This window comes from Mesoplodon bidens (genome assembly GCF_964165515.1).
Source record: "Mesoplodon bidens genome assembly, chromosome: 17".
Classification (NCBI taxonomy): Eukaryota; Metazoa; Chordata; class Mammalia; order Artiodactyla; family Ziphiidae; genus Mesoplodon; species Mesoplodon bidens.
The window spans coordinates 970,459-1,504,171 of record NC_138174.1 but is presented as its reverse complement, the minus strand read 5'-3'; the positions used below and the strand labels follow the sequence as shown (position 1 = coordinate 1,504,171).

The window sequence follows — 533,713 nt, the reverse complement described above, 5'->3', positions numbered from 1 at the left end:
CCAGGACCGCCCCCTGTGACTGGACCCTCAGTTGCCCCTCCCTCTTGTCTCAAAACCTGGGCTCCAGCCGGCAGCCGGCCTTTCCCCTCCTTCCCTTCCTTCCTGCCCTGGGCTTCACACGCGCTGCCTCTGCCCAGATGGCTTCTCGCACCCACTCTGCTCAGCTGACTATCCCTCACATCCTTATGCAGTAGATACTTGACGTTTTTGTCTGCCCACCACTCCTACCCCCTTAAAGGAAAACGCTCCGATTTTCCCTGAACTCAGCCCAGTTCCAAGACCAACCAAGCAGGGTCACAGTCCCTGACCAGTTGGTACTGGGCACGTGACCCACGTCATATCCAAGAGAGCCAATTCTGGGACTTTGGGGAGCTACTAGGAAGAGCAGCACGTTTTCCTGGATGTGCAGAGATGTGCGCCCAAAGCCACGGAGGGGGAGGCCGGAGGCGGAGCTGCCACGGAAGTTCCAGCAGGAGACGTGGGAGAGCTTGGAGGCCAGCTCTAACCCCAGTCTTTCAGGTAAATGATTCATGAAACTCCTTGTTTTCTCGCTACGTAAAGCTCTTAACAGTCCTGCTTCATCTGCTTCAGGTCTCAGATTAAATGTCATTTTATCAAAGATTTTACTGATTTTCCCAGTCGGCACCCTATTCTCACCCTTTATAGTACTTGGTAGAATCTCTAACAGAATATTTGAGTGTACGTTTATTTAATGTTCATTGCCCCACTGGACCATGAGGTCAATGTGGACGAGGACCTCATTTGCTTGCCTTGTTCATTATTACACTGGTACCTGCCAACTTAAAATATTTATTGGTCAGTGATAACATCAAACACTTACTGAGGTCTTACTATGCTAGGCATGGTTCTAAGTACATTCATTAACCCATTTAATTCTTAAAAAGTAACTCTTAGCAAATAGGTGCTAGCATTTCGACTTTTCAGATGAGGAAATTGAGGCTTTAATGATGGACTTCTCTTTCCACGTCCAGTTTCCCAGCCCAGATCTTGCTGAGCGCCTCTGGGCTGTGTTCCCTCCCCCCATCCTCCACCACACCCCCACTCGTCACCTGTGGCAGAAGCATCTCATGGTCCTCTTCATCCTGATCTCTGGCCAAACTCCCGGTGAGGGCTCCGGTGTTCCTGCCGTTCCTGCTTCAATGCGCTTGTTCACGCCACACCCTTTATCCACTGGGAGCCTAAATGCAAACCCTGTGGGCCGGCGCTGAACAAGGTCACGTGCCATCCTCAGCAGCAACTTGTCTTTCTCATGACACCTAATCCGCCTTTGATCATCGGCATTTACATGTTTTGTTACCAGACTAAGGCTTTCCGAGGAAGGGTCTGTGTGTCAGGTTTGTCTGCACCCCCAGGCCCACGGCATTCATCCCGTATTTTATTCCCTGGAAGTGTGGGACAGTTTCCAGTAATGTATGAAGATCTTGGAAATGCCTCAGGTGGTTCACCTCATTCATAGTTTAAACTGCCTTAATTTCATCCTCTCCTGGATACTTTCTGAGGAGTCGGCTGCAGCCGGGCTGGCCCGCTAGCGTGAGTAGGAGCAGGAAATTCTGACAGCTGAAGGCATGAAGTGAGGGGGCTACAAATGCCTTTTTTCTCTTTGTTTTTAAAACAGCTGTTTATTGAACATTCCCTCTGTACCAGGCCCTCCTCTAAGCCCCCTTTCATTTGGCTCCTCTCAACAATGTGCCGAGGTAGGCGTGTGATTAGAACACCTTTACACGGTAAACTCCTCACGACATTCCCAGGCTGATGGGTTTTGCTTATTAAAATTATTTTAGCATTTACTATTAAAATTGCTTTTTAGGTTTCAGCTTATTCCTCCTAGGGATTATGGGGGTGGGGGGGAGAGATCAATGACTGTCTTCATAGAAGAGTTGCCTAGTTCATGATTAATCCTAACAGAATAAATATGCTTCCTTCAAGCTTGTTCCATTACAGGTTCCAAGAAACTGTAGCAATTTGTAAGAACAACCTATATCTAAGCAATACAGTACACACCAGAACACTCAGACCTCACCTGGCTGCTCTGACACTCAACCTGGAAACCATGACCATATCATTTCCTTAAAAGACAGGTGTTTTGGTTTGTACCAAAACTGAAGCATGCCCACATACTCTGGATGATGGTCCCCTGGCACAAGTCTGTAATGCAGAGGACAGCTTCACCGCAAGAGCAGTACCAGTGCGGCGAGTGGAAGCCAGCCGGCAGTGAGCTGAGGACAACACTATTTTTGGAAACGTATGTTTCAAGTCATCTATTGTTGTCCCCCTAGAGGTTCCCAGCCCACTTGCGAGCTGTTACTTAAAGCAGGCCTCCACTTCCGCTGAAGTGAAAATGGTAGCCACTGCCTGCACCTCAGTGCTGAAGGCTACATGAGGTCAGGCACCACCCCAGCTCCTCAGCACAGCTCAGCACTCAAATTATAAGCTGCTCAATTTCACAACAGCTAAGTTTGGAGTTTGTGATAGAATAGAAACAGGTAGGCTGAGTTCTGCTCTATGTAAGAGGAACAAGAGTTTGCCTAACAGTGTAACAGCTTTCTCTCCCCTTCACAGCTGCCCCTACATGCACACACAGAGTTGATATCTGAAACATCCCCTGAGCCAGTGCCCACGATGGTAATGAAAATTTAAGTATAAACTTAACATCGACTCCCTACCCAGGATCCGGTAAGTAGCTGAAAATGCCCAGCGCTCCTGTACGCTGTGAGAAAACCGAGGATACCGACCTCCGAAGGGAAAACACTTCAGGAGGCTGTGAGGCAGTCAGGACACTGAAGGCTGGGCACGTGCCGTCACGGTGACCGTGACACAGCTCAGCTGCTCACTCAAAGCCGTACCGTCACAGCCAGAGGTGCATAAGGACCAAGTACAAGTCTTTTCATTCTTAGCATTATATTCAATGATAAATTCACCAGGTATTCTTTAACTGTACTTTTGGTGGAAGATTGCAATCTTTAAAGGCAAAATTCCATGGTGGGACGTAGAGGTGGCCGACAGACACATGGAGAGGGGCTCAACATCACTCATCATCAGGGAAATGCAAATCAAAACCACAAAAATATCACCTGACACCGGTCAAAAAGACGAGATAAGTGTTGGCAAGGGTGTGGAGAAAAGCTCTCTGCACCCCCATGTTTACTAAGGAATTATTTATAATAGCCATGGTATGGAAACAACCTTAAGGGTCCGTGGGTGGATGAATGGTTAAGAAAGTTGTGAGATACATACAGACACGTATATACATGCAATGAAATATTACTCAGCCATAAAAAAGAAGGAAATCTTGCCATTAGCAACAACTTGGATCTAGAGGGCATTATGCTGACCGAAATTAGAGAAAGATATCAAGTACCACATGACCTCACTTAGATGTAGAATCCAAAACACAAAACCAACCAACCAACAAGACAAAACCAAACTCATAGATACAGAGAACAGATTGTTGGTTATCAATGGTGAGGGGGGCAGGGGTGGGCAAAAGGGTAAAGGGGGTCAACTGTATGGTGACAGATGGTAACTATAGACTTGTGGTGGCGATCAGTTTGTAGTGCATACAAAAAATGAATTATGCTGTACACCTGAGGCTAATATATTGTTATGTACCAATTTTACCAAAAAAAAAAAAAAAAAATCCAGGTTGGAACCAAGCACATAAACCGCTTTATTTTCAACTCACCTGGAATTACAGGCGAAGCCCCCATTGTAGGAGTTCACACCATTAAGAGAAGTTGGCTTTCAGAGTCCTTTAATGAGTTCCTGCCTTCTTCACCTGCAGAGTACATACCGTCTCCACAGACAGGAAGGTCATCATGGCTCCTCTTCCCCAAACAATTAGGTGTAAGTTAACTGTGTGACTTAAGGAGCTCAAGCCTACCTAGTGTGAATGAATCAAGAATCCAAGGGTTTGCGCAAACGTCAGTGGAGAGGAGGCCCTAGATCAGGGTTCCAGGCTGGCATCTGCCACGGGCTGACTGCACCAGGGACCCCAATCCTACAATCATTAGATTTAAAAGGCTGCTTTTGTATGTACAAGATCAAATGACTGCCATTTTACTTTGCTAGTACATTTTTTCAAATTTTGGAATACACATTTTCAAACTTTTCTACTGCAGTAGACTAAAGGTAATTGGCCTGATCACATACTGCACACTGTTTATAAACTTCAAAATGAGACTGTAACAGTGCCGTGGAAGAGATGGCACCCGTTCTGACTGAACTCTATAGTTAACTTTGTTTCTTACGTGTCAGGGACTATTCTAAGCCCTTTGCAAACATTTAATTAGTCTTCACAATCCTGTGGACTGTTACCTCCATTTTACAAATTTTAAACAAACAAAAAAAACAGATTCAAGTAACTTGTCCAAGGTTGCTATTAGTGTAACCAGGATTTAAATGTTCAGCCCAGCTGGTTATAACCACTGCATACTGCCTCTCAAATCAGACACGAGTCAGCCCCAGCAGTGAACAGGGCGTGTGAACATCCCCTACTTAACTTGACCTCATCCCTGACCTTCTCCCTTGATCTTAAGATTCTTCTTTCATTCCTCCCTGCATTTTCAGATCTTCAAGGTAAACCTTTCCATCCTTATCCTAAGTTCTAACCCTTGTTCCTCTGTACTACTTCCTGCCCTCAGAATGCCCCATTCTCACCATTTTTAAAACATAAGGCCTCACTGTGGCACCCATTCTCCTTTTCTCTAACTTGTCATCACACCTTGATTCAGGCAGGCTGCTCCCTTCAAACACAGCTTCTTCAACTCGCCTCAGCTCAGACTGTTCCAAAACGCCTCAGCTGCCCCCTCACCTTCCCAAAGGTCTTCTTCCCAACTCCGTGCAACCTTCTGGGCGACAAACTCCTGCTCTATTTAATACAATCTCATGGCTTTCCTGTTCTGCCCCATTTGGGCTTAAACATACCAACTCCATTACTTAGCATAAACCCCCAATACTAAATTAAACCCTGAACCCATGCCCCATTAACTTTCACACTCAAAGTGACTGCAACATATGTTTAACAATACAGTTTTACATATAATGCTAAGAGCACTTTTCATATTTTACAGAAGAACGTGAAACATGGACTTTCTATTAATATTCATACCACAGCAAAGCCAAGTCTAACTCCTAAATAGATGCGTTACAATTTGTTTAGAGTTTAAAGGCTTAATGGCAGTAAGGGGAGGAGGAGAAAGCAAAAGTTTATTTTACATAATTGAATGGAAAATAAATTCAAGAAATAGTAAATAAAATTCAGTATGGCCTCATGCGCCCTGAAGGAGGCGGTGCCCGATTTGGAGGAGTGATTGCTATGTCCAGATAGTCTCCGATTTGGAACTTCTGCGACTGCAGCGTCATGGAGTCGTCAGTCCCCTTTCTCCCCGACATGGTGCTGCCAATCTCCTTTACTCTGCAGGGAAGGAGACCAACTGTTAAAGGGTGGCTGGTCAATGCCAGTGTGTGCTACAAAGTGACCGTGGGGCCGGACTTGCTCCATTATCTTACAGCACAGTTAAAATGTAAGTACTACATTAATCTAAACCAGATATTAAGATGTATAAATCTGTAATTCCCCCCTCCACTAAAGAGATTCGTTGAAGGGATTATCCCTCTCAGTTAAAACATACTGAAATCAAAGAGATTATCGGAATTAAGAATGAAAAGTTACCTACCGATAGCCAGGCCTTTTAAGATCTGTAAAAACAATTGCAAAATTGAAGTGTGTGCCCTTCTTTCTGGCTTCTGGGTAGACTTCTTTTACTAAACTAGTCAGTTCTTTCAGGGTTGCATCCATCCTGAATTTTTTTTTTTAGAAAAAAAGACATTACATTTGATTAATCAGCAATGATGTAACCAAGGATACTGGCACACAGTGAGTTAATTACATGTGTCTCAATTGCAACTTTACCTTAGAAACTGTCAGGGTCTTACAACTGAGTTAATTTTAAAGCACCTACTAATACTGTTTGCCCCCAAATATTCCCCTTACCAGCCTCAGGGTTTGAAATTTTCATGAATTAAGGTCAGACCGGTAATATGCTGAAAGGGACTTCAGAATTACATATGCTACCTTTTGTTGCTATGTAACATCTCACTGGCCTAGGGATTTACCCACTTAAGGATAACTAGTCCAAATTAATCCAAATTCTTAAAATAATTGTTTTTCATTATTTCAAAGACAAACATTTTCTACATTTTAGCATCTCCTTTCTAAAATTAAATGTGATGAGTTTTACAATAGATGGACTCCTAAAGCTAATGAAACCTATGGAATTTTCAAGATTAAGCATAGGCTCCTTTCACAATATATATTCTTGCCCTGCCAACTTCTATTTGAACTCAGAATTTAATATAGTCTCTTGAGCTAATATGGCACAATCTGGAAAAACCTTTTAAAATATAAGCACCTTGTATTTAAGCAACAGTCTAAGTTTCTGAATTGTTTTCTTCCCTGACAACTGGGAACATGAAACGGAGGACATGGAACTTGAAGCAACACGGCCTGCGGAGTGCTATACAACGACCCTGGACACAAGGCACCTGTAAAGATGAGAACTCCAATGGACAGCATCGAGCAGGGAGTCAAACACCCAAGACATCATCTAGTTTTCACTCTGCACCCTATTTATACCATCTCTACCACATCATCCTCAAGTAGAACCATGGCTTCAAGTGCAGTGAGAACAAAAACGTCCAGGATGACCACATCAACGTCTGTTCTCTACTGCTACTGAATCCTCCTCAGTGTGCCCGTAACAGAACTCAACAGTGTCCACCGCAAAACATGCCCTTCCTCTCGTATTACCCTCAAAACTACCATCACCCACTTAGATGCCCAGGTCACAAACCTAAGCATTGTTCAGTTCTTCCCATCTCTATCTTGTTGTTTCTACCTCCTAAAGACAGATCAAACTGGACTTCCCTGGCGGTCCAGTGGTTAAGACTCCACGCTTCCACTGCTGTAGGTGCAGGGTCAGTCCCTGGTCAGGAACCTAAGATCCCACATGCCACGTGGCACAGCCAAAAGACAGATCAAATCTATTTTTTTCTCCATCTCCACCATCACAGCTTTATTCCAACCTCTCATTCAAATCTCTGTATGTTGCTTCCAACTCATCTCAACTTTTTTTTTAACCTGACATTCTAATGATGTTTATTCTGTGTCAATTATTCCCTGGTATGTACAGTGTATACTTATGTACCAGAAAGGACTCTTTCTTCCTTTCCAACAGAATTTCCCACATATTGTCGTCTTGCTCATAATGAACGTGGGGAAATTCGTTTCACACCTTTTGTCCTTAACAGTGTGAGTCCTCCACAAGCTTCCCACCTGCTGAGGACTATCCCCAGACCAACAGTTGGAGTGCCAAGTGTTGCTTTCTGATTAGCAGTCTAAAAGGTGAGTACACAGGCGACAAATGCAAGAACTCTCTCGGGGTTGAAGCCTTTGCTAGGTGACTGTGAGGGTCAGTTTTATGTGTCAATTTCGAGAAGCTACAGCCCCTAGTTAAACACTAAGGCAGGTGTTGTGTAAGGTGTTCTTTAGATGGGATTAAAGTCTATAATCAGTTGACTTTAAGGCAGATTATCCTAGATAATCTGAGTAAACCCTTTCAATCAATGAGTGGGCCTCATGCAACCAGTTGAAAAGGCCTTCAGAGCAGAGCTACGACTTCCCTGAAGAAATTCAGCAGCTTATGCTGCAGAGTTCCAGCCTACCCTTCATCATAACCTGCACCACAGGTTATGCACCACGGACTAGGGACTTAGGTACCTAAGCAGTCCCCACAATTGTGTGAACCAATTCTTTGCTATCAATCTCTTTACATCTCCTATTGGTCTGTTTTTCTGATAGAACCCTGTTACAGTGATCTACATAATTCTCTTCCAATAACCTGTCTAGTGGTCACCCAAGCACAGGATGCATCACTCCTGTGGTGTGTGGGTATTCCCACAGCTCCACACAGCGCCTTGGACTTCAGCAAACTCAACTAGCTTCTGCTGGGCTCCTCTGGACCTCACTCCTTTCTCCTTGACTTGTCTTAAGGCCTCCTACTTTGGCCCCTCAGTCTACTTCTACAAACTGAGAACTCCCGATCTTCCCTCATTACTGCTTCTGGCAGTGGCAGCGGGGCTCTGTGCTACCCCTCACCAACCATCCTGTCTGTCTTTGGCCACCATTGTGAGGTATAACATAAGGTTGTCTTTCCTAGTTTGGTTGCAGTTTATGGACAGGACAGTTTAGGATAGGAAATTTTTGTAATTTCTTTCTTGATTGAGAGTAGAGAGTCTGTGGAACAATCTCACCCTGCCATCTCCACCCTAAAGTCTTAATTAGCATTTATTTCATCTGCTTTCTCTCTGAGATTGTGTTTACTCTAGAGAGGGGCAGTACCCTCTTTATACCCTCTGGGTCTAAGCAAAGCACCTGGCAAATAGGAACTCTTAATTTGTTGGAGGAAATACAGACTTTTAACATCTGAACAGAGGTGTTCATCAGTCTGTTGATAACAGTTCTTCCCTATAAGTTAAATCAACCTTCCTGATCTTTTATCCTGGAACAATACTGAACTAGAATCATACTACATACATTTCGCTGAAAGGTGGAAATGACCCCTGAAGTGTTCATCAACAGACAAGTGGACAGACAAAATGTAGCACATGCTTCCAATGAAATATTATTCAACCCTAAGAAAGAATGGCTTTTTGTTATATACTAAACCATCATGAACCTTGCAAACATAAGTGAAATAAGGCAGACACAACAGGACAAATCCGATATGAGAGCACTTATATGAAGAACTTAGAATAGGCAAATTCATATAGACATAGAGGAGTGTCTACCAGGAACTGGGGTAAGGGAGGAATTCCCATTGTCACTGCTTACTGGGTACAGAATTTCTGCTGGGGGCAATTTAAACGTTTTGTAAATAGTGGTAATGGTTGCAAAATGTGAATATATTTAATGCCATCAAATTGTACCCTTAAACAATTAAAATGGCAAATATCACATATATTTTACCACACTAGATGTATTTTTAAAAGTTATACACCTTTTACTGCTACTAAAAAGCCACGATAATGTCCAACCAAGGAGCTGCATGCAGCTTGCTGTATGTGATGCTCCTAGTCAGACGCGGGGTAGGAAGGTACGCTTGAGGGGAAAACGCTCAGGGGCAGGTCTTCAGGAAACACATCAAAAGCTTCTCCATTAAGCACCACAACAAAAACCACCCAGTTCTGTTTTTTTCCATGCTACGACACCTAAGGCTTAGTATTTTGTGCAGACGCTCTACGAGGACGACAAATATCACCCAACAGCGCCGCTCCCCCTCCCCATGTTATTCTAGCACCACAAACTCGACCAAGTTTAGGGGCGGCTACCGCACTGAACGACCTACGTGTCACTTTCGTACCAAGCAGCCACGGCAGTGACAGCAAACTTGGCTCAATTCTTTACAACCCAAAAGTTTCAACCTCAGACGTAAAAGCGCCACAAGATAAGCAAATACCCATTTCTCCAACAGCTGAGACCCCGACTTCCCGCGAGTTGCGCCCAGAGGCCCCGAGCGCTGGAGGAACTGAAAACGCGGCAGGCGGGCCCCCAGCGACCCCCGCCCCGACGCCAGGCCCTGACTCACCAGGTGTAGATCTGCAGCTCGCTGGACGGCACGTTTCCGCGGGAGAACTCGTCCATGCGGTGGTGGCGGCCGTTGTTGGTGGTGAAGACGCGCAGCAACAGCGGGCAGGTCTGGGGGCGGGAGAGGCGAGAGTCAGGCGGCGGCGAGCGCGGCCCCTTCCTTCCCCTCCACCCGCGCACGGCCGCCCCCTCCCGGCCGCCCCTCCACCCCGGGGCCCCCTCTACCTCTCCAGACCCGCACCTTCTCCCGATCGATGGGCTTCTCGGGCTCCTTCTTAATCTCCTCCTGAGTAACGCGCGACTCCACCGCCATCTTCCTCCTGCGGCCCGCGAGACGCTCGCCCTGACCTCCGACCCCAACAGCGAGCATGAGAACCAAAGCTCTCGCGAGGAGACGCTAGAGAATTTATCGAGGACCGGTGTGGGGGGCGGGGCGTCTCAGCGCAGGCGCACTAGGCGGTGCGGGGGCCCGGCGGGCGCGCCTGCGCGTTGCGTCCCGGGAAAGGGCGGGCGCCGGCGTAGCGGGATAGACGCTGAGGGGCGGGCGCGCGCGGAGGGGCTGCTTGAGCGAGGCGGACGCCGGACTACGGAAGGTAAGGGTGAGCGCGCTCTCGGAATAACCGTGGGCCGCCTTCACGGCCAAGGGGTGGGATGCGTGGTACTACAAGTGCTAACGGGAGAAAGCTGGCAAATCTGACTAAAGTGAAAAAAAAAAAAAGAAAAACACTTCTCAGAGAAACAAGCCGCAGGCCCGGAGGAGACGCCCGAGAGGCGTGTGGTGGCTGGAAGGCTAGTATCCGGGAGGCCCAAGGACTCCTGGAGAAAAGCACAGACATCCCGGTGGGAAGTGGGCCGAAGAGTTGGGCAAGTGCTTTAAAACGGAGGAATCCAGGTGGCCGGTCAACACTGAAGGCGTTCGGGCGCAGTGCTAACCCGGGGACGCGTTAAAACCACAGGGACCGGCTAAGGCTGGTTGGATTTTAGACACCCTGCCCCCGCTGGGTTGGCGGAAATGAGACGCTCTGACCTGCGCCGTGGGTGGACCGCGGGGATCCTCTGACGCTGGCGGCGGCGGCGTAGGCCGTGCGCCCACCCTGGGCCGTGGAGGGTCGTGAAGCAGAGGTGAGGGTGCGTGTGCTTCCGACCTAACAATTCCGCTCTGTGGTATTTACTCTATAGAAAACCTGGGTCAAGGACACCGGAGACGCTACAGGAATATCCCTGGCGGCGTCGTTAGTAAAGACGAAGTCTGGAAACCCCCCCCAAGTGCCCAAGGCGACGATACTTCGGTGCATTGTGGTAGACCGTGCAGCGGCACAACTAGCCAACGGCAGTGGGTGGCATACGGCAGCCAGGATGAACGGCCAAGAAGTTCGTTCGTGTTTTCCGGTAAGTTGCTGTCTTTCGCTTCATTGGAAAGTTTGTTCGATTGTGACAGCTATCATATCAGCGTGCATTCAAAAAAAAGACATAAAAATGGGTGAATTTTTGTGTAGCCATCTTAATGTTGAAGGTGGAAGGAAAAAAGCAATATTTTCGGCATGTTATGCTTTATTATTTCAAGAAAGGTAAAAATGCAGCTGAAACGCACAAAAAGATCTGTGCAGCGTGTGGAGACGGTGCTGTGACGGATCGAACGTGTCAAAAATGGTTTGTAAAATTCCTCGCTCGGGTTAGACCAGTTGAAGTTGATAGCAATCAAATCGAGACCTTAATGAAGGACAATCAGCGTTAGACCACGCGGGAGATAGAGAGCACACTCAAAATATCCAGGTCAAGCGTTGAAAATCCTTTGCACCAGCTGGGTTATGCGAGTCGCTTTGATGTTTGGGTCCCGCATAAGTTAAGCGAAAGACACATTATTGACCATATTTCCGCGTGCGATTCTCTAGTTAAAGATAACAAAAACGTTCCGTTTTTAAAACAAACTGTGACGGGTGATGAAAAGCAGATAATGTACAATAATGTGGAACGGAAGAGATTGTGGGCTAAGCGAAATGAACCACCTCCAACCACACCAACATCGCTGGAGTTCATCCAAAGAAGGTGATGTTGTGTATATGGTGGGATTGGAAGGGAGTCCTCTATTATGAGCTCCTTCCAGAAAAACCAAACAATTTCAACAAGTACTGCTCCCGATTAGACCAACTGAAAGGAGCACTCGAAGAAAAGCATCTGGAGTTGCTCAACAGAAAATGCACACTCTTCCATCAGCATAATACACGGCTGCATGTATCTTAGATGACCAGGCAAAAACGGTTACAGCTTGGCTGGGAAGTTCTGATTCATCCGCTGTTTTCACCAGACATTGATTGCACCTTCGGATTTCCATTTATGTTGGTCTTTACAAAATTCTCTTAATGGAAAAAATTTCAATTCCCTGGAAGACTGTGAAAGGCACCCGGAAAAGTTCTTTGCTCAAAAAGATAAAAAGTTTTGGGAAGATGGAATTATGAAGTTGCCTGAAAAATGGCAGAAGGTAGTGGAACGAAAGGGTGAATAGATTGTTCAATAAAGTTCTTGGTGAAAATGAAAAATGTGTCTTTTATTTTTGCTTAAATACGAAGGAACTTTTTGGCCAGCCAGTAGCTACATGAAACAACATGAAATTCGCAAACGTAGTTCTGGGTGTAAGAAGCCAAAGGCAAAGGAATATTTACTGTGGGAATCCATTTTAACATCCAGAAGTAGGCAGTACTAAACTATGTTGTTCAGGATACATTTCCAGGTGATGTAATTTTAAAGAGAAAAGCAATGAAGTAATTACTACAAAAGTCAGAATGGTAGTTACCTCCGAGCAGAGAAGGGGACTGTGATCATGGAGGGTCAGAGGAGGTGCTTCTGGAGTGTTGAGAACATTCTGTTTTTTGACCTACCTGGTGGTTACTCAGTTGTTTGATTTAAAATTATTCTTTAAATAGTGCTTTCGTGTTGTGCATACTCTTCTCCATGAATGTTATTTCTTGCTATTTTAAAAAATAGCACCTTAAAGAAAAAACGAATGCCTATGAATCAGGCAGGAAAAGACAATCCAATAGAAAAGTGGGAAAAGACATGATAGGCATTTCATAGGAGAGAAAACACAGATTACATGGAAACGTGGAAAAGATGCCCAACCTCATGAATAATCATAATGCACATTTAAACCACAATGAGATAACATTTCACTCTACTAGATTGGCGAGAATGTAAGAGTCTGATGACCAAGTGCTGGCAAGGATTTGGAGGAAAGGGAATTATTATGGACTACTCTCATCCACTTTGGAAAAACTGGCATTACCTAGAAAGACTAGATATGTGCACCCCTTAAGACTCATCTATTGCACTCCTATTAGTATACCCTAGGGGAACTGTTACACTTGAGCACCAGGCAACTTGTTGAATAATGTTCTAACATCTTTATTCATAATAACTAGAAACAATCTGAATGTCTATCAAGACTATTTATAAAGTGGAGTACCATAAAGACTTGAAAGTGAACGAATGAATCAACATGCTTTTTGAAAAGGTAGAATAAAAAAAGCAAGTCACAGAAAACACAATAAGATTCAATTTATGAAAAGTTCAAAAATAGGAACAACTGCCCCCCCAAAAAAATACTATATAGGGAAGCAAACACAAGTGTTAAAACTATAACGAGGCTTCCCTGGTGGCGCAGTGGTTGAGAGTCCGCCTGCCGATGCAGGGGACACGGGTTCGTGCCCCGGTCCGGGAGGATCCCACATGCCGCGGAGCAGCTGGGCTCGTGAGCCATGGCCGCTGAGCCTGTGCGTCCAGAGCCTGTGCTCCGCAACGGGAGAGGCCACAACAGTGAGAGGCCCGCGTACCGCAAAAAAAAATAAAATAAAATAACGAGAAGCAAGGGGATGAAAACACTAGATTCAGGACAGTGTTACCTCTGAGAGTAAGCTTCATGCAACTTATGAAGGGCATCCAGGGAGTTTCTAAGGCACTAGTAATGTACTCTCTCACTAAAAGCAGTGTGGTTTTTCATTCTTTACATTGTAGCTATACATTTTAGATTGTCTTTTGTGCATGTGATTTACATCACTGTAAAAAAAAATTTTTTTAAGGTGGTTAGGGATGGGACCTTGCATGCATTCAACTTTTTAAAGGATGATACTTAAATTCTCTCCCCAGTTCTGATTCCAATATTAAATCTTTCAAAACCACCGTAGTATAAAAATACAGACACATGAGGGCACTCTAGTCAATCAGTTAAAGGGAAAACATTGAAACTGTGAAAATGAAGAACCTCACAACCTTTTATTGGTGATATTGGGGAGGTTTAGTTTCTTAGATATAAGCTCTCATTTTGAACCTTTCCAAATAATAAGCTCTCATCAAAACAGAATTTCCCAATACCTTGAGTCAGTGGAACTATAGTTTTATTATAGAACAGTTAAGGTAGCTTTTCAGGCATCCCTCAATCCACCCAACTTGGCCTTCTAGGTCCAGCTCTGAACACACGTTTTAATATTTAAACATCTGTTCTCTTTTTCTTTAGAATTTACTCAAATGAGTATTACACTTCGAGGTATATACCGAAAAGAATTGAAAGCAGGGACTGAAACAGCTATTTGAACACCAATGTTCATAGCAGCATTGTTCACAATAGTCAAAAAGTGGAAATAACTAAGTGTCAACAGATGAATGGATATAAATACTATGGAATATTATGCAGCCTCAAAAAGGAATGAAGTGGACTTCCCTGGTGGCACAGTGGTTAACAATCCGCCTGCCAATGCAGGGGACACAGGTTCGATCCCTGGTCCAGGAAGATCCCACATGCCTCAGAGTAACTAAGCCCGTGTGTCACAACTACTGAGCCCACACGCCACAACTACTGAAGCTCTCATGCCTAGAGCCTGTGCTTTGCAACAAGAGAAGCCACTGCAAGTGAGAAGCCCGTGCACCAAAATGAAGAGTAGCCCTTTTTCTCCGCAACTAGAGAAAGCCTGCGTGCAGCAACGAAGACCCAACACAGCAAAAAATAAATAAATAAATAATTGTTTTTTTAAAGGAAGTAAGTACTGGTACTTGCCACCATAGTGATGAACCTTGAAAACATTATGCCAAGTGAAATAATCCAGACACAAAGGAGCAAATATTGCATGATTCCACTTATATGAGGCACCTATAATTGACAACTTCATAGGTACAAAAAGTAGAATAGAGGTTACCTGGACCTGGCAGGAGATGGGACTGAGGAGTTATTATTTAGTGGGTACAGAGTTTCTGTTTGGGACAATGAAAATTTCTGGAAAAGGACAGTGGTGAGGGTTGCACAACATTATGAATATACTTACTGTTACTGAATTGTACACCTAAAAATAGTTAAAATCATACATTTTATGTTATATATATTTTACCACAAAACTTTTTTAAAGAGTGAACATTTGAGGTGTGTGAAAATAGGTCATCAAGCTGTCTTCAATTTTCCTTTTCTCCCTCTTCTTTTACATATTCTGGCATTTCAAATTGAGAGAAAGGTAAATTATCCTAATTAAAATCAGAAATATGTAATGTAAAGTTTTACAGAATACTCCTTAGGCAGTGACTATAGCTCCATGGCTATTTCTGATGCTGAGGTTAAGGACAGCTTCTGGTGGCAGGAAAATAGGCATTCATGAATATGTACAAAACATGTTTCTGGAAAAGATTTAATAGAATATATTTCTTATAGAATTTTCTGACTCTTGATAAAAGTTGTGGATTGTAAATTTGAACCTCTCTGGGGGCATTATTAAGCTTTTCAAATTTTTCCTTCATGTGCATCTGTGGGAGACCAGGTGTATGGCATTTATAAGCACAATATTTATTGATGGGTTTCTATTTCAGAAAAAGGTGTATGTAAACACTCTCAGTAAAGCATCTGCTTGTTACCAAGAGTAGAAAAAAATATATGCATTTCCATAACCATTCCTAGAAGAATTAAGCCTAGAGGCAGTATAATTATTACCTAGAAGATAGGTTGTTTTATATTACCCTAAAAAGTGTATTTTTTACAAACAAGAATACGTGCCTGCTTGGCATTAGCACTACAAGCAGTGCTGCCGTGAACCAGTCCTGATGTTCCTAAGTGGTCTTGCTGTGTCATCTCTAGTCATTCTTTGCATTACAGCTCGGGGCAGTTGGTAGCATTTTTTAAAGGCTACTCCCGCTACAACACACTCTGAGGTATGGGATTTGGGAGTCCATTTTTTAAGCCCTTCCCTGGTTCTCAGAACCATCTCATTTACAGTACATTTTAAGCCAATGGAACAGAATGACGGGTCACATCTGCTTTTCAGAGAGTTGAAATATCTCTCACTTTTTTAAGTGACCCCCTGTTTTAAGCATTTAAATGATTAGATTGAAAATTATTATTATTATTTTTTTTTTTTTGCGGTACGCGGGCCTCTCACTGTTGTGGCCTGTCCCGTTGTGGAGCACAGGCTCTGGACGCGCAGGCTCAACGGCCATGGCTCACGGGCCCAGCCGCTTCGCGGCATGTGGGATCTTCCCGGACCGGGGCACGAACCCGCGTCCCCTGCATCGGCAGGCGGACTCTCAACCACTGCGCCACCAGGGAAGCCCTGAAAATTATTTTTTATATAAATCTATTTTATTTCTGGCTGTGTTGGGTCTTCATTGCTGCAGGCGGGTTTTCTCTAGTTGCGGCGAGCAGGGGCTACTCTTCATTGCGGTAGGTGGGCCTCTCACTGCGGTGGCTTCTCTTGTTGAGGAGCACAGGCTCTAGGCGCATGGGCTTCAGTAGTTGTGGCAGGCGGGCTCAGTAGTTGTGGCTCGCAGGCTCTAGAGCACAGGCTCAGTGGTTGTGGCGCACGGGCTTAGTTGCTCCGCGGCATGTAGGATCTTCCAGGACCAGGGCTCGAACCCTTGTTCCTGGCATTGGCAGGCGGATTATTAACAACTGTGCCACCAGGGAAGCCCCCTGAAAGTGATTTTTAAACAGATATGCTATTCCTCAAGAGTCTGCAGAGTGTCAACAGTGTATTTACCAGAAGCAAGTTGTGGAAGGCAACTAAAAAGCTTAATTAATGGTTAAAAAGCTTAGGCTTTGAAGTTAGATAGATTTTAAGTTTAAACTTCAGCTCAGTCAGTTGCTAGCTGATTAATCTTGAATCACTTAACTGCTCCAACTCAGATTCCTGATCCATATTAGGATAACAGAATACCAAATAACCTGTTATGAGGAATAAATGCATCTAAAATAGTTGGCATAGTGTCTGCTGTATATACTAAGCACTCAACAAATGTGAGCCATTGTAATCACCATCATCCTCTTGTAGATTCTGTTTCATTTTGCAATGAGGCAAGAGGGACAAAATAAGAGGCTAATTTCCCGTCAACTCCCTCTATTGCCCAAGGGTAGCTGATTTCATGAAAACTTCATGAAAAAAATAGCATTGCTGCCATAATTACTTAATTATACATTTCTGCTAATTCACTACCCTGCACATTCAAATAAAGATGTACTAATCTTGGTATTAAGATGGTCCGGTGGTTAAGACTTCACGCTTCCACTGCACAGGGCGTGTGATCAATCCCTGGTTGGGATCTTCACGCCTGGGAAGTGGCACAGCCAAGAAAAATAAAATAAAATTTTTAAAATATTTTTATTTTTAATTTTCATGTGGGAAATGGTGTTTTTTTAAAGTATTTATTATTTTATTTATTTGGCTATGCTGGGTCTTAGTTGAGGCATGCAGGATCTTTTAATTGTGGCATGCGGGATCTAGTTCCCTGACCAGGGATCAAACCCGGGCCTCCTGCATTGGGAGCGTGGAGTCTTAACCACTGGGCCACCAGGGAAGTCCCAAAAAAATATTAAAAAAAAAAAGGTTACACATGAAGAAAGATCTCCAGTAATTTATTTGTTAGTTCTTTGGGATTAGGAAATGTATGTGAATAGATTTATTTGTGGTATTGATGTCCACCATGGCCTGAATATTAAGACTCTGCTTTATATATACAAGACAGTAAAATATGTGTTGAATGCTTAAAGACATTTTAAAGTGCTTAGATAAGTATCCCAGTATCATAGTCTCACCTTTTAGATTTATATGGCAGTAATAATAATAATATTTAATCATCACTGTATCAGTTACCTTTTTATTGCTGTGTAACAACCACCTGAAAATCTAGAAGCTAAAGTAACAACCATTTTATCTGGGCTGGTCTCAGCTGGGCAGTTCCGGTCTCGCCTGGTTTCCCTCATGTAATTGTGGTTTTCTGAGAGCTCAGCTTGGAGGAAGGGGGTTAGGTGGTCTAAGGTACTTCACCTCCCTATCTAGCTGATGGCTATGGCTGTTGTCTGGGCCATGTGTCTTTCACATTGTGGTCTCAGGGTTCCAGTAGAGTCAGACCGGAAGCTGCAGGCATAGTAAGCACTTGACTCATTAGCTACACAACTTCATTTTTGCCACATTCTGTTGGCCAAAGCAAGTCACAAAGCCATGCCAAGAATCAAGGAAGTGGAGAAATAGACTTTACTTCCTGGTCAGTTATAGCTAAGACACACTACAAAAGGGCATGCACATAGGATGGAGGAATTTATGGCCATTTTTAACAATCTACATGCTAGGCACTTTACACATGTTTGCGTGCATTATCTCATTTATTTTTCACAACTGTCCTATGAGATATGTATATTATTGAACCTCTTTTACAGATGAGAAAACTGAAACACAGAGATGTTATATAAGTTAACATTTCTATTTGGAAAATGTTTATTAAGAGTTCTTAATGGGGCTTCCCTGGTGGCTCAGTGTTTAAGAATCCGCCTGCCAATGCAGGGGACATGGTTTCGAACCCTGGTCTGGGAAGATCCCACATGCCACGGAGCAACTAAGCCCGTGCGCCACAACTGCTGAAGCCCGTGTGCCACAACTACTGAAGCCTGCACGCCTAGAGCCCGTGCTCCGCAACAAGAGAAGCCCGCACACTGAAACGAAGAGTAGCCCCTGCTCACCGCAACTAGAGAAAGCCTGCGCACAGCAACCAAGACCCAACGCAGCCAATAATAAGTAAATAAAATTATTTATTTATTTATTTTTAAAAAAGAGTTCTTAATGACTAAAACTATGCTGGTAATAGAATGTTACATTTAAAGGAAGCATAAAATATTATAAATAAAGTAATTCAATTATGTTTTTAAAGTATATGCACACATACACAGACATTCTGGGAGGACATATCCAAAAATATTAACAAATTCTTCTGAGTTGGAAAGTAATGGATAATTGTGATTTCCATCTTTTTTTGCTTTCCACATTTTTTATGAGTATATATTTACTTTACTTTTAGAAATTAAAAGTAATGTTTAAAAAGTAAATCTCTATGAAAACTCACAAGAAGAAATAGATGATCTGAATAAACCTTTGTCTATTATAATGAATTGAATCAATAATTAATAACCTTCTAAAACAGAAAGCACCAGGCCCACATGGGTTCACTGGTGAATTCTACCAAACACTTAAGGAAGAAAGTATACAAATTCTCTACAATCTCTTCCAGAAAATAGAAGAGAGAACACTTCTTAACTCATTCTGTAAGGCCAGCATTACCCTAATACCAAAACCAGACAAAGACATTACAAGAAAGAAAAACAACAGACTAATACTTCTCATAAGCATAGATGCAAAAATCCTTAACAAATAATAGCAAATCAAATCCAACAATGTATAAAAAGTTATACATTATGACCAAGTGGGATTTGTCCCAGATAGGCAAATCAGGGAGCATGATACCTCCAGCTTTATTCTTCTTTCTCAAGATTGCTTGTCTCTTCAGGCTCTTTTGTTGTTCCATATAAATTTTAGGATTGTTTGTTCTATTTCTCTGAAAAATGCCATTGGAATTTTTATAGGGATTGCTTTTAATCTGTGGATTGCCTTGGGTAGTATGGATATTTTAACAATATTAATTCTTCTAATGCATGAGCATAGAATATTTTTCCATTTAGCTATGTCTTCTTCAATTTCTTTTCTGAATGTCTTACAGTTTTCAGTATGTAGGTCTTTGACCTCCTTGGTTGAATTTATTCCTAGGTATTTTATTCTTTTTGATGCAATTGTAAATGAGATTGTTTTCTCAATTTCCTCAATGTCTTACAGCTTTCTTTCCAGCTTAAAGAAGCCCCTTTAACATTTCTTTTAAGGCTGGTTTAATGGTGATGAACTCCTTGAGCTTTTGCTTTCTGGAAAACTCTTTATCCTTCAATTCTGAATGATAACTTTGTCAGGTGGAATATTCTTGGTTGCAAGTTTTTTGCCCTTTCAGCTCTTTGAATATATCATGACACTCCCTCCTAGCCTGAAAAGTTTTTTTCTGCTGAAAAATTTGCTGATAGTCTTATGGGGGTTCCCTTGTATGTAACAAGTTATTTTTCTCCTTCTATTTGCTGCTCTGATTGAGTGAGTTTCACTGCCTTGTCTTCATGTTCACTGATTCTTTCTACTGCTTCATCTTGTCTGCTGTGGAACCCTTAAGTGTATTTTTCAGTTATTCTTCAGCTCTGTTACTTCTGTTTGGTACTTTCTTATATTTTCTATCTCTCTGTTGAAATTCTCACTGTGTTCATCTATTCTTCTCTTCATTTCAGTAAGCATCTTTATGGCCATTAGTTTTAACTTTTTATCAGGTAAATTACTTATCTGCGTTTCATTAAGTTTTCTTCTGAGATTTTATCTTATTTTTTCATTTGGAACATATTCCTCTGTTTCTCCATTTTGCTTGACTTTTTGTGTTGGTTTCTATACAGTAGATAAAACAACTACCTCTCCCAGTCTTGAAGGAGCGGCCTCGTGCTGGAGGTGAAATTTGTCATTCAACCCTGCCCCAGCTCTTGGTTGTCTCTCAAATCTTGTGCTTGTCCGAACAGCTTATTATTTTTTTTATTCAAGTATAGTTGACTTACAGTGTTGTGTAAATTAATTTCTGCTATACAGCAAAGTGATTCAGTTATACATATGTATACATTCTTTTTCATATTCTTTTTCTATTATGGTTTATCACAGGATATTGAATATAGTTCCCTGTGCTCTACAGTAGGACCTTGTTGTTTATCCATTTTATATATAATAGTTTGCATCTGCTATCCCAAACTCCCAAACAATCCCTCCCCACACACCCCTCCCCCTTGGCAACCACAAGTCTGTTCTCTATGTCTGTGTGTCTGTTTCTGTTTTGTAGATAAGTTCGTTTGTGTCATTATATGTGTCATACCACATATAAGTGATATCATATGGTATTTGTCTTTCTCTTTCTGACCTACTTCACCTAGTATGATAATCTCTAGGTCTATCCATGTTGCTGCAAATAGCATTATTTCATTCTTTTTTTATGGCTGAGTAGTATTCCATTGTGTGTATGTACCACGTCTTCTTTATCCATTCATCTGTCAATGGACATTTAGGTTGTTTCCGTGTCTTGCCTATTGTAAATAGTGCTGCTATGAACCTTGGGGTGCATGTATCTTTTTGAATTATACTTTTGTCCAGATATTTGTCCAGAAGTGGGATTGCTGAATCATATGACAACTCTATTTTTAGCTTTTTGAGGTACCTCCATACTGTTCTCCATACTGTTTTCCACAGTGCCTACACCAATATACATTCCCACCAACAATGCAGGAGTGTTACCTTTTCTCCACAGCCTCTCCAGCATTTGTTATTTGTAGATTTTTTTTTACTTATTTATTTATTTTTATTTTTGGCTGCATTGGGTCTTCATTGTTATGCGCGGGCTTTCTGTAGTTGCAGCAAGAGGGGACTGCTCTTTGTTGCAGTGCACGGGCTTCTCATGGTGGCTTCTCTTGTTGCAGAGCATGGACTCTAGGCGCACAGGCTTCAGTAGTTGTGGCACATGGGCTTAGTAGTTGTGGCTCACAGGCTCAATAGTTGTGGCGCACAGGCTTAGTTGCTCTGCAGCATGTGGGATCTTCCCAGACCAGGGCTTGAACCCGTGTCCCCTGCATTGGCAGGTGGATTCTTAACCACTGTGCCACCAGGGAAACCCCTGCAGATTTTTTAATGATGGCCATTCTGACCAGTGTGAGGTGGCAACTCGTAGTTTTGATTTACATTTCTCTAATAATTAGCAATGTTGAGTACCTTTTCATGTGCCTGTTGGCCATTTGTATGTCTTCTTTGGAGAAATGTCTATTTAGGTCTTCTGCCCATTGTTTTTTGTTTTTTGTTTTTTAAGGCCTGCTTAGAAACTAAGTAGATGAAATTTTTGTGATTTTTCTTTTTAATAAAGGAGGGTTTTCTATTTATTTGTTTGTTTGTTTGTTTATGGCTGCGTTGGGTCTTTGTTGCTGCACACAAGCTTTCCCTAGTGGCGAGCGCGGCTACTCTTCTTTGCGGTGCACGGGCTTCTCATTGCGGTGGTTTCTCTTGTTGTGGAGCACGGGCTCTAGGCACGCAGGCTTCAGTAGTTGCAGCACGTGGGTTCAGTAGTTGTGGTTCACGGGCTCTATCGCCCAGGCTCAGTAGTTGTGGCACATGGGCTTGGTTGCTCCACAGCATGTGGGATCTTCCCAGACCAGGGCTCGAACCCGTGTCCCCTGCATTGGCAGGAGGATTCTCAACCAGTGCGCCACCAGGGAAGCCCTTCTGCCCATTTTTTGATTGGCTTGTTTGTTGTTGTTGTTGTGTTGTTGTTGAATTGTATGAGCTGTTTGTGTATCTTGGAAATTAATACTTTGTCTGTTGCATCATTTGCAAATATTTTCTTCCAGTTTGTAGGTTGTCTTTTCATTTTGTTTATGATTTCCCTTGCTGTACAAAAGCTTGTAAGTTTGATTAGGTCCCATTTGTTTATTTTTGCATTTATTTCTATTGGGTTGGCAGACTGAACTAAGAAAACGTTGGTACAACTTATGTAAGAGAATGTTTTGCCTATGTTTTCTTCTAGGAGTTTTACGGCGTCATGTCTTATATTTAAGTCTTTAAGCTATGTTGAGTTTATTTTTGTATAGGGCCTGAGTGTGTGTTCTCAGGTCCTTGATTTACATGCAGCTCAAACAGCCTATGATATTTTTACTTGCTCCCAGTAAAAGGTGTGTGCCAAGACCTGTCAGTGTCCCAAAGGGGAGGGTCTCAGCACCTGGATTCAGGCTGATTGGAAGCCAGACCCTCAGGCAGCAGCTTTTAAAAGAAGGCAATGTATACAGCCCTGTGGGACTACAAGTGTAAGCCCCGCTGGCCACCAGAGCCAGGCTATCTGGAGGTGTCCCCTGGGCAGCAGTTGCAAAAACTGGGGCTCCAGACAAGCGTATGAGCTCTTCTCTGGGAGATACCAGTGAGCTAGAAAAAGGTAGAGGGAGCATGTCCAAATGATCCACAGCCCATGTTCATTTCGTTTTGTTTTGTTTTGTTTTAATAGTGGTCACCCACTATTAAAGTGATATCTTATTATGGCTTAGATTTTCATTTACCTAGTGATTAGTGATGTTGAGCATCTTTTCATATGCTTCTTGGCCAGGTATCTGGGCTTTAAACTGTTATAGAGTGCTGAATTGTAGCTGTTTTCAGCCAATCCTCGTGTCTTCTGTAAGACTACATAACAAAAACAGCTCACAAACAATCTAGAGACCAATGAGCATTTTAAGGTGCCTCAGAAGTTGAGTCCCTGTCACTTCAGTTGGGTTCTAACACTGTGGGGTTGGAGACCTTCAGTGTGGCCCAAAGCATGTAGCAGCTCTAGTTCAATCACCGTTTAAGTAAGCGGATGAATACTCACTTAGAAGGATATAAAAGCCTCTTAAAAGAGAAGGAATGTCTTATTACATATAGAAAACTCTAGCCCTACATGATTCCACTGCTGTATTCTTCCATCCATTTAAGGAAGAAACAAGACCAACTCTACACAGATGTTTCCAGAAGGTAGAACACTTCCCAACTCTTATGATGAGGCTGGCGTTGCTCTGATCCCCAAGCCAGACAAATGCTCTCTGCAGAGGGCCCTCAGACCTCCTTCCTAAAGCACACTGACTGGTACCAGTGGGCGTGTGACTGGTGAAGCTGGGCCTGGAGCTCAGTGCTGGAAAGGGGGTGGGGGGGTGGTACAGGCTGGGGTGCTGTGGGAGTTCAGTCACGACGAGCACCCTGAATGGAACTTTACAGAAGCGCAAGTTCTCTGGGTCCTGTGTGTGCCGCAGCGGGAGGGGCCTCCTTCAGAAGCAGCTCGCTCGTGCTGTGCAGGGTCTTTTTCCTTCTTTAAAGTTTATTTCTGTGTCCCGTTGAGTGAAATGCACCTTCCCACTGTACGGAACAGAAGGAATAGTTACTCTGCTTTTTCATCAAATGAGAATTTTTCTGGCAGTTTTGCAGTGATTGACATGGCTTAGCCATTTTCACACAATTCTTCCCCATTCTGTTTACACCTGTTTTGTCCTGAGTCCTTAGGTTTCTGTGGTCCCCAAGGTCCATGCACTTGGCCTGCTCCCCCGGCTGTGGAAGAAGAGGGGGCTCCTGCTGTCTCCCCCCAGCTCCGTCTGCTGTGCTGCCTGCTGGGTGGAGTGAAGGCCACGTGGGACCATCAAAGCCCTTTCCATCATCTTAGATCCTGACCTTCCCATGAAACCTGCCCAGGAGGAGGGGGTGACACCAAGAAGAGGGAGAAAAGCTGGAACTGGAGTAAATGCTAAGACCTGCAGGTGAGCTTCGAGGAGAGATGTGGGCTGGGACACGGTGGGGACAAGCCCGGAGGTGTGGGCGCCAGGTGCTTGGCCCTCCCTGCTCTTAGCAGCTGGCGGTTAGGCAACCACAGGGCTGGGATTTCTGGCAAAGTTTTCTCCATTTCACTCATCTGTGAGGGCTCAGCACTTCTCATGAATTAGTGCATGGAAGGCGCACAAAAACCTTGCGAAGTTATACGACTCTTCCTTTTTCTTTCAGGTGTGGAGACCCTGAGGCCTGGCTGGGGGCCCAAGGATTCAGGCAGGGTCCCAGTGAGGGCGGCTCAAGACGCCTTCCCTTGGCATCCTTGTCATCGCAGCCCAGGAACTGCCCAAGAGCACACAAGGCAGGTCCAAACCCGGACCTAATGCAGGACTCACCCCGCGGGGCACCCACAGGCCCTCAGCGAGGAGCGTGTGCCCCACGGAAGGCTGTGCCATGCTTGTCAGGACTGGAGAGGCTGCCTGGAAACACTTTTGTTCCTGCCTTTAGAAATCTGCTTGCACTTTCTAGAAAATATACATCATATATATATTTTTATATGTAAAAATATAAATACACACACATATTCAGATGTCTCCCTTGAAACTGTGACGCCCACACGTTAACATTCTCATCTTAAACAGAGAACACTTGGCTTGGGGGTAGAGCTACCCGTGTGCTAAATCAGCAGCTGTGGATTGTCTTGCCCCTTAGGTTTCAGATCTACCTGGCTCTGTGATGCACGAGGCTCCCCTGGGCTTTGATGTCAGAAGAACTTGAGGTGCCCTGTCCCTCCCTCAGGTCCCCGCAGCCTGGAGCCTCAGCTCCTCCATCTCTGCATACCTGGCACGAGGTGCAAAGTGCCCGGAACAGCTTGGCACCAATGGACAGAAACTCCTTTAAGCAGCTTCCAGCCTTGGAGGACCCGACAGATCCAACTTTTTCAATTTTACACTCATTGTGCAAGTATATTGAACATGAATCGTATTCATTTATCACCCAAGTGAGAAAACATGGATCTTTTAAAAACCTACCAAATGTAAACTTTTCCTAAGACCTCATCTATACAAAGAAGTAACTACTAGTTGGACTGATCTTTCAAGACCTCTCTTTATGATTACTTATTTCCTGAAATGTTTTATTTTTTATTAAAATAACATGTATTGCATAAAATTCAGAAGAAAATATCAAAGTGAAAGAAGAAATTTTTTTAATTATCCATGACCCTGTCAGGTAGAGTGATAACAACTGTGAATATTTTGGTGTTTTTCATTCATTTTGTGTGGATACACATATATATAAATAAATACGTGCCAATGTGGAATGACATGGTAACATTTATTTGATAATCTTTTTCTAAACATTTCATCAATATATACTACAGAAAAATGCACAACCTACTTTTTTTTTTTTTTTTTTTTTTTTTTTTTATCTTTGCGGTACGCAGGCCTCTCACTGTTGTGGCCTCTCCCGTTGCGGAGCACAGGCTCCGGACGCGCAGGCTCAGCAGCCATGGCTCACGGGCCCAGTCGCTCCGCGGCACGTGGGATCCTCCCGGACCGGGGCACGAACCCGTGTCCCCTGCATCGGCAGGCGGACTCTCAACCACTGCGCCACCAGGGAAGCCCATCCTTTTATGTGCAATACATGACAACCATCTTAACCTAGCATTAAATCCTCTTCTATAGCAGAGTGCAGACTTCCTCTGTGAACCTGCTGCCCCTCCGGGATTCCGGAATTGCCTGAGGTCAAACAACCTTCTGATATGAGTTTCAGTTCTTCAGTAAGATTTTTTTTTCTCTTTGTTTTTTTTTTGGCCTTGCCACGCGGCTTGCAGGATGTTGGTTCCCCGACCAGGGATTGAACCTGCGCCCTCAGCACCTCAGCGGTGAAAGCACAGAGTCCTAACCACTGGACTTCCGGGGAATTCTCCAGTAGGACTCTTATTTCAAGGTCCTGCACACTCTGCCAGGTCATCTATGGAAACTCATGGGCCTTAGGACCACCTGTATCAGGACCCTGGGGCTCTTGATTAAAATGCAGATTCTTGAGTTCCCACCTCAGCCTTGCTGAATAAGAATGTCTGGGTTTGGGGTCCAGGAATCTTCATTTTAAATAAGCCCATCTAGAAATTCTTATGAGCATTGAAGTCTGAGTGACCCTGGCCTTTGGCCACATTAATGTGAGCATTCCTTCTTGGGGTGTTGTTTTCCAGAATGGTTGAGGAGGTATAGCCCTCGCATTCTTCATGAAAGGGGCTTTGTGTTCCTCAGTGACACCTAGATTGTAGGGTCTCTGCTTAACAGGAGGTTGTGTGGAGATGAGATGCCTTGGTGGTGGGGGAGATGAACCGGCTGCATTACCTACTCAACCACTTTCACCCCTCGGAGCCTGGATTTTCTCACTGCAAAACGGCGGTGAAAATAATTATCTCATGGGGTTGCTCCAAGGACTGCATGAGATAATGTTTGGGAAAGTCTCTGCAAACCAAAATCTGCTCTACAATATTATTCTTGTTATCCACAGCTCAACACTTTTCCCTCTCAGCCATGGGGGGTCCTGGGTAACCATTGCTCCTACACGTGTGATGCCCTTATACGGTAGCCACTAGCCACATGTGACTTGAACATTTAAAATGTGGATAGTCTGGGGAATTCCCTGGCACTCCAGTGGTTAGGACTCTGCGCTTCCACTGCAGGGAGCCTGGGTTCGATACCTGGTCGGGGAACTAAGATCCCACATGCCGTGCAGTGTGGCCAAAAGAAAAAAAAAGTGGCTAGTCTGAATATTGTTAGTTTTTTTTTATATTTATTGAAATAGAGTTGATTTACAAAGTTGCATTAGTTTCAGGTATACAGCAAAGTGATTCAGTTATACCTATATATATATATATATATATATATATATATATATATATATATATTCTTTTTTAGATTCTTTTCCATTATAGGTTATTACAAGATATTGAATATCGTTCCCTGTACTATATAGTAGATCCTTGTTGGTTATCTGTTTTATATATAGTAGTTTGTATCTGTTAATCCCAAACTCATAATTTATCCCTCCCCGCCTTTCCCCTTTGGTAACCATAAGTTTGTTTGCTACGTCTATGAGTCTGTTTCATAAATAAGTTTATTTGTATCATTTTTTTAGATTCCGCATATAATCGATATCATATGATACTTGTCTTTCTCTGTCTGACTTCACATAGTATGATAATCTTTAGGTTCATCTGTTGCTGCAAATGGCATTATTTCATTCTTTTTTATGGCTGAGTAGTATTCTATTATATGTATCACATCTTCTTTATCCATTCATCTGTCAATGGACATTTAGGTTGCTTCCATGTCTTGGCTATTGGACATAGTGCTGCTATGAACATTGGGCTACATGTATCTTTTTTTTTTTAATTTATTTTTGCCTATGTTGGGTCTTCGCTGCTGCCCACGGGCTTTCTCTAGTTGCAGCGAGCAGGGGCCACTCCTCGTTGCAGTGCGCAGGCCTCTCACTGCAGTGGCCTCTCTTGTTGCAGAGCACGGGCTCCAGGCGAGCGGGCTTCAGTAGTTGTGGTGCATGGGCTTCAGTAGTTGTGGCTCGTGGGCTCTAGCGCACAGGCTCAGTAGTTGTGGCGTACGGGCTTAGTTGCTCCGTGGCATGTGGGATCTTCCGGGACCAGGGCTCAAACCCATGTCCCCTGCATTGGCAGGCGGATTCTTAACCTCTGCACCACCAGGGAAGCCCTATCTTTTCGAATTATAGTTTTCTCCAGATACATGCCCAGGAGTGGGATTGCTGGGTCGTACGGTAGTTCTATTTTTAGTTTTTTAAGGAACCTTCGTACTGTTCTCCATAGTGGCTGCACCAGCTTACATCTGCACCAACAGTGTAGAAGGGTCCCCTTTTCACCACACCCTCTCCAGCATCTGTTATTTGTAGATTTTTTGATGATGGCCATTCTGCCTGGTGTGAGGTGATACCTCATTGTGGTTTTGATTTGCATTTCTCTAATAGTTAGCAGTGTTGAGCATTTTTTCACGTGCCTGTTGGCCATCTGTATGTCTTCTTTGAAGAAATATCTATTTAGATCTTTTGTCCATTTTTTGATTGGATTGTTTGTTTTTTGGGTTATTGAGATGTATGAGCTCTTTGTATATTTTGGCAATTAATCCCTTGTTGGCTTCATCATTCACAAATATTTGCTCCCATTCCATATGTTGTCTTTTTGTTTTGTTTATGGTTTCCTTTGGTCTGAATATTATAATAGATATACTGTAAGTTAAAGTACACATCAGACTTTGAAGACTCAGTGCAAAAAAACAGAAAGTAACTATCTCAATAAATTTTTAATATTGACTACCTGTTGAAATAGTATTTGGAGTTAAGAAAAATATATAATTAAAATCTATTTCACTTTTTTTCATTTTTTCTAATGTGGCTAACTAGAAAACATTTAATTGCATATGTGATTTGCACTATATTTTTGTGGGTAATGCTTTTCTAGAGACCTTTTCAATAAAATACGTGCAGTAAAATTCACAAGTAAAAAAGAAGGATGTCCATAAGTAAGAAAACAAACAACCGAAGTTTAAAAATGGGCCAAAGACCTTAACAGACATCTCAGCGAAGAAGACATACAGATGGCAATAAGCCTATGAAGAGATGGTCCACATCACGTCATCAGGGAAATGCAAAATAAAACAATGAGACACCACTCCACCCCTACGAGAAGGGCCAAACTCCAGAACACCGGCCACACCCAGTGCCAGCGAGGCTGTGGGGCAGCAGGCGCCCTCGTCGCTGTGGCGGGAACGCAGGGCGGTGCAGCCCCTTTGGAGGACGGTTTGCGCCCCCGTCCTCGAAGCTGCCGGCCCGGCCGGGCTCCCGAGTGGCGGTCAAAGCGCCACATTCAGGAACCTGCACACGACAGGCCTGACTGGCTGGAAGCGGGACTGACCAGGGGCACCTCTGTTCTCTGGTGAATCTGTCTCATCAGATAACGTAATGAAGATGTTTCAGAGGATTTAAAAGTGGGCTGGAGTAACCTTGAACCACTAACACAGCACGCTCTGTACAGTGATTGTAGTCGTCCCTCTGGATTCACCAAGCTGTTGAGTTGTAAACGTGAGGGAAAGAGTTCCACGTGAGTGTGACAAGTCAGCATTTGTATTTTACACAATTAAAGGGACAAAATAAATTTTAAAAAGGTCTTTAAAGGTAAAGAAGAATGTATTGGCCTGAAGGAGTAATTGGCCTAAGAGTAGGGTAACGTTATAATTTCACATTCTCAGCCCTGCCGGCCACCCGTGGCATCACAGAGTACTCTGTCCTCAGCGTTGTTAGGAGGAGGCCGAGGGAGGGCACCGAGACCCAGGCTTCATGAAGTCACTTTAAGGAAGTGAGAGCTACAGCGTAGGAAACGTGACTGAGGCCCAGGGAAGGTGAGGTGCGGGTCGTGGCTAAGAAGGCCAGAGTATAGCGCACAGCATTCTCTCGAGGGCGGCTGTTAGGAGATTTTTTTATTATTTAATTAAATAATTTTTGGCTGCGTTGTGTCTTCATTGCCGTGTGCGGGCTTTCTCTAGTTGCAGCGAGCGGGGGCTACTCTTCGTTGCGGTACACGGGCTTCTCACTGCGGTGGCTTCTCTTGTTACGGAGCACAGGCTCTAGGCACGCGGGCTTCAGTAGTTGTGTCACGTGGGCTCAGTAGTTGTGGCTCACAGGCTCTAGAGCGCAGGCTCAGTAGCTGTGGCACACGGGCTTAGTTGCTCCGCGGCATGTGGGATCTTCCTGGATCAGGGCTCGAACCCGTGTCCCCTGCATTGGCAGGCGGCTTCTCAACCACTGCGCCACCAGGGAAGCCCCGTAATTCACCTTAAAATACTCCAGTGCAGCCGGTGTGATATCACGTGTGTGCCAACCAGCTTCACATCTAATTCTGAGAATGTGCAGCCAACCGCCTGCTACCAGCACTAAAACACAGCTCAGCCATCAATGAAGTGAGCCACCCACAAGGCAGCTCAGTCTCCGTTCTGTGTGCCCGGGGAGACGGCTGCACAGCACCTAGGGCCTTCTGGAAAAGGCGACTCATAGGTAGATCAGTGCACAAATGGACTTATCCACCAAACAGAAACAGAATCACAGACACAGGGAACAGACCTGTGGTCACCAAGAGGGAGGGGGTTGGGGGAGGAACGGACTGGATAGTTGGGGTCAGCAGATGCAAACTAGTATAAACAGGATGGATGAACAACAAGGTCCCACTGTACAGCACAGGGAACTGTATTCAATATCCTGTGATAAACCATCATAGAGAAGAATATAAGAAAGAATGTATATAGAGACTTTCCTGGAGGTCCAGTGGTTATGACACTGCGCTTCCACTGCAGGGGGCACAGGTTTGATTTCCAGTCAGGGAACTAAGATCCTATATGCTGCACGGTGCAGCCAAAAACAGAACCAAAAAAAACAAAACCCAAAAAACAAACAAAAAGAATGTATATATGTATAACTGAGTCACTTTGCTGTACAGCAGAAATTAACATTGTAAATCAAACTATACTTCAATAAAATTAAAAAAAAAAAACAGATCAGTGGCCACCTGGGGCTCGAAGTTACTATGAACGGGCTTAACGAACGTTTTATATCATAGGAAAAGTTGTATATCTTGACTGTGGTGCCCAGCTTAGATATTTGTCTAAACTCATAGAGGGGAGTTCCTTGGTGGCCTAGAGGCTAGGACTTGGTACCTTCACTGCCAAGGGCCCGGGTCCAATTCCTGGTCGGGGAACTGAGATCCCGCAAGCTGCACGGCCAAAAAATTAAAACAAACAAACTCATACAACCCTATACTGAAAAGGGAGGTTTTTGCTATATGTAAATTATATTTCAGTAAACTTAAAAAGACTGCACAGTCTACGTTTCACTGTAAATTTTCAAAAAATCCATTTTGGAATACTGGCATCTAGTTGATGTCCTGTTGGCACGTTTAGGGGTTCTGGGCTGAGGCCTGCCACCTGCCCCGAAATGTAGCAGAAGTGAGAGGGAGGGCGGGTAGGTCAGACACAGATGTGCACAGACGTGCAACAAAGTAAATGTGGCAAAACTTTCAGGTAGCACCAAGGTCTGTGGTTTCCTAAGCGCTGTGCCAGACCGGCAACATAGCCTCACCTGGAAACTTGTTAGAAATGCACATTTTCAGCCCAGAGCCACTGCTGAATCAGAACTGGAGGGAGGCCCTGCCCTGTGGGTTTTCACAAGCCTGGGAGGTGATTCCGACGCAGGCTGCAGTCTGAGAATCGTTGATTAGAGGCTGGTGTGTTGGTGTTCGTCGTACAGTTCTTCCGAGTTTTCTGCATGTTGGAAAATCTTCATGACGAAGTCTTGGGGCAGAGACTGTGTACGCCTGGGAGCTGGTCCCTCTGGCACTGACTCAGGAAGGGACACCCTCAGGGCGGGGCTCTCGCCAGCCCTCCGCTCTCCCAACTCCATCAACAGCCTGGGCTTCTCTCATCAGCATCCTGGCCGTCCAAAACGTGGTTTTGTGGGTAGAAGTGGTGTCTTGTTACTTAGCGCGATAAATGCCAAAAATGGGCTCGTGTTGGTGAAATTAAAGGTATTTAAGTAGGGATCGGTCAAACTGCCAGAGCAGGCATGCGAGTGTGGAGAGGCCCGTGGCCTGTGCCCCTCAGGCTGGGCCTGGGGCGGGGCCTCATGGGAGCTCAGCCTTTGCATCTCAGGAATGTTGCATCTGCGGGTGTGGGGCAGACAGACTTATGGGCAGAGGACTGAGAGCTGGCACTTCTTTGAGCCTCCAGAACAGGTTGTAGGAACTATTCTGTGCCTGCGTTCTAACCAGTGTCTCATAAATGCCTGTTTGTATCTGAATCCAGTCTGAGACTCACTTTCATTTTGACCCAGGGGTGAGATGTGGGTGGGCCTCACTACAACCACTTCAAAATTCTGTGTCTGGGGCTCCCCTGGGGGCGCAGAGTTTGAGAACCCGCCTGCCAGTGCAGGGGACACGGGGTCGAGCCCTGGCCCGGGAAGATCCCACACGCCGCGGAGCAACAAAGCCCGTGCGCCACAACTACTGAGTCTGCGCTCTAGAGCCTGTGAGCCACAACTACTGAAGCCCGCGCGCCGCAATAAGAGAAGCCACTGCAATGAGAAGCCCGCGCGCTGCAACAAAGAGCAGCCCCCGGTCGCCGCAACTAGAGAAAGCCTGCTCGCAGCCAAAAACAAAAAATGTTCTGGCAGCCGTCACCCCCCAAAGGAACAGAGGGGCTGTGTGTGGCCACAGGAGCTCAGACCAGGTGTAGCAGCAGGGGCCAGGTCACTTGATAGCCGGATAGTGTAGGAAACGTCATGTGGTTGCCTGACCACAAGTTCAGCCATTTGCCCTCAGTACTGTAAGAATTCCCTCTTAATTAGTCATTGCAGGCATCTATGGCTTCTAGACTTTCTTTGATTCCTGGTTAGCCTTCATTACAGCCTTCTTTTGTTAGCAGGACTTGTCCTTTTTCCCCAAATTTTGCAAAATAGTTACTGATTCCTCCAGAAAGCTCATTCCACATGGAAGGAAATCTAATGACATGAGATGTACTGTGATCACCCCTAACATTTCATTCTGCATTGAGCCTCTTTCCAGGCTGGCCCTTCCTGCAGGGGATACGAGTCCAGGGCTCGTCACCTGAGGATCACAGATCCCAAAAGTCTGTGGATCGAACTCAAGAGGCTTGTGAACTTGGACGGGGAAAAGTTAGTCTTTATCTTCTCCAACTTCGAACTGAAACTTAGCATTTCCTTCCAGTTACAAATGTGGGCAGCACGATACAGGCAGGCTAGCAGAACCTGTGCCTTTGTCTCCAGTAGAAATCAGAGATATTTTCACATCACATGACAATTTTGTAGTTATTCTTGAAAGACCATTTATGGTCATCACTGCTTCAAAACTAGGGGAGTTGTCAGATCTGCCAACCGATCTTGATGCATGAGTGAAGAAACACATATATTACTGTATCACCAGATTTCTAAAATATTTGATCACTGTATTTCAATAAAACTGGTTTCCTTTGGAATCATATATATTTTATTTTATGCCTTAGAAAATATTCTGAGAAGGAGTCCACTGGCTTCCCCAGACTGTTAAAGAAGTTCCTGGCTCAAAAAAGATGAAAAAAATCCTGCTTAGCCAGATTGAGAGATGTTATTTATTTCTGAAATTTATTTCTGAAACATGTGAGGGTTGGAAACCCACCCCCACCATGGCTCTCAGGGCACTGCCAGCCCGACTTCAACAATTGCTTGGAATTCAAAGGAGCTGACGGGAGGGGAGGTGGCCAAGGGCAGGGCAGTGGAAACAACACTTGCTTAGGGACCAGCCCTCCCATCTGGGCCTGGGTATTTGCTGGTATTTCATCATCACGGTGACAGCCTTTGCTCTTAAAGATAATAATCTTCAAATTCCTCAGTTTTGGTGTGAGCCTCAGTATTTTCAGTGGCTCCAAAACAAAAGTAGATTTACTGCAAATGTACTGCATACTTTTCAGTGAAGCTCAACCTTGGCCCGTCGTACAGAAACGCATGAAACGGCCCCTGCTTTGCTGGCTATAAAACCCAACTGGAAGCTGTTCCAAGCTCAGGAGGAAGATGGTTGTTTAATAAAGAGGAACAGAAGGAGAGAGCCCTGTCAACTCTCTTAGAGACGGTGAGAAGACGGGCACTGGCCACCGGCACGCTCTGGTCATAGTACACAGGGAGCCAGATCTGGATTTGAAACCTGGCTTAGCCACTTACTAACTAGACTTGGGGCAAATTAAAGTCTTTGAGCCTCCTTTTCATCTCTGTGACATGCAGTTTATCAGTGGGTATTTTAACTTTCACTGATTTCCACTCAACTACACCACTTCCACCAAAAAAAGGCTGTGAAGCCAAGCACAAATGGCTGAGCCCCTTTTGAAACCACTATTCCACTTGTTAATGCCTTTTGTCCTATCATGTACCACGTGTTTAAGAATAAATTGTCTTCAAACCAAATGTCAGTCAACTGTGCAACGTCACACAAACCAATTTTTTGTCTTTTACATGGAAATAACAGTTCAATAGTAGCAGATACTTTTTTTAGAATACAATAAGAAAAAATATTTAATTCTTCCTTCTAGATCAGGGGGGTGAAATGATAGGTCTCTGAGCCTAACTCTCGAGAACTATCTTAAAATCGTGTTTCCAAGCCCCCAGGCCTCTCACCAGAGCGGGCCCCCTAGCACCTCTTTGTGTTTTCCACAGCTGCCCGCATTTGAACTTCAGATTCCAGCTGTGATACCCCGTGAGCATTCAGCCCTTGCTCTGTTAGTCTATTACTTTGAACTCCTGTCCTGATGCTGCTCTGTAAATAGCGCCCCGTTATGATTCCTCTTCCACGCGGGTGGCGGGGTGTCCCTTCATCAGTCCTTTGTGTTCATTCTCTTCGAGCCCTTGGCACAGAAGTGCTCAGCGGACACTACCGGCTGCCACGCAGTCCTGTCCCACCATAGTCAACAGCGCACCCACGGAAACGGAGTGTTACACGACTATGGGATCCTGGGCCTTTTAAACAATACAGTAACCTGCGTCACCCAGACCCGTGCTCAGCGTTTAGCATTGGAATCACAAAGGTAACTTCAGATATGAAACGTATTCTCAGCTGAGCAGAAAAGTACTTGTTTTTCACACAGATGACCCCCATGCACCAGTGTTTTGCCAGCTGTGCTCTTTGCAGCGCTTACGTGTGATGACCTCACTGCACAGGAACGCCCAGCACTGCCAGGGATTTCTCAGGGCTGAGCCCCTTGGACTGGTGTCTGGGCTCAGGTGGCCCACGTGGCACTTTAGACCATGCCCGTTAGGAGAGCTGTTTCCTGGAAGCGAAAGGGCAGCTTCCTCCACGCAGTCCTCATGGTGGGGGTATTGCTCCTCTTGGGGAAGAAACTGAAGTCAGTTGACCATCTCTCTTCACCCCTAGTCTCAGGTTCCTGACATTCTGGGAGGTTTTCAGTGACACATTCCGATGGGCATGTGACCTGCCCACACGGGGTGTGGCCTCAGAGTCCCCCTCTGAACCAGCCTGACCTCCGTTTCCAGCTGAGATCAAGGCCATTTTGTGTGTGTGCACGCGTGCGCGTGTGTTTGACAAACGATAGGGCTCGACTTTGATCCATTCAGCTAATTACGCAGTGAGTGTAAAAACCCTCAACAAAAGGTGGAGTGGTGACGAGACACTCTCGGATGTCAGGAAGTCCAAAGTCGTCTGCATGCTCCCTGTCTAACGCGTAAACCCCACGTCTCTTCTCTTTGCACAACAGCATTGAAAGACAACGAGGACTGTCCCTGAACCAGAGCCCTGGATTTCAGGGACCGTCCGCAACATGTCACTCTGCTCTCACCAACCAAAATCCTTGCCAGGCCTTGAAATGGCTGAGAATCAATTCCACAGCTGGCCGTTGTGATGCTCACCCTGCGGTATTCCTTCCTGAGGTTAGGGAAATTCCATTCAAAGTCCCCAGATTCTTCTGTTTTTTTCAGTATGTACAGCATGTAGAATTTAATATAGCTCAATAGTTTTACAAAACAAAATTCACTATCTATAGCATGTTGGTCACAAAATCATCATAAATGCCTTTTTTAGATTTTCTGATCGTGATTCCTAAGAATGCACAGCTATGGGCTGTAACTGGGAGCAGACGGCGCTGTTACCTTCTGTCGAAATTCACTTCCCTCCCCAAATGTGACATTAAGAATTTGATTCATTAGATGGAAAACTGACAGAAAGATTATTGGCTTTACCCTTCCTTCTAAATAAGACGTTCTTTTCCCTCTTGATATTTGGTAAGCTCCAGCTCTTCAGGATTTTTCCTTGGATAAAAGTTTCAACGAACACCTGCCGTACGCTGGGGACTTCACACGTATGTCTCTCTCCTTTGGCTCTCATGACATCATGGGACAGATATGAATCCCTACTCTGTAAAGGAGGAAACCAGGACTGTGAAAAGTTCCCAGAAACTGGGTCAAGATCTCATTACTGGGGAGGGTGGGAGGGAGGGAGATGCATGAGGGAAGGGATGTGGGAACAAATGTATATGTATGACTGATTCACTTTGTTATAAAGCAGAAACTAATTAAAAAAAAAATATCCTTCCATGGGAAAAAAAAAAAAAAAGATCTCATTACTGAGCAGATCCGTTGGCTCCAAAGGCTGGGTCTTTCCGGTCCACTCAGCTGCCTCCTGGACCAGAGGTCATGTGCTTGCAATCCAGGATCAGGGAAGGCTTCCTGGAGGAGGTGGCGGGATGGGGAGCTCATTCAAGATCAGGGTGATGGAGCTTTCAGAGCAATGAGTGGGAAAAAGAATTAAGGATCAGAATCACAAGGAAAATAATTAGAAACACAACGTACACATAGCATTCCTGGGCACCTGCTAATCACCCCGTTGGACAGCCGTTAACTTAAATCGTTCTACCACATTTATTGGTCACTGCCCACATGCCAGCCCCTGTTCTCGGCGCTGAGGATGGAACTAAGGCTGAATGGTTCCAGCGCTGTTGGCCGCAGTGGGGTAAGGCCTCTCCTTCCTTCGCCTTCACCCACTAATCCATCCACCCCTGCCTTTTCCAGGAGCCTCGGAAGCAAGTCCAGGACGCAAAGCTCAGACAGAAGCCTGGCAGCGGAGCAGCGCGAGGAGGTCTGTCTGTCCTGAGCTGTCACGGCGGGGGTGGGGGGAGTGTTGGGCGGGGTTAGGGGGGTGTCGCGGGAAAGGACCCGCGGCGCCTGACCAGATCCCGGTCCACTGGTCCACTGTCTGCGCCTTTGACCGCGCCTGGCCGCCTAGGCCCGGCCCCGGCTCCGCGCCCCCGCACCCGCCTTGCCCGCATCCCAGCGGCATCCCGTCCCTGGGGATGGGGGAGGGCTCTTCCCAGCTACCTTGGCTCCATGTGGCCCGGGAACAGGCGCCCCAGGGTGGGGACAGAGCCCCAGGGGCCACCGGCCGCGGAAGGAGCGGGCGCCCGCGACTCTGGCCCGTCCCTTCCCTCTACGCCTCGCTGGCCTCCGCGCACTGCCCCGTCGGGTAAGACTCGGAACCAGCCAACCCGCCAGAGTTTGGTTTCCAGATGGGTTTTGTTTCCTCAGAAAAGTGTTTTCTCAAAAACGGACTCTGCAAATTTCTAGGCGAGTCGCGCCTGCCACCGCGGGTCGGATATGGTTCCTTCCTCGGGGGGCCTCACCTGGTGGTCCTCGCGGGTACCTGCACCTCCTGAGCCGCTTGGCAACCCTGAGGCCAAGCTGCGCCCATCGCCCGTCAGCAGCCCCCTCGTCCTCCGAGCCCGCAGCTGTGGTTGGCGGAGGCTTCCGACAAAGGACGCGACAGCGAACACCGGGGCTCTGCGGGCGACCCCATGGCCCTCACAACTGCTGCCATAGGGCAAAAGCGGCCGCAGACAGCCCCGAATGGGTGCGCGTCACTGTGTCCCCCAAAAGCTTCATTCGCAGACACTGAAATACGGATTGCATATCATTTGCACGAGTCATGAAATATTCTTTTTCTGATTTTCTCCCCCCAATCATTGAAAAATGTAGACACCATTCTTAGCTCACGGACCACATAAGAACCGGTGGTGGGACAGACCTGGCCCGTGGGCCACGGTTTGCTGACCCCTTGTACAGGGTGAGTTGTGTTCCTGCAGAATTCCTGTTGGACTCCTCAGCCCCAGGACCTCAGACTGTGACCTCATTTGAAGAGAGGGTCCTTGCAGAGGAAGTCAAGCTGGAATGAGGTCTCTAGGGCGGGCCCTAGGCCACATGATTATGTGTCCGTACACACAGGGGAAGTCTGAACACAGACACAGACAGAGGAAAATGCTGTGGAGACCCCTGCGGCCACTGAAGCCGGGAGAGTGGCCTGGCACACACTGTCCCACGGCCATCAGTGGGACCCAGCCCTGCGGACACCTTGACGGCACACCGCCAGCCTCCAGGACTGAGAGCCAGGAATGTCCGTCGTTTGAACCCCCAGCGCGTGGTGCTCTGTTAGACGGCCCCACAAACCGCTCCAGCCCTGGCCTCCACTCTTCCCCACCAGCCCTGCCATCCGCTGTCCACACAGAGGTGTCCAGAGGCCATGGCCCTCCTCAGCGTGGAACTTCTCAGTGACTCCCGTTGCTCTTGGGTAGATGAGCCGCACCGCCTTTCCCCTCCTGGAGGCCCAGCGGCCCTTGCGCTTCCTCCACGGCACCTCTCAGGGCTGTGTGATGACCACTCCTTCCTGGGCCCCTTCCGCCGTAAAAATTACAATGCTCTTTATACCTGAGTATAATCCAGGCTGGACTTACTGTTATACATTCATTGTTAGTACATTCACATTTTCCTTCTGATTTTTTTTTTTTTTTTTTTTTTTTTTTGCTATACGCGGGCCTCTCACTGTTGTGGCCTCTCCCGCTGCGGAACACAGGCTCCGGATGCGCAGGCTCAGCGGCCATGGCTCACGGGCCCAGCCGCTCCGCGGCATGTGGGATCTTCCCAGACCGGGGCACGAACCCGTGTTCCCTGTATCGGCAGGTGGACTCTCAACCACTGCGCCACCAGGGAAAGCCTTCTTCTGATTTTAAAACAGTCAAAATTAAAACATTTCTGTGGGCCCTGGGCCTGAGGGTGAGGCTCACGGGGGACGTGAGGAGGATCCAGGTCACCAGCATCCTCCCTCACGCTGGCCCCTCCAGCTAAACATACCGCTCAGTGAAAACAGTACTGCTCTGCAAAAGCAGCTTGCGGATAAGTCCCCACCCTTACTCAAGCTGACTGGGGGTCCTACCAGTGCCACCAAGAGGGAGGCTGTTTGGTGAAGAAAATGGAGGGGTGCCATCCAGCAAGAGCGGTGAAAGCTTCCCCCCCAGGCATCCTGTCCCCCAACCCCCCGCAGACTCTCGAGCCTCAGGGCCTAGGATGCTGCGTGTGCCCGCCCTCCCTGCCCTGTGCCTGGCTAGCGCCCCTCCCTCTGGCGCTCAGAGGCCACTTCCTGGGGAAGGCCAGACCCCACGTGATTTGGTTGGAAGTTCACCTCCTGGAGGCTGTAAATTCTACGATGACAGGGTCCTGTCTGGTTTGCTCACCATTGTGATCTCAGCATCCAGCACTGTGCCTGGAATTCAGCACACATGTGGTGGATGAATGAACGAAAAAATATTTATGATTCCTGAAATTCCACCTAAAGAGATTCAGTCTTTTGAACCTTAAAGGCTTTCCATCTCCTGGGTTCCCTCTAAAGCACAAGTACCCAGCGGTTATCAGTTACAGAGGGAATGTAGTCCAGAAGGGCCAGACGTGGCCTCCTAAGCGACCACACGTGGGATGTAGAGAACAGCATCTCCTTCCGTGGGAATCAGGCCAGGACTTCAAAGGGCATTTTCAAGGACTCTCCTCTGTTACTTTTGCCCCCCTCTTAGGGCCCGCTAATAGAAAGGACCTGGGGGGCTTCCCTGGTGGCGCAGTGGTTGAGAGTCCGCCTGCCGATGCAGGGGACACGGGTTCGTGCCCTGGTCCGGGAAGATCCCACATGTTGCGGAGCAGCTGGGCCTGTGAGCCACGGCCGCTGAGCCTGCGCGTCCGGAGCCTGTGCTCCACAACGGGAGAGGCCACAACAGTGAGAGGCCCACGTACCGCAAAAGAAAAAAAAAAAAAAAAAAAGAAAGGACCTGGGCTTGGGAACATATGTGATCCTACACTATTTTTATTGTACTTAGTAATTAAAAATTAGTCTGGAGAAGAGACTGGTAAATGTGTCCAGAACGGTTCCCCAGTCGGGGGCGGGGGAGGGGTGCGCAGGGGGAGGCGGGGCGCGTGCAGCAGCCTGTGTTTGCAGGAGCAGTTCCGGGCACTCGGCCCCCTCACAGCCGGTTCCCTCCCAGCGTCCGCCCCCGCCAGCTGCACTTCTTGGCTTCTCCCTCTGTATTCTGCCACTTGTTCCCTTCCCAGCCAGATTTCTTCTACAATTTCGCCAGGTTTCTGTAGCTGTGTTCAATATTTGAGTTGTTACACATTTGTTAGAGGGCTCTTCAAGATGCTTCACGTCTCTGCACTCTTAGTTGTGTGCAGAATAGGTGGAAGTGAACTTGCCCTTTTTAAAAAATAATTAATTAATTTATTTATTTTTGGCTGTGTTGGGTCTTCGTTGCTGTGCGCGGGCTTTTCTCTAGTTGCGGCGAGCGGGGCTGCTCTTTGTTGCGGTGAGCGGGCTTCTCATTGCGGTGGCTTCTCTTGTTGTGGAGCACGGGCTCTAGGCGTGCGGGCTCAGTAGTTGTGGCTTGCGGGCTCTAGAGCGCATGCTCAGTAGTTGTGGCGCACAGTCCCTGAACATGTGCCTTGATCTGGGGGAAAGCTTTTTTTTTTTAATCTATGTTTCTCTTTCTAGATCAAAGTACAACTTATATTCACCATCATCATCTTTCCTCCATCATAATTTCACCCTGGAAGAGAAACATTAAAATGCAGTCTTAGTCCTTCAGGATAAGCCAAGTCCTGTTTTGTGTGAATGTAACTTAGTATTATCTATTATCAGCAGTATTGAGAAAAATAATTCCTTGGTGGTCAGCAGCCACTTACAAGAGAAAGTGTCTCTTCATCCATTCTTGTTTAGTATTAATTCCTTAAAGTTCCAAAGTCCTCCTCTGAGGAAAGCCATGAAATGGAACTGAATTAAAACTAATTACATGGAACTTCCCTGGTGGCGCAGTGGTTAAGAATCCGCCTGCCAATGCAGGGGACACGGGTTCGAGCCCTGTTACGGGAAGATCCCACATGCCGTGGAGCAACGAAGCCCATGTGCCACAACTACTGAGCCCGGATGCCACAACTACTGAAGCCCACGCGCCTAGAGCCCATGCTCTGCAACAAGAGAAGCCACCGCAATGAGAAGCCCGCGCACCGCAACAAAGAGTAGCCCCTGCTCGCCTCAACTAGAGAAAGCCCATGGGCAGCAATGAAGACCCAATGCAGCCAAAAATAAATAAATAAATTTATTTTAAAATAAACAAATAAAACTAATTACCTGACAAAAATAATATTTCTTGTTAACAGAAAATATTCAAATGGTTTTGGGGCCACCGACTAAGGAATGGCTTCTAATTTCAGAGAGATTCTGTTTCACCTGAGGGAAATGAGGTGAGAAAGGCCCACTTACTGTGGTTATTTTGTTTCTGCCATGTCCATGGGGACTTCCGTGTGCTCATTTATTATGTAAAAAAAAATTACTGAGTGACTTCTACGTACTAGGCAATGGGCTAGATAGTTTGGCAGCTACTGTACCCACCCAAACCCTGGGCCCTCACCTCAAGGAGCTGAAAATCTAACAGGAGAACTAGGACGATTCTGGAATAAACACTTCTCAGCAGGTGCCGCTGGGAACTCAAAGGAAAGGAAAGTGGTCCTTTCCAACAGAGACCATCAAGGACAGCTTCTTGGAGATGCTGCGGTAGAACCAGGCCATGACAGAGGGTGTAGTATTGACAGTTTCCTCTTGCTGCCATAACAATTCCACAAACGAGGCTAAAGCATCACAAGTTTATTATCTTCCAGTTGCAGAGGCCAGAAGCCCAACACGGGTCTCACTGGCTAAAACCAAAGCATTGGCAGGGCGGCCTTCAGCCTGGAGACTCTAGGGAGAGTTTTGTTTCCTGTCCATCTGGGTTGTTCTTTGTGGTTGTAGGACCCAGGGCCCTGTTTTCTTGCCGGCTGTAGGTTGAGAGCTTTTCAAAGCTTCCGGAGGCTGCACGTGGCCTCTTCTGATCTACCTTCCCATGGTCAGGGAGTAAGCGTAGGCTTCTTTAAGTCACTACTTTGTGGTAGTTTGTTACAGCAGCGGTAGCAATCTCCCATTAAAAATAAAAATAAGCCCTCCCCGTGAACTCTCATTCTCCTCCAGCTGCTACTTGATCACTTTCTTCCCCTTTCCAACTGTATGTCTCAGAGTTTTTTGTCGTTTGCTACTGTGCTCATCACAATATCTCCCATCCAGCAGCTCCTCTACCGAAAGAGCTCTTTGCTAAGATTCCAGTGGCTGCCACGTCTTTAAATCCAGGGAGCATTTTCCAGCTATCATTTTACTTACTTCTTAGTAGCCTGTATCTTGGTTGATACCTCCCTCCTTGAAACACTCTTCCTTTTGTTTCTGAAAAGCCCTGTTTTCCTCCAGCCCCCGGCAGCTGATCTGTTTCCTGTGCAGACTCCCCCTCCGCTTCACCATGAATGTTGCATTTCCTCAGCGTCAGGGCCCCTCCCATTCCATCTACACTGTCGGCGAGGCTCTTCCTCCACACCTTATCCACGGTACCTGTAGGGCAACTCACATGTTCGCATCTCCCCTGCTACAAATCAGTTGTCCACGATGGCCTTCGTAACATCTCCATCCACTCCACAGCGGCTCAGAAGATACCTCCAAAAAGAAATTTAAGGTGTCGGTCCACAGGACGGCACCAGCATCCCAGTTACGTAAGTGAGAACCCAGGAGCCACGCCCTTCTCGCGTGGTCCAGACGGTCAACCCAGCACTGGGGTCTCAAAGTTTGACCACTGTTATTTCTCCATTTCAGCTACTTTTCCCCTCATCCATTGTTACCATCCTGGCTCAAGCTGCATCACCTCCCTCTGAAACTAGTAACATTCTGGCCCTCTGTCTCCACGCCCCCCCCCACCACTCATTCCCACACAGCCGATCCTGTCATTCCTCTACTTGGGACCCTTTCATGACTCCCACTGTTCTGAGTATTAAGACTGAAATCCTTAAAGTGACCTTAAAGGCCCTGGGTGCCTACCTCTCCTTCCTCACCTCCGATCTCTCCCTGCATCTCTGCACTCCAATCACAGGGTCTTTTTCAGTGTTTGAGATGCTGGGTCTTGTTACTTCCACCACAGGGCCTTTGCACACGCAGTGCTTCCCCCCACTGCACCCCCTCTCAGAATGCTTTCCCTGTTCACCTTGTTAATTTCTTCTCTGCTTTTGCATCTCAGCTAAAGTGCTTCCTCATTTCCTAGACCAACCAGGCCACATCCCCTCTATGATAAGAGCTCAAGGAGCTGTGTGTCTTTCCTTTACAGTATTAATCACAATCCAAAATTTCCGTGAGTTTGTAGTGTTACCTGGTGATTATTTGCCTCTCTGCTAGACTTGGGAGCTCCACAATAATGTCTGTTGTCACTGTTTTGTCCCCAGGGCCTAGCACATCTGGGTGCCCAATAACGTTGAACAAATTAGATGCTGCTGGAGAGGGTGACAAGCCTGGCATATCATAAGTTCTCAATAAATATTTGTTCTTTTGACTTTCAAAGGTTGTCGAGACACAAACGGGAAAATGTCTAGCAAGTAGTTGAAAGTGTGAAAATGAAAACATTGGATTTTTGTGATGCAGATCATAACTTTTGTGACCCATGAACACACCAAAAATTCCCACTTATGCAAAATACCAGAGAGAAAGGGTAGGAAAACTCAAGACCTTGCTTTTCCTTGAGGTCGTCTTTCAGTGTGGACATAAACCATGCTCCACCCTTTTGCCCTATGAACCCTGGGCACTGTGACGCCTCCCACCAGAGGGCAGTCCTCTCACCTCCAACCTCCACTTGAGCTCAGTTGAATGTTCTCGCACCTCCTGTGACAGCTCCCAAACGTTTCTTCAGCTCCTCTTCTCCCCGAGGATTCTGCCACCCCCCTTCCCTCCGCCTTCTCAGAAGCCCGCTCTCTGCGTGTCTTAAATGCCTTGCTTCTGACCTCCCCCACTCCCAGACCTTTGCCTTGAACTCTCGTTCCTCCTCTCACCTCTGACTTTCTGAAGGGCGTTAGCTCTGGGACATTTTTCGAGTTCCAACCCCCAAGCCCAGAAACTCTTCTTCTCCTGGGGTCCCAAGCAGTCCGATGCAGTCTGCATGCCTGCTTCCCGACGTCTGTAGGCTTCCCTTTGCTCTGTCAAGCTGGGCAGCCTGTCTGTCGTGGGCCTCCTTCCACTTCTGCACAGGAAATCACCTTATGATAATCTCATCATGGGTTTCATGATCAAAACCCATTTATCCAGCATCTGAAGAAACCACTCAGTTTTTCTTTTCAGGTCTGGTTGATAAAGCAAAATACATGGTCTTAAAAGCAACTGTTGGGCTTCCCTGGTGGCACAGTGGTTGCGAGTCCGCCTGCCGATGCAGGGGGCGCGGGTTCGTGCCCCGGTCCGGGAAGATCCCACACGCCGCGGAGCGGCTGGGCCCGTGAGCCACGGCCGCTGAGCCTGTGCGTCCGGAGCCTGTGCGTCCGGAGCCTGTGCTCCGCAACGGGAGAGGCCACAACAGTGAGAGGCCCGCGTAATGCAAAAAAAAAAAAAAAAGCAACTGTTCAGTGACAACCATAAGGACAGTTAGTAGTTAATTACAAATTAAAAGTTAAAAATAGACCATGAAAATGTTCTTTTTACAATTACACAATTAAATATTTCCGGTCAATTTAGATTGGCTCAGATGTTTCCCTTCGAAAATGTTAATTTTGTTATAGAGATTGATTTTGTTGAGACAAGAGTTGGAGCCTTACACTTTTTGTTCTTCCTAGAGCAAGTTTTACCAATGTTCACTGCAAAAGATTAGATTAAACATCTGAATGGAATGTTTTAGAACATCTAGGAGCATACAGACCTTCACAGTAGGAGTTTTCTTTCAATTACAGACACAAGAACATTCTGCTCATGTCTGCAAAGGCAACAGAAGTTGCAGCCAACTATAAATGTAATGAGAGGTAAGTAAATAGCTGGTGTCGTTGTCACAGCTCACTCAGCATAAAAAGTAAACTAACGGAGGATGTGGTAAGAAAAGAAAATTCGTTTTAGCAGTTGTCTCTCAATAATGTAAAGTGTCAACATAAGAAGTCTTTAAATGCAGAATGTGATTTTTATCTTGACAGTGTTTCTTTGAAGTCTTCTGGGAACACGTCTTAAATTATTGAGCAATTCTGACTTATGCAATCACATACTTCATTATTCATCTGAGAAGCAGAGTGGCTATTCGGAGAATGAAGCTGGGTTCTGTGTTGGAAAGGGCTGGAAAGGCCGGTCTGCAGAGACTGGCAAGGTGGCCACCCTGTAAGGCCTGCTGTGACCCTGGGCCTTTCCCTAAATATGCCCTAGAGGTTTTTACCAAATTTTCCAGGAAGCTCTTTTTTCCAAAATGGCTCAAAGCAATTAGAAATAAATTAAAATCAGAGAAAGTTTACTCTCTCATGATTTTAAGATTGGAAAACACATGTAAGAATTGAAATTTAGGAAATTCCCTGGCAGTCCAGTGGTTAGGACTCCACACTTCCACTGCAGGGGACATGGGTCCCATCCCTGGTGGGGGAACTAAGATGTTGGAAGCCACGTGGCGTGGCCAAAAAAGAAAAAGAAAAAAAGGAAAAATGGTTAAGATGGTAAATTTTATGTCAGGTATTATTTAGCACAATTGAAAAAATAAAATAATTTAAAAAAGAAACCTAGTGGTAGAACTATTACATAAAGGCTTTTGAAAAAAATATAAGGTATGAAACATTTCTGGTTATTCATCTACTATCTATTAATTGACTACTCTCTTAAAAACAATGATAATCCACTTTTCCATAAGTCTGACTTCCAGTAATATAAACCCTTTGGGAAGTGTCCAGAAACTGAGGACAAGAGATGTTTTAATACTTGAAATAGCATCACAAGGTCCTAGCTCTCCTCTGCATAGGAAGGGCTTTTAGGAATAAGAGGTTCTGTTAGCTCTTAGTTTACATACAGTTTTGAGAAGCAAAGTAATCTTTCATAGCCAACAGCAGATTAAAAGCAGAAAATTAGTGGGAATTCCCTGGCAGTCTAGTGGTTAGGACTCCATGCTTCCACTGCAGGGGGCGCAGGTTCGATCCTTGGTTGAAGAACTAAGATCCCGTAAGCTGTGTGGCAGAAAATTACCTAACGGAGGAAAACAACAAAAAAATCCCTCAAAAGAACAATCAAGGTGGGGAGGGAAATAGGGTATTAAGTGTTTAATGTGGACGGAATGTCAGTTTGGGAAGATGAAAAAGTTTTGGAGATGGATGGTGGTGATGGCTGCACACAATGTGAAGGTACTTAATGCCCCTAAACTGTACAGTTAAAATGTGATAAAATGGTAAATTTTATATTATGTATATTTTATTACAATAAAAAAAGACAGTAAAAAAAAAGAAAAAAGAGTTTGTCATCAAAGCATATCCCCCAACTAATAAACCTGGTACTGCCAAGTCTTTCTAGAAGTTCCTACAAGTTTGCAGAACCAAAATCTCCAAAGAAGAGTGTACCAGGAGATCTCCCTGGCTGACCAAGAGTGCTTGGTTCTGAGAAAAAGGTGATCTTTAAAATGTTGATATTTCAGACATTAAAAGAGACTTTAAAAGTTCATTCAATGCATTCAGATCAGCAGTTAAGTTCTCTATATGTAGTTTTGGGGGGAGAAAATGGTCCTTGTTCTTGAGGAATTTATATTTATAATCTAATTAAGGAGACAGACCACATGGGTATAAAAAAAATTAAATCAGTGTAGCACATCTTCTTTCTAGTTTTCCAGGCCTTTCACAATCTAACCCTACTCTACTTTTTCACTACTCCCCATAGAGAACATTCTTTGTAGTTAGGCAGATTTGCTGTGCATCCTCCACGGATTATTAACAACGAGGCCTTTTCTTTCCAAAAGGACAAAAATTGTGTCTAGAGACCAGAGCCTGCTTTCCAGGCACTAAGGTATAAAGAGGCTGAGTCATAATCAGGTTTCTTGCATTCACGGGTTGGGGAGGGGAAGCAGGTAGGTAGTCTCAGGGCGCATTGCACAGCAGCCTCAGGGAGAACCCCTAAAACATCCTGGCCCCGCATCTGCAGGTGAGGTGATGCTGGTTCCTGCCAGCCCTCAGCCTCTGCTCTGTCTGCTGCGGGAGGCCCTGGGCCCCCCTTCCTCACTCCACAAAGACCATTCCTCTCCCCTCAAAGTAAAAGGGAGCTGACTTGGTTGCAGTTTCCTTATTATTAAGTACATTGCGATCATGACTGTTTGAGATTACCTGAAGACAGCTTTATAATTCAGTGCTTCCAAGCTCTGGCATCAGATCTACCAAGGTTGGAATCCCAGCTCTTTGGTGTCTGGTGAGTTAGTTGGGCTCTGTGTATTTTAGGGTCTTCTTCTATAAAATGGGGTTGATAACATGGTTGACTAGAGGATTAAATGAGATAATACACAAGTTTAGGGCAACACCTGGCATACACACATAGTATACATAGGTTAATCAATTAATTTATACATGGAGAGGTTTGCACTGCCACAGGCTTTGTGCTCAGTGGGACTTGTGCTGTCTCTCTTTTCTCCTCTTGGCAACTGGATGCATTATGTGGATGAACTTATGTAGCTGATTATTTAAACAGTTTTTAACTATCCTATTTAGAAGTATCAGGAATTATAAGACAGAAGTCACCCAGAATCACTATATCCAGAGAATACCACTTTTAATATTTGGCTGCATACTTTATTGGACATATATACATATTTTTGTTTGTTTAATATACGTTATATATTTTATACTATATAATATATATCATTTATATTTTATGTATATAGCTTAAATATAAATGCATGTACTTATATTGTTTCACCAAATTAGATCCTGTACCCTATTTTGTTACTATATTTCTTTTTTTTAATTTTTATTTTATTATTTTTTTTTTGCGGTACGCGGGCCTCTCACTGTTGTGGCCTCTCCCGTAGTGGAGCACAGGTTCCGGACACGCAGGCTCAGCAGCCATGGCTCACGGGCCTGGCCGCTCCACGGCATGTGGGATCTTCCCAGACCGGGCCACGAACCCGTGTCCCCTGCATCGGCAGGCGGACTCTCAACCACTGTGCCACCAGGGAAGCCCTCTTTTTTTTTTTAATTTTTATTTATTTATTTAAGTTTTGGCTGCATTGGGTCTTTGTTGCAGTACGCGGGCTTCTTATTGCGGTGGCTTCTCGTTGAGGAACTACTAGGCGTGCAGGCTTCAGTAGTTGTGGCACACGGGCTCTAGAGAGCAGGCTCAGTAGTTGTGGTGCACGGGCTTAGTTGCTCCGCGGCATGTGGGATCCTCCTGGACCAGGGCTCGAACCTGTGTCCCCTGCACTGGCAGGCAGATTCTTAACCACTGTGCCACCAGGGAAGTCCTATCGCTATGTGTTTTGAACGCATCAACAAGAGTGTAAGCTCCACCAGTGGGTAAATCGTGTAGTTTTGCTCACTGTAGTACCAATGGTGTTTGGTTTAATCCATGGTTCATGGCAGGTCCTCAAAAAAATTTAAAAAACAAAAAACCCGAAGGAATGATTGACTGCATGTCAATAAACGCAATGTTCTTCTATATGGTGTATCAGTTTCCTCAAGTAAGCCTCTGTTTGGAAAATTACCCATTTCCAATTTGTTTTAGATAGATAGATAGATAGATAGATAGAAATGTTTAAGATATTTTTTTAAAAGGCACAAAGAATAACACAGTACACATTATTGAATCAGAATCAACAAATTTTAAGATTTGGACAATTTGTTTCAAATAAAGAAATAAAGCACTGGAGAGAAAGTCAATGTCCTTACGTTCCTCTCCTGAGTCTAATTTCTGCACTCCTTTCTACATCGGCCACATCTGTCATGAGTCTGGTGTGTACATTTTCAGTCCGTGACTCTATTTGTATAAAGAACGTGATTAGCATAGGTTCTGTGGGGTTTTATTTATCAACATGGTATCATAGTGTACATATAGTTTTGCAACTCCCTTTTCTCCACTCTACAATGATTTTTGAAGTCTATCTACATATCCTTTGAAAAGTGCAGCTAGTTCATTCACTTAGCTATTTTACATATTTTATTTTCCCACAGCTCCCTACTGCTGGACTTTTAGGTTCTTCCTGATTTTTCACGATTGCAAACAATTCTATAATGGTCATTGTAATCCCAAAATTTGATTAGGTGTCTCGCACATAAATTGTAAAGTCCATTAAATTCCTTTTATTTACGATATACTTCTTTCATTTACCTATGTTTCTGTCGTTGAAGACAGAGCAAGGGCAGGACCTTTACCTGCACACAAAGGGAGGAGGGGGCCAGCCCCGGGGGGGGCGGGGGGCAGGGAGGCCTGTCCGGGTGCGAGTGCCCGGGGCGCAGGTGAGGACGGAGGCGGCGCCGCGCCGCGCGTCCAGGTGAGCCTCGCGGGGGGCGGGACGCAGGTGAGCCGGATCCCGGCGCTCAGCGATGGCCGGGCCATCGGCGCGCGGGGACCCCGGGCTGTCCCCTGGCAGACAGTCCGGAGGCCGTCCGCGCGGGAGGACGCGGGACGGCAGCGCCGCGGGGGGGACGGCGGCTGAGGCCGCGGGCCCCGCACGGACGGGCGGCCGGACGGCGGCCGGGCCCCGCGCCCCCTGGGCGGCCGGCGGGCCCGGGCGGGGGCGGCGCTGACGCGGCGGTCACGTGACGCCCCAGGAATGCCAACAATGTAGCGAATGTCCCGCTCGGGCTGCGCGCTGGGCCGCGGCGCGAGCGCCGGAAGATGGGGCCGCCCGCCCGCCCGTCCGCCCGGCGCCCCGCGTCCCCGCCCGCCGGCCGCCCCAGGGCTCGGCGTCCCCCGCGAGGCCCCGGAGCCGCGGGCCAGGCGGCCGCGGACGGCGTAGACGGCGCGAGGTGAGCGGGGCGGCGGGGCCCGGATCGGGACTCGGGACGCGGCGGCGGGCGGGGCCGCGCGCTCGGACGGAGGGGGGTCCGCGCCGTCGGGCCACCTCAGCCCTCGGCCCCTCGCGGGCAGGTCGTCCCCGGACGGAGGCCGCGCCGCCCTCCCCCTCGCGGGCCGCCCCTCCCCCCGGGCCGCGCCCCCGGGTCTTCCCCTCCCCCACCCTCCCCCTCCCCCCCACCTTCCCCCACCCCCCTCCCCCCCCCACCCCGACCCCCGTCCGGAGTCCGGCCTCCCGCGGCGCTCCCCTGAGCTCGGCGCCCGCCGGGCTCCGGACGCGGGTTCCGACCCAGTTCGCGGCGCCTGGCGACCCGGCGGAGGCAGGTGGGGCCGGGGAGACACACGTGCCCCGCCCGCAGCCCTCGGTGGGACCCGGACGGTGCGCGCTGTGTGCGGGTTTCGTCGTGTGGACCGATTACACGTACGTGGGGGGCAGGGGAGGGGGTCTCCCTGGACAGGAGTCCAGACTTCAGAACTCACCAGCCCGGGACTGTGTGAGACCCAGCGCTTGGCAGGTAGAAATGCAGTGGCCAGACAGCTCTCTTCCCAAAGTGTTCAGCAAATACGTGCAATTGTAGGGGAAAGTTTGCCCCCATTTTACTAAGAAACTTGAATGGAAAGTCACAAAATGTGTGATGTTCGCACAGGTGTTCAGTTTGAATTTTAACCTAGGGGTTGACAGGCCTTCCCTTAGTAATGGAGAAAGTAACTCCTGGCCCATTATTAGGGAAATTGTGCTCAAGAGAGCTTGATTCATAGTTTTAGTTGAATCTTAACTAAAATCCCAGCGTGATGGATCACTATTTTTGAGCGCTCAATCAGGAGACTAAGCTACTTTGTATCTTTTAAAAGTTTTTTCTTTAGCAAATGTATTAATAAGAGAGTAACAGAAAAATCTTCAAAATAAGAATGCACAGACTGTTTAAGAAAGTCTGTTTTAAATTATAATTAACAAGACACTGTGTTATTCAGCCTGTCATAAAATTTGGTCTCATTATCCAGGTATATATAGCACTGTTTAAAGAATATGCCAGCATTCCTTTGAAATTAAAATTGCTGAACATTTAATGAATCTCAAAATGTCAAGCAATTTAAAATGATAATCTGGGCAGAAGCTGTCATAAAAAATTATTAAGGTGAATTATGAAAATCTCGGAATTTTTGAACCGGAAAAGATTCTTCTAGTCTCTTCATCTAATTTGAAATCGTTTTGACTTAGGTGTAAATGGGAGCTGTACATATTTCTTTCTTTCTTTAGCAAATCGCAGGGTTGGGGGAGGGACTTTCCTTTGGTGGGAGGGGAATGTTTTCACAATAAGATGCCTTGTTATTTTAAATGATGTGCTGTAAGTAGCCAACCCCGGGCTCCTAAATCCCACTGCATGTGTGGGTTGGACGTGAGGAGGGGTGTTGAAGCTGACAAATTCGCCGTAATGACCCAGGAAACATTTGGGGGAACTTTGGGGGGGTGTTCTGAACCAGACTAACACAGGTTTTGAAAAGCTGCTTTTATGTTTTATTTCATGGTTATCATAATGTGAAACTTCTAAATAATGTTCCTTACTGACTTTAAAAAAATAAAAGGTTTGAAGAAATACAGAAGATAAATTCACTGCATTTACTTTGTTTTGACTGTAAATCTGCTCTAAAAAGGAGCAAAATATTCTGATCAACAGAATGAAGAGCTTGGGCTTGAACATTTCTAGAACATTTCCGACTTCCAGCATGAAAAATTCCCTGAATCTCCTTCCTTTTTTTAAAAAAAGCCTATTGCTCAGTAATCCCTATGGACAGAACTGGGCGTCCCGAGTCCAGGGGTCACCATCCCCACTGTGTGCTGGTGGCTGACGCTCTGTGTGGGGCGGGGAGTGGGCTTTATTACAGAGAGCACCTGTGACAGCTCCCAGAGCCTGGAGGTAGCCCTGTTTGGCCACTCATGTCACTAAGTGTTAGTGTTAGTACTTTTGAGCCTAATGCTGTTTGATTTACAGTTTCATTTTGAAAGTATGATTAGAACAAGGTAATGCTGGAAGTAAGGATAGTAGTTACGGTGCTAAAATTAGGCTGGAAACTGGACGTTGTTTAATGTTTGCCGTTCACTCTACAAAAGCTTTATTTCGCTTGCCACTCGACCACGTCAACCTAACAGTGACAAGTGGTTGTTTAAGTTAATTAAATACTTTTTGTTCATATGCCGATATTTGACATTCATAGGAAATTTTCTGGAGGACAAGGGAAAACTCTCATATTGTGTAGCAGTGGTTTGTGTTTACTGTTACCTGTTCCTATACTGTGGCATAGAGCAGATCCTGTAGTCTCTAAATTCGTTAGCGCGGTGAGAATCTTTTCGAGGATGTAAGCTGGCTTTTGAATGGAGTGGGCTTCTCTTTGGAGTACTGACCTCCCTGTCTCCAGGCCGTGGTCTTGAGCAGAAGTGCTAGGGACCAGCTCGTTCCTTACTAATTAATTAACTCCATCCTGTCTCAGGAGTGTCACTCCTGTGTTTTCATTAAAGGTACCCAGATGCACCTGCCTTGCTCCCCGACATTATCTGCCTGTTCATCTTTTCTATGTTTGAGCCTTTTCACAGGAAGTTCCGGACTCCAAGAATAGCTTCACGCTTCCTCCATCAAATCATAGCCCTTGTGCCTTTCCAACTTTGGTGAAGCGACCCTTTCTCTGGGAGGTTTTCTCCAAATAGGCCTGTGCACTGGGATTCCTTGGATGGTCATGTATCACCTCTGTCCACAGCAGTGACTCTCCAGTGGCATGGGTGGTCCAATCCCTGGCCGCGGAGTTTCCGAAACTTGAAGGGGAGAGGGTTTCAGAGGAGGTGAGGCTCCTCAAAGAGTGAAAGCCCCTGCCGGGGTATGGAATGGAATATAAGGGGACCCATCCTGTTGGGTTGCTTGCTGTTATGATTGCTACAGAGAACAGGTGACAGATTTATCTACAGCCTGGTCGTTCCACGTGGTCATCTTGAGTACAGACTTCTCTGGCTCCATTTCTTTATGCTGTTATTCATAATGTGTGCCTTTAAGTGTATGTATGTGTATATCTATATACACACACACATATATATATATATCATACAGATATCATGTACAAAGCAAACAGGGCATGTGGTAGCTTGTTTTCCCTGGATCGTAAACTTATTTGGAGGTGAGGCCCAGTTTTACCTGAGTGAATCCATACAATGTCCGGTACAGCCTTTGGCACGAGTGGAGACCTCTGTACCCACTGAAACCTTGTGACTGCGCTCTTGGTTGGAGAGACGTCCTCAGGGACCCTCCTGGTGAGGGGTATCTCCTGTGAGGGTTTCCTGGCTGGGGCAGCCCTGGAGAGGTCCTGCAGCACAGTGGTGTTTGGTTCTGACATTCAGCATCTGGCTGCAGGCCTGGCCCGGCTGCCTGGTTTATTTCAGCTTTGCTAGTTAGTTATAGTAAGGATATGATTTAAATAATAACTGGAATTTTAGGTCCAAGAAATACTGTGTAAAAAATGCCAGTATGTGTCCTTAGTGCGGGTCCTGCGGTCCGTGGGTTTGGTTGGTTCCTTCGTTGGTCGGGGCTGAGTGTGTGTTTGGCAGCCAGTGTGGGTTGTGAAGTACTGGGAGAAATTAGAATAAAAATTCTTCAACATCTGATAGCATTTTCCAGGATTGGTTTAAGAACTAGAACTGGGTTTGGTAGGGCCAAATTAAGGGATGATTAAAATATTGCTCTCATATTAAGTTTTTACAGGAGCCACCTATACTAGGAATAGGATTTAGTAGTTGTCACAGCTCCAGATTTGAAAATGAGTTGTTTTTGTCTTGTGAGTTGTATTGCAGTTTTTGTTGTTGTTGTTTTTTTTTAAGAGGCATGAGAGAATAACACTTCATTGTTAGGAGATAATACAGGGGCTTTCTTTGCACACCGAGAGTATTGCAGTTTTAAAATTCCAGTGTCTTGTAGTTTATTTTACTATTTTATTTATTTATTTATTGGCTGCTTTGGGTCTTGGTTGCTGTGCACGGGCTTTTCTCTAGTTGTGGTGAGCGGGGGCTACCCTTCGTTGCGGTGCGTGAGCTTCTCACTGCGGTGGCTTCTCTTGTTGCAGAGCACCGGCTCTAGGCGTGCGGGCTTCAATAGTTGTGGCTCGTGGTCTCTAGAGCGTAGGCTCAGTAGTTGTGGCTCCGCGGCATGTGGTATCTTCCTGGACCAGGGCTCGAACCCGTGTCCCCTGCATTGGCAAGTGGATTCTTAACCACTGCTCCACCAGGGAAGCCCTGTAGTTTCTTTTAAAGTATATTTAAATCAATTGATGATACCTAAGAAATTTCTAAAATTAGATTACTTTGCTTGCTACTCCTGTTTTTTTTTTTTCTTTTCTTTTTTTTTTTTTTTTGGCTGCACCGTGGCCTATGGGATCTTAGTTCCCCAACCAGGGATCGAACCTGGGCCCCAGTAGTGAAAGCACAGAGTTCTAACCACTGGAGCACCAGGGAATTCCACTACCCCGATTTTTTAAAGACCCATCCATGAGGCTTTAGGGTTGTATTTGTAAAATTCTTGATGAGAGAGCTTATTAAAATGATACAGTAGGGCTTCCCTGGTGGCGCAGTGGTTGAGAGTCTGCCTGCCAATGCAGGCGACATGGGTTCGAGCCCTGTCCTGGGAAGATCCCACATGCCGCGGAGCTACTAAGCCCGTGCGCTACAACTACTGAGCCTGAGCTCTAGAGCCCGCAAGCCACAAAGACTGAGCCCACGTGCCACAACTACTGAAGCCTGCGCGCCTAGAGCCTGTGCTCCACAACGAGAAGCCACGACAATGAGAAGCCCGTGCACCGCAACGAAGAGTAGCCCCCACTCACCACAACTAAAGAAAGCTTGTGCACAACAACAAAGACCCAACACAGCCAAAAATAAATAAATAAATTTATAAAAAATAAAAAATAAAAAAAAAATGATACAGTAGAGTGTCAGAGTAGCTCATTTCCAGCTGCAGTCTTTTTTTTTTTTTTTTTTTTTTGCGGTACGCGGGCCTCTCACTGTTGTGGCCTCTCCCGTTGCGGAGCACAGGCTCCGGACACGCAGGCCCAGCGGCCATGGCTCATGGGCCCAGCCGCTCCGCGGCATGTGGGATCTTCCCGAATTGGGGCACGAACCCGCGTCCCCTGCATCGGCAGGCGGACTCTCAACCACTGCGCCACCAGGGAAGCCCCCAGCTGCAGTCTTAATTTGACTGATGAGTATTCTCATGAAAAATGCTCTCAGAAGTTCATAATTTCACCATGAAGTCAACTGTCGTCAAACTAACGTCTAAAAATACAAGGTCACAAGCTGAGAAAATACTTTCATTCTCTGTGTAACTGAAGGAGAGTTTCCTCCTTACCACATTATTCAGGCAGGACCAGTTTGCCTGTAGGTGTCCTACGTCCTCACCTAGGGAGCCAGGTATGCCCAGGAGACCGAGGTGGGAAGGCGATGAGAAGGGGGTGGGTCCCGCGTGGGTCCCGCCCGCCCCTGCACACAGGCGCGGCTTTAGGAGGTATCACTGAATAACTCTTCCAGCTTTCCAGTATGTTTGAAAATTTTCATAATGAAATGTTGAGGGGGAAAAAAGAAAAGAAACCAGGACGTCTGATCCAGATTCTGTTTGGGGGTACCTCCACCTGGTATTTCTTAGCTTGGGTAGAAACACAGATGTCGACACAGAAATGTCTAGTCTCTCCCGCGCTGCTTGGCTTTATAATTGGAATGTTTGTGGGACACATGGGCACTTAAACCCCCAGTATTTGCAGGCGCATGGCTCTGGGAAGCCCCTCCCCGTTGTGTGTTTCAGTGTCCGGGTGGAGTGCGGAGGGGCAGGAGGTTCAGACCTCCTGCGAGGAGAGTTTGTCCACTGCCAGCACCCAGTTCTGAGGTCCGGCCTTTCCTTGTGTAGCTGTGTTTAGTGAGGGAGCGCGATCAAACACTAGCTGGATGTGAACAGTTAGATGACTGTGCATAATGCTCATCATTGCAACCATTCCTAAGTGTGCAGTTCAGAGGCACTAAATACATGGACACTGTCACTGCAGTCAGCACCACAGTCCATATTACACGCTTTTTCATCGTCCCAGACACAAACTCTGTACCCCTCCACCAGCCCCTGGTGACTCCAGTCTTCCGTGTCTCTCTGGATTTGCCCCGTAGGAGTGGATCACACACTGTTCATCCTTCGGTGTCTGGCTCATGTCACGCAGGGTAATGTCCTCAGGGTTCATCCACGTCGTAGCAGGTGCGAGAACTTCATTCCTTTTTCTGGCCGAGTAATACACCGCAGTCGTGCGACTTTTTATAGGAGTTTTGTGTAAATGTCAGGAACACTGTATCTGAAACCTCAGAGAAAGGGCACTGTGTTTTTCGAGGGCCGTCCCCATCCACAGTCCGTGCTGCGTGTTCTCCCGAGAGCGCCGTGGGGCAGGTTTTACCCCCAGTCCAGGATCGCGGGGACAGACTCAGACGCTTCCGGGCAGCGGCTGGGGGAGCCCCAGCCCTCGTGGTGCTTACAGTTCAGGTGATTCAGGAGGAAGGCGGGCACACTTGACAGTGCTCTGGGGGGCTGTGGGTGGCCCGCAGGGTCTCCGTGGTTGGGTGGGCGGGAAGACCCTCTGCTGTGGGTCACAGCTTTTAGTGCTTCTCCCTTTTAGAGTAACTCCCAGGGAATTTACTCAGAATCCTCCTCGCGGCCCCACACCCTTCTCTCTGCTTCCGTGGCCAGGCAGGGAGGCCGGCCCTGTGTCCTGGCTTTGACCTTCTTACGGCTCTTTTTCCTTCTCCGTGGACCATCTCCAGGGGCCGAGTGGAGAGCCGCTTTGCCTGTCCTGCCTGTGTCGCCTGGCAGCAGCCTGAGGCCCATCACAGCCTGCTGTTGCTCTGAGGACTGCCGCTCCCCCGCCTATCTGTCCCTGTCCACCGGGGGTGTCGTGCTTCTCACCTAGGCCCCTGTCGTCCACCTGGACTGTCCCAGCTTTGTCCCTCCCAGCCCTCTGTCCAGTTGGCTTCCTGACTCAACTCTCTAAAGGGCGCTTGGCTGTGTCACTTCTTAGCTCGGCTGCAGACGGTGGCTCCCCGTGGAGTCCAGACGTGGCCGTGATCTGGAAGGTCCTCCCCATCAAGCCCCTGGGCGCCTCCCAAGCATCATCCCTCCAGACTCGAGGAAAGGCCTCTCCGCGGCCCTCAAGCTGCTGGAGGAACCTGTGGACGGCGCATTCCTCTTCTCCTTTGCATATGCTGTTCCCTGGGCTGGAATTCCAGGCTTCCCTGCACAGAGCTTTAGTTCTCTCCACTCCGGAGCTGCTTCTGCCTTTCTCCTTTATTCTCCCATTTGTCAGATGATTCTTTCTCTCCTCTTGGGCGTCTCTTTCTTTGGAGCAGTTTATCTGCCTCCCTCACCCGCTCCTCTCTCTGCCCTGTGACCGTTTGCAGGGGGGATGGGTTGGGGAGGGGTTCCGGAAGGACCCTCCCTGCGTGTTGTCAGGCCCCTCCTTCACATCGGGTATTTATTGCGAGGACAGTATGATTTATGACTTCTGTACTTCCATTTTCAACGGAAGGGAAGAGAACTACAGATTGGAAACAGAGTGGTTTGTGTGAAGATCGTAGGAAAAGGTACAGCTCCCGTCTGTTCTCAGACGTGCTCAGCAGCTCCTTGAGAATCTGTTCATGTTTGTTGGAATGTGAACTTGTGGTTTTAGACAGTTAGGTGTTTCAGAACAGATGCTTAGACCACGAGGTCACTGAGAATGAGTGTAGGTGCAGTGTGCCCCATATGACACCAGTGCAGCAGGGCTCTGGGCTCGGGTCCACGGCCCGGGAGCCTCAGCTGTGTCTCAGCCAGTGGGTCACTATCGCGTACTCAGGGCATTTCAGCGACTTTAACGTATTAGATGTTGTGTTTAAAAATACGAATTTCAGGGCTTCCCTGGTGGCGCAGTGATTGACAGTCCGCCTGCCGATGCAGGGGACACGGGTTCGTGCCCCAGTCCAGGAAGATCCCGCATGCCGCGGAGCGGCTGGGCCCGTGAGCCATGGCCGCTGAGCCTGCGCGTCGGGAGCCTGTGCTCCGCAACGGGAGAGGCCACAACAGTGAGAGGCCTGCGTACAGCAAAAAAAAAAAAAAAAAAAAAAAAAAAATACGAATTTCATGTTGAAAATTTTATGTAGCCTGCTTCTTACTTTCTAAATAGAATCTTCTTATAGTTACAGTGAGAAAAGGGGACAGGTAAAACCTTTTGAGACCTTCCATCTTCCCATCTCTAAGAAAGGAATAGTAATTTTATGTCATGTTTTCAGGTTTACTGTTGTGTATGGTAATGTAATAGATCTATGTAAGCTAATTCACATGAAATGCTTAGAACAGAGCCTGGCGCTTAGTAAATACTGGATAAACATTAGCTATCTCCCCACCCCAGCGGGAAAAAAGGGGTGAAAAAGGCTGTGAAGCATAGTTCCTCACTGAAAGAAGTCCAGACCCCTGTGCCCCTCGCCTTTTAAAGGATGCTCCAAGAAGGGATCAGTTTTCCTTTGTTCATTAAAACTCAAAGTGATTGTCCTTCACTGTCTGCTCACTGGGTTCTGTGGTCACGGCCACGTGGGCTGCCTCCAGGGCAGGACAGCTCAGGACAGAGCGGCAGTGACCACGGGACGCTGAGCCTCACTCTGTGCTCACCCGCTGCTGCCCCCTGTTGGGCGGAGGGGAGGGAGGTGACCTCACCTGTCCCAGGCTACGCAGCCCTGAGCCCCTGGGCCAGGTGCTGCCAGGCAGCGTCAGGGCTGGGCTCGCCTTCTGACTGCCAGCATGGCAGCGCTCAGTGAGTTAGCCGGCAGCAGGTATAAGCATTGTGGGAAGTGCCCTCATGACAGCGAGTTCTGTACAGAGAGGCTGCTTCCCTGCTGAGGGGTGAGTGCCGCATGCAGACGACTTGCATCTACACAGCCCTTGTTACTGTGGTCACTGCGTGACCACCCACATGCTGTTACCAGACCCCTCCATGCAAGTGTCAGTTTCCACAAGCGACACATTCTCATTTTATTTTTATTATTTATTTATTTATTTTTGGCTGTGTTGGGTCTTTGTTGCTGCGCGCGGGCTTTCTCTAGCTGCGGTGAGTGGGGGCTGCTCTTCGTTGCGGTGCGCGGGCTTCTCATTGCGGGGGCTTCTCTTGTTGCGGAGCACGGGCTCTAGGCGTGCGGGCTCAGTAGTTGTGGCGCACGGGCTTAGCTGCTCCGCGGCATGTGGGATCTTCCCAGACCAGGGCTCAAACCCGTGTTCCCTGCACTAGCAGGTGGATTCTTAATCACTGTGCCACCAGGGAAGCCCCGAGACACTCTTATTTTAGTATTTAGGTCAAAATGCCGGTAAGAAGTTGACCACTTTATAAAAAAACCAGAGGAGTCGTGACCCTCAAAGTCTCATAACACATTGTGTGAACCTTCAGCGTGACAGGCTGTGGTTTCTTTCAGGAGGTTTGGGAGGGTTTTATAAGAAAGAGTTCCCAAGAGGTGGAAGGACCCCCGGTTGAGGTGAGTGGAGAGGCTGGTTAGTCAAGCTGTGGGGATGCGGGACGTGGTGTGGACCAGCCGCTGACCCCTCGAGCTGTGGATTTCCAAGTGAGGTCATGTTACACAGGAGAACTTTAACTGAGCTGTCGGTTGTTACTACTGTTGTTCTTGCCCCAGATTGAGTACTTATAAGAAAGTGTTGGCTTCCGGAGCGGAATGTCATTGCAGGTTCCATGTTACAGGAGATGCCTGGGGTGGCCCTGCCTGTCACGGGCTCTAAGCAGAGTTGAACCGTGTCTTTATCTTTTCTGAGAGGTGGTGTGTTCTTTCTTTAGCTTTCCAAGTGGAATATTTTCAGGATCATTGTCCATTTCTGAGCACCTCTCGTTTTCCTTTTCAGGTAGAGATGATCTTCAAAATGAAGCCTCTGGAAAATGGTCGGTTCTCTGCAGGAACTACAAAAATGGAAGGAAAGAACATTTTCAAAACAACCTTGTTGTGAAAGTGTGTTTACAACTAACTGATACTGTTGACGGTTTCGTTTTCGTTTTAACTAATAGACACTTTAAGAAGATTGTATTTATGGTCAAAGGAAACTGGACTAACCATGCGGCCGAAGACTTTTCCCGCCACGACCTACTCTGGGAACAGCCGGCAGCGGCTGCAGGAGATCCGCGAGGGGCTGAAGCAGCCACCCAAGACCCCCGCCCCGGGGCCGCCTGCGGGGCCGGGCACTGATGCCGCCCTGGATGCCAAGGCCCTGGGGGGCAAGGACGCGGCCAGGCAGCAGCAGCAGCAGACGAGGACAGCCCCGAAGTTCGGGCCTTACCAGAAAGCCCTGAGAGAAATCAGATACTCCTTGCTGCCCTTTGCTAATGAATCGGGCCCTTCGGCCGCCGCAGAAGTAAACCGACAAATGCTGCAGGAACTGGTGGACGCGGGCTGTGACCAGGTGGGTGGACGCTCCCGGGAGGCTGCCCATCTGGGGTGCAGAGGAGACCAGCAGAGGTCCCTGGAGAGGGGTTTCTAGGCTACAAACCCGAGGCCCTTTCTGCGTCCCATTGCACTGTTTTCCACCTTCTCTCCAAAACCATCTTGTTAGCTGCTTTCCTTTTCAGGCAAGATCCAGAGATTTCTCAACTCTCCTGAAGTTGTGTCACATGCACTTTCTGTCCTGTCCCTGTGAGGATGGGAAGGCTTTCCCACGTAGCCCTCTCCTTGGGGTTTATTTGGCTTATTCTGAGCTGTCATGGGGAAGAGACTGGCTTCTTTGAACTGGTGTTTGGTTTGTGCATTTTCTAACTCAGCTAAGGGGAAGGTTGGTTAACATGAGTCGGCTCTTTGCCTCTGTTTTCTCCTGTTTTAAAAGGTAGCATCTATGCTATTAGAGGAGACGTAACTATATTAAGGGAATGAGAAAGACTAGAAAATAAAAAGCTTGAGAGATCATCCAGGTGGTGACAACACAGTCTGACTTCTCACTGCTTAAGAATAAAGGCCAGTTAATGGAGGAGACATCCGTTACCCAGAAACACACACGGGGCCGTGCGTTTACGATCTTGTGCTGTTCATGTAGCTGAATAAAGTCCGAACCGAGGGGCAGGACCGTGTAAAATGGAGCTCATGTCCACCCAGGTAAAAACGTGTCCGTGACATGTAACTGTCTTATGAAATGGCTTCTGAAAGCAAGCGCTGTATCACCACCTGTCGTGTGAAAGTCAGAGCCGCATGAACGTGGAAATAGACCAGGCACATCTGCCGCCTTGCAAACTGAGTAGGATTTCATGCGCAGAGCACATCAGGATGGCTTGGGCACCTCTAGTTTCTTAGAAACAGCCTAACTACGTACTCCTGGCCTCACAGTCACGGGAACTGGGAGGAGAGAGAAACAACGCCCTCTTTTATTTCCAAAAGCTACCTCAGCCCTCTTACAGTTTCTTACCGGAGAACTTACGTTTCTCAGGTGATCTGTTTGGGGAACTAGTGGTGCTGTTTGTGGGGCTTCCTTGACCCTCCGGGATGTGCTGGGATTGACCTGGGCGACTAGCTGCTTTCTTGAAGCCCAGGCTGTGAATAGTGGGCGCAGAGGGTTAGCAGTGTGAGCTGGCAACACAGCCATGGCCTGTCTCTCTGTGCAACTATGAAGCTGTGCCCTGACCCACAGAACCTGAGGCTTTTGAAGGTAGGAGGGCGCTGTCCCAGGGGAACAGTGGGTGAGACTGCAGATACTCAGCCCAGTAACGAAGCTGAAAACCTGGTGTGAATCCCTGGCAAACAAAAGAGGTAATCAGAGCCGCTGTTCTTGCGGTCATGATAAAACCAAACAAATGAGGCAAATGATCCAGAATACAGGCGGGATCTCATTGTGGTAAAATCCATTCGTGATAATTACAGTGCAAAAAATCATGAAGCTGGTGCCGTTTATAGTAAAACACAAATATGGTAAAATTAAGGATCGGGACACCCATAAGTTCCCATCAACATGTAATTTATGTTAATTGCTAGTAGAAAAGACTCTTTACCCTTTTAATGCTCCTGAAACAGTCCATCGGTTGGGTGTACAGTGTTACTTTATGACTTAAAACAACTCTGCCTGCGCTCTGACCCTCCAACTCAGACTTTTTCTGGCCTGGTTAGAGGGTACATTTGCTTTCAGAGAATTCTGGTTGGAAAGTCATTATGTGAACCCAAATAATGTGAGAGAAAGCTCAGCAGTACCTCTAGAGTTGTGAGTCTTGGATAAAGCAGGAGATTAGAATTCCCGTGTAACAGGTACAGAGAATTCCTGTTGGTGCAGCTTTTCCCCTTGTCTCCTGTTGTATTGCCTTTTAATTTAGGTTCAGTTTTGTTTTCTTATATTTTGAGTTTAAATGCCATTTTAACCCTATATTAAGAATGGCAATAAACTCCCAGTTTTCCCAAGGTCTTATAGGTCCTTGTTGGTGGTAACACACTTTTATATGCAGTGTTTTATCTATTGCATGTGCACACACATTTTTTCCCACATTTTATTGGGACTCTGATTCAGTTCCTGGAAAAAAGTAAAAGACTGTTCACTGCATAATGGTATAATGTCTATGTCAAACGATGTAATGTTCATAAATCTTTTGCACATAAATCACTAAAGACTTATGAAAATTTCTATAGGGAAAACAAAGAGGCCAATAGGTTAATATTTCTTAAGCAAGGAGCTGTTCTTTAAATATAGATTTAAGGAATTGGAAAGATGTTTTTGATTATGAGCATCCGTTTTGTTTCATTGGGTAGTCTCTTATTAGCACAAGTGATGATTTAAATTTAGCTTTGACTTTATCTTTCTTATAAAATTTAGTTTCACTTTAAATCTTTATAGTTCCAGACGGCCATATTACCAGGTGTTCTCTCTTTTTCTTCCTGAGACAGTTTTAAAAACGGCTAATTCAGTTTTGCAGCAAGGTTAGTGTGTGTGACATTGCAGCGTCTCGGAAGCACTGATTTGCACTGTCCTGCCGCATCGTGGCGCGTTAGCGCAGGTAGGGCGCCCTCCGGACGGGCCTGCAGCCCTTGGGGCTGCCGAGAGTCTGTGTGGGGGCCTTGGGAGAGCAAGGATGCCCATGGCTCCTGGGCCCTTAGAGCAGCTGGACGTTCCATCACGGTGTGTCCCCAGAGGGGGACGTAGGTGAGGAATTTCTTTCAGACGGGAGTCCTGGGACTGGTTCGTGCTTTTTCCCTGTGGATGACCTGTGTCCTGACCCTCCCCGGCCTCCCTCCTTGCTCTGCCGTGGGTGGTGCTGAGTCCAGGGCTGTGGCCTGGCGCGGCTATGTTCCCCTGGCCCCGAATTTCTCTGTTGGTATACTTTTCCTAATCCTGACTTAATCCAGTTTTCCTCACTTTATTGTATGTGTTTAAGTGGTTAAAATCTTTAACTAAATGCAGGTAGGAAGAAATGTAAACAAACAAATCGATTTATTGTGCCCAACTCGGCCTGAGGAAGCAAGCCAGTGGTCAGGGACCCGAGCACAGCACCAGGTAGGCTGGGGTGATTTGGTCAGTAGGAAAAGGGAGAGACTTCTTGGCATCCTCAAGCGACAGAGGGCCGAAGGATCGCGTTTCTCCGCCCGTCACACAGGGCGCCCCTTGGCCCAGGTCCTCTTGCAGAGGCCGCGGCGCTGGGCACGCTGCTGTCAGAGTGGAAGGACAGGCCTGGTGGTGGCTGCGCCCGTGTGTCCCCGCCCTGTTCTGAGACCGCGTGGCAGCGGTCAGAGAGGGTTCCACTTGCGACCCCAGTGACTCGGGCTCCCCCCGCCGCGGCAAGCGTGGTCGCACGTCCCTGTCACACGTGCTTGAGCGGAGGGAGGCCAGCGGTGCCCGCGGAGGGGCTTCCTCCTCAGCGGCTTGGCCCCTCCTCTCGCCCCCCTCCTCCCCCCGGCCGCGCTTGCCCAGCCCCCCTTCCCCCGGACAAGCTCACGCCGGGGCTCTGTGGACGTGTCACACTGTGTCGGCGGTGATGCCATCTCCCCTCGTCCCCGTCTGATCAGCTCTCCTCCTGCAGGAACCCTTGTTCTTGCCTCCGGGTTTGAGCCGACCCTGGTCAGACCTCCAGGCTCCGTTGTTTCTTCTTTTTTTCTTTTTGGCTGCACTGCATGGTATGTGGAACTTCCCCGACCAGGGATCGAACCCCTGTTCCCTGCACTGGAAGCGCGCAGTCTTAACCACTGGACCTGCAGGAGGGTCCCGGGGTCCATCGTTTCTAACTCGTAGGCCCATGGTTGGCCACCCCTCTCGGGGCTGGACCGAAGAGTGCACCCCCCCTATGCCCTGGAGGCCCCGCGTGGACATGGGGCTGTGCCCCTCATTCGGCAGGAGCAGTGATGGTGGGAAACGCAAGCTTTGCAGAGAGGATTCCGGCCGCTGGTCCACTAAACTGTCCCTCAAGTCTCAGGCACTGGAACAGACAGACGCACAGCTCTGCCTCGCTGTCCGTTATCAGGAAAGGGCCAGGGGGTGACCCTGAGGGGCGCCGATGCGAGGCTGCCATCCCTTCATCCTGGTGACAGGTGGCCTCGGGTGGTCTCACTCTAAGGCCGGGGTTTTGCTTATGAGAGAGATGCAGGGATTCAGGTGACTCGTATGTTTCCTCCTCTTCCTCTGGAAAGGGGACTAGTGTTCAGGGTTGTCACTGCCCTGAAATATTAATAAGAGCAGGAGGAAAAAAGAAACACTTGAGTTGAGGAATGTCAGTCCTGTAACAGGAAACTGTCTTAACAATGACTGTGGGTGTAGCAGCCTTTGCCTTTTCCCCCTCTTTTTTTTTCTTTTTTTTTGATTTTCAAATTAATTTCAGCCCTGCCAAAAGATAAACTATACCTTTCTAAATAGGATTTAGAGTTACTTTCACAAGACACAAGCAAATCATACCTTTGTGTCGTACCTTCCCCCAGGCTTCCCCAGGTTATTAAAGTAGCGTGCGTTCATTGTGCACTTTTGGAAAACACAGAAAAGTATAAAGAGAAAATAAAAATTGCCTGCAATTATATCAGCCCAGATATGACCACTCTGAACATTTTGGTATGAAAGTGGCCGCATTTTATTTCCAGTTAAAGGAAATTAAGGGAAGTTATCAAGGAGCGATGAGCCCGGGGTGACAGGTAGAAACAGGCTGATCACAAAACAGCACGTACGATATGATCCCAGTTCTTCTGTTGCAGAAATATACGCGTTGACTCTCTCCCTGCTCACCTTCTCACTCAGCTCTCCCGCCAGGCCGGGGACCACAGGCTCCTGTCCCCATCTGTTCCCTGCAGAGAACCCTCCGAGCGGTCACTCTGGAAAGGAAGGATCCTGTCCTTTCCCTCCGGAAACCTTCCCACTGTGCTGGGGACGAGTTCTTAGCCTCAGGTCCCGCCCTTTCCCGCGGTCGGCACCCTGGCCCCGCCGGCTGTGTGGCCTCTTCTCAGGCTTCCCAACTCCAGCCCCCCCTTGCCTGGGTGATGCCCTCTCCTCTTTGGAGGCTTGTCTTAGTGTCATGGATTCAGAAAAGCCTTTTCTGATCCCTGGTCTAAACTGGAACCCCCTGTTTTTGTTCTTTCATTACAGTGGAAGTTCCCTCCGTGGCTTTTATCAGAATTTGTTTCTATGTGTGTAGTTGTGTATTTTGTTCAGTAACCATCTCTCCCTTCAGGTTTCAGACCTGTGAAGCAGTGGCTTTGTTCTGATCACCATCCTCTAGGCCCTAAAACTGTGCAAACCCTCAGAAGTGAAGGGATAAAGGTTTCATCATACACATTTTTGTTTGTAACATCTGTGTTATATTCCATTGTTCAAACAGATGTTCTGTAATTTATTGTAAATAACTGGTGTTAAAAGGTAAACCGAGGCATATTAAACATTTTAAGAGTTTGTTTGAGCGAAAATCTATTTGAGTTGGACAGCACCACGTCGGAAGTGTTAGGAGCTCCAGTGACCAGGCAGGGGAGAGGGAAGCAGGAGGTACCGGTGGGCTGCAGCGAGGCCTGGCCACCGCGAGGGGCGGAGTTTCGGGCTCGTGCCCGGGCTGACATGGCATCAAACCACGCGGGGCTCGCGGCCTCCTCGTCTGAGCAGCTCAGCGCTGGCGATGAACAGCCTTCTGTGGGAATCATAACGGATTTCAGTGATTTCCTGGGAATAAATTTTAGAAATGGAATTACTAGGGCAAGTGATAAGAGCCTTTTTATAGTTTTTATTTGGATCGCCACATTTCTTGAGAAGTGTTTAAGTTGCACTTACGCTGTGAACCCTTCCAGCAATGAGTGAGATCTGTCTCGGATGTCCCTGACCAGAGCCGCTCCTTCAGTCATTGTTTAATGAACACTTTCCCCGATGCCTGCTATGTTTTCCTCCCAAGTAGCTTTCACATCTCTGTCTTTTCCGTGCTAACACCCTGCCCTACCCTAGATAATCCTGAGAAGGCCCCCGACCCGCATTCCTCCCGGTGGCCTTTTCCTGAAACGCGGCCGCAGCCACCCCCTTGGGAGCCGCTGCGCTTCCTCATCCGACCCCGTCCTTTCTCTCGTTGCCAGGCACACCCGCCTGCCCCGGCCGTATCCCCCTCCTTACACGCCGGCGGCCTCCAGGCCGAGTAACTGCCCCGCACGCACTGTCCGTCCTCCTGCTGGGGCCTTCCCGGCAGCCCCGCTGCATCCCACCCCGCCAAAGCCCGCTTCTTCCGTGGTCCATTGTGTGGCCTCCTTGGGCAGTGGGTTCCCGCGTGAGCCGCGTTCTCCCTTCCCTGAATCCCCGTTTCCATCAGGACCCCCCAGGCAACCGTGGTGCCTTACACAGGGTCTTAGGGATTCGCTGGCCCACCTGGCACGTTTCACAGGTGAATTAGCTGAGAACCCACAACAGTAGAAGGAATCGGTGAAATTAAATATGGATCAGTGGACATCACACAAGCAAAAAACAGAGAAAAGATTGAAGAGAAGTAAACAGAATCTCAGCGGCCTGTGGCACAGTAACGAGGGGTCCAGGATGTGTGACGTGTGTGAACTGGAATCCCTGAAGGAGGAAAGGACAGAAAAACATCTGAAGCAGTAATGGCCGAAAACTTCCCGAATTCGGTGAAAACGTTCAGGTACAGGCAGATCTCAGTAAAACGAGGCTCCGCTTTGTCGCGGCTCGCGCACCGGGGGGTGGGGCTTAAGTGGAGATACCACTGACCCTTGAACGACTTGGGTTTGAACTTCACGGGGCCACTTATCCACAGATTCTCTTCAGCAAGTGTGTCCCACGCACTCTGTGGTAGGTTGAATCTACGAACATGGAATCACGAGTGCGGACGGCCGACTGTACAGCTGTACACGGGTTCTCGGCTGTGTGGGCAGTTGAAACCCCTAACCGACCCCCATTGCTCCGGGTCAGCCGTAGCAAGGGTCCTATATTTTTCCTGACACAATTAGAAATCAACATTTAGGTAGGTTGTGGTACGTTAAAAATGCACGTTGCAGCCTTTAGAGCCGTCACTAAAATGCAGCTGGAGGAGATAGAGCTGCAGAGTCAGTGAGGAATTCAAGCGGACGACTAGAGCAGCGTTCGCTTAGCGCGGAAGGAGCCGGGGAGGGCGGAGTGGCGGAGTTTCTGAAAGCCAGATGCGTGGGCAGGAATGCAGACCTAAGTGAAGCCGTAGTGATCATTACACTCGCTGCGTAAAGGGATTAAGCCCCCCAATCAAAAGGCAGAGACTGTCACACTGAATAAAAAAGCAAGATCCACCTCTGTCCCGTCTACAAGGCACACCTGTTACAAGGACAAGGACACAAAGAGACTGAAAGCCAAAGTCTGGGGGAAACGTCTGCCCTGCAAACGTAAACATAGAGTAGGTGCGGTGGCGACGTTGAAATCAGACAGTACCCTCCACGGTGAGGTTTACTTGAGACAGGGGCACCATAATAAAAGGGCCAGTACGTCAGGATGATGTACCAGGGAGAACACACCTGAAGACAAAGCTTCAGGCTCTGTGGGGTGAGGTGTGCCACGCGGGAGCTAAAAGGAGCAATAGACAAATCCATGGTCGCACGTGGAAGCCTTCACCTGGCTCTCCCATGGTCGATGGAGCGGCAGACGAGGATCGGTAGGATGCAGGACACGCAGCTCCGCGTCCCTCCAGCCTGGAGCATCGTGCGGGGGTCCTTCCTCCGTGCTGCGGGGGGGAGGCTCCGCCCTCCGTGAATCAGCCGGCCACTCACATGTAGTGATTCTAGATGCTGACGGGGACAGTCGAGGCCCGAATTAGGTAGGTCAGTAGTTTTGATCCCGAGCCAATAAAAACCAGACAGGGTTTCAGGCTGCTGTGCCTCGCGTCATGGACAGAGCTGAACACCCGAATGACCCTGCGTCTGGGGAGGTGCTGAAAGGCACTTGCTGAACAAGAAGGTGCCACCAGCTTGGGCGCCTTCCCTCTGAAGATGCCTTGCATGGTGTTCCCGCAGGTGCGCCCGTGCTGGCCCCGGGACACCAACAGAAACTTCTCGGTCAGTGTACTTGAATTCTAGTTCATTAACCGTGCAGAACTCACTGGGAGTAGTAAATAGTAGCTTAGACGTCAAGGAATACTGACGTAGTTGATAATAACCTGTTATATAAATAAAAATCCATGAATCAAAAAGCAAAACAGAATGAGATGGCCAGTCAGTGGGCAGCTGCAGCCTGCCGAGTTCTGCAGTGGGCGCTCGGTGGGCCCGGCGGAGGCTCCCAGGCCCTTACTGCCCGTGGGGGGCACCTGCGCTGACCCAGGCGGCTCGTCTGAGTTGAAGTCTGCGCTGAGCCTGATACACGCCTGATTTGGAGGACTTCGTGCAAAAAAGAGAATGTAAGATATCTCTGTACCTTTAATATTGATTGCACTTGAAAGAGATATATTGGGGTAAATAATGTATTAACACTAATTCCACCTTTACCTGTTTCTTCTTTTTTTTTTTTTTTTTTTTTTTTTTTTTTTGCGGTACACGGGCCTCTCACTGTTGTGGCCTCTCCCGTTGCGGGGCACAGGCTCCGGACGCGCAGGCTCAGCGGCCATGGCCCACGGGCCCAGCCGCTCCGCGGCATATGGGATCCTCCCAGACCGGGGCACGAACCCGTATCCCCTGCATCGGCAGGCGGACTCTCAACCACTGCGCCACCAGGGAGGCCCAACCTGTTTCTTCTTAAATGCGGCTACAGGAAAATGAAAGTCCCTCTGTGGCCCGCGTTAGCTCTCTGTCGGGCAGTGGTCAGTTGTGCCAGTGAAGGCGGTCAAACCCTCGCTCACTCCCTGCCCAGACCTCGTGCACTAGAAATGTCAACCAGCTTGGAAAGGGCAACTCATAATTTCATGACTACTATAGGTGTATTGTTTTCAAAATCGTAATTTATGTTCGTTATAGAACATTCTAGACATTGTAGATGAAAGTGAAAGCAGCTGAAAATCTTACCTCTGAAAGACAGCCACTGATAAGATTACGTTTTTAACATCAATATTTTGATAGATAAGCACCTTCAGTCGTATGTGTGTGTGTGTTTATTTATTTATTTGTTTATTTATTTATCCAGTCCGCGTTGGGTCTTCGTTGCTGCTCACGGGTTTTCTCTAGATGCAGTGAGCAGGTGCTACTCTGCATTGCGGTGCGCAGGCTTCTCATTGTGGTGGCTTCTCTTGTTGTAGAGCACGGGCTCTAGGCACGCGGGCTTCAGTAGTTGTGGCACACATGCTCAGTAGTTGTGGCTCGCCAGCTCTAGAGCGCAGGCTCAGTAGTTGTGGCGCATGGGCTTAGTTGCTCCGCGGCATGTGGGATCTTCCCGGACCAGGGCTCGAACCTGCGCCCCTGCATTGGCAAGTGGATTCTTAACCACTGCGCCACCAGGAAAGTCCAATGTGTATGTATTTTACAAGAAAACAACTTTTTGATTTTTACTAAAGGCTTTAGGTTTATCATTCCATGAATTGCTGCTTCTTTCCATATACTGGTTCTTTTTCTTCTTGTGTTTAAGTTCGTTCATGTTTTTTCACAGTTGAATATTGAACTTTTCTCTGTGCAGTTCTGTAACTCGCTGTGGCATCCCCACAGGATGCCAAGATACTTGCTTTGTTTTTTCCAAAGTCCCCCGATTCTTTTTCTCGTAGCCAGTAGCACAGAATGTGTCATTAACTGGACCTCTCTCCCATCCTTTTGGAGCCCTCAGATCTTGTTTCACTGTCGGTCCTCCATTTCACGACTCAGGAGCCCAGTGTTCTTGTTGAGGGTCGCAGGCTCCCCACCTGCAGGCGCTGTCGGGTGAGCAGCTGATCCTGAGTGAACCCGGTCCCCACCGTGGGCACTGTGCGAGCCCAGGCTGTGCGACGCAGGGCTCGCAGACTGGACCCTAACGCTTTATTTCTTGGGCAGTTGTGTTTTATTCTGCCCCACACGGTGTCTTACCCATTTTTTAAAAAGTCTGTTGCCACTTTTTCAAAATCAGGAGGTTTCATATTATAATTTGGGTTTTTCGCTTCCCTTGAAAAGTAGAAGCCAGTTCTTGTCCCTCATGTGGACACCAGTCCCGGGGCTTTGGGATGGCCCCTGAGCCCTGTGCTCCAGCCCTGGTTCAGTGCTGATGCAGGAACAAGTTGTCTAGGGAAGCTGAATCCTGGGGCCAGCGTGGGGTGGGGAGGTGTCCAGCCCCAGGACAGCGCCCCGAGTGAGCACCCACTCGCTCCTCCGAGCTGGTGCAGCACAGACCCCGGTGCTCCTCCACCTCCAAAGAGAAGGTCAGATGGACACACACAGTGGGATGGTCCTCGGCCATGGAAATGAGGAAGCCCTACCATGTGTGACAGCGGCCGTGGACCTGCTCAGTGAGATAAGCCTGATGGAGAAAGACAGGTACTGTGTGATCTCACGCGTGGAACCTCAGACAAAACAGGAAGCAAGCTCATAGATGCAGAGAACAGATCCGTGTCACCAGAGGCAGGTGGGGTGGGAGGAGAAATGGGTGAAGGGGTCAAAGGGTAAAAAGAAAACAAAGTAACTAGCGGTAGTAAACTCAGTTGTTGCCAATGTTACTGTTATTCTCACGACACAACCCTCCCAAAGGAGTATCACTCCTGCATTGGGACAAGTTGGCTCTAGAAGAAAAAGGGGGAAAAACAGTTAAGTGTAAAATTTTCTTTATTCGAATTATAATGAATTTTTTTTTTTTTTTTTTTTTTTTTTGCGGTACGCGGGCCTCTCACTGTTGTGGCCTCTCCCGTTGCGGAGCACAGGCTCCGGACGTGCAGGCTCAGCGGCCATGGCTCACGGGCCCAGCCGCTCCGCGGCATGTGGGATCCTCCCGGACCGGGGCACGAACCCGCATCCCCTGCATCGGCAGGCGGACTCTCGACCACTGCGCCACCAGGGAAGCCCTATAATGAACTTTTAGGGACTGCACCAGAGATGTTAAGAAAAAAAAAGCGCGGGGGCTTCCCTGGCAGTCCAGTGGTTAAGACTCCATGCTTCCAGTGCAGGGGGCGCAGGTTCCATCCCTGGTCAGGGAACTAAGATCCCACATGCTGTGCGACGCGGCCAAAAAAGAAAAAAAAAAGGAAAAACAGAAAGAAAAAAAGAAAGGAATTAAAAAAGATGCCTAAAGTACATGAAAAGTTCTCAACATCACTAATTATTAGAGAGATGCAAATCAGAACTACAATGAGGTATCACCTCACACCAGGCAGAATGGCCATCAGCAAGTCTACAAACAATAAATGCTGGAGAGGGTGTGGAGAAAAGGGAAGCCTCCTCACTGTTGGTGGGAATGTAAATTGATACAGCCACTATGGAGAACAGTATGGAGGTTCCTCAGAAAACTAAAAATAGAGTTACCATATGATCCAGCAATCCCACTCCTGGATATAAATCCAGACAAAACTATAATTCAAAAAGATATATGCACCCCTGTGTTCAGTGCAGCACTGTTTACAATAGGCAAGACATGGAAACAACCTAAATGTCCATCGACAGATGAATGGATAAAGAAGATGTGGTACATATATACAATGGAATATTAACCATAAAAAAGAATGAAATAATGCCATTTGCAGCAACATGGATGGAACTAGATATTACCATATTAAATGAAGTTAAGTCAGAAAGAGAAAGACATATATCGCTTATATGTGGAATCTAATTTTTAAAAAGATACAAATGAACTTATTTACAGAACAGAAACAGTCTTACAGATATCGAAGAACATCTTATGGTTACCAAAGGGGAAACATGGGGGGAGGGATAAAATAGGAGGTTGGGATTGACATACACACAGTGCTATATATAAAATAGACAATCAACAAGGACCCACTGTATAGTACAGGGAATTCTACTCAGTATTCTGTGATAACCTATATGAGAAAAGAATCTGTAAGGAATGGATATATGTATATGTATAGCTGAATCACTTTGCTGTATACCTGACACTAACACAACATGGTAAATCAACTCCAATAAAATTTAAAAAAAAAAAAAAAAAAAGATTGCCTAAATGGGGAATACCAGACGCCAGCCATTGGCAAAGCATCCCGCTGAAGAGTAAAAAGGGGAATTTTTATTACTTTTTTTTTAAACATATGATGAAGATAATAGATGTGTCCCAGAAAAAGTCATTGTTCCTTTGAAAGCAGAGCCTCGACGCTTTTTTCTGCCGCCAGAGTATCTGGAAAATCCCTTTGTGAGCAAAGTGAGGCTCTTCTGTTCTCAATCAGGGCGAGTAACTCTAACAGCTCCAGTTTCTCAAAAACACGTGCGTGAAGGCTGTGGAAACACTCCTATCTGGAGTGACTTGTGTCTGTGTCTGTGACACCCCTGGTCTCTTCCCTGCTTGCCGACCAGCCCGTAGAAGCCGTCCTCTGACTCGGTCGGTCTGCTTAGAGCCGGGCTGGGAGGGGGGCGGGGTTGGGGTCGCGGAGCTCCGGGCCGGGTCCCCGCTCCTCCGTGGTGTCTGTCCTCTTCCTCCTCACGTGGACGGACCCTCTACCTTCACCCCGGTCACCGCAGGGTCACTGGGTGAGGTCAGCTCTTCCGATTCGAGGACGAAAGTACAGGAGGCCCAGTGGAGGTTTTCACTCCCGGTCGTGGGGCTGAGAGGGCGGCCGGTCCGCACCCGGTGCTGCTCTGTGACCGGGGCCCGGGGGCCTGGGAGCTCCCCTCCTGGGCCGGCTTCCCGGGGGCGGGAGGGAAGCGAGGAGCCGTGCCGGGTTGGAGGCCGAGCCGGAGCAGGGCCTGTTCTCTCTGGAACCCTGGGTGTGCGCAGCAGCCGCGCCTTTCCACGCTCTTCGTCCTGGAAACCGCTCACTTTCAGGGGCGGCCGGAATGGAACGCACCGCCCCACGCGCCCGCCTCCCAGGGCCACGTGGCACCGGGGACACGCCTCGGGGCTGGTCTGGGCTCCAGAGGCGCAGTGCGGAGGGGAAGCCCGTGGCCTCCGGGTGGCAGGGGCCGGTCCTTGCTGACCTCGTGCAGCTGGGCCTGGGTGCCTCGTCTGTGCGCAGGTGTTTGTGGCCAGGTGGCCATGTCTGGATGGTCTGCGGTGAGTCCGGGCGGGGGCCTGGGGACGGAAACGCTTATCCGGCCGGGCGCGGGGCCCCTTCCCCTGACACCCCCCTCTCAGGACTCTCCCCACGGCTCCAGGACCGGGAGGCGCCCGCAGTCCCGACCCTGACGCACCGGGGAGCCGGACGCACCTGGACCACAAGGTCCTCGCGGCTGATGGAGACGCCTGCCAGGCTTGCCCGTGTCACAGCGGAGTCGCTGTTGTGCTCCGGGGACGTTCTTTTATTTTTTGTTATTATTTTATTTTAGTAGAATTGCTTTACAATGTTGTGTTAGTTTTTGCTGTACAGTGAAGTGAATCAGCTATATGTATGTGTGTGTGTGTGTATATATATATATATATATATATATATATATATATATATATATATATATATATATATATATATATATATATATATATATATGTATATCCCCTCCCTCTTGGGCCTCCCTTCCCCCCCCAAGTCCCACCCCTCTAGGTCATCACAGAGCACCGAGCTGAGCTCCCTGTGCTATACAGCAGGTTCCCCCTAGCTATCTGTTTTACACGTGGTAGTATATATGTCAATCCCAATCTCCCAGTTCATCCCACACTCCCCTTTCCCTGCTGTGTCCACAAGTCCGTTCTCTACGTCTGTGTCTCTATTCGTGCCCTGCAAATAGGTTCATCTGTACCATTTTTCTAAGATTCCACATACATGCGTTAATATACGGTATTTGTTTTTCTCTTTCTGACTTACTTCGTTCTGTATGACAGACTCTGGGTCCATCCACATCTCTACAAATGACTCAGTTTCGTTCCTTTTTATGGCTGAGTAATATTCCATTGTATATATGTGCCCCATCTTCTTTATCCATTCATCTGTCAATGGACACTTAGGTTGCTTCCATGTCCTGGCTATTGTAACTAGAGCTGCAGTGAACATTGTGGTACATGTCTCTTTTTGAATTATGGTTTTCTCAGGGTATATGCCCAGTAGTGGGATTGCTGGGTCAAACGGTAGCTCTATTTTTAGCTTTTTAAGGAACCTCCGTACTGTTCTCCATAGTGGCTGTATCAATTTACATTCCCACCAACAGTGCAGGAGGGTTCCCTTTTCTCCACACCCTCTGCAGCATCCGCTGTTTGTAGGTTTTCGATGCTGGCCACTCTTGCCCGGTGTGAGGTGACACCTGACGTATGTGGGTTCTATCTGGAAGGGGAGGGATGAACGGCCACCGGCCTCAATCCCTGCAGCACAGCCGGCATCACTCACAAGAAAACCCACGCTTCCTGTTCTCCAGGAAAGTGTGCCAATGAAAAAACAAACAAGCTTAGTTTTCTGAGAGATTTAAAATATTTAATTAAAAACTCAAGCAAAAAGACAACATGGTCTCATTTTTCTACATGTCCGATTCCTCTGTCGGCCATGGTCGCTACTGTGCGGACTGCCGCTCTGCGTACCAGGCACCACACAGGTGCTCACGGCAGGCGAGAAGAGGAGGTGGCAGGTGGGCTGCTGGACCTGCTTCCCGGGGGGGGGGGGAACGAGACGCAGCGCTAACTTAATTGTCACAGAACAGACTCGATCTTAGTGCAGGTCAGGTCGCTCCGCTGGAAAAAGAATGTTATTTGTGAATTTCTGAGGAAGGAGTTTTCATTTGGTTGAATCTGTAAAGTTAAGCTACTCAGCAAACTTTTATTTTTTTTGAGTGTCTCACTCCTCCTTCCTTGGCCCCGGGATGTTTGGCCTGTCGCTCAGATTAGACTTTCAGCCTGAGAGCAGCCGGCAGAGCTCGTGTCGCTGCTGGGCTGGCAGTCACGCCTCTCACCCAGGGATGGAGGGTGCGATGCCGCGGGGGTCTCAGCATCTCCATGCTTCCTGAGAGTTGCCAGAAAGCCGTCCTGGTGGGTGACTTTCAGGAAAGGATCCAGCATACGCTTTTCCTCCAGAAACAGCCATTCATAGGAGTCCTGGCCGAGGGATCGCGGCACTCATACTGCAGCGCTGGAGACCCACGCGGGGTGAGGTGGGCGGGCGACTGTTCACCTGCCGGCCTCCCTCCTCAGGCTCCGGCCTCCCTCCTCTGGCTCCGGCCTCCCTCCTCAGGCTCCGGCCTCCCTCCTCTGGCTCCGGCCTCCCTCCTCTGGCTCCGGCCTCAGTGTCGGGCGTGTTTCAGGCAGACAGTTTGTCTCCACCAGGTTTGGTGATGGCAGCTGCGTTACAGACCTCACCGCCTGTTCTAGTTTTCTAGAATTATTTTAGGTGTTTTTTTCCCCTAAATCTTTAGCATTTTAGTTCCACTTCCTTGTTTAATTTTAAAATGATCTATTGACATTTAATGGAAGGACAAGAACAAGGACATTCCAGAGAGGAAATTAAAAGAACATTCCAACGCAACACGGAAGGGCCCCTGTAAGACAGGGTTCTGTTCCGGCCTTTAACAAGGTCAGGGCCGTGTGTCACTTAGAGCCTTTCATTACCTTTCCTGCTTGTTTTAGAGCTTGTCTACAGAAAATCAGACTCTTTGCATGGATTTTGGAGCTTCTATAAGGTATAATGATAAGTATTCCCTGGAGCCCATTGCTCAGTCTAAGAAATGAGCATATCCTTCGGCATCACGTCAGGGCGCCTGCTCCCGTCCGGTTGGGACTGACACGGTGAGGCCACGGCTCTGGTGAGTCGCTGGAGGCCCCGGAGCAGCTCTGCTTCACCTGCCACCGCAGCTGGGCCTTAACTGGCCCGGGCAGCGTGTGGGAAGTGGGCAGCGTGTGGGAAGTGGGCAGTGAGACCCACGGGTGTGGGCCTCTTCCTGCCCGAGGGGGCACCTCCCTGTCACCCCCGCGTCCCCGCAGCCAAGACCGTGAAGCCGCCGACTCGAGCGCTGCCAGTTGCTCTGTAACAGCTACAAGCGCTTTTTTTGTGTGTTTGTTTATTTTTGACTGTGTTGGGTCTTCGTTGCTGCGCACAGGCTTTCTCTAGTTGCGGCGAGCGGGGGCTACTCTTCATTGTGCGCGGGGTTCTCGTTACGGTGGCTTCTCTTGTTGCGGAGCACAGGCTCTAGGCTCAGGGGCTTCAGTAGTTGTGGCACGTGGGCTTCAGTAGGTGTGGCCGGCAGGCTCTAGAGCGCAGGCTCAGTAGTTGTGGCGCACGGGCTTAGTTGCTCCATGGCATGTGGGATCTTCCCGGACCAGGGCTCGAACCCATGTCCCCTGCATCGGCAGGCAGACTCTCAGCCACTGCGCCACCAGGGAAGCCCCGCTACAAGTGCTTTGAGTGCCTCTCCTTCCTATCTAGTCCTTGCTATCACTGTGGCTTTGGGTAAGTTGCTAATCCGTCTTACTCTCTCGGTTTTTGCATCTCTGACACGTGGCTGGCGGCACTCAGTTCTCGGGGTGATTGTGGCGGACAGGACGGGGCTCAGATGCAGGGCCCTCTGTCCACACATTCACTCCACAGGCCTTCCTGCTGCTCATTTCTTTACAAATCTGCCAACAGCCTGTACGTGCGACTCTCCGACAGGGGTGCTAATGGCATTTTCTAAGAGCATCGTTTTAAAGTGGGACCGCTGCTAGGTAGAAAGTTTGGCTGGAAGATTTCTTAGTGGAGCTCCGGCAGGTATTGATGAAGCTTGTCGTCTTTGGAACTCTTAACTCTGCAGCAGCCCAGATGTTTGAAATTCCTGGCCGAGGGCAGAGCCTCCCATTGTACGGACCTGTCCCAAGGTGGGTTAAAATAGCTGTTTTCTCAGAGAAAACGATCGTGCACCTCCAAGCACATGTGTAGTTATCGTCTGGTGTTTAGTCTGCTGCCTGTGGGCACGTGACCAGCTGGAGAAAGCCAGGCCTCCCTGTAACGAGGAGCATCCCTGCTGTGGTGTCACACGTGTCCGTGGAGGGTGGAGAGGACACGGGTTCTGACCCGCAGCCGGAGCTGACACACACGCACGGTCTCTAGAAGCCCGTCTCCATAGAGCTGAGAGAAGGAAACATATTTTTAAACAGCAGCCAAAGAAGAGGTGAGAGGAAGTAAGGGGGGGGTCGTGGGTCCCAACACCAGAGAACCTGGTGGTTACTTGGCTGCGTTTCTGGAAGATTGTCAGGCCCCCATCGCTCTGAGGTGCCACCGTGAACATGTTGGTCTCTGGTGTGATTTTTTTTTTAATTTACAAAATGAGGTCATATCGTATGTGCTATTGGGTTTGTTTGCTTTGGCTTGTGTTGGAGGCTGTTTGTACGTGGGGGTGATGGCCACAGTGCCGAAGGCAGGGGCTGCGCTGTAGGGTGGCTGGCTGGAGGCCGGGCTCACTGCTGCCCACGTCCGGGCTTGGCTTCTCCGGGGGAGGGGAGACCCTCAGCTCCGTGAGGTGTGGCGGTGCCGAGGGGCCGTGTCCTGGCTCCCTTGACCCGTCTGCCCCTCGCTGTGCTGCAGTCTCTGGTCGGAGCTTCGGGTTCAGTGTCCCCGGGGGGGGGAGGGCCGGGCCGGGTGGGACCCTGGGTCCCCATCCTCTCCTGCCCGGTGGGCTCACAGCTTGCTCCCGGGCGTTTCACCCCCTCCCTCTGGCGTCTCTATTCCAAAACGTCCTGAGGTCCCTCCTCCACTGTGACTGTTGCGTCAGAGCACGGATGGAAAATGATGAGAGTGATTTGGCGGCTGATGCAGCAGGTATGAGCCGAAGCCCCGGGTATGTTTTTGTGGCCCACTTTTTGTGCTTGGCTTGTTTTACTTTACAGTATATCGTAAGCATTGCCCCGTGTCATTTTATTCTCCGGCACACTGTCTAAAAAAACCAAGTGTCGTATTCCAGTGAATTGATGATAGGCCTTGGTCTATTCTGGGGCACCCAGCTTGTTGGAACGTTGTCACCCATAAGTGACAGCCAGTGGGTAGGACCCTCATTCACTCTTTCACTGCTGGACAGGACCCGCTGGGCCACAGGAGGGGCTGTTTGAGGCAGGAGCAGGTGCGGAGGCGGGTGGGACTCGGCGCCTCGAGAGCCTCCAGGGCGGAGACCACGCAGGACGGCGCTCTTCCCGCCCCCTGCGCGCTCACAAGGTGGGGCCGCCAGGGCAGGAAGGGCTGGGCTTTGGCCCGTCTGTTCCTCCGTTCGTTCATCGCTTTCCGAGCGCCCAGGCAGTTCCTGTCTGCCAAGCCGTGGACACAGACGTGAGCAGGACGCAGCTTCTGGCCCCGAGAACTTCAGGATGAGCAGGCAGGATTGTGGACAAGGGGCACAGGCTGTGCGTGGGCAGGCAGCACCGGGGCTGGCCTTCCTGTCACACATGCCTGTGATGACTGATGACGATGTCATATTTCAGACGTCTATAGAAGCAGAGAGAATGACGTAAGCGCCTCCCACCCTGTTCCGGAGACCTTTGGGAGAAGCGCTGTGTCACACGGAGCAGCTTCTCCGTGCCTCCGCGCTGGGTTCCTCATCCCCGTTCGTGTTCGGTGCTGTTGCTTCAGACGCATTCTGTAACCAATCTGCGGTGCGGTGCAGTTTTACGAGTTTTTTAAGACCCCTGTATATTCCGTCTGCATCGTGTTTCTGAGGCTGTCGACGTTGATGGTCGAGGCTCCCGTTCACTGTAATTGATGTCATTTCACCGCCACTGACGTCTCCGTTATCCCACTAATGGGTGTTTCGGTTGTTTCCAGCTTTCCATTCTCGACAGAAGTGCAGCAGGCGTTCTCCTGTGTGTCTCCCTGTGAACACGTGGGGACTTCCTCCGGAAGTGGGGTTTGTGGGTCACAGGGTGTGAGCATCCCTGACCGTACCACATGCTGTCGCAGTGTTCTGTGTGGTTTACGGCTCAGCGTCTCGTCCTCAGCCTCTGCGGGGCGGTCTTCCCTGTCCTAGCCAACACTTGGTGGTGTCAGGTATTTTAATAACTTGTCCATCTAATGAGTGTGAGATGGCCCCTTGTTTTAAAAAGTGCAGGCTCTGATGACTGATGATATTGGACTTCTTTTGACTCTTTGCATTTTGAGTTCTGACTTTACCACTGACTGTATGAACTTGGGAAATGATTACTCATTCTGAGCCTCAGTCTCCTGATTTTTTAAAAAATATTTTATTTATTTATTTGGCTTCACCGGGTCTTACTTGTGGCACAAAGGATCTTCTTTGCTGCGTGCGGGATCTTTAGTTGCGGCATGCGGGATCTAGTTCCCCGACTAGAGATTGAACCCGGACCCCCTGCATTGGGAACTCGGAGTCTTAGCCACTGGACCAGCAGGGAAGCCCCAGTCTCCTGATTTTGATAAAATACAAGCACCTGCATTTCAGGGCGATTCCAAGACTCGGAGACTCGTGCACAGCTCCCGCTCTCTGTCTCAGTCCCGAGTCCTCCCACCAACAGGCCCACGAGTCTGCGCCTCCGTTGAAGAGACCCTCCCAAAGGCTGGTCTGCAGCACGAGAGGAGCTGAGGTCCCCCTGGGCTGCGAGGGCCCTCCCGGGAACCCAGCAGGAGTCTGTGGGGACCTGGACAGTCGGTGCGTCTGCACGGTCACGCCGGCCCCTTAAGCTCCCTCATCCCCCTTAGACTGTGCTCTCCACAGCGCAGCCAGGGGACCCTTTTAAAACAGAAGTCGAAAAAAAAAAAAAAAAACAAAACCAGAAGTCGGATCTTGTGCTCCAAACGCTAGGTGGCTTCCTGCCTCGATCAGGGTAAAAGCCAGCATCCTTGTCCCGGCCCACTCAATGGGCTTTCACACTGGGGGTCAACATCCATGTAAACCCTGAAATCAGTTTAAAGGATTTCAAACATGTTTTTTAAACAATATTTATTTATTTATTTGGTCGCCCCGGGTCTTAGTTGCGGCACGCGCGTGGGATCTAGTTCCCCGACCAGGGATCGAAGCCGGGCCCCCTGCATTGGGAGTGCGGAGTCTTACCCACTGGACCACCAGGGAAGTCCCAGTTTAAAGGATTTCAGAACCACGGGGTTGAGTCGGCCAGAAGGGTGCCTGCAAAGCAGCTATGTGCCTGTGTATGTCCATTTCAAGGTTACACTGTAACTTTTTCTTTGCTTTTTTTTTTCTTTTTAATAGATTGTTTTTTGTTTTGGAGTTTTTTTTGTTTGGTTGGTTTTGTTTTCGGCCGCGTGAGGCTTGCGGGATCTGAGTTCTCCAACCAGGGATTGAACCCGGGCTACGGCAGTGAAAGCCTGGAATCCTACCACTAGGCCACCAGGGAACTCCCTAACTTTTTCTGAAAATTACATAAAAACTAGCTTGGAAATTTGTCTTCAGTACCATATTTCATAATTAAACATTTTTGTAAATTTCACTGTATCTTTCAAGGGTGTAGAAGTAGCAGAAGACTGTCTTCCTTCTTAAATGAGCCCATAGCTTTCTAGATCGCCCCATTTACTTGGTAACATTTTAAAAAACAACCACAGAGAAGAGAGCTCCCTGAAATCTGCGTCTAGACGTCCCTTCCCTTTGATGCCCGTGGGCTGATGGTCCCCAGCAAAGTGGGACGGAGGCCGTGCAGAGGGCTACAGGACACACAGGAAAAGCGCAGCTACTCATTTAAATCGCAGAAAGGAGCTCGAAGGTCTGTGACTAAGGATGCTTGGTGGGGAGGCGCATGTGCTGTCTGTGGCTGAGACGTCTGAATGGCAGAAGTTGACGGTGGCCCTTGTCTGCACGGGAAGAGTCTCCCCACACACTCAGGCCCCTGAATTTCGGGAGCCAAGCCTGGCTTGTAGCTGATAAAGAAATCTGTTCTTCCAGAATCACGCTGAGCCGCTGGCGCTTGAGCTCTGCTGGCTGGTCCATCTCCCGGCGTCCTGACGCCCAGTCGCGGCGCAGGTCTGGCCTTCGTGGCTCCATCTTGTGTCCGCAGGTACCAGGCGGCGGGCAGCCCCCGCCCCCATCTCCTGGGCCCAGGGTCCCGCTGCTCACGCACTGGACCGCCACCTCCTGCTTCGTCGTCCGGCATCGTGGGCTGAGACAACAACCGAATCCTTTCCTTCGTGAAAACCTTGTACCTCTGACGACAGAGTTCCCAACAAGGGTGCGAGCCAAAGCTTCCCATTAAACCCCTCCTCGATTCCCCTCCTGGCCCCGGAGGACAGTGGCCGGAGGCCCTTGGGCCTGCCTTCTCGCCCGTGTCTTCTCTCTACCCTGTAGAGTCCACAGTGCAGTTCAGAACCAAGTGTGCAGAGCTTGGCAAGCCCTTCCTTCTGGACCCTTGTCCTGACCTCTGATCTGCCCTGAAAGGAGCCGGGGCCCTGCCCAGCGGGGGAGCGGGAAGGCTGGCCCTGGGCCCCATCGCACCTTGTGCCCCAGTTCAGACCACCCAGTGAGGCTGTGTTGTCCCCAGGCTTTCTCTGCCTGAGACCTTCTCTTCTGAACTCTGCCCGCCCCAGCTCCACCCTCCGTCTGGCATCCTCGGCTCAGGCTTTGAACGCGCCTGTCTCTCTAACTTAGCGTCACGTTCTTTGTGTTGGGACACCACGGACCTCTACCCACTCGTGTCGCCAAGCCCTCTGGCTGGTGGTGACCAGCTCCCCCCTGGAACCTGTCTTCTGAGGGGCCCGCACCGTCCACCCCTGTGCTCTCTGCCACAGGCTCCTTGCTTCCCCCAGAACTCAGAACGCCAGGGCTCGTCTCTCCCTGGCAGGGACGGTCTGGCTCCTTCCTTGTTTCCTGGGGCAGAAGAGACTGTCCTAGAGATTTTGTGAAAGGGAGGCACGTGGTTTTGTGTGTGTGCCTATTTATTGGGTGACTTGTGCGAGCCAGGTTTTAGAGGACCTGTCGGTCTCCCTAAAAGCAGGCATGTGCTGGTGAGGGTGCGGTCAGGGGTTTCCTGACAGAGCACGGGGGGGCGGGGCATGCTGGGGAGGCCCGGCAGAGCCTGTTCCCTGAGCCCAGCGGCGGGCCCACTGTGTCCACGGGCAGGTTCATGCCGCTGACCGTCCTTAGGAGGCCCTGACCCTGGGCGGCACATGTGCTGTTAAAACTGGTTCCCTACCCTTTCCTGGAACACGGCAAAGTGGTTTTGTATGTTATATTCTATTTCTCTATGGCTTTTCATTATTGACAAAAATGGGAGTGTTTTTTTCAAAAAGAGGTTGGACCTAAGTTATCGTAACAGGCATATCCAGGAGTGTAGTGCTCCTTTAAGATCAAATCCCACGAAGATGTAAGAATGGTTTTGTAGTTAAATATTAACCCAAGTAAAATACTTATTTAAGGGCCTGTGAAGTTGCAAGAGCATTTAGAAAGCAGTACTTCCTGCTGACTGTGTAGCCAAATTATGATAAATAGAAGCAAAGTAGGTATTTTATTATTGGGCTCATAATAGGACAACTGGAATAACCTGCTGGATAGACTGAAATAAAGACGTTATTTAGGTTCTCAGACTTCACTAATCACACCACTAATCAATATTATGATACCATTCTCATTTCCTCTGTGTGTGTGTGTGTGTGTGTGTAAACTCATAGGGGATTGTGGTAGTTTCCCTGGAATGGGTCACACCTCCGCTCACCTATCTCAATAGTGCCAACAGAAAATCCTTAATGTTTTAGCAAACGTCCCTCGAAATCATGGAACTTTCCAGCTGAAGGGAGCTTTGGGATGACCTTGTGAAATCTTGCCCTCTCACTGGACTCAGCTGTGATCTGGAGGATTTTTGTCATCTGCCCACAATTATGTAGCTGGATAACACTGGCAGCTTTATTATAACGGAACTGGACGTACGCATAAGTCTTCTCATCATCTTACGCTCTTTAACAAGAATAAATCATTGCATATTTCAACATAAAACTGTCAGACTTGTTTTCCTCGTGTTCTAATCAAGCCCTTGTTTGTAGACGATGCTCAGACACATTTTGCACGCCACTATTTCTTCATGTTGTTTACTCTATTGAAAGTCGCACATTTTGTTCACTGCTGTGCACTCTGTAGAGGAGAATATTAGATGCTTAGTGCTTGTCCAGTAAGAGAATTTGGCCATAGCAAGTATTCTTGGGCTGCATTAAGTGTATCCCAGGGAATACATTAATTATAATTAACATAATCATTCTCTCATTGGATTATTTAAGCCCTCTCCTGCCCCACACGCTTCTGTTTGAGGGGCTGATTTATTGTATTATATCTAATTCGGACAGACATCTTTATGCAAGTTGACTTTTAAAATAGGATTCTTTTAAATTGGCCTGAGAATTTTAGGAAGTAAAATTATTAAATCAGGGCGCACGTTTAATAACTTTTGGTACTTGTTAACAAATAGTCACCTCAAAGGACCAAATATATATGACTGTGAAGAGTTTCACCAGCCCATTTGCCTTTATAACTGTTTTGTTTTGGTGTTAACAATTCAATATAAAACGCTATTTTATTAAAAGTGTTTCTTTGATCCTTGGTAAGGTTGAGCATTTTCCATGTGTGTTTAATTTTAGCCCAAATTTCTTCTTCATCCCCTACCTATAAGTTACTCTAAAAAACATCTTTTTCCTCGGAAGCGCTCAGTGGGCTCCCTGCCCCGCGGCCTTGCTGTCGGGCCGGGGCCTCCAGGGGCCACGCCGGGGCCGAGGGCCGGAGTGGTGCCTCATCTTCTCGTCACCCACTCACAGTTCAGAGGCCCCTTGCGGGTTTGCTTGGCCTTAGTTTTCTCTTCTCCTTCTCCGGGAACTGCGCGGTGCCGGGTGTGTCGGGCTGGCTCGGGATCCACTCGCTCCGCGGGGCCTGCGTCTCTGGCTCGGGCCCCGGGCAGCCTGGGTCGCCCTTTCCTTCACCGTCACAGACAGCCACCCGCCCTTCAGCCTCTTGGAAGCGCCGGGAAACGGCCGTGAGGAGCTGCCTGCCCCCGGGCTCTGGTGCTGCGGGACTTTCAAGCCAGGCAGCGCGGGGGGTGGAGCACAAGGGACAGAGGAAGGGCAGGCGGGAGGGGACGTGGGTCTAGAAGCCGAAGGGCAAGGGGGTGGCGCGGGGGCAGCCGTGCAGACCCTGGGCCCCTGCGCACCTGGCTCCCGAAGGCCGGGGGCAAGCGTGCCGTCCGGCTGGGGCGCAGCTCAGGGGCAGGCTGTGGGCGGCCCCGGGCACCGCTCTTACAGTGGCACGGCATGCTGCTGGCCTGACATCTGGGCACTGGAGTCACAGAAACGGGGTCCTGCTTTCTGGGGGGTGGAGGCAAGACAGGGTTGTGATTCCTGATGTAAAGATTTAAAAATGATCCCGAGTTTCCTGCAGTCTGTGGGGTTTTTTTAAGTATTTATTTATTTACTTACATTATATTTATTTTGGCTGTGCCAAGTCTTAGTGGCGGCATGCTTGCGGGATCTAGTTCCCTGACCAGGGATCGAACCCGGGCTCCCTGCATTGGGAGTGTGGAGTCTTACCCACTGGACCACCAAGGAAGTCCCTTCCTGCGGTTTTTAAAGCACGCCTATACATACATGTCTAGTGGTGTCTCTGAGAGTTAATGTACGGAAACTGCACACTTGCTCAATTTGGTGGAAGGCACAGACGGCAAGGGCAACACTGCCTGACTGGCTTGTTTACTAAACAGGAGGGCGCGTTAGCGTGGGCGGGTGTGTGATCGGTGTATGGTTCGTTGTGCGATTCAAAACAGCCCTGTGAGCACGGCGGTACCTGTGGTTGCCTCCCGGTGTTTTGCTGCTTAAGTTCCTCGACTGGAAGCGAAGCGTAAGGAAGGCTGGAATCTTGAGGCTGTGAGGCCAGTGCGCAGCAGAGAGTTTGAACACACACACGGTCCGGCGTGGTTGGTCCTCAGGGTCGCCGCTTCCTTGACACATAGCCGGTGTGAAGCGACGCACACGTGTGGCTGGTCACCCCAGAGAAGCCAAGGCTTCAGTCCCGTCCCAGGCACAGCAGATGGGCTCTGTCCGCAGGGGGCTGGCTCTCCCCCAGCTCGTGCCCTTTCCTTCGATCCCAAGGCAGCTCTGGCTACCGCTGCCCAGCCTCGCGAGCCGTCCCTTCCCGCTGCTGCCCCCAGAGGCCGCCTCCCCCCCAGCCCTTGGCTCGCGGGCGGGGCTCTTCCTGCCTCGCCCCGAGGACACAGGCACAGGTCACGGCCGCGTGCGCGCTTTGTCCAGCCACCCCGTGGGGCCCGGCCAGGATGGGGTTTAATATTATGTACACAGTCAGTGGATGTGAAGCACCGGAGTCCTTCCCGTCGTTGTGTTAGGTGGGTGGGCACAGCCCTGAGCCACAGGAGGGTCAGGCCCCCAGGCTGTCGCAGTCCTAACAGAGGGGCAGACACACCAGCGCGGGGACAGGTCCACTCTGTTAGCCGCGAAAAGCCCCTGGCCCGGCAGGCGGGGAGAGCGGCTCATCCGTCCTCGGGGTCCGGGGCATCTCCTGGGCTCCTGCCGTGGCTCTTTGCTGACCGGCCTCTGTCCTCTGGGGACCTGGGGTCGGCCTGGGGTCCTGCTGCCTGCTCACTGCCTTCTCCTCTCCGGTCCGAGCTACAGCAGTCTCTGTCAAGGCTCTCCCACCCCTGCTGCTCTCAGACCCCTCCCCTCCGGTCACCACCCGCTTCCTGCATTTGCAGTCCTCTCCTCCCCGCCCACCCACCCCTCCACCTTCAGAAGACCCCCGTCTGTCCACAGAATCCCCTCTAGCTGCCCCTCCCGGTTCCATCCTTGAAGGCTGGCTCCCCTGTCTGCCCACAGCTCTGCAGAGCCGACCCCGGGCGCCTGGGCCACAGCCCTCGCAGCCCTCCCCCTCTGGCCTGCGCACCCGACCACAGTGTCTGCAGCTCTGCCCCTGGCCCATCCTCTCACGGACCCCTGACCCTGCTTGGAAAGCTCCCGCGACTGCCTTCAGATAGGGGGCCCGGTCTGTGGTGCCTCCCCGCTGTCCCCTCCCGCCTCCCCGTTCTCCCCGCTCCAGGCCCCTGCTCTGACCACCTGCTGCCAAGAATACCCTTCCTCCACTGAGCCCTCCGGCTGCCCAAATCCCGGCTGTCCTTGAAGAGCCGGCTGTGCCTCCGTCTGGCCTGTGATCAGTCCCTGGTCCCTCTCCGTCCTCCAGCCCTCTTCCCCGGGTGCTCATCCCGCCAGCAGTGCTGGGGCCTGTCCTGGGCTGATGTCCTCTCTCGCCCGCTGCCGCCCGCATGGGTACGGGGCACTGTAAACAGTAGAGTGCAGCTCTCCCCTCGGGGCAGGGGTCCCTCCCCCAGGAAGCCTGGGGTGGGGAAGGCCAGTTATCTGACTTCCACAGGCCAGACGGGAATTTCAGTCTAGTCACAGAAGTTTTCTCAGCAGGAGTAGGACGTATGGTCCTCCAGGCCCATCGTCGCGGTCTGGGTGTCAGTGTGTGTGAGGTTGTCATTGGCCCCAGTGGTGCTGGCTTGGAGCCGGGCGCAGGGCGGGAAGGCAGTCCTGGAGGCTTCGTGTCGAGGGGACGCACACCCAGGCCCCCACTGACGTCTCTGTGTCCACCCCACCCCCAGGAGATGGCGGGCAGGGCCCTCAAGCAGACCGGCAGCCGCAGCATCGAGGCCGCCCTGGAGTTCATCAGTAAGATGGGTTACCTGGAGCCGGGCAAGGAGCAGATTGTGCGGGTCGTCAAGCAGACCTCCCCAGGTGAGCACGCTGGGGGCCGCGGGCAGGGGCCATCCTGACGGTCGCCCAAGGGTGGGGACAGCGGGTGGCAGATATGACACTGAGCTGGGTGCTTCCTACTTGCTGGGTTTGTGGACTTGTTTTGCTTATGAAAGATCGGAAAATTCACTGGATATTAAAATGAGGCAACCCCGCAGGTTCTTTCTGCTTTCTCTTGGGCTTGTGGGGGAGTCTTTGAGGGGAGGCTTATTTCATTGATTCTGAAACACACCGTTTCCCACTCTGTGGCCTCTGAGAGCAGGCTGCCCAATGGCAGGTGCCTCCAGAGCTGGACACCTTGGGCAGAGGTGTGGGAAAGCCCCCTGGTGCCCCTGGGGAGGGCCAGAGGCCCCAGCACCAGATGTCCTGCCTTGCTGGCTGTCACTGAATCTTTTTGTTTGCTGGTAGAACAGATGGGGCCACTTTGGTGACCTGAGGTCCCTGGGTGTAGTAAGGGATTCAGGATATTGAACAGGAGTGTTCCCTGTTTTGTGGGAGACCTTGGATAAGCCCAGTTCATCTGCTGAGGGGGAAATTGCACGGGCTTTGTAGCCGTATCTTCTTTGTGAAGAGGACACAGGTTTCTGTTTTCTTCTTGACTGAGGAGTTCCCTTAAACAGTGCCTCGCTGGCCACCGTGTCGAGACTCTGAGGGTCCCGGGGTCTGTGTTGCAGCCCAGCCCCTCAGGAGGCAGCGCCCACTCTCTGATGACCCCGCACCTGCCTTGCTCGTGGTCTTTCTGATGCATCATCTTAGCCTGAGAACAGTGTCATTTGCTGTGGCTTCTGCTGGAAGCACAGCTGCAGAGGGTCTGGGCTCGGCCAGGTGCTCCGTGGGGGCGTCCTCGGACAGGCAGGGCATGGCCTTTGGACTGGGAGCCCGGCGCTGCCCACGCAGCCGTCACTGGCGTCAGGGGCCTTCCCAGGCCCTCGGCCGCGGAGTAGCCGTGCCGCGGCGTCAGCCTCCCGTTCCCTCCTCTGCAGGAAAGGGCCTGGCGCCAGCCTCTGTGCCGCGGAGGCCGAGCTTCGAAGGAGCAGTTGACCCTTTCCCGCCCTACGCCCAGGTGAGCGGGCCGGCCTTCGAGGGCCCCGCCGCCCTGGAGGAGGCTCCCCGCCAGTACCCGGACTTTCTCTTCGCCGCCGTCGGGCCTCACTGCCGTCCGCACCCACCCAAGGGCTACGCCGCCGCTGGGGAGGCCGCCGGGATGAGCCTCCCCGGCCCCGGGGGCCCGTCGCCCCCGCTGCAGGGCCCGCATTACAGGGCCCCCCTGCTGGTGCCCGGGGAGCCCCTGGGCTACGGCGTCCAGCGCAGCCCCTCCTTCCAGAGTAAGACCCCGCCGGAGGTCGGGGGGTACGCGGGGCTGGCCGCCAAGGGCCCGGCCGTGCAGGTGCAGGTGCAGCCTGGCCTCGCGTTCCCGCCCCCGGGCGGCGCCGCCGCGTACGCGCCCCACCCGCACCCCAAGCAGCCCCACCCGGTGCACGCGGGGGGCCCCCGGGGCGCCGTGTTCGCTGGCGACAGCCCCCCGCCGGGCCTAGCCACCCCCTCCCGGACCGGCCTCGGCGCCGAGCGGTTTGAGCAGAGCGCGCCCCCCGCGCCGCAGTGGCCGAGCGCCGGCCTGGCCCGGCGTGACTCGCTGCAGAAGCCGGGCCCCAGCAGGACCGGCTCCTTCAACGGCCACCAGGCGGCGGCCGCGCCCTCTCCCAACGCCATCACGGCCGTGACGGCCGCGCACATCCTGCACGCGGTGAAGAGCGTGCGGGTGATGAGGCCCGAGCCCCAGACGGCCGTGGGGCCTTCGCACCCCGCCTGGGTGCCGCCGCCGGGCCCCGCGCTCGAGGGCCTGGAGCCCCAGGACGAGCATCCCCCCGCCCCGGGGGGCGCCGAGGCGCGGGGCCGGCCCCCGCCCTACCCCCGGCACCTGCTTCGGCCGCAGGGCCGCGCCGAGCAGTACGACGTGGACGGCCTGTGCGCGGGGCTGCAGCAGGGCCTCCGGGGCAGCCGGGCCGCCGAGCCCCCCGACGGGAGCCCCAGGAGCCCCAGGGGCGCCAAAGGGGAGAAGGCGGGCAAGGACCGCAAGCAGATCCAGACGTCCCCGGTGCCCGTGCGCAGGGGCTGCCGCGACGAGGAGAAGCGGGAGTCGCGCATCAAGAGCTACTCGCCGTCCGCCTTCAAGTTCTTTATGGAGCAGCATGTGGAGAACGTGCTGAAGACCTACCAGCAGAAGGTGGCTCGCAGGCTGCAGCTGGAGCAGGAGATGGCCAAGGTGGGTCATGGGGTCGCCGCGGGTCCCTTCTTGCTTCTGCTTCACGCACCTCCCCTCCAGGCCGGTGGTCTCCCGGGGAGCGGGGCTGGTGTCGGGGGTCCCACCTGGAGAAGTCCGGCACATCGCGTTCCCCTTCCCCCTCACTCTCGGGAGGGGACGGGCTCTGCCTGATGTGCCGGCATGTAAATGAACGCGTTGGTTTGTATGGTGTGTCCTTACTCGTGCACAAATCCACCAAGTTTTTCTAACTGCTAAGGAAACATTTTGAAAGAGTAGAAAGTTGGAGGTTTTATACATTGAAATTGTGGAATAAAGACAAATATATCTAGTAGTGATTCATCTATTCCTTAAGTCTATAGTTAGCAAATAAGGTTTGAAATATACCCTAGCTGGCACTAAACTGTTAGAAAAGGTAATTATTAATGAAATTATTTAGATTAAAGTGCCATGGTCAATTTAAATCACAGAGAGCCGCCAACTCCAAATTCTAAAAATAAGCTTTGTGCCCTTTCCACTGTCCCATTTTCGTTGGCTTTGTTTGTTTTCCCATTTTCCCCTGAACTATTATTAAATTATTACATTGCTCTTAGAGCTCCAGGAATTTTGTGGTCCCCTTTCCCCCAGATTTTTATTAATATAAGCTTCCTGTAGTTTTTAGAGCCTAAGGTCACCTGGAGAAAGAAGTCCCTGTTACTATGTCTTCCCTTTCGATTCCAGATCTGTGACTCTGTGTGGATGTAAAGAACAAAGAGTTATTTTCTCGCTTGTACTGTCTGACCCCGTTCTTGTGCACCCTGGCTTCCGCGGATCGATTGGGGTCCCCTGCGTTCTGGGGCCTCTTCCCCACCCTTCCCCCTGGGCTCCCCCAGGGTGACCCTCCCCTGTTTCCTCCTGCACAGGCCGGGCTCTGCGAAGCTGAGCAGGAGCAGATGAGGAAGATCCTCTTCCAGAAGGAATCCAATTACAACAGGCTCAGGAGGGCCAAGATGGACAAGTCCATGTTCGTGAAGGTGAAGACCCTGGGCGTCGGCGCCTTCGGGGAGGTGTGCCTGGCCTGCAAGGTGGACACGCACGCCCTGTATGCCATGAAGACGCTGAGGAAGAAGGACGTCCTGAATCGCAACCAGGTGGCCCACGTGAAGGCCGAGAGGGACATCCTGGCGGAAGCGGACAACGAGTGGGTGGTCAAGCTCTACTACTCCTTCCAGGACAAGGACAGCCTGTACTTCGTCATGGACTACATCCCGGGTGGCGATATGATGAGCCTGCTCATCCGCATGGAGGTGTTCCCCGAGCACCTGGCCCGCTTCTACATCGCGGAGCTGACACTGGCCATCGAGAGCGTCCACAAGATGGGCTTCATCCACCGTGACATCAAGCCGGACAACATTCTTATAGATCTCGATGGCCATATCAAGCTGACAGACTTTGGCCTCTGCACTGGGTTCAGGTGGACGCACAACTCCAAATACTACCAGAAAGGTACCGTCTCAGGCCAGGGTGGATGCAGGTGTGCCGCCTCAGGCCTTTCCTTCCCCTCCTGGGGCGCAGCTCTCACTGGGTGATTGTATAATTTGGTGTGACATCCTTTTTTTCTCCCTGAAGAAGTCGTATGACGTGTGAGGTGGTTTTTTTTTTGTAAGTTAGTGGCTTCAAATTTTACTAATATGTTTTTAGGACAGTAGGCCATAGGGTCCCATGGGGCCTTGCTGAGGAGCCATCACTGTGCCCTATTAAAACAAGCCTTGGGCCTCCCTGGTGGCGCAGTGGTTGAGAGTCCGCCTGCCGATGCAGGGGATACGGGTTCGTGCCCCGGTCTGGGAGGATCCCATATGCCGCGGAGCGGCTGGGCCCGTGAGCCATGGCCGCTGGGCCTGCGCATCCGGAGCCTGTGCTCCGCAACGGGAGAGGCCACAAGAGTGAGAGGCCCGCATACCGCAAAAAGAAAAAAAAAAAAAAAAAACAAGCCTTAAAAAACAAGCCTCCCAGCCTCCCAAGGAGCCCTCTCTCACAGCCACCCTGAATCTACCTGCAGGCACAGACCTGGCTGTGGAGGCAGCTTAACTCCACCTCCTGTGGTCCTGCTACCTGGAAAAGTCAGAAACAGCTGGTCATTATCTTATTCATGGCTTGAATTTTTATAATAGTTATTTTAATACTCTATAGCTCAGGCTTCTATTTTTTAACTCAAAACTAATCCTAAATCATTTTATTCATTCCCATTTTTTGGCACTGAAGTCATTTGTGTTCATATTTTCTAAATCCTCTCACTCTTTTCCATGCCCATCTTAAAACATGGCTATCAAACAGGTGGTGTTAGCCTTTGAGACGGGCCTGAGAGGCTCTGGGGCCACCATCCTACAGTCCCTGAGCCTTTCTCACCGGCCCCGCACTGTCACCCAGCACAGGGCACAGCCCCCGCGGCCGCCTCCCCCATGCCGCCCATGTTGGCACGGGTGTGCACCTCATGGCTTGGGTGTGAGACCCAGGACCTCAGCCACCTGCGAGATGGCGGGAGGAATCTTTCTCTCACTCTGTCAGGAGCTGGGTTGGATTACTTTTCCTTTTGAAGCTATGGGTTTGTTGCATTGTTGAAGAGTGAAAATTAACTTTTTCATTCTCTTCTCTCCTCACTCCGCTTCCTGGGTGAAAGGGAGTCACAGCAGGCAGGACAGCATGGAGCCCAGCGACCTCTGGGACGACGTGTCCACTTGCCGCTGTGGAGAGCGGCTCAAGACGCTGGAGCAGAGGGCGCGGAGGCAGCACCAGCGGTGTCTGGCTCACTCCCTGGTTGGGACCCCAAACTACATCGCCCCGGAAGTGCTCCTCCGAAAAGGTGCGTGCTTCGGCCCTGCACCCAAGCCAGTGGCCTCTGAGGGTCCCGAGCCCCAGCTTTCAGAGACTCGAAGTGTCCCCGCTGTGTCTGTGCTCACGGGAGCCCGAGAGCCGGATTCTTTCCTTAGCAAACACGGCCTCCAGTGTGTGTCCCTCTGTTTGGGAGCTGCCTTTGCTTCTGGCCCGTCTCCACTTGCCCTTCCTTAGGCTGGAATTGACAGGCTGGGTGCGAGGTGGGCTTGCTCCCCGGAGCCCAGAGGAGTCGCTCCAGAACTGGTTTTGACAGAGTCCTGTGATAGACAGGACTGTGGCGGGGGATGTGGGGGGTCCCACCTGGGTCAACCACCTTCACTGGTCAGCGGGTGTGAGGATACAAACACCGTGTCCTCCAGTTCTCCGCCGCAGGTCCAGAAGCACCTTCAAGGTAAGATGTGGGGACAGCAGCGCTCCGTCCCATCCAGCGGGCGCCTGGCCGAGCACGAGAGGCATCTGACAGTCAGCTGCAGGGCCCGCAGCGCTGCGTTTGTTCATCGATTCCGTATGATGAACCCAGAGAGCAGTGGCCTGTCTGTTCTCACGTGTTGTTTCCAGTCACTGGGGCCAGGACGCTCGGTCCTCGCCCGTGTTCTCCGTGAGCTGTGTGACCCAGCGCGGGTTACTAGCCTCTCACCGCCTCACGTGTAACAGCAGTGCCTTGAGAGGTTAGAGTATTAACCTCCCTGCCCAGTAAAGCTCTCCCCCTCCCCCTCCTTTCAAAGAGGGAGGGGTGGGTGCTGGCCTGCGGGGCAGGACAGCCGTCTCGCCCAACCCCCCGTTCGCAGCAGCCCAGCGGAGCCTCCGGGGCCAGACGGGCAGGGGCTGCAGGTGACACTTAGCAAGAATTCGGTGACAGCAGACGGGAGCGGGGCTCGGACTGGGACGTGGGACAAGATCAAAGATCAGCCTGCTCCGCAGCCTCCACGAGGCCTCCCGGCCCGAGCCCCAGGCCGCCGCAGCCCTGCGGGGGGGCCTGGCTCCCTCGGTGCCCCCAAGGGGCGCGACAGGTGGCAGCCGTTCCCTTTGCCAGTTTCCTCCCCCCGGTTCTCCCAAAACCTCCCCAGGAAGCCTCCCCGGGAAGCCTCATCACTGGTCTCACCTGACCTCAGATCACAGAATTTCTGCTTTTTAGTTTCTACGATTTTAACTTGCGTCTGTTCGTGTTCTTTAAGAACCTAAAATTCTGGTTACTGTTGTTACTAACAATAACAGTAATCTTTTAAAATTAAAAAGCCTTTTATTACAAGAGCATCCTGTGTTTATCACAGACTAACGGTGGAAAATAAGAAAATGCTCGTGACCACCCTTCTCCCACGTGGAGACCGAGGACGCCCCGGCAGCGTTTTTCTCGCGGACTGTTCTAAGCCCCGCCTGCGGGAGGCGGTGACGTCATGCGCGCGCCGCCGGGTGGGGCGGTGACGTCACCTGTGCGCCGCCTGGAGCTTCCCCGCCGACGTGAGCCGGTTCTCTCGGGGTGTGTGAGGAGGACGTGTGCGGGGTGGGAGCTGAGTGACGCTGTCTTTCAGGATACACCCAGCTCTGCGACTGGTGGAGTGTTGGCGTGATTCTCTTCGAGATGCTGGTGGGGCAGCCGCCCTTCCTGGCGCCGACTCCCACGGAGACGCAGCTGAAGGTAACGGGGCACGTGGTTTTCTGATGAACCCAGGAGGCTTAGGCCAACATTTGACCTTTTATTCCGAATAGTGTAGGGACGTCAGTTGTATGTCATGGGATGTTTTCAAGTATTCTTGTTATTACCTATTAATTTTTTATCTGGGTAAGTAGAGGCACAGGGTCAGAGCTGAGTTGTGATGTGCGCGTGAACCAGAACCATGGTCGCCTGCCGATGTGGTGCTTCCAGGTGAGAACTAGGAGTGGGCGAAGCACCGAGGCCGCGGGTCTGGGCCCAGCGGCAGGTGTCCCGTGCAGCAACCAACACGGCTTTGTGACTGTGCCCGAGGAAATCGGTTTGATACTTGGATGTTCTGTCATTACCGTTGGCCAATTGTAAGCTATGTGTCAGGCTAGTTGTGCACATTTCTGATATTCATTTCAAGTAGTTAAAAAATTACTCCGTCAAGTAATAACTCAGTACTAAAGAATTCGTTTTAGAATGGTAGCCATTTACTCTCTGAAACGAATGATTTGATTACTTAAAGACTAAATAGAGAACCTGATGAAACCTTTGGAACTTCTCAGAACAGTGCCTTTACACATGTTCACTGACAGTTCTAGGATGTATTCACATACCCCGGAGTCCACGGTAGACCCGAAATTAATAACCTCTTAATTAGAAAAACCCTAAATTAAGGCTTGGTTTCTTTACAGTAACAGTGAAATTGGAATTTGGCATTATCTATATCCTAATTGAATTGCTGAACTAGTTACTAATTTGTCTGCATGATAATAACCCAATTTTTAAAATTGTGATGAAGTTTACCATTTTAACTACTTTTAACTGTACAATTCAGTGGCGTTAAGTACATTCACAGTGTTATGCAACAGTCACCGCTGCCTATTTCAAGACATTTTCACCATCCCAAGCAGGAGCTTAACTACTAAATGATGACTCCATTCCTCCCTCTCCTCTGTCCCTGTAACAGCTCTTGTATCAATACTCTCTGTCTCTATGAAGTTGCCTATTCTAGGGACCTCATATAAGTGGAATCATACAGTATTTATCCTTCTGTGTCTGGCTTATTTCATTCAGCATAATGTCTTCAAGGTTCATCCATGTTGGAGCCTGTGTCAGAATTTCCTTCTTTTTTAAGGCTGAATGATATTACATTGTATGTAATATTGAGTAATACTCCATTGTGTGTAAATAACATTCCATTTTTTTAATCCATCATCTGGCAACGGACGTTTGGGTTGTTTCCACCTTTCGGCTCTTGTGAGTAGTGCTGCTGTGAACATAAGTATGTGTACAAGTATCTGTTTGGTCCCTGCTTTCAATTCCTTTGGGTATGTACCCAGGAGTGGAATTGCTGGGTCCTACGGTCATTCTATGTTGAAACTTTCTGAGGAACCTCCATACTGTTTCCATAGTGGCTGCACCATTTTACATTCCCACCAGCAGTGTACAGAGGCTCCTGCTCCTGTTTCTCCATATCCTTGCCAACACTTAATTTCCTTTTGTTTTTTTTTTAAATAGTAGTTATTATAGGGGGTGTGAGGTGGTATCTCATTGTGATTTTGATTTGCATTTCCCTAAGGTTCAGTGATGTTGAACCTGTTTTCATGTGTTTCGTGGTCATTTGTAGATCTTCTTTGGAGAAATGTCTACTCAAGTCCTTTGCCCTTTTTTAATTTGGTTCTTTGGGTTTTTGTTGTTGAGTTGTAGTTCTTTATATAGTCTGGATATTAATTCCTTGTCAGCTATATGCTTTGCAAATACATTCTCCCATTCCATGGTTTGTCTTTTCACTCTGTCAGTAGTGTCCTTTGATGCACAAAAGTTTTAAATTTTGATTAAGTCTGTTTATGTATTTTTTTTTGTTTTATTGCCCGTGCTTTTGGTATCATATCCAAGAAATCATTGCCAAACCCAACATCGTGAACGTTTTCCTTTATGTTTTCTTCTGTGAGTTGTATAACTTCGGCTCTACTGAAACAACAACTCAGTTTCAAGCCAGCCCTTGCACCGCCTGCCCCCGTTGCCACTCCTGGTTATACTGGCCTTGTTTTATCCTGACTCCAGGTGTAAACAAGAAGTCCCTTAGGCTTCCTCCTCACAGCAGACAGGTCTCTGTGAGCGTCCTGATGGCTGATGTGTGTGGTTGAGCACCACCAGATGGGGGTGGCTTCCTCGCCCTGTGCCTCAGGCTGTGGGCTCCTCCTGAAACCACACTGACCATTTGTAGCTGCTCAGATCCTCCTACGTCTGTTCTGTTCTCCCGTCGTGAAATTGTCAAGATCTTTTTAAATTAAAAAAAGTTATTTTCGTTGAAGTATAGTTGATTTACAATATTGTGTTAGTTTCAGGTGTACAGCAAAGTGATTCAGATATATATTATTTTCAGATTCTTTTCCATTATAGGTTCTTACCAGATACTGACTATAATTCCCGGTGCTATCCAATTGGTCCTTGTTATCTATTTTATATATATTGAATAGTAGTGTGTATCTGTTAATCCCAAACTCCTCTAATTTGTCCCTCCTTCCCTCCCTCTCCCCTTTGGTAACCATAACTTTGTTTTCTATGTGTATGAGTCTGTTTCTGTTTTTTAAATAAGTTCATTTGTATCATATTTTAGATTCCACATATAAGCGATATCATATGGTATTTGTCTTTCTCTGTCTGACTTCACTTATTATGATAATCTCTAGGTTCATTTATGTTGCTGCAAATTACATTATTTCATTTTTTCATGGCTGAGTAGGATTCCATTGTACATATGTACCACATCTTTATCTATTCATCTGTTGACGGACATTTTGCTTCCATGTCTTGGCTATTGTAAATAGTGCTGCTGTGAGCATAGGGGTGCATGTATCTTTTTGAATTATAGTTTTGTCTGGATATATGCCCAAGAGTGGGATTGCTGGATCATATAGTAGCTCTATTTTTAGTTTTTTGAGGAACCTTCATACTGTTTTCCATAGTGGCTGCACCAGTTTACATTCCCACCAACAGTGTAGGAGGGTTCCCTTTTCTCCACACCCTCTTCAGCATTTATCATTTGTAGACTCTGATGATGGCCATTCTGACCATTGTGAGGGGGTGTACTGCATTGTGGTTTTGATTTGCATTTCCCTGATGATTAGCAATGTTAAGAAATGATCACGTTCTTTAACACCCTGTCCCGGGACGGCCCTCATCGGCCTCGAGGTTGAGGAGGAAGGAACACCGGGTGTATTGTCCCTGCAGGTGATTAACTGGGAGAGCACGCTGCACATCCCCGCGCAGGTGGAGCTGAGCCCCGAGGCCCGGGACCTCATCGCCAAGCTCTGCTGCTCGGCTGAGCACCGGCTGGGCCGCAACGGGGCCGACGACCTGAAGGCCCACCCGTTCCTGGGCGCCATCGACTTCTCCAGCGACATCCGGAGGCAGCCTGCCCCCTACGTGCCCACGATCAGCCACCCCATGGACACGTCCAACTTCGACCCAGTGGATGAGGAGGGCCCCTGGCAGGACGGCAGCGAAGACAGCTCCAAGGCCTGGGACGCGCTGGGCCCCCCGGGCAGCCGGCACCCCGAGCACGCCTTCTATGAGTTCACCTTCCGGAGGTTCTTCGACGACAACGGCTACCCGTTCCGGTGCCCCAAGCCTGCGGTGACCGAGGCCGGGCCTGCGGCCGAGCAGCCAGCGGCGGGTGGCCCGGCCCCAGGGGCACAGGCCGGGGGCTGCCAGCCTGTGTACGTGTAGACCCTGGGGGACCGGGGGGTCAGCCCCTCAGGTCAGTCGGCCCATTGCCCCTTGAAAGTCTGGTCTGCACCCAAAACCAAAGCAGAAAAGCTTCTGAAAGAGGACTCGCCTCTGACGTCTTCTCCACATTCTGGTTGATGGCGGGGCGGGTGTCAACGTGGCCTGGAATTGGCTTTTGAGGACCTTCACTGCATTAAAACAATATTTTTTAAAATTAGTACAGTTTAGAAAGAGCACTTATTTTGTTTATAGCCATTTTTCTTACTAAATTATAGGGATTAATTTTGACAAATCATGCTGCTGTTATTTTCTACGTTTGTATTTTATCCACAGCACTTATTCACATTTAGGGAAAGACGTAAAGATTGAAGAACATGTGATAAGAAATCTCTGTGCAATAATGTTAAAAAAAAAAAGATAACACTGTTCTGATGTTACTGATACCATTTTATTCACACAGTGGTTTTTGTTTTATATTTTTCCCACATTTCAAAATTGTGATATATGTTAAAAGCTGCTTTTGTTTTGTTCTGTTTGCTTTTTGCATATTATAGTATAATAGGAAGTGTGAGCAGGTGATCACGCAGGTGTGACTTCAGATGCCAAGTGTGGAGAGATCGCTGCATGAACAGGGTTTTTCTATTAAAGCGTGACCGTGTCTTGCCATTCACAGCGGGTTCTGTGAATACGTTTTGAGTGAGTAATTCTGGACAGTGTGCTGATGCCGTGTCGTCCTGTGGTGACTTCCTCGCTGTGACTGCACCCCTCCTCTCTCGTTGAGGAAATGCACGTGTGCCTGAGAGCTGATGCGACTGTATGTGTCGTGGGTGTGATTGGATTCTTTGGGGGGCAAAGACGTTTGTCCTGCACTACACTTGTGTACATCAAAAGGGATTCTCTTAGCTCTGCCAAAAAAATGTAAGTTAGTCGTGGACCTCTGTCTGCTTTGCGAGTCAGGATGCTGTACTGGTGGTACAGCCGCCACGGGTAGCCGGAGCCCCACCCGGCAGACGCCCCGCGGAAGGTCAGGGATCTTGGGGTTCTCTCACCGGAGGCAGCCTGCCCTCTATGTGCCCACGATCAGCACGTGTGCTTTCTAGTGTGCTTTGAAGGATCCATCTTAACTTGGTTTTAGAAGCACATTTTTCTAATCTTTGTGAAACAGCAAAGTGATGTTGAAAAAGAAAAGATATTTAAGCCATACATATTTTCTTAGGAGTGTAAATGTATATATAAGTACATAGATAAACACAAAATATTCCTATTTCAAATTAGTATGATTCCTATTTAAAGTGATTTATATTTGAATAAAAAGTTAAATTCTTTTTTTGCTTTTTGAAAACCTGATGCATCATATTTTTCATTATATTATTCCACGTATTTTTCCTTGAGGTTTTTAGCATAATGTATCCATTAGTTAGTGTATCTCTAGGCAGCACACTTACGCGTCTATCGATGGCTAAACTGAAGAAGATGATTCCTGTGTACTGGTTTACATGTGTGTGAGTGGCAGGTTCTGGGTCTGCTGTGCTGTGTCGTGACTGTCAGTGTTTCTCTAGTTTTGCAGTAACGCCGTGTTGTTATTTACGCTCTGACAGACGTCATGTGGTAGGTTCTTTCTCAGGAACTCAATTTAACTATTATTTATTGATATATCATTGCCTTTGAAAAGCTTCTACTGGCACAATTTATTATTAAAGTTTTGAATCCAAATCCACTGGTGTCAAGCTTCATTGGAATTTGTAAGTTCTTGCTTATATCATGTGTTGCGACTCCCCCAGGCTTTCCTGTGATTCACGCGCAGCCAGGGCTGCCATCGGGAGGGGGAGGGGGGAGGAGCCCCCCCCCAGAGGAGATCGGGTTTCAGGTCAGCACACGGTCCAAGTAGGGGTGCAGTTGTGTGACCAGCTTCTCTTCGTGAAGGTGGTGACAAGTATATGGCATTAGATTGTCGAGCAGGTTAAGTGGGGTGTCAGGTAAATCGCGAGTGGGAGCTGATTCCCCTGCTCGGGACAGTTACACTGACAGGACAAGGCTCACGCCTCACCTTTGCTTTAAGATGGTTGATGGTAGTAAGAAATACAGAAAATATCGTTTGTTTTACTCTGAGTTGGTCTTTTGAAAGGTGCAGTGACGTGGTCCCCACTGGGCAGTCGCAACTGCACCAGGACAGGGAGGGCCCCCCCTTACTGCCGGCCCCCGCTTTCCTCTTAGGCTGCCACGTTGGGGAGGCATCGTCAGCCAACGGGCGTGGAGGTCCCAGCGTCCTGCCCTAGCAGGACGCTGCGGGCTCTGCTGGCAAGGCCGGGGGCAGGGTTTTCTGGTCTGGCTGGCTGTACTGGAGCAGTTACTGCCCGTCTGTCTGCCCATCTCCTGTGGGACGGGGGTCGGGCTGTCGCTGGGACCCGGCTTGCTGGCACTTGAAGGTTGCTGGCCTCAGCTCCAAGCCTGGAACCGAAAAGAAACCCCGGAGCACTTAGCGCCGCGTCGTTCCTCAGGCCCCGAGGCCCAGCTCCGCTGCCGCCGCCTCCCCACCTCTCAGCGTCTTCCGTTCCGCCTGCCGTGTCCAGGAGTTTTAGTTGTTCTTGGTGGGAGGCGTAGGAAAAATCTGCTGCATCTTCCTGGAGGTGGAAGTGGGTTTCGGTTTCAATTTCAGTTTTGAGTAATGAAGGCTCACAACTCACCTCCTCAGTCACGCCAGCCACGTTTCGCAAGCTTGTCGCCGTGCGTGCTCGGCGGCCCACGCTGGATAGCGCGGGTCTGCGCAGAGTCCTCTGGCTGTGCGTTAGTCCTTGCGCTGGCATCTGGCAGAATCTGGGGACTAGCGGAGCGGTTGGCCTTCATCTCTTTCTCATGTGTCATTCCCTCCTGGGTAGTGGAGAGACCACCCTTCCTCGGCAGCGGGTCAGCTGACCTGACCACCCCCAGTGTCCAGCCTTCTGTTCTGCAGCAGCATCGCGCCCTCTGCCTTTCCTGCTTGTCCGCCGCTCGACCCTCCTAAACTCACCAGCTTCCTGCCTTTTCTAAGCCGATGACTGGTGTCTCCAAAAGGATCAGAGTAGCTTATGGATCCAGGACCCGGGTACAGACGTGAAGCCCGCCTCCCTGCCCCTGCAGTGGGAGCTCGGAGTCTTAACCACTGGACCGCCTGGGAAGGCCCCAAATTATATTATTTTTAGAAAAAGAGTCTCTGTCCATATCTCGCCATTTCCTGCTTCCCAAACACAGCCTCTCCCATGTCTTCTATGTCATTTTTCTGGCATTTTCACCAATAGGTTCTTAATGATATTTCTTGATTTACTTATTTTAAAATTTTCTACCAATGACACATATGGTAATTCTCTCATAGGCCTTCCTCAACCTCTGTTTCCTAGTGTAAGTTCTCTCACAACTTTTAGTTAAATCAGTTATCAACGTAAATATTATTAAGACTATGCTGGGGAATTCCCTGGCAGTCCAGTGGTTAGGACTTTCACTGCCATGGTCCCGGGTTCAATCCCTGGTTGGGAAAATAAGATCCCATAAGCCTCGAAGTGTGGCCAAAAACAAAAACCAAAAAAACAAAAAACAAAAGACTGCTAGGTTGTCTTTGAGCCAAATAGTGTATTCTGATTATGTTTCCTTCTCATACAAAAAAATTTTCCTCTTGGACTTAGTAATTACCTTGGTTTTTCATTTACTTGGTTTTCGTTGAAAGTACAGGCGTTTTGTCCATCCTTCCTTCCTTCCCTCTTTCCTCCCCTCCCTCTCTCCCTCCCTCCCGAGTTGCTGCCATGGATCTGTCAAATCCCAGACTGTTTTCCAGGAGCACAAGTGCTTTGTCCACCTTATCCTGCAGTCTGGACCACCTGCCCTTCAAGCCTGACAAACAGCTGTCATCTTGGGAATGCTCTTTGTCACTTTCCTATGTTGGATCCCATTTTGCCAAATGCCGTATCTTCCTTTTCCTCAGTTTACACCTGGAAAAAAGTTGGGGTTCTTGCTTGTCCAAAAATGTCCCTTTTCTACTTTATTGAAACTATAAATAAATCTAAGATTCTAGGATGAAATTCACACAGCATTTTGGAGGCATTAGTCCTCTGTTTCCCAGGTTCACAGTCTTGTTGAGTACCCCTTCTCTCTAGAAGCTTCTAGAATCATCTCTGTCTACCCTGTGGTCTACACTTCATGGCGATGTTCCTCCATTGGTTTCATTTATTGTCCTGAACACTGAGGCTTCAACCTAGAGATGTGTGCCCTTTGGCTCTGGGGAATTTTCTTGCATTATTTTTTTTAAATATTTATTTATTTATTTATTTTGGCTACACTGGGTCTTAGTTGCGGCATGCATGGAGGGTCTAGTTCACCGACCAGGGATTGAACCTGGGGCCCCTGTATTGGGAGTGCCGAGTCTTACCCACTGGACCACCAGGGAAGCCCCTTCTTGCATTATTTTGAACTTTATTCCCTCCAAAGATTCTCCAACTCCTCAGCTGATTCTCTGATTTCTTATATTTATTTCCTGTCATCCATGTCTTTTTTATTCCACTTTCTGGAAGATTTCATTGACTTCATCTTACAGATTTCCTATTAAATTTTGGGGGCGAAGGTATTCTCTTTTTAATTCCCAAGAGCTCATTCTTGTTCTCCAATCAGTCTGTCCCGGTTTTATGTCTTCAGTATTTGTGTTTGTTACCCCTCTTATCATTTCAAGGGTTTTTAATTCTGCTTCCAAATTGTCTGTATTTCCTCTGGGCTCCTTTGTATTATGTTTTTGTTGCTTGTTCTTTGTTTTACTCTTTCTCCAAATTCATGTTGGAGGCTTTCCTTAAATGACTCTGACCGACTTTTTTTTTTTTAATAACTTGAATGAAAAAAAATAATAAAAATAAATAAATAAATAACTTTAATGAGATATAATTCACATGAGTACAAAAATTCACCCACTTAAGGTATATCATTCAACAGTTTTTAGTATATTCACAGACTTGCAGAAACATCACCACAATCAACTTGAGAACATTTTTATCACTCAAGAGCGGCCCGGTTCCCTTCGGCCTTAACTCCCGTTGTTCATGAGCATCACAAGTGCACTCCTCAGACAACCACTGATCTACCCTCTGTCTCTACGGATTTGCCTCTTCTGGACATTTCATATAGATGAAATCATACAGTAAGTGGCCTTTGGTGACTGGCTTCTTTCACTTAGCATCATACTTTAAAGGTTCACCCATGTGGTAGCACTGTCAGTATGTCATTCCTTTTTATTGTCAAATAGTATTGCATTGTGTAGATTTATCCCATTTTATTTCTGCTATTTATCCAACAGTTAGTGAACGTTAGAGTTATTTCTGCCTTTCGGCTATTGTGCATAGTACTGCTCTGAGCATTCATATGCAAGTGTTTGTGTGGACATACTTTATTTCTCTTGGGTGTAAGCCCAGTAGTGGCTTTACTGGGTCAAATGGCAACGCTAGGAACCTTCTGAGGTGGTGCCAGACTGTTTCCAGAACAAGTGCACCATCTTACATTCTCTCCAGCAATGTATGATGGCTCTAATTTTTCCACATCCTCATCAATTTCATTTTTTCTTTTTGGTGTTCTTTGATGCCCCCCCATTTTCTATTTTGCTGAGGTCCAATTTATCTATTTTTTTCTCTCGTTGTTTTTGCTTTGGGTGTCCTATCAGAGAAGACTTTGCTTAACCCAAGGCCATGAAAATTTACTCCTGTATTTTCTCCCAAGACTTTTATAGTTTAACCCTTCATTTAGGTCTGTGATCCATTTTTAGTTTATTTTTGTGCAGTGAGATGAGGGGTGTGATTTCACTAGTGTGCGCGTGAGTACCAAGGAGTCCCAGAACCATTTCTTGAAAAGACTAACCATTCTTTCCCCGTTGCATTGACTTGGCACTCTTGCCAAAAATCAACTGACCCTAAAGTTTTGAAGGTCTGTCTCTGGACTGCCCATTATGTGTACTTGACCTAGCATCAGTCCTTACCGTCCATTCTCGTGTAAAAGCTCAGCACTGACCACTGACTGGAAGCCCCTCCGGGGGTCAGGGAGTGTGCTTTGGTGGCTGTGAGCCTGAGGTCTTTTTGTGTTTGCAGGGAGGGCATGCCTGCTGGTGCCTGCTGGTGGTCACACACCCAGGTACGGGCCTTCCCTGTGCACCCCCTCCCCCTCCCTCGAGAGCCCTGCCCCGCTGCTTCCACTTGGCCATGTGCTGCGTCTCCGGAAGGATCTTCCATGGTGTGGAAGGAAGCCTCCTTGCAGCTTGACGGCTACCTGAAAATGGTCCCTGGTTACTCGGCATCTGGCCCTGCCGGCGTGTCTGTGATCCTTAGATGGACCACTGCGGGCCCTCTTCACTCAGTGCCTTGTTCCCGTGCCTTCTGTTTGCACTGAGAGCTCTGTCTGTTTCCCCGGGACCAGAGGGGACCAGCTCCTCCTGCTGCTCTTCACCTCACCCTCTGTCTCAGTGTGTTGTACGGGCCCAGCTGGCTACGGATCAGGCCTCTGGAGGTATCTGCATCCTCCCACTTCCCTGACACCATTGACATGACAGGAGAGAGATTTTGTAAATTAACAAAACTTATTTTTCAGAGCAAAATGGAGCAGAAGTACAGAGAGTTCCTGTCCACCCCGTCCCCAGACACACAGCTTCCCCCCACCGTCAGCATCCCCCCCAAGGTGGTAGCTTTGTTACAGACAGAGAACCCACACTGACACGCCGTCATCTCCCAGAGTCCACAGTGTGCATTAGGGGGTCACTCTTGGTGTCATACTTGCTATGGTTTGGACAAATGTACAATGACGTGTATCCACCTTAGAGTCTCACATGGAGGAGGTTTTGCCCTACGAGCCCTCTGTGCTCCACCTGTTCATCCCTCCCTCATGTACCTCCTGGAAACCACTGATGGTTTTTTACTGTCTCCATAGTTCTGGCTTTTCCACAACTATGGAATCACACAGTCTGTTACCTTCTCAAATTGGCTTCTTTCACTTAGTCATATGCACTTAATGTTCCTCCAGGTCTTTTCACGGCTGACAGCTCATTCCTTTTTAGCACTGAATTATATTCCATTTTCTGGATGGACCACAGTTTATTCATTCACCCACTGAAGGACATGTTATTTGCTACCCAGTTTTGGCAATTATGACTAAAACTTTTATAAACATTCAGGTGCAGATTTTTGTGTGGACATACTTTTTGACTCATTGGGGTAAGTACTAAGGAGTGCAGTTGCTAGATTGTATGGTGGGAGTGTGTTTAGTTTTGTAAGAAACTGCCAAACTATCTGCCACAGTGGCTCTTCCATTTTGCACTCCCACCAGCAGTGAATGAGAGTTCTGTTGCTCCACATCCTTGCCAGCTTTTGGTGTTGTCAGGGTTTGGGATTTTGGCCATTCTAATAGGTGTGTAGTGTGGGTCGTTTGAATTTGCTTGCATTCCCCTGATGATATGTGATGCTGAATGTGTTTCGGTGTGCTTTCTTGCTATCTGTACCCCTTCTTTGGTGAGGTTTCTGTTGAGATCTTTTGCCTATTTTTTGACAGGTTGTTTGTTTTCTTACTGCTGAATTTTAAGAGTTCTTTGTATATTCTGAATAACAGTACTTTATCAGATGTGTCTTTTGCAAATATTTTCTCCCAGTTTGTGGTTTATCATCTCATTCTCTTGACAGTGTCTTTCACAGAGAAGTTTTTAATTTTAATGAAGCTCAGATAATCAATTCTTCCTTTCATGGATTGTGCGTTTGGTGTTGTATCTAAAATGTCATCGTTGGTACGTCCCTGTCGGTCCACAGGTTAAGGCTGTGCTTCCAATGCAGGGGACGTGGGTTTGATCCCTGGTCGGGGAACTAAGATCCCACATGCCGTGCAGCTCAGCCAAAAAAAAAAGTCACTGTCATACCCAAGATCATCTAGGTTTTCTCCTATGTTATACTCCAGGAGCTTTATAGTTTTCTGTTTTACATTGAGGACCATGATTTTTGGTGAAAATAATTTTTGTGAAGGGTGTAAGGTATGTGTGTCTAGATTCACTTTTTTGCATGAGGATGTCCAAGTGTTCAGGGACCATTTGTTGAAAAGACAATCTTTGCCTTTTCTCCTTTGTCAAAGATCAGTTGACTATATTTATGTTTGTTTATTTGAATGTTGATCCAGCCTTTCTTACATGGGATAAATCACACTTGGTTGTGGTGTATAATTCTTTTTATACATTATTGGATTTGATTTGCTAATATTTGTTGAGGATCTTGCATCTGTGTTCATGAGCGATATTGGTCTGTACTTTTCTTGTAACATCTTTGTCTGGTTTGGGTATTAGAGTAATGCTGGCCTTACAGAATAAGTTATATTCCCTTGGCTTCTATCTTCTGGAAGAGATTATAGAGAATTGGTATGATTTCTTCTTTAGTGTTTGGTAGAATTCACCAGTGAACCCATGTGGGCCTGGTGCTTTCTGTTTTGGAAGGTTATTCATTATTGGTGTAATTTCCTTAGTAGATACAGGCCTATTCAGATTATCTGTTTCTTCTTTTTCTTCTTCTTGTTTGTTTGTTCTTTTTTAATCTATTTCTTCTTGTGTGAGTTTTGGCAGCTATTGTGTTTCAGAGAACTGGTCCATTTTATCTAGGTTGTCAGATTTACCCTTTTAATGCTCATGTGCTGGTGATAATCCCCTCCTGCATTTCTGATATTAGCAATTTGTGTTTTCTCTCTTTTTTTGTTAATAAGTCTAGCTAGAAGCTTATTGATTTTATTGATCTTTTCAGTGAACTGGCTTTTGGTTTTATTCATTTTTCTCTTCTGATTTCCTATTTTCAATGTCAGTGGTTTCTGCTCTCTTAAGTCTTTATCATTTACTTTCTTCTGCTTACTTTGTATTTAATTGCTCTTTTTCTAGTTTCCTAAGGTGAAAGTTTAGTTTATTGATTTTATATTCTTCTTCTTTTCTCATATACGCATTCAATACTATAAATTTCCCTCTTGTCACTGCTTCTGCCACATTCCACAAATTTTGATAAGCTGTATTTTCATTTTCTTTTAGTTTGAAATATTTTAAAATTTTCTTGAGATTTCTTCTTTGACCCATGTGTTATTTAGAAGCATGCTGCTTAATCTCCCAGTATTCTGGCATTTTCCAGACATCTTTCTGTTATTGATTTCTGGTTTAATTCCACTGAGGTCTGAGAGCTATGATTTCTATTTTTTGAAAGTATAAAAGTGTGTTTTGTGGCTCAGAATGCAGTCTATCTTGAATGTTCTTACTAGAATAAAGAGGACTGGTTGAAAGTCTGCTTTAGAAGTTACCCAGGTCGTCTCCGCAGCTCCAACCGGACACGTGGCTGCCCTTCCCCCATCTGGAAAAAGACGGGAAAGTGTTCTCTGAGGATGGTAAGCTGGAGGGTTGCTATGGTTACAAGGCAGGGTTTGGGACAGAGCTATGAAGTGAATACGTGCATACTGAACCCTTCAGCCCTCTTCTCCCACTCAGCTCTCGGAATACCGGCAACAGGTTTGTCATCCTCTGGGCAGGAGATGGGTGGTCTCCTCTGGGGCCTCTGAACAGCCCAGGAGGAAAAGACTGGAAGATACTGATATCAGGGTTCCCCAAGTAGAGGGCCCGGCTGGATTACCTTGCATGGCAGCTTCTCACCAGCATTTCCACGGCCAGCCCTCAGATGGGAACCTCTGAAGAGTAACGTGAAGCTGACGTGGACGACGCAGACAAAAATGAGCCCAAATGAGATTGTACAAGAAGAGCGTCAACAAACTGTCACTGATATTTTCAAGATAAGAGAAGCTGTTGCAACATCGAAACAAGAAGAGAATATATTTATTTATTTTTTAAAATTATTTTTATTATTATTATTTTTTTTGCGGTACGTGGGCCTCTCACTGCTGTGGCCTCTCCCGTTGTGGAGCACAGGCTCCGGACGCGCAGGCTCAGCGGCCATGGCTCACGGGCCCAGCTGCTCCGCGGCATGTGGGATCTTCCCGGACCGGGGCATGAACCCGTGTCCCCTGCATCGGCAGGCGGACTCTCAACCACTGCGCCACCAGGGAAGCCCAAGAATATATTTAAAAAGAACATTCAGAGAACAAGAGGGAGGTCTTTGAAAAATTAACAATGATAGCAAAAATTAAAGTCCGTGGAAAGTTTGGACAGTAAAGTCAAGGAACTCCCCCAGAAAAAAAGAGCCAAAAAATGAAGAAATGGAAAATAAAAGGGAAATGTAAGGAAATTAGAAGATATGTCCATGTCCATATCTGAACTGTGGCAGTTTCAGAAAAAGAAAAATATGTTAATGGAGTTGAGAAAACCTTCAATTCAGTAATTCAGGAAAATGACCTAGAGCTAAAGGATATGTTTTTAGATTGAATGGAGCTGAAATGCCCAGAACAGTGGGTAGAAATAGACCCATACAAGTGTACATCATCAGATATTCCAGAATGTCTGGAACAAAGAGAGAATGCTACAAGCTTTGGAGAGATAAAACAGTTCATATACAAAGGATCAAGAATCAGAAGGGCTTTGAAGGTAACAGCAGCTCTAGACATTAGAGGGTAATGGAACAAGGCCTTCAAATTTTGTGAAAATAATTGTTTTCAACCTTAAACTCTATCCCCAGACAAGCTATTAATCAAGTATGAGGGTAGAATAAAGACATTTCAGACATTCAAGAATTCAGAATGTTTTCCTCCCATATCCTCTTTCTCAGGAAGCTGGAAGCAGACATGGGGCCCAAGAAACGGGTCTGACAAAGGGGAGGACGAAGGGGCTCAGTGGGAGCTGCTGAAGGGGTCCCAAGTGACAGCTGTGCCCCAGGGGTGGGGGGCAGGCTGTTTGCTCGGGACCAGCAGAGGGTCTAGGGTGGCCTTCGCTGGGAAGAGGCCCTTCGCCTGCCTTAGAGGAGATTCGGTACTTGGGGAACAGTTTGGGATTGGGTTTGGGTTGAGGATATAAAAAACAAAACTAAGCAAATGGAAAACATGAGCCAATTATTAATTCTAGGGAAAACTAAAGGTTGTATGGAAAAGTGAAAGTGATTATAGGAATACTATGGTTCATTTGGGGATAGCGTTTACATAGTCATAGTAATATGTTAATTATTGACTTAACCAAACGTCCAAAGGTCTGACAACATGCATTAGGAAGAAAAGGGAATGGGAAGGGCATGCCTGGGTATCAGGGGAAGAGGGTTTAAAAGGAGCTAAATTCTCATCATCCATAACGGGAAGTAATTACATCATGCCGAGACAAAAACTCAAGACACTGCTTTACAAGGTTGCAATCTGGATACAAGTCCTGCATATTGAGAATATTTTATCCCATTTCCTTAATGGTGTCTTTTAAAGAGCAGGTTTTAATTTTGATGAAGCCAAATGTATTATTTTTCTCTTATTGTTAGTGCTTTTGCTATTCTATTTAAGAAATCGTTTCCTTCCTCCAGATCGTGAAGAAATTCTCCTGTGTTTTCTTCTAGAAGCTTTTTAGCTTTAGCGTTTATATTTGGTCTGTGATCCACGTCAAAGTATTTTTGTGTTTAGTGATTTTTGCTAAAGTGAACATGTCTTACTCTTCCATTGACTTCCTGTGCCTTTTTTTTTTTTTTTTTTTGCAGTACGCGGGCCTCTCACTGTTGTGGCCTCTCCCGTTGCGGAGCACAGGCTCCGGACGCGCAGGCCCAGCGGCCATGGCTCACGGGCCCAGCCGCTCCGCGGCATGTGGGATCTTCCCGGACTGGGGCATGAACCCGTGTCCCCTGCATCGGCAGGCGGACTCTCAACCACTGCGCCACCAGGGAAGCCCTTCCTGTGCCTTTTTGCACATAGCAGGCACTCGTATTTTTGTTGTATTTTATCTATATGCTTACCTATATGTTCCTTCTGAGCAGGACCTATGAGACAGTCATTTGTGTCTCCCTGACCCGTCCCCATCACACACTGCTCCACACGGTAACAACCCTCCGAAAAAGGAGCCCAGAGGAGCCAGGGCACCAGCCACAGCTGTTTGTCCCTGTGCCGCGGAGCCAGGCAATGCTGTGTTCCTCAGATCCAGAAGGTGCATCTCGCAGGCACAGGTAGAGCCCACCTGGGAAGGCCACACACTCTGGGCACTGGGCATGGGCAGTGGCTGGCCCTGGGGTCTGTCTTCTGGCCTTTTCTTCCTGGGATTTCACATGCCCAGATGCTGGCGTTCAGTTTCCGTGCTCTGAATTCTAAGCCAGCCTGTAAGCCAAGGCCACTTCTTTTCTCCCTGGGAACTCTTGAATCTTAAGCTTTATCTCCTAGTAGCATGGAGTCTCATTGCAAAATAAACCCCACCTGGGAGTGCACACAACGTCAATATTAGTAAATCGTTAGTACTTAGACACAAACATTTTTTTACTTTCATCTACCCAAATACAAAGTAAAATATCAACCACAATCATGGAATGCAGCCACCAGCTTCCTGCTGAGAAAACCCAAATCTGCAGGGACTTCCCTGGTGGCGCAGTGGTTAAGAATCCACCTGCCAATGCAGGGGACATGGGTTTGAGCCCTGGTCCAGGAAGATCCCACATGCCACGGAGCAACTAAGCCCGTACACCACAACTACTGAGCCTGCGCTCTAGAGCCCGCCAGCCACAACTACTGAGCCCACGTGCCACAACTACTGAAGCCCATGCACCTAGAGCCCATGCTCTGCAACAAGAGAAGCCACTGCAATGAGAAGCCCGCGCACTACAACAAAGAGTAGCCCCCCCCCCGCTGCAGCTAGAGAAAGCCCGCACGCAGCAGCGAAAACCCAAGGCAGCCAAAAATAAATTAAAAAACCCCCCAAAACAAAAAACAACCAAACAACTGGTTCCGTCACCATCGAACAAGGACAGGAGCAGGAGGGACACTGAGGGCAGAGCTGGGGTGAGGTCCTGCCCCATCTCCCAGGACACTTGCCAGCTCTGGACTCGGGCACGGCTTCCAGCCCAGAGCATGTCCTTGTCCTCATTTTTCTGTGAGAAGGAATGACATGAGGAGGCTGTGGAGGACCAGCCCTCCCCCACCCCCTTGGGGCCCTTGAGACCACTGCCCAGACGTGAGCTGCTGGTGCCCACCTTCCGGAAACAGCCCCAGTCTGAGCGAATCATCTCCCTGATGAAGCACCTTCCATGATTTCCGTTGCCCGAAGACAAGGTGGTCCAGTGCTGGAGAACCTGGCCAGCCCAGCCCAGGCCTCTCGCCTGTGGGGGATGGAATCGTGGGAAGCTTTGGCTTCGGATGGACTTGACTTTCAGTTCCTGGTGGGTCTGAAGCTGTGTGACCTTGGGTGCTTTTCCTAACCTGGAAGAGTTGCTAAACACCTCAGAGGCTCAGGGCCCTTAATTCCTGAACACAAAATGATAACGGTGCCAGTGGGAGAATTAAATGAAAAGCATCTGCAAAGTGATGCAGATACTCTAGATGCTCCTGCCCGGCCGGTTCCCCTCTCGGTTCCCCTCTCGCCTCCCGCCTGGCAGCCACCCGAAGCCACTCCTGCATGAATCCCTGTGCACTCGGCCCTCCTTTGCCTCTTTCCTTTACCTGAAAGGTGCTTGCCTTCAGGCCTTCACCCAAAATCTACCACGTCCCCTGAACACCAGGTCACTTGCCGGCATCACCGTGAAGGCCCGCCCACCCAAGGCACCCGTGGTCTAGCCCAGCCAGGGAGTGGGCCTCTGGCCCAGGAGCCACACCTGTGTTGTTAGGGCTAAGGCTTCTCCAAGGCTCCTTGGAGGCGTCGCTAGGACCCAGCACCGCTGGGCACACAAGGAAGCACTTGAAGTGTCTGCTGAGTAAATGAGTGAAAATTAGTACCTGTTGATCCCCTCCCACCCTGGCGTCTGAGGGAGGGCTGCCGCCCTTGTTAAATATGACCGTAATCTCTCTGAGCCTCAGTCTTCTTGTCTGTAAAATGGAGCTAATACTAGTGTCTATTTCAGAGATTTTATTGGTAAAAATGAAGGGATACACTGCAGGGAAGGGATGCACTGATGATCTTTTAAAGCATTAGATCGCTGTCATCAAACTGTGCTGCCCTGGGTAAGTCACACAACTGCCCCTTCTCAGCCTGTGCATCTGTGAAAGGCCAGCGCAGAGCCAAGTCATTTCTAAAGCTATTCAAGCCTCCAAGGATTTCTGTAAAGTCAGTGTTTAACAAGCTCATATGATTCTGAAAGGGCGTTTATAGAATAAGCTCTCTTTTGTAGTAAGAAATTTGCAATTCAGGGGCGTGGGAGCACGGGATGGAGTCTAAAGCAGCTTTAGTAAATGAGTACAGCTGAGAAGTGATTCACTGAGAAGTGATTTTTATGGAATATTTTTTTAAAGTTTCTTAAATATCTACACAAAATAGAAAAACTAGTCTTCAGCTATTAACCTAACTGCTGATCCCTTTTTGTGTCAGGAAACGTCTCCACATCTGCCTTCACAGTGAACTGTCCATCACAAGAGCGTACTTTTTGTTGGTCACCCACAAAAATAACAGTTTACACTGGATGATGTTTTTCAGCTTACAAATATTTTCATGCCTATGACCTCATTTAAAATTTGTCACAGGGAGGGACTTCCCTGGTGGTCCAGTGGTTAAGACTTTGCCTTCCAATGCATGGGGTGTGGGTTTGATCCCCGGTTGGGGAACTGAGATCCCACAGGCCGCAGCCAAAAAGTAAAAAAAAATAAGTAAATAAAGAGAAGACAAATAAATAAATAAATAAATAAATAAACAAAGAAATAAAATCTGTCACAAACCTGAAAGATGGCAAATACTGGCAGTCCACCGTTCAGCTGAGGAAACCGAGGACGGGGAGAACTGCCTGGGAGAGCGAACATGTGTCACCTCTGTGCTCCCAGCCAAGGCTTCAGACTTTGTGTCCTTCTCAAAGATTCTGTTCAAAGGAGACATGCATTCTTCAAAATAAACAGCCCCATGGTGGTTAGTTTTATGTGTCAGCTCGACTGGCCACGGCCCGCGCAGATGAAATATTATCTGGGTGTGTGCGTGTGAGGGTGTTTCTGGATGAGATGAGCACTGAATCGATGGACTCATATTTTCTGTATATCTAAATTTTCTACAATGAAAGCGTGATCCTTTACATCCTAATTGTAAGAAGGTAGAAATGGGGGCTGGGCTCTAGGATCTAAGTGCACTTTTCGCTCTCATATTCCACAAAGTTCACACTTCACAGCACATGAGGGTTTTTCCCTCCACTGGTATAGCAGGATGTAGTACAGGTTTGCTAACAGCAGTGCTGTCTGGCATTTCACTTCTAAATCTCTGGCAAGACTGCATTGTTATCTGTAGAACTTAAGTGCTGGATCGTGTCCGTCTGCGAAGTTTGTCCACGCTGCCTGAGGACCAGACTGAGCTAAGACAGTAACGCATGGAGAAGATGATAACATTTTACTTGTAAAGGTGACATCACAAGTGGCAGGGCAGTTGGTGCAGCGCTTACTTATCCCAGGGGCGTGTTCCTTCCTCCAAGATGTGGTAACGCTTCTGACAGTTTCTTTAAGGCAAGGCGACGAGCCCAGCCTGCTCAGAAAGGCAGACCCAGGGGTGAACTCGGTGTCTGCGCGTGCGGCCATGTGTCAGTCCCCATTTCCTGTCTTTGTTCCCACCTGGGGCGGTGGTGTGTGCAGAGGGAGAGGCGGTCTGAACAGGCTGCCCCGGGGCGGGGGTAGGAGGCCCCTGGCTGGCCAGGCCTGTCTTCGGGGCAGTCCGTTGCAAGGGAGGGCACTGCCTGCCTCGGGTCGCTGTGGGGGGCTGGCTGAGGCCCCGGCGGTCTCCTCTGGTGGCTCGTGCGAGGTGAAAGCAGGGCCTCCAGCCCGGATGGGTCCCGGCCTGAAGCCCCTCAGCTTCTTGACTCCGCCCTCACGGTCAAGGCGGTGGTGCCCCTTCTGGACAAGTATCCTGGACCGGGTCCCAGGCCTTGGGTGATGAGACACGGATTCCCGTTGGTCCCTCCCCTCCCCCGCCTGTCCCACGTTGAGTCCCCTCCCTGCAAAAGCCCGTTTCTCTTCTTTCACAGCCGACCTTTACACGCCCCCTTAAGGCCAGAACCCAAACCTTCAGCACTCCCCCCCGCCCAAATGTGTTCCTCTCTCCTCCTGAGCCAGGATGGCTCCGTGTGGTGGGTGCACCTCTTCCACCAGCTCCTGGGTGTGTGCTTTGTGCTAGTCCCCCGAAGCCACAGTCTGGTCTGGAGGGGCAGGTGCTTTGTGTGCCTGCCCACGGTGCCCCGCTGGGGACTGCGCGCTGCTTCCCCTGCTCAGGCCACCCCGCCTGAGCGTCTCACGCTGTTCTTCCACAGGAAACAGAAATACGGTTGATAGAAAAGAAACAGTTTCTTTTTAAAAAATGCATGTCTTTGTACACAAGTCTTTTCTGCATCTCTCATTATACCCTTTAGACATTTCCGAGTGGATTTTCTGGAAGGGGTGTGCTAACTTACACCCCGTGGGAGCGTTAGCTCTTAATACCGTTTGTGAAGGTTCTCTTAGTCTTTAAGTTAAAAACATTTATTTATGTTATTTATTTGGCTGTTCCGGGTCTTAGTTGCGGCATGCAGTATCTTTAGTTGCGGCATGCGACATCTAGTTCCCTGACCAGGGATCGAACCCGGGCCCCCTGCATTGGGAGCGCGGAGCCTTACCCACTGGACCACCAGGGAAGTCCCTCATTTCTGTGTTTTGAATAAATGTACGACGTGATGTTTCCTGTGGGCTTTTCCTTCATTCCAGGCTCAAAGGCTTGCCCGGAGGTTGTTAACATCTCCACATTCCATTCCGGGAGCCTGGGGACACCCGGGCTTCCTGAGGCGTGCAGGGCGGCGGCCCACGTGCCACCTGTCAGCCCTCCAGACCCTCTCACTCCTGGCAGCAGAGACTTCTTCACTGGATGGACATCGGCTCAACCAGAGCTGTTGCCCGTCGGGAACCCTGTGTCCCCCCAGTGGGAGAAGGAAAGCTGGGGAGAGGTGAAGGTTCAGGGTGGGCAGGGGAGCAGCGCCCAGCTGGCCTCGGGGCCAACCCCTCCCTTGGGTGGAGTCGGGGCCGTGGGTGACCAGCGGACCGCAGGCAGCCAGCTCGAGAAGGTACGTGGGAGATCGGGTCCCAGGGCGAGCAGCAGCCTGGACATGGGGCCTCACCCCTCCGGCCCCTCCAGCGGCCGGCCTGGGACCCGTGCAGCCCCTGCGCGGGGAGGGCCACCCGCAGGGCTCGGGTCCCTCAGCGTCAGCCCGAGGGAAGGGGGTTACCGGCGGGAGCGGGGGACTTACCGTGAGGAGTCAGGTTCCAGCTCCAGGCCCCTCACCTGTGTGAGCCGTTTCTGTGTTACTACCTGAGGGTCCCCAACCTTTTGTACAGTTTTATGAGCTTCAGATCTCGACCTGCACGTGACGGGGGTCACAGGAGGAGCCCTCGGTCTCCCACACACTTCTTTCTCCGTCAGAGGTGCCAGGAAGGAGGAAAAAGGGGGCTGATGCACACCTCCTCGACTCCCACTTCAGGCACCAAAGCACTTAGGCAGCGTGCATCAAAAGTCAAAGCATCTGCCCAAAATGTCTCTAAGGGACTGGCTACCCAGTGGGAGACGGTAGTTTGATTTTGGACAGAGTTCTTGGAGGTGAGGGTGGAGATAAATATGTGCTGTTCCAATGGATTGAGTCACCCAGGTTGGAAAGTTATAAAAGGATGTGTCGCTGTGTTTCTCAAACTGTGTGCTGAGGTGCCCATGTGCCGCCCACCCACAGGGGCAACGAGGGGGGTTTCAGATTCTCAGGGAGACAGTGATGCCGGTTGGATAGACTCTACCTACAAGCCAAGGTGGCTCACAGTTTCCACAGCACCTACACTACATTCCTCGCCATGACATACATCTTTGCAAAGCTGGGGTTTTACGGGTGCCTTGATAAAAAGCAAGCTCCTGGTGAAAGTCACTGTGGAATGGGAAACAAAGGTGGCGGCAGCGTCGGATCTTGTGCCAGGATTTGAGGAGTTGTGCAGTGCCCAACAGGCACACACGTCCCACTCGCAGTGGTGGTTACTTAAGAATGAAATTAAAATAGCATTTTTCTTTCAGTTTACTGTATTTTTTTCCCCAGATGGCTACTAGGTTTTTAGGGCACAGACACTTCTTAAACTGTTTGGAACGAACTACCTAATAAACGAACTACTAGGCAGTCCTTTTGTCGTAGAAGCCCTGAGAGAGATGCTAAGAACCCACGAAGTGAGAAAGTTTGGGAATCTGCCATGGGCATCCCACCCCACCCACGGAGGCAACCGCAGATGCTGGGTTTTGGTCCGTCCTAGAGATATTTAATGCACGTGATAGCAGCTAACATTTATTTAACTTCTACTTTGTGTCAAGCGCTGTTCTAAGCTTTGTGTTTCTTAACGAACTTAATCCTAGAGATGAGGCCACAAAAGCGCCTGAATCCACATCCCCCCACCCCACCCCCACTAAGGGCTTTAGGGGCTGAGCTGACACAGACCTGCTCTGCCTTACCTCTGTGCAAAGTCGGGGCATTAGCTTTAAATACGTGTCAGTTTGATAGGAAAAAATAGCAGTTGTTAGAATATTAGTTTCGTTAAATGCTTTTTTGTATCTTTTTTGGTCATTTATGTTTATTCTTTCCATGACTGACCTTTGTAAACATCTTTAAGCTTTTGAAATGTCACCGCTTTCTGGGTGTCTCTACAACATTAATGTGTTAATTATTTTGAAACAGCCAGTCGTGCTAACTGGAACCTTCTCCTCCTCTAAACTTCAGTAGGTCAGATCCATTTTTTAAAATTAGATGTTTACCTGCTAGACTCAGAAAACGAATCCTGAGCTTTTCCCTCATAGCTTCTAGGTTAAAATGGTTATTTGAGAAAAAATAAAAAGAGAAGACTCTCCCTACCTCATAAAAGAAACCTTAGGGCTTGCCTGGTGGCGCAGTGGTTGAGAGTCCGCCTGCCAATGCAGGGGACACGGGTTCATGCCCCGGTCCAGGAAGATCCCACATGCTGTGGAGCGGCTGGGCCCGTGAGCCATGGCCGCTGAGCCTGCGCGTCCGGAGCCTGTGCTCCGCAACGGGAGAGGCCACAACAGTGAGAGGCCCGTGTACCGCAAAAAAAAAAAAAAAAAAAAAAGAACCCAACAACAACAACAAAAAACCCTTAAAACGTTTGTCTCTGACAATCCGTGACTGTGAGCACTGCAGAAGTCACTTCTGCTGCTTGATTTTCTGGTAACAGGGGATTGTTTTTTTCCAAGTCTGAGGAAGAAATCGATGCTGTGTGACATTTTCTTATCCAGGTTTTCTGATGTTCACAACTGACCTTTGCTGACTGTCCTTCACTTCTCCATGTGAGACCTTGTTCCGCATCCTGGTTGGTCTGGAAGGGCTTTGGTCTCGCACTGCTGAGGCCTCCATTTACTGGCTGGCAGCCCCCTGAGTTCATGTGAGGAGTGGAGTTCTGAAGAGTCATGTAGGTTTCCTTTTATTATGTTACTAGTTAGTCCAGACAGGTTTAGTCCAGACAGCTAACCTGCAGCACAGGTGTTACGAAAACAAACTTGGGTCTGCTTGCCCCAACGTGGCAAAGCCAATCCACTGCCCCCAGGTTGTGGTGAGGAAAGGGCAGTGTTTATTGTGTTTAATTGCAGGCACCAAGCAAGAAGAACAGGGAGCTCAACGCTCAAAAGACCCAAACTCCCCGATGGCTTTCAGGGAAGGCCTTTTAAAGACAGGGGAGGGAGGGGGCTTGTGGAGGGCATGATCAGCTCATGGACATTCTTCTCATTGGTTGGTGGTGAGGTAATTGGGAGTCAACATCTTCAACCTTCTGGTTCCAATTGGTCTGGGGTCTCCGTGCTTGTGGGCAGCATGCAGTTAACTTCTCCCACCCGGAGGTGGTTTCAGTATCTGCAAAAGAGCTCAAAGAACATGGCTCAGAATATGATCTACAGCCCTGGAGGAGGAACTAAAGGTCCTTGACTTTGTTTAATGGCTAAACTATTATCGTTTTGTCTTGCTTGACTGTTTTCCTTTCTTTCTGCATTTTCTCACTTCTCTGATTAATTTACTCTTTGGAACTCGGGGAAGACCTACGAGGCAAAGGTTTCTCTACAGACAAGAGGCAGGTGGAGGGCATAGCGGGGATGGGGGGGTGGGTGTGGGTGGTGTGTGTGGTGTGTGTGTGTGTGTCTCTCCTGGGAGGGCCCCACAGGGTCCCAAACAGTCACACATCAGCTATGATCTGGACTTCAAGAAAAGGTTGTTCCCATAGAGCGTGCTTTTTCTTGGATCACTTCACTTTTTTTACCCAAAGAGTGATTGTTGTATAAAAATATAAAGGATTACTTTTTCCAAATAAACCTGTCTTTTCCAATTAATCTGGGGTCCTTAGAAACTAGTAAAATAATGTAGGTGAAAGACACTAGGTATATAGGTATAAACAGAGGAACAATATAGAAACTAAGATAATGCACTTTATGAGTGGATCTATGAGTTTTTTTGTTTGTTTGTTTGTTTTTTGCGGTACGCGGGCCTCTCACCGTTGTGGCCTCTCCCGTTGCGGAGCACAGGCTCCGGACGCACAGGCTCAGCGGCCATGGCTCACGGGCCCAGCCGCTCCACGGCATGTGGGATCCTCCCAGACCGGGGCACAAACCCGTGTCCCCTGCATCGGCAGGCGCCACCAGGGAAGCCCTATGAGTATTTTTTAAAATTATTATTTACTTTAATTAAGGAGAAATAACTAGAATCCACCTTGGAGATTTCAAGAAGGCTTTAGTACTTGGAATGAAAAATAGTTTAAAGCTAGGGAAAGTAAATAAAATTGTTGCCCTAAATACAGCTGCAGGTTTTCTTCCTAATTAAATTAGTTGTTTTTCCCCCAAAATTGTGACCTTAAAGAGCTGATGAACTGAAGATGAAGGCTTCGGTTCAAGGCAGAGGTGGCCCCAGGGCATCATCTCAGCAGCTTGGGGATTTTCTGTTGAAGTGGCTAGTTGTTTGGATAAGTGGGGATTCACACCTAGAGGCTTTAGAACTCCATAGGTGGGGTTTGGCTACTCTGCCCTGATCTTCCACAAATAACTTACAGAGATCATCTGAATTTTGTTGAGCAGATTTTTTTTTTCATGTTTCTCTTCTGGCCCATGTAATTTGTACTAAATAGATATAAATAAATGTCGCAAGTCATTTCTTCACAATAAGAGGTTATATGATCACAGCTGAAACAAAAACAGAGATACTATTGAATATAATAGTAAGAATATATAGAGAAATGTTCTTGTGCAAATGTGTTTGGTGGTTTGATTTCCTTTACTCTGGAATATACATACAGAATAGACTCGCCTGTGCCTACTCCAGTAATAATGTATCCTGAATTCTATACAGAGTTTTAGTCCAGAAGGTACCACAGATTCTCTGAGTTCCAAGTTCAACCAACAGGCAGCAGAGGGAGCTGGATGCTTTTGCTACTGAGATTTGTGCTCACTTTGAGGGCTCACAAAATGTCTTGGCGTGCCCTTTCCACGGAGAGGAAAGTAAGGATTCTTATTAAACCACTCGCAAATTGCAGTGTTTTCTTTTCACATTTTAAAAAAATTGAAGTATAGTTGATTACAGTGTTGTGCTAATTTCTGCTGTACAACAAAGTGACTCAGTTATACATATATATACATTTTTTAAAATATTCTTTTCCATTATGGTTTATCTCAGGAGATTGGATATAGTTCCCTGTGCTATATAGTAGGACCTTGTTGTTTATCCATGCAATGTTTTCTTTATTTCTTTTTATATCTATATATGCTAGGAAGGTGCAGTTGAACCTACACAGTCACTTAGAAGTGATAAGTACTGTACAGATTTCTATGTTAAGGCAAGTCTGCGTTACGTGTCCTTCCCCTTCCCTCCTCCCCACAATTTAAAAACTAGACAATTGTCAAGGGACCCTGGAACGGCATGGCTTACTCTGTTCTTGAATCGCTGTGGGCACCTACTATTTGTTCATTACACATTGAGTCAACAGAAATATATCGGGCAGCACTGCGTTCAGTGTGTATATTGAGCGCCACCTGGCACATATTGAACCCTTCAAATGGAAGCTTGAATGTTTTAAAAGCCATGGGAGTCTCTACATAAATTTGTCACAAGTTTTTTGCAGGACGAACAGTATGAAGCAGATGGGATTAGCTGATTCAATGAATAAGTTCTCTAGTCATTAGTTTCCTCAGACTTGGAGAGAAGATTATGTTAAGGCTACGGAAAGAACAGAGTTTTACCTGAAACGTGACTTTTCCTTTTATGTAAACAGTGCGGGGACACAGTCGGGCGAGCCGGCGGGGGCCGTCTTTGAGAAGGGGTGGGCTTGTGCTTTGTTGGAGGCTACACAGGACTGCAGTCATCACAGGAGGCAGGGATGCGGCTCCAGCTGAGGGTGGCAGTCATGGGGACCGTGGGACCAGACTGGCCAAGGTTGTTAGAAAAGCAAGCAAGCCAGCACTTGCCAAATGCTGTGTTCCTTCCTACCAGACAAATCGGAGGACGCTCTTCCAGATGGCTGCATTCACTAGTGCAGCGGTTCTCAGAGTTTTGTTTTGGATCCTTCACAGTCTTTTTTTTTTTATATAAATGTATTTGTTTTATGTATTTATTTTTGGCTGTGTTGGGTCTTCATTGCTGCGTGCGGGCTTTCTCTGGTTACGGTGAGAGGGGGCTACTCTTGGTTGCGGTGCACAGGCTTCTCATTGCGGTGGCTTCTCTTGTTGCGGAGCGCGGGCTCTAGGCACGCGGGCTTCGGTAGTTGTGGCATGTGGGCTCAGTAGTTGTGGCTCGTGGGCTCTAGGGCGAAGGCTCAGTCGTTGTGGCGCACGGGCTCAGTTGCTCCGCGACATGTGGGATCTTCCTGGACCAGGGCTCGAACCCGTGTCGCCTGCATCGGCAGACGGACTCTTAACCCCTGCGCCCCCAGGGGAGCCCTCCTTCACGCCCCTAACAGGTACTGACGGCCCCACTGAGCAGGCTGCTGGCTGCGATGTCAGGTCGGGAGCGGAGTTAACCGCTCTCCTTCTGGGCCTCTGTGAGCCAGGCCCCTCGCCCCACGTGGCCGCCGGATTTACCTGCTTTCCTGGCATCAGGTCCACGCTGATGACACAGGGCTTTGTCCAGCAGGTAGAGGGATGGATCCAGAAGACCCTGCAGGGAGAGCCCATCCTCCCAGGAAGAACTGAGGAAGATAAAAATGAGACCAGAGGCTTTAAAAGGACCAGAATATTTTGGAATGTTTGGCAAAATATTGAAAGTTGCCATCAATAATGACACACAATACTCAGGTCAGAGGGTCCAAGTGCCAGTGTTAATGGCACCTGTGTCTGGTTGGAGGATGCTCTCAGGGCTCAAAGTGAGAAGACAGTTGGGTGGAGATGGCAGGACACCTCTGCCCCCAGGCCCAGAGCTCCTACGGGTCAGAGGACAAGGCCAAACACATCAAGAACATGAACAGAAGCTGCTTCAAGACATGTATAAATTAAATCCCCACTTTCTCAAATTACCCGTTGGCTTAAAATGTGAAGAACAAAGCAGAGCTCTGCTGACAAAGCCCCAGATCCTCTCTTGGGGGCCTAGTGATTATTCCCAGGGGCGTCCAGCAGGAATAGCCTCCCGCAGGCCTTGTCCTGTGGAAACCCAGCCCAGGCGTCACTGTCGGTTCCTGGGTCGCAGGGCTCGAGCCCCTGTGGCAGGGGCAGGGACAGGGTCGCAGTTGCTGTTGAGACAAACCAACCCCGTCCCTGGGGGGCCTCCTCCTGGCCCAGTTCCTGGGGACTCACGGCAGAAGCCGGGCCGTGTTGTCCTTGGATGTCAGCCCTCTGAAGTCATTTAAGAGCCCTGTCAGGCCTGCTTGAGGGGAACTTGGCCCCAGGCCGAGCCTGCCCTCCGATCCCCTTGCTGCCTCCACCCTCAGCTCTGCCGGGGTCCCGGCTCTGACCCTGATGTCCAGCAGCACCCCTGCTGCTGCCTCTGCATGACACCTTCTCAGTCTTGCCCCGAGGCGCCCGCAGTTTCCATCTTCTGGGCCCGGAAGCCCCTGCTCTTCGGTGGCCTTTCCATGCAATGACATCATGCACTCTTGAACGGTACAGCAGCCTTTCAGATGGTCACTCCTTAGACGGAGTCTCCGGCCAGGGCGTCAGGAGGACTCCCAGCAGCAGGAGGCTCGGTTAAAGCCTTTGGGAATCTGTGAACAACTCATGCCTTTAGGTTGTTGGGTTGTAGGGACAATTCCAGAGATTTGTCTGGAAAAACAGAGGTCTTTATCACAATCTCAAAAAATTTTAATGGGATGGATGTCTTATAATGTTGAGCTTTATAAGGAAGGTGGCATATTCTACTTGGTTATTGATTAGAAGCATTTTACTTAATAGGAGAGTTGCTAAGTTTTTACATATATAAATTTTAAAAAGAAAGAAAAAGAAAAATAGACTCTATAATTATGGTGCCACCCTGCTGAATAGGGTTCAACAGCGTGAGAAAGTCTTGATTTCATGTTGTAAAATTAAAGTGGTTCAGAAATAAAGTTCAAGATGATAGGTTGTGAGAGCAGAAGGAATAAAGCCACTGACTACTTTTTGCAATTACTTTGATATACACACATCAAAACTGTGCTATATTAATCAAGTATTTAGTATTTAAGAACTCCAAAGAGTAACATTTCACAGACATATGTGCAGAAATACACTTTCTGTACAAGAGAACTATTTTAAAGACATATTTCCCTTTTGGTCTCATGTTTCTGTTTCTGGGGAAAGATATTAAGTTCCTATAAATTTGACACCATAATACTTTCGGTTCTATACTGCTACCTTGAAAGGTTTCAGAACTTTGGGTTATAAGATCCCTTAACACTTTCTAGATCAGGTGTCTTCTATATCAAAAGGAATTATTAAGTGTTCCCATCTAATTTGGGCTTTAGAGATGCCTTCTAGAAGAGAGATTTTGTTCTTCTATGGAGTCTCTCAAGTAAAATAGAATAATCTCTCACTCTGTTGCATAATTCATCTATATTCGTATAAGGGCCTCACTGTAGTTTTGATTTGCGTGAAATTATTTTCTTAATTTCCTTTTCTGATGGTTCGTTGTTGCTATATAAAAATGCAACTGATTTTTTAAAATTGATTTTGTATCAGGCAACTTTGCTGAATTCATTTATTAGTTCTAACAGATTTTTGTGGAATCTTTAGGATTTTCTACATATATGATCACATCATCTGTGCACAGAGATAATTTTACTTCTTCCTTTCCAATTTGGTTGCCTTTTATTTCTTTGTCATGCCTAATTGCTCTGGCTAGCACATCCATTAGGATGTTGAATAGAAGTGGTAAGAGGGAGCATATAGTTCGATCCTGTTTTTTATCCATTTAGCCAATCTATGTCTATTTTTAAAATTTATTAAAAAAATAAATTTATTTATTTTATCTCTTTATTTTTGGCTGCGTTGGGTCTTCATTGCTGCGTGTGGGCTTTCTCTGGTTGCGGCGAGCAGGGGCTACTCCTCGTTGCGGTGCATGGGCTTCTCATTGCAGTGGCCTCTCCTGTTGTGGAGCATGGGCTCTAGCCGCACAGGCCTCAGCAGTGTGGCACGTGGGCTCAGTAGCTGTGGCTCGTGGGCTCTAGAGCGCAGGCTCAGTAGTTGTAGTGCATGGGCTTAGTTGCTCTGCGGCATGTGGGATCTTCCCGGACCAGGGCTTGAACCCATGTCCCCTGCACTGGCAGGCAGATTCTTAACCACTGTGCCACCAGGGAAGCCCCCAGTCTATGTCTTTTGATTGGGGAGTTTAATCAATTTAAAGTAATTACTGATAGGATGATAGCCATATGAAAATTCTTTTGACCCAAGACCCTCTGATAGGATCTTAGGGACCTACTAGGTATTCTGGGACTCAACAAGTGTCCCCAGGCCACATTTTGAGAACTGCTGCTCTAAGGTATTTCATCAGTATGTTTATGTTGACAAGATGTTTATGACTTGACAAAAACAAACAAACCCAAACCAAGCCTATGTTTCCAGGGAAAAATATATAATATACTCAACTAATCACTTTTGGTTAAGAATAAGTAGGAATAATTTTGCACCCCATGACATCACAGGTGTTAAAGGCATACCCTAAAAGTACAGGGGATGTAATATTTGTGAAATGTTTTTGATTCCAGGAACATTTCGAGCAGATTCTTAGGCCATAAATATTTTTCTTTTGTGTCTAGTGAGAAATTATTGGAATTTGCACAACTTAATTCCCTTCTACTTCAGGATACGAAGAGCCTGTGGCTAGGCTGGATTACTACTCCTTACCCCGTCCCACACCCCCAGGAGGGCGCTACTGTTGCATAGTAAACCAAGAAATAACAAGAGTCAGGCATTGGAGGGGAGGTTAAATTAGTGGGTAAATTCTAGAATCTTCCAACAGTGAAATTCTACAACCCTGCCCTAAAATTCATGGCTCCATTATGGGAGATGTAACTTCAAAATGCTAATTTGAAAGGAAGCATACTCATCCTCACATTTAATACTTTTCCTTCTTCCTCTTTCTTAAAGAGTGTCCAGATGGAAAGTTCTTATGTAATTGCACAAAACAAATGCTTTGGAACACAGGGCCCAATCTGAAGCGTTATAAGCCTCAAACATTTAATGTCACAAAATATTCACTTGTCTACACTTTTGCAGATATATCATGGAACTGCCGTAATTACTATTTGTAGTGGGTAGAGACATTTTGTAATCTTTTTGTAGGTCGCTTTATAAAGATCTTCCTTGACTTAGGATGGGATTATGTCCCAATAAACCCATCGTTAAGTTGAAAACATCCTAAGGTGAAGATGCTTTTAATACATCGAAACTACCAAACATCACAGCTTAGCCTCCCCTGCCTTAAACGTGGTTAGAACACTTAATATTAGCCTACAGTTGGGCAAAATCATCTAACACAGAGACTGTTTTAGAATGAAGTGTTGACTGTCTCATGCAGCTTGTTGAACACTGTACTGAAAGTAAAAACCAGAATGGTCGTAAGGGTACCAGTGGTTCACCCTCGTGATTGTGCGGCTGACTGGGCGCTGTGCCCCACGAGGGTATATCGGACAGCGCATCGGGACCGCACATCGCAGCCCCGGAAGAGATCAAAAATCGAAGCACGGCTTCCAATGAATATGTAACGCTTTCACACCATCGAAGTCGAAAAATCGGTAAGTCCAGACGTCTGTACTTAGTGAAGTATTTATTGAATGCCTACTACATGTTAACCACCTAGTTTCACACAATTCTTAAAGTAAAAAAGGCCATTCACTGCACTCACTTTGCCCTTTTGTAACGAAATAAAAGGTACTTCGTTTCTCAAGCAATAAAAGCCTTGTCAATTCACTTCCTCAACTTCAAGTTGTAGAGATGCCCAATATAAGAAACCCGTTTTTCAATGGAGCTAATAATGCAATTCTGTTGCAGCAACATAAAAAAGGGAAAACCCCAAAGTATGGCTTATGTACCACTGGAAGAGATAAAGGAAGACGTCAACAGAGGAAACTTAACGAACACTTTAATGAACGTGACTTTCTGTGCAGCCCCAAGAAGCAGAACAGCACCAAGAACTAGAAACCTATGCGTAAGTAGGTGTCAGCTCAGAACAGAACAAGGTTTCCAGCAGCTGGAGCTGGTGTGAGCGCTGAAACAGTGAGGGGAGGAAGGGTGGGTTCCGAGGTCCCCTAACGGACCTTCCCTCCAGGCTCCACACCGAACACCGCTGCCGCGACGTCCCCACACGGCACAGCGGGGGCGGCGCGCTCCACCGACTCCGGCTGCCCGCCGAGGGGGCTCCGGCCTCGTCCCCGTCCGGTGCCCGCAGCTCGGGGCTGTGTGAGGGGAGGACGCGAGCTGGGAGGACGCGCGCTCCGCGGGGTCGCAAACACTTCTAGTCCCGCAGGCCGCCCTACCCCGGAAGGAACGCGGCTGCAGAGGACACGTTCGGGCCGGAGGCGCCCCCGGGGCGGGCGACAGGCGGCGGGCGGGAAGGCGAGCAAGCGGGCAGGCGGTGACCGGCCCAGGGCAGGGGAGCGCCCCGCCGCGTGCCCGCAGCTCTAACCCCGCGACCCCGCGTCGACGTCGGCGGCGGCGACGGCTCCGGCGGGAGCGCGCGAGCCCGAGGCGCCGCGCGATTGGCCGGCCGGGCGCCCGCTCCCAGAATGCAGCGCATGGCGCGTCATTGAAGAGAGACCATGATGGCGGCGGCGCTGGGGCCCCCAGAAGTGATCGCTCAGCTGGAGAACGCGGCCAAAGTTCTGATGGTGAGTGGCCGCGCCCCCGCGCCCCGCGTGCGCTGCCTCCGGCGGCCCTGCTGCGCTCGGCCTTGGCGCCCGCCGGGCTGGCGGCCGGCCGCGGCCTCCCGGGAGCCCGGGGCTGGAGGGGGCGGCTGGCGTGGCGCAGGACTCTCCCTCCGGCTGTGCGCCTGCCTCCGTGCCCCTGGCCGGACTGTCCCTTCTCTGGGTGTCCGGCGCCCCCGCCGCGCCGTGGAGTGGGGAGCCGAAGGAAAGGGGCTTCTCGCGCCCCAGCTCTCCCGTGCGGGGTCGGGGAGAGGCGGGCGCGAGGTCGGGGGCTTGTGCGCGCCGCTGGGGAGTGAGTGCTGGCCGAGGGCTGGCCCGGCTCGGGTGCTGTTAGCAGCGCTCGTTCCTCTCGTGCCTTCGGGTCCTCGAGTGCTTTCTCCGGCCTGCAGCCACGGCTGGGCAACCTCAGTCGGCCGCACGTGGAAGGACCGGCGGGCGGGCGGGAGGGGAGTCTTAGAGACCAAGGTCATTGGGGGAAAACTTTGTCTAGTACTGAGCTCCGTGCGGGTCGCGCGTTGAGAAGAGTTGGGTCTATGGCCCTCGTTGACTTCTTTCTTCCCCTTACAGTACAGTGAACAGAGCAATTTAGTGAGTAGGTTATTTACCTACTCAAGGAGGAGGTGAGGCCGAGTCAGAGGGTAAAGCCTTCCACGCAGGGAGTAGAAGTAAGGCTAAACCATATTTAATTACTCAGTAAACTGTATTTGCTGTCTCAGTTTTGTTTTTTGTAAATCATGACTTCCGTGCTTGTAGATCTCTTTGGAAGTTAGAGGCTTATTTGATTCTTTGAATTGACACAGTCTTTCTAAGAATTGAATGTAGCCAGCTTCGTTACCTTTTTGCACCTTTTTTCCCCTTTTGGTTCGGTGTTTGGGTTATGTTTTCAAGCATCACATTTTAAAATATTTGAACTAATTCTAGCATAGTTTGTAGTTCCTTTTCTCAAGTTTTGTTTTCACACACAACACCAGGTAGCTCATGAAATTTAGCTCATGAAACTGAGAAGCCTAATTAAAAGCAGGATTTACTTGCTGCATTATGAGCAAAGTTAGGTGAATCCTAAATCTTACTTGGCTAGTCAAATTCATAGAAACAGTGTAGGATGGTGGTTACCAAGGGCTGGAGGGAGGTGAAAAGGGGGAATTTTGTCACAAAGGCTGACTTAGAGAACGTTTTCAGACTCTTGCAAGTTAAGTCCAGAAAAAAGTAGCTACTATTCCCCCTTAATACAAAGTTCTTAAAATCTCTGACTTACAGCATTTCCTGAAATATCTGAAAAATGTCTAGGAGCTAGAGGCCCCATTTTCATTAGACTTTGGAAGGAGTATGTGACCCCCAAAACACTGCTTTAGTTCTTAGGTCGATAAGGTAAAAACGTGCCTTTCATCATTGGCCTGAGTATTAATTAGCATTTGTGCTTGCTAGGACCTTCTCTCTTCCCCGGCAAAGCTAGTTTTATCACTTATAAAGGAGTGGCTGAGAAGAATCGGAATACTGTTAATTGAGTGCACATTACCTGCCAGATGCTGTGCTTGATGCTTTACATACTTTGTTAATCCTTGCAGCCGCCTTACAAGGTTGAGAGAGAGCTTAAGGTGGCCCAGGTTATGTAATTACTAAGTGGCTGAATTACGTCTAGAACTTGCATCTGTCTGGCTCTAATACTCGCTCTCTTTCTACTCTACCTTACCACCTCTCATATGTGTTGTATAGGTATCATTTACGTACTTTTAAACCTTTCCAGAAGAGAAGAGTATTGAAAAAAATGTTATTAAAAATAGGAAATTCCTGGGAATTCCCTGGCGGTCCAGTGGTTAGGACTCCATGCTTCCACTGCAGGGGGCCCGAGTTCCGTCCCTGGTCAGGGGACTAGGACCTCACAAGCCTCGAAGCACGGCTGGAAAAAAAAAAAAGGAAATTCCTTTTTGGAAGTGTCCACTTACTATTTAAAAATGTGGAAGAGTAGCACTTACTGCATGATTTCTCAGTATGAAAGCTGCATTCCATTTTATTATAATTAATAATAATAGCTCACATTTTATTGGGTGCTTACCGTGTGTGAGGCACTGTGCAAGCACTTTGCATATATTACCGTATTTAATCATCAGTAACTATGGTAGCTATTACTTTCATTTCCATTTTATGGACTAAGGGACTGAAACATGTAGATGCTAAGTAATTTACCCAGAATTTCAAGGCATTTAGTAGAGTGGGGACTCCAGCTCAGGTTTGTCTGTTATCAGCCTGTGGTTCTTGGCCTATGCGGTAGTGGGACTAGAAAGCAGGTAGATTAATTAATTTGGGGATAGTTAAGATTGTCAAATCTCCTTCAGTTACTTAGCATTAGAAGATTAAAAAAAAAAAGAATGGGTGATTGTAGCATTTATCGGTCTGTGGGTCGGATGGATATCCATCTGAAGAAATTTTTTTTTTTTTTGGCCGTGCCACGTGGCTTGTGAGATCCTAGTTCCCCGGCCAGGGATCAAACCTGTGCCCCCTGCAGTGGAAGCGTGAAATCCTAACCACTGGACCGCCAGGGAAGTCCTTGAGGAAATCTTGTTTGTAGAAAACTGCTGTGTATTTTAGCTGTTAATATGTTTTGGAATTCAAAGTAATTAGTGATGTCTTTCACAATTATTTTTGCTTAATTTTTCCATTTGGTAGTCTGTATATTTCTTTCATGAAAATCAGCTTGGAGTTTTAGTGTGTAAAACAATCTCAGGAGATCTTTTCGTGCAGAGTCTTAGGGAGTTCACGATGGGTATTAGAAGGAAATTGTAAGTAAATTTTTGGATGCAGAGATACATTTTTGGTAATAGGGTTATTTTTGGTAATAGGGTTTATAGCTTTTATCAGCCTCCCTCAGGAAATAGAGACCCTGAAAAAAAAATCTAGTTTAAGTATTTTGCCTTCCATTCTACGGATGGGGAAACTGAGGTTCAAAGAGATAGAAGTGACTTGCCAAAGGTAGGTCACAGAACAAATTTGTGATAAGAGTGATCCAGAACCTAGATCACCAGACTCCCATTTTAGAACTCTTTTAAAGTTTACTTACCCAACCATGTTACTTCTCAAAGTCAACATATTATAATACTATAAATGTTAAATTTTATTGCTTGATGGGAAATTTCAAAATGTGTTTTTGGTTATTGCAGTTGCTTCACTGTGAACACCTGTATTCTTTCCTCTTTAGGTTATTGGATAAGCTGCCAATAAAGTAGTATATTAGACCTTTAGAGTAAAAAAGATATTTATGGGATTTATAGATGTAGGTCTCAACATAAAGCCTGATTCCCCCCCCCAAAAGTAGTAATAGGGAGTATTTTCTGTACATGTTTGTGAATACTGCTTAGTCTTCTGATTCAAGACAGTGAGGTTACTTGCTGGAAAATAAATTTGAAGGTGAACAGACTAGAATGAGGAAGGGCTTTTGTAAATTAGTAACAGTATGCACGTGACACCATCTATTCTGAAAACAGTGTGCAAATGGAGCGTTGTTTAAAGAGGTCTTGAAATTTTCTTTTCCAAAAAGATTCCAGTTGTGGGCTTCTGCTTAAGATACCTAACCATGCGTCTTTTGAGAGGATATTAAATACATACAGAGTAAGTAAAGTGGACCACACTTCTGTGCTGACATTCTCAGCAGTGAGAGAGTGTCTCTGACTGTAAGAACTTATAGCAGGTTACAGTTCCAGAGCTGAGAATTTGGTGTTGCTGATACATTTTATGTCATTTACAAATTAGGACAGTAATACCGGAACGTGTTATTTTAAAGTACATCAACAACACACAGTGTACAGAATAAAAAGTGTTCCCTTCTTTCCCCACTCTCCGTCCCCCTTCCTAAGCAATCTGTATTAAGTTTGAATGTACTGTGACCTTATTTCCTATGCTTTTACAATATACATTATGTAGTGCTTTTTGTATAAATGATACACTGTAAATATTATCCTTGATTTAAAAAAATCTTATCAATGCCTTTCTGAATAGTAAGAAATTCAAGCTGTGCAGAAAGGTATATGGGGAAAGTAAAGGCTCCCTAAGCTCCCATCTCCTCTCTTCAGAGGTCACTGTTCCTTGGGTATCCATCTTGAAGATCTCTGAGCATATAAGAGCACACATATGTCCTTTTTTAAAATAATCAATCTATTTATTTATTTATTTATTTTTGGCTGCATTGGGTCCTCACTGCTGCACGCGGGCTTTTCTCTAGTTGCGGCGAACGGGGCCTACTCTTCCTTGCGGTGCGCGATCTTCTCATTGCGGCGGCTTCTCTTGTTGTGGAGCACAGGCTCTAGGCACGCGGGCTTCAGTAGTTGTGGCACAGGGCTCAGTAGTTGTGGCTCGCGGGCTCTAGAGCGCAGGCTCAGTAGTTGTGGCGCACGGGCTTAGTTGCTTTGTGGCATGTGGAATATTCCCGGACCAGTGCTCGAACCCGTGTCCCCTGCAGTGGCAGGCGGATTCTTAACCACTGCGTCACCAGGGAAGTCCCTAATGTATTTTTTACATAAATGAGATGGTGTGATCCATATCCTCCTGCACTTTTCTTTGTTGATTTCATCGTGGATGAATTTTAAAGAAGTTTATTTCCATTTTCTCCTTTATGTGAATAGATATAAAATAAAGGATGTGTTAGGATTTTACAGACACCATAATGGAGAAACCTAGTATTCTTTTGTTATTAATATTGCATTTGTTTGAACCATAAATCCAAAGAGTGATTTATTTATTGTCTTAAATGTCCTTGGTTTTGCTCCCCTGTCTCCCTTGGATAAAGGGTTGTCCATAACGAGTGTGTGCAGTGATAATATAAAATAATGCAGAGCACATATGTTAACTGATACTTTATAGGAAAGTAATTTCATATGTATGTTAATTGATACTTTATAGGAAAGTAATTTCATATATTTGTTTTAAAGCTGGAATGGATTTAAAAAATTTTTTTAATTTTTTAATTTTTTTGCGGTACGCGGGCCTCTCACTGCCGCGGCCTCTCCGGTTGCGGAGCACAGGCTCCGGACGCGCAGGCTCAGCGGCCATGGTTCACGGGTTGCTGCTCCGCAGCATGTGGGATCCTCCCGGACCGGGGCACGAACCCGTGTCCCCTGCATCGGCAGGTGGACTCTCAACCACTGTGCCACCAGGGAAGCCCTGGAATGGATTTTAATAAATCTAAATGCAACTTTAATGAGAGGGATTCATGATTGGTTTTCATGGCTTTTATTTTGGAATTTGGTTAACATTTTAAAAGCATCTGCAAAAATGTAGTGCTGTAGAAAAATTCTTACCATCTTGTTTGATTCACTTATTCTGCAGCATTTCTTCAGTATATGTGTGCTGGGCACGATGCTATGTATGCTGAGGAGACAGGAGAAACAGGCCTTGTTTTCAAGGAGAACAAAAGTCTAATGGGGAAGAAAGGCAAAACTATTAGCAAGTATTAGGTGATGTTATAATAGGAGCGTATGCTGCTGCTCTGTGCGAGTACAGAGGAGGGACGTCTATCTGAGGCTGAGATGGGACCTAGAGAGGGCTTCTCAAAACCTAGGTGATCCTTAAGCTGAGACGTGAAGGACAAATTGGAGTTCTCTAGTTGCATAGGGGTGCTCCAGGTAGAGGGGTGTATTTGTGTGAAGGCCTGAGAGAACCAAGTGCAGTGTGTTTGGGGAATAGTTGAGTATTTATTTAGTGTTTCCTGAGCCCCTTGTATGTATAAGGTATAATGCTTTGTGTGTGTGTGTGTGCGTGCGATCAATAGTGCACGTCAGGGCTTCCCTGGTGGCGCAGTGGTTGAGAGTCCGCCTGCCGATGCAGGGGACACGGGTTCGTGCCCCGGTCTGGGAAGATCCCACATGCCGCGGAGTGGCTGGGCCCGTGAGCCATGGCCGTTGAGCCTGCGCGTCCGGAGCCTGTGCTCCGCTACGGGAGAGGCCACAACAGTGAGAGGCCCGCCTACCGCAAAAAAAAAAAAAAAAAAAATTGTGCACGTCATAAAATTAATAATTTTGCTTATAGCATATACTTTTCGTATTGAAAAGATTCATTGTATCGTGTAAGCATTTTTATTTATTTCAACCTTGTCTTTTCATCTCTGCTGTGGCGCTAGATATTAGACTGGCACTAACAGTTCTTATTCTCAAAAAACTAGGTAATGGGAAATTTTTATTTAAAATTCAGTTTAATTAAATTTGTATTTTTCAGTTGGATTTGTGTCAAACTCAGCTAACTGGAACATAGCCAGTGATCCAAAGAAATGTGAAAGACGTTTGAAATCATCCATAGACACCTAAAAGGCAGTTGATAAAATTTAACAGCATTTTATGATTAAAAATTCAATAAACTAGGAAATGATAAATATATGATAAAAAATAATTATTTGAAACCACCAATAAATGGAGATAGTCTTAAGAGTAAAATAGGGAGTTCTAATAAAACTATTTATTATTCAACACTTTCTGAAGGGGAGGGCCTAGCTGATACAGTAAGATAAGAGAAAGGAATAAGGGACTTCCCTGGTGGTCCAGTGGCTAAGGCTCCGTGCTCCCAGTGCAGAGGCCCGGGGTTCGATCCCTCGTCAGGGAACTAGATCCCACATGCTGCAACTAAGAGTTCACATGCCGTAACTAAAGATCCTACATGCTGCACCTACAAAAAAGAAAAAAAAAAAAGATTCCGCATACCTCAACTAAAGATCTGCATGCTGCAACGAAGACCCAGTGCAGCTAAATAAGTAAATATTGCAAAGAAAAGTAAAAAGATCATAATTTGCAGGTGATATTCAGAAAGAAGAAATCGAAGGAAATTAACTAAACTATTACTAGAACCAATAATTGTTTGGTAAGGTGGCCAGATATAAGGCAAATCAACCAATTGTAAGATTTCCTTTATACCAACAATGGTCAGCCTAAAAATGGAAAAAAAAATCTCATTCTGTTAAGAATAAAAACTGGAGGAATAAACTATAGGGCACTATTTAATAAGAAATATACAACATTTTTGTGACAAAAACTAGACAGCTTATTTGAAGAATGTAAAAGAAGATCTGAATTAAATGAAGGTTATGTTCCTCAATCCAAAGAGTTAATCTGGTTAAGGTGGCAGTTCCTTCCTCATTAGTCTATCTACTGAATGTAATATCAGTAAAAATCCCTCTTCTCTCCTCACCCTTTTTTGAGGTGGGAGAAAAGCTTGACTGATTAATTAGAAAATATATATTATCTGGAAGAGCATTGCATGACAGTAACAAAAAATGTTAAGAAAGAGAAGAAAGGAGGGTTTGGGGGAGTTTGTACCAGTTATTGAAATGTATTCAGAAGCTACAGTAATTGCAGGGTTGTGGTGCTGGCGTGGAAAAAGAATGGGAAGTTGGAATAGAATAGTACAGAAACAGACCTGTGATTGAGATGATATTTCAGGCTGTGACTGTATGGAGATGGACAGCGTTCGTGGACGCGTAGCAGGCTGCAAGTTTGGAGATGGTCTGGAGCTGTGTTACAGGAGCCTTGAAAGTCTGCATGCCCTTTGACCCAGCTGTTCCACTTCTGCCCATTCATTCAGCCTTCCGAAATACTCGCACATATGGGAAAAGCACTTACTGTAGTGTCTATATACCTTGCTCTAGCAAAGAACTGAAACAGTGTGAATGTCTAGTTGGAAGAAATTTTGGTAAATAAACCGTGGTATTCTGTATAGTGGAATATTATGGAACTTTCAAGAAATGTGGGTCTAATATGTGATCGTTTTTTTGTTTGTTTTTTAATTTTTTGGCTGTGCCGCATGGCATGCAGGCTCTTAGTTCCCTGACCAGGGATCAGACCCGTGCCCCCTGCAGTGGAAGTGTGGAGTCTTAACCACTGGACCTCCAGAGAAGTCCCAAATTCAGGTTTTGCTTTTTGGAACTTTCTGGAATTTTTTTCCCCAAATATTTACCCTCTGTAGTTGGTTGAATCCACAGATGTGGAACCTGAGGATTCAGAGGGAAGATGATAATTATTTACAAGTGTAAATTGTAGTACATTTACAGCTCATGATTCTTGCAGAACATTTTTTCTAAAAAGATTGAACTCTTCACATAAATCAGTTTCATGTGAGTTTGAATTTAATTTTAGGTGTAAATTTATGAATATTTTAATGTTCCTGTGACAGTTCTTGTTACTTTCAGAGGTTATACAAGAAACCACAAGTAGCTTAATGATTTGTATGTAATTAAAAACACTCATTTATGTATCCTGTGGTTGTGTCTTCAATTGTAGGAAAAAAGTAAAATTGTCTTCCTCATTAATAAATGGTTCATACAGAGCTTTATGTTAAAATAGCATTCTTCTCCATTGAATGTGACAATCTCTAAATTTAATTTCTATTTCTAAATCTGTAGATGGTTGCTTTGCTGTAGCAGTTTGAAAATCAGAGATTCTTTTTTAAAAATATTTGTTTATTATTTGGTTGCACTGGGTCTTAGTTGCGGCAGGCGGGCTCCTTAGTTGCAGCTCGCCAGCTCCTTAGTTGCAGCTTGCCAGCTCCTTAGTTGCAGCATGTGGGATCTAGTTCCCTGACTAGGGATTGAACCCGGGCCCTCTGCATTGGGAGCACAGAGTCTTAACCAGTGCGCCACCAGGGAAGTCTCCAGAGAGAAGAATCAAACTTTTTGAAAAATTCGAATAACTCCCTGAAATGCTTTATTGTGGTGTCCATTTTTGTTTTGTAGTTTACTGAGAAAGTTTACTGAGTTCCTGTCACAGTGCTCAGGCTGGAGAGTTAATGTTTGTGCAGGTGCCTCAGGGACATGGACAGGCAAGCTGGCCTCGCCATGGGTCCGGGTGCTGCTGCCTGTTTGGGCCCAGCTCCCACCCCAGCCACCTTGACCCGGTGCCCCAGGCTGCCTCGAGGCACGTGCACGTGTGCCTGGCCACCAGCCTGTCCGCACTACTCCCATGCATGCTCCATTGTCCCATTGGCCTTCGCTTACAAAACACAGGTTCAGAGATAAAATGATTAAGAATTTCAGGGTGGTGAGCCGGAGTACCGCGTTAAGCATGGGGCCCTGTGGAGAGTTGGGCCCCATGCTGCTGCCCTGGTCACACATTGAGGAAGCTGCCCTTGGGCTGCGCAGACTGGGCATCAGTCCCCACACTGGATCTGCGCCCTCCTGCCTGAACCTTACCCGCATGGACTCCCTCGGCTTGGAACACCCTTCTCCCTCTTTTGCCTAGTTGACATTTAATTTTTCAGATCTCAGTGTAGGTGTTTATTTTGACAGAAAAGTCTGACCACTCTGAACTAGATTAAATTCTCTTTCCATGGCACCATTTGCTTTAGTAACATTGATGGCATCCACAGTTTTATGCTGCTTATTTGATTATATGATTGACTTCTCTGCTGGATTGTAAGCTCCGTGGGAACACGGATTCTGTTTGTTTTTGTTTATCAATGACTCACTGTTGTGTCTGAAGCATCTAGCACATTGCCTGGCACGTAGTGGACATTCGATCGTAATTTATGGATGGAAATATGCTGTAAGGGAAGGGTTCCAGAGACTGATTACCCAGGTTTGAACTGAAGTTTTATTAGCGCTTTCTCTTTGTGAGGCTTTGGATAAGTTTTTAATCTTTTCAGCTTCTTCCTTTTTTTAAAAAAATTTATTTTATTTATTTATTTTTGGCTGTGTTGGGTCTTTGCTACTGTGCGTGGGCTTTCTCTAGTTGCGGCGAGCGGGGGCTACTCTTCGTTGCAGTGCGCGGGCTTCTCATTGCGGTGGCTTCTCTTGTTGCGGAGCATGGGCTCTAGGTGTGCGGGCTTCAGTAGTTGTGGCTCGCGGGCTCAGTAGTTGTGGCGCACGGGCTTAGTTGCTCCGCGGCATGTGGGATCTTCCCGAAGCAGGGATGGAACCTGTGACCCCTACACTGGCAGGCAGATTCTCAACCACTGCGCCACCAGGGAAGCCCATATTTCCAGCTTCTGAGGACCCTTCTCCCATCTCTTTTTTTTCTGCATCAGCCACACCAGTTCTTTCTCCATCCTTCCCTCTCCTGTCCTTGGTCCTGTCACAGAACCTTTCATACACTGTTCCCTCTGCCTAAAGCGCTCTTCCTCTCTCTCACCTGATCCTTCAGGTCTCCCCATAGTCGCTTTCTCAGGAAAGCCTGCCTTAGCTTCTCAGAAAGGTGAGACTCACCTGTCCTATACTCAGATAACACCTGCCCCATCTGGAATTTTACATTTATTTGTGTGGTTAATTAATGAATGTTGGTCTCCCTAGCTAGATGCTAATATGTGTTAGTTTAGGGACCTTGTTTGCACATAATAGTTGCTTGGTAATATTTGTTGAATGAAAGAAATGAATAAAGGGGGAAGGGAGATGAGCCTAGGGAAATGGGCAGGGGCTGGGCTATCTAAGGTCTTATTTGCACAATAATTAGCTTGGACTCACCCTGTAGTGTGACATGTCAGTTCTGTGGTTTCACTCTGACAGCAGTGTGAAAATCTGATGTGAGGGAAGCAAGATGTGAGGTGGAAGACCAGTTAGGAGGCTGTGAAGTTCTGCAAAGAGATGATGAGACTCTGAACAAAGCCAGGGTGGAAGGGAATATATTAATATTCTTAAAAATTTTTTACTGCTAAGGTGACTCTTATGGTAAAAGAGAGTGAATATATATTTGGGGGGAGCTAGGGAGTACCCCAAAACAGCTTGTATAAGCTAAAATTTCTCAATTTTTATCTTAAAAAGTTAATAGAGGAACTTCCCTGGTGGTCCAGCAGTTAAGACAGCACGCTCCCAATGCAGGGGGCCCGGGTTTGATCCATAGTCAGGGAACTAGATCCCACGTGCTGCAACTAAAGATCCCGCATGCTGCAACTAAGACTTGGCACAGCCAAATAAATAAAATAAATATTTAAGAAAAGGTCAATAGAAGTTTTATTCTAGTCCATAATATATCCATGTTTTAATATAAAATTATTTGACCCCAGTCTTGCTGGTCTATCTATATTTTGTGGATTTGTGGCAGGGATTAGAGAACTAATTAGAAAACAACAGTAGTAAGATAGTGACCTAATCAGATAAGATGTTAGAAAAATCACCCTATTGCTAGACTAGGCAGCACACACGGAGCAGTGTTGACATTTAGGAATTGAGCAGCAGTAGAACATACAGGGTCTGGAGCCAGACTGTTTGCATTGCTCTTGACTCCACCCTGTGACTAGCTGTGTGACATTTGGCAAGTCACTTAACCTCTATGCGTCTGTTTCTTCATCTCTAAACTAGGAAAATAATTATTTCCAGGGAGTTAACATGTAGATTAAATGATTTCGTTTACATTAAAAGGAAAGTGTTTAGAATAGTGCCTCGTACATAAGAAGTGCTGTATAAGTGATAGCAGTTATTTTATTTATTTATTTATTTATTTTTGATAGCAGTTATTTTGCACATTAATCTATCACATAACATCGCATCAAATCATATGAATCTAGGTAACCTTAGAGTAAGCACTCTGTAAATATTTGTTGAATTAATTAAATTTCTTCAAGAGTAGTGTCTGCTGTATCTGCACTCTCCAGTGTGGTGGCCAGTAGCCACATGTGGGTGTTGAGCTCTTGAAACGTGCCTTGTGCAGAGGAGGAACTGAATTTTTTACTTTAATTAATTTACATAGTCAGTGGGGGTAGGGGTTCCATATTGGGCGGCGCGAGTCTGGAGTGTGACTGTATCTCTTTGCGTTCATCTTCTGCTCTGTGAATACTGAGTCCAGGTTTCAAATACTCCTCATGGGTCCTGTCTCTACTCCTGGTTGTTACATGCTCACCCTCAAAATGTGGTACTGATTCTAGACATCAGATGAATCTTTAATACATTTTCGCTTATTATTCTGATTCTTCTTCCTGCTTTAGAATCATCAAAACAATACTTTTGAAAACATTGATGGCATTTAATGTTTTATGTATGTATGTATGTATGTATGTATGTATGTACGTATGTATGTATGTATGTCTGTCTTGGGTCTTTGTTGCTGCGCACGGGCTTTCTTTAGTTGCAGCGAGCGGGGGCTACTCTTTGTTGCGGTGCGCGGGCTTCTCATTGCAGTGCCTTCTCCTTTGGGGAGCACGGGCTCTAGGCGCGCGGGCTCAGTAGTTGTGGCACGTGGGCTCAGTAGTTGTGGCTTGCGGGCTCTAGAGCGCAGGCTGAGTAGTTGTGGTGCACGGGCTCAGTTGCTCCGCGGCATGTGGGATCTTCCCAGACGAGGGCTCGAACCCGTGTCCCCTGCATTGGCAGGCGGATTCTTAACCACTGCGCCACCAGGGAAGTCCCAATGGCATATAATATTGATGAACAGAAGATGACCATACTTTTTGCTTCCTAACTGTGAGTCATTTTTATTTTTAGATTTATAGACACCAGTTAGAATGAGCAAGACAATTTTTAAATTATCTTTGTATACACACCTGCCTTTAGCATTTATCCTTTTTTTTTTTTTTTTTTTGCGGTACGCAGGCCTCTCACTGTTGTGGCCTCTCCTGTTGTGGAGCACAGGCTCAGTGGCCATGGCTCATGGGCCCAGCTGCTCTGTGGCATGTGGGATCTTCCCGGACCGGGGCACGAACCTGTGTCCCCTGCATCGGCAGGCGGACTCTCAACCACTGCGCCACCAGGGAAGCCCTAGCATTTATCCTTTAATGAACTGTATCAAGCAAACTTTTTACACAGATATCGTAAGAGAGTAAAAAATATTGTCATACCCTTTTAGCAAAACAAATTGGTTCCAGTTCTTGTCACAGAATATTGGGTAATAAAGTAATTCTACCGTAATGACTGACTGGATAAGAATACCATGTTTCCTTTTTGTCCTTGGAAGTATATTGTTCATTCACTGATTCTTGAGTTTGAGAAAATTCACCTAGGGCAGGGTTTCTCAACTTTGTCACTGTTGGTGTTTTGGGCTGGGTTGTGCATTGTAGGATGTTTAGCAGCATCCCTGCCCTTTATACACTAGTTGCCAATAGCACTCCCCAGTGTGGCAACCAAAAATGTCTCCAGACACTGCTAGATGTCCCTTGTGGGATAAAGTTGCCTCAGTTGAGAACCACTGATCTAGAATATCATCATCTCAAGACTCAAGTTCTGAGGTTATACTTACATGATTAGTTTTATCATCATTAATGGAGTTTGTCCATTAAAACTTTCTGCAGTGATAGGAGTGTTCTGAATCTGTGTTGCAGTGTGGTAGCCACCAGCCATGAGTGCTGTTAAGCACTTGAAATGTGGCTAGTGCAGCCAAGGAACTGAATTTTTTTTTGTTTAATTTAATTTTAACAAATGAGGCTAGTGGCTGCTGTTTTGGACAGTGCAGGTTTAGTGTGCTGCTGTATGTCTTTTTGCATTCAGCTTCTTACTTATCTCTTAATTGTGAAGTGCCTTTCCTTATCAATTTTTTTCTCTTTGTCATTATGGGTAGAAAATTCTCAATTCTCAACACTCTTCAATGAAACCTTAAAAAAAAAAAGACTACAAAGGTGGTGTTCCCAGATTTCATTTATACCTTGTTGAAAGATCATATTATACTCTGAGCAATGTAGTAAAAAAGTTGAAGATAATGTAATAGTGCTGATTTATTTTTATTTTGTTATTATATTACTTTTCTAGGTGATTTTATCATTTCTTATTTATCTTTTTAATAAATTTATTTTATTTATTTTTGGCTGTGTTGGGTCTTCATTGCTGCGCGCGGGCTTTCTCTAGTTGCGGTGAGCAGGGGCTACTCTTTGTTGCAGTGCGTGGGCTTCTCATTGCGGTGGCTTCTCTTGTTGCAGAGCACGGGCTCTAGGCGCGCGGGCTTCAGTAGTTGTGACGCATGGGCTTAGTTGCTCCGCGGCATGTGGGATCTTTCCGGACCAGGGATCAAACCCGTGTCCCCTGCATTGGCAGGCGGACACTTAACCACTGCACCACCAGGGAAGCCCCCATACTCAGTATTTTTGTAGATTATATTCCATTATAGGTTATTACAAGATAATGGCCGTAATTCCCTGTGTATCCTTGTTATCTATTTAACGTAGTTCTTTAATGGAAATATTTTCATTTTTATCTAGAGAGCTGTAGAGGGTGCTGTATCATTAGGAATAGTAGTCTGAACTGGCTTTAGCTAATTATAAGAATTCCTTTAGGCAAGAGATTCAAAGTTAATTTTTCTTGGATTTACTTCTTTTTTTTTCTTTTTTACTATTTTAACTGAAAGTAGAGTAACTAATGTTGCATAATTGATATAGTTTATAATGAATATTAATTACCTGGTTACGTTTTTCATCTTCCAGAGTCTTTGAATACAGTTGAAATGATGGTTTCCCCACTTTATATTGGTTACAATAACAAAGGTTTATTTTCCTGCCACCTACCCTCACCCTCCCCTCCCCTCCCGAATTGAGAAATCTGATATTTTGATCTGTATGCTGTATAAGCAATCTCTTCTCCTTCCTTCAGATGGGTCTCAGTGAGGTCAAAGATAACCTTTGAATGTATATTTTAGGAATGTATATTTTAGGTACACCTGGTTCAGAAGAGTATTATTATCTTTGGAAGAAAGGCTATTAGAACAAAATGGAATTTAAAAACCTGAGCAGACTTTTAGAAGCTGTTTTTGTTGAGAGAGAAATCTGGCTCTTCTGGCTGATTAATTTATTACTCAGAAAGGAGTTTTGTAAACTCCAAACTTTGCTGTTCCTAATTTTTCTGGTTTAATAGTGATTTTAGAAAACTTGAGGTAGAATTATCTGATAATATTTCTATCTTAAAGGATTGTTTTTAGAAGTCAATTTTTAGTAACTTTGGATTCAATTTCACCAGGGCTGAAGAATAGAAATTATTTGAACTTGGTCAATTTAGATGGAGTGGTATATTTCGGAATAAAAGGCAATGAGTAGGCTATGTTTTTTTAAAAAAAATTACAAAAAAATGTTAAATAAATAAATATATCTTTCTTAAATGTAGGCAACTTGAAAGGATTCTGATCCAAACCTTGCCAGGAATTTCTTTCTTTTCCCTGAAATTGTATTTTAAATATTTATCATGAAGTTTAATACTATAGTTACTTAAGAAAAATTAAGCAAGAATTTGTACTCCCGTAGTCCCCTGAAAGTGAAAATATTTCTCTTGTTGTGGGTAAAAGGATTGCTGTTGTTCAAGCTTCCTTATTAAACAAGTGTGCTCTGTGTTTGTGTTTGTTTTTAAATCTCAAGGCACCACCTTCCATGGTTAACACTGAGCAGCGCCAGCATGCTGAGCACATATTCTTATCGTTTAGGAAATCAAAATCACCATTTGCAGTTTGCAAGCATATTTTGGGTAAGTGTTTACTTTAAAAATACCTAGTTTTTCTATCTTGAACTTTAGATATTTTAAATTGCTTTAAAAATAAGCAGGTTTGTACAGTTATAATTTTCCATTAATAACCATTCCACTGAAGTGGCTTTAAAGATATTCCATAAAGCCAGAGAGAAGACTCTGATTTTGCTTTGGATTTTTCTTCCCTAAATAAAACATTCAATAAGTTGTTTTATTATTGACCGTAATATCAAGGCTGTTAATGGTGGGAGGAAAATCTAATGTTTTTTCTGTTGTTTTCAAGTATGATATCACTTACAGGAAATGTACTATAATGTATCCCAGTGTTTTAAAATTAAGATTATTTTTTTGGGTTTCTACAGTTTCTTTTAGTTGTTTTTTCATCGTTTTTTAAAAACCATATAGTTTGTACTTAGCTCGCTTAGCGAATATTGGTCAGTTCTGTGTAGGATCTGCATTGTGTGTTCTAAAATGAAGCATTGATTTTTACTCTTGTAAAAAATGTTTTGTGAGTACCTTATATCTGACATATGTATGGAAGTGATCTCTTTCCTTTAAAAATTATCACAGAAGTCATAACTTATTCAGAGATGGCATTTTCTCTGCCTCTTAGGTATTTTTCAATAATAGTTAAGAGATTTCATTGGTTATTGTTATTTTATAGTCTGATAATTGTTGGCTGTTTTTCTTAATTAGAGCCACTTTTTTTGTAACCCATATTGAAGGCTCTGAAAGGAAGGCTATTTGAGTTGTCCATGACCACAGAATTGGTTAGTTCAGTTAGGAACTAAGCTATCTGACCTTTTATCCTTGTGCTTTTAGGAAGACTCATCTGTAGCCGCCAGCACTCTGGTTTCTGGATGGAAACAGCCTGCCATTCCAGCTCTGTGTGCGGAGTGCTCCCCAGCTCAGGGCTGGGGCGAGGACTGTGGGGCTCAGTGGGCAGGGCCAGGCACCAGGGTGCCTGCGGCCTGGAAGCAGCTTGAGGAAGTCACTTCACCTCTCAGGCCCTTTTTTCATCTGTGAAATGGGGATAATGATGTCGTTTGCCTTAAATTGACTTGACTGTCTTAAGTCGTAGTGAGGTGCAGATGTAGAAACATATGAAAGCACTTTGTGAACAGTCATGTCAATGTCACTGCCCCGTTACTTCATTTCAGACGGCCTTTGAACATCGCTCAGTCCTCTGCACGTAGCTAGCATCGGCGGTAAAGGCGGCCTTGTCTCCTTCAGGAGTTAGATCTTACATTAGAGAAGCAGTTTAATAACCACCTTTAATTCTAAATGAGGCGGGGATTTTTGTGTTTTGGGTTTTTTTTGAGTAGTCTGTTTTTATACTTGGTTGAATCTGCTTCTGGCACTGAGAAAATTTGTTACCTTGTGGAGAACAACTCGGTGTTAAATTGAAAGAAGCAAAACTAACCATCGTTAAGGAATTAGGGGAGCCTGACTTCATCCTTACTGACTTGAAACTGTTCAGCATTAACAGACGTAGAAAACCTCAGATGATCTGAGTGTGGCTTTTGTGGCTGTGCCTGCACTGCATAAACAGGGTCCCAGCGGTGTTTCATCTGACTTCCGACTGACTGTGACTCAGTTGTCCTTCTAGGCTAGCTGGAAATACCCAATCTAAGTGATAAGTATGTTATTAAGAGTGTATTTGCTTATACCGCTCTTTCCTTTTTAGAGTATGTATATTTTATGAAGAACTATTGCTTTGTTATGATGTGAGCTTGTTTTAGAATACTTTTGTTTTCCTGATAAAAATTTCTAAAGAATAGTATTGCTAGTTCCAGCCACGCTATTGGAAGCAGTTTGGGTTTTGAGACATTAACTGTTTAAAAGGTTGGGTGCATGTGTTACAAGCATAATCATTAATGTACTGCAAAGCCTTGTGTTACATTAATGTTTACATCTAAACTTCACAGAAAATCTTAACTCCTTACTCAGTTGCCACCAGCCCAGAAAGGTTAATTCCTCTAAGAAGACTTCTCATGCACGTGGCAGTCGATCGCAATCCAGAATTTTCACATTCTTATTTCGGGATTATAAGCCATTTTTATAGAATGTCTGGGTGATAGATTCTAATGAAGGGGAGACTTTCTCTTGGATGCTTCCCTTTTCTGGCCTCTTAAAATTCTTCCTTCTCACTTCTAACTTAAGTTTTATTATGTTTCTCATTTTATCTCATTTCCTTCTCGTCATATTCTTTTGTTTTCACTGTAGTTTTAATTTCTTTGCTCTTTTCTGTGTGTTTGTGTGTGTGTGTGCGTGTGCATGTTGCATGCTTGTGCGTTTTGTTAGAAGAGCACTTTCAGACTTCTTGGCCTCAGAAGTCTTTGGCACTTAGGAATTTACTAGTTTTGTAGGGTCAGGCGTTCCTCAGAAAAACCTGTGAGTTCTGCTCTTGTTAAAGAAATACCCCCAGACTTTGAGGGGTTGGTCCAGCACTTCTGGAGCTAACTTAGCAGCTTTCTTTTGCCCTTTTCTCAGGGAGAAAAGGATTTCTTTCATTTCTTATCTCAGGTAGCCGAGACAAAACAGAACGAGCCTGAGACTTATTACATTACTGTTGGTGTGCGTGTGTGTCACTGTGCAGCTTACGTTGCCTCTGCTTTGGACAGGAACCCCAAGGCCAGAGAGGGGGGTGTAGTTGCTGGAAGCCAGAACGCAGTGCTTTTCCTCTCGGCCCTTAACTTCACTCTCGCTTTAGTCTTCCTGGCTCTAATTTCAGATGGCCGACAAGATACATGTGAATTTTATTTATGTAATTATTATTAAAGAGTTACTGTGGTAGGAAGTGAAAGCTTCCTGCTAAAGTGGCTTAAACTAATTTGTCATCTAAACAGTGTCCTAGTCAGTGGGAAATCATCCCTAAGAGTATTAGAAATTCTAGATGAACTGTGAGTTCTGCACAAGGACCTTGCAATTTTGAGCATCTTTCCAGCAGAGAGCAAGAATAAGGCTCCTGTATGTGTCAAGTCCTCATCTTCTGCTGGCAGGCTTCCAGAGTTCCGGCGAGCATCTTCTGCACATTTCTGTTATGTTTAAGTGCAGTTTATGAAGGCCAGTGGCAGTTTTTATGAGAAAGTATAATTTATTAGGTTAGGAAAACTTTTAAATTTGGAATCTGGCTTTCTTTTTTTCAGATTCCTCCATTCTTAGAGACAGTTTCTTATAGGAATAGTAATTTAGAGATCTTCATTTGATACCAAACAGAGAAATCTAAGGAAAAGAGTTATCTTGAAAACTTCTGAATGTGATTTACTTTCTGTAATTGTCCCCCTACTGTCCCCTGCAAAAATGGGAAGGGGGCAGAAGAGAGCTAGGCTGTAAGCACAAGGAGTCAGACGGGAGTGCGTTTCATGGCTCACAAGAAGCAGGAGGGTGTGCTGGGCCTGGGCTAGTTGGCGCCTGCATTTAGGGCAAGGCGCGTGTCACCAGAGGACATCAGCCAGCCACGTGGCCTGCAGCTTCCTCTCACAGTCTCTTGGTGCGTCAGTTTCTTCAACAGTCCAATGCAGGGATCGGATTAGATGATCTTCGGAGTTCTATTTCTAAAATTCTGTGAGTCCCTACAATTTTGCTTCCTTGTTAAAATCCATGGTTAAGAATTTCAGGTCCTTAAAATGTTTACTATTTCAGTATAAAGTGCAGATAGGCAAACAACCATCATTTTCTTTCAAGAAGAGGTTTATAATAAGAGATGATTTGAATTACCTTTATGAGGCGGTACCATATTTCTCCTTAGTGAGCGAAATAGATAGACCTGGTTTCTGTTTGAAGTCCTCTTTGAATAAAACACTTTTTTTTTTCCTCCTGGAACTTTAAACACATCTTTTTTTTTTTTTTTTTTTTTTTGCGGTACGCGGGCCTCTCACTGCTGTGGCCTCTCCCGTTGCGGAGCCCAGGCTCCGGACGCGCAGGCTCAGCGGCCATGGCTCACGGGCCCAGCCGCTCTGCGGCACGTGGGATCTTCCCGGACCAGGGCACGAACCCGTGTCCCCTGCGTCGGCAGGCGGACTCTGAACCACTGCGCCACCAGGGGAGCCCCTAAACACATCTTTTTATAACAGGTTTACATTTTTGGAAGCTGTTGCTTTATTTATTCATTATATTTTAAGGTTTCTCAATTTTTGTGAGTTCTAATTACCATCTCAATTAGAATTCGTGTCAAGATGGCATGGACTAATCAAACTTAAAAAAAAATAAAGGTCCAGATTGATTCCTCTTATTAGTTTTAATATGTTCAAAACTCCTGTGCTGTAGTCTAGTGTGATAGGAATTGATGTAGGCATACCTTTTCTCACACATTTTTATAGAAAATTGTGTCAAGATCACTTGTAATATTTTTAAATGATCTGTGCTTGAAATGGAGAGAAAATGATGTGCCTGCCTGTATCTTCATGCTCTTCTGAGAAGTTCTTGAAGGTGCTATTCTGTGCCTAGAGGTATTTCTCGGGCTTCCAGGCACTCCTGTCTAGTGATCTTGGCAGATACCCAGGAGTTGAATCAGACTCTGCATGGGTTTCGCATGATGGTTATTTTGTAGAGCTTCAAAAAATTTCTGCTTTTTCTTGACTTCATTTTGACTGTTTCTCCCTTTTGATAATGCTATTTGGAAACTGATTGTAGTGGTATTGCTGAATTAAAGAAAAAATAGAAAATTGATGTAAAATATTTCTTCAGTATGTTAATTTTCTATTTTTTCCCCCTCCTGATTCAGTTCTTAGTTCGGATACTGTAACTTGCTAGTTAAAGCTGGATCTTTCTGAGTGTAGCTTTGGGATTTTACTCAGTTTGATCAGTATTGCAATCAGAAAATGCGCAAGAACTTCTCACCTTGTGTAAATGTGATCCCCCCCCCCTTTTTTTTTTAATTTTGAGAGAAAGAACATGAACATGATTGTGTTTATTTCTGAACTTGCTATTGGAGATGGGCCATCCTGCTGAAAGCTTAATTAATTACTGAACAAACAGATATTTTAAAACAGCATGGCACCTCGCAGATAGTAATGTTCAAAGACTAGTTTATTAGATACTTTTCTGATACAAAGTTCTGTTTTGCACAGGGTGAGAATCTCTTAGGAAATTTTCTGATTGCTTTATATTTTTATTTTATTTTTTTTAAAGCTGTGTTATTTTTTAGTTCTTCATGCTTTGGAAGTAACAGTTGAAGAGAGGTGAGGAAAGTTTGTGAAAATTGTGATCGGTGATTAGCTGCCACCTGCCTGAGGTGTCTTCTGAGAGGAACTAACCTCTTTGTGGTGCTAGAGCAAAGGTCACTGGATAAAAAAGGAACAGGTAACCATCTCATTCCTTGTCTGAAAGTTCTCTTTAAAATTAACAAATGCAGAATGTTCAGGGGAAGGTGAGCTGCTGTTTGAAGAAGGTGTCTGTTTCCTCCTTAGAAACGAGTAAGGTAGACTACGTCCTCTTTCAAGCTGCCACAGCCGTCATGGAGGCCGTTGTCCGCGAGTGGATCCTCCTGGAGAGAGGGAGCGTCGAGTCACTGCGCACATTCCTCTTAACCTACGTCTTACAGAGGCCTCAGTAAGTGCGCAGGGGAGGCGCCGCCAGACGCTTCCCTGAGCCACCCTTTGGGATGCTTTTTCCTTTGCTTTTTAATGATTGACATTTATGGTTAAGCTCTGTGTGGGCTTGTATTTTAAAAACCCACACACGATTGTAGGTTGTTTTGGGACTTAATGAAAGAATACTTTTTAATTTAAGCTTGGGTCACTGGGTTTTGTTTCTTTGAAGAGATTGTGCTTCGATGTTAGGGTTTTTTGTTGTTGTTTAGTTCCGGGATTTTGGTTATAAATAAAAGTTGATCTTTGACTCTTGTCGAAAATCCTTTATACTTAACTTGATCTTCTTTTGGTTCTTGGTATGTATTATAAGACGTAAGTGAGTAGCCAGGAGGGTGAGGGGATATCAGGCACCATTATCAAACCATATGTTACACATATATATATATGTGTCAGTACGTAGAAACGTGCATTGAAAAGGTTGTAGAAGAAAAAGTACCAAATTCTTTAACGATTTTTTTCGGATAGGGGATCAGATTTGAGGAATGGGATGAAAGTGAATTTTCTTTTTATATTATACACATATTGTTTAAAAAATTTACAAGATTGTGTGTATTCATTGCTTGTATGATTTAAAAACAAATGAGGAAAACTATTAGCTGTACAACTTTGGGAGAAATTCATTCACTCTGTACCTTTTTTTTTAAAGTCCCCTTAATTCCAAGTTGTCTTCTAAGACGAGGCAGTGTACATCGTATGTATGCAGTTTGTGCCGTTGAATACTTTTTTCATAGATACTTATTTTCACACTCAGTGAAGAAAATGTTACATAATCAGAAATGCTGGTAATTCGGAATGTTGGTTGATGGTGATAAAGATGCATAAAACTTTACAAGTGAGTCGAGCGCGCTGTTGCGCCTTTGTTCCTGCTGACTTCACTGGCAGCCTCTGAGTTCATACTATTTAATAATAATTACTGGCATGACTTTTGCACTCAGTAAAGTGCTGATAAGTGCTTCACATATCGAAAAATGTATGAGAGAAAAAAACCAAGTGTTACTTAGCCTATTAGCATTACAGGTTTAATGGACAGCGTGTTCCAGGGATGAGCAGGTGTACATATCTCTGAGTGAGGGTGTGGCTTATTTTTTCTGATTTTAACAGAATAAGGAAAACTTGCCCCCGTTTCAAACCTTTCTTCTCCTTCATGCTGGTTTTCTTCCTTTATTTAAATTTTAATCCGTTGTTTAATGAGCCCTTTTGGGTGGATACCAACTTGCCCTGGATCTGCTGATTTATCACAGCCCCACCTCCACCCCCCACTGAGTTCGGCCGGTTTCAGCTGTGTGTATGCATGTCATCTCTTGTGTTATCCAGAATCATCTCACCGTAATAATTTTGATTCAGGAGTTATTTTAGAGTTGATTGTAGGGTTCCACATTGAAATAGTTCACTTATATATTGCCTCCCAAACTCTTTCTTTTTTTGCTGCGCAGCTTGTGGGATCTCAGTACCCCCACTAGGGATTGAACCTGGGCCGTGGTACTGAAAGCCCAGATTCCTAACTACTAGGCCACAGGGAACTCCCCCAAACTCTTATTTTGGAAAAAAGAAAAAAAAAAGTTTTCAGCCAAGTTGAAAGAGTAGTACTGGGAACACTCACGTGCCCTCTCCTTAGTAGAGGCTCAGCCAGCATTTAGTGATACTACATCCCTGAAGACTGCAGCCTGTCTCTCCTAAGAGATCATCTCAATACTCTTGATATAATTACTGTATTTATGTTATTTAATATAATTCTGACCTCATATTTTGATATTCCCAATTTTCTGAAAAATGCTATTTATATCCTTTTCCTCCTTTATAGGTTACTTTTTTGATCCAGGATTTAGCCTCAGATTACGTGTTGTATTTAGCTGTTGTGTCTCTCTTTTTTTTTTTTTTTTTTTTTTTAAATTTTTTTGTGGTACACGGGCCTCTCACTGTTGTGACCTTTCCCGTTGTGGAGCACAGGCTCTGGACGTGCAGGCTCAGCGGCCATGGCTCACGGGCCCAGCCGCTCCGCGGCATGTGGGATCTTCCTGGACCGAGGCACGAACCCGTGTCCCCTGCATCAGCAGGCGGACTCTCAACCACTGCGCCACCAGGGAAGCCCCCTGTTGTGTCTCTTTTAATCTAGAATACTTCTGCCTTTTTTTGGTCTTTCATGACACAGACATTTTAATCTTGTAGAATGTCCGGCGAATGGATTAGAGTCAAGTTAAACCTGTTGGTGCTCTGTGTAGGTAGAACGCTGCAGGTTATACACTGTAGGATGCTAAGTACGTAAGGGTGTGTACTTCCCATTGCATGCGTGGAAGTTTTCCTTTTCTATTTTTTTCCTCCTAATTGTGATTAAAATTTGCACAGAGTGAAATGCAGGGTACACTTTTTCATTTTTCTTTATTTTATTTTTTGGCCACACCGCATGACATGTGGGATCTAGTTCCCTGACCAGGGATCGAACCCTCACCCCCTGCATTGGAAGTGCAGAGTCTTAAGCACTGGGCCACCAGGGCACACTTTTGTAAATGCAGTGTGGCATAGTGGTTGAGAAGGGGACTGTGAGTCCCCCTTCTGCCGCTTAACTCCATGACCGTGGGCAAATTATTTAACCTCTCTGTGCATTTATTTTCTGATTATTAAATAGAGTGAATAACAGTACTGATAGTACTTTACTAAAAAGATTGTGAGGATTAAGTGTACTAATTTTTGTGAAGTTAGTTTGTATAAAGACAGGTCATAGGCACTCAATAAATGTTGGGAATTATTATTTATTTTCCTAGTAATTTATAATTTTTGCCAGTAACAATGTTTAAAGCTAGCTTTATGTACATTTCTAGTAGCAGTCAGTGTGTTTGAAACTATTGTGTCCCCTCAAAAGTACGAATATTCCCTTTGGTCAGTTCACATTCTTGCACACAGTAGGATCTTTGCTTTTATTCCCTTAATGAATGCTTCAAGTCTGTTTTGAAGGAACACTTTTCGTTCTTGACAGAGCGAGACACGTTCGTTCGTTTGTATGAATGTCTGGTGAGTGCGTGCTACGCGGCAGGCGGCGTGCTTTTCTGTGGGACTACAGCAGCCTGCCCGGCGCGGCGTGCTTCGTGTCGTGTGAAGTGTGAGGGAGCCCTTCTGTGTATTGACCAGCCACGTGCAGAGAGTGGCGTTTACAGGCCAGGAACTGAAAGAGGTTCGGTGTAGCTGTGGTCGTGAGAGTGTGTGGAGGGGCAGCGGTGAGAGGGGAGCACATCCCTGGCCATGCAGGGCCTTAGAAGTGGGTGGCCATCTCGCTTATGTCCAAATGGGGACACCTTTCAGAGTAAAAGAAAGCACTGTTCATCATTGTTCTGGACAGCAGGTAAATTGGGAGTGCCCCAGGAAGGCTGGGATGGGACCCACTGCTATAAGCCGTGTTAGGGAATTTGGGTTTTATCCCGAGGGCATGTGGTGCTTGTATCTGTATGGCATTCTAGAGGCTGGATTATAAAGTTCAGGGTTATGTTTCCTGAGCCTTCTTTTTAAGAAACCGTTGTGAAAAGGCAGTTAAATCCGTGTGCCCTTGTGGCCCAACGGCCCTTTGTAGGAGGCCTCCATCTGAGATGGGTGCTTCTGCCACCACACTGAGGGACAGACATGAACATTAGACATGAACGTTTACAAAGGTTTAGAAGAACGTGTATGTTTGCATAGTGTTGTCTCTTGACTAGCTAGCATGTTGCCTTTCCGTGTTAAAGGGACTGGATCTAAGGTGACACTGCTGGTTGGAGAAGGAGCTTAGGCCCGAATGTGTCTCGTAACTGGTAGAATGTTCATCTGGCTCTTAGTGAGCTGATAACCCCGCCCGGAGCTGCTGACGCTCACGTAGCGCTTAGTGCGCACGGGGTGCGGTGTTCAGAGCGTGTGATTCTTGTGACAGCCCTGTTACTGGTATCCCCATTTCACACGTGAGAAAACTGAGGCTCTGAGTGTGAACGGTCTTGCCCAGGGCCACATAGCCAGTAGTAACTGGCGTGTGGATTGGCACCCAGGTCTCTGGCTGTGGAGTCAGCGCATAACCAGGGGCACGCTACCTTAGATGTGAGCCGTGCTGTCAGCAGCTGCAGGCACAGTGAGAAATTTGGGAGTATTTTTATATTGGATTTGTGTAAAAGTTTTCACAATGATTTTTATGTTTTACAGCCTCCAAAAGTATGTTCGGGAACAGATTCTATTAGCAGTAGCAGTAATTGTAAAACGAGGATCATTAGATAAATCAATTGACTGCAAAAGCATTTTTCATGAAGTCAGCCAGTTGATAAGTAGTGGCAACCCCACTGTGGTAAGTGTGCTAACTATTCGTAAATACTTAAAAGTTTTATTTTGTATTACGCAAATACCGTTATAGCAACAGTAATGGGTATCTACATAAAAGAAAAAAGGCACAGTCTAAGAAATCAAGCAATTTCCATTTGTTCATGTTTTCCTCTAGTCCGTTTTTTACCTGTGTACATACTGTAGGTACAGTATACTTTGCTTTTTCATTTGATTCTGTTTTTTATGTTGCCAGTGTTCATAATCATCATAAGTTCATAAACCTCGTATAGTTTTCATAATCCTGTTTAATGGTGTCAAATATTACAAGCTAATGTACCATAATATTCTTAACCATTTCCCTTCTGTTGAACATTTCCCCCATTTTTAATAAACCTTTGACAAGTACTAGTGATAATGGAAATGTGAATAAAATATAAAATGATATCTGACATAAAAATTCTTAAATGTTGCAATACTAATAGGCCAAGGTATGCCATGACTACCAGGTGTGACTGTCAGCTTCCTGAGTTTTCTGGGAAGCCTGGTTGGTTTCTCCCCCCTCCACCTCCTGTCTGCCTGTGAGAACCGGTCAGCCGGGAGAGTGACGGGTTGTGGCCGCCCTGTCAGAGGCCGGGGAGCTGGAGCCGGTGTTACTGATCAGCTGTGGTTGTTGGCTGGAACCACTGACTTTTAGCAGCTGGGTGAGATTTAACTCATGTTGAACTGGGGTTGGCAATATCTGGCTCTTCTTTGTTCTCTTGTTTCATTGAATCACAGGTGATTTACAACGTTGTGCCAGTCCTGGTTCTTCTGATTCTCAGGTGTTAAATCTTTAAATATTCTGGGGAGTCTTTTCACTTTCCCAGTTTCTTTTCTTTAATCATTTGAAAGATATCTGTGAGGCTGTACCCCTTACGATTTTGTATGGATGGTGTCTTCCTTGGGCCCTCAGCGCGCGGTGTGATTTTGGGATGTTTGTGGTGTGAGTTGGGGTGCGGTGGTCATTTTAGGGGGACCGTGCGCACTGTCCCTTCCCTTTCCCGGTGTCTGGGTCTCTCCTTGCCACACAGAGACGTGCACTCACCTTCCCGCTCCTGCCGTCTGCCCTCTACTCTGCTGGGAGTGACCCAGCAGGGTCTCCACTGAAGGAATAAATGAGCAAGTTGTCAGGATTTCCTGTATCTACCCTAGGTATTTTTTGTCTTTCCTTTGGAATTTTCCTTATCAACTTTATTGAGGAATAATTTACATGCGTTACTGCGTCCATTGACAATATACACTGCAGTGAGTTGTGACAGTTCTGTGTACCAGTGAACAGTCACACAGTCGAGATACAGAGCGTCTCTGTCTGTGCTTTGGTTATCGGTTGTGTAGGTGTATTGTGTCCTCCAAGAGTGGTGCCGTCCAGTCGAACCTTCGGTGTTCAGTATCTTTCCTCTCCAGGGTGTGGGACCGCACTAGCCACATGCTGCTTTTCAGTGTTTAAAATGTGACTTGTGTGACCAAGGAACTGAATTTTTAATTTTATATAATCTTAATTAAATTTTATTTGAATTCAAATAGCCACATGTTGCTAATGGCAACCATATCGGACCACGTAGTCTAGAGACTTTAATATCTAAAGGTCTAATTTTATGTTCCTAACAATCTTAGTATTCTAAAATTTAATTGTTTATCTAAAACTAACAACTTCGAAGATGTGCATGTTTGAATCATTACATTTTTCTTGTTTGTTTGTTTGTTTGTTTGTGGCGGTACGCGGGCCTCTCACTGCTGTGGCCTCTCCCGTGGCGGAGCACGGGCTCCGGACGCGCAGGCTCAGCGGCCATGGCTCACGGGCCCAGCCGCTCCGCGGCACGTGGGATCTTCCCGGACCGGCGCACGAACCCGCGTCCCCCGCATCGGCAGGCGGACCCTCAACCACTCCGCCACCAGGGAAGCCCAATCATTACGTTTTATGAGTTATTTTGGCTTTGTTTTATGTAGTGAGGAGCTCTGTTGAAAATAGTCCCCAGATAAGATTCCATTTACAATTTTTTGAGGTGAAAATGATTGGGGAGCTACTTTTTACTAATAATAATCTATATGCTCTCAAAATTCTATTGGTAGACATAGTCTCCCATTTCTGATGAAGAGCTTTGCTCTCAAGATACTGATGCTTCAGGGCTGCCCACGTTCATTGTATCAGTATATCCGTAGTCTTACATTTCCGTGGATTTTTGTTAGCATTTCCTGCCTAACTAATGGCCGTGTGCGCAGTCCAAGGAGACGTCACTGTTGGTCAAGGGAAAATCAAGTGGTGGTCTGACTACCCAGAACTCGTAGGGAAAAGGCTTGGAACTGAGGCTGCTACTTGGAAATATTATCCCAGCCCCTACTGCTCTAAATCAAGTTACTCTTCATAATTTTGGTTCTCTTTGTAATGTGTCAGGTGACACATTGTTTCACTTGACAATCTGCAGTGAAGGAGTCCAGCTCATTGCGATTGACCAGGATTTAAACTTTAGGAACTTAAGCAGCAACTCTGGGATCTCTGCTTTTATGCTTGTAGTTGGATGATCATGTTGACTGGGGTTTCAGTATTAAGGTAGGATTTCTACAGTCTGTTCTCACCCCCATGAGTAGCTTCTTGGCAGCCGGATGCCAAAGGATCCGGAGCCCTTGCCCCTCAGGAATGAGCACACACTCGGGAATTGTGTTCTCCGCTTCCTCTCCCCTGGGTAATTTGACCCACCACAAAAAGTAGGCCCACTGCAACCTGGCAATTGGTTTTTTTGAGCCACTGAAATAACTGATGTTCTGAGAATGATTGGAACAGATGTAGCTGTCTAGTTAGAGAGGATTTTGCTCTGTTCACAGTACATACACTTTGAGGGGAGTGGATAAATTTAATATCCTCGTGAAATATTCCAAAGCAGGAGGAGTTTTTTAAAGTTGAATTTCTGCTGACAGGGTTGAGAACTTCTGTAGCGCTAAGAATTCAGTAGCAGGAGGTAGAATTTAATTTCAAGATTGCTGGATGAATTTATTTTGGTGACCACACTGAAAACACAACTCAGAAAGCATTCCTGCATTTATATGGCAAGTTCAGAATTCCTGCCTGGAGCCATTCCTGCTCATTCAGCAGGTCTAAAAAATGAGGTTACAGACCAGTAAAACATTTTAATCTATCTTCCTCTCTGTCTTCTTCTCAGACTGTTAAGAATTTGTGCGAGTGCTTCAAGAATTTACTTAAGATTTTCTTAGTCTCAGAGACATGAATAGCAGTGCGAGGGAGGTTTAAAACTTTGATAAGAAAGTAAAATGGTAAAATCAGAACATTGATATAATGTTGGCTAGAAACTTTCTTAAGGTGACTTTAAGATATATTTGAAAGGAAGAGATAACTGACTCTGGTTTTCTTTGGTTGAAAGAAAGGGTTGACCTCATGAATTACTAAGTTAGGTGACTAACTTTACCCTTGCACATCTTCTAGAATGATGCTTCCAGTCAACCCTAATTGACTGGAAACTGTATGTAGTCTGGCTTTCCTGCTTGCTTTCTAAGAGTGTATTTTTTGGTCCAGCGTCATGCTAGTCGAGTATGCATGTTTAAATGAGTTTAGGGGCAGGATAACATGCTACAACATGATACAGATTTTGATGTTGGATTCACACTTAGGTTCAAATCCTAGCTCTGCCATTTACTACTTACCTAACTTGAAAAATTGTTTAACTTCTCTAGGTGGTGATTTACTAATACGGGGAATCAATGTGGTAATATCCAGGCCCAGAAGAGGAAAGGCCATATTAAGTGCATTTAGTAAGCATCCAGCGAATGTTTGTTTTATGTCCCTAGCGGTTTCACAACCCTTTGTTTATAGAATCTTAGGACATGAAGTATCATCTCTTTCAAAGAATATTTTAAGTGTTAAAATCAGAAGAAAGTATTTATACTATTATCCATGAACGGAGACTAACGGAGTCTTTAAAAAATATATAACCAACGTATTAGCTTTCCTCTAAACGCTCTGAGAAGTGTCTTATGGTCTTTGTTCTCTGTAGATATTTATGAGTTAAATGATTTCCTGGGGAGCTTGTAGTTCGTAGCCCCGTTCAGGTTTCTGTGTATCGTGATGTCCTCTCAGAGGCGGTGCTCGGGCGGCTCTTAGGTCCTGTGCTGTCTGTGCACAGGCTGCCCTCCCTCTGTGGCTGCTTCACCTTGCTTTGCAGTGGTTCGACCTGGGAGGGATACATACAGAGGCCTCACTTCCCAAAGGAAAGTGGTCAAGTTTTTAATTTTAATTAACATTTAAGCTAAATTTTTAACCTGTTTCATGTTGGTTTTATTTCCTTTGAGAGCAGTAGGCCTATTTAAATCACTTTTAAAGCTGTTGAACATATCGCTTAAGCCTCCTTTCTTCCTCCTTGCTGTGCTAGAGAGAAGAGGGTGAGACATTCCCCGTCTGCTGCAGTGCTGCCCTGGACGTGCGAGCAGCTTAATCTCTCTTATCACACGTCTCATTGATGTTTGCTTAGAGGAGCAGCTGGAAGTCTGCTGTATGTAGGGCAACCTTTCAGACAGTTTATTCTTGGTAATAAAGCTCCTGGGGTAAGAGCCAGGCTATTATAAGAGATAGTCCTCTCTCTGAACAAGAGTATTTTATTTTGTCAGCTGGAGATAGTGTTTGAGTATCTTGTTCTTGTGACAGTAAGCTGGAGAGTAAGGCAAACTATCTCTGAAGGCTGTTTTTCCACTGTCATGAAATTAATGTCTTTTACTGGAAATGAGAATTCTGCTGAAAGATTTTTAATGCGAAGGCAGCAGTTACTTCAGTTATTAGCCAGTGAATTAACTTGTGGTTTTTTAGTGCTTCAGTGAAAGAAAACATATTAGACTCTTTGATAACCTGGAGACCTCATTGAATTTCTTCTACTTGTTTTACATATTTAACTTTTCTCTTTGAAATTCATCAGTAGGGAAAAAAAATAGGGAGTACATCATTTATTCATTTTCCACCTTCCCTTGTGTTAATGTGTCAGGCACAGAGGCAAACATTGGTTTATTAATCCAGGTGATGTTTAGTGAGTACGCGCTCTATTGCTCTAGTGATGCTTTAGTTTTTTTTTTTAATCGATAACTTATTTTGTGATTTTAATTTGGTGGATTGCAGGTAACAGTCAAGAAGGACTAAGACGCCAAAATAGGTGTTTTTTTTTTTTTTTTTTTTCCTTCCGGTACGCGGGCCTCTCACTGTTGTGGCCTTTTCGGTTGTGGAGCACAGGCTCCAGACGCGCAGGCTCAGCGGCCATGGCTCATGGGCCCAGCCGCTCCGCGGCATGTGGGAGGATCCCGGGGCGCAAACCCGTGTCCCCTGCATCGGCAGGTGGACTCTCAACCACTGCGCCACAAGGGAAGCTCCCAAAATAGGTTATTTTTTATGATAAGGAGGAGAATACTCTTGCCGTTTCACCTTATCTTATCAGAACCTGCTACATTTACATAGTACTATTTGTTAAGTTATCTGATTTGAAAGTTAGGACAATCTGTGAATTCTGCAGTGTCCAGGGTAGTAGCCCTTTTCATAGATAAGCAAATCAAGGCTCAGGTAGATGAAGTGGTTTGCTCTCAGTTACTTGAAGTGATAAATCTTGGACTCTCAGAGCCCAGATTTTCTGACTTCTTTTTCTGCACTATTGAAAGAGACTGCAGAGTGTTGTTATTCAGAATTTATTTGGGAGATAGCTGTGATAACGATTATTGTTTGGTTTCTGACTTACTGTAAATGAAAGTTGTCACTTTGGGACTGCTTGTTAGTGCTGGTCAAGTGGCTAGCAGCAGCGAGTGACAGGCACAGACAGTGACTGGGCAGAGCTGTGGGCAGACGTGCATCGGGGCTTGGGGCTCAGCCCCCAAGTGTCGTAGGCTGGGAGCCCCGCCCTGTGTGTTTCAGCAGAGTCCAGGTGCTCTCCTTGTCACCACGTCAATCATTGCCTTAGAAATGATTCTCTTGGAAAATTTTACATGAAGTAAGTTTCATTAAAAGTGTTTGCTTGTTGCATTTGGAAAATTAACAGATACTACCTGAATTCTTTATGATCTTGGATAAATGAAGTATTGCCATGTGAGCCTCTTAGAAGTCTAAGATTTGTACTAATGGTACTCTATACTGGCTTCATCCCTGTTAACTTCAGTGTTACAGCCTCATATATACTGCTTACCAGGCAGTCCGTCACCTTCCAGCTGGTTTCATTGAGACTCACCTCTCTGCAGTACCCGCCACAGGTTTTGTCTCCGACCCTCTGAAGTACTGGAGTCACCATCTCTAGTGCAGAAATAAGATCCAGCCCTGCCTGAGGCAGAGGCAGCCCTGGAGGCACTGGTCCATCGGGGGAGGGAGGGGGGTTCAAGAGGTAACACACTCCGGGTGACCCCTGACACCTAGAGTGTGAAGCAGGCAGACGGGAACCTCCACAAGGGTAAGGACGACAAGAACTCGTGGGTGCCTTTCCCCCGCTTCCTTCCTCCGTTTCTTTGTCCTGAGAAGGAGCTTCCTCTTTTCTTCCTCTTGGCCGCTTCCCTAGCTGTCTCAGTGCCCCTGCTCTGCAAGTCACTTTATGTTAGTGAGATTTAGTTGATAAATGGTTGTGGAAACGAATAAGCGTATCGGGTAATGCGTCTTAGACACACGGTGTGTGCTTGATTCCTCTGTGAATAGGGAGAAGTGCTTTGCTGATCTGTGCAGAGTGCTTTGCTCTTTTAATGTACAATCAGTGCTTCCTATTCATCATTCACCAGGAATTTCTTAATTAGCACCTCTGAGCCACAGTAGTATAATCTGGTTTTTTTTTTGGCCACACCATGCAGCAGGTGGGATCCTGGTTCCCCCACCAGGGATCGAACCCGGGCCCTGACAGTGAAAGTGCCAAGTCCTAACCACTGGACCGCCAGGGAGTTCCCTATAATTAATGTTTATGATGCTAATCTCAAATCCTTTCAGGGCTTTCAGGTTAAGGAGTAATTAAACTGTTTGGTTATCTTTTTTTTTTTTTTTTTTTTGCGGTACGCAGGCCTCTCACTGTTGTGGCCTCCCGTTGTGGCCTCCCGTTGTGGAGCACAGGCTCCGGACGCGCAGGGTCAGCGGCCACAGCTCATGGGCCCAGCCGCTCCGTGGCATGTGGGGTCTTCCCGGACCAGGGCACGAACCCGTGTCCCCTGCATCGGCAGGCGGACTCCCAACCACTGCACCACCAGGGAAGCCCTGTTTGGTTATCTTTTAATGATGAAAATATCTTACTGAATTTTAGTTCTTACAAAGCTGGTAATTTTAGGTGGGTCAAGGCCAGGACATTTGACTTCTGGCATTACCACTAACCATGCTGCATAATTTATTTTTATGTATTTCTTAAGTCCTTGAGTGGTAAATTTGGTAAGGAGACACTTGTTTTGGAAAATTTGTCCTTTTATTTCATAAGTGGAAAGTGGAAAAAGTAGAATACAAAATAGTACATTGGGTTAATAGTAATGGTATTGTAATAAATAATGTATAATTGCATTTCAAAATTGGAAAGCTGTAAACAAATGTTACAGTAGTAACCTATTGGTGGTTATTTTTGTAGGAAGAAAAAGTTATTTAAAAACAAAATATTCTTATGTTCAACAAGCTAAGTCCACAATAAGAATATGTTTTGTTCATACTTATGCACTAAGAACACACTTTCTTTTTTCTTTCTTTTTTTTTTTCTTATGCAGTACGTGGGCCTCTCACTGTTGTGGCCTCTCCCGTTGCGGAGCACAGGCTCCGGACGCGCAGGCTCAGCGGCCACGGCTCACGGGCCCAGCCACTCCGTGGCATGTGGGATCTTTCTGGACTGGGGCACGAACCCACGTCCCCTGCATCGGCAGGTGGACTCTCAACCACTGCGCCACCAGGGAAGCCCAGAACACACTTTTTTTTTTTTTTTTGCGGTATGCAGGCCTCTCACTGTTGTGGCCTCTCCCGTTGCGGAGCACAGGCTCTGGACGCGCAGGCTCAGCAGCCATGGCTCATGGGCCCAGCCGCTCCGCGGCATGTGGGGTCTTCCCGGACCGGGGCACGAACCCGTGTCCCCTGCATCGGCAGGCGGACTCTTAACCACTGCGCCACCAGGGAAGCCCCACACTTTCTTTTATGGGTGAATTTGTACTTCATTGTCGTGAAGTTTGTAGTTGTGGTGGGATGTCTTTATTGCTACATCTCAAAAGCAGTCCCATCCCACCGAGGGCTCCTTGTTTGTCTGCTGAGGTTTTTACTTTTAAAAACTCTTCCTTTTCCTAAGTAGTAACCTCAAAAAAAAGTTGTCCCTTTTCACTGCTCCTGCCCTTTCCTGCGCTCACTGACCACAAACACGTGCTTGTAATCCTAGGAAGTGTTTATTTCACAGAAAAATAAAGATTTATTGTGAGTACATGTTGGCTTCAATCATTAATTAGAGTCATGTTACTAAAAATTTAAATATGGTTGTAGTCTAAAAATATGCCGTTTTGTGGTGAATATCATTTGGCACTAAAAAACAATTTGTGGCAAGTTTTAAATTACTTGTGCAAAACTACTATAGATAATTTATTTGTAAGAACGATAAGGTTGTGTTTGATAGTGCTTCTGGATTCTTTTCAGCTTGCATGTTTTTGTATAAGTTGTGCGTGAATTCTGTTTTCAGTACATTGATTATCTTACCTGAGATTCCAAAATGAGTTTCCTTTTTTTAGTAAGACACATTTTCTTAAACATTTAGGTATCTGTTCATAGTGTCCTGTTCACTGAAGTCTTATTTAGAAAGGGTAGGAGAAGAGCAAAAACTGCGGGGAAAGATTGTTTTCAGGATCATACGGTCTTGTAATCCATCATGGTAGATTGTTGTAAATTAACTTTTCCTTTTGAATTTCATTAATTTGAATTTAATACTACCCACTTGCCCCACCAAAGCCTAGCTGTATTTAAAAACTGTGTTCATGGTTGATCCCGACGGTGTTTAAATGTATCTGAACTTTTGATTGCTGGCACTTTGATCATTAATCACCATTTTAAAAGAAAGCCATTTTTTAAAATACAATTTTGTTAACTAAAAAAATGAACGATTGTGCTTGATGTGTTTCTAAGGTCTCTTTCAACTGTAAGATGAAGTGAGTATGTGATAAACTGTGTCTCCATAAGAGGCTCTTTAGTGCTTGGTTTCTTCCTCCTTGTGCCTGGGTCCACGCAAAGGCAGTTGAACTTATGCGCTTTTCTTGAAGATTGGGTAAAAGGGGACATTTTAATGTTAAAACAGATGTATCAATATATTTTGAAGTACAATTAGAGAGAGAGAGAGAGAGAGAGAGAGAGAGTGTGTGTGTGTGTGTGTGTGTGTGTGTTTAAGCTAATGGAGCTATAGTCAGAGGACTTACTGTTGAACACAGCCCTGTCTGTATACCCCCGGATTCCCAAGGGTATTTGCACGTATTCTGTGTTGTTAGGGCTTCTTGGTGTGGAAAAGTCTGAGAAACTGCTTGAGTCTGGCATAGTGTGCCATCATAATTGTTAATTATACATCATACTTACCCTAGTTAAGATTGAGGCAAATAGGAATTTAATTCTTTTTTACATTTTCTTAGAGGAAAATTTTAGACATATACAAAAATATACAAATATACTACAAATAGTCTGTTGGTCACCTATGTAACCATCATTCACCTTCAACAAATATCAACTCATGCTAATCTTTAGGAATTTAATTTTATGTATATTTGCTAAGATTTGCCAAGATAAGCATCTGTAAGGTCAAGGTACTGACATCAGAAGCATTTCTGAGCAAAGATGTTGCAGTTGGTGGGCGGGTAGGACCGTGCTCAGCTGTTGTATAAGCTGCATAAATAGCATCATCTTGACTTTAATCTTTCGGTTGTTCAGAGGTAGTGTGCATATTTCTGTGTAACCCTTGGGAACTTGCCAGAATAATTTGTATCGTCCCCATCATGGCACCTTGAGTCTGAATAGTCCATGAATAAAAGCAGCGTGTTGAGAGTAGACGCTTGTTGGATACAGCCATTGAGAAGGAAAATCGTCATTTTCAATTTTAAAAACTTGGGAGTACTACGTGGTTAATGTTTTGGAGACTATAAAATCCGTTTCACTTTTCATCTATTTGGAAATACATTTTACAGACATCAGAACGTAGAGTCAGACAGACCTGGGTTCAAATCTCAGCTGGCCTGAATTACTTGTCCTTTGAATCTCACTTCTTTCAAATGTAAAATGGGGATAGGGATTGTTGTGTGAATTCAACGAAACGATATGTTAAATACTGATCATCTTAAAATATCATTTACACTCTGTAGTTGAGTACTAGCAGGAGTACTCAGGAGTGTGTCCTGAGTTCAGGTCTCAGATAGGTTTGTTTAACTGGAGTGAGGAGGAATACTAAGCAGTCTCGAGGCCACTGGGAAAGGAGAGCTGATCTTTATCTTGTCGTATCTGACTTTCTGACGGGTAGGTATAAGATCTAAAGATACGATGGAAGATCTAAAGATAAAAATGTTTCATTATGTTTGAACAAATACTGTATTGAAACAAAGCATCGGAAAAATAATGCCTCACAATAATTTGTTATCAAATAATTACAGCAAACTCTGGCCTGTTCTATTCTAACTGCACTATTGAGTGAATTCTCAAGTTCAAGTAAAACTAGCAACATTGGACTGAGTATGGAGTTCCACGGCAACTGCAAAAGAGTTTTTCAGGTACCGGTATTTTTGTTCTTGTGTTTTAATTATTAGATCACTCACTTTTCACTCAATTTGTTGCTAATGGAGTGAGGACATTGCTGTTATCTAGTTGAACAATAGCCTATACTTAAAGGTTTGCGTTGTGATTTCATAGGATATAGTAAAGCGATAGGTTTGGTGAGCATAGTTGACGGTTTAAGATTATTTGTTTAATTCTAGTCTTAAGACAAAGAGGAAATGCTACTATGAAGACGCTTAGCTTATTAATTTTGTTCTTATTGTGTTTAGATAGAACTGATTCAATTGGTGGACTCCGCTGGCCTTAAAAATAGGCCTGGCTCTATGCCAGCGAGGGCTGTGTACTTCAGTGTTATTGCAGAGGGTGTGGGCGCTTTGTTTCGTGTGTATTGTTAGGCTCTGAAGTAAAGTTGTGTGAAGGCACTGGTTTCAATCCGAGGGCTCCCACTGAAGCTGCTGAGCCCTCAGCTCTGTCGTGGTCGTCAAGGCCTGCTTCTCTAGGGAGCGGCATTTATGTGACGGTAAATGTATTCAGACCGGCATCACCGTAAAGTATAAGCAGGCCTAAAAATGGAAGATGTCCTTAAAGAAGTGATGTTTTCCGTTGGAAGTTTTAAGGTTTTTATTTGTTTGTTTGGTTTTATGGTTCTAAAAGGGAACATGTCTTGAATAAGCTTTAGATACAAAAACACATGTGGTTTAATTTACTGCAGGAAGAAGACCTCCGTCAGATCTTCCTGCTGACGGTGGAAGTCCTGCAGGAATTCAGCAGGCGGGAGCCCCTCAGCGCCCAGATGTCGTCCGTGTTCCAGCGCTACCTGGCCCTTGCCAACCAGGTCCTGAGCTGGAACTTCCTGCCTCCAAACCATATCCTTTCAATGGCCAAACGGTCTATGTGTGGGCATTTGCATAGATTGAATTAATTATGGCTAAAAGTACTTTATCTCTGCAGGTTTATGAAACGTGTTTTTGAAAGAAAATAAGAATCTTTTAGAAATGGAATTTTACTTTATTTTATAATACCACAATGCAGTAGAGTACTTAGAAAATTTTCAATTTCATTCATAACTTTGTAGAGGAGGGTTGAATAAATGGAAGCATTTGGTGGATCCTTGGGCTGTTGCTAACCAAGGGATAGGCGTATGCCTTAGGAAGGGAAGGGAAAAAGGTGGGAAGTGCGTTTTACCAAGAAGCCAAATCGTTTTCTCCTGTGACGTGTAAATTCCAATCAGATTTTGACTGACTTTCCTTAAGGCGGATTTGGAGTTCTCTATTTGATCTTTGTGGATTACAGTTGCTCAAGTGTAGATAATAAGGTAGTAACACGTTTACCCTTTGGAGAGTGTTCCCAGTATAAAAATAGGAAAATTCCATTTCTAGCAAGTTATTTATTAGGAATACAAATTAAGTTTAAATAGGTTATATTATAGATACAAAGTGTCTGCTTTTTTATCATTTACTAAAGTGGAGAAATTTGTGTTAGAAAGCAATTCCTTAGTTCAGAGTTTATGATTTGCTTTTCTAGAACATTGCTACCTTGATAGATTAAAAGCAGTAATGTATGGTGGGCTGCCCGTGTGTATCATAGTTGAGTCACACAGATCCAGGCTCAAGGTTCAGCCGATTTCAGGCAGATTACTTAACGTCTCTGAGTCTCAGTTTCTCCAAATGTAAAAGGAGGATATGGATTGTTGAGCGAATTGAAGGAAACAGTACACTTAAAATACACTCAGGAGTTAGCTACTGTTTATTGAGCTCTTGGTAGCCTCCTTGAATGAAGAAGCTCCTCAGCCTGCTGTCTGTGCTGTGCTCTTTCTTCTTGATCTGGAATACTCCTTATGGTAGAGGAAATTACAGGAAGTTTACTTTAACCTGTTCTAGGTGTTGTTAACAGGAGGACGGGGTGGGGTCTATTTAGGAGAAAAGGGCGGATGATAAGCAAATAGGATATAGATATCCGGCCATTTCAGAGATGAGGATGAGCCGGGAGCCCTGCACTCACCTACACATATCTGAGCTAATTACCTGGGCTGTAAACTGTGAGGTTTTTAAAGGGGCAGGGGCAGGGTGTAACTCCTCCTTCTGTTTTCAAGCTAATACATTCATGTAATAGAAAATGAGTTGTAAGATGCCATGTAGGGTGATAGGTCTCTGACGGGAACCCCGAGTTCTCCAGTTCTTTCTCAGAGGCGGTCGTGGTGAGTGGCTGCCTTGCAGGGCAGAGCTCACAGGGAGGTTAGTCATGCCCCCTTCTACCCTAGTCTCTAACCCTCCTTCTCCTAATAGTCAATTTTATATCTTCAGTATATCCCTTTTGGTTGTCAAGAGGCACATATTGTCTTAGGTTTGCTTTTAAAAAATTTTTCCCTTGTGTTTTGCAATCTAATTTTTGCTCTAGTTTTTGTTAGGGAAAAAAAAGATGTTGAAAAACTTTGAGACAGATTTAAAAAGTAACAGGCCATATGGAGCTATCAAAACATTAATTATATATGGGAAAATCAAGGAAAGTTACACTGCATATATTGTAGCCAATTTTAAAGTCTCTGTTTTAGGAGAAAATTCAGTTGGCTGAAAAGTGACTGTTTTGTAAAGGGAAACAGTGCTCTGGGAGTTTGGAAACAAAGTTTGTCTAAAGATACATACACACATAAAATATTTTTATAAAGCATGTAGATGAAGCTTTGGAAAACTTGTCATCTAAAAATGATAGGCAGGATTACAGTGCCGCTGAAGGAAAGAAAGAATTCATTGTTTAAAGAAAAGTAGATCTTGCACTTGATGTACAGTGTTCTGTTTCATGGCTTACAAGTGAGTTTCTTTGTGCCTATATATGTTCCTACAGCAGCCATTTGTTGGCCAACAGCTACAGTTAAGCATTCCTTCCTTTAAGTGGATTAGCTTAAGTGTAGGAGAAAGAATATGGCAATGGAATTAAACGAAGCTGCATTGTCAATGCTAATTAAGAAAACTAGTTTCAAGGAACCCAATTCTGCCATAATTTCTAATTTTGGCGATTACTTGCAGATCTGCTGTTCAATAAGCTGGGAAAGAGTTGAATAATTATTTAGTTTTTTAAATTAATTAATTAATTAATTTTTGGCTGTGTTGGGTCTTCGTTGCTGCGCGCGGCTTTCCCTAGTTGTGGCGAGCGGGGGCTACTCTCCGTTGTAGTGCACGGGCTTCTCGTTGTCGTGGCTTCTCTTATTGCGGAGCACGGACTCTAGGCATGCGGGCTTCAGTAGTTTTGGCACATGGGCTCAGTAGTTGTGGCTTGCGGGCTCTAGAACTCAGGCTCATTAGTTGTGGTGTATGGGCTTAGTTGCTCTGTGGCGTGTGGGTTCTTCCTGGACCAGGGATCGAACCCTTGTTCTCTGCAGTGGCAGGTGGATTCTTAACTACTGCACCACCAGGGAAGTCCCAATTATTTAGTTTTATACCTTGAAAAAGGTCTAATGATCATATTTAACTTAATTAATATATTGAGTTGATGTCTTTTTAAAATAAGATTTGTCTTTTAGGACAGACAGAATAGCAAGTAGACCTTGTAAAAAATATGTTGTGTGTTTTGTATCACATCTATTTGATCATTTAGAATGGTACGTTAAATGAGTCTGTGTTAAATTACCAGTATCAATTCCTATTCATAATTTTTGTAATCTGCAATCTTTTTTGTATCTTTTTATTTTGAAGTAATTTTAAGCATGCAGGAAATACTACAAGGGTAGTTGAAAGAATTGCCATATGCCCTTTACCAAGATTCACCAGCTGTTAACATTTTGTCCCATTTCTTATTCTTCCTGTCTCTGTCTCTCATTACACACACACACACACACATGTGTACGTGTGTTTGTATGACAGTATGTGTATATTTAAACACATTTCTTCTGAATCATTTGAGAGTACTTGCAGACATTATACCCATATACCTCTGAGTACTTCACTGTTTATTTTCTTGTGATCAAGAATTCTCAAATTGCACTGCGGTTCTTATAGGAGAATGTCTTACAAAACTCTAGTATGATTTTCAAAACCAAGAATTTAATGTTGACACATTGTTATTATCTAATCTGCAGTCCATATTCAAATTTTGTCAGTTGTCTCAGTAATACCTTTTATAACTGTTTTCAGTACTTTGTATGTAGTTGTCCTAAGTCATCTTTGATCTGGAAAGCTCCTCAGCTTTTCTTTGTCTTTCATGAATTTGACATATTTGATGTGTATGGATCAATTACTTTAAAAAAATGCCCCTCAGTTTAGGTCTGCTGGATGTTCCCTCCTGATAGTTTCGGGTTATTCATTTTCGTAGGACTACTGAGTAGTGGTTCCCTTATGTCAGGAGGAGTGTGATCCAGTTTGCCCCATTTGCAGGGTGGGGGGGGGTTCTCTTTGCTCTCTTGGTTAAGGTGGTGTGTGCCAGGTTTTTCCAGTGTGAAGTTGCTGTTTCTTTTTGTAATTAATAAATGGCTTGTGGTGGTGTACTTTATATAAATATCCTGTTCCTCCTAAAATTTCAACCATTAGTTCTAGCATCCCTTGGTACTCCTGGCCTGAAACAGTTAGTATGGTCCTTGCACACTGGTGATTTTTCTGATCCCATCATCTCCTTTTGTGCTTATTTGCAGCTTTCTGCCATAAAGAAGAGGTTTCCTTTCTTCATTGGTTTATTCATTTATATCAGTATTGACTCAGGGATTCTTCTTCTTCAGAATGGATTGTAATCTGTTGGTGTCATTGTGTATTTTGCTGCCCAAATTGTGCCAGGTCTGGCCCTTGTCAGCTGACTTCTGTGTCCTTTTGGTTTGTCCCACTGTTCTGAGTTTTAACTGAAACAACCTGGGTTTAAAGTTTTAGGAATGAGTGACTTATTTTAGATGTTCTATGAAGAGTTCACTCTAATTATTTAAAAGTTTTCTTTTAAATGTTAAGAAATTTAAACACTGAGCTCCCTTAAAGAAAATATCTGCAGGGACCCACTTTGTCTGTGCTTGTGCTCAGGTAGTGTCTGTTGCAGTGATAATTGGCTATTTTCTAGAACAGCTTTATTGAGATGTATTTCACATACCAAACCATCTGCCCATTTAAAGGATACAATTCAGTGGTTCTTTGTGTGATCATAGACTTGTACAGCACGACTGTCATTAACATTAGAACATTTTCATCACCCCCAAAAAGAAGCCCTTGTATCTGTTAGTGGTCATTCCCTGTTTCCCCCAAATTCACCAGCCCATGACACTTACTCTTCTCCTTTCTGTCTCTATGCTGGACATTTCATGTAAATCGAGTCATATCATATATGGTCTTTTGTGACTGCCTTTCATTTAGCCTGATGTTTTCAAGATTCATTCATATTGTAGCATGCATCAGCACTTCATTCCTTTTTATTGCCACATAATCTGTTGTAAGGATATACCATATTTTTATTTATTCATTGATTAGTTGATTGACAGTTAGATTGTTTCAACTTTTTGGCTATTATGAATAATGCTGCTATGAACATTCGTGTGTAGTACAAGTTTTTGTGTGGACTTAATATTTTCATTCCTCTTGGGTATACCTAGGAGTGGAATTGCTGGATCATAAGGAAACTCATTGTTTAACCTTTTGAGGAACTGCCAAGCTGTTTTCCAAGGTGGCTGTACCATTTCACAGTCCCAGTAGCATTATATGAGGGTTCCAGTTTCTCCACATCCTGTTCAACACTTGTTATCTGGTTTTTGTTTATAACTGTCTTATTTCGTATGGAGTGGTATCTCATTGTGATTTTGATTTGCATTACCCTCATGGTTAATGTATCAAACATCTTTTTTGTGGTTATGGGCCATTTGTGTATCTTCTTTGAAGAAATGTTTATTCATATCCTTTGTCCATTTTTAAATTGGGTTGTCTCTTTAAAATTGAGTTGTAACAATTTTTTTTCTTTTTTTGCGGTACGCGGGCCTCTCACTGTTGTGGCCTCTCCCGTTGCGGAGCACAGGCTCTGGACACACATGCTCAGCGGCCATGGCTCACGGGCCCAGCTGCTCCGTGGCATGTGGGATCTTCCTGGACTGGGGCACGAACCCGTGTCCCCTGCATCGGCAGGCGGACTCTCAACCACTGCGCCACCAGGGAAGCCCGAGTTGTAACAATTTTTTATATCTTCGGATAAAAGTCCCTTAGCAGATAAATGATTTTCAAATATGTCCTCCCTTTCTGTGAGTTGTATTTTTACCTTTTTTTAAACATTTATTTATTTAGTTAGTTATTCATTTATTCATTCATTTATTCATTTATGGATGGCTGCATTGGGTCTTCGTTGAGATGTGCAGGCTTCTCATTGCAGTGGCTTCTCTTGTTGCGGAGCATGGGCTCCAGGTGCCGGGCTTCAGTAGTTGCGGCACGCCGGCTCAGTAGTTGTGGCTCACGGGCTCTAGAGCGCAGGCTCAGCAGCTGTGGTGCACGGAATTAGTTGCTCTGCGGCATGTGGGATCTTCCCAGAACAGGGCTCGAACCCGTGTCACCTTCATTGGCAGGCAGATTCTTCACCACTGCGCCACCAGGCAAGTCCCTATTTTTACTTTTTTATGGTGAACTTCGAAGCACAGAAGGTTTTAATTTTTATGATATTTAATTTATGTCTTTTTTTCTCTTGTCCTGTCTCAGAAACCATTGCCTGATCCAAGGCCATGAAGGCTTATGCCAGTGTTTTTTTCTAAGACTGACTTCTTACATATAGCCTCTCATATCGAGGTCTTTGATCCATTTGAGTTAGTTCCTGTATATCATGAGAAATAATGATGCAGCTTGACTCTGTTGCATGTGGATATCCAGTTATCCTAGCAGATCAGTGACTGTTGATGCGGAGGAGGAAGAAGAGTCTGGTGGAGTAGGAAGCACTGGAGAGAGTGTGGTGGTGGGTGGTGACTGACTGCAACTTCGTTGCCCTAACATCATTTGTGGGTTATTCGTCTTTTTAAGATTTATGAGTTGTGGGACTTCCCTGGTGGTTTAGTGGTTAAGACTTTGCCTTCCAGTGGAGGGGATGCGGGTTTGATCCCTGGTAGGGGAGCTAAGGTCCCACGTGCCTTGCAGCAAAAAAAACCAAAACATAAAACAGAAGCAATGTTGTAACAAATTCAGTAAAGACTTTAAAAATGGTCCCCATCAGGGGCTTCCCTGGTGGCACAGTGGTTAAGAATTCACCTGCCAGTGCAGGGGACACGGGTTCGAGCCCTGGTCCCGGAAGATCCCACATGCTGCAAAGCTACTAAGCCTGTGGCCCACAACTACTGAAGCCTGCGCTCTAGAGCCCGTGAACCACAACAGCTGAGCCCGCGTGCCTAGAGCCCGTGCTCTGCAGCAAGAGAAGCCACCGCAACGAGAAGCCTGTGCACTGCAACGAAGAGTAGCCCCCGCTTGCCGCAACTAGAGAAAGCCCGTGCGCAGCAACGAGGACCCAATGCAGCCAAAAATAAATAAATAAAATAAAAATTTAAATAAATAAATAAAAATGGTCCACATGAAATAAAATCTTAAAAAAAAAGGTTTATGAGTAGTAAGAGTTCTTTGTGAACTCTGAATATATAACACAAATTCTTTAGCGGATGTATGATTTTCACATATTTTCTCCCATTTGGTGGGTTGCCTTTTTACTTTCTTGATGATGTCCTTTGAAACATAGAAATTTTTAATTTTGTTGATGTCCGATTTATCTATTTTTTCTTTTGTTGCTTTTGATATATTTAAGGTGGCTTTGCATAATCCAAGGTCACGGAGATTTTTTAAAATAGACTTTTATTTTTTTAGAGCAGTTTTCGGTCCATAGCACTCTTGAGCAGGAGGTACAGAAAGTTCCCGTGTGCCCTCTCCCCAACATGTGCATGGTCTTCCCGTCATCAGCACCCTACCAGAGGGGGGCTTTTTTTTTTATAATGGAAGAACCTGTATTGACACATCATTGTCCCCAAAGTCCGTAGTTTATATTAGGGGTCACTCTTGGTGTTCTGTAGGTTTGGACAAATGTACAATGGCATGTATCCACATTACAGTCTCACATAGAGTAGTTTCACTGCCCTGCAAGTCCTTTGTGATCCACCTGTTCACCCCTTCCTCTTCCCGTACGCTAGGGACCTGCTGATCTGTTCACTGTCTCCACAGTTGTGCCTTTTCCAGAACGCCATATGGTTGGGATCATACAGTGTGTAGCCTTTTCAGATGGGCTTTCCCTGAGTCACATGCAGTTAAGGTTCCTCCACGCTCCTCCATGGCTGATAGCTGATTTCTTTATGTCGCTGATTAATATTCCACTGTCTGGATGACAGTGGACTCAGCCATTCCACCAATGAAGGACAGCTTGGTTGCTTCCAAGTTTTGGCAGTTATGAATAAACATGTGTGTGCAGGTTTTTGTGTGGATATAAAATTTCAGCTCCTTTTGGTAAATTCCAAGGAGTGCAATTGCTGAATTGTTTGGTGGGGGGTATGTTTGGTAAGAAACTGTCACGCCGTCCTCGGAAGTGGCTGCACCAGAGTCTGCGTTCCCACCGACAGTGAGTGAGCGCTCCTGCTGCTGCACACCCTCAGCAGCGTTCGGTGCTGTCGGTGTTCTGGATTTGGACCCTTCTCATAGGGGTGGAGTGGTACCTCATTGTTTTCCTTTGCATTTCCCTAAAGACCATGTGATGTTGAACATCTTTTCACGTGCTTATTTGACACCTGTATGTCTTCTTTGGTGAGGTGTCTGTTAAGGACCTGGCTCCATTTTTAACCAGATGGTTTGTTTTCTTATTGTTAAATTTTAAGAGTTCTTTTTATATGTTGGATAATAGTCTTTTATCAGAGATGTCTTTTGTAAATATTTCCTCCCAGTCTGTGGCTTATTGTCTTAGTCTCTTGACAGTGTCTTTCACAGAGCAGAGGTGTTTAATTTTAGTGAGGTCCAGCTTATCAATTCTTTCTTTCATGGATCATGCCTTGTTATTTTGCTAAAAAGTCATTGCCAAACCCAAGGTCATCTAGATTTTCTCCTATGTTATATTGTAGGAATTTTACAAGTTTTTGTTTTTGTTTTTTTTTTTTTGACCACACTGTGTGTCATGTGGGATCTTAGTTCCCTGACCAGGGGTCAAACCCGCACCCCCTGCATTGGAAGCATGGAGTCGTAACCACTGGACTGCCAGGGAATTCCCTTACAGTTACACATTTTACATTTAGGTCTATGATCCAGTTTGAGTTGATTTTTGTGAAAGGTGTAAGGTCTATCCGTATCTTGATTCTTTTTTTTTTTTTGTATGTGGATGTCCAGTAGTTAAGTACCATTTGTTGAAGACTTTTTGTTGCTCCATTGCAGTTTACTCCTTTGTTAAAGATCATTTGACTTCATGTATGTAGGTCTATTTCTGGTTTCTGTATTCTGTGCCATTGATCTATTTATTCTTTCTCCAATACCATACTGTCTTGGTTATTGTAGATTTGTAGTAAGTTGAGTTGTGTCAGTTCTCTGACTTTGTTCTTGTCCTTAAGGTCACAAAGATTTAGTCCTATATTTTCTTCTGAGAATTTTATGTAGGTCTTTCATACGGTAGGTCTATATCTGTTTTATGTTTTGTGGAGATATAAGGTATAACAGGATCCTGTTGTTCCTGCATCATTTGTTGAAAAAGGTTTTTTTTTTTCCAGTCGAATTGTTTTGGCCCCCTTGTATAAAATCACCTGGCTGTAAATGTGACAGTATTTCAAGATTATTTAGTCTTCTCTCTGTCTCTTTCATATCCATTTGAAGTTTAGGATCAGTTTATCAATTTCTGCAAAAAAGGCAGCTGGGATTTTGATAGGGATTATGTTGAATCTGTAGATGAGTTTGAGGAGAACTGACATGTTAACAAATGGCAAAATATTAAGTTTTCCAATGCATGAACATGGGATGTCTTTCCATTTTTTTAGATCTTTAGTTTCTTTCAACACTATTTTATAGTTTTCAGAGTAGAAGTTTGAACTTCTTCTGTTAAATTTATTCTGAGTATTTTATTTTTTGATTCAATTATAAATGGAGTTGATTTTACAATTATTTTTGTGTTCATAGCAGTGTATAGAAGAACAAATTTTTGTATATTGATCTTGTACCATGTAACTTTGCTGAACTTGTTTATTAGTTCAAATAGTATTTTTCTGGATTTTCTGTGTATATGTCTTCTGCAAACCTTTTTTTGGGGGTGGGGGCAGTGCCATGCAGCATGTGGGATCTTAGTTCCCCCACCAGGGATGGAACCCGTGCTCCATGCATTGGGAGCGTGGGGTCTTAACCACTGGACTGCCAGGGAAGTCCCTGCAAACCATTATTTTTCTTAAAGGATTATTACATGTAGGTTTGTTTTTTTTTTGCGGTACACGGGCCTCTCACTGCTGTGGCCTCTCCCGTTGCGGAGCACAGGCTCCGGACGCGCAGGCTCAGCGGCCATGGCTCAGCGGCCATGGCTCACGGGCCCAGCCGCTCCGCGGCATGTGGGATCTTCCTGGACCGGGGCACGAACCTATGTCCCCTGCATCGGCAGGCGAACTCTCAACCACTGCGCCACCAGGGAGGCCCTACATGTAGGTTTTATACATGTAGAAGGTGATTTAGGAAAGCATCCTCCACTCCAGGCCTGGTGCAAAGTCTGTAGCTCCTGGGCTTTGGCAGGTGTTAAAATCATCTCCTGGCCCAGTGAGCTAATTGCTCTGGCCATTCTGCCCTGGTCTTACTGTCTTGAAAGATCTGAGATGAACTCCACCTGCGTTTCATTCTGTTTTAGATTATTATTGTCTAAAGAAAGTACCCTAGTCCTAGGATCCTCTGTTACACCACCACCCCATTTACAAGTGGGCGCTAGGGTTCTGGATGATCTGGTCTCTACCCTTGTCTCCGAGCTCTCTTCGTCCTCTTTCTGTTGGTGCTGCCCCCACAGGCCAAGCTTCCTTCTGCCCTGGCACCTTTGCAGGTGGACTTTTCTCTTGTCTCCTAGTTGTGCCTCCGTCATTCACTCCAGACCAGGTCAGGTTTCTTTTGATGTGGCTTTTTTTTTTTTTAATTTACATTTTTGGCTGCATTGGGTCTTTGTTGCTGCGTGTGGGCTTTCTCTAGTTGCGGCGAACAGGGGCTACTCTTGGTTGTGGTGCACAGGCTTCTCATTGCGGTGGCTTCTCTTGTTGTGGAGCACGGGCTGTAGGCGCGTGGGCTTCAGTAGTTGTGGGTCGTGGGCTCAGTAGTTGTAGCTCGCAGACTCTAGAGCGTAGGCTCAGTAGTTGTGGCTCGCGGGCTCTAGAGCACAGGCTCAGTAGTTGTGGCGCAGGGACCCAGTTGCTCCACGACATGTGGGATCTTCCTGGACCAGGGCTCGAACCCGTGTCCCCTGCATTGGCAGGCAGATTCTTAACCACTGCGCCACCAGGGAAGCCCCTGCTGCGGCTCCCGATATGCATGTTATACACACTTCTCTCCCATTTGGCCCACTTCTCAATTGTAATTTTCCTTTTGTTAGCTTGCTGGAGCAGTACCTGTTTACTGCTTGTCTGGAAGCTCAGGAAAGCACAGGCCGTGTTTTGTCCACTGTGTTGTCCCCACCGTGCAGTATCTAGCGTGTAGTAACAGATGCCTGACAAATATGTATGTTTTAGTTATTGAGGCAAGGTGATTCAGAAGTAGTGTCTCAGTTCTTGGATGTTTGTTTACGCTGCTCATATTGTTTAGCCATTAGCTCACCTAGCGTCCATAAATGCTTAGGGGTTTTGGCAATGCTAATCATAAATGACAATATCATTTTGTAATAAGAATGCTTGGCAGGTATGTTTGGTATGTTGGCTTCAGTAATAATTCTTTTTTTAGTTTGGTTACACTGCCTTTTATTGGTATTCTATTTTTGTGTGTCTGATTTGGTTTTGGTAAAAATTTTTTCAACTCAAGCTCTTGGGGAAAGCCAACTAGATCATAAAATAGTAACGGCACACAGAAGCTTTCACCTAAATTAGGATTTCCAGTAAAGCCAACGTTACTATTTGGAGGCAAGGCTTTGGAAAACATTCAGGTGAGGTCAGTTCTCCTTTATTTCAAAGGACTTTGGTTACTTGGACTAAGTGCTGTGTGAGACCGGGCTCAGTGGTTCCGTGCTGTGCCAGAAGTAGCAGTTTTTGTTGTTAGAAAAATGAGTAGTGACAGAGATTAAATATATAACAAGAAAAGCTGGGCTTCCCCTTGCTTCTGAAATTTTGTTTTACTAATGAGGTGGGATAAAAAGAATATGGGAAGATGGGGAAATTAAAGTATTCCTTTTGTAAAATGTCCATTGTTGCTACAGAATCTTCCTGTATTGTGAAGTTCTTATAAGAATAGGCAGTGGAGATTTTCAGACTGTCCATGTTTGCCTGAGGGTAATTTGTAGCTGTTGTGTGCCTCGTTTGTTGTGTCACTGTCGGGCACCACCACAAGATGATCCCCATACAGAAGGTGTTCATAGATGGACTGGACCTCATTTGCATGTGGAAGGCCCGGTGTGTTTCAGAGGTGACCTCCCCCCTTCTGTTAAGAGCATGCACTTACAGGTCACACTGTGTGGTTGAGACAGAAGACTTTGTGGGTTTATCCAGTGGCAGTCGTGGCCGCTGCGGCTGAGCTCTGTCCTCCTGGCTCCTCGGGTGTGTGTGGCGCTGGCCGGCGTGTCCAGGGCAGGGCAGGTGCTGCGTGTCTGTGCCTCTGGTTTCTCAGGAGCGGGTGAGCTTCCCCAGCAGAGAGCTTTAGAGCTCGGTAGGATGGCCGTGGGAGAAGGGCCAGGAGACAGAGAGTTAAGTCTTCAGTGTGTGCGTGCGAGGTTGAGTTGACTTCCAGCTGTGACTGATATCCAGGGGACTGAGAGCTACAGAGCTCAGAAGACAGGCTGGGTTTTCAGACTTCAGAATTGCAGCCTTTCTTGCAGACGGGCTTGTACGGTGTCCAGCGACAGGAGAGTCTTTGTATGTGGTAGCTCCTGGTTCTCGAAGTTGGTGAAAACATGGGAAGGTGAAGTGACGTTGAGGCGATGACAGATTTTTAAAAAGACATAGGATTAGTAAAGGCTGAAAGCAGCTCTCTGTGACTGTCACGTGGGTTGAATTTTATTTGATCCCCAAATGAATGATTCTGATACAAAATATAAATTACCTGGGTTTAGTATTTATTTTAGAAAAATATGTAAAGCCATAGCCCCAGAAAATTCTTGGTTTAAAATCTGATTTGAATTTTGGTAAATGATTGCTATTTAATGGTATCAATCTGGTGTGCCTCATATGTCTCCTAAAATCTGACAAGCATATAATAAATGATCAATTAGTAAATAATCACTTCATTGTCAGACTTCTCTTTTATTGGTAATATATTTGGATAAAAAACAAAGCAATATAATGTTGATAGTTTGACATGGATGTTAAAGTAGTTCTGTAAACGGAAACTTTTGCAACTTTTAAATAGGAACCTGCTGTTTTATTAAAACTGTTAGAGACTATTGCTTTGTATAACAATTTTTTGGGAAAAGTTATTTTTGGATATCAGGAAAAGAGAAACATGATTAACATTTGTATATGATAGTCTAGGCTTGGAGAGAATTATAGGTTATTAAACGACAACTTGAAAAAAGTAAAGATTTTTGAGGAGAGAAGGAATAAAGGAAGACGCAAAACTAAGGAAGAAGGAGGAAATGCTGCTTTATTTACATTTTAAATCGTTTTAAACAATGTCATCTTAAGAGGAGCAGTGCTAGGATTTCAGTGATGGTCTTCTTGCTGTTTTTAAAGGATTCTACATTAAGAATTATCTGGGGAGAAGTGGTGTTTTGGGGGTCACTTATACATAGATACAGAAATAATTGGTAATACCAAATTAAAAGTTGAATTGAATGTGCAGAAACGGTCCAGATCTGCATGTGAAAGTCTGTTCACACTGTGATAAGCTTCTAACTAGCTTTTTAATTGAAAAGTAGTGCATGCGCCTTCTTAATAACAGTATTTCAGGCAACACAGAAGGGCCCTTATTCCCTCCTCTTTATAGACAGCGCCTTCAGCAGATTCACAGTCCAGTGTGCTGACTACAACGTGTATTTCTTGTTCGAATAGCACTGTTCTTAAAAATTTGTTCCATTCATTACTGTACTGTTCTTTTTGCTGTTTTTTTGTTAAGTTTGTATTAAAATGCTTTTGAAGATAATTACATGTTCTTTTCATAGAGAGAGAGAGAGATTATTTATAACTAAGTCATACGGTTGTGTCTCACTGTACACACTGGAGCATGTGTTCATTCTTATTATGAACAACTGGTACCGGGTGGCAGTGCTAGGCTGGCTGGTAAAAGGGAAGGTGGGTTAGTCTGCAGTGCTGAAGGGTAACTCTTCAAAGAACAGTTAGTGTGGCCTCTTTGCCAGGAGCGCTACCAGTGAGCTTTCTTAATAGGAGGCAAATGTCATGCCAGAGGTAAAGATCGTTTCCAGGTTTGGAGTTAAAAACAAAACTCACATGGAACTTTAAAATAATTATTGGAGAAAAGTATTTTATGATTGTGTCAGATATTAAAGTCTCAGGTCTCCTTGTGCTGTGGGCAACATGTAAGGAATGACAATTCTAAAACCATGCTGGTTGTTGGCTTTTTAAGAACATTTGGCCATACAGACTGGGCACTGGGAACAGTGTGTTTAAAACCGACCAAGATCAAGAGAAGCTAACATCAGGATTAAAAAAAATAAATAAAAGATTTGAGGATTATTATGCACCTGATGTTCAGGTGAGCAATTGCATTTAATTCCATCTCATAGCTGGAAAAAAGGCTTCTCTCAAACTTACATCCTTCTGTTTCCTCTTAATATAGGTAACTGATATCTACAAGTATGTATGGAGTGTCCGCATTTTGTAATTGAATGAAAGATAGGAAAGAGATCTTGGTCTAGGTCTCCTTTCCTTTTGTAGTATTTATTAATCTTTGACGTTAATCAACTCTCACTTGCTAAAGGACCTGGACGACCCCCTCGTTGTTTTGTAACTGGCAGGCTTGGTCAGTTTCAGGACTCTTCACTCACTTGAAATGAGCTTTTCCACATTTCCAAGACTAGCAAAGTCCATAAACACTACTCTTTGCTTCCGCCCCCAGCCCCCCTCCTCTGTGTTGGGCCTCCGAGGGGCCTCCGCTGCTCTTCACCTGAGGGCTGCGTGCATTTGCTCTGCCCAGGTGGCTGTGTGAATGAGACCCAGGACAGGTGGCCTGACCATTTTATTACGGTCCAGTGACTCTGTCGCACACCCCACCTAAGGTAAAAGTAAAATCATGACACCGACAGTGAGCAGATAAAGTATTAAGACATTCTGTTATTTTCCTCATGGAAAGTGTTCAGTGGTTATACACATATTTTGTTTGTGAGATTTGGGTGTCTGACAGATAAACAGTTTCTTACCATTTTAATGTCAGATTGCGACTCCTTAAAAAATGTAACTAGATTGTCATAATTTGTGCATCTTTGTTCAACGTAGAACTCAATGTAAGTATTTTATAAATACTTTTCATTACTGAACAATTTATATACCAAAAAACTGCCTTTTAATTGAAAAAATAGGACATTGAAAGTTAAGGGAATTAACCTGGAAAAGAAGTGGAATATTTTTTATGAAGTACAAAAACTTTATTGCCTTACTCTCAGGTGCTTTATTTCATGTGCTTGAGCCTCCTTGTTTTATGCCCCAACTTTTACTGTGGAAAATTCCAAAGGTGCACAAAAATAGAATACCCAGCTTCACCAGCTGTAAGTTTTATTTCCTCTCTGCTCTTCCACCCCCACATTATTGTGAAGCACATCCCAGACATCAGATAATTTCACCCACCACCATTTCAGTTTGTTTCTCTAAAGGATAATCAAGCCCCCGTTTTTAGACAACACATGGAAAGACCTAGTGTTTAGCTGTTGTGTTCTCTTCTGGGTGAGAGCCCATTACTAACAGTCTCACACCAGCTAGGTGCCTCGCGAGAAGATGAAGTCGTTCTAGAAGCTACGGACACAGCGGTGGCTCCGGGTCAGGAGGCCCCACGCTGCTGCTGTTGCAGAGTCCGGCCGCTCCTTCCTTTTGGCCCCAGTTCTCCCTGCCCTCCACAAGGGGGCAGAGAGAGGAAGAGAAAAGTGAGATTTAAACGAACCTGGTTTGAGTTTCACTTTTCTTCAGCAGTTAAGTGCAGTCACGGAACGTTTCTGGAGGGATTGTTTAGAAGAAACAAGCGATGGCTTCTGTTCTGAAAGAACTCTCGGTGCCCCTTCTTGCTCTTCAGACACAAAATAATATTAGATATTTTAAAAGAGGGTTAGACAAAAATCTTTTTAAAAAATTTCCATAGCATTGCCTTTAAGTTTCTCTGTTAATGATTTGGGCTTTAATGAACATGTAGAATTTGAACTTATATCTAATTTTTGCAAACCATAGTTTGGATAACTTGCTGAAATTTCTCATTGGGTGATGAGAATGGTCTAGCTCAGGGGTCCCCAACCTTTTTGGCACTGGGGACCGGTTTCATGGAAGACGGTTTTTCCACAGGCGGGGCGGGGGGCGTGTTTCAGACGGTGATGCGAGCGATGGCGGGGTGGGGGGTGGGGAGGTGATGGGGGGTGGGGGTGGGGGGGTGGGGGGTGTTGGGGAGCCGCAGATGAAGCTTCACTTGCTCGCCCGCCGTGTGGCCCGTTTCCTAACAGGCCGCGGGGCCGATGCTGGTCCTCGGCCTGGGGGTTGGGGACCCCTGGTCTAGCTGATGTATTTCTGTTGGGCATTTGATGAGCATGGAAGGGGCGTAACACCGTCTGTGCCCAGACGGCTTTCCCCTTTCCTGAAACCTCAGTTACCGTGTCTGTGTCCCTGACCGAGTTGTGTTCACAAACGCCTGCAGGTGTATTGTATGGTTACTCTCTGTGTGGTACAGACGGTGTTCTGTTTGAAGCAGCTCGATGGTGAACACCTGAACATCATAAGCATTGCTTTTTAGCCTGGGATAGAGTTTTATGTAAAGTGATCATTGTCTTTGTGTGGAGTCGGATACTCTGATGTTTGGAAGTTCTTCTTCTTCAGTAGGATGTATATTTGCTCTTCCTGTTCTTTTTTGTTTCCCAGTAAGTGTATTTCTTTTGGGAAAATGCTATTTTTCCAAGCAGACTGTATGAGGCTCACATTTTGTATAAGTGGTTTTAGCTGCTGTAAGATGTTGGGGGACATGATGGGATCAACATGTAGAAATTGGTTCTTTTCTTGCGTGTGTTTTGGCATCTGTTTTGTGTTAGTGTTTCTCCTCCTGTAGCCACCGCTCAGATCACCTGCGCTCAGACGTTATGTACCCCTGCAGCGTGACATATAATTATGATGAAACTGTTAGCTACATTCCTCTAGCATTCTTTTTTCCAGCACTTAATGCCTTTTATTCCTTAGCTTCAGGCATGAATTATGTAGCATATGTGAAGAGGCTTAAACTGTTTCCATTACATTCTTTCTGGATGGCTCCGTTATATTTAGGATATACTTACATTTTAGACAAAGTCGGAATGTTATTGTGGTTGACCTTGACCCCAGCTAACTGGGCAGACATTATATAGCCATGTTTGAGTCCTCGCAAAATGTGCTTCTGAAGCCCACGGAGTCCTGGCGGGAGGCCCTTCTGGACAGCAGGGTCATGGAGCTTTTCTTTACCGTAAGTCCTACCCTCCCTCGCCACAGGGAAGCCACAGAAAAGTGCCACGGGAAGAATGCGTGCTTTTGTATTTTTTTTAGGTAAATCAAGACAGATTGCTTTTCTCCCCCAAAGCCTTCTCTCCTGATCAGTATATTTGCTTAAACAAAGATTATATAGAAATGTTTTTGCTGGTTTATTAAAATGTTATATAATTATGAAGGGTTTAACGTCGTAGAGCTCAAGCTTTTTGGTCTCAGGACCTCTTTACACTCTTAAAAATCATCGAGGACCCCGAAGGGCTTTTGTTATGTGGGTCATAGCTATTAGTGTTCACCATGTTAAAAATTCAAACTGAGAACTTTAAAAAATAATTTGTTAATTCACTTAAAAATAGCAATACCAAACCACTACATATTAACATAAATAACATTTCAGTGAACAAATAGCTATGTTTTTTAAAACAAGCAGACAAAAAGTTTAGTGAGAAGAGTGGCATTGTTGACCTTTTTGCAGACCTCTCCAGTGTCTGGCGTCACAGAAGAGCCAGGCCCTCTCACCTGCTGCTGCGCTTGCTCAGCTGCAGTGTTACAGTCACGTAGAGCATGGGTGTGTGACGGTAGGAGTGGAAAAGGCAAACACTGCCTTAGTGGCGTTATGAGAGTAGTTTTGACCTTACAGACAACCTGACAGGGTGTCAGGAACCTTTCGGAATCCCTGGGCCACACTTTGAGAAGTGCTATTCTAGAGCAGTACACTTTTTGCGTACTGATTAGCAGCCATGGGTTAGTTAGTGTTACTGAATCACAGTTTCTTTCAGCTGTAACTTTCAGTGGTCCTGTTTATTGTTTACTAAATATCAAGAAGTTAGGAATGTGCTCCCATGTTTGCCCAAGAGGGCCCCCAATGTAATAGTCAAAAGCTGGAGAAAATATGGAAAATACGTGTGTGTGTGTGTGTGTGTGTGTGTGTGTGTGTGTGTGTGTGTTTTGGATACAGGTTTGCAGATGTAGGGGAAGCATACAAGTTCGTTAGGTATAATGACTGGGGCAAAAGTCCAAATAAAGACCAATTAAAAAGAAAAAAGAAAGCTATTTTGCTAAATCCTAACCATTAATTATAGTTTACCTTTTCATGTGTTTTAAAGGTACTATTCACTGGCCTTACAAATTTCACCCCGAGGTGTACATAAAAATATTTTTCTATAGAAATGTTCAGACGGAGTATTACCTTGCATTTTCTTCTTTAAATCCGAGAAATGATGGCTAGAAACGTTATCAGTATCAAAGATATTGTAACTACATTTTAACATTCTGTTGCCTGCCTCTGGCAGAAATTGTTTTGATGTGTATCCAAGTTCAGTTCTCTGTGTTATTCATTTGACTGAAATTGGATACCGTTCCAGCAGTTTTTGAAAAGGTGAAAAACTTCCTGGCAGTGCTGGAAACAGCTCCCCTGTCTGAACAGCTGTCTGGACGCAGTAGACAGCTGCTCCTGTCAGCTGGGAGCCTCCACATGCAGATAACTTCTGCAGCTGAAAGTTAACCCCTTTCACCTTGTGATTTTAACAGTTTTGTGTTTGTGGCCTATTACTTTCATGTATGCACTTTATGAACAATTTTAATTTTGTTATTTGTTAGAAAAATGTCAGTGACTAATCTTTTTATTTCATTCAGGTTTTTTTTTTTAAGTTTATCTTCAATTATGTGAATTCATTGCCTATTTGAAGCAGTTTTCCACTGCATGTCACTTTTTCTCTAGATTTGAATCACTGCACTTACGTGTACTATGTCGTGGCCTCGAGACCCAGATGTGACCCGTCTGGGTTCAGGAGACCTTAGATGGCCTTCTGCGCCCTGCAAGTTGACAGACTTCTCCAGTTTTCTTTTTTCCATTAGGTGTTGGAGAAACCACTCTCCTTAGTTTTTCCTTTTTGACATATTCTTCCTGATCTCATTTATGGACTCTCCTTACTCTGCTCGTTGGATAAATACTGGTGTTCCTATCTCAGTTCTCAGCTTTGCTGACTGTGTACGTGTTCCTTGGGCTTCTTTTTCCACTCGTAGCTCACCGAGCGCCACTTGTGCACCAAGGACTCCTCGTCTGTATTCAGCACAGGCTGCTCCTGTGTCCCAGAGCCTCGTAATCATCGCGCTGGGCTCTTTAACTTGGATGCCCAAAGTCGTCTTGGATTCAGCGTGTTCCCATAGAACTCAGCGTCTTACTAACGTACTTTTCTTTATTTCTTGTCCGTATTTCTTGTCTTGCTTCTCCAGTCACCTCCCTGGGCCTTCCGCTAGACTTTGCTTTTCTTTATCCCTCTGCTTTACCCTATTCAGGTGGTGAATTCAGGTTTTAATTTGTGTAACATAGTTCAGATATGGTAGAATTCTTTTGTAATGGAAGAAGAGCAAAAATCTACCATGTTACATAAGAATCAACCATTGATTTATGTTTTATGTGGTTCATATTTTAGGAAGCATAAGTATGCCCAGTAAAGTCAGGCTCTGAGGACAGTTTCTTATTTTCATTTTATTTAATTACATAATCCATGTTGGCTGTTTCTTTTGCTTCTTCATGTCTGGACCAGGATCGAGCAACCATTTGGCTGTGTGGGTGGAGAAGCAGCCCTCTGTGGTCCCAGGTTGTGTTGTCTCTGTCATGTTTAAATGTTGATAAGGTTAAAAAAACACGGTGACAGAAATGTAGTTACAGTTTTCAGATAAGGAACTTCAGAATAAGCTGTGTTCAGAAGTTCTTGAATAGAATGGATATATGGATTTGTGATTGTGCTTTAAATTTACTATATATAAAACTTAGAATGTATTTTGAAAAACACTTGCGTTGTTCTGGACCAGGGATTGGCTGGGTAGAATATTAGGCTTTGCAGGTCATTAGTTCTCTGGGGCAGCCTCAGCTCTGCCCTCCCAGTACAAGAAGTTACAGCAAAACTTCACTGATGGCTGTTAAAACGTGAATTTTGTATAATTTTCACATGTCTTGAAATATTATTCTTTGGTTTTGTTTTTCTCAACCACATAAAAAGGTAAAAACCATTCTTACCTCACAGGCCACACAAAAGCAGGCAGGAGGCCAGGTCTGGCCTGTGGGCTGTGGTTTGACAACCCCTTTTCTAAACCCCTTTCAGCATGTCAGTAGATAAATTATCTTTGTAACTTAACAGTGAGTTTTTAATATTTTAAATTTCTTAGAACCTTAAGAAGTTCAGGAATTAAAGATTAATGGAATCAACCAGTGAATTAAGGGTTTATGAGTATTCACTGTGTCCCCGCACTGTACCAGTGAATAGTTGGGAAGCATCCTAACTTCAAGTAATTTATAAATGATTTGCAGAGTCAGAGTGAAATAACCTGACACAGGTAGAGAATAACTGTTTAAATTGTGTGACACTCAGAAAGCACAGAGATTTGTGTAGGGAAAGGGGCTGGAAAAGTCAAATCCTTGTGGAAAGTAGAAAGTGGCCACAGTAAATGTGGTGGATTAAGATAACAATTACCTGTGATTTCTCTGCTAAAAATATTTTCCTTGTCTGTTTTAATTATGTAAGTCTGAGAATATTAATGACACTGTAAAATTAGGGAGCAATATTTTGGGAGTGTTTCCTTCATCAGAACACTGTATGCCAGGTGTTTCACTTCAGTATCGCAGTATTGAAATAAATTCTACGTGAGGTTTAAAGTGAATTTAAATATAATTTAAGTAAAATTTAAACATTTAGAAAATTTATTAATAGCACTGATATAGGATAAAATGAGATTCAAATAAATTGTAGGCAATATCAGAGTTGATGAAAGACCATGTTAATATATTGTTTGAATGAGTGCATTTCTAGGGATTGAGGGGCATGTTGGTTTTGCGAGTGTGTAACTGCCTGCTTCCAGCGAAGCAGCATCTATATGCTCTTGCCCGAACTTTGCTAACTTTAGTAAGAAGCTGCAGCGAGGCATAGTTAGCATAATACAGATGACTGTCGTTGCTGCTGTTTTTAGAAGAAGCTGTATGTCTGACTGGACGGCATCTGTTTCTCTCTTTGTCATAACACGCCGGAGACAGTTCAGTTTTCAAAATGTAGGTAGCTCTCCACTGACAATTAAGTGGTATGTTTAAAATCATGGCCTATAACATAAAATGGACTGAGGGACAATTTTCAAATTTAGTTTAACTCGGGAATTAGTTTTCTAGAAATGCTCAGCTACAGTGAATTTTTCTCTCACCTCATTTGGCGTGATAGACACGTGACCCTTACAAAAGAAGAATTTATGTTTATGGATTAGCGATTCTTTCTAACAGGTACATCGAAAAATCAGAGAAGATTCCGACATGGCACAAGACTCCCTGCAGTGCCTCGCCCAGTTAGCTTCTCTTCACGGACCCATCTTCCCCGACGAAGGGTCCCAAGTGGATTATCTCGCACACTTCATTGAGGGCTTACTGAATACCATCAATGGGTAGGTATCCTGGGCCTTAGAACCAAAAAGGAGCTTCCGTTCTTCTTCATGATTAACAGTGGAGGAAAAAAGAGACTAGCGATCCCCCTGCTTTTATATTTTAGAGTAGAGTTGTATGTGTCCGTTGAAATGAGTTCACAGAGACGTGCCTTTGAAAATGAATGGGTGCATGTGTGGAAACGAGTTACCTCTGTTCCACTTAACGCTGATGCTCATGCCTTGGGTTGTAGAATTGAGATAGAAGATTCTGAAGCTGTGGGCATCTCCAGCATCATCAGCAACCTGATAACCGTGTTCCCTCGCAACGTCTTAACCGCCATTCCAAGCGAGCTCTTCTCGTCCTTTGTGAGCTGCCTGACACACCTCACGTGCTCTTTCGGGCGCAGTGCTGCACTGGAGGAGGTGGTGAGTGGCCCCGACTGAACCCGCGCGGTCTCGCAGGGGGACCTGCTGTGCCTCTGAAGCGTGTCTCGTGGCCACTGATTGTTTTAAAGGAGTGCGTGTTTGTTTATATGTGCAAATCATTTGGCAATCTGTGCGTGGGAACATGACTTTTTAAAAATTTGTGGAAAATCACTTTAGTAGACTAAATTTTATTTGTCTCAAGATTTTATTTTATTTATTTATTTATTTATTTTTTATTTTTGGCTGCGTTGGGTCTTAGTTGCTGCGCGCAGGCTTTCTCTAGTTGCGGCGAGCGGGGGCTACTCTGTGTCGCGGTGCGCGGGCTTCTCATTGCGGTGGCTTCTCTTGTTGAGCACGGGCTCTAGGCGCACGGACTCAGTAGTTGTGGCTTGAGGGCTCTAGAGCTCAGGCTCAGTAGTTGTGGCACACGGGCTTATTTGCTCTGCAGCATGTGGGATCCTCTTGGACCAGGGCTCGACCCTGAGTCCCCTGCATTGGCAGGTGGATCCTTAACCACTGCACCACCAGGGAAGCCCCTGGTCTCAAGATTTTAAGTTGAGATAACTTAGTACCTGAAAGTAGGAAATGGAATGGAATGTTTTTATTAAAAACTATGTTGAAAGCCATTTTAATAATAAACTCTTTAAGTTCAAGGGGCGCTAGGAACTTTATGGTATGGTTGTGATTGTGTATAATTTTAAGTGTTTTATGAGAATTTAAAAATCTTGGGCTTATCTGGAAATCATGTAAATATAATTTGGTTCAAATAATTGTAACCCTGCTTATTTTGATTAATTTTTTGGGTGTTTTTTATGGTTTTAATAATATATGTTGGTAAATTTTAATTTGCATTAAAATTAAGACCAATTACTGTAGTAAAGATGTTTTTTGGTACAGATTCTTTTTTTTTTTTTTTTTTCTTTTTGCGGTATGCGGGCCTCTCACTGTTGTGCCCTCTCCCGTTGCGGAGCACAGGCTCCGGACGCGCAGGCCCAGAGGCCATGGCTCACGGGCCCAGCCGCTCCGCGGCATATGGGATCCTCCCAGACCGGGGCACGAACCCGTATCCCCTGCATCGGCAGGCGGACTCTCAACCACTGCGCCACCAGGGAGGCCCGGTACAGATTCTTAAATGCTTATCTTCCACATTTTATATTTAATTTGGAAAAACTCGTACTAAGCCCCTTGACAACACAGCTGTGTTTGTAACAGTTACTGGGAATAAATATGTTAATCTTGGGAAGTAATTGATTTTTTCCCTACCAAGTAGTTATTAAATTGTTGAAACTAATTTTTTTTAATGAAATGCAGATTCTTTTCAAAGATTGTAAGGGTAAAAAGAATATTTGTAGACCTCTGATAGAATTTCATGTTCAGTCAGAGCGGTGGTTTTGTTGGGGGTTTGGCAACATGCGTGGGAGTGATTTGCGCCCCTTCAGAGGTGTCAGAGCATGAAGACCTCGGGAGTGACTGTTCACAACGGTGGGCGCCCCAGTGGTTTGACAGGAAAGGAGCCAGGCCAGGAAGTTATTTATGTGTTGGAAAGTGTCGGTCATGGAGGAATAGAAGTTTAGGGGCCTCCATGTGAGGTCTGAATTTCTAGGGAGAAAAATTATGTACTAAGCATGGAAACATAGGGAAATTTCAAGTATTTAAGCTGTACTCAAACTCTTTTCAAATGATCACAAATTCTGAATCGGGTTTCACGTAACATCCCCCTTTCCCCCACCCCCTCCCCCTTGGTTAAATGGCACGTTGATCACATGTTTAGAAACACAGCTGCCTTTTATTATAGTTTGTTTGTGGGTTAAGGATGCTTCTAGAGGAATTGCTGGAAGATTTGTAACATTCTTGGCTTGCAGATTTGAGGTTTAGAATTTATTTATTTTGCCTAGGGGACTAACAACTTGGAAAACAATTTTTCTGCTGAGGTTTGACCTAAAAGTACTGGGACACAGGGAGCCTGGATGCGCTTTCAGAGAGTAGATGTTTAATTGTGCTTCACAGGGAGGCATGCACTGTACCTAATGGGCTTCATTCGGGAAAAGGGCTATTTCTTTTCCTTTCTTTTAATCGGTCGATTTCTTTTAATCTGTTTATGACGTTTAAAAAATGATGTTAGAAACAATTGGTTACCCATTGAAAAAGACAGAGGGAATAGATTTGTCTGATGCTTTTGCATGACTCATAGCAGTCAGATTGGCGAGGGTTGGTGAAGTTGAGGGCTGACGGGGGTCCCTGCACGATGAGTTACCAGAAGACTAAGCGAATCCTAAATGTATCTCAGCCGCGTGGGGTTTTCACTCTGGCTGTGTGAGCTGGGGGCGGGGCCTGGGGAGTGGGCGGCAAGGTGCAGGGACAGACCCAGCCGGCCGCAGTGGAGCTTCTGGGACGCAGGCCAGGGCACCTCGTGCACAATACATAGTTGTTGACCTGAGATGGCAAAAGGTATAAAGAAATGAGCTTATACGTAAAAATCGAAAAGTTGAGGCATATTAAAAAAAACTGCTTTGGGGAGTCAGCGTGGTGAGAAAGATCATGAACTTTTGAGGGAGACACTGCGGTGTGAGCCAGAAGTAGTCCTCAGCTGCAGGGCCTTGGGCAGGTTGCTTCACCTTCTGTGAGCATGTTTCCTTGGGGTGTAGTTAGGATACTGGTCTCTTCTGATGTTTCGTGGGGTGGATTAACAATGTGAAAGTGCCCCTACGGTGTGCACAATAAAATGTAGAATTATAATGATACAAATGAACCTTTATAATGGGCTTTACTAACAGCCTGTATTATGTGTACTGTCTTAGGAGTAAGACCAGTTCTTGAGTTTTGTTGTTTCATGCAAATCAGTAATTTTATTTGTTTATTTATTTACTTTTTTATTAATTTATTTTTTTTTGCGGTACGCTGGCCTCTCACTGCTGTGGCCTCTCCCATTGTGGAGCACAGGCTCCGGACGCGCAGGCTCAGCGGCCGTGGCTCACGGGCCCAGCCGCTCCGCGGCATGTGGGATCTTCCCGGACCGGGGCACGAAGCCGTGTCCCCTGCATCGGCAGGCGGACTCTCAACCACTGTGCCACCAGGGAAGCCCTATTTGCTTATTTTTAAAAATGTTGTCTTTTGTGATTTGCTCTCAAATTATATCTTTTTTTTAAAATACAAATTTATTTGTTTATTTACTTTTGGCTGTGTTGGGTCTTCATTGCTGTGCGTGGGCTTCTCATTGCAGTGGCTTCTCTTGTGGTGGAGCATGGGCTTCAGTAATTGCAGCACGTTGGCTCAGTAGTTGTGGCACATGGGCTTAGTTGCTCCATGGAGTGTGGGATCTTCCCGGACCAGGGCTCGAACCCGTGTCCCCTGCATTGGCAGGCAGATTCTTAACCACTGTGCCACCAGGAAAGCCCCAAATCAATAATTTTAATATTAGGTTTTTAAAAACAATTTTAATCTTGTGAAATGTTTTGTTTTTCTTTAATATTGAAAGAGTTTCTTTTCCCAATAGGAAAACAGGTTCCGCAAAACACTTTTTTTTTTTAGTTGTGCTCAGGCAGGAAGGTTTTATTTTTATTTTTTAATTTTTAAAATGTGTTTATTTATTAACATCTTTATTGGAGCATAATTGCTTTACAGTGGTGTGTTAGCTTCTGCGTTATAACAAAGTGAATCAGCTATACATATACACACATCCCCATATCTCCTCCCACTTGCGTCTCCCTCCCACCCTCCCTATCCCACCCCTCTAGGTGGTCACAGAGCACCAAGCTGATCTCCCTGTGCTATGCGGCTGCTTCCCACTAGCGAGCTATTTTACGTTTGGTAGTGTATATGTGTCCATGTCACTCTCTCACTTCGTCACAGCTTACCCTTCCCCCTCCCCGTCTCCTCAAGTCCATTCTCTACGTCTGTGTCTTTATTCCTGTCTTGCCCCTAGGTTCATTAGAACCTTTTTTTTTTTTTTTAGATTCCATATGTATGTGTTAGCATATGGTATTTGTCTTTCTCTCTCTGACTTACTTCACTCTGTATGACAGACTCTAGGTCCATCCACCTCAGTACAAATAACTCAATTTCGTTTCTTTTTATGGCTGAGTAATATTCCATTGTATATATGTGCTACATCTTCTTTATCCATTCATCTGTCGATGGCCACTTAGGTTGCTTCCATGTCCTGCCTATTGTGAATAGTGCTGCAATGAACATCATGGTACCCAGCAATACACTTTTGTTTTACTGTGGTATTTTTTCAAAACTGTATTTATTTAGGAATACATATAGATTGTCTCTTGTTTTAGGAGCTCATGTCTTAGATGGTGGTTATGTTGCTGTAGCAAGAAGAAAAAAAAGCAACTTCATGGGAAGAAAAATTCTTGATACTAACATGTATTCTTGAACTATGTCCTTGTTTGGTGGCTGTAGTGTGTGTATGAAGAGAGGCTGTTATTTATGACTGCCCTCAACTTGCAGTGAACTGAAAGTCTCTGCTCAAAAAGAGCAACTCCAGTCTTCAGCCACTTTATTCTGTTGGCTGTTAAAATTTCTTGGTGTTACTTGAGGCTTCCTGAAGCCAAGAATTTTTTCATTGCACCCGAGAAATCAAATTTTTGTCTATTGCTAGGCTGGAGAGGTGAGATGGATTATAAGATGAAATTATTGCCTTAAAAATTAAAATCCTAACCAAATAATTGTTCATATTATTATGTCAACTATTTTATAAAATGTTTATAATACTAGTATATGCATTTGAATTGATTCAGTGAAATTTTAAGAGAATATGGCTTGAGCTCTAGACTCTCATTTGTTTCTTGGTTTCTTTTGTCTGTTAAGTTCAGCCCCCAGTAGGTTCATCAGCCAGAAGCCACATAACATGTTAACTGAACAGAGCAACCATCATGGTCCTTAAACTTTGAAGTGTGTGTGTGTGTGTGTGTACGTGTGCATGGGGGCTGTGGGTTGGATATGTACGGGAGGTGGGAGGTGATGCTAGTAAACTTTACGAAGGAAGAACTTCACATTTAATTTTAGTACATTTGTTCCCTAACCTCAAGACCAGCAGGACAAGGCAGAAGAAGAAGAATCTTGATAAAGTTGTTGGGAAGTCCATTATAGAATGTAATGCAGTAAAATAATTTTGCATTTCCTTAGGTGAGTGAGTGCATTTAAAGTTCAGCATTCTTAACTCAAAATCTAGTTTCTCCAGCTCGATGGATAATTACTCTGTGGAGAGGAGGTGTGGTGAAAGAAATGCATTGAAGCCAAGTTACAAATGGAGAGGTGGGAAGCAGGAATTTGGGGGGTATTTCAGGGAGAAGAGGGAATAACTTACCATCTGGAATGGTGATGTCGGTACAACACAGACGTGTGGTCGACCCTGCACCTTAACTCCCGGGGGAAGGGATGGTTTGAGAAGCTGTGCCAACCTCCCTACCCAGCATTCTGCTGGCCGGGGAGGAATGAATGGATGATAGTCCGGAGGGCGACACAGCTGTCCAGCTGCACTGTGTGCACTCATTTCCTCTGCTTGTTGATCAGAGAAGAATGAAATGAGATGCATGAGTAGCCTTGAACATTTAAAGTATGCTTTTTTTTAATCCTAACAGTGGCTTTACCTCTGTTCAGGATATTTGAAAGAAAATTGGTTACTATTACAACTTAAATACAGATTCTTATTAAAAGAAATCCTTAAAATAATTTCCATGTTTCATTTAATTCTGGTTGGATCGTAATTTTGCCATGCAGTGTTTCCTACCTTGTATATGAGTCAGCCCTGATTTTTCAGTCTGCTTCCAGTCCTAGCACAGAACCAATGTTGGTTTTACAGAATTCTTGCACTTGAGATAGAATGTAGTGGATTTAGATTAAAGCTTATTTATTGTCATAACTGTGGTTTCATATAGTAACCTTTGTATTGCTTACAAGACTAGCATTAAAAACATAACCAGATCTAATGGGCCAGGGTTTTGAAAATTGGACGCTAGAATGAGGTGGAAGAAGAGATGGCCCTCCTACCTCGGGTAAGGCAGGTGAGTCCCAGCAGTGCCGGCCCCTTGGGAGTACTGCTGGGTCATTTCAGTTCCGTGAATATTTACCCATCATCTACATGTGGCAGGGACTGTGTTTGATGAATATACGTTCTTTAGCATTAAGAATTTGGAAATACATATATGTTTCCAGAAGGAAAAAGTTATGTTAATCTAGGAGTGTAACATTTAAAAACTCTGAAAATTACACCTCGGACTCTTGGTGTTTTTGTGGGGAGTCGATTTTTTTTTTTAAGTGATCTATTTATAGGATTCTTCTAACAGCTGCAGTGCTTGTCCACTAAATCAATTTCTCTTGGGGGATTTCAGAAGCCAGGAATACTGTCAGCTGCATAGGTAGTCTGGAGTCAAATTAATTCTGTGCTGTAGGGACTGGCTAGGGAAAAAAAATGAGAGAATGAATTAATTTCTTTTGCATTTGACATTCAAAGACTTCTAAATTCTTTTTCAAATGGAGAGCTCGTGATCTGTTTGTGACATTTCTGCGATTTTTCTCCGTATTGCCGTTGTTGCTTTATATGATGCTACACTAGGAAAGGGTATTTATAGCAGATGAGTAGCAGCATAAACTATTATAATTCAGCCTTTAATCTTTCCTATGCCCTTTCTTATTGTTTTACACTGTGCAGTACATGTATTATTTGACCTGTCATTGGACTTGGGGGTTATGGCAATGCCTGTAAATTTTAAACTTACTGTGGAATATTCTGTTCACGTAAAGTAAAAGCTTTATATATATATAAACATTTGTAAAGAATAAGAAAATGAACAACTGTGTGCCAGCCATGCAGATAAAGAAACAGTATATTGATAGGACCTTTTCCCCCTTCGTTTACCTGGAGTTTCCCCCTCTGTTGTTATAAGCACGGTTTATGTTGTGCAGACTTATTTCTGCCAGTTGATTTTGTATCATGTTTGCAAATCAGCGCTGCCAGGGAACCCCTGGCCGGTGCTTTGGCTCCTTTCCTACCCTCTGCGACCTCTGATTGTTCAGTTTGCTTTCGTTACCAAGTCCTTATGAGAGCAGTAGAGCCAGCCCCAGGCTCTAAATAGGGAACAGAGTTAAACAGGGTTATTCCTCAGAAATGAAACATTCCATGTGTGAGAGCTAATGGCCCACACCCACCTTATTGCAATTTTTATGTCTATGAATCATAATGCTTTTCTTTTTTGTTAATAAATAAAATTTTGTTTTTTGGCTGTGTTGAGTCCTCGTTGCTGTGCATGGGCTTTCTCTAGTTGCGGCGAGTGGGGGCTACTGTTCGTTGTGGTGCGCAGGGTTCTCATTGCGGTGGCTTCTCTTGTTGCAGAGCACGGGCTCTAGGCGCACGGGCTTCAGTAGTTGTGGCTTGTGGGCTCAGTAGTTGTGGCTCACGGGCTCTAGAGCACAGGCTCTGTAGTTGTGGCGCACGGGCTTAGTTGCTCCATGGCATGTGGAATCTTCCAGGACCAGGGCTCGAACCCGTGTCCCCTGCATTGGCAGGCGGACTCTTAACCACTGCGCCACCAGGGACGTCCTTGTGAATCATAATGCTTTTCTTAACTGACTCGTAACTTATGTTTACATGTGAAGATAGCACTCAAGTTCAAAGGAAGAGCTTTCCAGTTTCATGGAAATGATTTGGAGTTGTCACGTTGGTTATTTGCTGTTTGTAGAAAAAAAGCTGTAGGAGTTCTTTGCAGCATAACAGATATTAGAACTACTCTAGCACAGGATTTATCATGTATACTTTTACAGTATCTAACGTTAAGGACACATGCACACACTTAATTTTTTTAGAGCAGTTTTAGATTCACAGCAAACTCGAGTGAAAATACAGAGCTCCCACCCCTGCCCCAGTACACCCAGCCCCCCACCATCAGCATCCCTACCAGAGAGTGCATGTGTTACACCTGATGAACCTGCACCGAGGCCATCATCATCCCGAGCCCATGGTCTACATCAGAGTTCACTCTTTGTGTTGTACACTCTACGGGTTTGGATGAATGTGCAGGGATGTGTAGCCACCATTACAGTCTCATGCAGGCTAGTGTCACTGCCCTGAAAATCCTCTGAGCTCTGCTCTTCACGCCCCCACCCAGCCCCTGGCAACCACGGATCCTTTTATTGTCTCCATAGTTTGGCCTTTTCCAAAATGTCGTATAGTTGGAATCGTATGGTGATGTTAGATTTTAATCTGAAGTTCACGTCATTGTTAAAAGGCGGAGCAGACCACATACTGAAGGCTGTCTTTCCCAGGCTTCATTTGCCAGCATGTCCAGAGACAACAGGAACTGCTGTTTCTATATGTCCAAATAGTCACCAGACGCAAAAGCAGATTTCTTTCTGCGGCTGAAGAGCTGCAGGTTCACCCCCAGTACGCTCGCAGGTTAATTTTGGGCGTTGACATGTCAGTGCTGATAGCACGTTTTGGTTGCCTTCTCCACCCTCCGTTCCCAACTGGGGGAAAGTGGAGTCCAGTAGCCTCCTAAGCTCTGCGCCCCTCTCCAAAGCCCTCCTGGCAGCAGGCCCGAGACACCCCAGGCACGAGCAGAGTGTCTGGCTTGGGCCCTCGTCATCCTGGGGCACGTGCTCCGGCTTGGCGGCTGGGTCTTGGCCAGAGGGGCTGTGGAGCAGGGCCAAGGTATTAGGAAAAACCACTCGGCTGGGTTTCAGTTCTCTGTGATGAGACGGAAAGATTTGGCTGCCCATTGTCATCACCCAGATTTCTCACGCTTTGCCTGATGAGTTACTTGTACTGGTTTCCAAGTGGAACAGACGCGCTGTACAAGTGTGCAGTTCTTACTTTAAACCAGCATCCAGTGAGCAGGGGCTCTGATGGTCCGCTGTGATCTTCTCTTTTGTCTAATGTCAGGGCTCTATGGGAGGAATGATGGAATGCTCTTCCAATAGTAAAAGGCTTATAAGGCTTTTCCATTTTATTTGTACTTTTCTGTATCTGAATGATTAAACCGTGATAAGCATGCATTGTATATGTGCTAGGGAACAACAGAGAGAGTTCTTAGAAATGCCCTGCTGCTTCCTTCTGAGCGGTGGGGTCAGAGGATGCTGTTCCTCTTAAGATATGTTACCAGTCTGTTTATTTTGGCAACATAAACTGTTAAGACTTAACAAATGAGTTCTGCAAAGCACATGCTTTAAGTATGCAGAAACGGTCTTATTCATCTCCTGCTCCAGTACTTAGCTGGCATTAGTGTTTTCTGCTGCAGGCACACATCAGCTGCTGCTGCGACCAGATGGGCACTTACCTGGCCTTTTGTTTAAAATTTTTTTAACATCTTTATTGGAGTATAATTGCTTTACAATGGTGTGTTAACTTCTGCTTTATAACAAAGTGAATCAGCTATACATATACATATATCCCCATATCTCCTCCCTCTTGCGTCTCCCTCCCACCCTCCCTATCCCACCCCTCTAGGGGGTCACAGAGCACCGAGCTGATCTCCCTGTGCTATGCGGCTGCTTCCCACTAGCTATCTATTTTACGTTTGGTAGTGTATATATGTCCATGCCACTCTCTCACTTTGTCCCAGCTTACCCTTCCCCCTCCCCGTGTCCTCAAGTCCAACTTCTATGTCTGCGTCTTTATTCCTGTCCTGCCCCTAGGTTCATCAGAACCATTTTTTTAAAGATTCCATATATATGCGTTAGCATACGGTATTTGTTTTTCTCTTTCTGACTTACTTCACTCTGTATGACAGACTCTAGGTCCATCCACCTCACTACAAATAACTCAATTTCGTTTCTTTTTATGGCTGAGTAATATTCCATTGTATATATGTGCCACATCTTCCTTATCCATTCATCTGTCGATGGCCCCTTAGGTTGCTTCCATATCTTGGCTATTGTAAATACTACTGCAGTAAATATTGTGATACATATCTCTTTTTGAATTATGGTTTTCTCAGGGTATATGCCCAGTAGTGAGATTGCTGGGTCATATGGTAGTTCTATTTTTAGTTTTTTTGTTTTTTTTTGTTTTTTTTTTTGGCGGTACGCGGGCCTCTCACTGTTGTGGCCTCTCCCGTTGCAGAGCACAGGCTCTGGATGCGCAGGCCTAGGAGCCATGGCTCATGGGCCTAGCCGCTCTGCGGCATGTGGGATCTTCCCGAACCGGGTCACGAACCTGTGTCCCCTGCATTGGCAGGCGGACTATCAACCACTGCGCCACCAGGGAAGCCCCTATTTTTAGTTTTTTAAGGAACCTCCATACTGTTCTCCATAGGCTGTATCAATTTACATTCCCACCAACAGTGCAAGAGGGTTCCCTTTTCTCCACGCCCTCTCCAGCATTTATTGTTTGTAGATTTTTTGATGGTGGCCATTCTGACTGGTATGAGGTGATACCTCATTGTAGTTTTGATTTGCATTTCTCTAATGATTAGTGATGTTGAGCATCCTTTCATGTGTTTGCTGGGAATATGTATATCTTCTTTGGAGAAACGAGGTCTTCTGCCCATTTTTGGATTGGGTTGTTTGTTTTTTTGATATTGAGCTGCATGAGCTGCTTGTATGTTTTGGAGATTAATCCTTTGTCAGTTGCTTCATTTACGAATATTTTATCCCTTCATGTTGTTTATGGTTTCCTTTGCTGTACAAAAGCTTTTAAGTTTTATTAGGTCCCATTTGTTTATTTTTGTTTTTATTTCCATTTTTGTAGGAGGTGGGTCAAAAATGATCTTGCTGTGATTTATGTCATAGAGCGTTCTGCCTATGTTTTACTCTAAGAGTTTTATAGTGTCTGGCCTTACATTTATTATTTTTTTTAAGTAAATTTATTTATTTATTTATTGTCTGAGTTGGGTCTTTGTGGCTGTGCGCGGGCTTTCTCTAGTTGCGGTGAGCAGGGGCTGCTCTTCATTGCGGTGCATGGGCTTCTCATTGTGGTGGCTTCTCTTGTTGTGGAGCACAGGCTCTAGGCTCGTGGGCTTCAGTAGTAGTGCCATGCGGGCTCTAGAGCGCAGGCTCAGTAGTTGTGGCGCATGGGCTTAGTTGCTCTGTTCCATGTGGGATCTTCCCAGACCAGGGCTCGAACCCGTGTCCCCTGCATTGGCAGGCGGATTCTTAACCACTGCACCACCAGGGAAGCGCTGGCCTTACATTTAGGTCTTCAGTCCATTTTGAGTTTATTTTTGTGTACAGTGTTAGGGAGTGTTCTAATATCATTCTTGTACATGTAGCTGTCCAGTTTTCCCAGCACCACTTATTGAAGAGGCTGTCTTTTCTCCATTGTATGTTCTTACCTTCTTTATCAAAGATAAGGTGACAATATGTGCGTGGGTTTATCTCTGGGCTTTCTATCCTGTTCCATTGATCTATATTTCTGTTTTTGTGCCAGTACCATACTGCCTTGTTTACTGTAGCTTTTGTAGTGTAGTCTGAAGTCTGGGAGCCTGATTCCTCCAGCTCCGTTTTTCTTTCTCAAGACTGCTTTGGCTGTTCGGGGTCTTTTGTGTTTCCATGCAAATTGTGAAGTTTTTTGTTCTAGTTCTGTGAAAAATGCCATTGGTAGTTTGATAGGGATTGCACTGAATCTGTAGATTGCTTTGGGTAGTATAGTCATTTTCACAGTGTTGATTCTTCCAATCCAAGAACATGGTATATATCTCTCCATCTCTTTGTATCGTCTTTAATTTCTTTCATCAGTGTCTTACAGTTTTCTGCATACAGGTGTTTTGTCTCCTTAGGTAGGTTTATTCCTAAGTATTTTACTCTTTTTTGTTGCAGTGGTAAATGGGAGTGTTTCCTTAATTTCTCTTTCAGATTTTTCATCATCAGTGTACAGGAATACAAGAGATTTTTGTGCATTAATTTTGTATCCTGCTACTTTACCAAATTCATTGATTAGCTCTAGTAGTTTTCTGGTAGCTTCTTTAGGATTCTCTGTGTATAGTATCATGTCATCTGCAAACAGTGACAGTTTTACTTCTTTTCCGATTTGGGTTTGTATTATTTCTTTTTCTTCTCTGAATGCTATGGCTAAAGCTTCCAAAACTATGTTGAATAATAGTGGTGAGAGTGGGCAACCTTGTCTTGTTCCTGATCTTAGAGGAAGTGGTTTTAGTTTTTCACCATTGAGGCTGATGTTGGCTGTGGGTTTGTCATATATGGCCTTTATTATGTTGAGGTAGGTTACCTCTATGCCTACTTCCTGGAAAGTTTTATCAAAAATAGGTGTTGAATTTTGTTGAAAGCTTTTTCTGCATCTGTTGAGATTATCTTTTTTTTTTTTGTTTCCTTCGGTACGCGGGCCTCTCACTGTTGTGGCCTCTCCCGTTGTGGAGCACAGGCTCTGGATGCGCAGGCTCAGAGGCCATGGCTCACGGGCCCAGCCGCTCCGCGGCATGTGGGATCCTCCCGGACCAGGGCACGAACCCATGTCCCCTGCATCGGCTGGCGGACTCTCAAACCACTGCGCCGCCAGGGAAGCCCTATCATATTGTTTTTATCCTTCAGTTTGTTAATATGGTGTATCACATTGATTGATTTGTGTATACTGAAGAATGCTTGCATTCCTGGGATAAACCCCACTTGATCATGGTGCATGATCCTTTTAATGTGCTGTTGGATTCTGTTTGCTAGTATTTTGTTGAGGATTTTTGCATCTATATTCATCAGAGATGAATATAGTTTTTTTCTTTGTGACGTCTTTGTCTGGTTTTGGTATCAGGGTGATGATGGCCTCGTAGAATGAGTTTGAGAGTGTTCTTCCCTCTACTATATTTTGGAAGAGTTTGAGAAGGATGGGTGTTAATAGAATTCGCCTGTGAAGCCATCTGGTCCTGGGCTTTTGTTTGAATTTCAGTGCTTGTGATTGGTCTGTTTATATTTTCTACTTCTTCCTGGTTCAGTCTCAGAAGGTTGTGCTTTTCTAAGAATGTGTCCATTACTTCCAGGTTGTCCATTTTATTGGCATAGAGTTGCTTGTAGTAATCTCTAATGATCTTTCGTATTTCTTCAGTGTCAGTTGTTACTTGTCCTTTTTCATTTCTAATTCTAGTGATTTGAGTCTTCTCCCTTTTTTTCTTAATGAGTCTGGCTAATGGTTTATCAATTTTGTTTATCTTCTCAAAGAACCAGCTTTTAGTTTTATTGATCTTTGCTGTTGTTTCCTTCATTTCTTTTTCATTTATTTCTGATCTGATCGTTATGACTTCTTTCCTTCTGCTAACTTTGGGGTTTTTTTGTTCTTCTTTCTGTATTCTTGTTTCTTGAGGTAGGATTGTATTGCTATAAACTTCCGTCTTAGAACTGCTTTTACTGCATCCCATAGGCTTTGGGTCGTCGTATTTTCATTGTCATTTGTTTCTTGGTATTTTTTTATTTCCTCTTTGATTTTTTTCAGTAATCTCTTGGTTATTTAGTAGCGTACTGTTTAGCCTCCACGTTTGTGTGTGTATATATATGTATGTGTATATATATATATATATATATATTTTTTTTTTTTTTTTTTTGCGGTACGCAGGCCTCTCACTGTTGTGGCCTCTCCTGTTGCAGAGCACAGGCTCTGGATGCACAGGCTCAGCAGCCATGGCTCACGGGCCCAGCCGCTCCGCGGCATTGGGATCTTCCTGGACCGGGGCACGACCCCATGTCCCCTGCATCGGCAGGCGGACTCTCAACCACTGCGCCACCAGGGAAGCCAACGTTTGTATTTTCTTAGTTTTTTTTCTGTAATTGATATCTAGTCTCATAGTGTTGTGGTCAGAAAAGATACTCGATATGCTTTCAACTTTCTTAAATTTACCAAGGCTTGATTTGTGACCCAACATATGACCTATCCTAGAGAATGTTCCATGAGCACTTGAGAAGAAAGTGTATTCTGTTGTTTTTGGATGGAATGTCCTGTAAATATCAGTTAAGTCTATCTTGTTTAATGTGTCATTTAAAGCTTGTGTTTCCTTATTTATTTTCATCCTGGATGATCTGTCCATTGGTGAAAGTGGGGTGTTAAAGTCCCCTACTATTATTGTGTTACTGTCAATTTCCCTTTTTATGGCTGTTAGCATTTGCCTTATGTATTGAGGTGCTCCTATGTTGGATGCCGAAATATTTACAATTATTATATCTTCTTCCTGGATTGACCCCTTGATCATTATGTAGTGTCTTTCTTTGTCTCTTGTATTAGTCTTTATTTTAAAGTCTGTTTTGTCCGATATGAGAATTGCTACTCCAGCTTTCTTTTGGTTTTCATTTGCATGGAATATCTTTTTCCGTCCCCTCACTTTCAGTTTGTATGTGTCCCTAGGTCTGAAGTGGGTGTCTTGTAGACAGCATATATACGGGTCTTGTTTTTGTGTCCATTCAGCCAGTCTGTGTCTTTTGGTTGGAGCATTTAATCCATTTACATTTAAGGTAATTATCAATATGTATGTTCCTATTACCATTTTCTTAATTGTTTTGGGTTTGTTATTGTAGGTCTTTTCCTTCTCCTGTGTTTCCTGTCTAGAGAAGTTCCTTTATTTGTTGTAAAGCTGGTTTGGTGGTACTGAATTCTCGTAACTTTTGCTTGTCTGTAAAGGTTTCAATTTCTCTGTCAAATCTGAATGAGATCCTTGCTGGGTAGAGTAATGTTGGTTGTAGGTTTTTCCCTTTCATCACTTTAAATATGTCCTGCCACTCCCTTCTGGCTTGCAGAGTTTCTGCTGAACTATCAACCGTTAACCTTATGGGGATTCCCTCGTATGTTATTTGTTGCTTCTCCCTTGCTGCTTTTAATATTTTTTCTTTGTATTTAATTTTTGATAGTTTGATTAGTATGTGTCTTGGTGTGTTTCTCCTTGGATTTATCCTGTATGGGACTCTCTGTGCTTCCTGGACTTGATTGACTGTTTCTTTTCTCATGTTAGGGAAGTTTTCAACTATAATCTCTTCAGAAATTTTCTCAGACCCTTTCTCTTTCTTCTTCTTCTGGGACCCCTGTAATTCGACTCTTGGTACGTTTAATGTTGTCCCAGAGGTCTCTGAGACTGTCCTCAATTCTTTTCATTCTTTTTTCTTTGTTCTGCTCTGCGGTATTTATTTCCACTATTTTATCTTCCAGGTCACTTATCCGTTCTTCTGCCTCAGTTATTCTGCTATTCATTCCTTCTAGATAATTTTTAATTAATTTACTGTGTTGTTCATCATTGTTTATTTGCTCTTTAGTTCTTCTAGGTCCTTGTTAAACCTTTCTTGTATTTTCTCCATTCTATTTCCAAGATTTTGGATCATCTTTGCTGTCATTACTCTGAATTCTTTTTCAAGTAGGCTGCCTATCTCGTCTTCATTAGTTTGGTCTGGTGGGTTTTACCTTTCTCCTTTATCTGCTGCATATTTCTCTGTCTTCTCATTTTGTTTCACTTACTGTGTTTGGGGTCTCCTTTTTGCAGGCTGCAGGTTTGTAGTTCCAGTTGTTTTTTGTGTCTGTCCCCAGTGGATGAGGTTGGTTCAGTGGGTTGCATAGGCTTCCTGGTGGAGGGGACTAGTGCCTGTGTTCTGGTGGGTGGGGCTGGATCTTGTCTTTCTGGTGGGCAGGGCTGCGTCCAGTGGTGTGTTTTGGGGTGTCTGTGAAGTTATTATGATTTTAGGCAGTCTCTCTCTTAATGGGTGGGGTTGCGTTCCTGTCTTGCTAGTTGATTGGCATGGGGCGTCCAGCACTGGAGCTTGCTGGCCGTTGGGTGGAGCTGCGTCTTAGTGTGGAGACAGAGATCTCTGGGAGAGCTCTCGCCGATTGATATTATGTGGGACCGCGAGGTCCCTGGTGGTCCAGTGTCCTGAACTCAGCTCTCCCACCTCAGACGCTCAGGCCTGACATCAGGCCGGAACACCAAGACCGTGTCAGCTACACAGCAACTCGTGCAGATGTCGCAGTGCCAACCTGGTTCCAACTGACGCTGTGAGGAAGGAAGGAATGCCGAACCGCCCTCACCAGCAGAGCGGGAGAGGCGAGCGCCTCCCCCATCCCCCGTCATGCCCACTGTTCCCGCGCTCTAGCATCCGACGCCTCTATCTGGCCATTTTATATGCCTTTTCTTCTGTCCTCAGAACCAGTATCATATATGATGAAGAGAAAAAATAAAACAGATAATAAAGTGACTGTGGGAGAGCCCACAGCCCAACTCGAGAACTTTCCTGGTCCTGAGGTTGCTGTAACTGGAGTGGTCATCCACTCCTGTTGCTAGCTGGCCCCCCCTGCCAACCCTGCAGGAGAGGTGGCCGCTGTGCTAAATTTTAACATTCGTTTGTCTTAAGTTCTCTGATCATTTACATGGTAAGCTGTGTCATTGTGTGAATATTACACCACACCTTGTTTTCCCATTCTGCTGTAAAGGAAATTTTGGGTTTCCCTTTTCTGCCATTACAGTGTTAAAGTAAACGTTCTTCCACGTGTTTCCTAGCACACTTTCGTGAGACTTTCCTAAGGTCTAAACCTCAGAATGGAAGTTTTGGATCATAGGCTATGTAACATTCAGTTTTCAAAGATAGTTTCCTGGGACTTCCCTGGTGGTCCAGTGATAAGACTCTGTGCTCCCAGTGCGGGGGGCCCGGGTTCAATCCCTGGTCAGGGAACTAGATCCTGCATGCTACAACTAAGAGTCCGCATGCCACAACTAAAGGTCCCACGTGCTGCAACTAAGACCCAGCGCAGTCACATAAATAAAATAAATGAATAATAATAATAATATTAAAAAGATAGTTTCCCATTGTTTGCTCAAGTGACTGGACTCCATGCTCATGGTGGTGTCTGCATTCCCATTGACCCACATCTTCACCAGCACAGCTTCTGCCAGACTCACAATATGGAATATGATCTTAATTTGCTTTCCCAGGTACTAATAACATTGAGCATCTTTTCATAGATATCAATACATAATACCCATGATTATTCTTATGAAATGCTTGTTTACTCTGTTGCTTGTTTTCCTATCAGATTGTCTTTTCCTTACTGATTTAAAGAAATTCTTTATATATTCTGCACACTAATTTCTATTGGTTTATTTGTATTGCAGATCTCCTAGTTTTGTGGCTCCTCTTTTCACTTTATGGTATCTTTTTTTAAATTTGGAATACTTTTAGATTTACAGAAAAGTTGCAAAGCTAATATGGTATTCCCATATACCTAGTTTCCCCTAATATTACCATCTTGTATAGCCATGGTACATTTATTAAAACTAAGAGATTAACATTGGTGCATTTTTTAAAACAAATTTATTTATTTATCTATTTATTTTTGGCTGGGTTGGGTCTTCATTGCTGTGTGCGGGCTTTCTCTAGTTGTGGCGAGCGGGGGCTACTCTGTGTTGCGGTGCACAGGCTTCTCATTGTGGTGGCTTCTCTTGTTGTGGAGCATGGGCTCTAGGCATGCGGGCTTCAGTAGTTGTGGCACACGTGCTCAGTAGTTGTGGCTCGCAGGCTTTAGAGCGCAGGCTCAGTAGTTGTGGCACACGGGGTTAGTTGCTCCATGGAATGTGGGATCTTCTTGGACAAGGGCTCTAACCTGTGTCCCCTGCATTGGCAGGTGGATTCTTAACCACTGTGCCACCAGGGAAGTCCCAACATGGGTGCATTTTTATTAGGTAATATGTAGGCTTTATTTGGGTGTAACCATTTTTCCAACCATGTTCTTTTTCTGTTCAAGGATCCAGTTATATCATACCATATTGCATTTAGACTCAATGGTATTTTTTTTCTTTTTAAATATTTATTTATTTATTTTGGCTGTGCTGTGTCTTAGTTGCGGGATCGTTTAGTTGTGGCATGTGGACTGTTAGTTGTGGCATGCATGTGGGATCTAGTTCTCCAACCAGGTATTGAACCCCGTTCCCCTGCATTAGGAGCGTGGAGTCTTACCCAGTGGACCACCAGGGAAGTCCCTAGACTTGATGGTATCTTTTGATGAACAAATGTTCTTCATCTTAGTGTAGTTGTCATTGTCAAATGAACTTATTGACATTTCTTTTATAATTTGTTTTATTAGTTTCCTGCTTCAGACACCTACCCTTCCAGTGTTTTCTTCTAAATGATTTAAAGGTTTGCCTTTCATGACATTGCCATCTTAGAATTTACTTTCGAATATGGTATCAAGTAGGGATCCCATTTTACTTTTTCCCATATGGATAACAGGTTTTTTCAGCAGCATATATACATACATTCATTCATTCATTTATATTTCTGTTTCCTTTTCTTTTTTTGCCGCCAGTTTTACTAAGAAATGATTCACATAGATCACCATATAAGTTTAAGGTGTACAGCATAATTTTGATTTACACATCTATAGTTTGGTTTATATGTATTGTGAAATGATTATCACAATAGGTTTAATTAACATTCATTATCTCATAGACACAATAAAAAGAAAAGAATAAAATTTTTTCCTTGTGATGAGAACTGTTAAGATCTTCTCTCTGAACACTTTCCTGTACACCACACAGCAGTGTTAGCTGTAGTCACCATGTGTGCGTTACATTCCCAGAACTTAATTATCATATGACTGGAAGTTTGTAACTTTTGACCACATTCCTCCAATTTCCCTCCCCCGATACCCCACCTCTGGTAACCCCAAATCTGATCTGTTAAGATTCCATATAGCATTTGTCTTTCTGTTTGATTCCTTCACTTAGCGTAATGCCCTCAAGATCCATCCATGTTGTCACAAAACATGGTGGGATTTCCTCTTTTTTTATGGCTGAATAATATTTCATTGTTATGTGTACCACAGTATCTTTATTCATTCATCCATCCATTGACACTTAGGTTGTTTCCATGTCTTGGCTATTGTAAATAATGATGCTATGAACATGGGAGTGCATATATCTTTTGGAGTTAGTGTTTTTGTCTCCTTTGGAAAATACTCTGAAGCGGAATTGCTGGATCATATGGCAGTTCTGTTTTTAATTTTTTGAAGAGCCTCCATACTGTTTTCCACAGTGGCTGCACCAGTTTCAGTCCCACCAACAATGCACAATGGTTCTCTTTTCTCCATATTGTCACTGATGCTTGTTATCGCTTATCTTTTTGATGGTGGCCATTCTAAGAGGTGTGAGGTGATAATCTCCTTGTGGTTTTTATTTGCATTTTCCTGATGATTAGTAACGTTAAGCATCTTTCATGTACGTGTTGGCCATTTGTACATCTTTTTTGGAAAAATGTCTATTTGGGGGCTCTGCCCAGGTTTTAATCAGATTCTTTTTTCTTTTTTTAATTGAAGTATAGTTGATTTACAATGTTGTGTTAGTTTCTGGTATCCACCAAAGTGATTCAGATATATATATCTGAATATATATATGTTCTTTTCCTTTATGGTTTATTACAAGATATTGGATATAGTTCTTTGTGCTATACAATAGGACCTTGTTGTTTATCTATTTTATTTATAGTAGTTTGTATCTGCTAATCCCAGACTCCTAATTTAACCCTCCCTCCCTCCCTCTCCCCTTTGGTAACCTTAAGTTTGTTTTCTATGTCTGTGAGTCTGTTTCTGCTTTGTAAATAAGTTCATTTACATCTTTTTTTTTTTTTTGGCTGCGTTGGGGCTAAGTTGCTCTGCGGCATATGGGATCTTCCCACACCAGGGATCTAACCTGTGTCCCCTGCATTGGCAGGCGGATTCTTAACCGCTGCGACACCAGGGAAGTCCCTGCAAAATTTTTAAGGATGGCCGTTCTGACGGGTGTGAGGTGATACCTCACTGTAGTTTTGATTTGCATTTCTCTTATAATTAGCGATGTTGAGCATCTTCTCATGTGCCTGTTGGCCATCTGTGTGTCTTCTTTGGAGAAATGACTATTTAGGTCTTCTGCTCACTTTTTTTGATTGGGTTGTTTGTTTTTTTGTTACTAACTTGTTTGATCTTTGTGTATATTTTGGAAACTAAACCCTTGTCAGCTGCATCATTTGCAAATATTTTCTCCCAGTCAGTAGGTTGTCTTTTTGTTCTGCTTATGGTTTCCTGTGCTGTGCAAAAGCTTACAAGTTTGATTAGGTCCCATTTGTTTATTTTTGCTTTTATTTTTACTGCCTTGGGAGACTGACCTAAGAAAACTTTGCTATGATTTATCTCAGAGAATGTTTTTTTGTCTATGCTCTCTTCTAGGAGTTTTATGGCATCATGTCTTATATTTAAGTCTTTAAGCCATTTTGAGTTCATTTTTGTGCATGGTGTGAGGGTGTGTTCTAACTTCAGTAATTTACATGCAGCTGTCCAACTTTCCCAGCACCACTGCTGACTCTTTCTCCCATTGTATATTTTTGCCTCCTTTGTTGAAGATTAATTGACCGTAGTTAGTTTATTTCTGGGCTCTCTATTCTGTTCCATTAATCCATATGTCTGTTTTTGTGCCAGTACCACACTATTTTGATTACTGTAGCTTTGTAGTATTGTCTGAAGTCTGGGTGGGTTATGCCTCCAGATTTGTTCTTTTTCCTCAAAATTGCTTTGGCAATCCTGGATCTTTTGTGGTTCCATATAAATTTTAGGATTATTTATTCTAGTTCTGTGAAAAATGTCATGGGTAGTTTGGTGGGGATTGCATTAAATCTGTAGATTTTTTTGGGTAGTATGGCCATTTTAACAATATTAATTCTTCCAGTACAAGAGGATGGGATGTCTTTGCATTTCTTTGTACCATCTTCAGTTTCCTTTATCAACTTTTTATAGTTCTCAGCATATAAGTCTTTCACCTCCTTGGCCAGGTTTATTCCTAAGTATTTTATTTTTTTGTGATTTTAAAAGGGATTATTTTTTTACTTTCCCTTTCTGATATTTCATTATTAGTGTAAAGAAATGCAGCCATTTCTGCATGTTAACCTCGTATCCTGCTACCTTGCGGAATTCATTCATCAGTTTATGAAGTTTCTGTGGTGGCCTTGGCCCACCCTTCATGGGCACTAACAATGGGGCTTTTGTGGTGGACTTGGGCTCATTCCTGCACACACCCCTGGTTGTGGCTTGGACTACACTTCAGCCCCTTTAGGCTGTCTCCACGCAGCCAACCCCAGTCCTCCCCCTGCATGTGTCCTCTGAAGCCCGAGTTCAGCCCCCAGTCCCTGCCCGCACCAGCAGATGCATCTAGGACTGGGGAGTGCAAGGGAGATGGCCAGGACCCTCTGCACGTCTCTCTGTCCTGCCTGCCGCAGTCCACCTGCTGTGCTCTCCGAGTCTCTGAAGCTCCCTGTGTGTCCTGCTCATCTCACAGCTGGTGAAGGGGCTTCCCAGGGTGAGGGCACCTTTCCTTTTTCAGAGCTCCCTCCCAGAGGCACAGGTCCCACCCCAATTCCTTTTTTTTTTTTTTTCCTTTTTGTCCTGCCTAGCTACGTGATGATCTTTCTTCCAGTTTTGGTTGTATGAGGTCTTTTGTCAGCATTCAGTGGGTATTCTGTGAGAATTCTTCCACATGTAGATGTAGTTTTACGGGAGGGGGTGAGCTCCACATTCTTCCCTTCTGCCATCTTGATCTCCCAGCCTTAATCATATTCTTAATCTGTTTCTTTAATGTGTTTTTCTTTTTGCTTTTATTTTGTTGGGTTTTTAATTTAATTTATTTTATTTTTGAGTGGCAAGAGTTTCTTATATATTTTGGATATTAACCCCTTATCAAATATATGGTTTGCAAATATTTTTTCCCCATTTGTTAGGTTGTCTTTTTGCTTTGTTGCTGGTTTCCTTTGCTGCCAGCAACATTCACCGAATAGCCCTTCATTTCTCAATTATTTGTAGGACTATTGGTGTCATATATCTAGTGTTCACATATTAGTGGTTCCTTCCTGAGCTCTCTAATCACTTCCATTGGTCAGTTAGTCTAGTTTTGCACCTATGTTTTGCTTTGTTTTTTATTGATTGATTGATTGATTGATGGCTGCATTGGGTCTTCATTGCGGTGCGTGGGCTTCAGTAGTTGTGGCTCACGGGCTCTAGAGTGCAGGCTCAGTCATTGTGGTGCAGGGACTTAGTTGCTCTGTGGCATGTGGGATCTTCCCGGATCAGGGCTCAAACCTGTGCCCCCACTGCTCCATCAGGGAAGCCCTGTTTTGCTTTGTTTTAAGGGGATGTCAATTCCCATCCCCCTCCCATCCCAGATTTTCAGAAGGAATTTGAACGTATTTGGCTTTTTATTCTTCTATATAAATTTTGTCAGTTTTTCAGATTGGATTGTGCCTGGGATTTTAGGGATTCTTTAGTGAAGAATGGACATCTCTATTGTATTAACTCTATCCATAAATGTGGTACTTATACTAATTTAGGTCTAAAATTTTCTTTAGTACCTTTTATATTTGTTGCTGTTATAAATAGTATCTTTTGTAAGCCTAATTTTTGAGATTGCTGCTGGCATAGAGAAGTGAAGTTGGCGTTTGTATGTTGATCTGATATTTACTACTTTTTCAAAATTCTTATTGATTCTAAAAACTTGTCTTTAGAAGCTTTTTAGTCTTTTCAGTCGTCACAATTTGTATTTCTGATGCTTATCATATGATACGTTTCTTTTTCTTACAGTGCAGTGTTGAATACAAGTGGTAATAGAAATCTTTTCTGGTTCATCATTAGGAGTAACGTTTACTAAAGGTTTTTGAGCTCTCCTTTATCAGAACCGCAACATGACTGAGTATTGAATATTATTAACTGTGTTTCTACTTAATCCGTTGGTGTGATAAATTGGTTTCATAACGTTTCTAATCTTAAAATTGCCCCTGCATTTCTGGGGTCAACCCAGCTTGAGCATGTGTCATGGCCGTTGTGAACGGCTGGGTTTGTTTGGTATCAGGGTTATAGCACTTACTGGATCACCGTCCAGCTCATTCTCTTTTCCTCTCTCTGTGGATCAGTTTGTATAAGGTTGGTTGTTTTTGTTTTGTTTTTTGCTAGTTCAGTAGATCTCACGTATAAATTTACTAAGCCTGGTATTTTCTTTGGGGGGAAAATTTAAACTAAAAAGTTTCAACAGTTAGTTATGGGAGTATTCAGGTTTTCTTTTTTCTTTTTTCTTTTTTTCCTTGATCCAAATATAAAGATACATTTTTCTAGTAATACATTTATTAGAGTGGAATATATCTATTTCTTGTAATTTTGTTCCTAATATTTCAGAATACAGTTTAAATGTGAAAATGGTATATGCTCATTGGTGAAAATAACTCAAACAGTGCATGAAGTTAAAATTCTCCAATAATCCATCATTTATTATTTTCTTGGCATCTGTTTATTCACACGTAGACCTATATAATACCTTTATATTATGATAATTTTATGTCATTAATTGGTGTTAGAAGTTATGTTTTTAATGTAAAAAATTAGGGGAATCGTGCAGTGAATGGTTCAATAAAGTTATTTGTACTGTTTTCAGTAATGCTGCAGCAAATACTCTCATACACAAATCACCGAGTGACTCTCCTGTTAAGTAGACATTCTTAAATCAGTTCCATTTTCAGTTAACCCCTCAAATGGTGTCTTGGTCTAGGTAAGGCTACCTTTCACAGCTGCTCTTCCATGAATCGGGCAGCCTTTAAAAGAGTGGATGTGTCCTAGAGAGATAGAACAAAGGGTAATAAGCATAGTCGTGAAAACTATAATAGAGATTATTTAATTTTTTTATAATTTTTTGTTTCATGCAAAATTTCTGATGGCTTATTATAAAAAGAACATTTAGGGCCTCCCTGGTGGCGCAGTGGTTGAGAGTCCGCCTGCCGATGCAGGGGATACGGGTTCGTGCCCCGGTCCGGGAGGATCCCATATGCCGCGGAGCGGCTGGGCCCGTGAGCCATGGCCGCTGAGCCTGCGCGTCCGGAGCCTGTGCTCCGCAAGGGGAGAGGCCACAACAGTGAGAGGCCCGCGTACCAAAAAAAAAAAAAAAAGAAGAACATTTAGAATGAAATAATCTTTTCAGAGCTTGCCAAAGACAGAGTAGAAAGTCAAGCCTAGAGAAAAAGAGCAGTCGTGATATTCAGGCTGTAATATCTGTACATACAAGTTTGACTTTTTAGAAGGGTCTGAAGATACAGTTCCTTAGGAGGATCTCATGCAAAAAGAGGAAGCACACCTGCTTCTCAGAGGAATGTTTCCGAATAATAAGTAAAAAGAAAAAAGAAAAAATCTCTTGCAAAGCTTCATATAGTGAATAATATGGAATCCTCAATCCCATGACAACAGATGATGCTTGAACAGGTTTTATTTGGCTCTTTCTTACAACATTGTTTTGTTTAACCCTCAGTATACCACCAGGGTCTAGTTTTTGAGTTTCGTTTTTGAACAGTTCTATTTTTTTTTTTTTTTTTTTCGGTACGCGGGCCTCTCACTGTTGTGGCCTCTCCCGTTGCGGAGCACAGGCTCCGGACGCGCAGGCTCAGCGGCCATGGCTCATGGGCCCAGCCGCTCTGCGGCATGTGGGATCTTCCCGGACCCAGGCACGAACCCGTGCCCCCTGCATCGGCAGGCCGATGGGAAGCCCCTAACTGCGCCGCCAGGGAAGCCCCTAACTATTTTAAAATGTCTGTTTTTCATGACTTTTATTCTTTCTTAGAGACTTCAGAATGAAAAGAACGTTTATTACCATGTAATTATCTTAGTGTAAACCTAAAACACATTATGGATTTTTAGTGATCTGATTTCTTGCATATCTTGAAGCATTTTGCTATTTCCTGATCTTAGGAAGTATTTCACCATTACTCATCACCTCCCATCCATAATAAAAGAGAGACTAAAAGAATAAGAAAATGGAGGAACGATAGAGTCACCTACAAGGATGGTATAGTAGTGAAATGAACCCCCACAAATAGAATAAATGGCTGCTCTTCATTATTTTTCAGTTTTCTAATTGCATTTTCCAAAATATAGCACAGACTTTTAAGAAGTCTTGAGGTAACCATGTTTTACGTTTTGTTGTTACTTGTTGTTTTTAACATTTCATTGGATGCTATTTGAAATTCAGAATTTTTCATTTTCTGCCCGTAGTAACAAAGAAAAGGAAGTTGTCAGAATAAGATGTTTCCGTGATAAAACAAATCAGAAGGTGAATGTAAAGGGACAGCAGCAGTCTGAGCTGTACTGATGGTGGTAAACTTGATAGTATAAGTAAAATCCGAGCCCGAGTTGTAGGTGATCAGTTTTCTCAAACTCAATAATTTATGAGCAAACAGTATATTTCCAAGGACAAAACGAAAATATGGCATTCCTATCCGGTCAGTGATTCCATGGAAAACCTTCACCCAGTACTTTGTGAGTTTAGAGTTTACTAAAGGATATTGACAGTATTTCTGTATCTTTTTTGATGTTCATGCAACAGCATTTACTTAATATGGTTTGTAATTGTATTGATGGTGAAAGCAGTATTTACAAAAGGGGTTGGAAGGAAATAAATGATGTAATGAAAAATATTGGTTGAATTGATCATTTTTATTGGTATTTATAAAAATGAATATGTTACTGCATTTATGGAACCAGGAATATGGCTGTCCTTCAACAAAATTATGAGCTGTCAAAGTTTTTAAAAGTGTAAAGCATTTTGATGGTACATGAGCGAGCAGAGCCAGCATTGGTAGTGAGTTAGAACCTCCTAGAGTTAGATTTTGCAAGTACAGTTGGTCCTCATCATCTGTGGATTCCATATTTACAAATTCACTTCCTTGCTAAAAATCCTTTGCAACCCCAAAATCAGCACTTGTGGAACTTTTCATGATTATTCGTGGACATGTGTGTGCAAAGAGTGACGAAAAGTGTGATCCGCCGGCTTGCTTGTTCCCAGCAGGGGTCAAGCCGGGTAGTCGCGCTCTGCCTTGTTGTTTTCACCCTCACACCATAAACAGGTGTCCTTCTCACTGTCTCCAGTGCTTCATTTTTCGCATTTTTGTGTGAAACAGCGTTTTCCAAAATTCTGTCACAAAATTTGAAGTTCTTGCAGTGCAATGACTGATGAGATGATTTTGCTGTTTCCCATGACCTCCAGGTGTTGTGCCCAAGTGCAGGGAGGGTGGGGTGACCCTTAGGGAGAAAATGTGGGTGTTAGATGAGCTTTGTTGGACAGGCTGCTAGCCATGAATCAGCAGTGCATGTGAAATAAGGTGTCTGTACACAGAAGCACACATAAACAAGGTGGTTATTGACCTCTCCACCTGCGCCTGATGAAAACTGCAGTGACCAGAGTATTAGCTAATTCAGTGTTTGCGGGGAGTTTGTAGGACACAAACACCACAGGTAATAGTAAGAGTCCAGTATTCACAACGTGAACATATCCTAGTTAGTTACATTCAAAGAATGTTGCCTGTTTTCAGTATAAACACTTTCAAGGCCAGAAAAATAGGAATAAAATTTGGGTTTGCTATTTTAAAATTCTTAATAAAATTATCTGTGAAGTTTTTTTCACTTTCCCTTTAGTCTTATGTAAAGTTTTCACAAAATTACTTTAAAAATTATTTATTTATGCTTGGCTATGTTGGGTCTTCGTTGCAGTGCACGGGCTTCTCATTGTGGTGGCTTCTCTTGTTGCGGAGCACGGCTCTAGGTGCACGGGCTTCAGTAGTTGCAGCACGCGGGCTCAGTAGTTGTGGTGCGCAGGCTCAGTAGTTGTGGTGCACGGGCTTAGCTGCTCCGCAGCATGTGGGATCTTACCAGACCAGGGATCGGACCTGTGTCCCCTGCATTGGCAGGCGAATTCTCAACCACTGCGCCACCAGGGAAGTCCCCACAAAATTACTTCTAAATATTTTTATTTTTATTTTTATTTTTATTTATTTATTTTTTTTGTGGTACGCGGACCTCTCACTGCTGTGGCCTCTCCCATTGCGGAGCACAGGCTCTGGACATGCAGGCTCAGCGGCCATGGCTCACGGGCCTGGCCACTCAGTGACATGTGGGATCTTCCCAGACCGGGGCACAAACCCGTGTCCCCTGCATCGGCAGGCGGACTCTCAACCACTGTGCCACCAGGGAAGCCCCACTTTTAAATAGTTTTTAAAAATTTAAAGGTTCATTTGATGCAGAATATGACAATTTTTCTTTGTATTCCGTGGGCTAATAAAAGCAAAAGACATAAAACACCATTCACTGGAAGCAGTTCCTTAGGTGCTTGTGTATTCTCACCTGGAGGTGGTATTCTGATGGTCCAGCTTATTATTACTCTGGAATACTAGAAATAGATCTCCCATTACTTTCTTTTTTGAGTCATTGACAAATTGCTGCAATAACAGTTTGGGGTGGCGTTCTCTGATGGAGGTTCTGGAGTTGGTGTATTTGTAGGCTGAGGCCTGTCTGCTTTGGAAGCCAGGAGAGCACGTTGTAGACCAGAGCTGTAGACCTTTCGTGTTCGTGGTTCCTGGTTCGCTACCTGTTAACAGAACATCAGAAACTGGATTGTGCGAAACAAAACCTTAAGGTCGGATACATAGCTCGCAGGCTCTGCCCCTTTATTTTTAGCAAATTACTTACGAGAGACGCCATCATTCAAAACTGACCCCGGGGTGTCTGCTTATCTCTTGTGGCCTGTAGTGTATTTTCTGCAAGTGTTTTGCTTGCTTCTCACTTTTTTCCATTGGGTTGAGCTTGAACGTCAATGAATGGTGTGTTATTTATGTTCTTGCACCAAACACAGCGCTGGACACCTAAGTGTTCTGAGGTTCACTGAATAGCGATCTAGTGAATTTGTGGATGAAGAAGTTGATGCACCACGTTACTAACAAATGGCAGAATTCAGACGTGGATTCTTCCAGGCGTGTGAGACGATGAGCAGAGCTGCCTGGCGTCCTCCGTGTGACCTCTTCCTCCTCAAGTGGCGGAATCCTTTGCTCTGAAGCTGTGTTAGGGCCCAGCCTGTACATGGTGGTCGCATCCAGGCCTGGCCCCTTCCGGTCCATCTGCTCGCCGTCCGCAGGGCTTCCCCGGGGGTCCTCACACACGCTGCGCTTTTCCCGAGTGTCCTCCTGCCTCGGCGCCCTCCTCCGGCTTCTGTGAGGCCCATCCTTGCCTTCCTGGTTTCTAATAAAATGTCAAGGAGCATCTGTGAAGCTCTCCCTGTGTGTTCTTAAATATGCTAATTAGGCCAGTCTGTTCTCATCATTCTTCAGTTTTTCTAAAATTATTTAATCTTACTTTCTAACAGTTCTCATCTTGACTACAGAAAAACGTTAACATTTTTGTTTGAAAAACACATGATCTGCAAAGCGCTAAATGGCTAGTCTTTTACAGAAATAAACATTAATTCTTGTTTGCCTAAGAATTTAGATTAAGTTAGAAAGATTTTAGAAAGTTTAATAAAAAGCCTACACATATTTACTGCAATGTTTGAATTAATCAGTTAATTTTAAGACGAGCCCAGTTAGCTTGATCATTGATTAATAATTGGGAACCTTTGTTCAAGGAAAAGCTGTAAACCTGTCTGTCTGTATGGCTGTGGGATGCTTGCTGTGATGTCGGTCTTACTCTCTGGCCATCTGTCTTGTGAATGTCCTTTGCTCTTAGCTGGATAAAGACGACATGGTGTACATGGAAGCATATGACAGACTGCTGGAGTCCTGGCTGACGCTGGTCCAAGACGACAAGCATTTCCATAAAGGCTTTTTCACCCAACACGCAGTTCAAGTGTTCAATTCCTATATTCAGTGCCACCTAGCAGCTCCCGATGGCACAAGGAATTTGGTAAGTTTTAAGCCAGATTGTAATTAACAATCTATTTCATCATATAATAAATACTAGAAACATAGGTGAGCTCCTTCAGAGGACTTGCTGAGAGCATAAGATGGAGAGCAAAAGTCTAAACAGGTTCGTGTTTTGAGGGATGTGGCTTGTAGTTACCTTCATCTCCTTAGTTTTCAGTAACCCACCTGTGTCCTGCTAGTTGTCAGGTGATATCCAGAGGGACTGTGAATCTTAAAGGTGTCCGATCTTTTCAGTGACAGAAGTTGAAGTCTCTGGTGTGGGAGGTGGGTGGTAGGTGTGCACGGGCTGTGTTTACGTGCGATAGTGGGGGGTCCGTACCCCCACTCTTGCTCTTCGAGTTTCCCCCTTTTGGGTACCTGCCTGGGCGGCCGGCATGGCACTGCTCGGCCTTCCCCTTCGCGTGTGGTGTTGCGGTTACGTGACAGCTCGGTCTTTATTTCTTTCATCGATAACAGACTGCCAACGGAGTGGCCTCTCGTGAGGAAGAAGAGATAAGTGAACTTCAGGAGGATGATCGAGACCAGTTTTCCGATCAACTAGCCAGTGTAGGAATGCTAGGACGCATTGCCGCAGAACACTGTATGCCTCTCCTGACAAGGTACACACGGTCCAAAGACCCCCCATGGACAAACACTGTCTATTCACAGTCCCCCGGCGAGCACTTACAGTGTTTAAGGACTGTAAACACCCCCTCCCCGCACCCCAGCACACGGAGCAAATGGACAGAAACACACTCATGATTGCGTTCCTTGGCTTGTCCATTTGGAGCCCAGGCACTACAGCATAGATGGCAGAGAGATTATGGAAAACATGGTATGAGAAGTGATGGGACCCGTATGAGTAACAACTTGGAATAACCGGTTTTCAAATGCCTGTTGTAATAAACCTTGATTGTTTGTAAAGCGATGTTTTAATTCTATGTCATAAACAATAAATCACAATTCTTAGAGCGCCATGAGAACATTGTGTACATAATAAATATTTTTGTATATGTGTTTTGTGCTAACATCTTAATTTCTGCTGTCTAATAAGTGGCAATAGGTCGTTCTGGGTCTTTGCTTACTGAGCTTCATGAAGCCGTTGATATTTTCCTTCTTGTAGTTTATTAGAGGAAAGAGTAACGCGGCTCCACGGGCAGTTGCAGCGGCGGCAACAGCAGCTCCTCGCTTCACCTGCTTCAGGCTCTGCTGACAGCAAGGTGCTGGATGATCTGTATGAAGATATCCACTGGCTTATTTTAGTTACAGGTCGGTTGGTTGTTTCTTTGTAAAATGTAATTGCCAGCTGAGCAGTCTCAGCCTTAAGAGAAGCTTCATGAGTTAATAACAGTAGTTCATACGTAGGGTTGACCTTGAGATCTGGATCCAGCTGTTGTATGTCACAGAGCTCTGGATGCTTTTCCTTACAGTATTGGCTGGCATGTGTTCAGTGCCTTTTCTGTACCACATGTTCTATGTGGAATTCATTGTAGCCCCTGCAGTAGTACTATTTGTAGGTATTATGGTTGTCCTTGTTGCTGTTATTATTACTGTCATTATCAATTATCACCCCATCTTATACGCAGAGAATCTTGAGACTTGGAGACCAGCCCTGGTCACACTGGTGTTAATGTTTGGAGCCAGAGTTCAAATCCCAGCAGTCTGACTTTTCTTTAGGGTCTTCTTCTGTAACCATGTTGTCAGTGTTTCTGTATTTTAAATAATCAGGAAAAAAAAAAAACCAACCTTAATGTTTGGAAAGGCATTCCCAAATATTGACTTTTGATAAAGATAATAGTAGAATTCCTATTAACTTTACAGAATATAGTACTGAAAATTATTAAAAGGTCACAGAGTAAAAAGCCTACATGTCAGTATGAATTATCAAATTGGTGAATAAAACTTTTGTCCTTTGTCCTTTCCTGTGTTTTTGAGGGTTAATTATCTTAGAAACAAAGTTTCTTCTCATCAAACTTGAATTAACATATTAACATTTATAATTTACTTTTACATCAATTTATATGGTGTATATAAATCAAATAAAACTGAAAACATTTATAGTGCAATTTGTTAAATGTAGATTGTTAAGTGTTCATTTTTAATTTTTTTTAAACTGAAGGCTACCTCTTAGCTGATGATACTCAGGGAGAGACTCCGCTAATACCTCCAGAAATAATGGAATATTCCATTAAGCATTCATCTGAAGTTGACATTAATACAACACTTCAAATTTTGGGATCTCCAGGAGAAAAGGCTTCTTCCATCCCAGGGTACAACAGAACAGATTCTGTGATTAGGTAATATGACCTCTATAGCTGTGCTCTTGTAATTTATTCTGTTTTATAAGTTCTGAGTTGACGGGTAGATGACTCGAGTGGCAGGCGGGTTGTTAAGCTGACACACGAAAGAAGACAAAACTCGGAGAAGCCTTGAAACAAACAAGGATGGCAAGTACTCAGCACATTTAAGCAGTGCCACTCTGGTGGGAATTGACAGCTGTGTCCAGTACCGAGGAGGACAAGTATAAGATTATTCTGGATGCAGTGAGGCCTTGAAAGGACATTTGGTCTAATTCCTGCAAACACACCCCTTGACCGTCAGAAAGCAGTGCTCATGCGGGTTCAGGCACCTGAATGAAAGCACCAAGAATGGAAATTCTTAGAAACCAGGTGAACATGAACACGTATTTATTGTTCAGGAAGCTGGAATGACTTTCCAGTGGCTTTCTTGGCCTCTCATAAAGTAGAAATATTTGTCCTGGGTGTGTGCGAACCTTGAGAGCCCTGTTGTAAGATGGCAGTGTGCCTCAAATGAAAGAATTCACTGTGATCTTCCTGAGAGGAGTGCTAAGACTTCCATTAATTCTTGATGGTGAAGTTCAGGAGGGATGAACGTGAACTACATATTCTCCTAAAAGTGGATTTGAAAACAGCAATTTAAGTTTCAGCATCTTAAACTTTAAATTTAGGCTGCAGACAGCATACTGACAGAATAATACTGGTTTTAGTCTGTTGCAAAGTCATGAACGCAAACAAGGTGCTGCCCCCTCGTTCTTTTTATTTTAATGCAAAGTAACATAGATACCATTTAAACCTGTGCAAGAGAAAATATGGTTTTTTTTTAAATTAAACTGTTAAGTGGATATCAAGGAAATGTTTGGGAATTTATTTCCTTTATTGTTGCATTCTCTGATTTGCAATAAAATGTCAATGTCAATGTCAGTGCTCTATTGGAAAAGTTTTACTTCTTCCTTTTGGGGATGCTTTCAGCATTAGATGGAGTAATTGCTTTGGTCTGGTTCATGGTGAATGTTAACTGCAGAGTCAGTTCACTTCAGGGTTGCTGTCCTGTTGTGTTCTGTGCCACTGTTGTTGCCTGGGCAGTACCCTCAGGAATGCTTTCCTTGTATTTTCAGTGCTTTTACAGTTTTTGCCAGTCTTGGGTCTCAGTGAGGGAGCAAAACATTTTGGTGTCTGAGAGCAAAGCCTGTGAAGGGTTGAGGTGGGGACCGGAACAGCAGGAGTCACCGTTGTCCTTCAGTCCAAAGAGCGAGTGTGACATTGAACAGCCGGAGGGAGACAGGCCTTGTTTACTAGGAAAGTGGTTCGCATTTCTTGAAGAAATCATCATTTGACAAGTAACTATCGAGTGCTTGCTACGTACCAGGCACTGTTCTAGAGCAGACAGATCGCTCCCCCTTTCAAGCTCCTCGTGTGGAGAGGGAGGAAGGAAGGGAATGGCGCTGTTGTTAGCCGACTGTCGGTGCCGTGGGAAGGAGGCCGGCTGCCTGAGGGCCAGGTGTGCAGGCCTCAGGGCTGTGTCGGTGTTACAGGGTGCCGTCAGCGTGAGCTTTACTTCACGTACTTGAGGGGCCCCACTGTTCTAAAGACGCCTCCCATTAATTTATGTGAACGTGTTTTCTCAGTGCTCATATCTATTGAAGTGAAAAACAGGAATTAAATAACACATGGACTAATTTGGAAAAATCAAACCCTGCCACATTAATCTTATTAAGATACATCCATTTTATTTATTTATTTTAATTTTTTTAAATTGCAGTATAGCTGGCCTACAATATTGTGTAATTTACTGGTGTAGAATATAGTAATTCACAATTTTTAAAGTTTATACTCCATTTATAGTTATTATAAAATATTGGCTATATTCCTTGTGTTGTACGTAAAGTTTCATTTTTAATAAATGTGTTTAATAATTTATTTAAATTTGTGTGATATTTTGCTCAATTGTGTACTACTAAGTTGTGTAACGATAACTCAATCCAGAAGACATTTTTAACACAGTCTTATCACTGGAAATTTTAAAAAATTATATTTTAATATCTATACATACTTGTTTCAGAGAAGTATATGGTGTGATCGATAAAGCAAGTATAAGAAGCTTATTATATTAGGATAATAGTCTGTGGGGAAATGAAATAGGAATAAAAAGTTAAGGAGAAAAAGAAACAGTGTAAAGCTTCCAACTGTGAAGGAAAAACTTGTTTCTCTTTCACATGGATGGTGATGGGTATCAGAACTCCAGGATGATTAAATCCCAGTGCATACATTTACACGGTTACTGTGATTGCTTAATGCACGTTCTGTGGGGCTGCAGATCACATCCTTTAAGCTGTTTATTCTTAAGGGGAGAATTTGATACTTCAACTTAAAATGCATTGTGAGATCGCTGGGTTAGTTTTGCTCACATACACTCTAAAATCATTTTTAAAACTTTGAGCACTGTTGGCGCAGTGAGCGTATGTAGTGAAACAAGAAGACCGTAAACCCACCTGTGTAAAGAAGAAGGTCAGAGAAGGGGGATGTCGCCAGCTGGGAAGGAGGTAGCAGTGGGTCAGGGGCTGAAACTGCCCGTGAGGTTTCACGGCAGGGAGATGGCTTCACTCACCCTGAGAGCAGCGATGAAAGCAGCGTTCCTGCCTTCGCGTCGATATTCCTAGAATGGTGTCATGATGGGCTCTTTCGCTTAAGTCCTTTGCCTCTTTGCCTTTTAGCTAAAGTCAGGTTAAATATAGATCCCTTGTGCCTCCCCTCCAAACCCAGAACAAAGCCTTTTTTTTTTTTTTACTGGTCTGCATATCGTGCTGTGTTAACGCTGCTCAGCGTATGAATTCTGTAGTGTAGAAAGGACAACACATGCACTTATGTAGGTAATTCTAGCAACGTTTTTATTTTAAAATACCGTTAAAAGTCAAGTTTGTTAGGAAATAAATAGGACTGTCAGATTTAGAGGCAAGACTGAATATTCAGAACATTCTGGATAAGTCACTGACCCGTCCCCACACCATAAAATGACCAGTGTCCATGGGTTTTAAGTAGCTTTTAACTGTGTGCATTTCTCTGTTTTGAACCTGAAAAATCTCTTTAGACAGTAGTGCTGAGACTCGCACGTGTGATCACAGCCCAACAGAGGCCATGACTAGTCTAGCCATGACTCTCTTCCTTTTCTTTTCTCCTGCTTCCTGAAAGGTCAGCAATAAAATGGGACATTTGTCTCCAACCCTCTTGAAGAAAATTTCAGAGAGTTGAGAAACAGAAAAGGGCTTTTTAGGAAAAAAATATGGTTAGACAGCCAAGAAACTGATAAAGGAATAAATGACTTCCTTTTTGTACCTACAGGCTGTTGTCTGCTGTTCTCAGAGTTTCAGAAGTTGAGTCTCGGGCAATAAGGGCAGATCTCACGCACCTGCTAAGCCCTCAGATGGGCAAAGATATTGTTTGGTTTCTAAAACGCTGGGCAAAGACTTATCTCCTGGTGGATGAGAAACTGTACGATCAGGTCAGAATGTAAAACCGTTTGACTTCGTTTGGATTTATGAGGATGGGAATTATAGAAATGAGAACATTTTTCTTGGTGATTTTCTCATCAGAATGTGAGTAAGAGCTGAGCATCTTCCACACTGGAGAAAACTGTGTGGACAGCATGCTGTTTTGTTAACTTCTTCCTAGAGCATATCATGTGATTTCTGCTTATTTTAACCTATATTAAGTTCAGAGCACTGTTTGGGAATCGATTAATTTATGTTCTTTGTATTTGGTGTGAATATGTGACTGTGTTTGTAATATGAGAATAATTAAAGCTAATAGGAAAACCCCACTGGGAAAGGTCAGTGATTGACGATGTCCTTTTTTGGACTTTGGAAATGAATACATTTAGAAAAGTGGTGTGAAGTAAGCAGTACTTCAGATTTAGTGCTAATTTCAGGTTGATTTCTCTACGGGGGTTTTTTGGTTTTGTTTTCTTTCCTTTTTCCGGCAGATCTTTCTTTCTGACCTTAAAAAATGTGTTTTCTCTGAAGATAAGCGTGCCGTTCAGTACAGCGTTTGGAGCAGACACAGAGGGCTCTCAGTGGATCGTTGGCTACCTCTTGCAGAAGGTCCTCAGCAACCTCTCGGTGTGCAGCAGTGAGCAGGACCTCGCAAATGACACGGTGCAGCTGCTCGTCACCTTGGTGGAGAGAAGGGAGAGGTGAGCTGACGTGCATGACTTCAGTGGAGTCTTTGCAAGTGGTGAACGGTTACACGGTCCTAAGGTCTAGGTAGACCCTGCGTTTTTGGAGCAATGTGTTTTTAAAAATATATCATAGTCTTGTTACAAATGCAAACAGGGCTTTTCCATGTTATGACTGAAGATTGCGTAGATGTTCAAGGACTTATCATCAAAGAATCTTTGTGAGTAACATATATATTTAATTTAGTAATTTACAGTTTTAATATAGAATAGTCTTATTTGAATTTTCAGCTATCGCATTAGTATTATCCCACTTTAAAGATGAGAAAAACTGATAATTTGACACTTAATAATTTAACTGTGCAAAGTAAAACTTTTAGTGCTTTCTACAACAAATTCTGGAGATGTTCTCAGTTTTCTTACTTCATAGGAAAGTGATTGTTATGACTACTGTCGCTGGCTACTAGTTGTTGGATTCTTGTAGTTTATTGGGGGTACTGTTGCAAACACTTCATATGTAGTATCTGATTTAATCACTTCATCAGTCTCAGCCATGAAATTTAGGGCTGTTATTACTGTTGTTATCTTTATTTTACAGGTCGGGAAACTGATAATTAAGAGAGATTAAATAAACTTTACATTGACAAACGGCTAATTGGGTCCGAATACAAGACTCCAAAGTCTATACCAAGTTGCCTGTGCTGGACTTTAAACAGAAGTTGAAGCCCGTAGCCCTGCACTTTGTTTACTTAGTGCACATGCAGTGTTAGGAAGTAATGCGTCTTGTCTCTCCCTGCAGGGCAAACCTGGTGATCCAGTGTGAAAGCTGGTGGAACCTAGCCAAGCAGTTTGCGAGCCGAAGCCCACCTCTGAACTTCTTGTCCAGCCCCGTGCAGAGGACACTGATGAAGGCTCTTGTCTTGGGGGGCTTCGCTCACATGGACGCAGAGACCAAGCAGCAGTACTGGACAGAGGTAACCATTCCCCTGCCTTTGGCGGCTTTTCCGCGTCGCCTTGCCGGGGTTTCATCTGTGTGTTGCCGCAGACGGTCTGTGGAAACATAGCTTTTCTGGTATTTTCCCTCCTAACGAGTGGGATGGCGCTTAGGGTTTGTCTGACCTGCTGACCTGCTTGCGTGAGGACGTTGAACGCTGTCGAGTGGCCGGCAGTTTAGACACCTTTTCCCCAACGCGAATGACAGCCTGAGCTGGTGTGTTGCTTCTCCATGAAGAACCCGTGACGTGTTCCTTTGTCTTGGACAAGGACATGCAAATTAACCACCGTGTTGGCTTGCTGGGGCTGCTGTGACAAAATACCGCAAACTTAGTGGATTAAACAATGGAAATATACTGTCTCACGGTTCTGGAGGCCAGAAATCCGAGGGCAAGGTGTGGGCAGGGCTGGTTCCTTCTGAGGCTGTGACAGAGGGCCTGGGGTTCCCGGCCTTTCCCGGAGCTCCTGGTGCTTTGCTGGCAGTCTGCGGTTTTCCTCGGCTTGTGGGTGCACCACCCTGATTCCCCTGCAGCTCTGTGTGCCCATGTCTGTTCCAAATTTCCCCTTCTTGTAGGAACACCAGTCATACTGGGTTAGGGGCCCGCCCAAAGGACCTCATCTTAATAACTAATTACCTCTGAAATAGCCCTATTTCCAAATAAGGTCATGTTCTGAGGTACCAGGGGTTCGGACTTCAACACATCAGTTTTGGCGGGACGTAATTCAACCCATAGCCACCACCCTGGACACGTCGTCTTATATAATAAGGTTTAAATTGGGAACCAAGAGTTACCAGTGCATGTAGGTTGCCAGCCTGTAATCCCTGTGACTGGATGCCCTTAGTGTTGAGAAAGGGCACAGTAACAGAAATAGGCAGTAGTCTGTGACTTCAGAGCCAGAATGAAAATCAGCCTGACCATGTGTTTCCAGTTTAAATAATTTATTTTCATACGTGCAGCTTTAAATAGAATTAAGAGATCCTCTTCATGAATATGCCTGTTTACTCTTATACCCAGGGGAGTTGGAAGGGGAAAAACAGGCTGGAGCTTTGTGTTGGTCTTCACCCAGTAGGACAGAGGTTGGAGACTGCAGCCCACAGACCAAATCTGGCCTGCTGTTTTTATAAATAAAGTTTAAAAAAATATTTATTTATATATTTGGCTGCGACGGGTCTTTGTTGTGGCATACGAACTTCTAGTTGCAGCATGTGGGATCTAGTTTCCTGACCAGGGTGGGGATCGAACCCGGGCCCCCTGCATTGGGAACGTGGAGTCTTAAGCCACTGGACCACCAGGGAAGTCCCTATAAATAAAGTTTTATTGAAACGCAGTTATGCTTAACCGATTACATCTTTTCCATGGCTACTTCTGCACTACAGAAGTACACTACTTCTGCACGTATAAATGAGATCGTAATTGAATAGTTGGGCCAGAAATAGTATGTCCTGTGAAGTGTAAAAGATTTACCCTCTGACCCTTTATGAAATATCTTTTTTTTTGTTGTTAATGGGAAAGAGATGAAGATAGTGGCAGAATCCTGTGAATGGCATCGAGGAAGTCTTTTTTTTTTTTTACGGTACGCGGGCCTCTCACTGTTGTGGCCTCTCCCGTTGTGGAGCACAGGCTCCGGACGCACAGGCTCAGCGGCCATGGCTCACGGGCCCAGCCACTCCGCGGCATGTGGGCTCTTCCCGGACCGGGGCACGAACCCGTGTCCCCTGCATCGGCAGGCGGACTCTCAACCACTGCACCACCAGGGAAGGCCAAGGAAGTCTTTTTTTTTCTTCTTCTTTTGAACTTAAATTACATAAGGAAGTATGATGATAGCATACACTTACATTCTTTTCCATAAGTAATAATTTCTTTTTTCAGTTTTACTGAGATGTAATTGACATACATCATTGTATAACTTTAAGGTGTACAGCATAATGGTTTGACTTACATATATTGTGACACGGACAGCATCCGTCATCTCATGGATACCAAAAGAAGAAAAAGAAAAAAAAATAATTAAGGAGAATTTTTTCCCTTGAGATGAGAACTCTCCAATCTTCTCTCTTCACTTTCCTACATCTCATATAGTCATCATGATGTACGTTACATCCCCAGGACTTATTAATCCTGTAACTGAAAGTTTGTATCTTTGTCTTCCTCCCTCCTGGATTCCACGTATAAATGAGATCGTACAGTATTTGTCTTTCTCTGTCTGACTTATTTTACTTAGCATAATGCCCTCAAGATCCATCCATGTTGTCATGAGTGGCGCGATTTCCTTGCTTTTTATGGCTGAGTAATATTCCATTGTATATATGTACCACATCTCCTTTATCCATTCATCTGTCGATGGACACTTGGGTTGCTTCCATGTCCTGGCTGTTGTAAATAGTGCTGCTATGAACATAGGGGTGCGTGTATCTTTTCGAATTAGTGTTTTCACTTTTTCAGATAAATATGCGAGGTGGAATTGTTGGATCCTATGGTAATTCTATTTTTAATTTTTTGAGGGACATCTGTACTGTTTCCAAAGTGGCCGTACCAATTTGAGTTCCCACCAGCAGTGTACGAGGGTTCCCTTTCCTCCACACCCTCGCCAGCACTTGTTATTTCTTGTCTTTTTGGTGGCCATTCTGATAGATGTGAGGTAATACCTCATGGTGGTTTTGATTTCTGTTTTCCCGTTGACTGGTGATGTGGGCACCTTTGCATGTGCTGTGTTATTTATTTGTTTGCCAGAAGTTAGGATCACCTTCAAAGTGGGGCTTGTAACATGTGGTTCAGGTATTTTTTGTTTTTTGTGCTTTTTTGCCTCCAGCAATTAGAAATGTTTTGGAAGGTGAATATTTACCCAAGTTGAAGAAATAAGCATGTGACTCAGACTTTTAAAAGAATCCACCCACGCTGTATGTTTGTAGGTCCTTCAGCCTCTTCAGCAGCGATTCTTAAGAGTGATAAACCAGGAAAACTTTCCGCAGATGTGCCAGGAGGAGGAGGTGAAGCAGGAGATCACTGCCACGCTGGAGGCCCTGTGTGGCATCGCTGAGGCTACCCAGGTTGACAATGTAGCCATCCTTTTCAACTTCTTAATGGACTTCCTTACCAATTGCATTGGATTGATGGAAGTTTACAAAAATACCCCCGAGACTGTCAATCTCATTATAGAAGTTTTTGTTGAAGTTGCACATAAGCAGATATGCTATCTTGGAGAGGTGAGCACGGTCTACTTTGATCCCTTCCAGATCAAAACTCCTTATAGCTATAACAAAATGATAGATACTTTGCTTCAGATTGAATGAACGTTATTGGAAATAATATTTTTATGCCTCCATAAGATTTTTCAAAAGAACTCAGAGTTCAGAGGAAGGCATGTTGCATGAATATAAATTCTTGTCCTAAAAATGTTAATAATCAGGCGTTTCTTTGGGCTAATATGTTACTCTGTCTAACTCATGCACATGAGGAATATTTGATAAAACAAATGGATTAGGGTAGAAAATTTTAACAAATTTCTCTGTGGTGGAACCCTAGGGCTTAACCATTTTAAGTGGCAGCTTGCACCTTTGTTTTGTAAGTCAGATGAATGTTCAGATACACTAAGTTCTTTTATATTCATTCAGCAAAGATATTCCTGATTTGTGTGTTTGTTGTTGCTGTACATCAAAGGAACCTGCTTAAAAGTGAGGTTACATTTGGTCAGTGTTACACAGGTCGTCCCAGGTGCACTGTTCACAGGTTAGGCCGGTGCCGTGTATTCTGATGCTTGGTGCTAAACCATTTTACATCTTAAAATAATACACGTTGTACAAGAAGTTGAACAGCAGGAGTAAAGCAGTTCTGTTGCCAAAATTACATTGCCTTTCTAGTGGGCACAATCAAATGCACACAAAAAGAGTGTCAAATTTTATTGTTAGAAAACTAATATTTTAAATATAACTGTAATCTTTATGCTTTTTCATTTTTGTTAACGCTTTAATATAGTTTAAGACAAGCATTAGAGCTGCTGTTGGAATTCAGAGTAAATTTATTAGATTACATCTTAAACTTCTGTAGTATTTATGTTTGTTTCCCAGCCAGGCTCCCCCAGTAGCCTGATTTCTGCCTGCTTTTTCCCAGTCCAAAGCCATGAACTTGTACGAGGCGTGCCTCACCCTGCTGCGCGTGTACTCCAAGAACAACGTGGGGCGGCAGAGGGCCGACGTCACCGCGGAGGAGGAGGAGCAGTACCAGGACCTGCTTCTCATCATGGAGCTCCTTACCAACCTCCTGTCCAAGGAGTTCATAGACTTCAGCGACACAGGTAAAGCCTGCACAAGGGCTCCTGCACTTGGCTGTCGTGCTTGTTTCTATTAAAGCAAAGCAGTGTTTTCATTATGTGACATCCCACGAGGTGGTCCCATTTGCAGAACAGGTGGAAGTCGGTCCCCGTGGCCACGGGGCGGGCGGGACCAACAGCCCTGTGTGCTTGGCCTTCCTGTGGTAGAGATGAAAGTGCTGGTGTCTTCCCTGCCCTAGGCTCCTAGCCAGTGCCGGACACTGTCCCTGTCACAGCAGCATGAGGCTGGTGCCACTGTTGCACGCATTTTAGAGGCGAGGAAACAGGCCCAGGAGTTTCCACCACTTGCCTGCAGACGCGCAGCTCGCGCGCCCGTGTCTGACTTCAGAGGCCAGTGTCCAGAGCTCGCTTTACTGACGAGTTCCCCCTCCGTGTCCTCTGAGGAAACCCCAGCCCTGTGCCCACTGCAGTGTGGGAGCCACTGGACTTGGGGGCTGAGAGGCGACGCTTCGAAGCCCTAACCTGGGGCTCTCCAGCAGCATGACCTTGCGGAGTCTGGTGCCTTCCTGGGCCTCCCTTGCTGTTACAGGGGCTGTGACAGTCGGTGCCTGCCGTTGTCATTGTCGTCACCGCTGTTGTCACAGGCGGGCATGTCCGGGTGCCCGGAGCCTTGTGTGTCGCAGCTCTCCTTCACCGCCTCTTGCCCACTGCCTGCCTCGCCTCAGGACACAAGGACCTCCTGCTCCACGAGGAGGATATGCTGTCCACGTCTCCTCCCTGGGCTGAGCTGACCCCCGGGCAGCGGGTGCTGCTGCTCCTTCCTTCTCCGATCCCTTCTCGCCCCCTGGGCTCAGCACACCTGACACTGGACACTGTTCCTCTCTGTTCCCTCTACCGGTTCACTTCCCTTGTTCACCCAGCACCGGTTTCTGGCAGAGCTGCCCTGTGCCAGGCACTGTCAGCTTCAGCCCGGGAGGTGTACTGCCCTGGGCAGGTGACGGGGCGCCAAGGTGAAGGGCTTCCGCTGCCGCTGTTTCCAGGCCCAGCCACTCGTGCGGGTGTCGGTCCCAGGCTTTCTGATTCCTTCAGGCCGGGGTTGCTTCACCTTTTCTAGCTCAGATGTGCCTCTTAAGGCCTCAAGTTGTTCTGAGCCTTTGCCTTGAAGGGTGTATGTTACACGACCCGCTGAGGTTCACATGCCGTGTTAGTTGATTTGTAGACTTTCCAGGGGTGTAAGGACCAGGATACGAGCCCTGTACCCAGAGGAACTGACTCTCAGTTAAGAACTGGTATTGAGAGGGATGGGAGAGCTGTGTACGAAGGGCATTTGGAGGGGCCAGAAGCCCTCTCAGGCTCCCCTAGGGGCGAGCTGTGGGGTAGACAGTATGGGTAAGTGTGGACGGGCAGGTTTTCAAAGTAAAAAAGCAGAAGGATTGAAATCGTAATACAATGTTAGAAAAGAAATTGAGGCCAAAGTGCTCAGGATTGAAAGTACAAAATAAGGGTAAAAAGAATAGAATAAGGTGGATAGGGTTGAGGTCTAGAAAAAAGAAAATGAAGACAATTAAAATAGGAAATGATAAAGCAACAGATAAAATAGATGGTAAAAAGGGAGAGAATATTTTTAAGTAATTATTTAAAAAATAAAATACAGATAATAGGTGAGATAAGAGATTTTTTTTTTTTTTTTTTTTTTGCTGTACGCGGGCCCCTCACTGCTGTGGCCTCTCCCGTGCCGGAGCACAGGCTCCAGACGAGCAGGCTCAGCGGCCATGGCTCACGGGCCCAGCCGCTCCGCGGCATGTGGGATCTTCCTGGACCGGGGCACGAACCCGCGTCCCCTGCATCGGCAGGCGGCCTCTCAACCACTGCGCCACCAGGGAAGCCCGAGAAAATATTTTAAATATTATGAAATAAAATTAACATACCAGGTGAGATATAAAAGCATAACTGAAAATGAGCCTCTGCACGACATTCTTGAGCCCCTGGCAGAGCCCGTGGCTGCAGAGCTGAGTCCCACAGCCCAGGCCAGGAGCCGTCTCTCGAGCAGACCCAGTGGCGGTGGCCAGTCTGCCGTGGCCCCGGCCCAGCAGGCCCAGGCTTCCTACCAGATGGATCCAGGCTGGCCAGTGCCCAGCTTTGGAAAATGGGATTCTTCCAGCTACAACTGAGGCTCTTGGAGAAAAGTACAGAATTAGGCTGAAAAAGTGGTTTTTAAGTAGAAGTGCTTTTTTACCACATTATGTCCTTTTTTTCCCCCTTGTTGTGAAAGTAAATATGCTCATAATAGAAAAAATTTGAAGTACAGGGACAGAAAAATCACCCATACTTTGACATAATCCAGAGTAATTGCATTTTGTTGATTTCCCTTTTGGTTATTTTGTATAATTTTTTTGTGATTATGCTCCAAATATAATTTTATATTCTGCCTTTTTCATTAATGTATTATTAGCCTCTTCCTTGTCGTTAAAATTTTTCATGACTTTTTGATGGCTGCGTGGTAGTCCACATTTTGGAACCTAACCCTGTTTTTGTAATATAGGACATCTGGAGTATTTACAACTTTGCTGTTACAGTGATAAACTAATTACTTCTGTGGATGAATCACTGTCTAAATTTATGTTTATATCCTTACTATATACAGTGCCCAAAAGTCTCTTACTATATTGCTTTTGAGGGTAACTATCACACTGTATCCTCACCAGCATTTAAATGTTATCATTCAGAAGTCACTTGTAATCTAATGAATCAGAAGTAGTATCTTCAAAAACTTTGTATTGCTTGCTTAATGATTGGATTGAACTTGTTTTTCATTGGGCTTATGGTTTTGTTAGGTGTTTGTTTGTGGATTTTGGTCCTTTATCTGTTTAGGTTTTAAGATTCTGAGTAATTTATATGCCTCCTTTATGGATTAAGGGTAACAATCCTTTGTCATATTAGTAGCTTTTTAAAAAAAAACTTTTTTTATGCAGTATTTAATTCCTATATTTCCCCCCATTCCTTTCCAGCTTAGAAAAATCCCACACACCTAGGAGAAGAGTGAATAGTGCTGTGGAAATTATTTAACTCACAGTATGACCGATGTGTCAGCGGGGTCAATTTTACTTTTCAAAAAACATTGATTAAGCGTTAGTTTTACTTTCATCGTCGTAGAATGATAATGTAAACACAGAATATCTGCATCCAGTATTCAGACCCTAAACAGTACAACACGAAAGCCTGTATTATCCCCTTGTAGATTTATTTAGTCTTAGGGGCTTGACTCCACTTTCACTTTCATGCAGGAGAACATACCCACCTTCGTAGGTTTATTGATGTTACAGCTGTAAGACTGCGTTGTTCTCATCTTATAGATGAAGTGTTTAGGGGTCAGGAGCCTGGGCCAGCAGCAAACAGATCTGTGTCGGCAGCCGATGTTGTGTTGTATGGAGTGAACCTGATTTTGCCCTTGATGTCACAGGACCTCTTGAAGGTAAGTGAAGAAAGGAATGTGAACTTTAAAACCGCATATGCTTGAACTCGAAGGTTCAAGATATTTCAGACACGAATACATGTCCGATTTAATTCAGGGGGCCAGTACCTACTCATCTGTTAAGTGTGTGTGGAAATAAAGTGTTTGTGTTGCTGTTCTGTGTCCTTCACACCCATGCCTTCCCTGGAGCCCTGCACTCACTGATGGCTCAGTGTCAGGGAAAGACTGGTTCTTCCAGAACCTGAGTGCCGATGTTCGCGGTTTTGATTCCCTCATCATTTGTCGTTCAGCACATACAGTAAGTTTCATGTGTAGTGTATTTCTCTGGTGCTTTCCCAACATCATTCTCAGGCTGAGGGTTTGGGCAACAGAAGGCATTTCCCAGCCGCTCCGTGGAGAAATGGGATGGTAAGAAACCAGGGCTCATACAGCCGGTCAAGTTCCGTACATTCTGACTGCACTGGGCCTCGGTTTCTCTCACTGGTTGATGTCAAGGGTGTGGTGGTGATGAGGCTGCCCTTTCTCCCCCTCTGAGTACCATCGAGGGAGGGTCTCTTCTCCTGCGTTGTCAGGAGGTGGGAGGTTGGAGAGGAAGAGTGAGGTGGACAAGATAGAGGGGCGGAGGGAGGGGCCTGGGGAGGAAGCAGGGCTGGGAGGGGCCTGTGCAGGTGAGGGTCAGAGTGAGAGCTGTTAGGTTCCCGGCGCGCGGCTGTGACTAGGCTTGTCCCTCCTGGAGAAGTGTCTCTGCGGAGAGCAGCCAGCAGGATGGGAAGTTGAGGAAGCTCTGTGTATTGATTTGCTTTTCGGTTTTTTTTGTTTTTTGTTGTTTATTCATCAAATAAACCGTTAGACATTTAGATGTGTATTTTCTTAAATGAGGTTAGCTGTAGATTACCTACTTTTTACCTCAGTTCTCCAGGACTGTGCAACCAGGAAGTAGATGTTGGAAGTGCAGGACTGAATACTCCGTTCTAATCACAATTTTAACAGTTTGTATTACGTTCTTGTATTTTTCCAACATGCTTGAATGCAAATAAATACATTTGCAAAATGGTTTTATTCACAGGTCATTTAATAATTTCAGATTTGGCTGCTTTGTTCAATTTTTCAGGGTAAACATAGAATATCTGGAATTGGCTATGGCTTTTGTAACTATCCAGAAGATGACTGTTTCTACTACGTATCACTTTCATATTAGTTACTAAAGTGTTCCCGTTCTTGTAACTCATTTTTACATTTAATTAGGTCTTTATGTTTTCTATATCCTGTATACCTTTTAAACAAATCATTATACTTAGAAGCTTGATGGTTATTACTTTATTCCATTAATGAAAACAAGTAGTTTGCTCATCTAAATATTTAATATTTCTTTTTCAGTTTCCAACCCTTTGTAATCAATACTACAAATTAATCACATTTATCTGTGAGATTTTTCCTGAAAAGATACCACAGCTTCCTGAAGATCTTTTTAAAAGTCTTATGTACTCGTTGGAGCTAGGAATGACGTCATATCCTTTGCGTGAACGTTGTGATGATTTGTCACGAGGGAAAAAGGTTGCTAGGAGAAACGTTTTCAAAATTTGCATTTTTTCTGGTGTGGTTCAGTCTTAGTTCTTTAAAAAGCAGTCATGCCTATAGCGGCCCCACTTCTGTGTTTCTTTCATTAACGTGCCCCCTCGTCCTCCTTTCACAGACCCAGAGGCGTTTGGCCCCTGGCCCCAAAGTCACTGTCTCATGGAGCCCAAGTAGTAGCGCCATGTCCTGTTGCCGTGTCTCTGATCTTTGCCACTTGGTTGTGTGCGTCACAGTCAGAACACTCACAAACCTCCAGTCCTGGGCCCCAGACACATACGGATAATCTCGGAAACACTGGGAATCTCCTGTCCTCACCTAGCTCAGTAAAGACACACCGAAGTACTCACCTTCTAGAAATAGCCATCCGTTAGATAATAGCTTTAATTTTTTTATCTTTTGTAAGTCAAGTATCTCTAGTTTGTTCTTTGACCTTCGTGATCAGAATGAGTTCGGAGGTTTGCCAGCTGTGCCTGGAAGCTTTGACCCCGTTAGCTGAACAGTGTGCAAAAGCACAGGAGACAGACTCGCCACTTTTCCTGGCAACACGGCACTTTCTCAAGGTGAGATGTTTGGGTGCAGTCATTGCCCGGGGGTCTTGCCTCCAGGGGGCAGTGCTGACACCTTCATCCACGAGGAGATCATGCCTTTCTTTCTGTTCACTGCAGTTTTTGGAGATCAGCTTTCTTGGATACGTTATCCTCCACGGTTATTTTGAGTTCTTGAAATTTTATGTGGTGAATATAACATGGAATTTGATAATTTGATTATTTCATACACCACAGCAAGCAATAACATCTTCACGTTATCCTTGGATTTTTAAAAAAACGTTTTCTTTACTTCTCAGATTTACTTAATAAAGAAGAATAACCTCTTTTTCCCTCTTTTTCCCTTTTGGAATGGGGAGGGGCTGGAGGGTTATATGGTCATCGTGTGTCTTTATTGAGAGTTGTTACTGTGTACTTTCAGCTGGTGTTTGATATGCTGGTTTTGCAAAAGCACAACACAGAGATGACCACCGCGGCTGGCGAGGCGTTCTACACGCTGGTGTGCTTGCATCAGGTACTGGACACGCCTCCCTGGGCCCCTCGCTCTGTGTAGTGAGGGGATTTTCAGACAGATGGGCCGTTTGTCCCTCAGTCCTCAGAGGGTCTGTGCCTCGGTGCTTCCACACCATTCAGTGAGGCTGTATTTCTTTTCTTTTTTCTTTTTGGCTGTGTTGGGTCTTCGTTGCTGCGCGCGGGCTTCCTCTAGTTGCGGCGAGCGGGGGCTACTCTGTGTCGCGGTGCGTGGGCTTCTCACTGCGGTGGCTTCTCTTGTTGTGGAGCACGGGCTCTAGGCGCGCAGGCTTCAGTAGTTGTGGCTCGCAGGCTCAGTAGTTGTGGCTCACGGGCTTAGTTGCTCTGTGACATGTGGGATCTTCCCGGACCAGGGCTCGAACCCGTGTCCCCTGCATTGGCAGGCGCATTCTTAACCACTGCGCCACCAGGGAGGTCCAAGGCTGTATTTCTTCACACTCTCAGTAGCTCTGACTCTTTGTTTTGTGTTTATCTGACAAGCTGTTAGTAGCAGCTCCTTTCCCTTCTCCACTGTTGTGAACCGTCCTTTATGGCGATCGCTGCCCTAAAGCTTGTCCTTACGCAGCTGTGCTGGGAACCAGGACTCAGGACAAAGTAACGGAGACACAGTCTCTGTCCTTGAGGAACTCACAGCTTTGCAAGGAAACAAGATGGATAAACCTGGGGACCCCGACGAGTCTGCCTTCAGAAAGTATGGAAAGCCACAGTGTGTTATTCCATAGCGCAGTCTGGAAAACTGTGGTTGGTTGGAGCCTGTAAAGCCTCTGCAACGCTCCGTGACGGGGGCTACAGCAGGAGGAGAGTTAGGCTGGCTTGCCTGTCCCGCTCTGTCCCTGTGGAGGGTGCCCATCAGGTGTGCGAGAAGAGCCGTGTCGGGTCCTCAGCTGCCTCGGTTTCCAGTCTGTACCCCCACCCCTACTCCCCACACACAGGCACACAACCCAGTGTGACCAAGTCATAGGCCAGGGCAGCTTTTTTTTTTTTTTTATCCTTCAGTATAGAGGCTGTAGCATTTGCTGTGACTGGTGCGCAGGGTTTGATTTTATTTCCCCTCTTTTAAAACGGGAGGATTTTGAGGAGTCCTGCGTGCCACCTAAGGACCCCTTCCTGCAGCACCTGCGCCCCGGGCGGGGCGCCTCTGCCCTGGGTACTGCCTCCTGCAGGTGGCGCCCTTGTGGGTGGACCTCCGTGCTCCGCATACATAGGCCGTTGCTTTCTGATGTCCTTTTTTTTTTTTTTTTTTGGCGGTACGCGGGCCTCTCACTGCTGTGGCCTCTCCCGTTGCGGAGCACAGGCTCAGTGGCCATGGCTCACGGGCCCAGCCGCTCCGCAGCATGTGGGATCCTCCCGGACCGGGGCACGAACCCGCGTCCCCTGCATCGGCAGGCGGACTCTCAACCACTGCGCCACCAGGGAAGCCCCCCGTGATGTCCTTTTAAAAACCTGGGTGCACGTTGTAGCCAAGGGAGCAGGGACTGGGGCTGGGCTGGCCCTGGAGGCACTGCCGTTGCTCGGGCAGGGGGCGCGGGGGGGACTTGAGTTTATACTTACCCCCGTGCGCAGGCCTGCCTCTGGGAAGGGCAGGTAGCGCGGCCCCCTGGCCCCATGCAGGGTCGGGGGGGCGTGCCTTCCTGCTCTTTTCCAAACGGAATTAACATATGGTTTCCCCATTTGCGTCTATCATGACATCCCAAGAAGCTAATGGGGAAGAGTGGCAGGCCTGCTCTTCTCAGGAGAGCTTCGCTTGGAGAGCTGCCCTGGTTGCGTTCCCCTTGATCCCACATCCTCTCCTCTGTGTAAGGCTGTACATGCAGGGCAGTAAAACCAGGAAAACTCCAGCCACGCCCTCCTGTTCTGTGTCGCTGAGCCCCTTCCTCAGGGACCCCTTCCTCAGGGAGCCCCTCTGCACAGCGCTCCCTTCCGCCCCTCGCCACCTCCCACGCAGCCCCCGTCTGCATGTGTGTGCACCTGCTGTGTCATGGCTGCCGCCGTGTGGGCAAGACATCTGCGTAAACCTCCAGGAAATCTTGAGAGTCAGCTTGCAGACTTAGGGCCTGAGAATCTACCATAAATCTGTCGTACTAAGAATCTATCATAAAATGCAAAAAAAAAAAAAAAAAGTGCTTTGAAAACACAGAATGAAGAGGCAACGTGACAAGGTACGTGATCGTTTGGGTTCTGGAGCCGCACGGCCAGTTCTTGCTCAGAGGCAGTCTCACTGTGTGGAAGAACTTTGGTGTGTAAACAGGGATATAAACTATATCTTCCTCGCACGGTTGTTATAAAACAGTGAGTTACTAATGGAAAAGCTTGGAACAGTACCTAGATGACAGTGAACTTTTAGTACATGTTAAATATTAACAAGAGCTGTCAGACCCTGCCTTTTGGACCCCCGTGGCCCACTAACTTGTATTTCGTGTGGTGTTTGAGGAAGGGGCATGTTCTTACGTGTACTCATCTCTTCAACAGGCGGAATATTCGGAGCTGGTGGAAACATTACTGGCAAGTCAGCAAGACCCAGTTATTTACCAGAGATTAGCAGACGCCTTCAACAAGCTCACTGCAAGCAGCACGCCCCCCGTGCTGGACCGGAAGCAGAAGATGGCCTTCCTGAAGAGTTTAGAAGAGTTTATGGCAAATGTTGGTGGTCTCCTTTGTGTAAAATAAACGACAGAGCTTTATGCTTAATCAGATCCTTCCTGCAAAGTGCACTGCATTGCTAACAGTTGACTTGAGTCTTGTTCTTTTTGTCAGTTCGTTGGCCGTTTGGATTTTGGGAGCCTGGCAGGGCGTTGTGTGGTGCAGGGAAGCATTAGCCTCAGTCCGTCGTAGGTCTTGTAGCTTTTGAATGGTGATTTCAGCCTCTCAAAATGAAATTCCACATATGTGCAAAGAGATATGGGCACCACGAAACACGTATTCAGTGCCTTTTCCCTCTTTATCAGAGCATTAGGTGGCTATCCACAGTTCAGCGTTTTCATTGTCAGCTGGATGTCTGTTCATCTGCATCACTGAGGAGCTGGTTGACAAGGCAGATTCTTGGGCCCGCCTGTAGACAGGCCCTCGGAGTCAGCATTTGTTTGTTGGACCTTGGATTCTTGGTTGTCATAAGCTCCTCTCCTCTGCCACCCCCGCAGTTTTCAGTCAGTGCAGAAGACCCGGCAAGCTTTGAGCGGTGTGTGCTGTCCCAGCCCTCCCTTTGATGAGGAGGAGGTGACTCGGCGGGGGAAGGGCACCACCAGGTGTTTGTGGCTTCTTGTAACCACGCTCTCCCTGTCTGTCTTGTGTCACGGCAGCCTGGTAATTGCAGGTTTTGTGAATCTACTCTGATGCCTGAACTTGAGGAGGAAAATACATGTATATTTTTGTTCCATAAGAAGAACTTTAGGAACTGTAGCCATCTCATTGCCTTAATTTTATGAAGAAATTACAAAAAGCAGATTTGTTTTAGTAAGAAATCAAGTCTTGACGCTTCAGAGTCGGTTTAGGGTGTTAGCTGCTGTGAACGTGGGGCCCTTTTGATTGTGTGTATTTATGTGGTTTTATGGGTGAAATGAAAGGCTCATTCAGATGTAGTCTAACTTTCTGAGTATGTTTCTGTCCAGCCACGTAGCCCATGGCTAATCATCTGCTCTGAATGACTTGCTTAAGCAATAACTATTTTAAAGGATGTGAATTACTGATTCAGACAGACTCTTACACGTTGGGACATTAGGGCAGTAATTATTCTAGAGTGGGTATTATACTCATTTCACAGGAGCCACGTAAATTTAATTTAAGAGATTAAAAAATTCACTTTAGATCCTCTGGTTTGATTTTTCTAATCAGGATTTTTGTACTGGTGCCGTGCTCCCCTTAACTCTGTGTGCCAGCTTAAATTATGGAAACGAAAGCTAACTTATAAACACCAGGCACGTGACACTGTGCCCACTGCAGTGTCAGAATCACACAGCACAGTGACAGAGGACCCTGGTGCAGGCACGTTCTTAAACTGCGCCTCCGAGGGGCGGGCTTTCTCGTCCTGTCCTTAACATCGTGTGCTCGACTGACCTCCGAACGTGGTGTTAGTACCTGGACTGCACAGAGTGGACGCGCCTTCCCGTGCACTGCTGCACGGCGGTGAGGGTAGCTCTGTGCTCTTGGCAGTTGCAGTTAACCAGACGGAGCATCTGAATTCCATCCAGCCTGGGCAGGTGCCGCTGGACGCAGATGAAAGCAAAGCCTAGAGCCACAGCTTTCTGAGGAACATTTCTCTTAATTCGATCACCATTGAGTAACAACTGAGGTGGAGCAAAAAGTCTTAAAAGACATCTAGGGCAAAACTAGTATCACTCTTCCTGAAGTGTACGTATTATGGTGTTCTTAAACATACTTTGGACAGTGCATTTATCTTTAGATTTCTTCTTCTTTCCCTTAAAGAACTTGAAGTCAGAGGCAGCGGTAGTCACTTTGTTTGCATTGTTTCTGGTGTTTCATGTTTCCCAGCTCCCTAGCGCCCAGCAGTTGTGAGCTAAATATGTCCCTGTCCCTTTGCCTAAGGGCACCAAGACACGCAGCCGACTGGATTGGTCCACTGACTGCGACAAAACTCTAATCAAGTTGTTATTGAAAATAAAGATGAGTAGGAAAGGAAATCAAGTTGTTATTGAAAACAAAGATGAGTAGGAAAGGAATGCCATGGTAAACAAAAAGGGCATCCGTATTTAATATCTTTTATCTAGACAGATGTATTTGCTGTTTGCCCAGATTCTATTACAGTCCTGCATTTTCATTAGACCACTTTTAATTGAAACAAGATTTTCTTCAGATTGGACCAAATAATACCTAAGATATCATCAGAATGTTGGTTAGTGGCAAACTGGAAGGAAACACCACCACCGTTTTTAGGTAGTGGGAAAGGCCACTTAATTGCAACAGCCAGGCTCTTTTCAGTTGTTCGCATTTTGTTTTTCTGATTGGATATTTGTTTAGTTTGGGGCTTTTGTTTTATTTTGTCGAGTTTTGTCTTCAGCTATGTTTGCTGGCTTTTCAGTGTTGGGGGGTTTTGTTTTAATGCTCTTGGCCCAGTGGGTGTCAAGAAGACTGGCTTAATTCTAGTAAATTGATTTTTACTGCTAAAACTGTTGTCAAAGGAGTTTAAAAACAAAAGCATTATTTGTGCCCCTTTTTATATATGTTAAAGGGACACTGTTGAGTATTTGATTTTTTATAATGCTGTGTTTTATAAACTTTCTCTTATTCATACACAATATTCTATCACCTCCGTTTTCAGTTCAGTCTTTGCTTGATTTTATTTTCCTTGGCCCTTTTATTTCTGAAGGCACAGTCTCTGCAGACTTTGTACCTTCACAGTTTGTGTTTGTGTGGCAGCACCTGTAACTAATTCTTGTAGCTCTGTTGGAAGGATTGGTTTGCGTTTGTGGTCCTGGATGGGCGGCTGCCTGGGGCGTGGGCCACCTGAGACAGTATCTGACAGTGTCCTTCCTGTCTCTTCGTCTGTTGGGAGACAGTGGCATGTAACCATCACTGCAGTGAGTTGTCAACAGTGTGACCCTTTTATGTAAAAAAAACTTCACAATTTTCTCCAAACTGGTTTTAAGAATTTAGTCTTATTTTGTTGCAAACCGTGTTTCTAATTATATTACATTACTCTGTTCAGAGGAGATGGTTACTACTATTTTTTCACAGTTTGCATTTCAAAACCAAACATCTCTGTGATGCTTACCCCCGTCAGCATTATTTAACTTCCCTTACTGTCTTTGGTTGAACTTTCTCTTTTACCAAAAATGTCAAGTCTTCGTATTTCTCCTATCACCGTATTTCCCATTTCTGTTGATACTTGTATGAACCCCTCAAGTATTGAAGGGAACAAGTTGTCAATTTCAAGGATTTCAAGTTTGAGTATCTTAATTTACAGTGTCAGTTGGAGCCTTAAAATACTATTTTTGTCTGTTACAATTTTACTTCTTTCTGTTTGCCACCTCTGTCATTGGAGGTGTTGTCATTAGACCTAGTAAGTCAGCGTCTCTGACAGATGATTATCGTTATTAGCTCCTGAATAAAATATTAGCTGTTTAGAAACCTCAGTACTTCTTAGGGGTTTTTCAAAACCAGAGAATAAGGCACTGATTTGGATATGAGTTCTTAACATTATAATTTTCTGTAAATTCCTCTATAAAACAACATAGCTGATTTGAGGATGTAATAATGTTTTAAATTATTTTAAAATGTAGGTGGATATTCTCTGACTTGGTAACTATATTCTGAAAACACTGCATCTAAGAATTCTTGAAAAACTGATTTTCTAAAATTTTTAAATGTCCAACTTAGGTATATTGCTGAGCTCAAATTTATTTGCAGTGAATGCCATGGTTCACGTTGAACTTTAAACATTTTAATTTAGATGTAAGAAATGTGAAGTATTCCTGATTGATTATAATGGGAACCCATGACATATTTAGCCAAAGACTGTATTTGGTTCAGGTAAAGATAAAAGCTTAATAATGGGCATCCATTCTGTTCTAAAGAGGATGGATGAGGTGATGTGTTTCTGGCCCCTAGCTCTGTACACGTAAGTCTTTGTAAAGGCAGAAACGTGGTGACGGGGAGGCCTGTGTGTTAGCCCCCCGAGGCTCACACTGCAAACCATCTTTGTCCCCCTCGTCCTCTGTGGTTTGCTCTTCGCCTGGTCCCAGACTTCCCAGCAGTGGAGAGATTTTGTTTGGGGGTTTTCTTTTAAGTCTGTTTTCTTAGGCCTCTCAGCTCTTAGGAGCTGTCAGAATGTACTAATAGCTAATTTTCCTAGCCTGACATTCAACGCTGCATCTGCATTATGTACCTAACGGGGATGTGACCTCAAGTGTGTCCTGAGCCCAGGCTACCTGGTGTGGTGTCTTTTACCACATACAATTATTGACAGATTGCAAAGGTTGGTATTGTGATTTGGTTCTCTGTACAAAGGAAAAGGCTCCATGCAGTGAGTTTCTGGTTTAATGGTCACAAAATGTTAGCACTGCTACCATTCAGCACGTGTAAAATTTTTTAAATTTATAAATATTAAAATTTTAAACTTATACTGACTTTTCAGTTTTTTTAAGAGGCCCAGGGATGAGTATACTGTTTAAATATTTACCTCTATTAACATTATTAATAAAGGTATAAAGTTGCATTTAATTTTTCAAAAGATGCTACAATTCGATTTTAGGAAATAAGGCCATGTACTGAGCCAGTTACAAGCTGAATATAAAATTTTATTTGTATTTTTTAATCCATAAATGGGAGTTAAAATATGTCTTTTCACTAAATATTTTTATGACATTTTTGTTTTGACCATGTGTGATTTGTTCATGGGTGTCTAGCTAGACTATTGTATGAAACTTATTGAATGGTGCTAGTTCATTTACCAGCCTAGGGTGACTGACACTGGGGACATTACATGATCAGAATAATTTTAAATAAAAAACATGAGGACATATCTGCACAGGTAAAATAGAGATTTCCATTACCTTCTGGGAGAACACCCAACCCTAATAGAATCTCCAGAATTCAGAAAGAATTGAAGTTTCATTTATATTCTGTAATATTGAGCATATTTATATTTATCTCAGTTCACAATCTTAGAAACAATTTCAGAGTTATTAGTTAAATCATTGGATTTGGGGTATATTTGTAGTAAATGTAGTTTGGGTCATTCTTTTTGGCCTTTCAGGGAAAGTGGAAAAGTAGCATTCTTCTGTGTGTCAGACAGACTTTCCTTTTTACCTAATTCTACATCTTGTAAACATATGCAGTGAAAAGTTAATTTTTTTAAGGAAGAAAATGCGTTTTGAAAATATATTTATTTTAAACTTTATATTGCTTGGAATGTTCATTGATTTGTAATGGTATTTCTTAGGTTATATTGAGATCTGATTCCACTCCAAGGGTGGATAAAGAACCATTAGGCTGTTTAGGAACCAAGTAGAGCTCGTTCATTTTCAAGGGGGGAGCCTTAGGCCCAGGCTGATCACCTTTCGTTGGAGGGAGCTGTGGATGATCTTAGAGCCCCAGATATAAAAATCTGGTATTGAGGGCTTCCCTGGTGGCGCAGTGGTTGAGAGTCCGCCTGCCGATGCAGGGGACACGGGTTCGTGCCCCTATCCCGGAGGATCCCACATGCTGCGGAGCGGCTGGGCCCGCGAGCCATGGCCGCGGAGCCTGTGTGTCCGGAGCCTGTGCTCCGCAACGGGAGAGGCCACAGCAGTGAGAGGCCCGCGTACAGCAAAAAAAAAAAAAAAAAAAAAAAAAAAAAAAAATCTGGTATTGTTTCTTAAAAGACATCTTTAAAATATTGGTGCTCTCTAAAAATACAGTCTTTATATTGAGTGGTTTATGAATAATGACTTTGGTGCATTAATTAGTTTGTGAAACATTTTTGTTTTGTTTCTTAAACATAGGGTCGTGCACTCTTTGTAATCTCGAATGGCAGTTCTTTTAAAACTAAATGGAAGCAAAGGGCATATTTGGTGATATTAAGGAGAAAACCTTTTGCTTGGAGTCTCCATACAATACTAATGGTAGCATACTCTGTTGGTTCTAGCACATAAATCAACATCCTGCTGAACTCTTGCAGTGTAAATTATTTTATCTAGCGAGAGAGTGAACTGTGGTTAAGTCATTGATGCTTCCCAGAACTGATAAATGAAAAAAAAAAAAAAAAACTGAAGCAAAGAGTTTATTTTTATTTATTTATTTATTTTATTTAAAAAAATTTTTGGCTGTGCCACGCAGCGTGTGGGATCTTAGTTCCCCGACCAGGGATCGAACCCGCACCCTGTGCATTGGAAGCGCAGAATCTTAACCACTGGACCTCCAGGGAAGTCCTGCAGGGAGAGTTTAAACAGGGATGTGCTAAGTATTTTTATTCCCATAGTAGTTAGCAGTTCTGTTTTTAAGTTTCAATAGTGTTCACCGCTGATTACTTTGCCAGGTCAGTTTTCAGGTGTTCTGTTTAGTAAGCTCCAGATCTTAGGCTGCAGTTTTGCAGCTCATAACTGCACTGCCCTGCATGGTCCTTTCTGAGGACTGACTTGGTGAAGCTGTTCGAACTGGCAGAGTACAGGGTAGAGGCAGGGAGACCTAGATTCAATTGACAGCTACGCTACTTAGGGTTTACATGGATTTCCACAGTCTGTCACCTTATCATAGGACCAGAAGTGTTGTTAATTCCCAAAGAACAAATTTAAAGCACAGTGATGGGTAAAATATAATAGATGCTCAGTAAGTTCCATCCTGTTTAAAGATCATTGATAAGAACACATTTTGCTCCATTAGATAAATGTGTCCTAACACAAAGTCTGACACCTGATAGTCATTCACTCTGGTGGTATTATGATAGAGTTAACTGTATTATTTACTGCATCTTCTTTTCTAAGTGAGAGAATTGATCTATTTAAGTCAGTGGTTTCAGTTTCTGTTGAATATGCTCGTATTACTCCCACAACAAAAAGTCCTAATAGTGATTCCCAAAATAAGTTTCATGCACCACTAATTCTTTATAACGTAGCTGTTACCAAGTAATTGGAGAAATAAAACTAGTTTCTTTACTGTGTGAAGTTAAATGCTTTACAAGTGCACGTTGGGAGGCTCTAGAGGAAGATCTTAATCCGACTTTACTTACGTAGTGGCCTCTTCACAAAGCACCTTATGGGACTAGACTTCTAGGGACTATCCTTTGCAACATACTTAGGTTAATTTGAGTAATTTGGTAATAAACCACTAAAAAAAGGAAGAAAAACCTGAATCTGTGTTCTTGTAAGTATAGGTTATACTAGTTATTTTTAAAGAGGAAAACCGAGTCTCGCTCCATCTCTATCTTAAGAGGTCTTTCCAGAGTAATCTCCATTTCTTTTATGCCCCGTTTCTGAAGAGTAGCATGACGAACAAAAATCACTTCTGAATACACAAAAGGAGTAATTCCTGAATTAAGGTTGATTTGAACTTGCCTGTCAAGTCCAGTTTACTGGACAAGTAATTTCCCATTTATTTACTTACTTAACTTACCTCACGGCTTGTGGGATCTCAGTTCCTCAACCAGGGACTGAACCCTGGCCCTCAGCAGTGAAAGCGTGGAGTCCTAACCACTGGACCGCCAGGGAATTCCTGTAATTTCCCCTTTATTTCAATGATGATAAAATTGCCTCTTAATATTTTAAGTTTTTTATGATTTGCAGAAAACGTTAAATTACATTGCGAAGTTTTCATCTGGAGAATTCTGATCTTCATGTGTCACTGTGACATGCTGTCCGAGCAGTCGGCACTATTGGTGGAGGTGGAACTATTGGAACTTCCTGACAATTATGGTCACTGTAATTATAAAAACAACATAGTAATACACATTACATGCAGATAACTATTGTGTCACATGATAGGAAAGCAACTGAAACTTTGAAAGCTTAAAATAGATCTGTTTCAAACCAAAAATAATTTGCTTTAACGTAAGCCTTTCTGTTAAGCCAAGGCAGTTTCCTATGTATGGAACACTACCTCTGTAAAGAATATACTGCCATAAAAGTTGGTTATTGTTTCTCGGTTCATGTTGTTGCTTACTTTTAGCTTGTGTATGTTTTCTTTCCTGCTCCTTTGCTAATAAGTTACAGCTGGTTTTGAAATACCTGGCTTAGTGGAGTTGTCATCAAAGCAATCAAAGAAAAAAGCATGGATTGCTATAAGCCTGGAAACAGTATTTAAAATGGAAATTATGGTACTGCCAAAGTTGTAAACCTGTTTTTTCATTTATATCCTTTCCTTATACCGAAAGGATGTAAAGCTATTCAGCAGAATTTAACTTAACAAGATCATAGAATTGGTAAGGAAAATGAAGGAAAGGAAGGTAGGAACATAATACAGATAGATAGCCTTGGAGAATGGAAAGTAAATACATCACTTATAATTGGTAACTGCCAGGGTGGAAGGGAGCCTTCCTTTCCGTGTGCAGATGCTGTGTTGGGTGCCTTAGAGCCGGCCTGCGAGCGCACTCCTCCCTGGAGGCTCTGAAAGACTGAGCCAGTGGGCTGACCAAACACCATCCTACGTTTGGGTCATTTCCATAGAAATTGTAGTGGCTTCATAATGAGACTATTTGCCGGAGTAGTAGCTGGTCTTATTTCAGCGCGGAGACTGCGCGTGCGTCTTCGGTTCAGGTGCATCTCGCCCTCTTCACAGCAACCCACAGCGTGACAGGTGCAGGTGCTGGTCTCACCTTAACCACGTCAGGTTTGGGAAGGGAGAGCACACCGCGGAGGAAGTCGAGCGCAGGGTTTTAAAGGTTTTTTCTAATGCTATCTTTACTATAAAACTTCAGGTTAATGTCCGAATTTCTCGATTAGACGGAGGAGACGGAGCAGACAGAGCCTTAATGTCTGTGAAACGTACAAGCGTATCGAGTGCAAAAGGGCAGGTCCATTGGTATGCGTTGGACCTGAAGGGAATCTAGTTAAAACCTCAAGTACCTTTTATTGCCTCCATCTGAAGCACCTGCTGAGTCCGGCGCCTCCCAGCACGAGGAGGCGGCCCAGCGACTAACGCGGGACCCAACCGCCTGCCGGAAGCGCCCGACTGGGCAGTGTACGCGTGCGCGGAGCCAGCCACCCCGCCCACGCCCCGGTTCTGCTGGTTACTGCGCATGCGCGGGCGTGGCCCCGCCCACGCTTCCGGCCTGGCGGGACGGTGTGCGCACGTGCAGACGCAGTCAGCTGTCCGGGCCGGCGAGGGGAGGCGGCGGTGGAGGCGAGTGGGGCGCGTTGGTGAGTAACCGGAGCAGCCTCCGTGCTCCTGTGTTCGGGTTTCTGCTCCTTCGGGTTTCCCGGCGCAGCCTGGAGGCAGCGGCTGTAGTCAGCGGGGCCGGGGCGGGAGGGAGCTGAGGAGGGTCAGCCCCGGCTGGCGGGGGTGAGGCGGAGGGGCTGCCGCCTCCGGTCCCCTCAGGGCAGCCGCGGGGGCTGAGGCGTCTCGGCCGGGCAGAGGGGGCGGGGCGGGCCGGGGGCTCGTGCGCGTCGAGCCGCGCTTCAGGAAGGTGGATTTCACCCCCGTGTCTTAGTTGTAAAATAACAGGGTAGAGTTCTCGAAGGCGGGAGGGCAGGCGCCGTCCGGGGCGGGAGACCACGCGGACCGCCCGGGCTGTTCCGCCGGGTCAGTCGGGAGGCCCCCGCGCCACCACCCCCCCGCGCGGCCCCGGGCGGCCTTGGCCAGGAGACACTGTGTGCGTGGTGTGGACAGGGAGGAGCGGCGGGTCGTAAACCTGACACGTGGAAGTAGGCTTGTGTGCGTTTGAAACGTGCTTGGCCTAAGGTTGCCTCTTGCGGGAGGGTCGCGTTGGTTTTGTGGAGTTGTTCACGGCAACGCAGGGTAGCCCGCTCCTCCCTGCTGACGCAGCTCCTTGACGTGCAGCCTTCGCGCGTGCTGTCCCCCTTCGCGCACGCCCCCTTCCGCATCCTTGCCTGCCCCTCAAGGCCCAGGTACGAGCCACCTGCTGCTTCTCTCCGCCCTCCACCCGCACGCGCTGCTCGTTCTGCTCTCAGGGCACTAAGCGGTGCCCCTCGGATAGAGGGCTCGCCACGTTGCCACACTCAGCTGCCTCCTGTGCGTCTTTCTGCCGAGAGCAGGGTCTCAGCCCTAGCGCTGGTGACTTTGGGGCCGGGGAGTTCTTTGCTGTGGAGGGTGATTTTCTAAATCGTACGGTATTTACCAGCATCCCTGGCCCCTACCCATTAGATGCCAGCGCACCCTCCGCAGAGAACCACTGAGCTGCAGTAGCAGCCACATGAGGCTTAGCATCAGTTTAATAGCAGTGTAGCACAGCACTTCCCAGCTCTTCTTGTCTCCTTTTTTTTTCTTTTTTGGCTGCGCCAGGCTGCTTTCAGGATCTTAGTTCCCCAACCAGATCTTGAACCGGCCCCCGGGCAGTGAAAGCATGGAGTCCTCATAACCAGCGGACTGCCAGGGAATGCCCTTCCCAACTCTTTTGGACTTGAAAATCTTACAGCAGTTTCACAGGCCCACTTAGAAAAAATTTTAAAGATGCTAGAGATATGATAAAGTAGTGACTTAAGTTTAAAAAAAATTACTGTATTACAACTAAAGTTCAGTTAGAGTTTAGTAATGTTTATTATATATAAACAGATTTTAATTTTTCCCACTTGTGACGCTCTCGTGAACTCACTCTGATAATGTATGTGAAACAGTGTATGATTGCTAACATTTGCAATTCATGTCCCTCCGTTGAGCGTCTCTTACCGTAATCCAAAATATATTTTATTCCTATTGTTTGTTTTCTCCCTGCCTCACTAGAACGTAAGCGCCAAGAGGACAGTGACTTGGATTCCCATCACCAAGAATAGTGCTAGTGCAAGGCAGTGCCTTGGTAAATGATTATCAGCTTTAAAAATAAACTTTTAGGGCCCAATTCATATTGAAATACAGATTGAAATTTAGTTGCTTTTTACAGCCACAAAAGTAGGCAGGTTTCTTAAATTGCTCTTTGGAATTCTTTCATTTGAACGAAGTCAACTTTTTTTTTTTATGGTTTTCATGTGTTACTTCTAAATAATTAGCTAACAGATTTCAAGTTGCAAATTGAAAACCTTTCTCCATCCACAAATGCAGCTGTGGAAAGTGTTTAGTATTAATAAATAAAAATTCAGATATTCCTGTCTGTATGAAGGATACACACGTATATGGGTATATATGAATGTATAATAGGACACACACATATTTTTCTTTGTCCTTCAACTCTTCTAGACAGGATTGTGGGGCAGCTTGGATCAGGAATCGGTTGTACACTTCAAATTTCTCAGGAGACACTGGATTTTAATATTTGCCTGATTCTGACTCTTGAAATACAGGACTAAAATGAAGCCTCTTAGTAATCTGTGGGTAAGTTTGCTGTGTTCTCAGACTTCCTCAGCTCAGCATTGCACACACTAATAATCTCCCTTCTTTTCTTCTGGGACTCCTGCAGTGCGTATGTCGGGCCACTTGAAGGTGTACCCCATCTCTGCTGATATCTCCATTTTGTTCAAACATTGTTTTCTTTTCTTTCTTTTTTTTTTTTTTAATGTTGAGCCTTCTTTTAATTTATTTACTTTTATTTTTGGCTGTGTTGGGTCTTCGTTTCTGTGCAAGGGCTTTCTCTAGTTGTGGCAAGCGGGGGCCACTCTTCATAGCGCTGCACGGGCCTCTCACTGTTGTGGCCTCTCTTGTTGCGGAGCACAGGCTCCAGATGCGCAGGCTCAGTAGCTGTGGCTCACGGGCCTAGTTGCTCCGCGGCATGTGGGATCTTCCCAGACCAGGGCTCGAACCCGTGTCCCCTGCATTGGCAGGCAGATTCTCAACCACTGTGCCACCAGGGAAGCCCCAAACGTTGTTTTCTTAATGTTCTCCACATCTTTTAGTTCTTTTAGCATCTTTAAGACAGTTGTTTTGCCATCTGATCTTTTTCAGGGATGGTTTCTGTTGGTTTACTTTTTTCCTTTGAATGGGCATACATTCCTGTTTCTTTGTATGCCTTGTGTGTTTTTTTTTTTTTTTGTGGAAAACGCTGGAACTCTCAGATTCTCCCCCTTCCCCAGGATTTGCTTTTTTTGTCATTCTGTTGTTGCTATTATTGTAGGCTGTTTTTGTGCCAGGGATCAGCCTGAGGAAACTTAAGGTCTTTATAAGCCTACACCTTTTCCTGGGCATGCATAGTGACCTTCTAAATTCCTCCGTATATTCAGTTGCCATTTATAATGGTCTAGTCCTTAAATGTGTGGCCCCCAAAAGGGCGAAAAGAGAAACATGGAAGCAGGGGAGGTGCTGGCACTTTAAATGCCCTCGAAGTTGCTCCTGCTGGAGGGGGGAGTGCTAACAACAATGGGAGCCTCGCAGCGAGGGCTGCCTGACTCCGTCTTTGCCTCCATGATTGGACGTAGCTGTCAACGATCAGAATGCAGATCCCCATTATTTGAAGGGCAGGGTCCTTGTTGCCCACCTTGCTCCCACAGGCTGCTCCTGGAGCTGTTGAAATTGTGTGTTCTCAGACTTTATTATGTTTGTCTACTTGGCATCCATTAATTACAGGGCCAAAGTGATGGCCCTGTAATTCCTTACATCTTCTCTGCACGTTGGCTCTCATGGGCTCGTGAAAGTCATATGACAGACCTCCCAAACCACACATTATAGAATGTGTGTTTTCCCTTCCTGCCCACTGTCTTAACAATAACTGTCCCAGTTCTCTCTCTGCTTCCTTGTTCCTGCATGTGACAGGTTTCATGTGGTCCTTCACGATGTGCTGTGCCTCTCATTTCCTGGGGAACTGTGAATAACAAACTCCTCTTTCAGTGGCATTGACCTCTCCATATCCTCATTCAGCTGTATAAATTAATCCCTGAGCACAAAACAGGTATTTGTGCACACCTTCCTGAGGCAGGAAGGAGGAGTGAGGGATGGGTAGCCACTGCCAAGTTAAGTGCCCAAATTGAATGAAATTAACCAAATTTTAAGTCTTCCCCTGGGAGTTGCCAGCCTTTGAATAGACTCTAGGGATCCAAGATAGTTACATCAGATAGATTTTGCCAGTAAAGTTATCTAGGTATGGTGACAGTCTTCCCAGAACCTTCTAATAACCTTTATATACATTCTCTCACCATTCATTCCCATTGATACCACCTTGATGGTGTCAGCCTTCAGAACAGTCTCACCTTTCTGACCACTTTATTTTGAGGCTGTAAAATGATAGATCTGCTATATCTGCATTTTGTCTAAAAGTGATAATAGTGATAACTGTATTTTATCAAATCTCAAGAAAACATGCTGACAATTAAACTTACACTCATTTTAAAACCATTTGTTAAAGTAATTTTTTAAAAATGTGTATCTTAAGTCTGTGAATGTGATACCTGTGACAAGTCAGTCAAAGTCAGTCCTGCTCCATGCAGACAGCATTCATTCACCGTGCTCCATGCAGACAGCATTCATTCACCGTGCTCCATGCAGACAGCATCCACCGTGCTCCATGCAGAGTTTCCTGTCACACTTCATAGTATTCCCTTTAGTTACTAATTTCCTGTGCTCCAGTTTCACTCATTCCCTCTTCTGCCAATTCACTTTTTGTAAAGTAGACAGTCATATGAAGGTACTAAACTGTCTTATTTAGTGGTTACAACAGATACCATATTATTAGTGGTATACTTACAACTTCAGGTAAACTGAAGGTAATATTTGTGTTCCTGTTGTGTTCCAAGGACTGTTAGGCACTTTATAGGTAGTAACTCATCTAACTCAAAATAACCCTATTAAGTAGGTGTTTGTTAATATTTGTCCATTTTATAGATGAGAAAATTGAGGCATAGAGGGGTTAAGTACTTGCTCCAAGCTATGCAGTTAGTAAGTGGCAAAGCCATGATTTAAGCCTAGGTAATTTGGCTCCAGAGGTCATGCACTTAATCCTGTATCATGTTTTTCTGAATGTCTAAATAATAGCAGAAATACTTTTTCACAATCAGTATAAAAAATGTTATCAAGTATCTGCTTCAAGTAAGAGTTGTTTATATGATCTAGTCCAGTAAAGTATTAGAAACTCTACATCTTGAGATGGGTGTGTGCATAAATTACAGATAGTTTACAATGAAAAATTCCAAACATTTAAAATGACAGCCTGTAGTAAAAAGTTTTGTATCATGATATATGACCCTGTACACACATGTGTATTTTTTGCTAAAACATTTCACAAAGCAATACTTAACTTCTACTATAAGCCATATACTTCGATACCATTTTTTCTATTTAAAAAAAAGGTTGGGCTTCCCTGGTGGCGCAGTGGTTGAGAGTCCGCCTGCCGATGCAGGGGACATGGGTTCGTGCCCCAGTCCGGGAAGATCCCACATGCCGCAGAGCAGCTGGGCCTGTGAACCATGGCCACTGAGCCTGCGCGTCCGGAGCCTGTGCTCCGCAATGGGAGAGGCCACAGCAGTGAAAGGCCCACGTACTAAAAAAAAAAAAAAAAAAAAAAAATAAGTGCTGATGTTGTCCTACTATACTGACTTCATAACTTAAGGGAGATCATTGTACAGTGTGAAAAATATGGATAGAAGAATAGATGAGTTGTTCCATGAGATTTATTCTAAGTTCTTTCAAAAAGCTTAGTACCCTGGGGTGGCATCAAACTGTTTGGAAGCCATTTTAGGCACTTTTTACTTACATAATCAAGTCCATGGGTCTCTGCAGATATGTAATAAACATTTAAAAAATTAGGTGTATCCTCACTCCCAGAGGTAACCACTATCTTTTTTTTTTTTTAAATAGGTTACATTTTTTTTTCCCCAAGATGTTGGGGGTAAGAGTTTAGTTATTTATTTATTTATCTTTGCTGCGTTGGGTCTTCATTTTTGTGTGAGGGCTTTCTCTAGTTGTGGCAAGTTGGGGCCAGTCTTCATCACATTGCGCGGGCCTCTCACTATCGTGGCCTCTCTTGTTGCGGAGCACAGGCTCCAGACGTGCAGGCTCAGTAGTCGTGGCTCACGGGCCCAGTTGCTCTACGTCATGTGGGATCCTTCCAGACACGAACCCGTGTCCCCTGCATTAGCAGGCAGATTCTCAACCACTGCGCCACCAGGGAAGCCCAACTATCTTTAAGCTTCAGTTTTTTATTAACTTGCTTTTATCTTCATGTTTCTGAACTTCATTTAAATAGAATTATTTATACTATATGTATTCTTCTATAATTTAGTGACTTACATGTTCTTGAGATTCATTCCTGTTAGCATATATATGGCTGTAGTTAATTATTTTTTTACTGTTGTGAACTTCCACTTGGAGTAACAAGGGCTAAATGTCCCCTCCCATCTGATATAACTAAAAAACAACAACAACAACTAAAACCAGATAAAATATGTGGGAAAAAATGTCTCTGAAAATATTGGCCACAAGACTACAAAGGGCAGTGGTCCCTGAAAGAGGGGAACAAACAAAATGAGCCTGATGATTGCCCCATCTACTGCCTGAGAGAGTTTTCAGACTGCTGTGCAGGGGAGGGAAACCCAGACAGAATCCAGAGACCTCTCTAAATTGAGGAAATAGTTCATAGATCCTGGGGAAGCCAAATGGGGCCAGAGTGCAAGGCAGAGTGCCGTACCAGAGAAAGAAGCCTAGAGAACTGCAGAGGGACCTCCTTGAGAAACTACCTGAGGCTAGAGAAAACAAATACCTGGAAGGATTTGAAGGAACAGAACTCACTCAAGACTGGGAATAGTGACTGTTTCCACCAGCTGTACTGAAAAACCTCATAATTCATGGGGCGTTGGATAAAGTACTTAGAAATACTGCTATTTTGCTACAGTGGTGAGCAGTAATTAGTGCTAGACTAACTGCTGTTCTCCTCTCTACTAACAGTCTTAAAAGCAAGACCTGAAAGGATAAAATTGTTTCCAAGTAACTTTACTGTGTCCCAATACAAATCTCAAGAATACTTATATTTATAAATACTAATTTATGTTTATAAATATACTTACAGGAGTACAAAAAAATCTACCATTGAACAAGTTACATTTCATAATATCTAGCATTCAATAAAAAAAAATTAACCAACCATGCAAAGAAGAAAATATAACCCATAATGAGGAGAAAATCAATTGTTTGAAACTGACCCAGAACAGACACAGATGTTATAACCAGTAGACAAGGAAATGAACAGTTATAACTGTATTCTGCACATTCAGAAAGCTAGAGGAAAGACCGAACATGTTAAATAGAAATATGAAAGATTGGGTTGGCCAAGTGCCTTTGGATTTTAAGTAAAAGATACGTTTTTCATTTTCACCAAGAACTTTATTGAAAAATGTATTCACCGTTTTGTTCCACTACCTTCTGCCATTTTTCAGGCAACTTCATAAGTCCACCTTCCCAAAACGTCTTATCTTTTTAAGCAAAGAACTGTTCCAGGTGGCTTTTACAGTCTTACAGGGAACTGAAATTTTTTCCATTAAGAGAATTTTGTAAAGACCAAAACATGGAAATCCAAAGGTGCAATGTCTGGTGAATACAGAGGATGAATCAGAACTTCTCAGCCGGAATTTCCCTGGTAGTTCAGTGGTTAAGATTCAGTGCTCCCATTGCAGGGGGCCCAGGTTCGATCCCAGGTCAGGGAACTAGATCCCACATGCATGCTGCAACTGAGACCTGGTGCAGCCAAATAAATAAATATATTTTTTAAATTAATTTATTTTTGGCTGCGTTGGGTCTTCGTTGCTGCGTGCAGGCTTTCTCTAGTTGTGAATGGGGGCTTCTCTTCATTGCGGTGCATGGGCTTCTCATTGCAGTGGCTTCTCTCGTTGCAGAGCACAGGCTCTAGGCGCGTGAGCCTCAGTCGTGGTTCGTGGGCTCTAGAGCGCAGGCTCAGTAGTTGTGGCACACAGGCTTAGTTGCTCTGCGGCATGTGGGATCTTCCTGGACCGGGGCTTGAACCCATGTCCCCTGCATTGGCAGGTGGATTCTTAGCCACTGCACGGCCAGGGAAGTCCCATAAATAAATATTAAAAAAAAAAAAAAAAAAGAACTTCCCAGCCAAGCTGTAACAGGTTTTGCCTGATCATCAAAGAAATGTGCTGTCTTGCGTTATCCTGATGGAAGATTATGCGTTTTGTTGGCTAATTCCGGACACTTTGGTGAATGCTGCTTTCAGTTGGTCTAATTGGGAGCAGTACTTGTTGGAATTAATCGTTTGGTTTTTCCGGAAGGAGCTCATAATGGAGGGCTCTCTTCCAATCCCACCACATACACAACATCACCTTCTTTGGATGAAGACTGGCCTTTGGTGTGGTTGGTGGTGGTTCGTGTTGCTTGCCCCACGGTCTCTTCCAAGAGTACAGTATCCACTTTTCATCGCTCATCACAAATTTGTTTTAAAAATGGAACATTTTTATTACATTTAAGTAGAGAATCGCATGTGGAAATACAGTCAAGAAGTTTTTTCCACTTATGTGGAACCCAAACATCAAAGCAATTAACATAACCAAGCTGTTGCAGATGAATTTCAGCACTTGATTTGGATATTTTGAGTATGTCGGCTATCTCCTGCGTGGTATAACGTTGATTGTTCTCAATTAATGTCTCGATTTGATCGCTGCCAACTTCAGCTGGTCTACCCAACCTTGAGCATTGTCCAGTGAGAAATCTCCAGCACAAAACTTTGAAAACCACTTCTGACACGTTCGACCAGTCACAGCACTTTCTCCATACACTGCACAAATCTCTTTTTGCATTTCAGTTGTGTTTTTACCTATAATAAAGCATAATATACCAAAAATGTTGCTTTTTTTCCTTCTGTCTTCAATATTAAAATGGCTACACAAAAATTCACCAATTTTGATGTTTTTTTATTGGAGTATAATTGCTTTACAATGTTGTGTTAGTTTCTGCTGTACAACGAAGTGAATCAGCTGTATGTATACATAGATCCCCTCCCTCTTGGACCTCCCTCCCACCCTCCCCCATCCTGCCCACCTGGGTCATCACGGAGCACCAAGCTGAGCTCCCTGTGCTATATCACAGGTTCCCACTAGCTATTTTACACATGGTATAGTGTTTTTATGTCAAACTTAATCTCCCAATTCATCCCACCCTCCCCTTCCCCATCCCACCCCGACCCCCACATCCACACATTCATTCTCTATGTCTGTGTCTCTGTTCCTGCCCTGGAATTAGGCTCACCTGTACCATTTTTCTAGATTCCACATATATCCATTAATGTGCAATATTTGTTTTTCTCTTTCTGACTTACTTCACTCTGTATGACAGACTCTAGGGCCATCCACATCTCTACAAATGACCCAGTTTCGTTCCTTTTTATGGCTGAGTAATATTCCATTGTATATATATATATACAACATCTTTATCCATTCATCTGTTGATGGACATTTAGGTTGTTTCCATGTCCTGGCTATTGTAAATAGTGCTGCAGTGAACGTTGGGGTGCATGTGTCTTTTTGAATTATGGTTTTCTCAGGGTATATGCCCAGTAGTGGGATTGCTGGGTCATATGGTAGTTCTGTTTTTAGTTTGTAAGGAACCTCCATACTGTTCTCCAGAGTGGCTGTATCAGTTTACATTCCCAGCAACAGTACAAGAGGGTTCCCTTTTCTCCACGCCCTCTCCAGCATTTATTCTTTGTAGATCTTTTTTATGATGCCCATTCTGACCAGTGTGAGGTGATATCACATTATAGTTGTGATTTGCATTTCTCTAGTGATGTTGAGCATCTTTTCATGTGCCTCGTGGCCATCTGTATGTCATCTCTGGAGAAATGTCTATTTAGGTCTTCTGCTCATGTTTTTGATTGGGTTGTTTTTTTTGATATTGAGCTGCATGAGCTGTTTGTATAGTTTGCAGATTAATCCTTTGTTGCTTCATTTGCAAACATTTTCTCCCATTTTGAGGGTTGTCTTTCCATATGCACTTGAGAAGAAAGTGTATTCTGCTTTCTGGTTGAATGTCCTATAAATATCAATTAAATCTACCTGGTGTATTGGGTCATTTAAAGCTTGTGTTTCCTTATTTTCTGTTTGAATGATCTGTCCATTGGTGTTAGTGGGGTGTTGAAGGCCCCCACTATTATTGTGTTACTGTTGATTTCCCCTTTTATGGATGTTAGCATTTGCCTTACGTATTGAGGTGCACCTATGCTGTGTGTATAAATACTTAAAATTGTTACATCTTCTTCTTGGACTGAACCCTTGATGATAATATAGCGTTCTCCCTTATCTCTTGTCACAGTCTTTATTATAAAGTCTATTTTATCTGATATGAGTATTGCTACTCCAGCTTTCTTTTGATTTCCATTTGCATGGAATTATCTTTTTTCTATCCCCTTTCAGTCTGTATGTGTCCCTAGGTCTGAAGTGGGTCTGTTGTAGACAGCATATATATGTGTCTTCTTTTTGTATTCATTCAGCCAATCTGTGTCTTTTGGATGGAGCATTTAATCCATTTACATTCAAGGTAATTATCAATATGTATATTCCTATTACCATTTTCTTAATTGTTTTGGGTGTGTTTTTGTGGGTCTTTGTTTTCTCTTGTGTTTCCTGCCTAGAGAAGTTCCTTTAGCATTTGTTGTAAAGGTGGTTTGGTGGTGCTGAATTCTCTTATTAGCTTTTGCTTGTCTGTAAAACTTTTGATTTCTCCATTGAATCTGAATGAGATCTTTGCTGGGTAAAGTAATTTTGGTTATAGGTTTTTCCCTTTCATTATTTTAAATATATCCTGCCACTCCCTTCTGGCCTGCAGTTTCTGCTGAAAAAATCAGCTGATAACCTTATAGAGATTCCCTTGTACATTATTTGTTGCCTTTCCCTTGCTGCTTTTAGTAGTTTCTCTTTGAAATTAATTTTTGTTAGTTTGATTAATATGTGTCTTGGTGTGTTTCTCCTAGGGTTTATCCTGTATGGGACTCTGTGCTTCCTGGACTTGGGTGGCTATTTCCTTTCCCATGTTAAGGAAGTTTTCGACTATAATCTGTTCAAATATTTTCTCAGATCCTTTCTCTTTTTCTTCTGGGACCCCTGTCATTTGAATGATAGTGCGTTTAATGTTGTCCCAGAGGTCTCTGAGACTGTCCTCAATTCTTTTCATTCTTTTTTCTTTATTCTGATCCTCAGCAGTTATTTCCACCATTCTGTCTTCCAGCTCACTGATTGTTCTTCTGCTTCAGTTACTCTGTTGATTCCTTCTAGGGTATTTTCCATTTCAGTTGTGTTGTTCATCACTGTTCTTTAGTTCTTCTAGGTCTTTGTTAAACATTTCTTGTATTTTCTCAATCTGTGCCTCATTTTATTTCTGACGTTTTGGGTCATCTTTATTATCATTACTCTGAAGTCTTTTTCAGGTAGGTTGCCTATTTCATATTCATTTATTTGGTCTTGTAGGTTTTTACCTTGCTCCTTCACCTGTAACATATTTTTTTGTCATCTCATTTTTTTTTTTTTTTTGATGGGTGGGGCTGTGTTCCTGTCTTACTAGCTCTTTGGCCTGAGGTGTCCAGCAGTGGAGTTTGCAGGCAGTTGGGTAGAGCCAGGTCTTGGTGCCAAGATGAGGATCTCTGGGAGACCTCACTCCCCTTAATATTCCCTGGAGCCTGAGTTTTCTGTTAGTCCAGCGGTTTGGACTCGGTTTTCCCACCACAGGAGCTCAGGCCTGAACCCCGGCCTGGGAACCAAGATCTTGCAAACAAACAAACAAAAGAGCTGAACAATAACAAAATTAGAAAAAATAAAAAATATATTAGAAAAAATAAAAATATAAATAAAACAACAACAACAAGGTAAAACAGGGACTTCCCTGGTGGCCCAGTGGGTAAGACTCTGTGCTCCCGGGTTTGATGTCTGGTTGGGGAGCTAGATCCCACATGCATGCTGCAACTAAGAGTCCACATTGCCACAACTAAAAATCCTGTATGCTGCAACGAACACCCTGTGTGCTGCAACTAAGACCCAGCATAGCCAAAACAAACAAATAAGTACAACAAGGTAAAACAACCGCAACAGCAAAAAAAAAAAAAAAAAAGCCTTGGCTGTGGGGGGTGGGGCTTAGGCTCAGGACCCTCGCAGCCAGAAAAGGCCCTGAGTGGGCGGGGCAGGCGCAGGGCTTAGGCTCAGCATGCCTGGAGGGGGCCTCGGAGTGCGGAGGATCAGGCCCGTGACCTCAGCAGGCTCCCCGGGGCCTGAGTGGGCAGGGGAAATGCTGGCTGTGTTCCCTTCTGATCCTCTGATCCCCCAAGGGTCTCTCCCTGTCCCCATTGACCCCCTGTGAGTGGGCCCCTCCCCCAGCCGCCCCTCAGGGATGCTGGTCCTGTCCCGCCTCCACTTCTCCTCCCGCTCTGTCCCCCCGCCACGTCCTACCCAGTCACTTGGGAGTTCCTCCCGTCCCGTTAGGTGTCCGAGGACCCCCACCAGCACCTGGTAGGTGTCCTAATTGTGAGGAGATGCAAACTCCACATCAGTAAGTTTTTTTTAAATGCGTGCTGATATGACAGGTGTCACAGTACAGTCTAACAAAACTGCTCCGAATGGAGGCAAAACCATCTGAGTGCTCCGGGAGCCATCTTACAGAAAAACCCAAATGAACTTCTTGGCCAACCCAATCAAAGAGACCCAAGTCAAACTTCTAGCCATAAAAACGACAATATCTGAAATAAAAAATACACTGGGGCTTCCCTGGTGGCGCAGTGGTTGAGAGTCCGCCTGCTGATGCAGGGGACGCGGGTCCGTGCCCCGGGCCGGGAAGATCCCACATGCCGCAGAGCAGCTGGGCCCGTGAGCCATGGCCGCTGAGCCTGTGCGTCCGGAGCCTGTGCTCTGCAGCAGGAGGGGCCACAGCAGTGAGAGGCCCACGTACTGCAAAAAAAAAAAAAAAAAAATTGAGAAATAGTGGCCAAAACCTGAGATCTCTATTGTGACCTACACAATCTTGGAAGGCGTAGGAGCTATAGTATAGGCCACGTCCTGTGTGTGCGTAAAGGCAGGTGAAGAACATAGAAGCTCCGTTTGCCTGTAGGTATCGAATGATTCAGCCGTGGTTGACATCTCGACAGATATGTGTGACGGATGAAAAGACGGCAGTTGTGTCTGGTGTGTAGTGTATTGCTAGGAATAGACCTGTGAGGATTTGTATGATTAGGCAGAGGCCAAGTAGAGAGCCAGAGTTTCATCATTCGGAGATGTTTGATGGGGTGGGAAGGTCGATGAATGTATTATTGATGATTTTTAGTAGCGGGTGTGTTTTTCGAATGTTGATCATTAGTGTTCTTTTAGTTGAATAACAACGATGATTTTCCATGTCATTGGTCATGGGTGGAGTCCATGTGAGAATAATGATGACATACATTGTTTTTATTATAAGCATTATTTTTGTAATTAGTTTTGTGGGGGTGTCTTCAAAGCCTTCACCTATTTATGGGGGTTTAGGGTTGATTGTGGGTGGTGGTGTTGGATGTGGTATTGTTTTAAATTTTGGTGGTTCTTTTTTAGGTCTAATGGTGTTTTTGATTTATTTAAGGGGAATGTTAGTTGTGTTTGGTTATACGGCAGCTGTGGCTACTGAGCAGTATCCTGAGGTTTGGGTTTCTAATAAAGTTGTGTTACGGACATTTCTTCTAGGGTTAGTGGTAGAGTTTTTGGTAGTGTTGTATGTTTTAGAGAGTGAGAAAGTAGAGATTGTATTTGAGTTTAATGGATTAGGGGATTGGCTTATTTATGATACAGGGGACTCTGGGTTTTTTAGTGAGGAGGCTATGGGTATTGCTTTATACAGCTATGGTACTTGATTGGTGATTGTGACAGGCTGATCATTATTTATTGGTGTTGTAGTTATCATGGAGATTACTCGAGGTAATTAAATAAGATTAAGCTAAGGGTAATAGTAATAAGGAAAGATAGAAAACAGAACTTGATAAGACCTTGTTGGTTTGAGGTTAATGTGGAGGCTTTCAGTTGGATAAAGGCTGTGGTTTTTGGTAGGATAATTTCTAGTCAAGTTAGTTCTAGTAGGGAGGTTGATAGTTGTTGGCTTATTGATAGGTTTAGGTGAGGGGGTAGGCGATGTACGATTGTAGGGAAATATCCTAACAGGGTGGAGAATTTAGTGGAGTTTGAGGCGTGGGTATGTTTTAAGTTTTGTGTGTTGAGGTTGATTTCGAATGCGAGGATAAAGCCTAAGGTTGTTATTATGAGGGCAGTTAATTTTAGGTGTAGGGGTATGGTTATTAGGGGAGTGGTTATTGGGGGAATATTATTGGATGGGATGAAACCAGCAAAGATGCTTCCAATTAATAGGCGTTTGATGGGGTAATTAATAGGGGATTATTTTCATTAATATTGATGAAGGGTGGGAAACAAGGTTGTCCTAGTAGCTGAAAAAAATGCGAGTACTGTAGATAGCTGTGAGGGAGGTGGCAGTTAGGGTTAATAATAGGGCTCAGGCGTTGGTATAAGACGAAGTGGCGGCTTCAATAATGGGATCTTGAGAGTAGAATCCAGTGAGGAATGGTATTCCTGTTAGTGCAAGGCAGCCAACGATAAGCGCAGTTGTGGTGAAGGGAAGGACTTTGTATAGTCCTCCTATTTTTCGAATATCTTGTTCATTGTTTAGATTATGGATGATGGAGCCAGAGCATAAGAATAGTATAGCTTTCAAGAAAGCGTGTGTACAGATATGTAAGAATGCTAAGTAAGGTTGGTTGAGGCCAATTGTTACTATTATTAAGCCTAGTTGGCTGGAGGTGGAAAAGGCAATAATTTTTTTTCTTTCTTTCTTTTTTTTTTTTTTTTTACCGGTACGCGGGCCTCTTCACTGTTGTGGCCTCTCCCGTTGCGGAGCACAGGGTCCGGACGCGCAGGCTCAGCGGCCATGGCTCACAGGCCCAGCCTCTCTGCGGCATGTGGGATCTTCCCTGACCGGGGCACGAACCTGTGTCCCCTGAATCAGCAGGCGGACTCTCAACCACTGTGCCACCAGGGAAGCCCAGCAATAATTTTTTTGATATTTTGTGTAAGAGCACAGATAGCTGTGAATAAGGTGGTGAGGGCGCCTAGAGAAAGAGTTATTGTTTGGATGAGTTTGTTGTTTTCTATTAGAGGGTAGAAGCGGATAAGTAGGAAAATTCCTGCTACAACTATTGTGCTTGAGTGGAGTAGGGCTGAAACTGGGGTAGGGCCTTCTATTGCTGAAGGGAGTCGGGTGGAGTCCGAATTGGGCTGATTTTCCAGCTGCAGCTAGTACGAGTCCTATGAGGGGGAGATTTAAGGGGTCCTGGTTACGTATGAAGATTTGTTGTAAATCTCATGTGTTTATATTAGATAGAAATCATGCCATTGCTAGGAGGAAACCGATGTCTCCAATGCGATTGTATAAGATTGCTTGGAGAGCGGCTGTGTTTGCGTCTCTCCGTCCAAATCATCAGCTGATAAGTAAGAAGGATATGATGCCTACTCCTTCTCATCCAATGAAAAGTTGAAAGAGATTGTTAGCTGTGACGAGGATAAGTATAGTGATGAGGAAAAGGAGGAGGTATGTGAAGAATTGGTTAATATAGGGGTCAGAGTGCATATATCATATTGAGAATTCTATAATAGATCATGTGATAAATAGTGCTACAGGCATGAATATGAGTGAGAAGTAGTCTATTTTAAAGCTAAGTGTTAGCTTGAGGGTTTGGATGGTGATTCAGTGTCAGTTTGAAATAAGTGCTTCTTGGTTTGTGTGGAGATATATTATTGCTGGGATTAGGCTAGTGATGAAGGCACAGGATGATATTTTTGTTGGTATTGGTTGCTTTTGTAGAATTTTGTGTTGGATACTAGGATGGGAGCGATTAAGATTAGTAATGTGAGTAAGGCGGAGGAGGTGAATAGATTTATTATTTTTATTTGGAGTTGCACCAAGTTTTTGGTTCCTAAGACCAGTGGATAACTACTATTCTTTAAAAGTTTGAAAAAGACACATTGTTAAGTGTGGAGGCATGAGTTAGCAGTTCTTGCAATACTTTTTCGGTAAATAAGAAGTTTTGGTCTTCTGTCACTAGTTCCACAAATTAGTCTTTTTATTAAACTATATTTACAATAAAGGGGACCTAGGATGATTTTAGGATTTAGTGATAGGAGTAGTAGGGGTACAATATGTAGGGCTATTAGGGCGTGTTCTCGTGTGAAGGAAGGGGTGAGGTTGTTGATGTGGTGTGTGTGTTTGCCGCGTTGTGTTGTGATTAGAATATATAGGGAGTATAGGGCGGTAACTACAGTGTTTGTTCCTATTAGGATAATGGTGAGGTCTGATCATGAGAAGGCTGACATGACTACGAGTAGTTCTCCGAGTAGGTTAATAGTCAGGGGTAGAGTGAGACTTGTTAAGCTTGCTCGTAGTCGTCAAGTGGCTCTTAGTGGGAGGAAAATTTGTAGGCCTCGTGCTGAGATTATGGTTCGACTATGAATTCGTTCGTAGTTGGAGTTTGCTAGGCAGAATAGTATAGAGGATGTGAGGCCATGGGCGGTTATTAGAGCGGTGGCTCCTATGTAACTTCAGGGTGTTTGGATAAGGACGGCTGCAATGACGAGTGCTGTATGGCTAACCGAGGAGTATGCAATGAATGATTTTAGGTCTGTTTGGCGTAAACAGATAGAGCTAGTTATGATTATTCCTCACAAGGAAAGCATGAGGAAGGGGTAGGCTATGTTTTCTGTCAGGGGATTGAGCATTGGTGTAATTCATCGCATGCCGTAGCCCCCAAGTTTTAGTAATGCGGCTGCAAGGACTATTGAAGCCCCTGCGATAGGGGCTTCTACGTGTGCTTTGGGTAGTCAGAGGTGTAGTCCGTAGAGGGGTATTTTTACTAGGAAAGCTATTATGCAGCCTAGTCATATGAGGGTGTTGGATCAGGATGTGGATAGTGGTTGGGCTCAGTGTTGTAATAAAAGGAAGTTTAGGGTTCCTATTGTATTCTGCAAGTATGTTAATGCTATTAATAGAGGAAGAGATCCGATTAGTGTGTAGAATAGGAAGTAAAGTCCTGCGTTAAGTCCTTCTGTTTGGTTACCTCAGCGAGTAATGATAATGAGGGTGGGGACTAATGTGGCTTCAAATATAATGTAGAATAAGATTAGTTCTGTGGCAGTAAACGTTATAAATTAGAAGTGCTTGTAGTATAACTAGTATTGTAATATAAAGCTTTTTTCGAATGAGTGGTTCTTTGAGAAGATGGGATTGGCTTGCCATTAGTATTAAGGGGAGAAGCCATGTTGTTAGTATTAGGAGTGAGGTGGAGAGGGGGTCAGAGAAGAATGTTAGGGAATAATTAAGGCTGTTGTCGTTGAGTTGGTTAAGGAGGAGGAAGCTTGTAAAGCTGCTAATTTTAGTAAGCTCTGAGTTGTGGGGTTAATTCAGATAAAGTTGTTTTTTGATAATCAGGTCAGGGGTATTAATATGACAGTGGGAATAACAAACTTTAGCATTGGAGGAGATTGAGGTTTTGTACATAGTCAGTGCCATATGTGTTGGAGATTATGACTAGTAAGGCTAGTCCAATGGCTGCTTCGCAGGCTGCGAATACTAGGAGGATAATTGGTATCATGCTGGCTAAGGTGAAGTGTGAGTTTAGGATTGTGAGGGCTGCTAGGACGAACAGTGATAACATTATACCTCCCATGCAGAGTAGTGCGGATATTAGGTGGGATCGGTATATTAGCAGACCTACGAGAGATAGGGTGAAGGCTATTATGATGTTTATATGGACTAGGGACACTTGGTAGTTGTGAGTTTGAGTCACAGCCTAGTGAGTCGAAATCACTTGTTTTATTTTAAACTAAGTACCATATTCGGCTCATTCTAAGCCTTTTTGAGTCCACTCGTAGGCTAAGCTGGCTGCTAGTAAGGAGATTAGGAATAGGGCTATGGTAAATATTGTGTTTAGATTATTTGTTTGGGTTGCTCAGGGGAGGGGAAGTAGAAGGGCGATTTCTAGGTCGAAAAGGAGAAAGGTGATTGCTAGTAGGAAGAATTTTATGGAGAAGGGTAAGCGGGCAGATCCTATGGGGTCAAATCCACACTCATAGGGGCTTGTTTTTTCTACATATGTGTTTAGTTGAGGTAGTCAGAAAGCGATAAGTATGAGTAATAGGGCCAGTGTTGTATTTGTTAATAGTGTTAATAGGAGATTTATTGTTCTTTTTCGGGGTGTACCGAAACTAACTGATTGGAAGTCAGTTGTACTTGTTGATACTAAAAGGACTATGAACCTCATCAATAGATAGATACATAGAGAAATAGTCATAGGACATCTACGAAATGTCAGTATCAGGCAGTGGCTTCAAAACCGAAATGGTGGTTTAATGTGAAGTGGAATTTTATTTGATGTAAGAAACAGTGAGGAAAGTGGATCCGATGATGACATGTAGTCCGTGGAAACCTGTGGCTACAAAAAATGTAGACCCGTAGATTCCGTCTGAGATTGTGAATGGGGCTTCATAGTATTCTAATGCTTGTAGTAGAGTGAAATAGAGACCAAGTATGATTGTGATGAAGAGGGCTTGGAGCATATGTTTTCGGTTTCCTTCTATGAGACTGTGGTGGGCTCAGGTGATGGATACGCCAGAGGCCAGCAGTACGGAGGTGTTAAGGAGTGGGACTTCTAAGGGGTTTAAGGGGTGGATTCCTGTTGGTGGTCAACACCCACCTAGTTCGGGAGTAGGGGCAAGGCTTGAGTGGTAAAAGGCTCAGAAGAAGCTTGTGAAAAATAGGCCTTCTGATAGGATAAATAGGATCATTCTGTATCGAAGTCCCTTTTGGACTGTTGGTGTGTGATGACCTTGAAAGGTGCTTTCTCAGATGATGTCTCGTCATCATTGGCATATTGTTAGGATGTTTGTTAGTAATCCTAAGATCAGTAGAAATATTGAATTGAAGTGGAATCATATGATTAGGCCCGATGTTATAAGAAGTGCTGAGAGAGCTCCCGTAAGGGGCCAAGGACTAGGATTTACTATGTGATATGAGTGGGTTTGGTGGGTCATTATGTATTGTCGTGCAGGTATAGACTTACTAGGAGAGTGAATACGTAGGCTTGAATTAAGGCAGCAGCGAATTCGAGGATGGTTAGTAGGATGAGAATAGTGAATGTGATGAAAGCTAGGGATAGGTTGATGCTTATTAGTACAAGGGTTGTTTTTCCAATTAGGTGCGTTAATAGGTAGCCTGCTGTAATGTTGGCGGTTAGTATGGCTAGTGCTACTGGTTGAATGAACAGGCTAATGGTTTCGGTGATTACTAGTATGGGAATAAGAAAAGTAGGTGTGCCTTGTGGTAGAAGGTGGGCTAAGGATGCTTTTGCTTTGTTGTGGAAGCCTGTAATAACGGTACCAGCTCATAGGGGAATAGCTATTCTGATGTTTATTGAGAGTTGTGTGGTAGGTGTAAATGAGTGGGGTAGCATTCCAAGAAGGTTTGTAGAAGCAATAAACAGGAGAAGTGAAATAAGTATTAGAGATCAGGTTTGGCCTTTAGAGTTATGTGTATTTATTAATTGTTTTGATGTAAGTTTAGTTAGTCATTGTTGGATAGAAACTGTGTGGTTGTTAATTAGTCGATTTGGTGTGGGAAATAAGATAGTAGGGAATATGATAATTAGAGTGGTGACAGGGATTCCTAGCATTACTGGGACTGTGAAAGAGGCAAATAGATTTTCGTTCATGTAGTATTTCAAGGGGTTTGTTGTTTTTGTGTTTTGGTGACTATTGACTTAGGGTTGGGGGAGTAGAGATACTTTGAGATTTTTAGTTGTAGCGTGAAGAGGGTTAGGAGTATTGATAGAATAACAAGGAGTCATGTTGATGTATCTAGTGTGGCATATCATTAAGGGGAGCTTTGGCTCTCAGTCTTTAACTTAAAAGGTTAACGCTAGTTTAGCTTCTTAATGAGATTATAGCATGGATGTAGATCATTTTTCAAAGTTCTCTAAGGGTACTAATTCAAGAACAATTGGTATGTAACTATGATTTGAGCCACAAATCTCTGAACACTGTCCGTAGAATAAGCCCGGTTGTGTTGATACTAGGGTCGTTTGGTTTAGGCGTCCAGGGATTGCGTCTGTTTTTAGGCCTAGAGAGGGCACAGCTCATGAGTGTAGTATGTCTTCGGAGGAGACTAGCATTCGGATTGTTATTTCTATGGGTAATACTATTCGATTATCCACTTCTAATAGCCATAACTCCCCTAGTTTTAGATCTGATGTTGGAATTATGTAAGAGTCGAAATTTAGATCTTCATAATCGGTGTATTCATAGCTTCAGTATCATTGGTGGCCTATTGTTTTTACGGTAAGAGAGGGGTTGTTGATTTCGTCTATTATGTAGAGGATTCGTAGGGAAGGGTAGGGCCATTAGGATTAGGATGATGGCTGGGAGAATAGCTCAAATAGTCTCTACTTCTTGGGCGTCTGTTGTGCTGGTATGTGTTAGTTTAGTTGTGAGTATTAAGGTAATGATATATAGGACTAGGGAGCTAATTAGGAAGACAGTTATTAATGTATGGTCATGGAAATGCAGAAGTTCTTCTATAATGGGTGATGTTGCATCTTGGGAGCCTAGTTCAAAGGGATATGCCATGGAGATATACAGGATTTTCACTTGTGACTTAACTTTGACAAAGTTATGTAAGACTTTACTAATATCTCATTTATAAAGAAAGACATAATGGTTATGGTGTTGGCTTGAAACCGATTAGAGAGGGTTCGATTCCTTCCTTTCTTGATCACTTTGGGTTGACGTATGCTGGTTCTTCGAATGTGTGATACGGTGGAGGTCATCCGTTCAGTCACTCAAGGTTAGTGGAGGTGAGGTCTACTGTTAGTACTTCTCGTTTGGATGTGAATGCTTCTCAGATAATGAAAATTATGAGTATGACAGCTGTTAGTGAGGTGAAAGAGCCTATTGATGAAATAGTATTTCATGCTGTGTAGGCGTCTGCATAGTCTGAATATTGTCGAGGGGGCCGGATAGGCCTAAGAGGTGTTGTGGGGAGAATGTTAGGTTTACACCCATGAATATGATTACAAAGTGGATGTTTGCTCATGTTGAATTAAGTGTACATCCTGAGAATAGTGGGAATCAGTGAACGAACCCTCCTATGATAGCGAAGACAGCTCCTATTGAAAGTACGTAGTGAAAGTGGGCGACTGACTACGTAGTAGGTGTCGTGAAGTACAATGTCTAACGATGAGTTGGCTAGGACGATACCAGTTAGACCCCCTACTGTAAAGAGAAAAATAAAGCCTAAGGCTCATATTAGGGCGGGAGATCATTTAATATTCCCTCCATGAAGTGTTGCCAATCAACTGAAGACTTTCACTCCTGTGGGGATAGCAATAATTATGGTAGCTGATGTAAAATATGCCCGTGTGTCAACGTCTATACCGACTGTGAATATATGATGAGCCCATACGATAAAGCCTAAGAACCCAATAGAAACCATAGCTCACACTAGTCCCATATACCTGAAAGGTTCTTTTTTACCTGAGTAGTAAGTTAGGATGTGTGAAATTATTCCGAAGCCAGGTAGGATTAGAATATCTCGGGGTGGCCGAAGAATCAATAGGTATTGATACAGGATTGGGTCTCCCCCTCCTGCAGGGTCGAAGAAGGTTGTGTTTAGGTTTCGGTCAGTTAGTAGTATGGTAATTCCAGCTGCTAAGACGGGTAGTGACAATAGAAGTAATACTTCTGTAACTAAGACTGATCATACGAAGAGAGGTGTTTGGTATTGGGTTATAGCAGGTGGTTTTATGTTAATAATAGTTGTGATGAAGTTAATGGCTCCGAGAATTGAGGATACACCGGCTAGATGTAGGGAGAAAAAGGTAAGGTCGACTGAGGCTCCTACATGTGCTAGGTTTCCGGCTAAAGGGGGGGTATACAGTTCAGCCTGTGCCTGCACCAGCTTCAATTATTGAGGATGCTATTAGTAATAAGGAAGGAGGAAGTAGTCAGAAGCTTATGTTATTTATACGAGGAAAGCCTATGTCAGGTGCTCCGATTATTAAAGGAACTAATCAGTTTCCAAACCCACCGATTATGATGGGTATGACTATGAAAAAGATTATTACGAAGGCATGGGCTGTTACTAGTACGTTATAAACTTGATCGTCTCCGATTAGTGTACCAGGTTGACCTAGTTTAACGCGGATTAATAAGCTTAGACCAGTACCTACCATTCCTGCTCAGGCACGAAATAACAAGTATAAGGTGCCGATGTCTTTGTGGTTGGTTGAGAATAGTCAGCGGTTTATGAACATAGGTAAAATGGCCGAGTAGGCATTAGACTGTAAATCTAAAGACAGAGGTAGAATCCTCTTTTTGCCAAGTCTGTAGTGAATAGTCATTTTGAATTGCAAATTCAGAGAAGCAGCTTGAATCCTGCCGGGACTTCTCCCGCCTTTTTTTCTCGCGGTGGGAGAAGTAGATTGAAGCCAGTTGACTAGGGTATTTAGCTGTTAACTAAAAGTTCGTGGGAGATGTATCCCTCCAATCTAGTGACGATTTAGCTTAATTAAAGTGTTTGACTTGCATTCGATTGATATAGTCTTGCAATCCTTATTAGGCAGGGGTTAAGTAGATTGTACTTGCTTAGAGCTTTGAAGGCTCTTGTTCTGATTTAACCTAAACTCCTATAGTAGGATGGAGAGTATTGGTGTGAAAGGTAGGAGTATTGTGGATATTACGATTGCTGTTGGTAGGAGGGTTATTCGTTTTGTGGAGTGAAATTGTCATTTTATTTTTACGTTGTTTGTAGAGGGAAATAATGTTAATGCTGTGGAGTAGGTGTGGCGTATGTAGAAACATAAGTTGAGTAGTGCTGTAATGGCTATGAATGTTGGCATAATAAGAATGTCATTTTTTGTTAGTTCTTGGATAATTATTCATTTGGGTATAAATCCTGAAAGTGGGGGGAGTCCTCCTATGGAGAGTAGGGTGAGTATGGTGAGGGTTGTGGTGAAGGTGCTTTATTTCATGTTTGAGATAATGATAGTGTAGTGGTGGTTGAGTTTTGGATGAATAATATGAATATTGTGAAAGTTATTGTGATGTAGATTAATAAGCTTAGTAAGGTTAGGGTCGGATTGTATAGTAGGATAGTTGTTATTCATCCTATGTGGGCGATTGATGAGTAGGCTATGATTTTTCAAAGTTGTGTTTGATTTAGTCCGCCTCAGCCTCCAATTAGGATAGAGAGTAAAAATAGTTAGTATTAGGTTTAGATTAACTGATGGTGAGATTTGGTAGAGGATTAATAGTGGTGTGAGTTTTTGTCATGTGAGTAGGATTAGGCCTGTAGTTAGAGGGATGTCTTGTGTTACTTCGGGTACTCAAAAGTGCAAGGGGGATAGTCCTAATTTGATAGCTAGGGCTATTGTTATTAACATGGATGCTGTTGGGTTAAATAGTTTTGTAATGGTTCATTGGCCGGAATGTATTGAATTAATAATAACAGCTATTATGAGTAGTGTGGATGCGGTAGCTTGTGTTAGGAAATATTTAGTGGAGGCTTCTGTGGCCTGGGGGTTAGAATTTTTTATTATGATGGGGATAATGGCTATTATGTTTATTTCAAATCCAATTCAGACGAATAGTCAGTGGGAGCTGGTGATTACGATTGCTGTGCCTAGAATGAGGGTTATTAATAATAAGGACGGATGGATTTATTAGTATGGGAAGGGTATAAACCAACATTTTTGGGGTATAGGCCCGATAGCTTATTTAGCTGACCTTACTGTAGATTACAGTGTAATATGGTAGCATGGAGAACTTTGAATTCTTAAGGATAGGTTCGATTCCTATTACTCTAGAAATAAGAGGGTTTAAACCTCTATTATTTACTCTATCAAAGTAACTCTTTTGTCAGACATATTTCTTGTATTTTATGTTTGAGGAGGAATGCCTGCTGTTATAATGGGTAGTGAGACGTGTCATATACAGAGGGCTAATGTTAGGGGGAGGAAATTTTTTCAGAGTAGGTGTATTAATTGATCATATCGGAATCGTGGATAGGATGCTCAGATTCATAGGAAGGATATTGTAAGTAGTAGTGTCTTGAGAATGAGGTGTATAGTTCTGGTGTGTAGGGGTCATGGGATGCTCCTAGGAAGAGAATGGTTGTGAATATATTTATTATAATGATGTTAGCATATTCTGCTAGGAAGAATAGGGCGAAGGGTCCTGCTGCATATTCTACGTTGAAGCCGGATACGAGCTCTGATTCTCCTTCTGTTAAGTCAAAGGGGGCTCGGTTGGTTTCTCCTAGGGTGGAGATGAATCATATTATGGCTAATGGTCAGGAAGGGAAGAGTAGTCATAGCTGTTCTTGTGTTGTGGTTAGTGTGGCTAGGGTAAAGGAGCCGTTTATTAAGAGTACTGACAGGAGGATATGGCTAGTGTTACTTCATATGAAATTGTCTGTGTTACTGCTCGGAGGGCCCCAATTAGTATGTATTTTGAGTTAGAAGCTCAGCCGGATCATAGAATGGAGTAAACGGCCAGGCTGGATATTGCTAATATGAATAGTACTCCTAGATTTATGTTGATGAGAAGGTATGGTATAGGTAAGGGGCATCATATTGTGAGGGCTAGGGTTAGGGCAAGAATTGGTGCAATGATAAATATAGAAGTGGAGGATGTAGCTGGTCGTGAGGGCTCTTTAGTAAATAGTTTGATTGCGTCAGCAAAGGGTTGGAGTAGGCCATGTGGGCCTACGATGTTTGGTCCTTTTCGGAGTTGTATATAGCCTAGGATTTTGTGTTCTACTAGTGTTAGGAATGCTACTGCTAGGAGGATGGGGAGTGTGAGTATTAGGATGTTAATTATAAACATTTTGTTGGGGAGAGGATTTGAACATCTGGGTGTAAAAGTTTAAGTTTTATGCAATTGCCGGACTCTGCCACCTCAACACAGCCCTGATCTTGGGCAAGTATAATTTGCGCTTGTTTATTAAGTTAAGATTAAATCATTAATTACTTGAAGGTGCTTGTTTGAAGTTGGCCTTATTTCTCTTGTCCTTTCGTACTGGGAGAAATGCGTAATAGATAGAAACCGACCTGGATTACTCTGGTCTGAACTCAGATAACGTAGGACTTCAATCGTTGAACAAACGAACCCTTAATAGCGGCTGCACCATTAGGATGTCCTGATCCAACATCGAGGTCGTAAACCCTATTGTCGATATGGGCTCTAGAATAGGATTGCGCTGTTATCCCTAGGGTAACTTGTTCTGTTGATCAAAATTTTGGATCAATAAGTGATATTACACTTTGGCTGGTAGGCCTAGGTTTTAATCACTCGGAGGGTTTTTTGTACTCTGAGGCCACCCCAACCGAAATTGTCAACCCATATAAAACGTTGTTACCCCTTGGTGGTTTGGGTTTGTGATTTTTGGGTTGATTAATTGAAGCTCCATAGGGTCTTCTCGTCTTATTTTGTTATCCCCGCCTCTTCACGGGGAGGTAAATTGTTGTGGAAGCCTGTAATAACGGTACCAGCTCATAGGGGAATAGCTATTCCAATGTTTATTGAGAGTTGTGTGGTAGGTGTAAATGAGTGGGGTAGCATTCCAAGAAGGTTTGTAGAAGGAATAAACAGGAGAAGTGAAATAGTATTAGAGATCAGCTTGTGATCTCAGGAAAACTGTAAACCCACAGATCCAAGAAGCTCAGTAAACTCAAAGCATAAGAAACATGAAGAAAACTACACTGAGACACATCATAACCAAATGCTCAAAACCAGGGACAGTGAGAAAAATCTTAAAAGCTACCAGGGAAGGAAGACACAAACAAAAAGTAAGATTTTATGTTGGGAATAATGCAGCTAATAGTGGAGGAATCTCTTTAGGGTACTGAAGAAAAACTCAACCTAGAATTCCATCGCCCCCCAAAATAAAATCTTTCAAAAAGTAAGGCAATGTAAATGAAGACAGTTTTAGACATAAAAGCTGAAAGGATGCATCAGCAGTAGAACTGTGCTACAGGAAATGTTAAAAGCCATTCAAGCAGAATGAAAATGACAACAGATGGAAATATTAATCTGTACAACAAAATGAAGTTGCACTGTAAATGGTTATGAAGTAGGTAAATATATAAGGTTTTTAAATTTAACAATGTGATGTGGAGTTTATAACATGTAAAAATAAGATGTTGGTCAAACAGTAACACAAAGGATTGGAGGAGAGAAATGAAAGTTATATACAATTATAAAATTTTTATGTAATACAAGAAGTGATGTTATTTGAATGTATGCTGTGATGTATATACTGTAAACCTTAAAGCAACCACTTAAATAACAAAGCTATAGGTAGCAAGCCAACAAAGGAGAAAAGAGTGATACAAAATGTTTTCATTGCTATGTAGTACCCCACTGTAGGAATATAGCAGTATATTTTATAATGTCCAGTGGGAGGATACTTCAGTAATTTTAGTTGTTGCTAGTACACATTTCTACTTTGAACATAGTTTACATGTCTATTTATGTGAATTACAGGAGTTTCATATAGTTATATGATCTATATGTATATGTAGATACAGAATTACTGAGTTGAAGTAGGGGTAAGGTCAAATTGTTTTCCAAAATGTTTTCATCAGTTTACATTTCAACAGCAGAATAGGCAATTTCCATTACTCCACATCCCCCAAAAGATTTGGTATTATCAGTCTTCTTAATTTTAGTCAATCTGGTAGGTATATAGTGGTGTCTCATTATTATCATAATTTGCATTCTCTCATCCCTTTTATTTTTCATCTCTTCCTGTACCCCTCCGTTATGATCCTTCACTTATGCTGTCAGTGACACCCAGGAGCCTTAGGTCACCTAAAAACAGTGACATTCACACATAAAAAGATCTTATTAAGAGAATCTACTGTGAATTAGCTGCATGTGGCCATTGGGGTACCAGAAGAAAGCAAAACATCTTTATAGTATTTATGGTAAAGATTTCACTCTGCAAGGAATCATACAGGTGTGTTTCCTTTATACAACTCACTTTCAGTTTGGATCCCTGCTGTGAGATAAAAATTTTTTAATTGTTGTTTGATGGAAAAGAAAAAACAAACATCACTTATACTCATTTCCCTGCAGGTGTGAAATGAGCAACTCTGAAGATGAGGACCTCCCCCAGCTCTCTTCCCATGCCCTTGCAGCTCTGCAGGAATTTTATGCTGAGCAGAAACAGTACACCGACCTCGGTGGCGATGACAAGTACAACATTGGAATAATAGAAGAGAACTGGGTAAGTTAATGCATTCCCCACCCATCAGGAAGTGTTGGTGTGGAGCCTATTCTGTACCTAGTCCAGTGTTTGTCTGTATCTGACCTAATACCCAAGTTTATCTCACTTGTCACTACAAAGCTGATAACCTGTTCAGGAGCTAAGACAGCAAGCAGTCCACGAACATTTTAAGACAATAAATGCAGATTTTCCTAATTCTGACTCTCAGGCTGCCTGGTGATCAGAGGAGGGGACATTTCAGATAGAAGAACAGCATATCATTATATCCAACACAAACTGTGCTTCCTTCTTGTATACAGGTGCATTCTGTTGGTTGTTATGGAGCCCAGCAATCCTTGAGAAAAGGGAAAAATTGATCATTGCAGTAATGGGGTAACTGGACTTAAACATGTAGTAAAAAATAGATGAAACTGAGTTTTAAAGAAGATATTAAGAGTTTCTGGGGCACAGTATGTATTTTAATTGTATTTTTATGGTCTAAAAAATAGGAATTTAAAAAAGTGAGTTCAGGGCTTACCTGGTGGCGCAGTGGTTGAGAGTCCGCCTGCCGATGCAGGGGACACGGGTTCGTGCCCCGGTCCGGGAGGATCCCACATGCCGCGGAGCGGCTGGGCCCGTGAGCCGTGGCCGCTGAGCCTGCGCGTGCGGAGCCTGTGCTCCGCAGCGGGAGAGGCCACAACAGTGAGAGGCCCGCGTACCGCAAAAAAAAAAAAAAAAAAAAAAAAAAAAAAAAAAAAGTGAGTTCAGGAAAACCTAACCTGGAATATAGAAATTTACATTTTTGAAGGAGATGGTTGAGAAATAGATGAGGCTTGAAATTTGTCTGACTACCCCTTGATAATGGATCTGCCTCTCTTCATCACTTTGCAGCTGGAAGGAGGTGTGTGTGTGTTTAAGCAGACTTTTACATTCTGTGTCAAGTTTAGATCTCTTAAGTTATATACAATTTTCCTGTTTACCATCTGTTTGAGACTGGGACAGAAATGTTTCTTTGTATTTATTCTAAATGTTCCACTTGCTCAGATGCCTCACTGCTTCCCTTCTTTATGTGCTTCTGTCTTTAGCTTGATTCTTTGAATAGTTAACATTAGAAACTTGAAGTACGTTATTATCCTTGAGGTGGTCTTTTTCTCTTTTCCTTCTGCTTATTTAAATACTATGTACTTTTTTCTGATTCTAAAAGTAATTATGACTGTTGTAGAAAATATATAAAAACATGAACAAAAAAGCAAAAGTCACAACTCCACTACCTGAATTATTTGTATATTTTTGACACTTTCTTTTGGTTTGTTTTGTTTATAAAATTAAGGAGATCTCCCAGGAAGTTGGGGGGTAAAAATGATACAAATTATAGAAAGAAAACATAAAACTAGAGGATAAATCCAGGAAGCTCAATATTCAACTAACTGGAGTTCCAGAAAAATAGAACTGAAAACAAAGAGGGGAGGAAACCTTCAAAGAATGATATTAGAAAATTTCCCAGAGCCAAAGACCCTCACTAAGACACATGATTATTATGACTGAAAATTCTGGATATAGGTGACAAAGAAGATCCTAGAACCTTCCAGAGAAAAGTATGTCACCTACAGAGTCTCAGGTCTACAAGTCACATTGCACTTCTCAGTAGCTTTACTAGAAACTAGAAAAAAGTGGAGTAGTTCCTTCAAGATTTAGAGTAAAAATTTGTTCAGCCTGGAATTCTACACCCAGCTGAGTTATCAAATGTGAGGATAAAATTTAAATGTTTTAGACATGGTAAGTCTCACAACATTTACCTTCCTACGCACCACTTCTCACAAGCTGCAGGATGTTGGGAGAATTAGGGATAGGTTCAAAGAATCCAAGCAAATGAAACAATCATGTATTAACACTAGGAAAAACAAGAGGTACCATACCAGAAGGAAATGCAATCAGAGGATATTCCTTGGCCCAGCAGTGAACACTGATTATGTATTGATATAGTAGATATAGATTAAAAGGATAAACTCTATGCCAGTTGTAAAATGATTTCACTCATTCCTCCGTCATAGCAGCTGAGCCAGTTTTGGTACACTCCGGAGACCGCCCTGCGCCTTGCAGAGGAAGCCGTGGCAGCTGCTGGGGAAGGGGGCAGGTGAGATCAGTTTCATTTCTCTTTTGCCTTTTAATCTAAAGTAATGTTTTAAATGTCCTTCCTATATGAGACGTGGTTGGTAAGAAGGCTGAACTGTAATCTGAAAAACCTATAGTTCGTGATTCGCAGAACATGAGGAGGTAAGAACTGCTTCACTGTTGAGTCTGGGGACACACACAGAAATCTATTCAGTGTAAGATATCTTATCTCTGTTCCTTATTTTAACATTTTCTGCCTGTTTTATACCCCTAGAGTTTGCTTTAAAAGAAATCTTGACCTTTTTGAAGTTTTAAGAATACATTTTCTTTTTTGTTAATTTGGTTTTTACTTCTGTCAAAACTTTGCATGCATGTAGTCAAATGGTCCTAAAAGACTTGTTCAAAAAATAATCCAGGGCTTCCCTGGTGGCGCAGTGGTTGAGAGTCCGCCTGCCGATGCAGGGGACACTGGTTCATGCCCCGGTCTGGGAAGATCCCACATGCCGCGGAGCGGCTGGGCCCGTGAGCCATGGCCGCTGAGCCTGCGCATCCAGAGCCTGTGCTCCGCAACGGGAGAGGCCACAACAGTGAGAGGCCCACGTACCGCAAAAAAAAAAAAAAAAAAAAAAAAAAAAAAAAAAAAAAAAAAAATAATAATCCATTGTTAATTTTCCCCTTGTCCACCCCCTCGCCTTTTCAGCTCTTTCATTCTCTTGTTATTTACAAACATTTCTAAATAACGTTTATATTGGCACTTCTTGACTTGTCACTTGTAGACATTATTTCTTGACTTCTCACCTTAAGAGAATGAGGATTTGGCTCACTTCATAGGCCACAACTGCCACGTGTATGTCTGCTTTCCGTCCACTCTTCCAATAGAGATATCTTTTTCTTCTTTTATTTAAATGGCTGGACTCTACTAATATTTTGTTGAGGATTTTTGCTTCTATGTTCATGAGTGATACTGGTTTGAAATTTTCTTTTATACTCTTGGTTTGGGTTTCATACTGGTTTTGGGTTTCATACTGGTTAATGGTAGCTTCATAAAATGAGCTGGGAAGTGTTGCCTGTATTTCTATCTCCTGGAAGTGATTGTGTAGAATTGGTGTTAAGTTATATCCTAATTTTGGTTAGAACAGGGTTTATGTTGTTAGGACAACATAGATGTTCTTTACAGCCGAGTCTTTTCCTTTTCTGTACAATGTTTCATCTTCCCTGAAGAAAATAATTCTATTTTTTTTAAGTATTTCCATGTCCATATTACTAATTAACTCAAATTCTCCCCAGTGGTATAAATCTCTTATCAACAAATTCAAACATATTTTTCAGCTCCTTGAAAAAAACGACTTCCAGGGCTTTGCAACCTGTTCCATCTGGACTGGTTGATTTCTGGTTTTGCTGCAGCTCTGGTCTTGGTATTTCCTTCACCATCATGCTGAGGTGTCCTTTTACCTCTCTCTTGTTCCAGACTTCCTGTGTCCAGTACCCCAGTTCTTAGTTTACAGCTTTATCCTGGTTGGGTATATCCTTCAATAGTTTCCATGGGAGGGAAATTTTTAAAACCTTTCATGTCTGAAAATGTTTTTATTCTACCCATTCTCTTCATGTGTTAGTTTTGTTGGGTGTCGAATTCCAGGTTTTGAGGGCATTGCTTCATTGACTCCACGTTTCGGTAGTGCTATTGGAAAGTACAGTGCCATCCTGATTTCTTGTGGGAAACGTGTCTTTTCCCATCCCTGCCTGCTGCTCGCTTAGGATTTTCTCTTGCTCCCCAGTATTCAGTGTGTCTTGGAGTGGAGCTTCCATCTGTTGTACTGCGTGAAAGCCCTTCCATTCTCATAACTCAGGTCCTTCAGTTTGGGAAAATAGTCCTAAATTATTTCATTTTCTTCCCACTTCTTTTTTCGATTCCTCTTTCTGGAATGCCTGTTATTTGAATGTTGGACCTATCTACTTTTTTTCTGTCCTTTTCCCATCTTTTGACCTTACCTTTTGGGAAAATTCCTCAACTTTATCTTTGAAACTTTTTACTGAGTTTACCATTTCTGCTGTCATATACTTAGTCATCTATACCATAGTTCTTTTTTGGGTCTCTGAATATTTATTATTGTATCTTGTTCATCCTTCTGAGGATATTATAGGATTTTTTTAAAAGGAGTTTTCTCCCTACACAGTCTCTAACGAACTGCACACATGCATCTTCTGTTTATTTTGGCCTCTGGTATTAGATGCTTTCCTTGAATGTCTGCTGGCCCCCTGCTGTCCGTCCGTATTTAAGGGTGAGGCGCTCTAGGGCTGGAGGTTCTGATGCCTGGGCGGGACTTCTCTACTCGGGTGTCTGCAGATGGCTGTTTCCCCATCAACGCCCAGGGTCAACATGTCCAGGCCTTTCCTTGTGGTCTGGTCAGAGCCCCAGGAAGTCTTCCTGCCTGGAAGTCACGTATCTCGTTGACCTCATCCCAGAAGGCTTATTTCTGAAAGAGGGTTGGGGGTCCCGACATCCAGTGGGTTTAACGTGATCCTTGCCATTTCCACGTGGCACCTCACCACTAGCTGTGCCTGGCACCCACCCCCAACCCAGAGAACATCCCTCCAGTTTCCTACCACAGTTGTGGAGGCTTGGGATAGGGAAGAGAATCCTGGGGGTGCATTTCCTCTTGAATAGACCTTTCAAACAGTTCTCCTGTTTGTTGCCCCACCGTCACCCCCCGCTTCTTGAGTTACCTGGTTGTGCAGCTTCCTGAGCCATGGGTACTGTGTTGTCAGCCAGGTCCTTCTCAGCTTTCCTGGCTGCCAGTTTGGGACTTGGCTAAATGAATGTGTCCCTCTGCCATCTTTAACTGGAAGTTTAACTTGAAGTCCTAAGGTTTTCTTTTTTCTGTCCTTTTTCTTTTAAAATTATATGTATAGTTTATTACGTTTTTCTTAATGACATGTTTTTACATATGAGGGCTTTGGAAGCAACTTACTTTTTCTGAAAGGCATCTTCAGTATTTTTAGGAGTTATGTCATAATTTTAAAGATGAGTAATAAGAGTAGCATTTATTGGGTACTTACTGTGTGTCTCTTGGGTAAGTGCTTTCTGAGGGTCATCTTGTTTAACCCTCACACCTCTGGAGGTAGTTCCTGTTACACTGTCCATCCTAAAGACGGATGCTGAGGCCCACGTGGTCACATCACTCGCACAAGGGCCCCAGCTGTGAGCAGTAGGCCGTCCGCTTCCCCTGCCACCACACCCTGCTCTCATGCCTTCCCTCCACCTCAGACCACTGTCCTTCCGCCTGAAGTACCTCCTCTGGGGTTTTTAGGGAAGGAGGTGCTGCTGTGGTTCAAGTCCTCCGCACCCCCGGGCCAGAGCTCTGGCAGCAGCCAGGCTGGGGTCTGGTCCCCATAGAAGGCAGTCGGGATGCCCCCAGACCTCCTTACGTGCATCTGGGCCAAGAAGCCTTTGAGCCCCGCGTGGGGCTAACCAGACGAGTAACACTTCTCTGAAGAAATGCATCTCACGGTTTTAAAGCTGAGTTTAATTTTCTAAATAAGTAGTTTTCTGAATGATTTTATGTGTGTGTGTGTATATATATCGACACGTAATAAAAATCTAAAAGTGACAAAGGGGATGGAGACAAAAAGTCTCTTTCCCATTGTCTGCAGACAAGCTGTGTATCTCCAAGAGGTAAGCATAAACCCCACTCTGTGAAAGCGCAGTTTACACTCTCCTGAACTTGACTGTCTTGGAGAGTAATGACAACACAGTATTCCACTGTAATAGACGTACCACAGTCAACTGAGTAATTCAGCATTTAAGTTACTTCTAGCATGTTTGGCAGTTGGCTTTAAAAGTTAACTACTGGAACACTACCCATTCGTTAACTGGAGATGCTTGTAACAAGACAGATTCTTTAATTTACTTATACAAAAAGCAGCAGAAATTCGAAGTAGTCTGTCTGCACTGAGACCTAGTTTTAATGTACTTTTTTGGAAAACTAAAGTTATTTGGAGTTTTTCCTTCAAGATTACAAAGTAAGAGGCTAAAAAGTATTTATTTGAAATAAATGTTAAGAGACCACCGTGAAAATACTAAGTAAATTCAGGCCATGAGCTTCATAACCCTGTCCTAATAATGTTTTACATTTTTTTTACCATGAAAATCACATTTGTCCTTTCATATGAGTTGTAGATTTGTAAACAGTAGATTCCTTAAAAGTGAAGCAGTGGAAAGTTTTCTCTCAAAATGTATTTGCTGTTATTACTTCAGTTTGCATTATTGTTTCCTTTAAGAAAATCTGAACACAGGGACTGTGGTTTTTCAGTGAAGTGGTTATTTGATGCCATACGCTGTCATAGAGTTCAGTCGTGAGTTGGCTCCTTTTGTTCCAGAATAGCGTGTGTGAGTGCCCCCAGTGTTTACCAGAAGCTGAGAGAGCTGCACAGAGAAGACTTTTCTATCTGCATCTTCGAATATGACCACAGGTTTGCCATCTATGGAGAGGAGTTTATCTTCTATGATTACAATAACCCAGTGGATTTACCTGAGAAAATTGCTGCACACAGTTTTGACATTGTAATAGCAGATCCCCCCTATCTCTCCGAGGAATGTCTCAGAAAAACGTCGGAAACCATCAAGTACCTGACCCGGGGCAAGATTCTGCTGTGCACAGGTAGGTGCCGGATTGGCAACGCACATCCCATGACTTTAAACAAGGTTCTTCCCCTCTCCGTGCCCCAGTTGCCTTATCTGTACAGTGGGGCTGAGATGCTACCTGCCTCTCAGGCAGGGTTGGGGAGAACTAAGTGGCATGATGCCTGGGAAGCGGGGTCCGGCACTGGGTGAGCACACCAGGAGTACTTGTACTCGTCGACGATATACTGGCATTTGACTGAGAACGAAAATGTTAACTACTGGTCTCCCTACTTCGGGCATCCAGGCCTGCTGTGTGGGCCCTGCTTCCCCAGTGCAGTGGGTGCCGAGGACAGGGCTGGAGGGAGGAATGGGATTTGTCAGCCAGAGGCTGGTGTGAATGTATTGGTACAAGTTTGCACGATTTGCTACTATTGAAAAAGGGGTTGTTGACTCAAAGTTGGAAAATGGTGCTTTTTAGTAATTATTTTTGCTTTCCTTATGTTACTTTGTGGAATATAATTACTTTCTTAAGTATCTCAGCCTTGCAGATGTAGGAAATTAAATGAAAAAGAAAAGGAAAAAAGTAGGTAATTTGCATAAATGTTGGAGGAAGTAAACAAGGAATATAGACCACTGACCGTCCCCCTTATCGCTGAGTGGTACCGTCAACACCGCTTCCCGCATCTGGTCGAGAATACCTCCCTGGCCGGCCTGGTGGGTGTGGAGCTGAGACACGGTCGGCGCCTCAGTCTCATCTGGCGGTTCTCTTCAGGTGCCGTCATGGAGGAAGAGGCAGCACAACTTCTTGGAGTGAAGATGAGCACGTTTATTCCAAAACACACTCGAACCCTGGGGAACGAATTCCGCTGTTACGTGAATTACGATTCTGGGCTGGACCGTGAACTGTGAACGCAGCTGGTAACACAATGTAGTAAAGGACCCATGTGACATTTCCCTCTTTTTATTTTCTTAGTAGATTGAAAAGCTACGACCTCCCCTCCTCCCTCACAAACTGGGGCTCTCCCCGGCCTAGCTTTCAAGATGAAGAAGACAATCTTGTTGTGACTTAGTGAGGGCATCCCTAGAGCTTGGGATGCTTTTGCCAGCTTGAACCAGTGGAATTATATTTGGAAGAAGTCATAGAAGCCATCTTAACGCAGGTAAAGAGCAGAAGTAGTACAGGCGGCTTAGTGATTGCCCAGGACCTTGGCCTCTGCCGCATCCCGTGTACGGGTGGCTGTGGACACCTGCACGTGCTTTGACAGCCATGCGGTTTGGAGTTGTAGCCGAGGACGAGGGTTGTGTCCAGTTCACAGTTGCCTCCCAGGAGCTCAGTGCCCAGAAGAGGGCACATGCTCAGTAAATATTTGTCAGAGAAAAAATGCAAATACAAGTTGCCTTTCTAGATCTTCCATTGGAAATGCGTTACCTGTTAACAGCTAACGTTAGTTAAACTGATGATTAATACAGTTTATGGAACAGCAGTATTATCCCCCTGCAAACCGTTTACTCTCCTTCAGTCCACTCCTCTGATGTTTGCACTATTTATGTTTGAGGAGTGGCTAGAAAATGTTACACAACGGTGGCAATGCTTGAAATAATTACCCAAGGTTTGAAAGGCAATTTTTCTTTTTAATACGTGGATTTTCTTTGTTAACATTGATCTGAACCTTCTGTTTTCTGGACAAGAATGTATGCTAGATATACCACCACTAGGCTTACCTTTTTTCTTCCCCAGAGGTTGAGCACAGAAGTAAAATTCCCCAAATGGTATAGAACTACCCACAGCTATCAATTTCAATTTTGAATTGTTTATTTGGAAAATATGAATTTTGCTCAGCAGTGTTTTCCATGCACAACCTCTGTCCATATTTGGTACAAATTGAAAGTTCTCTCAGTACCTTCTGTTCAGATCAAACCAAGGCTGATTGTAAGTAGGGACAAGAGCACATAAACAACGATGCAGAGGCCGACTCTGCAGGTGATCTTCCTGAACATTAACCATAAAATTAAGATAAAGTGAAGACCTTCATTACCACTGTTTCCTCTGAAAATTAGTGGAGCCCATCAGACCAGAGTCCAGCGAGAAATGCACAGCCAGCATGCCTTTCACCTACAATTGTTTTAAGATTTTAAAGCGAGTTAAGAACTTTACTTTTACAAGTAATTGTGTTCGGGGACAGACTTAAGCCTAAAGAAAAGGGTAAAGGTTTAGCTCACTTTGCAGTTGCAGACGAGGACTCCACTCCTGATTTCTGGGAATTGAAAGTCTGCAAGTGAAAAAAAATTCTAATTGTATAAACCTGCAGCGATTTATACAAGTATGAGATTCTGGGGTGAGGATTCTGGGGTGAGCTGAGCCTCCCAGAGGGAGGGCAGGTCCTATGCAGCCATGTCCACTGGTGACCATCAGCAACAGCGGGATTCAGGGACCCAGGCGGTCTAGAGGGTGAGGGTTCCACCTGCACTTCTAAAAACTCCTGCTGATGAAGTGAAAAACAATGTTTATAAAACGTTTACATGTCAAGTACAATGTTTTTAATATACTTGCTCAAAGTGGCTAATATAAAAAGTTTCTGCCCCTACTGAAAATAGCTGACTAAACAAGAAGGTATATATTCTACTTTTTTTTAAAAGTGCTAAAAAACAGGTGCTAAGTGTCTGTCTGTCTGTCCTCTATCTTGTGAGGCTCTGTCCCCTCCCAGCGGTCCTTGCAGCGCTACCACCCGTGGTTGCCAGGGGCCGGTGGCCGGGAGCCTCAACGAACTCTGGCGAAGTGGGTCACCTGTGGTGGCCCCAGCCTTGGGCAGCCCACGCAGGGCTGCCGCGTGGTTGGTTCCCGACACCTTTCACTGCCCTGCGCTCCTGCCCAAGAGGAAGCCTGGGGGATGCAGGAGGTCAGTCTCGCATGCAGTCCAGTCCAGCGCTGGGTGCTCCGTCCGAGTTTCCTTGGGGCCTCGGGGTCCCCGGGTTGGGGATGGCTGCTCAGGGCTGGGCCGGCTTCCCCAGGCTGGAGTTGGTGCCGTCTGCATCCTTGTCCGGCCCGGGCACGCAGGTGCAGCCCACGGGGATGGTGATGTACTCCTCGGTATAGACGGCGCGGCCGCCCGCGCAGGCCGGGGTCCGACGCAGGACCACCGCGGGCACGAGCACTGGGGCGCTGCGCAGCCGCACATCCTCCTCCCCGTGCGGCCCGGTCAGGCAGCCCCGGCACAGGCAGTAGGCCTCGGGCAGGTACCTGGGGAAGCGGCCAGGGTCGTAGGAGATCCTGCGGGGAGAGGACAGGCCCTGAGGGCTTGGCTCCTGGGCCAGTGGGCACTGGGGTCACTGACTAATAAGCGAAGGGCTGAAGCCGAGCAGCCACTGGCCTTCACTGTATTTAAGTGAAGACAGTTTACGGCCGTCCCTCAGGCCACATTCCCTGAAAACGCTTTCAGACTCGGCACCAGTGCGCGTAGGACAGGTGTACACCACACAGCCTGCATACACAATGAGATGCCCCCAGCCGCCCCGCTTTGGGCCCTCACCACCTCAGAGGCCCAGGCTGGGCGGACCCTGGCCTCCCCGCCGCTGACAGAGCCTCAAGCAGAGGTGGCTGCCAGACACCTGTCCAGGGGACCCTGGAGAAGGCCCTGCGTCTCACTGTCCATCAGGGTCCACGTGCCCTCCCATGTGTCGGCACCCAGGATGAGCCTGTGGCTGCTGGCTGGACCCTGCCCCTCACCTCCCCGAAACCAGGAGGTCACTGATGGAACCCAGGACTCCTCCCTAACGTCACCTTGCATGGAGACACTTGCCCCACCTCGGGATCGCCAAGACCCCAAACTCTCATTTCCATTCATCTGCCCTCTTACTTTTGGAGCTGGGTCCTTGTGACCCTGAAGTCTCAGGTCACAGCCGTGACCTGACCTCTCAAGGGACACACACATCCATACATCCACCATGCACCACGCCCAGGAGGGCCCCCCGAGTGCTGGCCCGAGGGGAGCCTAGGAAGGAAACGAACCAAGCAAGATGTGCCCAAGGGTGCCCACCCCTGGGACCTGGGGCTCCGCAGGGAGGGCGTGGCTAGGCTTCCAGAAGCTTCTTGTCCCTCACACGCAACCTCTGTAGACTAGTGTCCCTCGGCCCTCACCGTGCAGGACTGCAGGGCACCAGCCAAGCTAAGAAGTTTCCCGATGAGAAGGACCTTTTGACAACCAGTTATGAAAGTGCAGAGGCAGGAAGGCACGCGATGGGTAAACTGGGCAAAGTGGGCCGGGAGGCAGAACCTGACCAGCTATCAAGCATGGGGGGACTGGAGGCCATATCAACCAGGCCAACTGCCCATGGCCTGTGGACAGCCTCAGAAATGGTATCTTCACGCAACAACAAATCCACTTGACACCAACTATGTGCCACTTACACAGCAGGAAAGAACTAAGGCAGGGTCAGGCCTGCAGCCGGAGGGAGGGAGGGGGCCGGTGGGGAGGGGAGGGGAGGGGCGGGCCTCAGGGTGCCGTCAAGATGGAGGGTGGTGCTTAAACTCGGGGACCACGCTACGCTGCCCTGCCCCTGAGCATCCCAGAGGGACATTTCTGAGTCCTTGGCCACCATGTGGATGTGGGGATGAAGTCAGGGGAAAAAGTCCGGGTGCCCAGGAGGATAGCAACGGGGGAGCAGGAAGGCCTGGCTCCGACTCCCTTCTCACTGCCGTGCAAGGTGCAGCCCCGGAGATCTGCGCGCCGGCAGGAGGAGGGCGGCAGGGCCGGCCTGTGAAGGCACCTGCCTGCCCCCCGGGACACGGAGACCCACAGCAACTCCATCCGGCCCGCATGCCCACAAAGAGTTGAAAATATCTTTTATAAGCATCTCATCACTTCTCCCTCGCTGCTGCCTTTGTAAGAACTTTACTTTTCCAGCTTTTCCACCCCCATAATGCCTCATTCCCATCCCCTACACAGGCACAGGCCCCCCAACATCCCCTGTCGGGCAGGGGCGGTCATGTCAGGAAAAATCCCAGCTCCTCGGCTTCGCCTTCCGAGGCCCCCACGACCAGCCCCTCACCCACGTACTTTCCCAGCCGTCCGCGTGCCCGACACCCACCCCCAGAGCGGGACGCCTGGCAGGGGCCGCGGCTAAGCTTTTGCTCAACGTGAACTCTCCCCCAAACCAATCTCAACTCAGCCAAGACTTACCATGTTTTAAGGTCCAATGCAAGTCATTAAGAGTTTTCAGATTTCCTTAGTCAGATTTAACCTCTTCTTTCCCCATATTCTCAACACCTTGGGCCTCTCAGACAGAACTGCACATTTTCCACGTCTTCCCCTGGGAGGGAAGGGTAAGGACTGTATCTGGATGCACTCTCGTGCTCTAACAAGCCCACCACAGCGCCCGCACAGAGGAAGAGTTCAGTAGATGGTACGAGGGTGGTGGTGAGTCTGGACTCCTCAGCTTCCTGTCCTTCAGACCCTGAGATCAAGATTAGACCCTTACTTATATTAGAAGGAAAGGGAATTTATAATATCTGCAATCACATTCAACATTGTGCTAGTGGTGTTTCAGACAGTAGGAATATAGATGAAATACTATAATAATCTACCATCCAAGGACTCACCCTCTCGGGATAAATATACAAAGAAACAGAGTTAAACCTGGCCATCACAGCAGAGGAGGCTTCCTGGTAAAGTGGAACCTGGGTGGACTCATCCAGATGAAGAAGGAAAAAGGGCATTTAGTGCAGAGGTCAAAGCCTAGGTTTGAGGGACCACGTCAGGCGCCGCAGCACAGGAGAACTAAGCTGGGGCTGGAGCCTCTGTGAGGCCTCTAGTTCCTAACAGGAATTTGGATCTGACGCTGAAGGCAACAGGGAGGATGTTAGAGAAGTGACCCAATCAGATGGAATTTTAGGTCCCTCAGACTACAGAGTGGAAGCCAGTCTGGAGCCCAAGAGAGATCTTGGCTGGAGATGGAGATTTTTAAATTATTAGCATATGAATAGTGGTTAAGTAAGATCATTCACATAAGTGTATAGAGAGATACCAAATAAAAGAAACTCAACAGAGGTTTCATTCCAAGAGGGAAAAAAGAGGCAGGGGAACCTAAATATTTAAAGAGCTTTGAGAAATCATCAACAAAATAAAAAGGCAACCCACTGAATGGCAGTATTTGCAAAGCATATATCTGATAAGGGGTTAATATCCAAAATACAAAGAATGCATATAACTCAATACCAAAAGAACAATCTGATTAAAAAATGGGCTCAAGACCTGAATAGACATTTTTCCAAAGAAGGCATACAGATGTCCAACAGGCACATGAAAAGATGCTCAAACATCGCTAATTATTAGAGAAACGCAGATCAAAAGTACCTCACATCTGTCAGAATGACTATTATCAAAAAGACAAGAGGACTTCCCTGGTGGTGCAGTGGTTAAGAATCCACCTGCCAATGCAGGGGACACGGGTTCGAGCCCTGGCCCGGGAAGATCCCACATGCCGCGGAGCAACAATGCCCATGGGCCACAACTACTGAGCCTGTGCTCTACAGCCCACGAGCCACAACTACTGAAGCCCGCACGCCTGGAGCCCGTGCTCTGCAACAAGAGAGGCCTGTGCACCGCAATGAACAGTAGCCCATGCTCGCTGCAACTAGAGAAAGTCCGTGCACATCAACGAAGACACAACACGCTCCCCCCCCCACCAAAAAAGACAAGAAATAAGTGTTGGCGAAGATGAGAAAAACGAAACCCTTGTGTACTGTTGGTGGGAATGTTAAGTTGGTGCAGACACTGGAAAATAATATGGAGAATCCTCAAAAAAATTAAGAATAGAACTACTAAGTAATATAGCAGTTCCACTACTGGGTATTTATCCAAGGAAACAAAAACACTAACTTGAAAAGATGTATGATCACTGCATTATTATCACAGCATTATTAGAACAGCCAAGACATGGAAACAACCTAAGTGTCCATCGACAGATGAATGGATAAGATGTGGCACATATATACAATGGAATATTACTCAGCCATAAAAAGAAACGAAATTGAGTTATTTGTAGTGAGGTGGATGGACCTAGAGTCTGTCATACAGAGTAAAGTAAGTCAGAAAGAGAAAAACAAATACCGTATGCTAACACATATATATGGAATCTAAGGGAAAAAAAAAAGGTCATGAAGAACCTAGGGGTAAGATGGGAATAAAGACACAGACCTACTAGAGCATGGACCTGAGGATATGAGGAGGGGGAAGGGTAAGCTGTGACAAAGCGAAAGAGAGGCATGGACATATATACACTACCAAACGTAAAATAGCTCGCTAGTGGGAAGCAGCCGCATAGCACAGGGAGATCAGCTCGGTGCTTTGTGTCTACCTAGAGGGGGGGGATAGGGAGGGGATATGGGGACATGTGTATGCCTATGGCTGATTCACTTTGCTGTACAACAGAAACTAACACAACATTGTGAAGCAATTATACTCCAATAAAGACGTATAAAAAAACAATACTGTATAGCATATTCGAGAGTTGCTAAGAGAGTACATCTTAACATTTCTCATCGTGCACAAAACTGTGTGGTGACGGACGTTAACTAGATTTATTGTGATCATTTTGCCATATATGCAGATATTGAATCATTATATTGCACACCTAATAACTAATAATAACATGTCAACTGTATCTCAATTTAAAAAAATGGAGCGCCTTGAGCAGAGTGATATAAGTACTGGGGCATCGCTGACCTGGTTTACACCAGCCGACCAGGTGCAGCTAGGAGTGGAGCCCCAATTCCCAAGTGTTTTCATCTGGATGAGAAACTATATGGTTGCTTTAAAAACATATCAAACCCTTAGGGACACTGGACAAAACAATGGACCAGCACTGTTCAAAAGCATCACAGCCACGAGAGACAAAGGACTGAGGGGCTGTCACAGACTGAAGGGCCCTGAGCTGCAGAGGCTGGACCCTGGGGCAGGGAAGAGGCACGAGTAGGAACCCTCTGAAGGTCACAGTTCAGAATATGGCACCGTATCCACGCAGCGCCTCATCTTGGTAATTTTGCTGAGCTGTGATGCTGACTTGGGCAGTCTGGGTAAGCGGTACAGGGATTTCCTTGTACTAATTTCACAAATTTTCCTGTTACGTTTAAATTATTTCAAAGCAAAGAATTAAGTAATAAAAAAAAACTTTATGTTTTAAAAATACAAGACAATCAAGAAAATCTAAACTGGACTATTTGAAGATAAGAAGGAAGTATTCAATTTTAGGTGTGTTCAATGGTATTGTGGTTTTGTTTAACAAAAAGTCTTTATCTTTTAGAGAAACTGCCAAACTCGTGTGTACACACACACACACACACAGTGACCGTGTGCCTCTGAACCTGTCTCAGCAGGTCAGCAGTGAGCCTCCTGCACGCAGCCAGGGGTCGGACACACCTGTGCATGGGACCCAGGGGAGGCCCAGGGGTGAGGTGAGGCCAGAGGGCTGGGCTCGAAGGTGGTGGGGGAGGGAGCCAGGGGGAGTGGCGCGTGCGTGTGTCTACATGCGTGTGTGCGGTGGGGCAGGGACTTGCGAAGAAATCTGCGATGTGGCAGGACCCCTGAGCCCAGAGCAGAGAGTCTGGAGTTACGGGTCCCGGAAGCCACAAGGGGCTGTGAGACTCAGACAGGCTCAGGCTGACAACGGGAAGCTCATGCCGACGGCGGTGTAGACGCAGCCATGGGACAGAATCGGGTGTGGGAGGGAGGCCCCAACCTGAGGGCATAAAGATCCCTTTCAAACAACTGGGGTTTCTTTCTACACAGGTGACAGTCCCCGTGTCACGTGCTAGTTTTGTAGGTGGACCTGATGGCCGCCTGGATGTGGTGACGGGTCAGAAGCCTCATCCAACTAAAAATATCCCCCGACTCCCGCCAGTTGGCCCGAGGGACTGAAGTTTCCACTGTCACAGGGATACCTCTGGCCAAGGCACTGTGACAATGGGACCCCTGCCCACCCCACCTGGGATGGGAACATGGATGGCTCAGCATCAGGGGTTCGTGGCCGGCCTTTCTCTCAGGATAGAAATGTGCTACCACGGGACGGGGTGCAACGCATCCATCCCACCCGACACCCAGCACTGCAGGTGGGGGGCTGGCGGCGACCACGACGGGGGGTGGGCGCGGGGCTCAGGAGGAAAGTCCAGAAGCCCAGGACATGGGACAGACACGGCCCGTCACCCCAACCCCCGGCCTTGAGATTCTGGGAAAATCCTCAGGAGTGCTTTCGGGGTAAAGAAAGCTGCCAGCAGGGATCCTTTGTCACCCCACAAGGACACGCGGTCGAACGGCCCCCAGTGCCCACCCCCTCGGCCTTCCCGCTTCTGCTGCCACCATGTGCACCCAGCCTGAGGGAACACGCGGGAGCGAGGCCAGGTCCCCTCTGCAGGGACCCCACGTGTGAAGCTTGGCCGCCGGGAGCGACAGCTGGCCCAGCTTAATCCAGAAACAAAGGGCGTGCGGAGACGGGATGGAAACCGAGCCCAGAGGAATGTGAGTGACGGCAGGGCCAGGAAAAGAGCCGCCGGGCCCTGGACGGGGTAGGAAACAATTCGAGGCAGTTCCCCCCCACTCCCCCCAGGAGCGCAGCAGGTCACGGGCGGAGCTGCCACGGTGCTTATGCAGAAACCCAGCCCCCCTCTTTGCAAAGCACCAATGAGTTCAATTTCAAACAGCAGAGGCTGTGTGATCACGTCTTTCACAGCAATCCCAAGACCCCAGGCCCCAAAGCCAGGAAGAAGTGGGGAAAGGCCCCCTCCCCGCCCAGAAGCCACGGATGGAACCAAGTGGCCTCAACAGTCCAGGGTCCCCAGACCCCAAGGCCAAAACAGACTTTCTTAAAGGGGTGGCCTGGAGTCAGTGTCCTAAACCTACAATTTTGGTCCAACCTGGTTACCAACCAGCGACACTGGACGAGTCATCGCCCCTGCTGGTTCTCTGCAAAGTGCAGGGGATGGATTTGATGGGCAGGCTGCTTCCTCCACCTTCTTGATGGCAGGACTAATAAAGTGATACTTTTATCAACGTTTTCTGCTTAGAAAAGACACCTGTAATCCCCTGAGTTTCTAATATATCGGAGACTCTCCCCAAAGTAATCTATGAAGTCAGTGCAGTTCTCGTAGATTTCTCTTAGAACTTGGCAGGCTGATTCTAAAACTCGCACAAGAGAAAAGGGCCCAGAACAGTCTAAACAGCTGTGAGGAAGCATAGGAGGGGCTCGCTCTACCAGCCTTCAAGACGCTGCTAACGGGAAGACATCGGGCGCCCCCAGGGAGGCTGAGGGGAACAGTGTCTTTTCCCAAGCGCGTTTCTCCTGGACCTGGGCAATTAAGGCAGAAACAAGGTTTCCAAACTGTGGTTTTCAGAACCGTGTGGCATGGGGCCTGTTCAACCCCGGATTCCCACGCTTCCCTCCACACTCAGGAGCTCAGCCTGCTGGCCGCCAAGTGACCGCCTGGCTCGTGTCTGGGAGCCCCGGACAGAAGCCCCCAGCACCTCCGAGGGGGTGACTGCACACAACCAGGGCACTTCCCCACCCCCCCACCCCCAATCTCAGGACCCTCCCGCTGGACGCCCATGCCAAGGAGTCTAATTAGCCCACAAGGTCACTGCTGAGCCAGCATGGACGGTGGCGCTGAGACCTGGCTTGCTCTCTGCTGGGATGCTGTCCCCTCCCCAGGGCTGTGGAGCTCAGGGGGACACAGGGCCGGGCCGGGCTTAAAAGCCCCCTGGACAGTCCTGACCAGCCCCGGGTCTGAGAGACCACAGGGCACTGAGGCAGGTCTGTGGTTCCCTGTGCAACGGGTTCGACCGCCAGGGGTGCAGGGACAGGAGATGGCAGCCCCCTGCGCGGCGCCGCCGGCCCTCCTGTTGCTCAGGTTGAGCCGGACGGGCTTTCACCGCGGCTGCCAGGAAGCCCTGAACATGGCCCCGCCCAACGAGAACCTGAGTGTGTGTGTCCCTGGGGAACAGGACATGGGACCAGCTGGGAGGCAGACGGGCCTGACCGCATGGACCCTGAGGCCGTCCCCGCGGGCGCACCTGGCCCTATGCCGGCGAGGACAGCCAGGGGTCAGTGACCCTGGGCCGAGGCCACTGTGCTGCGATCCTGAGCCTGGCCTCGGACAGCCCTGACCCCAAGCCAGGGAGGCCGATGCAGACCCACCGGCTCCTCTGCTGCCAGGCTGGTCCCCGCGGAGCCTGGAAGGCCCGGTCCACCCCCCAAGACCCAGCCCTGCACGAGGGGCCCGAGGCCCCCAGGGGCTCAGCCCTACCACCACGGGGCCCTTGGAAAAGGGTGACCCAATGACTCCGTGCAACACCTGTCCACCTGGGAGCTCAGGGAAGAGCAGAGACACTTGGAAGGAATCTGGAAGACGATTCCGAGGGACAGAGAAAGGGAACCAGGGAACGAATGAGCCAGAGCTTCTCTAGGGCCCTTTTCTCCCTCAGGGCAGATGCCACGCATTCCGGGCAGCTGGGAAGAATCTCTTCCAAGGAAAAACAGAGCTCCTGCCACGGCCGTCCGGACTCTCCGTCCAAGGAAGCTGCAGAATCTGGCATTAGAGCCACGTCCGCTGCGTCCGTCCTTGGGGCGGGCGGGCCAAGCACCTCATGCGCGGTGTGAGGAAAAATCCACACGGAACATGAGCCCAGACGCTGCGCCTCGTCCTGGCAGCATCTTGGAAGGTCATTTTCCCCTTGACCGCGGGAGCCAGGCACCCACTGCTCTCCTTCAAGCCTCGTGTGTCGTTTCTGCAAGACCGAGGCCAAGAGGACGTCGGCTCGCGGCAGGCGCGCTCGCCCCCCAGTCCTTCCGCCGTATGAAGGACACAGACATTTGATTCAGGGGACGACGGCGTGGAATATTCACTCATCTTACGTAGAACAAGACCCGGCAGAGAAGACAACCTTCAAAGCAAAACGAATGGCCTATTTTCAGGAGAGACCGTCACCCCACGACGGCGCTCCCGACAGCGCTTCTATTTTTCACTCTGGAACGTTGGTGGCCGCAGCCCAGCCCGCTGTGTGCTGAGCAGCTCAGAGAAAAAGATCCATGCAGGACTTGGACCAATTAAAGTCACTTATGCATAAAAATATTTGCGGGGAGAAATACCACCATTTCCTACCAAGCTGCCCTAAATGATGAGTTTCTCCTTCTCTACCCCGGAGTCTGCCTGCGCGCAACGCCGAGTGCTGTCACTGGAGCCCCGCCCCCGCCGGCAGTTGACGGTCTCCGTCCTTTCCTCCCTCCCTGCCCTTCATAACAGAAAGGACACGACACCTGTGCTGATACACAGGCAATACACAGATACACAGATACCCGGGAAGCCAGAAAGGCTTTGCTTCTAAATCATGAGAATAACGAAGCCGGGCGCCAGGCGGCAGTGAACTTGCCAACGAAAAACAGAAGCAAGGTCTCCCCAGGTTGAAAGATGACCGGGGCCGGCGGGCGGGTGGGTTGGCCGGTGCTGCCCCCTGCCGGCCACCTCCCTGCGAGCCGCGGCTCCTGTCCGTGGGGAGGAAGGAAGGAGGAAGAAAATAAACTGGACACAGTCTGACCGTGCACCCGGGGGGAGGGGGCGCACGAGAGAAACAAGCGGGAACATTAGAAGGGGGCGGACCTTCTCTACCATGACGCTCCTCACCTCTGTACTTTCTCTAATTAATATTCTTTTACAATTTTAAGGACAACATAATGAAGAAAAAGCGATGTCCACAGCACCGCCTCGCACAGTGGATTGGACAACTGGGCGACACTTGTTGGGGAAGGGGCGCAGAGGCGACGCTCGGGGGTGGCGTGGCGGACGCAGGGTCGGAGGAGGGGCGAGCAGAAGCGCCCTTCCTGTTTCTGCCCTCCTGAAACCAGCGTAGGAACCTGCAGGTCATCCCCGCGGGCATCTCGCAGGCCCGGCCGGAGACAGTGGTGACCTTCCCCCTGCCACGAGCTGGGAGCTGTCGCTGCTGCCGCCCCTACTCCCAGCGTCCCCTGCTGAGAGTTCTGGCCACAGAGCAGAGCCAACCTGGGTTCTCCGTGCGAAAATTCCACTTTCCTGGCGCTTCCTAACACCCGGCCAGCGCCCCTGCTGGTACCCCCAGTGCAGGCTCATCCGTACAGGGCCGATGTGCCCACAAGCGGGTGGTCCCCCTGCCCCTCCCGTTAGGTCCCTCGACCTCCCCGTCACCCCTCCTCTCCTCCTTGTCCTGTTTCTTTTTCTTTCCATTTATTCCCTTGCTGCTATTGTGACCCATGGAGTTGTTTATTGCAAAATAAACGTAGGTGTAGTTGCTTAAATTCCCCGGAGGAATTTATAAAGAAAAGTAGCAAAGCCTAAAAATAAATTGTTGTGCATTATTCACATCCTAGAGAAAAGTTACCTTTAGACTAATACCCAAAATTGAGAAATATAAACAAGTAAAAATTACTTGGAGTGTTGGTGGATGTGTATCTTTGGGGTGTCACCATAAATAAGCAATGTGTATCTTAAACTGTAATAAACCTCAGTATTCCTACAATATGTTTCTTACTATGTCAATGTGACTTTTAAAAACTTACTGAGCAATCACATTGATTTTATTTTTGTCGTATTTGTTTCTAAAGCTTAAGAGAAACAAACATGATGACACAAAGTAAATGAGAAAATACTTTTATATTCCGGGGGCTGAATGTTGCTTTTCTAACAGCCCGTATGTGGGGAGCACAGCCAGGGGACCCAGAGCAGTCTGGACCTGGGTCCTGGCTCTGTCCCCACCCAGCTCCCTGTGTCCCCAGGCTGTGGCTCCCTGGGGCTCTAACCTCCGTGAAGGCAAGTAAGGCCTCTGCCGGGAGCCCATAACCAGCGAGAGCAAACAGTTCCCTTGGAGCCAAGACTCTTGGGAAATCGAAGGCCGGCGTGACCCGCTGAAGCTTCGTTTCTTTAGTATCTGCTCTTTCCTCGTGGTTGGTAAATTTCCCTTTCGGCTCTCCATTTTGAAGTTAAGATGTTTTGGCCCCTTTTTTGGAGCTTGGCCATGATGGTGGAGCAGGAAGACCCCCAAGCTCACAGGCACACCAAAATGACAAATATTTACAGAGCAACTACCAATAAAAAAAAAAGACCAGAACCTACCAGAAAAGACGTTCTACAACTAAAGATATAAAGAAAGAAGCACTATGAGGTGGAGATGGGTAGTAGGGGCAGAGAGTATACACAGGACATGATACTGTGCATAGAGAATCCTAAAGACGCCACCAGAAAACTACTAGACTCATCAATGAATTTGGTAAAGTTCCAGGATACAAAATTAATACACAGAAATCTGTTGCTCCTATATACTAACAATAAAATATCAGAAATAGAAATTAAGGAAACAATCCCATCTACCATTGCATCAAAAAGAATAAAATACCTAGGAATAAATCTACCTAAGGAGGCAAAAGACCTGTAGTCTGAAAACTATAAGATACTGATGAAAGCAACTGAAGATGACACAAACAGGTGGAGAGAGATGTTCTTGGATTGGAAGAATCAATATTGTTCAAGTGACTATACTACCCAAAGCAATCTACAGATTCAATGGAATCCCTATCAAATTACCAATGGCATTTTTCATAGAACTAGAACAAAAAAATTTTAATTCATATGGAAACATAAGAGATTCCAAAGAGCCAAAGCAATCTTAAGAAAGAACAACAGAGCTGGAGGAATCAGGCGCCCTGACTTCAGACTATACTACAAAGCCACAGTAACCAAAACAGGATGGTACTGGCAAAAAAACAGAAATATAGCTCAATGGACAGGATAGAAAGCCCAGAAATAAACCCACGCATCTGTGGCCAATCTATAACAAAGGAGGCAAGAATGTACAATGGCGAAAAGACAGTCTCTTCAATAAGTGGTGCTGGGAAAACTGGACAGCTACATGTAAAAGAATGAAATTAGAACATTCTCTAACACCATACACAAAAATAAACTCAAAATGGATTAAAGACCTAAATTTAAGACTGGATACTATAAAACTCTTACAGGAAAACATAGGCAGAACACTCTTTGACATAAATCTCAGCAATATCTTTTTGAATCCACCTCCTAGAGTAATGGAAATAAAAACAGAAATAAACAAATGGGACCTAATTAAACTTAAAAGCTTTGCACAGCAAAAGAAACCATAAACAAAATGAAAAGACAACCCACAGAATGGGAGAAAATATTTGCAAATGATGCAACCAACAAGGGATTAATCTCCAAAATATACAAACAGCTCATGTAGTTCAATATCAAAAAAAAACAAGGAACCCAATTAAAAAATGAGAAGGCCTAAATAGACATTTCTCCAAAGAAGACATAGAGGTGGCCAAAAAGCACATAAAAAGATGCTCAACATCACTAATTATTAGAGAAATGCAAATCAAAACTACAATGAGGTTTCACCTCACACCAGTCAGAATGGCCATCATCCAAAAGTCTACGAACAACAAATGAGGGACTTCCCAGGTGGTCCAGTGGTAAAGAATCTGTCCTGCAATGCAGGGAACACGGGTTCAATCCCTGGCCGGGGAACTAAGATACCATATGCCGTGGGGCAACTAAGCCCGTGCGCCACAACTACTGAGCATGCACACCTCAACTAAATAGCCCTAGTGCCACAAACTACAGAGCCCACGCACTCTGGAACCTGTGCACCACAACTAGAGAAGAGAAACTCACACACTACAACTAGAGAGAAGGCTGTGCGCCACAACTAGAGAGAAGCTCACACACTGCGAGGAAAGATCACGCATGCCGCAACGAAGACCCAACGCAGCCAAAAATAAAAATTAATTAATTTTTTAAAAAGAATTTAAAAAATGAACTATAAATGCCGGAGAGTGTGTGGAGAAAAGGGAACCCTCCTACACCATTGGTGGGAATGTAAATTGGTGCAGCCACTATAGAAAACAGTTTGGAGGTTCCTTAAAAAACTAAAAACAGAGCTACCATATGATCCCACAATCCCACTCCTGGGCAGAAATCCAGAAGAAAACATAATTCAAAAAGATACGTGCAGACTTACCTGGTGGCGCAGTGGTTAAGAATCCACCTGCCAACGCAGGGTACATGGGTTTGAGCCCTGGTCCGAGAAGATCCCACATGCTGCGGAGCAACTAAGCCCGTGCGCCACAACTACTGAGCCTGCATGCCTAGAGCCCGTGCTCTGCAACAAGAGAAGCCACCGCAATGAGAAGCCTGTGCACTGCAGAGAAGGTAGCCCCTGCTCACCACAACTAGAGAAAGCCCACACACAGCAATGAAGAGCCAACACAGCCAAAAAATAAAAATAAATTTTTAAAAAAAGATCTACAAACAATAAATGCTGGAGAGTGTATGGAGAAAAGGTAACCCTCATACACCACTGGTGGGAATGTAAATTGGTGCAGCCGCTATGGAAAACAGTATGGAGGTCCCTCAGAAAACTAAAAATAGAGTTACCATATGATCTTGCAATCCCTCTCCTGGGCACATAACTGGAAAAGGTGAAAACTCTAGGGACTTGCCTGGCGGTGCAGTGGATAAGACTCCGCACTCTCAATGCAGGGGGCCCAGGTTCGATCCCTGGTCAGTGGACTAGATCCCACATGCATGCCACAACTAAGAGTTCACATGCCACAACTAAGGAGCCCTCCTGCCACAACTAAAGAGATCGAAAGCCACAACTAAGGAGCTGGTGAGCTGCAACTAAGGAGCCTGACTGCTGCAACTAAGACCAGGTGCAACCAAATATATAAACATTTTTTAAAAAGAACTCTAATTCTAAAAGATACATGCACCCCAGTGTTCACAGCAGCACTATTCTCAATACCCAAGACATGGAAGCAACACAGATGTCCATCAACAGATAAATGGATCAAGAAGGTGTGATATATATACACAATAGAATATCAGCCATAAAAGAATGAAATAGGGCTTCCCTGGTGGCACAGTGGTTGAGAGTCCGCCTGCCGATGCAGGGGACGCGAGTTCGTGCCCCGGTCCGGGAAGATCCCACATGCCGCAGAGCGGCTGGGCCCTTGAGCCATGGCCGCTGAGCCTGCGCATCCGGAGCCTGTGCTCCGCAACAGGAGGGGCCACAACAGTGAGAGGTCCGTGTACCGCAAAAAAAAAAAAAAAAAAAGAATGAAATAATGCCATTTGCAGCAACATGGATGGACCTAGAGATAATCATACTAAGTGAAGTCAGACAGAGAAAGACAAATATCATATGATATCACTTATGTGTGGAATCTAAAATATGGTACAAATGAACTTATTTACAAAACAGAAACAGACTCACAGACATAGAAAACAAACTTGTGGTTACCACAGGGGAAGGGGAGGAGGATTAATTAGGAGTTTGGGATTAGCAGATACAAACTACAATATATAAAATGGACAAACAAGGCCATACTGTATAGCATGGGGAATTATGTTCAGTATCCTGTAATAAACCATGATGGAAAAGAATATAAAAAAGAATATAAAAAAGAATATATATACATATATGCATGTATATACATAACTGAATCACTTTGCTCTACACCAGAAACTAACACAAAATTGTAAATAAGCTATGGTTCAATTAAAAAAAATTTTTTTAAACCAGTTCTAAGAGGGAAGTTTACAGTGATACACACTCAGGAAAAAAGAAAAATTTCAAATAAACAACCTAACCTTACACCTAAAGGAACTAGAAAAAGGAGAACAAACAAAACCCAAAGTTAGTAGAAGGAAAGATATCATAAGATCAGAGCAGAAATAAATCAAATACAGACAAAACAAAACCAATAAGAAGATCAATGAAACTAAGTGCTGGTTCTTTGAAAAGATAAACAAAGTTGATAAACCTTTATCCAGACTCATCAAGAGAAAAGAGAGAGGGCTTCCCTGGTGGCACAGTGGTTGAGAGTCCGCCTGCCGATGCAGGGGACACGGGTTTGTGCCCCAGTCCGGGAAGATCCCACATGCCGTGGAGCGGCTAGGCCCGTGAGCCATGGCCGCTGAGCCTGCGCATACGGAGCCTGTGCTCCGCAACGAGAGGCCACAACAGTGAGAGGCCCGCGTACCGCAAACAAAAAAAAAAAGAAAGAGAGAGGGTCCAAATGAACAAAACCAAAAATGAAAAAGGAGAAGTTACAACTGATACCACAGAAATACAAAGAATCATAAGAGATTACTATAAACAACTGCATGCCAATAAAATGGACAACCTAGAAGAAATGTACAAATTCCTAGAAGTGTACAATCTCCCAAGACTGAACCAGGAAGGAAGAGAAAATATGAACAAAGCAATTACCAGTAATCAAACTGAATCAGTAATTGGGAAAAAAAAAAAAAAAAAAGAAAAAAACTCGCAACAAACAGAAGTCCAGAACCAGATGGGCTTCATGGGTGAATTCTACCAAACATTTAGAGAAGAGCTGAAGAGTTGATTCCTATCCTTCTGAAATTATTCCAAAAAATCAGAGAGGAAGGAATGCATCTGAACTCATGCTATGATACCAAAACCAAACAAAGATATCACACAAAATAGAAAACTACAGGCCAATATCACTGATGAACATAGATGCAAAAATCTCCAACAAGACATTAGCACATTGATTCCAATAATGCATTAAAAGGACCATACACCATGATCAAGTGGGATTTATCCCAGGGATGCAAGGATTTTTCAATATCCATAAATCAATCATTGGGATACACCACACTAACAAATTGAAGAATAAAAACCATTACGATCATCTCAATAGATGCAGGAGAAGCTTTTGACAAAATTCAACATCCATTTCTGATAAAAACTTTCCAGTAGTGGGTATAGAGAAAACATACCTCAACATAATGAAGGCCATATATGATAAGCCCACAGCTAACATCATACTCAATGCTGAAAAGCTGAAAGCATTTACTCTAAGATCAGAAAGAAGACAAGGATGCCCACTCTCACCACTTTTTATTCCACATAATATTGTAAGTCCTAGCCACAGCAAACAGACAAGAAATAAAAGGGATCCAAACTGGAAAAGAAGAAGTAAAACTTTCACTGTTTGTAGCTGACATGATACTATACGTATAAAATCATAAATACACCACCAAAAAACTATGAGAGCTCATCAACGAATTCAGTAAAGTTGCAAGATACAAAATAAATACACAGAAATATATTGCCTTTCTATACATTAACAGTGAACTGGCAGAAACGGAAATTAAGGAAACAATCTCATTTACCATATCATCAAAAAGAATACTTAGGAATAAATCTAAGGAGGTAGAAGACCTGTACTCGAAAAACTATAAGACACTGATGAAACAAATTGAAGATGACACAGATAGAAAGATACACTGTGTTCATTGACTAGAAGGATTGATACTGTCAAAATGACCATACTACCCAAGGCAATCTACAGATTCAAAGCAATCCTTATCAAAACACCGATGACATTTTCCACAGAACTGGAACAAATAATTTTAAAATTTGAACGGAAACACGAAAGACCCTGAATAGTCAAACCAATCTTGAGAAAGAAGAACAGAGCTGGAAGAATCACACTCCCTGAGTTCAAACTATACTACAAAGCTACAGTAATCAAAATAGTATGGTACTGCCACAAAAACAGACACACAGATCACCGGAACCAAATAGAGAGCCCAGAAATAAACCCACACACTTATGGGCAATTAATCTATGACAAAGGAGACAAGAATACATAGTGGAGAAATGACAGTCTCTTCAATAAGTGGTGTTTGGAAAACTGGACAGCTACATGTAAAAGAATTAAATTAGAATATTCTCTAACACCATATACAGAAGTAAACTCAAATTGATTAAAGACCTAAACGTTAAGATCTGACACCATAAAAGTCCTAGAGGAAAACATAAGCAGAACACTCTCTGACATAAATTGTGGCAATATTGTTTTCAATCTGTTTCCTAAGGCAAAGGAAACAAAAGCAAAAATAAACAAACTTAAAAGCTTTTGCACAGCAAAGGAAGCTACTGACAAAAAACAATCTACTGAATCGAAGAAGATATTTGCAAGTGTTAAGACGAATAAGGGGCTACCATCCAAAATACATAAACAGCTCATACAACACAATATCAAAAAAACAAAAAAACCGATTAAAAAATGGGCAGAAGACTTGAATAGACATTTTTCCAAAGAAGATATACAGATGACCAACAGGCACATGAAAAGATGCTCAACGATGCTAATCAGAGAAATGCAAATCAGAACCACAATGAGATATCACCTCACACCTGTCAGAATGGCCATCATCAAAAAGAACACAAATAACAAATGCTGGCGAGGATGTGGAGAAAAGGGAACCTTTGTGCACTGTTGGTGGAAATGTAAATTGGTGCAGCCACTGTGGAGAACAGTGTGAGGAATCCTCAAAAAAAAACAAAACAAAAATAGAACTACCATATGATCCAGCAATTCCACTCCTGGCTATATATCCAAAAAAAAAAGAAAACACTAATTCAAAAAGATACATGCATCCCAATGTTCACTGCAGCATTTTTTACACTAGCCAAGATATGGAAGCAATCTACGTGTCCATCAACAGACAAATGGATAAAGAAGACGTATATACATATAGAGTGGAATATTAGCCATAGAAAAAGAATGAAATTTTGTCACTTGCAGCACTGTGGATGGACCTGGAGGGTATTATGCTTAGTGAAATAGTTGACAGAAAAAGACAAATACCATGTTGTCATTTGTATGTGGAATCTGAAAAAAAAAAGAATATAACAGAAACAGACTGACACAGAGAACTAGTAGTGGTTGGTTACTAATGGGGAGAGGGAAGGGGGAGGGGCAAAATAGGAATTTGAAATTGTTGTAGTTAATACCTGTCTTGCATAAAAGCTGTAGCCGTCACACCCCCAGTATAGGGAGAGCCTTCCCCTCACACCGTGCCAGCTCGGCTGGACAGGCGCGCCCACCAAACAGCTCTCTCAGTACAGTGATTTTTTTTTTTTTTAACAAGAGTTAGCTTTTTGTTTTTTCTTTTTCTTTTTGGCTGTGTTGGGTCTTTGTTGCTGCGCAGGCTTTCTCTAGTTGTGGCGAGCGGGGGCTACTCTTCGTTGCGGTGTGCGGGCCTCTCATTGCGGTGGCTTCTCCTGTTGCAGAGCACGGGCTCCAGGCGTGTGGGCTTTAGTAGTTGTGACACACGGGCTTAGTTGCTCCGCGGCATGTGGGATCTTCCCGGACCAGGGCTCGAACCCCTGTGCCCTGCATTGGCAGGCAGATACTTAACCACTGCACCACCAGGGAAGCCCCTTTAATATTTATTTAGTTGGCTACACCAAGTCTTAGTTCCAGCACTCAGGATCTTCGTTGCGGCATGCAGGATCTAGTTCCCCAACCAGGGACTGAAGCCGGGCCCCCTGCATTAAGAGCGTGGAGTCTTGGGCTTCCCTAGTGGCACAGTGGTTGAGAGTCCGCCTGCTGATGCAGGGGACGTGGGTTCGTGCCCCGGTCCGGGAGGATCCCACATGCCGCGGAGCAGCTGGGCCCGTGAGCCAGGGCCGCTGAGCCTGTGTGTCCAGAGACTGTGCTCCGCAACAGGAGAGGCCACAACAGTGAGAGGCCCGCATACCGCAAAAAAAAAAAAAAAAAAAAAAAAAGGAAATAAAGAGCGTGGAGTCCTAACCACTGGACCACCAGGGAAGTCCCAGTACAGTTTTAATATGCCTGAGGGCGAGGTCTGTCCACCTTTCAGAGTTGGGGTCATGTGAGTTCCCTCCATGGGGACTGACCACGGCCTCTGTCTTCCTTTCATCGGGTCTTTTTTTTTTTTTTTAACTTTTATTGGAGTACAGTTGCTTTACAATGTTGCTAATTGCCACTGTACAGCAAAGTGAATCAGCTATACGTATACATATATCCCCTTTTTGGATTTCCTTCCCATTTACGTCACCACAGAGCACCGAGTAGAGTTCCCTGCACTACACAGTAGGTTCTCATGACTTCTCTATTTTATACATGGTGTCAATAGTGTGTATGTGTCGACCCCAATCTCCCAACTCATCCCACCCCCTCTTCCCCCCTTGGTATCCATACCTTTGTTCTCTACGTCTGTGTCTCTATTTCTGCTTCGTAAATAAGATCTATACCAATTCATCGGGTCTTTTTCTTGGTTTGTAGGAGCTCTTCATGAAACAAGCCCTTTATCACATGGGTTGCAAGTATTTTTTCCCAGTTTGCCCTTGTATTTTTTTTTCCAATTTTGCCAAGAAAAAATGGCAGATAATTATGTAATTAAATTTATCAATCTCCTCTTTAATGACTTTGGGGGCCGGTGAGCTACTAAATAGGCCTTCTCCACTCAAGTGTATAAATATAATTGACTGCATTTTTATGTATTTTTGTGGTTTTACTTTTCACGTTTAAGTCTGAGTCATCTGGAACTTATTTCCATACAAGAGTGAGATCCAATTGTATCTTTTCAGCTGGTTACCCAGTCCCAACGCTATTTATCGAATGATCCATCTCTCCCCTAAAGATACGGAAAGCACCTTATACTCCTAATTTCTATTTTAAGGCCTAGCTTACACAGCTGAAGTGGTCCTTTCTGTGCCTTTCAGGTTTGACGTGCAGTCCATTTCCCCATCCATCTTTAAGAGTTCTCTGTTTGTAGCCTTAAATAGCACTTCTGAGTCTGAGCTGACACAGCACAGGTGAGGCCGCTCTTCCGCCCGCGATCCCGCCCGGCAGTAACGTCTAAGCACACCGCTTAGAAGAGGCACGTGTATTGCTTCTTCTAATCTTCCCAGAAACTCGGGAGGCGGGGAGGTGATCCGAGGTCAGGGCGCAGGGCGGGGTCTCCTGGCAGGGCCGGCTTCAGCGGCCAGCCAGTCCCCTGCAGCGGGCTGCAGTCCCGGCCCGTGCCCAACCTGGAAACCATCCTTCCCGTAGAGCGTGCAGCCATCGGGCCTCCCCGTGCTCACTGAAGGGCAAGCTCACGAGGCTCGAAATGTCTGAAAAACGATGCAGGCGTAGCTCCTGGCCCAGGCCCGTGAGGAGCAAAGGCTCCCCAGGCAGAACCATGCGATGCTGGGTTCCTAACAGCTACCTGCCCCAGCAGCGCCCTGCTCCCTCCACTCTGGGGTCTTTCCTGGGGATACACAGGCGTCAGTGCCAGCAACGTACAAGGGCAGCTCAACTCCGCCACGCGGAGCTCTCGGGCCGACACCTCCCGGTCTGCGCTCCAGCCCCGACCTCTCGCGAGACCACACCTCCGCCCGCGCGCTCTCAGGGACCGAACTCAGCAGCCTGGCCCTGAACTCGTCTCCTCCAGGGAGCCTGCTTCCTCGTCCTGTTGCTAAAATACGTCCACAACCCAAGCCAGACACGTGGCCGACGCGCCCAACAGGAGGTCCTGAGTAACAGTTACTCTGCTGCATCGTGGTCCTCGTGGTCCACGGGCCGCGGCCTGGCCTCGGAGGAGAGCACAGTCTGTTGTTCCGCGATGCCGCCTCGCACGTCAAGGATGTGACATGAGGCTAGAAAGAGAGGGGCGGGACAATAACCCACCCTTTGGGGCCCTGGGATTGGTGGGGAGAAAGAGGAAAAGGCGGAGAAGAAGCACCAGCGTGAATGGCTGACAGGTGTGTCCCGAGGGCACCAGCCGATGTCGGGAAGAGCCAGCACGCGGGGCGGAGGGGGCTGCGCGCCACGGCAGGCGGGAGAGGTCTTCCCACGTCCCCGCACAGCCCACCGTGGGGACTGGGACGCTGTAGGCCCCTCCGTCCCACACGGAACCATCCTCCACTAAATCCCTTTTTCTTTAAGCAGTGCCATTCACATTGGTCCTGGTCTCACCTCCTCCACCATCCTAGCTGCGTGTGTCCAGTTTTCGCCCCTCAGGGACAGCTTCTCGAAACACGAGTGGCTGTATGGCTTCCTCGATCGAAAAAACACCCTCAAGGACAAATATCAACCTTCCAACACTGCTAAGGGCAAACCCAGGCCTGCGCTCCCCGCCCCCCCGCCCCCCCGCCTGAGCTCCTCACTCCCTTCCTTTCCTCCGGGTCACCCCGTCCCTTTCCCGAGGCTGCAGCGGTGAGGGATCCCACCTTCTCCAGCCTGACTGAGAGCCCCTCAGGACGGTGACACTCCGCAGCGACAGCAGGGAAGGAAGCGGACGGCCATACGTGCGCTGAGGGCACTCCGGCCACACTGTGCCCCGTCTGCACACCACTGCTTTCCTGCGAGATGACTTCTCCCCCGAGCGACCCCGGAATGACGCCCGTCTTCCAGCTCGATGACCCTCCGCCCTCCCCCTCCCCCCCGCTTAAACCACCGCACACTTAACTCCTCGTGTCCAATCACGTCCCGCCTCGTTTGCTCCCCGATGACCGCCACCCCCCCTCCTGTCGACCACAGGCTTGACAAGCTCAGAGGGTCCAAGGCCAGCAGCACCTGGACCAGCACAGGCGCCCGAGAAACGTCCGCAAGACCCCACATCAGACCCCGCACAGACCTCCTGCGCAGAGTCCTCTAACAATCAACGAAGGCTCCCCGGGCTCGGCCGCGTAGACCCCACTTAACCACGTACTTGGCAAGACACAGGTGCTCAAGAAACTGGGGCGTCTCAAAGACCGGAAAGGTGAACGGAGGACGCGGGTCCCTCGGAGAGAGCTGCCCGGCCTCTGCGGTAAGGAGCTGCTACCGCTCCGGCGCCCCCCGCGCCCCCCGGCGCGCCCGCTCACCTGTAGGCCCAGGGCGACACGCTGCGCAGGTTGGTGGGCGGCCGGAAGCGGCGGTCGGCGGGCCTGCCCCCGGCCGGGCAGCTGGCGTTGCGCGCCTGCTCGCGCGGGCCCAGCTGCAGCGTGTGGTGGAAGGCGCCGAGCACGCCGGCCGCCAGCCGCCCGTACAGCTGCTCCAGGAGCTCCTCGGGCCGGTCCGCGCAGCCCCGCGCCCGCGCCGGCCGCCGGCCCGCCCTCGGGGCGCCCCCCGCCCGGCCCGGCGACAGCGCCAGCAGGACTCCGGCCACCAGCGCCCAGACCTGCGGGAGAGGCCGCGCTCAGCGCCGCGCGGAGGAGGGGCCCGCGCCCCGCCCCGCGCCCCCGCCCCCAGGGCCCCGCCCCGCGCCCCCCGCCCCGCGCCCCCGCCCGGAGGATGGGTGCTGACCACGCCGGCCCCCGCGCGCCCTCCCCGCCCGCGCGCCGCCCGCGAGCACCCCGGGGCCCTCCCCCGCGGCGGCCCGCTCGCCCCCCGCCGCCGCCGCCCCGAGCCGGGGTCCGCGTGGGCCGCGGGTGCGCGGTGCGCGTGTGTGTGTGCCGGCCGGGCTGCTGCGCCGCGGGCTGCGAGTGCCTGTGACGGCGCCCGGGCCCCTCGGCGGCCCCCGCGTGTCCTGGGCGCGCGGGCCCCACGAGGCGGCCCGGGACGGAGGGCGGCGGCCCCCGGCGCCCGGGGACCGAGACGCGACCGCTGCGCCGCGAACTTACCGGCGGCCCCAGCATCGCCCCAAAGTGGCTCCGGTGGTCGCGGAGGCGCGGACACGTCCCGAGCGGAGCCGCGCGGCGCTGAGCGGAAGGAGGCGCCTCGGCTGGAAGGGAAGTCGGCCGGGTCCGGCCGCCGCGAAGAGCCTCCCGGAGGAAGGCGCCGCGGGAGCGGGACGGGCACCTGGAGAGGCGCGCAGGGGCCTGGAAGCAGCTTCTTCGCCACGACTTCCTCTGAGGGACTGGAGATGGAGAGCGTTCCAAACGGGGGGCGGGGGCGCTTCTCCTTCCCCCAGACACCAGGAAGCGGTCCTTGTCTGCCCCACTAGCACCTCCGAAATCCAAGCACCAAACATTCTACCCAGCTTGCACTTTTATGGCTGGAACTGGGCATCCTTGGGCGCTACAGGGTCGGGAACTCCTGCTTCGTGATGCCGGGACTGTAAGCACGTGCAGTCATGTAAAATAAGCCTAATACTTTGTAAATAAAGAAAATATACTTACACGAGGGAATTCTATTTCAAGAACCAAAGCAAACGTGCTCGTTCGTTCATTCTGTAAATGAATGCTTAATGCTTTTTAGGTGGTGGGCTAGTGAATACGGTCATTTTACGGCAGTCATACTTGGCCAATGAAAACAAGTGATTGGTAACAGCTGAAAGGTTTTCGAAGCTATAGAAAATACATAATTTATGGTTCCCTAAATGCTTTCCAGCTTAGGTATTTGACTGCCTTGTAAATAAACTACATTTCAGTTATGCTGTGTAGAAAAACAACACTTTTGTATGCCTTGAATATTCTATAACTGAAGAATTTAGGAATTGTCCTATTGACTGCTCAAAATCCCACAGAAATCTCCAATTTAAGCCATTTAAGCTTGGTGAGTAAACGTTTGTTTTGAGGTTACAAAACTTTTTCTGATTAGTAGAGAAATTGTGTTCTTTCTGGTAAAATGGGAATAAACATATCAATACACACACACATACTGTTTTTTTAAAATTGGGTAGAAGTGTGGGAATCCTTTAGGAGAGAGCAGTTTCATCCTTTGAAAGGTAAGGCGATACAGCGCCAGACGCCTCATTCCGTATGTTATTCAACAAAATATCTTCCGCTGTCTAATAACATGGTAACTTCTCTCTCCTCCCCTGTTGCTTGGAAACGAAAGTATTTACTTTCCAACACTTTTCATTTTATTAAAGATCATAAACTACTGAAGATGCCTGCCCACTTGATAGAACATAAAATTCGTTTCTGTGATGCTAAGCAGAGTTGAGAAACTGTCTTCTCAACAGGTGCAAAATGTCTGTAGTCAATTGCCCTCAAACCTGAACATATTTATGAACGTGTGAAATAAACATGCTCATAGTTCAATCCAACATTAAGACGAGTGAGAAAAAGGCAAAATACTCAAAAGCAGCCTCATCATGTTCCCTTGGAAGCTAACTCCTCTGCGGTGTTCTCCGCTGAAGGTGCGACGAGAGCCGTTCCTCTCTCAGCCCCCGGATCACTCAATCCCCACAGCGCCAGGCCGTCTGTAGCTCCCTGGCATGGGAGCCGGGGTAGGGGTGGCTACGTCCACTTACCTTCCTGGGTTACTGACGGATCCAAACCTCCTTCCCTCCTCCGAAGGTCAGGTCTCCCCACCACGAGTTCTATCTGTCGTCTTCTCGGGCAGCACCTGGAGGTCCCACCACGCCTTTACCTCATTCCCGCACCTTTAACACCTGTGGAGGAGCCACCCAAGACCCGGCCTCTAATTGGCTACCCCAGCTCCACCTGCTTTCCCCCAGCACGTCTCGACTCTGGAAGCCTGTGCTCACCCACCGCGACCCCTGCGCTCATTACCGGGAGCGGCTCCCCGTCCGTCCGAGTGTGAGTGGCCCCCGACACCAGCACCTTCTCTCCGCACTTGTCCTGTACTAGCTGTCTGACCTCGTCTGCTGACCCTGCCTTTCCACCAGCCACCCCACGCGAGTCCTAGTTTCCCTTCTCGGCTGGGGCAGAGTTGGTGGTTCGACGCGATCACCACGGCCCTGCAAATACCCTAGTCCCTTGCTCCTTTTTCGCTCTGTGACATTTGCCTGGAACAACCCCACTCTGTTCCGTTCATACAGCCGGGCGTGCGCCGCATCTCAGATGGCCATTCCACACGCGGGCCTGTCCCACTTTCCGAGTTATATTCTCCTCCCGAGATGATTAGCTTCCGTCTCCCTCCTCGGATCTCTCCTCCCCACCTCTCGCCCGGCTCCGAATGCATGTCGCTTAGCCCTGCTGCTCGCGGCCCTCCTGACGCACAGCGCACGATTTGTTTGCTGCTTTCCCGGGGCCCTAGCGTGGCAGCACTGGCTGACCTGACGCGACCACGGCGGCGTCGTTGGCACCCACCTCAGAGAGAGGCAACCCCGGCCGGTCAGCGCCTCCGCCACAAACGCTGCCATCCTGCTTTCTTCTCTTACTCACAACCCGCACGCAGGCCCCCGGTAACTCTGCTGAGCTCTCCCTCCCTAACGTGTGCTGGGCCGCAGCGACCCGCACAGCCCCCAGGCACCCCTCTCCCACGCACGCCACGCTGCGGCTGCAACCCGCCCCCGCCCGCCGGCCCCAGCCAATCCCCGCAGGGCGGTGGGCTCGTGCTCCGTAGGTTAGACCACATCACGTGCCTCCGCTGTTCCGGCGGCAGAGTGAAGCCTCAGGTGCCGCTGGGCTCCACGAGGCCCGCCCCGGGGCCCCGGCCCCTCACGCTCCCGCCCACCGCGCGCAACGCCCCCCCCCCCCCACGACGCGCGCGTCTAGCTCATCTGCTGCACCGCTGTCACTCCCCGGGCCGCTCCTCCATTTCACTCTCTTCACCGCCCTTAACAACACCCAAAGCCCATTGAAACATACACTTATTGTCTGCCCCCGCCAGAATTTACGCTCGTTGAGGGCAGGGTCTTGCTGTCTTGGTCACGACCGTAGCCCCAGGCTCTCGCACACACTAGCCGTTTAGGGTATTTGGTGAACGCCTTCCCCATCAGATCATAACCTTTTCTGCAAGCAGGGAATGTGCTCTGATTTCGGTGTTTCCTCTCCCGCACCTACCAGAAGTGTGCATGCCGTGGAGACAATGTAAAACGAGGTGGAGGGTCCATCCTCTCTCGTGAAGTGTTACCCACCAGCCACGCCTACCCTGACTGCCCACCACCGCACTCCTCTGGACGGTGCCCGCCAGCCAGACATACCGTAAGAAGGATGCACGCAGTCCTGGCTTCGACCCCGCACCCCGCGTTTCAACGGGAAGCACAACTCGAGGCTGCCGGCGCTCGGGGCTGAAGGGACTACGGAGAAGAGCAGGAGGGTCACAGGCTGCTGTTTTCTCTGACGACTTTACTGCCCCCAAACACAACTGCTTGACTAGTGTTGGAATCCCCACAAAGCAAAACTTCCAAAGCAATTTACCTTGAATAACGACTCATCAAGGGTATGCCCAAGCACAGTATTTTTCAGCTGCAAACCATGAAATCACTATAGTGTTTCCATTACTCACACTTTGTTTCAATGAAATTACAGAAAATGCAGCACACACTGTAGTAATCAGTGAGTAATAACACTCACGTGTGTGGAGGTACTAGGTAGTGCTACACGATCTAGTTCTTACTGTGGGTCCATGTTTTCAAGAGGGTAAGTCAGTCTCTGGCCTAAAGTATTATTTTCACGTTTTTATTCCATTAAAAGCAAAACAAAATTTAAATCCATACTCATAGAACAGAATACACTTATTTAAAGTTTTGACAGTGTGCAAAATTAAAGTTTGGGTATTTAATCCAAACTTTAACATGAGTATTATCTTGTAAGGCGATTCCTCCCCTTTAATTAATAAATAATACATTAAATATATATTATTCTGGAAGCAAATCATCTCCTAATTCTTCATCAGCAAAATCATCCTCGTCGACTCTCTTTTTGGTTGCAGTTCTGGGTCTTTCTATTTGCGGGCCAAGCGGATCCACATAGGAGGCGTCTAGGTTTCAGAACAGATGGTTGCATTAGAGGAACAGGGGAAAACAGCAAATGTGAAACCAGTGAGGCTCATCTTCACAACTGAACAACCCAGAATGAAGAGAAAGGCTCTCCCAAGTCATGTAAAACTTGTCTGTGCTGGAAAACCCTTAATGCCGCCCAGGTGGACGCGTCTGCCCGCCCCTTCCAGTCCAGACCTGCCAGGCCCCGGCACTTGCCTAGCTCCTTGTTACTGCTGCTGTCGTAAGGCTCCTCCGTCCTGGGCAGGGCTCGGAGCTGGACGCTGAGCCGCTCGCCTCTGCTACCGGCACCACAGTTCTGGCCACCGTCTGGAGACACAGGAACAAAAACACACGTGTTCAGCAGGCCGGGCAACATCACACTGCGTTACGAATCTTAAAGTCTACTGATTTGTCAAGAAACAGGAAGGCTGTTTCATTTGACAGCCAATTTCCAAAGGATGTAATTCTTGTTTTTTGAAATTTAAAAGCAATCTCTTGTTGGGAACCTATAATATAGTCAAAGCATCACTCAAGAGTAGGCTTTATCAGACCCTTTCCACCGTGTGCTTGGAGACACTGGCGAACACCCCCTGGCGCGGAGCAGGGCAGCGGGTCGGGGGAAGGGGCTGGGCTGTCGCCCGCGTGGAGCCTGGGAGCCATATGAGGCCTGGGCAGGTGAGGAGCAGGAGAGGCCCAGCGAGCCTGGCCCAGGCACCGCCCCCCAACTCTCTTCACAGGCCTGGAGAACGAGTACAGAAGAGGTCAGATGTGCCCGGCAGAGGAGGATAGATTCTGGCCCAATTTAAAGAAAAACCTTAAGAGGATGATAGAGTCCAAATATGGAATGGAAATAGTGCATAAGAGACGTTCACACCCAAGACAATAAAAATTAGACTGAAAAACGCAATAAACCATTAAGTATCACACACAGTAAACGACCAACAATTTTAACACGAAACCTTCATAACCCAGTACACGGAGTCAGTCAGCAAACCCGCTGTCCCCCAAGGGCAGACGGGGCCGCAGGAGAGGCCACCCGTCCGGCTCCCGGCCTCGGAAACACACTGTCCCTCTTACCCCTCATCCCCACAGACGCTACAGGGAGGCCATGTGGACCCTGAACTCGTGGAGCTCAGCTCTGCCTGTGCATGTGGATTTGATTTGTTTTTCTCAACTGATGTTTTGGCACCGAGCTGTTAAAACGTGAAGCCAAAATTTTGCATTTAAGGGTAATGCATTTTTTATTTCAAGTACTTAAAACAAGTTCATTTCATTTTAAGCTTATTCTGTAAAAAACAAACTAAAGTACTGAAAATCCTGCAAAGCTCTAAAGCAAACGCTGCTGCTTTCCAGTGCGATTTGTGTAAGTGATAATAATAACACACTGTTTGCCCAGCACCAGCATGTGCAGGCGGGTCTCACACCACCTCCCGGGGGGAACCCCCTGTGGGTGACGGAGCCCGGAGGCTGGGTGACCAGAGAATGCCACATACGTGAACGTGGGTTTGGTGGTAGTAGTGGTGGTGATCTTTTACATACATGAGGCCGCATGTAACATTCTCTCCTTTGAGATAGAGCAGTGGTTCTCCAGGTGTGGTCCCAGGACCAGCAGTGGCAGCTGGGACCTGGTCAGAAACACAGGACCCCGGGCCTATCACTGGGGTTGGGGGCTTGGGTCTGTTTTAACCAGCCTTCCCAGTGACTCTGCTACACACTCAAATCTGAGGACCCCTCGTGAGGAAGGGCGCTGAGGTCAATCAGCAAATTAACAGAGAGACAAGGCTGCAGTGAGACCAGTCTGGTGCACAGAAAAAGAACAATTTTCAAGGGCCCTCAGGCATTTCAGAAACAGCCATGTTATACAAACGAATAATTATGATGACATGTTCCCTATGGTCTTCTCTCCTAGGCAACACTTTTAAAAACCTAGTTGTAGGCACTGCACTTAATTTTAACACATCATACTTAACCAGCTCCAGGCTGGCCTCACCTGGATCCATACAGAAAACTGTCCCTTTCCCCTACTTGAGCTGCGGGTCTCGTCCAGACAGAGCGCCAGAGAGTTCCAGGCTGAGACGTGCGCCGCTGGGTCTCCAGGGGCAGAGGTGGAAGGTGGTGGGCCCCGGGCACCCTTCAACATGCAGGCCGTGCTGGGAGCTCCTCCAGGGGCCCGAGGGATGGCCAGCAACCTCGGCCCACGGCGGGCTGCAGGGGGCGGGGGTGGGACGCTGCTGAGGGGGGGGCTCGTCCACAGGGCCCAGGGTGTTCCGGGGGCCACGAGGCGAAGCAAGGAGGAAGCCCGGTGGGTTCAGACCCCAAAGCTGGGCGGGCCGGCCCCTGGCCTGTGCGAGCTGGAGGCGGGCCGAGAGTCAGGCTCCGGGGACAGGCAGGGGCCCCGGGACAAATTGGGGTGTCGGCGATGATGGGAAACCAGGAACAAAAGGGCAAGTGTAGAGAGAGAGAGGCAAGCCCCCCGGGAGCCGGGAGCTGCTTTAAACCTGCCCCAGAGCCAGGCCCATGACCCCTGGCCCGCAAGGCCCACGGCCAGAGCTTCGGCTCCAAGAAGCGTGTTTGTGCCCCAGGACTGCCTGTTTGTGCTGGGCTGCAACGCGCTGGATGGGAGAAAGGAAAACTTACTAAGAGAGAAACAGCAGTGGCGGGGAGGCTGGCCCAGGAGGCGCCCTCCTCTGCGCGGGGTGGCACCTGGGAGGCGGGCCGGGGGCCACTCTCTGGGGTGGACACCATCCTCCGGGCTCCAGCTCAGCACCGGCAGCTCTCAGGACACCTCGTTCGGAGGGCTGGAGTCTCCCAAGTGGACCCTGAACGTGAGGACCCCCGGGGGCCTCAGCGACACTTCACAAGCCCACGGTGACCAGGGAAGGCCCTGTGGACCGAGGGCAGGTTTGGTGATGGGTGTGCGTTAGGGACCGCTTGGTTACTCTGAGCTCAAGATTTTCATCGGGACGTGGAGGACCCTTAGAGGGTGGTGAATCTGGTCCTAGAACTCAGTAAGTAACTGACACTTCCCTGGGGGTTACTCCTTCGAGGGACACGCAGTTCAAGAGCTCGCGCCTCGGCCGGCTGGCGGGCTTCCTAAGAGCAGGCGAGTGAGAGCGGCGGGCTGCCCGGACCCTCCCCGAGCTGCTTCAACACTTTCGGTAGACGCAGGCCCAGAGCCCCTCAACGACAATCCAAATTCCAAAGAGCTCTAAAGCCAAGTTTCCAGGCAGCAACACAACTTCACGTCAAGAATAAAACCTGACTTGACCTGCAGCTATTCTGGGCCATTACTTATCCTTAGTGTGAATATTCACGCTTCACTGAAGTAGTGAGACTCCTTTGACTCAGAGGTGCTTCCCAGGGGAGGTATAGGGTACGTGGCTAATGCATCACAATACATACTTCTTGAAACTCCGCAAAATGCTGAATTCCACCGCAGGTGGCCCCGCTGGACAAGGGACCAAGAGCTGCCGGGACAGGTCTCCAGACCAGGACCTGGATGGAGGGCCACCCACACGCACGGGGCGGGGAGGGGCAGAGGGGGGGGGGAGGGGAGGGGCGGCCCCGGCACACGCAGGACCCAGGCTCAGGGCCGCCCTGCCAACTTCTCAAGCTCTGGGTGATGGTCCCTGGGACCAGGGACCCAGGCCAGGACTGGGGCTTCTGCTGGAGAAGCGGGACTGACCCTCGGAGAATCCAGATGTCCCGCTGGACCAGGCACAGCACTGGCTGTCGGCGCCTGGCGCACCTCGGGAGCAGAGATCCGCCCTCGAAGGTGGTCTCCGTCCCAGCTGCGTCCCCACCCCCGCCAGGCGGCGCCCTCAGCAGATCAGGGCTCGCGTGTCTTTCCAAGTTGATCCTGATTTCCTTGAGGGCAGGGGTCCCGTCTCATTCGTCCCCATGTCCTCGGCACCCAGCGTGCATCCAGTAAATGAACGAACGAAAGAAAGACCTCCCTAAACCGAGGGTCGCATTTCTCTTTGTCGTGACTCCTGACCACAGACAGACACAACAGGATGAAGTCGAGTCCTGTCTGCACGATGGTGCTACGTGTGGACATGATACGGATCCCAATTTAGCATTTGTTTTTCTAATTAGTTTCTTTAAAACCATCCAATTTCCCCTAAATATAACTTCTACTATCCCCTGAAATGGAGACAGAAGGTAGATTTTGCTGATGGGGAAAAGGGAGGATAACTTAACAAAGCTTCTTATTAAGTAACAATGTCCCCAGCAGTCACAGAATCGCCCAAAATGACAGCATTTGCGTGGCTGGTCCAGAGACACACAGTGGCCACGGCTGGGACCACAGCCGTCCCTCCCAGTGCCCAGACCGGCACCACTTCTACACTACAAGTGTACAGGTCTGTCAGCATCCAGGTGACGACCCCAGGCCCCATGGCGCCTCCTTACAACATAATCTAAAAAACGTAACACGGTAAAACCCACTAGTATGGACACCTGTGATAATCTATCCAACGTGAACTGTCTATTCATCAATTAGCAGAAACAGGTCCGTTTATTCAGGAACCAACACCCACTAACACCTACAAAACACTCAATTACACAGCAGGCTGACGCTCACAAAAGTAGAGTAGGTGAAGTTTTACTGTGTATAAAACAAACAAACAGGACATTTTCAGATTACTTCAAGGTGCTTCTAGAAGCCCATGTACTAGAAATCTGTCAACCGGCACCTCCAGGGGGACAGGGACACTCACCACTGCCAGCGCTCCCGTCTCTCCTGCCGCGGGGACCCCCGCTGCCGTCCCTGCCAGACTTGGTGCGCTAAAGCAAGAAGGCGACACGTTAGAAAGGACATACTGGACGTCAGCTGTACTGTAATGAAAACAGGAATAAATCATAGTCCTTCAAGGTCAACAATAACCAAGCACCGATTTCTAAAACACACGTTAAACTGTGCGTCCCTCAGGCCTTACTGTCCCGCCTCCCGAGGCTGGGCTCACCGGGAGCGGCCCCTGGGTCGGCCCCGCAGGAGGAAGGCCCGGCTGCCTTGTAAGGAGGAAGGGGGAAACCCTGAGAAGGGCCACCAGTCCCGCCAGACACGCGAACGGCACTCAGGCTTCAAAGTGCAGGCTCGCCCTTGCTTCTGCAAACAACTTAAAAACCAAGTATTTCCCACATGTGAAAGCTCAGGTCTTAAACGCAGTAGCTGAAGGGCTGGAGGGAGAAGGGGACCTTGCGAATAGGCTATTTCTGCTTTAGCCCCACTTGACACGATTAAAGGACAACAGGGTTTTGAAAGTCAGCTTCCACAATAAAGGCACTGTTCAATCTCACAAAATACCTAAGATCTGCCCAACAGTCTACTTTCTTAGACACCAACTCACCCTTAAGACATAAGCATTATCTCCAAACTGTGACATTCTTAGGTTTCTTTTTACACGCTTCACTGTGCCTAAGTTAGAGCTTCTGATTAAACGCTGACTCCAGGCTCTTGTATGAATAATCGTTTGTTTAGAGAAGAGGGTAGTCAGTGAGCAGAAACAGATGGCTTTTGACAACTATTTACAGTTGAATTAAAATTTCTTAACGTAGATTGGTATCTTATTTAGGTCTTCAATAACATAAAAATAATTTCATCATTAATTCAAAGGACACCATTTATTCCCCCAACCCTGACAACTCCCCAAATATTTATAAATTATCAGGTTACAGGTGGGATTACTGACATTGTAGTCTCCTAGGAAGAAAAAAAACCAATCTTTTTCAATGATTCAAGACTCATTTCTGTAGAGACACAGATGTAGAGAAACAAACGTATGGACACCAAGGGGGGGAAAGTGGCAGGGGGGTGGGGTGGTGGTGGGATGAATTGGGAGATTGGGATTGACATGTACACACTAATATGTATAAAACAGAAGACTAATAAGAACCTGCTGTATAAAAAATAAAATAAAATTCAAAAAACAAAAAGACTCATTTCTGTAAAATGAAACACTCTCCTAAAACTTAGAACTTTCAAATATATGTAAACATGCTTGAGTTTTTTCTATTAAAAGAAACCTCCCCAGAACTCCATCTCTCCCTCTGCCTTCACAAACAAAAGAAAATCTAAAAATAATGCAACAAAATAAATATTTTAATATTTCTAATCAGATTTTATTTCAGAACTTGGTTTTCATCTATCCATAGATTAATAATTGCCAGCATATCTGTAAGACCTAGACAATGATAAAATAATTAAACTCATAAAGACAAATGTCCACATAACTTGAAACTTTTTTCCAAATCAAACGTGGGAAAAGATCTAAGAAACTGTAAGCTTAGCACAGGACAACCTAGGAAAGTGAGCACGTGCGTCAATGACCATGCCCCGTCACACTGTCCTTGCGCCAGTCTAGAACTTTCCCATGCTTTGGCTCTCACCCGCCTTTGCCTAATTCACCCCTTCAAGCCCTCACTTTTTTCCAGCCTGGAAGCCCCCTGCCATGGCAAGCACATCTGCATCAAGACCCCCAGGTCCCCACGTGGCCTCCTCTGCTCCCAGGAGAACCCAGAGCCTGCTGACTCAGCCGAGCCCCATGGACTCAAGTGGACCGGCGTGCGCCGTGGGCTCAGACTCCATCCTCCTGGGCCCGGGACCGCATGCCCCCTCCCCAGTGCGGCCTCCTCCTCGTGGGCTCATCCCCCAGCTCCACCGGCTCCTCCGGCCAGCCCCCCTCACTCCCCGAGGCCCCTGCGACTCCATTCACTCGTCTGTGGGCGGAGGTCAGGGTTCTCATCCTCTTCCACCCAGTTGCCACTGGAAATCAATAAACCCCACCGTGACCAATCTTGTGTCCCCATCACCACAGCAGCCGGAGCAGCGAGTCCGTGTGGAGGTTACAGAGATGGCAATGTCACAAATGAGACCAGAACGTTTACCAGCACACAGGCTCGATAAGGTTCTACGTTTAAAGCAATGTGACCTGTGGAGACTTCGCCAAGTCTTCTCTCAGACCGTCCACACCCAGAGACCGGGTCGCGGGGCCTTCAGGGGACGGGAGGAAGGGGAGCCCTCAGAGGGTCAGGTCCCGCCCGCCCCCCCGGGCCCCGGGAACTAAAGGGACAGGGAGGCGGTGACAGAGCGGGGCTCCGTCAGGCAGGGTGGAAAGGTCGAAGTGTCCGCTACATTCACACCATGGCCCTGAGGGTCTCGGGGAGGAATGCTTCGGCCGCGTGACTGGAGGGGGTCAAGGTGAGGTCCAGTTTGGGGGAACCTTCTGGAGAAAGAGAACATGAAACTCTGAAAATAAAGTAGGCACAACAGTAACAACTTATTGAGAGGGGCCGGTGCACACGGGCCCCGCAGCGAATGCCGGGGGCGGACCACAGGCCCAGGGACACAGGCGCACTGCAGTGTCACATTTTGTTCTCAGCAGGAGACACTGCCGCCTTCTCAGAGTTTCAACACCTCATAAAGTACCCAGGAATCCGGACTCACTTGCAGGGTTGTGAGGTACGGAAGCGGGACTGACAGAAGATTCCCATCACAGCAACACTGACACGTCAAACGGCCACAGAAAGGGGCAAAAAACGACAGAGGCCTGCCTTTGCTGACATGGGAAGCTGCCCAGGTTATCTTCCTCAGTGAGGGGAAAACTCAGGTTACAAGACAGTATTTTTATAGAAATCCACTTTTGCTTAAAAAAAAAAGTCCCATTTAAAAAGCGTATTGATATATGTTTGCATATATTTGTAAAAATGCCTGGGATGATGAAATGTCAAAATGCTAACAGTGATCTCAAAGTCGTGGTTGAATGATTTTCACTTTTTCCTTAACACATTTTTATTTGAATTAAAACGTTACTTACAAAAGTAATCTACCTGAATTTTTAGAATAACATTTGTTTTTTCAATAATATGAAAAAAAAAAAAAGATGCCATTCCCACTTTGGGGGAAACAATGAGAAGAAGGTACAAAGAGAAGAGACAAGCCAAGTAGATATAAATAAAATGATGGAAAAAGTAAACAGGTAAGTGTTGGCAGAGTGTCTTCTCCCCGCCGGGAACACACGACACTGCTCTCCTGCAGGGGACAGGCAGAGTCTCCAGGACCCGCGCAGCCCCACACTGTCACACTGTCACCTGCCCCCGGAGGACAGTGGGCACAGGACCCGAGGGTGAGGGCTGCAAACTCTCGCGATTTGACATTTCTGACATCCAAGTATGTGGTCATTTTCTAGCAATGTCGGTGACAGACTGTGACAAACCTAAGTTCACCGTGGACAGTCTGTGAAGGCCAGCCGAGAACACTGCCCTCATCTTACTGACGAGAACCAGCTCTGCAGCTGACCAGGGTTGAGGAGGAAAGCCCAGGGCTCCGTCCACCATCCTGGGCTTTTATTCCGTAAGAATTAGATTTTTGTCTTAGAACAAGGAGCAGTTGTTACCTAGTTAAGGATCCTTAAGAAGATGGGCTCTGACTTAAAATTCAAGAGAAAACAGAATTTAAGACGCTTCTTTGCAGCTTCAACTCCAAAGAACCCACGAACGTGGCCGCACCTTCCTGCCCTCGGACCTCTCTCACACCTTCCCGTCTCCACGCCAGGCCCTGAGGTCCAACCACACCTCCCCCGGGGACCACTCGGACCCCTGGTCATGGGCCAAACCCCATCTAGTGCACACGCCGCGTGTCTCTACCGGGCAGCAAGCGACCTGTGTTTGTCTCGTTCTCCTGCCAGGTGACGAGCAGCTGGAGCACCTCATCCATGTCAAGTGTCTCCTGAACAGGTGAACCAAGGACTCAGCACAGGGTGATGCCAGCAGGCGAGGACTCCACGGCCTTTAACCAGAGCGTTGCGGGAGTCTCACCCCGGAAAACGTCACGGCCCAAATCACCACACACTTGATATCAAGGATGAATGCTATATAAATTATCTTCTGTGTTTTTTTTTTCCAGAAGGAATTTTTTTTTTTAAGATGTTGGGGGTAAGAGTTTATTAATTAATTTATTTATTTTTGCTGTGTTTGGTCTTCATTTCTGTGCGAGGGCCTTCTCTAGTTGTGGCAAGCGGGGGCCACTCTTCATCGCGGTATGCGGGGCTCTCACTGTTGTGGCCTCTCTTGTTGCGGAGCACAGGCTCCAGACGCGCAGGCTCAGTAGTTGTGGCTCACGGGCCTAGGTGCTCCACGGCATGTGGCATCTTCCCAGACCAGGGCTCGAACCCGTGTCCCCTGCATTGGCAGGCAGATTCTCAACCACTGCGCCACCAGGGAAGCCCTCTTCTGTGTTTTTGTTGAACTTTATAAATGCAGTAACGTATAAAATGGGCAAAACATTCTTGCAGCTTTCATTACATACGTAAACTTTAAAAATTGTGCATTTTTCCTTCACAGTTAATTTAAAGCTGTGCCTTTATGAGATCTTCATACAGAATCTTTTTCCTTTTAAGAACTATGACCAAAAGGGTTTCTGCTCAACTAGCTTCTGGTAATAACTGGAAATTTGAGGATAAGTACCAACTATATTTTACATTAGTTTTGAATGTCACATATTATTTTAAGTTGGCCAAAAGAAAGAATTTCTTGAAATTATTTGATTTCTTTGGGGAGGAAATGGCAAATACTGGGAGAGGAATTCTCCTTTTGAATATTGTGAAAATTCAGAATTCAATTTTTAAAAAGGAACAAATTATTAACGTACTTCATCTGTGAATGAGCAATTAAAACTGTGTTTCGTAAACTATCTCTTTCCCCATCTTCTTTTTCCCTCCTAAGCGTTTCCTTTTGTCCCTTAATCCTCTTTGCTGTGGGCTGGTATTTTTCTCTTCCTTGGCATATTTAAAATACTCAGCCTTCAACTCCTGTCTTCCCATTTTGCTCTCTTCCATTTGTGCAATGAAGTTTGAAGAGTTCCTTGCAGCTAACGTTCTTCTGTTCAGCGAAGCGGAAACGCAAAACTGTCTTAAAACCCAACACTGCTGGGGGGTGGCTCCACCCCACGCCCGGGACTGTTTGCCACGGCTCTGCGAACAGGGCACAAAGCTCCCTCCCCGCCCAGGAACACAGGCCCCCAGCACAAAGGGGAGAACAGCCGCCTTCTCCATAAATGTTCCAGAAGAGGACGTACTTCTCTGAAAAGTCAGTCCAGAGAAATGAATTTCTAGCTTTAATGCTTTAAGATTGGAGCTAGGGGCCGGGGGAGGTCCATTATCCTGATCCACATAATCCTGAATCTGTTTATCTTTCCTTCTTAGGTCTACACAAATCCCTTTCTGTTTTAAAACAGTTTTTAAAAATCCACGGCCTGATTTATTTTGTGTTTACTTTTCCCCTTAAAGGAGATTCTGTATCCTGAGCTGGTATTTGATCATTTGAAGGCAACCCTTTGGGAGCATAACACACCACCAGTGCTTCTGTGAATAAAAAATTAGTTTGAGAACTTGTTTAAAAGACACATAGATTCTTGGACTCCATACCCAGAGATTTTAATTCTGGGGTTGGGGTAGTCTGGGGTGAGGCCCAAGACTTTGTAACTGTAAGAAGCCCAGGCGATTCTGAGGCTCTGAGGGTCCACAGGCCACACTTGGAGAGCACTGTTCTGAGGCCCTAGCTCTGATCAAATTAGAGTGAGCTCACAGAGGTACATTCCAGTTTAGCTCATGGAGTGAGCTACCAACTTCCCGGATGCAGGAAAGTAAGGACTATACATCAACTGAAAGTTATTACTCGCATCATCCTTTTTCTCTACTATCCGTAAGGGAGCAGGGCATGGCAGCCAGGAGCCTGGACTCGGAAGCTGGCCCTCCTGGATGTGAATCCGAGCCCTACCCCCCAACAGCTGTGTGACCTGGAGAAAGTTGCTTTGCAACCATGGGCCTCAGGTTTCTCATCTTAAAGAACAGTAATGCTAAAACCACATCCAACATCATAGCACAGGACTCCTGTGATGATGAAATTAGCCAGTACATGCAAAGGGCTGGAGCGGCCCGCGCTCATCACGCGCTGGGTGTTGCCGCCGCTGGTCGCTGATGTCCGGCTGAGCAGACGTCATCAGGTGGAAGGAGGGGAGACTGCAAGCGGAGCAGGGAGATCAGGAAAAGCCACCCAGCCTCTTCACTTCTCTTCCTTTCTGCTGCCAAACTTCTGCCGCTGTCAGCACTTGCAGGGGAGAGGGCGGGGTAAAGACTGGGGCTCAGCCCTGCACTCCTTCTAGCAGCTCAGGTAAAGGCGTGGCATGGTTATCCAGGACATCCCTGGTCTCAACCCTGTGGCTGGTTCCCAAACGTCTCCAGCTAACGATATGGACGAGCTCGACTACAGACGCTCACAGAGGCCCACAGAGCTTTAGCAAGGAACACCTGAAAGCTAGACAGACTGTAGAAAGTCACCAACTGGAAAAAAGGTACCTAACCATGTGGAAATATTCAAAGAAATCAAGATATATCTGTACAACAGGTATTACACAGGCCTCGACAGTGATTTTATGAAGAAATCCTAATTACGAAGGAAAAACGTTAAGTTTTTGCACTGAGACAGATTCTAAACAGGAGACACACAAGAAGAGTAACAAGAAGTTTTAAGTTCAAATTTAGAAAAGGATAGCATCCTTACTTCAGGCGTTTGTGACATTTGGTTTCATAACGAACAGCGTCTCATGCACCACGCAGCCAGAAACAGGGTGCCCGCCCCACGGCTCACAATCTAGACAAACGCACGGGGACACGCAGCGATTTCCCGAGAAGGCTGCTCTCGTACGCACAGGACTCCTTCTCTGTAAGCCTCTGCTCGCTTTCCTAGGACTGACCTTTTCCACTAATTTCCCCCTCAATTTTGTGTTCATATGCATAATATAAGTGAGAAAACATCAAGAAAATGTTTCTCTTTACGTAAGATGTAATAAGCAGTCCTGAAGAACAATGAAGAAACTGATCTCAAGGAAACAGAAAGAAAGTGCTCTGTGGATAAGGACTGTGACTTAAAGGAAGACGAAGGAACGGCTGGGACGAGAGGACGTACCTAAGTGATGCAGGCACAGTGCGGCAGTGATAAGGCGTTAGGAAGAGAGACACTGCTCGAGCACAGTGACACAGCACTCACTTGGGTAAGCCGGTAAGGTAAGCACTGCGTAACTTAAACGCATCAACTGTAACTCGTCTGAGCTTACTAAGTGTCCTTAATTACGCCATGGCGAGTACAACATAAGGATAAGAGGTCAGGTCTATGACAGACACAGACAAAAGCTGACTATGTTCACTGAATACACAAATATTGTGATGAAGAGGAATCAAGAGGCTGAGTAGTAATTAGAAAGGAAAAGCCGTTTCAGTGACATTCGATACTCACTTACAACAGTAAAATCACAAGCCCCCATGAGCAAACGAGAACAATCAGGACAGGGGTTGCAGTGGCGGGGAAACCGCGGGGTGACGGGCCACCGCGTCAGAAGGAGAGGAGTGCCTGTAGCGGCCCAGGCCGTCTAGATTCAGGGGCTGGCGGGGGCTCTGAGGAGGGTGCGTGGCGGGCACAGGTCTCGAACTGACCCCCCAAGTTCACTTCCCAGGAGTCCTCGGAATCCATGTTTCCTAAAGCCTGAGTGCGGCCCCGGAAGCAGGAGCTAGAAGGCTCCGGCTCCTCACTGGGGTGGGGGGCGTCCGGCCGGGAGGCCCACTCCCACTCGGCTGCGGGGTCAGCACATGGGCCCCATGCGGGATCTAGAACTTGCCTGAGCTCATGTGCACCGTTCAGTCACCGTTCATAAGTGACAAACTACTGATGCTTAAACTTACGAAGTCTGAAGACTTCCAGATGCTCCCACAGTTCTACACTAAGTAACTTCACAGAACTAGTTTTGAGCTCCAAAGAATTTCATGGTTTGAAATAGATACTTCCTTTTGATTCTTCTTAATGAAACAAATGTGATAGTAATTATGATGATAGTTATGATAATTTGAACTTCCAATTTGTACTAGTTTAATTTTACAAAACTTTCACACAGGTTATCTAATTAAATTAGCAATTGGTACGTGGTATTCAGCTGGTCTTCACAGCAGCTTGTAACTATATACCCTAGCAGTGGCATTTTAATACCAACTTGATGTTTTATAGGATTTTTAAGGTCATGCTCATAACGCTTTTACAACTGATCATTTAAAAAAGAGAATAAAACAATCAGGTCACATCTTCAAAGCAAAAACAAGATAACCACATTTTGAAAGCAAATACGAAATTTAGATTTAATTACCCAAGGTAATTAAATTCTTGCAAAAGCTTGAGCTTAAAGAATTTTCTTTTTATGAAAGGCAGATACTCAGAAATCATGTTAAAGTTTTAAATATTCTAGGCTCAAACACAGGAGGGATTATGCTCTCACAGAAGTAAAACACTGCAGGGAACACAGAAATACACCTGCAGCTTCTGTATCAGCAATCCTCAGAGCTGTGTCCTACGATGCAACAGTGAACCGCTGTCGTAGGCAAGTGACTGTCTCCTGGTTTCCACAGGCCACGAGGCTCTCCAGCTGAAGTTATGCCTACAAATTAACCTGCAGCTACTTTGTACTGGGGAAATTACAACTGTTAGTCTATTAGTAGATTTCCACTAAAGACTACACTAAATCTATTGTACTTTCTCTGATTTAGGAACTAGATTTTGACTGAATTTTATCCTAAAACTAGAGTTTTAGTTATGCCTCCTTTTATGCCACAGCAGAAAAATAACTGCAACTTAATTTCACTGACAGAAGCCCAGACGTCACTCAGCTGAGCTACAGAAGGCTGACATTTTCAAACCTGACACCAGTTTTCGGCTCACATGACAGACCTGTTCCCTGATTTCTTTCATTTTTTCCAATCTCTTGAGTTTTGTTGCATATTCTTGAACTTCTTTTAATCCAATATCTGTGCAGAGACGAACCAAGAAACGTAGACCTAAATTACGAAAAATATTTTTAGAAAAGTATTTATCCATGGTGTTCAAAGAACAATAAATCAATAAACTCAGTCTTCTGGGACCCAGGTAGGAATGCTGCTCACAAACAGTGTTTGTTTCTCTTGAAAAATTACTACACTTTGTATTCCTGGCCCTCTGAGAACTGACCTCCTGGGAAGAGGGTTTAGAGGGACTCTGCCCACCTGCAGAGTGGTCTCTCTCAGGAGAGACCACAGCATCTATAACCCGAGTCTTTATCTCCTCACCTGCTTCTCCTTTATACCACTTATGACTCCTGACATATTATATACTTGTTTATTGTCTTTTTCTTCCCACTAGAATCCAAGCTCCACGAGGCCAGGATTCTGGTCTGTCTTGTTTTCTGCCACACCCACAGGGTGGGAACAGTGCTGTGTACCAGCACTGCAGTCATCCCATTAGAATTTGTACGTTAGTGACTAATTCATGACCATTAATGTATTACAAAAGTAATGGTACTAAAATAATCTAAAATGTCACACATTACTACTGTGTAAATTGCCTATGTATACATTTACCCTGATAATGCACAGTAAGAAGGTAATTTATATTTTCTACAAATAATACTCAACTATCTCTCTTATCTACCCATCCTTGGAAAGAGTGGCTTAGGAATATTTAATGTAAAATAAAACCCACTGTTTTTGGTAGATGTCCTCTGAAATTTACCGTATCACCTATAACTCTACAGAGCAGGTCAATTTTTGATAACTGAAGAATGTATTTTAAGACAAAATCACCCTTTGGGTTCATCAAAAAAGTACTCTGCTCAAAGTGAGACCTTACATGAGTGCAAGTGTTTTTCCTATGCTACCATAAGGTAGACTACTGATTACACCTGTTTTGAAAATTAAACAGGCCAAAGTACCTTGGACATTCCCCACAGCACAGATAAGCACTCAACTTTTTTTTTTTAAACGCTTTTAAAAAAAAATAAATTTATTTATTTACTTTTGGCTGCATTGGTCTTCGCTGCTGCACGTGGGCTTTCTCTAGTTGCAGCAAGCAGGGGCTACTCTTCATTGCAGTGCATGGGCTTCTCATTGCAGTGGCTTCTCTTGTTGCGGAGCACAGGCTCTAGGCACGCGGGCTCAGTAGTTGTGACTCGCGGGCTCTAGAGCACAGGCTCAGTAGTTGTGGCACACGGGCTTAGTTGCTCCACGGCATGTGGGATCGTCCCAGACCAGGGCTCAAACCCGTGTCCCCTGCACTGGCAGACGGATTCTTAACCACTGCACCACCAGGGAAGTCCCAATCATTCAACTTTTACAGTGAATCTTAAACTCTCTTTAAAGAAAGAAAAGTGGCCTTGCTTGATGATGCTCCCTTTGCTGTCCAGTGCGGAGGTGCTGCAGCTACTGCAGTGGTCCTCAACCGGCAGCAGCTGCATCCCCAGGGGACACCTGACAATGTCATAACAGGAGGTGTGCTCCTGGCACCCAGTGGGTGGAGGGCAGGGATGCTGCTAGAACATTCTAGAATCTACAGGATGGCCCCAGAGCACAGGGTTATCTGATCCCAAATGTTAGTGCTGACGAAGCTGAGAAACTCTGCCCAGCAGACTGTTGGGTTTCCATTCCCCAAAAGCTATTACTGCTCTCATTTAATCTCTAAAGTATCAGTTCCCCAATGTGGCTGAAGTTAAGAATCACATTAAAAGCTGTTAAAAAAGAAACAGGAAAATAAATAGATGAGAAAAAAAAAAGCAAATAGGAAAAATCAGGTACCTGGGTCCACTGCAAACCTGAATGAGAATCTCTGTAGGTTGGGCTACAGATTTGTAGTTTTTACAAGTCTTACAAGTAATTCCCATGTATCCTATTTTCCGACTGGCATTCGGAAACTGCTGTGAGCTAATGGACCCACATCTGACCAGCATTACAAAACTCCTCGCCCCTAGGCTCTTACCAAAGGCCATAATTCTGAGCTCTCTGCTTTCACAAAAGTCAAATTGAGAAAAATAATACTGAAGGAACATGCAGCACATCTAACCCCTGGATCAGGCTGCGCCAAGGAAAACGTGGCCCAGAAAAGATGTTTTTACTGAAATGTGCTGTTTTGTGTGCATGGTCATTGAAGGGCAACATTCAAAACGGTCTTTTCAAGCACATTATTTTATTTGTTGGGGGGATGTTAGTAAAGCTAGGAGCTATGACGTCTTCCAGTGACCTTTTAGCTACTCTCCTCGGTGTCTCAACACGACTGAAGTAAGAGTTGAAAGGATTTTCTTCTTCCCGAGGAATTACTTTTTATTTCCTTATAAATAGTAAAGATTATAAAACCAACTGTATCTTCTCTCTTTCCTTTAGTCACAAAGCTACTCGGGGCCATATATAGTTTAGTGAGAATATGAGACCTATGAATATGGTTATTTTGTACTTTTCTGGATCCTGATCTTGTTGCTGTTACTGTAACACTGTTACTTCAGGTTGCATCAAATCCACTGTGCAATAGGATTAGAAGAAATGAACGTTTTATACAAAACCAACTATATAAAAGGGAAACAAGTTACATACAACATAATGTTTTAAAATTAATTTGCCACCATTATCAGCAAGATTATTAATGTTCTATTTTCATAAACTCTAAAGGTATTTTTTCAGTCTCAAAAAGTTATAATTAAATGGATGGTTTAAAATGCCTTTTCTAGGGCTTCGCTGGTGGCACAGTGGTTAAGAATCCGCCCGCCAATGCAGGGGATATGGGTTCGATCCCTGGCCCGGCAAGATCCTACATGCCATGGAGCAACTAAGCCCATGTGCCACAACTACTGAGCCTTCACTGTAGAGCCTGCGAGCCACAACTACTGAACCCACGTGCCACAACTACTGAAGCCTGCGCACCTAGAGGCCGTGCTCCACAACGAGAAGCCACTGCAATGAAAAGCCCACACACCACAACGAAGAGTAGCCCCCACTCGCTGCAACTAGAGAAGGCCCGCGTGCAGCAACAAAGACCCAACGCAGCCAAAGATAAAATAAATAAAATAAATAAATTTATAAAAAAGACTTTTAAAAAAATAAATAAAATGCCTTTTCTATAAAATATCAGTTTATGAACTTTATAAAATAATAAACCAAAATTTATTCTTAAAATTTCATAAAGCTTTGAAATATACATGTTTACTACTGAAGAGAATTCAGTGGTACATTTAAATCCGTCAAGAATTAAATCCTATAAAAATGTGTACTTGCGGGCTTCCCTGGTGGCGCAGTGGTTGAGAGTCCGCCTGCCGATGCAGGGGACACGGGTTCGTGCCCCGGTCCGGGAAGATCCCACATGTCGCGGAGCGGCTGGGCCCGTGAGCCATGGCCGCTGAGCCTGCGCGTCCGGAGCCTGTGCTCCTCAACGGGAGAGGCCACAACAGTGAGAGGCCCGCGTACCGCAAAAAAAAAAAAAAAAAAAAAAAAAAAAAAAATGTGTACTTGCATAGTCAAATTTTCTGATCCTATAACCACATATTTAAACATATGTACCACAAATTACAGGTTGGTATCTATGTATGCAATTACTGTAGCAAAGGTAATTATTACATATTAGGACATAAAATGTGAGAACCTATACTTTCAAAATTACAAAATGTAGTCTCACTTACATTCAACATTTTCTGGAAATTTTCTGTGAATATCTTTGTAAGTATCTAATGCTTTTTGGTAGTTACCTATAAGTGAAGGAGAAAGAACAAACATACTAGCAGATTATAGAAATTAACAGGATTCAGCAAAATACTAATTTAAATTCAATATGCTGGCACCATTTCATTGGTTTAGAAGGATGACTTCCATGTTTGCCATAGGCATAAATAACCATTCCCAATATAACTTCTGTTTTTTGTTTGTTTTGGCTGTGCAGCATGTGGGATCTTAGTTCCCCGACCAGGGATCAAACCTGTGCCCCATGCGGTGGAAGCGTGGAGTCCTAACACCTGGACCGCCGGGGAGGTCCCTCAATATAACTTCTGGAAGAAAATGTACAGATAAAATAAATCTGAAAAAGGGGAAGAGCGGAAGTAAATGGTTGAAACTTAGTTCTACTTCTTAAAATAAACGAAGTAATAACATTAACGTCAATGTTATTCACTTGGAAAAGATGAAAAATAACTTGTTTTGCAGTTTTTATTTTCAAACATTAAAAAGTTTACAGAAAGCATTTTGTTCTGTAATAAAATAATTTAGCTTCACATGGCAGCAAAGGATAGGAAAAACGAATTTTGGATGAAAGACCTTTGCTAAAATCTCAGGAAAGAGTTACGCCCTTACGTCTGGGCCTGCTGCACAAGGGGGTGGTCCACTGGCCTCAGCACTGGGGTGGAGGCTGAACAAGATGGAGTGCGGAGCACCCAGCGCGCGGCCAGGCTGGCTAAGGTGGCCGCTCTTCCCCTGGCCTGCGCTTCAGTGCTCAAACCCAAGGAACGAACGAACGAACGAACGAACGAACGAACGAACGCACACACACACGCACGCACGCACGCACGCACGCACGCGTGCGCGCGCCACAAGACAGGTGCTACATGCGCGCAGGCAACTCGAATTCGCCCTGATGTAAATGAAATGTGTATACAGCAAGGTCTTTCCGCCAACAGGAAACACGGTAACATTAGAGACCAACCCGCAAAATGACCTGAGGCCACACCGCACCTGTGTCCCGCTGACACCTGAGGGGCTCTCGGAGGCAGACAGAGGGCCCTAAGAAACGGCGGGGACCGCTGCCGATGGTCACGGCTCGCGCTTCCCTCGGTGAGGGAGTTCTCCTCCTGGACATCTGGTTGCTCTATAAGAGGGACTGCATTTTTCACACTTAACTACATTAGCATGTTATTTTAACTACACTAAACATTTTAACCACGTGTTAACATTTACCTCCTGCTTAATCCTGACATTTTAACAGTATCATTCACTTCACAGCTAGTCCCAAACCATTAACACACTGACACTGCAGAACAGGCCAGCAGCACAGGATGGGATAAAGACAGTCACTGAAAACACAACCAGGATGACTAGTGACATCTGCTGTACAAAGTCAAGTCCTGCGGCCCCAGTTCTGGGCTCTCCTCAGCTTTCCAGGTGTGAGAGAGGCTCACACATTGGGCAGAGCACACAGGATGTTTACAATGAGGTGACTAGATGGGACTTCCCTGGCAGCCCAGTGGTTAAGACTCCCCGCTTCCAATGCAGGGGATGCGGGTTAGTAAACGTAACTTTTATCTGTACGTAGTAACCACTGTGTCTTTCATATAATGCTTGATATGTGTACTTATCAAAAGTTAATCTTAATAAATGAATCTACAATAGGAACACATTTATATGCATAATTACCTAAAAGATAGAAACAAGCAACATATATTAAAGTGAATAAAATTAAAGCATTTACCACTTCTTCTAAAACAACTAGCTACCATCAGCTGCCATTTCACTTGTGTAGGCCTGTAAAAGAAATAAATTATGTGAAATTAGAGATGAAACAAAAATAATCTGTGATGGCCAAACGGTTTTATAAAGCTAAGCTACATATCTGTACTAGCTTTCAATTACCTTTTGACATTTCATTAGGTCATCTTTATTATTAACAACAGCATATATACAACTTCCTTCATTATTATCTGTCATACTGATATTAGGAAATTTAAATTTAGAGCCCTTCAATTAACTCACACCTTTGTTTAGACATTCTTAGAAGAACCAACTCACCAGTTTGGGTAAAGACCACAGCATTCTATTTTAACCATTTTTATTACCTGTGCTATATCTTATACTTAGTACCTAAGGCTTAGAAACCTAGGTTTAGGCTTGCAAATTTAGTATCCAAGAGACAATTTTTGACCTTGTGTTTGAACAATTAGACTTCAACTAAAAAGAAAGTAAAAAAGAAATCTATTCATTCTTTTTTTCCCCTTAAAAAGAAATGAATTTCTTTTCTAAAATAAACAAGACCAGAATTTCTAAATACTACTAAAAATTTCTGAGAAAAACAAAATTTGAAGGAATAAAAGATGAGGGAATAATTTAATGCTCTCCTCACTTCTCTTTTATTTTTTTTCTAATTGAGGTATAGTTGATTTACAATATTAGTTTCAAGTGTACAACACAGTGATTCAAAATTTTTATAGATTATACTCCATTTATTGTTATTATAAAATATTGGCTATATTCCCTGTGCTGCACAATACATCCTTGTATCTTATTTATTTTATACATAGTAGTTTGTACCTCATAATCTCTTACCCCTACCTTGTCCCTCCCCGTTCCCCTCTCCCACATCTAATGTTAAAATTCAATTTGGCCAAATACAAAACACAACAGGATATATCCCAATTATTTCTGAATAATGTATAAAACATTCTGATATGAACTTAAAGACATTTTTAAGAGTTTGATTTTTTTTTTTTTTCGGTACGCAGGCCTCTCACTGCTGTGGCCTCTCCCGTTGCGGAGCACAGGCTCCAGATGCGCAGGCTCAGCGGCCATAGCTCATGGGCCCTAATTTTTTTTTTTATAAGTTCCCTCACTTTGATTTCTGTTCTGTCTGAAGTTAATATTGCTACTCCTGCTTTCTTTCTTTTTTTTAAAATAAATTTATTTATTTATTTAATTTTGGCTGTTTTGGGTCTTTGTTGCTGCATGCAGGCTTTCTCTAGTTGCAGTGAGTGGGGGCTACTCTTCATTGCGGTGCACGGGCTTCTCATTGCGATGGCTTCTCTTGTTGCAGAGCACGGGCTCTAGGCGCATGGGCTTCAGTAGTTGTGCCACGTGGGCTTCAGTAGTTGTGGCTTGTGGGCTCCAGAGTGCAGGCTCAGTAGTTGTGGCACACGGGCTTAGCTGCTCCGTGGCATGTGGGATCTTCCCGGACCAGGGCTCAAACCCGTGTCCCCTGCATTGGTAGGCGGATTCTTAACCACTGCACCACCAGGGAAGTCCTGATTTTTAATATATAATGTATATCAATTACAAATTGAGACCAATGAAACATTTCAATTAGGACTCTTTCAGAAATGAAACTTTGTCTTTGGAATGAGAGAGTCTTTTTTTTTTTTTTTTTTTTTGCGGTATGTGGGCCTCTCTCTGTTGTGGCCTCTCCCATTTTGGAGCACAGGTTCTGGACGCGCAGGCTCAGCGGTCATAGCTCACGGGCCCAGCCGCTCCGTGGCATGTGGGATCTTTCTGGACCGGGGCACGAACCCGCGTCCCCTGCATCAGCAGGAGGACTCTCAACCACTGCGCCACCAGGGAAGCCCAGAGAGTCATTTTCTGATTGATAAAGAAATACTTGTTTACTGAGATGTGAAAAAGAAAAATACACACAGAAAAGTACCTTGAAGGTATTTTTTAAAACATTTGCATAAAAAGGAAATATATTTATCATAATAAAGACCAAGTCAAATGAAACACAATACAAGAAAATTGAAATGATGCCTGAATGTTCACTAATAACTGCTCATGAACTCAGTATGTCTATCAGATTGTAGACATTTAACTAAACATAAAATCGTAATGGTTACCTACTGTATAAGAGAAGCTCTTTCAAAGTACTGAATGGCTTTTTCACAAAACTGGGTGTCGATGTAATAGGCCCCGAGCCACTCGATGACTTCAATATTGGACGGGAAATACCTATACGACTGGAAAGGGAGGTGTGACAAAAGAACTTCAGTCACAACGCACAGTTCACTCCCCAACATCTTCCCCACCAGCTGAATTAATTTATTCAGTGAGACATTTCTTACTTAAAAAGTATGAGCTGTCACAAGCACTGTTCAAGTTTTGAAACTACATAAGGTTTGGAAAACTTAAGATTTGTTTGACACATTTTTCAATTATCTATAAATATCTTTTTGATGTACTGATATATGATCCGAGCCAAATTAAATATGCAATAGATTCAAAAGGGATTAAATCACCCTTCAAGAGAAAAATGCATTGGTACCTTTTACTTTTTAGTAAAATAATCAAAAACTAACTTTATATTCCATAAATGTTTTATTTTAAATCATTATTTATTTTAAAGCTAATAAGCATTTATAATTTTTAAAAATTAAGAGGCCTGCTGTCTTTTTTATAACAATTCATAAAAGGCTAAAAAGCAGAAGGAAAGCAAGACTGCACACCCACCTCATAGTAATATTGGAATGCTTGGGATTTATCCCCCTCACTGTCATATAATCCTCCCAGTTTAGACAAAGCTCTGGAGTCAGTTGGAACAATACTGATCAGCTGCATTAACCATTCCATAGCTTGATTGGGATCTTCCATTAATTCGTATCTTAGACAATTTCAATGAAGGATAACACAACTTTTCTAAATTCATTGATCAATAAGCAAACCTAAAACCAACATTTCATTAAAACATTTCTTAGTCTATACTAATGTGCTACTTAATACTATTTACTCTGGATTTCATCAGGGATGAGGATGAAAAATGGTCATACTGGCAATAACACTTTTGTCCCATATATATGTATATGGGGCATACACACACACACACACACACCTTGCTTTTCCTTTTACTTCATTACTACCCACTAACATCAACTGACAAATTTCTAGTAGAATAGTGTACTGTTTTATTCAAAGTTTTGTCCAAAATTTGTCCTTAATAAAAATGCCTGAATGCTGTGTTTCAATTATTCTACCTCTCTTAAATGTTCAACATTTTAAAGGGATGGTTTTCATGTATTTTCCAGTGAGTTTTCCCTAATTACATTACAAGCCCAAAACAGTTTTTTGTAGCTTTAATGCCTAGTAAGTCCTCTGCATGCACTCAAATAATTTATTCACACCAGTACTTATTGATTACTATTTATTTTATATTAGCTGCCTTAATGAAATGAAAATATTCCAATCCAAAGTTTCATTGAAAAAGAAGAGCCTTGGGGCTTCCCTGGTGGCGCAGTGGTTAAGAATCCGCCTGCCAATGCAGGGGACATGGGTTCCAGCCCTGGTCCAGGAAGATTCCACATGCCACGGAGCAACTAAGCCCGTGCACCACAACTACTGAGCCTGTGCTCTAGAGCCCACAAGCCACAACTACTGAGCCCTCGTGCCACAACTACTGAAGCCTGCTCGCCTAGAGCCCGCGCTCCACAACAAGAGAAGCCACCACAATGAGAAGCCCGTGCACCACAATGAAGAGTAGCCCCCGCTCGCCGCAACTAGAGAAAGCCTGTGTGCAGCAACCAAGACCCAATGCAGCCAAAAATAAATAAAATAAATTTATTAAAAAAAAAAAAAGAAGAGCCTTCTATTTTTAATGATGACCAATGTGATACCATAAGAAAAACATAAAAACAAGGAAATGTATTCAAACAGCCTCAAACACAACAATTCCTTGACTGTATCTGAACTGATCAGGAACTGGGCACCAGCAAGTCATGACACTGGTACCTTCAGAGAAATGAACTGGACAAAACAAAAAGGCTAAAAGAAATAACTATGCCACTATCTGCTCTAAAATTAACATTTTTTATCAAAAAAATTTTATCTACTCTACCAGAAACACAGGAGGCAATACTTAAAATTTTTTCATCATTATCATTATTTATTTATTTATTTATTGGCTGCACCACATGGCTTGCGGGATCTTAAGTTCCCTGACCCGGGATCAAATCTGGGCCCTGGCAGTGAGAGCGAGGAGTCCTAACCACTGGACCGCCAGGGAATTCCCTGAAGGGTCTAATCTATGCTCCATGAACATTTTGTGTGGACTCGACATGATACCCAGTTACTTCAATTACTATGTCTAAAAATTAATAATAGTTGCAACTTCTAAATAATTCCTCCTATAATGCAAATGACCCTTTAAAAACAGGATCACTCAAATCATATTTTCATCACATATTAATTTGATAGTCAGGTTTTAAAATATACCCCCATCAATTAATTCACTGGTTAAGCTTATTTAATAAGTGGTACTCAATCACCAACTGAGTGAATTAATAACTGTCCTTAAGTTTTTCACATAAGATACATATTTGCTATCTGGTAAAGGACTTGGGCGCTGTTTCTCAGGATTGCGTGAAGTTTCAGGAAACAGTCCAAAGCTTCATCAAGCCGGTTTAGCTTCTTATAGGTAAGGCCTTTAAAAAGAAGAAAGAGAAAAAAAGGTAAGCTATAAATACTAGTACTGGTAGTAATTTTCTCAAAGTAACAGAATGAATATTTAAATATAGGTAAATATTCATCCAAAAGAGAAAATAAAGATGAACACAATTAAAAAAAAAAAAAGGAACAAGGCGGGGCAGGAAATTCCACTAATGTTTGGCAGACACTAAATCATGAAAGCTTTAGTGCATGTTTTGAAGTGTTGAGGGGAGCAGGAATGACAAACATTGAAAGAACAGCACAAACAGTTCAGAAATGGGCTGGGTTACAGAATTTAGTTAGTCAGGGAGGACTGGGACTTCCCTGGTGGTCCAGTGGGTAAGAGTCCGTGCTCCCAATGATGGGGGGCTGGGTTCGATCCCTGGTTGGGGAACTAGATCCCGCATGCATGCTGCAACTAAGACCAGGCGCAGCCAGAATGAATGAATTTATGAATGAATGAATGAATAAATAAATAATTTTAAAAACATAAATAAACTCAAGGAGGACTAAGGGACAAGTAATAAACAGTGCCAGGACAAGTGATTATGCATGACGAGAAAACCACACATTCCTCTCTTGAATTTATTCCTTTTTCAAATAAATTCAAGTTTTATTTCAAAACTAAATAGAAAAAACAAAGCTATAAAAGCATGAAAGGAAAATGATTTTGTAATCTTGGGGTAGGGAAGGGCTTCATAAAGCAATAAACAAATGAAGCCACAAATTTTCAAAAACCAAATTTGACTACATAAAAAATAGAAAAATTCTGTTTCACAGAAGAAATTATAAAGCTCCCTTAAGCGACGGACTAAGAGAGGCATTTAAACATATGAAGAGGCCAAATGGATGGGGACCTGGTGAGTGACCTCATGCCCCCAGGCCCCCACACTCACCCCTCTTCTCCCAACCCCTCAGTGCCAGGTAGAGTTGCTAATGCCCCCTGCCCCTCCCGTCCCACCCAGCCCAGCCCGGGGAGGAGAGATCCAGCTGCCTGGACACCCCCAGGACACAGATGAGACAGAGGGCGCCATGATGGGGAGTGGGCAGGCCTCGAAGGTCCCACTCAGCCTCAGCTGCAAACTCCTAGATACGAGGAGAAGGGCAGGCTCATCAGACACGGAGGAGAGATCGTCACAGGAAAGAGAGGATAACATGAACAAGCCAACCAAAGAAGCAGGAGAAGAAACCTTCAGAGGAAACTTCACTGAAAAGCCAAGACATGAGCCTGCACTGCATCAACATGTGTCCGCAACAGCACGAGCTCACGATGGGGTGGGGGTGGGGGGATGAGGGGGACACAATGGCGGGGGCACGACCGAGGGGGCACGACGGGGGGACATGACTGGGAGGGGCATGACGGGGGGCACGACTGGGGGGCATGATGGGGGTACACAACGGGGGGACACGATGGGGGTCAGGTGACCTCTGACAGGCAGGGGAGGGATGGGGTGGTGTGAGCCTTCAGGTTTTTAACAGTTTATTAAAGACAAATCTGGGGCTTCCGTGGTGGCGCAGTGGTTGGGAGTCCGCCTGCCGATGCAGGGGGACACAGGTTTGTGCCCCGGTCCGGGAGGATCCTGCATGCCGCGGAGCGGCTGGGCCCGTGGGCCGTGGCCGCTGAACCTGCGCGTCCGGAGCCTGTGCTCCGCAACGGGAGAGGCCACAACAGTGAGAGGCCTGCGTACCGCAAAAAAAAAAAAAAAAAAAAAAAAAAAAGACAAAATCTGAAGTAAAAATAACAAAATGTAAAAATGTGTTAAATATAGGTGGTAGGTACAGAGGTATGCTTTTTCTCTCTTTTTTTTCAGTATTTGAAATTGTTTGTAATTAAAAAGGAAGGGACTTCCCTGGTGGTGCAGTGGTTAAGAGCCCACCTGCCAATGCAGGGGACACAGGTTCAAGCCCTGGTCCAGGAAGATCCCACATGTCATGGAGCAACTAAGCCTATGCTCCACAACTACTGAGCCTGCATGCCACAACTATTGAGCCCGCATGACACAACTACTGAGCCCGTGTGCCACAACTACTGAAGTCCATGCACCTAGGGCCCGCTCACCACAACGAAGAGTAGCCCCCGCTCACTGCAACTAAAGAAAGCCCGTGCACAGCAACAAAGACCCAACGCAGCTAAACATAAATAAATTTATAAAAGAAAAAAAAAAGGAAGAAAATGAGATTTTTTCCCCCCACCTATCAGTTTGGCAAAAGTTGAATTATAATATCCAGTATTAGCAGGAATTCGGGAAACATTCTCATATCACGGTGGGAGGAACCTGGAAGTCTTTTTAGAGGGAATTTCGGCTACATCTACCCAAATCTCACAAGTGTCCAGATTCTGAGTCATTAATTCCATTAAAAATAGTCTATAATCCAAGTCTTCTTTTCAACTCTCTGTTGCAAGGAACTCTTCCTCTCAATGAATTGGAGGTTTTGAAGCAAAAAAAAAAAAAAAAAGAAGAAGAAGAAGGCCATTTTGCTTGTTTCACTTACCAATATTGTAAAGTGCTTCAGTACAAGAAGAATCATTTCTTAGAGCCTCTTTGTAGAATTCAGCTGCCTTCTCATAGTCACCATTTGCAAACACTGTATTCCCTTTATTAGTAAGAGCTGACGGATTGTATCTGTCAGAGTTCACAGCTAACTCTGCGTAGCTACTGGCTTGTGCGAGTTCATTCTCCTAAAGTACAAACACATACAAATTACTTGAAGTTCACTGTACCGCTTCTGCCTCTCCTGAGATTAGACACGATAAAGGGACTTTCCGAGATTACAGACAGGATAAACAAGCACGTATTTTACATATCTTGGTCTCGTTGGACTCACTCCACAAAAGGTTTTACTTGTCAAGAAGTTTCTTACAACCGACTGCTCCACAGTCGAGGTCTGGACACCACCACCACTTCCGCATCAGCGGTTCCATCTCCAGCACCCACTGTCCTGTCCTCACTGACTGCAGGTAGGAGCTCCCCACACCGACGGCACCCACCCAGCTAGAGGCCCCACTGCCCTGATGCCCCGTCATCCTGGCTGCATGGCCGGTGGGTCCCGCATCGCCACAGTCCACGCCTCCGCTCCGTCCCCACCGCCAGTGCCTGATTAGGACGCGGCTGGGCTGGCATTCACCTGTGCCGCGAGGGCCTCCCACCTCTCACAACGTAGCTGCTGGGTGCCTCGTCGGCGTGGCTGAGGGAGGGGTGCTGCTTCCCACCTCCCATCTTCCGTGGTCCCTGTCCAGTGGCCGTGGATGTGAACGTGCGGAGGCACCTTACCCTCTGAAGGCCCTTCCCAGGCTCCAGGGCAGGGCGGGTGCAGACTCGCCCCCCCGGCCCAGCTTGCCCTCGCTCCCACCCACGTCCAGCTCTTCCTCCTGCAGAGGACCCAGATCTGCGCCGGGCTGGGCTGTGGACCACAGAGGGCATCCGAGTCCCACAGACCCCTCCACCAAGTTCACGGGCACCTGGGCTGTTTCCACCCACTCCTGGTTACTATGAATAACGCTGGTCTGAACACTCACATACCCGTATCTGTGTGGACTCCCTAAGAGCGGGGTGCTCTTGTCATAGACACTAAACCCTGTAACACTGTCTTTTGGATTAAGCTTCAGGCACAACTTAGAAGAGCAGTGACAGGTTGCCGACGGGGACTGGAGAGCTGTGAGGGGATGACCTCGGGGTCCCGGGAGGGCAGGGCAGCTGCGCACGGAGGGGAGGGGAGGGGCTGGGGTGGGAGGGGAGGGGGGAAGGGAAGAGAGGGGAGGGGGAGAGGAGGGGAGGGGAGGGGGAGGGGAGGGGGAGGGGACGGGGAGGGGAGGGGGGAGAACACGAGGCGGCTGCAGGTGCAAAGGCCCAGCCTGCTCCAGCGACCGTCCTGCAGGGTGGGCTGAGCCTCGCTGGGCTGCATCAGCTGAGCCTTCCCCCGCCTCCCCCGCCCCGGGGGGCCTTCGTTCTCCTGTGCCCCCTCTCTGCTCTCACAATGCCTGCCCCCCAAAGCCGTCATGCTTTGCTAGTTCCTTTCCTGTCTCTCCACGGATTTGCACTCTGGCCTCCTCAGCCCCCAGCCCTGTGCCCTGCTCACACCCTGGAGACACCGCCCGCTGTCTGCATGCCAGAGACGGGGCTTCAACAATTCACAGCTACTTCTCACAGTTCTGGAGGCTGGAGGTCGAAGACCAGGGGGTCAGCAGGCCTGGTATCTGGTGAGGGCCCACGTCCACATCTGCAGGTGGCCTCCTTGCTGTGTCCTCACAGGGCACAGGGCTCTGGTTCCCTTCTCCTCTAATAAAGGCACTAATCCCATCATGGGGGCTCCCCTCATGACCTCAGCTAACCCTAAGTCCCCACCTCCAAATAGAGTGTTAGGGCTTCAAAGATGAGTTCTGGGGAGACAATCATTCCATCCATGGCATTTATCATCAAGGCTTAAACCTCTACAGAGACAACCACACATTTTATCTCTAACCCTGATTTCCCATCTGAGATCAGCTCCACAGGTCCTCCCTCCGTCCTCCTTCTGAGATGGCCTCGCACCCATGTCCACAACCCAAGCAGCCCCCAGACCCACCCCAGCCGTGCTGTCCTTCTCCACCCTGCTTCCCCAGAGCCCCTCCTGGGGCAGCAACGTAAACATACCACAGTACCAACGTAGTTATGAAAAGCAGAACTCACCAAATAATACAGGAATGAGAGGTTGGTTGCAGCTGCACTCTTCACACTACTGTCCTTTTTTTCAAACATTTTTAAGGTCTCTACAGCCTAAACATGAAATATCTGCAAGTTATTACCTTTGTAATATGATAGCATTTAGGCTTCAGTTTGGGGACAAGACCAGGGAAGGCACAGGGGGTGGTTGGTGTGTTCAGGACAACAGGTAACAGACGCGAATGTCACGTGATTGTCAGCACTTGTGGAAAAGGGTTCTCAAAACTGGGAGAGAAAGCAATTCTGGGGGTGTCACAAAGTGACCTGATACAGATCCAGATGTAACTACACTCTGAAGCCATGAGCAATTTAAAGCACACTTTAAACCCCTGGCAAGTCTGAGATGCCCCGACCTGGCAGGACACTTGGGATGCCAGGCTCCTTGCACAAGAGGGGGATGAGTTCTCCACCTAGAAGTTACTGAGAGGTGCCAGAAACAGGAAAAAGATGTGGTTTTCCTTCCTTCCTTTACAGTATATTTACTGAATAGAAAATGCTTGGCCGCTGGCTCCTGGAGAGCAGTTGTGTCCAAGCAAAGCCGTGCTCAGCTTCTGCAGGGGTCGCAGCTGCTGCTGCTGGACGCCCGTGCGGTCCGAGCCCTGCGCCGGTGGACGCCGTGCGGTCCGAGCCCTGCACTGGGCCAGCGAGCACGTGACTCCCCTGCGGCCAAGGGCAGGAGACGTGCACACCCAGTCATAGCGCAGTAAAGAACTGCTCTCTTAAAGGGTCTTGATTACTCGAGAGAAAACCGTTGGAAGTTTCTAGACCATTAGTTTATAATCCCACAAAGTAAATTCTGGAAGAGAAAAACCCAAACGCCATACCGTCCATCTTGAGAGCCCCTTTCTCACTTTCTTTCTTGGAAGGCTCTTCCATAACAAGAAGCTCCTAAAACTTACCTGGAAGTGATTCCCTGCAGAAGCTACCTCACCAACACTACCCAACCCCCAGCTCCTCTTCGGAGCCTCTAAGCTTTACAAGCTGCATTTCACATTGAATAAGAATTGAGATGTTTTCATCTTTACTTTCAGACTGTGTCACTATAAATGTATGTGCTAATTTAAAATATAAGCCAAGTGGGGACTTCCCTGGCGGTCCAGTGGTGAGGACTCCACGCTGTTGCTGCTGAGGGTGTGGGTTCAATCCCTGGTCAGGGAACTAAGATGCCACAAGCCGTGCTGCACAGCCAAAAATAATTAATTAATTGATTAATTAAATATAAGGCACGTGAATAGGCATAACTCACATATCCACTGAATCCTCTGATTCGAGTAGACTGCAGAGGGGAAGAAGGCTGTTCTCTGATATTTCTGACATCCATAAAACAGAACCCGAAAGCAAACTAACAACAATGGTAATTTTTAAAAAACGGAACACTATCAGTTTATATTGTTGCTTTCAAAGCAGCTATTCATTATAGTCAAGGAAATGTGTTGGTTGGATCTTAAAATTCTGATATTTGTTAATCTGTGGCTCATCGATAACAATACTTTAAGACTACGTTTAACACCAAATCTATTCTCCCCACAAAAGATTGCTACGAATCCAAATAATACATAAAGAATAATAAACCCAAAGCTATTACTCAGGAGAATTAACAAAATATTTAGAACTTAAATCATTCATTTAAAAACATGGACAGGGCTTCCCTGGTGGCGCAGTGGTTGGGAGTCTGCCTGCCGATGCAGGGGACAGGGGTTCGTGCCCCGGTCCAGGAAGATCCCACATGCTGCGGAGCGGCTGGGCCCGTGAGCCATGGCCGCTGAGCCTGCGCGTCCGGAGCCTGTGCTCCGCAACGGGAGAGGTCACAGCAGTGAGAGGCCCGCGTACCGCAAAAAAAACAAACAAAAAAAACATGGACAGAGTAAAAACATATTTCAAATTTTAAGCTTCTAAACTACAACTATCCTGAAAAGGCTAAATATTCTAATAAAAGGAACATTCTCAGGTATTTTTGGCTTTGAAATAGGCTGTTTTCATACTGTTCTTTATACATTCAATGAATGCATCTCTAATATCTCTGTTTTTAAAAGTAAAATAATGTAAATCAATGTATAAATGAAACAGATAAAAGTTCACAATAAAATTTAATTGTAAATGGCAAAACAAATAATGAAAATAAACATTGTTAGTTTGGGGGTTTTTTTCCCCAAGAAGAATTAGGAAAATAGACAAATCTTTTGGTTTTCTTTACTGGCTGATGCCGTCCGCTATGGTCTTCAGCTTTCCTCTGGGTATGTCTGTCCACCACCACTGGCCATCACCCCATCCACCTGTGGCTTTAGTGGAGTTCTTTCTCTGTTACAAAACAACACTAACACCACAAAAAAACCATACTCTGAGATTTCAATTTCAGCATTTTTTTAAAAAAACATTTACAACATTAAGCCAAGTTGTAAATGAAGCATCTTCGGGCTTCCCTGGTGGCGCAGTGGTTAAGAATCCACCTGCCAATGCAGGGTACACAGGTTCGAGCCCTGGTCCGGGAAGATCCCACATACCGCAGAGCAACTAAGCCCGTGCGCTACAACTACTGAGCCTGCGCTCTAGAGCTCGCACGCCACAACTACTGAAGCCTACACACCTAGAGCCCATGCTCCGCAACAAGAGAAGCCACCGCAATGAGAAGCCTGCGCGCCACAACGAAGAGGAGCCCCCGCTCGCCGCAACTAGAGAAAGCCCACATGCAGCAACGAAGACCCAACGCAGCCCAAAATAAATAAATAAATAAATAAAGCATCTTAATCAATGATCCTTATGAGATACGTCAATCCAATCCTTTTTAACATAAAAGTGTTCCTTCCAAACTAAGATTGTGTTATACCTACCTCGTCATACTTAGAATACACAACAAAAGAAACACAGAGTAAAAGTGCGATGTAAAAGAAAGCAGAAATTACATTTTTAAAACATCAGTAAAATAGGGCTTCCCTGGTGGCTCAGTGGTTGAGAGTCCGCCTGCCGATGCAGGGGACACGGGTTCGTGCCCCAGTCCGGGAAGATCCCACATGCCGCGGAGGGGCTGGGCCCATGAGACATGGCCGCTGAGCCTGCGTGTCTAGAGCCTGTGCTCTGCAACGGGAAAGGCCACGGCAGTGAGAGGGCCACATACCGCAGGAAAAAAAAAAAACAACAGAAAACTCGGAAAATGGCTTTCTCTATTTTGTCATCTGTAACAGTACTTCTCACACAGACACGAAATTATTTTTTTGGTCCACAGATGACTCTAGCAAGATAGCAAAGACCAATCTGTCTCACTTCACTTCCACTTTTCAGCATCCCAACAGGATCAGAGTTTCATCTGTGGCATTTTTAATGCCCAAGGGTGTGATGCTCAAATGGCAGAACAGACACAAAGATACCTAGAAAGTCTTTTTATGCTTTATAAACGCTAAACAATCACTCAGCACACTGGAGCCATGCACGCCGTGGGCCAGCCGGGGTGCTGCACTAGCCTTCACCACACGGCAACGCCGTGAGCACCTGCCCAGCCTTCACCACACGGCAACGCCGTGAGCACCTGCCCAGCCTTCACCACACGGCAACGCCGTGAGCACCTGCCCAGCCTTCACCACACGGCAACGCCACGAGCACCTGCCCAGCCTTCACCACACGGCAACGCCACGAGCACCTGCCCCAGCCTTCACCACACGGAAACGTCATGAGCACCTGCCCAGCCTTCACCACACGGCAACACCACGAGCACCTGCCCAGCCTTCACCACACGGCAACGCCACGAGCACCTGCCCCAGCCTTCACCACACGGCAACGTCATGAGCACCTGCCCAGCCTTCACCACATGGCAACACCACGAGCACCTGCCCAGCGTTCACCACACGGCAACGTCATGAGCACCGACCGGGCGGCTGCTTCCCCTTTGCTCACGTCCTCGGGGCAGATGCTGCTCTCCCTCCTCCCCGACAAAGGGTCAGTTACTTCTCCTGTCTCCAGGAAAACGGAAGGTCCTTAAATAGGAAGAAAGCCTGAAAACTGGCCCAGGAGAGCATGGAGGAAAGACACTGGGGCTCCCTCTGGCCCTCACTCTCTGGGTCTAAACGTGGAAGAGCTGAGTTTTCTACATTGCAGGCATATATGCTACTAACCACTGGTTGTATAAACTAGGGTATCAAGTTCCATTCTCTTTATTCTCCTTTGTGATCCCCGCCCCCTTTTAAAAAGCTGTTCTTCTGTTCTCCTGTGAGGCAGACTGTGAAAGGGGAGCACCGTTCCTCCCCACCCCAGGCGGCAGGACAGTGGTGGGACCAGTGACAGATTCCTTTTGTGCCCAACGCGACGTCAACGAGTAAACCAAACACGTAAAGCAGATGCCAGGAGAGCTGCTCAGGCACCAGGCTGCTGCTCCGGCTCCTGGCCTCCCCCACTGCCCGTGTACGAACCCTGACTCTGAACAGCCTCTGAGCTTCAGGGAACACTTTGAAAACCTCTGGGGAAGGTTGACCTCTGGACTAGAATACGGTTTAGTAATTTAGCAGCCATGTTTTACATGGCAAGCGTTTATATTTTAAGAAACAGGACAGGGGAATTCCCTGGTGGTCCAGTGGTTAGGACTCCACGCTTCCACTGCAGCAGACATGGTTTCAATCCCTGGTCAGGGAACTAAAATCCCACATGCCATGCGGCCAAAAAAAAGGAAACAGGACAAACAGGTCAAAATTAAAAACACGCTATATTAAAGGAAATTATGTTAAGGTAGAAATAAAAATATTACTCAAATTCAGAATAATCACAGGTAACAGTAATCTAGAAAGGAGTTTCACGGTATTATCGCTTTGACCAGTTAACATTAACTTCCATCTAAACATTTTTTTTAACTTACTTGATTAAAGTCCTTTTGTCTCAGGTACATAATTGCTTTGTTTATTTCCAGATCATTTGCCAGCTCTACATACTGAGAAGCTTTCACAACTTCAACACACCTATAAAGTAAAGCGTAAAAACGGTTATTTTATTTAGTTTTAATGTATCTAGGTTTTCTTAACTGTGACTTTTCAGAAGTGTTTAAAAGTGCCCCTAGTGTTCTGGAGGACTGAGCACCTGACTCCTTCCAACACAGGCATTAAGTTACAGAGCTCTTCAGTTCCAAACCCGTTTTCTCAGCCAATTTTTCATTAGCCTCTTGCCGCGTCTAATTATTTATGGTATTTTAAATAAAATTCTCATTTTAAAATTAATAAAACTTCAGTTTGTAACAGGTAAAACTGTTTCTATATATTTTTTCGTCTTAAATGCTCTGATGGTGAGAAAAATTCTACAGAACTTGAGAATATATTTAATTTTTTGTGTACAAACTTGAACAGACTTTCACGGATCCATTGCCCAGGGCACACAGAACGTCTACTGTTAACTAAACATCAGGCAACGTGCCAATTCCTGTAAGCATGAACACATTTAGTCCTCACCACAGCCCTGAAAGACTGGCATTATCTCATGTCATAGATACAAAAATAGATCGCACAAGTAGAAAACTGCCAAGTAAGAACTTGAGCCCAATTTCTATTGCTACCAAAACCCACTGCACCAAGACTAATGTTTTTCAAATTGAGGATCATGACCTTTCAAATAACAGAAGAGAAAAGATATCAAAGGGCTTTGTGCATAACAAGGGCAAGGGGGGTGCTTCATCGTTTTCTCACTGAGGGTCTGGGGTTCAAAAATGTTTCAAAGCCACTGGCTTAGACCAATAATTTAAAAATACTGGGACTTCCCTGGCGGTCCACTGGTTAAGACTCTACGCTCCCAATTCAGGGGGCCCGAGTTCAATCCTTGGTCAGGGAACTAAATCCCACATGCTGCAACTAATACCCAGCACAGCCAAATAAATAAATACATAATTTAAAAAAATAAAATTATTAAAGCAGAAGATCCCTTTCTTCAAGCAGAACATTTTTTAAACCCTGATTTATAAAACAGCCCTCTGCTTGGAGTGGTGAGAGAGGATGTGAAACTCAGCCTGTCAGGCCCCCCTGGAGGACCCTCTCAGCAAAGCAGTGTGCAGGGCTCCCCAAAATAACGGGGAAACCCTCTATTCCACAACGCACGCAGCAGATGGTCACCGAATGTCTACAACGTGTGAGACGTTACGTCTGGTACAGGGCTACCAGGACGCACAAAATACAGCTCTTGCCCTCGAGGGGAAGCAGACCTGTAAACTGAGTTAGGTGTAAGAACCGCGGTGAAGAAATACAGGAATGGAGGGGTGGAGACACTAGGAAAGGTATTCCAGACATGTCTGAGCTCGGTTTAAGGGACAAGGATGAATCGATTTGACAAAAGGGGAAGGGTGTTCCAGGAAGAGGGGCTCACAAACCCAAAGATGTGGAAGATCAGAAAAGTGGGAAATATTTAAGACGCTGACTCATTCCCTGAGCTGCCATCAACAAATCAAGTGGCTCAAAGACAGAAGCATGATACTCTTCCCCTCCTGTTCCCAAACAGGATTCTGCAAAGGGATTAAGCCCCACAGAAAATTACTGGAGTCACTTTTTTTCTCAATTTTTTAAGGATGGAACAAAGCTCCCACCATGCTAGACAGACAGGATGCCTTAGAACCTTTGGGCTAATTATCCAGAAGAATCTATACAAGAAGGGCTGCCAACATCTTGGCCCTTGAGACACTCTTCTCTCTACTTACAACATCCTCCCTCCTTTCCCCCACTTTTATTCCTACTAATCCTTCAAGCCTCAGCCCAAATGTCACTTAATCTGGGGAGCCTTCCATGACACCATGACAACAATCTACATTAGCATTAGCAACTGAGACTAAGAAATCACACAGCACACAATAAAGCATAACTTGTTACGTTAGTATAACAGCAGTTACAATGTTTTGTGATTGCTAATATAATTATCTGTCTACTTAGCTAATCAAGGAGATCTTAGGTGACAACCAACATTAACTAAACTGTAAATTTCTTGAAGGCAGATACTTTTTATCCTAAACTTCCAACTGGCCTGCAGTAAACAATAAATATTTATTTTTGTTGTATACAACAGTGTAAATCAACTATAATTAAATAAAATTCTTTTAAAAAGAAATAATAGCTGAGAACTTCCCAAATCTGGGGAGAGATGTGGACATCCAAGTTCATGAAACTAAGAGACAACCCCAAAAGTTCAACTCAAAACAATTTTCTCTATGATACATTGTAATAAAACTATCTAAAATCAAAGACAAAGAGAGAATTTTTAAATCAGCAAAAGAATCTGCCTGACAATGCAGGCCCTGGTCCTGGAAGATCCTACGTGCCGTGGAGCAACTAAGCCTGTGAGCCACAACTACTGAGTCTGTGCTCTAGAACCTGCGAGCCACAACTACTGAAGCCTGTGAGCCTAGAGCACGTGTTCCACAACAAAGAGAAGCCACCGCAATGAGAAGCCCACGCAGCATAACGAAGAGTAGCCCCTGCTTGCCGCAACTAGAGAAAGCCCACGTGCAGCAACAAAGACCCAACGCAGCCAAAACTAAAATAAATAAAATTTTAAAAAGTCTAATATGACAAAAGTAATTAGTTTTGATAAGTTAAAATGTTAAATTAGTGGAAAATTTCACTCAGACTGGTTGGCATTTTATAAATACTTAAAATTTCGGGCTTCCCTGGTGGCGCAGTGGTTGAGAGTCCGCCTGCCGATGCAGGGGACACGGGTTCGTGCCCCGGTCTGGGAAGATCCCACATGCCGCGGAGCGGCTGGGCCTGTGAGCCATGGCCGCTGAGCCTGTGCGTCCGGAGCCTGTGCTCCGCAAGGGGAGAGGCCACAACAGTGAGAGGCCCACGTAACAAAAAAAAAAAAAAAAAAAAAATTTCACTTACATACCAACTACCAGATTGCAAAGACACAACTATAATCATCTTCTTAAAAAGCTAAAAACATTAGAAAATTAAAAGTATATGATTTAGTAAACATTAAGAGAATTCAAGTTAGATTTAGTAACAGTAAAACAACATTTACTATTCAGTATAATTAAAGGTGAACAGAGTTCATTTACTGTGAGATGCTTGTCTCCCAAATCAAGGAGATCTTAGGTTACAACCAACATTTGGTGTTCACAGAAAGGGATACAGTGATTTGTTGTGCTATACATTGATCAAAACATATGTGGAGTACATGTACAGATACAGGGACATTTTAAGGAACTTGTTTATAAACTAGGTGAGGAACCAGTCAGGTAGAAAACCAGCCGTTTTAGAAAAACACACCATATCTGAAATGGATGGAAAAACTGGAACTGTTTATCTGAAAAGAGAAAAAACTTTGAAGAAAGCCCGTACCTCACTATCAGCAATAATGGCAAAACCTCTGCTTCAAAACAGTAGCAGGCATGCACTATTTCCCATTCCTACCCCCATGAGAAATACAATTTCTGGAAGGATGAAAAGAGTGCTGGCTTATGAAGCAGAGAAAAGGAGGCTACATAAGAAAGTGCCACGGAGGAGGGTGCTTCCTGCTCCAGGTGAGGCTGGGGATCCAGGGACGGGGAGTGAAGTGCTGAGCTGGGCAGCGGGAACCACTGACCGCCATCTCCGGACAGTGGACAGGAGAGCCTGCAGACCTCCCCTTATACTCAACAATGACAAAGAACAGCCAGAGAAAAAGAACGTGCTCTTGGAAATGTAAAATAAAACAATTAAATGGAATAGTTGAATGAGAAATTCAAAGAAGTCTCCCAGAAAGCAAAGCAGAAGCAGAGCTGGAAAATATAAGAAAGGTCAGTGACAAGGAAGTCCAAATCCAATTGACAGAAATTTATAACTGGAAAAGGAAGTAAATTAGCAGAGAAATAATATAATATTTTCTCAAATTAAAGGAAGCAGACTGCAAATTGAGGGGTCTATTGAGTGCTTAAGAGGAAAATAGAAAAAAAGAAAGACAAGTTTAAACACATTATGAAATTTCAGAACAAAGCTACAGAGAAAATTACAAAAATTACCAGAAAGAAACTGCAGGTCATCTACAAATAGCAAGGATGAGACTAGCATTAGAATTCTAATCAGCAACAGTGCTAGTTAACAGTGAAGAAATGCTTTTTGAGTTCTAAGAGAAAACAAGTTACAACTTTGGGTATTACACCTGATCAAATAAATGATCAATCAAGAATGAGGACAGAATTAGACACTTACAGACATGCACAGACAGATCTTAGGGGGCTAATTCAGGAAGAAATCAAGGAAAAAATAAAGATGATGTTCAAAAAGAAAGAGGATTCGGGCTTCCCTGGTGGTGCAGTGGTTGAGAATCCACCTGCCGATGTGGGGGACGTGGGTTCGTGCCCCGGTCCGGGAAGATCCCACATGCCGTGGAGTGGCTAGGCCCGTGAGCCATGGCCGCTGAGCCTGCGCGTCCGGAGCCTGTGCTCCGCAATGGGAGAGGCCACAACAGTGAGAGGCCCACGTACCGCAAAAAAAAAAAAAGAAAGAGGATCCAACCTGGGAAAGAAATGAAAGGTAAACCCCAAGACGACATTCAACACCAGGCTAAGGGAACCAACAGCTTACAGAGACTGGGACAGGGAGAGTTCCAAGAGGGAGGACTCCAAATAACCTAAGAGGAGCAAAGAGTGTAAGAGAAGACAGAGAGGTAACTGGAGACACCAGAAAAACAAATGTCATGGGCCAAATATGAAGCCTCCAGAACAAACTAAACCAGGGAGACAATGGATTCCACGGCGAGAATCTGAATCGTAATGAGGATATGGTAAAGAAAGCATACTTTGCTTCCACCAAGAAGAAACATGAAAAGTAATTAGAAAACGGGAGCTGTAACTCTTCTGTACTTACTTGGTTTTCTAACCACGTACATGTACCTTGGACTTTAAAAATTCTGGTAGGGTACCACGCAGAAGAGGTCACAGACTCACTCTACATTGGTTCAAAAGATCATAGAAAAGAGTTTCATGAAGGGCAACTATAGATTCAACACAGCGAAGAATTTTCTAACCCTTAGAGATGTTCAGAAATAAAGCAAATGATTTGAACACCGTAAGAATCCAAGCAGGGGCTTCCCTGGTGGTGCAGTGGTTGAGAGTCTGCCTGCCGATGCAGGGGATATGGGTTCGTGCCCCGGTCTGGGAAGATCCCACATGCCGCGGAGCGGCTGGGCCCGTGAGCCATGGCCGCTGAGCCTGCGCGTCCGGAGCCTGTGCTCCGCAACGGGAGAGGCCAGAGCAGTGAGAGGCCCGCGTACCGCAAAAAAAAAAAAAAAAACGAATCCAAGCAGAGGATAAATGGCACCTACATGGGATGCTCTCAAGAGGATTCTCGCACCAGGTGGAAGAAACAAATTCAACTACTCATCCAAAAAATGACCTAAGATTTCTCCAGCTCTAAAAACCCTTCACTCCTATCTGGGAAATATATCCATAGACAACAGCCTTTTTAGGTGTGAGAGGTATTACTCAGGATAAAAAGTTCAGTAGTACTGACAAATTTAAGGTAGAAAAAGGACATACTGAGAAAAGATAAAGTAAAAAGGAAGAGGGCACAGGCTGGAATTTATACAATGAAAGCAATTACGTACCCACATATCAAATGTAGCACACTTGCCTTAGTACCTAATTTACAAAATGACATGAACAGTAAGAAAAATATGTTAGAACTTTTAGAGTGGCCTATACTAATCTTACCATATAACAGTATTTGCTTGATAAGTAGAAATCAATATTTGCCAATTATTTATTTACTTTTCTAATAACAAAATTTTAAATCAATAAAAGTATAAACTAGAAAACATCATGTCCATCCAGTTTTACTGAATTTCTCTCTTACCAGTCATAACCTACAGCAAAAGATGTTTCAATTACAGGAGCAATGAGTTTTGCAGCTGTCATGATGTATTTTTCTGCCATGGCCTTCCTATAGTCAAACAAACAAAAAAGATTTAGAAATATGGTATAAAAAGAGTTTCGATTTATTTCTTAAAATGTAAGTGTAAACACTGTCTGGGCAGCTATGCTAGCAATCTGTTTACAAATCAGGTTGAAAACCACGACTGGGAAATGTGATCAGCAAGCCATGACTGCCCTTGGGGTCAGCAGTTCTTGGCCTGTGATGCATTCTGAGAAAAGAAGGAAAGAAAGAAAGGGGGGGAAGGGAGGGAGAAAGAAGGAAGGAGAGCGAGATACACAGGACTCGGCAGCTGAAGCTGCATAATCTGCACTGTCTGTGGAAATGAAAGGGTAAAAACTGCCACTACAGAAACTGTGCTAAATACTCAAACTGAACTACTACACGTCTCTATAGATTTGCCTAATCTTCACCTTTCATTTTATAAATGGAATCGTAGAATATGTGGTCTTTTGTGACTGCCTTCTTTCACTTTATCATAACGTCCTCAAGGTTCATGTGTACTGTAGCATATGTCAGTATTTCATTCATTTTATGGCTACATAATATTCCATTGCATGGATGGATCATATATTTTTTACCCATTCATCAGTTGTGGACATTTGGGTTGTTTCCACTTTCTGGATACGAATAATGCTGCTATGAATATTCCTGTATAACTTATTGTTATTATGTGGATGTATGCTCTAATTTCTTTTGGGTATGTATCTAGGAGACAAATTGCTGGGTCATACGTTGTCTATGAAGAACTTCCAGACTTTTCCAGAGTGGCTGTACCAGTTTACATTCCCACCATCAGCATACAAGGTTTCAACTTCTCCACATCCGCATCAACACTTGTTATTATCTATCTTTTTTATTCAATCACACTAGTGGGTGTGAAGTGCTATCTTACTGCAGTTTTGAGTTGCATGTCCCTAGTGAATACTGCAGTTAAGCATCTTTTCATGTGCTTATTGCCAATTGAATATGTTTTGAAGAAATGTCTATCATATCCTTTGTATATTTTTAATTAGGTTTTGGCCTTTTTATTATTGAGTTGGAAGAGTTCTTCTACCTACTGTAGAAGTAAGTCCCTTCTTGGATACATGGCTTGCAAATATTTTCTCCCATTCATTAGGCTGTTTTCACTTTTTTTTTTTTTTTTTTCGGTACGCGGGCCTCTCACTGTTGTGGCCTCTCCTGTTGCGGAGCACAGACTCCGGACGTGCAGGCTCAGCGGCCATGGCTCACGGGCCCAGCCGCTCGGCGGCATGTGGGATCTTCCTGGACCGTGGCATGAACCCGTGTCCCCTGCATCGGCAGGCGGACTCTCAACCACTGCGCCACCAGGGAAGCCCTGTTTTCACATTCTTGATGGTGTACTTTGAAGAATGAGTCTTTAATTTTGATGAAGTCCAATTTACCTATTTTTTTCATACCTAAGAAACCACTGCCTAACACAGGTCAATAATATTTACTTCTATGTTTTTTTTTCTCAGAATTTTGTAACTCTAGTTCTTACTTTTAGATTTATGATCCATTTTGAAGTAATTTTTCTGTATGGTGTGAGGGAGAAGTCCAACTTCATTCTTTTGCATGAGCATATTCAATTGTTCCAGCACCATTTGCTGAAAAGACTATCCTTTCCCCATGGAATTGTCCTGACAGTTTTATTGACTATAAACGTAAGAGTTTATTTCTGGACTCTCAATTCCATCCCATTGACTTTCATGTATGTCTTTATGCTTCTAACAAAGTGTTATCACACTGTCTTAATTAGTGTGGCTTTGTAGCTTGAGTCCTCGAACTTTTCTTTTTCAACATTGTTTTGGCTATTCTGGATTCCTTACATTTCCATATGAATTTTAGGATCACCTTGTCACTTTCTGCAAAAACACTACTGGGATTTTGATAGGGATTACACTGAATCTGTAATCTGGGGAGCACTGCCATCTTAGCAATACTAAGTGCCTATCCATAAACATGTGATCTCTTTCCATTTATTTAGCATTTCTTCCAATGATGTTTTACAGTTCTCAGAGTACAAGTTTTGCATTTCATTTGTTAAATTTATTCCTAATAAATTATTTTTTATGCTACTGTAAATGTAATTGTTGATTTCATTTTCAGATAGCTCACTAGCAGTGTGTACCACCCCTCTATGGTATTTTCAGATAGCTCACTAGCACTGTGTACCACACTTCTATAGTATTCTGTTGATTCTTGCATGTTTATCTTTTACTCTGGAAACTTGCTGAACTCGTTTATCAGTGGCAAATTTTTTTAGTGCATTCCTTAGGATCTTCTATATACAAGATCATGTGATCTTCAAACAGAGATAAGTTTTACTGCTCTCCAATCTGGATAAGTAAGTCTTTTAGTTACTTTTCTTCCTGTCTTTCACCATTAAGTAGTATAATGGGAAACTGTGGGTTTTTCATAGATGTCCTTTATCAGATGGAGCAACCTCCTTGTTGAAGTTTATTTGTTTAACAAAATCCAATATGGATTTTGGATTTTGTTCTCCCCCAGTTTTTCCTTTTTTTTTTTTTTTTGGTTTACTGAGATGATCATGTGGCTTTTGTCCTTTGTTCTACTGATATCCTGTATCATATTAATTGCATTTTAGATGGTAAACCAATCTTGTAGTCTTGGGATAAATCCCAATTAGTCATGGTGCATAATTCTTTTCCTATTTTGTTAGTATTTTTGGTTTGCTAATATTTTCTTGAGAATTTTTAATCTATAGTCATAAGATATTTTTCTGTAGTTTTCTGTCTCTTCTGTTTTATTTTGGTATCAGGGTAATACTAGTTCATAAAATGAACTACTTTCTGGAAGAGACTGTATAGAAATGATGTTTATTCTTCTTTAAATATTTTCTAGAATTCTCTAGTAAAACCATATAGGTCTGGAGATTTGCCTTATAAATTCAATTTCCTTAACATTCAAAGGGTCAAAGGGCTATTCAAACGATCTATTTCATATTAAGTGAGTTGTGGTAGTTTGTATTTTTTAAGAAAGTGGTCCATTTTGTCTAAGTTTCAAATTTATGTGTACAAGGTTGTCTGTAGCATTTCCTTAATATCTTTCTGATGTCTGCAGGGTCTGTAGTGATAGCTACTATTTTGTTCCTAATACTAGTAATTTGAGTCTTCTCTCTTTTACCTTCATCAGTCTTGTTAGAAGTTAACTTTACTGATCTATTCAAAGAATCAGCTGTTTCACTGATGTTCTGTATTGTTTCTCTCTTCAGTGCCAATGATTCCTGTTCTTTTCTTTATTATTTCTTTCCTTCTGTTTCTTTTGGGTTGATTTTGCTCTTCTTTTTCTAGGTTCTTTATATTTTAATTGAGGTATAGTTGATGTACATTATATATATATATAAAATACATAATACCTGAAAAATATTAATATATATATATAAAATCCCTGAAACTTATATATGTAAGTTTCAGGTGTACAACATAGTGATTCATAATTTTTAAAGGTTATATTCCATTTATAGTTACAAAATATTGGCTATATTCCCTGTGCTGTACAATACATCCTTACAGCTTAATTATTTTATACTTTTTCTAGGTTCTTAAGCTGGGAGCTTAGGTTATTAAGACTTTCCCATTGTCATTCTAATTGCTTTTCCCTTATGGGTTGTTTTCTCTGCCTCCTTACAAGACTTTGTGATTTTAGGGACTTCCCTTTTGGCCCAGGGTTTGAGACTCCACACTCCCAGCAGGGGGCCCGGGTTCAATCCCTCGTCAGGAAACTAGATCCCACATGCTGCAACTGAGAGTTCGCATGCCACAACTAAGGAGCCAGCGAGCCTCAAAGAAGATCGAAGATCCCGCATGCCACAACTAAGACCTGGCACAGCCAAATAAATAAAATAAATATTTTAAGAAAAAAAGACTTCGTGTTTTTAATTTTCAGAAGTTTAATCATGATATATCATGACATGGATTTTCTTGGGTTTATCCTCCTTGGGATTTCTTCAGCTCCTTGTACTGTAAGTGTATTTTCCTTGCCAAATTTAGGGAGTTATCAGCTACTATTTCTTTGGCCTAATCCCTTTCACCTCTCCTTCCCAGACTTGATGACACAAATGCTGGTTCTTTTGTAATAGTCCCGGGGATCCCTGAGGCTCTGGTTATTTTGGTTTCTAGTCTGTTTCCTCTGTTTGTTCAGATTGGATAATTTCCATTTTCTCTTCCAGTCACCAACCCTCTCCGGGCTCCCCTTCATTCTCCTGTTGGGTCCCTCCACTGAGCTTTTCATTTCAGCTGTTATATTCTCCAGTTCTAAAATTTCCATTGGGTTTTTCTTTATATCATTGCTTTGCTGAGACTCTATTTCTTTTCTGAGGCTATTTTGTCATTTGTTTTAAGTGTGTTCATAATTGCTTGTTGAAGCATTTTTATCATGATTGCTTTAAAATTTGTCAGATAATTCTAACATCTCTGTCATCTCAGTGTTGGCATCTATGGACTATCTTTTTTCACTGTTTGAGATCTTCCTGGTTTTTGGTATGATGAGTGATTCTTGATCAAAACTTGGACATTCCCTGGTGGTCCAGTGGTTAGGATTCCAGGCTTTCACTGCCATGGCCCAGGTTCAATCCCTGATCAGGGAATTGAGACCCCCCGCAAGCCACAGCACAGCCAAAAAAGAAAAAAGAAAAAGAAACTTGGACATTTTTACATTATAAGACTGAATTTTAGAAGATGTGGTATATATACATAATGGAATATTACTCAGCCATAAAAAAAGAATGAAATAATGCCATTTGCAGCAACATGGGTGGACCCAGAGATGATCATACTAAGTGAAGTAAGTCAGACAAGGACAAATATCATATGATATTGCTTCTACATGGAATCTAAAAAAATTGATATAAATGAACTTACTTAAAAAACAGAAACAGACTCACAGGCATAGAAAATAAACTTACGGTTACCAAAGGGGAAGGGGGGGTGTATGATAAACTAGAAATTTGGAATTAAAATATACACACTACTATATATAAAATAGATAACCAGGACTTCCCTGGTGGTGCACCGGTTAAGAATCCACCTGCCAATGCAGGGAACACCAGTTCAATCCCCGGTCCAGGAAGATCCCACACGCTGTGGAGCAACTAAGCCCATGCGCCACAACTACTGAGCCTGGGCTCTAGAGCCCGTGAGCCACAACTACTAAGCTTGCATGCCACAACTACTGAAGCCCACGTGCCTAGAGCCCATGCTCCACAACAAGAGAAGCAATCGCAATAATAAGCCCGCACACCAACAAGAACCTACTGCATAGCACAGAGAACTATACTCAGTATCTTGTAATAACCTATGGAAAAGAATCTAAAATAAATATATATATAGTGAATCAACTACATTTCAATAAAAAAGTAAAAATAAAATAATGTTCATTCAGGCTCTTCAATACTACTTTCACCCTGATTCTGAGGATTTGGGCAAGTGATGTATTTTGTTATTTATGTTTGGCTGCGTTGGGTCTTCGTTGCTGCGCGTGCGCGTGGGCTTTCTCTAGTTGTGGCAAGCGGGGGCTACTCTTCGTTGTGGTGCGCAGGCTTCTCATTGTGGTGGCTTCTCTTGTTGCGGAGCACAGGCTCCAGACGCACGAGCTTCAGTAGCTGTGGCACACATGGGATCAGTAATTGTGGCTCGCGTGCTCTAGAGCGCAGGCTCAGTACTTGTGGAGCACGGGCTTAGTTGCTCCGTGGCATGTGGGATCTTCCCGGACCAGAGCTCGAACCCGTGTCCCCTGCACTGGCAGGTGGATTCTTAACCGCTGCACCACCAGGGAAGCCCCAAGTGATGTACTTTAAAGAGCTGAATGCTTTTGTATTTTATTGTGAGAAAAAGAAAAGTGACGTAGAAAAAAAAAAGACTGAATTTTATTTAAATCTTCTGTTTTAGCTGTCTTTCCCGACACCACCGCATCACATGCCAGATAAGGGGAGAAGCCCATATTTCTCGCACAGCCTGCTCTGACACCTATGTGGGAGGAGGTCCTTGCTTCTGCTGGGTGGGATGGGAGTCCCTGCATCCCCCATGGTCTTGTTACGGCTGAGTGATGACCGAGGCACTGATTCCCCACTGCCCCTGTGACACCACGCAGGAGGGAGGGTCAAGAGTGCCCTGTTACTGCTGGGTGGGGTGGAGTTCCAGGCTCCCCATGTGCTGTCCACTACACCACAGAGTTAGAGTGGTGGGGCTCCATAAGGGCCTTGGGGATTAAAGTCCTGCTCCCTACTTGGTCTGCTGGGGTACTGAGTGTCTCCTTAGAGCCTTGGGAGGGTAGAAGTCTAGGCACCCACTTGGCTGTTGCTGGCATGTGTGGGGATGGGACCACAACTTTTTTCTGTGGCATTTGTCTGAAAGTTTTCTGTCTTGCTAGCCTACCCCTCACCTTGTCCTCTGGCTTTTCTTAGAGCCTTTTTAAAAAATGCAGCCCCTGGCTTTCTGACTGCTAGCTTCTTCAGCTCCAAGTCTGAGCAATGTGAGGGGAATCACTGCCATGCTGTTCCTCAAGCCCCCAGGTCCCTTGATGATTTGCCCTCTTGTCTATACCTTTCTTCTCATTTTGTTGTACATACAATTTCCGGGGTTTTTATGTGTACTTAGTGGGAAGAACATGGAGAAGTACATCTACTCCATCTTCCCAGAAGTGTAAGTTTAATTTTTACTGTTAAACTAAATCCTAAAGATTAAGGGCCCTCCATCCACACAATGGAATATTATTCAGCCTTAAAAAGGAAGGAGGGCTTCCCTGGTGGCGCAGTGGTTGAGAGTCCGCCTGCCGATGCAGGGGACATGGGTTCGTGCCCCGGTCCAGGAAGATCCCACATGCTGTGGAGCGGCTGGGCCCGTGAGCCACGGCCGCTGAGCCTGCGCGTCCAGAGCCTGTGCTGCGCAGAGGGAGAGGCCACAACAGTGAGAGGCCCACGTACCGCAAAAAAAAAAAAAAAAAAAAAAAAAGGAAGGAAATCCTGTCACCGGCTACACCATGGATGAAAAGTGAGTCACAAACAGACAGTACCGTGATTCCACTTCCATGAGGTCCCTAGAGCAGGTCACATTCATAGACAGAAAGCGGAGCGGTGGCTGCCAGGGGCTGGTGGGGGGGGATGGGAGTTGTTCAGTGGGTACAGAGCTGCAGTTTGGAAGATAAAAAAAGTTCTGGAGACTGGCTGCAAATCGATGTGAATGCACCTACCACTACCGTTGAAATGAAGAATTACATATCTTGGTTAAGATAAATTTTATGTTATGTGTATTTTTTTTTTTTTTTTTGCGGTACGCGGGCCTCTCACTGTTGTAGCCTCTCCCTCTGCGCAGCACAGGCTCCGGACGCACAGGCCCAGCGGCCATGGCTCACGGGCCCAGCCGCTCCGCGGCACGTGGGATCTTCCCGGACCGGGGCACGAACCCACATCCCCTGCATCGGCAGGCGGACTCTCAACCACTGCGCCACCAGGGAAGCCCTATGTTATGTGTATTTTATCACAATTAAAAAAAACAAAGAGCCCTCTGTGATATGATATAACTTCTAAGATACCTGTTTCATATTCAATAAATATTAGAAGGTGCAAGCCATACTTGACAGAGACTAGGTACCATATCGGAGAAAGGAAGAAATGAAATAAATAAAAAGAATTTTGTCTTTGGGAGTTGAAATTTAATTGGGGGGCATGATAAAAATACACAGAGACATAAATTTTTGAACAAAGGTAATATGAACAAAGTTCTAATATTGCACCAGAGGCAGAGGGAAAGCAAATTACAGAGAAATAGTCAGAGTAACTGAGTAATAATAATTGGGATTAGCATGAGGACTGAGGTTATATTGAAGGAGAAAAACGACTCCAGTAGAGTATAGAAGTGGTGCAACGACAGCGCTACTCAAGAAATATACTGAACACGGGCGTTGGAAGAACTCATTGGAACGCATGTCCACCTCTCCTACAGGAGTTCAGACCACATCATTAAGGTTTAATCAGGAAGTGCCCAAAATAGTACCTTTCACGTTCCAGTTGCCTTAGATGATCATTCTTTATAGCTTCAATCACTAAATTCGTATGTGGGTCATCCTAGGGGGAAAAATGAGCGATTCAGAAGTAAGAATCAAGAACTAGATTTTTTTTTTTTTTTTTGCGGTATGTGGGCCTCTCACTGTTGTGGCCTCTCCCGTTGTGGAGCACAGGCTCCAGACGCGCAGGCTCAGCGGCCATGGCTCACGGGCCCAGCTGCTCCGCGGCATGTGGGATCCTCCCAGACCGGGGCACGAACCCGTGTCCCCTGCATCAGCAGGCAGACTCAACCACTGCACCACCAGGGAAGCCCAAGAACTAGATTTCTAATCAACCTCACCACTAGGCTAGCTGTATAAAATGGAGAATATATTAATCTTTCTAAACATTTTCCCTTATGTAAAGTAAACTTTTTCTTCTTACTTCTGATTACCTATCACATTCTCCACTGAACTAACATAGATGCTAGCAGCTGATACAAGCTCAGGCTGGAAAGAATAGGGCCAAGTACACAGAAGCTGTGGTTGTTAGTACAAATGTGTGATATTATAAATTCTTAACTCAAATATAAATGCTTTAACGATCATCAATTACTTAGTATGATCCATATTGCTACTTCCTATTGAAAACATAGATGATTTCTTTCACAACATGTATGACTTTTTCTCAATATGAAAGTTATATATAATAATTAACATCTACCCAGCACTTACTATGTTCCAGGTACTATTTTAAGCATTTCACATGCATTACCTCATTTAATCCTTACAACCCTATACGGTAGGTTGTTATAATTAGTGCTATTTTAAATACAGAGGAACAAGGAGAGTTAAATACTGAGTAGTGGGGCCAGCCACTATGCTGTGACACCCTTACACCCTATCAGGAAGACCTATTAGGTTCAATTTATGAAACTGACATTACTATTCATTGTGATGTATCAACACAGGCAAGTGCACAGGGTATGACTCCATATAAAACAACATTAAAGAATGACAATTTTTCCTAAGATTCTCCTTTTCGTTTTTTGACTAAAATTGTGCAGTCTGTTTTAACCATAATCTCTAGCCCTATTTCAATAGCCCTGGTGTCAACCTAATTTAAATAACAAATGAAAATGATAAAAACACATTAATACAGGGCTGGGAGAAACCTGAAATGTCATCAACTCCAACTTTCTCATTTCTGGAGACAGAGAAGCACAGGTAATCAGGAGCTGGCTACATAAGTCTTCTTCATACTCACATTTGGTGAAATGTATTTACCATCTTCTTCAGTTTCTAATGGAACAGCGATCAGTTTTTGGAATGCCTTCTTCATTTTTTCTCGATCTCCAACAGCAAAGTAACTAAGAATCAGGTTGAAGCCTGCCTTCAGGTTTGGTGCCACACTCATTATGTGCTCAAATGAATTGATGGCATCTGAATACTGCCCAGTTTTAATAAATGTAACTCCAATATTCTGCATAATTTTAATCCTAGAGAAAAATAAACATGGATTCGCTTTAGAGGTCTGAACTCCCTAGTATGGCCATCAAGACATTCCACAAATAATTTCCTCCTTTTCTTTCCCACTTTACTTCTTTTTTGTTTTGTTTTGTTAAAGCTATATTGAGGTTTACTTTACACAGCATAAAATTCACTTATTTTAAGTGTATGATTCAATAATTATTGCTGTATTAACACAGTTGTGGAACCATAACCACATTCTTACTTTGTCATTTTCATCACCCCAAAAAGAGAACCTGTGCCCATCTGCAGTCATTCCTCGATCTCACCTCTAGCCCCAGGCAAACGCTAATTTACATTCTGTCTCTCTGGATTTGCCTTTCTAGACATTGTATATAAATGGAGTTACAATATGTGATATTCTGTGTCTGGCTTCATTCAATTAGCATAATCTTTTTGAGGTTCCTCCATATTACAGCATGTAAGAGTACTTCATTCCTTCTTTACTGCTGAGTAGTATTCTATTGCATGGCTATACCACATTTTATTTTTCCATTGACTACTTGATGGACATTTGGATTGCTTCTACTTTTTGGCTATTATGAATAATGCTGCTATAAACATTCATGTACAATACTTTGTGATAATACATGTTGTCATTTCTCTTGGGTATATACCTAGGAATGGAATTGGTCATATGGTAAATTTGTGTTTAACGTTTTAAAAAAGCAACCTAATTATTTTCCAAAGTGTCTGGGCCATTTTACATCCCCAACGTATGAGGATTCCAACTTCTCTACATCTTCCTCAACACTAATTATTGTCTATATTTGATTATAGCCATTCTAATGAATGTGATCCTACCTTATTTCTAACCACTCCTCAATATAACCCCGTTTCAACTAAATCCTTTTACTCCTAATTCTCTGATCAGATCACAGTATTTTCCAGACTCTTCTTACAGTGCTCCCTTTGTCGGGAATGTTACCCCTTCGCTTGTCTTCACTTTAGTAACCAACTCAAGTATACCTCCTTCGTTAAGCCTCTCTTGACCTTTCTTGTTCTCAATAATTATTCCTTCAACTTAATTACTATACTACCTCTTGTTATGGATTGTTAAGCACTTAACATATACTATATAATATTATTATCTTTTTCTAAAATGCTCAAATTCTTGGCCTCACCTGGGTTAAAAGTACCTCAAGGGCATTGTGCTCTGTAAGTTAGATATTTACTGATGATAATGAGATATTATGCATAATTCGAAAACAAATTATTGCGAAAAGTGGCATTTACAAAGAAATTAACTTTCACAGAGGCACTGTACTGTGCCTAGGAGAAATTATGACCAGTAAGTATCCTGGTACCCTCCTATGTTCCCATAGTTATAACCAGACCATAAGGTAATCTACTGTTTCTGCTCCTGAAATACGGTAAGAACAAGAAACATCCCAGCATCCTCCTCTTCCCTCGTCCTCTCGCTCTTCCCTTCTCAAGCTGTAGTAAGAATGTAAGGAGGTCTTGGTTTCCAGTCTTGCATTCTGGAGTCTGGTATGTTCTAAAGAACCGCTGTTTGATTTGGTGTTGGCAGTAAGTTGTATTATGGCGCTAACTGCCTGCAGTGTTATTCCCTATATAGGCCCATTAGCTTAGTTTTATTCCAACTGATCACATATTATGCCTTCAACCTTTAACTTCCATCACACAAATGCATGCAAGTAGTCGCAAGGGGACAGACCAAAGCACTACAGCTACAACAAGAATCTAACACCTCTCATGTACAGATACCACAAAGCACTCAGCCCACTGGCAACGCGTCAAAAGAGTGACCCTGTTTCTCAAGAACGACACTTAAATTTTACAAACTTACCTCATTTCTTTATGGACACTTGGAATTTGATCTAAGGCCATTCGGTAGAATTTAATGGCTTTGGAATAATTTCTTTGCTTTAAATAAATATTTCCCATATTCACTTTCAACCGTCCTAGTTAAAAAAAATTTAATGAATATATAATATCCTATTTTTTTCACTTTTTCTATGATATTTTAGATGACCTTAATTTATATTTTTTGAAGGTCTTCTCAACTTATGAAGCTTCAGACATTAACTAAAATTCTCACTTTAAAACAGTTATACTATTTTCATGTATGTGCACACTAAACCTCTGCAAGGAATTAGAACTTAAGACAGATGGATTCCTGGAAACATGGCTAGAAAACAATAGACTGACATTATAAAACTGGAGTTGTGTTCTTCTAAGAAAACGTGGGACTTAAAAAGTATTAGATAATTCAAAATTAGACCTTCTTTTGGACGTTATTCCAGCATCTCCCAGAGCTCCAATATGTACAGTTTATCCTTTTTTCCCCACGTTTTCTACAGTAAGCATTTATGAATTGATGAGAAAAAGTGTTTCTACAAACTTGAGACTCAGCTCAAATGCAACGTCCACTCAGAAAGCTTGTCTAGTCTTTCCAACTCGTACTCGAATAATCCCACACATCTTCTCACCAGGACTTGGGGGATCTTAGGTAATAATTAGCTCTCCTTAATCCTGACCCTCCCTCCACTCTATAGGGCCCACCCCAGGACCCAGGATGAAGACGCCTGTAGCTCAGGAACAAAAAGAGTACACTTACCTGGTTTAAACTATATGATGTAATAGTTTAATAAAATATTAAAGAAAATAATATTCTGATATACTTTAATACTGAGACCAAAAAATTACACAATATAAATGTTAAATATAAACAAAGGTCTCTTGTGGATAATTATACAAGGGAAAGCATGTTCTGTAGGTTGCCATGGCTCCTTCTACTTGTGATACAGAATACTGTTTTCATTTACTGTTAGGCAATATATCTTATACCAACTGTTTTTTTTCATTTGTATTTGTGTGAATTTTCATATCTTTAAGCAGGGCACCCCTATCATAAATATGAATTTGCTCAGAGCACAGATGATTTCATTATAAGAAAGCATAAAGTGAGGAAATTGTAAATTAACAGTACAAAAGAACTATACTTATTGGAAAAACTGACTATACACACTTACCTGCATTACTAAACATCTTATTTTTCACTATAACTTGATAGGTGTTTAGTGCTTCAGGATACATTTCATTAGCTGAATACTGACTGGCCAAGTTGAAAAGAACCTAAGAAAAAAATATTGCAAACAGACACATAATGATCATTTTAGGCCCCTTTTGCCTATAATCTTTCTAGAGATTAAAATACTGTAACAAAGTTAGATACTTCTATCAAGATTCCCAACCCACAAGGCAATGAAGTACACAGAGAACACCTTGCATTCCAATATGAACCAGAACATTAAGACAGGTGGGAGCTTCCCTGGTGGCGCAGTGGTTAAGAATCCGCCTGCCAATGCAGGGGACACGGGTTCGAGCCCTGGTCCAGGAAGATCCCACACGCCACGGAGCAACTAAGCCCGTGCGCCACAACTACTGAGCCTGCGCTCTAGAGCCCGCGAGCCACAACTACTGAGCCCGTGTGCCGCAACTACTGAAGCCTGCGTGCCTAGAGCCCGTGCTCCGCAACAAGAGAAGCCACCACAATGAGAAGCCTGCGCACCGCAATGAAGGGTAGCCCCTGCTCACCAAAACTAGAGAAAGCCCGCGTGCAGCAACAAAGACCCAATGCAGCCAAAAATAAATAAATTAAATAAGTAAATTTATAAAAAAAAGACAGGTGGAGCTTTCCTCTAAATTTCACCTAATTTTCCATGTATTCTTTCTAATTAATGGATTTGCTATCTTTTAATCTCAGGAAGACCCACAAAGAATAAATGTGTATTATTACTATTGCTGGTAATAAAAGGAATAAGGAAGATAGTGGACCAAACTCTCTTTGTAAATATAAAGTAAACATCATGTGGAATACCTTGAACCTTAATTTGTATAGTATTGCTGCTCTATATGCAAATTTATAATTTAAATCATTAAGTTATAGTAAATTATGTTCCTAAAGGAAAAAAAATAATCATCACAAATTATTCCCAAATCTAAAGACTCCGTGGAATTTAAAAATATTAGCTATAAATAGTAAACATATAAAAATTCTTCTTATTCTAAGTTCTAATGTCCTTTTTTCCACTTATTTAGCGTATGAAGACTTTTCCTACTGAAAACACACCCTTTTAAACAGCAGTATAAATACCAAAGAAGTGTCTTTTCAGAATTGAATAAATTTTTCTAGAAATTAGCTGGTTTTCCCCCCCTACTCTCTTCACAGAACATTATCTTATTCACCTAGTTTGAAGTTCTCTAAAATCACAGACCAAAAAGTCCACATTAGAATCTCGTTATTGGGACCTCCCTGGTGGCGCAGTGGTTAAGAATCCTCCTGCCAGTGCATGGGTTCGAGCCCTGGTCCGGGAGGAGCCCACATGCCACGAAGCAATTAAGCCCATGAGCCACAACTACTGAGCTTGAGCTCTAGAGCCCACGAGCCACAACTACTGAAGCTTATGCACCACAACTACTGAAGCCCGTGTGTCTAGAGCCCGTGCACCGCAACCAAGAGTAGCCCCCATTCGCGGCAACTAGAGAAAGCCCGTGCGCAGCAACAAAGACCCAATGCAGCCAAAAATAAATAAATAAATAAATAAATAAATAAGAACCCCATTATCTCTCTAACTATGTTTGGTGACGGAGGTTAACTGGTGATCACTGTGGTGATCATTTCATAATATATACAAATATCAAGTCATCGTGTTGTATACCTGAAACTAACAGAACACCGTATCTCAATTATACCTCAAAACAAAACAAAACAAATCTCGTTAAAGTATCCACACTGAATAGAACCCAAATATTAGCAATCTTCACGAGTCCTTGGCTGGTAGGTTTACAAATATTTACTACATTATTAAAAATGACTAATTAACTAACTAAAGAAGATCACTGTACAGACCAAAGATAAGAGTGGTCCCATGAACTAAAGACTATTATTAATCTAATTCTGGGCACCTTAAGTCCAATAAGGCTTAAGGAACAAGAGAAAACAAGAAACAAAGAAGAAAAAAAGAGTTCTGGAATCTATTCTCACCAAGATAACTGTACTCAACAGGTACTTCATACTTACTGAGTAAGTTAAATCCAAATTGATGTTTTCTGGACTTGTAACTTGTTCTCGTTGTCTCACCAGGACTCTCTCTTTTCTTCCTGCATCTTTTGCCTTTTCTAAGGCCTGAAATCAAGTGTACACTGTGTAAACTCCTTTGAGCACTCACACGGAATTTGGTGCATTCGGGAAGTGTCTGCGGGAAGCAGGGGTGGCTGCCATTACCCCTGGGTTCCCTGATGCCCATGTGCTCCTACCATAAACTCCCCTTCTATTGTTTAAACGGGAGCTCTTCCTCCCGCATGGAAAGGCCGAGTGTCTTCTCTGGGAAAGAAGAGGAAGCATGGGGGTTAAGACCTGGAGCACACCTGCCCCACGTCGAGGTTCTCCATTACCTCACCTCCCACCCCCTTTCGGTCTGACCATGTCTATCTACTTCCTTTTTCCTCCCAACTCCTGAGTCTTTGGTGTTTTAATTCAATCTCATGAGGTAGGAATTTAGGTGGATTTGTTTGGTTTCTCGGATGCTCAAAATACAGACAAGTATTGGATCATGGATCATGGATAACTGCTACCCAATACAGCAACAGATCCTTAGTTTCGCTCAGATCTTACTCAGGATGCCAAGAACCTTTTATCGATTTCCACTGAGAGACTGACCACAGTCACATTAATTAAACATGGAATTTTTTTTTTTAGAACTAGATAAAAAAGCACAGGTTCTGTGAGCAATAAAAGTAGCTTATACTGAATCTTTCTAATGGTATTCATTGATCTGATAACTAAGTCACAGAAATTACATTTATGTTCTATGATGACCAAAGTAATGTGAACAAAGCAAACTAAGAAAAGAGTCAATTTTTAAAAAAGCAGCAGAGTTGGATTGCCAAGGAGCAAACCACAATTTTGCAGTTTACTTAGGATAAAATACTTTAGAGCAGTCAGGCTTGAATGAGAAAACAGCCTTAGTGCTGTGTGTGGGCCATGGGCTCCACCTGCAGCAGGCTGTGTGCCCCATTCAGCAGTCCACCAGGCTGCAAAATTTAGCCAGCCGATGCACTGGAATTTTTTCCCCTCCTTAAATGACTGATGTGAAAAATTACAAAATCAGCCGATTGCTTTGACTTCAGAGTTTATGAAGCAGAGTTACAACTGCAGGTTCTCAAAATAATTATTTCAGTGAAAACTCTAAGGCCAGTCCACAACAAAATGAAAGTATTTATCTAGACATGTGCTTATACAGGTACATACATAAAGATACATATGCACATACTTCATAATCTTGAATCTTATCAGTTTATGAACTCACCAATTTTAAGTCTCCACAACTGTTAGCAATACAGCTTTCTTCTACCAACTCATTTACTTTCTTCTCTAATTGTCTTATCTTTTCTTCTGGACTGTTAAAGAAAAAAGTAAGTATATTTTGAGTCATTCAACCACTGATAATACATACAAAAGTTAACCTACTTTTAACATTGTCCATCATTTGCTTATAAACTTTAAGAGTAAGTCACAGATCAGAGAAATATATGTGGGCTTAAAGAATAAATGTGCCACTGTTTTTAATAACTACGTTATATAATTATTTATAATAGTAAAAATAGCTAACATTTATTTAGCATAAGTGTAACTTAATTTTGAGCTAAATGCTTTACCCTAATTATGTCACTTAATCTTCATAAGAATATTTGATACAAGTACTATCGTTTCACTGACAGGGAAACTGAGGTTTAGAAAGTTAAGTATTGGCGATCCAGTGGTTAGGATTCCGTGCTTCCACTTCAAGGGGCACGGGTTCGGTCCCTGGTCAGGGAACTGAGATCCCACAAGACACACAGGGCGGCCAAAAAAAAAGAAAGAAAGAAAATGAAAGAAAGTTAAGTACTAAGCCTGAGATCATACAGCTAGTAAGTAACGGAGCCAGGATTCAAACACATGATAAGGTAACTCTAGGGCCATGCTGTTGCATTACCATCCCCAAAGGAAAGCAGATTCTATGGCAAATGAAAACTTTATCTATGGTTAGAAAGACTGAAGACCCCATAAAAGAGAAAAATTATTTACTACCGAATAGGTACCATAGAGACTTTTTTTTTTTTTTTTGGCCATGCCGTGTGGCTTGTGGCATCTCAGTTCCCCATCCAGGGATCGAACCCGGGGCCATGGCAGTGAAAACAACGAGTCCTAACCACTGGGCCACCAGGGAAGCCCCACTCACCACAGAGACTTCTAACAAGGTGAGGAAGTTTAGAACCCTGACTTCATTAGTAGCAAATGAAGTGTCCCCAGATCAGCCATGTTTCAAACACAACATCAGTGTTGTTTTACTACCACTTTCTTTCAATAAAACACAACACTCTGGGGCCTCCCTGGTGGCGCAGTGGTTGAGAGTCCGCCTGCCGATGCAGGGGATACGGGTTCGTGCCCCGGTCTGGGAGGATCCCATGTGCCGCGGAGCGGCTGGGCCCGTGAGCCATGGCCTCTGGGCCTGCGCGTCCGGAGCCTGTGCTCCGCAGCGGGAGAGGCCACAACAGTGAGAGGCCCGCATACCGCAAAAAAGAAAAAAAAAAAAAACAAAAAAAAAAACACAACACTCTGAATGTACATCACTGCCTAAATAAACTTTTACTACAAATATATCGAAGTAAACATCAATTCTCTTAATTCTCTACAAATGGACTTTTAAAAAGAACACAGGAATAAATTTCACAGTATAGGTTTGTCTATAAAATCATATTCTTCAGTAAAACCTGGGATTAAGGCAACATATTTTATTAGTTTATAGAGATTGTAAAATTCTAATAATAGATGGTGGCTTTCTAAAGGTTAGAAAGTTCAGAATTCAAAGTACGGAATTCTATTTTCAAGCTGTCTGAAACACTCTAATAAATGTCTTTAAATGTTGCTTACAGGTTGTTATAATTAAACGTAAAATATCAATATAAAAATGTAGCGCTAAAACTCTGTAAGAGAATTTTATGAAGACAGTGGAAGTCACTACCCCGTCCCTACCAGCCGCCAGGAGAATGAACTCTGTGCAGACACTGCTGGGCACCTCCACAGGAGGCTGCCGCCGCCCCGCGTCCCCAAACGTGAAAGCTAGGCTACAGGAGAGTCTCACCCTCCTGCCTAAGGTCTGGTTCCATCAGGCATGTGTGATGAATTTCTGGCCAATAAGCAATGAAGACGCGTCTGCCTGGGACAAATGTCTCCCAGAAAGATCCCTGCTCTTCAAAGGGGACCTAAGACTGAGCACCTTCTGACTCTAGGTTTTATCAACTACAGGAAGGTTCTGAACTCCCGTGGCCCTCCTGGAATCATGAGGATGGGCAGGCTCTTGAGAAGAGCCAAGAGAATCAGAAAGAAGCTGAACCAGTGTGAGGTTATTGAGAAGTTAAATTAACCATCCTCCAGACCTTCTGTTATGGGAGATAATAAAACATTCTTGTTGTGTGTGTTTTTTCTGATGTTTTCAGCTGTTAGCAGCTGACAGGATCCTAAATGACATATTTAAGTAAGATAACATGTATTTATTAGCAAACTTGCTGTCATTAACTAGGATACAAAGTAAACTGACTTTCTATAGAAGTTCCTTATTAGTCAAAAAGGGAAATTATGTAATTTATACAATAGCCCAAATACGAGGTTTAAGAATTACAATTTAAAAACATGAGCCCTGGAAGTAGACCGCCTGGGTTCAAGTCTCAGTCCTGCCGTGCACTAGCCTAACCCAGCGAGCTCTCCGTGCTTCCCTCCCCCCGAACTGATGACACAAGAGCTCAGTCTTCTCAGGGAAGCTCGTGCACAGCGCAGGGCACGCAGTGATCGCACAGTGAGCACTCGGTAAATGCTGGCTGCTATCACTATTTGTAAAATCTAATGGTGCTTAGATATCAGTAAATGTACACAGCTGAATTTACACCGTAGCTTTTTAGCTACTCTCTAGTCAGTGGCCCAAAACTAAGTTAATTCTATAAAAAACTATATTTCTCAATATCAATATGACAAATTAACTTATACATTTGCTTAATTTTTTTCTTTGAAATATCCTTTTAAAATAAGAATATCTTATTACATGTACAACCCCATTTGGCCTTCAAGAGAATCAATATTGGCACATATAAAAATCAGACACATCTTCAAGTCAATAATATTACACTAAAACTGCATGGAATACACAGGGCTGCTTTTCTGAGACTTGATTCTTTTGCTAGTTCCGAGAACCAGGGATGATGCTTTGGTTACTATTCTGCTGACATGAACTTTTCATATATATAAAGATTATGCACTTGAGAAGTAAAAGTTAAGAACATGCAACAACCACAGCAGAGCAGCACAGGATTTGCATACCTGTCTTCGTTCCTGGCCTCCAGGGGCGGTGCAGGGCCCCGCGACTGACCGAGGGGGTCGAACGCAGAGCCTGAGACACAGTGAAGAGTTCACCTTTAGTGCTCAATCCAGCACAACCGAAGGGATATGAAACCGCGCACATGCTACTTAATTTACCTATTTATTAAATGGAATGCACATTTTTTATGCTTACATAAATATTTTGCATATTAAGAAACTGGTAAAATTTTTAACATACATAAAACCATGTAAATAAAACTGTGTGTTACCATGTAAAAACAAAAATAAATATTTCTCGGTATTTATTTCTCCCCCATAGTAATCTATCCCTATTATGAACTCTAAATGGTCAATCATGTGAGTAATAACTTGGTATTAGCCTTTTAATTTTCCATTCCTGGTATAATAATCATTAATTTTTGTCACAACAATTTTATTTAAACATTATTATTTAACTTATCATATATTTAAATACTATTTTCACCTTTAACTCTTAGCTCTAACTCACATACAACTTTTAGATGTGGAGCTCGGCACGTTTTGACAGATTACGTGCCAGTGTAACTACCACCTCAACTGGGATGCAGAACATTTCCATCACCCCTTTCCTTTCTTAATGGCCCCTAAAATAATCAATGGCATATTAGACTTTATTTAATATGATGATATATTTACACATACAAAAACATTTTTAAAATTTTAAGATCTGAAAAAAATTAATAGCTGAAATAGAACAAACCTCTCAAAGCTGCTTTGGTAAAACCAGCTGCTCTCACTGCTGTCATGGGTCTAGTAACTCCATCCTTAGGAGAACAAGCATCATTTAAAGAGCATTCTTAAATAAGACTTGCCTCTTACTTGCAGAGCTGCACGACACACGTCGCAACACAGCCTAGCGTCTAACATTGGTTTCGTCCCCTGCCGGCTTGCTCCGTGCTCCCACCTCCTCACGTGCCAGTCTGTCTGCACTTCACCTTTCCTCTATCAAATTTTGATTCCTTGTCGAACTGGACTTACTCCCAGTTTGAAAAGAAAAGCACTCTTAAGGATTTTTAGATAGTACCTTATGCAGCTTAGTAACTGGCTACTCCCCTACTTTTGGTTGGTCTCCTATATGCCTAAGAGAGAAACCACAGAAACTGCTGTAAATGACAGCAAAGGAAAAGCAAGTCCCAGAGTACATCCTACAAGCAAACTATCAGGCCTATGTCCATTCCCAGTGGGATTTCATTTGAGACCTGAGTAAATAAATCCTAAGAGACTTTGCCACCAAAGATTTCAAACGGTCCAAACTTTAGCCCACAGTTTAAAGAACCAGGGTCACTATATAAGTAACAACTTAAAAAAACGTTGGTAATAATATTCTAAGTCACAGGAAAGGCCCAAAATGAACACCCACACAATGGAGATACCTGAATAGCCCCTGTCATTGGTCTTCCCATTGACGATGCCAGGGATGTCTTGGACTAGTAAACAAAAAACTAAGTTAAAACGATTCCAAAAAAGGCCTACATTTAAATTTATAAACCAAAGTATAAAAGTTTTCTTTATACCTTTTTTTCCTTCATTCTATTGGCAAGTAAACCTAAACATAATTTTTTTCCATTTATCTCCCAAGGATATAGGATCAAACAATAAAACTCTAAAACAGGCATTGGCAAACTATAACCCTCAGCCTTTGTACTGGGCCACAGCCACAGTCCATTTGCCTGCACATCGTCTGTGGCTGCCTCTCTGAAAATGCTGAGCTGGGTTCCGAAGAGCCTAAATCACAGGGCCCTTCACAGAAAAGCTTGCTGTCTCCTATTCTGAAACATCACCAAAAACCAAATTTATGAGTGATACCTGCTTTGGTTGATTAATAAACGTATGCATCACATGACGCACTGTTATATAATGTATAAGGCCACTTTCTTCATTCACAGGAAGGGACACTTGGAAGGCAAGTGCCCGGGACCTCTAGGTTCTAAAACCATTTTTATGACCCCTAAGAAATATTATCATAAAGACTAGGAAACACTATTTCACCTCATTCCTCCATTTTTCTCCCATTCCTCTATTATTTCACATAAGCTAAAATATCCAAATTGTAGGTACTTTGGGCAAGATTTAAAAGATTTTCTTTTATGAATTTTAATATAGCATCTTTCCTCCAACGATCTCAAATAAAAGCAAGACCCAATTATATGCCTCTGAAGTTTTTCTTAAATTTTATTTTTTCATGTATTAATTAGTAAGTTTTTAAAAATTATAAACATTATGTTTAAATAACATCTAACCTCACATAAGATATACGAATGGAATACACATGACACTTGGTTATATTATATAGAAAATGAAAAGAAGTCAATCAACAAACACGAGGTTTACAGGTAGGAAAAGACAATAAAATATTTTCTGTTATATTTAAAACCAAAATGACTAAAATATTCAAAGCTATTAATCAACAATTTATAATGTTCATCACTAACCAAAATGGAAAATATATCCAGGTCATGGGCTGAAAGGTAGCCAAACTTATTTAGAACTAACTGCCTAAACTGAACTTATGTATGAGAAAATGCATCTTCATATCTTCAGCTTAAGAAAACCTACCCCACATCCAGTAGCTACAGGTCTAGCAACTGCTGTGCTTGGTATTTTAGCAGTTATCTTGGGGAGGAAAAAAAACATAGTTAATAGAATTCAGATTAAGTTATATAATAGAAAACTGGAAAAGAAATAGAAAATATAGGCTCATCAATAGAGAAATATTTATATAATATTTAGAATAATTTCTTTTAAATTATTCTAAATATTAAAGAGCCCAAGTATTTTAAGTATCAGGAAGGAGACCTATTCTGGAACTCATTTTAAAGGAGAAAAGGGACTTTAGAATGACCTGAGGGGCCAATAAGACAGATGAGTCTTCACGGTCACGCCTACCATTCATTTTGCATGATTATCACTGCCAGACGCTGGGTCTAACAACAGTCAGAGGATCTCAGGGAATCTAGGGTTGAATCTCAGCTCTCCCTCTACTTGCTTGTTTATTTTATTGCTTTGAACCTAAATGTTCTCATCTCTGAAATAAAGATACAAAGTATGGGGCTTCCCTGGTGGCGCAGTGGTTGGGAGTCCACCTGCCAATGCAGGGAACACGGGTTCGTGCCCCTGGTCTGGGAGGATCCCGCATGCCGCGGAGCGGCTGGGCCCGTGAGCCCTGGCCGCTGAGCCTGCGGGTCCAGAGCCTGTGCTCCGCAGCGGGAGAGGCCACAGCCGTGGGAGGCCCGTGTACCACAAAAAAAAAAAAAAAAAAAAAAAAGATACAAAGTATGTTGATCACAAACTTGTAACTGGAATCAAACAGGACCGCAGAGGTGAAAAAGTGTGCTAAACAGGTTAGCTGTTGGGCATCTTTGTTTAAGTATTTGATTAAAACATCATTTTTAGAGGAGTTCTACTGCTGGCTTGACGGACCGCTGTTTTAAACATCTCTCCCTCTAAGAACCACTAAGGCAGCTGGGGACAAAAATATTTTTGCACAAAATCGGTTTGGATACATTAGAGAACCATCAAGGCCATGAGGAATTACAAGGCCTCAAGCTGAGGAACAGAAGGGAAGACTGAGGGCTGAGCTGCATCTGGGCTGCTCTTCTCCCAGGGGTGTCTGTTAATGAGGAAGCCCAGGCTGCAAGGAACAGAGCTTTTCACAGAAGACGGGGCTGAAGACATAAACCCTGGAGCTGGGCCTGCTGAGGTGGCAGCCCTGGCAATCCTCCAGTATTCAGACTTGACTGACCTCCAAAGGCTACACTCAGACTGGAAGGGAAATCAGAAGGACACCAGCCCTTGTAAGACCGGAGCCCAATTTAGAATCATCTCAAACTCAACTGGCTTCAGGTGATTCAGGATTCCTTGCATCTCTGAGGCCATAAGCAAAAGTAAATTCTCTCTAGTAAAAGATATCGGTCCTGATAAGGCAGCCACTACCCACATGTGGCTATTGAGCATTTGAAATGGGGCTCAGGCAATAGGACCTGGATTTTAAAACTTTACTTACTTTTAAATGATTTAAATATAAATAGTCACATGTGGCTAGTGGTTATCACACTAGACAGCAGAGACATACAGCCTAAAATTATCTCTAAAAATGTTCATTTACAATGCCTGGCATTCAACCTAAAACAACCAGACACATAGGAGCAAGACTACCTAACCAAAACCAAGAGAAATAAATGGAAACACAGGCAGAAGGGGAAACATGCGATGGAAACATCAGACACAGGCTTTAACACAACTATGGTCAATATGTTCAGCGAATTAAAAGACAAGATGACAATTTCAGTAAGAACTAAAAACTATAAAAAATGGATAAATGGAAATTCTAGAACTGAAAACTGAAAATAACGTAAAATTCTGGCATTGTCCAGAAAGTAGTAAAATACTAAATTATACTAGACTTTGAGAAGTTAAAGATGAGTATTGTAATCTTTACAAAAACACTAAAAAATGGCTAAAGAATGTAAGCTCCCAAGATAACAGAGGGAGAAATGGAATAATAAAAAATAATCAAACAAAAGAAGATAAGAAAGGAGAGAAAATGAAACATAAAAAAGGCATGAAAAAACAAAAAGCAAATACTAAGGCAACAAATTTAAACCAAATCAGTAATTTCATTAAATGTAAATAGACCAAAAGAAGATTATCTGACAATATTAAAACAAAAACAAAAAACCCAGAGCTCTATTCATGCTGCTAATAAATACATCTTAAATATATAGATATGAGAATGCTGGAAGTAAAAAGATGGGAAAGACATACAATGTAAACACTAGACAAGGGCTTCCCTGGTGGCGCAGTGGTTGACAGTCCGCCTGCCGATGCAGGGGACACGGGTTCGTGCCCCGGTCCAGGAGGATCCCACATGCTGCGGAGCGGCTGGGCCTGTGAGCCATGGCCGCTGAGCCTGCGCGTCCGGAGCCTGTGCTCCGCAACAGGAGAGGCCACAACAGTGAGAGGCCCGTGTACCGCAAAAAAAAAAAAAAACAACACTAGACAAAAGAGAGCTTGAGTAGCTCTAGCAATATACTAATATTGGACAAAACAGACAAACAGCATTACTAGAGACAGGACATTTTATAACAATAAAAGGGTCAATTTAACACAAAAATATAACAATTCTAAATGTCTTTACTCCAAATACATAAATCAAAAACCTAAAAAAAAGAAAGAAAACCACAATCACAGTGTAAGATTTGACCATTTTTCTCATTAATAGAACTGTAGTTCCCCTCCACACACACAAAAAATCAGTAAAAATATAGAAAATTTGAACAAAGCCATTAACAAACTTGACCTAATTGACAGATAACAGGTCTTGGAAAAACATGAAAAGGAAGGATGTGGGTCTCAGCAATATTTTTCTGTGAGAACAAATTGAAGGAAAGAGACCATTTTTCTTTTTAACTCCTCACTAATGACTAGATCTGTTCCCCTGGTTTTTACTTTTGGCGCTGGACTGATCTCTTAAGCGGACTGGATCCTACGTTACCGCTTTCTTTCCTCCCCTTGCACCCTCCCCCACAGTGCCTTTCCTCACAGATCTCAAGGCAATCTGAACTGTGCACAGCCTTAATTATCCAACTGTAAATCTATCTTCTAAGCAGCCTCTTCTCATTGTCCCAACTAGCGATAAAGAACTTATCTTTGTGGTCCCATAGCAATTTATACTCTCTTTACAACACATAGTACATTATGCCTTGTAATTTCTATTTCTGTCCATTTTATTCTCCTCCTTAAGTTCCTCTGGAGCTAGCTGGAATTTTATCCCTCTTAAGTGAGCCCAGTCCCTTTCATATAACAGTTGCACAAATTTTTCCCATTTAATACATTAAGTAGGGTGTGATGAAAATATCATTCAAGGCGGCTGGAGACCTGAGCTCTGTCCTGGTTATAGGTGAGTGCGAGACCTTGCCTCCCCTGGCTTGTTTTCCTCATCATCACGTGAGGATCTCTGAAGTCATTTCTAAATATGATGAAGGGCCAGCCTGGAGACATTACCACCTGTCTGATTCCCAGAATCACTAACCTAAAGACAATGTTTGCTTATTTACTAAGTCATGTGATAAAGATCTGTGGAGGACCCACAGCAGGCAAAGGAAGAACAATATGACAGTCTGCCTCCTCAAAAAGCTTACGGCCTTGTCATTAGCCAAGTGCAAGAACTTAACCTACAATTTTCTTTCCATAATGAAAGTAAACTTAAAATTAAAATATAGCTTGTGGAATGTGTAGTCAAGAATTGACTTCACCCAAAGAGAGGTCTGGCTTTGCCCTTTGCTACTGGGAGGAGATCTGCAGGCCCCTGGAATGTCCTGTCTGACACACCCCTGTTTGCCTGGGGGCTTTGGCCACCAGACAGTCTGAACTTCAGACTTAGGAGCCTGAACCTCCAGGAGGGGCTGGAGACTAACGGGCAGCCATGAGGACAGTACGTAATGGACCTCCATGAAAACTCTGGACACCAGAGTGGTGGGAAGGCTTCCTTGCTGGCAATCCTCCCAAGTACCGTCACCACTCAGAGTGGCTGCGAGGTTAATGCCACCCAGGGCTCCACAGGGAAAGGATGACCAGAAGCCCCACGTTTGGACCCTCCCAGACTGTGCCCTGTGTCTCTCTTCTCTGGGCAGATTTAACCTGTATCCTTCCCCTGTAATAAACCGTAAGCATACCAGCTTTCAGCAAGTTCTGCGAGTCCTTTCAGAAAAGGACCGACGCTAAAGGTGGTTTTGCAACTGGTGTCAGAAGTGAGGACAGGGGCTTCCCCGGTGGCACAGTAGTTAAGAATCTGCCTGCCAATGCAGGGGACATGGGTTCGAGCCCTGGTCCGGGAAGATCCCACATGCCGCGGAGCAACTAAGCCCGTGCACCACAACTACTGAGCCTGCACTCTACAGTGCATGAGCCACAACTACTGAGCCCACATGCCACTGAAGCCCGCACACCTAGAGCCCGTGCGCTGCAACAAGAGAAGCCACCGCAATGAGAAGCCCACGCACCGCAACGAAGAGTAGCTCCCGCTTGCCGCAACTAGAGAAAGCCCGCGTGCAGCAACGAAGACCCAACGCAGCCAAAAAAATAAATAAATAAAAATAAAATAAAACAATTTTTAAATTAATTAATTAATTATTTTTAAAAAGGTCAAATGATCTTCAACAAGGGTGCCAAGACCATACAATGTGGAAAGGTCAGTCTCTCCCAAATGGTGCTGGGAAAACTGGATATCCACACAAAAGAATGAAATCAGACCCTTAATCTTGTATCACATACAAAAATGAACTCAAAATGGATTAAAGGCCCAAACGTAAAAAGACCTAAAACTATAAAACTCCTAGAAAAAAAACATAGGGGAAAATTTCATGGCATTGGACTTAGTAATGATTTCTCAGCTATGACACCAAAAAGCACAGGCAACAAAAGCAAAAACAGACCAATGGGACTACATCAAATATAAAAACTTTTGTGCATCAAAGAACCCGATCAACAGAATTTTAAAAAAAGCAACCTATAGAACGGGAGAAAATATCTGCAAAGCATATACCCAATAAAGAATTCCTACAACTCAACAAAAAAAAAATCAAATAACCCAGTTAAAAAACGGGCAAAATACTTGAACAGACATTTCTTCAAAGATGATATACAGGGCTTCCCTGGTGGCACAGTGGTTGGGAGTCCGCCTGCCGATGCAGGGGACACGGGTTCGTGCCCCGGTCCGGGAGGATCCCGCATGCCGCGGAGCGGCTGGGCCCGTGAGCCATGGTTGCTGAGCCTGCGCGTCCAGAGTCTGTGCTCCGCAGCGGGAGGGGCCACAGCAGTGAGAGGCCCGCGTACCGCAAAAAAAAAAAAAAAAAAGATGATATACAAATGGCCAAAGAGCATATGAAAAGACAGTCAACATCACTAATTATCAGAGAAATGCAAATCAAAACCACAATAAGAATCACCTCATACCCATTAAAATTGCTACTATCAAAAAAATAGTAAATAACAAGTGTTAGTGAAGCTGTAGAGAAACTGGAACCCTTGTGCACTGTTGGTGGGATTGTAAAATGGCGTTAACCACTATGGAAAACAGTATGGAGGTTCCCCCAACAATTAAACATAGAACTACCATATGATCCAGCAATCCTACTTCTGGGTATATATCCAAAGAATTGAAAACAGGGTCTCAAGATATTTGCACACTCATGTTCATAGCAGCACTATTCACAACAGCCAAGAGGTGGAAGCAACCCAAGTGTCCATGGAACAAAATGTGGTCCATCCATACAATGGAATGTTATTCAGCCTTAAAAAGGGAGGAGACCCTGACACAGGCTATACCGTGGATGAACCTTGAGGACATTATGCTACATGAAATAAGCCAGTCACAAAAGGACAAAAACTGTATGATTCCACTTATATGTGGTACCTAGAATAGTCAAACTCATAAAGACAGTAGAACGGTGGGGGCCAGGGGCTGGCGGAGGGAGATGGGGGTTGTTGTTTAATGGGGACAGAGTTTCAGTTTGGGGAGACAGAGAGTTCCAGGGATCTGTTTCACAACAATGGGAATTAATCTAACACTACCAACGTGTACCTTTAAGAACCGTTAAGATGGTAAAGTATGTGTTTTTTACCACAATTAAAAAAATTCACTTACTGGAGGTCTTCTGCCGTGACTAGTTTTCACAGCTTGCTGAAAAGCTGTGTCATTCTCCAATTCCTAAAACGAAAAGGCAAATTTAACATTCAACATGAAGTGACAATTTTTTAAAATGTTTAACCTCGACTGTTTGGTGTTCACGATCCTCTATAATCCATCTTCCTCCATCTCCTGACATCCAGGTAGGGCTCAAGGACTCCTGTCCTCAAATCCCCCTTTACACTGTACAAAATGCCAAAGCCCCTTCCCCGCTTAGGGAGAGGAGTACTGACAATGTCAGTCAAGTTTAAGGCCATTTCACTGGCTACTGTTTAAATGGGTGCTATCAACACACGTGGTTAAAAGATCAAGTCTGCAAGGATACGGCCTTTCTTCTGTTTCTCTTTTCCAAGCAGCTAGAGAAGTAGGAACAGAGAATCACCCCCATCCTTTTTCCCTCTCTCCCTCCCCTCTCTTCTTCCATATTCCGGACCATGGCTAGGAGCCTTACCTGAGAAGACCTTAGGACAGAAAAGGCTGTATCCTCTCCCAGAAATGGGACAAACACTTGCTCTGGTTTCATCTCTGCTTGCCCAAGTGAAAATGGCTTTTCATCTCACGGGAGAGGTAAAGTCTGAGATTCAGACTAGAGCCAGCCTAGGCTCCAGTGGGTCCAACCTGTGATGCCACTTGGAACCAAAGCCTCCGTTGAAATAAAACGTTACTGTGCTTTGCTGATTCCTGACCTATGCTCACATTCTCCCTGAGGAATCTGAGGAAAGTAACATTAGTCAAGTGCAAGATACCAGTGTTTCCGAGTTTCCTGGACAAAATGCCATTGTAGCCTCTCTCAAAAGCACCAAGCCTCTCCAACTGCCAGTCTAAGTAGCCTTTGTCCCCTGTCCCTCCAGCAGCACAAGTTCGGCTCCAGCCCTCCATACATCTGTGCTCAGTTCTCACACTCACCTCTGATTTACTGCAATCTACTTCCCACAGAAACATACTTGCTGATTATTAAAAAACAAACACAAACAATACACAAAAAAATGGAGTCGATATCAATTAGCTTTTTAAAACCTTGGAGACAAAGTAAAATGTCTGTATAACCAGGATGCTAATACAATGTACTTTAAATGTGATTATGTACAAGGATTCTTCTTTAATTTTACTTCAAATAATCTTCATAACCTTCCATATCAACTATGTAAAATGAAGTAAGTACACAAGTCTCAGCCATAGAAACCAGGCAACTTTCACACGAAGTATAAAGCCACGGGCTGCCTTTGAAATAATTATACTACCTTGGCACATCTTTTAGGAAAAGCCTTCCAATATTCCTAAATTATTAGTAAAATTTGATTAATCAGCTCAGTGAAGTCTCAATGACAAACTAAAAATTGTCAACAAATTCTCCAATTACAAATACCAAATCAACACAACTTTTGTCATTTTTCCTTTGTTCATGATTTGATTAACAATTTGCATAATCTATGAACACCTTAGCAACTGTTTCAAGTAATTCAGTTATATATTAATTTACACCAATTAATCAAAAGAAAACCATGGGTAAACCAAATTTTTTATTTTACTGTGTGATTTATTTTTGTGTGTTATGTTCTGAATATTTGCTTCAAGTTAAATAATGAAGCCACGCTGTGATGACCTGAAGAGTTAGGAAGTTTCTCTGATGTTTTTAAGAATGATCATGATGATATATTAATTCCACTTGTGGGACTCTACCCAAGGAAATGTTTGATCACAATAGAGAAAATTATTTATGCATAAAATTGCTCATTGTGCTATTGTTATTAATAGGGGCAGAAAACTATAATTATCCTATAGTCAGAAAATAATCAACTGTATATAGTCGGTATTATGCAGCCATTAAAATTATATTTAAATTTTTAGTACCAGGAAACTTTGTTTATGATGTAGCCGAATGTAAATAAGCAAACAGAAAAGTAAACATTAGTTCAATTCCAAACATGCTAAAAGAAAATTGTATGTGTATGCATGAAGGAAAGACAAAGCAACAAAATGTTAACCGTACTCATTTCTGACTGCTGGTATTATGGGTAATTTTGTTTTTCAACAATGAGCACATATATTTTTTTATACATATAACTTTTACGACTTGGAGAAAGGGGGAGATTCAATGGTTTTCATAATTTACACTAGCTTAGGAAAATGTCCATGCTTTAATACAAATTTTTTAAAACTAGTCTATGTAATCATATCCGTGTATGTATAAGTGTTTGTATACAGGGAGGGAAGAACCTGAATATATTAAAAGACAAGGGAATACAGCAAAACGTCGGGTGATATATCTAATACAGGTGATCTTCAGGTAATAGTATTCATGTCATTTTATTTTTTTCTCCAATCTTATGTATTTTTCAAATTTTCTATGATGAACAGTATCTCCTAGATTTTTATTTCATATAGAGTAAGTGAATGATTTCTATTTTCTTTTCTTGCTTTCTCTCTAGGTCTCAAATTCACAGGCAAACATTTTTCTCCAGAGGAAAAAACAATTCAAAAATGACTGAAAGCCATATGAAACACTCTAGAATGAGATTTCCTAAATCAGTTTAAAGTCCTCTAAATGCTAATATTTGATTCTTAAATACTAGCAAGTAAATTAACGCCCACATACTTCATCCTAACTTTTCTTCACAAGCTAATTAAAGATAACTTTATAAAGAGTTTTGTTTGGTTTTTGTCTTTTACAATTTGGAAACTATAACTCTCACAATAATGTAAACAGATTTAAAATATTCAAGTATTTGTCTTAGTAACAGTTTCATCCTGTAATTACTATACTACTAAATATTAAGCAGATATAGGTTTGTTGACAAAAGCGAATATTCATAAAAGGGAAAAAGCAGGTTACGAAACAGTACACACAGTATGATACCATTTTATCCAAAAACATACAGAGATACAGTATACATATACACATACATATGTGCGTAGGGAAACATTTAGCGTTAAGCACTGTAAGTTAGTTAATGTTTATCTCTGGGTGGTTTATTTCTGGGTGGTTTCATAGTTTCTATGATTTTAATTTTTCTTTATATTTATTTCTATTCTCTAATTTTTCTATAAAATACTTGTATAATTTAATTCAAAGAAGAAAAATAACTACATGACATTTCAAATTTAGAGCATTAAAAAAACTGATTTTAGGTACTTCAAGTGATCTAAGTCTTGTAACTTACATATTCAGATAATTAGTACAGGAGAATACAAGTATATAATTGATCCTAATTATTTTCCATAAACTTTTTCACATCTTTATGCTGCAATTATTACTATTGGTAGAAGTTAGTACAGTCTTCAGTAATAGCACTTTTCTAGGCTTTTAATCAACTTACTTAATCTAAAAGTATGATAAAGCAGAACCCTCAAATCCAAAATTTTCATGAACCAGCTGGTTAGCAAAGACCAATGTAAAAAAAAAAAAAAATTTTTTTTTTTACCTCGGTATCATAGGTTGGATTGTAGTCATTATAACCAGAATAAAGATCATCTTCATCTGTCTCTGGGGCCAGGTGTACATTCTGCATCATTTATACCTATGAAAAATCACTGCTGTAAATGTATTCTTCGAATAAGAAATAATTGTTAATTGAAATAAAGTATACCTATTTAACAACCTTTCTGGTCAAATTTATCTCTACATGTGTTTATGGCTTAAACTTTTTTTCATGTCAAATTCTTAAAACTAGGTATCAAAACAGACACAAAGGTCAATGGAACAGAACAGAGACCCCAAAACACCCCTGCATATACGGTCAACTGATCTGTGACGAAGGAGCCAAGAATATACAGTGAGGAAAGGACAGTCTCTTCAATAAATGGTGCTGGGAAAACTGGACGGCCACATGCAAAAAATAAATCTGGGCCCTTACCTTACACCATAAACAAAAATCAACTCAAAATGGATTAATGACCTGAAACCATAAAACTCCTAGAAGTAAACATAGACAGTAAGTGCCTTGACATCGGTCTTGGTGATATTTTTTTTGGATCTAACACCAAAAGCAATAGCAACAAAACTAAAAATAGGTAAGTGGGACTATATCAAACTTAAAAGTTTCTGCACAGAAAATGAAACCATCAACAAAATGAAAAGGCATCTACTGAATATCTGCAAATCATATATCTGATGAGGGGTTAATATCCAAAATATATAAAGAACTCATGCAACTCAACAACAACAACAAAAACTCGATTAAAAAATGGGCAGAGGGAACCTCCCTGGTGGCGCAGTGGTTAAGAATCCGCCTGCCAATGCAGGGGACACAGGTTCGATCCCTGGCCCAGGAAGATCCCACATGCCTCAGAGCAACTAAGCTGGTGCGCCACTACTGAGCCTGCTCTCTAGAGGCCACGAGCCACAACTACTGAGCCCGTGTGCCACAACTACTGAAGCCCGCATGCCTAGAGCCCGTGCTCTGCAACAAGAGAAGACACCGCAATGAGAAGCCCACACACCACGATGAAGAGTAGCCCCCGCTCGCTGCAACTAGAGAAAGCCCGTGCGCAGCAAAGAAGACCCAACACTGCCAAAAATAAATAAATAACTTTTTTAAAAAAAGAAATAAGTCGGGCTTCCCTGGTGGCGCAGTGGTTGAGAGTCCGCCTGCCGATGCAGGGGACTCGGGTTCGTGCCCCGGCCCGGGAGGATCCCACATGACGTGGAGTGGCTGGGCTCGTGAGCCATGGCCGCTGAGCCTGCGCGTCCGGAGCCTGTGCTCCGCAACGGGAGAGGCCACAGCAGTGAGAGGCCGGCATACCGGGAAAAAAAAAGAAAAAAAGAAAGGGGTCAAAAAAATTACTTAAAAAAAAAAAAGGGCAGAGGACCTAAGTAGACATTTTTCCAAATAAGACATACAGATGGCCAATACGTACATGAAAAGATGCTCAACATCACTAATCATCAGGGAAATGAAATCAAAAGAGATTTCAGCTCACACTAGTTAGAATGGTTATTATAAAAAAGATTGGGACTTCCCTGGTGGTGCAGTGGTTAAAAATCCGCCTGCCAATGCAAGGGACACGGGTTCAATCCCTAGTCCGGGAAGATCCCACGTGCCCCAGAGCAACTAAGCCCGTGCGCCACAACTACTGAGCCTGCGCTCTAGAGCCCACGAGCCACAACTACTGAAGCCCATGTGCCTAGAGCCCGTGCACTGCAATGAAGAGTAGCCGCCGCTCTCCGCAACTAGAGAAAGCCCAGGCGCAGCAACGGATACCCAACACAGCCAAAAATAAAATAAAAAAAAGACCCAACACAGCCTAAATAAATAAATAAGACTAGAGATGGTCATTCCTTGGCGGTCCAGTGGTTAGGACTCCATGCTCTCACTGCAGAGGGCCCTGGTTTGATTCCTTGGTCAGGGAATTAAGATGCCATGAGCCGTGTGGAGCAGCCTGAAAAATAAAGACTAGAGATAAGCACTGGTGAGGATGTTGAGAAAACGGAACCCTGAGGAATTCTCTGGCGGTCCAGCGGTTAGGACTCAGTGCTTGGCAGAGCCAAAAAAGAAAAAAGAATCCCTTATATGTTCCTGATACTAGACCTTATCAGATAAATGACTAGCAACTATTTTCTCCCATTCTGTGCACTCTTCCCACCTCTTGACAGTGTCCTTTTCATTTTGATGATGCACACATATATTTTCCTTTGGTTGGTTGTGCTTTGGGTCTTACAGCTAAAAAACCACTGCCTCGGGCTTCCCTGGTGGCGCAGTGGTAGAGAATCCGCCTGCCGATGTGGGGGACGCGGGTTCGTGCCGCAGTCCGGGAGGATCCCACGTGCCGCGGAGCGGCTGGGCCCCGTGAGCCATGGCCGCTGAGCCTGCGCGTCCGGAGCCTGTGCTCCGCAGCGGGAGGGGCCGCAGCGGTGAGAGGCCCGCGTACCGCAAAAAAAAAAAAAAAAAAAAAAAACACTGCCTAATCCAAGGTCAAGAAGATTTACACCTGTTTTCTTCTAAGAGTTTTATGGCGTTAGCTCTTAGATTTAGGTGTTTTGAGTTAAGTTCTCATTACTTTATGGAGATGAAAATTCACCATGAGAGCAAATGTCAATCATATAGAAATGTTCATTCCAAAATAACCCCCCCAAATATTGTCAGTGGTAGAAGACATACAAAATATTTTAACTTAAAAGCTTTAGGTCAGGTAATGGGACACCAGTGGTTCTCAGAGATCAGCGTGTGTCAGAAACCCAAGGGCTGGGACTTCCCTGGCGGTCCAGTGGTTGGGACTCCACGCTTCCACTGCAGGGTACCTGGGTTCGATCCCTGGTCCAGGAAATAGGATCCCACGTGCCATGCCGAGCGGCCAAAACAACAACAAACAAATCTATGCTAAACTGATAGGCAAAGTAATTTTGAAAAAACGGAAGAAACCCAAGGGCTTGTTAAAATCAGACTGCCACTCCCCCATACCGGTTTCGGATTCACCAAGTCTCAGGTGGGAGTCGCCATCACCCCCCTCCACCCCTTGGAATGTGGATTTCTAACAAGTTCCCAAGCGTTGCTCCTGCTGCTGCTCCGGGGACCACACTGTGAGGACCACTGTGCTCAACAGGAACCACCTAATTACAAGTCCCATTTAAGTCAATTTAGCTTACACGTCTCTCAGAACAACAAGCAACTTTTACAACTGAAGGTCCTTTCTGCTGGGCTGTCCCCAAACCAAAAAAGTTCAGATCTGAGAGAGACTCGGGCTGACCGACGCGGAGGGTAGGGTGCGGTGGGGAAAGGTGAAGCACCCAGGGAACAGCTAAGGCGGCGGAGGTCCGCCACGGACCGGGTTTCCCGGGTTCTGTTGCCAAGGCAGCTCCCGGGCTAGCGCCGTCTGGACTGAGCGCGGGAAGCGCCCCCCACCCCGCTTCCCCGGGGCCCCGCCCCCGTCCCCACCGGCGGCCTCCCGCCCCCCCGGGGGCCGCACCGGACAGCCCGGCCGCCCAGTGGAGCGGACTGACTCCGGCCCCGGAATGCCCACCTCCGCGAGACGGGGCCCGAGCTCCTGCCTCCCTCACCCGCCGAGCCTTCCCGGGGATTTCCGAGCTTCCAGTCACGAACGCTGGGTCAGGGGCTCGAGGGCCGCGCGCGGGCTGCGGGCGGGGCCGCACGGGCCGGCGGCGGGGGAGGGGCAGAGCCCCCGCGCCCCCTCCCACGGCCCACCCGGAGGGCGGCGGGCACCCGCGCCGCCCCGGGCCCTCTCCTACCTCGCGGCGAGGGGAGCAGGGAGACCGCGAGGGCTGCGGGTTTGGCGCGGCCTTTCCAGGACTCGGCTGAGAGCTGCGCGGCCGGGACGTTGCCATGCGCGGATCCAAGGAAGCCGCTCCCACAGTGCTCCGCGAGGGGGCGGGGCGGGGCGAGCCCTGTGGGCGGGGCCGAGCCTGGAGGGTGGGGAGGGGTCTGAGCGGAGAGGGGCGGGGCCGCCCCGGGGAGGGAGCTAGAGCCGAGGGGCCCCGCGGAGGCGGTCCTGGCGGGCGGTGCGTGGGACAGGAACTGGGGGGAAGCCAACGTCTCCTAGATCCTGATGAAATCATCCGGAAGGCAGATCACTGGCGGGTGGTGCTGGTTGATGTGAATAGCTCCGGTGGCCGCCGCACTAGCCTGTGAGCCCTGGAAGCGCGTCCGGGCAGCGCTGGCTGTCTGGACCCCCCCACCGCGGTTCCCCCCGGTCCCGGCTAGAGCCCAGGCCACCCGCGTGGCCCCGCACACCTCGTGGTCCTGTCCTGCCCTGTGCTCCTGCCCTGAACACGTCGAGGGCGGCCCGAGACGTGCCAAAGCTGGCACCCAGCCTGAGTGACGCTCAGCAAGAGAACGAGGAATGAAGTTTTTAACCGGTTCACATCATTAAAGTTTGTCTTAAATTTTCAAGATAAATTGGCGGGGAGGTGTCTAAAGACACCAGTGTAATTAGTGAGTTTTAAACTTTAAGTACATGTTGAGAGACAATTCTCCATGAGTCTCTTGCTTCTGTTCTGGACCATTGTGATGGTTAATGTAATTGTCAGCTGGACCGTGGTACCCAGTGTTTTTTCCAACACCAGTCGTGTTGTTGGTGTGAAGGTGTTTTTCGGATGTGGCAGCAGTTACACCAGCAGACTTTGAGCGAAGCGGATGACTCTCCGTAATGTGGGTGGGCCTCACCCAATCAGTTGAAGGGCTTAAGAATGAAAAGACTGAGGTCCCCAAGGAAGAGGGAATTCTGCCTCAGACGCGTTCTGACTCAGGTGCAACATCAGCTCTGCCCTGGGTCTTTGGCTACTCCCACAGCTGCCTGAGCTGGTTCCTTAAAGTCATTTCCCTCCCACTGTGTCGACTAATACGTATTCTCTAATACTCATACGACTAATACGAGTATTTTTTGACGATGTTTGTATAGGGAACAGCTTTGGAAGACTGAGATGTTGTCTCCCTCCAGTGTAAAAGGCGGGTTATGCCCTCTCTGAGCACCGTGCTGGCCTGCAGTTCATCATAAAAAACTGACGTTTCCAAAGTTTAGGGTCCCTCAGCTGTGACACAACCTCACTGTGCATGCAGCAGCCGCCTGCGCTGCCCCTGTGGGACTGGGGAGGTGAGCGGGCAGAGGGAGTGTGAAGCTCAGGCTGCTTGCTGGGCTGTGACAATAAGGTCCTCTGTCTCTGACCAGGTGTTTCTGCCAGCTGTCAGGACACCCTGTTAGCTTGTCGGCTTGGAGATCTGGTAAAGTCTTACACAGCTCTTGAGAGTATCTAGCTACCCAGCCTGGCTCAAAGTAGCTGTTCACTACATGTTTGGTGAATTAATTCCTGAACACTGTAGAGCCCTTCAAATCACTACACTTCGATATATGGCAACCATTTTCATTATCTGTTTAGATCTCCAGGCTATAAATTTGCAGCTCCCTCGATTTTTTTAAAAATATTTATTTATTTATTTATTTATTTATTTACGCTGTTAGTTGGAGCATGCAGGATCTTTTTTAAAAAAATTATTTATTTATTTTTGGCTGCGTTGGGTAGTTGCTGCATGCAGTCTTTCTTTAGTTGCAGCGAGCGGGGGCTACTCTTCATTGGGGTGCACAGGCTTCTCATTGCAGTGGCTTCTCTTGTTGCAGAGCACGGGCTCTAGGCACGTGGGCTTCAGTAGTTGTGGCACACGGGCTTAGTTGCTCCGCGGCATGTGGGATCTTCCCGGACCAGGGCTCAAACCCATGTCTCCTGCATTGGCAGGCGGATTCTTAACCACTGTGCCACCAGGGAAGCCCGCTACTATTTTTAAAATATATTTATTTATTTACTTGGCTGCGTCGGGTCATAGTTGTGGCGTGCGGGATCTTCCTTACGGCACGCGGGATCTTTAGTTGCAGCAAGGCACACTCCTAATGCAGGGGGGCCCGGGTTCGAGACCTGGTCGGGGAACTAGATCCCGCACGCCACAACTAAGAGCTCATATGCTGCAACTAAAGATCCTACATGCCGTGACTGAAGCTACCATTTATTAAGCACATGCCTACATCGGCAGACAAAATGTTAAGGTCACATAGGTCATATTACTAAAGTATAAGCTCCAGAGAGAACAGAGATTCTTGTTTCCATCACGTCCAACCTGGAGGGCTAGGCAGCAGACAGTCACTGCATTTTGTGGTGTTTTTCTGGGCAGAAGAGGTGAAAGCTTTTCACAGGGCCTAATAAATTACTTATTAGATAAGCCAAGTGTTGCCAAGCTAGGGTGGGAATCCAGTGGTGGTAACACTTGTGGTGTACTTGAGTAAACTTTGACGAATAAACAGTAACTATAAAACTATGTTATGAGCTCTGATAGTGGTAGATCCACAAGACCTCACGTACACCAGGTGTTAGGGACCGAATCGTGGCCCCCAAATTCAAATGTGGAAGCCCTGACCCCCAGGACCTCAGACTGTGACAGTATTTGGAGACGGGGCCTTTAAAGAGGGACTAAGTTAAAAGCAGGCCTCGCGGGTGCCCTTGCCCCCTGGGTTCCTTCACTTCCGGGCTCTTCTCACCGCCTCCTCTGCACTCTTCCATCTTCTCTCTTGCTGTCACTCAGTCTATTTTCCACACTGCAGCCAAAGTGGTCACCCTTCAGTGAAGATCTGACCACCTTGTTCTGTGCTCAGGACCTTTTGGTGCCCTCTCTCCCCACTGGCCTTGACCTCTGGACAAAGTCTAAAGTCCATGTTGTGCCTTACAAGGCTCTTCAGGGGTCAGGACACAGGATTCTTTGTTGCAGCCAAGAAAAATCAATTCTTGCTAACTGAAGCAGAAAAGGAATTTTTTGGAACGTTATTGGGTAACTCAGAATTGTCAGAGAGCTTGAGGAACAAAGTTTGGAAAAGCAACAGCAGCTCAGGCAGGCAAGACCCAGCCAAAGTCGTCTCACGGGAGCGAGCTGCCGAAGTCATGACCAACCCTCCCCGTTTGCTCAGGCAAACCAGGACCAGTTGGTCGCCCTGCTTAGCCTGCTGCGGTGGCCCTGCCATCTCAGTACCTTGAGGCCTTCTTGCCGGTGGACGCGCTGTCACACAGCTGTGCTCTGGCACGCACCACTTTACCACTCGACCCTGGTTCCATCACAGCCACTGTGAACCGTTTCTAAGCACCGTGCCCTTTGTCTGCCTTCTTCCTGGGTCTGAGCCCCAGATGGGAATGCCAGCTTGCTGTGTGTGGGTCAAAGGCCGTGTTCTGGCTTCCAGGGAGCTCAGACGGAGGGTATCTGCTCCCCGAAGCTTCCTCCCACCCATTTTGGGATCCTCCTACAATACAAAGGGTGTCAGATGCTGGGCAACCAACAATGTCCACGGACAAATGTCCACAACACCACCCCTCCCCTTGCCCTCCTCGCCGGCACGTCGTGCCCCGGCCATACTCGCTTTCAAGTCTCTCTCACCTCCAGGCCTTCATGGCACACTATTCTCTTTTCCTAAAATGATCTTTCCTACTGTCCTCTTAGCCCGGCCACCTCTCTCCAGAAGCCCTTCCCTAGTCGCTGAGTACTAGTTTGCTAGGGCAGCCATAACAAAGTACCACATACTAGGTGGCTTTTTTTTTCGTGTACGCGGGCCTCTCACTGCTGTAGCCTCTCCCGTTGCAGAGCACAGGCTCCGGACGCGCAGGCTCAGCGGCCATGGCTCACGGGCCCAGCCGCTCCGCGACATGTGGGATCCTCCCAGACCGGGGCACGAACCCGCGTCCCCTGCATCAGCAGGCGGACTCTCAACCACTGTGCCACCAGGGAAGCCCTCAATTTAAGTCAACTATAAATTTAGTTCCTTAGTCTCATTAGCTGCGTTCCACAGGTGTGTGTCGGAGACCCATGTGCAGAACTTTTCCATCATCACACAAGGGTCTACGGGCAGTGCTGGGAGGATGCAGAGAACATTAAACTCACTTGACTGCACCTGAAAACAGTTAGAATAAACTATAGTTGTTTGTAAGCGCCAAAGCATGATCTAAAGAATCATTAGTGATCCAATAGTATTTTTTTAAATATGTGTGAGATAAATTCTTCTAAATATCTATAATAATTCAATACAGAATGTTGAGAAATGAATTACTGTTTTTATTTTTTGTTTTTTTGGCCATGCCGACTGTCTTGCGGGATCTTAGTTCCCCAGCCAGGGATTGAAGTGCCCCCTGCAGTGGAAGTGCCGAGTTCTAACCACTGGACCGCCAGGGAATTTCCAAGAAATGAATTATTGCTGTATTTACATGTGCTCTTCAAAATTCTCCGTATGAAGGACTAGATATCACTTCACTGAAACACTGTTAGTCGACACATTCATTCGGTTCGTGTTTGAGTGGGTTTGTTTAATGCCGGGGGCGCATGGGGGTGGTTTGGGAAGATGTCAGGTTTTGTCTTTTTGAGGCGGCTTGTACATAACATGGTTGAACTGCGTCAAAAGGCAAGAAAAATCTCTCTTTTTTATTGCAAATGTGTCTCTATCCAGCAATGACTTTGAAAGGGAGATCTAAGTACTTTCTCTACAACCCCAGAAAAGAAAGTCAAGGTCCCTCAGGGTGACGGTCCTACCTGTCCTGCTTGCTTAACTGAGACCCCCTGCTGGTTGACTGAGCCCCTTACCTTCTGTCTTGGTTTCTCACCCTGAGCCTCCTGCCACCCCCAGAATCCTGAGCCCAGGCAGAGATGAAATCCTTGAGTGACATCTTCTTTGAGTGAATTCAGAAATCATCTGGAGGGAATTCCCTGGTAGTCTAGTGGTTAGGGCTTTATGCTCTCACTGCTGAGGGCCCAGGTTCAATCCCTGGCTGAGGAACTAAGATCCCACAAGGGGCTGCACGTGCGGCCAAAAAAAAAAAAAAGAGAAATCATCTGGACAGAAGCCATAGTGATTATAATGGTTATGAAATGCTGAGTTTCTGACAAGGAGCTACGATCTATCTGGACACAGTTACATTCAAGCACATGGATTCCCTAGACGATATTATACTCATCACAGCCTCTGTCACATATGGTTGTACAGGTTGTGCACTGCAGAAGGGGGCTACATCTAAGGCGGGGTTATTCACATAATAGGTTTCATAGATTTGCTGCTTATAATAATAATAAAAACAATTTTCCAGAAGATGGCAGTAAAGTATCTTGTTCTAAAACATCAGTATAGTATGACAATTTTCTGGGGGTGGGAATATAGTGTCTTAAGGAAAAAATGCCTTTTTCTTACTTACAGAAAGGTGTGAAATGGCTTATCACTTGCTCTAGGTCCTGTAGAAAATCATCCCTCTATTACTGGTGAAAATGAACAAATGAAGTTTAATAGGTAGAGAAAAGGAAAAAGAATTATCAGGGATATATTTCAAAATTCTAGCTTCCAAAATGCCGACTCTTTGTTAAAATAATAATATCAATGTATTATATGTGTTATATAGTATGAATAATATAGTGTAATTTAAGCTTTCCTAGACCTCATGGGACCGTGGATATAAATGTGCTTTATGAAAATAGAGAGGAACCCTTTAGTTTTGAGGTACATATTTCTGTCTCCTCAAAAGTCTCCCCCCTAAAATACAAACTGTCTTCAGTCTTTGGTTCCCCCCCAAAAATACACATTTTTATAGCAGTTACAAGGCTGTCCCTGAGACCCAAATTCTCGAACACTAAGCATTACCATGTATGCACAGATCCTTTCTTAACTCAAAAACATAAATACTATGGCCTTTATTCTCTTAAACCTTTATATACTTACTTCTTAAGAAATATTTTAGGGGGAGGGATAAATCAGGACCTTGGGATGAACACACACACACGACTATATATAAGATAGATAACCAACAAGGACCTACTGTATAGCACAGGGAACTGCACTCAGTATTCTGTAGATAACCTAGATGAGATAAGAATCTAAAAAAGAATGAATATATGTATATGTATAATCACTTTGCTGAACACCTGAAACTAACACAACATTGTAAATCAACTATACTCCAATGAAACGAAAATATTTTTAAAATATTTCAATAATCCAGGTCTTAACCGTAAATTGGGGTCACTGAAGAGCGGAGCATTTGACCAGATACCCCAAGTGGGTCTTCTCGGTGCTAACGACCCTCTAGGCTGAGTGCTAGGCCCACCGATGTTGTCCCATTGGTATCTGAACGCTTTCTTGCCTCTGGGCACCCAAGCCAACCTGGTACCCTTCCTGCACCAAACACACATCAACAGTTTCTCCATGGAGTCCTGGTTCCTTTTAGTGAACATGGCATTACAGACCAAGATTTGGGCATCGGGGGTTCAGATCAGATTTGAGACACTGGGTATTGTTAGGCCTGGGCTGTTTCAGCGAGCAGAGCTGGAAAATACCTTTTTTTTTTTTAAAGGTGTGAGTTCTTACTGATATTTTCAATTCAATTCTGACATCACAGCATTCCTCTTTAAATTCTTATTTTCTTTTATGGTGAAATCTTCCTGCTAAACGAAATCAACATATTTATTTGATTTGTCTAGAATACAAAAAAAAAAGTTAAGAATAGCAATATGATATTGGTGTGAAAAATAAAACGACAAAATGAAGTTCAAGATTTTCTTGATGGCCAGTAGGTGCATGAAAAGATGCTCAACATCACTAATTATTAGAGAAATGCAAATCAAAACTACAGTGAGGTACCTCACACCAGGCAGAATGGCCATCATTAAAAAGTCTACAAATAGGGCTTCCCTGGTGGCGTAGTGGTTAAGAATCCACCTGCCAATGCAGGGGACATGGGTTCAAGCCCTGGTCCGGGAAGATCCCACGTGCTGCAGAGCAACTAAGCCCCTGCGCCACAACTACTGAGCCCCTGCACCTAGAGCCTGCGTGCAGCAATGAAGACCCAATGCAGCCAAAAAGAAATAATAAATAAATAAATGCTAATTTAAAAAAGAGGGCTTCCCTGGTGGCACAGTGGTTGAGAGTCCACCTGCCAATGCAGGGGACATGGGTTCGTGCCCCGGTCCGGGAGGATCCCACATGCCGCGGAGCGGCTGGGCCCGTGAGCCATGGCCGCTGAGCCTGCACGTCCGGAGCCTGTGCTCCACAACGGGAGAGGCCACAACAGTGAGAGGCCTGCGTACCGCAAAAAAAAAAAAAAAAAAGAAAGAAATAAAGAAACTGCCATTGCGGTGGTTTCATCTTAGAAATGAGTGGAAATACACAAGGAATTCAGCCTCTGAAACATGTCCCAAATTTACCTTAGCCATCATCTGGCCCATTTTCAGTGGCTGAATACTTGGTTATACGTGCAAGGTTTGTAATAAGGAAAGTTTGGCTGTGCAAACCCATTCCAATGAATAATACTCGATTTCTAATTATGTTAGAATCTACATGTTTTCATGGGCTGGATGCAGTTTTAAGTTCATCAAGTTAACAGCTTCCTCTTCTGATCCACGGACCTTCCTCTCATACTTGAGTCTCAGGCTACCCAAGTTGAATTTTCAAAGATAAATTAGAATCTCAGGAGACTTCCCTGGCAGTCCGGTGGTTAAGATTCCCCACCTCCCTTGCAGGGGGCACGGGTTCGACCCCTAGTCGGGGAACTAAGATCCCTCATGCTGCGTGGCATGGCCAAAAAAAGAGAAAAAAGAAAAGAATCTCAGAAATCTATAACCAAGGTGTATCAAGATCAATTTCAATTAAGCTAATTAAAAGAAAAGAGGGAAAAACATGTCAGAGATTACACATTTAAACTATCACCAGGAAGTTCATATGAAAACCTCTTTACAGATTCATATGGATTTCAGACTACCTGGGTTCCAATAGAATTGATTGATAAACACCAGCTGTCGACATTTATACAAGTCAAAATTCCAGTCTGAAACACAGAAGCCACCCTAGAAATTTCAGCAGAGTGTCTGTCTATCTATCTATCTCACTCAACAGAGAATTTAATATGGAGAATTTGTTCTGTCATTCTTGGACTGAAAAGCACACAGAACGCCAGGAAGGCCGCTACTCCTGGGACTCAGGGATGCAGGAAGATTTGGGTACTAGCAGAGGAGGGGCCCGGGGGGGAGTGGAGCCTCTGAGGGGTGTGAGAGTCTGTGCCTGGGAGGTCACAAAGCTGGAGGAGGAACCGGCAGAGGTCACCCGGGCAATTGTTAGGGCGACATTAGGAGGAAGAGCAAGCCGATTTCCCCTGTGTTTTCTCTCCAGCCCCCTGCTGGTGGGCTGTCACAGGAAGCCAGCTTCGGCGTCACACAACAGAATATGTATAGGAGGGTGGATGTGGAGCAGAGACAGCAGGTTAATAATAACTGGCACAGTCTAAACACCCTTCTAAACATGCTTGACCTTTTACGTCACAACAGTGAAGGTCATGCTTTCTCCTAAGAAGATGCAGTTCTCTCTCCCAGAGAGGCCCTAACCCTCTCGCCCCGAAGGGAAGAAAGAGCAAGAGCTGAGAGTCATGGCCCCCATCTCTGGGCAGCACTCTTGGTGTCCATGTCTAATTTGTTTAAGTCTCCCCTGAGGATTTTGTGACCTAATGACTAAGTTATAACGTTACACACTACCAACAGCCCTTACATAAAATAATAAGGGAAAAGGAGGAGGGAGGCAAAAGAAATTAGGTAACACACACACACACACAGATAAAAATAAGAAAAAATGAATGGCTGCAACACGCACCACCTCTGTTACTGGTCAGAAGAACATAATATTTATGACTTCTTTTTCCAACTACATGTTGCAAGTGTACCCTCATCCAGCATCTCAGCTGATCAAGGTTTTGTGTGGTGTTTTTTTCCCTAGGTGGGAGAGGGGTGTTGTGAACCAAACATTTATTCTCGAAGGATATAAATCATCCAAAATCCTACTCCCCCCAAATCAACTTTATTGAGGTATATATGTATAACTTACATATAATATCATATACTCATTTAAGTGTATATTTCAATGACTTTTGAAAATTTATACACCTGTGTAACAATCACCATAATCAAGATACAGAATACTTCTATCGATGCAAAATTTCCCTCATGCCCCTCCTGAGGCATCATCCCCTGCACTCCCAGGCCCAGACAGCCACTCATCTCCTATCCTTACACAGTAGATTAGTCTTTTCTCAAGTCACATGTAACTTGAATCACAGGTCTGAGTTTCCTGCTATCTGGAAGTAGAGTGTTCCTATGAGTTTTTTCATAAGCCGAAATGGGTAAATCAAAGGAGCAGTTACCTTAGGACACGTCTTGCTAAGGGGAGCACAAAATAAATGGAGATGAAGCACAGATGCTCACAGACACAGTTCAGAGCTCTGGCATCTGATGCTGAGATGCTGAGTGGAGTCTCCGGGGCCGCCCTTGCTGCCTGGGCCGTGCGCTGCCCCTGTACCGGCTCGCTGAAAAACAAAGGCTGAGCACTGTTTTCCATTTTTGCCTTTTTTCACGACTCCCGTAACTGCCACTAGTCTAGGGACCAGCACCTTCTTAGCAAAGAGCTAGCTAGCACTAAAGAGCAGCGAACAGCCCAGCGGCTGCCACCCCGGGAGCGCGCCCTACAGGGTGCGCACTCTGCGCGCGCCTTGACCTGCGTGCTGCCTGTGTGGCTACGGAAACCGCTCAGGTCTGGGCTGGGGGAGCCTTGCAGTCTGGTACCCTCAGCACCAGGTGCACCTGACGCTCTCCCAACTACGTGCCACTGTAGCATTTGTGCAGGAAAGAGGTGTGCCTCTGAAAGACTTCATTGCCGACTTGGGAACGTTATCAGTCTTCATAATTTCAGCCAGTCTGATGGGCGAAAAGCGACATCTTTGTTGTGTCACTTTTCATTCTCTTCCCTAAAGTGAGTTGAGTGCCTTTTCAAATGTTTATTGATAACTTGTGAAATTGCTCTGGCTCTGACATTCCTCTTTTTGCTCCTGACCGGGGAAGACAGAGGAAGGGCTCCGTGCGTCACCCGAGTCTCAGTGTCACGCGTTTCCGCTCGACAGCTGCCTAATCGTCTTGACCTGGATGACTGGTGTGCCCCCGTTTGTGCTGTGCGGACAGTGTTGTCACGGGGCATGTGATGCCCTTTCCTCCGGTCTGTTTCCAAAAAGAGCCAGGGGTGGCGCGGTGACGTTTCCTTCTCGCCGCGAGCAGAAACCATCTAGGCCTCTGGTAGGAGGAAACACAGCCCGGCTGCGGCGGGCTCCACGGCCTTCCAGTCTGCTGGACGCCCCTCCCCCCGCCCCCCAGCTTTTCTGCCTGCTGTCCCAAGGCTCCTGGGCCTTGGCCTCATCTGCGGAGAAAGGCGGGGTCTTCCCAGCGACAACTACCAGTGTGAACTCAGCACTAACCGTCCTCAGCTTAAGGCCTTGAGCTGGTGTGGACGGAAGTGGTGCTAATGTCTTCACACGGGAAGGGGATTCTAGTGGTAATTTTGCGGGGTCCTTCAGCGGTCGCGCCTTGTCCTGGTCTGGAGGTGTCCCCTCCCCGTGCACCGACTTTAGGGGCGCCGTTGGGAAATGGCCAAAACAAAGTGAGTTACTGGAGTCCGAAGTGGCTGATCTGCCACCGGGGGTCCAGTCCACGTGGTCATCCCGGCAGCTCCTCCCGTGCGCGCCCCGGGGCGAGGGGAGGTGGATGCTCCGCGCGTCCGCGATGGGCGAGGCGGCCCCCCTCACCCGACGCTGTGCTAAGCGCCCCGCCTGCCGGGCCCAGAGCCCTGCGCGCCCGCGGGGAGTGTAGAGGTGGAGGCTCCGCCTGCGCCCCACCCACGGGCCAGGCTCCCGGGCCCTGTCGCGGCTCTGGGGCGGGCGGAGCCAGTGCCCGGGTGGCGCGCGCTGCAGCTGTGGGCTTGGGCACCGCGCGGGCCATGGCGTCCCCAGCGTCCTCGTCGCCCGGCGGGGTGGCAGTAGTCGGCAGGTAGGGCTCGAGCCCGCACGGCCGGGAGGGTGGCGGCGGGGCGCGGGCGCTGTCGCCCGCTGCGGTGGCCCCGGCGCCTTCCCGGGACCCGGCCGGCCCGGGCGCGGGCGGGGGCGCACTGCGGGGCGCGGCTCCGTTTCGCCCCCGCCGCGGCCCGGCCGTGGCGCGGTGCGGGTGCGGGCGGAGTTCGGTGATGCGGCCCCAGCGGGGACAGTGGCGCTTGGCGCTGCGAGTGGACGCAGAGCTGTCGGGCCGCGGGTCCGCACAAGGGTGTTCTCTCGCGTTCCAGCCCCAGGGATGGGCGCTGGGAGGCGCGGAGGGGCCGGCGGCGGGGGGGGGGGTCTCGCGCGCTCCGGCCCGAGGCTGTCCCCCGGCGAACCCGCTTGGGCGCGGGGGGCGCGGTCCGCGCGATCCGAATCCGCGCCTCCTGCGTGGCGAGGGCGCCCGATCCCGAGGGCATCCGGGTTCGCCGGGAGTTGTGTGTCAGGTTAGCAGCTTAAGTTACATCCACGGTTTTCTGGTTTGTGCTCCATCCCTCTTGCAAAACAACTGCTGTTTTCATTTTTTAAAACAGGCGTCTGTGTGCACCTTTCCGTTGGGAAGCTAGCATAGCAGTCTTCCCACTTGTCGGTAGTTGCAGTGGGTCGTTAGACGCACCTACTGGGTAGCTCAGCGTCCGGTTACAACGCCGAGGTGCTGGCCTGCCTGACACCCGTCACAGCCCCGTCCTGAGAACAAGTCCCTGTCCGGGTGTCTCCTTAGAGCCCTCCGAGGATGGAGACAAGACGCTTTGTGTCAGCTTCCTCTACATGGAGAAGTGGAGTTACCTGTGCCTCTGTCCTTTCCAGGCACGTGGACGTGTGGCTGCCTCCTGAAGGGATATAAGATATAGAAAAAAGTGTACTTTGTCCTGGGCGTGGTGACTATGCTTGCCTTGCACCTTTTGTCCAGGGTCAAGTGTGTATCAACCACGGCCTGGGACTGGTGTCTTGTCAGCACCCAACAATGTTGAGTGGAGTCTGGAGTTGACTGTACAGGTGACCCTTGGACCACTCGCGGGTCAGCGGCGCCCACCGTCCATTCCCACCAGAAAAGTCAGTTTAATTGACAGTCGGCTCCTCTTCGGCTGTCCCCAGCCCCAGATCCTGCTTCCCGTACGGTTTACCATGTAAGAAAGCCTGCGTGTAAGTGGCCCCGCGGTGTCCAGACCCTGTCGTTCCGGGGTCAACGGCTCCCTTATCTGGCTCTGGTTCTTGCGGGAAGGAGCTATGCAGGGAAGTCAGTTTACTTCTGATTCCTTGAGGGAGGCTGACGAAAGAATTAGACAAGGGCTGGCGAACTTCATTCACCACGCGAATTAGGAGACGCTCCTGTCTCCCCCGCACTTTTTTTTCTTGGCTGCGTTGGGTCTTTGTTGCTGCACGCAGGCTTTCTCCAGTTGCGGCGAGCAGAGGCTACTCTTCGTTGCGGTGCGCGGGCTTCTCACTGCGGTGGCTTCTCTTGCTGCGAAGCTCGGGCTCTAGGTACACGGGCTCAGTAGTTGTGGCTCGCGGGCTCTAGAGCGCAGGCCCAGTAGCGGGCTCTAGAGCGCAGGCCCAGTAGTTGTGGCGCATGAGCTTCATTGCTCCGTGGCATGTGGGATCATCCCAGGCCAGGGCTCAAACCCGTGTCCCCTGCATTGGCAGGCGGATTCCTAACCACTGCGCCACCAGGGAAGTCCCTCCCCCACACCTTTAGCACCTCCGAAAGCAGCCATCTCTGCTTCTGCGGTAGCCCTGCTTTCCTTCCCTCTTCCTCCCTCCTCCCTGTCCCCTCCTCTCCCCTCTGGTCCCTTTCTCTCTCTCATCTCCCCTCCTGTACCCCTTCTCTCTCCCTCTCTCTCTCTCTCAACCCCATAGGTCATTCCAAGGGGCATCCATTCAAAAGATGGGCCTGGGGAGTGTGAATTAATTGGCTAAAACCTGGTTGAGTTTCATTCTTGGATTTCAACAGACCAAAATATACATATTTCAAAGTTTGGGGAACATACTGGGCCATTGTTTTTCCATTTTTTCTTAATAATTACCAGACTCCCTCTTAAAAGTGCACACTAGGAATACAACCCCTATTTAGTTCTTTTCCATTGATCTTTTCGTAAAGGCCACTCTTCCTCAGGGCACTTAGCTTTCCTGAGAGCATGCAGGGTGAGCCCCTTCAGAGCAGTGGGCCTGAGAGAGTAAGAGTGTGTTTTTGAAGAATTAAGAAAGGAGAGAAAACCCCCTTGGGTCCAGGGCTGTGCGAACATTAAAGGGGGAAAATCTGGAAACGGCAGCTTTACAAAATGGCAGTAGGGATGGGTCTCCCGAAGCCATCCTAGCGGTGTTGCCAGGCTGTTGTATCTGGTAGCCCTCAGCTCGCCTTAGAGACCTCGGTGTTTCTGAGGCGAAATGTGACTTCAGAGCTCCGACGTACCCTGCCTTGTGTTCACTGAGGTTTTAGGCCTTGAGCTTTGAAGGTGGGATCTGTCTAGGGAGGCCAGCGTGGTCTGTGTTCCTGGTGTGACCAGCCAAGGTCCTTGGACCCTTTAATCAGCAGAAATTGATAAGGTGCCAAAGGAGAAACTCAGGCAAGGCTTTACTGGGACTCGTGCTGAGGGGGTGTGGGGTGCTGGTGACCTTTTTCCTTACATAGGGCGAGGGTGTGGGCGGATGCACGGTCCGCCAGAGGGGCGGCTCAAGTGGTCTGCCCTCCCCCCTGGTGGAGCTGTGTGCAGCGATCATGCACGGGACCTTGCTTTTGCCCCTAGCACCTCAGATGAGGCCGTTGGGTCTTTGGTCTTTTTGTATCTTGTTCATAATTTGTCCCCACTGCTCATGCACGCAGTTATTTTTAGGTCCCTATAGTGTCTTGGTATCTGTAGCTCGAGAAGAGGTGTGTACGCAGGTGTAAGCACTGCGGCAAAGGGTCCTGGGTCCCGGGTCCCGGGTCCCAGCCTGTCTCACTGGGGCCCCATGTGCCCTCTTGCTGTCCCCTTTTCCTGGGCACACTCCTTTAGGACTGAGCTCAGGGACCAACTCCTCCAGGGAAAGTTCTGCTTCTGGGACCCTCCCCTTACGGTAGAAACTGTTACCACCAGTTGTATGTCCCTCATGCCTGGTCCTAGTAGACAGATGTTTGAGCTACTGTAACAGAGATGTGTAGTGGGAAGGCTTGCTAGGATGTTGTCTTATATCAGGCTATGCATCCCCTGAACTTGTTTTCATTTATTTTATTCCAGAATTTTACTTTGAGGTGACTATATACATTCTTTATAAGAAAATTTGTGAGGCATACATTTTTTCCTGCTACTTCTGCATTAAAGCACAAGACACACAGACATATACACAGACGCGCAGAGCAAGCCCTAGGACGCTGCAGCTGCCTGTCATCAGCTCAACACTAAACATGCTTTTCCTAAAAATAATTAATAGCTCTTATTGGCAAATATTCCATAGCCAACTGAGATCAAGACTGTTTTACTTCAACTTTTGCCCAGTAAATAAGTAACTGTAGAATGGAAAAGTACTTTAAAAAGTATCTAGAGTAGACTTATTCAAAGCTAAGTGCCATTAATGATAAAATTAGAATTGAACCAATTTTGTTACCTCACTTTTCTCCCTGGCTGCTTTGCTGCCGTATAACAGAATAAGTTCATCTGCAGCAGCCTTTGAGATACCAATTCAGATCTATGAATTTAGAAGCTTTAAGGCGCGGTCCCCAACCTTTTTGGCACCAGGGACTGATTCCACGGGCCAGGGGCGCACGGGAATGGTTCAGGCGGTAACGGGGCTGATGGGGGTCGGCAGATGAAGCTTCCCTCGCTCACCCGCCACACACATCCTGCTGTGTGGCCTGGTTCCTAAGAGGCCGAGGACCAGTACTGGTCAGCGGCCCGGGGGTCGGGGACCCCTGCTTTAAGGCATTAGTCATAACGGTAAGGACCCATTCTATTCCCCAGGCTTGTAGGGGTTCAGGAAAAGTTAGCAAGATGTCCCTGGCTCTAAGGCCAGGAAGCTAATTGTATTGGGGCCCAAAGTAGGGGAGTGCTGGGGACCAGAAGGCCGTGGGAAGGTGGTGAGCCGGATCACGTTCGTCCTGGGCTGTGAGCCTGATTCTGCGCCTCTCTCTGGGGTCTGGCTGTGACTCCCTGCTGCACCTGCCCACTTGTGTCCGCCCTCCTGCCCCCGCCTGCCCACCTATGTGTTCCCAGCGTTATCATCTTTCAGCCCCAGTACCTGATGCTGACGTACAGCTTCCATAGTTTAGGCCCAGCTTTAAGGAGATGCGGACTCGGTCCTCTTCAAGCACAGGGCGCTCGTGTCCACTTTGTGACGTCATCAGTGACTGACGGTTGGGGGAGGGGTCCGCCAGGCGCGGGCTTTCTGCTCTTGGTCCCTCCTCTAGAGGAATACAGGCCATACGGACCTTGAAACCCACGACAATAAAAATAAACTGACTTTGCCTTTAATGCCTGTTGTATGGAATACAACTCATCTCTCCCCAACTTTTTATTATGAAAATTCTCAAACACAGAGGAGTTGAAATACAGAAAAAAGAATACCCACATACCCACCTCTGTATCCAACAATGGTTAAAAAATTTGCTCGATTTGCCTTTTCTGTATATGATTTATTTAACCAATTCTAAATATTAGAAGGTTAGTTTTTACTTTTTTGCTAGTACAAATTCTACCATGAGGAACTATGTTTGTGCATTGCTTATATTAACCTAAGATAAATTCTGGAAGTAAAAGCCCTGGGAGCTGGTGAGGGGGCGTCCCCATCACCTCACCAGCACTGGGCGTGATCAGCCTCTGCCATCTGATCGGGATTTTCTCTGCTATCGTTGAACTAAGGCAGTAAAGTATGTTTTCCAGTTAATTTGTTCACGTACTTTATTCAGGTTCCCCCCTTTTGTTTGGCATGTTCATCTTTTACTTTTGAGTTTGTAGAACTTTTTGTGTATTTCTCTATTATAAGTATTATTTCCTTTTGGACATTTGTCTTATGTAGATTTTTTTTTAGCCATAAACAAAGTTACGAAGATCAGTTAGTTTACCTGGCAGCCAGTATTCAAACAGGAGCATCATGGCGGCCTAGAGCGTTGTGAAGCATCTTTGATGGGAAGTTGGAAGCAGTAGCATGAGGTCTGTCTCCCAGTGCATTTGTGGACCACGAGGAACCACAGCCTCTGGGAGATTGACATGTGACTGACTTCTGTGTGAGCCCAGCCTGGGAGCATAGTTGGGGATGAACTAGGTGTCCCAGTGCCAACCTAAATACAAGGATAAGTGATCGAATTATAGTTCTAGACATCGTTTAAGTTGCTGCTGCCCCTGAGACCACTACTGCAAGCCACAAATGCAAGCCACATGCGTCATTAAATTTTCTAGTAGTTACATTAAGAAAGTAAAAAGAAACAGGTGAAATTAATTGTAGTATATTTTATTTAACGTAATATTTCCAAAGTGTTATTGTTTCAATGAATAATTGATATAAAGATTATTGATGAAATAGTTTACATTCTTTTTTTGGGCCGTCTTCAAAATCCAGTATGTTTTTACACTTGCAGTGCATCCCGCTTCAGACCAGCCAGTTGTTGGTGGGTCAACTGGGGTGACCAGCATGAATGGTACTGGCCTTTACCTGTGCCTTGCAGCTTGGAGAGAGAGAGAGAGAGAGAGAGAGAGAGAGAGAGAGAGTATGTGTGTGTGTGTGTGTGTGTGTGTGTGTGTGTGTGTGAAGAGGCCGAGGATGTCTTCATGCAGGACTATCTCGTTCAGACTCTGGCTTGTGCTCTGCAGGGTTTCTTTTTTACTCCTATGCTCTAGAACAGCTCTGCAAAGATGGAAATGTTCTGTTCACCCCTGCTGTCCAAGGTGGTGGCCACGATCACACGTGCCATCGAGTACTTTGAAATGGGTCTCTACTGTTGATGGACTGAATTTTCAAATTTAATTCTTGTTAATTTAAATAGTCGCATGTGGCTGGGGTCCACCTTATTGGACAGTGCGGGTCTAGGGCGCTGAGGGTTTAACCGAAAATTTGTATGTACATAACATGTAAATTTACATTATTTCATAGTGCGGAAGAATCTGGAGTACAACCTGCTGTGTAATGCTGCTCCCTGCTCCAAAGTTGAGTAGAGATGGTTTTCGTTGTTTGCACTCGGCATTTGGGACCAGTGGCTTCATGGAGACACCTTGAAACCAGACAGTGGCCCCTCTCCAGGCTGCCTGGTTGGATTAGGGGCTGAGCGCCTGGGACCGTGGAAGGATTTTGGTCAAGAGGAGGCCTGCTATGCTCCTTCCCTCAACCTCTCTGAGGCTGGGAATGTTTCTGAACCTGAACTGTAGATTAGCTGAGTTGGGGGGAGGCGGGCTGGGGGCCGGAATGGGGAGAGTCCTCCTTGGAGCCCGTCTCCGGGCGGCTGCTCAGGCCCCCCTTCCCCGGAGCTGCTCACACACTCACCATGGTGAAGCCTGTGGGCTGTGTGTTCCATCTACTGGGAAACCAATGATGCGCTTTGCTACCGTTTCCCCGAACGCTGGGGAGACAGAGGCTCGGGGTCAGAGACAGAGGGCTTCACTGATCACAGCAGGCCGACAGCCGAGCACCCCCTTTGCACTGGCTCCCCTTTCCCCCCAAGTCCCACGGGGCGACGTCAGGGGGTCCAGGTGGATCCCTGCAGATTCAGTGAGGATGTTTCAGGGGAGGGGTACTGAGCCCGCTTCCTTCGTTGGAGATGATATTAGAAACCAAGGTTTGGGCGCTATGCATTCATTTCTTTTCTTTAAATTAAAAAATATATTTATTTATTTGGCTGCACCGGCTCTTAGTGGCGGCATGTGGGATCTTAAGTTTCAGCATGCAGACTTCTTGCGGCCTGCATGTGGGATCTAGTTCCCTGACCAGGAATCGAACCCGGGCCTCCTATATCGGGAGCACGGAGCCTTACCCACTGGACCACCAGGGAAGTCCCGAGATGTGAACAGTTTTTATGTTGCCTCAAGTGCTGGTGGTGGTGGCAGAAATTATTTATTGGAGGAGAAGGAAAATGCTGTCTCTGTTCTTCAGATGCAGTTACTTGGCTGACGGTGGTCAGTTGGTGGTCCCCAGGGGGGCCTTTCCCCTGGACTCCCTGCCCCCTCCCTGCTGGGGTTTTGGTCTCTGCCATGCTCCCCGCGGGGTCTGGACGGGCACTGGAGTGAGGACTCAGGAGCTCTTGCACAGAAGCAACAGTTTAAGTAGATACCGCTGTTAGAATGTATAGTTTTAAGATATCAAAGATTTTAGGAATAGGATGCCGTGGAATTTGAAACTTTCCTCCTGGGCTGGGAATGGAAATGCTCCGTTTTCAAGCTAACGGGTGGCCTCTCAATTTCTCTCCCTGCAGTGGCCTCATCGGGCGAAGCTGGGCAATGCTGTTCGCCAGCGCAGGCTTCAAGGTGAAACTGTACGACATTGAGCAGCGGCAGGTAACATACGCCCTGGACAGCATCAGGTGAGTCCACTGCACCTGTGGAGGAATCCAGCAGCCCGTGGCCACAGGTGGTCTTGTTCTCCCTGTCCTCAAGGCTGTAAGTCCTGTGATTTCACTCTCCTTGGCTGTCGCAGCCTTGGAGCGGGTGAAGGCCAGGCTGATGGAGAATGGGATTCACACCAATGCAGGGGCTCAGATTATGAGGACAGGACTTAGGGCGGTGAAGACGTATGAGGGGAGTGGAGGAACTGAGTGCAGACCCTCAGCTTCCAGCCCGCGTGAGTCAGGGAACCGCTCTCCTGTGTCACACGCCCTGGAGCTGTGTGGACTCTGCGCATCAGTAACAGAGGTCCTGAGGTTCGTTCTGACCTGTTGCTCTGACATGGCAGGACCAGAATTAACTGTGATAAGTATTGTTTAAGGCATGAGAGTTGGTGGAGTTAGCAAAGGCTGAGCGCTAAGCCGGCAGAGGGTGGAGTTTTAGGGGCGATCCCAGGAAGAGGACGAATAGGAACCAAAAGGAAAAAGGCCAAAACAGGGAGTCCAAAGACAGAAGAACCAAACTAATTCACGCCCCGCCCTCCCCCAAGATACCATCACTAATCATGGTTCCCTCTGGGGCCTGGTTTGTTCGGTAGTTACTCTCCTCCTTTGGGGCATAGCCATGATCGTTAACTTGAATGTGCATTTTTGGGTAACAAAAGATGCTTTATCGTTGACTCTTTGAAAAGACTAATATATAGGGTATGATGTCAGGCTATAGGCATCAAGAAATTATATACCCTAGCCCAACTTTGTTGTGTAACAGGTAAGAACCTAAAACCCAGAGAAGTCAAGTTGCTTCTTACATAGAGTAACATATAGCCAGTGACAAGATGAAACATCAATCTGACAAGCATAAGCAAATAAAAGAAACAAAAACCAAAAAAGGAAACAACCACCGTAAAACTAAACACCCCCTAGTGCGTTGTTCTGTACTGTATGCAAGGAAGGGGAATTGGCATACTGACCTCTGTGTTCCAGGCACGTGCTATTAACCAGGGGAATTGGCCTACGGACCTCTGTGTTCCAGGCACGTGCTATTAACCAGGGACACACAGATGAACAAGACAGAGCCAGTCCTTCCCCCCAGGGTGCTTACAGCCTAGTAATCTGACTGCATTAATTCTCATAGTGAACCCCATGGGGTGGATGTTACTGCCATATATTTTTTTAAAATAAATTTATTTATTTTATTTATTTATTTTTGGTTGCTTTGGTTTTCGTTGCTGTGCGCAACTTTCTCTAGTTGCGGCGAGCAGGGGCTACTCTTCGGTGCAGTGCGTGGGCTTCTCATTGTCGTGGCTTCTCTTGTTGTAGAGTACGGGCTGTAGGCACGTGGGCTTCAGTAGTTGTGGCTCTCGGCCTCTAGAGCACAGGTTCAGTTGTTGTGGCGCATGGGCTTAGCTGCTCCGTAGCACATGGGATCTTCCCGGGCCAGGGCTCGAACCCGTGTCCCCTGTAGTGGCAGGTGGATTCTTAACCACTGTGCCACCAGGGAAGCCCTTTTTTTTTAAAAGAAAAAAACCCGAAACTTTTATTTAGAAAGGCTGAAATGATTGTATGCTAACTTGAACCGGTAGGTTGTATAAGAAAATTCCATTTTTGATATCCTCCAAGAGTTGGATTCCATTATGTATGCTTTGTTCTTTCTTCAGACCTAAAAAAAAAAACAACTGATTTTTCAACCAGTAGTTTATTCCCTCCTTTGCCTTGTTTAGAAATTTTTATGATCCCTCAGACAGTTCCATCTGGAACAAGCTTTCCTCTTATCCCCCAGCCAGCCCCAGTGGGTTCACCTTTACAGGCTCTGGGACTAGGACAGGAGGTAAGACATGTGAATGTTTCTTCACTGGGAAGTTACTGCCGTATTTTATGAGAAAACTTAGGTCTGTGAATGGTCAGGAACCCACTCAAAGACATAGTAGGACACAGAGTCCAGCCGTGGTTTATCTGACATGCCAAGGACAGGCATCTTCAGCATTTGTCTATACTGTTTGTTTTATAGAGATTCTGCAAGTATTACTTTCCATGTTAAATATATACAAAAGAACGGGTCACTTATACTAGTTTATGAAGACTAGAATAAAACAAACTTTCATGAACTTGAGGTCTAGAGTAGTATTATCAATACCCTGTGTCCACCTTTTGAATCTGACCTCCATCTTCCTTTATTTTGTATCTACCATTACCTTGCCTAAAAAAAAGTTGTATCATATATTTGTTTCCCTAAACAATATATGGTTTAGTTTTGCTTGTTTTTGTGCTTTATAAAAATATTTTTGTGAGATTCACCCATGTCATTGCTTATAGCTGTAGTACATCTATGTCCATTGCTATATAATATTCTACTGTGTGACTTCGGTGTTATTTATTTATATTTTATCCTGATGAACGTTATAGCTGTTTCTAGTTGGGCGGTAATGTAAACAATGCTGCATTATTATCCTTTCATATGTCTCCCCGTGCTTAAGTGCAAGAGTGTCCACAGGGTACATACCTAAGTGTGAGATTGCTGGGTCTGTTTTCCTTCTGGGATTCTGATTATATGTGTATCGAACCAACTCATTCTAACCTTCAGATCTTTTAAAGTCTCTTTCAACTTTCCATCTCCCTCTCTTTGCAGGACATTCGGGGTACAGTCTTTACATCTTTCGTCCAGTTTACTAATTCTAGTTTTAGCTGTGTCTAATCTGTTATTTAAACCATCCACTGAGTTTTAGTAATTAAATTTCCATTTTAAAAGTTCTATTTGCTTCTTTTCCAAATATACCTGCTCATTTTTAATAGTTTCTCATTGCTTGCTGATTATTTGCGGTTCCATTTTTCAAACCTTTGAGCATTTAATACATCATTGCTTTATATTATATATCTGATAATTCCAGTACCTGGGGTTGTCTTAGATCAGGTTCCTCAGATTCAGAACCTGAGACAAAGATTCCTGGGCCAGTGATTTATTAAGAAAGTGCTTCTGGGAGAAACCAGTGAGGGACTGGGGTCGGGATAAGGAAGATAAAGGTAAGATTTGGGGAGGAGATCCAGCGTCAGCGAGTTTGCATTGGAGTCCTGGAGCATAAAATGCTCTGCAGAGTTTTCATCCCTGGAGGCTAGGGAGCTGCTTTCACACTCCTGCCTGGGTGTGACTCCCAGGCTTCTGGGTCCAGGGTGGTGCCCTGAGGGAGGGGGCAACGAAGAATTCACAGTCTGGGGGGATGGGCTGGTAAAGGGAATTCGGGGAGATCTGGGGGGATCCCCCGTGCCTCCACTGCAGAAACCATTGGGGAGTTTGAGGTAAAAACATTTCTTTCCTGACTTATTCCCACTTTCATTCATTCAAACACCCTGACTGAGCACCCCCTGTGTGCTGGGCACGGAGGCTGGAGGTTAAGTGGTAAACACAACAGACTAAGACCCCAAACCTCGAGGGGAGGGGAGCGGAGGGGGGCGGACAGTCCAAAAGGAGTCACTGGCATGCTTGGTGTCTCAACATCAGCTCTGGCAAACCAGGCGACTGGCCAAATCCGGGCTGCGGTGTGTTTGGTGTATCCTGTGAGCTAGGATTGGATCTTACACTTTTAAGGATTATAAAATAAAAAAGGAGAAAAGTATGTAACAGAGACCTCCTGTGGCCACAAAGCCTGAAATATCCCTATGTGGCCCTTTACACAAGAATCGCTCGACCCACGTGTTTAATAGTTGAGATTCCGGTTTCCACTCCTGACGTGTGGGTTTTCCCAGACCAAGCAGCTCTCCGACCCCAGTTGCCTGTCCTACGACTCAGCTCAGTTCTGAGGTGCCATCAGGCTCCACAGGTGAGGGACTCGGTCCCGCAAGCCCCTCAGTTCAGACGCCAGTTAAGCCCAGTTGTCACCAGTGCTCCCGCCCTGTGGATCAGAGGTTCCCACAGCCCCCTCCTTGGGTTTGCTAACCGTGGGTAGAGCAGCTCACGGGCCCGGGAGACTAGCTACTCACTAGATTTCTGGTTTATTACCAACAGTGTTAGGGCTACAAATCAACAGCCAGATGAAGAGAGGCTCAGGGGCCACGTGGAGGGGCGCGGAGTTTTCCTGCCCTCTGGGTGCCCTCCCCCGAATCTCCACCTGTTCAATCTGGAGGCTCTCTGAACCCCGTCTTTGGGTTTTATGGAGCCTTCATCATTTAGGCACTGTTGATTAAATCCATTAAATCATTGCCCGCTGGTGACTGAACTCACTCTCCGCCCCCAGGTCAGGGTCAAGACTGTAATTACTGGGATGGTGCCACAGGCAACCAGCCCCTATCCTGAGGTGCTTTCAAAAGTCACCTCATTAACATAACAAAAGCCACCTTTGTTGCTCTCTTCACAGGAAATTCCAAGAGTTTTTAGGAGTTCAGTGCCAGCTCTGTGAAGATCAGCTACATCTTTCTTATTGTAAGTCACGGTATCACAGTAGTAGTACTCAGAAGGAAGATAAAGTTTGCGGTGGTTTCTCACGGTAGGGGTGGGAAAATGTCCCCTTCTTCCCTTCTAGGTTCTTTGGCTGGTCTGATAATTAAATTGATATAAGGCAGATTAACAGGAGAAAACCAGATGTAATTCGTACATAGGGGAGCCCCCTAAAGCCATTAGGACTCACAAGGCTTAGCTGGGCAGCTGAGGCTTCTATGTCTTGCCTGGGCGGGACGTCAGGATACAGAGGAGGGAAGGCCTTTCCCAGGAAGGAGAGGAGACCTTGGGATAACAAAGGCTGCCCTATTGTGCAGGTGTTTCTCCGGTAAAACTGTCTCTTCTGACCCAGGCCCCTTTTCCGATGTAAATTTAGGCCATTGAGGGGGAAGGCAAGAGCCTTTCCTGAATCTGCTGGGTTTTGATGGCTTTTATCTCAACACAATCCTTGTGCCCAGGTGGCGTATTTTGGGGTGAAAAATCCTGTTCCCCTTCGTTGCCTTGTGTGTTTGGTGACCTCTGAGCTCGAATGAGTTTGGTCCTAGTCTGTGGAAAGCCTGGGCCTGCACTGGACCTAGTGTAGTGTGCTGCAAACTCTCCACTGGGGGTTTTCTCAGTCATGCTCCTGGGTCGGGGGACCGAGTAGGGTCTGACTTTGTCTCCTTCACTCCTGACCCCGGGTCTCAGACACAGGCCCCTCGTGCACGTACCCTTAGGGCAACCCTGCCTTTTGCTGGTTTCAGTTCTTTTATTTTTTTAGTTGATAAATATTTTTTTAATGAAACAGCTCCTTTTTAATTCCTGCGTTTTCTCTTTTTATTTTATTTATTTATTTTAAAAATATTTATTTATTTATTTGGTTGCACCGGGTCTTAGTTGTGGCAGGCGGGCTCCTGAGCTGCAGCTCCCGGGGTCCTTAGTTGCAGCTCGCCAGCTCCTTAGTTGTAGCATGCAAACTTAGTTGTGGCATGCATGTGGGATCTAATTCCCTGACCAGGGATCGAACCCAGGCCCCCTGCATTGGGAATGTGGAGTCTTATCCACTGCACCACCAGGGAAGTCCCTCTCTTTTTAAAACAGATCTTATTATTTAGAGCAGTTTTAGGTTCACAGCAAAACTGAGGCGAGGTATAGAGCTTTCCTGTGTTTCCCCCAGCCCCAAACACATGCACAGCGCCTCCATTGTCAGCATCCCTCACCGGATGGTACATTTGTTACAACTACAATGACACATCATCGTCATCCAAAGACCATAGTTAATATCACAGTTCACTCTTAGTGTTGTATAGTAAGCCCCCTACATACGAACCTTCAAGTTGCAAACATGTGTTCGCATGTCCAGTCACGTAAGTTAGTTCCCCTGTCTGGCATACACTGTCATGTGTGTGCATCCTCTACAAGTGGACAACCACTGTGCTTTTGTGTACCTTACTATACAGTACTGTCTAGAGTACAGTAGTACAGTATCTTTATTTCAAGCCCAAGATGTCCGGAAGCAAGCGTAAAAGCAGCAGTATATATAGCTGATTGTGTTAGTTGGGTACCTAGGCTAACTTTGTTGGACTTAGGAACAAATTGGACTTATCAACGTGCTCTTGGAATGGAACTCGTTTGTATGTAAGGGACTTACTGTACATTCTATGGGTTCAGACATATGGACATGTATCCACCATTATAGTATCATATGGAAAAGTTATTGCCCTAAAAATTTCCTGTGTTATCAAATGAAACTTCATGTGCCTGATGCACAGTGAGGCCCAACAAAGCAAAATGTCAGAGTATGGAGCGGAGAAAGGTTTACTGCAGGGCCAAGCAAGGAGAACAGGTGGCTTGTGCTCAAAAGACCCAAACTCCCCAGTGGTTTTTAGGGAAAAGTCTTTAATAGGCAAAATTTGGGGTGAGTGCTTCAGGGTGTGTGACTTCCTTCTGATTGGTTGGTGGTGAGGTAAGAGGGCGGAGCTCCAGGAATCCTGTGCTCAGCCTGAAGTTACCACCCTCCACCTGGGTTCTGCAGAAGAGCTCAGACAGGTATTGCGATGTGTATTCCTTGAGGAGGAGGAGGGACCCCGCCCTAAGTCTGCGCTGTTTCTTGACTGTTCCTCCCTGGTCTCTGCATGCCCTCCCTTCCCTGATCAGCAGCTGTCTGAATCTGCCCTTTGGAACTCAGGGAAGGTCTATTAGGCTGAACCCCTTTTCCTGCCAACAAGAAAAGGGGACACAAAAGGCTTTTGTGCCCAGGAGGGCCCCGCAGGGTCCTGCTCCACTTCACCTGTGCTCCCTCCTCCCAAGCCCTTGTCAACCACTGAGCTTTATACTGTATCAGTTTGGAATCACACAGTCTGTAGCCTGTTCACATGGACTTCTTTCATTTAATAATATGCACTTAGGTTTTCCCCATGTCTTTTCATAACTCAGTCCTTTTAGCACCGAATAATACTCCATTGTTGGGATACACCGCAGTTTATTTATCCACTTACTTACTGGAGGACATCTTGGACGCTCCCGCATCTTGACAGTTATAAACAAAGCTCCTATAAACAAACATCCACGCAGGTTTTTGTATGGACATGTTTTCAACTCCTAAGGGTAAATACCAAGGAGTACAATTGCTGGATCATATGGTAAGAGTATTTTTTTAAATAGATTTCCCTTTATTTATTTATTTATTTATTTTTGGCTGTGTTGGGTCTTTGTTTCTGTGCGAGGGCTTTCTTTAGTTGTGGCAAGCGGGGTCCACTCTTCATCGCGGTGCACGGGCCTCTCACTATCGTGACCTCTCGTTGCAGAGCACAGGCTCCAGACGCACAGGCTCAGTAGTTATGGCTCACGGGTCCAGCTGCTCCACAGCATGTGGGATCTTCCCGGACCAGGGCGCGAACCCGTATCCCCTGCATCGGCAGGCAGATTCTCAACCACTGCACCACCAGGGAAGCCCCAGATTTCCCTTTTTTTAAAAAAAAATAAATTTATTTACTTATTTATTTCTGGCCGCACTGGGCCTTTTTTTTTTTTTTTTTTTTTTTTTTTTGTGGTACGCAGGCCTCTCACTGTTGTGGCCTCTCCTGTTGCGGAGCACAGGCTCCGGACACGCAGGCTCAGCGGCCATGGCTCACGGGCCCAGCCGCTCCGTGGTATGTGGGATCTTCCCGGACCAGGGCACGAACCGGTGTCCCCTGCATCGGCAGGCAGACTCTCAACCACTGCGCCACCAGGGAAGCCCCAGATTTCCCTTTTTTTAAAAAAAAATAAATTTATTTACTTATTTATTTCTGGCCGCACTGGGCCTTTGTTGCTGCATGTGGGCTTTCTCTAGTTACGGTGAGCGGGGGCCACTCTTCGTTGTGGTGTGCGGGCTTCTCATTGCGGTGGCTTCTCTTGTGGAGCACAGGCTCCAGACGCGCAGGCTCAGTAGTTGTGGCTCACGGGCCTAGTTGCTCTGCGGCATGTGGGACCTTCCCGGACCAGGGCTCGAACCCGTATCCCCTGCATCGGCAGGCAGATTCTTAACCACTGCGCCACCAGGGAAGCCCAGCATTATTGTTTCCTGACTGCTCCTCCCTTTTCTCTGAATACCCTCCCTTCCCTCATTAGCAACTGTTTGAATCTGCCCCTTGGAGCTCAGGGAAAGTCAAGGAGGCTGAATGAAGCCTGTTTCCTACAAAGGAGAAACGGGGAGGGGCATGGAAAGGACTTGTACGCCACAGGGTCCTGCTCTGTTTCCTATTGACAGTTTACACAATCCAGATCTGAACATACTAAAACCATACAAACATGGTGGGTTGTCATGACCCCAGACAAGGTTCAGAAGGAAGGTTCTCTCCTAAGGAGGTGTGGTTAATTCAGATGCACAACAAGCACTAAAGGGGAGGGAGGAGGCCCAGATGGGCAGAGAAAAGTTTTATGTTTAAATTTTCCTGGAAATTTACAAATAAAATTTATAAATTTATAAATAAATTCATAAATTAAATTTGTAAATAAATTCATAAGTAAAATTCCTTGAAATACGAATTTTATTTCATCAAGGTGATGTAGGGAGCAATAGGAATTTATTGTCAGTGTAACAACCATTAAGGGGAATACAGTGTAAAGAACTTTGAGGAATTTATGGCATTCCTAAGTAGGTAAAATTACACTGACTTTGATAAATTTACCTTTTGTTCCCACATTAGTGGTTTGTCTGAGTCAGGGCACAGGGAGACCCTATGGGGATGGTAGTGACAGTGGTGCTGGGCCTCACATGCTGGGCTTTTACTTGGTTTTCTGGCAAGCGTGTTGGTGGAGGCAGTTTGGAGCTGAGAGTTTTGCTCAACAGCAGGCCCAGGGTTGGAGGGAAGCCCAGCCTGGAGAGGCGACCCTGAGCCAGCCCTGTGCGGACTGCAGACCAGCTCGGAAAGGCCAGACGGTAGAGCTTTAGGCCTTTCAGTTCCTCCTTGTGGAGCTGAAGCTGCCAGTCTGTGTGCGAACAAGGGGCAGGCCTGTGTCCCAGCAAACTTAGTGTGTTAGCACTAGCTTTGGCGTCCGTAAAATTGTCACACGTCACAAAGTATTGTTTGTTTTTCAACCATTTAAAAATGTAAAAATCATCATTCTCTCTCAGGCCTTATGGGAACTGGACTGTAGTTTACTGACCTCTACACTTTTCAGTTCTGTTATCGTTTCATCTTTTATTTTGTAGACCTAGTTCCAACACAGCTGTAACCAAGAGAAAACTCTTATGATTCCTAATTGAAAAGTTCTTTGTCCTACTTCTTGGGGTATTTGTATTAATAGGCCTTATTTTTTAGGTGTATCATTAAAGATCTTGGCCACTTTTAAAGTCCTTTCAGGCATCAGGGAGAACGTGGGGAAATTATAAGTAGGGTTTTCTTGTTCCTTTTTTTTTTTAGGCCAGATTAAAGGCTTTCCTATTTTCCTACTACTTTGCTTAATTAAGATCTAGTACTTTAAAATATTATTGGTGGCCAATTAGATTGGCCTGTAAGAGTTTTCAACCAAAAACAAAACAAAACAAAACAAAAACCACCAAACCAAAACAATTACTGTTAGCATCCTTGTTATAGAACAAGCAAGTGTACTGAATTCTTATGTCTTAAGACTGGAGTACACACAAATCTTTCCTCATACAGTGGCTTTGTTTTTCTAACCCACATACGTGTTAAGTCGAGTTCACTTTAACATGCAGAACTGGTTGTACTTCTGACAGGAAGTGGGATTTCAGGGTATCTTGTGACTGCCTCTGCTCAGATTGTTGCTGGCAAAAGCCTCCAGGAGAATTGGGTTTGAGTGCTGTCCGGCCACTCTCCTAGGTGGGGCACCACTCAGTTTTAGGTTTTGTGACTAATGTAAGGCCACCTGCTCCCCTTTCTTAAATCATGGGATTTTCAAATGTGCCATTCCTGCACCAGAGACCAAGTTAAGAGGCTCGGATCCAGACCTTACTTTTGGGAGTATTTTGGTCAGGAAGATGAGTTCTGAGTGTCACAATCTTTTCAGCCAGGAAAGAATTATCACTGCTTCTTTCAGTAAGAGAAGCATCAGCCCGCAGGCTGAAATGACTGTCGGCTGACGTCGGCAGCAACACTGGGTGTTGGCTGTGGTCCTGAGAGGTTCAGGACCCCAAGATGAAGTGTCCCTGACCATGTCTTAGGCACAAGGCTTAAGGAGGGCCAACTTTATCCTTTTGTCAAGAAGCATAAGCAGTGTATCTTTCCAATTGGGTTGAATTGACTGGTGGGTCATTGTTGTGCTCAAGGAGCATCATTTTTTTAAAAAATATTTATTTATTTAGGCTGCATCGGGTCTTAGTTGCGGCATGTGGGATCTAGTTCCCTGACCGGGGATCGAACCCGGGCCCCCTGCATTGGGAGCGCAGAGTTTTACTCACTGGACCCCCAGGGAAGTCCCAAGGAACATCCTCTTGTGGCCCTTATTCTGTGGTCCTTGTCCCACAGGTGAGGACAGAGCTGTGCCCTCCTCTCGGCGCCCCTCGGTGTTCGATCTCCAAACACCAGCCAGGATGGGCACAGAAAGAAAGCGATTCCTGTCCCCAGAGCCTAGAACGTATTGAGCACTAGGTCCATAGTTGTTTTAACTGAGTCATAGGAACCTTTTCTAGAGCCTGTGGCTGTGTTTTTCACAGACTTTTCTGTCGTCTGTCCCGTCCTTGCGGTTTGGCTCACTTACCATATTCAGTTCTTCTGAACATCCTATAGTAGAAAATAAAATGTTGAAACTCTTTACTCCTGCATGAAAATTCTATGAGTTTTAAACCTATTAAACACAAATCTTAAGTGGGTTGAAATGGTACATCTTGATTCTAAACTTGCAAAAATGAACTTGAACTGGGTCAAGTTGATTTTTGAAGTATTAAAACATTAGAAGATAAAAGAAATGATCACAACTCATATCATGCCAAGAGTACTTAGTAAATTAAAAGAAAATAAGAATGCTGTCATCCGAGACTAATCTTTTTCTAACAAGGTGGCAAAATAAGTCACTTAAAACTCCACATATTTACGGCTTCCCTGGTGGCGCAGTGGTTGAGAGTCTGCCTGCCGATGCAGGGGACACGAGTTCATGCCCCGGTCTGGGAAGATCCCACATGCCGCGGAGTGGCTGGGCCTGTGAGCCATGGCTGCTGAGCCTGTGCGTCCAGAGCCTGTGCGTCCAGAGCCTGTGCTCCGCAACGGGAGAGGCCACAACAGTGAGAGGCCCACGTACTGCAAAAAAAAAAAAAAAAAAGGTAAAAACTCCACATATTTAAATCCCATAATAGAAAGGGAGCTTGACCTTGGAAAACCCATTAGCAGATGCTTCGCTGCTTAGCTTTTGTTCTCCATTGTATGCTCAATGCTTGGCATGTATTAGGGCTCAGGAATTTGAGAGGATGGATGTATTTTTTTTTGTTTTGTTTTGTTTTGTTTTCTTTCTTCTGGGATGGATGTATTTTAAGAAGAAAAACAAAAAGTAAACAGAGTTGTAATGTGGACCCAGACATTGGGGCTCCCCATGACTTGGGTCCAGTCTCTTTTCCACGTGGTGACGGGGCCGTTCTAGCCTCACGGGCCCAGGAGCCCTGGCCCGGGCCATCATGACTCTGAATGACCACCCCAGGCAGGGCGGAGGACCAGCTGCCTGTCTGGCTGGAGCCCCGTCTGCAATCGCTGACTTTGGGTGAACTCTTCTCCGTTTCTTTGCTGCCACTACTACCGTGTGGCGATGGTCACTCTGAATTCGAGTCCACTAGAAATGAATCTGCTTTCTACGTGGATGTGGGTTTAATAGGACCGCAGAGCTGAGCTCTGAAGCTAGGCAGCTGCCCTGGGCCCCGCCTCCTGACTAACTGAGGCCCCTGGCCCAGTGACTGGGTCCCTGACTTGTTTTTAACTTGCTACCCAGGCCCCTGCACTTGCTTCAATATCTTGAACCCAGTTTTCATCTGGATCCTCTGCACTGGTCTGTCCTGGATTGAAACTGACTTTTCGTTGTCCACATGGCTTTGGCCGGAATAACTGAGGGTAATAGATCACAGAATGGCCACAGATGGCTCCCATCTGTGTCGGCTACAGTTACCGGAAAAAGTATGCCATCTAGTAGCTGGAGCTATAAGAAACATGCACAAGACACTCATGGGGACATTTTATCAAGTGTATTGAAGGCCAATAAAGAAGACGTCAGTCAGTGGGCGGGAGCCTGTCTGCAGGGGTTTAACAGGGACGGTGCAGAGCGGCAGCTGACCAGACCTACCTGGGCTGCGAAGTTCAGAAGTGGCCTGAGTGCCATCGCCAGAAGTTGACACCAGTGGCCCGTCAGTTCAGCGGGTTGTCGATCCTGACGTTGTCTGTGTTCACGGGTCTTGCTGGCCCTTGGCTGTCACTAGGACAGTTCAGATAATTGCTTCATGTTAGTTATTTACCCCTCTTCCCAAACAGAAATGGCTTTTGCTTTCTCTGATCTGTAAAAGTTACATATGCTAATTGTACATTTAAATTGGGGAGAAATCAGAGTACTTTGGCTGTCTCTGAATGGCAGGAGTGACTGTTGCTGGGTTTGGGGACTCACGCCGACCTCCCCGTCCTGCAGGCCCGGGTGGGAGGACGCACGTGTTCCCAGGGAGTGGAGGGCTGTGAAGGCTCACGTGGACTTACGTCAGCGTGTGGACTCAGAACGTGAATCCTGGTCATTTCTCCCTATGAGGTTTCCTGCAACGACCAACAGGAAAGCAGGGGACACTTTGGTTAACCGAGCGCTGGTGGAATTGACCGGCGGAGGCTGAAGCAGGCCTTCTGCTCCCCGGGGTGTCTCCCGCCCAAGGGAAGAGACCTCTGAGTGCCTGAGAGGGGTGACAGCGGGGCCCTGGGTCCTAGCAGGCGGATGTTCAGGCCTCCTGTGGGACAGACGCAGGGACTTTTCTTCCTACCGCATATTGAACTTCATCTGCTTCCGGAGACGTTTCCAGATTGAGGCGTCCAGGGGGCTGGGCCTGTAACCCGTGTGAATAAAGGGTGGGGAGAGAATGGAGTGGGGGAGGTGCAGCCCTTGGTGGATGGGGGACCAGCTTTGGTGGAAGGGATTCCAGATTTTAAAGGCCCTATGCGGTCAAACAAAAGAAGTCTGGGGCTCCTATTTTTATTTTTATTTTTTTAAATTTTCTTTTGCTGTACGCGGGCCTCTCACTGCTGTGGCCTCTCCCATTGCGGAGCACAGGCTACGGATGCGCAGGCCCAGCGGCCATGGCTCACGGGCCCAGCCGCTCCGCGGCATGTGGGATCTTCCCAGACCGGGGCACGAACCCGCGTCCCCTGCATCGGCAGGCGGACTCTCAACCACTGCGCCACCAGGGAAGCCCTGGGGCTCCTATTTTTAATAAAAAGTTTGGTATTTTCCCACTTCAGAGACACTGAAAATGATAAAAATGAGATGAATGAATGAAAAGAAAGTGTCCGCACACATTCCACCGCAGGAGCAGAGGGCGCTGCGGCATGTTGTCCCGACGTCACTGGGGCCTTTGTGGAACATCAGCTTGATGCGGTTGAGCATCCCCGGGCCCTGGGACACGTCTGGCCTAGCCTCTCGTTTCCAAGCTGGCCTCTGCCCTGTGCCTCTGGGATTTAGCATTTGTGTTGGCGGAGGCCCAGTGGACTTGCGTTCGTGAGCTCGGTCCTGCCTGGCTCTGCCCTCCCCCCGCTTCCTGTCCGTCTCCAGCTGCCTCAGTGCCTCAGACCTCAGGGAAGAGGGGGGAAGTGGAAAAACCTGCCCCACATCCCCTTGGCACTTCATAACAGGCTGACAGTGAGGCTCCTTGTGGAGTTGGCCGCGGACAGGAAGCAGGCCGCGAGGCCGGGGCTGCAGGCGGGCACAGAGCACAGGGAGGTCAGGACACCAGGAATCCTCTGAAACAGCCCAATGCCTGGGTTGTTATATTTTAAACAACTTTATTAAGGAAATGCATGCATAAAGACAGCTATTAACTAGAGTTTATAACCCAAACCCACAGTCTCCTGTCCCCTGTCCCTACATCTGGGCTTAGGATCTGACCTGGGAACACATTCTGCTGTTTGGGAAATATTTGTGTTTTCTTTCTTTGATAAGTTCTTATCTTTTTAAATTAATAAACGTCTGTTTTAAATAAAATCTCAAAAACAGAAATATACAAGAAGATCACCCATTTTGTACCTAGACTGTTAATTGTTAACATCTCCTTTTCTCCTACTTTGCTGAAGTTAGGAGCCTTGAGTCCTGGTGCTGGGCTGACCTCTAGAGGTCAGGCTGCGGCACTGCAGCCTCTTAGCGGGCTCTAGTGGAACCCGTTCTTGGCCTCTGAGTAGTGAGTGTATGAGGCTGAGAAGCCAGCTGAGAGTCGTACATTTTCCAGGTATTTATGTTCGTCCCCTGCAAAGCTCGAGGCAGAAGTTCTTCCAAAACACTCAATGAAGGATATTGGAACTAGTGTAACTAGCTTTTTGGTTTGTTTGTTTTAGCTGATACACCACAGCTCTTCCAAATCATTTATATGACAAAACTCTCACAGATTCTGTCTCCTTTTAAAAAACTGAAGCCCGAGTCCCCTGCGTGGTGATGGCCTGCGAGGGCTTCTTCGCGAAGCCGTCCCAGAAGCAGGAGAGGCTGCGTCCACCTGATGCGTCGTGGACTTGTTCTCTTTGCCTGAAGCTTCCTTTTGGTAAAATAATAAAGAAACCTGTATTTCAGCACATCTTTCCATTTTTTCACAACAACAGTAGCAAGAAAGTTTCTCTTCCTCAATTTGTAGCTAAAGCAAAATACAAAATGCACAGCTTTAAGAAAGAAACAGAACAAGGGAGCTGGCCGACCCACGTGGGTCCTGGTGCCTCAGGAGCACTGACCTCCCCGGGACAGGGCAGGACAGGACAGGGCAGAACAGGACAAGGCAGGACAGGACAAGGCAGGACAGGGCAGGACAGGACAGGACAGAACAGGACAAGGCAGGACAGGACAGGACAAGGCAGGACAGGGCAGGACAGGACAGGGCAGGACAGGACAAGGCAGGACAGGGCAGGACAAGGCAGGACAGGACAAGGCAGGACAGGGCAGGACAAGGCAGGACAGGACAGGACAAGACAGGACAGGGCAGGACAGGACAGGACAAGGCAGGACAGGGCAGGACAGGACAAGGCAGGACAGGGCAGGACATGACAAGGCAGGACAGGGCAGGACAAGGCAGGACAGGGCAGAACAAGGCAGGACAGGACAGGACAAGGCAGGACAGGACAGGACAGGACAGGACAGGGCAGGACAGGACAGGACAAGGCAGGACAGGGCAGGACAAGGCAGGACAGGACAGGACAGGACAGGACAAGGCAGGACAGGACAGGGCAGGACAGGGCAGGACAGGACAGGAGAAGACAGGACAGGACGAGCAGGGCTGCCCGTGGGTTACCTCAGCTCAGGGATGCCCTGCAGACACCAGCCCAGGGCCGTCCCTCCTGTCCAGGCCTCACTCACATGATGCCCGGCCTTCCCGTGGCCTCCTGTTCCCACAGCGCCCAGTCCAGTGACCTGAGACCCAGACCCTTCAGGTAACTGGCCACACTCAAGCCATCACCCCAACCCAGGGCCTCCCTGACCCTTGGCTGACACCCTGCGCCCAGGAGCGCCAACCCGACTTGTTCCCTCCAAAGGACTCCAACAGCTTAAAGATAAAACCTGCGGCCCGAAACCATGTGAAAGTGGCTGAGTCACTGGCAGAGAAATCCAGAGAATGTTCTGGAAAGCCTGCGCATGTTTGTGCGTGTGCTTACCTTGTGTATTTAACGTGTCGTGAGTTACAACCGCGCGGTCCTGGTCCACATTGCGAGGCGCCTCCGCGTGCCCTTCTCCCCAGGGGCCCACTGCGGCTGAACAACCACTGGTTTCTGGTTTTACCCACCATGGGCCTTGTTTCACCCTTTAAAAATTAAAAAAAAAAAGTTTAATTGTAAAATACATATAACATAAGACTTATTATCTTAATCATGTTGGGGTCCAGTTCAGTGACATTAAGCGCATTCACACTGTCGTACAACCGTCTGTCTCCGTCACTCTTGTCATCGTCATCTTGCAAAACTGAGACTCTGTCCCCGTTAGACAGCAGCCTACTCCAGCCCCTGGCAGCCCCCACTCTCTCTGTGTCTCTGTGAAGTTGGTTATTCTAGGGACCTCATACAAGTGGAGTCACACAGTATTTGTCCTTTTGTGGCTGGCTTGTTTCACTGAGCATGATGTCCTCAAGGTTCATCCATGGTGTTGTAACTGAAAGTGGGGTCTGGCCGCTCGCCACTCAAAAGCCAATAAAGAGGCCAGGCTGGTGGGAAGGAAGGTTTGCTTTATTTTGCAGGCCGGCAGCCGGGGTGGTGGGGGGAAGGAGACAGACGCCTGTCCAAAGGCCTACTCCCCCCGCTGACAACCAGGGGGCAAGAGCTTTTACAGACAGCTTTTATTCTACCGGCAGGAACAGCACAGGCAGCTCTGACCGTCACCATGAAATTGGTCGTCGGTGGTCTGACCAACGTCATCTTGATTGTTTTAGGTGCAGTTAACCTTCAGTTCCACATTCGGTTTGTTTCCATCTCTTTGAGGCCAGTTCTCGGAATTGTGGCAGCTTCTGTCATGGCTACAGTCTGGTCATCATGGAGTTAACTTCTTCCACCTGGTGAGGGTTTCAGTATCTACAAGACAGCTCCCAGGATACGGCTCAGAGTATTATCTCTATCCCTTAAGGGGGAACTAAAGGTCCTTGACTATGCTTAATGACTAAACTATTATTTTTTGGTCTCCTTTGACTGTTTTCCTTTGCTTCTGCATTTTCTCACTTCTCTGATTAAACTTATTCTTTGGCTAAAGTTTTTCCACAGACAAAAGGCAGGCTGAGGACATGGGGGGCAGGGACCATAGGGTCCTGCTGCGTTTCAGTGTAGCCTGTGTCAGGATTTCCTTCCCTCTTAAGGCTGAATACCATTCCATTGTGTGGTTGTGTATCCATTCATCCGTCTGTGGACATAGGGTTGTTTCCCTCTTCTGGCCCCTGAGCAATGCTGGTATGGACACGGGGGTACAAATACGTGTTTGAGTCCCAGCTTTTAGCTTTCGGGGGTGTACACCCAAAAGTGGAGTTGCCGGTTCATGATAGTCCTATTTTTAACTTGTTGAGAAACCACCGGACATTTGCCCCCCTGGCTGCAGCTTTTACATTCCAGCCAGCGGTGCACAGGGTTGTTTCTCCACATCCCTGCCAGCGCTTGGTTTCTTCTCTCTTCTGTTCACCGTCACCATCCTAATGGGCGTCCGGTGGTTTTGATTTGCATTTCCCTGCTGATGAGTAACGCGGACCTCTGTTTGATTTTGAATTGTTTCCGAATACTCACGGCTCACTCTGCACTGCTTTCCAGAAAAGAGATGAAGTTGCTGGAACAGGCGGGCTCCCTGAAAGGCTCGCGGGGCGCCGAGGAGCAGCTGTCACTCATCAGCAGTTGTTCCGACCTCCGGGAGGCAGTAGAGGGCGCCCTGCACGTCCAGGTGAGTGGGAACACCTGCCTGCCGGGGCTGGAACAGCTAGCCTTTCAGCTCCTTGGGTCAAAGGCAATGGAAGGCGTGGGCATCGTGTACCTGCAGGTCAGGATGCCGTTCACGTGACAGGAAACACTGTCTTTAACCGTCTGGTACATGGGCTCTCGTCAAACCCCTGGGACAGTGTTATCTTTCAGGGGTGTTAGAATGCTGAGCAAAAATACATTTTCTGGACAGCTAACACTGTTATTTTGTTTTTCTTCTAGTTGAATGAGAGATTATGTTCTTGTTCTCATATGCAATGGTGTAAAAGCTTAAAGAAATCACCCAAAAGAAACCCTTTCATTTCTTGTGGCATTTGCATTTAGTTTTTCCAACAACGTCACTCAGCAAAAGCGGGCTCTCTGGGGGCCCTGTTCCCACCGCCAAGGATGCTCCAGGCCGAGCGGGAGGTGGCCTCGGGGCCAGGGGAGCAGCTCGGTGCCCTCGCAGGGTCCAGTCCACCCGGGCCCACAAGCAGCTCCTGACCCACTAAGACCCCGGTGTCACCCCAGCTTCTGAAATGTGACACTTACTGCCCAGGGTTGACGCGGGCTTCGCTCTGGAGCCCCTCACTGTCTGTCCAGTCAGTGCTGATGTTTCGTCTGCTCTGTGACGATGGTTGAGGTGAGAATGTGGGAGCAAACCCGGGGCCCGAGCGTGTTTCCTGGTCCGGAGGCCGAGGGCCTGACGCTCCTCCAATTCACACAGCAAAGCTCCCCATCTCCTCCTGGTCTTTCCACCCGGATCTCGTGACACCAAGGGCTCTGAGGGGCCCCGGCATTACTGCTTAGCCTTCCTGACGTGTCCCTGAGCGTCCAGGGGTCCTCCCAGCACGGTCCCCGCAGAGGAGTGTCTGCACGTGGTTAGCTTGTTTTTTTTTTTTTTTTTTTTTGGTTAGCTTGTTTTTAAGGGAAGTGTCTTCTCTTCTGCGACCCTGCTGGAGGAGGGGGATGTAGGTTGTGCAGCTCATGGTGCCAGCAGAGACCCCCTGCAGGGGCGAGGGGACGGGGGACCGAGGGCTCCAGAGCAGACCTTGAGCCACCCACCCTGCACTGGGCAGCTGAGGGCCTTTCTCCGGCTTCCTGACCCGACACCTCGTCCTGGTCCGGCGAGGGTGGGACACCCATGCCTGGGTTGTCGTGGTCACATCAGGTGACCCTAATGCAAAGCCAGGCTCCGTTGCCTCCAATGAGAACATCAATAAATTCCTTTTTGGGGTCAATTTGATACATAATATTTACAGGACGGAAATGAAAGTTTATAATGACATGTATGATGTGACCTGACATGTGAACATGTGACCACGTTTCACAGAACACTCGTTCAGACTTTTAACGGTGCCTGACTTGGCGTCTGTCTTCACTAAGTGACTTGAGCCTCTTTTCCTTTTTTTTTTTTTAATTTATTTATTTTATTTTTGGCTGCCTCGGGTCTTGGTTGCTGCTCGCGGGCTTTTCTCTAGTTGCGACGAGCGGGGGCTACTCTTCGTTGTGGTGCGCGGGCTTCTCGTTGCGGTGGCTTTTCTTATTGCAGAGCATGGGCTCTAGGTGCACGGACTTCTGTAGTTGTGGCTCCTGGGCTCAGTAGTTGTGGCTCATGGGCTCCGTAGTTGTGGCTCGCGGGCTCTAGAGCGCAGGCTTAGTAGTTGTGGCGCATGGGCTTAGTTGCTCCACGGCATGTGGGATCTTCCTGGACCAGGGATCGAACCCGTGTCCCCTGCATTGGCAGGAGGATTCTCAACCACTGCGCCACCAGGGAAACCCACAACTAATGCCTCTTAATTTCACCTTATGTTCTCCAAACAAATGAGAAAATAAATCCCCCCAGTCAAAACCTGCCTGATGTGATACCATGTGTTTGTTAAGTTATATTAGGTTTCTAACAATCTGGGGATGTTAAAATTTTATTTTAAAGAATAAAGAAAGTTTGGGAGAATCCTACTCAGGTCCATTATTCCAAAAATGTTTTAGTACTTTCCTGTATTTGTATTTCTTTCCATTTCTTCTGTTTATTTTCTCTCTTTCTCTAACATACTTAACATTATACTGTAAATAGAATTTTGCATCACGGTTTTTCTTTAGGACTTTACAACCTTTCTTGCCTTCCTGTCTCTATAAGATAGAGGTACAATTTTTGGACTTTAAAAAAACACTGTTATGGTTATCATGTGATATCTAACCTGAGAGAACCTTCCATCTAAAAATGACCTTGGGGCTTCCCTGGTGGCGCAGTGGTTAAGAATCTGCCTGCCAATGCAGGGGACATGGGTTTGATCCCTGGTCCAGGAAGATCCCACATGCCGCAGAGCAACTAAGCCGTGTGCCACAGCTACTGAGCCTGTGCTCTAGAGCCCACGAGCCACAACTACTGAAGCCCGCGTGCCTAGAGCCCGTGCTCCACACAAGAGAAGCCACCTCAGTGAGAAGCCTGCGCACCACAATGAAGAGTAGCCCCCACTCACCGCAACTAAAGAAAGCCTACGTGCAGCAATGAAGATCCAACGCAGCCAAAAATAAATAAATAAATAAATTTTTAAAAAATAAAAATAAATAAAAATGACCTTGAAGCTGAAGGGCCAAGGCCATGGCTGCATCCGCTCCCTGCCAGCCTCATGGCACCTCCACGTCTTAGTGCCCGGAGGCTTCCTGCTAGCCACCCCTTCTTAGCAATTCTTTATGGCTCCCTTTTTCCCAATTATAAAAGGAAAAATTCTCATTGTAGAAAAATTAATCCAGGCTACTTGGAGACTTTTTTTTTAATAAAAAGAAAATGATCATTACTTTAGTGAATTGTCCAAAGTCAGGAGGCAGCGCATGTGAATTAATACAAACAACGCTTCCGCCACAGACCATCCAGTTGTGGGATTTACTGAGTCCCGAGGGTCACAGCCCAGAAATGTGAGCGTAGTTCTTTGTGGTCAGTTTGTCTTCTACCCAAACCCCAGCGCGGGGGAGCCTGGGTCAGAAGGTTTCCTAACACTCTGCTGAAATGTGGGAGCGTGCAAGAATGGAACCTGAATTTCTAGAACTTAGTGCAATTTTGAAATCAAATCTTGCCTGGCAAGAGAATCTACCGTGCTGGAAAAATAAGTTTATTCTGAAAAGCCCGTCTAATGCATTGGCTGTTACAGAGCATTCAGGCTCATTAGCTGTGGTACAGAGGCTTCATCTTACCTCTGGAATTTCAGACCTGAGATCAAGGTAGCTGGTAGGAGCCCTGGGAATGGTCATGGAATTATGTATGAGCTTTAAGTGGACTTACCTTACACAAGCAGGACAGCAGCCGAGATCTAGAAGTAAAAATGATATTTATCCATGTAGATGTGAGAATTTGCATCTGAACCTTACCTATAAAATTTAGAAAATGCTAATCTTTTTTTTTTTTGGCTGTGTTTGGTCTTCGTTGCTGAGCGCGTGTCCCCTGCATTGGCAGGCGGATTCTTGACCACTGAGCCACCAGGGAAGTCTAGGATCTTTTCTATCCTAACAGATTTTCTGTCTACTTATTCTATCCAACATTGAGAGAAAAGTGTTGACATCCGTAATTATGGATTCATTTCTCAATTAGTTCAAACTAGGCATATAGTTGGGCCTTGAGCTTTTATCCTACAGACTCTTTTTATTTACTTATTTTTAAAATTTTTTGGCCACACAGCATGTGGGATCTTAGTTCCTTGACCAGGGATCGAACCTGTGCCCCTTACAGTGGGAGAGCAGAGTCTTAACCACTGAACTGCCAGGGAAGTCCCAAGACTTTTTTAATTAGCATGTTTTGGTCCATTAAAGTTAATGTAATTATTGATATGGTGGATTACAATCTACTGTGTTGCTTGTTGTTTTCCATTTGTTTTTTGTTCTTCTCCTCACCCTTATTTCTGGCTGGCTTTTAGATTGAATATTTTTTATCATTTCATTTTATTTCCATGATTGTTCATTATTTATACCTCTGAAAATTTTTTTGGTGATTGCCATAGGATTTATGAAATTCCTTTTTAACTAGGCATGGTCTACCTTCATGTGTCGTGTAAGAACCTTACAGCATACTCCCAGCTCCTCAGTCTTTTGTGTTGTTGTCATAGAGTTTCCTTTTGCACATCCTGTAGCAGCGAATACAGCTGCTGCTTTTTCTTCATACAGTCAACGAACATTTAGAGCAATTAAAACTAAATTTTATATTTACCTGCATTTTCACTGTTCCAGCACTCTTCATTTTTTTGTGTAAGCCCCAATTTCTGCTAGATCTGTGGTTTTATGTTCGTTTTGGAAATACCTTGGCCAGTATCTCTTCAAGTTTTTTATTGGTACCCATTCTCTCTTCTGCGATTTCAATTACATGTATATTAGAGTAGTTCATGATGTTCCAGAGCTTTTGGATTCTTTGTTCTCTTTTGTTTTGGTTTTTTTCTCCCAGCTTTTTTTCTCTTTGCGTTTTTGTTCGGGTAATTTCTACTGACCTATCTTTCGTTTCATTGAGTATTTCTTTATCTCTATAGAGTCTACTAATGAGACTGTATTAATTACCTATTGCTATATAACAGATTACCCCAAACAGTAATTTAAAACAACAATAAACATATATAGTCTTGGGAGTGCCTTGGCTGAGTGGTTCTGGCTTTGGGTCTCTTGATGTTTCAGTTAAGGTATTGGCCAGGGTAGATAGTGGCTATTGTCTGAGACCTGGTGTGACTGGGGGGTTCATTTTCAAGATGGATCATTGACATGGCTGCCAAATTGATTGATAGGAAGCTGTGGTTCCTCCCCGTGTAGACCTGTCCGTGGGTCTACCTGAATGTCCTCGTGACATGGTAGTTGGTTTCCCCCAGACGAGTGATGCCAGAGAGCACATGCTGAAAGCTGGCCTCCAAAGTCACGTGCTGCCATTTTACACAGGTCAGGCCTATGCAGTGCGGGTGGGACCCACACAAGGGCACGCACGCCAGGAGGCAGGGGCTCATAATAGTTCCCATCTCTCTGCTGAAAGCATCTATCTGTTCACTTTGCCACTAGAGTATTTAACATGTTGAGTCATAGTTATTTTCAGTTCTCTGATAGTTCTAACATGTGGATTATCTCCGAGTCTAATTCTGTTGACTGCTTTGTCTCTTGACAAGAGGAGGTTTCCCTTGCTTTTTTTTTTTTTTTTTTTTTTTTTTTTGCGGTACGCAGGCCTCTCACTGTTGTGGCCTCTCCCGTTGCGGAGCACAGGCTCCGGACGCGCAGGCTCAGCGGCCATGGCTCACGGGGCCCAGCCGCTCCACGGCATGTGGGATCCTCCCGGACTGGGGCACGAACCCGCGTCCCCTGCATCGGCAAGCAGACTCTCAACCACTGCACCACCAGGGAAGCCCCATTTTCTTCTTGAGTAAAACTAAGCACCGTGTGTCTTAACAAACTTCTGCTACAATGGCTGGAAAGTTGCAGAGGTGAACCAATTTGTGCAGTGATCTGATTTTTCAGGGAAAATGCTGGGAAAAAACACAGGTGCCAATAAATGATTATCTCCTGGAGGTGGAGTTTTGTGAGGTTTGTCTTTTTCCTTGGTCATATTTTCTAAATTTTCAGCAATGAACATGTATTACTTTCGTGGTAATAAAACACACGGATTCTCTGGCAGGTTCGTTGGGGGCACCTGAGGGTGTAGTGGTCAAGACCCGGCCCTGGGAGACCAACAGACATGGGTTCAGGTCCCGCTTCTGTTTCTTCCTAGTTACACGAGCTTTGGCAAGTTCTCAGCTCTGTGCAAATCAGCTCTCACATTTCTAAAACATGGGTAATACGTGAAGATGCTTATTCTGAGAATTAAATGAAAAGGTATACAAAGTGCTTACCACGTACCAGGTACGGGTTGAAATGCTCAGGAAATACCAGAGTTTCTTTTTATTTATTTAAAATTAAAAAAAAATTTTGGGCTGCATTGGGTCTTTGTTGCTGCACGCGGGCTTTCTCTAGTTGTGGCGAGCAGGGACTACTCTTCATTGCGGTGCGCAGGCTTCTCATTGCTGTGGCTTCTCTTGTCGCGGAGCACGGGCTCTAGGCACGCGGGCTCAGTAGTTGTGGCTCGCGGGCTCTAGAGCACAGGCTCAGTAGTTGGGGCTCACAGGCTTTGTTGCTCCGCGGCATGTGGGATCTTCCCGGACCAGGGCTCGAACCCGTGTCCCCTGCACTGGCAGGCGGATTCTTAACCACTGCGCCACCAAGTCCCTGAACACATTTTTTAAAGTGGCTTTTGAGAGATTTGCACTGTGAATTTTGGTTGTAACTGTTGGCAGAATGGATGCTGGTTGCTACTTTGTTAGCAGGTGTCCAGGGACCCAGAACCGCCTGGCCCGTGTGGCCACTGCAGGCCCTGCATGGCTGGAGCACTTGAAACAATGCTGGCCAAACTGACACAGGTGTAAAATCCCCACTGGATTTCAAAGACTTACTAAGGAAAAAAGAAAAAGGATGTAAAAGATCTCAATAATTTTTAGTGCCAATTATATGTTGAAATGACAATATTTGGGTGTATTCATTTAAGTAAAGTACGTTGGTAAAACTAAGTTCACTGATTTCTTTTTGCTTTCTTTTTTTTTTTTTTTTTTTTTTTTTTGTGGTACATGGGCCTCTCACTGTTGTGGCCTCTCCCGTTGCGGAGCACAGGCTCCGGATGCACAGGCTCAGCGGCCATGGCTCACGGGCCCAGCCGCTCCGCGGCATGTGGGATCTTCCCGGACCGGGACACAAACCTGTGTCCCCTGCAGCGGCAGGTGGACTCTCAACCACTGCGCCACCAGGGAAGCCCTCTTTTTGCTTTCTTAATGTGGCTACTAGAAAACTGAGAATTGTGTACATAACTTATGTTGTTTTTCCGTTGGGCAGCTGGTCTGGAGCATAAGCCTCCCTGGCCCTGAACTGGATCAGTTAGTCATGGTCCCTGCTGTTCCCCTGGGCAGGGCCTGCCCTTCTGGTTACTGTTTAAAGGGAAATAACCACTTGTTTTACTTATCTTTGCACATTTGACCAAGCCTCTGCCTTGCACTGTGCTTCTGCTGGCACATTTGTTTCCAAACCTTGGGGAATATATTTGAGTGAATGATCTGTGAATGTGCTGTATGACACTATATTGACGATGCTGTTGATTGTAAGAGATCTTCCAACGTGAGAACCATTAAGGAAAAAAATGCAAATTAGAAGATGACACAGCTTTATCTAACCCTTGACCTATTTGGTGCTTTGAGTTTCTTCCTCTAGTTCATTTGCAAATGAATGAATCAAAATATTCTGTAACTTTTTGAAAAGACCTTTAGAATTATTGACTCGGTGTCCAGGAAGTTGAAGAGTCCGGCGTCGGAGGGGGACTGCCTTACCCAGCTTCTCTGTGCCTCGGCCTCGGCCTCTGTAAAGTGAGGTGATGGTGGAACGTACAGCTGCTCCGTTGTCCTGAGACCTGCGTGAGCGTCTGTGAATTAAAGCAGCGCCTCTTGTGTCAGCACCTGAGCAGCGCCCAGCATGGAGCAAAGCCCGGGAAAGAGGGATCATCCTGCAGTCCTTGTGTGTGTGGGGGGGGTGAATCCCCATTTACAGACCAGGGAACCAAACTGACCAAGGGTACACGTGTAGTGAGTGCTAGGTCAGGATTTAGCTTCTCGTATCAGACTGGATTTCTGAGCTAGAAGAGAAGGTAAGGTCTCTGGCTCAGTTTAGTGCCACAGGCCCTAGCGATGTATTTTCCCATGATCCAAGAATTGGATGCATGTTGCATTTCATGTGAACTCGCTTCCACATCAGCTGTCCTCACAGAGTTAGAGAGACCAGCTCAGGTGGGCAGGGACACTGACGTCCTTCCAACAGGAACAGGTGGCACTCAGCCCCAGGAAGGACACCGAGAGTGGCCCGGACCTTCTGATTTTTCACGTTAACCAGGCAAGTGAGAAGTTGGAATTTTTATTTCTGATTTTTAAATCTTGACTCCGATTTTCTTAATCACATTGTGATTATGTGTGACCTCTGGTTACAATCTGGTCTAAATGTTAATTCTGATTGACGTTAACAGTTCCCTTGGAGAACCTTCATGAGTATTTTCTTCTTGATCACTTTTGTTTTACTTCCTTCAGAGACGTTTCTCTGGGGCTGGTGGATACGTATGTAACACAGTTGTTTCGACAGTGACTTGAGGAGTGTTGGACTTTTTTTTTTTTTAATATTTATTTATTTATTTATTTGGCTGTGCCGGGTCTTAGTTATGGCATGCGGAATTCTTAGTTGCAGTATATGGACTTTTAGCTGTGGGATGCATGTGGCATCTAGTTCCCTGACCATAGATCGAACCCAGACACCCTGCATTGGGAACGGGGAGTCTTAACCACTGGACCACCAGGGAAGTCTCTGTGTTAGAGTTTTATATCCAGTCTTTATTACAAAACACATTTTAGGTAGGAGGAGGTCTAGGAAAGACTTATCTCTCCTTAACGTAGACGTAAAAATCCTTAACAGAACTAATAAGAACCTGCTGTATATAAAAAAACAAATAAAATCCAAAAATTCAAAAAAAAATCCTTAACAGAATGTTAGCAAATCAAATCTAAAAAAATACAAAGAGAATTATATATCATGACCAAGTGGGATTTATCCCAGGTATGCAAGCCTTGTTCAGTACTTGAAAATAAATTAATGTAATCCATTACAATGCACTGCTACTATTTTTGCTTTGGATGTTCACTTATATTTCAGAGCAATTGAAAACAGAACATTTATTTTACCTTTGTTTATCCATTTCCAGTGTTCTTCTTTTCTTTGTATAAATCCAGTTTTCTGTCTGGTTACTTTTTTCCTTCTGCCTGCAGACTTTAAATTTTTTTTCCTATTCATAGATTCACAGGTTGGCTGGGAATGAATTCCCTAAGTTGTTGTTCTTCTCAGAAAAGTTTTTGTTTCTTCATTTCTGAAAATATTTCTGAAATATTTTTACTGGCTATAGCATTCTGAGTTAACGGGTTTTTTTCTTTCAGCACTTAAAAATATCACCCCATGACTTTCCATCTTCTAGGATCTCTCACAAAAAGTCTTGCGACTCTTAATTTTGTTTTTGTATATATTATGTGACTTTTTCTCTGACTGCCTTCAGTATTTCTCTTTGTCTTCCATATTCAGCAATTTGAATATAATATACCTAGATGTGTGTGGATTCGGGGGTGAAGAGGGGTATGTACCCAGCATTGTGTTCTCTGAGCTTCTTGCCTGTGTGATTTGGGACTTTCGTTAGTTCTGGAATGTTCTTAGTATTTCTTGGAATGTGTTCCCCTGCCCCATTCCCTGTCTGTAGAAATTTTGGGATTTCAGTTACACATACGTTAGATCATTTGATATTTTTCCTACAGGTCTTGGATGTTTTATATGCTCTTCTCTGTCTTTTTGTTCTTTGTTTTTCACTTTGGATGATTTCCTTTGACTGATCTTTAAGTTCACTGATTCTTTCCCAACTGTGTTGAGTCTACCGATAAGTCAGTCGAAGGCAGTCTTCATCTGTGTTCCTTTGTTTTTCATTTTTAGCATTCTCTTTGAGATTCTCTTGTAGTTTCCATTTCTCTGCTAAAATTACCCATATGATATTGTCCACCATTTTCATTTAGAGCCTTTAGTGTATTAATCATTTAAAATTCAACGTCAGATTATACCACCATCTGAATCATATCCGAGTGGTTCTAATGATCTCTTTGTCTCCTGGGTGTGCACTTTTTTGTATGCCTCACAATTTTTTGTTTTTGAAAGCCAGACATCCTGAGTAGGACAGCAGATTTATGCCTGGGATTTGGCATGCCTTTCCTCCTGTGAGGCTTTTATTGTGAGGATTTGAGTTAATCTAGTTAGGAGTTGGGCAAGCTTTAAGGTTTGTAAATTGCTATAGTCACCCTTGGCGCATACAGGTTTCAAATTCCTTTAGCAATACCTTGTGTTTAAGATGAGGACTGGCTGGCCAGAGGGCTTTTTCCCTCAGTATCGTTCAGCCTTCCCTTTGCACTGCCCTCAGAGGGGATCTCTTTCCACGTTCTTACCCTGACCCTTCCCAGAAGTGTTCTTCTGTTACTCGTTACTTAATACTTGCTATAGCCTGGGGAAGGGTCTTTCCTTGGGGCTCTGATTAAGCCTTAGTCTCAGGCAGGCACTGTGTCCCTGGGGCTTGGGGATGGGAGGTGGGGTGGAGGGGAGAGATAAGGGGGGCACCTAGCATGCATTCCTTTTCCTCCCCCAGGGATAAGGGTTTTTATTTCAGTTCCCTTCCCCCACCTACAGTGGGTTTTCAGTAATGGTAGGTTTTTTGTGCTTTTGTCTCCAGTCATTTCAGTGAATTAAGATGTATTTGTATCACATATTGAATGAGTCAGATGTTGAACCACAATTGTTCCCGATTATTCCCTTAGATTTTTCTTGTTGACATTTGGACTTTGAGAACTTTATGTCTGAGACTGTCCTAAGTATTGGAAAATTAGTGGGCCTCATAGTGTCCTTGCCGGGGTGTCTGTCTGCGTTGGGAGTAATATCGTCAGTCTGCTCTCAGCACCAGAAGCTGTTGCAACGTGAACAGAAAAATTCAGCCACAGGTTAATCTTTTTGGCATCTATATAGACTTAAAAGAAATGATTGCTAAAAATGTAAACACTAAATTATAAAATGGTTTTGCCACAAGAGAAGGACTTTTTTTTTAGTACTTAGCAAGCAATATTTTAATATTTAAAAATATTTAATATTTTAATATCACAGGAGTACCAAGGAATTGTCCTGACACTGTTGTTGGATTAAACAATGGGCAGATGTGTGGGCATTATTAACCAGGCCAGCTGAGCCTGCCTTTGAGCTGGCCTTAGAGGTCTTTAGCCAAGACCTTGCCTAAGTTAATGAAGTGGTGCGACACACAAAGCTGTGCTACACTGCCGAAGCCACACACGATGTACGAGGTTAGGTGTTTTTGTGGCACAGGGGGCTGGGTAAGATGAGGGCAAGGCCCCCCGCTCAGCGCTCTGACTGTCCTCACGTCCTTGCATCTGCATGAAGAGGGGTTCTTGCTTGATGAGGAGGTGGTCTCCTCAGTGAGCAAAAGGGGAAAACTAGCCAGGCCAGCGAATCAACTGATGACCAGCGGGTAAACAGAGCTGCAGACACCTTCGCCTCGGTTCTTGGTTCTTTTTTTTTTTTTTAATATTATCAGTATTCAATTTAATATTAATTTTCTTAATCTTCAATATTAATATTCTTATTATTCAATTAAGAAGAATAAAAATAAAAGTGTTATGTTACCTTCCATTATTTCTTCCATCATTTCTTCTGTAATGCTCTTCCTTTGTTTATGTAAATTACTCCTTGGTTCTTAAAATAGAACTCATCCCCTTTTAATTTAAGGCTCTGAGTCAGGGCTTCAGAAGTTTTTGTTTTTTTTGTTAAATCAGGAAGAATTGCAATTTTGTTAATCCAGAGGCTCTGAGTAAACACACACCTGTTGGTGGGGTATGTGTTCCCATCAACTGTTTTACCAGATGAGTAAACCGCTGGGGATGGTCAGTGCTTGTGAAACCTTTTAAGATCTTCGGTGGGGAGGGAACTTTTCCTTTCTTAGACAAGAGGTATAGGACGGATATAGAATTTTAATTTATTCTTAAAGTCATCCTTGGGCAACACTCTTTATTGTGAGACTCGTTACCTTTTTTTCTTTTCAGTGCACATGGGAAAAGAGACCAGAAAACACTTTTTCTCAGTTACATGGGGACCTGGCTGCTGGGAGATGACTCCCCATGGGTCTTGTGTTTCTGCACATCCTGTGAGCAGAGGCACTGACTGCCCTTTCATTCTGCACTAGCTTTTCACGGATGCCCGAATAACTCACAGCCTTGGAAGACAGAGACAGTGTCTCCCTCTAGAGCAAAGGGCCACTTTGCCGTCTCCCGCTGGGGCATAGGTCGGTGCACTTGCTTGTAGTCAGTCGTAAAGGATTTATGTTCCCTAAGCTGTGACACAAACCCAGAATCCACTTGGGTCCCTTTGCATCACCCCTGTGGGACTTGAGGGGGATGTGAACATGAAGCTTATGCTGCCCGACATGCTGTCAGTAACAGTCTTTTGTCTCTGACCCAAGAGTCTTGCTTCTTCTAAGAGCATCTGTGAAACTGTGGCAGGTTAACTTTGTTAGCCTGCAAATAGAGCAAAAAGCTCAGACTCTTTATACTTCCTGACACCATCCTTAAACATTGCCCTGCCTTAAAACTAATATAAAAAACGTGAAAAATAGAGGGAAAAAATCACTTTTAATGCCATCACTCTAAGATTATAATCTTAATAATATTTTATGCACATCTTTCCAAATACATATTTCAACATAATTTTAATCTTACTGTAATACAAAATCATATCCTACTTTCAATAATCAACATTCTTCTGAGTATGCAAGTAGTTCACAGTAATTGTAGAAAATTAGAAAACTTGAAAAAGAATAAAGAAAATTATTAGTGTGCCTATTGCCCAGAGATGGAGTCCCTGTTACTATTTTCTGTATTTTCTTCCAATATTTTATGTATATTTATTATAAAGTTATAAGGAAGAATATTATACTTTTATTCACCTAGCATCATGTCTGGTGTACTTTTCTATTTCATTAAATACTGAAAAATAGTCTTGCTTGCTTTAATGATTATAGTATCTCATTCTTTGGATGTCCTTTTTATAATAATCATTTTACAATAATTTTTTAAGCAATTTTGGAAATTCATTATCTATTTATATATTGCTTCTGCCTCTCGGTGTCTCTGTATTTCTTTCTACCCCACCTCCCTTCTTCTGGGACTATACTTACCTGTATGTTAGAACTTTTCAACATTTCTACGTGCTTTTCTTGTGTTCTTTTCTGTATTTTCCATTCCTTTGTCTCTCAGTACTTCAGTCTGGATATTTTATCCTGATGTACCTTCCAAGTTATTATTTCTTTAGCTAAGTCTCACCTGCTTTTAAATCCATCTTTTGAAGTTTTTAATTGTATTTTTCAGTTGAATTTCCATTTGATTCTTTTTATGGCTTCTAGTTATATGGTAAAATTATTTCAGATCTTTTAGTTCCTTAAACATTCCTTATAGCTATCTATTATCATGTCTGATAGCAGGACTCTCTGGCTGTCCTGTGGGTCTGTTTCTAAAGTCTGTGTTCCCTCTTGGTTTCCAGTCCAGGCTCCTCTATCTATTTTGTTTTGTTTGTGAGACATTGTTATGAAAAGCTAAGGCTCTGCTTGAGGCTCTTTTCCTCCAGAGGAGCTTCCCTGGAAGAAAGCCAGGCTGGGGGCACATGTCCCTAATTTAATCGTGGATTGTGATGAATTGAGGTGTGTGAAGGCTGGTCCCTGTTACTCCTAGGGTACAGCCCTTGAGGGTCCAAGCTACAAGTCCTGGCAGTTACTGCCTTGGGTGCTGATTTTCCCTCACTGCTGCAAAAAGCTGCAAAAAGCTCTGCTTATCTCTGCAGCCATTTTGTCTGTGCTTCTGCAAAAAGCAGGTACCTTGAGGATAAAGGTGGAGTCAAATGTGAGGCTTGTAGCTCTGGTTTCCCTTTGACCTGAATCTTGGCCCTGCAGTTCCTCACTGCTTTGGTTGCTTCCCAATAACTTCAAACTGATTTTTAAAATAATACATTTTAAGCTTTTTAAAAGTTGTTCTCAGCAGGAAGCCTTGTCCAAACAATCCAGTCTACCATGGCCAAAGTGGAACAGTCTCCACAGATCAGTCGTTGTACATCCCCTGCTGTGCAGAGTGCTGGCCCTGGGGTGTGGTGGTAAATGAGACCTTTTGGAGGCCAAATAGGAACATTTTAATGTTCCTTCTGTTATTATGTGTGTGTTTTTTTCTCCCAGTAATTCCACTTAAGAGTAGTTTGTGATACTCCATTAGTATTCTGACTTCAACCAGATGGCACTGTGAGCGTCTGTTTGTCTTCAAGGTAAGTGGACAAGCATGGCCCGCTGGTGTGGTGCCTTTGTGTCGTTCTGCTTGCTTTTTTGTTACAGCACATTGCCTGCTCTCTTATGGCTACATGCATCTATGTTCCCCACCAGCACTTGGGCTTCTTGAAAAGCAAGGACTGCATCTTCTTGTTCTATTTCTTGGCAAAGTTCCTTGCATAGACTAGTTCCTCAATGGAGTCGTGTTTAAAGTCACATGTTAAAGCTAACGTTTCGTGACTTGTCAATTTCAGACTTCCATCTACCTAAGGTCACCTCAGTGGATCTACTTTTGCAAGATTCCAAACTATTTCTAGACCAGCACACAATCACATACACCAAGAGAGGCTTCGGTGAGATGTGGCAGCTGGGCGTGAGGTGGAAGTCATTGCATTAGATGCAGGCGAGAGAATTTTCTTCTACTAAAAAATGCCAGGGCTTCCCTGGTGGCGCAGTGGTTGAGAATCCGCCTGCCAATTCAGGGGACATGGGTTTGGGCCCCGGTCCCGGAAGATCCCACATGCCGTGGAGCAGCTAAGCTCGTGTGCCACAACTGCTGAGCCTGTGCTCTGGAGTCTGCGAGCCACAACTACTGAGCCCATGTGTTGCAACTACTAAAGCCCACGTGCCTAGAGCCTGTGCTCTGCAGTGAGAGAGGCCACTGCAATGAGAAGGCCACGCACTGCAATGAAGAGTATCTCCTACTCGCCGCAACTGGAGAAGCTCATGGGCAGCAATGAAGACCCAATGCAGCCAAAAATAAGTAAATAAAATCAATAAATTAAAACAAAAATGCCAGAGGTCATGCTTACAATGGAGAACAACCTGTGGGGTTAGCAGCTTGGCTAGTAGCTGAATAAATGGTGGGAACGCCAGCAGGTAGTAGGAGTCGTGCTTAGGGGGCCCGTCCACTGCACGTGTCCCAAAAGCAGAGGTCAGGCCACCCTCAAGCCTCAGGGTACCGCAGACAAATGCCTGGACTTGAGCAGACAAATGCCAGTTTAGGTCAGGAAAACGCTTAGTAAGAGAACAGACTTCTAGTCCATGGAAGGTGGGAGTCTGTTTTGAACACACAGCTCCAGGAGCAGCAGGTACTGCCCCATGGGCTGCATGAAGGCAGGAAGTGTCCTGTGTTTGCTCTTCAGCCCACTTGAGACATTTCCTCTAAAGTAACGTGAGGCTAGAGGGCAGTAAATACGCATCCACTGAGGTTGTATTAAATTGATTACCACGGTACAGAACTTGTCACTCATTACTTCACTAATGGATTCAACAGACGTTTACCGACTGCTTCCTTTGTGTCAGATACTGCTCTTGGAGCTGGGGATACAGCAGTAAACACAAAATAAACATTCCTGCTCTCGTGGAGCTTTCGTCTTTGAATCCTGTTTTCCAGTGCTGATGTTTTTAAAAATATAACCATTTTTAAAGTGACAGTTCAAAAGAAGGGCAGTGTTCTCCTAATACTTTTATTTTCTCCTACCTGTGAGGCAGCTTTTCTGAATGTAGGAATATAAAACTTCTCCCCAGTCTTGGAGCTTGCACCATGTTTATTTGTACCCCAGTACACCCAGATGTGGTCAGCTGATTACTGGAAGAAATGGCTTTATGACATCTTTAAGTATATAGCAGGTATTTAGTAAAAATGTGTTGCTCAGTGTTAGACTACATTGCTGATTATAAATATTTTTTATCACATAAATCTGATGTTTTAGAAACATTTTACAAAATAATGTGGCTTACTAAGGTAAACCTAGTGATTTTGTAGGCAGGGGACTGGAATTATGATGTTGCTTTTCTGTAGATCATTAGATGAATAGATTTTTAAGGTTCTTCTTTCTATGCTGGCAAGTTAATATATCAGCTGGCACTGGAAAAGGGGACCAGATTAGATGAATTTGAAGTGCCTGTGAAGCATCCATGTGAAGATGGTCTGAGAAGGAGAAATAAATGTGAGTCGACTTCATAGGTTGGTGATTGAAGCTGTGGGCCTGCTTAAGGTTTCCTAGGTGAGTGGAGGCCTGGGGCTGAGCATGGAGGAGACCTGGTTCCCAGCGACTGGGCAGAGATGCTCCTCCAGAGGTTTGCCATGTTACCAGTCTTTATGGGACTAGTTTGGGTATTGATTTCTGTTCTTATCTTTATTATAGTCTTTCTATTTTCTTTAGATTTATTCTGTTCTATTTCTGATTTCCTAAACTGGATACTTGACTTATTTCTCAGAGCTGTTGTAGTTGAACTCACATACTTTGATGTGCATACTTTGATTTTATTGCTGCTCAATGCTAAGTATATTTTAATTTCCACTAGGATTTCATTTTGACCCATGAACTATCTGGAAGTTAATTTTCAATTTTCCAAGTCTATTGGGTAATTTTTTGTCTGTGATTTCTGTCTTAAAGACTTGTAATTAGAGAAAATGGCTCATGTGATATGAGTCCTTTGGATTACTGAAGCTTGCGTTGTAATTTAGTACATTGGCACTGTTGGTAAGTGTTCTGTGTGTGTTTGGAAAGGATGTGTGTTTCCTGCAGTTGGTTGCAAGGCTGTCCATGTGCAGTAGATCCAGCTTGTTACTTGTGTTTATTTCTCCCATGGGCTTCCTGAATTTTTGAATGCTTTTTCATAATAATTGAGAGAGGGTTATTGAAATGTCACAGTGTGTGGTAGGTTTGTCTGATTCTCCTTGATGACCTGTCAACTTTTGCCTTTCTGTATGGCATTCTGGGTCCTTTCCTTGCCTCTGTCTTGTTCATTAACTTTCTCTTCAGCTGTGTTTATCTTGTTGCTTAACTTACTCAGTAACTTTATTTTTAATTCCAATTTCTAGATATTATACTTAGTGCTTTTCCAAATCATCCTGGTCTTTCTGGGTTTGATTCCTTTCTTATACTTTTAATTAATTTAAACACACTTATTTTACTGGGCTCTCCTATTTTTCAGTTATGCGAGGTTCTGTTCTTTGTTCTGTCCAGGTGGTCTCATGTGTTTATAGTTTTCGGTGGTTTGTTTTCTTCAGTGTGCTCTTTATTTGTGAATCCGAGGAAAGGTGAGGCCTCTTCAGCAGGTGTGCCTCCAGGGTTTTCTTGCGTGTGTGTCTCCTGGTAGTATTATCACTAGCCCGGGAGAGATTTTTATGTAACTTTCTCAGCTTGTGAGTGTCCAGACCACATGCGTAGTATAATTTTGAACCCCAAACCTGGGTGAAATTCAGGCTCATGAATATGAATTCACATATTTGTTTTCCTCTCCCTCCACCCTGTGACCTTCCCAGCTGGAGCCCGATCAAGACAGGCTCCCTGTCTTCTCCCTCAGCAGATGGGCTGTTTTTGGTTTAAACTAGTTGACCAGTTCCCTGAAAATACGGCCTTTTGAGGGTCTCGGCTGTATCGCAGGGGCCTTGCCTGCAGCTCCCTGAATCCTGTGGCCTCTGGGCCGGCTCTTCCTGAGGTCATGTGAACGTTCTCCCTCCCCTGAGGGTCAGAGATCACTGTCGTGCTGCTGGCTCTGGCTTTCCTTACATTCCTGAGAGGCCAGCTATTCGTTTGAAAGGGTGACTGCTTTTATGTGGAGTAATCCAGTTTGTGGAGGGAGGGCTTGTAGGTCTCCTGGTCCATCACGTGACCGGAAGCAGGCGTCTCCATCAGTTCACGGGAGAAACTTTTATTAGTATACATACTCTTCTGTTTTAACTTTTAAAAAATGTAGCGTGAATTTGACTATGCACCTTTGTTTTCAGGGTTATATACATTTTCTTGGTTTTTTTTTTTTTTTTTTTTTTTTTGCGGTACGCGGGCCTCTCACTGTTGTGGCCTCTCCCGTGGCGGAGCACAGGCTCCGGACGCGCAGGCTCAGCGGCCATGGCTCATGGGCCCGGCTGCTCCGCAGCATGTGGGATCCTCCCGGACCGGGGCACGAACCCGTGTCCCCTGCATCGGCAGGCGGGCTCTCAACCACTGTGCCACCAGGGAAGCCCCCATTTTCTTGTTTTAACAGTTGTTGCTCTGCCAATTGGAGAAATCTGAAGAGGGCCTATTTTTAGCTAAATTCTATTGTAGGCCACAGGTCAGTTTTCAGTAAACAAACACACAAACCCATAAACAAATGCATGTATACATTTATATTAACTATCTTTCTAAATTCACCTATTGTCTTTTCTGACTGGGAGGTAAAATATCAGGACTGCAGGATGGAGCCAAGCCCAGTGCCTCGGTTTTGGGTGGCCTGGTACTGCGGGTGGTGGACGCAGTAAGCCCACCTTACCTTCCCGGACACTTCATGGTTTGGAATGGGGAAGACTCACATTTGAGGACCAGAGGTGAGAGGTCACGGCTCTGTTCCAGCATCTGGCAAGAAGCACATGGCTTGGTGGCTTTCTGAATGTTTAGCAGGACAGGACGGGCAATCGTAACGCCCCAGTGATTCGTGTATGACCCCACGAGCGTATACTCACTATATTTAGAAATGCTGTAAAACTAACTATATGCTAATTGCAGGCTTATGGGGAATATTTTAAATTATAATATTTTCATGTCAAGCATTTTAACTTAATTGTAAATAAATGATTTCATAAAAGGTACAAAAAAAATCATTGGAATGAGGATGGAAATAGACATCCCATTAGGACAGCAGCTGATGCCTGTGCCCCTCTGCCTGGTCTCCCTTCCCTGTGGTTACCTGAAAAAGGGCTCCTGTTTAAAGCAAACCACAGTCATCCTGGTCATCCTCACGCCTAATCCCCAGGAAGTCACATTCCTCAGTACGGTCCACACTGGTTTTTGCTTTGGAAAGGTCTCTCTTGATTGGGTATAATTTGTTCTAGATTATTGTAGAACTCTGTTTAGGATTTATAATATGCTTTAAAAAAAACTTTATTTTGATTTTTAAGGAAAGATATGAGCCTCTGGTTAGGGCACAGTGCTGTTTATTGCCTGTGATATTGACAACTTGTACTTTTCCTTTCTTTTTCTTTAACACATGCTATTTCTGCTAGAACAAGAAGGTTTGTCTTTTTTTTTCTTGGTAATCGTGACATGCACCTCTTGAGAAGACTACCGTAGCAGTCTATTGATGTGATGGATTTTAGAGATTGTGCTCTTGCAAGAAATACTGAAAAGAAATCGGTGATGATTAAACAGGTTGAAGCAAGAGATTTAATTAGTGCTAAGAGACAGAACTTATATGTAGATCATGTCCATCTTCAAGTTGAGAATGAATTCCCTCTGCCATGATTACAATAGGATTTTAGCTCAAATTTCCTTTCTTCCCATGTCTTTCCTGCTAAAATTGGCTAACAGGACTTCTTTACATGTAAAATACCTTAAGTACCAAAGTCTTCTAATTAGTTTTTCTTTCTTTCTGGAAAGAACATTGAAGACTGCTTCCAGATATTTTGCATTAGCAAAGTAGATTTTCTAGCAACAGGATGCTTATCTAAAATGCCTGAATTGACTTTTAAAAATCAACTAAATTTCATTTTCCCCATGAAAGTATTTGTTTTGGAAAATGCACACGGTTGCACAGCAAGTGGGTAAAAACTTCAGCAGTGAGCTCTCGTCCAGCACCTCCTTTGCCAGGGGATCATCCAGTCCACTGACTCGTGGCCATGCCCCCTTTCCAAAACAGTCCTGCTGGGTCGAGTGCTATCATTGGTGACTTCCACTGATAATAGAACACTAAAGTATATAAATTATTTACTTTAAAATTTCAAGTAAATGGGAGAGAACGAAAAGTTAGACCTATAATACCATCATCCAGTTTCTTCCTTTCAAGAATGGAAGGGAAAAGGGGTGTTTAAATGTAACCCTACCTTTTAAGTATCTGAACCCCCCTTTTAAGTCACGAGTAAGCTCCCTTTGAGGAGCTATTAATAGTTGTGACGCTTGGAAAGTTCCTTAGTGCTTTCCTTGTCCCCAGAGTTTTGTTTGTCAGAACCTGAGCTTGTGGTTGTGCGTGAGAATATCACTTATTATGGGCTGCATCTCTCTCCCACCTCAAAACAAACGAAACACGAACAAATAACAGCCGTTGCTTTGAAAATGCTGTCAGAGTTTAATTAAGCCAAGTCCAGCTAATTACCTTCAGCAGTGAGAGAAGTTTCATTCTGACACTTCCCATCTGGTGGCTTTCCCTAGACAGGCCCCGGAAAGACACCATGAGCCCGCCCGGGGATTCTCACCTGGCCGCACTGCTGAGGTCAGGAGAGAGCGAGCTGTGTGTCCTTCCCCGCTTCCCTCCCAGCCATCTGTGGGAACCGAGCGGCTGCAGCCGCTCTCAGCTTTGTGATCCACCCAAGCCATGACGGTCCTGAGTAACAGTTTGCAGGCCCCCTTCCTCAGGCAAGCCACGAGTAACAGCAAGGAGATGAGCTCAAGGCTTGACAGGGACAGAGGCGTAACCCTGGCCCAGTACATGGGACACAACTGGGTCACTATTGACAACAACAGCAATCAAACTTCAAGCAGATGCGCCGTTAAAGCCCTTACATAATTGTAGCAGGTTTGGGTTTCCTCTGGTTCAAGTGTTCTTGCCTCTTTGATAATCAAATGATCTGAAGAAAGGCATAGAATTTCAAGGGAGAATCTGCAGGACAGACTCACAATAAGGCCATTCACGGGACTCTTTTATTAGCTTACACTGTATCTGCATCACGTTTAGTCTCTGGCTTTACTACAAGGCTCCATTTAAACTTAACCCAACTTGCAGACTTAACTGATCCAGGAATTACTCAATACAACCAGCCAGCTACTGTAGCTTTTCCCCTCTGATAAGGGGATTTAACACAATGGGCTTCACAGTTCTTAAATGACTCCGTTTTTTTCCCCCTGTCTTTGAGATGTGGTGCTTATGTGACCTTTTGTTCTGAATAAAATTCCACATGGTTTGATTATATTTTTTAAAAGTACCAGCACACACAGTATTGACTTCTTACCCTTAGAGGAAAACGTTTAAAATCTTGTAGATGGTATAGAAATGGAATTCATGTCATAATATTTACACAGCTAATTTCACTGTATTAGATATTAACTATTAGATATTATTAAACTTGAAAATATTTTATTTTTGAGGGGTGATTCTGATAAAATTACTGGTAGTACTTCTGCATTGCACTTTGACTGTTGCACACTCCTGGTTACCTGCTGGTGTCTGTGCCGTTTCTACTACCACAGTGCTGATAGACTAACCTGGGCACACTCGGCCAGTATGTGGACGGGAAGCAGCTGGGGAGCCTGACCTCAGAGTGGGAGACCCTTTAGGATGGATTTGGTAGCAAACCACTGTGAGCACTGTCGGCCCCCGCTTTGGATCACACCTCAGAATAGTGGGTCTCAAACTTTAGTGAACAAAAGTCATCAGAAGTTTGGATAAAAATGCAGATGCCTCGACTCTACGCGCAGGGGGTCTGAATCAGTAGGTCTGGGATGGGGGCCTGAGAATTTGCATCTTTAGCAAGCACCAGTTGATTCTGTTATCTGACCCCACTGAGAACCATTCCTCCCGCTTCACCAGGGACTGGGAGCTCAGGGACCCTCCTGGGTAGGCGTGACCCTGGTGGGATTTCCCCAGGGGGTGGCAGGCGGGAAGGTTGCTCTGGAATGTCCAGCGAGGATCCCCTTCTGTTCCGCCTCCCTCCACAGCAGGGCGGCACCCGCTGTGAGCACCGCGTTCCCAGGGACCTGCGTCACCCGTGGGCCTGCGCTTGGGTGTCCGAGAACGTCTTCTCACCCCCAACCCTTTCTGTACGTCGTCAGAATTTCCGAGCAGTTGTTATCTGCGGTATTTAATCCGAATTTGCTTCTCTAGCCTCCTCCGTTACCGCCCTATTAAAGTAATTTTAGATTTTTAGAAACAAAGGTCTTTGTCAAAAGATTTCCAATTAGAAGCGGACTCTCAAGAAGCCTTTTGGGAGTTATGGATGTAACACGTTTGTTCATTTCATGAAGGTAAGATTTTTCCTTGCAGATAAGTTGATCTGGTGATCAGGACAGACAAGTGGTGATGACTGCTGTCGATATCCCAGCGCTTTGCCTGCAGTGCTGTTGTGTGTTCTGTTTGTAGAACCCACCCCCAACGCGGTTGAAGGACTTTTTTATTATGAGAATTTTCAGTCCGACACACAACTAGAAAATACAATTTCCATATCTGCATCACCTGGTTTCCAGAGTTACCAAGATTTGTCATACTTTTCGGCAGCATTTTTTCCCCCTGTTCTTAAATTTTGCTGGTCGTTTTTTAATTGGTTCTTTTTGGAATGACTCAAACATGAAACGCTTTGCTTGGGGTCTGAGTGCGGCGAATCTGAGTAGTAACTGGAAGATGTCCTTTTCAGGAATGTGTTCCAGAAAACCTAGAGCTGAAGAAGCAGCTTTTTGCTCAGCTGGATGGAATCGTTGGTGACCAGGTTGTCCTGAGCAGCTCCAGCTCCTGCCTCCTGCCCTCCAGGCTGTTCTCTGGCTTGGTACACGTGAAGCAGTGCCTTGTGGCACATCCTGTGAGTATGTCGAGCCTGGAGATGCAGTAAGTCTCACCTGGCTTTCCGGGAGCAACGTGTTTGGACAAATCTGCTAGTACTTTGCAACTGCTTTACTGAGATACAATTCACATATCACACAATTCAACTTATACATTTCAGTAGTTTTTAGTATATTTAGAGAGTTGTACAATATCAGTGTCTTACAAAGAATTTTATCCAAAAATCCCTTGAACTGTATCCTGTACCTCATGCACTGTGGGAGAGAAGGAGCAACACTTACAGACTTCCGCCCTTAAGTAACTGACCGTCTAGCTGAGGGGAGAGACTGCGAATCAAATCATCCCAGTGCCAAGGAAAGGTGCTACGTTACGAAAAGTCTAGACCACATGGGATTCTGCAGGTGGGTCACCTGTACTGTGTGGTTTCCTGAACTTAGCTCAGAGTAGGGTCACTTGTGCTGATGTGCAGGGTCCGGGTCCCCCCCGAGATTCCGGTGCAGCAGCTCTGACTTAAACCCTCCTTTTTGTGGTCCCTTCCACCAGACATTGTCACTGACTGTGCCAATGTATTCACCAGGCGTGTGCTGCGAGGCGTGTTGGACCATGAGCTCCAAGTTGGCATGTGGGCACTCAATCTTTTTGAGATTAACGTGTTAATGTCAGGAAAAGGGGAATCAGAGTGGGGATTCAGGGGTCATTCGGTGGACGTTTGAGTACCGAGTGGAGGTCAGTGTGACCTTGGAGAACTGGGACAGCCTGCTAGGACAGAGAGGCCGCTAACTTAGCTCAAGCCCGCCCCAGGCCAAGAACAAGCATGGGCCTCGTAGAATCGCCAGGAGACCAGCTTGACTGCAAGAGCAGGAGAAAGGTGGAAGGCTTGGTAATACTTGGGTCATGGAGAACTGTGAGAGTTACTCTGAAGAATGAGAACTGGCTTAGTTAGAGGGCAGCTCCTGCACGGAACTCAGGGCAGAATTCCCAGCACGAGTGGCCAGGGCCTAGGGAGGTGAGGGGTCCTCGAGTGGGGAGCAGGGAAATTCCTCTTTCTGAGCAAGAGGAGGTTAGAGAAGGAGACGAAGACAAAGGGGAGTCATAGATGCCTGCTGGGTCTTCCGTGCTGCGCAGAGGGACAGCCTGGACCACCGTTTACGTGACTGAATGGTTCTGGATGTCCTCACACTGGAGTTTAATGGAAAGTGTAAAAGAATGGTTATAAAATAAGGAGACTTGGGGCTTCCCTGGCGGCGCAGTGGTTGAGAGTCTGCCTGCCGATGCAGGGGACACAGGCTCGTGCCCCAGTCCGGGAGGATCCCACATGCTGCAGAGCGGCTGGGCCCGTGAGCCATGGCTGCTGAGCCTGCGCGTCTGGAGCCTGTGCTCCGCAACGGGAGAGGCCACAGCAGTGAGAGGCCCGCGTACCTCAAAAAATAAAAAAATAAATAAGGAGACTTAGACCCAGAGCACAGAGAAGAAAACCAAGCATTTAGTTACCACTCCATACAGGTGAAAACACCAGAGAGACCTTAATTGAAGCATCCAAATACCAAGTCCCATGAAGCATGTCATGTCTTTGCTTCCGTGACATATGTGTGTCCATAAAAAGCCTCTTAGACACCGTGATTGTTACTTGGTTGCTTCAATAAAAGGTGCAAGCCTCTTAGTCAAGAGCTTCCATTTCTAACCAGTGTTTTTACTTCTAAGTCAGTTTAAAAAACAACTGAATCAAATTGTTCAGAAAACACCCCCTAAGTCCTCTGACAGGAATTTTACCCCATCTCTCTCTCTTTTTTTAAAAAAAAATTTATTTAATTTATTTATTTTTGGCTGCGTTGGGTCTTCGTTGCTGCACGCAGGCTTTCTCTAGTTGCGGTGAGCGGAGGCTACTCTTTGTTGCGGTGCGCGGGTTTCTCATTGCAGTGGCTTCTCTCGTTGCACAGGCTGTGCTCTAGGTGCACAGGCTTCAGTAGTTGTGGCTCGCAGGCTCTAGAGCGCAGGCTCAGTAGCTGTGGCGCACGGGCTTAGTTGCTCCACGACATGTGGGATCATCCCAGACCAGGGCTCGAACCCACGTCCGCTGCACTGGCAGACGGATTCTTAACCACTGCGCCACCAGGGAAGTCCCCACATCCCGCCTTTATAGTAAAGAAAAGTTCACCTAGGAGAGACATGCTTCCAATTCTTATAATTCTGATCTTAAAAAGGCCAGAGGTTAAACATTTTTATAAGAATTCAGTGATTATAGGCAGGAGACAAGTGATTCAACTAAGGCATTGATTTGTAATTTATTTGAAATAGGTGCTATCCTCGCTTGCTTTCTAAGAAGGCTGCGACAGGGTGACCAAGGCAGGCTGGGAACAGAATAAACCTCTGAAGTGTGTGGACCAGCTGCCTCTCCAGCCAGTCCTAGGAGAAATAATTTCTTCTCTCTTCTGTAGAAGAAGTCATTTTAAAGCGGATGCTTCTTGTAGTTATTTGGTAGATGTGAGATTCTACCAATTTTCACCCAAACATGGAGGAAAAACAATTTAAAGTAAAGCATCATTTGGGGAACAGTTTAGTGTGCATCTACTTAGTGGTGAGGCTAATCAGCAGCCTTTTATGAAACAGCCTTTTCCTTTTTTTGTTTTCGTTTTTTGGCCGTGCCCCGCGGCATGTTGGATCTTAGTTCCCTGCCCAGGGATCGAACCTGTGCCCCGTGAGGTGGGAGCGCGCAGTCTTAACAACTGGACCGCCAGGGAAATCCCTCAAACAGCCTTTTCTTTAGATGTAGGAGAATTTTCTTTGAGAATCTTCAAGAGTGGTTTCTCAAAGGAAACCAAGAAAACCAGAGCTGGGTGGGCAAGCATTTCCACTGTGGACAGACTCTCTTCCTGTCTTAGCATCCATCACGATGTTGAGGCTGAAGAGAGCTTCTGATATTGTGTGACTTCTAGGTAAGATATGATTGTGGGAGCAGATGTTTGAGGCTTGACGTGGAGAAGTTAAGGAAATACCAACTTTAGGGAAGATACTGCCAATCCAATAATTTTTTTTAATTAATTAATTAATTAATTAATTTTTGGCTGCGTTGGGTCTTCGTTTCTGTGCGAGGGCTTTCTCTAGTTGCGGCAAGCGGGGGCCACTCTTCATCGTGGTGCGCGGGCCTCTCACTGTTGCGGCCTCTCTTGTTGCGGAGCACAGGCTCCAGACACGCAGGCTCAGTAGTTGTGGCTCACGGGCCTAGTTGCTCCACGGCATGTGGGATCTTCCCAGACTGGGGCTCGAACCCGTGTCCCCTGCATCGGCAGGCGGACTCTCGACCACTGCACCACCAGGGAAGCCCTCCAATAATTTTTAACACTGACACAGTAGACTGGCAATGACTATTGTGGAAAGAGGATGGCTGGGGGCAGGGTAGGTAGCAGCTTACGAGGTCAAGACAGCTGGGAGCAGAGAAATCCCGAGGGAGGTCAGGGTTTGTAGGTCAGCGGTAAATGTACAGGATGGCAGTTTGCACCCTCCGACGTGAACCTCAGTGTTGGTTATGATTCATGCAGTTCTGTGCTCAGGTTCTTTCGTTGTCTCCCCGCGCTGTGCATGACTTTCTTTCTCGAGTTTCTGGTCACTGGACGCTGGATCTCGAGGGGCCCCCTCTGCCCTGCTGCTGCTCCTTTGGAACCGCGAGGCAGCTCTGCCGGAATGGCACCCAAACGCCGCGCCGTCTTCCTGACTCTCTCTGCTCTGTGTCTCTCCTAAGGTAAATCCACCCTACTACGTCCCGTTGGTGGAGCTGGTCCCACACCCAGAGACGGCCCCTGCGACGGTGGACAGCACCTACGCGCTGATGCGGAAGATCGGACAGTCCCCGGTCAGACTCACGAAGGAGGTGGCCGGCTTCGCTCTGAACCGTCTCCAGTACGCCGTCATCAGCGAGGCCTGGAGGCTCGCGGAGGTGTGTGCGCCGCCCTCTGTCCGGGCCGCCGAGCAGACGGGGCAGCGGCCTCTGGGCACGCCGTGCGGGTGGGAGAATCGGACACGCGCTCGGTTCCGGAGACCGAGGGCAAGCCGTTCCTCTCTGTGTCTCAGAGGCTCCCCCGTACGGTAGGTCATGCGATATCCGGACGCGGTGACGGGCTCTCTTCTTGCCCTTTCCTGTCATTGCCACGTAATTATCTCTGCGACGAGCTGCATTTTCCCACGGTCTCGGATTCTGCTCCCCCCACTCCCAGTATTATAATTTTTCAGGAGGAAAAATAAATTATATTTTGAGTAAACTTGTATCCTCTAAAGGAACCCAGTTTATTTCAAGAGCTTGAGGAAGGAACAGTGGATGACTTTTTTTTTTTTTTTTTGGCTGCGTTGGGTCTTCGTTTCTGTGCGAGGGCTTTCTCTAGTTGCGGCAAGCGGGGGCCACTCTTCATCGCGGTGCGCGGGTCTCTCACTGTCGCGGCCTCTCTTGTTGCGGAGCACAAGCTCCAGACGTGCAGGCTCAGTACTTGCGGCTCACGGGCCTAATTGCTCCGCGGCATGTGGGATCTTCCCAGACCAGGGCTCAAACCCGTGTCTCCTGCATTGGCAGGCAGATTCTCAACCACTGCGCCACCAGGGAAGCCCTGGATAGCTTTTAAACTTGTTAGTAGTATGCTTGTCTCACATATAGACAAGAGATTATTTATATATATATATAAATTTATATACATCTATATTTACATACATGTAAATTTATATACATATATATTTAACATCATCCTTGAATTAAAAGATTTTAGACGTGACTTTAGAAATTGCCTGGCCACACGTACTCCCACCTGCATTTGTGTGAGGGGCCTGGTCCCTGGCAGGGAGACGTCAGGGCAGCTCCACACCTGGGAGTGGTCCAGGCTCTGCCGGTCTGGGCTCCATCCCTCGTTTTCTGATGCTTCCCCAGCTTCTGCACGGGTCAGTAGCGTGCTCCGCCCACACCTGTCCTGCTGAAACTCGACAGGGTGAGTGAGGGTCTGTCCAGGTACATGCGGCGAGAAGGGGGCTCGGGCTCAATCATCTTCGCCTGGAATGGATTCACAGCCGCTAGTCCTGACTCCTGCGGATGCCTGGCGGTCCCAGCCTGAGACAGAACAGGGAAGCTGCCCTGGGGGCACCTGATTTCAGCTTCCCAGTGCAGGATACACGTGACCCTCCCACAGAACCCTAGCTCTGGCGTTTGGTCACATCCCTGTTGGGTTCATCATCTGACCTGACTGCTCATACTAGCTGCAGTTCTGTGTCCTCACTATTTGAACCCAGTTAATGCTCCTACGTCTTCAAGATACCGTGTTGAGATTGCCACTGTGAAGTTTGCAGCTTTAATTTCTCGGTGACTGTAAAATGTTTTGGAATGTCAAGCAGTGGTAGAAGCACTGAAGTAAAAACAGCCCCTTGGAGATCTGTTTAAAATATTTCCACCAGGACTTCCCTGGCAGTGCAGTGGTAAAGAATCCGCCTTCCAATGCAGGGGATGCAGGTTCAATCCCTGGTCGGGGAACTGAGATCCTACAGGCTGCGGGGCAACTAAGCCCGGGCACCACAGCTACTGAGCTCGCGCGCCTCAACGAGAGAGCCCACGTGACACAAACTACAGAGCCCACTGTGCTCTGGAGCCCACGCGCCACAACTAGAGAGAAGCCCACGTGCCACAACAGCAACAGAAGATCCCACATAATGCAGCTGAGACCCGACACGGCCAAAAAAATAAAGAAAATAAGATAAAAATATTTCCCCTTGTCTAGAGTACGGGAACTTAATACACCGCAAGAAAAATTCACTATTACAGTGAAACCTTGCGGAGATTTTAGGGCAACTTTTACTTTTATTTGTAAGATATCTTAGTGCCTGGAAGAGACGAAGAAAAGCCCTGGAGCTGGATTTTGCTTTCTCTCATCTAAACGAGGAACACCAACTCGAGGAAAACTTAAGAGTTGGGAAGTTTTCCTTCCTCTTCTGTTTTCTGGAAGAGATTGTAAAAGTTCTGTTAATTCTTCCTTAAATGTTTGGTCGAATTCTCCAATGAAACCACCTGGGCCTGGAGAATTCTTTTTTGGTCTTTAGTTACAAATTCAACAGCTTTAGTGGTTGTAGAACCATTCAGGCTGTCTGTTTCATCTTAGATGAGTTTTGGCGGTTTATGGTTTTGGAGAAGTTGTCCCGTTTCTTCTGTCGCTGAATTTATGAGCGTGAAGTTGTCGGTGGTGCCCTCTCTTCCTTTTAGAGCCTGCAGGGCCTGTAGTGACATCCCTGGGTTCATTCCTGTTGTGGGTGATTCATGTCTGCTCTCTTTGTCATGCTAGAGATTTATCAGTTTTGGTGCTTTCCTGAAGAGACGGCTTTTTGTTTCATTGATTCCCTCCCCCTATCCCCCCACTGTGGTTTTCCTGTTTTCAGTCTCACTAACTCTGGAGGGAGGGTATCCCTTCATCCTTGCAGCCAAGCAGGAGAGAGAAATTCTAGGAAAGACAGGGTGGGAGTGGTGTGTGTGCGTGTGTGCGTGCGTGTGTGTGTGTGTGTGTGTGCAGCTCCTGCACGGACCTGTCCTTCGTGGGGAACCAGGGGAGCTGAGCCAAGGTCGGGAAGAGGCTGCGCGGGGCACACTGTCCCGTCCCAGCCCGTGAGCTCCGCAGGGCATCCACTGTGGGAGCAGGACGGGTGCCCCGGCAGCAAGGGTACATGGGCGCTCACAGCCACGCAGTCCGTGTTTTCCCGGACCGTTTGGCTGCAGAATCGGGACAGAGCAGCCCCCGCTGGCTGGGAAATGCCGGTGGCCAGAGTCTCGTCATCCTGTCACCCAGAGGTTAGGTCACTGGGTGACAGGATCCTGTTGGCCAGAAAAGTGATGTTCAGTCCATCTTAAGCTGACACAAGCACAATAAGGGAAGTAGTGTTGTGATGACAGACTCTCGCCCAGACAACAGCTGAGCTTGTAGTGCCCGTAAATTCTTGCCCCGCTGAGGGAGGGTCCGTGGAGGCAAGCGGGAGTGAATCACGGAGCCGCCCTTGGGTTCTCAGCCCATCGGAATGTGTGGGTGGTAATGAGCTTTAAATTGCTTACCTCCGGTTTTGTTCATCCTTCTGAGAAATGTAACATCCAGGTGATTTCTGCTCCTTGGGCCTCTGGTGTCTTGCTCAGGGGCTGTGGTCTGTGCAGGACCCTTTGAGAGATTCCACGCTTCCGTGGTCCAGCTTTATTCCTGGCACGAACACAACTGTTATGAGAACTGGTTTCAGCTAATAAAGTGCATCTCCAGGATTGTGTGGTAAAGTTAACAGATGAGACATATTGTGGTAAAGCCACTCAAGGGGTTCTGTTGGATGTAATTTAGGAGAGCACATCGGTCCCTCCAGCATATTTGAAGTCACATCTAGATTACTTCCAACACCTAATACAACCTCAGTCATGTGTAAACAGTTGTTCATACAATGTCAGTGCTATTTAAATAGTCGTAAATAGGATGTAAAAACTGTGGAAACAGTTGCCTTTCCTAGCAAATTCAAATTTTGCCTTTTGGAGCTTTCTGGATTCTTTTTCCTGAATAGTTTTGATCCACGATCCGTTGAATTCGAGGATGTGGAACCCCTGGATACAGAGGACTGACTGAAAAACACAGGAATTAGGAGTCAGCACAGCAAACCGCTGAGAATCATCTACTCATCAGTGACCCCAGTTTGTATATAGTATTTCAGAGTTTACAAAGTACTTTCCTTTACATTTCTCATGATTTTCAGAGTTTTTCAGATCATCCAGTCCTAAAACCATGAGAGACATATTGTTATTTTTGCCTTTACAAATTAAGTGGTTTGATCCATGTTCCCCGGTCTGGTAGGGATTCAGACCTGTGCCACCTGTGTGCCGTGGTGTCTGCATTTGTAAGTGAAGATGACAATGGACTTCCGCATCAAGATCTGATGAGGGTTGGATGGGTTATGTGTGTAAAGGGCTTAGAACATGGCTGGCGTATACTAATGGTTGAGTAGGTGTTATGGATTACAGTGACGATGGTGACAACCATATTTTCTGAATCCCAGAGTCCAGGGATATAACAGCCGTCACCAGTGAGTTAGCTCTGAGCTGAAATGCTCACATGCCAGCTACACAAGTGAGGTCCTAGGGCTAAGGATGGCAGCGTGGGCTTCATCTGGGCGCTTGTTAGAAATTCAGCATCTCAGGCCCCACCCCAGCCCTGCACAATTGGACTCTGCATTTTATCAACCCCCTCCCCTCCCAGGGGATTCATGTACATCGTAAAGGGGGAGGAGTCCTGGCTCAGGCCCTGAGACCTTGGCCTCAGCCTTGACGTATGGAATTCCATCTGTTCTAAGATAAAACTTGTTTATTTTTTTTACATTTTAACATCTTAGTTTTTTTTTGTTTGTTTGTTTTTTTGCGGTACGCGGGCCTCTCACTGTTGCGGCCTCTCCTGTTGTGGAGCACAGGCTCCGGACGCGCAGGCTCAGCGGCCATGGCTCACGGGCCCAGCCGCTCCGTGGCGTGTGAGATCTTCCCGGACCGGGGCAGGAACCCGCATCCCCTACATCGGCAGGCGGACTCTCAACCACTGCGCCACCAGGGAAGCCCTAACATTTTAGTTTTATTGGCAGCATTTTTCTTCCTTAATGGAGCGTTAAATGCTAATTTAACTTTCAATCAATGGAGTCTTAACTTCAATGAGACACAGTATATTCTGCCGTCTTTTTCAGTTGCCTTTTCCCCTTCCATGTTTTCTGTCTTTGTATGTCTCCTGTTTCTGACCCTCTTTATCTCCGACTCAGGGCTCATAATAGATAAACATGCAGCTCTAACCACCTTTGCTTAGTGGAAAGACTCTTACATGGTCCCAATTCCTAGTCCTAGATTTATGACACTGAATACCTCTGGTTATCCCAAAAAAAGATGTGAAAATTGATTTTAAAACAAGATTTAATTCACTTTTGATTAAAACACAAACACAACAGAACAAACGAATGCTAGGTTTTCACTGCTCCTCCAAATCAAAGCTCCCGCCCCCCGCAGTCCCCCAGATGCTGTCTTCCCCGTCACGCTGGCCGCACGCTTGGCATCAGCGATCCTCACGTGGCCTTTGGTTTCCAGAGCAGGGATGCAAACCGTAGTCTGGTTTTCCTCATTTAGTCGCAGGCCTGTGTGAACAGAGTGTCCCTCCAAGGGTGACGGCCGAATCAAGCAGGCTCCCTGGGCCTGAGAGGCAGCCCTGCCGGCCACCGCGAGTCCGGTGCTCCCGGGCTGGTCCTGTAGGCTGGCCTGCGAGTTCCCAGCCTCGCCGTGAAGCTACACCTACACTGGAGCGAGCTGCCAGCTCCTTTACGGAGGGGCCGACACCGGGGGACTGACGGTGCTGAGCGGAGTTTGGGGGGAAGATGACCTCACGCTGTAGACTCACTGCCCGAATAACCCCTTAGGTTTCTCTCACTTGGGCTGTGATCGCGCAGGGGTAGGCAGCTGTTGGATTTTGCTGTTCTTTTAGAAGCCAGTGTGAGCATGGGCCCAGTTCTCCAAGTTCAGGTTCAGCCCCAGAAGTTTGCTTCTCGCACATGGAGCCTTCTGAGAAGGAAGCCAGGTCAGACGGCGAGCCGCCTTGCAGCCGTCCTTTCCTGAGTCTGAGGGGGGGCTTTTTTCCATGAATGTCACCCTGAGTAAGTACAGGACCTGCCAATTCCTCTGGAGGAAAAACAGTGCAAACAGGTGGTGAGGATGAAAAGAAGAAAGAGCAGCTCAGGCTGAGTCACTTGCTTTGCAGGCTCTGGGATCCAGGAAGGCTGCAGAGACCTGTGGCCTGAGTGGCCCGACAAGAGAAAGCATGTTCAAAGCCGTGCTTCTGGGCAGGTGGAAGGTGGGGCTATTTTAGAAGCTTTTATTTAGAGAGAAGGTGTTGGAAACACCAGGGCCGCTTAAGGCTTGGCTCCCCTGGAGCGGGGCCAGTAGGAAAAAGCTGAGGCTTGAGCAACATGTTTCGGAAGAGACCTTGGCGACACCCATCTGTGTACCTGGCAAGAAGAGTCATGTAGCAGGAGTGCAGGGCAGTTAAGGCGCCAAGAAAGAGCCCGGCTCCTGCCCGCCCCACCACACCCTCAGCTGTAGGATTTCCTACATTTTACGTCTTTTAAAACTTAAACTTAAAAGTTTAGGGGTTGCGAATTCCCTGGCAGTCCAGTGGTTCATACTCTGAGCTTTCACTGCCGAGGGCCTGGGTTCCCTCCCTGGTCGGGGGACTGAGGTCCTGCAAACCACACGGCTCGGCCAAATAAAGAAAGAAATAAAGAAATAAAAAACAAATTTATTTCCAAAAAAACCCGTAAACTTTGTTTTTTTGTTGGGGGGGGCCTTGCTGCACGGCTTGCTGGATCTTAGTTCCCTGACCAGGGATTGAACCCAGGCCCTCGGCAGTGAAAGTGCCGAGTCCTAACCATTGGACCGCCAGGGAAGTGCCTACGTTTTTCTCTCAAAGAAGTAAAGTGTCTGAGTGAATTTCCTCATGGTTGCCTTTTCCTCCCCCAGCTCTGAGCCTCGGTCCTTCCAGGAAGGAAGAAGCTTCCTCTGTTTGCCGCTTTCAACCGGGGCCTGGGCAGCTCTCCCTGCCCCACGCAGGGCTCGGCTTCCTGTGCCGCCGGGTGCCCGGTTCATCCCTGCTTTGTGTTCATCTGCTCCAGGGTCCACGAGTCTTATGACTGCCCGTCACCAGGCGCCCTAGGTCAAAATTCACCCATGGAAACTTTTTCTAAGACGTTTTCCTGCTATCTCTGCATTATTGTACCTCCTGAAAACATAACCTCGACAGGCTGAGGGAACTGTCTTCCCCCGGGCCCTGGAGCTCACCTTTCAGCCCTGGTCCATGTCCCTGTGTCCACCTGGCCTCTGTCTTGCCTTCCGAAGCCTGGGTCAGCTTGTCCGTGGCAGGAAGTCCATCCCCAGAGGACACTGAAGAGTCCTCTGGGTTCCGGCTGTTCGAGCTCTTTCTCCCGTGAAGTTTACCGAGCCTGCTGTGGACCCAGCAGCACTGTCATCCTCCTTAGCTTAGCCTGCTTCTCGGGGGACGCCTCAGCTGGGACTACAGGCCCTTTGGAGCAGGTGTGCCACCCCCTTCATGAGGACCATCCTCCAAATTAATTGAGACCTGCTTTCTCGGCTGTAAGTTGGAAGAGCCTCCTATCAGTGGCCTTCCGTTCAGAGGCAGACAGAGAGGGAGGCGTTTCTCATTACAGGGCAGCTCTGGAAGGACACCAGGGTCTCAGCATTTTAAGAAGCCCCAGAACTATATCAGAACCCACACCTGTGGCTCAGCAAGTGTTTCATGTCCTTCACTGACCACTGGGAGGCGATCAAATTAACGAGAGGCCACTCCTGGCCGACGCGAGTTAGGCCGCATGTGACATACCTGTGGGAGTGCAGGCACGGCCGGAAGGCCGGGGGCGCTTGGTTGCAGGTGCGTGTCTGAAGCTCCTGTTCCTGCTGGCGCCTCCTGTGCGTGGAGCTGGTCCGTCCAGCTCCCCTGAGGTTCCCTCCTGCATGGGGAGCGCCCGGCCCGGCTGCAGCCCGCAGACTCGGACGGTCTCTCTCAGGGCGGCACAGCCGAGAGACTTGATCTGCTGGCTGGGAATCATCAGTTAGTTAGAAGTCTCCCAGCAGCGATGGCCTGTAAGAAGTAGACCATTTTTGTAATAGTATTTGCCCTTTTACGGGAAGTTATTTTCTGAGTAGCCACACTGGCGAGCAGCAAAACCCTACTGAAAGGAGAGATCCTGCTGACTGATTGTTTTAGAGACAACTCCAGCCCCGTTAACAGATAAATGTAATGAAAACTCCAACCACATACTCAATTTAAAAAACCTGCTTGGCATGCCTGGGGTTACTTCAGCAGTGTTTAAAGTAAAAGCACCTATGCTAGTATTCTGACCACTCTAAAAGAAAATCAGGGACTTCCCTGGCGGTGCAGTGGCTGAGACTGCGTCTTCCAGTGGGGAGCTGGGATCCGCATGCCTCGGGGCCGGGAAATCAGGGCCCGGGGCACAGGCAGTATTGTAGCAAGTTCGCTGAAGACTTGAAGGATGTTCCACATCCCAAAAGAAAAAAAAAATCTTTAAAAAGGAAAAGAAAATGAAATGAAATGCCGTCACTCTAACACCTGACTGCTAATCCTCACCCACAGCTAATCTGTGGTGATGGGTTTCAGGTCCTCTGCTGTGAGCTGGAAAGTTAACAGACAGGGTGGGGGAGGGCGGCACCCCCGGTGGAGGACCGGGGTGGAGGGAAGGCATCCGCAGGAGAACGGGCAGGGAGGCGAGGCTGCAGGTGACCCTGGGACAGGGAGCCTGAGGCCCACCCATCCTCCTTCCCGAGGTGCAGGCGGGTCGTGAGGGGCAGGCGGCGACGGGCCGGGTGTGCCTCGGAGTGGAGGCCGAGGGCTTCCTCTGCTTGGCGCTCACCTCTCTGTCGAGAGCCCCGTTCCCGGACGACCCCAGTTAGGGCTCCACTACCGCACCAAGCCCTGGTGCGCTTACATTTGCACAAACGGATGCCTTGTGCTGTGGCTGTATTGAAGGTCCAGACCTTTTCTTTGTGTTGGACTCATAATACTGGTGTTTTTCTCCCTGAAAGCTTTGTTACAAGCGCAGCAAAGTAAGAAAAATCACATGAGGGTGTCGCTGCCGCGGCCCAGACAGCTCTGGACTATCCCTCGGATTAAGACAAAGTCTTTCCCCTCTTTCCTTTTCATTTTTTGGTTTCTTTCCGCTAAAAGCTTTATTCTTAAAAATATTCAAAGGGAAAATACCACTTATGTTCCCTGCCCTGAGTCAAATTGCTTTTATTTTTCTGCGTTCTTGTCTAGTCTCTGTTAAAAATACTTTCCTCGAGGGCTTCCCTGGTGGCGCAGTGGTTGAGAGTCCACCTGCCGATGTGGGGGACATGGGTTCGTGCCCCGGTCCGGGAAGATCCCACATGCTGTGGAGCGGCTGGGCCCGTGAGCCATGGCCGCTGAGCCTGCGCGTCCGGAGCCTGTGCTCCGCAACGGGAGAGGCCACGACAGTGAGAGGCCCGTGTACTGCAAAAAAAAAAAAAGATTACTTTCCTCGACTTTTTATTCATTTCTAATGGCTTCATGAGATTTCATTTCACTGATCCTTTTCAAAAAATCTAATCATTCACCTGCTGTGGGTTGTTTTAAGGTCATTTCAAGTTTTCTGCCCTACGATGCCTCTTTGCACATACAGTCTCCTCCTCTGGCGCCTTCTTCTCCCAGAACAATTCGGGCAGTGGGATCGCCCCGTCGGGCCGGACGCCTGCCAAGGATGCGGCCCCGTCTGCCCCTCACTTCCCAGCGGCCTGGCCGGGACCGTCCACCCCGAGCTCTCGTCTCCTTTCCCTGCGTCCCCTCTGAGGCGCTGGATGCGGGGGTTTGATGTGTATGAGTCAGTGTCCTGTTGCCTCAGCTAAATGTGTTCAGTCAGCTCTTCTGCAGGGTCGCATGGTTTGCCTGTGTCATCCCACAGGAATGGCCCCGCCCCGCTTCCAGGAAAACACAGGGTGCTGAGTGGCTCACAGACCCGACAGCCTCTGGGTGACAGCAAGGCAGCACTTAGCAGTCTTGCCTTTTTCACCCATGAAAGTCCTGGCCTTGCCTCGCCTTTTCTCTGGAAGGAAGTGTGGGTGGGTACGGTTGGATCAGGGCTTTGTCACTCTTGCTCCAGAGCCAGTTTTCATATTGCGTGTGGGAGACGCAGTGCTTAGTGAAGAGTGTAGAAAACAAAGACACACAAGCATACGTGACTGGAAGGAACTAACTCATGGTTCTAGCTGGTTTCTTGTGAGAAAAACCCGACTCCTCATCATCGTGATAGTCCTTAGTTTAAACTCCACCATCAGTAGCTACGTTATTACTCTGTACCGTTTGTTCACAAGGGCTGCAGGGATGGACTTTCTAAAGAGTCCAGTGCCCCGACTCGGGCTTGACTATCTCTGCACCGAGGTCCCTGGCATCTGGCTTGACACTGAACGTCTCTGGGGATCAGGGGCTAAGCCTGAGGTGGCCTCTTTCTCTGTAACCCCTTCTCCTGGGCCTCTGACAGGGAGGGTGACGCTGGACCAGCGCAGGCTTCCTTCACGCCCTTGGATGTTGCATTTCGTCATCTGACACACTAAAACTTTTTTTTTGTCTCAGTTAAGACATTGGATTGAAGCCTGGACAGCTCTGGTTGTGGGAACTTGTATATAACCTCGTCCAGATTCCTGGGAGGCAGGTCTGTTCCTCGTGGTGACGGTGCTGGCCAAGGTGGAGAAGGGTTTGCACAAGAGAAACTTGAAAATTCAGCACCAAGTGTGGTGAAAAGTAGAGCAAAACAAAGTAGAAGATCAAAAGCTGGAAAATAGTAAAAAAGAACCAGACAAGGGAAGATGGCATGAGAAACGTGAGAAAAGCAAGTGACCGTGAGGCCGTGCCAAAAATACGGGCGTCCAACAAGAAAATTTAATATGAGAACGGGGTGATCAGAAGGAAGAATATTTCTGTGCAGCTGGTCATCAGTAGAGGAAGCAGTCCCAGGGCTCTTCCTTCAGCAGGTTTTGCGTTCCTGAGCTACGCAGGACCCCCGCCGCCTCCCTCTTCTTTCGCGTCCCCGCGAAGGACAGGCCGAGCACCACAGTCCTTATTTTAGTGGTGTCTTCCCATCCTCCTCTCCCTGCTTACAAAGTGCCAGACCCAGGATGCCTGAGGGTAAGGACCGTGCTTTGAAATTCCACTCTGTCCCCTGCGAGGATTGGCTGGACTGGGCTGGGCTGGGCCAGAGGGCCGGTCATTCAGTCACACACAGGCTTTGCCCGTGTTTCTCTGAAGGTGTTTTATAGATGCAATTAGCAGCTACAGTCAGTTGACTTGAGTAAGGAGATTATTCTCAATAATCTGGGCAAACTTCATGCAATCAGTTGAACAGCCTTAAGGGCAGAGCTGAGGTTTCCACCAGCGGCTCCTGCCCTGGATCTCAGATGTGCCGGTGTCCACACGCCGATTCTTTGGCATAAATCTCTTGGCGTGTCTATAACTGAGCGGTTCTGTCTCTCTGGTGGGACCCTGACTGATACATCCCAGACATTTCATTGCACTTGAAGTTTGTACCTTGCTTGTGGGCGGCAGTCTGGGAACCTCCTGTGAGCACGCTAGGTGCAAAGTGTATGCCCAGGCCGTGGGTGTGTGTTGGTGGATTGTGGAGAGTCTTAGACTTTAGCTAAAGGAGGTGAGTTGAGGCAGGATGTGTTCAGTGAAGGGGCTCCTGCCCACTCTGGCTGGGCTTTCCTCACCCAGTGGTTTTTCAGGACATGATGCAAACCACCTTTTTTTTTTTTTGCGGTACTCGGGCCTCTCACTGTTGTGGTCTCTCCCGTTGCGGAGCACAGGCTCTGGACGCGCAGGCTCAGCAGCCATGGCTCATGGACCCAGCCGCTCCGCGGCATGTGGGATCTTCCCGGACCGGGGCACGAACCCGTGTCCCCTGTATTGGCAGGCGGACTCGCAACCACTGCGCCACCAGGGAAGCCCCAGACCACCTTTCGAACTAGCAGTGATCATAGTGTTCCTTGCTCTGTCTGAGATTTAGGAAACTTTTAACCACTTGGGGCTTTTCCTTGTACGTGTGACTTGAGAATTTTACCACGAGATAGAGGAAGTACTGATAGTGATACTGACCCCCCAGGCACACTGGAATGAGGGGGTTTCAGTCCTCAAACTGCTGCGGGGGTCCTGTCTCTATCCAAGGAGTCGTCACCAGATCCATTCATCTCAAGCGCTTGGCCCGCCTTTTACGCCATCGCAAGGATTTATTTAGTTATTATCGATAATGTTAATCTCTAGGCCACAGGGGGCACTAAGGCTCTGGGTGGAGTGGAGCTCAGAGCACAACTTGTCCTTCAGAATATCCTGAACAAACATGAAGCTTTAGTTCTGTGCTGAGTGCAGCAGGGATGAACCGGGCATTTGCCTCAGTAACATGGAACCCTAATCAGTGAGCATGTTGGCTGAATTTCTCATGGCCGTTTCTTTTCTTTGGATTTAGCGTCTGGGTAAAAACTCAAGCTTAGAGAAATCTGCCTCAGAAAATTCAAATAGGGCAGAAAGAAGCAGTTCAGAAGAGGAAATATTAAAACTTTCTCTTTTCTAACTTGTTCAGCTAATGAATAGCAACGGTAAAAGACTGACCGCCCTCCGTGGATGAAGCAGGAGTCTAGGAAGTGCAGGTCGTCTCCAACGTGAGGGCGTCGGGTGATGGAGAAGCCCTCTAGCGCGTTGAGTAGTCGGGTCACTGTTAGCGCTCACGATGCTTACAAATCAACAATTAACTACTCTGGGTGGCTCACCGTGTGGGTATTTTGAAATCTTTGGAAGTCAGCTCTGAAAGTACTGAACACAGTTTTGGGAGAAGAGAGTCAAGGCAAACACCGTCGCAGGTCCAGGCTGGCTTCCAGGTCCGCATCCTTCCCAGTCTGGTGGTGGAATGGAAACTCGAGGCTGTCGGAATGCTGACCTGGGGGCCAGGGCTGAGGGAGGGTCGGCAGCCCCCGCGAGGCTGCCTTTCACGGCGCTCCCGAGCCTTGGGAGCCTTGGGTGCAGGAATGCCTTGGTAGGTGGCTTTGGGAGGCCTGGGGAGAGGACCAGGAGCCACCTTTCCTACCCAAGACACGGCGCGGAGGGAGAGAGGCGGCCGGACCCTGCGGACCAGCAGCCGTTTCTTGGTGGCTCTGGGCGGCACCACCACGGGCCTTGTGTTCAGTGTTTCCTTCTGGTGCCGATGCCCCGCCCCGCCCCCCAGGTCTGCCACCAGGAGGGGAGGGCGGGCGACTGGTGAGCATCTGAGTGAACTGAGCTGATTTGCCCTCGGTAGCAGTCGGATGAACCCAAGGATGGTTTAGAACTAATAGGAAGCCCCGGGGACAGCGACACGGGGACAGCGACACGGGTGCGGCCACATCGGCTCCCAGTGGAGGACGCACGCGCCAGGCCGCGGCTCTGCAGGCGTTTACGGTGGAAATGAGGGCAGCCCAGATGTTTAGCCGCGAGGACGGGCGCCTGCAGCAGCGTACGGCTCCGGTGAAGCTTGAAAGCGTGAGGTGGAGTGAAAGACGCAAGTCAGAAAAGAACGCACCGTGAATCCATCTCAAGAAGATGAAAAACAGGCAAAATGCAGACTCCATGTTTCAGGAATGTGGAGGAAGGACTGGTTATTACAAAAGTCAGGATGTTCGCCTCTGGGCGAGTCAGGAAGCCGGCCGGGCGTGCTGGAGGGGCCGCGCTCTCAGCTCCGCGAGCGGCTCCGCGCGTCCCCATCTGTCACACGCGCGTGCGCATGTGTGTGCAACCACGCGGAAAGGGCTCCTCACCCAGGGTCCTTAGTCGCCCCAAATCACCCCTGCCCTGCGTGGGCCCCCGGCACCCCGCATCCTCGCAGACACCCACCGGGGGCTGAGGGACTGTTTTCTCCCCCAGCAGCTGGGCCGCAGGGGTGAGGGGCGCGCGGGCCTCCTGGGGGCCTGGACTTCGCCGGTGGAGCCCCCGGCCCGGGGGAGGGCGGGCGCCGGGCGGGGGGCGTGTGCGCGCCGGGGCTGAGGGTCCAGGCTTGCTCCACCCCCGACTCCCTGTTCCCGAAGCGGGGCCTCTGCACGTGGAGGAAGCCGCTCCGGAAACAAGAGCTGGAGACTTCGCAGCCACCCTGCCAGCCTGGCCCGCTTCCCTCTCCCGGCGGCCGCGCGGGTCATCACCTCACGTCCCTGCTCCTTCCGCAGGCGACCGCGTGGAAGGCAGGGCCGTGTGAGCAGCCCCCTCCCCCCGACACAGACACACACACACACACACACTGCTCTAAGCTGCCTTGCATCAAAGAATAGCACTTTTTTACGAACGCATCAAAAGCTGAGCACGGCCGGGCTTGCAGGCGGACGAAGCCTGGAGGACGGCTCTCCAGCTCTTCCGACAGGCCCAGGTCTTAGGCAGACGTGCAGAGAAGGCTTTCGCCCTTTTCTTCCGACAGGACGAGGGTTGTAGGTTAGAGAAGGGGGGACAGTGGAGGGGCCGAAGATCGAATTGGTATCCGACCATTTCACAGCACACTCTCCCTTCAGGATCCGTTCGTATACTACAGCTCTGTGATGCCGCGTTTGATGAAACGCGTGATAGTGCTTTGCAGAGAACTTTGGGATCCGCTCTAGAGAAGTCAGGATGAGGATGATGGTAATGAAACGGTCTTTCCCGAGGACTCACCACCTTGCCGGCCCGTTCTCTCCACTTAGGAAGGAGTAGTGTCCCCGGGCGACCTTGACCTCGTCATGTCAGACGGCCTGGGCATGCGGTACGCGTTCATTGGGCCCCTGGAAACCATGCACCTCAACGCCGAAGGTAGGCTTCCGTTCCGTCGGGTCCAAGGTGGGTTCTGTGCTGTTTGGCGCTTTCATGGTTTTGTAACGGTCATCTTGCCTTTTCTTACAACTGAATAGAAACAGTGTCGTGCGGGAGGTAGCGGCCAGGCCGTCATTCACAGGGAGGGGCCGAGGTGAAGGTCCACGCGGGCTCCACGCACCTCCCTGTGTCAAGAACGGGGGGGCGGGGGCGAGATGCTGGGCCTGAGGTGGGCAGAGCTGTGCTTCCTGAGAACGACGGTGAAGTGCTTTACAGAGGCGAGAAGAAGAAACAGGACTGGGGACGTGGCCACGGGACCTCGACCGCACACACCTTCTGCCCAAATAGGAGCCGCTTCTGGGCGTGTTTGCTGAGTGTGGGTCTCCTTCCAGAAGGCGGGGGAGGCCTGAGGGGGGGGCTTCTGTGGGAGAAGGGCTGGTGACAGCTGGGGGGACAAGCCTGGCTGGCAGCTGCCCCAGAAGCCGACCTCCAGGGGCTGGGGGAGTAAGTGAGAGCCGGTGAGCTGGTGACACTGAAAGAAAAATAACTTGAGAAGGGGAGACGCTCCCAAGAATGAAACTTTCAGCCAGAGTTTAATCAACTGAAAAAAAAGGACGTCATTTGAAAAACAAGCAATAAAACCTACAACAAATTAAGACAAAATAAATCAGAAAAGCTATGCATAAAAATCTGGGAAAATGTCACCTGAATGTTATTGCTTCTGCTGTCTCTTGGTGCTGAAATGATAAGTAACTTATTATCCTTGTGCTTTTTAATGTTGTCATAAATTTGTACAATTGTTGTGTATTGTTTTAAGCATTAGGTTATTAACTTGTGAAACTTGAGTACAAATAGAAAACAAATGTTGTGTTCAGCTCCATGGTCTACATTTAACGAACGTGTTGAGAAACTGGAGCATATCCAGAAGAAGGTGACTGGAGTAGTATGTGTCTGTCTGTCTGTCTGTGTCTTTTGTGGGGCTGGAGCTAGAACAGAAGACCGGAAGCGGCCGGAGGAACTTTCTAGAACCTGGAGCTGATGTGCGAAGAGGCCCTGCTGTGAGAGGGGAGCTGAGGGGCCAGAGGCTGGTGCCCACCTGCTAGACGCTTGGGTTGAGAGGAGACTCCTGCAGTGAGGTCGGGGGGCGGGGGCCGGAGCAGGTGACCCCTGGGAGTCTGTTGGACATAGATTTTAGAGTTCCACGGTGTTTTCCTGTTAGTTCAGTCACTTCTCACCACAGTAATTGGTGGAATATAGTTTCCAGTGAGTGAGTCAAGCAGTTTCCTAGATGCGTTGGTGCCCGGCTGCACACGTGTGCGCCCAGAAGCGGTTCAGGACGGGCCGGTTCTCCCCGGGGCGGAGCAGGGAGAGGGGTAGCGCTGAGCACGGGGCCGCGCAGAGAGCAGCGAGCAGGGGTTCCCACGATCGCGCATTAAAATGAAGCCTTGGAAAATTTCAAATGTTTTTTTCAACCAGAACCTTAAAAGTGAGGAACATATTTAAGCATTTGAAATGGACGTAGACACTGCCTGGTAACCGTCATGTTTTTCTTTTTCTTTCTTCCTTTTTTTTTTTCTTGAGAAAAATAAGATAATTCAGGTATCATGAGAAATCTATAGGGAGAGACTGAGAACAGCTTTAACTCTCAAACAAATAGAAACAGAAGCCGATGAAACCAGAAACTCAAGAATCAAATAGTGTGCAGACAGGAAGGAGGCCCACAGCAATTTTTCAAACAAAGCAGAAATGATAAGAAAACCTAATTGGCTTAATATGATAGTGGTGGACGGATGTAGTTTTCAACTTCAGAGCATTCCAGAGACCAGAGGTAGACAGTTTTGAGATCTGGCTTGGCATCAATGGACACGTTCGTTATTCCTCACAGTGTCACCAGGATATATCAGGAATTCTTCCTTTTGGATATAGTTTTATATAAAGCCGACATCTCAGGTTAAGGCTAGTTATTAGTCTTTAAAAGCTACAGTTTATCTGGAAGTGGTAGAAGTATTTTAGGATCTGTTTTTAATCTAATAAAATAGCACCTGAGAAACAGGAGGCCAGCATGCCTACTCCGTTTGGTTACTTTTTAGGGCAGCGCCGGCTCTCAGAGTGGTGCGTCTGGCTGGTGGAGCCAGCCAGCACCCCGCTGACCTGCAAGCTAGATGACCTTGGCAGGTCAATTCACTGCATCTCAGTTTCCCCACCTGTAAAAGGGCTATAGCAGCAGTTACCCCATCCCCCCGCCCGTCACAGTGGTGGCATGAGAATACACGGCATGGAGACACTGGGCTCAAGTTAGAAACCAGTGAAATGAGCTAAATCTAATTTCATGAGAATCTGTTTTCTCCCCCGCCATCTTTTCTTATTCCGTATAAGCATCTCTTAAGAAGTTAGGTTCAGGGCTTCCCTGGTGGCGCAGTGGTTGAGAGTCCGCCTGCCGATGCAGGGGATGCGGGTTCGTGCCCCGGTCCGGGAGGATCCCACATGCCACAGAGCGGCTAGGCCCGTGAGCCATGGCCGCTGAGCCTGCGCGTCCGGAGCCTGTGCTCCGCAACGGGAGAGGCCACAACAGTGAGAGGCTGGCGTACCGCAAAAAAAAAGAAGAAGAAGTTAGGTTCAGAGTCTTCTAAAAAGCTAAGCTCTATGAGTTTAGGAAGAGGGTATTGTTGACAGAGCAGAGGGCATAGATGTAAAGAAGACATGGGGGAAGGGCAGATTAGTGGGATAAAAGGTGACGTGGTTTTTTTTTCCTTTCCATTTTCCTTTCCATTTTCTTTTTTTTTTACATAGTTATTTATTTATTTATTAGGCTGTGTTGGGTCTTAGGTGCCGTGCACAGGCTTAGTTGCCCCGCGGCGTGTGGGATCTTAGCTCCCCGACCAGGGATCAAACCCGCGTCCCCTGCATTGGAAGGTGGATTCTTAACCACTGGATCACCAAGGAAGTCCCTAATTTCCATTTTCAATGAAATTGTTATTCTAGAGTAATTCCCACTCAATTCACCTTTCATGGTGTAGAGAAGCCAAAATTATCGTTGGAAATATTTAAAAGCCCCCTTTTTTACTCTCTAATGGAAGGGGATGTGTTGCAAATAATAGTAAGAGTGATACCTTCACTGGAAAGTTGTCAATAAGGCACACCGCGGATCCTGACTGTAAGTCACTGTGAACTTCCTGTGTCTGGAGCGAGTGGAGGCTCCCAGCCTCGCCACAAACAACAGGCTGTTTATCCTGAGAGCTGAGTGCATGTTATAGAAAGTGTTTTTATGCTAATGAGACTGAAGTTTTAATTGGTTTTCTGAACAAGTTGGGGAGAAGTTATGAACTGTAAACAGTTTCACCATATTTTATTCTGTTCTAAAGAAATAAAAGCCCATTTAAAACTACAAATTGTATAAAAGGCAGTCGGGAAAAAAAGATTCTAGAAAGCCCCTGGGAGACTCAGATGACTTCACAGGGGCAGTGAAAGAGGGACACTCGTTCAGAAAACGTAAAGTGACCCAGAGGTGAAACACGGCACCTGAATCGAGTCCCGTGGCTCGTTGCTGGGGGTTGGGGGCCGGGGCAGCTTGTTTCTCCGAAAGTGGGTGAGTTCGCAGCTGCAGCACATCTGCCTGCTCTTTTCTCACGCAGTGTCTCCAGCTTATTTGGTTCAGCGTCTCTGCTTCCCCAACACGAGTAAGCTGTATTTGTGTCTGGATTTTATCACCTTGAGTTTGAATAAACCAACAAATAGGCACAGTGAAGTAAATATTGAGCTCTGGACTGTCCCCTGGTGCTTCTGGTAAACACAGTGAAACCCCTCATCTTAAAAGGGAGCGTCCACCACTTAATTGCAGGTGCTAACGTCAGAAACGTTGCATTTTCGAATTCTCACCCTTCGAACCACTTTCTCTTCTAAGACAAAGTGGGTATCATTTTATCACCCTCTGAAAGAAGGCAAACGATTTGGGACAAATGCAGTTGAAATCAGCGAATTTAGGATTTCACATCAATGTAGATGCACCAAAAGCAACCCCACAGAAGTTGTTTTTCTTTTTTAAGGTGTTAACTAGCGGAGATCATTTTTATTTTAAATGAATCGCGCAGTTTTCGTGTGGGGTCGGTGAGGGCCCAGCTCTGGATCTCTGCAAATCCTGCAGTTTTGTTTGTTCCCTTGTTATCTTTTTAGCCTGACTGACCAACTGCCGAGTCTCCCTGGTTTTGAGAGAGGTTGGCAAAGGGCCAGCGCAGCTCAGCGGCTCCGGGGCCAGGCTCCCGATGTGACCTGCCTGGCAGGCAGGAGGGAGGGATGGGGGAGGGAGGGCCACGCTGTGTGCCTATTGGCCAGTCCAGGCAAGCCCGCCCCGCGTGTGGGCAGCTGAAGGGCTTCCTCTTGGAGTCGGCCTCTGCCACGCAGCCCGCGCGCGGCTCCTAAGTGCGGCGCTTCCCCAACCCCCACCTCCCCCACCGTCCCCAGGATGAGCCTCTTGTCCATGTGCTTCTCCACCGGAATCCTAGGGCTCCATCTTCGACTGAGGGCCCGCAAGCCGCGGGCATAGTGGGAAGTCGTGTGGCCGGGGCTCAGACGCAGGTCGGGGCAGGTGGCTGACGGCGCCCTAACCCAGCAGCCACAGCCTAGCCAGCCCCTGGGGTGAAGAAACCGTGTTAAGGCCGCCGCTGCCCGGTGGGTCCAGTGCCAGCTAGAATCCAGGGATAAGAGCGGAGTGGGCAACGGATTTATTTAGTTGAACTTGACATCTTTGGTTCTTAGAAAATGCATTCGAGCCATGTACACAAGTAACCTCATAGGTACATTGTTGAAGGAGATGCTTGTGGTGAAAACAGGATTAATCAAAGTAGGAACGTGGGCCGACCCAGCGTCCCTGAGAGGCGCTGACCCAGGCCTGGAGGTTGGGTTGCTTCTCGGGGCTTTATTGCCGAGAAAAGCTTGAGTAGTGAGCCCAGGGCCGCTGACCGGGGTGCATTTCCCACCCGCAGCCCTGCTTCACCCACGGGAGGGTGAGCCCAGGGCAACATCCTCCGGACACATTCTTGGTTTGAGCGCAGACAAGAGTTCTCTGACTTGGGGATTCTTGTTTTCTTCTGCTTCCAGGTATGTTAAGCTACTGTGACAGGTACAGCGAGGGCATGAAACATGTCCTAAAGACTTTTGGACCCATTCCAGAGTTTTCCGGGGCCACAGCTGAAAAACTGCACCAGGTGTGTAGACTCCCTGCCGGTGGAAGGCGAGGATTCGTTTGTAGCCAGGCTCTTTGCCTTGACTTTGAGGTTCCACGTTCCTGACTGTCCAGAGCCCCGTCAGGGTCTCAGGGGACCCTCTGAGCGGTGTGACCAAGGAACTGGCAGGTCATTTTGACTCGTCTGAAGGAACCGTCGGCCCCTCTGGATTTGGAAAGTTACATTAGTTGAGGGTTTGCCAGGCTTCTTTTGTCTCTGAAAGCAAATTCAGAGTTTGCATAAATAGGAGTAATTTCCCTCCTGCTTAGTTGCTCTTCATGCTTCTTTCCCCTTTTTCCCTCTTGTCTGTTCTTTTTCTTTCCTGTTCCCAGGCCATGTGCGTGAAGGTTCCAGATGACCCGGAGCACTTAGCTGCCAGGAGGGAGTGGCGGGACAGGTGCCTCATGAGACTTGCCAGACTGAAGAGCCAGCTGCAGCCCCAGTGAAGCCTCGTGTGACCACTGTTGCCCGTGCTGGAGCCCGTTCGCTGGAAGCTGGAGCCCCTGTCAAGTGGCTCAGAGACGCTGGGAGGCCTTGGGAGCCCAGCAGGCAGAGCGCGACTTGCTCGCCACTAGGCAGGTGCCCCGGTGGACGGGGTGGTACCCCAGACTGGGGGTCAGAGCAGCACTGAGGTCTGCGGGCTGGATCCCCTGCCACCAGGGCAGCCAAGAGAGCAAATCGTCTGAAGATTTTACCATTTATTTCCCGTGTGATTACATGTGGATACATTTCATAGCCAGTGATCGTAGTTTCACATTATTTTAATCTGCTGCAAAATATTTTTATAGTTATTTTCTGACCTCTTGCTGAGTACTCTGTGGCCCTGCATTCATGAGGCAACTCCCTTCGTTTTCTTGATGCTTATTCCAAATAAAAGCGTTTGATTCCATAAAGACGTCTTTTCCTTCTGTTCTTTCTGCGCAAGTCGGTGATCCTGATGACGGACGTCATCTCGAGTGACCACGATGGTCGAGTCGTAAGCGGATCCTTTGTTCAGAGCTCTCTGTCATTCGGGGACAACCCACGGTTTGGGCCAGTGTTTCCCACGACGCCACAGTCGGGTGTGCTTGGGAAGCCCCTTCTGGGGGTGGCGTGCAACCCACCGACGCCGCCACAGCGAGTGCGTGCCCGATGACACGGCCCGCCGTCTCCGGCCGTGAGCAGGACGAAGGTGACCCTGGGCTGTGGGGGCCGCACCCAGGACGGGGGCTGAGCAGAGGCTGGGGATCCCGGGTCAGTGGGTGTCCGCAGGGCAGCCCCCGGCAGGGAGAGGGCGCTGGAGCGCACAGACCTTCCCTCGGGCCCCGCCCCCGCCCCGTCCTGGTCTCCGGAGCCCCTCCCAGCCCCCGGCGGGAGACCCCCTTGCGGCTGTAGCACGGGGCGCTCCTGGGCGAGACCCTCGGCTCCCCTGAGCCGGCCTCGGGCTGCCCGGCCGGGGATTCTCGCCAGGTTCTGACTGGCCCTGGGGACCCTCCCAAGCTGGACCCCCTTTGCCACCCTCCCTTCGCCACGGCCGAGGTCTTGCTCTTGTTGGACAGCCCGCAGGGCCACCTTGGCCTCTGGAAGAGCTGCCACATTGTGCCTTCCTGGGCTGTGTCCCAGAGCGCGGGCTCTGACGGCCACCTGCTTGTTTCAGTCTGGACCCGGGGCCGGGCGTCCCTGGCGGGTTTTCTAGGTTGGATCGAACCATACTTGGCGCTACAGCAAGCGGAGAGCTCACACATCCCCCACCCCCAAATTGTCACCTGCCCAGGTGGCGCTGGACAGGTAGGACTGGAGCAGCACGAGGACACCTGGCACTCTGCCTGGAAGTCCCTCCTGTCCTTTAAAGGGCGTCGCGTCGCCAGTCCAGCGCTGGGGCTGCCCGCCTCCCCGGAGCATCCCTCGAGTTCGAGGTGGAGACATTTTGTTTCCCTCCTCGGCAGGGAGCTCGTTTGTATTCTGCTGAGGTAACAGCTCTGTTCCCGTCCCTTTGGCCCCGCGTTTCTCCTTTTCTCAGATCTCCAGGCGCACGGATTTTGGGTCACTGCCCCTCCCCCAACACACCGCTCAGAACTCACTCCTCCCACTGGCGTCCCGGCTGCCCCGGGCCCTCGGCACCTGCAGGCCTGCGGCTCCCTGGGGCTCAAGCTCTGGGTCCCAGCCAGCCAGGCCTGTGGGCGCTGGGTTTCAGCCCAGTACCGGGCTCGGGGCTGGTACACTCCTTTCTTTTCCATAAGGATCTGAAATGACCCCTTCACATCTTTGGAAAAACTGTCTTTTAATTTTGTGTCCTTAGATATGCCGTGCTTTCTCTTCTCTTCTCTTTATTTTTTTGCAGAGAGTGGAGGTGGCTTTAACCTGAATAATTCCAGAGTAAGTTCACTTCCACCACCTCTTTTCTTCCAGAAGCTGGCTGTAGAGAAATACACAGCAGATCAAAATTTGCCTCCTAACCCTCAGGCCTCTCGTGAGGATGACTCTAAGAGGGGAGATCGTGGACACCAAACGTTTCCTCTGTTGCACTTCATGTTTCTGTGTAGAGGCTGGGTAAGCGTGCGAAGTGTGGACTAGTAGACAGGCCCGTGGGCTGGGCCCGACCCCTCCTGGACATGGACACTGGGTGGGTTCAGCTGGTGTCGGGGGCTGCTGGTCCCTGCGGTCTCTGCTGGGTTGATGTACCAGCTGCGGCTGAAGGCGAGGACGGTGACGCCTCCCATGTCACATGTGCGGGCCTGGCCTGTGCGAGCACCCAGGTGCCACCTCCCCCCGGAAGCCCTCCTGTCCCTCTGCCAGTTCCCTGAGACTCTGCCTGGACCCGCGTGTGTCACCTCTTCGTTCTGCGCAGCAGCTGCGGTGTCACACGTCGGACCCCCAGCCGGCTGCAAGGGCTGAGGAGTCATTCGATGTCTTGTTCCTGGTGGCACCCAACACAAAGCACGTTCCCAACAAACCGGCCCAACCAAACAACAAAGGAACTCGACATGTCCACTTCAGGCCACCTCTGGCAACGACTGGGTAACCAGCCCTCTGCTGAGGACGAATAAGAAACACATGCACAAAAATCTTAAAACATAGAAGACCTAAAACAGGATGTGAGGCATCTGGGCCACAGTCTGAAAACCCAGGGACGGCACACAAGCAAGGACACTTCCCGGACCACTGGGGCCGCGTTAACACAGCCCGGAGCCGACGGTGGGGCTCTCTCTGCGTCAGTAAGAAAAGCAACTGCCATGTGCTAAAGCACAACTAAAGTGTCAAAGTCGGAGTTTCTTTTTCTTTTTCTTTTTAATAAATTTATTTATGTTTGGCTGTGTTGGGTCTTTGTTGCTGCGCACGGGCTTTCTCTAGTTGCGGCAAGCGGGGGCTACTCTTCCTTGCGGTGCGCGGGCTTCTCATTGCGGTGGCTTCTCTTGTGGAGCACGGGCTCTAGGCGTGCAGGCTTCAGTAGTTGTGGCACGTGGGCTCAGTAGCTGTGGCTTGCGGGCTCTAGAGCACGGGCTCAGTAGTTGTGGCACATGGCCTTAGTTGCTCCGCAGCATGTGGGATCTTCCCGGACCAGGGCAGGAACCCATGTGCCTTGCATTGGCAGGTGGCTTCATAACCACTGTGCCACCAGGGAAGTCCCTGAGTTTCTAATGAAACTAAGAAATCAAAAAACCTTGGGGGCTTCCCTGGTGGCGCAGTGGTTGAGAGTCTGCCTGCCAATGCAGGGGACACGGGTTCGAGCCCTGGTCTGGGAAGATCCCACATGCCGTGGAGTAACTGGGCCCGTGAGCCACAATTACTGAGCCTGCGCGTCTGGAGCCTGTGCTCCGCAACAAGAGAGGCCGCGATGGTGAGAGGCCCGCGCACCGCGATGAAGAGTGGACCCCGCTTGCCACAACTAGAGAAAGCCCTCACACAGAAACGAAGACCCAACACAGCCATAAATAAATAAAATTTAAAAAAAAAAAAAAAAAAAAAAAAACCTTGGGACTTTCCTGGCGGTCTGGTGCTTAAGAATCTGCCTTCTAATGCAGGTGACGTGGGTTTGAGCCTTGGTCAGGACACTAAGATCCCACATGCCACAGGGCAACTAAGCCTGCGCCCTGCAACTAGAGAGAAACCTGCACACCGCAACGAAAGATCCTGCATGCTGCAACTAAGACCCGACGTAGCCAAAAATAATAATAATAAATATTAAAAAATAAAAAGAAATTAAAAAACCTCATCAGTCGCTTTTGGAACTGTTACAGACTAACGCATTGTTGTAAAAAATGGCAAATAAAGGAAGGGACACATATCTGTCATCCGCCCACTCTCATCATGCCCCCGCACTGCATGCACACACGTGGCATCCACCGGGCACTAGGTGCTCCTGGACACTGGGCTCACACCTGTCTCCCCAGTTCCCTTTTCTGGGTGACCCACTGGCCCTGGACCCTCCCACTGGCTGCTGGGCAGCTCTGCAGGCTTGGCCATGGGGGCCCCTCGTGGGCCCCTCGTGGGCTTCTATTCCCAGCTCTGTGTCCCATGATGTCAGATCGATAGCCTGAAATCGGCCACCATGACCACCACGGTGTGTGTACACGTGTGGGCATCCGGAACTCAGCAAGGCTCAGAATCAAGGCCTGTTTCTGGGGTGTGTGTGTGTGCGTGTGTGTGAAGGTTAAACCCTCACCAGCACAGCACAAGCTAGCATCAACCTGGTGAGTCCTGCTTGGAACATACAAAGCAAGTGTTCCGAAACCACCGCACAGAGGGAATCGGACCCACCCGACACTTGTTAAAAAGACAGATTCTGGGTCTCCCAGAAAGTCCTGCTGACTCGGAGTCTCCACAGGCGGGGCCCAGGGGTTTGTGTTTTCCCAGGAATTCCAGGTGATGCTGGTGAGCAGCCAGCAACGCTCTCATCCCTCCCCACCTACCCAACATCCTCCTGACATCTCTGCAAAGACAAGTTCTCACGCCCTCCCAGGGGGCCTGTATGACCCTTGGTTCCCGGTCAGCCATGAACCAGCCTCCTGTCCTGCTGATCTTCTCTGCTCCCGCCCTTTCCAGGACCCTTTGTACACCAGACCCGAGGGGTCTCCTCTCATGCTTGTGGGATTCTCCTTATGCAATTGGAAGGGTAGCTATGTTTCAAGAAAATGGTACTTTCCATAAGAAAAAGGGAATTCTCCAAATATGTGGGATGCAAGTAAACTGAGCTCTCTTGAAGCTTTGAGTCATGTCGTGTTAAACGTGCCATGAAAGCCTTATCCAACCGGACCCGGTTCAAGGTTTGACACGTACATGGCTCAGAGACCTGCTGCTCTGGCGGCGTGATCTGAGAGAGAAATTGTGTAAAGAAGCATCTCTTTATTAGTCCGAGATCTGGAAGCCAGTGTCCATGACGGGCCGTGCTAAGAAAACGGTCTTGACAGAAAGTTCATGTGTCACCAGAAAAGCTTTTACCTTTGATGTTAGTGAAACTTTGAAAACTGAACCAATAATTCTTCTCTAAGACTAAGAACTGGGAAAACTGTTTCTGACATAATGTAGGAAAACACAAGCCACCTGAACTAGGCACCCCTCCAAGTGTTAGGGCCACTGCTGTGCTTAATACAATAAATCCTTTAGAAAAATACCCTGAACAGCTGAGTAAACTATGCCTTACTCAGCTTGGTGGGAAGATACCTCTTTCAGGCAGGCGTTGACATTCGGTCCTACCTATAACTGAAGATCTTCTCATAATATACATGGAACACATTCACTGTCTGTCTATCTAGATCCCTCCCTACGTAATATATACTGCATATATAACTACATATAACATATTTTCTATCCATATCATATATTATATATGGTATTCTATATATAACTATATATATATATAAAACAGTTTCTCGGGCTTCCCTGGTGGCGCAGCGGTTGAGAATCTGCCTGCCAAAGCAGGGGACACGGGTTCGAGCCCTGGTCTGGGAAGATCCCACATGCCGCGGAGCAACTAGCCCCGAGAGCCACAATTACTGAGCCTGCGCGTCTGGAGCCTGTGCTCCACAACAAGAGAGGCTCTGATAGTGAGAGCCCCGCGCACCGCGATGAGGAGTGGCCCCCACTTGCCGCAACTAGAGAAAGCCCTTGCATAGAAACGAAGAGCCAACACAACCATAAATAAATAAAATTTAAAAAAAAAGTTTCTCTCCTCCCCTCTCTCTCTGTGTACATATCACATCCTTTTTCTCTTGAATAACTTCAGAAGTTGTTAGATCGACAGAAGCACTTTACCTTATCTTTAACCCATAATGGAAAACATTGCTCGTTTATGATGAGAGGTTGAAAAAACACAATATTTTGATGGTGCTTGACATTTTCTACAAGAGAATTTGGGGATTTCAAAATACACAAGTAGAGTGTCTTCACGTCGTGTTACCAAAGCCGAGGTAAGTCCTAGTTTTCCTAGCTTAACAGAGTATTAGTTCCACTCTAGTGCCCTGATCCTAAAATACAGCTTTGTCTCTTGTCTTTATCTACAGTGGAAAACCCACTGGGATGTTACAGAAGACATGTACCTCAACATTAACTTTCTTACTTTGAAAATAATGTCTGAGTTGCTATGGCAACTGAGCTCTATTAGTTGGTAAACCTTCTCACCTCACTCTAAACCACAGTACAACCTTTTATCAGGTGGTAAATTATAGACTGCTGGAGTCCGAAGATACTTCAAAGGTCAGATAACACCATATGATGTACAGTGCTTTACAGTTTATCGTCGATGACATCAGTTGTCTTTACCATTATTATTCCCACTTTGCAGATGGAACTAAGATATTGGATCACAGAGCTCATAGGTGGTAGAGTTGGGTCAGATCTCTGGTTTCCTTGCCCCAAATAATAATACTTAGCATTTTATTGTGCACTGACTGTGTTTCTGACACTGTGATGGGCTCTTTATATATATTATCTTTGATCCATAAAACAGCCCTGGAAGAAAGTACTTTCTTATTTTTTTTTATTTTTTATTTTTTGCGGTACGCAGGCCTCTCACTGTTGTGGCCTCTCCCGTTGCAGAGCACAGGCTCCGGACGCGCAGGCTCAGCGGCCATAGCTCAGGGGCCCAGCCACTCTGCGGCATGTGGGATCTTCCCGGACTGGGGCACGAACCCGCGTCCCCTGCATTGGCAGGCGGACTCTCAACCACTGCGCCACCAGGGAAGCCCTGTCCTGGGCTCTTTGGTGCATCTTCTGTGAAATTCTGTTCAAGTCTTTCACTCTGTTTTTAGTGGGTTGTCTGTTACCATGGGTTTGTAGGAGTCCCTTCTGTATTTTGAATGGAAGTTCTTTTGGGAAACACCGTGTCTGGCAAATATTTTCTCCCAGCCTGTGGCTAAACTCATTGTTTTCTTATGGTTCCTGGGAGAGATTTTCCCCCTCTTTCTTACAAGTTTGTACGTGGATTTCCTTTCTCCATGCTTGTCAACTGTGGCAACTTCAACACTTTTAGGAAGTATTGTTTTTTTTTATAAAAGACATGCTATTCAGGCCATCTTGGCCTTTTCTCCATCACGTCTTGTCATTAGGAACAACAGTTTGAACACACTGAAAAGATAAAGAAACGAAAAGATAAGAAAAGAAGTCATTAGGGCAACACAGGTTCTGGGTCATCTGTCTCGTTCAGTGCAGGCCAGGGAAGCAGCCCCTTTCTCGCTTGAAGGCAACTGAAGATTTATATCAAATTCCTGCTGGAAGCTTGTGTCTCATCTGCAACTGCTTTCCATCACCAGCACTACAGTGTGAAAACCATCTGTGAGGCTGAGGCTTCATTCCGGGGGTGGGGCAGGGGGGGAATGACCAGGTGGAAAATGAAAATGCCCCCGACAGAAAGCTGCTCCCTTTTCCTTCAGCCCAGGCTCCCGAGCCCGCGGGGAACGGCCGTCTGTGCTGGGCCCCGTGTCCTGAAGCTCCGTCACAGCCACAGGCCTACATGTTGGTTACAGGATATTTTTAAAACCGCCAGACCCTGTGTATCCTCGGGGATCCTGCGTACACCCCAGACCCCAGAGCTCAGTGGGCGTGAGCCACCCGACCATTTCTCTAAAAACAACCATCTCCTGAGCCAAGGCGTTTCTTGGAACGGCCGTCCGGGTCACTGCCTGCCCTTTAGGTTTTACTGCAGAGCTGCTAATATGGCCTTTCCTTACCTTTCGCTGCATTAACCACGCGTGGGACCTGGAACACAATGGTGATATTTACTACAAATAAGAATTTGCACAGAAAAGGCAGGAATGAGCACGTAAGAGGACAGACTTCAGGAAAAGCTGCTGCTCGAGCTCGGATTCATGAGCTAATGGGCGTGAGTCGGGGGTGGGAAGAGGCTCGGGGTCTGTGCTCAGAACCCAGACGAGATGCAGGCGTCTTGTTGGACACACTCTCAATGAACCTGCGACTTTTACTCTGCATATTTCAGTTGTACTTTTTAAAAGCAACACCATGTCACCTTTTCTGGGAGAAATACTTCATGTTGAGAATGCAGAGCAGATTTAAAGGACTTTGAGGGCTTCCCTGGTGGCACAGTGGTGGACAGCCCGCCTGCCGATGCAGGGGACGTGGGTTTGTGCCCCGGTCCGGGAAGATCCCACATGCCACAGAGCAGCTAAGCCAGTGCGCCACAACTACTGAGCCCACGTGCCACAAGTACTGAAGCCCATGCTCCTAGAGCCCATGCTCCACAACGAGAGAAGCCACCGTAATGAGAAGCCCATGTACCTCAACAAAAAGTAGCCCCCTCTCGCCACAACTAGAGAAAGCCTGCACACAGAAACAAAGACCCAATGCAGCCAAAAATAAATACATAAATAAATTTATTTAAAAAAAAAAGAGTCTCCTTCTCCAGCCCTGTTGCCATTAGGGATCTGGGTCTGATTTGCAGGCGCTGGGGCCTAGGCGAGGTGGACGCCCCTTTGTGCCAGGCAGCCATGGTCTCAGGGGTGCCCACTCCATGGGGAGCCCAGGACAAGCCAGTGGCTGGGAGGAGGTGGGGAGGCGGGCGCCCGCATACAGCTGCAAGTCCCCACAATGCAACTTGGGTTGGAGCCGGGACAACAGGTGTGGCTTCCGGGCCCGATGGAGGCTTTCAGGGCTGGAGGCTTCCAGATCCAAGGAGAAGCAGCAGCTTCCTTGGCAGCCAGGCTCTGAGGTGTGGCTTTGGGAACCACTCCTGAACCTGCGTCTGCTTCTTGAGCCCTTACACAAGTCATACTGCAAACTGCTGAGTATCCTGCAATCAATCTCCTGCTAGAACTCAGCTGCAGTGGCTTGTTCTGGACCTGAGCCCTCCTGACACAGCCTAACCCTTGTCTTACACACACAAACAGCAGTGAGGACCTTCAGCAATTGAGGATGAATGAAGTCATACATGAAGCACGTTGCTCCACTTGGGAAAGAGAAAGAGGTTCTATTAAGACGGCTCCTAACAGAATTCATCCTGGGGGCTGAGAGCTAGCAAAGCTGGGCCACCCTGCCAGCCCCTGGGTGTGTAACCGGGAGGGTCTGTAGAATCAGCACAATGATCCTCCACTTGTGGTTTCTTACGGTTTGCTTGGCGCCAAGACAATTAAATGCTTCTCAGAAAGCAAGCCCCTAGGAGAGAGGGAAGATGAATCTCCATCTGATAATTCATCATGTCTTTTGCATCTAATTTGACCACCAGAGGAAGACGGTTCTCTCGCTCTCCCATCATCAGAGCCTGGGTCGCTCTGTCTGGGACTCCGGGCAGGGGCACAGTCGATTTCCAAAGACAAGCTGGTTGTCTGGCCTCCCTCCTCTGTGTCGCCCAGTGAACAAACCTCCAGCCTGAGAGGGAGAAGAGAACACAAGGGCAGGCGAGCACTGTCCTGCACAGTCCCGGCACATGGTTACTGGGTGTGTGAGCAATGGGTCTGGGGGAAGCACGCCCCTCAGAGCCGGTCTGCAGCCCGGGAGCAGGGGCGCCGTCATCTGCGAGGTCGCCCACGTTGAGCGCTGGGGTCTGGGTGTTTGCTGATCCGCCACCAGCACTGCCCTCACTGGGCCCCCTTGGCTCTCCAGGTCTGACCGTGGCCACATCCCTCACCATCTACCCTCCTGGCCGGCCATCTCCCAAACACAGGGTTAATCAGGCTGCTCCTCTGCTGGCAGCCGTGTAAAGTGTTAACGTCCTATCTTATCTGTGCCCATGGTCTCTAAGCCTTTCCCCATTTGAATATTGAAACGTAAGATTACCAAGATTACCAAGAAACCTCACCCACCTCCCAGCCCATCCGGATTAGCAATGAGAATATAAATCTTGAAGCCTGAGGGGGCCTCAGGGACCGAGGCCAGGGGTCGCCAGCATTTAAAGGCCAGGCTGGAAAAGGAAGAAAGTGAAAGTGGCTGCGGAGGAGTGGTAAAGAGACTGCGATGGGACAGAAACTGAGAAGAGTGTGGTGGGAAAGAGGAGTGGCCAGAAGTGGCGGGTTCTAAAAAGAGGTCAAGTACGTGAGGACAGGGGACTGATGCAGCAGGGACGGGGGGCGGCGTGGCGGCAGTGATGACAGAGGTCCAGTGGAGACCGTCTGTGAAGGGGACGGAGAAGCGAGGAAGGGGAGGTGGAGGACGGGGGTCGGGGGAGGTGAGACTAGAGGAGGTGCTCCGCACCAGAGCACGCCCGTGCTGTTAGGGGTAACCTCAGGTGATAACCCTCAGGTGCGGGGTCCAGAGGGTGCGGGACCGAGGGGTCCTCAGACTGGACGCATCACCCACTGCAACAGGGGGACTGACAGGCTGAAGTGGACCGACAGGGAGTTCCAGTCGACAGAGTTGAGTCAAGGTCATTGGCTGAGAGGACGCAAGTCCAGAAGGCTTGGGGGAGTGAGGAAAGGCCAGCTCTGAAATGGCCACTTGTAGAGTGGGTGACGGCGGTGACTTCAGTGACTCTCCCCATGAAATTGAGACACTCTTGCTCCCGCCATATTCCCGGGTCTGGGAGAAGCGGGTCTGGGTTTGGCTTCTCTGCGGGGCCTGTGCTAGCCCCAGAACACCAGCTGCTCCCTGGGGCAGCCCGGGGAGCCAACGGGGGCCTCCATGCTGCCAGGAAGGCCACCAGCCATCCTCTCTCTTGGCCCTTGGCCCCCTGAGGAGAGGTGGAATTCTGGGACACCAACACCTCCACTTCTGACCAAGTGGGTGCGTCCGAGACAAGATGGTGAGACATTTACCTTTCCACAAACCAAAAGTAAAAGAGTTCACTTAAAAAGGTACCCTCAATTACATTAAATGGGTTGTTTTAAGTGGGTCTGTATAGACAACAAAAACTACAGGTTTTTTAACAAACAGCTTTATTCAGATATAGTTCACATACCAAACAGTTCACTGGTTTAAAGTGTGAAATTCAGCGTTCTTAGTTTATACACAGGATTGGCAACCATTGCCACAGTAAACTTGAGAACATTTCTATCCGTCCATAAAGAAGCCCCACGGCCATTAGAAGCCCTTCCCCATCCTCCCTCCCCTCCCCGTTCTCCCTGCCCCCCGCAAGCCCCAATCTACTTCCCGTCTCTGTGGATTTGCCTAGTCTGGATACTTCGTATAAATGGACTTGTACAACATTTGGCCTTTTTCCTGGCTTCTTTCCCTTAGTTTAACGCTTCCAAGGCTCACCCGTGTGTGTCAGCACCTCATTCCTTTATGTAGCTTCGTAATAGTCCACTGTACAGATGGGTCACATTTTATTTTTTCATCAGTTGCTGGTCATTTGGGTTGTTTCCACTTTCAGATTATAGAGCTTTTTCTTTTCTTATAATTTTTATTTATTTATTTATTTTGGCCACGTGGCACACAGGATCTTAGTTCCCAGACCAGGGATCGAACCCCTGGCCCCTGCGGTGGAAGCACGGAGTCTTAGCCACTGGACTACCAGGGAAGTCCCAGATTACAGAGCTTTTTTGTTTGTTTGTTTGTTTGTTTTTGTTTTTTTTTTGCATTACGCGGGCCTCTCACTGTTGTGGCCTCTCCCGTTGCGGAGCACAGGCTGCGGACGCACAGGCTCAGTGGCCATGGCTCACGGGCCCAGCCGCTCCGCGGCACGTGGGATCTTCCTGGACCGGGGCACGAACCCGTGTCCCCTGCATCGGGGGGCAGACTCTCAACCACTGCGCCACCAGGGAAGCCCTACAGAGCTTTTTAAAACTACTCAAAATACAGTTTCTCTGCTCACTGTCCCATGGGGGAAAGCTCAGCAGACTCATGTGGTTCAAGCCTGGGCTCGTGCAACCGCAGGCCCCAGCAGTGCCGGCCTCGGGAATCACGCCCAAGGAACGCCGCACACAGCTGAAAGTCAGCCTCATTGCTCTTGACACACTTGTCGATTTGCTTTAATATCTACCCTGAGAAACTCCATCCCGACAGGCCACAGTCTAGCTTGAACTGGGGTCTAGTATTTTTTTAAAAGCCATGACTCAGCGTTGCCCCATTGTGCAACATTTTTCTAATTTGATAAATTGAGCTTCGTTGTATGATCAGATAGTGAGATGAAAAATATTCGTTTTGGTTACAGGCTGCAGCTGCATCTTGGAACCTTCTTCAGGCCAGGTGTGCAGGAGGTAAAACATCAACATCGGTTTAGGGCAAGTTTCCCCTCAAAGACGTGATGAAGTTTGTCAGCCTTCCAGGGATCCCTGTGGACCCTCCGGGGGTTCTCCTGTTTCTCAGGTTTCACTCCTGCTGTTGGGTCCAGGCAGGGAAAAGCCCCGACCTCCAAAGCTTGGGCCGAGTGAAGAGAAGGTCACTGCCGGTGTCAGCTTCAGTCCCCTGGAAAAAGGAAAACAGAGGCGACTGTGTTCTCTGGAAGCCGAGGCTCCCAGCACAGCTTCTCCTGTTTTCAAAGTAGGAACGTGTCCACAGCTAATATTTGGATGGGCCCGCAGGCGTCTTTCTGCTGCGGAGGCCTGGGCCGGTCCCATCAGAGACAAAGGGCTCTTGCTTGGCACCTGGGGAGAGGGGCGTTTGGCTGAGGGAGGGCAGGGCCAGCCTGATTGTGCTCTTCTTGTTTTAGGCAGAGTTTTGCAAAGGGAGCGGTTAAAGCAGAGCGTGGGGTGTCTGCTCTAGAGACCCTCTGTTTCTCCACCCAGGATGGCCGGTTCCTTCAGGCTCGGCCAAGGACAACACTGGCCCACGAGCCTGGACCACATGGAGTTCTCGCTGCAGAGACAGTGAGGAAGCAAACAGAACTCACTCGGCCCGGCCCCTCTTAGCCGGCTCTTCTGAAGCCTCACCCAGGGCGGCAACGCTCGGGCAGGCAGTGGGCCTGGGCTGAGCCTGGGCCCCTCCCGCCCACAGACAGCAGAGGGTCTGAGCAGGGAAAGCACGGCCGGGTCCCATGCACACGTGGTGCAGGTGCAGCCAGCCCAGCAATGACCTGAGAGGCCGTGACCCATGTGCAGGGAGGTGGCAGGGAGTACCACGGGGATAACTTGGTCGGTTTTTAAAGGGCAAGAAGTCACTCCGGGACAGCACAGGGGCAGGGAAGAGGACTGGGGAGGAGGGGCGGCACCCCAAGTCGAAGGAGCAGGTCAGGCAAGGGCCCAGGTGCAGCTGTGGGATGCGCTGGCGTGAGTGAGCTTAGTGATGCGTGTGGGTAGCCACACAAGCGACTGGTCATCGATCTGCAAAGTCCTGTGGACAGTCCTCTGTGGACACTCATCAGAGTTTATTAAGTTATTTTTTAAATTGTCAGTCTTCTCACTAGATTGTAAAACTCATATCTATTTCATCAACCTTAAGAAGACTTTGGGGACTTCCTGGTGGTCCAGTGGGTAAGACTCCACGCTCCAAATGCAGGGGGCCCGGGTTCGGTCCCTGGCTGGGGTACTAGGTCCCTCATGCCACAACTAAAAGATCCTGCGTGCCCCAACTAAGGCCCGGCACAGCTAAAATAAATATAAATAAATAAATACTAAAAAAACACAAACAAAAACCTTAAGAAGACTTGAATAACTGGAGAGCCGTATTTCATGGTCCTAGATGAAAAAACTTAATTTTGCAAAAATGGAAACGTTCCACATTAAACTATAAATGTTTAATGCAGTCCCAATGGGATGCTTTGTAATGTGAATCTAGATTTAAATTCCATTAAATTCTTAAATGAAGAATCATATTTGCAATCATATATTGAAACTGTAATAATAAAATAGATGGTGCTCATGTAGGAACAGCTAGATCAACAGACCAGAGGAGGAAATTTAGAAACAAAATTAGGTGTATATGGTAATTCAGTTATTATAATGGTCACACTGTAAATGGTTTGGAATAACTGATTGGTCGTTTGGAAAACAAGTCACCCGAATGGGGGGGCATGTGTGCAGTCTAGGTGTTCTCAGCACACAGCGCAACGCGTCTGCCTGTGCATCCGCCAGCTCCGTGGTCTTGCACAGCCAGGGGACTTCAGTGTGTAAGAAGGAGTAACGTGTCTTCTGGGCATCGGCCCTCATCTGTCCACCTGCTAAATATGCCTGGGGCCCTGCATCTTGTCCAGGAAGGCTTGTGTCACCTGTGGGGGAGTCGTGTCCTCTGAAAGACTCCTCTTTGAGCCCGTGGGGTACGGTGGATAAATGTCCACCCTCCAACAGCTGGATTTACATTTAGGGAGAGGCTGGCCCTTCTCCCAGGGGGAAAAGAGCCAACCAGGCAACTTACAATGAATTCACTGGTGGGCTTTTTGGGAAAGGTTTCAAAGTGAAGGATTGCCAAGAATTTTATTAGGTACATTCAACAATATGATTGCAAACCAATTCCAGTAAGATTACTTGAGTGGGGCTTCCCTGGGGGCGCAGTGGTTGAGAGTCCGCCTGCCAATGCAGGGGACAGGGGTTCGAGCCCTGGTCTGGGAGGATCCCACATGCCGCGGAGCAACTAGGCCCGTGAGCCACAACTACTGACCCTGCGCATCTGGAGCCTGTGCTCCGCAACAAGAGAGGCCGCGATAGTGAGAGGCCCGCGCACCGCGATGAAGAGTGGTCCCCGCTGGCCACAACTAGAGAAAGCCCTCGCACGGAAACGAAGACCCAACACAGCAAAAATAAATAAATAAATTACTAAAACTCCTACCCCCAACATCTTCTTTAAAAAAAAAAAAAAAAAGACAGGAGGAGCTTTTAACAGAAGCTGGTGAAAGGGCTTTGGAGAGGGAAAGCGGTGATGGTTGCACAGCCATGTGAGTGCACTTAACTCCCGAGCTGTGCACTTAAGGCGGTTAAACGGCAGGTTTTATGTACATTTTACCACCTTAAAGAAAAGGAGGAGGAGGAAAGAGAGCTGAGGGTGAGCCGCCCGCCTGTGCCCTGAGGCCCCTCTTCCCTGCCCTTCTGCGCCCGCGGGCCCCGCCCAGTGGGTGCTTGTCTCCTTTCTCCGTCCATGGGGAGGGTCCCTTGCGCCCAGGCTGCAGCCTCTCAGGACACCCCTCCACCAGGGCCTCCGACAGTCGCCCTGCCCCCCAGCCCGCATGTCCTCGTGTCCCCGCAGCTGCATGGCCCGCACTCTGTCCCCATCTGACGCTCTCAGCGCGGAGACCACCTGCGTCCTCCCCCCCGCCCCCCGCCACCCGCGCGGGATGTGCTCACTTCCTGCTGGAAAAAGCAGCCAACGAGTCCGAACCTCGTGCTTGTACCGCGGCCGCCTCGGAGCATCTGCTGCCCACGGCGGGGCTGCACACAGAATACTCACGACCGATGATGCAAATATTTACATCCTGAACACTCGAGTGCGGGCATTTTCCTGGAGTTGGGGCTATAGAAACATACGTATAATACTGATATATTCTTAGTGAAGATTGTAAATGGAAGATATAGAAAAAAAACTAATAATTTGCATCGTAATTTGCATTAATTTACTTATTTTTCTTACAATACATTATTATTCCTGTTACCATCAAGCAAGCCAAGGCTTATTGATAAAACATTGTCAGGTGAGGTGACTCGGATCTCATGGTTTTGGGTGAAAACTCTGTGATTCAAGCTCAAGTGTCTGATTCCCAAGCACAGGTTTCTTTTTCAGAGGAAACACAGCTAGAATAGATTGCTGGAATAAATCAGTCATTAATGATCCATGTCAACAAAGGGATAGAGTGTGTTTGAAATAACGCAATTATTACCCGTACACGTACTAGCCCCAGAACTCACTAAAATGCTTAGAGGTTTAGAGTCAGGGCAGAAACCATGGGCATTTGGCCTTGTCTTGCATAAGCTTTCTTTGTGGAAATAGTTGAGTAAGATAAGATACAGTCTCTTTCTCTCAAACACAAATTACGTATCGGTTTAGGAAATCAACATACATAGAGTTGAGAAAGACTTAGGCAAATTTTAATTTTTTATAGTCATATAAGCAATTTAAGTGCAGGATAGAAAATTTTTAAAAATAAAGATACATAAAGAAAATGATACAATCTCACATAGTCCTGCACCAGTGACAACCACAGACAATGCTCTGGCCCATTTGGTGGAACATGAATCCACACTGACTGAGAAGACCACAGAGCTTCATGCAGGAGCGCCTCACAGCCCACCCGGTCCAAGCCTTCCCTTTAGAGGACAGAGCCACACAGGGACCAGGTGGCCGAGAACCGGGGGCGGCCTGGGCCAAGGCCAGTGTTGTTTCCACCTTTCCCTCCATCCTCAGGCAGAGCCCCTGTACTCTCGGGGACACACCTCCAAGGTCACCCAGACCGGCTCCCGGGACAGCCGGACCTGCCCCCATACCAGGACAGACGGGCTTGCGTCAGAAAGGCAGCCTGACCCTCAGAATGTCCCTCTGCTGGGCTCAGGTGGCCACCCAGCCTGAGGATGCCCCAAAATCTGCCCTCCTGTTCCCCGTTCCACCAATGACACCTCAGCAAAGTGTTAAAGTGACACGACTTTCCAGCACCCCTCCCGCCTGTTCGAGGGGCTGATTTCCACTTATGGGGGTTTATTTGAATGGTTTCCTCCGACGGCATCCCCGGCATCCACCTGGCTTCCAGGCCAGCTCTAAACGGCTCTGGGGCCAGCTTACTGCCACAGAAGTTGGAACCGCCAGACACAAGGATCCCAAGCATTTTTAAAATTAATTAATTAATTAATTTTTGACGCTTTCTATATTCACACTTCTTGGATATTTTACAGTAAGAAAGTATTCACATAATCCTTGAGTTCTGTGGTTTTTTGGGCTGTGTTGGGTCTTAGTTGCGGCACACAGGCTCTTTCGTTGTGGCGCATGGGCTCAGTAGGTGTGGCGCACGGGCTTAGCTGCCGCATGGCATGTGGGATCTTAGTTCCCCAACCAGGGATCGAATCCGCATCCCCTGCATTGGAAGGCGGATTCTTAACTACTGGACCGCCAGGAAAGTCCCCCCAAGTATTTTTAACTTTGGGACTTTCTGGTGTGTGACATTTTGAAGTTATTTTGTAATGGGAAGGAAACTAGCGCCTATTGGGTCCCTGTGACGCACAGGTGTTACAACAGGTACTTCATGTAATTCTGTCCTGTTTTTCTCACAACCATCCTTATTATCCCCATTTTACTCATGAGGAAACCCAATCATATAGGTAATAAGCAGTCAAACCAAGGCTGAAATTCAGATCTAACTCTAATATGTCTTCTTCTGTGAACGCTGCTGCTTCCAGGAGTGTTATCTTAAAGTCTTCACACATTCTAAAGTGTAGTTTGTCCAAGTGACAGTCACTCCCCGGGGGCCGAGCATCCCTTTGACATACAAAGTGGCCAGTTAGCATTTATGACATACTTAGTAGATGTTCCCTCACGAGTTGTGGCGTAAAAGGAAAAAAGTCGAGCAAGGTAGGAGGCTGTTGAGTTTGATCCCAAAAAGCTCCTGAGCAGAACTGAGTTTCGATGGGGTGGAGTCCTGGGTGGTGACGGGGTGAACCCAGGCCTTTCTTGGGAGCAGCCGCAGGCCATTACCTCGGCCGTGATGAAGGGTCCAGGGCAGAGTAACGCGAACCCACCCAGCGGTGCTGAGGCGGGCTGCACGCTGAATTAGCTAGAACCCGTTTTTCTGGGAGGGAAAGCCTGAGTGAGTTAAGTGGCCCAAATCTACGCCCAGACGTACAGATGACCCAGGGCGATAATCCTACCGCTTATGATTCACATCCTCTCCCTATAAAATGGGACAAACAATACTGCACTCCCTTTACATCCTGGAGACGTCGGGAGAACTTGCAGAAGTTATCTTAACCCATAATCCTGGTTACACCCCCAATACAGTCCTCTGAGTCTTTATTTCTTGCATCCCAGAACCACAGGAAAAAAAGCTTTCTGACACAAAACACAGAAATTACACAGCGCTACCCGAGTTAATTCTAAAATTCAGTTTCTCCCAAATCCAGGCACACTGTTGGTTACAGACTCATAAAACTGAAAGATCTTAGACACGACTCAGTCCGGTGATGGCAGGTGTCTGCCCTGTGTCCAGTCCCCAGCGAGACCACCGTTCCACGGTGCCTCAGCGGCCTTCTTAGCTGGCACCTCCACCAGCACCCCCACTGACTGCAGCTGGCATCGGAATGGAAACCTATTTGCCATCCCTGATCGAATCCTACCCTTTCCTTTTAGAGAAGAAGTGGACGCCTGGAGAGATGAAATGGTGAAACCAGAACGGAGCCAGGACCTCACGGCCGGTCGGCGGCAGAGCCAGCCCTGAGGTCTCGGCCTCTGACCTTCAGCCCCACGTCCACGTGCTTCTCACTCCTTTAGGGCTAACAAGACCCGGCCTACTAATCACTTATCCATAAGCAGGTACTGAGCTTACTGTGCACCAGGCACTGTGCCCTCAGCCAGCCAGGCAGGCGTTCATCCACCACTGACGCTTTGTCCACTCAGCATGGGCTGGATCAAAATTCAGCGAGAGAGAGACAGAGAGACAGAGAGAGAGACAGACAGAGACAGAGAGACAGAGAGAGACAGAGAGAGAGACAGAGAGAGAGGCGGGGGTGGGGGGGGGAGGATAGATATTATGGTGTCACTTTTCCCAGGGCTTTTAAACTTCTCAAAAAGAAGTTTGCAAAGTTAATAGTAATAAGACAGCTCGTGATCCCTCCTGACTACTAGCAGTCTTGTTTGTGAGTTTTTTGTTCCTTCTTCTGGTCTCTTCCTGGCCATTGAGCTATAAAACTCTGTATCTAGAACATGACTATATATAGTTTTGATGGAAAATCTATTATGGCAGGAAACTGAATACATTACTCCAAGTCTCGTATCACGGTTTAGGAGAGAAAAAAGATCTAACCGTCTCGGTCACATTTAAATTATCAACCTAAACAAAATGTCCGTTGAAGGTCAACTGTGTTATAGGGAAGACAGCATTGGACTAAGCTTCAGAAGCCCGGGTTCGGGTTCTGGTTCTGTTTCCCGCAGGCAGCCTGTGACACGGCGAGCCTCAGCCCAGTACTACTGCCCGTCTCCCCATTTGCAAAGTGACGTAGTGCGCTGCCTGCCTGGCGAGGCTGCTGTTCAGATTAATGATAATAATAGCCACCCCTTACCGTTTGCAGCACTCTCTCACCGCACCTCGGACAGGCGAGTGGGGCAGTTGTAATCACCCCAATAAAGATGAGAAATCCAAGGCTCAGAGAAGTGAAGTAACTCGCTCCAGCTCACCCAGCGAGAAAGTGGCTTCGGGAGAGCCTCTGTTCTCCGTGGGGCGCCTTCCCACACGATCCTCCAGGGGAGGCTGCTGTGCTCAGGACCCGCACACGCCGTGTCCCGGGCTCTCGGAGGTGGAGGCTGGCTCCCGGCACGTTTTCTGGCTGCAGGAATTAGGACGAAGTGCTTGCCGCGAGCAGTTTCTCTGCTTGGACGCCGTCTGCGTGCTCCAGGCCGGTCCGCTTCCCCGCCACACACGCTAGGAACTGTTTCCACCTGCGTCTTCCTTGTTTAGGGACAGTCCACACGCACACGCGCGCACGCGCACACTCACGCAGGTGCCACCTCCTGCAAGCACGCCTTCTAGTGCAACGGCCCTGTACCAACCCCTCAGAACGGCCCGCAGCAGCCTCTTAGAGGGCTGGGAAGGTCACGGCCCAGGCACAGGTCTTGCCCAGGAAAAGGCCGGAGGAAGACGTGGAAACGCACACCAAGTTGGTCAGCAGTCTCCCTCTGCAGCTGGCTGGCCCCAGGGCACCCGGAGACCACCAGGGACCCCTGGCGCCATCCCCCTGACTCTTTGGGGGTCTGTGCTTTACACCTGCGCTTACAGTGGCCGCCATGCCTCCCGCCCCGGGCTGGGGTGCGGGGCTCCCGCAGACCCGGCCTGGGCGCGGTCTCCACTCCAGGCTTTGTGGGTGGACAGCTGCGCTACAGCAGCGGCTCGAAACCTTTTTAAAGGGGTGTGTGTGAGAAAAGACAGTGCCCTACGGGCCGTGAACTTGGAGGCTTCCTCGCACACCCTCCTTCATGGGAGCGAGATGCTGGCTGCAGCCTGAGCGTCGATCTTACGGCCTCCGGTGGGTCGGGACCTATGGCTCAAACTGCGAAGGGCACCTCTCGAGGGCGCCCTCGTGGCCCCTGCTTACCAGAGGGCAGACCCCTCTCATGGGGGCGGCTCGCGGAGCTGCCAGGCCGTCAGCCCAGGCCCCGCCCAGACCCAAGCCCCCCGCGTGCTCTTCCCAGACCCCGCCATCCCCTCTCTCCCACAAGCCCCGCTCCCGCGGGGGGGGGCGGCGGTCTCTTCATTTCCCCCCGCCGTCCACGTGGTCGTCGCCCACTTGTGTTTCTTCTTCGGAGAAATGTCTGTTCACTTCCATCGCCCATTTTTCATTCAGGGTGTTTGTTTTTTGTTGTTGTTGAGTTGCTGGCTCAGGAATTCATGAAGTCAGGATTTATACTGAATCCGTTAAAAAGCTCTAACTCGATGGCCCGGCCCCCGCCGTAGTGGAGAGGCAGGAGGCCAGGAAGGTGTTAAGTTCCTGTCTGAGAAAAGGCCCAGGAGGAGTCTTGCGTTGTCGGAACGTCCAGCCCCTGGGTCCCCGCCACCGGCTGTCAGATGGCCCCGCTCCCTCGGCTCGGGGGCGAAGCGCTGTCCTCCACCCGTGGCTGACAGTCTGCTCGGTTGCATGAGTTGGTCCCCAGGTACAGACCGGAGACGCAGCAAGAGGAGAAGCAGAGTGTGGGCCCAGGCTAAAGATAAGGCTGCCGGCAAAGGGGCGGCCCCGCTAAAGGCCACCGTCCTTTCAGCGGGGAGGCCAGCCCCTGGGGTCGCGCAAGACCTGGGCCCGGGCCGCCCATGTCCGGGGTCGGGTCCCCTGCCTCGTCGAGGGGAGGCCAGGCCGGGACGTGGTCGCCATCAGGCTGGGTCACAGGATGATGAGGAACCCCCCCATAAGCTGGTGGGAGCCTTCAGGACCGGGAACTGTGACAGACGCGGGGAGACCCGCCATCACCACTGAGTTTTCTGTTCATAAAAATCATCTGAATTGTCCTTCCAGAAAAAGTTCAAATTCTCTCTATTACCTCCCTTCCCCTTGTCCTTCTCCCTGGGGTGGGACCTGGGTGTGGATTTAGGCTACAGAGTTGATTTCTCCCTCATGTCAAGTCCTAAACGTGCCTTCCAGGTCAGCACAAGAGGATTCGGCCACGAAGCTCTGCGTCCCGTGGCTCTGCCGTTCTCTGTGTCCAGGACCTTGTGGTCATCCACTTCCACGGTGTGTGGAGAGGCTCGCCTGCCCTAAACAGCCCCGACGTGCAAGTAAAACACCACCTGCACTCACGGCCCCATCACTCAACTCAACGAGCTGGAGCAAACTTCTCACAGTCGTTCCTCCAATGCCCAGAAAATCATTCAATAAGATTACGAGTAAGTACAACAGTCAAGATGGAAAAACGTTACAGAAGGAGATTAAAGGGAGCTTGCAGACACATGGAAACACACTGCGGATCAAGACCTCATGTTAACTCACAACTGGGACAGACGAACAGGGGACAGGGCTGGACGCTGGTGGACGTGAATGACCGACCAAGTTGGAAAGGTCCGGCCTCACCTTAGAGAATGAAAAAGACAAGACAACTGAACTGGAAAGGAGCTAACAGATAAAAGTGACAAAGGGGATCAACACAGGACCCGAGGTGGGGAAGACTCGGGCAAAGGAAACAGAAGATGCATTCAAATATGTAACACAAGGGCATTTTCCCAATTAAAAAAAAGAACAGAACTCTGAATCAAAAAAGCCACATTTCAGGAAATTCTGGTATAGAACACCCGTGAATTTCAAGGTAAAGAATGGACCCTTCAGACATCAGGCAGAAACATCAAAACACATACAAGCCCCGCACCAAAATCAGTGTGATCTCTGACATCCCAACAGCAACATCAGTGCCACAGACTCTGCGGCAGCACCGGGCACCCGAGGGCACCCGAGGGCACTGGGCCGGCCCGGAGGCCGAGGAACAGGCTTGTATTTTTGATAGGCTTGTGAGAAAAATCAGAGGAATGTGTAAATCCGCCCCGTCAGGACTCCAGCGTGTTGCCCTTGACAACAGCACAGACTGGGTGAGTAAGAGCTTTAAAGTTCTGTGTCCACAGGGCGGGGAGCAGCGGGGTGGAGTGGTCGGGAGGGGCTGCCGCCCCCTGGGGGCGCTGCTGGTACTGGAGGGAGGGGGTGGCAGGGGGTCCAGGATGCCCATGGCCTCGGCCCCTCCTCATGGCAGAGCTGTGCACTGGGCGTTGTGTTCCTGTTTCCCATCTTTGAGCAAAGGGCAGCTAACTGCAGGTGGGAAGGAGAGGAGGATGAGGTAAGGCGTCCACACGGGAAGCGGGACTCCGACCCCGACGCAGGTCCCGCAGGAGGCCGCCCTCTGGGGTGGGCGGGGAGGGTCCCGGCCGTCCCAGAGCCGTTCCACTGGGGGGCCACACCCGCCGGTTAGACCCACCTGAGACTGAAGCGTGTACACCAGACACCAGCTCAGTGGTGTCCGCTGGGGCCCGGGATGCCCCTGACCCTGGTCTGTGTTGGGACAGCTGTCCGACGAGTGTCCCCTCGAGGCAGCGGCGAAGGTGCCCACACTGAGGAGAGCTGCTGCGTTCAGGCGGGCGAGGCCCCTTCCAAAAAGTGCGGTGTCCCTGCCCCCTGCCGCGTGGTCACGCCCTGCTCTCTGAGCAGACTGCTCCCGAGGCCCTCGGCTTTCTGCTTCCTAAATTCCGATCCCTTCTCGTGCTGCTTCCCGGAGATTCGAGATCGGGCCAACCCTGTGGGGTGTGGATTTACTCACCTGCTCTTAAAGGGCAGCGTTATTTAAACGACGCACCAGAGGTTACTGGGAGGCCCTGAGAGGTTGCACAGCTGGTAAGCAGCAGAGCTGGAATTTGAACCCAGGTTAGGACGACCTTGAGCTAAGTTCTTTCCACGCTGCACACACCAAAAGCTAAACACATGGAAAATATACAGAGTAACAGAATTGGATTTTTAAAATACTAAGGTAAATCAGAACACTGTGCTGAGTCTACCAGGATTCAATTTATTAAGGGCAAATGTGAGTTCCTACACTTCGTTCATAAAAGCAGCTGCATAATTAGAGCACAGCACGGCCAAGAAAAACACACTTTTGGCTTGTTTTTAGTGAGCGCCACTGGAGCTCTGCCCGTGACTTTGGACTCAGTGCCTCGGCCCCTGCCCCAGCTTTATCACAGCATGTAGATTCCTGCCCTGCATTCCGGGTGCGGCCATGCTGGGTACCCAGCTCAAGCAGAACAGGTGTGTGTCCTGGGCAGTGACAAAAGGACTTGATCTTTCTGGAGGAATCTTGGGTGGCCTGCAGACAGTTAACCAGAGAAGAAAATTCACAAGAACAGGACACCCGAGCAGCTGTCCAGCAAGAGGACGGATTGGCACCAGAACCAACACAGGAGTCAGAGACCCATTTCCACTGCACTGAACAGCTAACTTCCTGGGGAAACAGCAGCCCAGGGGGCAGTCAAGAGCGCTGCAGCTGGGGCACACCTGGCCTGAAACCCACTACCCTGCAGATTCTGAGTGACGGCTGGAGTCCCTTTACCCATGAGAGGTGACGCCAACTTCATGTCCTGGAGGAGCGTCCAGGGTGGAGGAGAGGTGGGTTCGTGGGCCTTGCTCGGCACCAAGCCAGGCACAGAGCCAATGCCCAGGGCCAGACCGCCAGGTTGTTATTTCTCACCCTAGAGCTGCCCAGGAAGCGCTGGAGGACCCGCGTCTGCCTCTCAAAAGACTTCCAAGGTTGAGGCCCTACACTTCACCCAAGAACTAATTTAGGGGAATTCCCTTGCGGCGCAGTAGCTAAGACTCTGCGCTGCCAGTGCAGGGGGCCCAGGTTTGATCCCTGGTTGGGGAACTAGATCCCGCATGCACGCCGCAACTAAGGAGCCCACCTGCCACAACTAAGACCTGGCGCCGCCAAAATAAATAAATAAAATATATTTTTTTAAAAACAGCTAATTTAGGAAGATTGACACCCCTGAAAACACGACGTAAAATACCTTGTCTCACTAACAAGAACGTGCTGACTGAAGTTCTTGATTGCCAAATGGATTTTCGTCTCATCAATACTTTCGAATGGATTATTGATGAAACGCTGGTTTCAGTGAGAAGACAAGCACCCGGGCTTTCCCTGCGTTTCGTGTGGTGGCGTGATGTGACCGGGGGTGTCTGGACCCACGTGACCGCCTAGTTCTGCGAGTTCCCGTGTGTCATTGGGGGTGTTGATTCATCATTTTCCTGGTTTTCAGTATTTTGTGGTCATTTATGTAGATGGGGCCTAAGTGTTTGGTTTTTCTGCTTGGAAAGTTCATTGGTAGATGTAACTTTTTCTCAGCGTGACCCGGAGTCATCGGTGTTGACACAGGGGCATGAGCTGAATTTGCCTTTTGAAGTCCTGAGAGGTGACAGGAGGGGATGATGAGTCAGTGTTTAATAGAAGGAGGGCAGATGATGCTCTGAGGGGGCGGTTTTTCTTTAGTTTCACTGTTTTTAGCACCTTTTTTGAGCACCAGGAGTAAAATATGCAACTTGGAGCAGCTGCTTCAAAGGGACTGAGAGTCTTTGACTTTTTAATTTTGTAGTTTTTTAATAATCATGGACTCAACTCTGAAACTGCTGCTTATATGCCCTTCACAAACAACGAGCAGCTGTGAAAGCAGGTTCGTGTGTGACTCAACACACTTTCCTTGCTGGGATTCCTTGTCCTGAGGGATAAAATGTTCCCCGGAGAGAATGTCACTGACAGGGAATAGTCCAATGTCCTAAGAGGGCTAATTCTTTTTTTTTTTTTTTTTTTAATTAATTAATTAATTTTGCGGTACGCGTGTCTCTCACTGTTGTGGCCTCTCCCGTTGTGGAGCACAGCCTCCGGACGCGCAGGCTCAGCGGCCATGGCTCACGGGCCCAGCCGCTTCGCAGCATGTGGGATCTTCCCAGACCGGGGCACGAACCCGTATCCCCTGCATCGGCAGGCGGACTCTCAACCACTGCACCACCAGGGAAGCCCTCTTTTTTTTTTTTTAAGAGCAAAACAAAACATTACAAACTCATTACTATAAAGACAGCTGTGTCCAGCTTATTTAAAGATGACAAAAATGATGGCCCCATGAGGGGAAATAGCTCCATTTTGGGGGAAACCAGTGGCATCCCAGGAGTTCGGAATCTTTGAAATATTTTCCATTACTCCAAGTGATATTGAGTATATAAGGTTCCTTTTGGTGGCTTGTGCCTTTAATTAATGATTCATTTAGAAAAGGCAAAGAAAGGCCTGAAGAATGCTGTTTAGTGAGCTCCTATTTGGGGAATGCGTTGGATCTAAGGTGATCCGGATTAAAATCTGAATCAGATCAGAGTCTGGATGCCACCTCCTCCAGCGGTTCTTCCCTGAGTCCTCATGCCGCAGTCACCCAGCCCGGCCCGAGGACGCCACGGGCACCCACCCCTTCCATGCTCGGTTCCACTCCATCACCCGCCGGGGACTCGGCTCCTCGTCTGCACCCACCAGTCCTTGTCTGTCTTGTTCAGAATACTGAGTACTTAGCTAAGTACCTGTGTGTGGAGGGAATGGAAACATCTGTTGATAAATGAGTTTTTGAATGACATTCATAGAAATGAAATTGTCACCGGTCAGGAGGCGCCTGGATGCTTCCTAAGGTCACAGCACAGAAAACTTCTCCTGGGGCTGGGAGCTCCTGGAGGGGAACCTGGAGATGGAAATCATCATGGGCGAGAATCCAGGCAGATGAAGCTCCTGGTGGTGACATTTCCATTCTTTAAATCAGGCATTTCTGTCAAAGTGCCATTATGTTTAAAAGTAGGGGATTCAGGGCTTCCCTGGTGGCGCAGTGGTTGAGAGTCCGCCTGTCAATGCAGGGGACACGGGTTCGTGCCCTGGTCCAGGAGGATCCCACATGCTGTGGAGCGGCTGGGCCCGTGAGCCATGGCCGCTGAGCCTGTGCGTCCGGAGCCTGTGCTCCGCAACGGGAGAGGCCACAACAGTGAGAGGCCCGTGTACCGTAAAAAAAAATAAATAAATAAAATAAAATAGGGGATTCACACCAGCAGTAACTGGAGCACTCACCTCGGGCAGCAGCGACTCCCCCAGGGCTGCTCTTCCCACGCATTTGGAATAAGCCCACCAGTTACCAAATGGCCGAGAAATGCCATTTCAGGAAGACTGTGCGATAGGACCCAGAGGAGGGCTGGTGGTATGAGAAAAGGAGGCCCGGGGGCAGGAGGAGGGTGAGCGAGACCCGCGTGACTCTGGTGGAAGCTGTAAGGAACCCCAAGCGGGGAGCCTATGGGGCCCAAGGAGCCGCTTGAGAGACCAGACCTATCCTAGTGTCACGGACAGTGTAACGTGAGAACATCCCAGGGCTGGGCTGAAGGAGGCGAAAGCCCTTTTGCTTCAAATCCTGCTCAACCCCAGCTTACAGTTTGGCAGTGACTTTCCCACGCAGCCTCCTGGGAGCAGGCGGGGCTTAGGGGGTTCCCTGAGCTGAGGCTGGAGATGCTTTAGGCCCCAGGGCAGGTACCCAGGGCAGTGAGGCTTGGACCATGTCCAGGTGTTCTAGCCGGGCCCAACCAGGAACCAGGGGTCCCAAGCACGTGGGAGGCATGTGGGAGATGCCACCGCAGGTTTCCCGCCAGGGCACCCTCGCGTGTCACTCCACCAAGTCACTGCAGCAGCCTGGTTCAGAGGGAGAGCAAACGCATTCACGCCAGGCTCTCAGCAGTGCCTGAAATCCCCGGTTAGAGACGGAGACCCCTGCTGTCGCCCCCAGAATCACGAGCACCCTGGGAGGTTCTGCTGCCGGACCAGGGCCCCGTGTGTCTGCACACACTGCTGGGCTGCATTGACTGAAGCCAGCACCTCTCAGGTGAGGCCCTCGCCCTCCAAGAAAATGCTTTGCTTTGGGGCATTTTCAGCACTTCTTTTATGAAAAGGAGGTGATACTGGAGCTGCATTGCTTTCTTTCAAAAAAAAAAATTGTAAACTCATCTTGTTTTGCCTTGGGGTGAAATGAAGACTAGTAATTGGACCTTTTGTTCTTTTGTCTTGATTGTCCATTTTTGTAAGAAAGTGAAAACCAAGCAAAATACAAATGGCTGTAGAAAATGCTGCCTGATCCAGCCGTGTGTTTATAAGTAAACGCAGTGCTAGAAACGGGGGATCTGCAGGGACGCACACCACACCTGCTCCGCCACCACCCAGCTTCGGGTCCCCTCTGGCCACGTGTTACAGAGCCAGGAAGAGCGGGCTGGTAAAACCAGCTTTGCTGAGATTAACTTACGCACCAACAATTTAAAGTGTACAGTTCCATGGTTTGGAAAATACTGTATTACTAACTTCTAAAATTCTGGTGAATATATGTATATATAACATCAAATTTGCTATTGTAGCCATTTTTGGGTGTACGATTCAGTGAGTGGCATTAAATACATTCACAGTGTTCACAGCCAGCACCACTGTCTATTTCCAAGTCACTTTCATCACCCCAGACTCTACGACCATGAAAACACCGGCTCCCCTCCACCAGCCCCTGGCAGCCATGTTTTGCTTTCCGTCTCTGGATTTGCCTCTTCCAGTGTCCCTGTAGAAGTGGACTCATACAGGATTGTCTGCTTGTGGCTGGGTGGTCTCACTGGGCCTGTTTTCAAGCCTCGTCCCTCTGTAGGGTATATCTGCCCTTTACTCCATGCCGTGGCCCTTGTGTGCATGTGCCCCGTGGACCTGTCATCTGTAAATATTTGGGTTGTCGCCATCGCTTTTTATAGTGAAGGATGCTGCTGTGAATGTTTGTGTACAAGCATCGTTTGGGTTCCCGTTTTCCATTCTTGTAGGATATCCCTAGGCGTGGAGTTGCTGGATCACGTAGTAAGCTTGTTTAACTTTTTGAGGTACCACCAAGCAGTTTTCCACAGTGGCTGCACCATTTCACACCAGCCATGTACAAGGGTTCCGTTTTTTTCACATCCTCAAAAAAAAAAAAAAAGAAATTAGGGCTTCCCTGGTGGCGCAGTGGTTGAGAGTCCGCCTGCTGATGCAGGGGACGCAGGTTCATGTCCCGGTCTGGGAGAATCCCACATGCCGCGGAGTGGCTGGGCCTGTGAGCCATGGCCGCTGAGCCTGCGCGTCCGGAGTCTGTGCTCCGCAACGGGAGAGGCCACGACGGTGAGAGGCCCGCGTACCGCAAAAAAAAAAAAAAAAAAGAAATTATAACCATCCTAATGGGTGTGAGCTGGTATCACATTGTGGTTTTGATTTGCATTTCCCTAACGACCAGTGATGTTGAGCATCTTTTCATGTACTTATTTGCACTTGTATACCTTCTTTGGAGATACATCTGTTTGAGTTCTTTGCCCATTTTTTTTTTTTGCCATCTTTATTGGAGTATAATTGCTTTACAATGGTGTGTTGTTTTCTGCTGTATAACAAAGTGAATCAGCTATACATATACATACATCCCCATATCCCCTCCCTCTTGCGTCTCCCTCCCACCCTCCCTATCCCACCCCTCTAGGTGGACACAAGGCACCGAGCTGATCTCTTTGCCCATGTTTAAACTGGTTTTTCTTTTGTTGTTGAGTCATAGGACTTCTTTATATATTTTGTATATTAAGCCCTTACTAGCTATACGATTCCCATGTATTTCCTCCCATTCAGTAAGGTGTCTTTTCGCCTTTTGAGGTACCATCCTTGGATGCATTTGACTGCATCCTTTGATGTCCGTCAGTAGCTCAGTACATCCCTCCTCAGTACCGGCCATTGCAGAGTGACTATGAAAGGAAATACAGGATCACTGAGATTTGTCCGTCTCTGAACTGACTGATGAATTTCACAAGCTCCTCAATGAACAAGAGGTCTCGGAAGAACGGTTTGCACTTCTTATCAGTCTGACGTTACAATGGAAGGGCCTTTCGTGTGTCCCAGACCAACTGCTCAGGCTTCACTCCACTGGATTCCCAAGCTAGGCTTTGGGGGGTTCCGTGACAAAGAGAGAAAATTCTCGAGGTGTAAAATGATCATTGAAAAGAAGAAAGCGTTTTTTATTCTGTCTTTTTCTTGCACTGTTTTCTCCTGTTTTTGTACCTGGACTCTCCCACCTGCCTTTTTGGTGGTTTTTGTTTTCAGGTTTAACCCTCAACATTAAAACTAGTATTTTTCTTTTTCGCTTATTCTCTCTCACTCTCTTTTTTTCCTTCCCACTGGCGTTTCCACTAAAACTTATAAAGGTGATACTGCTTAAAAAGATATATTCCTAGTAGGAGAACTGAGAAGAGAAATCATTTTCAGATGACTTCTGACATTTGGTAACAAGAGGAGTTTGTAAACCACACACTGGATAAACTTCAGTAAACCTCCCTCAGATTGATAATATGGTAATAATGTGATGTATCCACTCCGTCGAATGACTTTCCTCTTATATCTGCAAATACATCTCAGGTATTTTCACATGGAGGAGACAAAGGCCCAAATCCTTGTGTTGTAACTGCAGAAGGTAAATCACTGGGGTAATTTCCTCACAGGGGTCAAATGGTCAACTGGCCCAGAGATAAACCTGGGACTGGAGACTGAGGACACCTGACCTATAATCATGCCCCACCCAGCTTATTACAGTAATTAGGCCACAGGTAGGCCTTCGGCAGATGAGAACAGAATCCTGTCTCAGCCAGCATCAAAACCGACTTCATCCCGAAGTCTGCAGCGGGGGGCGGGGTTGGGGAGGAGCTCCGGGAGGTACGAGGCTGGAGCTCTGACAGCGAGATGCTCTCGGCCCGGGAGCTGGTCCGCGGGCACCGCCCACCACCTGCCTTTCAGCTCCCCTCCTCCCCTCCTCCCGTCTAAGGGGCTTCATCACCCGCTCCTTCCTGACTTCTGGGGCAGATCTGGGCAGAGACCCTGAAAGACAAAAGCAGGGCGGGAAGGAAGATTCGACTTCATAAAACTGGCATCAGGACAAGAGGCAAACCCTGGCACTCTGAGGCTGGTTGTCTTCCCGTCGCCTCGTGTCGGCAGTAACTTCGGAAACTCCGCTGTTTCTCAACCTTTTTGACTACGACCCACAGTAAGAAATAGGTTTTATATTGTGACCCACCACACACACACACACACACAAGCACACACGCAAGCACGCACGCAAGTATCTAAAAGAAAATTTATACAAAGCAATACCTTGCAAAACGCCGTGCATTCTGATATTTTAACTCTTTTATTCTAATTATTTAGAAAATTCTGGGTGTGACCCATGAAACTGATTTCAAAGCCTGCCGCTGGGCTGCGGTGGTTTGGAAATCAGGAGGCTTCCCTCACCGGGGCAGTGACTACGAGAGACCCCTCCCCTCCCCGCCTCGCTCTTCAGTTTCCATGTGGGGCTTTCTTTGGAAACGTGTAACTCCTAGATTACTTCATCGTCTCTGATCGGCTGCGGATCTCAATGCAGCACCAGCTCACACACGTCCGAGGAACTTTCCCCAGAGCCTCTCTAGCTCAGGATACGAAGACGTCTCAGAGCCTGGGTGACCAACGGGGCAGGAGAGACGGACCCTCGAGACGGCAGCGCGGCACAGGGCGGGCCCTGCTGCGCCCGGAAGCTGGGCCTCTTATGCTGGGGCTACAAATGGGTGTAGGAGACAGTTAGGCAGAGGGTACATAGATTCCCCCCCACCAGACGGTATGTTCGTTACAACTGATGAACCTACAAGGACACGTCATCATCACCCAAGGTCCATCGTTGGTATCACAGTGCACTCTTGGTGGTGTACATTTTATGGGTTCAGACATGTGTCCATTTGCATAGTGTCATACAGAAAAGTCACAGCCTTACAAACCTCCTGTGCCCCACGTATTAATCCCTCCCTCCCGGCAAACTCCTGGCAACCACGGGTCTTTATACTGTTTCCATAGTTTTGCCTTTTCCTGAATGTCATATGATTGGGATTGTACAGTCCGTAGCCTTCTCAGATGGGCTTCTTCCACTTCATAATATGCATTTAAGCTTCCTCCATGGCTTTTCATGGCTTGATAACTCATTCCTTTTAGCACTGAATAATATTTCTTTGTGTGGATGCACCACAGTTTATTTATCCATTTACCTACTGAAGGACATCTGGGTTGCTTCCCAGTTTGGGCAGTTAGGAATGAAGCTGCTATGAACACCTGTGTACAGTTTTTCTGTGTAGACGTAAGTTTCAGCTCCTTTGGATAAATATCAATACCAAGAAGTGTGACTGCAGGATCTTATAAGTGTAGGTTTAGTTTATGAGAAACTGCCAAACCGTCGTCCAAAGGGGCTGCACCATCCTGCATTCCCACCAACAGTGATGAGAGTTCCTGTTGCTCCACATCCTCGCCAGCATTTGGTGTTGTCGGTGTTCCAGACTTTGGCCATTCTAATAGTAATAGTGGCATCTCGTTGATGTTTCAATTTGCATTTTCCTGATGACGTGTGATGTGGAGCATCTTTTCATATGCTTACTTGCTATCTTTTTTTTTTTTTTTTTTTTTTTCGGTACGTGGGCCTCTCACTGCTGTGGCCTCTCCCGTTGCGGAGCACAGGCTCCGGTCGCGCAGGCTCAGCGGCCATGGCTCACGGGCCCAGCCGCTCTGTGGCATGTGGGATCTTCCCGGACCGGGGCACGAACCCGCGTCCCCTGCATCGGCAGGCGGACTCTCAACCACTGCGCCACCAGGGAAGTCCCCTCCGACACTTCTGAAGGATAATTTCACGTGCACAGAATCCTAGGCTGGTGCTTTTTCTCTCGACCCTCTCCACATTTCCCTCTGTGCCCCTCCTGTTCACGTGGGTTCTGAGGAGACAGTGAACGTAATCTTACCTTTGCTCCTCTGTGGGTGAGTTGTTCCTCAGTTTGGGAGGTTTCTATTGCAATATCCTGAAACTCAGGTTCTTTCCTCAGTCATTTCCTTTCTACTCCATAAGCCCATCAAAGCATTCTTCATTTCCGTCGCAGTTTTTGATCTGTAGCATTTCTTTTGCTGCGTTCTTAGATTTCCATCTCTCTGCTTACACTGCCCACCTGCACCTGTTTGCTGCCTGTTGATCCACTGGAGCACTTCCTTAGCATGATTTCCGCACTTGTCTTAAATCCCCAGTCTGATAATTCCAACATCCCTGCCGCAGCCGAGTCTGGTTTCGATGATCGCTGTCTCTTCAGGCTGTGTGTTCTGCCTTTCGTATGGCTTGTGATTTTCTCCCAATAGCTGGGCACGATGTCCTGGGTAAGAGGACCTGCTGTCAAGGAGCCTTCAGTGATGTGGTGGTGAGTGGGGAGGGGTGCCCCCGCAGGCCCAGGGTGAGTCTGTGTCTCTGGGGAGCCCGAGCCTCTGCATCGCCACCTACACATGTGCGTCAGGTCCCCGCCCCCTCAGCTGGGACAGGAGGGCTGGAGCTCCCTCCCCCCAGGTCAGTGAGGCTCTGGTTACATAGTTTCCCCTGAGATCAGGCCTTGTTAAGGGGAACCAAACGCTCCGGCTTATTTCACAGTGGTTCCAGAGCACGAGGGGAGTTTTCACCGTGAGGACCTGGCAGGGTTCCTGGTGGCAAAGCTCACGAAAGCCCGGTGATTCCTGCTCTGAGTGGCTCCCCTGGAGTTTGATGCATCCACCGCAGCTCGGGTGCGCTTACCTCTGCGTGAGTTCCCACCACACTCCCCTTGGTGGGTGAGCTGCAGTTCTCTGATTGGTCTCTCCCATTTGGGGACAGCGGTTTCCCCTCTGACCTCACTTTGCTCGCGGATCTAAGAAGAGTTGTTGAGTTTTCCATTTTCTCAGCTTTTTACCTGTGGCTGAGTGTGTAGCAGCGGCTTCAAAGCTTCTTACCTGCAGAAGCAGGACCCAGAAGGGGCCTTATTGACTTTTTAGGAAGAATTTATCTGAACTGTTTTGGTGTTTAATGCTCCCAGCTAAGAACTGTCTCCCAGCCCCGGGCATTTCAGGCTCCGGGCCGGCTCGGCGTAGATGTCTCCCACTCGTGGGGCTCATCTGGGGGAGTGGAGCCCAGGTCCCCAAGGTTTCTTGTCTACGAAGCACCCTTAACTAGGAAATATGGCTGCAGAGGTAGGGAGTTGGGTTAAAAACTTAGATATAGGGCTTCCCTGGTGGCACAGTGCTTAAGAGTCTGCCTGCTGGTGCAGGGGACACGGGTTCGAGCCCTGGTCCGGGAAGATCCCACATGCCGCGGAGCAACTAGGCCCGTGAGCCACAACTACTGAGCCTGCGCGTATGGAGCCTGTGCTCCGCAACAAGAGAGGCCGCGATAGTGAGAGGCCCGTGCACCGCGATGAAGAGTGACTCCTGCTCGCCGCAACTAGAGAAAGCCCTCGCACAGAAACGAAGACCCAACACAGCCAAAAATAAATTAATTAATTAATAAACTCCTACCCCCAACATCTAAAAAAAAAACAAAAAAAACTTAGATATAAATATGCCCCTGTGTGTATGCAATGGGGTACCACTTTCTAAATGATAAGCATGAAAGTGCTCTGGGATGTGCATGGTGCCATCGAGAGGGACGCGTGTGTGATGGTTGCCCAGGCCCCACACGGGAGCAAGTCTCCCCGTGCACAGGTCGCAAGTCCCAGCCCCGACACTACGGATGGGTCACCCCCGAGCTCCACTGCACAGGTCTGCACCTCCACAGTCATCGTGACCACAGACCACCAGCTTCATTTTTCTAGTGCAGGAAAACAGTTTGGCTTTTGATATTTGGGGATTAAAGGAAATGGGTGTGTATGTGATTCTATAGTTAATTGTGGCTGCAGACAGGTGGTGGGCTTGTTTGCTACGAGGGGCCCACCTGGCTGCACCTCATCCTCTACCTTTGGGATTCTTTGGATTCTGTGAAGTTGGGGGTCCTCTGGGGTGCCGGTCAGAGGACACACTGGTTCAACTTATTCTTCTGTAAACTGGGCCCGGGTGTTAGGAGGTGGGTTGGTCTCTGTCCCAGCATCAAACAGAGGTCGAGCTGTGTTTGCTCCCAAGCTGAGTGCAGATAGCTTTTTGCATTTTATCGTGTAATGGCCCCAGTCTTGTTTTAACATTACAGAACTAAACCACTTCCTCATAATATTGTACACACACACACACACACACACACACAATCGGGTACATCTGAAGCATTTGAGAATCTAGAACTAAATAAGAATAATTTAAATGCAATGAGGTAGCAATCTCCAGGTGAGAGTTTAGGAGAATGTATTAGTCAGGGTTCTCCTGTGAAACAGAACGGATATGATGTGTACATAGAGAAAGAGATTTATTCTAAGGAACTGATTCATGTAATTAGGGAGGCTGCTGAGTCCCAAATCTTCAGGGCGGACCGGCAGCTGGAGACTCTGAGAAGAGCCAGTGTTGCCATTCCAGTCTGGAGGCGTCTGCTACAGAATTCCCTCTGACTCAGAGAAGATCAGACTTTCTGTTCTCTTCAGGCCTTCAACTGATTGGATGAGGCCCACCCACATTACGGAAAGCAACCTGCTTTACTCAAAGTCCATCAATTTAAATGTTAATCTCATCCAAAAACGTCCTCCCAGAAACATCCAGAGTGTTTGACCCAATATCTGGCACCACGGCCCAGACAAGTTGACACATGCACTTAACCGTCACCAGTACACCCGTTGTCCACTGGACACCTACACACATCCCCTTGGAGCACACTTAATCTCCGAATAAAGATAACTACAAGGCCGTGCCGCCACGTCACATGGTACAGCTATCCTTTGTACACCACAAACACTAAGTCTTTTCCAGAAAAGGATAAAGCGTCCTTGCATGATGTTCACTCTTCTCCTTGATATCATAACTTATATACTAGGATGTAAAGTCAACACATCTTGTGTTACGTGATAAGGGAATAGGGGAGAGAAGAAAACAAAGATATGTGCTTAATATTTACACACAAATATATTCATAACAAAACAGGAAAGATATACTGAAGACAATCACAGTCCTCAGTTCTGTGACCGGTCACGTGGCCATAGCTGGTACTTAGAGGTACCCCCTTTGCCCACCCATTCCGTAGTCCCTTGGCCTTCAGCAAGCACCTCAGCTGGTCGTGGGTCTTCACCTGGCGGGTAACGCAAACCTTCGCTCCTGAAGGGTCTGGGCCATCAGTAGTCCTGCCTCGTTGGGGTGTTGTAGTTTTCCGCTGACCTTAAGCCCAGGGCCTGGTGGTGCTGAGATGCCCTAGGGATCTCCGGAGCTGCAGAATCCTCATCCTCAGCTCCAGTGTGGAGCAATCACCCAATTTCCCCTTGGCAGTAGGATCAGCCACCCCAGCCAGCAAGGAGCCCCCTTCTCTGAGGGTTGATTCCAAGGAGCCCAAGGTGGCCAGGTGGCCGCCTCCCAGTTCAGTGCAACCGCTTTTGTGTCCCCTGGTGGAAGACTTTCTCCCTGTGGAACGAGGACCCATGGGCCGAGAGAGCGTTAGGTTGTGGGGGTAGGGAGAAAAAATTCTGCTAGTGGGGCACCAGGGTGCTAGTGAGTGGTGCCACCCCCATTTCCACCCCTGACCCCTGGACTCACCAGTCCCAGCTCTGGGAGTCCCAGCACCGTACACCTGATGCTCGTTCAGAGCCTCCTGGAGACCCTTGGCCCAGCCCTGCAAGCTATTGCCTCCTGGCTGGCACTGGCACTGTCTTCCAAAGGCCGTCCTGTCATTCTAGCAAGCCAGCTGCTTCAGGAAGGTGGGAGCATGGTAGGCCCAGTGGATTCCATGAGCATGGGCCACTGCTGCATTTCATTTGCTGTGAAGTGATTTCCCTGATCCAAAGCAATGCTGCCTGGAGCACCGTGACGGTGGATAAGGCTTTCTGGAAGTCTATGGACCGTAGTTTGGGCAGAAGTATTGCATGAAGTGAGGACAAATCCGTATCCAGAGTAAGTGTCTATTCCAGTAAGAACAAAACATTGCCCCTTGCATGATGGAAGTGGCCAATGTAGTCAACCTGCCACCAGGAGGCTGGTTGGTCACCCTGAGGAGTCAGTGGTGCCATATCGGGGGCAGGTTGGCCTCTCGGCGGTGGCCACAACCAGGCCAGCCCTGGTGAGTGGGAGTCCATGTTGCTGAGCTCACACGTGACCTCCAACTCGGTCACTGCAGCCACCTTGTTCACGAGCCCCGGGGCGGCTGAGGAGAGAGGCCGACTGGTGTCCTCAGATCAGATCAGCCCACCACTTGGTTACTGATCTCCTCTCCGGAGATCATCACCCTCTGGTGAGCACCCGCACGGGACACACGTACCTCCATGTTTCTGCCCTGCAGACAGGTCTACACACATACTTCTTCCCCAGACTTCCTTGTCGCCAGTTTTCCAATCGTGTTCCTTAGGAGCCCCTGACCGTCCAGCCAAACCATTTAGCACAGTATATAATCACACGTCTGGCCGTTTCTCCTTCCAGGCAGAATGACCAGCCAGTGCTCTGCTCAGCGCTACCTTCACAGGTAACCGAATACACTGGAGCGTCTACCACAGGGCCGGGCTCTGCACCAGAGCATCTCATCACACTTGGCTAGGTTGGGGTCTTTGGCATTTTAACAATTCAGTAAGGAATTATCAAGGCCTCTTCCATTGTGGACCCAGAACACTGAATACCTCCTCCAGAAGAAATAGAATTCCTGATGCATAGAGTGGCCAGATTGCAGATCAACAGCAGAGTCATCAGCCTGATCTAAAACTGCAAATAAAGAAAAGCGAGAAAACTCTAAAATCATGGAACTACAGGGGGCGAGTGCTTTTGTTGGCTAAACAGACATTATGATCGTGGTAGTCACCCTGGGATGAAAAATACACATAGAGAAGAAGTTTTACCGAATCCTGTGATTTGAAAAGCTCTAGAATGGAATATGAGAAGAGTGGAAAACAAAGGCCGTCATTATGTAATGTTGCTTGCATTTGCTTTTTAAAGAAGTAATGTTTGTCTGATAACCTATTACACATAAACTAAATGAAGGGAGTTTAAACTTTTACAAATGAAAAAGCAGCATAACCAGAAGTCCACACAAGGCCCTTCTAGTCATAATATTTAGGAACGAAGGCCTAAGATCCACCTGAAGCAAGAAGGTGATCTGTTTACTTATAATTTATACTTCACCTATTTGCAGAAAGCATTTGGTGTAGCTTAACATTAAACAGCGTAAGGAGGGGCTTCCCTGGTGGCGCAGTGGTTAAGAACCCGCCTGCCGATGCAGGGGACACTGGTTTGAGCCCTGGTCCGGGAAGATCCCACATGCCGCAGAGCAACTAAACCCGTGTGCCACAACTACTGAGCCTGCGCTCGAGAGCCCGCGAGCCACAACTACTGAGTCCGTGTGCCACAACTACTGAGCCCGCACGCCTAGAGCCCGTGCTCTGCAACAAGAGAAGCCACCGCAATGAGAAGCCTGCGCACCGCAACAGAGAGTAGCCTCTGCTCGCCGCAACTAGAGAAAGCCCGTGGGCAGCAACAAAGACCCAACACAGCCAAAAATAAATAAATTTTAAAAATAAAAAATAAAAGCATAAGGAAAGGTAGGTAACACTTAAATGTGAGGTTATCGGTTACGAGGGAAGAGATGATTGCTCCAGGGACCTCAGGCCCGTAGGGAGTTTTACTCCTGTTTCTAAGCGAGGACGAGGCTCTTTGATCCCTTCCCACCTTCCTTCACAAGCTCCTCCCCTTTCCCCTCACCCCGCTTCCTCTCCCACTCGCTCTGCCTTGAAACTTCCAGTCCACGCCCAGGAAGCCACCCACCAGCTGCATAGTCACCTCCCAAACCTGTGCCCGTCCAGGCCGACATGTCGGTGCACAGACTCAGCACCGCCAAGACCAGCCCCATCGTCTCCCTCTCCACCCACAGGCTTGTCCAGGCACCTGGACCACACGGCCATGATCCCCCATCTAATGAGTCACCAGGGTTTGTTCCAGCAGCACCCACACGAGCGGGCATCCTCCTCCGCATTCGCACTCCGCCCCAGCTCCAGAGCTCGTTCGCTCTCCTGGGACCTCACAGCAGCCTCCTCGTGGCCTCGCCTCCCGCCCTCCGCCCTCTGCCCCCTGCACAGTCCCATGGAGGCTTCCTGGAAACTCAGGTCTGGGCATCTCAGTCCCAGCCCGGGATCTCCCCCAGCCCCGCACGGTGAGCAGAGGATGCTGTACCCACCCCGAAGTGGCCTGTCTCGGTGAGCAGCTGCTCCGCCCAAGCGCATTTTGGAGAGAATTCTGGTTTGTCTCTAAGAATAACTAAAGTAATTACATTCATATTGTTAAAAATATTTGTCACATATTGTGTGAATCAGGTCTTCCCAACAGAGCAGCCGACATAGTTCACCTGCGATGGCCCGGGGCCACCACTGTGGGTCCCCACGACGAGCTGTGTTGTAACAGAGTGGGGTCCGCGGGGCTCCTCAGGCCCCCCGGCTGTTCACCTCTCCACCAAGCCCCAGTCCCATCAGAGCTGCTGCTCCCCCGTCCTCTGTTGTCACCGTCGGCCCTTTTAAACCCAACGCCATCTCCCACATTTCTGACCTTCCGACCTTTGTGTCTGTGGATATGAACACGGCTGTGAGACCGATGACCCTCTTTTTGCAGGTAACTCTACATCGGTGGGCTCCAGTCGGAGGACGTCTCCTCTGAATCAACGTGCGAGCGCTCCCTAACAGCCGTGTTGCTGTCCGATTACTCTTCCTCTCGTGCGGTGAATGTGATGGTGTTCTCGGGGCAGCACGATGGCTTACGAGCTTGGATGATGTGGTCTGCTCGAGGTTTGGTGAACTGACTTAGGCATTCAGCCGTGTGTCCATCAGACAACGAGAAATAAATGCAGAAACCCCAATCCGTGGCCTTGTTGTTTCCCTCTTAACCCGTGTACTCTCTCTGGAAGTTCTCCTCAAATGAATCCGCAGGCCAGTCCTCTGGGGATGCAGGGGTCCCAACCCAGGCTCGGCGGTCCCCATGCCCACCAGCACCGACAAAGTGTGCTGATCCCAATTCCTTGAGGGGTTGCCCCAATCGCGAAGCATACAGAATGGGTCAGACGTTAGGGACCGCGTAAAGAAATCAAACACCTCTCAGAGAGCCTGGGTGACGATGGAGAAAACCAGCCCAGGGCTGGCAGAAATTCCTGAGAACATGGCACTCAGCACTGAGGCCACCAGGCTCGTCACTATGGACCTTGATTGTTTTTCAAGGAGAATCTGAGGAAGGAGGAGGATCTTTCCGACATTGTAATGACTGTAGAAAGAAGCCAAAGAACCACCGTGATTGAGAGCATTTTGTCTCGAAGCCCACGTGCTCTGATGCGTGTGTGTCTGTATATCTGTATCTTCCGTCTCCTAACGTAAGCCCTTTAAAGGTTTGTATCATCTTATAGCTCCTAACATTGTGTTCTGAATCTAAGACACTAACTAGATTTTTATTAACTGTTTCCCAGAGTATCCAAGTGACTTAAGTTCTATCTGATCAAAGGAACCATTTGATAAGAAACATCCTCTCGATGGTGTTATGTATATTTGGAAGCATGTGGTATTTGCCCAGGAAACAAAGTGCACATCTAAGGTGCTGGGGAAGGGCTGGGTCCCCTAGTGAGCCCTGCAGTTTTGCATGGCCGGTGAAATCTGGGTTCAGCCGGGACTTAGGAGGCATCACAGCACTTACTGAGTCACACACACACCCTTCTTGAGATTCCCGTGTTTTCTCAATCACCATCTTCCCAAACCAGATCCTGTGAGTACTAACAGCTGAAACTCACACAGCAATGTTTTCTGCCGTAAAGCCCATCAATGGGGCTAGAAAATGACTTAATGTCAGAAGTCCCATTGTAGGGCGGACCCTGGCAGGATCTCCCGGGCTGCCCTCAGCACTAAAACAACATGAAGCCCCTCCTCCAAAAGTCCCTCCTCCAAAAGCAGCTGGGGTCGACGCTGTCATACAGCCGTCCGTGTCTCTTAATTTTCTTCTCACCAGCCTCCAGTCCACCCGGATAATGGCAGGATGCTTCTTGAAGGGACATTTCCGTTTGATGGATCAAATATAAAGAGAATATAAATAAGAAAATGTGGGTAAGAACACAAAGGAGCACCCGGACCCGACGAGCAGGAGACATTCACGTTCTGTCTTTGAAACCCTACAGCCTGGCAAAGGCCTTGGGAGAGTCTGTCTCCGAACCACACCCCCCTCTTTTGTGTTTCTTGAGCATTGATAGCGCAGGAGAAGGGCCCTCGCACGGAACCTGGGACGTGCTGTGAGGGGACAGCCCGGGGCAGCAGAGCAAACGTGGGCTTCGGCGCAGGACGGATCTGTTCCAACACTGGCCTCAGCGAGCCCTGGGGACTGACGCAGGTAACGTGACCCCTCTGAGCCTCGGTCTCCCTGTCCATACAATGGGAATCCACCACCTAACCCTGCACGGTTAGTTTGAGGACTTGAAGGAAGGCATGGGAAGCCCCTAGAACAGCCTCTGGTACAGGCTTGGCACCCAACAAGCGACCCTCTGTGATTTCACCCTGTCTCTGGGACTGCGGCCCTTTTAGTGTATTTTGATCTTGCCGCGTTGGATTAGCCCGAGGGGTGAACCAAGGGAGAGGGTGACCCCTCCCAGCGCCTTTGATCTGCTCCGAGGTGGGCAGCCCACAACAGTGTCCAGCGGCACAGGCCAGGGCTGGCTCCTCTGGGGTCCAGAAAGCGCGCTGGGGGCTCTGTGTTCCCGCCGCTTCTGTGCCTGTGGAGGCATCCTTTAGCCGCTCTGAGCCTCGTTTCTCTCTTCCGTAAAGAAGGCGTGACCTGTGCACAGAGACCCCCGAGGCCCGACGGGGAGACCGTGCAGAGGACGCGCTCCGTGCCCGCAGGCCACACACGCAGACCAGCAAGGGTCAGCCTCAGTCGGTCACTGTCCCCTCCTGGCGGCCCGTGCTTCCGCCTGCTGCCGGCCAGTCCCTGACAGAGCATTAGCTGGTCATGACCGTGTCAGTGGACGTGGCCTGGCTCGGCCCACCCTGGGTGTGCGTGTGAGCCACACGCGGGCGGAGGCGGCCCTGCCCCACCCGCTCCAGCGGGGCTGCGTCCTGGGGGCCACGGCAGAGCAGCTGCAGAGCTCGGTTCGCGTCCCCCGTGAGCCTGGGACATCGGGGTGACCTCTAGCCTGCCCCACCTCTCCCCCTGGCCAGCTGCCAGGGATGCTGCAGCAAACAAGTCCCTGCCCTTATGCGTTCCCGTCCCGCGCGGGGGCGTCAGAGGACCAGCAGGTGCCAGAACCACGCCGAGCACACGGGGCCGGGCTGTGCGGACCCTGCAGGGCAGGGTGGGCGAGCGGCCGGGCCACCCGGGGCTTGTGAGCGCCTTGTAAACACAGCGACCGGGGAGGCCCCCGTGTGGGGTGTCTGAGCGGAGATCCGACAGAGGTGAGGGCTGTCTGGGGAGCCGTTTCCGCAGGGGCCGAGGCCCTGGGGCGGGAGGCATCTGGCGTCGTGGAGGGTCAGCAGCGGAGCAGGTGGGCTGGGCCTCTGGGGGGGGCGAGGAGGCCACCTGTGGCGATGCGGGCGTCTTCCCCCAGCGAGGTGGCAGCCCGCCCCCCCAAATGAGGATTCTGAGCAGGTAAGTGACGTGATCTGGCTGCACACAGGACCCTCTGGCTGCTGCGTGGAGAAGAGTCTCTAAGGGCCGAGCAGGGAGGCGTCTGGAGGCCCCGCAGGCGGACACACGGGCGGTGAGATCGCGGTGCCTGGACCACGTGGAGGCCGCGAGCACAGGCTGCTTCTCCGTGTCTCCTGAAGGCTGAGCTGATAGGATTTGCTGACGGGTCGGTTCGGTGTGAAAGAGAAAGAACCGGTGCAGACGGGCCGGGAAAATCGGGCCCTGGCCCTCACCCACTCCTCCTCTCCCGCCTGGGACAGCGGCCGGCCCCTCCCCGAGACAAGCCACGGGGGCGCGGGGCTGAGAAGGACACGAGTCCGGGGGAGAAGCAGTCTCAGGTGGAGAGACTTCCAAGGCAGCAGGGCGAACCGGCGTTCACGTTCTGGAAAATGTCCGACAGCCGGCTCTCTGCGCGGAGAGCCCTGATTTGCAGCATTTGCTTATTTCTGACCACAGGTGAAGCCAAACCAGCAACAATACTGAACGTGGCGCTGGGGACAGATGTGCAGGACTGGCCCCGGCGAGCACCACGGCGGACGTGTGTGCCCGTGTGCTGCCACCAGGGAGCATGTCACCCACGCGGTCGTCACGTCTCCACCTGCCCCGTTGGCCCCAAGGGCTTGAGGGACCAATTTGTTCATCATCGTTTCATCAGTGCAAACACAGAACCTGCAAGAGTTCAATCAGCCTTCCTCGAACAGAACCGAGCTTCGTTTTAATGCCGTATTCAACCACGTGAAGAGTAACGCTCATCTCGCCATCACACTGAACACTCAGGGCAGGCTCATTCTTTCTATAGTTGACGTGTGATAGGCGCTGAAACAACAGTTATTTATTTCTATAACACTTAGTGAAATACATCCTCCTGAGGCTGCGTATATAAGATCCCTTTTTATAAGTAGTCAAAATTGACCTTAAACTGAGCTGAGCGTCATAGGATTTTAGTTCTCATATCCTAATTATTTAGTCATTAATAACTTTTATGTTAATCAGAAGAAGAGTATGGAAAATAAACTATTAAATAATAATAAAAAGGAAGAGAGACTCTTCCCACTTTCCTTTTCTTTTCTTGCTTTTCTTTTCTTTTTTTTTTTTGTAAGTAGTGACTTTCCATCAAGACAAGGAATGAATTACAATCAAGGTCATTTCCCATCTAGCGGGTCCTTGTTGACTAATTTCAGGTAGCGCCTCTGTAAAATTTGTTCTGTCTCAATGCTTCATACTCTGTTTTCTTTTTCTTTTTCTTTCTTTTTGCCGCATCACACATCTTGCGGGGTCTTAGTTCCCCAACTGGGGAGCGAACCCGTGCCCCCTGCAGTAGAAGCGCGGACTCCCAACCGCTGGACCGCCAGGGAAGTCCCCATACTCTGTTTTCCAAACAAAAAATCAATAACCTCTAACAAGGAAGAGCTAACCAACCACTCCGTGCCCCAAGGCTCTGTTGCCATGTTACTGGGCCTTTCCTAATTTGTCTCACTTACTATTCAGTGTCATCAGCTTTCCTTCATCCTAATGATATCAAAGAAATAGTGGAAAGATGGCAGGTCGAATGCATGTTTTATCTGTTCTCTTCCCCAAGCCCCATTCAAATGACCACAAAATTATATTTTTAAATGTCTAACTCCCCAAGGATAAAATCAGAGGAAAGACGGTAGCAGATGAGACCGAATCAACAAAATGTGGGAACGGAAAGTGGATGAGGGAGTGGCCAGCGCCGTCTCAGCAGCAGGGGAACAGCTGTGACCTCACTGCTGCAAGGGGGTTTGCAGTCACTTGCAAGTTCATGTCCTTGGGCCTCCAGCAGGCTCATGCTCAGAAGACAAGGGACAAGGCCGAAGAGCAGAAGGGCCCTCGCTGACAGCGCAGGAGGACAGGAGGACAGGCAGCTGCTGGCACCCCGTCCCCCGGCCTCAGATCCCTCCCTGCTGAGAACTGAGAGCTGCTGGGGGAGGGGCAGGAGTCCCTCTTGCCCGCTGCTTCGGGGGCAGGAGTAAGAGAGAGACCCATCTGCTTCAAGGAGCGACACAGAAGAGCCTCTCCCAGGACACGGGGGGAGGTGGAAGCAAAAATCCTGGACCACCACGGGAAGGGGAGGAAAATGTTTGGGGTCCAGGATCCTACGTGTCTGCCAAGGAGTGGTCTGCAACTGATGAGGGAGGTGCAGGAAAAGCCTATTCAGGTTGGATACAGGCAGTTTGGTTACCAAGGGGACAGGGGTGGGCGTGGGAGTGGGGATCCATCCCTGAGGCCAAGGTGCACAGGGCCTGCCCAAGACTAAGACTGAAACAGGAGAGCAGAAACCCCCCTACCCCCGCCCCAAGCCACACACTGAGTAACAGTGGACGGCGGTCTACTGCGAGGGTCGGGGGGTGCGCCTTGGAGAGAGGCCCCTCCTCTATGGTGCAGTAACGCAGGGACAGCTAAAGCTGGAAACTGGCGGCAGGGAAACTGAGAAAACCCTCTGGCTGCTGGGTCCCCTCTCTGAGCTCCGGCACAACAGTGTCCTGTTGCCAGAGGCATTGGAGGCCAGAGGTCCGCTGACGGTAATGACGGTGACGACGACACCCAGACCCTGCTCAGCTACTTGAGATCTGCTAAGCCCTCCACACCAGGTCCTGACAGCAGACACACGCCCATCTCCGCGTATAAATTCTGTTTACCTAGGTCTCTGCTATTCTTCTGCCTGCAATGTCTTACATTCAATCAAAAATTACAAGACATGTGAGAGCAAGAAAAAAACACCCATTGTTAAGGGATAAAGAGTCAACAGAATGAGACTCAGAGGCGGCCCAGATGTTGTAACTACTTCTTTAAAATAGTGATTAATCTGTTAAAAGATCTACTAGACAAGGTGGACAATGTGCATGACGACTTTCAGCAGAGACATGGGAACTGTAACAAAGAATCAAGTGGAAGAACTGGAAGTGAACAAACATGACATCAAATTGAAGAATTTCTTTAATGGATGAATCAGCAGACTGAACACAGGCCAAGGAAAGACTCAGTGAACTTGCTGGGAAGCAAACAGGACAACCTTTGACTTCTCAGCAGCCACCTTAGAATCCGGAAGACGTCGGTTACTACCTTCAACCACCAATGGAGAGTGAGGTTAGAGACAGTTATACGTGAAGGGTCTCAGAAAATCTGCTTTCCGTGCACCTTTTCTCAGGAACTTCCTCAAATGTGTTCTCCACCAAAACGAGGGACTCAACAAAGAGAAAGGAGGAAGACGTGGGTTCTTTAGTCGGCCCAACAGACGTAAGAGGCAAAGCGAGTCTCCAGGACGACGGTGCAGGGAAGGTGGCTGAGCATCAAGCCTGGAGGTCAGAGGAGGACGGAGCCTCCAGCAAGACGATCAGCTGGTGGATGCGATTACAAGTGCCGAGCTTTCACCCGCGGGGGAGAAGGCTCACCGGCCGGAGCAGCCCCATCGGCCATCCATCCGACCAGCTGCCTGACAAGCTGACCTTCTCCTCGTTACGTCACCTCCCCCCAGCAGGGCCACCTCTTGGATCTTGTCATCGCTCAGACCTGCTCCACCTCCAGAGACTTCCTGCTGGAGCTGCCTCTCCTGACACCTCCACACCTTCATACCCACGGAACCTGCTCTTCCTCCCGGTCAGGAGTTCCGCTCCTGAGCCCGCCCTGTCCTCCTGTCCCCGTCACCCTCATTTGAAGGCAATCACCTGCCGCCCCTCCCGCTCAGCATGGGAACTCCTTTACCTATGGTTAAAGACACGATGAGTTCGTCATGATTGCGCATAGTATTAAATTAGAATACTATTTCTAAACTTGACTTTGGGATTCAGGTGGTATTATTTCTGCTATTTACAAGTCTCATAATTCTGTGCAATGTAATGAGCACTATAAAATAAGTAAAAATGACCAGTCTCAGCGAAAGGATTATTGATTACTAACACAATTATCCGCTGAGGATTTTCGCTGCAAGGGGCTCTGAAGGGAGGAGATGAAGTGCCTGCTGCCCAGTGAAGGAGGTTCAGGACTTGGCTGAAGACCACATTCCCAGGACAGACCTCCAGAGAAGCATGCAAATGAATGGCAGTTTCTAGAACATGGCAGAAATTCAAGAAAGCAGGACGAGAGTGGATTCTAACTGCTAATAGGATCAAATGCCAAAGAAAATGGTCTAAGTAAAGAACACCCCAGCGGAAATGCGTCTTGGGGGAGTTGGCACATCAAGCGTGGACATGGGCTGCATTGCTATTTGGTCTAAGGCCGTGGTGCTCCAACTTTTTATTTTTTAAGCAGTCGAACTCTTTCTTCAAATTGAAACAAAAGCAGAGCTCTGATTAAAACTGAGGTCAGGGCTTCCCTGGTGGCGCAGTGGTTGGGAGTCTGCCTGCTAATGCAGGGGACATGGGTTCGAGCCCTGGTCTGGGAGGATACCACATGCCGCGGAGCAACTGGGCCCGTGAGCCACAGCTACTGAGCCTGCGCGTCTGGAGCCTGTGCTCCGCAACAAGAGAGGCCATGACAGTGAGAGGCCCGCGTACCGCAAAAAAAAAAAAAGCAATTGGGACTTCCCTGCGTTCAATCCCTGGTCAGGGAACTAAGATCCCACATGACACGGGGCAACTAAGCCCCCGTGCCACAACTACTGGGCTCACATTCCTCAAGGAGAGAGCCCATGTGCCGCAAACTACAGAGCCCACATGCTCTGGAGCCCACATGCCACAACTAGAGAGAAGCCCACGCACCGCAACTAAGACCTGATGCAGCCAAAAATAAATAAAATAAAGAAAGAAATAATAAATCTAAAAAAAAGAATACACGAGTGACGATTCTTAAAAAGAAGATGATGGCAAAGGGACGCAACAAGGAAACGATCCAAGGAGAACTCAGCACTGTGTCACAGGTGCCACCTGCTCGCAAGCCATGTGCCCTGGGTGAGTCATTAACCTGTCCAAACCTCAATTTCCTCACATGTAAAAAAGGGAATAACCCTTTTGTTGTAAGGATTAATTGAGAGAACATATGTAAAGCAATTTATGTCTTAACACAATAGTGGCTCTAAATGATGTATTTAAATAATAATAGTGATACTAGTCACTGATATTTATTAAATGCTTATTCAGGTTCAGACACTGTGTTTTGAGTATTATTTATTTAACCTTCAAAGCCACCATGGAGTTAGGAACTATTCTCTCCATTTTACAGAAACTGAAGGGCACAGAAGTTAAAGTAACTCGACAAAGGCCAACAAAATACATTAAAAAACCCCAAACAATCAGAGATAAAGACGATGCAGGGATGAAGCTGTGATGTAGACTTCACATCGCGCCGAGATCTCCACGGCCCGTGGAGACCCGCTGAGCAAGGACAGCGGGTTTGGAGGCTCGAATCTGCAACAAGGTTGGTCCAGCCCTGCTCCTCGTGTAGCTTCTGGTCTAAAATAAAGGGGCTCAAGAACCAAAGGCTGTGAGCTGGCTCCCTCCCCCACTCCTCTGTCTGTGTGTGTGTGTGTGTGTGTGTGTGTGCCTGCCATCTAGCCCACACATTCTGTGGCTCTGAGGTTAAATTATCTAACACCTGGAAAAAAGGTGCAAGAAAGAAAAGATAACAGATTTGATCAGAACCCCAGGCCAGGCCCCGGCAGGGCAGGAACTTTCTCAGGCCCCGGGCCCCCCACTCGCTGCCACCTCCTTCCCTCCCCCTCCCCTCCCCCCTCCATCAACTTGGCCCCATCCATGAGCACACGCTGGAGGTGGGGACAAAAGACTAACAAGACGGGCACCCTGCCCTTCAGGAGATGGCCACGTGACGAGCGGACAGCAAGCAGGGCCCCACACACCAACCGGAACACAAGCCAGCAGGTGCTGGCCCGTCTTCATCTCCCAGAATCAGAGGGTCGGAGGATGGCCTTGGGGCCCCATTGACGGACTCGGACTCGGGCCTCGACCTCGAGCTCGGCACAAAGCTGAAGACCACACGGCCCAGTCCCTACAGCCCCCAAGCGTGGGAGCCAGAGGGTCATAAATCACCAGGACGCAGGTGACAGGTCGAAGGCGAGGGAGTGTGAACTACACGCAGTGAACATGGGAACCAGCCTTCGAACCCACCCGCCAGACCCCTGAAAACTAAAGTGGATAAAAGGGGACCCCAAAATGCTCATCTTTAATTTGACTCCCTCTTTCAAGAAGAAAAACGTATCAACAACAACACAGATAATCAGGTTAATGCTGTGTTTGCTATACTGTTGACACGAAGTTTAAAAAGCATCCTGCTTCTCAGCAGCAACCATAGGAAAGCTGTTGGTGCGTTTGTGTGTTTTGTTTTGGTTTCGGGGTTTGTTTCGGAGAGATAGCTTTTACTTGTTTGATTTCTGTAGGATAATAAATAACACTTGGCAAGAAAAAAATGTCAGGACCCTGCCGCAGCAGTCAAGTTCCCAAATAATCTTCAGTAGCCCTCGAAAACCAAACACCAAAAGGAACTTCACTGGGGAAAAGAGAAGGAAAAAAACAGCAACCACCAGCAAGCCTCTACATTTTTTGCAGAAGTCCAGTGTTCGGAGAAGCTTCCTTGCTTGGCCCACATCTGCTGATTGGTCATTTGTTATTCAGGTTAAAAACAAAACAGAAGTGGGCATTGTTCTGATACTTGCCCTGATAATATCCCAAGAAAACTCTAGAGCTGGCAGGAGAGAAAAGCAGATAATGGTCAATGCTGTCACTTGACTTTAAAAAGCACTGATTTTTCTTTTAAAGGAACATCTTCAGTTTCCAAGACCGTACACGGTTTCTCACTGCAGCTCAAAATTTTCCACTGGGCTCCCTCCTGGGAACAGACAGGGCCCAGGGCAGACGCTGCGGACCCGCCACACAGGCCAGGGGTCGGCTCTGTCCTTGGATTGCCTGCCACTCCCCGGGAAGCAGGACCTTCTGTTCCTCCTGTGCCTGTAAAGAGGATTCCTCAGACCGGCGCTCTAGGTCTTTTGCAATCACAGTTGAGTTTCCTAGACCGAAAAGAATTACCTGTTATATTTATTAAGTGCTTTGATTGCCTATGATAAATTATTTAATCCTCCAAATAGCGCTTTGAGGAGGCTGCTCCCGCCCATGTCGCCAAGGCAGCCTTTCCTGGTTGGTGGGGGGGGGGGTTGCCGGCTGAGGTCAGTGAGAGCGGGGGAGGGGCCGCCCGCACCTGCCCGGACCGACCCCCGTGCCCTGCTGGTCGCTGTGTCTCCCACCCACTGCTTCTCCGCGTCACTAGCACCCAGCTCCAGCACCGCTGCCGTGACTCACTCTCCTGGAGCCACACCCCCGTTGCCTTTGCCACCCCTCCTGTCCTCACCTCCTCCCCGAAGCCCGTCCCGGTCACCCCGCGGCCCGGCATCTCTGGGTGCTGATCCGTGTTTGCAGACGCTGGCTTGTCGGCTGGTGGGTGGAAAGGGACGGTCTGATTCAGACTCGGTTTCCAGGCCCTGATCTTCAGTCATTACCTGCGTGGCCTTGGGGACGTCCCTTCACCCCACGAGTCTCGTCACATCACCTCCCAGAGGCACTGAGGGCCCGGCTCACAGGGTGCCCCCCGCCCCCTACGAGCACTGGGGGGCCTGGGGGTTGGGGGACGGGGTTCCTGCCTCGCGCCCTAGACGTGCCCTCAGCTCCATGCCCACCTTCAGTGCCAGTCCAATGACAGCCAGAGGATGGTGCAACTGGTGAGACCAAGGCAAACAGGAGAGGAGAGGACAGGCAGGGCGAGGTGACAGGAGGACCCAGCGCCACCTTCCCTCTCTCAAGAAACTGCTGGAGGCTATGCTTCGGCAAAATGAGGGAATAAAGCAAAGAAGAAACGTGGCCCCAGCAGGGGCAGCGGCGCCCAAGGGGGCGGCGGACAGGCGCGGGGGGCCGTCCAGACGGTGAAGCGACAGCGAGGAACAAATGGAGCGCGGAGAGGTCAGAGCCTCGTCCCGGACTCCTCCTGAGCACGTGACGGGCGTGTGGAAAGGCAGGGAAAGCTGAACAATAGACACACAGAGAGCGCAGCGGAAGGAAGCGCTGTCCCTGCGGCTGCGGGGGTGGGAGGTCGTAAGAGAAGAGCGGTGTAAACAGCACGCTCGGTCCAGAAGTGACTTCGTACGCAGTTAAAAGAACATAAAGAACCACCATGTATTTAACCAGAACTGGGGCCGTGGATTTGTAACGAGGACAGGGGGAGGGGCGGGCGCTGGGCGGGAGCAGTGAGGGTGAGTGGAAGCCAACCCTCCAGGTTCCATAAACGTCAGCAGGTCTCAAACCCGGAATCAGGAAGTAGCAGAATAAGCACATTGTGTAGAAATCACGGGGTAACTCTCAGAAGAGCTGTAAGAAATGAAGGGCTTTGGTTGCCTTCGGGGCGAAGTAGAGGGGTGGGCGGAGGGCTGACCTGCTTCTTGAAAGCCTTTTAGGTCTACTTGAATGTTTAAACTGTGGACACTTAGTATGTTGATAAAAATTTTAAAATAATTAGTGTTTCAGTCAATATTTAAGTTAAACGGCACGAAATACAATTAAAACCTGTATTTCACAAATTTAAATAACGGAACATAGTTTTACCAGGACACTCAGCAAGTAGTTAGCCCCAAATGAGACAGAACTGGGAAACAGAACCTCCAGCTGAAGGGACGGCGGCCTCGCCCTCGGCGGCCTTGCCCTCGGCGGCCCCAGAGGAGTGCTGTCCCTGCCAGTGGCATCTGACCCCGCAGACTTAATAATGGATTTGAAATACAAGACCTCTGAAGACGAAACATTTAGCTATTAACGCTGTTTTCATGATGGAGAGGAATCTAGGAGAACTTAAGGACAAGGAAACGTTTATGACCTGAAACACCGAGGTCAGCCGTCCAAATTGATTAGGCCATGCCCCCTCCTCCCTTGCACGGGCCCTACAATATGGGGCTCTGTCCTAAGTTCTCTTCCCTTAGGAAGCTGGCATAATCCACTCCCCTACGAGTGCAGACCTCGTCTCCCTCTTCACACATTAGATTACCGTTCCCACCCACAGAAGGGACTCTGAGCCCCACCCAAGAGCGTGTGGTTATGAATATCCCGAAGGCCTTTACTTCTGGGCGATCTGGGTTGTGCAGACGATGCTATGGTACATTTCCCACGGGCTGATGGAACCCTGGACCGAATGAACCCCAGTAAGCCTCGGACGTCATCACAGGCACAGAGTGGAGAGAGGCCTGGAGGGAAGAATTCCTGTCCCAGAGGAGCTCGTGATCCCGCTAAGGATGCTGTAAACCTACAGAACAGGCAGTTTGAGAAGGTGCCTGAGGAGGAAGGAAGGGGGAAGGGAGGGCTGATTTCCTGCTGGAACCATGAGGCGGAAACCTGAGGAAGCAGGCGGGTCCAGCAGACTGGCCGCAGCTCCCATTTTAGCATATCCTGCTGCTGCTGACTGTCCCCTCCCTGTCCAGTCACCTGCTGTCACCCTGTCGTCCACCTGTTGGAAGAGAGAACGTCCATCTCGAAGCGGGAGTCGTGATAAAGCATTTCCTGATTGCTCAGTTGAAGCACTGTCATTGGGGCTTCCCTGGTGGCGCAGTGGTTAAGAAGCCGCCTGCCAATGCAGGGGACACGGGTTCGAGCCCTGGTCCGGGAAGATCCCACATGCCACGGAGCAACTAAACCCGTGCGCCACAACTACTGAGCCTGCGCTCTAGAGCCCGCGAGCCACAACTACTGAGCCCACGTGCCACAACTACTGAAGCCTGCGCGCCTAGAGCCCGTGCTCCGCAACAAGAGAAGCCACCGCAATGAGAAGCCCGCGCACCGCAACGAAGAGTAGTCCCCGCTTGCCGCAACTAGAGAAAGCCCACGAGCAGCAACAAAGACCCAACGCAGCCAAAAATAAATAAATAAATTTATTAAAAAAGAAACACTGTCATTTAACTAAACTGCTGGCCCTTCCTCACGGCCCTACCTACCTGGAGCTCCCAGCAATCTGCTGCATTTCATTGTCTAAAATTGTGTCATTCCCGGTCGTGGCTCCTGACACCAGCTTAAAGCAAAATGGACAGCAGTTGACAACCCATCTGCACAACTGTCAGAAAACTCTGAGAAACCACAAGATTTCCGGGAATGGCTACGAAATACTAAATCCCATGGGTCTCCATCTGCCTTGTCGCCACTATAACCTCAGTGCCTAGGACACAGAAGGGGCTTGATAGGCCTTTGTTGCCTTGAGAAAATGCATGAATGGCCAGTGCACTTATAAGAAATTCTCCAACCCCATTTCTGGGTAGTTATCAGAAAAAACAACACTAACTTGAAAAGGCATCTACGCCCATGTTCACTGCAGCATCATTTACAATAGCCGAGATCTGGAAACAACCTAAATGTCCATCAGTGTTTGGATGGATTAAAAAAAAGATGTGTTCCCCACACAATGGAACGTTACTTGTTCAGCCTAAAGAAGGAAACCGTGCCATTTGCAACAATGTGGATGGACCTCAAGGGCATTGTGCTCAGTGGAATACGTCAGACAGAGAAAGGCAGCTACCGTATGATCCTACTTCCTACAGCCAACAAAAACCAGGCGCGTAGATATGGAGAACAGACTGATGGCTCTCAGAGGTGGTGGCCAGGTGAGGAAGGAGGATGAAGGGACTCAAAGGGCACGAACTGGTAGTTGTGAAGTAAGTAAGTCATGAGGCCGCAGCACACAGCATGAGGGCTGTAATTAGCAACACTGCATGTATATTTCAAAGCTGCTAAGAGCGCAGACCTTAAAAGCTCTCCGCACAAGGAAAAAACAAAATTCTGTAACTGTGGATGTTGACAGATGTTAGCTAGACTTACCACGGTGACCATTTCACAATATATACAAATACCAAATCACTATATTGTACACATGCAACCAATAAAATGTTATATGTCAATTACACCTCAAACAAAACAAAACAAAACAGAAAAAAACCCCAAAACCACAAAAACAAATCCTTCGTGGTAACAAATGGCAAACTGTTTAAGCCTACAAGAACTTCTAGGCTGTGAAAAATGCATAGAATATTTTGAGGCTCCAAGAAAATGTTTCTGAAATACCTGATCTTATGAAAGTAAGAGGCTTATTAACTCAGCCACATGAAAGCACTGTTATCAAAAGAGTGACTGTCAGACTCTGAGCATGAAAAAGGAAGAAGGAAGATAATGAGCCCTACACAGGGTGAAGCGACCTGCCCACTGCCCTGCCCTGAAAGCATGAAAAAGGAAACTATGAATAAATGGATCACATTTAAGGAAATGACAGAGTGTGACGGCCACCGGGACAAGAAGGACATGAAAGAAAAACTGGAGAGACTCATTAGGGAGAAAAATTTTAAAGATAAAAGGTTTGAATTTCAAAGCTTCCCTCTTTCCCAGCATGTTTCTGAATAGAGCTTGAAAAGGAAGCAAAGTGACCGCAAACCAGTAAGTGGCAGCAGAATTCCCCAATGCAGAGCTGGCGACCGCCATCGGGGCCCAGCAGGGACCCCCCCAGGCCTGTCATGCTCACCAGGGGGGACCTGCGGCAGCGACGGGGGACTCGCACACCCGCTCAGGCCACACTCGTGTCCACATCCACTCGGAGTCAGCTCTGAGATATGCAGGAAAATAAATAACACGGCCCCATTTCTCACTTGGCCGAGTGGTGTTTCCCCAGCTCAGCCACTTCTTTGTGAGCAGCCCAGATGCAGAACAACTTTCAGATGTTTCCAAATATCACATCCACTCACCGGGTGAAGCTTCGTCCCAGAGCAGCTTCTGTAGCAGCAGGGCCCAGGGTCAGGAGGGCAGGTCCTGGGTCCGTCTCTCGCTCCTTATGGGACGTCAGGCTCGTCCCCGTCCTGTCCGAGATGTGGTTTCTTAGGTGTGAGGGCTACAGTTGCTCTGCAGATCGTGTCAGGTAGCTGCGCAGACAGGCTTTGCACGCTGTCGACCTGCCTTCGCACAGGCTCCAAAGACAGAGACCCGTGACGGGCTGGAGGCAGGGGCACGGCCAATCCAGGCGAGTACTGTATGGCAGACCTGACGCTGGGCCCAGCCAGGGGGTCCTGCACCCCAAAGGCAGCTCAGCTCAGGCTGAACCCCACGAGGAGAGAGCCCCGGGGCGGGGGGCCGTCCTGGGTGTGCCGGCCCCAGCCCAGCCCCCGGCGGACAAGCTGCACAGGACGTGCCCTCCATGAGATGGGCAGGCCCACGGGAGCCTGAGAAATAACCCACCAGTGGTTTTGTAAACCACTACGTTTTGGAGCCGTTTGCTACACAGAACCGGTAACTTAAGCGATAACTCTAATAAAAGTTTCGGTCGTTGACAAAACTCGGTTCCTTCTACAGGCAGCTCTGAAGAGGACAGCCGTCACTCAGGGGACTAAGCCCTCCTCTGGGTTTACGTTAATTACCGAAGCTCCCTGTCCACAGAGGTGGGAAGAGGGACCCACAGCTGGTACCTGCCGGGCACCAGGGCTGCTCACACCCGGCAGCTCAGCCGCTTTCCCCAACCCTCCCCCAAGACCCACAGACAGTTGGCTTGCTACAAATAAAACACAGATTTTTACTCTTTTCAGTTTCTCCTTTTAAAATTAAAAAACCCACTGAAATAGTCACTCCACGTACTACAGAAAGGAGGGCAAACGGGCCTGGAGATGTGAGCTGAGCCTGCGTCACCCCAGGGAAGCAGGTGGCCGCCTGGGCCCAGATGCTCTGTCCGGGGCGGCCGCCGTGCCCTGTGTTACAGCCGGGCTTCCAGTGGATCCGCGCCTGGTGCTGGTCCTTCCTCTCCCCCAGTCAGCCCTGGACTGCCTACGAACCGGTCACTCTTCCTGAGCTGGCCGCCCACCTGGTGTTTCCTCAGGTAATCAGCTCCCAGCCGTCGGCTGTGTGGCACAGGCCTAGTGAGGAAGCACTGGGGACACGACCCTTGTGACACATGGGACGTCAGGATGCTTTTCAAGCTCTCGTTGCCCAGACAGGGCAAGACAGCGCTGGGTCCCCGTGAACAGCACCTGGAGGATGTCACGGACGGCGGGTGCCTCGAAGAGACGGAGGTCAGGGGCAGGCTGTGCCCTTCCTGTGATGGTTCACTTTAGGAAGCAGAATCAAGGGGCAGCTTTCCAAACAGCGGCGCTGCTACTTCCAAGTGTCAAAAGACCCCAAGAGGTAACAGGCTTTTACGGCTACAACCTTAACCTCAAACTTTACGCCCCCTTAACCTGTGTCTGGGTCCACACTGCATGACAGATGACAGAGAAAAAGGATCATCATTACGAACATTTATCATCAACCTCACAGAAGTCAATTGTTTGGGCGGAATTACTCACATGATACATGGAACCTGACCTTACATTTTCCAAGACCTCCAAAAGGCCAGAAACTTAGACAGGAAAGAGCTGGTCTTCTCCAGGAGGGCGCGGCTGGCACAGAGACAGACGAACAGTCAGTGTAGACCGGAGTGTCAGGACCCGCTGACCGTCCCTCTGAGGCTGTGGGTCTCTCTGAGAGTCTAATCAATGCTACGACACCTTCCCTAGAAAGACGCACATAAGCCCTTAGACACAAGCTTTGTGGACAACTGCGTGGAGCTCAGGGACCAGAAGCCCACCCTTGTGGCTCTGCTGGCAGAGCACGAGCTCCAGACTAAGGCTCCCCCACACGATGCCTGGGGTCCCCGCCCCGAGACCAGGAGATGGGAGCTCAAGTCCCACCTCCGCCATTTCCTAGCCGTGCATCTTGGTCACACCACTTAACCCTCGAGCGTAGAATAGGGATCACACTTGTATTTCAAGGATTGTTGTGAAGCTTAAAATCAGTTAAGATACACCCGATAGCACATTATCTGCACACAAACAAATGTGAAAACAATGCTGAATATGTGGGTGACATTCGTCTGCAAGCCCTAAGAAAGCATTGACTCCGCTGAAGGACAGGGACGAGGTTTCCGGGTCCCTGTTGGCCACAGGCCGTCCCATCTGTGAGCAAATCAGAGACCAGCACAGTGCCTGGAGGGGCCAGGGTCGGGGACCCCCAGCGGCTCAGCCCAGTTCTGCCGGGGACCGTTGTAAAGGACAGGAACGCAGGGTGAGGAGGTGGCCTCGCTGTCCTCCCAGGGGACTCTCCGCTGCAGGAGGAATGAAACAATGTCACTGCTAAGCTGGCCCTGATTTTGTGAAAAACTGGAAGGAGGGCTGAGCCCATGGAACTGGGGTCCCTCCCGGGGCTCCTGCAGGGGCCACAGACGTCCGTCCGACATCCCCGTTCTCTTCTGTCTCCTCCCGTTCCCAGCGTCACGCCTCTGCTCTGCGTTACAGAACGGAGGCGTTCCTGCCACCCCCACTTCTGCCGGTGTTTCATTCCAGGCACATGAGGTGGCGGGCAGAGCCCCGGTTGGGAAGCAGGACGCTGGGTTCAGACACCCTCACGCGTCTGGGCAGGTGCCTGCTGCATGTCTGGCTCTGCCTTGTCCAATAAATACTTGTGAAATGAAGAAATGAACGACCCTCTCGGAGCCCCTCGCTCCCTCCTCTGTAAAGGGAAAGCATCTACCTCCCCTGAGAATTATTTTCCAATGAGCTCCCGTGTGGGAAAGCACCGCAGGATCCGTGGGGCACAGACAGTGAGGGGTGTGAGGACACACCCCTCCCCCCCTCCCGCTGAGGACCGTGAGAAACCACGCGGAGGGGGCCTCCCAGCGGGCGGGCCCTAGGGCCGCCAGCAGAGCTCAGCAGCCGTCACACCCACAGGGCAGACCTGGGCTCAGCGAGACGGGTCTTTGCCTCGATGTCACCTGTGCCCGCCGAGCACGAGAGGTGTGCGTGTGCCCACCTTTCAACCGCACCTGCCTACGGACGTCGGCGGCAGCTCTGCAGGGCTGAACCACGTCCCCCAGTGCAGGGTAAGGACCATGTCAGTGTCGCTCCTTGCCCCACACTTAACTACGTGGCTTGGGTGTCAGCTATCGAGGACGCTGGGTTTTAATGACATGTGAAAAAGTTTACAGCAACATCACACCTACAGATGCTAATTCTGCAGAGCTGATTTCCTAGCAAAGGAAGAGTCTTTAAAATCATTACTCAGAAAACCTACGTGAGAGAAGAATCTGAAAAAGAATAGACGTGCATATATATATATACGTGTGACTGAGTCACTGTGCTGTACACCTGACACTAACACAGCAGTGTTAGTCAACTAGACTCCCATATAAAATACAAAGTTAAAAGAAAAATCATTACTCAGGTTAAGGAAGTGAGTCCTCATTCAAGTTAACAAAATTCCCTGCACACCTGCTGTGGACAAGGCACTTTACTGGCTGCTGTGCTGGGTGCTTGTGCTGGGTGCTGGATACTGAGTGCTGGCACTGATGCTTGGTCCTGGGTGCTGGTACTGGGGCTGGGTGCTGGGTACTGGTGCTGGTACCAGTGCCGGGTGCTGGATACTGGTTGCTGGCACTGATGCTTGGTCCTGGGTGCTGGTACTGGGGCTGGGTGCTGGGTACTAGAAGAAGCAATGATATTTCTGTTCTCAGGGGTCTTTTATCCTGAAAACGTGCAAGTAAGCTCTCAGTATCACATGTCACAGAGTGACCTCAGTACGGAGTAACCGTGTGAACGACACACAGAACGGTCAGGGGGAAATGCCTGTTATTCATAAGAACCAAGAAAAGCAGCCTGTCAGCTGAGCCCTGAGAACAGGAGTGAATTTTCCAGCTGGAGAAAGCAAAATCCAGACCCCAGGAGTGGCATCACCCAGAGAGGCGCAATGCCCGGCACCAAGTGCGTGGAGGGCAGAGAGGCCGGATGTGCCCGAGGCCAGCCGTGCGGCTCCACGTGGGAGGCGGGCACCCAGGGTGGGGCAGGGCGGCCTCAGGGCAGCTCCGTTCGGTGCCACCTGATTCAGGGATGTGAGTTGTGGACCAGCTGATGCACCCACGTGAGGGCCTGGGCCGCCAGCCCGCAGCCTCTCACCTCCTCCGGCCACTCCGCACTGGGGGTTGGGCGCGTCCAGGTCCTCTGCCTGCCTGGCCCCCAGCAGGCCCCGGACAGAGGGTCCAGTACCCCCACACGGTCCCCAGGGTCCCCCCATTCATGGACCCTCAACAAGCGAGGTGAATGAAAGAATCAGCCAATGTAAAGGTGACAACGGCCTGAATAAAGTCACCAGAAAGATGAGAACAGAGACAACAGAGAAATGGAAGGAGAGAATCAAGGTGGTGCCACCCAGGGAGGGGAGGACACCGGTGAGTGTGAGGCTGGGATCCCGGGCGGGGCTGGATGGGGCAGCGCTCCCCCGGCCCCAGGCTCTCCCCTCTCCCAGCCATGACCTTCTGTGTGATCAAATTTGGCAGATCAGTAATAAGACACTTTCGAGTCTCTACTTCTCCACCGACCGTTCCTTCGCCCTACTGGAAACTAGCACACCACGGACAAACTAAATCAAAGTCCTCACCATCCACGGGTCTCGGGGTGTCATTCACCTCGATTAAGAGGAACTGGCTCCAAGGTTGCAATGGCCTGTCGCGGAAGATGCTGCACTTCGGTGCCACCTGATTCAGGGATGTGAGTTGTGGACCAGCTGATGCTAAGCTGCTCTCTTGGCACCAGCTGGACGTGCACAGGCCAGGACGCGACCCGAGCCGTGGGTGGCGAGACGGACGGGAGCCGCCTCCAGCTGCTGCCAGGCAGCGTGGCTGCGTGTCCTCCGAGCCGCGCAGAGGTTTTCATCAAAGATTAGACAGGGCAGCGGTGGGCACGGCCCTGTTCCGCCGAGACGGAGGGCTGCCTGTCTGGATGGCCCGCGCTGTGGGCTGAAGGAAGCCTCGGGAGTAAAACAGCTGCGGCTTTGGGTCAAAGTCCTGACGCGCGGCTGGCCAGCCCAGCGCACTGAAGTCAGCTCCCATTCTGCAAACAACCCCAGCAGGGTAGACGATAGCTGTGTCCAAACCCTCTTTGCTGCTCAGAAAATAACGCTACGGGAACCCAGACCTGCCGACGTGGGGTGCTCCCTTCCCATCCTCTGTAAAAGCCAGAAGCCCCTATAGCCCTTTCTAAGCAGCCTCCCCACAGACACTGCAAAGGAGCGACCCTGAGCGTCGAGGCCGGAGCCCCCCTGACATAAGGCAGCTGAGAGGAGACACAGACAGCAGAGGGGCTGAGGGGGCCAAGGGCTGCAGCCCGGGTCTCCCGCCCTCGCTTGGCCCCTGCCAGGCGCTGTGTGAGGCCTGGAACACCGCGAGTCCTCACCTATTTGCTGAGCGAATGAGAGAGAAAATCACCACAGGGATCCGTGGGATACAGAACCCATCTCTTAAGAGAGCAAAGCTGTTTCAACATTTCAACAGTTTGTTGTGAGTAAATGCTGTTAGTTACAGAGGACTCTTCTGTGAATTAATGCCAGGCCTCAAGCTAAAGAGCCCAGGGCTTGTCTTTACTGATTGTTTAATTAACAGACTTTGTTTTTTAGAGCAGCGCTAGGTTTACAAGCAGAAAGTATAGAGAGTTCCCACACACCACCTCTCTCCTACACAGTTTCCCCACTGTCAACATGCCCGAGAGATGGTACCCTTGTTACAACAGGTGAACCTATAGACACACATCATCATCACCCAGAGTCCATGGTTTACACTGGGGTTCACTCTTGGTGTTGTACTTTCTATGGGTTTGGGCAAAAACGTATAAGACGTGGCTCCACCATTCTAGTCTCATACAGAGTAGTTTGACCTAAAAATCCTCTGTGCTCCATTTTTTCATGCCTCCATCGCCCCAAATCCTGGCAGCCACTGATCTTTTTACTGTCTCCATAGTTTTGCATTTTCCAGAATATCATATAGTTAGAATCATACAGTATGTAGCCTTTTCAGACTGGCTTCTTTCACTTAGTAATATGCACCTAAGTTTCCTCCACAGCTTTTTGTGGCTTGATAGCTCATTTCTGTGTATCACTAAATAATATTCCATTGTCTGGATGCACCACAGTTTATTTATCCATCACCTACTGAAGGACATCTTGGTTGCTTCCAAGTTTTAACCGTTATGAATAAAAGCACTATAAACATTCGCGTGCAGGTTTTTATGTGGACATAAGTTTCCAGTTTCTTTGGGTAAATACCAACGAGCACAATTGCTGGACCCTATGGTAAGACTAGCCTTGTAAGAAACAGCCAAACTGTCTTCCAAAGTGGCTGTAAATTTTGAATTCCCACCAGCAGTGAGTGAGGGCTCCTGTTGCCCCACACATGCTCTACAGTATTTGGACTTTCCATGGTTTTGGATTTTAGACATTCTAACAGGTGTGTAGTGGTATCTCACTGCTGTTTTACTTTGCGTTTCCCTGGTGTTGTAGCTAAAAAGTCATCACCAAACCTAAGGGTACCTCTAGATTTTATCTCCTATGCTATCTTCTAAAGTTTTAAAGTTTTGGATTTTACATTTAGGTCTATGATATAACCCATTTTGAGTTAATTTCTGTGAAAGGTCTGTGTCTAGATTCTTTCTATCTCTCTTTCTTCCTTCCTTCCTTTTTCTTTTCTCTTTTTCCTTTTTTGCATGTGAATGTCCAGTTGTTCCAACACCATTTATTGAAAAGACTATCCTTTCTTCATTGAATTGCTTTTGCTCCTTCATCAAAAGCCAGTTCACTGTATTTATGTGGGTCTGTTTCTGGGCTCTCTGTTCTGTTCCACTGATCTGTGTTTCTGTTCTCTCACCAGCACCACACCTTCCTGATTCCTGTACCTTTATAGTAAGTTTTGAAGTTGGATAGTGTCCATCCTCCAACTTTGTTCTTCTTCAATATTTTGTCATCTATTCTGGGTCTTTTGCCTTTTGCCTTCCTGCTCTTTTGCCCGGTATAAATTTTATGATCGGCTTACTTGTTGTTGTATCCACAAATAACTTGCTGAGATGTCGATTGAGATAGTTTAATCTAGAGACCAAGTTGGGAAAAGCTGGCATCTTAATAATGTTAATTCTTCCTGTCCAAGAACATCATTTTGGGTTGAATGGGGTCCCCCAAAATGACATGTTGAAGCCTTAACCCCCAGTACCTGTGAATGTGACCTTATTTGAAAACAGAGTTTTGCAGATGTAATTAGTTAAGATGAGGCCACACTGGATTAGGATGGACTCTAAATCCAATATGACTGATGGCCTTTTAAAGAGGAGAGAATAGTGATCTCAGATACACCCGGGGAGGAGAACCATGTGACCACAGAGGCAGACACAGGAAGGAGGAGCTGGAAGCCTAGGAATGCCAGCCACCACCAGAAGCTGGAAAGAAGCAAGGGAGCATTCTCCCAAAGAGCTTTCAGAGGGATCAGAGCCCAGCCCAAAACTTAATGTTGAACTTCTAGACTCCAGAACTGTGAAAGAAAAAAGAAATACTGTTGTTTTGTTCATTCAGTTTGTGATAATTTGTTGCAGCAGCACTAAAAAACAAATTCGGGCTTCCCTGGTGGCGCAGTGGTTGAGAGTCTGCCTGCCGATGCAGGGGACGCGGGTTCGTGCCCCGGTCTGGGAAGATCCCACATGCCGCGGAGCGGCTGGGCCCGTGAGCCATGGCCACTGAGCCTGCACGTCCGGAGCCTGTGTTCCGCAACGGGAGAGGCCGCAACAGTGAGAGGCCCGCGTACAGCAAAAAAAACAAAAAAAACCAAACTAATTTAAACATGAATTATCTATTTATTTAGATCTGTTATTTCTTTCATCAGAGTTTTGTGGGTTTTCTCATATAGGTCTTGTACATATTTGCTAGATTTATACCTAAGTACTTAATTTTTGGGTGCTAATATAAGTAGTGTGGTGTTTTTAATTTCAAATTTCAATTGTTCATTGCTGATATATAGGCAAGTAATTGACTTTTGCATATTTAATCTTGTGTCCTGTAATTTTTCTGTAATTGCTTGTTAGTTCCAGGAGAAATTTTATTCTTTTTTTTGTCATGTGTAAAATAAGACAGTTTTATTTCTCCCTCCGAAGTCTGTATGCCTTTTAGTTTCCTTTTCTTGTGTTATTACATTAGATGGTACATCCAGTAGGATGTTGATTGGAATGTAGGGCCTTGTTCCTGATCTTAGGGGAAATCACTGAAACATTTAGAAACAAACAACAGAATGAAAAGCCAGCTGTGGGGCTGGTACAGATCACCCAAACAGAAGAGATGTTATTTGCCCTGTGTTGAGGTGGTCCCTTTTTTGGACACTAGCAAATGCAACACATTCTCTGTGGCTGCTTTGGTTGCAAAGTTCCTTCATCGATGGTCCCGGAACGGCGGCCGCTGGTCCGGAGCATAACCGCACAGGCAGTGTCGTGCGGAACCGGCCGCGGGAGCGGGCGTGTGGGCCGTCCTGCCTCAAGAGCAAGGGCCGTTTCCAGGCTCAGCTGCTGTGCCGGCGGGCTCCACCAGTCAAGATGCAAACCCTCACGGAGCGGCCTCTACTGTGGGGTAAGGACCCTGCCTGGTGCTGCGGGAAGGAGAAAACGTCTTAAACTGCTTAAATCCCCAAAGAAGTTTACAATCTGCTTTAAAAAGTGAGTTATTTAGGGACTTCCTTGGTGGCGCAGTGGTTAAGAATCTGCCTGCCAATGCAGGGGACATGGGTTCGACCCCTGACCCGGGAAGATGCCTACATGCCGTGGAGCAGCTAAGCCTGTGATCCACAACTACTCAGCCTGCGCTCTAGAGCCCACGAGCCGCAACTACTGATGCCCGCGTGCCCAGAGCTCGTGCTCCACAATGAGAAGTCAGTGCACCGCAACAAAGACTCATTGCGGACAAAAAATAAATTAATTAATTGATTTTTTAAAAATTGAGTTATTTTACTATGCTAACGTTTGTGCCCTGCCTGGGGCGGCCTTGGGCATTCAGAGCCGACCTGTCAGAGGGGGCGCGGGCCAGGTCTTTGCCAGGAGCGCGGGGCTGGCTGAGGAAGGCCCCCTTCGCTTCCCTGGATGAGGAGGCAAAGAGCGGAGGTGACTAATAAAATAACCCCTTTAACTCAGTAACGTAGTCATTAATGAATAAAGACCCCCAGTCTCTGTGCCTCCAGGCTGCTCTCTGACAGGGCCTTGCACGGGCGCCTGGCGGGCTGTTAAGAGGGCGGCAGTGTCCAGAAAAGAGCAGTCTAAGTCCTGGGAAAAACACAGCCTGCGCCGAGCACGGATCCCAACGGGTCCAGCCCGTCGGAAGCCTGGCTGCGGGCCCACCCGGGCTCACTCGCCCAGGCCGGCTCCCGGGGGGCGCGGGCGCAGGCCCTGCTCCCGACCCCCCGGCGCTGCGGGGACACCTGGGCCGCCCCGCCGGACCCGGACCGGTATGGGCCAGGCCCCGCGCCCCGCGCCGCAGAGGGAGGGCCCGCCCGCACGCCCGTGCGCCCCGCAGCCAGCGCCCCGGGGCGGGCGCGCTCCGATTCCCGCGCGCTGGTCTCGCCTCCCGCCCGAGGAGCGTCAGGACAGAGGCGGGGTGGGGCGCGGTTAAAAGGCGCTGCAGGTGGGAGCCGGGCCATCCCGGAGCGCGCGGAGGGCAGCTGCAGACGTCGCACACCCGCCGAGCTCGCGGCTCCTTGCCCTTCCTGCCCGTCCGGCGGCCGCGCAGGCGCCGCCCCGCGCCCGGACCCCGCGCCCGGCCGCATCCCCGCCGAGCAGGTGAGGGGGGCGCTACCTCTCGGCCGCTCAGGCGGAGGGCTTGTCTCCGGAAGCCGGAGCAGGTAGGTCGGCGGCCCGTGGCCCCCTCCCCCTCATCCCCCGCGCCCGCCCCCGTCGGCGACCCGCTCCAGGGCCCGCGGGTGGGGGGCGGTCCGCGAAGCCGCCCGCGCCCCGCACCTTCCCGCGGCCCGGCGCGCTCGCAGGAACGAGGATGGACTGGTTTGACTTTTACCCCGGACGGTCCCCACTGACTCCCACAACAGGTTTTACAGATGCGTCAGCTTGTGGGTACAGATGCCCCTTTCCCCCACTTCCTCTGCTGCCTTTTGAATTTTCTTGGCTTTCATGGGTCCCTGATGCGGTCCGGCTCGCGTTTAGGGGCGCGGGACTAGCCGGCAAGCCCAGGTGGAACTGGCCGGAGCGGCCGCTGGACGTAAGCCCGGGAGCCTGTGAGCCGCACGTGACAGTGGCACAGTCACTGGACAACAGTAATTGTCACTGGTGACACATCTCAGTAAAAGGTGGCGGCACCAGAAGGTACTTCCTCTCTCGTGGAGGAGACCGGCCCCAGGTGTCACCCGGCACGGGTGTGTGATTGTGACCGGCTTGGCCTCCCTTCCTGGAGAGCAGGACGGAGTCTGGGGTGAGTGCGGCCTGGATGCAGCTGTGGACGCCTGCAGGGGCTGGGGGCCTGCAGGCACGCAGGGACCCGGGCCAGCGACCCTGGCACCATGTCCCCCAGGTCGAATCTGGCTGTGGGTTCAGCGCGTGGTTGAATTCAGCCATGCACCCTTGCTCTTTCCCTTGGGCGGACTTGATGCCACAGAAGTCTTTTCTTGCCCCAGTTCTGGCAGAGTCTGGTCAGTATTCTAGAAGAAGACGTCCTGCCCCAGCCAGACTCCTTAGAATTGCAGGATGTGCTGTGTAGAGCTTTGTCTGCTGCTCCGAATCCGCGAGCCACTGGGGTGGTGTGGGAACCCTGCCAGGCAGGGGAGAAGGGGTTATGAAGAGAGAACGTCCATAGAGAGAGCCTGTGATATAACTGGGGGAGGGCTGTTCGCGTTGCCATCACCGCGTTGACCCAACCCAGAAGACGTCAGTCAGTTCAGCTGCTTCGCGGTGTCTTTATTTAAAACAAAATTCTGATGCAGGAAATGGGAACTTCATTCTCTTTTTCTTTTACTCTTCTGAATTATAAGAGCTTTAAGAAGGAAAAGAACCAACAGAGGTTCTGACTGAACAATTTCAACAGGGTGAGAGGAAAATTCTAACTTGCAGGTCCTCACCATGCACCCCTGGCTCAGTCTGAATGTTCTTGGAGCTGTGAGTGGTTTGTATATTTTAGTTAAAAATTGTAGGTAGAATGAAATTGTGGGAAAATAATTTCCGGCCCAAGCTTCTGGGTCCGTGAGGGCATAATCCTGCCAGGGGCTTCATTATCATGTTAAGATTTTTGTTTGACTCATTTGATCCGTGAGAATGGACCGGGGTCCCCAGAGGGCTTTTTCTGTTTTTATTCCCAGGATCATTTAACTCCAGCTGGACTTAAATGTTTGGAAAGGACACAGGTTTGCTTCAGGGAACAGAGACGGCTAAACGGAAAAACAAATTTTTAACTCTTTGAAGTCTTAAATGGATTAAGAATTACATGTACAGTATTAAAATACTCCTTCCTGAAAAAATATTTTGTGGGTCTAGATTCTAAATAATTGTGGCAGTTTCCTTTGGACCTTAACTGTATATATTAAATACATTTTTGAATAAACATATATATTCAAATTAGAACATATTTTAATTTAAAATTTATCCTTTAATAAATATTGATTGTATTCTCCAAAGAATTTAATTCAGAAGACCCCCATTATATAGCACACCTCCCACATATGGACATACAATTACATCGAATCTTGGATTATGATAGCTCAGAACCATTAAAGTTTACTTTGGACAAAAAAAAAAAAAGTACATGTAATTCTATGAATTGTCCATTTTTATGTTTAGACTCCATAGACAGGATTTTTTTTCATTTTTATTGAGTTAATTTTGAAGAAGTATATAAATCCTAAATCCATTTTATCACTGGTCAATACTTTGAAGGGACAGTTGATGGATTTTTTTTTTTTTTTTAGTTGATGGATTTTTGAGTCACTAAATTTAAAAATCAGCTGTCAGTTTGTCCCTTGGATGACCTGACATTTCCAGAGACAAAAGGAAAAGACTCTTCTTGATTACGGAGAGAGTTTAAGATTTTTTATTTTAGGCTGCTGACTTGTGGGGTAAGGGAGTATATCCAGTTCCTTAAACTCCACCTTCTTTTTTTTTTTTAATGCTCAGGGGCATGGGCTTGAGGTTTGGGATTGGGCATTATTATCATTATTGTTATTGTTATTATTTTGAAAGGGAAAAGGATCCACACTCAAGATTTTATTTTGATGTTATTTGAAGTACAGGGCATCAGGAAACTGGCAGGGTCCAGACACCCCCCTTAACAGTTCTGGGGACGAAGAAAAACTACCACCCGAGGTCGTGCAGTGGACCCCTGGGGAGGAACTGAAGGGCTGTGGCCACAGCTACTAGTTTTCCCTTCAGGGGTCACATCCTCACTGCCCTCCGGAAGCTGCACCCAGGTTCCCGTTCCTGGGGGGCGCCACTGGTGGCCGGGTGGTCGGTGATCGATGGTGCAGGGGAGCCGGGTCCCAGAAGCGGGAACCTCACCCTGAGTCTCCTCTGGCCGCAGAGCTGCGATTGCCTCCGGCGCTGCTTTTGCCTTGGCGTCACTGCATCTCATCAGCGCAGGCTCCTCCACTGTCCAGAGCCAGTGTGGACATAGTGAGGGATGCTCCGTCCTCAGGCCCAACAGGGAGTCGGGATGACTTTGCAGGGAGTGCAGATGCCGAGGGGATGCTGGGGCTTCAGTTTTGGTCCCGTCATCAGTGAAACTGACACGGCTTTGTGAAGCAAACCAGTTATGCTTAAATTCTTAAATAAGAATTTTTAAAACAAGAAATTATATTACTGAGGCAGAATGCTGATGGACAAACTATTTGAGTGTAAGAGGGAAGCACCATCTCTCTTCCTAACACTCTGTGTCATCAGAAGTCAGGCCACTGATTTCCTGTTTTCAGAGCTAAGCAATTGGACCGCAGCTGTGTGTCCACAGTGACTAGAGACACTGCACAGCCCAGTGGCGTTTGCTTCTGTGAGCTTGATTGTCACCACCTTCCTACACAGGGGCCAAGCAAACTTATTCTTTGCCTAAAAGGCAGCCAGGAAGGCGCCAGTTAAAATAAACCGCTCTGGTTCACAAAGAAAGAGTTAATATTTTGCTTTTTATTGAACAAGCTTTTTATTATTAAAGCTTTGTTTAACACTAATTGTGAGGGGTACCCACGGAGGCAGTTACTTTGGAAAGTAATTTTCAAAGTGTCTTCACATCTGCCACCAAAATGTTTCTGGCAGGCCCCCCTGAGGCTCTCCTGCAGTGGAAGAGTCCTGGGGGCAGTGGCTGCGGCCTCAGGGCAGGAAGCCTGGCGGGGGGCGGGGGGGGGGTCCACACCCCCGGCCAGTCTTCTGGGAGGTGAGGTGAGCTCTGCTTCTGTTCGAGGCCTCGACAGTGACTTCCAGCCGGACAACAGGGCTTCTCCCTAAGAGCCTCGGAAGGATGCGAACAGACTCCGTAGGAAGCCATCTCATTTCTTTTTCTTCCTTTAAAGGCACATTGCTGATCTTTAGTTAGAGTCAATAAGTATCATAAAACAGATTATTTTCTGTTCAGCTTTGCTACTTTGATAGAGCGTGTAATTTGGGGACCCAGAAAAGTCAAAAGAAATAAAGATGCCGCCACAATAATTGCCCCTGTTTTTTAAGGAGATGCCCCAGGGGGCAGGAGTCAAGGATTCTGCTCTAGAAAGCGGGGGGACCTCGTGGGGGGACATTTGACCTCCGGACCTCTCCCATGACGTCAGCCTCTCCGAATTCCTTCAGGCCAGTGGCCTCCGGCCCCTGGGAGGGTGAGGGTGGTGCCTTACTCAGGCAGCTGAAGAAATTCAGAGAGGAAACAGCCTTCTTACTGGTGGGGGAGTTTAAACTCTCTGCACTTTGGAGGGTTGGAGAAAATGTGACCTTTATTGGAGAAATCCAAACCTTGCTGGTCGGGCGTTGAATTCCCCACACTTCAGTGGGAGATGTTTACTAGTTAACTAGAGAATATCTCCGGCTTGTAAACAGACAGGATGGACCTCCCAGGTGAGCCGACACTGTAAAATATGTTCAAACCTCAAGATATTTTTGTCTTCCTTCCACTGGGTGCATCCCGGTGCTTCCAGATCAGGAGGGCGACAACTGGGAAGATTTATTCTAACAACTTCCACCAGGAGCTAAGAGTGAATTCTACAGTTCATAGCCCTCCAGTGAGGTTTTTAAATGAAAGACTCATTACTGTGGACTTGGAAATCCTTTAGGTCATGGGGTCAGTGGTCTGAGGCGGGGGTTAGACGCAGATCCTGAGAGCAGTCTTCTTGACCAAGGCCCCCGTGTCCCCCCGGACGCGCATCGGAGGCTCACACAGCCTCCCATGAGAAGCATTAACGACGAGGCACCCCAGCGTTAAGGAATGTGTGTTTAAAGAGCTGTGCTTTTTTCTCAGCTCTTCTTTTCAAAAATCAAAAACCTGGCTGTCTGTACACTCTGCCTTTGAGTCCCGTTTAGTCCTGGATCCACACAGGAATCAAGCGCCCAGCCCCTCGGCTGCTCTGGGGGCTCCTTCCAGGCCCTTCCTCCCGTTCCCGGACAGGTGGACGCCCACCCGCGTGCAGGTCATTCTGGAAATGCACATGAAGAGCTGCCCAGGGGGCCCGGGCTCCACCCTCCTCACCAGCCTGAGAGGGAGAAGCCTGACTCCACGTTCAAGTGCAAGAAAGTCTCCCCCAGGGGGGTTGACAAAAGGCCTTTGGGGCCCCTCCCCCTAAAAGGCTATGAGAACTTGGGTGAGCGTGTTTTTCTGAGGAGACGGTCTTTCACTTTCAGAAAATTCTCAAAGGGTCCATTATTCTTTTATTTTCTGAGCAGAATACTGACCAACTCTCTGGTCTGCCGTGGCCATGCAGAAGGGGTCCGTTTGATTTGTGCAGAGTTTGTGTAGAAGTCAAGGGCCCTTCCCCTCAGGACGTTGGATCAGAGGGACCCTGCACTGCAGGCGGGGCTGGTCCTGCACCTGCGGCTCTTGCTGTAAACTTGGCACCTGTCCGGGGGGGGAGCGGCACTGCCTATTACAGGGGAGAAAAGTGAGCACTTGTTGTAAAAGCCTGTGGTTCTATTTTGGAAGAGGCTCTTTGAGTAGTTTATGGCGTTAGGTTTCCTAAGAACACATGGTTATGGCAGATGATGTTGTTCAAGCCAGAAGTAAATACAAGCATATTGTGCAAAGTGAACTAATAAGTGTTTGGTTTCTTTTTTTCCCCTTCTTAGTCCACTGGGTAAAACAGATTGTGTCATTCCAGTGAATGATTCTTTTTCTTGGATAAGCCCTTTAACGAATAAAATCTACTGAGGGGGCTTCCCTGGTGGCGCAGTGGTTGGGAGTCCACCTGCCGATGCAGGGGACACGGGTTCGTGCCCCGGTCTGGGAAGATCCCACATGCCACGGAGTGGCTGGGCCCGTGAGCCATGGCCGCTGGGCCTTCGCGTCTGGAGCCTGTGCTCCGCAACGGGAGAGGCCACAGCAGTGAGAGGCCCACAAAAAAAAAAAAAAAAAAATCTACTTAGGAACCTCTGTGATCCCTTGGGAAAAGCGAAACAGGGATTAAATGGGAGCTTGGAAATGAATGAGGTTTGCTTGAGGTCCTGGGTTAGTGTCAGGCAGCAACCTAACGTATAATCCGAGTTCAGCTGAATCCAGATGATCGTAAACCCTCACCGGAACGCGAGAGTGTTTTCAGAGTGGGTGTTGTTCCCTCCCAGAAAACCACCTCCTAGCAGCTCAGAGGGTGACCTCAAGAGAAATGTGCTCCTGTAACATTACAGCGGTCTTACACATTGAAGGAAGATTCCACTAACTGCCTTGTGCTACTTTTCGCCTGTTCAGGAGTAAAGCGTCAGGATGGACTGGGGCACGCTGCACACGTTCATCGGCGGCGTGAACAAGCACTCCACCAGCATCGGGAAGGTGTGGATCACGGTCATCTTCATCTTCCGCGTCATGATCCTCGTGGTGGCCGCCCAGGAGGTGTGGGGGGATGAGCAGGCCGACTTCGTGTGCAACACGCTGCAGCCCGGGTGCAAGAACGTGTGCTACGACCACTTCTTCCCCGTGTCCCACATCCGGCTCTGGGCACTGCAGCTCATCTTCGTGTCCACGCCGGCCCTGCTGGTGGCCATGCACGTGGCCTACTACAGACACGAGGCCGCGCGCCGGTTCAGGCGCGGGGAGAAGAGAAGCGAGTTCAAGGACTTGGAGGACATCAAACGGCAGAAGATCCGGATCGAGGGCTCCCTGTGGTGGACCTACACCAGCAGCATCTTCTTCCGCATCATCTTTGAGGCCACCTTCATGTACGTGTTCTACTTCCTGTACAACGGGTACCACCTGCCCTGGGTGCTCAAGTGTGGCATCGACCCCTGCCCCAACCTCGTGGACTGCTTCATCTCCAGACCCACGGAGAAGACTGTCTTCACCATCTTCATGATCTCCGCGTCCGTGATCTGCATGCTGCTCAACGTGGCCGAGCTGTGCTACCTGCTGCTCAAAGTGTGTTTCAGGAGATCCAAGCGAGCACAGAAGCAAAGAACCCCCCCCAGCCATGCCCTCAAAGAGAGTAAACAGAACGAAATGAATGAGCTGATTTCCGAGAGCGGGCAAAACGCCATCACGGGGTTTCCTAGTTAAACGGTGCCAGGCACCACGTAGCTGACGTAGCATCACAGAACTGGGGCCTTTCCCAGAAGGCAGTGCCGACCAGGCATCCTGGCTCTCGGCTGAGACTCCGTCCTTACAAATGGCTTTCACAATTCATAGATACCTGAGTTAGCTTTCTGTAGAATAATTGGGCCATGAATGTGCCACGTAATCAAATGTGTGGTCCGGCTCTACAGCCGGGCCTTGGTGTGACTTTTACATGTGGGTTTAAGTGGACTGTATGACGTGGGGGTATTTCCTGAAAATTTAAGGACGTAACTGTTGTCGACAAAACATTTATCTAGAAATTGATACTTTTATTAGGAAGAGATATTTTTATAGGATTGAATGTCTTAGTTCTGATTTTGAATTTATGTAAAGTATTTTTATAATGACTGGTCTTCCTTACCTGGAAAAACACACAATGTTAATTTTAGAATCATGCCTTAAGTGTCTAATATTTAAGCTTACTCTGTCTTGTTGTAGGTATTGTTTTTCGTTGTCTGCGGACAAATGTGTGAACTGT

At 46.6% G+C, this 533,713-nt stretch overlaps 8 protein-coding genes and 1 long non-coding RNA gene across 12 annotated transcripts; 5 read left to right on the top strand and 4 right to left on the bottom strand.

The window, feature by feature from the left end:
- Positions 1-5,022: 5,022 nt before the first annotated feature.
- SAP18 (Sin3A associated protein 18) lies at positions 5,023-10,072 on the bottom strand. Its single transcript, XM_081214546.1, has 4 exons — positions 9,906-10,072; positions 9,666-9,775; positions 5,697-5,819; positions 5,023-5,434 (listed from the first exon to the last, which is right to left on the bottom strand). The coding sequence occupies exons 1-4, from the start codon at positions 10,032-10,034 to the stop codon at positions 5,278-5,280; spliced, it is 519 nt and encodes a 172-aa protein (XP_081070672.1). The 5' UTR covers positions 10,035-10,072; the 3' UTR covers positions 5,023-5,277.
- Positions 10,073-49,966: 39,894 nt separating this feature from the next.
- LATS2 (large tumor suppressor kinase 2) lies at positions 49,967-99,462 on the top strand. Of its 2 annotated transcripts, none has more exons than XM_081214530.1 (8): positions 49,967-50,064; positions 60,043-60,594; positions 87,097-87,229; positions 88,231-89,510; positions 90,410-90,992; positions 92,164-92,346; positions 93,908-94,014; positions 97,252-99,462. In XM_081214530.1, the coding sequence occupies exons 2-8, from the start codon at positions 60,250-60,252 to the stop codon at positions 97,747-97,749; spliced, it is 3,129 nt and encodes a 1,042-aa protein (XP_081070656.1). In that variant the 5' UTR covers positions 49,967-50,064; positions 60,043-60,249; the 3' UTR covers positions 97,750-99,462. The 2 variants fall into 2 exon arrangements, with proteins under 2 accessions (XP_081070656.1, XP_081070657.1); XM_081214531.1 differs by lacking the exon at positions 49,967-50,064 and adding an exon at positions 50,310-50,531.
- Positions 99,463-125,990: 26,528 nt separating this feature from the next.
- On the top strand, positions 125,991-238,379 carry XPO4 (exportin 4). The gene is made up of 24 exons (XM_081214526.1): positions 125,991-126,084; positions 141,343-141,448; positions 146,860-147,001; positions 151,198-151,336; positions 161,932-162,048; positions 162,765-162,918; positions 179,621-179,733; positions 182,783-182,863; positions 184,024-184,181; positions 184,412-184,586; positions 213,034-213,210; positions 213,687-213,829; positions 214,333-214,478; positions 215,329-215,506; positions 218,846-219,005; positions 219,526-219,695; positions 220,477-220,651; positions 223,582-223,875; positions 224,780-224,963; positions 228,293-228,411; positions 229,789-229,920; positions 230,430-230,546; positions 230,953-231,045; positions 233,532-238,379. Exons 1-24 carry the CDS (start codon positions 126,016-126,018, stop codon positions 233,727-233,729), a joined length of 3,540 nt encoding a protein of 1,179 aa, XP_081070652.1. The 5' UTR covers positions 125,991-126,015; the 3' UTR covers positions 233,730-238,379.
- A 4,375-nt stretch (positions 238,380-242,754) lies between these two features.
- On the top strand, positions 242,755-279,115 carry EEF1AKMT1 (EEF1A lysine methyltransferase 1). Of its 2 annotated transcripts, none has more exons than XM_081214545.1 (5): positions 242,755-242,845; positions 269,726-269,876; positions 271,910-271,989; positions 276,345-276,625; positions 277,361-279,115. In XM_081214545.1, exons 2-5 carry the CDS (start codon positions 269,733-269,735, stop codon positions 277,495-277,497), a joined length of 642 nt encoding a protein of 213 aa, XP_081070671.1. In that variant the 5' UTR covers positions 242,755-242,845; positions 269,726-269,732; the 3' UTR covers positions 277,498-279,115. The 2 variants fall into 2 exon arrangements, with proteins under 2 accessions (XP_081070671.1, XP_081070670.1); XM_081214544.1 differs by having other exon boundaries at positions 271,907-271,989.
- Positions 279,116-279,444: 329 nt separating this feature from the next.
- Positions 279,445-305,410, bottom strand: IL17D (interleukin 17D). 2 transcript variants are annotated; one of them, XM_081214542.1, is made up of 6 exons: positions 305,270-305,410; positions 304,865-304,902; positions 303,632-303,744; positions 302,055-302,290; positions 301,317-301,612; positions 279,445-279,856 (listed from the first exon to the last, which is right to left on the bottom strand). In XM_081214542.1, the coding sequence occupies exons 2-6, from the start codon at positions 304,882-304,884 to the stop codon at positions 279,574-279,576; spliced, it is 948 nt and encodes a 315-aa protein (XP_081070668.1). In that variant the 5' UTR covers positions 304,885-304,902; positions 305,270-305,410; the 3' UTR covers positions 279,445-279,573. The 2 variants fall into 2 exon arrangements, with proteins under 2 accessions (XP_081070668.1, XP_081070669.1); XM_081214543.1 differs by having other exon boundaries at positions 279,765-281,895.
- Positions 305,411-305,969: 559 nt separating this feature from the next.
- IFT88 (intraflagellar transport 88) lies at positions 305,970-380,211 on the bottom strand (the record flags this gene model as incomplete). Its single annotated transcript, XM_081214532.1, is given in 28 exon segments — positions 305,970-306,086; positions 306,088-306,156; positions 306,158-306,196; positions 306,198-306,376; positions 310,771-310,837; positions 319,817-319,923; positions 323,559-323,624; positions 325,334-325,386; positions 327,463-327,578; positions 328,069-328,219; positions 329,924-330,032; positions 332,530-332,716; positions 334,704-334,790; positions 339,574-339,673; positions 345,518-345,604; positions 353,611-353,681; positions 354,867-355,098; positions 356,940-357,054; positions 358,126-358,228; positions 360,177-360,281; positions 361,465-361,555; positions 364,509-364,578; positions 365,248-365,311; positions 365,921-365,974; positions 367,104-367,160; positions 373,192-373,254; positions 376,656-376,751; positions 380,191-380,211. Coding segments are annotated over 27 exon segments (2,649 nt in total). The 5' UTR covers positions 376,746-376,751; positions 380,191-380,211.
- Positions 380,212-391,357: 11,146 nt separating this feature from the next.
- Positions 391,358-463,497, top strand: CRYL1 (crystallin lambda 1). The gene is made up of 8 exons (XM_081214504.1): positions 391,358-391,541; positions 398,955-399,062; positions 416,412-416,538; positions 438,848-439,009; positions 442,727-442,921; positions 457,280-457,385; positions 462,480-462,586; positions 462,937-463,497. Exons 1-8 carry the CDS (start codon positions 391,492-391,494, stop codon positions 463,048-463,050), a joined length of 969 nt encoding a protein of 322 aa, XP_081070630.1. The 5' UTR covers positions 391,358-391,491; the 3' UTR covers positions 463,051-463,497.
- Positions 447,984-450,594, bottom strand: LOC308604908. Its single transcript, XR_014013571.1, has 3 exons — positions 450,031-450,594; positions 449,828-449,988; positions 447,984-448,998 (listed from the first exon to the last, which is right to left on the bottom strand). It is a non-coding gene; the product is annotated as an uncharacterized lncRNA (long non-coding RNA).
- Positions 463,498-532,392: 68,895 nt separating the features above from the next.
- Positions 532,393-533,190, top strand: GJB6 (gap junction protein beta 6; the record flags this gene model as incomplete). The annotated part of the gene is made up of 1 exon (XM_081214850.1): positions 532,393-533,190. The coding sequence occupies one exon, from the start codon at positions 532,393-532,395 to the stop codon at positions 533,176-533,178; it is 786 nt and encodes a 261-aa protein (XP_081070976.1). The 3' UTR covers positions 533,179-533,190.
- Positions 533,191-533,713: the final 523 nt, after the last annotated feature.

Bases quoted from the DNA above. Each gene is read 5' to 3' on its own strand.
- LATS2 (XM_081214530.1), top strand. From the start codon at position 60,250: ATGCGGCCGAAGACTTTTCCCGCCACGACCTACTCTGGGAACAGCCGG. The intron at 90,993-92,163 runs GTACCGTCTCAG...CCTGGGTGAAAG, and splicing joins CTCCAAATACTACCAGAAAG to GGAGTCACAGCAGGCAGGAC. The intron at 94,015-97,251 runs GTAACGGGGCAC...TTGTCCCTGCAG, and splicing joins CCACGGAGACGCAGCTGAAG to GTGATTAACTGGGAGAGCAC.
- CRYL1 (XM_081214504.1), top strand. From the start codon at position 391,492: ATGGCGTCCCCAGCGTCCTCGTCGCCCGGCGGGGTGGCAGTAGTCGGC. The intron at 391,542-398,954 runs GTAGGGCTCGAG...CTCTCCCTGCAG, and splicing joins GGGGTGGCAGTAGTCGGCAG to TGGCCTCATCGGGCGAAGCT. The intron at 462,587-462,936 runs GTGTGTAGACTC...TCCTGTTCCCAG, and splicing joins CAGCTGAAAAACTGCACCAG to GCCATGTGCGTGAAGGTTCC.
- EEF1AKMT1 (XM_081214544.1), top strand. From the start codon at position 269,733: ATGAGCAACTCTGAAGATGAGGACCTCCCCCAGCTCTCTTCCCATGCC. The intron at 269,877-271,906 runs GTAAGTTAATGC...CCTCCGTCATAG, and splicing joins GAATAATAGAAGAGAACTGG to CAGCTGAGCCAGTTTTGGTA. The intron at 271,990-276,344 runs GTGAGATCAGTT...CTTTTGTTCCAG, and splicing joins GCTGCTGGGGAAGGGGGCAG to AATAGCGTGTGTGAGTGCCC.
- XPO4 (XM_081214526.1), top strand. From the start codon at position 126,016: ATGATGGCGGCGGCGCTGGGGCCCCCAGAAGTGATCGCTCAGCTGGAG. The intron at 162,049-162,764 runs GTACCGGTATTT...AATTTACTGCAG, and splicing joins ACTGCAAAAGAGTTTTTCAG to GAAGAAGACCTCCGTCAGAT. The intron at 219,006-219,525 runs GTCAGAATGTAA...TTTTCTCTGAAG, and splicing joins ATGAGAAACTGTACGATCAG to ATAAGCGTGCCGTTCAGTAC.
- SAP18 (XM_081214546.1), bottom strand. From the start codon at position 10,034: ATGCTCGCTGTTGGGGTCGGAGGTCAGGGCGAGCGTCTCGCGGGCCGC. The intron at 9,776-9,905 runs GTGCGGGTCTGG...TCCCGCCCCCAG, and splicing joins AGCCCATCGATCGGGAGAAG to ACCTGCCCGCTGTTGCTGCG. The intron at 5,820-9,665 runs GTGAGTCAGGGC...AAAAAAATTCAG, and splicing joins GAGCTGCAGATCTACACCTG to GATGGATGCAACCCTGAAAG.
- IL17D (XM_081214542.1), bottom strand. From the start codon at position 304,884: ATGGAGGAGCGGCCCGGGGA. The intron at 303,745-304,864 runs GTGACAGCGGTG...AATGAGGTAAAG, and splicing joins ATGGAGGAGCGGCCCGGGGA to GCGTGGTGGGACCTCCAGGT. The intron at 302,291-303,631 runs GTAAGTGGACGT...CTCCATCTCCAG, and splicing joins TCCGTCAGTAACCCAGGAAG to TCCCTCAGAGGAAGTCGTGG.